Source organism: Drosophila hydei, unplaced genomic scaffold (assembly GCF_003285905.1).
Source record: "Drosophila hydei strain 15085-1641.00,03,60 unplaced genomic scaffold, DhydRS2 tig00000343-arrow-arrow-pilon, whole genome shotgun sequence".
NCBI lineage: Eukaryota > Metazoa > Arthropoda > Insecta > Diptera > Drosophilidae > Drosophila > Drosophila hydei.
The window spans coordinates 3533-574807 of record NW_022045713.1 but is presented as its reverse complement, the minus strand read 5'-3'; the positions used below and the strand labels follow the sequence as shown (position 1 = coordinate 574807).

At 42.2% G+C, this 571275-nt stretch overlaps 20 protein-coding genes and 1 non-coding gene across 31 annotated transcripts; 12 read left to right on the top strand and 9 right to left on the bottom strand.

Moving 5' to 3' along the window:
* The first annotated feature begins 81507 nt into the window (after nucleotides 1-81507).
* On the top strand, nucleotides 81508-86120 carry LOC111596551 (homeobox protein B-H1). 2 transcript variants are annotated; one of them, XM_030224058.1, is made up of 4 exons: nucleotides 81508-82216; nucleotides 82274-82613; nucleotides 85056-85284; nucleotides 85379-86120. In XM_030224058.1, exons 1-4 carry the CDS (start codon nucleotides 81785-81787, stop codon nucleotides 85974-85976), a joined length of 1599 nt encoding a protein of 532 aa, XP_030079918.1. In that variant the 5' UTR covers nucleotides 81508-81784; the 3' UTR covers nucleotides 85977-86120. The 2 variants fall into 2 exon arrangements, with proteins under 2 accessions (XP_030079918.1, XP_023166593.1); XM_023310825.2 differs by lacking the exons at nucleotides 81508-82216; nucleotides 82274-82613 and adding an exon at nucleotides 84522-84744 and having other exon boundaries at nucleotides 85379-86114.
* Nucleotides 86121-99389: 13269 nt separating this feature from the next.
* On the bottom strand, nucleotides 99390-107870 carry LOC111596554 (probable ATP-dependent RNA helicase CG8611). Its single transcript, XM_023310828.2, has 5 exons — nucleotides 107731-107870; nucleotides 105937-107669; nucleotides 105448-105875; nucleotides 100375-100564; nucleotides 99390-100302 (listed from the first exon to the last, which is right to left on the bottom strand). Exons 1-5 carry the CDS (start codon nucleotides 107785-107787, stop codon nucleotides 100035-100037), a joined length of 2676 nt encoding a protein of 891 aa, XP_023166596.2. The 5' UTR covers nucleotides 107788-107870; the 3' UTR covers nucleotides 99390-100034.
* A 234-nt stretch (nucleotides 107871-108104) lies between these two features.
* On the bottom strand, nucleotides 108105-135529 carry LOC111596581. The gene is made up of 3 exons (XM_023310855.2): nucleotides 135376-135529; nucleotides 108898-109187; nucleotides 108105-108690 (listed from the first exon to the last, which is right to left on the bottom strand). The coding sequence occupies exons 2-3, from the start codon at nucleotides 108950-108952 to the stop codon at nucleotides 108542-108544; spliced, it is 204 nt and encodes a 67-aa protein (XP_023166623.1). The 5' UTR covers nucleotides 108953-109187; nucleotides 135376-135529; the 3' UTR covers nucleotides 108105-108541.
* Nucleotides 109273-114363, top strand: LOC111596580 (cytosolic endo-beta-N-acetylglucosaminidase). Its single transcript, XM_023310854.2, has 4 exons — nucleotides 109273-109618; nucleotides 112441-112678; nucleotides 112739-113065; nucleotides 113122-114363. The coding sequence occupies exons 1-4, from the start codon at nucleotides 109444-109446 to the stop codon at nucleotides 114335-114337; spliced, it is 1956 nt and encodes a 651-aa protein (XP_023166622.1). The 5' UTR covers nucleotides 109273-109443; the 3' UTR covers nucleotides 114338-114363.
* Nucleotides 135530-139022: 3493 nt separating the features above from the next.
* On the top strand, nucleotides 139023-141336 carry LOC111596540. 2 transcript variants are annotated; one of them, XM_023310812.2, is made up of 5 exons: nucleotides 139023-139694; nucleotides 139763-140152; nucleotides 140213-140673; nucleotides 140735-140880; nucleotides 140954-141336. In XM_023310812.2, the coding sequence occupies exons 1-5, from the start codon at nucleotides 139149-139151 to the stop codon at nucleotides 141247-141249; spliced, it is 1839 nt and encodes a 612-aa protein (XP_023166580.2). In that variant the 5' UTR covers nucleotides 139023-139148; the 3' UTR covers nucleotides 141250-141336. The 2 variants fall into 2 exon arrangements, with proteins under 2 accessions (XP_023166580.2, XP_023166579.2); XM_023310811.2 differs by having other exon boundaries at nucleotides 140210-140673; nucleotides 140954-141334.
* A 7649-nt stretch (nucleotides 141337-148985) lies between these two features.
* Nucleotides 148986-149917, top strand: LOC111596562 (vegetative cell wall protein gp1). Its single transcript, XM_023310836.2, has 2 exons — nucleotides 148986-149767; nucleotides 149824-149917. The coding sequence occupies exons 1-2, from the start codon at nucleotides 148986-148988 to the stop codon at nucleotides 149915-149917; spliced, it is 876 nt and encodes a 291-aa protein (XP_023166604.2).
* Nucleotides 149918-151381: 1464 nt separating this feature from the next.
* Nucleotides 151382-203144, top strand: LOC111596556. The gene is made up of 3 exons (XM_023310829.2): nucleotides 151382-152240; nucleotides 201434-201929; nucleotides 202723-203144. The coding sequence occupies exons 2-3, from the start codon at nucleotides 201463-201465 to the stop codon at nucleotides 202904-202906; spliced, it is 651 nt and encodes a 216-aa protein (XP_023166597.1). The 5' UTR covers nucleotides 151382-152240; nucleotides 201434-201462; the 3' UTR covers nucleotides 202907-203144.
* Nucleotides 203145-240156: 37012 nt separating this feature from the next.
* LOC111596530 (low-density lipoprotein receptor-related protein 2) lies at nucleotides 240157-352195 on the top strand. Its single transcript, XM_023310800.2, has 14 exons — nucleotides 240157-240356; nucleotides 327704-327868; nucleotides 327967-328098; nucleotides 336938-337213; nucleotides 337281-337535; nucleotides 337613-339910; nucleotides 340128-345764; nucleotides 345884-346095; nucleotides 346159-346565; nucleotides 346629-348130; nucleotides 348244-348556; nucleotides 348627-350813; nucleotides 351016-351263; nucleotides 351324-352195. Exons 1-14 carry the CDS (start codon nucleotides 240242-240244, stop codon nucleotides 351533-351535), a joined length of 13959 nt encoding a protein of 4652 aa, XP_023166568.2. The 5' UTR covers nucleotides 240157-240241; the 3' UTR covers nucleotides 351536-352195.
* A 1671-nt stretch (nucleotides 352196-353866) lies between these two features.
* Nucleotides 353867-355191, bottom strand: LOC111596552 (B-cell CLL/lymphoma 7 protein family member A). Its single transcript, XM_023310827.2, has 2 exons — nucleotides 354616-355191; nucleotides 353867-354528 (listed from the first exon to the last, which is right to left on the bottom strand). The coding sequence occupies exons 1-2, from the start codon at nucleotides 354902-354904 to the stop codon at nucleotides 354410-354412; spliced, it is 408 nt and encodes a 135-aa protein (XP_023166595.1). The 5' UTR covers nucleotides 354905-355191; the 3' UTR covers nucleotides 353867-354409.
* Nucleotides 355192-356259: 1068 nt separating this feature from the next.
* LOC111596589 (ankyrin repeat and KH domain-containing protein mask) lies at nucleotides 356260-381922 on the top strand. 4 transcript variants are annotated; one of them, XM_023310869.2, is made up of 11 exons: nucleotides 356260-357121; nucleotides 371712-371830; nucleotides 371894-372051; nucleotides 372129-372301; nucleotides 372585-372779; nucleotides 372839-373142; nucleotides 375860-376146; nucleotides 376209-376412; nucleotides 380543-380799; nucleotides 380863-381682; nucleotides 381789-381902. In XM_023310869.2, the coding sequence occupies exons 1-11, from the start codon at nucleotides 357030-357032 to the stop codon at nucleotides 381883-381885; spliced, it is 2706 nt and encodes a 901-aa protein (XP_023166637.1). In that variant the 5' UTR covers nucleotides 356260-357029; the 3' UTR covers nucleotides 381886-381902. The 4 variants fall into 4 exon arrangements, 2 of the variants coding, with proteins under 2 accessions (XP_023166637.1, XP_023166636.1); XR_002751257.2 differs by lacking the exons at nucleotides 380863-381682; nucleotides 381789-381902 and adding an exon at nucleotides 377172-377778 and having other exon boundaries at nucleotides 372839-373073; nucleotides 380543-380619; XR_002751256.2 differs by lacking the exons at nucleotides 380863-381682; nucleotides 381789-381902 and adding an exon at nucleotides 377172-377778 and having other exon boundaries at nucleotides 380543-380619.
* LOC111596590 (uncharacterized protein DDB_G0283357) lies at nucleotides 378335-380040 on the top strand. The gene has a single exon (XM_023310870.2). The coding sequence runs from the start codon at nucleotides 378563-378565 to the stop codon at nucleotides 379865-379867; it is 1305 nt and encodes a 434-aa protein (XP_023166638.2). The 5' UTR covers nucleotides 378335-378562; the 3' UTR covers nucleotides 379868-380040.
* Nucleotides 381923-389482: 7560 nt separating the features above from the next.
* LOC111596592 lies at nucleotides 389483-471143 on the bottom strand. Its single transcript, XM_030224052.1, has 7 exons — nucleotides 471049-471143; nucleotides 470073-470357; nucleotides 396084-397069; nucleotides 395770-396006; nucleotides 392945-393791; nucleotides 392151-392881; nucleotides 389483-391855 (listed from the first exon to the last, which is right to left on the bottom strand). The coding sequence occupies exons 2-7, from the start codon at nucleotides 470200-470202 to the stop codon at nucleotides 389486-389488; spliced, it is 5301 nt and encodes a 1766-aa protein (XP_030079912.1). The 5' UTR covers nucleotides 470203-470357; nucleotides 471049-471143; the 3' UTR covers nucleotides 389483-389485.
* On the top strand, nucleotides 394520-395693 carry LOC111596593 (trigger factor-like). The gene has a single exon (XM_023310872.2). It carries the CDS (start codon nucleotides 394609-394611, stop codon nucleotides 395506-395508), a length of 900 nt encoding a protein of 299 aa, XP_023166640.2. The 5' UTR covers nucleotides 394520-394608; the 3' UTR covers nucleotides 395509-395693.
* A 10619-nt stretch (nucleotides 471144-481762) lies between the features above and the next one.
* Trnap-agg lies at nucleotides 481763-481834 on the top strand. Its single transcript has one exon. It is a non-coding gene; the product is annotated as a tRNA-Pro (tRNA).
* A 30548-nt stretch (nucleotides 481835-512382) lies between these two features.
* LOC111596529 (sodium channel protein Nach) lies at nucleotides 512383-515928 on the bottom strand. Its single transcript, XM_023310799.2, has 8 exons — nucleotides 515342-515928; nucleotides 514977-515276; nucleotides 514840-514921; nucleotides 514502-514784; nucleotides 514302-514440; nucleotides 514021-514231; nucleotides 513777-513965; nucleotides 512383-513714 (listed from the first exon to the last, which is right to left on the bottom strand). Exons 1-8 carry the CDS (start codon nucleotides 515722-515724, stop codon nucleotides 513601-513603), a joined length of 1701 nt encoding a protein of 566 aa, XP_023166567.2. The 5' UTR covers nucleotides 515725-515928; the 3' UTR covers nucleotides 512383-513600.
* Nucleotides 515929-518098: 2170 nt separating this feature from the next.
* On the bottom strand, nucleotides 518099-519386 carry LOC111596571 (malate dehydrogenase, mitochondrial-like). Its single transcript, XM_023310845.2, has 2 exons — nucleotides 519153-519386; nucleotides 518099-519083 (listed from the first exon to the last, which is right to left on the bottom strand). The coding sequence occupies exons 1-2, from the start codon at nucleotides 519237-519239 to the stop codon at nucleotides 518136-518138; spliced, it is 1035 nt and encodes a 344-aa protein (XP_023166613.1). The 5' UTR covers nucleotides 519240-519386; the 3' UTR covers nucleotides 518099-518135.
* Nucleotides 519387-519608: 222 nt separating this feature from the next.
* LOC111596563 lies at nucleotides 519609-526288 on the bottom strand. Its single transcript, XM_023310837.2, has 9 exons — nucleotides 526135-526288; nucleotides 525774-525969; nucleotides 523420-523599; nucleotides 522631-523340; nucleotides 522412-522564; nucleotides 520813-522345; nucleotides 520628-520749; nucleotides 520433-520564; nucleotides 519609-520363 (listed from the first exon to the last, which is right to left on the bottom strand). Exons 2-9 carry the CDS (start codon nucleotides 525934-525936, stop codon nucleotides 519853-519855), a joined length of 3504 nt encoding a protein of 1167 aa, XP_023166605.2. The 5' UTR covers nucleotides 525937-525969; nucleotides 526135-526288; the 3' UTR covers nucleotides 519609-519852.
* A 2651-nt stretch (nucleotides 526289-528939) lies between these two features.
* Nucleotides 528940-552479, bottom strand: LOC111596585 (serine-rich adhesin for platelets). 3 transcript variants are annotated; one of them, XM_023310860.2, is made up of 7 exons: nucleotides 552287-552479; nucleotides 539980-540063; nucleotides 530956-531044; nucleotides 530334-530895; nucleotides 529748-530267; nucleotides 529508-529687; nucleotides 528940-529425 (listed from the first exon to the last, which is right to left on the bottom strand). In XM_023310860.2, exons 3-7 carry the CDS (start codon nucleotides 531002-531004, stop codon nucleotides 529315-529317), a joined length of 1422 nt encoding a protein of 473 aa, XP_023166628.2. In that variant the 5' UTR covers nucleotides 531005-531044; nucleotides 539980-540063; nucleotides 552287-552479; the 3' UTR covers nucleotides 528940-529314. The 3 variants fall into 3 exon arrangements, with proteins under 3 accessions (XP_023166628.2, XP_023166630.2, XP_023166629.2); XM_023310862.2 differs by having other exon boundaries at nucleotides 529514-529687; XM_023310861.2 differs by lacking the exon at nucleotides 552287-552479 and adding an exon at nucleotides 551692-551715.
* On the top strand, nucleotides 534112-536150 carry LOC111596586. Its single transcript, XM_023310864.2, has 2 exons — nucleotides 534112-535526; nucleotides 535666-536150. The coding sequence occupies exons 1-2, from the start codon at nucleotides 534246-534248 to the stop codon at nucleotides 535780-535782; spliced, it is 1398 nt and encodes a 465-aa protein (XP_023166632.2). The 5' UTR covers nucleotides 534112-534245; the 3' UTR covers nucleotides 535783-536150.
* Nucleotides 537763-539295, bottom strand: LOC111596587 (ras guanine nucleotide exchange factor P-like). The gene is made up of 2 exons (XM_023310865.2): nucleotides 538817-539295; nucleotides 537763-538748 (listed from the first exon to the last, which is right to left on the bottom strand). The coding sequence occupies exons 1-2, from the start codon at nucleotides 539201-539203 to the stop codon at nucleotides 537810-537812; spliced, it is 1326 nt and encodes a 441-aa protein (XP_023166633.2). The 5' UTR covers nucleotides 539204-539295; the 3' UTR covers nucleotides 537763-537809.
* A 79-nt stretch (nucleotides 552480-552558) lies between the features above and the next one.
* Nucleotides 552559-559487, top strand: LOC111596583. 4 transcript variants are annotated; one of them, XM_023310858.2, is made up of 11 exons: nucleotides 552559-552647; nucleotides 553951-554482; nucleotides 554545-555075; nucleotides 555134-555253; nucleotides 555383-556327; nucleotides 556391-556700; nucleotides 557561-557682; nucleotides 557831-557836; nucleotides 557932-558792; nucleotides 558855-558995; nucleotides 559081-559487. In XM_023310858.2, the coding sequence occupies exons 2-11, from the start codon at nucleotides 554075-554077 to the stop codon at nucleotides 559150-559152; spliced, it is 3516 nt and encodes a 1171-aa protein (XP_023166626.1). In that variant the 5' UTR covers nucleotides 552559-552647; nucleotides 553951-554074; the 3' UTR covers nucleotides 559153-559487. The 4 variants fall into 4 exon arrangements, with proteins under 4 accessions (XP_023166626.1, XP_023166624.1, XP_023166627.1 ...); XM_023310856.2 differs by having other exon boundaries at nucleotides 557543-557682; nucleotides 559081-559486; XM_023310859.2 differs by lacking the exon at nucleotides 557831-557836 and having other exon boundaries at nucleotides 559081-559486.
* Nucleotides 559488-571275: the final 11788 nt, after the last annotated feature.

The following is a 571275-nucleotide window of genomic DNA, read 5'->3' as shown; positions in this document are numbered from 1 at the left end:
TATAGAATATGAAGTATATGAAGTATATAAAATATATGAAGCATATTAAGTATATGAAGTATATATAAAACATGAAGTATATGAAGTGTATAAAGTTTTGAGGTATATGAAGTGTATGAAGTCTATGAAGTGTATGAAGTATATGAAGTATATAAAGAATATATATAGAATACGAAGTATATGAAGTATATTAAGTATAAAAAATATATTGAGTATATAAATTATATGAAGTATATGAAGTATATGATGTATATGAAGTATTTGAAGTATATGAAGTGGAATATATAAAAAGATGAAGCATCATCATAGCTAGTATGGTATATATTTATATTGAATTCTATTCATCAAATATCTGCCTATATTTATATATATGCAAATATAAATGTGCATAATATTATTCTCAATGATCTGTTTCCTGCTTTTGAACGTCCGCATTCCGTGTTTGATTCCAGGCGCTTTACAGCCTATAAATCAAATAGTTCGCCGCACAGATTGATGCATTAGCCAGCCCAGAAATTCTTTGTATGTCTGTCAGGCTGCCTGGTCTGTCTGTGTGGAGCTCTGTGGCTGGAGGCTGGAGGCTGGCGCGTTGACAACGTGCAACTTTATGACGCCCCAACTTTGGGCGCGATAAGCCCACGCGCCAACATCCAAAAGTGCAGGGTTCGGGTTGCGGGGCTCGGTGCGGATCCGGGGCTGGACGTGCAGCGTGCGTCAAGCCCTGGCCATGAGATGGCACATCAATTAGCACACCTACCTTCAGCCGAAGAGGCAGAAACGCTGCTCGGCGGCTGGGGACGGCGTCGGGAACTGGTCATTCATTAAAGTTGCTCGTTGCTCGCTGCTCGTCTCTCACAGCGACTATCAGCTGGGGATGTGATGAATATATTTTAGCGGAGACAACAACCAGCATTGCAGCAACAACAACCGGGCAGAGGGGCCGATTGTACTAACAGCAACAAGAGCACAAGAGCACAAGAGCTTATCGCACAAGATGTATTCAAAGTGCATAATGTAAAAGTTGTACGCGAGTGCTCCAGATATTCCACAAGATGCCAACAAGCTGCGCTCAAGTAGAGTATTGACTGGACTAGCTCTTGTTGTTGCTGCTGCTGTTGTTGTTGTTGTTGTTGCTGGGGATGTTATCTCAAGTGCTGCGATGCTTATCGTCGAGTTGTAAACGTGAGCTAAAAATACTAACTCCAGCCACAATTTCTCTCGGCTCTTTAGGCTCGCCATAAAAGTTGCATCAATTAGCCGGGCTCAAAGTTGAGATTCTTCTTCTTCTTTTGCCTCATCTTATTTTTTGTTTTTTTTTTTTATATATTTTCGGAGTGTTTGTTTGTTTTTTGTTGTTGTTTCGTGTGTGTGTGTTTGGGTTTGGGCTGCTTTTGTTGTTGCTGCCACTAAACTATAACGATAACGAGAAACAATGTTAAACTTAAACATCAACACCTTTTAAGAGCCAGCTCGACGAGAATCGACAATCGAGAGCCGAGAGCTGAGAAGCGAGCCACAAGAGTCGAGCGAGAGACCCAAGATCTGAGACGTGGCCAGACTGAATGTCGACTGTTTCTCCTTGGCACTCACTCACACACACACAGACTTACACTTATTTCGATTCCAATTTCCCAGTCCCAATATACAGTGCCTGCATAGCCATTGCCTGTGATATATTAAAATGGATCTGGGTTCGGGTTTCGGCTCGGCGCTGGGTCCACATCTCGTTCGCGTTCTCGTTCTCGTTCTCGTTTTTTATGGCACAGTTTAGGAGATAACAAATTTTTGTTACAAGCAAATTAAAAGGTTTTTCTTGACGTTTAATGCAATGGCTTTTAAACTGGCAACGGGCCAGCCCCATCCACCGGGCAATGTAGCGCATCCTCTCACAGAGAGTCGCCCCGGGCCTCGGCTAAAAGAATTCACTTTTATCGATTGTTTTTGCTTGCATCGTTTAGTCGATAATTTTGGTAATAAATTTTAAAATAAACAGCGCACGGTTTTGGGCTCGTTTTCGTTTGAGGTCTTGGCTCCAAATCGACTCAGTTCGGCTCGGTTATGTTCTGTTCTGTTCTGTTCTGTTCGGTTCGGGCTCTCTGTGGCCTGGCGTGGAACCCTTTGAGATCTGTTGGCTTGGCCTGATGCGCGTGGCATTAATGCGGCTCGGCCCCTGGCCTCTGGCTGGGACGGATTGTTGGAGACGCCGCCTTAAATTCCTCGGCCGCATATAAATTCAGAACATCAGATTAAGAAAGTGTTAATGTCGCAGCAATTTCCTTTTATCTCAACATAATTGAGCGATAGAATTTGAATTTAGCTAAAAGCCAAACATAAATTTAACACCCAAAACACAAAACACACTTCAACAAAGGGCCCCGAAGCCGCACTCGCTGCTGGAGTCGCAGCCCAAAACTGAAACCAATGCGTCTTCTCCGTGCATCTCCATGTGATGCTCCACTCCCGCTCGATCGCCCTCTGCCTCTCCTCTGCTCCAATCACTCGTGCGGGCTTTTCAATAGACCCGTTTGTGGCCCAAAATGCGTTCATTGTCACAACACAGGCCAAGTGATTTCTGGGGATCGCCGTCTCATAAATTTGTCACATTGCCCATATGCCATGTGGAGTCGTTTCTTATTCAGGCTGCGGTTCGCTTTGAGCAGCGCCTGCGCACATTTTAAATCAAAATTATTGAGTTTTCCCTTCCAGAGCCCACGGGCATGTCCACTGCTTGATCTAATTTGTTGCTCGATCTCATTTGTAGCTTTGATTGAATTAGGAAATTCAATTTGTGGTTTACTATTGTCTAAATTTATATTTTTCTTTTATATTAAGTACTTAATACATCATTTTCCTTTTAATATTTTTAAATATTTATTTTATTTAAATTTTTTTACATTTAAAAAAAATTGTGTTCTTTGTTTTTAAATAATAATTAAACAATAATTAATAGTTTGAGTTTTGGGTAAAGTTTTATTCTTTCCTTATTTTCATAAAATACATAATACATAATTCATTGTATATTATTATTTTTAAAAAACATAACTGTAGATATATGTATAAAAATTAATGAGATAAAAATTGAAAAAATATACTATAGATTTAATTATTATTTTTTTAATTTTATATAATTTATATTTAAGTTTTAAAATGATTTTGAATTTTATTTCTTAATATTTTTATTTCTGTTGTTTTATGTAATTCATATTGAATTAACTTGTAAATATGCATATATATTATTAAAAAAATATATATATAATACAATATCATTAATTTTTAGACATATATACATATATATTTTTTAACATATTTCTAAGTGTATTTCAACTTTGGTTTTTTCTATTTCGTATTAAAAATTTATGATTTTATGGCATAAATAATGTTTATTGTTTAGGAAGATGATATATAGCAAAGTTTAGCTTACGATTGGTATGCTTGTAACTTGAGCATCCTAGCTGCATTGCCCTGGTGTGTGTGTGTGCGTGTGCGTGTGCTTCTATATGTGTGTATGTCAAGGGAAAGTTATTGTTGAAAGCCATATTAGACTAAGGTCTACACTGCGGAGTCATTATATGTTAAAAACTAATGGAATATTTGAACCAATAAATTGAAATATAAAATAAAAAAAAAAACAATAAAAAAATTAAAATCAATATATATGTATGTATATATATATACATATATATATATCTACATGTATAAAGCTTCCCTCACGTTTTCGTTAAAGTTGAATATTTTCTATATCTTTTGAGCCATAACCCTACAGTTTTTTTCTATTCTATTCTCTTTTAGTCATATTAAATAAAATAAATTTAGGATCTTTATAATTTCAGCACATTTTAATATAAACAAACTTTTCAATCGACCTCAAATGAATCTTGTTTCGTATCTTACATAAATGCTCACTAGATTTCAATAGATACTTTAGACTTGTTTCTCTCAGTGTATACAGTATCCAAATATAATAATCCATATACATACGTCTATGTATGTATATGCATCGTCGCGTAAGCTGCGTCATTCATCGTAACCCTTTTGCGAGTTGAGAGCGGAAGTGTCTAACACGCACACGATGCGACGCCTCTCGCTGGCTCTGCTGCTCTCGTCTATGGGCGATGCTTAATGATTAATGAATGAAATCAATTAAGTTTCATTAATGAACAATTTTCGGTAGCTTGGCCACCAAAAAAAAGAGTTGAAGACAAGCAGCTGAACGTTCAGTCTCCCTCTCTCTCTCTCTCTGGATGCTGCCGTTGCCTTTGCCTCGGCTACTGCCCTGCCCTCTGGCTTTTGTAATGCCTTTCTTTCGTCTCACTTCAAGTGTCAATAATTTGGATTTGGATTTTCCATCCGACGCTGTTCCACTTTGGCTACTGTGCTGCAGCAGCAGTCCGTCTGCTCGACGCATCGCCCGGGGCCAAGTAGTTTGGGCCGCTGAACAGTTGAATGAACTTCACGGCTGCCACTCGCTAGTCAAACGCACAGCTCTTTGCCCCTCCTCGGCGCTGTTCGGCTAATATGCAAAATCATCACATTTTAAAGCGAAAGCCAAACAACAATAGAACGCTAAACAATATTTATATTGAAATATATTAAAAGGCTCTCATGCCACCCGTGTGGTCTACGTGCCACATCGAACGAGAGCGTCAGTTTCGATCGCAGCTTCAACTCGCCTGCCCTTAATGAATGAACTTTGATTGGGCCAATTACGATCCTTTATATTATATTTATATATATTTATTTATTTATACATTTATATATATATATATAAATATATATACAAAATTTCACTCCCTCAGCTGCTTTCGTGTGAGGTTCGTGTCGAGCTATCCTTAACTATTCCTCGATAAGATTAGCTTGGATAATATAGTAAGTTGCCATGTTACTTATATAATTTATATATATATATATATCTTTTTATATATATCTCTTTTTTTGCAATTTCCATTCACATTCACATTTGTTTCATGTGAACGCACTTGGCTCTCGATGTTGGGCTTCGCGCTTTGGACCTGGCTCTGGTAATTTAATAACAATTAAAGGCACTCGGTACGTGGCTTTTGAAGCCAATCTCCGTGTTACGCATTAATGGGCACTTAACTTGGTCAAAAAGCCTTGCCAGTGCCTTGCCGCTCCACATACTCGCTGCACCCCCACACTACACTACACTACTTTACACTACACTACATACGCAGCGCTCCATCAGCTGGCCATCGGTCTCAGTTACAGTGTACGCATCTCCGCATTGATTACATTTTGAACGTTTGCCAATTTGCATTTAATACGCAAAGCTCACTCGCTTCTCACAGTGTGGTCCAACTCCATCGCATGCCATTCACTTGGTCACTTGGCCACTTGGCCACTTGGCTATCAGTGGTCGTTGGGCGTGCGAAAGTCGGCTCATTCGATCCGAGGAGGGCGTGACTTTATGCCCCCTTTATATTATACAGTCTCAAAACTCGTCAGCAGACCAAACCCAAACCCATAACTTGGCCGGCGCAATGTGATTGATGATCATTTGTCACACGGCCGGCCATCAATTCACTTAAAGGATGCGACATTTGCTCTCTAATGTGCCTCTAAGCAGGCACCGAGTGCGTGGGCGAGGGGTTAGCCGCGCAGCCCCGAAGTAGCTAAAATAATGCTAACGTAAGAAAGGTATACAGAAACTTGAGTATCGATGCACAATCAAGTCCAGCACTATGGAACGAAGACATTTTAATTCCGATAGCATGTGTGTGGGACATGCGCTTAGGTTATATAAATAATAATGGATAGATAGATCAATTAACACTATGAAAGTTAGAGGAATTAAATTGATCGACTTATCGATTATTGTGTATGGTGCTATCGATAAGCTGCAGACTATCTTTATTTAAGTTTCGAATATTTATTTATTAAGTTATATAAATTGCATCTTAGTGCTACAGTGAGTGCCATTAAAGTTCGTACGCCTGGAAAAGCAAAACTTTAGTCAAGTTAAGAAACTTGAATATATATCTATGACATATTATTATATAATAATATAGTTCTATAGTATACACTTTTGTTTTGTTTAGTATGACAACATTTTGTGACCCACTGTGCAGTGAGCATTCGGGCCAGGCCCGGTCCGGTTCGGCTTGGTCCGGTCAAGTGTGCATGATTGATGAACTATTTTGTTTTGCGGTGAATCAAAACGACACCATGTTGTTTTGCCTCTCTCTCTCACTCTCGCTTCATCTCGTTCACATTTTGATGACATATTTGTCCTGCCCTTGCCGCTCGCCTCCGCTGTCGCCGAGCTGCCTTCTCCATTACCGCCAACGCCCCAAAGTAAATTGATACGCGGCGACGCGACGAGGCTAACAGTCAGTCAATCGGCTTGGACAGGCTTCTCTAATTGTTGAAGCGCTTGAAAAAGGTTTGGCCAGCGCTCGTATCATTAAAAAGGATATCAATAGGTGATAACACGGCCGCAACAGCTACAACAAGAGCAACAACAACAACAAGCCTTCGAGTTGATTGAATTGTTTTGTTGTTGTCGTCTTTGTTTTTGTGTGCTGTGTGCTGTCGCTTGTTGTTTGTCGTTTGTCGTTTGTCGTTTGTCGTTTTCCAGCTGTCCGAGAGCCCAAATTGAATTGTATAGCACGGCAGCAGGAGGGGCTGCGGAGGAGGTAGAGGGGGCGGGGGGAGGTTTCTGGTTGTTGGCTCTGTGTAAGGACGTGCCCAGCAACAGCCACTCAGTAGAGAAAAAGTAATTAAGATAAATACGCAACGATAAAAATAAATAAATATAATTGTTTTTCTTTCCCATGTTTTGGTTTTATTTTTGTTTTCTTGCCCCGACCATTTGACAATTGATTGGCCCAGCCTGCTCGGCCAGCTCGGGCAGCTCGGCCTGCCCAGCCTAATGGTATGTGCTTAATGAATTGATGGAATGGGCAAGGGCTACGACAAGGGCGAGGGCTAGCGTGGGGGGATTAATTGGAAAAGGGTTTACAGGTGCATTGGCCATTGCGCAATGAATGTCACAGGACACAGGACACAGGACATAGACACAGACTGCTTAATATCCAATCAAACAGCTGTCGCCTGGCTGCATTTTCCCATGCTCACTTGAAGCGAACTTGACAATGAGCACATATAAATTGGCCACATCATTAGGCTCCATTAACAGCTTCACAAGCGACTCTCAGTGAGCAAGTGTCTAGCCATAGTGTCTCGCGTCTAGCCATAGCCATGACAATGGAATTGTATCGTGTTTTATGGCTGCTTAGCGCGCTATGGTCAAGTTATTTATGCGTCGGCTTAGTTAGCTGCGGCTAAATGCATTTCTTCTGCCATCAACTTGGCCAACTTGAACTCGCTATATTTTTAATTTTGCTTTGTGAAGTGCATTCTGAGGTCAACACTCAGCTCAGTACTCAAATGTCAATACGCTGCTTGCAATAAGCATCTGTTCTTTGACCTTTGAAAGTTGCTTATCTGTTGCATTTAGTAAATGGTTGGATAAGAGAAGGAAGCTGTGTTTGTAGTAGAAAAAGAAAGGGCTATGAAGCTCATAGAGTTTTAGTTAATGCCTTACTCCAGTTTTCATTTTAAAGCTGCGATGGCTGATTTTTTTAGAGTTACTCAAGCTCAAATCATAATAAAATAAATGCACATATTTTTCATATGAATGAAGTGGCTTTTTTTGGATAGACACTTTGATGACATTAATGTTTAAATAGAATTTTGGTAACTTAGCTGCCACATCGCGCAATCTAGAACACTAACTCACACAATTATCACAATTATTGTTTTTGAATATGGATCAATTATGCCACCTGCGCATGGAGCATATCAAATTGTAACTTTCTGTGGATGTAATGATGTTTCCGATTTTTAATTTTTCATAAATGCGACAACTTTGCTCATTTACGCACATATTCAACCGCAATCCTGATACACGCTATATGGCATGATAAGTTTGCAAAACAAAATCAATTTGAAGCGAGACTCTGTTGTAAGTTTATCCACAATAAAATGTCAAGCCAAACTCAAGTAAAAGCTGTTAAATTAGTTGTCACTCAAAGCAGTGTAACGAACTCAAAGTTGTAAGCCCTTAAGAGACAGCCTTTACATCATTTTAAAAGCCGCCTCGAATTGCTTCAAGCGTAAGATCCAATTTTTGTTGACTCTTTTCAATAGATGTCATCTTAGTCGAATGTTTGCTTTGAGAACTTTGAGGTTGTTTCTCGATAATCTAAGTGTATTAAATCGTTCATTAAAGTGCGCTCGTCGTCAGAATTCACATTTCCAATACAACTTGGATTGAGAGCGGGAATTTCTACAAAATTGAATGAGATAAGATAAGTTAATGTAGTTGGCCTGAACAGCTACTAAAATGTAGTTATAGCTAGCCTCACTCTTGCTTAGTCTTTCTATACTAGTCAGCTTAAACTTTTTAATAACATATTTCTGTTTTTGAGAGTCTTTTTCAACTGTTCTTGCATCTTTTTAGACTCATAAAGACTTCATAAGCTACTTTCAATCAAAACTTTGTCGCAACTCTTTAATGATCTTCGACTTATAGAAAAACAGTAGAAGAACAAATGTAGTTGCTGCCCCAATACACCCAAATACACTATGTGCATAGCATATGCAGATAGTTCAAGAGTATTTCCCTGCCCCGACGCGGCCACAGCCTCAAAATGTCACCTTTCATGGCGCATTTCCGTTGTTGACGCCATTTTGCACTCAATTGCGACAGCTACAATTTTTTTGTATTATTTATTTGCATTGTAAGTTGTTGTGGTGGTCGTTGTCGTTGTCGTTGGGCCACATGATTTTTAATAAAGCCAACTAAAATGTAATTAAACTTAATTTATGTGCTAATGAAGAAATTTTCATTGCGAGCGACAGAGAGAGAGAGAGAGAGCAAAACAGAAAGCAAAAACAAAAAAGTTAACAAATAAACACGAGACGCACTGCAGTAGGCCAAATGAAATGAATATAACGAGCTGCGTATACACTGAGCTACACACGTCTAATATTTTCAGGTAGGTGTAGAGGGCATCACCGAGCGGACGAGTGGACGAGCGGACGAGCGAACGATCGCATTCATTAGCATTTTTTGGGTGACAAAAGTTTCCGGTTCGCCACGGCTATGAACTAATGGGCGACCGGGCCACATAAAAATCACATAACAAAAGACATTTTAATTGAAATTTAAGTTAATTAGTGTGGGTTTTCTAACGCTCTCCCTCCCTCTCTCTCTCTCTCTCTCGGTTTACGCTTGGCAGCTAAAGCCAGAGTTGAGCGAAGCTGAGCTCAAATGCGTTGCGGTTTCTGTAATTGACGCAGACAAATTATGTCGGCCAGAGTCGCAGTACACGTAGCCCGCCCTAGGGGCTTGGACATGGACTTGGCAACGGCTGCGGCAACTAACGGCAACTGTTTCGGTTCGCTGTAAGTAATGGCAGCATTGCTAATGAGATCATTTTTATTGCTTTTATTGTTATGCATTTTGAAATTATGATTTAAAGCCGCAAGAATGAAATTTATGCATGTATCTGTTGCTGTATCTGTGTCTGTGTTTGTATCTGTATCTTTAGCTGCGCATGTATTTGTATAGGTGTGTATCTCTAGTTATAGGTCCGGCACACATACATCTGTCTATCTCGATCTTTCCGGTGTCGAGTGCGCTTTCAGCTCGTTTCCCTGTTTTGTTTTCAATGGCATAAATTGTCATTAGATAAAGTTTATGACTCAATTATCGTTAGAGGTTGACAAGTTTTGTTGCCCGTTGCTTTTAATGCCTGGCATTGGGCTTTCCCCTTCCCCACGCTGCCTCTCTCTCCCACTATCTTTCTCCTTTGCTCACTTTATTAGTTTCCATGATGTCTTTGTTTTCGCTTTTTTTCTGTGGGGCGTGGCGATTTATTGCTGTGGCCATATCCAACCACAGCCCCAAGCAGAGCAACCATTCATCTATCCATCAATTTACCCAATCTCTGCCGCCTCGCTCTGCGCAGATGTTTTCGAAAGTTTTGAATTTTGACTGGGCAGCCAAAAGTTGTTTGTAATTTATGTTGTATTAGTTGTTATGTTAAAGCGGGGGTTTCGCTCCTCTCTCTTTTCTCTTTGCGCTAGTTGTGCTTAATTAAAATTAATATTCAACTACGCACTTCGGCCAAGACGAAGGCGCTTGCCTCACGTCTTTGAGCCGTTTACTTTCCATCCGTTTACTTTTTGCCCTAAAAAATCAGCTAGATTTGACATTTCGAGAGCTTATATTCTTTAGCTTTTATTTATTTGTGATTTATCATAGATTGGGCTGGGAGGCAACTAGCCTCGGGTCAAAAGGGCTTTCCCAAATCAATATCTAAGAGTTGCCTTTTCCGTCTTCTACAAGCTCAAGGTGTGAGCGTATGTTTGAGTTGAGGTCTTATCAAGCTGCAAATTGTGCAGTTTTTGGTCGTTTGTTGTGCAAGCTGCAAGACATGGCTGCTGGGCACTGGCACATGTGGCTCGTTAAGTGTCCTTGCTCTCATTTGGTAAAATGCTGAAAGCATCAAAGGCAACTGAAAGCCGAGCCGGGCACAGTACAAATGGGCGGAGGAGAGCACAGAGAGTGCGGCATTAACATATTTTAACAGCCAAACGGCATTTGCATAATTTTGTGACATGTCCGCAACGCAGCGCAGCGCAGCCAGCGCCCGTCTCCTGCTGGTGCTCCTTCTGGCCGTTACGGCTTTCTCTGCTGGTTTTTCTTTTCGTTTTTCGCTTTTCGTTTATTTTTTTGTGTTGACAGCTTTTGTAGGTTCCATTAAAAAGTTCAGAAAACGCTGCAAAATGGCGCGCACTTATGCCAAATTAAACTTTTCCAACATGGCGCTCGGCTCGCTTCCTGTCCGTGTTGTCTCTCCTCCGGGCAGCATCTCAGGGCGTATGTGTGTGTGGCAACTGCAACTGGAGCTGGCTCCATTATGTAACAAATTACTTTGGTAAAGTGCTCGTGTATTCGCTTTTTAAATATGCAAAAAGAGCGCAATTTGCATAAATTTGCCCCAGCATTAAAACAATTTTAACTCGCAACACCAACGCGCACAACAACAACAGCAACAGCAGCAGCAGCAGCAGCAACAGCAACAAAAATAAATAAAATGTTTGCTGAAAAACAACCCAAACCTGCCAAACCCCTCTTTGCTCTACTCACCCACCTCATCAGCCACCGCCCAGCCAACTACTTCTGGTGGGGTAAGTGCGACTGTTGCCTGTTGCTGGCACATGGCTGGATGGTTGGGTGGTTGGGTGGTACGGTGGTTGGCTGTTGCTCGCCTCTGTTCTGCTTGGCTCTGGTTGTCAGCGCTGCCAAATTAACAAATTTACGCCAACATCTCTGGCTCAAAAGCTGGCTGCCAACTGCCAACAGGCAACAGCCAACTGCGCGGCGCCCGAGTGGAAGGCGGCTGGCGGGACGGTGTGCCAGGTGGCAGCGGGGGAGTGGCCTGTGCGGTGGGCTTTCACATTTGACATGTTTTGTGGTATACTTTTGCCAGGGTTGGTTCTTTCATCCACCTGCCGCCTCCTGCTGCTGCTATTGCTGTTCCTCTTAATGTGCTTTTGGCCCGTTACTTTTCAACGGTTCTATTTAGCCCAGCCCCACAGCCCACTTCTCTGCCCCTTACGCCCTTGAGCTAACAAATTAAATATTCCGGCACCATTAGTGTTAAAAGTGTTCACATTAAAAACATTTTGCATTTTTTTCATTCCTTCTTTCTTTAGCGCCACTTTTTTGTTGCCGTCCGTGAAATGCACAGCAAAAGCAAAAGCAGCAGCAGCAAATCCTAGTGCCTGCCTAGCAGTTACCCTGTGTTAGCTGAGTGTTGCACAGACTCTTCCTTCCACTACAATGAATTTCCTTCACATTCCATACTGCTCAAAGGATCTTAATGCTATATCAGCTTGAGCGTGTTACGTAGCCACTCTTGTATGCTATGATACCCCGCTTCGTGTTGTCCCAGGGCAGAAATGAGTCCGAAATGGTCGCAACTTTGTTTTTAAGCATGGTCAAGTTTTTCGGGGGCGTTTTTTTGTTTGTCAGGCTCATGTTCACAGGACACACAACAACTTTGTCATTAGTCAATTGTCGCTCGAAACGGGAGAGGGGCTTTAGGAATGGCAACTGGATGGAAAGTGCCACTTAAAAGTTAACTCGACTAGCAGCCAATTCACTGTCAACTAGCTAACCATTAGCTAAGCGCTGGCCCTAAAAAAACTCTTAAGGCAGCTGCAGTTGGATGTCTGAACTCAAACTTATCTTCGAGCATCTCTGAGGGAAAATATGACTTTCCTCAGAAATTGAAATTTAGTCCAAGCTCGTTTTCCTATTCAATTTACCTTTTAGCTACGGCTAATTAAGTTAAAGCTTTACTTATGGATCAACACTTAAGTCTTTCAAAGTCTGATTAAAGCTTGTGTCAAGTGAGTGACTGTTCGACAGAGCAACTGACTGACTGATGAAAGATTATTTGATTGATCGATTCAGATATTGAATATTACGAACTGCTGTACTCTCTAACTGATTGATTGATTAACTAATCTAATTGAGCTGCTTATTGATTGACTGATTGATGCACTGAATGATAGAATAACTGATAAATGACTGATTGACTGACTGTTTGACTGATTGATTGATGGACTGACCAAATCCACTCATCGAATAACGAAATGATTGATGGATTGTTTGATTGACTGATTAACTCAAATACCTACTAAGTGATTGATTGATTGACTAACATGTGATTGACTGACTGATTCATTGATTAACTGATAAATTGACTGTTTTACTGTCTGATTGACTGACTGAATAACTAAATGATTTGAATTTTATTGATGATTGACCGACTGATGTTTTGATTGGTGGTATAATCTATTGATTGAATAACCTAATGATTGACTAACTGATTTAACCTGTTTAACTGCCTGATGATTGACTGATTGATTGACTCAATGTTTGAAAAACGTACTATTTGATTGACTAACTGATGAACTAGTTGATTGACTGTCTAACCAAGTGTTTCATAGACTGTAGAGCTTAATGATTAATTTACTAGTTGATTGTTGATTGAATATCTACACTGGCCAAATGAGTTTCTAAAAAGCTGACTTATTGATTGATTGATTGACTTATTAATTGACTGATTAATGATTAATGCACAGTTCAAATGAAATTTAGTTTAGTTTAGTTATATGAAACAATTTTGCTTAGCATTTATTTAAAATTATATTTTCTAAAATGATATGTGTACATATATAGTCTCTTGAGGACCTGTTAGCCTCTGCGACACCAACGCGTACTAGTACAGTCTGCCGCATTGCTCATGTGAGTGTCGCTGTGGCTGTGGCTAGTTGGTGTCGGCTAATTGCATGAGAACATCAGGGGAAAACGGCGTTAAATAGACGGCTGCAAATTAGAAGCTAGCCATCGCTTGTTAACGATTATCGTCTACTCCTCCGTCGCCCTCGTCGTCGACGTCGCCGTCGCCGTCGCCTCGTCCGCCTTCGCCTTCTTCTGCTTGTGCTCTCGATTGCAATGCGTTGCTGCACATTGATCGAATGTTAATTTGAAAATAAATGAACGTTAATTATACGCTACACATTCGGCATTTCGGGCACTTCCTTTCGGGTGGCAGAGTTGCTGCACTTGACGGCTGCTGCTGCTGCTGCTGCTGCTGCTATTGCTGTGGCTGCTTCTGCCCTTTGACCCACGTATGGGTCTGACAAATCATGTCTAGCCTTTTGATGTTATCGCACTCATTAATGCCACAGCGAACGAGTGCTGGGCGTTGAGGGCGTGGCAGCGACGCCAGCTTAGCATTTGTTGACAGCTGGTAGCACTTGAGTTCCTCTAACAAGGCCAAAACGACGACGACGAGGCTGTTTTTGTTGTTGTTGTTTTCATGTTTTGTTTATTTTCTTTTTTTTTTGGTTTTTGCGCAGACTTGGCTCGGTGACAGCTGCCTCAGGCTGCGTCAGAGGCTCAATGCGTCCTGCCACGCACTTAGCCAGGCACAAACACACACACACACACAGACACCGACGGACATACACACCTTTCACACCTATCGGCCGACTGTGGACTGTAGGTGTGAAGCGGAATTTCCAGTGTGCGTCTGGGCCCGTCGCATCGGCTTATCTAAATTGCTTTTCGAGTATCAATATTTTAGCTCAAGTGTAAATTATAACGCCCGTCTCTGCAAACGGGCCAGCAACAGCATATTCAGGATGCAGCGAGGTGGCTCGCAGTTTATTTAGTGCTAGGCCATAGATAAATCTAAAAGCCTTGGCGATCCGGCGATCCGGCACTGAGGCAATCGCCGCCACCAATTAGCCGAGCCGAGCCATTTTGAACGGCATAAATTACGCACGCCAACGTATTCATAATTCTATTTCCGGCACATTAACTCAACACCGACAAACCACACATTCCCATGCAGGGGTCAGTCCCTGACTTCAAGCTCTCCCAGCGCACACACAGATACACAGATGGAGAGATGGACAGATACACAGATACAGATACAGATACAACTACAGCTACAGATACAGATATTCAGAGACACACAGATATATAACTACAGCTTAAAGATTTGTCGCTGACACGCGATCCGAGTGGCCAACGGGATGTGCTTCATTAATTGGCGTCCAAGTCATAAAAGTCTTTGGCTTTTGTTTGCAGCATCCGAATACCCGAAAATCAGGTAAAAGTTGTTAATAAAACGAAAACTAAACTAAATAAAAGCAAAATAAAACGAGAAAAATTAACAGAGCAACAAGCAACAACAGCAACAACAACGCCAACGAACTAAAACAGACTCAAACTGAGCGCATTATAATCAGATTATGAGCACTAATGATCCTTTAATGATCGGCGTTTAGGTCTGGGCCTCAAGATTGGTTTTAAATTGAAAGCCACATCCAGTCCGGCCATAAAACGAAATCAAATCAAATCGAATCGAATGAAGCCATATCAATTTTAAAGCGTAACGTATTTCCCTTACACTTTCCTCTATATACCTGTCTAGGTAAGCTCAACTAGGCGGATGCTGGGAACAAAAAACAACAAAAAATGTGAATTAATTAATAAAATATTAAAAATGTGAATTCTTTAACAATAAACAATTTACTTAAAATATAAATAAAATAAAAATGTTAAAGCATAAATATAAAAGTTTAAATTAATAAAATATACATATATTTGTTTATAAATTAAAACTACTTAGAGTTTTAGATGAAAATATTTATTTTTACTTTTAGAGACTTAGAAGAGAAAAGAAGAGAAATGTTTGGGTATATTTGAAATGCTTCTATTAATTCCATTTAATTTCTGAAATAGAAATTTTAATTTAAGCAAGTGTACTCTAGTCGGGAGTATCCGACTATTAAATACCCCGTATCTAGCGCTGTGCTGATAATTTAATCAACTATTTTTCCAGTTAGACTTTTTTAGTCTATATATATATATATATATATATGTATATAGATATAAACTATTTACCATAGTTTTTGCTCTTTGGAATACTATATCGATTATTATCGATAATAAGGAAATGAAATATATTATTGAGAGACAAATTCAAGTCAACAAAAAGAAATAGATAAAATATGAGAGTAAATGACATTAGAATTCATTGGAATATATTTGAATATGGACTAAAAATTAGTTAGGCAGAGTCTACACTGAGAGAACTGTACTAAATACCTAAAAAGAAACAGTTACCATCGAGTTAGTTACACTCAGAAGACGAGAGCGATATCAAAGCAATTTCGTTGCTAGAATCCGAACTTAAGTCTAAGATTAACTGCAATTTCATTCAAGCTCAAATTATGTGAAATATATAAAAGGCTTAATCTGATTGATTAAGTTTAATACGAATATGAAACTGTACTTAAGTATTCCCCACTTATGTAAGTTTTCACTTAGATTAAGAGCAATTGCATTGAGCCAAAGTTAAGAGTCAACTTAGCTTCTGTACAGTTCAGTAAAGGAGACAGAGTAGCTTACTTGAAGATAATTGCTTTTGAAGAAATACCAAACGATTCTCTCAGTGTATTCATAGCTTATACTTGACTCAGTTTTGATGGCTGTTGCCCTTGGCTTAACTCCTTGAACTTGTCGAACGAATGCGGGTCGCTTTAATGGGCCATGTGCAGCGCATTTCTGCTGCTCATTAAGCCGTTCGACCGTTCTCTTCTACGCTTGGCGCATACCCCTCCGTCCCTTCATCACTCTCTCAGTTTGGCCTCACACAGTTTTCATATTTCATCAATGAAAAACAGCGTACGCTCTGGGGAGCCTTTTGGGCAATGCGAGGCGGCTACTGTAAACGGTTTCTGTTCGTTCGCTGTTATTGTTGCTTTGGCTAATTATTATCTGATATGCAGCGAGGGAGGGAGAGGAGTGAGAGAGAGGGTCAGATCCGTAGCGCTTTTAAACTAGACTAGAAATGCGAGAGCGCAGACCGAAGACCATTTCCGGTAAGCGCTTGCCATACGTAGCTGGCGCGCAGGCGCGTTAATGAACTTTTAACCGTTGCTACTGTGCAAAGGACTCAGCGAGCGGGGCTCAGGGACAGGTGTAATTTAATTATGTGTAGCAGCGGCAGCAGCAGCAGCAGAGAGCGGGCGTCCTGGCCGCGTTCAATTTTAATGACACATAAAATTGGTCACTTATGTTCGCCACAATGAAAACAAAACTGGCCAGGACATGACACAACAGGACACACAGACGCGGCAGAGAAGAGGCAGCAGCACATGTTCTCTGCGCCAAGCCGTTTTCTGTGGCGTCATTGTCCTCGAACTAGATAAACAGAACAACGAGTCCGCATCGGAGTCCCACTCTAAGGCTGAGTCCTTAAAAGCCGCTTAGCGGGCCAGGGTAATGTGAACCTGTTACCAAACGGCGCGTCGGCCCTTTTTGGGCAGTTCGTGTTGTTGTTGTTGTGTTTTCAGGCTCAGGTGTTTCTGTGCTGCGAGTCCGTTCGTCCTTTTTCCCTGTGGCTACGCGACAGGCGTTAAAATCATGTATCGCTGACTCGTTTAATTACAGTTACACGTAATAGCGCGCCCAGGTTGAGACCCTCGAGTCAGCGGTTTGTTTGGTTTTGGGTTTCGTTTGTGTTTCATATTTTCTGTGTTTTTTTTTTCGTCCGTTTGTTCCTTTCGATTTTCGGTTATTTTCTAGGCCACTTCAGCGGCCAAGTGAATTGTTGACCAACATATTTCCGTTTCCAATTATACAGTCCCGTGTTCAGCTGGGTGCAGAGCATTGCAAGGCAGCCGATTGGCATGAAGCCCCAAGCAGTTGCTCTAATCCCTACATAATCCACTTAACACCAGCGATTGCCATCGCGCTGTAAGCGTAAACGAAACGTGTGATAAGAACTTATCCTGAATTGCGTTATTCGAATATTAATTATTGAGAGTTCAGATTGGCAAATGGCAAATGGCAAATGGCAAACGGCAAACGGCAAACGAAAACGAAATTATTAAAGCATTAAAGTCGAGAAATTAATTAAAATATAATCAACATTACGTGTGCGGCATGGCGTGACAGCAAATTATATTTAATAATAGCGCCATAATATTTATTTGTCGAGGCGGTGCGGGGCGGGGCGTGGCGGATGCCTGTCCATCCCAGAAGCCAAAGCCTCAGGCTGATTGCACTGCAGCTGGGCGAAAAATCAACAAACAATTTGCCAGCAACAATAACAACAAATGTCGCCAAACAATTGCCAAGGCTGCAACACACGCTGCCCGCCGCCCACTTTGTTGCATGTTGCAGTCAGGCAAAAAAAGAGATGTTAAAAAAGGTAAATAAAAAAAATAAAACAAATATTAATTGCACTTAAATTGTCACTGCCGTTGTTGTTGCGGCTGTTGTTTGTTTATCGCTTTATCAGGCTGCGGCCATTTCATTAGTTGTCGTTGTTGCCGCTTTAAATGCAACTAATTAATGGTAATGGGTCATTTTGCATGGCCATTGCATGGACATCGCTTGTTTGTTGATTTTGTAAGCAATTTTTATAGCCACAACATCTGTGTGTGTGTGTGTTTTAGCTATCGATTTTTTATTATTCACTCAGTTCGCACGAAACGCGAACAAATTGCCAGCTAACCCAGTTGGCTGCCTATACAGCCTAGACTGTTGCAGTCTGTGCGCAGCTTGGATTGAAGCACATAAAATTGATTTCGACAACTTCAAATTTATATCAATTTCAATATGTTAAGACAGATAACTTTTTAATTCTTATGTTGCCAGACAAGTCTTCTTGAAAAAAACTAAGTTCTGTTTGCCTGAATTAAATATTAATTTTAAATACTCAGAACTCATTCAAAATGGCAATTCAGGGTATGATGAATGCTTCTTACAGGTAGAAGGAGGCGTGGCAGAAACCATATTCTACATACATTCTTGATCAGCATAACGATTTGTGTCGATCTGGCCCTAACCGTCCATAAGAGCTAAAGATTAGAACTCTTAAGTTCGTAATCGACGGCAAAATTCATCAAACTGCAGTTATCTTGAACATCTTTGGAGCTGAAGTCTCAAAGATTTTTCCTATATTTTCGATACCAGCCGCAAAAATGTGACAAAAAATTATTTAAATTGTAGTTCAAGTAAGGGAAAATTATCAAAATTTTACATATTCCATACTATAGAAAATTCAGATCAGAAGTGGCTCGGGTATTTTCTAGTCGGGCATCTTCAACTGGACTGCTGTTATGTATAAATAATACTACATTTTGCTGCCTACTCCAGAAAGTCTATTTCCTCTTGTAATGCTTTCACTTTAAATCAAAGTTTTATATGTACATAATAATAAAATAAATATTATATAAAAGTGAAAACGAAATAAGATCATTAATAAATACCATTAAAATACAAAATACGTACATTCAATACATAATTACAATACTTTCTAACAAAATTTTCCATCATAGTCCTTTATTACTCATGCTATATAGACGTTATTTATTTTGTTAAGTTTATTATTAATATATAAATAATCAGTAAATTTGTCTTTTAAGTTGCGTATTTGACGTGCAGGCAAACAGCTACTGGGTGCCAGCGATGCATAATCTTTGCCACGTATTCTCTCATCTAATTGTATAAAAGCGTTTCCGTTACGTACGCCATTTTCACACACCCACACGAACGCACAGGCACATGGAGAGAGCAAGAAAAGTGCTGAATCCTCACGCGTTAGCTAAAATGAGATAGCCTGCACGCTCCATCGCTCTTGTGGCGTGTATATGTGTGTGTGCTGCTTGTACAAACTTCAAGTCAAAGTATCTAAACGCACAGTTTTTCTGTATCCAAAACTGCATTAAATGCCATAAAATAACTTTTAAAATGCTTTTTACTTAACATCCTGCAGGCGTAGCAAGCAGAGCAGAGCCGAGCAGACCCAAGCAGCGCAGCGACGTCAACGCCGACGCCAACGTTAAAGCCAAGCGCGTGAGGTGTCAAAATTGTAACGGCAAGCAGCTCCACAACCACCCACTGTGCTTAACACACACACACACACATAGACAGGCAACGGGCCGTCGCCGAGCGAATTCCTTTGCACACCCACGCGCTGCAGGCAAGCAGAGCGAAACAGCGACACACAGAGAGCGAGACATGAACACCATATGCAAGAGAGTGAAAGAGATAGCGACGGCAACTAAGCGAAGCGCGCGGCTGCCATAAAGATTAATTAACAATTTGCTGTAAAAAGGCAGCCAAGCGTTTTTTGTTGTTTACTTGCGCGCTGCTTACGTGCTGAGTTTTTTGTTGGTTTTTTTTGGCACTCGTCAACATCGCCGTCGCTGGTGCTTATTGGTGCGAAAGTTCAGCTAGCGATTGATGCGTGCGCCAGAGCGAGACGGCTCGTCTGTCACCCGACCGCGCTGCAGAGAGAGCGAGTGCAAGCGAGCCAGCGAGCGAGGCGGCGCTGCTCTCACGCTGGCTGGACCGAAATTATCGACAGCGGAAGTTAACACACTTTAAATCAATTAGAAAATAAAAGGCGGAGTTTAAACGAGCCAGCTTAGCAGACAAAGACGACGACGACGACATCGGCAACCACCGCGAGCAGCGCAGGGCCTGGCCCCAACTACAGCAGCGTCAAAGCCCGGGTTAAGTGACATGCGTGCGCAGAGTTGTTGTCTTTCGATTTGCCTGCCGACTGGTTTTTGGTTTTCACTTCTCACTCTCCCTCTACCCACCCCGGACTGAGTGTGACTGTGGTGAGTTTCTCTTCTGTCGCTGCTGCTGCTGCTGCTGTGTCTCTGATTTTTATAGCATGTCTCTTTCTTCTCTGCCCGTGCGGCTGACTGCGATTATAATTTTCGTAATTTGAGCACTAGCGCACTCGAAAGAGCCAGAGAGCTGATGGGAATATCGCTGAGAACGGGGCACTACAGTAGCCAAGTGGCACTACAGTAATATTGGGGCCTAGCCGGATCCGTTCCTGGGTCAGCTGTGTGACAAAACTGTTGGTCAACACAAACAATGAGACTGCAGTTTGTGACTCGTTTGTCTCAATCAATGAATGGCCGAATGAATGAACGCATGAACCGAACCGAATGGAATGGAAACCAACTGTCTGCCAGACAAATTTGGTAATGCGACACAATTGAGCCTCAATAAGAAAGCCATCGAATGTCATGGGAGTCCCGTCTAACAAGTGCTCAAGATATTCCAATGACTGGCCTAGCTGACACACATAATTGTTACTTATCTCATGTATATATGAATATACACATGTATATGGACTCTGTCGTCAGCTTAAGATTATATATTCAAACAACCCTATATCATGTATCTTATTTTCACCCTCTCTGCTGCGCTTTCAATCTGCACATTTTGACAAATTTCTTGTGACATTTGACTAGCAGCCCGGCCCGGTCGGGCAATGCCAATTGACTGACCGCCAGACAAAGGCGTGGCATTATTAACGCTTTGCTGGTTTCGCTGATTAAGCGTCAAAACTTTGCGGTCAGAGTCAAGGATGAAAAAGGTACACATACACACATACACAAGTAGAAGAGCAAGAAGAGTGCTGAAGAAGTTACAAAAAAAAAAAATACTCAGGGAGTCGAGGAACAACAAAAGTCGCCGCAATGTCTCGAAAACTTGAGTCAGCCTCCAAAAAGAACAAAAAACGCAGTTTGCTTATCGATACAGCTGCACTGAGCAGCAGTGCTGGGCCACACCCACCAAGTAGGGCGTTGCTATTGCTCAGATATATATATATATATATATATATAGAAGCATCTAACTAATTTGAAAATGTTTACTAGTTAAACTTTTTTTATTTAGTCTGGGGAATGGGCACAAGCAGATAGATATAGAAGGAGAGTCTGTGATCTTTGAGCTTTTATCAGCAATAGCCCTATCTCGCTCACTCCCGCTCTCGCTCTCTCTCTTTCTGCCTTGGTCTAGCCACCTAGATCATTTGCCTTGTTATATTTGTATTTAGGTTTTTTGTCTTCTACTTTAGGTTTTCTGCTGACGTCATCGTCGCCAGAAAGCCCAAAGAGTTGTTGTTGCTATTATTATGGCTTTTTAAAGTATTAAACTAAGTAGCATTTGCTGTCCGTCCGTCCGTCCGACCGTCCGCCCATCCACCCATCCGTCCGTCTTGTCTGAGCTTGCTGCTGTTGTTGCTGTTGTTGTTGTTCAACTCTCGCCTCGCATTTTCTGCGTCTTTTTGGTTAATTGGCTAAAAATTTTCTACCAAATTACTTTAATTATGACAGTTACACAGGCCGCTTTATAGCCATATACTATATATATACACACGTTTGTTTATCAGCGTATGTACATCTATCTGTCTATATATAGCCTTCCCTTTTGTCGACTGTTTAGTTGCGCTTACGGCTTTGGCCGCCGTTCATCTGTTCATCTGTCATTGCCCATTGCTCGATTTATTCGCTGTCATCTCTTTGATGCCGCTGCAGATGATGCTGCGGCAGCATTACAAAATGTGTTAAATAATTGAATGATAGAGTATTATTGTGAGAGGCTGCAGCCGTGGCCGTAGCTACTCCATGTTCAATTGTGGGTCAGCGCATAGATTTGCGAATTTTCGATTGTATTTTGATTTCGTAATGAAACCATTAACTGGCAGCGCTTCCTCTTTACACTCGCTCAGGCAGTGAAACGAGTATATTGGTTGGGTGACTCAGGAGACGAGAAATTTGGAATATGACTTGAGCGATGTCATAAGGCTACTGAATTGGACATTCAATCATATAATCTAAATAATAATAATTAAATATATATATTGGCAGATTAGAAAATGGATCAATGCTCGCATGCTCTACAGACAGTTCTATAAATCGATAAATATCGATTTTTCTTACTAAGCTTCGCTGATCTTTGATTGTGATCAAGCATTATGCAGTCGGCTATGGGCTTTATTCAAAGTCCCTCCTAGCCATTCCGACTAATCCTGTATCCTCCTTAAATATCCTTCACGCATATACTTTGTTCGACTTTGATCTTTCAGGCTGCACATTAATACGTAGACAAAATGAAATGCGTTCGACAGCAGCAAAACAAAAGTGAAGATATTTAATAATTTGTTAAATCGTAATTAAGTGCTTAAATACTTTAGTTTGTGCTCGAGACGTGGACTTCGTGCTGCATGGCTTAAAGCAACTCAAGTAAACGGATGCAGACATATACACATAGATATATATATTTATATATATAAATTTATATAGTTATGTATGTACGTAGATCTCTGCAAATCCGCGATTGAGGAGGCATTGCATAAGCTGCGGCAGTGCTTTAATTGCTGCAGCAAGCATGTTGCATGCCGCACGAATTGGCTTGCTTAGTGAATGGCTGCGATTGCGTGTGCCAAGGAGGTGCCGGGGTAGGTGCAGAGCCGGAGAGGTGGGTGCTGGCAGGGGAGTGGCGAGTTTTATGTGTGTTTTGTGGCCAAAAAATTGAAGCGTACTTCCGCGTAGTGAGCGAACGAGTGAGCGATAAGCGAAATTGAAACGTTTTTGCAGTCAGTGTGGCACGGGAGCAGCGTTAACAAATTAAAAATTACGCATACGCCGCTTTGTACCGACAGCGAAACGTTGTAAAATCGCTAGTGCCAAAAGAGGCAAACGAAACAACTTGAACAACTCGAACAACTGCAAAAACGTGCACACACACACACATAGCACAAAACGCATTGCAAACGCCATGCTTGGCCAAGCGCAAAACATTAATAAATACCTGCGGTTTAATTCAAAATAATTTGTTTAAACATTTCCTTTTGTTTAACGCTGCCTGTTGCCAATTACCCCGTTGTGACGTGCACTACAACATTCTCAGACGCCCGACCCCGTGCGCTTTAATTGTGGCCAAACAAACACACACACACACACACACACACACAGAGAGAGAGACACACACGTGGCTCATAATATTTAATGCATTTACTGGGAAGCTGGCATTGTTCCAAGCGGATGGCAATACATAAATTGCTAGATGAGTGATATACATCAGCAAATCGAATTGCAAATTGACAGCGGCCGCTGTGCATGCGCCTGCTCAAGGTCGTCCGAAGTGGGCGGCTGCAGCGGAGGAGGCGTGCTCGTAGACAAATTGAGCTGCGCTTTCGCACGCATAACTCGCGCTCAAACAGCTGCGCACACAGAGCAAGCGAGACAGATAGCGAGTGTCAGAGAAAGAGGGGGGAGAGAGGGACAGAAGGAGAGACGTCTCACACATTTAGGCTAATCTATTGCGTTGAGTCACATCGATGCAACTGCATTTAATGTCATTTAGAGTGAAATAATGTTAATCGCATGTCCAATTTAATGACTTTTAGCACACCGATCACGGCTCGCTGCGATTTGCATGCATTTGGCTTGAGATCAGCTAATAAAATAAATACGAAAAGCGAATGCGAAGCGCGCATACTCTTGGCCCGGCGCGGCGTGCTGCCAACTGATATGTGAGTTGAGAAAAAAGAACTGTAAAAAAAACTTTAATTAAATTGCCGCGCGCATTGAAATTGAATTGAAAATCGTTTTTGCTGCGCTTTTTTATGTCATGATTAGCGCGACGCTTGGCCAACGTTTTGCTGCCCAAGATCTGTTTTGACTCTGCGCAAATAAGCATTAAATCTCAAGGCATTCTCGAGACAGCGCGACAGCGAAACCAAAAACTCTAACCCGAATGTGTGCCCAATGCAGCTCCATTGCCATGTAAACGCCCATAGCTGGACTCGCCTTTGATGCTGCAAGTGGAGCGGGAGTTGGAGCGGGAGTTGGTGTTGGAGTTGCGCTTTGATGTTTGGCGTGTTGTTGCTGAGCTCTGCGGCGGGTTCTCATTTGAATTTTTATGCATTTTGACAAGGCTTCAGGGCGACAGCTCGCAGCTCGCAGCTCGCAGCTCGCAGCTCGGCGTGTGGCCAACGGCCAGTTGCTGTTGTTGTTGCCACGGCTGTTGTCACTGGAGCTGGTTGTTTTGCCAGCTCGTAGAACGTTTCATTTGTCTCAATCAAGAGGGAGTCACAAGCGCTCTTTGATCTCGTGGCTTAACATGGTTTTTCAATCTTTTTCGAGCATAACATTTAATAGCTCAATACATTAGCTCGCTCACACTATGTCTATCAATTGCAGTTAGACGCGCGAATTTGCTGCTCGACTCGCGTTCCCACGAATGCGAAACGCGTCCACTTGCCCAATCCAATCAAAAGCAAAAGCGAGTGTCACATTTAACTTGAGGCTCAAACATTAAAGATGACAAAAAGCCAACAAGTTCGCTTTGCACTTAAGAAATCTGATAAATATGAGAGCAACAAAAATGAAAAGGGAGGCCACAGCTCCAGCTCCAGCTGCTGATGCTGCTCCTTGATCTTCGCTTCTTTCTCATTGCACTCGTCACGTGAGTTTTAGCGCAAAATGCTTTGAACGATTGAATGCATCTCTGCATGCGCAGTGGAAGATGCAGAAATCGCGCAAGACGCGTCGCGCCGCGCCGCAGCCAGAGTTAAGACGCAATCGCAGTCGCCGTCGCAGTCAGATCTCAAAAGACCCAAGAATCGAGACTTTGTCCTCTTTGCGACCACTCAAAAGAAGTGTCACACACAATCCGCTTGCATTTTGGCATTTGTCAACTTTCATGCGCTGCGTTGCGCATGCGCAACAGCAACAACAACAACAACAACAACAACAGCAACAACAACGAGAAATTGAAACAGTGGCGGCATCGACTGTATAAGCCGCTTCTGTACCCGGTTCTGCGACTCTACGCTGCTCACTTTTGTGTCCTTTATCTAAAATGCTTTTTGCGTAAATTGCGTATTGAGTTTAAATTAAATTTGCCAAGATTAAGATAAGGAATTGCAGTATAAGCTCACAGCAGCAGCAGCAGTGGCAGCAGCGGCAGCAGCAGCCGTTCCCAATCCTAACTGCTGCTGCAGTGCGTCGCGACTGCATTGCTGCGCATTGGCGCGTAACTAAAAAGGTGTCTTAAACGTTTCTTTCCAACAGCCAAAGCAAGAGCCCAGCCAGGGGCAGGGCAGGTACCAGCACAGGTAAGTAGCAGCCGCAGCGACAAAAGCGAAAAGAACAGCAACAAAATAAGAGTGCGAAGGCATTTGCTCTGTATTCATTATATAGAATTGATCGATAGGAAAAGTGCATGCGGTAAATGAGTGTGGATGAGTGTGAATGAATGTGTTTGAATGTGAATGAGTTCATGTGAATGCGATTCAAATGTGAGTGCATTCGCGAATGGGTTGTGTGCTCGAGGCACATAAATCACCTGGCCAAACAGTTTATCATTCACACCTATGATTAATTTAGCTTAGCCCTAGCCCATGATAGTCATGAATATATTCATATGTGTATCTACGAGTATTCAACTGCACTCAACTCTTTGGATTCCTCTTTCTAATTGAATTTACCTTACCTAAAAAGTTAATCTTCCATTGAATTTTTTTTTATAAGGTTAATCAAGATAGAATATTTTTTATATAAAGTTAATCGAGATCAAAGGAAATGAAGTCAGCAGCTAGTGTTCATATATTTATACACTTGACTGTTGGATCATGTGAAATGAAGTTTTCTATGTATTTCGATTATATCCCTTATATATTGGAGCAGTTGACTTGGAGATTCAAAGTTGTCCGATGTTGGTAAGATATTGTTGTCAGTTACTTATGTTTAACTTTAGTTTAATGCCTGGTCTGCATTGACATAATCTTATACTTACATCATTATTGAAAATCAATTAAAAATGAAAAATATAAATAAAGTTTAATTTTCTTAAGACAAAAGAAATGTTATATCTGAAATTGTTCAAGCTCTCAATTAAATCATTCCGCAGTCAAAGTTGTCAAATTAATGCAATTTGTTTTGCTTAAAATCTTAGCTGCTTTGGTGGCATTGAACCAATTTATCTTTTCATTGTTGTAGATAAAGATTGTTTAATATTTTTTATATATACGAAGAGTTCATTAGCATTTTAATTCAATTTAATTATATTTATTTAATTTAAGTCTTTTTTTTAATTTCTCAAAATTAGACAAGAAAAGTTGAATGGAAAATTAGAATAAAATTTATTGAATTTAATTATGATTATTTAATGTTGTTTATAAATTAAATAAGAAAACTTAAATAAGAGCATTAAATAAGTTTAAAATTATTTAAATATAATTTTTATAAATTAGAATAGATACATTTATTAAGAAAATAAAATAAATTTGATTAATTTCAATTATATTAATTAATTTCTGGTTTTTTTTTAATTTAAAAAAATATGATAGAAAACTGGAATAGGAAAATAGAATAAAATTAGCTGAATTTAATTAGAGTTTTATTTTACAAATTAGATAAGGCAATTTCAAAAAAACTATGAAATAATTTTAATATAGCTAGCTTAATTGTATTTTTTAATTCAAGTAAAATAATATTTTAATAAATTGGATAAGAAAAAATTAATTTAAGTTGTTTTTTAGTTTTAAAAAATTAGATAAGAAAACAGAATACAAGTAATTGAATTTATTTAATAGTTTTTATAAATGAAATATGAAAAGTTCTATAGCAAAATTTTATAATTGAAATATTTAACTTCTTATTTGTATAATATTTTCATGGTATTTATGTTTCTAATTTCATACAATTCAGAAACTTTATTAGACTCTGTTTCACTAATGAATTCTTAATCAGATACATTTATCCATTTCACCAATTGCCTATTGCTTTTTGCAATTTTTGCGGGAACAGGACCTACTGTGCCCCACTGTGCATCCACTGTGCATTCTGAGCTCAAACTCCAGGCAGAGTATTAACAAATTAATGCCAAAACTTCAATTTAGGCAAATTATTCTCAAGGCATTTAAATGATATAATTGTATGTAAATAGATAGTGAGATACTTGACATATTGCCTTGGCTCTTAATACAGATCAGGCAATTATATATATATATATATAAAAATAAAAAATATTATATATATAAATATATATTATATATATATATATATATATATATTATATATATATATATATATATATATATATATATATATATATATATATATATATATATATATATATATATATATATATATATATATATATATATATATATATATATTATATTCTTTCTATCTTAGCTTTGTTTGCTTGGGCAACGTTGCAGTGGCTACTGCAGCTACGCAGCAGATGCTTTAACAGTAGAACACCTTACTCACACACACACACACGCACACTAATTACTGTGACCCTGTTGCAGCGGAGGCGGGGATAGCCCCTCGGACTACTTGAGTTTTGTGCGCATTCATTGGATACATTTCTTAAGCGGCGCGACGCACTTCCTTTCTGATATTTAGTGGGGCAGTTGCTGCCAGTCGCTCATATGTTTATTTAACTATATAGACCAGGTGTGTGTGTGTGTGTATGTGAGAGAGTGTGTGCAACGTTAACGTGTCAAATGTCTCAAAACACTAATCCCCTAAGCAGCTTAAAGATCGCGATGCGTTGCGTTGCGTTGCGTCTTAAACGTGGCTGGAAGGAAGAGTCTCAAAACTGAAGACTGAAGACGGTAGGCGGTGGTGCTTGGTGCTCGGTGGTTGGTGGCTGGTGAAGGGAGCGCAGAGGAGGGTTGACTGCTGGCTGCCTGGCTGTCTGCTTGACCGAATGATCGTCAGTTAGTCAGTCAGTCAGTCAGTTCGTCAGCTCGTCTGCTGCCTGCCTATGCCACAATTTCCTACACGTTCATTCATCAGTCGCTCATGTGTCGTGGCTTTTGGGTTTTCTTCTTTTTTCTCTCTCTTTGGATTTTGTTTTTTTGCTTTCACTTAACAGTTTTACAAGACGGCTCGTTGATCTCTTTATTGATATCACTTTTGATTTTCTGTCGTTCGATTTGATAAGTTGTCAGAAATCATAACAGGCCGTAAGTAAGCCAGCAAGTAAGTAGCCCCGGATTGCGATTTGAAAAATTGTTGGTAATTGAAAAATGATTTCTAATATGCACGAAATTAATCACATTTTGGATTTGCTGCCTCGCATCGCCTCACACGGCATTGATCGCCACTTTGAGCGACAGCTAACACAGTAGCCGGACAGCACAGCGCAGCACTCGGTTGGAGGGAGGTGTATCCATACGACCAGTGCTTTTTCGCAGCCACTGTGCGTATGTGTGTGTGTTTGTGTCGGCGAGCGGGGCACATATTGTGCTTAGCGCTTAACTGTGCCTCGGCTGGAAAATTAACTCGCTCATTGGTGTCTGTCAATTGAAATGTCAGAAACGATTTATAATTTCTATTTCTTTGCCCGCTGCTGTAAGTTGTTTCTTATTTCTTTTTACTTATATTTTTTTTGCTGCTGTGATTGCAACAAGTTTATTAAAACGCTTGGCCGGGGTTGCGCCCGACAGCAGGCTGGAGCGACTGGGCGGGGCGGGGGGCTGCTGTCTCGAAGCCGTGCGCATTTTTAGCAAAAACATAATGCTGATAATTGCAAACGAGAAAAAATCGTCAAGTTGATTTTGAATACATGATTTATTTACTGTCCGACTACACTGAAACAAATCAATTGATATATCACGAAATTAAATTTGATCAACTACAACTTAAAGCCCAATTTATATTCCCTTATAGTCAGATTTAACCTTAACCATTTTTATTATATAACAATAATGAGACAACTTATTCGAATTAATTCGAAATAACTAAAAATGTTACTTAGTATTTGCTTAAACGAATCGATTTTGCTCAGTGAACGCAACTGCTGGAAAAAGATAAAGAAAGAGACAGAGAGCGAGAGAGAGAGTGAGAGAGTGAGTGGCATCAAGACTGGGGAGATCATTAAGCAAAAGTCTGGACTGTTGTCAGGCTTGACACTTTAGCATACAAACGACATATGAAATGGCTTAACGAATATTGACAGCCTGCCTAAAAGTGGCCGTTTGAAGAGCGCGAGACGCAGATACGTACTCAGAGATACAGATACAGATACAGATACAGATACAGATACAGGTACAGATACAGGTACATATTCAGGATTGCGGATGCACGCAGCATACACCGCGAATTACAATCAGGCAGCTTAAGAGGTGACAAGGGATGGGGCTGAGCAGCAGCAGTCGCCCCAAGGGGAGGGGCACAAAATGTGTTACGGTGTTAATGCCAGCGCTCAATTATAGCCAGCGATAAAATCGATTGGCTCATTTGAAATTAGTTGCTGCGACAAAGACCATCCAAAGCGCTTTGATTGGAGGGGTAAGTCAATGCGAAATAAACATTTTTAAATGCAAAACCAAATTTCATCAGCCAGTGAAACGTTTACGGAGAGATCATTATCTATGTTATATAGGACTATATCTAATTGTATTTGTAGGTGGAACCAGTACTTTGAGTTCGCTGTAAAACGTTTACGAATGATGCATAAGAAACGAAGTGTAAATGTTATAAGACTCCCTTAGTATATCAAGCTGTAATAAGTTTTTCTAGTTAGTCAGCAAAACATCGAAATCGAATATTAATATATAGCTGTATCTTACTATATTTGTAGTTCATGTAAGCAGGCAGTAAAGCGATAGCGAATGCTTGGCAAACCCCATGCAAAAATCTGTATATATTAAGACAATCTTTACTTGCAGCGAGTTAAACGTTTAAGAATGCGTGGCTAAAGCGAAGAAGAGTGAGTGATAGATAGAGAGAGAGAGAGAGAGAGAGAGAGTACAGTAAAGAGCCAATATGTAACGATATCTGTAGCTGTATTTACAGATAAAAAGATGACTAGCCGTCAGCCAGTAAAATGTTTACGAATGCCTGACAACCCATTCTAGACAACATCTACTTAGCTACTTATGCGCTTGCCTAAGTAAATCAGTCGAGGTTTGGATACACGCTTAGAGCTTGGAGCGATTGTCGGATTGATTGCGTCAGCAGCAGCAGCAGCAGCAGCAGGTACACCTTAGCTGCTATCTATGCCAACCGAATTCACAGCAGCAGCAGCAACAGGGTTAAGCGAGTCCCAGCACATATTTAGCAGCGGCGCAATTATGACTTGTGGTGCGGCAAAAGTATCTCATAGATGCGCGCGCGCTTTAGTTAACTGGTGTAAAATGTTATGCAAACAATTTACAAATAATTGTTTGCAAAGTCTTGAAGAGGGGCTCAAGGGGGCGAGGCAGTGGTTGGTGGTTTGTGAATGCAAAACAACAATATAAATTGCATTTATATTTTGCATTGTTGCAGTTGCCACTCGCATCAGCAATTGATGCACAAGCCGCAAACAGCAAACATTAACAGTAAATTAAGTGTTTTCCTTGGGCCACCGGCTGCAGCTTAATTAGTTACAATAGATTAAATTTCAAAGAAATTTTTGCAACCGCAGCAAAAGCAACAGCAACAGCAACTATAGCGGCAAGGCCGTCGTCTTCTTCAACTGTCCCCACACACACACGCACACTCACACGCACACGCACACACACACTCGCACAGGGGAGTACGACTATGACTAATTAAGAGCGTCCACAAGCACAGGCAGCCGCGCTCCTGCACCGCTCATTAGCGGAGCGCACAGTTTTGCACCGCTGCCAGCTGAGAGCAGCGCAATTGAGCAAGCTTTAAGCAGCCCTCTGACCATTGGGCCTCGCCGTGGATGCCAGGCAGAAGGCTAAGCTGCGCTTTGCATTCACTCAAACTGGAGTGAAGTGGAATCCGTTGGAGTGTTGCTCCGCTGTGTATTGTGGTGCAGAGTGAATTAAATTGCGGTGGCGTCAGTTCATTACAGGTGGTTGACTTTTATGCGTTGTTCGCTGCTCGCTGCCCGCTTCTCTCTCCTCTCACCACTCGCTGCGCGTTCTGTTGGCTTGTTAAAGTCTTGGCTCAGTTTTTTCTTTCTTTTGCTTTGTTTTTTTTTTTTATTTTTGCCTGTTTTTGTGAAAAATTTACGAAGCGTTAACGAAGCATTAAAGCGCGCATTTAACAAATTTACTTAAAACTGCATAAATTTACAGTCTACAGCGGAAGTTGGCAGCGTCGTCGTTTTGCGCATGCGCAGCAGTCGCGTCGCGACTCGATGCGACGCGCCGTCGCCGCAGCTGGAAAAGCGTGCAGCCAACTCACTGAGCCACTGAACCACTGGGCGAGTGAGCGAGTCAGCGCATGAATTGCCCCACAGCCATTTTCACGTCTTGCCAATTTTGCATGTCAGCCAGACTGGCGCACATTATTTGGTCGATTAGACCAAAGTTTTTAAACAAATTTTGAGACTATAAAGTACATCGATTTATTTGCTTGTCAATATCTTGACTCTATCTCGAAACTGTCTTCTATATAGATATTTATTTCAGCATAAGTATGGTTTTCTTATTGAGACTACTGGACTCTGTATATATGCGAAACTAGGAGAATCAATAATTAGCTTAGGGTATACCTAAATACTTGAGAATTGCATAGTAAGTCATTGGTTAGGTTATACCTAAAGATATGGAAATAGCATTGTAAGGCAATCCTTAAGGCATACTTAAATGTATGAAAATAGAAGGCGTACTTGAATGCATGAGAATCGCATGGAAAGGCGATCCTTAAAGCTTACCTAAGTGCATGAGAATTGTATACAAAGGCGACATTCATAAGAATGTCGTTATAAGATGTTAACTAGGACATGCTTAAATGCATGAGAATCGTATAGTAAGTCGCTTCTCAAGGCATACTTCATTCATGAGAATTGCATAGTAATGCCGTCCTTAAGGCATACTTAAGTGCATGAGAATCTTGTAGAAAGGCGACCCTTAAGGTATACTTACAGTAATGAGAATTGCAGAGTACGGCGCTTTGTAGGCTATACCTAAATATATGAGAATCGCATAGTAAGACACTCTTTAAAGCTTATTTATATTTATGAGAATTGCATAGAAGGGCGATCCTTAAAGCAAACCTGAATGCATGGGAAATGCATATTAAGGCGATGCTCAAAGCCTACTTAATGTATGAGAATCGCATAGTAAGACGATCTTTAAAGCACATGAGAATCGCATAGTAAGGCGATACATTTGTGCTACACAGCAAGTACTTCAAAATAAATTATCATTGACCAATATTGAGATATTTTCATAGCTCTTCAAAGATCAAACTTAATTTATGCAAAAGTTCTAAGCTGCGATCTCTGATTACATCTGTTTAACTAGCAGCTTATCTAAGAACAAATGTTAATATGCATACAAAATGAGTGTGAGCGAGTGTGTGTGTGTGTGTGTCTTTATAATTTGGCTATGTGATTAATTGCCCAGCGAGATGTGGGCAAAAGTTAGCTGAGGCGGAAAAAATGAGCAGCGAGCAAATAATAAAAAATTCAAATGCGCCCAAGAAACTACAACGGTTCGTTACACGTTAAATGCTGTTGCTAAAAAGAAACAACTAATTTATAGGGTCGAAATCTAAAGAACAAGTGTTCACAGAGTTGGCAGTTAGATAAACGAGAAACCGAAAAACTGAAAAACGAAAACCCTAGACCGAAACATAGAAATTTTGAGCTGGCTCTGCTTAGCAGCTCATTACATCAACTGAAGCGCGTCTATCATTACCACATTATTCAAATTTGACTGGTTAGCTGGTTACCTGTGGTTACCTGGCCATTGGCCACACCGCCCGGTGGCTGTTCGGGCCACAGTCGTAGGTGAAAAGTGGAATTTGTGAATGATTTATTGTAATTTGCTTTAAGAGTTATGTTCACACCATCCCCGAGACCCGGCCGAGCATTGCATTTAATCTAATCTACACATTTTTGGGGCCTATTCGCTATGTGGGGGTGGATCCCGTCGCTGCCCTCGGCTCGGCGTCCAACGGCCATTCTCCACTTGCAATATGCAAATTAATGACAAAATAAGGTGTGTATTTTGCAGCGGCCTCCGTGGCGCGTTAATGAGCCATTTTGTGTGTGTGTGTGTCTTCACATATAAAAGCATGGCTGGAGGAGAGTTGAAAATGTAGCTCATCAAGCGATGGCCCCTTATCTAGCACGTAGCTCAAATTGGGTGTGAGAATAAATTTCTCAGTTTTATGACTCGCTCGCTTCGGCATTAATAATGGGCACTCAATTGGCTTTTAAAGAATACGAACTAGAGAGAAATATATGGGGAGTAGGGGGAGGGGAGCTAGAGAGCGGACCTGAGATGCGGTCTCAGTCGTTTCAATGGTTTGTGGCCGTTAGATGTTTTATTCAAGATTAATTGTTAATTTTTATTGCCGGTCTCATTTTCATTTGGCGTTGGCCACGAAATTAAGTTGAGTTTAAGTAGTTTCAGCATTTCGTTGGCTCTTTGGGGCGAACGAACGGAAATGTTATCGCCCAATAAAGTACCATAATTTGTAGTCATAAATCTTTGCATCTAAACACCAAATAAAATACAATATCGTCATAACAGACGCGTCCAGCCAGATGGAAACGGAGATAGCGGAGCCCACGGGCTCGGCAAATGGAAATCTTTGAGATGGAAGAAAACTGATTCTGCTTTGTGGGCACAGCTCCACGGCTGTGTGGCAGCCGGCAGCTAAACGAATTCACATCACATGCCAATGGCAACACATCCAAAATGGCAACCAGAGCTCAAGCCCAGCAGGCAATCAAATTAAAGTCAAGAAAAAACGGAGCGATTATTTAAAACAAGAAACAAAAGCAAAAAACATATATATGTATATATACTTTTTAATTGTTGTATGTCGTGTAGAGATTGCTCCAACAACAACTATCGAAATGCATGGCAACAACAGCAACAACAACAGCAGCAACAACACGCAAAGTTCGGGTCTGCCTTGAACGGTCCGAACATTTTTGTGTTAAATGCGATTAATTGCGATATTATATTCTTATGTAATCGTAAACGTAATCATAGTATGCAGTATAAAGAAGAAAAAACGCTACACAAAACGTAATAGAAGTACCGTGAGTCGTGCACAGGTGGACTGCAGGGAGCGGCGTGGGACGGGCGGCGCAGCTGGGAATACCTAAGTAAAAGGGAAGCACGGCGCAATGAAGCTCGCGTTTTAGCAGCAATTGCTTGCAGCTCAGCTTAGCCGATCTACACAAACATATACCCTACAAATTGTGAAGATTATTGGCTCTTATATAATGTAAAATATAAGCTAAAAATATGTTCCGAATAGAAACAAAGAGAAAAAAAAACAAATGAATAAATATGTTAAAAAAATAGTTATTAAAATTAAAATATTTATTTTTTTATAAAATATTTGAAATTTTTATACATTAAAAATATACATAATCAGATTATAGACGAATTCTTTAAAAATATTATTTATATTTTATTTATGCTTCAGCTACTTTTTCAGATATTTAGATATTTTTAATAGTTGTAGAAGATTATATATATAATTATTTCAGAATAAACAATTTAATTTCTATGATATGCATTTATTTTTTTAATTTTTAAATAAATAATTTAATAATTCTAGTATATACATTTTATAAATAATATTTTATATTTAAAAAAGTAAACGAAAATGCATAAAAACAAGTTTTTCCATTTCCTAAATTATTATTCATTTCCTTAAATAAATATTGCATCTTAAAATTGATATAAATATTGAAGTGAATAGAGCAATTGTCGGTCGATCTCATTGGATCGACTACAATTTGCACTTCCTTCTCTTTTATTTAGTTTGTTGCGCTTTTTTCGCTCTTGTTTTTAGTGTTTGCATTTTTATTTTCTAATTTAATTTTAAGCTGCGCTCTCTTTGCGACTGCGACTTTCAATAAAACTTGGCTGCCGTGTTGCAGTTGCTGCTGTTGCTTCTGTTGTTGTTGTGGACTGGGTTGAGAGTGGTGCACATGCAACTCTGCTTTATGACTCATGACAACATGCAACATGACGTTTCGTTTCGTTTTGTGCCTCTAGCTGGACTAACTAACTAACTAACTGACTGACTAAGTAAACCCATTTTCTCTGCTCTTCTTGCTGTTGTTGTAGTTTTTAAGTATGCGATAGTTTAAACTCTGCATTTATTTAATGGCCTTCTAATGAAACACACAAGAACCGTTAGCAGACAGACAGACTGGCTGACTGAGTGACTGACGATCTCTGCCGCTCTGTCGCTCTGTAGCTCCCTCCTCCAGCGCCATTCGGCTGCCTGGCTGTGGGCCGAGGTTCGTTGACTCTTTGCCGCTCGCTGTTATAATTGCCACTAAAAATGTCAGGTGCTAAACGCTATCAGCCAAGTAGAACCAGCTACAACACAATAACAACAACTTGACTAACAAAATTATAATGACAATAAAAACAAATTTACAGATTTCCATTTAAAATGCACGAGGCACACACACACAGGCATTTGGGGAAATTAAATGTAGTAGGTACCAAAAATTAGTATCGCGTTTTTCTATCTCTAAACAGCAACTGAACAGAACAAAAGAGATAGACGCATTTTTATGGGCCATGCCAGGGGCGGCGAGGTGCCACAGACCCCATTTGATACACACCACTAACCGCAGCAACACCAACACCAGAGCCAACCAGCCAGGCAGACCGGAAGCGATGCTTATCGGTCGTCCAGTCTGCGGCGGTACAGGTCCCAAAGTGCTTTACAAAAATGCAAGCCATTTAGGGATTTGCCAAAAGACTGAAAACTCGCTCTGAGCTTCAAATACTCTTCCATGGAGCGCGGCACATGTAATATCCCATGGACTGCATACCACAGAAGCGCTACAACTACAACATGAATTTCAATTACCTTTTTACTATTTGATCAAGTCTTATATACTCGAGACTGATTAAAGCCAGTATCGAGGCTTATGGCTGTGTTAGCCATGAGATAGATTGTTATTTCCTAGCAGAATACTAATAATACTCATCAAAATATATATCATTATATTATATTATATATATATATATAATACGAGAATAAACGGTTGAAAATTATATTTTAATAATAATAATAATAATAATATATATAGAAATGATAATACCCATTCTAATGATAATGCCAATGAAAATAATATTTATGGCAATAAACATAAGTATTATGAAATGAAAATAATAACAATAATAATGATGATAGTAATACCCATATTAATGATATTGCTAATAATAATATATGTGTGGTATGAATTATAATAATTATATAATATTGGGAATGGTAATAAAAATAATAATATTAGTAATAGTAATAATATAGTAAAAATAATAAGAATAATAATTGTAACAATTACAATAATAGTAATGATAATAATAATAATAACAATAGCCATACTAATAATATTGCTAATAATATATATATATATATATATAGCCTTACTATATCATATTTGTAATATAAACAATAATACTACTAAAGATATATATACATGTAGTATTAGTTATTATAATAATATAATATTGAGAATGGTTAGAATAATAACAATAATAATAATAATGCACATTCTAATGATTACAAAGATAATATAATATATATAGATAGATATATATATATATATATGTATATATATATATATATATGTATATATGTATATATATATGTATATAAAGATAATTGTAACATTAACAATATTAATAGTAATGATGTCCATACCAAAGATAATGCCAATATAAAAATAATATAAATAATCAAATAAACATGCGTACCCTTAGTTAAGCTTCAAAGCTATTTCTGCAGTTAGAGCATTATGAGTTCGTTGTGAGTGAAACGATATTAGTTTTGCTATCTGCTTGTTCTTTTAGCTGTTTGCTGTTAGTGTCGCTGCCCTGTTAAACAATGCGATTAAAATATTTAAATTCGTTTTTGGCGAGTGCGAGAAATTTCTTGAGCTGCGCGCCTGCGCGCCTGACAAATGAGACAATTCCACTGCGACGGCACAGCATTTGCATATAGAACGAATGCTGCAGCGGGGCTGTATAGAGGTTAAAGGGGTGTACCGATCGCAGTGGGTGTGCAAGAGGTAGCGGTAAAGGTAAGGGAAGGGAGGCAGGGGGCATATGCTCAGGCGTTGCGCTTCGTCGCTCGTTTAATTGTTCCTGTCGCGCGAATTGCAGTTCCTTGCGTCGTTCGCTTCCATTTCCCTAACCATTTCCACATCCACTTCAACACATGAAACTCGGACCCCGTTTTTCGTTTTTCGTTTTTTTCGGCTTGCGTGTCATGCCGCAAGCAGCGTCGCAGCTGCAGTCGCGGTTGACGCTGTGGCTGTGGCTGTGGCTGTGGCTGCGGCTGGTATCGCGCAATTATTAAAATCACTAAACAAAACTTAACCAACTGTTAAAATATAAACTAAAGTGCATTTAACTGTTTTGGCTGTTTTGTCAACAATGTTGCTGTCATCATCATCATCATCGTCGTCATCGTCATCATGATGATCATGACTTCCCGCTCACGTACGCCTTCCTGTCACTGTCACTAGTTGTTGCTGCTGTTGTTCGTGCTGTTATGTCTGTCAGCACTTTTGACACAATTACTACCAACACACACACATACACACACACACACACACACACACACACACACACACACATATATATATATATATATATATATATAAATACACACAATTGTAGTCATAAATAGATTCTAATGCTTTAATGATATTTTAAGTGTCGCTTTTTCGACACTCTTCAGACTCAACATAAACTTCTACAGACAGGTGTCTCTCTATATTAACTACAGTTGTTCATTTTTCGTGTATTGGATTACTAATCACTGATTACTAATCAGCAACTAACTGGCTAAACATACAACAACTGAGCGGCTATCTTCTGCCTAACAAGCAGATCTTCATCTCCCAATTTGATACAAATTTGATTGCCTCGACTTCGACACAATCATCATAAAACTTGATTAGCAAAATATTTAAATATATAAAAGTAGTTTCTAGTTGGACTAGGTATATGGAAGACTACATAGCTTACTCTACGGGGCAGGAATTCTTTAATGTTTCGCACAAGGCAGCGGAAGTTGAATAAGACATGCTGCATCCTGATCTAGGTAAGCACAAAAGATCGTATATTTATAGATTTTATAATAATATATTTCTAGATAGATTTTATAGATAGACTTTATAATAATATAATATAATAATATATTTATATTTGCGCTAGTACAGATTCGCAGGCTTTCTTAATTTGATACATTAAAATTTCTTGACTTCTCGTCGGGCCTTAAGGAAGTCTTATCGATTACAGATCAAAGACATATATATATATATATATATATATATATAAATCTTAAAAGTCATGAATATTAAAGAGTTAATTTCAAGTTGCCTTGCACGAAAGCCGCATTTCACTTAGAGCCGATTAAAAGCCAGTTTCCCTGACTTTTCTTAACGCCCGCCCACCCCATTGGCTGTGCCCATTAGCAGCTGTTATGAATGGCCCTCGGTGCCCAGTGCTCAGGGCTCGGAGTGCGGTCAGTTTTCATTTGTCGGGCTCTTTAATAAACTAGCCTATAAATAATTGAACAAAAGCAGCAAACAATTTCACGTAATTATTCTTGGTTAGCATTTTGTCTCTTTTGCTCTTGGCTCTCCTTGAGATATGAGATTTTTCGATTTTGACTCGGCATTGTTTTTCGAGCTGTTTTCTGTTTTCTTCCTCTTCTTCTATTTTGGTGCTGCTGCTGTTGGGTCGTGGATTGCGGTGCGTTTAATGCGTTTTAAATGGTAGCAAAATTTGATATAATTATAATTATGCTACTCAGTGTTGCCGTCGAGTCGGTCGCATTGTTCCATCTGTTCGTTTGTTCGTTCGCGCTAGATGCCAAAAAGCGATAAAAGTTTAGACGCAATAATAGACCCCAACAACAACAACAATAGCTATGTCTATAACAAGCTAGACAACAACAACAAAAACTATTTAATGAGACACCCGCGACGCAATTATTCAGAGAGCGAAAGAGAGAGGGCGTTGGATATAGAGATAGCGCAATATAAATTAACGCTAATGCAACAATTGCCAATGAGTCCGTTGTGGTTGCTGCTGTTGTTGTTGTTGCAGTAGCACGCGTGTGTCCTCCAGAGCTTGGCATCCAAGCTAGAGACTGAGCGAGTCCTTGCGCTCACTTCCACTTGAGTGCTCAATTAGCCAGGTCCAATTGCAATTGCCGCAGTGCGGCTGCGCTTTATACGTTTTTTATGCAAATGCCACACGCACACATAAAGGAGCAGATGAGCAAAAGGACATCAGTCAGTCGAGTCCTGCCGTGTCCTGTGCATCATTATCGTCATTAGCGAGATCTCTCTCTCTCTCTCGCTTCCCTCTCTCTCTTGCTCATGTTGTTCTCACGCGCGAGTCGAGAATGCAAAATCAAATGATAAATTATCGCGCAGTCGACGTCGCAGCCGCAGTCGCTGCCACTCAGTCAGCCAATGTCAAATGTAAATGATTATAATTATAATTGTCTCGGTGTGTCTGTATCTGTATCTGTATCTCTATGTGTGTTTGTTTCTTGCTTTCGCTTTGGCTTAACCAAGCGTGAAATTTATTTAAATTCATTTTTAAGTGTGCGCAAGTTGAGGAAAAAATATGAATACAAAAAAACATATATCAAAAAAAAGAGGAAGAGAAAAACAACAACAAAAGGTCCACTGCACATATTCAAGACTTGAAATTATTAAAATTCAAATTGTTATAATTTAACAAATTTATTTGATTTATGCACCAGCGACAAGATAACAACCAAGTGCACACACGAGAGCAAGCGAGATAGATACCAGCATAGAAAATGTTTAGTCTAACAGCTTCTGAAACAATCAAGAACTAAGTCTCCACGTTTGCTTAGCTATTTCAGAAGAAACTGCAGCTGCTCTAGGCCAAACAATCACAGCTCACAGCTAGGAGATCACATCAGCTCACACAGATTAGCTAGTTACAGATAGAATTATTCTAAAGAAATTAAATTATTATTATTATTCTAAAGAATTAAACTAACGAAATTAGCTCAGAGTTTATACATATCAAAATAATCATTTTTATGGTGACCTAAGAAGCATATATCCTTTATGAATTTGCAGAAAACAGAAATGATAGAGAGTCCATTCTATACGTATTTATACTATTGTCCATAGAATGAATAATATATGCTTTCGACTCGCTTTCTAAACTTAAGCGGCATTTGAAAACATGAAACAAATTAAATATTACGAAACAGAAATTATAAAAAATTCTAACTAATTATATCTATAATTTTTTTTAGTAAAAATAAAACAAATTGCATACAATTAGAATATTTAAATAAACTGATTCAATTAAAAACCATCAAAGGAAATTTATAAATAAGTTTCATATTTGAATACAGCAGAGTTAATTGAAACAATATATTGTCTAACTAAATATTATATTTGTTTAAACAGCAACTAATCTTTGGCGGCCTTTTCTGGCTCTCATACTCTGTAGTTGGATTGCCTCCCAAATGCGAGAAATAGAGAGAGAGAAAACACTTTTGGTTGATTGTCCGTTGATCACTAATCTGTCTCACTTGCTTCTCGCACTCTCCCTTTCGCTCTCAACGTTTGTCTCTGTGCAATTACAACAGCAGCGCCTTCATTTAAGCCGGAAATGTTAAAACAGCCGTCATATCTCATTGTAGGGCTCCAAATTTCTCATTGACCGAGCGTTAAGCTTTGTCGGAAGTTTTTACGTTGCGACAGGCTGCGAAAATTGGTTTCTTGGCAACATCATTAAAAGGCCATACTGGCAAAACGGCAAAACGGCAAAAAGTGCTTATGAAAAGCCTTAAAACGTTTTCGTTTACGAGAGGAGTTGGCCAAAATGGACGTGTAGCAGGGCCTTCATTAGACTGCACACACACACACAGGCGTTCTTTATGGCAGCCATGATGGCCAATTACATTAACAATTGCAAAATATGCAAAACAACTGGCACAACTGATCGGCATATAATTAGACTAACAACATGCTGCAGCTGTTGTTGCTGTTGTTGTAAGTAAATGCAACTGCGTGATTGGATTAAGGCCTGGCAAGAGCCAAACAAAAGCCGAGCCCAATTCCAAAAACCGTGCTGAACAGCCATTTCGATCGCTAATTTTTCGCGTTTATCTCATTATTCCACAGTTTTCGAGCATTTATCTGTGGGTGCCGAGCCAGCGTCCCGACCCTTCCTTCTACATCGATCAGCCATAGCCTATATATATGGCCTATAGTAAGGATCTCGGCATTCAATGCATCCAATTAGAGAACTTTGCGTTCATCTCGTGGCTTCTCTTAGGGGAATGATCGTGCTAAACTTCATTAAATCTTTCCTCTTCTTTTTTTTCTCTTTCTCAAAATCGCTTTTCAACTCGTTTCGTTTGCGGGCTCTGGGCTGCTGACTCGCTGGCAATCAACGTGGCTCAGCGCTTGATTATTGGTTGTGAAAACGTCTTTTTCAAAATTTATGCAAAATTGTTGAAAAATGGTTGCTACTGTAAATGAGCCCTCAGCCCGTCTCTCTGAGGCATGCGTGATTTTGCCAGTTGCCTCTTGCTGCCTGATGCCTGCTGCTTTGCCTTTTGCCTTTTGCATATGCCGCTGGCGCGTTTTCTATATTTCGCTCAATTAACTGAAAGAACGCCTCAGAGAGCCATTTCGCTTAGTTAAGTATTGGCTACTGGTTTTCGGCTTCGACCGACAGCTCCAGCTAATTACTCTGTCATGGATCTCAAGAGGTTATCAAGTGCCATTGACAACTCGCATCCTCTCTTCTCTTCTCTTCTCTTTTCTGCATATGCATGAGGCAACAATCGACGATCGATCACACAGCTAAAAGCTGTAAGCGTAGACATTCGGACATTCAAGACGACTTTAGACTAGCTGCGCGCTTGATCTAACTTTTAGAAGCCGATTCATCAAATAGTCCCCGGAAAGTAGTTGGCATTCATCATTACTTAATGTATGCTTATCCGTTGTCTTTGCACTGAGGATTCACAGACGATCTGTTCTGATCACTAAGTGATCTATCTCCGGCAAAAATCTCTGTCCGTTGTGTGTGTGTGTGTGAGGCTAAATGCTTCAACAAAGAATGACTAACGAGGTGTTATAATTATAAAGAGACACATAAACGTGTCCATATCGATCGTGGCGCGTTAATCTGGTCTAAGGGCTCCAATGCCGAGGCGCTTGTCATTAGAATATATTGTCTGAATTTCACGTCGGATTCCGATTGCCTGTTGGCTTGTTGTTATTGTTGACTTTATTACTCGTGTATCTGTTAGATACTTGCGTCATTTTGCCATTTCATTGATGCTGCGTCGACTATTCCCCAGCAACTGAATGGATCGATTGATGGCCAGCACTATGAATGGACCGAAAATCCAATCGATGTGGATGGGATCGAGAATGGGAATGGGAATGGGTATGGGTATGGGAATAGTTTTGTGTGGCTCGAGTTTTCATTGATCAGTTCGAACGTTTCAATTCGTTTCGACATTTTGCTGCGTAATTTGTGTTAAGTGGTTCCAGCCCACTTCAGATACCGCATCAGCCACCTCCGCAGGGATTTCGTTAGCTTCCTCGTATTCTCTCGTATGCTTCATGTGCCTTCCATGTATATGTTTAATTTTGTTTTATCGATTGAAAATAAACAGAACAAATATATGGAAGAAAGCCAAGGAAATTAAAATGCGGCAAACTGTGCATTTATCTCGTCATGACACGCCCCCGCCTATGCTCGCAGACCCAAAAACGAAACGCTCAAGTTGAGCTTGACCAGCGCTTTGATCTAGACCGATCGATTTTGTTTATTTTTGTTCATAATCGACGCAGTCGCTGGCCACCTTCGCCTCCTCCAATGTTGATCTCCACTCGGATCGATCGCTGCCTTTTGATCAGGCGCGAAAATTGTGCGCCTACCGCCTGGCGAAGACCTCAACAAACATCACAGACTCCGCAGCCACAAAGCGTCAGCCGGTAGTTGCTACCGACAATGACGAGGGCGTTTGTACCGTCAAAAGTTTTTGCTCCTGCTCTTGATCATGATGATGCTGATGGCGATGATGATGGCGATGATGATGGCGATGATGACGCGGCATTGCCATGAATAGATCTGGCCAAGATGGACTGTCAAGCACACAATGGCCAATCGGTTCGCATTGGCTATGAAATATGCCCATGAGCTCACGGCTTGATGATGCCTCGCCCGCTGCTGGGATCAAGAGCAGCTCAGCACTCTGTCTACCTCATGATCATTACGAATCGCGCAGAGCGGATAGCGGAGGGCACGCCGCAGCTGATGAGCTGCCACAAGATTTGCCAGGCAGCTGCTAGTTGGTTCATTAGCCTAAATGGTAACTGGAATGTGTGAAGTGAACGTGTGCTAATAGATCACTTATCGATCATTTGGGTCTGCTCAAATTGCAGAAGATTTTCCAATTTCCAATTAAATTATACGAATTTCATTAAGTTCCTGCAATTGTTGTTCGCTTAAGCGCTGGAGAAGTTTGATGAATAATGGAATGAGATTACATTATAGCAAATTACGTGGAATGTTCGCCAAAAATACGCTTCGAGATAACGGTTAACTTAGCTACCCACACACCAAACTGAAATTGACTTTAACTGCGATTACGACAGCGACGGCAACTTTGAGTCCGATAGCTCTCCTCTGCTAGTCTAGGTGGGTCTTTACGCTTCACTGTGTCCATAAATTGGTCATTTATATAAAAAAAAAGTTCAAGCTTTTTTCCAGTGAATTGTGCCCCTCTCGGCAATCTCTCTCTGTCTCTCTCTCTCTCTATATATATATATATATATGAATATATATATATTATATATATTGTTTTCTCTCGCCATGCGTTTCTCTAATGAAGTTTCTATCGTATGCGGTTCGCACATTTTCTCCCCCATTCGCTTAGTCAAGAGTTTACGAACGGAAACTGGCAATTTGCTAAAAATGACAAATGTCTATATGTGCACAAGTATTAAAACAACAACAGCCAACCTCACGCACCCCGATGTCTTCCAGGCAGGTAAGTGGAGGGGGGACTGCCGTGTACAGTGTACATTGACATTATGCGTTTAGTTACGCACTCATTTGCTTCCATTCGCTGGTATTTAGTGCACGCAATGCGCAATTTTGATGCCCAAAGTGCACAATTTAGTGGTCCGCTGCTGACTCTCCCAATCTCTGTTGGCCCACCTCTGCAGTTGTGCACGCATCTGCCCTCCGGTACGCAAGTTGTTTGCTAAATAAGCACTTAAGGCTTTGCGTTTTCTCGCAATGCGTCAGTGCGTCCATAGATTATTGCGTCTAACCACTTGGGCTGGCACTGTGCCAGTTTTATGACACTTTACAACCAGCTCAGCAATTAGTTCAATTGAGGCAAATTGATTCTATACCAACAATACATCTCTGCAGAGAACAGGCAATTAAATAGAAATATAATCAAAACAGCAGTCAGAGAGAACGACAAATAGAGAGTGGCAGAGAGAGGGCGAGAGAGAGTAAGAGATAGGGAGAGGGAGAGAGAAAGGTAAGAGTGTATGTGAGGGAGAGAGAGGGTGGAAGAGAGGGAGAATGGTAACAGATAGTGATAAAGAAAGGAAGAGACTGAAAGAGAGGCAGAGACAAGAGGGAGAGAGAAAATACAATCAAAGCTCTAATGAGAGAGAAAAAGAAATAGAGAGAGGGAGGGGAAGAGATATATAGAGGGAGAGGGAGACAGAGAAAGAGACTGAGTGAGAGAAAGAGAGAGACTGAGTGAGAGAGAAAGAGTGAGCAAGGTAAGAGAAGGTGATCAATGAAGAAAGAGACAGACGTATAGAGGGATAAAGGTAAAAGTGTGAGGATTAGAGATAGTGAGGAGGGAGAAAGGTGAAAGAAAGGAAAAAGGACGAAATACATAGAGAGAGAGAGAGAGAGAGAGAGGGCAGAGAAAACGAGAAAGTGAGACACAGAAAAAGAGAGTGAGAGAGGAAGAGAGTGAGAAAGAAAGAAAGACAGAGAGAGAGGGAGAATAAGGAGCTTACTACATCGATATTTTATTTTAATAGTTGCTATGCTAAAATTCTTTCTCTTATTTAATCTATGCTAATCCCACAATGTGAAGCAAAGCTGATTGAGAATTGGCTGAATACAATGGAGAATATTAAAGGAAACGAGCCAAGGACATTGCTGAATGTGAATCTTATATACTATTTACAATGAGTTAACTTCAGAAATTGAATATTCCATGGCAACATCAAGACACCTTTGAGCTTTCATTCATTCCTGTACTAAATGATATGATTAAATTATTGTATTTTATATTGAGAAATGAAGTATGTGTGCTCTTTTAAAATGTCATTGAGCAGCTTTAGCATAATATTGAATTTCATGTATGTGAAAACAAATAGAATTTGAGATAAAATCTATTCAGATAATTGTTTTGGTATTTTATTTGCGTTGCATATATAATTGCTGGCAAAGTCTTTGGGGGGAATGACTTTTCAAAATGCTTTTCTCTTCTTGGGCATTTATAAACTGATTAATTATGTAAAGGGGCTTCCTGTCTTGAGCAAATAATTCAGCTTTCCTATTGTCTAGGCTAAGTTTCTTTGTCTGCTGTCTGTTAACTGCTGCTGGCATTTCAAAGTCAGTGGCGCAACGTTGACCGACGCGTCGGTCCCTGAATGTGATCTAGCATACAATTAAAGCAATCGATTTTTGCCGACAGTCACGTCACGTTTTCCCTACAGAGATGGAGAAAGAGAGAGAGTGAGTGAGTGAGTGAGAGGGACTCAGTGAGCGAGAGAGAGCGGGTATGGCCGGGCGTTTGGGCGAGGACAATGGGGCCGCTCGATCAGTTGATCGGTCGATCAGTCGCTATTATAAGATCGTTAATAAGCGCTTGTCAATTTCCAGTAAATGTACAAAAAACGTTTATAATCATTAATAATAGCAATTTTATAATTTTGTATAGAAAACCGAGTCTCAGTTTAGAGTCGTCGCCCCCAGGCCCAAATGGACCGACCGGACCAGACGGCATCCACGGCGGCGTTGGCTTTTTCGGCTTCTCAAGTGCGTCAAACAGTAGCTAACAATTTTTTAAAAGCTTATTTAAATATTTCAAACCCGAATGCGACGTTTGAAAAAACATGAGAAAACGCTAGATAATGAGCGTCGACCATGCACGGACCACTCGGCACACCAGGCATCCAAATTTATCATGGAAGAAATCGAGATGAGATGCGTGCCAAAAAGAGGTCACAGCTAAATACCTGGCCAGGGACTAATTGCGGAAGGGAGTTCCGGTTATTGAATGCCTCCGCCCGAAATATGACCCAATTTCAATAGTGTCAGATATAGCCGATGTTTAGCAATATTTTCAAAAAGGTCAGAGAAAGAAAATTGACTCGTACCTGGACTCTTAGGAAACGAGGCGAAGTTCTTGGAGGAGCAGAAATATATTTAAGCATACTCAACGACATTAACCTGAGAGATAAGAATCATTGAAAGATCTAGTATTGAAGATCTTGAATTGATTGCGATTTATAATGAAGTTTAGAGTTAAAGAAGCCAATGGTACAGGGTATACATTGAATGGGAATGATTACTTGGGCTACTGCTCTGCGATATCATGGCGAACCAGTTGACAATTGCGATTGTTGCGCTGCTGCAGAGCTATTTAATTGGTCGGTATTATAAAGAGTTTAACACATGTGGCCAAGGCTATTAATAATTGCTGCTGCAGTAACAAGTATTGCTGGCCAGACGAGGGCCAAAATAGATCATCGAACCCGGGCACGAAGTGCTAGGGGCGTCGCTGTCGGCGAGAGCAAAGTCAGCGGTAGTCGAAGTCGACAGCAGCCTCGGCTGCAGCGCCCATTTAAAAACCTTTTAAGTCATCAGGCACGCCCACTTTTAAATGCCGTGCGCAGGCGCCACCCTGACGCCAGCCGGAAACGGGCTAAGTCAAAGCCGAGAAACTGGGACGAGCAGAGAACTGGGTAGAGCGAAGGTCTTGTGGTTGAGTTGCTTGATTTTCTACAAGCGTTTTCATTACCAATTCAAATTCCATTTTCAGTGAGCCGGGAAAAGTTGCTGAGCTCCTTGACTAATTCGATTGCAATTAGTTGCAGGCCGAGCAGGCTCGAGCTCTAAACTCGGACGTCTCACCTCGTCTCTGCTCTCTGGTCTCTCGTCTCGTGTCGAGGTGGGTCGTGCCATGTCGTGGGTGCGTCATAGTTGTGTGCTGTGACAGGATTTGGCCCATAATCCAATTAAATGCGTAGCAGTTGCGGCTCGTTTCCTGCTCGCACCTGTGCGGCATCTCGTCGTGGCTCGGTCTTGGTTTTGGTTTTGGTTTTGGTTAGTCTTTTGGCAAGCAGCCGCGAATGCGGACGCGGAACGGGAGAGGGCACGGAACGGGAACTCGGCGGGCGGCGGTCGACGGCCATTGATCGATCGGCCAATGATTTTGCATAAATTATGAACCACAAAACAGTAACGTTAACTTTTCGACTACAAAAGCCAAACGCCGCCAAATGAATTCATAAAAAAATTATTCAGGAAACAAAAAACTTGCCAACGGAAGGCCGAAGCTTAAATGCCCTGTAAATGGCACTATCTCTATGTATCCATATCTATATCTATATCTATATCTATATCTATATCTATATCTATATCTATATCTATATCTATATCTATATCTATATCTATATCTATATCTATATCTATATCTATATCTATATCTATATCTATATCTATATCTATATCTATATCTATATCTATATCTATATCTATCTATATCTATATCTATATCTATATCTATATCTATATCTATATCTATATCTATATCTATATCTATATCTATATCTATATCTATATCTATATCTATATCTATATCTATATCTATATCTATATCTATATCTATATCTATATCTATATCTATATCTATATCTATATCTATATCTATATCTATATCTATATCTATATCTATATCTATATCTATATCTATATCTATATCTATATCTATATCTATATCTATATCTATATCTATATCTATATCTATATCTATATCTATATCTATATCTATATCTATATCTATATCTATATCTATATCTATATCTATATCTATATCTATATCTATATCTATATCTATATCTATATCTATATCTATATCTATATCTATATCTATATCTATATCTATATCTATATCTATATCTATATCTATATCTATATCTATATCTATATCTATATCTATATCTATATCTATATCTATATCTATATCTATATCTATATCTATATCTATATCTATATCTATATCAGAGCGAGAGCGAGAGCGAGAGCGAGAGCGAGAGCGAGAGCGAGAGCGAGAGCGAGAGCGAGAGCGAGAGCGAGAGCGAGAGCGAGAGCGAGAGCGAGAGCGAGAGCGAGAGCGAGAGCGAGAGCGAGAGCGAGAGCGAGAGCGAGAGCGAGAGCGAGAGCGAGAGCGAGAGCGAGAGCGAGAGCGAGAGCGAGAGCGAGAGCGAGAGCGAGAGCGAGAGCGAGAGCGAGAGCGAGAGCGAGAGCGAGAGCGAGAGCGAGAGCGAGAGCGAGAGCGATGAGCGAGAGCGAGAGCGAGAGCGAGAGCGAGAGCGAGAGCGAGAGCGAGAGCGAGAGCGAGAGCGAGAGCGAAGCGAGAGCGAGAGCGAGAGCGAGAGCGAGAGCGAGAGCGAGAGCGAGAGCGAGAGCGAGAGCGAGAGCGAGAGCGAGAGCGAGAGCGAGAGCGAGAGCGAGAGCGAGAGCGAGAGCGAGAGCGATATCAATCTATACTATAATCTATATCTATATCTATATCTATATATATATGCATATTCTATATCTATATCTATATCTTATCCTCTATCTATATCTATATCTATATCTATATCTATACTATAACTATATCTATATCTATATCTATTCTATATCTATATCTATATCCATATCTATATCTATATCTATAATCTATATCTATATCATATCCTTATATCATATCTATATCTATAAATCTATATCTATATTATATATCTTATATCATATCTATATCTATATCTGATATATAATCTATATCTATATCTATATCTATATCTATATCTATATCTATATCTATTCTATATCTATACTATATCTATATCTATATCTATTCTAGTCTATATCTATATCTATATCTATATCTATATCTATATCTATATCTATATCTATATCTATATCTATATCTAATCTATATCTATATCTATATCTAACGTGCCGCATGATCGTTCGGCTATGGCCAATAGTTGACTTGGCAGAGAGCGACAGCTTCGTGGATGCCACCCAGGCGGGCTTGCTTTAGATACAGTTACTGCTGCAGATACAGACACAAATAAAGATACAGATTCAACCACAGACATACAGCTTCGATTTGGCTGCGTTACTAATTCCTTTTTTTAGCGTTTTGCATGCGACAAACGCATTGAAATAGACATTTAAAGAGTCAATTGTGCGTCAGCATGAGTCAGCAGGGCGGCCAACGGGGGCTGGATGGGAAGTGGGGACTGTGGGGAATGAGAATGCAGGCAGTTGCTTGGTCTCGTTGGAAGGCCCGTTAACAAGCGGCTATCAGCCGTTGCAGATCTGCAGCTTTTGTGGCCTTAATTACAATCTTTTGAATACATTTGGCGCTTAATCACGTGGCCATTATCTGGGGTCTGGGCCATCCCCCCGGCCGCTGTCGATCCGCAGGCTCTCTCTCTCTCTCTCTTTCGTTGGCGAGCAGCACCTGCGACTCACAGCAATTTAATTTTCTCTTTTATTTTTGAATTCTTTTTTATTATTATTATTTATTTTTTTTTTATTTTTTTTTGGCCAATGCGCAGTTGAAAGGCATCCCGATTCAGAGACAGTGACAAGAGTCAGAGTCCAAGCCCAAGTCCGACTGCCCTGCTCGGGGCCCTGAGCTGTAATCATCAATCAAAGAGAGCGGACTGTGCAGCTTTCAACACGTTTAGCTGCAATCCAGTGGTTTGAAATTTCAACTGGCACTCTCTCAGTCGTCAGTCGTCAGTCGTCAGTCCTCAGTCCTCAGTCTCTCAGCATTGCAGTCTCTTGGCAGTTTGTTGCCTTCCAAGTCGGAGCTCGTTTTCTTTAAAAAGACTCTAAATGATTGACCACTGGCTATAATAGTCCAAGTTGTTGCCGTTTTATACCAGCTCGCTATGATTACGAGTAGGCTCTCCGATGACATTGTCGACGTCTTGACTGCGACTTCGAGTGGACTTCATATTCGCTTTCGTCTTTGTCTTGAGCCTAGGTGCCTTTTGTGGCTTCTTTTTAACGTTGTCAAGTGGAAAATGTTGTAGAAATGTGTGGTGTCCGGCACCACCGCAGAAACCGCACAATTTAATACCGAATACCGAAAAAGAATAAAAAAATAAAATGCGACACACACATGCGTGAAACTTAACTAACTACAAGTTATTTTAGCTGCCTGCTACATTTCGACCAACACGTCGAGCTGCGGACGATGATCTATCGAGGAATCGGCCGGGAATGTGTCTGTGGCAACGCTTTGTAAAGCGCTACTTAACACATGACCGCATGACCAAAGATTGAGCTGTTCGCAAGGGGTCGCAAGGCGAGCTGAATGAATGCTCTGCGGCTGCTTCAGGCTCGTTATATTTGGTTGTTTATCGGACAACTAATACAGCCGTATCTCAATATCTGCTCATCAAGCAATCTCTCATATACCTAAATATATATGCTCCAATAGCACTTCACTTAGCTATTGTTCTCGTCGTATTATTTACGTTTATAATTCGTATTCGTTCGTTCAGTAATTGTCCGTTTCACTCAACCTGCATCTAGATACCTTTTACCGTTGACAAACTACTGAACACTCTCCCCCGACACATATATTTACATATGTACATGCACATATTATAGCCCAGCATACCGCAAACCGCATATATCAACACAGTCGCAGCTTTAGTCGCAGTCGTAGTCCCGTCCCAGTTTAAGTTCCATTTGCTTCATCTTCATTTCACTTGTCAATTGGCCGGGCCCCCTCTGGCCTCGCCACTAAATTGGTAACTAAATACTTAAACTAATTTTAAGGTTTAACAAAGTCCAAGACGTTGTTGCGTTGACAAGCGGGCGGTCGCTCGACCAAGGGCCACGCCGAGTGGCGTGGGCAGGCGCAGCGTCAGGGGTGGCCGCATTGACCGCAAGCAATGAAGTGTGTGCCAGAGCCAGAGCTAGAACCAGAGACGAAGCCAAAAGCTGAAGCCGGGCACAGGGAACATGGGCATGCCTGTGGTCAGGGCCAGGCCCAGCAACTGCAATGGCAATTCTGAGGAGGGTGCTGCATCTTAAGTAGCTACTAACTGTTATTTACATTGTTTGTTAATTTCAAGTGCCTCCCTCATACGAAAACGATTTCTAAGGTTTCGCTCTGGGCCCAAAAAAAAAAGGAAAAAAACTAAAAATTTTTAAATCCAGGTATGAAATTCAATAGGGCGGCCAAAAAACACAGCCGAAACAAAATATGCAGAAATTAGAAGACTGAGAGTGTAGCTAGAGGAAAGACTTTCCTGCAGTTGCGCTTGCTGGATCAATCAATGCTATACTAAAATCGTGATCCAACATGGATTGCTATAGCTGCGGCTGCATTAGTGTGTGTGCGAGTGTGCGTGTGTGTGTGTGTGCGGCTCCCTTTTGGTATCTGTAGCTGTGTATCTGCTAATTATTCGCGAGGTTCGTGTGAACTCGGTTTGTAGGTTTGTAGCTGTTCGTGGATTTTTTACCGCAAATGTCTAATGAAGTTGGCCCGCTTTGATTGAGTGGGCGCAATTAAGCAGACAGCACAGTCAGCCAGAGAGCAGAAAGGTGGTCGTGGCCTGGCGGGGGTGCGGCACTGCCTACTCACACGTACGAACAGTGGTTGAGATTTGCGACGTAGCCGCGCATATTTCTCACTCATAATTAAGTCGTTTTGAGCGCGTTTAGAAATTGTTTTCGCTGCGTGTTTAGTTTTTTATAAAGTGAGCAGCTAATTGCAACAGATTTTCCCATGGAGCACTTGGAGCACCCCCCGTCGCCAGTCGCCTGCACCAGCCAGCCAACAGGCCAGCGAAAGTCTGCCCCAGCATCAGCATCAACTTTGGCTTTGCCTTTGGTTTTGGTGGCAAAGTTTCAAATTGGGTTATTATGTGCATAGTTAAGGCCATCGCATGCGACAGTTAATTGCAATGGAGTATGCCCTAAGCCTGAGATTTAGGTCAGCTAAGTGGCACAGAGATCTCAGCCAATTCAGTTGGGCGAACGGTCGGATAGAGCGACAAGCGGGAGGGCTGCCGGCCAGCACGGGCTCAAATCTGATTCGATTTGGATAACATTTGTGGCGCCAATGTGCGCATAATTAATAATTACGTATACGACGCATATGCGACTCATAATTATGCACGGCATTTGCGGCTTTATCGCTGCCACAAAGCTAACACGCAAAAGTCACAGATACAGATACGGGCACAGCTACAGACACAAAACCAACACAAATGCAAATCATTTCTGGTTGCGACTGTTTGTCTCTATTATTATTTGGGGCCGGCCATTTTAGTGGCCATTGAAAATGTTGGCCAAAGCGGAAATATGTCGAAATTTCAATTTAATTTGCTAATTAACACGTTATGCCAATGAGTGACTGAGGCAGCAGGCAAAGATAGAGAGAGAGAGAGAGAGAGAGAGAGGGGGAGAGAGAGGGAGAGAGAGATATTGCAGTTAAATTCAGCTTTAGTAATTTGCCAACTGCTGTTTGGGCGGGCTTTTAAAACTTTTCTCATACTTCATCCTGCCCGTTCTTGAAGCACTTGTTCCCATTTCCATTCTGTTTGTGTTTAGCGCACGCATCAGTTCCTGCCGCGTTTCACAAAATAAAAAAAATATACGAACTGAACGCATAAATTGTTATGGCTCATAAAAAATACAAAATAACAAAACAAAGCATCGAAAATAAAAACAACAACAACAGCAGCAGCAGCAGAGATAACAATATAAACAACAACAAAAGCGTAACGTCAAGTAAATTGAAGCATTTCGTGACCAAATATGCTAAACAGTGACAATTTCACAAATGTCTATTGTGCGCTACAATATAATTACGCGTCAGATACGGCAACAGATACTTATGCACTCACACACAGGCGCACACACACACAAGCAGCAGATACATTTGTATCAACAGCTGTACAAGTTTGCCAATTAATTTGTGAAAATGCGCTATACAAAAGACAAGGCGAGCTGTATAGAAGGCAAGCGAAGAGCGGAGAGGCGAGAGCGAGACAGCTGGATATGGGATCGGTATCACTTAGGAAAAACTTTGCGCACATGAATCTAATTGAGTTCGTCGCTCAAACTCAATTCAAATTATGCATGCAGCCAGCCAACCACACCACCCACCCACCCACACAGAGAGCCACCTGAGCACTGGCTGCATCCATTGTTGTAATGCGCCACTTTATCCGCTTTAATTAGTTTTCGCCACTTGAATTCCTTTTGCCGTTGTGCCCATTGTTATGCAGATGCTGCAAACGCTTCCCCTTCCCGTTTTGCTGCTGACTATCTGTTGGCTACCCATTTTAATATCATATCATATTATCTATATACATAGACGTGGCTAGTATATTGTAGCGCCGTAATATATGTACCGCGTCATTATTCGCTTTTCGAAAGCCGTTCACTCTGTGGCCATGTTATACCGAAATTATTTCATTATATACAGCTCGAAAATGACTTCCGTTTATGGCATCGACTTTTGCTTTAGTTTACCAACTCTCACACTCAGCATCTCTTCAGTAGTCGCTCTCTCCCTGTCGCTCTAGTGGCGCGGCTCGGCGGAAATCTAAAATAACCCTAGATCGGAAATAGAGACGGGATGAAAAAGGGTTAATTGCATTTTGATGGCTTTATAAAGTCGGGCGATTACTGCTCTTCGTTTTCTTAGCTCAGTTCCGTTGCTCTGCCTTGAAACTATTTACATTGTAACAACCATGACATGTGCGTGTGCCTGTGTGTGTGTGTGATGCCATCCCATGTGCGTATCGAATCCCACATGAATTGCTGATAAAATACTCTGCTTTGCCAAGCACTTAACCAAAAATTGTATTTTGTATGTTTTCTCTAATGTTCGATAAATCACTGCTTATACAAAAACACACACACACACGCACACACAGACAGAGAGAAGCTGGTATAGATTGCGACAGATAGTTGGCTGGCGCATCCGCCAAACTGGGTCCATCCACAGGCCAGCTTTATCTATATCTATGGCACATCAATTGAATTTTAATGGAAATCGACGAGGAATAAAAGAGACTAAAACGCTGCAAAAAGGAATAAAGAGATAAAAAAATAAAAAATCAGGAAATAAAAGGAAAAAAATGTTGGTAAACTGGCAAACAGTTGGAAAAAGGGAAAATTGTACGTGAAATTAAAATGAAAATGGCAATGAGCAAACGATTTTCGAGAGTGCAGCGGTTCGTAAACTGCCAGATGATTCGCTACAATATTTGGTAGGGCATTACAATTCTGTTTAGCCAATGAGCTAAGTATAACACAAATCATTTAATCCACCAATAAGGTATCATAAGGTCGCACAGCAATATAACAGTAGGCACCCTAGGCATCATTGGAAAGTAAGACGTTCGAAAAATTTTGTATAACAGTTTGTGTTGCCAACCAAGTTTAATTTTCCCAAAATGCACGTTGTATTAATATAACAGTTTGTATAACAAATAAATAAATAAATAGTATTAATAAAACAGTTTGTATGACAATTTTATAACAGTTTGTATAACAATTTGTATAACACTTTGTATAATAGTTTGTATATTAATTTGTATAACAGTTTGTGTAACAGCTTGTATAACTCTTGCTATAACAATTTGTATAACAGCTTGTATAAAGCTTTCTATAGTATTGCTTTGATCAAATTTAAATTTATTATTATACATTTCTCTTCATTTTGCAAATCAACTTGTATAACAGTTTGAGCTATTCCGTAGTTAAAAAGGAATTAAAAAATTGAGCTTGTGTGAGTGAATGCGATAAATTTCTAATTGATAATTGAACTAAATGCCTAAAAGATTATAACAGTTTGTATAGCAGTAAATGAGATTTGTATAACAGTTTATATACATATATGTATAACAATCGACAGATAGAAACTAATCACATGCTAATTGGTGGTTGCTGACACCTCGAGTTTCTACTTCGCTTGGCCAGTTTGTATAACAGTTTGAGCTGTTCGACCAAACTAAGCTACCCGACGCATCCAGCCCTTCATTTAACGCATTTACATAGGAACATTCATTCATCTCGTTCAGCCGTTGAACTGTCTGTGTCGACTTTTTTCCACAAGCTCAGCGTTCTGCTTCAATGCAGCCAAATTCTGTTATACTGGCATAAAACCATAGACGCCAAACGGTCCGCTGCTGCGGAGCCAGCGACCACCCAACCAGTGCCCAGCGTAACCAAAAAGCTAAAATGGCCAATTTTACAATTTTAAGTCTCGTCGTTGTTGCTGCTGCTGCTGTTGTTGTTGTTTTTGTTGTTGTGAGCGACAATTTTTCTACAAAATTTTGGTCCTTTTTTTTGGGGCTTGTTGAAGCACAGGATGGGAGCAGGGGAATGGACTCAATTCGCGTCGCTTCGTCTGTTTTGCCTTTTTTGCCGTTTTTAAATGGGCTTTTTATGCGCGGCAGATCAATAATACATACTTTATATAAAATAGAGACACATGGCAACGGGTGGTGGTGGCTGGGGAGGGCAAAGGACAGGCTGTTTGGCTGGGTGGCCCGATGGCTGGCTAGGAAGCGCGGACAGGATATGCGCGCCAAAACGGAAATGTGCACATTTATTTATCCTGTTTCGATTTCGCTTTGATTTTTCAACTTTTTTGTTGTTGTATTTTTATTTTGTTGATGCGCCTGCTAAACGAAATTTTCAAATGGTTTGCCAGGGCCAGCAGGAACAAAGGAGAGGACGGCAAGGCACACACAAAGGGAGAGAGAGAGAAAGGGATATGGAGCCGGTCAGGCGCAGGGCACAGTTTAGTAACTTCTGACTGGCCACAGTGCCCAAAAGGATATAAAGACTATACTATACTATACACACACACACACACACAGTCGGTCTGTCGGGCAGACAGTCAGCGTTTGGCCACAGGCTTCTGTTTAGGCAGGCACAAAAAATGTTGTAAAATATTTGAACACGAGTTTTTCACGGCTGGTAGTTTGAATGTTCAGCACCGTTACAGTCGGTGCCCGTTGCCCTGTGCCCGATGCCCATTTGCATAAAGGAAGATCCAGGCGCCAGCCATACGCAGCCTCATGCATTTATGCAATCAAAACAGACCGAATGCCGCTCAATAATTTGGTTTTAAAGTTCAATGGATCCACAAATATATGCAGCATATTCGATTGCCGAATGCCAGTGGCTGCCCACACACCTGGCAAATTTGGTCGGTGTCGATTGCCGCCGTCTCCCATTGATAGGCTCTGATGTCTCTGTTGCTTTGGCAGATCGAGCCAACTTCTGCTAGAGATCTAGACTAGATATACATTAAGGGTTGGCATACTGACTTATGCTGAATGAATAAATAGTTCTGAGTTAACCACTCAGCCACTGGCTGGCTAATTAAGTGCACCACCAGCGCTCGAGCCGTGCTCAACTTGTGGTCAATTGCGTTTTGTTTAAGTGTTGCTACCGGGTTTAGCTGCTAGCTGCTTGCTCTTCGGCTCTCTGCGTAGGGCCGACACGGAGGACGATTAATGAAACGGCCTCGAACTACGCTGCCGTTGAAAAATTAATGATCAATGCGCGGATTATTAATGAATGTGTTGTTGACTTTGGTTCTGGCTATGCCTGTTGCTGTTGGTGTTGCTGTAGGTGCTCTTTCCATCTGCTACCCATCTTCCATCTTCCATCTTCATCTGGCCGTCCGACTCTCGTGCTGGCTGTTATCGAAATCTTTTGCCCAAATGCAGCTACTGTGTGCATTTGCTGCTGCTGTAGCTGCTGCTGCTGTTTGTTCTCTTGCCGCAGTTGCAGTTGCAGTTGCAGTGGCTGCTGCTGTTGGACGATAGCATCGCCCATCTTATGGCCAACGCCAACGCGACCATTAAGAATGTTGTCATCCATTTGAAGCTGCATACAGGAAGCGCACCACCAACACCACCCTGAAGCAGCTTCAGCTCTATGATCAATTCAAGCCAGAATTCAATTAGTGGGGCGCGCAACGCCTGTGGGTGGTCAATCAGCAATTGTCAGCGAGCAAGATCACATGATATATATATATATATATAGATATATATAAAGCATAAATTCTTTTCCATTTGAATTTGCTATTCAGAAACTTTTCAAGCCATTTGCAATTCGCCTAAATCTTCTAAGCGCAACTCAAGCCAGTTGAGAGGATGTTAAGTAGGCGAAAGCGTTCTCGATTTGGCCTTTTTTGTCGCTGCAACGTTTTGTAATCGATACTTTGGCAATGGCAAACCGTGTGAGCTGCGCTGCCCAGCCAAGGCATTTAAGCTCAATTGTATGGCATCAGCCACAGGCGGCGATCGGGCCCAGTCACCCACCCAGTGATCTAGCTCGGATTACGGATTACACTCGCTGGCCGTGCAACAGCTGCTGCTGCTGCTGCTGCTGCTGCTGTTGTTGTTGTCGTTGCTCTTGCCGCAAATGGTGTAAATGAATGCAAGTTTGTTAATAATAAATGTTTAGGCGCTTGATTACATAAAATTGCAATTTGTCGCCGATGCGAGTCAACCACAAAAGTTGCCCCAACCATCAAGTGAGACGTAACTAATAATAACTAACAATAAAACCCCAACACACGGCATTTGCCGATTCGCGCATCCACAGTAATGAGCTGCTATCGATTTACAGAGCGACCTACCAATATATGGCCAAAGTCAGACTACGACTGAGAGTCACCCGACTCGACTCGACTCGGCTCTTGACTTGACTCGCGGCATTATTAATAAGCCACAATAACAATTACAACAATAAGGCACAAGTCGGGGGCTTGTTGTAAGTAGCCCGAAACAGTTTTGAGGCCTAAACTGCCCAGGCGCAGGCCAAGGCGAAAACGAAGACGAAGTCGAAAACGAAGACGGAAATGGAGATGGAGATGGAATTGTAGTTGGAGTTGAAGTTGGAATTGGAACTCAAGTTTGAGGCGCGCGCGCCTAGTCAAAAAGGTGGACTCATCGCAGCGGCAGCGGCTGCGGCTGCTGCTGCTAATGATTAATGTAAGGCAATCAGAGCCTTTGACTTTTGGTGTGACTACTGCGTGGCCGCCTCCGCTCGACGGCACTCGCCGGCACTCGACTCCACAGATCCATTACAAATGAAGCCGGTTGACTTGGTTTTGTTTGGCGACTGATGAATGCAGATAAAGACCTGGCCAGCTCGGCAAGGAATGCCTTTGAAGCGAGCGCCTCAGCCACCGTAGGACAAAATGCAACAATAAACCAAACAGTTGACGAGCTGCTGCCGAGCTGGGCTGTTAATGAAACCGCAGCGAGCTCTGACTCTGAGCTGTTGCCCTGGCACTGGCTCTGGATCTGGCTGATGGTGATTGATGAACTGCTGCGCGCTTTGCCTCTTGACTGCGGCTAAGACTGTGGCTTTGAGTGCGACTGACGCGATTGCAGCGCAAATTAAATTGAAATTAAATTAACGCTGAATCGTTGAAAATGCGATCAAAGTGTGAAATTAACATTCTGCGCTAATCAGGCGGGGCACGCGTTGCAGATCCGCCGATTGCCCCCCGCTGGAGATCTATCTGTCCGGCCGGGTGGCCCGCTCCATATGCCACACGGCTCCAGCTGAGCGCATCGCAGCTCTGCAGCGCTCAACTCACCTCCAGCTTTGTGAGCGGCTGTTACCATGTAGAAGAAATCAGCCAATTGATAAGCATCGCAATTGCCGTCCAGGTTGCATGTTGCCAACCCTTGCTACGGCGGCGGTGTCATCTATCAACTGAGAGCAGAAGCTGATTGCCAGCACCACCATCTCCATTGCCCTACCGGCCAGGAGCCGATTGCCCGGATCTGCACAGTATTCATATTCATATTCCCTTAGCCATATCCTTGCCCTCTTTCGTGTCCCGTTGTACTTTTTGTGGTAATTTACATTTTGTTGGCCTTATCAATAGGTTTATATCTTTATCATTTTTCAAAACACACATGCACACATATATATATATACATACGTACATACGTGGGGTGGCTTGCCCAAGGGTAGGGCCAGCCAACTACCCTCTGGGCTAAGCGATTATTAAATCATCGCTTGCTCATTGACAGTTGCCAAATTTGAAATTTTCATCTCGATTTTGGTTTGGGCAAATCGAATTCAATTCAATTCTGTTGAGCCACTCGAAGTGAAATGTTTTTGTTAGGCGAAAAGCTGAAACATTTGATTTGATTTCTACAAAACTGATAGCAGAACGTAAAGCTGTGAACAGAAATGTCAGGCAAACTAGCAAGAACATTGCCGTCGGATGTGTCCGACTGCTTAATACGCGTACCAGCGACTAACTGGGCGACTTAAGCTCAATTTGACACGCCTGCAAATGGGCGTCAATCTAGACATTTTGATTAATCTTCAAATTAAGTCTCCAATCACTTAGCTGCCGAACATATAGTTGTTCCTGTCTGCCGTGCACCTTCAGGGCTCATTTAATTATCTGTAAATATTATATAATAAATATAATAATATTATATAAGTAGAGGAGAAGAGTAACTGAGAGTAACTCAATCGTCGACGATAGAGTTTATCCGGTTTGCCATGCCCGTTTCGCACGATACACCCGATACGCCCGATACGGGCATGGCTTAACAAATGTATTTATAGAAGACTTTTATTAACAAAAGAAGAGATTTTAAGCTAAAAGCAGACTATTTTAAATCGTATAGAAAACTTTATAATTTTCGAAAATGTAAAACATTATTTCATGGAGATTTCATATGAATAATCAGATTTTTTATATTGTTTTAGAGTTCGTACTTGTAAGGGCTGTATTGACTTTGCCTATCTGCTAATGAAGTTGGAGACAAGTAACTTCGTATCATTGTACTTGTGTGCACTCAGGTCTTACAAAGCCTGGTAATGTCTTATAGTCACGTCCATTGCCATGGACTTCTCGACTTCGGCTTAGGCTTGGGCTTGCAAATCAAAAACGATTTTGAATGCCCCAAAAATAATTTTCTAATGGAATAAAATATTGCTTTTGCATAACTCTTAAAAAATAGAATTTCTGCCTATTTTAGGATAAGGCAAATCGGAAGTTTCTATATCATTTGAAACAGAAATATGTATATACTCTTATCAATAACAGTGGCGATTTGAAGGAGAACAAGATTTTTTGCAGACGAAGTTCTTGACCTCCTCTGCAGACAGACTTACAAATTATATTTGAAAATATCGATTTAAAACCAAATTTAGAAACCGAGAGAAACGTAGAAAAGATGAAGTCCTTTAAACAATTGAGAACTATCTTTATAAAGTTTTAATGTAAACATTACTCTATTCGTTAGATAGGAATAGTCTCAGCCAGTTCAAGCTTATGCCTGTGCCTCCTAAAATCATAATCCTAAATTCATCCTAACTTATTTCCATTCTAAATAAGAATAGCTATTGACAGCAAGAAAGCAGAAAGCCAAAAGGCATTTTGAATATTTGAAAGTGCATTGAGGAGTTGGACTTCCGGCAAACGGATAAGGAAGCGCGGCTGCATTCAAGTATTTAGCCAACAGCATGGCTATGTGAGGAAATAATATGGAAATATTTATGTTGGTTTCGCTTCCCGATTCGTCGCCGGCTCATCTCTCAGGCTTTAATTGCAGCTTGGGCAAACAAGGCAAACAAATCAGCAGCTTGCACCGTGCGACTGAGAGGGAGGGGGAGAGGGAGAGGGAGAGGTGTATCTATATGCAAGCCCATTCAAGTACCTAATCATTGCGCTTGCACTCATTTTGCTGGGTATTGTTTGCAGTGCTGAATGGGGCCTTCCTTTGGAGCGGGCGTTGCGGCAGTTGTTCACACAATTAAATTCATTTAAGTGCTTCATTATGAGCATTTCTTGATGCTCCACTAAGTAAATCTCGTTTGCGGCACTCTGGCTGCTGCGGCTGCTGTTTAGCAAGTCGAATGCAACTGCGACTGCAACCCAGCTAATTGCTGCAACGAGTTTCACCAACAATTGCCAGGCGGCAGCCTCCTCTCGGCTCAGGCAGTCTCGCCGCCAACTGTTGGCCGATTTTCCAGTTGTTGTTTGCATTTTCAATTACCTTTTTACTCGTTGCCAGCTCCATTCATAATTAATTTTTATCAGGCGCAGATCTGGCCGGGATTAGACAAAATCTTAGAGAATCGCTTGAGGCTGGAAACGGTGTCAGCAGCGGTTGAGAAGAGCAGCATTTGACTGGGCCGAGCTACGATCCAAAGGCAGTGGAGCTCTCTTGCTCCATCATCAATTTTGGCCGTTTAATTTTCACATAAATTCCTTGTCGTATCGCGGTAATCGGCAATCCCAATTCCGAGTCGAGGCTTGGAGCATGTTCGGGCAATTTAATTTCTGTTAAGTTTTCTCATAAAAATGTACAAAAGTCGAAAATACAGTCTGCGCCAACTATGGCCAGCCGGTTCCTGCTCGGGATTGATGGCCAGTTGCGTTTGATTGTTTGATTGATTGCCGGCTAGCTGGCTGAATGCCAACTCCAACTCCAACTCCAGCTTCAGCTTCAGCTTCAGCTTCAGCTTCGAAGCTAAAGTTCGAACTGAGGCACAGGCATTTAATTTGCAACATTACAACCGATAATCAATACAATGAAGAAATATTGCAGAATTCGAACGGGCGACCCTCCTGCCTCGACTCTGCCCCGCCCCCTTCCCCCTTCTCGCCAGCCTTTAACTGGCACATTTCAAAATTGTTGCATTTGCGACGTTGATGGCTAAAACGTGATTTCTATGTTTCCCAGTCGCTGGCAACACTGACAACGACAACGACGACGACGATCTGGCTTATAGCAGGTCAGCTCTTCCATAGGGGCTGTCAAACTCAATGCGGCTAGACGGCCCATCGAGTGACCCTACAGCCTTGAGCAGCTTCAGCTATTAGACAATCTAAAGGAGAATGCTAAGACTACGTCTAATCTTGGATTTGAAATGACTTAGCAGAGATGTCGGAATGAAGTCTTTTTGTTATAGATTTAGAAATGAGACTTAGCTAATTTTTGTATAAGCTCTCAGTCCCTACTGTAACCTTATCATTGAGCATCTGTGGCTAAGCATTTTAGTTCTATTCCTATGGCTTAGAGCTGTGAATAATATTTTTAAATAATTGTTAATTGATTTGAATTGTGTCAAACGCTGCTTGAATTTTGATATGCCTCGAAAGCGTAGCGCATTTGAACAAAAAAATAAAAAATAATTTTTGTATTTTTCTCAATTTCTGCGTTTTTTTTTTTATTTGTTGCTGTTTCGTTTTCCTTTATTTCTCTAAATTGCAATTTGTGCAAATTATATGGCAGACAAAGAGCCACAAATGCTGCAGAGCCCCCCGCAGGACACAAGGGAGCCCATTGGACGTGCAAAGAAAATGCATTTTATTTAGACAACGTCGACGACGACGACGAAGACGACGTGAAGCATCCACCAAAAACAATTGCGACGACCGAGTCGCCCCAGCGGACCCAGCAGACAAAATTACTTTAAGTAGTGCGCGGCAAAATGTCTGCAAAACGTGGGCCAAAGCGCCCCCGGGGGAGCAGCAGTCGAGTAATCGATCCGCCGAATGAACCAACCAACGAACGAACGATCGATCCATCGATCGATCAGTCGACCATCATGACATTGTAGCATGCAGCGGCAACTGCCAATTGCCAGTTGCCAATTGCCAATTGCCAATTGCCGATTGGCAATTTGGGGAGGTCAAAACGCTGGACGGCCATAATGCGATTGGCGCATTTAGTTGCCGCTCGGACGTCGCCTGTGTCCACGCGGCGGCCATTTTGAAAACCGAAATGCCTGCGGGCCCCCAGCATCTGCAGCTCTGTTGCAGCTGTTGCACCGATGCGATCAGGCCCACTGCCGAGTGCGGACAGCTCCTAGTGCTCGCAGTCTCACAGCCAGCGGATATAGCCGGCCATAAAATTAGCAATTTCCGTGCATTTAAAAAATAATACAAAGTAGACAATGGGCCAAAAGAGCCAAAACGCGGACTAAGTTGGCCAACCCTTTCGTACGTTGCATCATTCTGGCTGGCTACAGTAGAGCATGGCTGTGGCGAACACTTGGATATATGGCAGCTACTCTGAGTAGCAAAGCAGAGTGTGTCAGAGGAAGTGAAAGATATCTTCAGGAAGACAAGAAACCAAGAAGCTATAAAATAATTATATTAATAATATATATATAATATAATATATATATATATATATTTTATATTCTATATAAATGTAAGTTCAATTTCAAATTTATTTTATGTTAAATTTTTTTTTAAATTAACTACAAAGTGAAATGTTGCTTTGGCCAACTGTAGCAAGTGGCTCGTAGAAGTTTTTCAATGCCCGCCTAGCTGGCTGTCCGTCCAGGCAGCTTGCCGTATGTGTGCCAAAGTCTTTTAGAAACTTTTCCTTCACAAATATCAATTTCCGCTGGCGACGTTTTGCCCATAAAAAAGAGCAGCATAAATTGTTGCCATTGAGAAGACAGTAAATTGTATGTGAAAGCAGCTAAAAGCGTCGCATTATGCATGCCAAGCGAGAGCAGGACTAACCAGCACAGCCAGCCACAGAGAAAGAGAGAGAGAGAGGGAGAGAGGGAGAGAGGGAGAGAGGTAGAGAGTTAGAGACACAGAGAGCAGGCTATAGATAAGCGTTAGGCAAAGACTTCGCTGACAGAGACCGGAAATGTGCGCTAAAACGAGATGGCGCTGTCGTTGCCACAGCTGAGATCGAGGGTGGCTAGTGGGTCGCTGGGTGGTTTTCTGGGGGTTGCTGCTTGGCTGTGCGTATGTAAAACGCAAATGCCGCCGCCATTGAGCCGAGCAGCGAGGGCAGCGGCCACCCAGCTCTGACGTCAGCAACAACAACATCTCCTGCTGCTGCTGCCAGCAACTTTTTATCAAACTTTTGGCAATTGTGTCTTTGTGTGAGTGTGTGTGTGTGTGTGTGTGTGTGTGTGTGCACATAAGCGTTATTTTTCTGCGCTAGAAAATCGGCATAATAAACGTAAATGTTTGCTGAAAGACGTAAAAACAAACTGCCAAAAGCTAAAGTGTCTCTGTGTGTGTGGGTGTGTGTGTGGGTGCGTGTGTGTGCGTGTGTGTACATATGACGGCAAGCAAATAAAACTAAATCAGTGGCACTTTGTGCAATTTATATGTTAATATGATTTGCCTTTGTAGTGAATGTGCCCCCAGCGGGCTCTGGTAATTGGCCTGAGTGGATGAGGCAGGGCCTTAAAAAAGAGTCGCAGCTTAGCCAGACACACACACATGTGTGTGTGTGTGTGTGTGTTATATATGCAAACTTACTGAGCTAGAAGATAATGCTGCCAAGCCAACGACTGCGACAAAGTTGCGTCATGAAGAACAAAGACAAATCTAGTCTTTGGGGATATAGAGAGAGAGGAGAGAGAGAGAGAGGAAGACTGAGGGTGGGGAGGATACTCTCGCACATACATTGAAGTTAGTTAGCTGCAAATTGAATTAGAAAAAAGCCAAGTAAAAGAGACTCCAGCAAAGTGTCGAGCAGCACATAGTGGAATATGAGTAGAAACGACAAAAATAAGCGACTTGAAATTCTATTCAATATTCATAAGCCTTAACCACTTGACGCCTGTGGCCGTATCCTTGGGCTGTGGTTGGCCGCAGCATTTGAATTGCAAACAGAGTCGGGGCAATGCAATTAGCCCACTCTTTCATTCCCTCTCACTCCTCTCTGTCTGACTGTCCTGCTCGCTCGCTGTGAATCAAATTGAATAGGAGTGAATAGAAGCAGAGCTGACGCTAATTGCCGTGCGGGCCGTCAAAGGAGCCCAAACAAACAATTCAGCAGTCAAACTAATAAACTCGAACGGGGCGAAAGTTAAGCGGATGTTGCGTATGCGCCGTGTGGCCAACGACCAACGACCAACGCCCACGATGACTATGACTAGGACTAGGACTAGGACTAGGACGAGTACGTGCGGGGGCATAAAATGTCACACACAGTGCCACACACGTGCCAGGAAGTCAAGTGGTTGGTCATAATACGGCTGACACTCATAAATATAAACAAATGCCAAGGCAAATAAATGCGCACAGCCACAAGGACAAGGACGTGTGTGTGTGTGTGTGTGTGTGCGAGTGGCTGCCTTTGCATATGCGTTGGCCATGACTAATTTGCATTATGATCCGCAGGACGTTGAGGACAACGTCGCCGGTTGCCATAATCTGCCTCAAATCGTTTTTATTGTTCGCACTTAAGTTGCGTAAAATAAAAATCATGTTTCTAACGCCACAGCCCAGGCCACAGCGCACATTCCCCCATCTTTGCTCAAGAAAAGCCACAGCATGTGAGTCTTTGCTGGTGGCCTTTCCTAATCCCCATACTAAGCTCCATTTGCCCTGAATGCCATAATTTTTATGTGAAAGCATCACGCATGAGCCCCTCATTGCCGAACCTCAGTCGCATTGGAGCTTTATCAGACTTAGTATGGCCCAAGTGTGTGTGTTTGTGTGTGTGTGTGTGTGTCGCTGCTTTTGTTCAAGAAAATCTGCGCCACAAATCTGCGTGGTTTTTTCTAGACGGGAATGGGGGTTAGCTCGGATTTTATGACTGTATTTTGGTTCCATCGCTTTTTGGGGCACAAAGTATATTTTTATAGCTCAATTAGCATATGCAAAGGGCCGCTCCTCGCTTGGAAGGCGAAAAGGGTTGCGTGGCCCAAAAATTCTGGCACAAAATTAATCAAAATACAAATTTCGATTTTCATATTTGGCATCAGCTCCACTCTGCATGAATTCTAGCTACATTAAGCATTTGCAGAAGCAATTGAACAATTTCAAATTAGACTTCAGAATACGTAACTGTGTGTGTGCACATTTGTTGTGCATGCATAAAAGTATGTATCGGGCCATAAGCTATATCTCCTGTCAACAAGAAGAGGTATCTATATATATTTAGAAGCGAATATTTGCTTATAACAGAACATTAAATAAGTTGCATTGAATATATCATTCTATTTTTATAATATAAATTGAAGTCAACAAAGATTCACACAAGCTACACACTCCAAATGGGGTATATGAGCTCTCTTAAGGTAGACAAAGTTATCAAGATTTTAACTTTTTAACTCCATTTATAAACGAACCACCCCCAGTTGGCTATTCTATATTTCAGTGACTTCTATAAGTGGCGAGTATCTTCAAGTCGGATACTCCCGACATGGGCACTTTGCCTTGCTTGCCTACTTTTGTGCGCAATTAGAAATTAATTTTAGCTCAACTGCAGCCAGAGTGGGTTAAATGACTTTAATCACTTCCCATGGCAGCAGCAGCAGCAACCACCACGAAAGTCAAGTGGCCCGGCCCACTCGTGGTGTGGGCTCACGTGCGCTTAGCCCAACCGCCCAACCGCCCAACGTTCCCCCTGCTCCAGCTGCTGTGCCATGATTTATGCTTGCCAATGGCAACAAAAACAAATCAACGGCGGGCGACGTCACTGAAAAAAAAAAAACAAAAAAACTACAAACGGAAACAAAATACCGTTGGAAAGCACTTAAGGACCTTTTCATTAAGTGCGCAGCGACGCTGACGGCGACGTTGACGCCGGCAGCGGCGTCATTCGGCGGGAGCGTAAAATTTCCTCTTGGGCTGATTTGACATGTTCACAGGCAAATTAGTGTCGCCCTGGCAGGCGGTACATTAATTTCAACGCCAGCAGAGCACCACCCTGGTGCGGCCAGTGGCACTGCGTGTTGGGCTAACAAATTTCGTTGACTGGCACCTAAAATGTTATTTAGCGCATGTTTTAGCGTTATTTATTAAAGCGAAATTATTGTTAATGAGCCGGGCCGAAAGCCCACGGAGAACTAACCACCCAAAGGTTCGCATGCCCACTCTTTCCCACTCCCACACTTAAGTCCAAAATCGGGCAAACGAATTCCGACGCCTTTTCGACATTAATGCGTCTGTGTGAGTGTGTGTGGGGTGAGGGTGGGACAGAAGCCGGGGCAGAAAACTGGGAAACTAATTGCGTGAATGTCGTCGAGCAGTCCGGGAAACTGTTTCGCCTTCGCTATCGCGCATTTAAACGAAGGCATTTGATTTTTGTGCCGATAGTGCCACGGAATGATTTAAGGCGGCTGCTCCGATGTGCCCCAACGGCAGCACCAGCAGCGAGCAGAGCGACAGGACTCCAAACAGAAAACAAGAAACAAAAACAATAATCATAACTGTCGTTATAAGCGGCCCGTGTTTTGGAAGGCTTAGGGTAGGCTATATGGTAATACGGCCTGGAAAATGGCGTAAATACTATTTGGTTAGAGTCGAGCCCATAAAATGTGTAACAAAAGGAAACTCATTTAAGATATTTATGAAGTACTTTGCCAAAGATTTGTAACGACCCAGCGACTTGTTTGCGTAGCACAGTGTAATAGACTGCCCAAAATTGGCTGGGTGGTGCTGTGGCCTATGTCTGCGCCTAATGAGCTTGAAATTGTGGTTATTGCTGTACATATGAGCAAGAAAACACGCATCAACCTCTAATGGCAATGAAAGTTTTTCGCTTCAAAATTAAGTTATAATATAATGAATGTAAATGTCAAGCGAAGAAGAAGACAGAAAACAAGCCAAGCAATAATATCATATTTAATGGACCTGGACAGCCGAGAGAGCCGAGAGAGATTGGATTGTGCCAAAGAAAATATATCTGGATTCATTCATGCGATGACTGCAAGAGTTTTACTGGAAGATACGAATCTTTATTAAGACTAAACTTATCTATATCACCTATCTATCTTTATTATCTATATAACAACTCTAACTGTAAGCATACACCAAAAGATACTGATGGAATGAAGATCGTAGGCAACGCCTAAGCTCATCTTACGATATTCATTGAATATCGTATCCCTGTATATGTATATGTATCTATGTATCTATGTATCTATGTATCTATGTATCTATGTATCTATGTATCTATGTATCTATGTATCTATGTATCTATGTATCTATGTATCTATGTATCTATGTATCTATGTATCTATGTATCTATGTATCTATGTATCTATGTATCTATGTATCTATGTATCTATGTATCTATGTATCTATGTATCTATGTATCTATGTATCTATGTATCTATGTATCTATGTATCTATGTATCTATGTATCTATGTATCTATGTATCTATGTATCTATGTATCTATGTATCTATGTATCTATGTATCTATGTATCTATGTATCTATGTATCTATGTATCTATGTATCTATGTATCTATGTATCTATGTATCTATGTATCTATGTATCTATGTATCTATGTATCTATGTATCTATGTATCTATGTATCTATGTATCTATGTATCTATGTATCTATGTATCTATGTATCTATGTATCTATGTATCTATGTATCTATGTATCTATGTATCTATGTATCTATGTATCTATGTATCTATGTATCTATGTATCTATGTATCTATGTATCTATGTATCTATGTATCTATGTATCTATGTATCTATGTATCTATGTATCTATGTATCTATGTATCTATGTATCTATGTATCTATGTATCTATGTATCTATGTATCTATGTATCTATGTATCTATGTATCTATTATCTATGTATCTATGTATCTATGTATCTATGTATCTATGTATCTATGTATCTATGTATCTATGTATCTATGTATCTATGTATCTATGTATCTATGTATCTATGTATCTATGTATCTATGTATCTATGTATCTATGTATCTATGTATCTATGTATCTATTTATCTATGTAACTATGTATCTTTGTATCTCTGTATCTATCTTTGTATCTTTCAGTTGATATGAATGATAAACTATATATATTAATTGAATTCAAAACTGAACACGAATAGAATAACTCTATAAAGTTTTCCGGCTGCATGTTTTAAGCTCTTGTCTAACTATAATTGAATATTTAGCAGTCAACTTCGCACCGGCTTGCAACATTCTTGGCAGTTTGTAAACTTAGCTGAACACTTCTGGAAACAACTGGAGCCTGCTCAAGATTGGGCTGCTAAATTGTTCTGCGAGTGGCCAATGACAAGCGAAGTCAACAAATTGTTGTGTTTATTTCCTCAATTTCAACGTCCAAGTATGCGCGTAGTGTGGGGCAAGTTGCGTGCTTGTTACGCGCAGTTTCCCACAAAAGTTACTCCGCCTTTCAATCAAATGGAGGCGCACTTTTGCACACTGAAAGACAATGGAAACACACGCACACACGGGTATATGCTGCTCGCCACACACGGCGCCAAAGTGTAAAAGAAAATTGCTTTGGCAATTAAAAAAACGGCCGGCAAACAGGCAGGAAAATGTGAAATGTGAGCAAAAGATGATGGCGAATGGCTCTAAAAACTCGGAAAAAATAATAAAATACTCAGAAATAAACCAAAAAATTGCCGCATCATTTGGAATTCATTAGGTCGTGGGCTGGCTAGGGGAGTGTGTACGAGAGGCAATTCACTTCCTTTCTTGTTGCACACAAATGTGGCATAAATAAATCAACAGCCTCGCGTGCTTGACAGTTGGCCGTGAGTAATAGAGTTGAACTGCAGATAGAATGATACACAAATCGAGAGGAGCCGAAAAGGATAGAATATCAGAGAGAGAGAGAGAGAGAGAGGGAGGGAGAGGGAGATAGAGAATGTCTCTCCGTTAGGTCGTCAATCATGACAGCGAAATGTGTCAACAAACGTCAAGCAACAACGGCCACAGTGCGGTTACAGCAAGCGTCACAGCTTCATAAACTGTTGGCCAAGGACTCGAGGAAGCGAGCGTGCAAGGATACATGGTTGGCAGGCGATGAGTAGACGTGTACAGCAGGACGTCCCGACATCAAATTGAGTGATGATCCAGCAATGATTTGTAAAAAACCCAACCAAAAAAAAAAAAACGAACAAACAAGCAACTGAGCCACAGATTCGAGTGTTTTTGCATTGCAGTAGGCTACCAACTGTAATTAACTTTAATGGAAAATATTAATAAAAAATATATTCCATATGAAGCATCAATTTACTTTCCATTAACTAAACATATTTTTATCTAAAAGCTTAAGCTTGAATACCCATTTCGAACTATGTTCGTCTAGAGTCGAGTATATTTCCAGCCTTCGAAGCCCGCTCAGAGTGCGTACTTCGGTGTCAAACTGAAAACTATTATCGTAAAGCTTCAATTTCCCTATTACTGCTTCAGGCCAAGCTGAGCTAATGCCATTTCTGTAGTTTACAACTGCCCTAGACACATTTATTCAATCAGACTTCATGTTGGTAAAACTATTCAGATTTGCGCATTAACTCAAGCAGCAGCGTCGGCCTGAGCTTTCAGCATGTGCATAATAAAGCTGAGTGGGAACAGGCCTAACGAAGTTTTCTCTAGTGTCCTGGGGAGTTCATAGATAGCTGATTGCTTGTGCTGTGAATCACCTTTGCACCTGTAGCTCACACTCTCTGATTGTGCAAATGAATTTATTTGTGGCTAGCCACATTTAATGTGGCTGTCTGTTAACTCTCACTGGGGCCGGTGCCCGGCCTAAATGCGCTTATTGCACGTCTCTCAAATAGTTGGCCACAAGCATTTAACAATTAACAAGTTTCATTCGTCACCAATGCCCCAGGGACCGGGCCTGGGCTCTGCAGTAACTCTGTAGAGTATGTGTGCTAGCTCTTGTCCAATCTACCCGTTTTGCCACTTGCCACTTGCCACTTGCCAGTTGCCAGTTGCCACAAGGCGCAATGTGTGTGGTTTCGTGTTGCTTGATATATAAACATTTCCCTGCATATTTCATTTCAATATTTTAATACGTTTTATGCATTTGTGAGAGAAAAACGCAACGCAACGAAACATTTTTAATGCGTTTTCTGCGTGCGCGCATTTTAAGTGACTGAAAATGCTAATCGGACAAATTAAATGCCTTCTCCCGCTCCTCTCCCTCTCTCTCTCTCTTATCTATAGCTGTCTTTCTGGCAGAGCTCTTGGCCAGCGTCCGCTAAACGACGGTTTGTTTGGCTAACAACAAATGAGTTTTGGGCCAAGTGTTGTTCTTGTAAATTTTACGCTAATGTGAAAGCAAACTAAAGCAAACGAGGGGCAGCTGAAGAAAGGCGGCGCTTGGTGTGGGTTGCATGACCAGCAAACAGTTTGTTGTTGTTTTTGTTGTTGTTGTTGGTGTGTGAATTATTTTATGTGAATTTGATTGCAAGCGTTTATGCCGGAAAACACGCGGCCCACTCTAAGCCGAGCCGAGCCGAGTCGAGCCTCGAGTCAGGAGCAACTCGAACTCCATACGGAAATGGCATCGAGTCCAGAGCCAACTTTGTGGCTAGCACCCGACTCAATGCAAAACTCCATGCCCGAATACCCTTGACTGCCCCTTATTCCACTGGCTCGCCTGGCACATTCACGCTCTCTCGTATTAATCATAATTATGCAAATTTCTGGCCACTGTATTCTGGCCGGGGCCTCTCGACGGCCGAATCGGGGAGGTCTCTTGCGGGGCCGCTCTTTGTAGGTTGTTTGCACAATTTTCCACCTTTTATAGTACAGTTAATTTTCGTGCTCGTTGTGGGTTCGCGTTTAGCTTTTGCTGTTCGTCGCCTTTTTGCATAATACTGACTGCGTGTAATATAAAAAAAGCAGTAACAAGAGAGAGCAAGAGAGAGAGGCACAGACAGAGAGAGAGAAGTAAGTAAGTAACCAAAATGCGCCCAAGAAATTTCCCAGTTCGTTTTGAAAACGTTTTTATGCCATTTATTTGTATTGCGATTAACGCCAACATTCCCAAAGCTTTTCATATTTGCTTACGCGCACCAGCATAGGCTAAGTCGAATATTAAGCACCAAATAGAGCTTGAAAGTTATCCAAATGTTGCATGATAAAATATAGTAAATCAAGAAAAAACTCAAACCTGCATTAAATCTCGAAATAAACCAAAACTTTCTCAATTAGAATTCACTTTTGACCGATTCTATGTACACATATGAAATAAGACTTTAATAATAAGACTTAAGCATCATGTGAATGACGAACCCTGTCAATGGCAATTAAAAGTACAGCAGGTGCAGGGTACTTGGCCAAGTTAAAAAGACAAAGGGTAAATCGTCCAGATTTTCTCTGGATTAACATTTTGCGGCTCTTCTCAAATGACTGTTCACGAAAAGAATCAATTTTATAAGAATATGAATAAGAGCTTCGTACATTTTCGTTTCCCTACCAGCGTAGTCTGAGCTGCAGAGCTCTGCTAATCCGTATCGTTGCCACAGAAAGCCCTTTAACAATGCCAAGCCAAATTGCTCGCCCTGTGCAGCTGAGCAAACAATAATTAACTAATTAAAATCAAAACAAGCTACGAACAGCAGCCGGCAGTAATCGCAAATTATGAGCGAGCGCTTTTCCTACTGCCAACCCATATACATACAGATATCCGCTTGGCAGCGGGAAAACTGCGAGACGGAAAACATTTGCCAAAACACAGCCAGCAACGCCTGAGAAAAACGGGCAACAGCAGCTCACCTCAACTAAGCTGAGCTCAGCTAGCGAACGATTTTCACACAATTTCAGATGCGAACGTTGCCAACAAATACCGCAACCCGCGAAGCTGAAGTCGCAGTTAGAGCAAGAGAGGGTGGGAGAACAAGGGAGAGGGCTTCAAGCCAAGCGCTGCTCAACTTTAACTAGTTCAGTTCATAGTTGTGCTGTTGCTGTAAATCAAACAGTTAACTCATGTGGCAAGCAACACGAGGCGCCCAACAGCCAGCGAACAACAAAAGCCAATTAAACATTTTGTTACACAGAACTGGGACATCCTTAGGTCCAAGTGAAGCCTCGCTAACTAGAAATACTTTTTTATATTCAGATAGTTCGATTGAAGCTCTATGAGCATAAGTTAAACGCGAACTTATGCTTCAGATCGAAGTTGCTCAAATCAAACGATCATTGAACGAGATCAGAGAGCAAATGTCACATGGCTTCTGACTATAGAAACATATTTTTACTTTAACAACTTCTGTGTTACGTACTGAATTTTCAGCACATATTTAATGAAATTTGTGGCAACTCATTGAAAATACCGGCTCTTTGTAGACCATGCATATAGCTCTCTTTTCTACCTCTTTAAGATCGATTCTCAAGTAACTGCAGTTCGCTGTCGTGATAAAACGATTTCATACAAATGGCAAACGAACTTGAACGATCTATAAAAGCTAAGGACTCCCATAGCATAGGTGCTTATGAAACCAAGCCTTTGCTTTATGGTCTTCGTCATGCAGACAGACGGACAAACGGGGCTAATTCGGCCTGGCAGCTGCTTCAGCAGGCATTTAGTGCATTGGGCTGGTTGTTGCTAAGCAAGGTCTTCATCTGAATTCCATTTGTTATTTTCCCAGTTTTCCCAAGTGACAAATTAAACTGTTAACGTCAAATAGGCTTACAAAGGCAGTGTCTAGCTACTTGGACGTTATCAAAAACTTATTCAATTAACGTTGAACTAGCCCTGACTGCAGTTAACATTAATCAAACGCAGCCTGTGAAATGGCCAGAAAGTGTTGTCGTCCATTGATTGATTGACTGCTAAGTGCGTTTAGGTCATTTGTCACAGCAACGAAATAAAAGTGGCCGAAAAATGTTAAATGCTGAGCGAGCGCCGGGGGTGGCTGTCTCAAAGCCTTGCCAACTCCAACGCCGAGCTTGGGGCCCCCGCAACTTGAACGCAGCTGGCTGCATATGCAAAGCGCAACTAAACAGCGCTAAAGAGTACAAAGTTGTGGAGGGACCTCCTTGAATTTGCACGCGTTCACGTTAAACGCTGGAAATTAAAAGCCAGCAAACGCCACCCTGGCCTGAGCCCGACAGAGCTGCAATCGGTGCAGTTTCGTGACTCGTTCGTCTTTGACACCAAAAAGCTGACCCGTACTTAGGCCAGCAACAGCAGGGCCAGACTCTAAAAGGCTCTTTTGTAATGCCAACTACTACCAGCGAAAGCCAACCCCCACCCCAACCCCTGCCAGGTGCTGAGGCTGACCAATTGTTACGATTGCATGCTAACATTATAATTGATTGCCTAAGCTCAACTTTGAGAGGGGGCGACTGGGCAGTGGGGCGGGTGGGTTTGTTGATGTTGTTGATGTTGCTGCTGTTGGTAATTTGATTGCGCAATTTGCGCGCATTGTATTGCATAGTTTTTGGCGAGCGGGCCTGGTGGTGCATTCGTGGTGCAGCTAACGCTTGTGCTAGTGCTTGTGCTTGTGCTGCTGCTGCTGCTGGTGGTTGGGGCTATGGCAGTCAGCGAAACAGCCAACGAACATGACATGCATTTATGTCACGTCACATGCGGAACACGCACATTCAACACCAACACCAACACCAACACCAGCACATACACACACACATGCATACATACGAGTGCAACTATTTTAATTGGCGACATTCCGCAATTTTATGACTTTTAAAATTCTACATATATTTCATGCCTTTGCATGGAAATGGCAACATGCAACGTTGCCACACTTCAATTGGCTTTTGAAGGACACACACACACAGAGAGAGCAGCACACACGCAGCGCACAAGGATATGGCCGAGTGGCTAGGAACAGCGCTAGGAGGAGCGGGGCAGCTGGCGGGTAACGCGTGCTTGTCGGCCCTGTTTGTTCTTGTTGTTGTAATTAGTGAGCTGCATTTCTTTGGCACTTTTGGCCGTGGCAATTAAGCAAACTGGCAGCGGACACAGCACCCAATTGCATGGACACGGCTAACCCCTCCGCCCCATCCCCACAAGGCTGTGCCATAACCGAATATCAAATTATGCAATTACGCAGCCAGGCTAAGGCAAGGGCGAAGCTATGGACTCATGTGTATGTATTTAAGTGATGCCTTGTTCCTAAAGTGATTGGAGTAACTCGAACTGAAACTTAAGACAGATTTAATTTAGGCAAGTCAAGGCTAAGCTTAAAGTTTGCGTCGATTAATCGTTATCGAAAAGGCGCCTGCACTTTTAATTAAGCCACTTTAGTTTCAGAACTATCGATATGTTATCGAACTACATAAAAATCTGATTCATACAGTTATTCTCTGCAGATATGACTGCGAGCTATAGTTAGGTATTCAACTGAGCTTCACATGAGTATCGATATTTTTGTTGAAGCTCCAATCTCAAATAATCAACAGCTTATCGAAAGCATATCCCAGTAGCAACAGTCTTAAATAAGTTTAATTTAATAAGTATCGTTATGGCTATCGGAATGCCGATAGACCAACGAAATGTCAGCCAATCGAAAATGTATCGAAATGGCATCAATTGTACAGACTATCGAATTCACAGGAAACATCCTAACTTTTAGTGCGATCCATAAAAAGTTTCGCTATCTCTGTGGGATCTACGATCCAAGCCATACACAATCGATGCTAATGCCAGTGGCTTTGAAGGCCTTCGCTCACAGCTGGGTTGTCGTCGACAACCAACAGTTCCAACAGTTCCAACAGTTTAGCGGCTTAAGCGCTGCCCAGCGGGAAGCTACTCACTGACCTCCAAATCCAAGAGCTCAATCGGAACCTTTTTTGGCGCTGACAATGAGCGATCTGCAGCTGCGGCAGTTGCAGCTTCGGCCTCAGCTTGGGCACAAACACCTTGCCCACTTTTATGGGGCATCATTAAACGTGGAAGTTGTAGAGCGAGACGCGGATGGGGTTAGCATTGGGCAAGGGGACCAACCGATCGACCAACTGCTCACAATGTTGCCAGACGTTTTTATGGCTGTGGCTGCGACTGCGGCCGTCTTTTTGCATTTCACTTTAATTCAATACGACTTAATTTCTTTTGGAACCCGCGGCGAACTTATTGCTGGAAGAAATGCTTATAAATGCCCAATGCGCGTAGCCGATTAATTGCACATAAAAATTAACAATAATCAGCAGCAGCAGCAGCAGCAGCACCTGACAATGGCTTAGCCGCAGTCCGAGCCGAGCTGCCTCTTAGTTATCACACCTTTGGGTACGCACCGTGGGCACAACAATGTTGCACTTTGTATGGCGGGCAACAAATTTTTTATGTGCACCAAATTGAGTCATAAAATACATTTTCACCTCCGCCGCTCAAGCTGGAAAGCTGGAAAAGACGAAACATCGAAAGTGCAACCGGCTGGCGGTGGCGGGCCTTAAGTGATCCATTTGAAATGCATTGAGTGGATATTTTATGGGGCACGGGGCAGACGTTTAGCGAGGCTGTGCCTCTAGTGCCTGAAAGCGGGCACCAGCATAATAAATATCTCAAATCTATCGATATCACTTCGATAGGTGCGAAGGAAGTAGATGTCTAGATAAGACAGGCATTTCTTTAACTCAAATTTTAAGCGAATCAGTTGAAGTTAAGTGAAATGTTTGCCAGCTTAAGTAGTCGATAACATATCGATAGTATATTGGTCTATGACTTGACTTACAAGTCTTATGCGCCAACTTAGTTTATCGATAAGAAATCGATAGGCAAGTAATTATCGAAAGTCATGCATTTATATGTAGATTGCTCTTCGGTCTGATGCACAGCTTCAATTTATGGCAGCCAATATCTCGAATGGGACTGGAACTGGAACTAGAGCTAGAACTGAAACTATAATTGAATGTTATATATAATTTGATTATTTAAACCATTCGCTAAGTTAAGTTATCGATAACAAATCGATAGGCAAGTAATTATCGAATGGCATACTTCGATGTGTAGATTGCTCATCGGGAATTGGAACTGGAATTGGAACTTGAACAAGAATTACATCTGAAACTACTCTTGAATGAAATGTACAATTTGAATATTATCGATAAGCAATTGATAGGCTAGTAATTATCGAATGGCATACAATTATATGTAGATTGGTCTTCGGCCTCTTTTATTTATGGCAGCCAATAACTCAAACTGGAACTGGAACTGGAACTAGAGCTAGAACTGAAACCATACTTGAATGAAATGTTTAATTTGAATGTGTCAAGCATTTGCCAAGTTAAGTTATAAATAACATATCGATAGGCAACTAATTATCGACTGGCATACATCGATATGAAGATTGCTCTTCGAGCTGATGCACAACTTCAATTTATGGCAGCCAATATCTCGAACGGGAACTGGAACTGGAAGTGGAACTGGAAAACAAAACTTAAAAATGTTTTATTGGCAGAGCGACTAAAAATTGGCCCAGCTTAGAGATAAGAGGCATCAAGACGCTCGCCAACTTAATGACCAGCGATGAAAGAGCCACAAAGGCAAAGCTAACAAACAACGACTTGGCCATACACTTACACAGCTGTTGGCCGAGGTAAGTGGACAGGCTGCGAAACGAGGTGTTGATTGTGGCCTTTTGTGAACCTCTCAGCATCTCGGCCACTCCTGGGGGCCATAAAAACTTCGCACAGGTGCCAAAATCATTTGCGTGGCCGGCCGGCAGCTTTTCTTAGCTAGATGCGTAGAATTTATAGGCTCAAGCGGGCACTAAAAATTTAAATTGCGTCCATTTAGTGGCCAGCATCAACAGCAACAACAGCAACAACAACTCCCAAGAGCCAAGCATCAAACAACATCAATTTAAGCGAACGCCGTTCTATCGAGCATCCTTTATACACACTTTAGTGTCTGCTATTAGAGGGTATACTGTTTCAGCCACAGAAGATGTAACGAGCTGGCTTAAATAGAAACACAAGTTGGTCGTCTGCTAGGGTATCATATGCTCGAGACCTTTTGTGCTTGGAGTTTGTTTTATGTGGCTTGGGCCTCAACTGTGCTTTATCTTAGTTCTTGCGGTTGGTGTTGTTGGCCTGCTGGCTGATCTGGAGCAGCGATAAATTCGAGTCACCTTTGTGTTGGCCCGTTGTTGACAAATCAGTCGTCGTCGTCGGCACACGCGCTGCCCAATTTGAAGCTGACTCGAACGGCAGACCCGTTGTCACCTACAAAGCCATTTACCCCCACGTCGCGATCGGGACTTTTGCTGTTGCTGTTGCTGTTGCATCCCAATGGACCGTCGTCTTGGGTTTGTCTTGCTCGTTGCGAAGGGCAACACATTAAAAGTAAATTAACTTATCAGCGACAACGATCAGTTATTTTATTACGTTTGTCCATGCAGTAACACGAACATTATAATATCAAAGATGCCGATTAAGATTCTCAACGGAACTGAGCTGAGCTCAGCGGAGCTGATGAGACGGACTTATCATAGCAGAGTGGGAGCAAAAGCCGTTGTCCCCACACAGGGATTCGCTTAAGCATCTGTGCATTGCATAGGGGTTATTAGCTAGAGATCTTAGAAATAGCCATGTCCACATAACTAATATGGCAAGAGATCTAGGCAGTGCGAGAGTAATAGTTCCCGAAGGAGAAACATCTGGAGTAGGCATAATTTGTGGTCGATCGAACGAAGCAAATGTGCATATAACTGTTAAGGGAAGTGACAGCCAGACGGTAGATACCCTGTAGTCTTTAGCCTTGCTCAGTTACATCTGAGAAAATAGTCAAAATCTAAGGAAATTTGTTCGAGTGCTGAGTTAAGGTTTCCCAGTCAATCGCCTCTACCTCCGAAGTAAGAGCATGTTAGTTGCCAATAATATTAATAATGAATAATAATAAAGAAACTAAGACTGAAGGAGCGCTGCGACGGCTAGTCACAGGCGGGCTGAGAGCTATCTGGCTGGTTGGCAGTTGGAGCTCAGAGACGGGACAGCTGGGTGGTGTTGCGGATGTTGTTAACAGCAAAGCAAACACATTGATAAGCCGAGTCGAGTCAATAAATTAGTGAACATTAACTGGCAAACAAACACGCTAATTAGATAGTTAGATAGGCAGCCTGCAGACGGCTGGCAGCAGGCGGCGCAAAATTCGCAGAACACACAGCACGCTGAATGGGAGCGACTGGGGAGGGGAGGGGTGATCTGGATTGGAGAACAGCAAACTCTTCCTGCGAGTGCATGAATGCGACCGGAAAAACTGGCAAATGGCCAGCAGAAGGCAAGCCGTAGAGACCGTAGAATAGAAGCAGGGGCGGAACTCGAAGACTGTCGAGTCGTCAGACAGACAGAGAAACAAATAGTCGGAGAGACAGTCAGATAGACAGAGTGCATATTGGCAACTGCGCATTGCGGTTGGCGACTTTTATACAGTTTGCACAATTATTTTAAGCATTCAATTGGAATTCGACCGCAGAACGCACAAGGAGGCGCAACCGCAGGATATATGCCTGGCTGCAATTATATGCATTTAAATGCAATAACCGTCATCAGCCGGAATGAGCAAGAAGCCAGAGGCAGTCAGTCCGTCATTGAGTCGGTCACAGAGTCATCCATTGTCTGATCCTTGCAGCACGACGAGTCCAATTATTTGAAATGCGCGACCCGCAATTGAAGCGCGCGCTCGTCCTGTCAGTTGCTGCTCTAATTTCGTTGCGCCTTTTGCCACTAACCGCACTAGCATCGCCTAATGACCTCGACTGCTGCGCTACCAACTACCGACTCCACTTCCAACTTCTAAGTCCGATTCAATATCAATCAAACGTTTGCCGCTCGACAAATTGCATTTGGGTCTCTAGCCTAGACCTCGCACATCCGCTGTGAAAACTAATTAGTCCTCAACTAATGCTCTTCGGGGCAACATGTGGCCCTTTTTTGTTGTTCTCCTTGCAGTTGTTGTGTGAGGCTGTTGAGCTATTGGCGTGGAATTTTAATTGGCGCTTACGCTCGGCAACTTCAATCAATCGAAGAGAGGCTGCCCAACCCGAGACAGTCCCTTTGCTGGCCAAAATATTCGCGTTCGAAGGGATATATTAGCTATATTACTATATATGGCAGTTTAGATTAATGGAATAGTTACTCAAAAGCGAAGCTTGAGGTCTCTAAGGTAAAGTGAAGAGTTAAGCTTAAGCTAAGTTATTTTCTTATTGAATAAAAATTTTATAATTAAGTTCAGTAAAAGTTGTTGAATTTTAATATCATAAATAAATTATAAAGCGAGCAGTATTTGTTCAAGAAATTTAAGCTTTGCCAATAAAAAATAATTGAATTAAACTTATACAAAAATTTAGAATTGAAATATAAATAAGGAATAGAGCAAATAGAAAAGAGAAACACATTTTATATTTTATATTTTGAGCCATGATTCGTATGGGAGCTGCTGCTTAGAATCCTTCGCTCATATCAAATAGGAATAAGCGTATTTAGCTCAAAAGATGAAGCTCAAAAAGCTATTCGAATGCGATCCCTTTTCTAATGGTCCGTGGCATCTGAAGTGACGCCACGGGCGCGCCATTTTGTCGGGCTCCAGAGCACTGTGGAGTTGTGGGCCGCGTTGTGTGCTGGGAGCGGCCCACTTGACGAGTCGCGTCCTTTTGCCATGCCAGTGGCGGTTTGACCGACATTCGTATTCGCTTTATGGCTGGCTCAGCGCACGTACTTGATTTGCGCTGCTGGCGCGCTGCGACTACGCGACTCAGCATCGAGCTCAACACAGTTGCCATAAAAACTGGCCGCGAAACTCACCACAGCTGAGCGCATGTTGAGTTCGGGGCCAACAACATGGCGCTGCACACAAGCGAGACGGCATGTCGAACGAGCAGACAGCAACAGGCCAACGGGTGAGCACGAGTGAGGCCGAGTAGCTCAGAGTCGCGACGCAGCCGAGCCGCAGCGTTCTCGCTCGCACGCAAGCAAATCGAAATGCCACCGAGAGCCACCACCGAAGCGACCACTCGCCACCACCTATGACAAAGTGGCAAAATTGTTGCCGCTGCGACTGGGTTTTAGTGCGGCCGAGGCGCTGCAGGTGCGTTTAGTCTCGTTTTGGCAGCCACAGCGCGACGACGTCCAGAGCGGAGGCGACGGTCACCGTCCACGTCGAAGTCGAACTTCCCAGTTAACCATAAATCGAAGTTCAAGTTAAAGTGCAAAAGACAACAACTGAAACGTGTGCAAAACAAAACATTTTTTCCATCCGTCTCGAAATAAATATCATTTTTTTTCTGTTGACTGTGCATCCGAGTGTGTGAGAAGAGAGAAAGAGAGAGAGAGTGAGAGAGAGAACGAGAGCGAGTGTGTGCAAGAGTCCAATTGGAATCCGTGCGGCCGCCGTTGGCAATGAAAGACTCAATGAGCATATTAACCCAGACGCTGCCCACGACTACAGCGCCCAGCGAGCCGTCGCCACATCATTCGCATTCGCATTCGCACCACCATCATCTTCATCACCATTATCCGTTGCATCCACCGGCGGTCAACATGTCCATGTCCACCTCGTCCAATCTGAAGCCAAATCGGTCCCGCTTCATGATCAACGACATTCTGGCGGGCAGTGCGGCTGCTGCCAGTGCTGCAGCATTTTACAAGCAGCACCACAACAACAACAACAACAACAGCAACACAAATAATAACAATATCAATAACAACAACAACAACAACAACAGTGAGCATTTGGAGTCGGAACCGGGATCAGCAACGCCGCCCGGCTCAGTTTTGGGACTGGCACCACCGCCGCCTCCACATCAGCTGCCACATCAGCCGCATCCACATGCTCTAGCCGCTGTACACGGTCATCATCACCATCAGCATCAGCAACAGCAGCAGCAGCAGCATCCGCATCCGCATCCGCATTCACTGCCGCACGCCAAACTGACCCACTTCGGACCCACCGCCCAGATGGGCGCCAACGGCTTGAATGTGGCGCAATATGCAGCGGCCATGCAACAGCATTATGCAGCAGCCGCCGCTGCGGCAGCGGCGCGCAACAATGCGGCAGTTGCGGCGGCAGCAGCTGCAGCGGCGGCCGCTGGCACCGGCGAAGCGCCGCCGCCGTCGGCCGAGCTCGACGATAGCAGCGACTACCACGAGGAGAACGAGGACTGCGACAGCGACGAGGCGGGCAGCGGCGGCGGCGGTCACATGGACGATCACAGCGTTTGTAGTAATGGTGAGGTGAGCTTCTATATTATTTTGGGTGGGAGCGGGCCGGGGAGCAGTTGAGCAGGGGGGCGATGTGAGGAGTTAACTTTGTCAGTGGAAATTTGACAAAGTCAAGGTGAAGCGGTGATCAGATCAGAGCTGAGTAGATGCAAGTACATGAAGGAGAGCGCGAGTGGGTGTAAGAGAGGGAGAGAGAGGGAGAGTTTGGATAGTGACTTTACTCAACCTTGCTTATCATTGATGATCTCGCTTAGCTGAGCAGTCAGAGGGACCCGATCAGACCACAAAGTAAGGAGCAATCGGGCCAAGGCCCTGGTACATGAATGTTATCTATGCTCAAGGTCCACAATTGTGCGCTGATAGCAATGAAGATGCCGACAATTCCAATAATAATAATCACATTAATAAATACTAATTACAATTTCTAAATATATAATTGCAATGGCCCCACTTCAATGACGCGCGAGTCAATGAATCTCGTATCGATTCCCGATCAGAGAGCGCACTATAGATAGATCTACACTTGAAGTCTATATATGTATAAATGTCAATTAATGTGCTTAAGTTGACAGTTTGAAGATTCTGAAATCAAAATTCATCGGCATATTAGACACATATATCATATATATGTCTGCTATATGTATAAAGAAATATTTTGATGCTTTACTATACCCTATTGGCTGTCTAATTCAATGGCATTTCATGACAATTGTCGCTCTGTTCGCGATAACCAATCGTAATGCGAATCTCTCTGTCCGTCCGTTTGCCCGCCCGTCCGTTTGCCTGACTAAGTGAATGTCATGCCAAGTTCGTTGCCAGAGTCTTTTGTCTGTGTGTTGGGCAGGCGGCGAGGGAGTGCAGCCGCTTTGCAAAACAAACTGTAAAAATTGCATGCAACAACATGCCCAGATTCTAGTCTGAGCGGCAGCAGACATTTGTTGGCGGCCTTTTGGATACTTCTAAAAAATTGCATTTTCACGCTTTGTTTGCTTTTAACGCCCCCCGCCAGCCCCCAGCTCCGTTCACTTTGCTTGCACTCGCCATTCCATTCCGATTTGTGCATTTGTCTGCCAGCAAAATTGTTTAAACAGTCAGCGAGCAACAACATTGAATTGGAGGCGTGGCTCGCCGTCTGTGTGGGAAGAGGGGGGAGTTGAAGCCGCCCAACATCCACTTGGAATGGAGCAAAGCGCAGTTTGCAGAACTAAATTTTATGCTTTTGTTTTTAAGCCCAACGTCACACTAATTATATATAGTTAGAAGCAAAACGTTGTCTTTGCTCGAGCATGTTCTCTCCCTCGCTCTCCCTCTCCCTCTCTCTGTCTCGCTAATTGTGGTAAATGTTATAAAAATGGAATTTAATATCGTTTGATAGACGCCCCAGAGCTACTTTTATGTATTAAATGTTCTCAAAGTGTGCTTGTGTGTGCGTGTGTTGTGCGTGTGTTGTGCGTGTGTCTCTCTTTGCCAAATGAATCTGCACTCTCCTCGACCATTTATTGCAGCAATTTCCTGTGTGCAATTGTAATTTTATAAACGGTAGTCGCGTCTTGTTGGCCCAGCGGCTGTGGCCTGGACGCCCAGCCAGGCCTGACGTTGTTGCTAAAAAGCAACAACAAGATGACGGCCAGAAGGCAGGAGCAAGTGAGACAGCCAAGAAGAGCGCCAAGTTGCCTGGAAGCAGCGAAAGCTGCGTCTCTCAAGCATCTGCCTGCTGCTGCTACTGCTGCTGCTGCGCTGCTTTTAATTTGGCTCGATTGCAACTCTGTTTAAGCTGGGTAATTGCAACGTTTTTTTGTTGCGTTGCCTCAAGCAGCAGCACAGACAGAGACAGAGGCAACCATGTTAAGAATTTTGCTAGCTGCGCTGAGCAAACAGCTCTCACAGATCAGAATATTAAGTTGGCTTTGGCTTTAATGCGCACTTGGCAAATTTTCGCTTTAACTAATTTAACGCCAGGAAAGTGGCAAGTGGCCCTGGCCCAGACCTGAGCCGAGTCGCTTATCGGACAACCGCAATCAGATAAATTTACATAAATTTTATGTACTAAATAGCAAACGAGCAGCGCAGCTAGGCTGAAAGCCAGAAGGGTTGGCCAATAGGCCGGCAAACGGAAATGGCAACGGCAACGGGAACAGGTATGAGGACTGGGCCAAGTTTAGACATTTCGCTACACATTTTTATTGCACACACACAACAAACAACAACAAGAGAGACAGAGAGAGAGAGAGAGAGAGAGCCAGTGACAGGGGGTGTTGCGCCAGACCTGGTCGCTGAGAACGGAAAAGGCAATTGCGTGGCCTTAAACGTTGTTGAACTCTAGCGCCCGCGACTTGGGCCAATTCAAGTGCAGCTTAGGTTGGGCTGAGCTGCAGCTGCAGCAGCAGTTAGCATTAAGTACTTGGCTTAGACAATGTCAACTAACGATTCTGGCTCTTTGGGCGTGCAGGTGGCAAGGACGACGATGGCAACAGCATTAAGAGCGGCTCTACCAGCGACATGAGCGGGCTGAGCAAGAAGCAGCGAAAGGCGCGCACCGCCTTCACCGATCATCAGCTGCAGACGCTGGAGAAGTCGTTCGAGCGGCAGAAATATCTCAGCGTACAGGAGCGCCAGGAACTGGCGCACAAACTGGACCTAAGCGATTGCCAGGTGAAGACCTGGTATCAGAATCGCAGGTGAGTTGCCGCCCCACCAGAGGCTCTCAGTCGCAGCCAGTCACATTCGCTTCAACTAAACTATTGCCTTTGCTCTTCTCTCTGTTCGCTGCAGAACCAAGTGGAAGCGACAGACGGCTGTGGGCCTGGAGCTGCTCGCCGAGGCGGGCAACTTCGCCGCCTTCCAGCGGCTTTATGGTGGCTCGCCATATCTGGGCGCCTGGCCGTATGCGGCGGCTGCCGGTGCCGGCGCCGCAGCTGCCGCGCACGGCGCACCGCCGCACTCCAGCATTGATATCTACTACAGGCAGGCGGCCGCCGCAGCGGCCATGCAGAAGCCGCTGCCGTACAATCTGTACGCGGGTGTGCCCAGCGCCCCCTTCTCGCACCTGTCCGCCTCCAGCTCGCTGTCCTCGCTGAGCAGCTACTATCAGAGCGCGGCGGCTGCTGCCGCGGCGGCCAATGGAGCTGCCGCTGGTGGTGGTGGTGCGGTGCCGGCGCCACTTGCAGCCGCGCCAGCCGCTGGCATGGCTATCATACACAAGCCGCAGGCGCTGACCACATCGCCGACGCAGTCGCAGGCGGCCAACGCTGCGTCGCCCGCACATCCGCCCTCTACGCCTAGTCCGACGCTCAACCCGGGCAGTCCGCCCGGCCGGTCCGTCGACAGCTCCCAGGCGCAGTCCGATGACGAGGATCAGCTGCAGGTGTGAAGTGGCCAAAGAGGAACGAGCAGAAGAAGCAGCAGCAGCAACAAAACAGAATTTGTTTCCAAAACACAAAAGGGCAAAAGGTTGAGTGTGTGCGTGAGTGTGTGTGAGAGAGTGTGAGTGTATATATATATATGTGTGTGTGTGTGTGGGTGGGTGTGCGAGTGTTAGTGTGGCGTAACTTATTTGTTTGCTTTTAGTAATTTATTAAATACAAATAATTAAACAATTTTTTTTTTGAGATTAGGCTTAGGCAATCGAATGCATCACATATTTATTTAAATGTTGTAAAAATTAGCAGCCAAACAATTAAATTTAATAAACTAACAAATAGTGACAACTGCAACAAGAACAATGTGCATATTTAAGCTAGCCACAAGATGTATTATCGTAACTTAAAAAAAAAAACAACAACAAAAACAAAAGGAAAACAAAAAACTTTTAATAAAGTTTGCATTTTTTTTAAATAATTATTTTTTTTATTATTCATTATTATTAGAATAAACGTGGTCGTTGTATTTGTAATGTAAATGTAATAACAATTTTTTTGTCTAAATAAAAATAATAATAAGCTGAAAGTGTGTGAGAGAGAGCGAGAGAGGGGGGCGAGGCGAAGGCAATTAAATTATTGAACAGCGGCAATTAACAATTGGTAAGAGGGCTGGGTAGCAGCTGGGGTGGGGGGCTGCCTGGGCTGAGGGGGCAGCAACCCCTAATGATAATAATTGCATGCAAAATGCATTTAACCGCAATTAGTGCATTTATTAGGCCAAAAGCTGACAGCGACTAGCTGGCCAGTTGGCCAAGAACAGCAAACGGCAAACGGCGAACGGCGAACGGCTAACTGCAACTGCAACAGCAACTGCCACTGGCACAGCCACTGTTATGGCCATGTTCGGGCTAACTTTCGGCTGGATTGCGTGCCTCGACTGCGTGCTGCAGGCCAAGTGGCAAGGCAAGCCTTCGAGTTTAGCTAAGGACACCTGAGCAGCTGTACCAACGCCGAGGAGCATATTGATTCTGTGCAAGTGTCGAGCTGCCAGTGCAGCAGCGCATGCAGCAGTCGCCGTGGCTTGGCAAAACTGTAAAACTGCAAAGCTGCTAAGGCGCACTCAGTCACCCCAAGCAACTGAAACAAAAAAAAAACAAAAGTTGTTACCGCTGCACGCTTCTTGGCAAGCAACACGCGCGTTCCTCTCTCTCACTCGCTCGACAAATTGGTTGCAAATGTTAATGTTGTTGGCTTAAAACAAAAGCGACGCTTGGTAGGACAATAAATGCAACGGCCGAGAACATCAGCAGCAGCAGCAGCAATAACAATGCCCGCAGGGGGGTTGGGTAACCGTTCATTAAAGACAAATGACATAAAACCGGCACCATGGATGAGCCCTCACTCTCTCCCGCTCGCCCTCTCACTCTGCCCCTGTCACTGGGCATGGTCAATTAAACATGATCGTTGTCGGTAGCCAAATGTTGCTAATTACTGCAATGCTGCCAGCAATTGGCGAAAGTGCCTGGCCAAAGTGCTGGTAAGTGCAGCCAGTGTTGGTCAATGGCATAAGCTGCTGATAAAAAAAACTATTAAGACTTTTCAGGCGAACACAGACTCGGCTGACTATGCCCTGTTTCTCCTATACTTACAGTGCTAGGTCCTTGATATGAAGTAAGTATAAAAGACTGTATATCTTAATATATATGCATCTATATGATATCTTTAAGCAAGCAGCCTTATGCTATGCTTACCTTGATCACTGAGTTGGCTAACTCATCTAGTCAGTAGGACCACACAGCATCATATAAGTCACGGTCTATATGGACTAATACGAAATAGAATAGAAATAAGATTAGAGAAGCTATCTCAAGTCAAGTTAAGTATGCCACATTCTGTAATTATCATTTCAAAAAACATTGCTCGTCTGTCCGAGCGTCCGTCTGTTCGTCCGTCCGTCCGAGCGAACGAGCGTTGACCTATAAGAAAACCGATATAAAAAAAGACCGATTTTTTGGTGACTCTACAACACACGCAGATCAATTAATCGATTACTATTCTCATTTGTTATCGATTAAAAAGGCTATCGAGTTTTATTTTCTTACTTTTTTCTCCTACGTTTTTGGTGCTAGAGTCTGAAAATGTTGCATTTGATTTAATGTGCATTTCATTCAGTTGCAATTTGTGTTACAACTTGACTTCAACATAATATAAATTTTAATCGATTTTTAGCAATTGTTATCGATAGCTTGTAACAAAATTGAAGCAAATTAGTCAAGGATAAATTTACTTTTTATTGTAGCCCATTATGAATTCAGACAAGGCATCAGAGCAAGACCTGCCTCACAACAGGAGTGACTAACTAGACTTTAGCTATCAACAGATTGTTATTGTTATATTGAGCTTGCGAGGATACAATTGTGCATTATTTGACTACGCATTTTGATTGCAAGTTTGATGCTGAGCCAGTTTCCTTGCCATTGCAGCTCGGTGTAATGGAATGGTTTATTTTGGTCCGGGGCTGTAATAGGTAATTGCGTAAATTCCATGCATAAATTAAGGACAAACCAGGCAAACATCAAATCGGAATCAATATTGTGTAGTGGCTTATGAGGCTGTTCGGTTATCAATATCAGCAGCCGTAGACTTTGATATGCAAACTCCGCCGGCCGATGGGTGGGGCACGGGCGCTCGGGCCGTCGGGGATTGCGTGGGCAATTGGGAATTTCGCATCGCCCGGCGCATTTATGAATTGAAGCCGAAATATTGCCTGCTTACTGTGCTGTAACATCAATTTGCATGGAAATCAGCTCCGACAACAACAACAACAACAACAATATCAGCAACAGTAACTCCATCAAAGTAAGCATCCATATGCAGACTGTGTGTGGCTCCTGTGCAAATATCATAATATAAATTAGTCTTAAAGCTCGAGCCTTGATTTGATGATTTCATTTGCGATTCTGTTGAACCAATTCAAGTTGGGATTTGTTTTTATTTTGTGCTGTGCGCTTTGAATGATGCCTCGCATAGCTTTGCATATTTTGGTCTAAGCTGCACATTTGCCAGCTAAGTGCAGGGAGTCGGGCTGCAAATTTCGATGGGCGGCACGAGCGAACCGGAAGAACGCCTACGATTCGGGCGTTCAACCTTCATTCCAAATTGCAAACGGAAGAAGAGGGAACTCTACTTGGGCCCGAGCTTTACTCTATCTGGCAAAAAGCAAACAAATAATTGAATAAAAGAAATATTTATGGCAAAAAAAAGATATAAAAGCTATTTATAGAACAATTATGAATTTAATAAACTTTTTATTGGATTTAATTTCGCATTTTATATTCCATTTATTTCTGTTAGTCGCATTTTTTGCTGCAGTCGATTGCATTTCCGCTGACCCTTGCCATATGCCACTTATCAGCGTGGCGGCTGTTCATGAACGGGGCGTGGCAGGAGGCAGTGGGCGGCATTATTTATGAACTAGTTAAGTGATGCATCTTGTAATGGAATATGAAAAGGTCCAGAGAGTTCAGAGAGGCTGTAGCCGCAGGCCTCGATGAGCTGGCTTCGTTATCTATATAGAGAGTTTACCAATAATATGGCTATATCTTGATAGAGATAGGGATGGTAAGAGCTATTTGGCTAGGCCAAAGCTTTGCTTTCATGATTTCTCTCTTTGGGATGCCTAAAGTGTGCAGCTAACGCGCAACGCTGGGCAAAACCCGTTCATATGCATCAGCATCTATGCAAGGCGCGCTTTAAACACATTTGACAGCAAGCGGAAATGGCGCTTAATTGTCACCACAAGCCGCAAAGTTTTGCCTTACCATTACAAATTATTTTTACTGTTTCTTTATTAATTTTATAATTTTTTTTTAAATTTTTACTTATTTTTTTTGTAGGGTTGTTTGATAATTGCCTGAGTAATTTTTATTGATATATCTAAGTTAAGCGGGGACAGATAGAGAGAAGGAGAGAGAGAGAGGGGGGAGACTGGGAGCAACAGTTCGTTAGGGTATTTAAGATTTGCTGTGAAGCTTTTGGCCTGTACGGAGTGTAGCGCATCGCCTTGGGGGCGGCATATGCAAATTTCATGTGTTTGTTTTCCACAGCGATTATATTCAATAATTGTGTGCATTTAGACAAGTTACAAGCCCCGGGCCAGCGGCGGGCGCACAGACAATGCAGCAGACGCAGCCCTGGCCAATTCAGGCGCCGTCCAAATGGACGCCAGTCACGCCATCGCACCCTCCGCATGCCCAGGCCCAAATTCAAGAGCTGCCCTTCCAGCCGGGCTAGTCAGCCCAGGCAGCCCCCATGCCAGGCATCCAGACGTGTGTAGGTGTTGAAAGTAACTGCAGGCAAGTGCAGGTGCAGGCACAGGCACAGGCACAGGCGCAGGCGCTGAAGCAGGTGCAGGTGCATTGTCATCCCGCTACCCGCTCTTGCTGCCATCTCCCTTGCCAGCAATCAGCTCAGCAATCAGGGGCAAGGCGAGCAGCCGTCGACATCGGCGTCGGCTCAGAAATGTGTCGGAAGTCTTTAGTAAAAGTTAAATAGAAACCATATGGAAGATTTATACGCTTTTGCCCCGTTATACTTATGCAAATTTCAGCATTGCTGTCCGCACTCAACTGTTCGCTGTCCGCTGCCCGCTGCTCAAGCTGTTTCGCATATCTGGCACAAGTCTTCAAATTTATTAATCTCCACAGCCAGCCACAGTAACCAGCTCCATAAAGTGGGCCAGTATTAATTGTTTGCATATAAAACACGTCTTTACTTTTTAATTTCGAAGCAGAGCAACATTCGTATACGATTAATTTATTGGCTCTTTGAATGTGTTTGAGCACAATGTGTGCTACACCGACATGATAAATCAATCTAATTGAATGCATATTTCGGATATATATATGAAGCATATTTAACATAAAATTGTTGTTGATTTGAAAGGTTAAGCCACAGCTAAGGCTGCTCGGCTCAAGGCTAACATAAGACTAACATCTTCACTCTTCAGCTAGAGCTGAACTGTATTTAGTCGAGATCTATTGGACTTGCTGCCAGATCTCTATAATAGGATAATTCAATTTAATGAAATAAATATTCCAATAAGGAAAAGTTCAAGAGAAAGTAACAGCAACTGATATTTGTACTAATACTACTTTAAGTTCTAGAAATAGTTAAATTTAATAAAACTTCAATACTTTCGAATATGCCAGACCTCATAAAAGATCATATAGATCATATAGCTCTAACAGCTGAGGAGACAGACATCTATCTGAGGTGATGAAGCGATCTCTAAAGATTTGTGAAGTATATATCACTGCACGATTCACATTCATATCAATTGTTCAATAAGTCTATAGCGACCAAGAGCTGTGATCTACTTAATCAGATAGAAAGAATTCGCGATCTTCCTTACAGCATTTCAAGGCAATCGCTAGCTGAGATTAAGTTAAAATTATTTGTCAAACTTTAGCATTTTAGAAATGAAATTATAGTTAGTCTTACTAACTAAATTTTAAACTTGCTTTAATAAAGTTCACACTGGGCATAAACAAATGTCACTTCGTAGATCTAAGCAGCTTATAAGACAGCAGAAAGTAGTCCTAGATGCAGACTTCAACTGTTCACAGTAAGGCGAGCATCGTATATAACTAATATTAGTTCACTTCTAGAAAGTCTTATTATGACACCTAAATATACAAATTTGAATTAGTCTAAAGTAATCTATTCATGCTTTTATTTAGCTAATAAGTAGTCCATTCCAGAGGCTCAACCTTCTCCAGTGGAAGCAGTTCATTTTTCCGTTTGACACTTAATCCTTGCGCCTTGCAAATGAAAATGAAAATGAAAACATTTGTTGCCATTTTCTATCGCAGCCCCGAAATCTAGCCAATTTGTAGACGGCCCAGAGATAAGAATGTGGCAGAAGTATAGAGAATAAAAAAAATTGAAAATAATAAATAAAACGCACGAACAAATTATGAAAGCAAGCAACGGGACGGGGATTGTGTTGGCATTAGGTTTGGGCTCGGAGCTTAGGTCTTATCAGCGATGTGAATTTGAGCGTCGCGACGCTTCAAAAAGGACAACTCAACTAAACTGGGCACAGCTCGATGGAATGGATGAATTTGTCACATTACGAGCATTAACGGGGCGGGCATATGTGAAGGAGCTGATAAGATCCAATGGCGATGCCCAGGCCCAGGCCCAGGCCCAGGCTCAGACCAGACTCAGGCCAATGCAGCAGAAAATCTAGCCAAGGGACGGGCGGGTGGCTTCTGCTACTGTCGTTGCCGTTGCTGTTGTTGTTGAAAGCGGTGGTGGTTGTGCCTCTAATGCAATTTTCAAATATTGTTGTTGTCAGTGTAATTGCCAGGATATTAATAGGGGTTGTGCTGCGTCCTCAACGGATTACGCCGGGCATTATGAGCAAATTAAGTGTGAAGTGGCATTTGGGATTTATACTCACACACGCATACTCATAGACACACATACACATACACGCGGGTGCAAAGTCGAAGGATGCCAAAGGATCGCTGCTCTTAAGCGCTTTACCGACTGTAAAGCCAGACAACACAAACAATAGGCGTGGCCGTTGACACTCGCCAACAAAAGGTGTCACATGTCAAGCAGCAGCGACTCCCAAAGCCAGCTACCAGACGCATGCCCATATCCCTATATCCAGGAGCCAGTCGGCCCGTTCCAGTTGCCAATTTCGCCTTTCGCCTTTCGCTTTTCGTTTCTCGTTTTTTTGTTGAGTTTGAAAAACAAACTTACACAACAAATGCGTCGCCTTATTGGCCTAGGCGGCCTCGCACATTTAACCCCAAGGGGCGGGGCAGTCAGGCATCTCTCAACGGCTTATCATTTACACTTAACGGCTAAGCGTGGGCAGGCACAGGAGCTGGGGCAGGGGTGGCGGAAACGACGGCGGCACGTGCCCGACGGCCGCATCTAGCGATTCATAAGCTTGGCCAGCGCTCGTCGCGGGCAGCGGGGGTGTGGGCTGCGCATACATTGAAGTATTATTAACCGCAAAATGCTCATAAAGGATCAATTTGTGCGCACACGTGCCGAGGATAATGCCCTGTGCCACTGTCCGCGGGCGGGGGCGTGGCGCAGTGCCATCATTGCGACAAAGCGTGAAGTGCACATAAATCAAAACAGCGGCTGCCAAATGGACACAGTTTGATGACAGCCCCTGTCCTGAAGCAGGAGTGGGTAACCGCTAAAGCTACTTGACTTCCTTCCCTACGGTATGCTGACCAACTAATAGGTTAACTTCGAGAAGTGTTCTACTCCCTAAGCACTGTCAGCTCTGTTGTGTTTCCATTCCATAAAAATTGACTGTTTCATTTCCATTTTGTTCCACTTACGATCCCTTTATTCGCTATATTTTGAAAAGTTTACTTTTCTCTAACTGTTCTCAAATATTTGCAGCTGTTCCAATTTATTCCAGTCTTCCCCAAGTGCTCTGCTCTCCTTAGTGGTGCATGCTCTGTCAGTTTAAAAACGGACTTTATTCTTGTTGACTGTTTCATTTTCTTATATTCCATTTTCATGTTTTTCACATTTCGCTAGTCAATCTATTTCTGTGAGTTTGGCCATTTCTTTATCTATATGTTTTTCCCAATAATTCTAATGCATTTTCTATGTTTCTGATTCCATTTCGTTGGGTTTAGTGTACAACTGTTATGCTGACTTCCCATTCTGCTCTAAAAGTTTTACTTTCATGTTGTTTCGCTTGGTCTGACTGTTCCTAGACGTCACTGTTTCGCAGTCTCGCCGTTCCACTTTTATATTGTTCACGCTCTCACTGTTCCCCTGATTCAGTGTTCTTATAACGAAATCTTTTACTGTTCCTTAATGCTATTGCTTCGTACTCTCACGCAGATTCTTCCTGTTTTGCGTTGTCTTAATGTTCCCAAATGCCACTGTTTCGCAGTCTCGCCGTTCCACTTTCATATTGTTCACACACTGTTCCCTCTGCTTCTATGCATTGTCTTACTGTCTTTAAATGTCAGTGTTTTGTAATCTCACTTCCCACTCCCATTCCCACTGTTCCCCACCTTCAGCGTCGTTTATTCTTTCAATCCACAGTCCCTGAATATTCCTATAGATACTCTCTCTGTGCTTGTCACTCCCACTAAGAATAGTTAAAAATACCATCTCGCATACTGTTCCATTTCTCAACTGTTTCTCATCATTTCTCTTGCTCTGGCAATTAAATGTCCACTGTTCCATAGCATTCCCATCGCCCACCCATGGTGGCACTGCTCGTATGTCATCTCATCTCTTGCGCTGTGTTTTGGCACATTTTGTTCCAATTCCGCTCGTCATCGACTGTTAAAATACAATTAATTAGGCAAGTCTCGGCCTGGCTATGGCTGGGCCAGGCGCAGCTCCAGCCCTGTCCATCAGTCAACTGTCCTGCAGCGGGTGGCGGTGCAGCCCAACAGGTTGCGACCCACAGATTGTTTGCAATTTAGTTGAAATCGCGCCTCTTGGCTAAATTGCCTTTAAATTGGCAGTTGGCGCAGCGCATCATAAATCCAAGCGGCACCAGCTCCAAGTGCGGCTCCAACAGCTTCAAGCTCCAGCGCAGGCCAGCGCCCAGTTCGCATATATCCATTTCCATTTATGAAGTAGCGGAAGTATCTCTTGTCCAGCTTGGATCTGGCACTGCATCCATTTCCCACATCCATCCATCGGTCCCGCTGCTGCTGCTGCTGCTGCTGCTGGCCGTGGGGCATCGTTGGCGGTCAGCGGCGGCGGTCGCAAATTATCAACAAATTAGACTTTTCGTCGAAGTGGAAGTTGGACTCGCAGTTGAAGTTGGAGTCGGAGTCGGAGACGGAATCATCATTTCATTTGTTTGCATGTCTCGTTGTCATTTCGGTTGATTTTGGCGGCGTCTCCTTTGGCCTGTCATTTCTCAACTCTCATCGCTCTCGCTCTCTCCTCTCCTCTCCTCTCCCCTCCGCGCTCTCGCTCTCATCTCTTTCTCTCGGTCGCAGCTCGTTTTATGGCTGCCGCCGTCATCGTCGTCGTAGCCGTCGCCGTCGCCGCCGCTGGTAAAGTGATTTCTTCAACGCTTTGTTAGCGCACAGGATTGATGCAGCTGTCATTAGGCGTTTTCGGCTTAAACGGATCCCAGCCAAGTTGACCCGCTGCCCGTTTGCCAGCTTGGCTGTTTGCTAAATGCGTTTTTAACGTGCTTTTAATTGTCAGTTCGCTGCGTCTCCACTTACCTCCCGATGCCCCCACACACCCGACAGATCTGCTGCCTGTTGGCTGCTGGCTGGCTGAGCTGCTTGAGCGCAAATTAAATCAAATTGAAACTAATTAACATAAATAAATTTACACAAAATCTAATTGCAATATGCCTCGTTACAGGCTTTCACACTTTACGCTTCAGTGGGCGCCAACGTCGCTGTCGCTTACTCAGTTACTCCTGCCCTGTGGGACCCACCCCCGCTCCTACCCCCTCCCATTCAGCTCCAAGCCAAGTCTGACATTCACAAGCGACAACTGTCAAATTGGACAAGTTGCATTTGCAAATAAATAGACGGGCATTCGCTCAATCGGAAACGGAACTGACGGCACAGACGGCACAGGCGACGCCTTCCATTAGGCATTTGTGGCTGCAGGAGTGGGTGGAGCGGGCCGAAGTGTTGCCTGTGCTTCGACGCCTCTGCTTAAAGTTTTAGGCGAAATACAATTAATTGGATTGGATGCTGTTGGCCACCCTGAAACCCCATAACCATTCAGTCTCAGTCCGTGCTGCCTCGTTGCCAATATTTAAACTGCTCGCTGGCCATGCGGCGTATACGCAATGCACTGAACCTGGCCACACTCGTTTTTGTGTTTGTTTTTTTTTTTTATTTCGTGTTGTAACAAGTTCAGTTATTTACTGCTTTATTTGCGCTCTTGTCAAAGCTATCAACACAGTCAGACAGCTAGGCAATCCATGCCCATGTCCGTGTTCGTGTCTGGCACGTCCTGGTGGTGGGTTTTATTTACTTCATTCGCAGTCTGAGCTTTAGCTATGGCTATGGCTTTGGCTATGGGTTCGAGCTGGGCCTCTGTCGTCCCGTTTGTTCTTTCTGTCTGTCTGTCTGCTCGTTGAGTTTATTTGCAGAATGATTTTTCAATAATTTATGTATGACGTTGTCGACGCACTGCCACGGCTACAGCCACTTGATTTAATGTGTGGGGTGTTACTTTCAACACCCTCCAATCATAATAATAATAACAGCAGCAGCAGCAGCAGCAACACCACCATCACCACCGCCACCGCCAACAACAACATGAATCAATAGTGTTTTTGGTGTGACAATGCAATTATAAATGGTGACAAAATAATTTCCGCTGCGTGATTTTTATGACAGTTGTGCGGCGCATTCTGCTCGACTACATTCGGATCAGAGGCACAAATTAAATAAGTATTAAGTAGTTTATCAGCCAGCCCCACCACCATTATCAACTCTCAACTCTCTTACCCAACTCCAACTCCAGCTCCAGCTCGAACTCCGGCCTATCCTTTGCCTTGGCTAATTTCAAATGCCAATTTAATGAACATAATTGGATAGAAATGCCATAAAAGAAAGCGAAACACAAGGAGGAGTAGCTTCGTATCATATATATGTCTATATATATAATTTGTGTTCATCCTGATTTCCGGCCTCTTTGGCTATGTGGGTGCTGGCCCCAACGAGCGCAAGGCGCCGTCAAATGAAATCATATTTCCTTTAAAGGGTATCCCTGTGCATGTGCTCCTCATGTATGTGCGTCTCTCAATATACATAGCACATATATATTTACCCAGTCGAACGCCTATCAGCGCCGTAGTCCGTTGCCCGTTGCTCGTTGCCCGTCTCGAGATCATCGCGAATTCATAAAAGCATGTCATTTTGTGCACGCAATCGCGTTGCGTTATAATTGGAAATTGGAAATGGCTGAGAAAAAAAATGTGTATATAAAATGGAATGGCAGACGCGCACCTTTTGCGGAATTGACTGGAGCTGGACTTGGGATTGGGTTCGAGTTTGGATTTTGGCTTCGGTTTGCATTTGCCTCTGCCTTTGCCTTTGCCTTTGCCTTTGCATTTGCCAGTGACAGTGCCATTTGAGTTGTAATTTGTAATTCCAAAGCGTTAAGGCGCTAAGCAAGCTTTATTGTGAATGAACAAATGCAATCTGCTAATAATTGACATGACAAAATGATAAACTATTACAGAAATAGGTGTAGATAGATCTAGGCAACGGTTAAAGTGCTCAACTGAAATCCGATTTGAAATTCTAATCACATTTAGCTTGGTATTCTTCAAGGAACTTACGTAACTTGCTTGAATACTTTTGACAGTGACTGTGTATATACTTGGCAATTACTAATACAAAGGGTGCCCGCATAAAGAATTCAGCAGTCCTTCAATACATTGGAGACTTGACTTCAGAAACAGCGGAGAGTAAGCCATGTAGAACGATCTGCTGTAGTGCCAACTATAGCTGATTATACTTGATAAGAAATATTATATATGAATGTGTACCAAACAGGACTCAGTCTATATGAATTTTAGATACTTTATGTCAACTCACTGGGTCTTCTTGTTGGCCAACAGTAGATACAAACAGTTGTGTTCATAAAAATAGTAGTGCTGCACTACACAAAATATAAGACAAGGGAGGGATCTTTACTGATGGAAAATAAAAAGGATGCATGCTTTTTGCTTAGAATGAAATTACTCAGAATAATATATAAGAATATATATAAGATTTTACTTATCACTAAATTGCATCGCACTACTATTTTTATGAACACATCTGCATATCAAAAGAGATTCGAATGAATCGTTATATCTATAAATCCATATATACATATATATATATTTATATATTATATATATAAAATGATATATAAATATATATATATATGTATATGTATATGTATATATATAAATATATATATATATATATATATATTTATATAGCTGCTTTATAAAATATCTCTTGAAGTATCGATATTCAATTTCTATTTCCTATTTGTAGAAAATTTAATGTTTCAGGGCGGAGCTTACTTAGCAGCGACTGTGCTCATTTGTAATTAGATTATATAACAATAAAAATGAGCTGTGCTTCTTTATGTAACGGAATAAGGTGACAAGTGCTATGCGGCCTTCGTCAGTTAGTTGCCTTCCTTTGTGCCACTCAATTGTCAACGAGCTGGGGTCGGGGCATTGTCATAATCAAAGTGAGGGCTCCCGACCTCCCCCCACCTGTGGAGAAATGTTGACAGCTGTTGGGGTTTCACCTCTCTTTTTTTATATATTTTTTGTGTGTCCCTGTGTCGTGTTCTCTATTCAATTTGAATGAAAACCTGCAGCATTTGCACCTGACCACAATGGAACAGTCCGGCAATGGCATTGTTGATGCAGCCGCTACAACTTCATTACAAGCCAACATCGTGCTCTCCCCCTTGCCCACGCCTCCTCTCTGCCACGTCCGCCCCCACTTAAAGCGTTAAATCCACCCCATAATCCCCAACCCTCAATTGCCAGCCCTCGAGCGTCGGTCCGTGGTCGTTGCTGAACTGGGGGGTCAAGCCGCTGGCACTAAGTGAGTTGGCTTTTTATTGGCAACCGGCATATGGACAACCCCCGGCATGGCCATTGAACGAGGAGGATTTTAATTTACCCTAATGCGTCTATAATTCAAGCCATTAGTGCAATCGCATTAGAAACACTCAACAACCCTTTGCAAGTGGCACTGGCCAACCAACAACAGGCACGAATCATACCACCAAACTACGAATCACAAATACCCTGCATTTCGACGGTCGTCAATATAAACACAAAACAATCAAACTTTAAAATCTATTAATTATATATAGTTAACTGTACTCGATGCCATATCGATGAGCTGGATATATAAGGAGACCTGATTATGCAGTAAGGGTTTCTCTCGGCAAGAAATAAATATATATTCTAGTTGGGACTAGACAGCTTGATCTAGCGCTTATGCCCAATGCACTCTACTCTATCAGAGGCAAAGTTAACTTTCGGCTGCGTGCTCGGGACACCTGTATCAAAATATTATTTCATATGCCGACACTCGCACGTAATTAGGAGTCGACGCAATCCGTGGACGCTTGGTGGGCGCACAATGGGCAAGGCGGAGGGCGGGAATAGGGGTTGCCCAGGGCTAGGGCGAGGGAACGCTTGATTGGTCGACCAATTTAACTTTCGAGCTGGCTGTCAGTTAGACAAACCGTCAATAAGGCGACTAATTAAAAATCAATCGCTGGCCCCTTTTAATTGGGCCGCATTCGGCTCGCTATTAATGGCTACGCCGTGCTTGCGGCCTGGCACGTGTCCTGCGCAAATATCGCCGCACGCTTTCAGCGGGGAAAAGCGACAGCAAAACCAAAATAAGTAAAGCGATAGCAAATCGTTTGATTTTTTTACGCGTTTATGTTTCATATTTATTTATAGCTTGTCCAACAAATTACGCGCTTCAGTTGCACAAAAAGGCGGCCAACACGTGCCAGCCCCCTCCCCTGCCCACAGTGACGCCCCTGTCGCTGCGCCTGCCCGCTACAGAGATTGACATTTTTAAAACTGAATGAGTCTGCAGTGAGCGGAAAATGGATTTCTAATATTTGCCTTAAAAACATATTACATAAAGTAAAAAAAAGCTATATATATATATAAATGCTATATATGTATATCAAGCGAACACTAACTGTAAAGATGAGCCTTAAATATGCTAACAGCGGCCGCTGGAGCCGGAGCAGCAACTTTTCCCGGAGGACGTCCGGGCTTAAAAGTTGTGAAAAATGAAACTTTTATGAGTTGGGTGTCTTAGCTTGGCGAGCATTTTTTATCTTAGACCGTACTGCTCCTCCGCCCCGCCAGTTCCAGCCTCAACTGCAGGGCAATTTATTTTTCGATTAAACGCTTGAATAGCGCTCTCGAACAAAATGGCGCGCATAAATGGGGGCCGTCCGGTCGACACTCCCGCTTCAAATGCAGTTCCATCTTTCGTCCTCTGCTAGTCCATGGCATCTGGAGGCGCCTACGCCTGCTTGCGCCGCTTGGGCGCTCCGATTTCGGGCAAGCCGCTGTCGAATTCAGATATGGTGAGGGCGCGCGACTTATTGAGGCTCTTCATAAAGCTGCTTCTGCCATTGCCCTCCGGCAGATGGCGCTGCGGGCCACCCAATTTCTTGCGGTCTGCTGCGCCAAGTTGCTGCTGTTGCTGCATCTGCCTCACCTCCCCGTTGACCGTTGTCGTGTAGAGCCGCCGCTTGGCCCGCTTCGCCTGCTGCAGCTTCTCAGGATCGCTGTGTATGAAAATGGAAAAGTCTCAATACAAATTTTGCTAATTAGCTGATGCAATTGAATGTGACAAATACCGTTCCGTGTAGGTCAGCCGATTGGTGGGCGGGGCCACCTTGGGGGCTGCATGCTGGCTGGCAAATTTACTAGGCGCCTCCTTGAGAGCGAAGCTCTTGGCAAAGTGGCCCATGTGTGCGATGCGTACGTTGAAGATGGGCTTCAGCTCCTTGGGAAATGTCGAATAGAACTTCATCCAGGAGACGAAGGCTGCAACGAAACATTGTGTCTCAGTTCGAGTTGTTGGCTGGAGTCGGAGCATGTTAATGCTTTCAGAATTAATTGATGTGTTGGCTTAAGTGCCTGCCGTACGTATCTATGTATGTGTGTGTGAGTGAGTGTGTGTGGCATTCATTACAAAATAAATTTGTTAAAATGACAAATGAGCAATGTCAGCAAAGGATTTCTCGCTGCCAAATCCCACCGCATACACCCGATGTCTGCGTCCCATTGTGCGGTTGGCTCTGTTGTGGGCATGTCCTTGCTAATTACGCAGCACTTATGCCAGGCAATGCCAAATTATACAACAATGATATCAAATTACCACAACGTGCATGGCTCGCAGAAGCCGCAATTGTCCTCGAGTGTGATAAGCATCGCACAGAGAGCGCAGCGCGCGATAGACTGAGATATGTAAATGCGATGTGAAATTGTGAAATGAAAAATGCGTTCGAAATGAACAAAAACAAAAGCACGAACTGAATAAAAAACGAGACAGCTGTTGTTGTCTGCGTTGCTTGACATCTCCGAGCCACGAATGGGTACAGAAACAGCAGCAGCAGCAGCAGCAGGAAGGGTCACCTTCACTGACAGATCTAATCACATCCAATTCGAATACCTAAACCAAACGAAACAATTACCCAGCCACAGATCCAATTTACAAATTTCCAGCACGAGAACGAAATAAACAAATTCCCATACCTTGACTTAACCGAACATATACTTAAGATCACTTTATATCAATAAATAGTTTGACAAATGTGAGCTCAAATGTATATCTTAAGCTCAAGGCCAGAACAGAAACATAAAGGCATCCTAGCTTAAATATCCTTTGAGGAACACATAAGCAATACTTTCTGAAATTGTGAGCTAAACTTTGAACTAGTTTGAAAGATTTATCAATTGATAGAAGGAAATAAATTATATTATATGTGAGACTATGAAGACGCCGAACTAAAATAAAACGTTCATAGGTCTATTTTAATACCCAACAATTCATATTTAGCTCCTCGACTTCGACAGCTCATATGATTCAATATTTATAGGACTTGGGCTTATGCCAGTCTGCATAATTAGCAACTTTGAACCACTATCGAACCGGTTCACATCCACTTACTTGAACAATCAAAAGGACTCATCAAATTGGGATCGTTAACCGCACAATTCAACAAGGCAACAAACATACAGCCCAACAAGAGAGAGCGATGGAGCGTGAGAGGGAGAGAGAAGAAGCGAAAGGGCGTACGGATGAAGAGCATCAAGAGAGACAAAGACGTGGCTCTGCCCTGGCAATTAACTCGGAGCAGCAGCCGTTCCGAGCGCCCGCTCGCGCGTTTGCTCTTCCGTTCCGTTTCGTTCCGTTCCGTTCATTTGTTTGGGAACTGGTTGGCTTCTTTGTGAGCAAGTCCCCTGGCCGTACGGGAGTCTCAAAGTCAAGCCCTTGTCTTTGGGGCTGCTTAATTGCCGAATACGCGCCGGCAGTCAAGTGCCAGACATTAGGCACACAAAAAGTATGACGAGCCCGGATGTTTGCAGACGTCTGCAAGCCGGAAGTTGCGAATAAAATAAATGTCATTCGAGCAGTGTCAATGGCAGGGTGAAAACTGAACTCCAGCCCCTGCCCCCCTGCCCCCTGCCCACTGCCCCATCCCCATCCATTCGAACAAACCGCACAAAATGGCTTTTTATGAAGCTTCCTCCCCAGCTTAAAATCCATTCTTCCCTTGCGCCTCGGCCAGCGCGTTTTCCATTGTTAAGTCTATGGCTTTTGGGGGTTGGGGTTGCCGTTGGGGGTGTTGCTCGGCTAATGCGCCCGCCGTTGGCTCAGCGTCAACTGCGCACGGAAATTTCTGAAGCGCGCGTGCCTTTGCGGTTTCTCTGCTTCTTCTTCCTCTACTTGTGTAGGCGTGGCAAATTGTTGTGATTGTTTTTTTTCCCTCCCCGAATTGGGACTTTTGGGTTTTTGGCTTAGGCTCAGTTTTCGGCTTCTCGGTTTTTGCGGCCTGCGGTTTTCCACTTATTGTCCACTCTGGACAGTAAGTAGTTAATCATGGGGTACAGCGTGAACAGAGCTGATAAGGGTAAGGGCCTGTCCTGACGGCTGCAAAACAGCCTTACGACAATGATGCCACAGATTTTCCGCTGATTTTCCCAATATGTATAAATATCTTATTTGCGAACAATTATGTTCTTTCTAATGGCACTTCTCAGATATTTCGATTCGAGAGTGATTTTATTTACATATATGATATGATTGAGAAACGAGAGAAGTAAAGCTTACACCATATTAACTTTGGTTTTCCTTCTACAAGGGAGCGGGTTTTCGCTCAGTTATCATTCAATTTTTTTAAGATTTCAAATTAAATTTAATATGTCCATATCGTCTTCGGCATAGATAAAATATGTGAAAATAAAACAACAAAAGTCCACAAACAATGAGAGGCAGTAAAAATGCGGCAGTCTGCATAATACTCCTTCACGCTTCAAAAACAGCTAAAATCATTCCTGGTAAATCTCAAGAGGGAGTTAAAGCTTCAAAGCCTTAGAAGATAAAGTCAACATTAACTGAGTCACTACATTTTTATTTCGTAGATGTCTTACACGATTTGCCAAGCCGCCAATGGGCGTAGATTTATATACTATATAAATTTAGTCTTGTATTGATGAATGCGAGTATATGTTCCAAATTTTAAATCGTTTGCACCTTAGCTGATAACTTTTCTGTTATATCAGATATAAATTCTTGCCACGCCCAACACAGTGGTCAGAACAGGAAAATCTTAGCGCTTTACACAATGCGGTTTCCAAAGAGTATATGGTGTAAATTTCAAGTCTGAATACCTATATACTCTCTTCACTTCTTGAACGAGTATTACAATGTTTTATAGTAAAAATAACTGAAAGAACGAGGTTATGAAAATACATTTGACTAGCGTATTCGAATTTCAGTCTGCTGAGATTTGTTGATAAAATAATGTGGTTATGACAAGGAAAGACAAATTCTTTGACTTCTTAAGATAGATTTTCAATAGCTTAGAGTTTGCTAATATGTTCAGAAAATGGTCAAATAAATCGTGAAAGCAAAAGGGTTTATTATTTAAGAGAGTATTTTTAACTGAGTCTCAAGATTGAAATAATTATGCTAAAATTAATACAAACAGACCAAGGGACGTATCCATTTTACACTTCCTATTCATATTTTCTATGCCCAATTAATCAAAATATTTTGGGTAGAGTTTGTAAGAGACTCATATATGATTCTATTGAATCAAAGCAAATAAAGGTTTTCGAGATATACTTTGGCTTGGAGCTGTGTAAACTGGGTATCTATTCAAGACTTGAGCACAGAATGAGTTTCTTTGCTGCAAATAGTTTTAATTACTCGCACATGCAACTCGCACATGAATAGTCCTGTCGCCTCATACATATGCATAGAGGATGTAGACGGCTGCTGCAAACTCAATCTCTCTGTCTTTGTCTCTGACTCTGACTTGCACGCTGTGTCGCTCTCCTTGCTCTGTTGTGCTTCTAAATGCTTTTATCTGCTGCTTTGTACAGTTTTGTTCAAGCGTAATACTTTTTAATGGCTTTTTGATTGGACGCAGCTCAGCAACTGCAGCTCTCGTTCCTTCTCTCTCTCTCTCTCTCTCACACTGTTCCTGTCTCTGTCTCTCTCTCTCATTCTAGCTGTCTAGCCCAACATTCGTGCTCCTTTGGGCGAGTTCCTCTCAAGTTTTGCCAAGCGGCTTCCTGCCTTGACGCTTGACTCGACGCTTAAGTGCAATTTGAGTTGCCATTTTGGCTGCCAGTTTGTCCCCCTCTTCTTGTTCTTGTCCCTTTCCAATCAACAACGACAACAACGCCATCATCATCATCATCATCTGCTTCAGCTTCTTTAACATCTTTTACTTTGGCTTATTGTTTTGCATTCGCATATCTCGCCCAATTTCCGTTTCTTGTTGCTTTTCAGTTTTGTTTTCAACTCATGATTCATTTCTGCATCCCAAATGTTCGATGGAGCGGTGGGGCGCGCGAGCAGTTCTACTGATTTTTATGTTTCAATCAAAATCTAACCGCCAAGGACCCTCCCACTCCCCTCCAAAGGCATAATGTCAACCCCTATTCAAGAACCCGTCCCCTTTTCCTTTTTTATTTGGGGGCGCGTCGCGGCAGCCTTAGTAACATCTAATTAACTTTTTCTTTACCGCGCTGCAATTACAATTTCAACAGGACATTAACAGGACAAGAAGAGCATAAAAAAAAGAGGAATATCGAATGAGGATAACGCCGAATGCGACGATACCCTTCGCTTTGCCTTGGGCAGCGACTGGAAGTGCTCCCAGCACAGTCGCAATGCCCGGGCTGTGCCAGGGTATGCGAGGATAAAAAGGACAACGGATAACGGTGCGACGACAGGAACTGGTCATTGCACGCACACACACACAGCAGGGGAGGTTGGGCGGGGCAGGGCGTTCGACACGCAATCGAAATTAACTTCAAATATGAAATAATTTTTAGCGTTTTTTACGCGCGTTGCCAGCGTACAAGTGGGCGGCTGGTCGCAGGGGCGTGGCGCGAACGTCCAACTTATAATTGGAAAACGCCAGCGGATATCTGTGTGAACGTATCTCTGTGTGTATGTGTGAGTCTCTGTGTTTGTTTTCCCTTCATTTTTTCGAGCCCTCTGAAGTGCGGCGAAATTTGTGTTGAAAAAAAAAATCATAATTACAAAGTTAATATCCTTTGGTGAAAGGATTAAATTGCTAGTTGCGTTTAAGTGGACAGCGAGGCGGGGGAAAGCCACTCGGTGGGTTGAGTGTCTGCCATGGCAACTGACTGGCTGGCAAAGAGTTGTATGATGGAGTCGAGCTTACCCTTGCAGGACTTGTCGTGCAGTTCACGATCCTCCTCGAGCAGTGACTGAAACTTGTGCTGCAAATTGGATGCAGCCTCCTGGACGTTGCGCGCCTCTGCATCGCGCGGCAACAGCGCCTGCAAATAGCTATACATATCGCCCTGCTGGATGCGTATGCGCTTGTTCTCCAAGTGGCGAACGAATTGCGCCTCGCTGGGCGCCAGAAATAACACCGCACGTCCACGACGGCCTGCACGCGCGGTGCGCCCCACGCGATGCACAAAATCTGCTGTGGTTTGCGGCGGTGTGTACTGCACCACCAGCTTGATGTCAGGCACATCGATGCCACGACCGACGACATCGGTGGCCAGCAGCACGCAGCTGGCACAATCGCGGAAGCCACGGAACACGCCCTGACGTTCCGTTTGCGTCATGGAACCATTAAGTCTGGAAAGGATGAAGGCTGTAATTATATGGAAATTCAATTGAAAGTGCAGACTTGACTTACTTGAAGAAGCGGAGTCCTTGCAGCAAAGGCGTTTCGCCATCATCGTCAACGTCCGAGCCCTCCTTGACCTGTTCGTCGTCATCTTCGTCAAGGACGCGACGTGTGAGCGCCTCGTTGAGCACATCATGATGGAAGTTCACCATTTCGGTGGTACTCATAAAGACGATGGCCTTGAATTGCTTGGGACTGGCGGCGAGCTCCTTGGCCAACAGCGCCGATATGGTGACCAGGCGCAGCTTGGGCGGCACCACCACATAGCTAAGCTGTAGGTTCTCAGGTATGCTAAGCACGCCCGTCACATCCTCCAGGTACTCGCCGAGGCCGTCGTCCTGTTGCGCCTCAATGGTTTCCTTCTCATAGCCATTGGTGCCCTTTAGCGCAGCGTCAGCCGCTTCATCGCTGTTGTCTATGTAGAGCGGATCCTTTAGCGTTAGTCCGGCCAGCTGCTGCACCTGAGCGGTCAACGTTGCGCTAAGCAGCAGACGCTGAATGGCAACTGGTGGTTCCTGTGGTTCTTCGGCCCGATGTTTGTCAATGGCTTCTACGAGCTGCTTAACATCACGCTCGTAGCCCAATTCGAGCAGACGGTCGGCCTCATCCAACACGAGGAACTCCAGCTTGGATAACTTGAAAGATGCCGTGTGCAGCAGATGATCCACCAGACGACCCGGTGTGCCCAACAGCACATTTATGCCCTTACGCAAGCGGGCTTTCTCACTCTTGCGACTCTCGCCTCCGAGCAGAACACCGGGCACAATCCAAGTGTATGGCTTGACCAGCTTTTGGAATAGCTCGTATGTCTGCTGCGCTAGCTCCCGCGTAGGCACAATAACTAGGGCCAGGACGCCATCGGTGCGCTTAATGCGCGGCTGCTTCGATTGAAGCCGTTCCACCAAGGGCAGCGCATAGGCCAGCGTCTTGCCCGAGCCAGTTTGTGAGCGCACCAGCACATCCTTACCAGCCAGCACATGGGGAATGGTCTTTTGCTGCACTGTCGTTAGCTGGTTAATGCTTAGCAGATCCAACAGATTCTTGACTGCATGCGCATGCAGACCCAAGCTTTCCACTTTGGTGCCAGCAAAAATGGTCTCTTTGACGGGCTTGACAGCGCGCTGGCCCAGCTGCTTGAGCGCCTCCACATCACTCTGATCGAAGAGACCAATTTTTTTGGTGCGAAACTTGTTGTTTGTCTGGGGTAATGTCTCTGGCTTCTCTGCAGCGGCTATCTCCGCTTTTGGCTGCTCTTCAGCGGCACGCTTAAGCCTGTGCTCCTCGTCCAGCTGTGCCTTGAACAGATCGCCGGCACGCGGCTGTTTGTTGGGATTCTCTTTACGCTGCTTGCCTTTAAGTGCTGCCTTCAGCTGTTGCTTATCAATGGTTGCGACTTGTTTGGCGCTGGAAGGGCGTTTCTCCTTAGTAGCTTTCTTCACCTGTTGTTGCTTACTGCTGGTATCAACAGGCGCTGTGTATACGTTTAATATAATATCGCTGTCAGGTTGTTCATTCTTCTCTTTCTGCGGTTTTTGAATTGCATCTATCTTGGGCTTGGGAGCGCTTACGACAGCAACAGTGGCAGTGGCCTTGGCTGTAGCTGGCTGTTGTTTAGCAATTGGAGCACGACGCCGCACAACGAGCGCCTTGATTTTGGGCTTCTCCACATTGAATTGAAAGTCGAATCCAGCGGAGGCTCCAGCACGTTTTTGCTTGCCTGGCGGCTTTCGCGTGGGCATTGCCTGGCAAACATTAAATTGTAAGTCTGTGACACTCATATCAGATATATTAGTAGTTACTCACCTGTTTTGCTTTTGGCACTGGCTTTGTGCATATGTTAAACGTTATATTTTCATCCATTTCGATACATTTGCCTATTAAATAGTGTTTGTCAAAAGAAAAACGTGCGCGCTCTCTGGAACAGCTGATTGACCAGCAAACAAGCAGTTCACACAAGCAGTCGATTAATAATACTACAAAACTAGTGTTGCTAAGTGGCAGCGCCAACTAGTGCTCACAACACGAGTTGCCAGTGTAGTAAAAGTTGTAAAGTGCGCGCAATTCAAAATACTAAATAAAACACTAAGAAAAATGTTTCTTTAATACATATATTATTATATCTTGGCAAATTTAATAACAATTTGACTATAATAAGTAACGCAGCTTATGGCTGCTTATTAGGTTTACAACAAGTTCTTCATTGACTACAAAAAAAAAAAACAACAAATAAACAACATGTAAGGGGCTGCCTATGACAGCCGTCTGTGCCATGCATATATATTTGTATGTGTATGTGCTTGTGGGTGTTTGCTTTAAATGGTGGGTTGTGTTTTCCTTTGATTTAGCCCCAACTGCGAGCCCCGCAAATGTCGACAACAGTCCAGTTCATGATGGTAACAGCTGGCTCCTGCTCAGGCTGCGGCACTGGTGCCGGGTCTAGTTCGGGATCGATATTGGGATCGGGATCGGGATCGGGCTTGGGCTCGTGCTGCGTTTCTGCTTGAGGCGTCGCTGTCATGGCTGCTGTAATTGACAAGCTACGCTCCTTGCCTACATCCACATCCACATCCACGTCCATTTGGAGAATGCATTTGTGGCTAACTGCATACATTAACTATGCTGTCACGTAATACTCTCGCTGACGCTTTTGGCACTTCTCCCTCGCAATGTAGCAGAGGGCAATTGTAATGAGTAGGGCGATGGTCACGCCCATGCCAATGCTGACCCACATTATTTCTTCGTTAATGCCCACATACGAACGCCCTGGAAGTGGGGGACAGGCGAGACAGAAGCAGAAAGATAGAGAGAAAAAGAGGGATTATTGATAAGCATTTTGTAATTGAATTAAGTGTAACTGCAGGCAACGGATTAATTACAATTCATCGAGCATACTCGGTGCGCATTTCAATTGAATGCATTTCAAATGCAATTTATTCACAATTCCGGTTGGGATGTCTGCCGCGTACCTACCGTTATAATAGTGATTAGAGTAGCCGGCTTTGCCAGCCACGCGTCCCGCTGGCATTTTGCTAGTAGTTCTTCGCTGGTGCGCCTGCTGGTTGCCAAAATGAAAACAGGACCGAGAAAAAACTTATAGCAGAGCGTAATAAATTGCGAGCGTGTAAATCACGCTTTGTTTTTATTTTCCACTTGGCAGCTGTGCCAGCAAAGTTTTGGGTCACTTCTCTAATTACAATTTATTTCCAGCTGCATTGCGGCCTTGGAGAAATGTGAGCAAATTGTTTTTTTATTTGCTTTAACTGGAAAGAGCAGAAAAACAACGAGAATTCAATGTCAATTCAAATACTATATTATAAAATGTATACATCGAAATTTCAATTTCGAATTCAAATTGAAAACGTTTGTGCGCTCAGCCTACACCATTGCTTACTACTGCGCGTTTACCAACACTTCTCGGACAGCTGTTCGTGTGTGTCACCAAAATTTTTATTGCTGCTGTTTTTTCTTTTGCTGTGCCGCTGAGTTTTCCTGTTCACGGAACAGCCTTTCGCGCAAATGGATGAACAAAAAGTGATTGATCAGCATAATGCCAGCTTGGCCGTAGTCTTGCCACTCGCCGAAACGCTGTGCCAAGCGACCGTTGAAGAGGAAGCAGTGCCCGCCCCAGATTTGGCATCTGACCAACAGCTGTGCTTATTTACCGGTACAAATATGTCTCCCTGCGGCTGTCGTAAGTACCATTTGGCACAATTTTTGAATACAGTGAATGCGTCGCAGTATTTGATAGTTGTGCAAACTGTCCGCTCAATCTGTGTTTCTATGATTTGTAGTGAGTAGCTTCATTCTTGTATTTCACAGTGTTTATTCAGTATGAATATTCGTGACATTTCCGTGATATCTGACAAGATAACAGACAATTTACCTTGTTAGCTGAGTGTTGGCTTCAACAGCTTTATCAATTACGAGTTTGCCAACACACAAAATATCGGTGCTAGTACGAAAATATAATCTATGGAAAGGAAATCTAATTTCAATAACTTCATATTTGTTAAACGTGAATAGGTTAGCTCAAACAATTCTTGGGAATGCTCGACTAGGAGACACCCACACACCCTCCACACACACACCCAACTGAACTGAAGTATCGATTCTTATCGATATTAAGAAACAAATGTTCAGCTTGTACTACGTACGATATCCAAGAGCATATATGTTCTCAATTTAAAGCCTCTAGGAATAAGTCGAGGAGCATGAACAGCTCGTCGTCCTAATATCGAATATATACCCTTTGTGGGGTCTTTCGAATGATGATTGGGGAAATTTTATTGAGAGAGAGAGAGAGCAGACCAGGACACGGTTAGTCAACTTATGTATGACTACTGACTTTAGTAAAGTGACGCAATTTCTTTCATCAGGATATTTATACTCGTTCATGAACTGAGAAGAGTAATTGGCTTTGTGCACCGTCCATGTAGCTCCTCATCTGTTTCTACGTCTGACTGTATGAAGACTAAGTATTATGTCGTTGGTTCTCTCAGTTTGTGAGTTAGCAGGCAATACAATATCTTTCGAAACTTAAATGCGCTTTTTAATCTATAACTTTAAACGCTAAATGGAGCTTTAAAAGCTAAATGATCACAGCATCCATAATAATATCTAGAAGTCATATGATCCGCCTATTGGTGCAAAAATATTGATTTTGTTCTAGGCTAACAGCTTGTGACTGTGAACGAGCCGTATGCAGTCGTTGGTTCCTACACTGATTCCATAAAGGCCATATATGTTTTTAGGATTATTTATAGTAGACACAGTTTGATAAGCTCGCTGCACACAGCTTGCCAGTCTAACTTCAACACAATGTGAGCTATATATATATCAGCTATATATATATATATATTTGAATCTTGCAATTGATAAGGTTTGCATTCCTATGGGGCTAGTCCAATCAGCGTACATTCAAGTTGTGAATAGCGTATACAATACATAGGAATATGAATATGGTTCGCTTGGCCTCGCTGAACTCTCATTGGTATTCGTGGCGGCGTGCCACTGTAAAATCCATATCCTTGCAGCAATGATAGATTAAAGTTCCGCTCAAACGCCTCGTTGGCTTCCGTAAGCGCACAAATTGCACAAAACTGCTCCAGCCACCTACCCCTAGGCTCAGCCCACAAACCTCTGGCCCCTAACCCTTTCCTCTTCTATCCAATTGACGGTTTGAAGGCAAAAACTTTCACCACAACAGTCAACGTTGCAGGACATTACGGATGCTGATGCTACTGCTACTGCTGCTGCTGCTGCTGCTGCTGCTGTTGCTGCAACTATTGCATCAGCCCAGCCACTGTCGCTGCACATTAGAAACTGCAATTGAAATGTTGGCGGCGCTCGGGTTTTCCGATGACCGCATGAATTATTCACATAATCCAGATTAAATTTTCGTGGAAAACGAATTTACTTTTAAAATGCTCCCTTTAAGCTTGCTTTAAATGTGTATTAAAGTGCCTTACGCCCAGGGTCACGATTTAACTGTAAAAACAAATCTCAAGGTGGCATAAGAATCGCTAAACTATAGATGTAGTATGACAGATTATTGTATAACTTAGAGATAAAGCAAATGGTTAGGTATATGTAGATCTCTCCCTCTCTCTTTCCTTACCTCTTTTAATCTCTTTCTCCCTATATCTCTCCCCACCCTCTTTCACGCTCCCTCGTTTTTCGTCTCTCTCCTTAACTCCCTCTCAACTTCTTTCCTTCCCTCCTTCTTAACCCTCCTCCGATCTCCCTCTCCCTCTCCCTCTCCCTCTCCCTCTCCCTCTCCCTCTCCCTTCCCTCTCCCTCTCCCTCTCCCTCTCCCTCTCCCTCTCCCTCTCCCTCTCCCTCTCCCTCTCCCTCTCCCTCTCCCTCTCCCTCTCCCTCTCCCTCTCCCTCTCCCTCTCCCTCTCCCTCTCCCTCTCCCTCTCCCTCTCCCTCTCCCTCTCCCTCTCCCTCTCCCTCTCCCTCTCCCTCTCCCTCTCCCTCTCCCTCTCCCTCTCCCTCTCCCTCTCCCTCTCCCTCTCCCTCTCCCTCTCCCTCTCCCTCTCCCTCTCCCTCTCCCTCTCCCTCTCCCTCGCTCTCTACCTCTCTGTCTCTCACTCTCTTCCTCTCTCTCTCTCTGACTCTCTGCCTCTCACTTACTCCATACGCCCTCCCCGTCTCCCTTCCTCCTGCTTTTCTCTCCCTCTCCATCTCTGTTTCTCTGACGATCCAAATCCAATAGCTTATGAAATATTTATTCACATATCGAAAATAGTTAAAGTTTTCCCACGGCAGGCAGTTGGGATTGGGGAGGTTTGACATTGAGTGAAGTTATCGGTTTTGTTAGCCTTGAAAGTTCGCATCTAATGCGGACGCCGCGCAGTTTTCTAAATATGCGATAAAAGTGCAGGGCCAGGCGAACTCTGATAAATGCAGGCGCGACAGGCGGCGCTGGAGTCATTTAGCAGGCAGCAGCTGCATTGGGCGCATTCGCTTTCGCTGGTCACATGGAATTCACTTTAACAAACGCAATTGCAGCTAAGCTGGAGGCAGAGCCGATCTTGAACAATAGACAGCTGTTGGGATTTCAGGTGCGCAGTCATGACATCGACTGGAAGCTCTTTGTCCGGCCGCTGGACGCGCAAGTCCGCGGAGAGCCCGTCTACCTGGACAGACAGTCGGATTTCTTGAGCAACTATCGTCGCACGGTGAACAGGAACAATCGACGCGAGCTGCTCGTCTGCCACGACATGATGGGCAACTATTTGGCAGATCGGTAAGTGTTAGCCAGAGCTCGACCTATATCGACAGGTAAGGAAATTACTTTCCATTCCAGGCATTATCACAGCTCGAGGAAGTACGACGATTATCGGTTCATGCACTGGTCTGCCGTGGACTACTTTTGCTATTTCAGTCACAACTATGTGACCATTCCGCCTAGCGGCTGGCTCAATGCCGCCCACCGACACGGCGTCCCCGTCCTGGGCACCTACATAGCCGAGGGCACCGCGGGCAGCAAGCTGCTCCACGAAGTACTCGCCAGCGTCGAGAGCGTTCAGCGGACAGTCATTGCTATGACGCGCCTCTGTCTCCACTTTGGCTTTGAGGGCTGGCTGGTGAACGTGGAGTGTCAGGTGCGCACCGAAGCTATGCCCAATCTCTAGTGAGTAACCGCAGCTTAATGGGGAGTACATCACTTATTGTTCGCCAACCCCGCAGCCTGTTCGTGGACGAGCTGCGCCGCGTGACCGAGACGCAAGTGCCGTACGGACGAGTCATTTGGTACGATAGCGTCATCAACAACGGGGAGCTGTTGTGGCAAAACGAGCTGAACGAGCGCAACGTGCAATTCTTTCGGGCCAGCCATGGCACTTTGATCAACTACTCGTGGAACGATCGCAGTCTGGCGAACAGCGAGGCATCCATACAGCGAGAGAAGGCGGCACCGCATCGCCTGTTCATGGGACTCGATGTGTTCGGTCGCGGCCAGCTGGGACGCTTTCGCAGCGCTCAGACCTTGGCCAGAATTGCGGCACGCGGCTTCTCGGCGGGCATCTTTGCGCCCGCCTGGTGCTTCGAGACACTGCAACAGTTCAACTACAATATACATGACAGAAACGGCGATGAATCCGTGAATGCGGCCTTCCTGATGAGAAACGAACACTGGTGGGCCCGCCTGTGGCCCAGCTTGGCCACGCACCCGTATCATCGGCTGCCCTTCTACACGAACTTCTGTGTGGGCTCCGGCCGTGACAGCTTCGAATGCGGTGCACGCCAACGGACCGGAGTGCCGTTCTTCAATTTGGCACGCCAGTCTCTGCAGCCGTCGGTGCCACTGGGAGAGAATGCGGAGCGCAGCTTTGACACCGCCTACGCCGGCGGCTGTGCGCTACGAATCATCAACTATGCACGTGCCTTCCGGCTATTTCTCACCGAATTTCAGTTTCCCCATGGCGCACTGCTGCTGGGCTATGCCTACAAAATAACCGCTCACGATGAAAGGCACGCGCTGGATGTTGTGCTGCGGTTCTGTCCGCCCCAAAAGCCCATGCAGGATGTCTATGTATTTTCTGGCGCCTATGGCGAGGCCGTTATCAAGCAAGGTGCATGCTACATTTCGTCAGTGAACGGGGCACTGCCGACCAGTCTGGTCCACGAACAACTGCCCCTGGAGCATGGTGCTCTCGGCGAGAACTGGAGGGTGCGCTACTATCTTGCCAAATTCGATGGACCCGTGCAGCTGCAGGACATTGGCGTGTTGGGCCGACGGCCAGAAGAGTCTGCGTCGGAGGCGTATATCGGCGCCATCTATGTGCAGAGCCTGCAGCTGGACGACTGGGAAAAAGCACAGTCAAGCCACAATATCAACATTCCAGTGTACAGCGAACAACTCTGGCAGCAGCACGAGATAATTGAAAAAGACATCACAGCCTAAAATAAACCAAGTGCATTTTATAGACATGCAAATGCGTTTTCTTCCCTATGTCCCTCGCCTGCTCTCTATCTCGCTGTCTCCCTGTCTCTTTTGATAAAGTGTTTTTACAGTTTCAAAGTTAGTTTCATCTGTGATTCGCTTGCAACATTAAGTGCTGGTAAGATTATCGTTACCAAGTGCGGCATCTAGAAGTCTCTTAACTATCAACCCAGACTGAAGGTCTAAGCCAAACCCTTAAGACTTATCTATAAAGCGTGAACTGTTTCGGCTTGCAATGAAATTTGCTTTAACTAAAACTAAATCCGTCTTAGCAGATAAGACACCATGCATTGCTAGCAAGAGTACTTAGTCTTCGGCATGACTGAAAATACGTTTTTTTGCTCTTTTTTATCTTTTTGCCTTGCAATTTGCCGTTCGGCTGCTCGCCATTATTCATCGGAAGCTGACCAACAAACTGCTCTACAGTTTTCGTAGACTTTTACGTTCTTCAGTTACGCAAATGTGAGCATGGAATGCCAACACCCACCCGCCCACTGCCCACAGCCCACTGCCCACTGTTCATTGTCCATTGCCGCCTGCCATCTGCCCTCTGCCCTCTGCCCTCTGGCTTATGCCCTGCACTTTTGCTGTCAGCCTGGTCACTTGACCATCAGTCAACTTCACTTGCAGCCCTTTGTGCGGCTTGTGGGCGTGGCACGTATATACATGTGTACCCCGTGGTTAATGGGCGGAAGGAGTCTTCCACAATTTGTTTGAAAAAGGCGTTTCCTAAAAAAATGGACACAAAACTCGCTCAGTTTTACAGCCAACCATAAAAAATTGTGCCACAAAAAAAAAAAGATAAAGAAGAAGAGGCGACAACGCGCTGGTCAAGCCACCAAGACAATTGCCACATACAGACACATGCTGCTCGCAATGCTCAGTGTGTGCAGCGCCCAAAAGCATGCCAAGTGCATTGCTCAGCGCTGCTCAAACTGTAATTTCACGCTGTTCTCGCTTGACCAGCCAGCACACACACACACACACACGCGGGCTCACCCTTGTGTGTGCCCGTATTTAATAAAGCGTTTTTATGCACCGTATTTTGTATTCATTTGCATATTTGTATATAATATTTATATGTATATATCCTTTTGTGTGTGGAACGTGGAACTTTTGTCTCTCTGTTCCATTATTGCCTATCGAAAATGTGCACAAACTGGATGTCTGTCTGGGTTTGTATTTAACTGAGCGAAGCGAGCAGCATGTGAACTCGGAGAGTAAACGTATTCCGCTCTGACTGTGTGTCTTCTAGGCGGCCGTCTGCCTCTCGACTTCATAGCATAGCTATAAAGATTACTTAATACTCTATATACATTTCCATATGTCTATATTGTTTTGAGTAAATGATTCAACCCAGGTACATTAAACCTGGTATAAAGTATGTAAAACACAGACTCATAATTGGAAGCTTTTCTCCGCATTAATTCGATTGTTAAACTCATTTAAAACCTAGCTACTGCCCGTTACCTAGGGAGCTGAAGAGGTAGTAAAGCTTGTTGAGAATATTAGCATATCTGCTACTGAGGCACTCTTCACTATGCCTTTGTCGGAGTTATGCCCCTTGAACATGAGATTTTGGGGTATATTGGTTAGACAAATAGAGGTGCGATAGCCATCATTGAGTATATATATATATATATATTTGATCAGCATCTCCAGCTGACTCTATCTACACATGTCCACCTGCCCGGCTGTCCATCTCGTAAACCACAAAAGCTAAAGACTTGAAATTTTAAATATATATTTCTGTAAGCCTCACGCAGTACCAGCTTAGCAATTTTTTCAATATCGATTTTTGTTTGACATTTTTTAAGCGTAACTTGAATGCTGAGTAAGTGCCTGAAATATATAAACCTATTTTAAATAATGAAGACTTGAGTTTTTTATACACACATCTGAATGTCATTAGCGTACTCTGAAAATTTGATTAAGGCGGTCCAACTACAACAAAAGTTATTCCATAATAAATTTCTTCACAAGGCGCAGAGTATTTTCCAGTCGGACACTCCCAACTGAGCACTGTTATTTGTTCTTTATTTTTGCCCAGCTTGCTGCTGAACGCTTTTACAGCTTGCTGCAGTTGACATCAGCTCAACATTTTATGGCACAGCCTCATGGCTGCATAAATAGTAAATATATAAACACAGATATGCAAGAATCAGCTTTAAACGAGCATCAAAGGCTGTAAACAGATGTCTTTATCGGAAGTGAAGTTAAGCTCGTGAAGATTATTTAATTATTATGTATTACTTAATTAAAATATGGAGAATATTATTAAATTGAGTAATTCCAACTTTTAAAATGCTACAAGCGAGCTCTCTGGAACTCAATCATTATCGATATCGGGTGAATGGCATTGACTTGAATTAAGTTGAAATTTAAGTCTCTGGCTTACCTGTGCTTTAAGATAGCTTTGACTATTTCGCCCACATGGACTAACATATAGATCCAGATTAAGAATATATATGTATGTCCCTTCCATTGCCCATTGCAAATATTTGAAAACAAAGAAAATATATTTGCATTTTTTATCACTTCAGGGTATAAAAAACAGTCGAGTGCAGCTCAGAGCACAAAGCCTCCTCGAAAGTGGGCAACTGGCTGTTAAGTCATCATCACTAAATAGTTTGTGTTAGCAAAATACAGCTTGGCAGCAAGTCAAAGTGTCGATAAAGCCATGCTCCGCTGTCAATTGAAACGGATGAGCTTGGGGGCAAACTGCAAGTGGAATAAGCCAACATTGTTGTCCATCATCTTACACCATGGACAATTGGGTATGCACAATGAAGGAGCGGAGCGCTGAAAGAGTGGATAGCTGCTATGATTGCCCGACCTGCAGATACCCTGCCAACGGCCTTAGGCATAGCTGGTACGTTTTTATAGCCAGAATGCATTACTGTGCGGAAAGTGAAAGTTTTTAGATTCCATTTTTCCTCCATGTCTTTTTTTGCATTCTCGCTGTGACTTTTTGCATTTGCTGCTGCTGACATCATTTTTGCATGCATGAGAGCATCTGAGGCCAGAGCTAAACTCTGCTCCAGTCCCTCCCACGATGTGTCGGACACAAAGTTTTTCTTCGTGGCCTTTTATTTGTTTAGTTTTCACTTTTATTCTTTATTTTTGTTGTTCCTCTTTTCTTGCCTTGTCGGACAACTTGTGCTGCTCTGGCTCTGCTCGAGAGAAAAGGACTTTGAAGCGCGCTGATGCGGAAGCGTAAACGCAGCTTTCCTGTTGGCGTTTGCTTGTGATTAGTTGGGGTTGGGTCTGACGCTGCGCTGCATTCAAACCAGGGCAGCCAGAGCTGCGCTTCGGGCAGCGTCATTAGCATTAAGCCGACCTATCAGTGTGATTTGTTAACATCTGGATTATGCGCAGCTAACGCTTCCGCCCACACTTTGCAGCAGCCCCTGCCTTTACAACAGAGTCCGGTGAGCAGTGCGTCCATTCAATTTGAATAAGCACCATTGAAACCTGAAAAATATAGGCCCTCGCCCACTTTTGCAGTCCATCGAACTCATTTGGAAAATGCTGTTTGCGGCTCTAAGTCAGCTAAAAGCAACAATTGCAACAAAAAACAGACAGCAACTGCAACAAACACAACAACAACACCAACAACAACTATGCAGATATTCGCCCTGGCTGGAATTTTTGGTTGACCCAGTTTCCGAGTTTTGGGCTCGGCCAGGCTCGGCGGCAAACCTCTGGCTGGGGTTTTCTGGTTTGGCATTTATTTCGCATTTCCAACGTTATTTCCATAAATGTACACAAAATTGTTAATTTAATAGCTGGCTGCAACAGCCAGCCATTGTCAAATGCAAAAGGACTTGCCTACGTGTGCGTGCGTTTATGCATCTGACAGTTATTGTTGCTGTTACAATGCAATTCAAGCCTTAACTACACATGGACTATGAAAGTGCACAAATTTTAACAATTTTCGCTAGAGCTGCAAGTGTAATGGTTTACGATTTACAGCAACAGCTTTTCGGCCAACAAGCCCCAGTGCATAACTAATTGGCATTTCAGGTTTGGATACCTTAATTGGAACAGGATAAGTGAAGTCATAACGTGGCATTTCTTAAGGCTAAGCAGAGAGCAACTAACTTCTATGTGGCTGTGCTCGACAATGGAATAATTTGCATATTAGGGGAATTAACGAAGTTAAACCAATTGAATTTTTCTTTCTTAAGTAAACTTGAATAACTCAAGCAATCAATCTAACTTAAGATTTCCTAAGCTAATCTAATCAAGTCTTATTTAACTTAGCTTAATGTTAGCTCACTTAATTTTGTTCTCAATCCACCAAACACAAGTTCGATATTTTTGGATTAAGCCAAGGCAAACAGTAGACCAGTTCGTGATCCAAAAGCCTTTGACTGCTCTAGACATATCATTTGTATTCAATTTTTAAAGAGGTCAACTCAAATTGGAGTTGTAATGAAAGCTACAGCCAAATGCCCTTGGTTATAATGTCTTAGAAGTAGGACTAAACGAATATCTATTCATAGCTTGAATTGCTACGAAAAGCACTCAATATCTATTGAGCATGCCATAGTAATTTCCGATTTGTCACGCCCACGCCCAATCGCATTCAGAAATACCTAATAAGCAGAGAGCTCAGAGGAGAGCAAATTTCAATTTCCAATTCTGTAGACGAACTGCGAGACAAACACTGCATAGAACACATATGCACTTTGCCTATGAGCTGAAATTGATTTTGAAAACGCAGAGCCAACTCGTTGAGACTGTAAATATGGAAAGTTAATAATACATGAGCAAAGTGAAAGGCAAGCCGAGGGCAGCTCGCAGTCAAGTGCTGGATTAACTTTTCTAATAATCCAACAGTTTGCCAGCCAACACAAATGAGGATAATAAAGGCTATCAATGTCATGAAATGTCAAAAGCTGTTCACGGGCGAAAATTTCAACGAAAATTTGACCCGAGCTGCAGGGCAACTTTGCAAAACTTCACAGATTTCGCCCGGGTAAAGTGAAGGGACGTGCTCGCTTTGTTCCAATTATAATAACATTTAAGCTGTCCGTTATCCGTAACCCTTAACCCGTAATCCGTAATGAGTAATCCGTAATCCGTAATCCGTCCTCAGTCCGTAGCCCGTAACCAGTTACTGCTCACCCGTGGCTCGGTAATAATATTTCACACACTTAAATCGAGTGCAGCGCACACAAAATGCAATGTGCGCAATTTCCGATCTCCATTCAAGTTGGCAATCTGTCACGTTTATCTGTGTGTGTGTGTGTGTGTGTGTGTGTGTGTGTCTGTGGTGTGTGCGTGCGTGTTTGGCTTTTATTCTTTGCCGCTGCTGGGCATCATTATAACGCACTAATGAGTTTCCGTCCGTCCGGCATCTCACTGTCTTGCAATTTCGCAATTCGCATAAATTAAAGCCCGCTTTCGAGGGCTGCGCTTTAACTGCAACAATATAAATCGAACAGCAGCAACAACAACAACAGCAACAGCAGCAAGTGACACTTTTGTGGTTGCACACAGTTGTACCTAATGTGCAACGCATTTTGCTTCCTTACTTATTTACAGGCCTGTGTCGAAAGCTTTCAACTGACCTAAAATAGAAGTGTTAAACAACTGCTTCAGTCGGGTATGCTCGACTAGAGCACACAAATATTCAACGCTTCTAGCGTCTAGGTATCTTCAATCCTCGTACGATATGAATACAAGTGACGAGGCCAAAGCTCTTCACTTCACTACGTTAATTACGGACTTAAATGAAGGAAGTTCTGGATTATAATCTTAATCATAGCGAAAATGGAAAGGAACTAACTGTTCATTCTTACTAGTAAGCCTACATTGTGCAATCACTTTTCTTGCAGCACCAGCAAATTGGAAAATGCTCAGATATTGCAAGCTAAAAGGGAGAATTTGAACTTGTAATCATAAATTTAAGAGTGGAACTTTAGAAACTTCCACAAAATAATACAGCTTGTTATCAAGGAAATTCATTTATCAAGCTTCACAGGCCAACCTGTCATCGACATGACTCACTATATTTTTCGCCAAAAAATATCCTTGAACTAAGCGACTGCAGACACTCACGCCGCATCAACTACCCAGACGGTTCCGCATCGCTCAGCACTACAGCATCAGATAACATTTCGCAACAAACTCATCTCCTGCCACACGGCTCAACATACTCTGACGATACTGTAGCACAGCAAAGACGCTCGCTCAGCAATTAAATCTATTTAAGGTTCTCAAATGCTATTCGACAATTCAATAAGAGATTTGACATCGTATTAAAATAAGCTGGGCCTTCAGACACTGCGGTAACTCGGGCTACGAAGGGGCAGTTGTAGCAGCTAAGGACTCAACTGTCCTCCCGCTTGTTTACATGGACAATTACAGCTCTAAGGGTTTCTGACAAATTTCTATTAACGTCAGTTCGATTGGGAATTTAGCCAATTACCAGCTAATACGACTTTGTCTTGGCCTCACACTCCTCACACAATAAAAGGCATTATTTCGCCTTAACATCAGCTCCTCGGTGCACCTACTGTAACAACAGTCAATACAATTCCTGTAGACCTATTCCAAAAAGCACCAACAACCTCATAAAAAATGTATTGAGATAATAATTAAGTTCCTAAAAAGTCAACATACTCTTACTTTAATATAAATGCTAACATTATTTTAGCAATACAACAGCGAGCCGAAGGCACAAATAACATAGCTCAGTCATAAAGTTTATGCTTAAATTTGTATTCATTCCTAAAGTTAAGCACCAATTTCTAGTGCTCTAGTCGAGACTGCTCGACTAGGAGATACCCTGAAGCTGTTTCAACTTCCTCTCGCTTTTTGGTTTAAGAGAAAAGTTATTGATTATTTTAAAACTTGATCTGAGCGAGTCTAGTCTACGTACTAAGTCTCTAGCAGCCATAGGTTTCAAGGTTGAATAGTTCAGATAGAGAGACTAATGAATAGACCGACCAACAGGACTAGATAGTTAATGGGCTCTGCCACGTCTCAGTCTGTGAGAAGAACGTATGTGAATTTTTTTTAAAATTGAAATAAAAATAAATGAAAATATTTAAAGAGAATTGGGAAATCTGGGCAAAGTGCTCATCGTGTGAATACTTTTCACTACGAATGTCTAAGGACTCCATGCCCAATGCCTCGTTACCTGCAGCCGGTTACTTAGCTCGAGCAGTTTCTCATTGTGTAATGCCAAGTAAAGAAACTGCAAGTAGTAAGAACGAAAGACATGCACTACTCAACTGGAGAAAAGTTTGTAAATTTGTATGGCCAAACTTAATGATTAATTGCCCGAATCGAAGCTGCCAGTCGATTGCCAGGGCGTAGTAAAATATTATTCTCATAAATTGTCTTTGCAAAATATTTGCAAATGTTTGCATTTGTGCCAAACTTTGACTAATAGCTGCAGTTCTCTAGCAGCTGCTCCATTCGACCAAAAATGTTGCGTATACGATACGAATAAAGTCTTAAGTGTTGTCCATTGTCTCGGATAGTTGGGATAGCCTACGAGGTCAGAACACTTTGTGCTTACTAAAGGCGGCTGATGTAAAGTCATGCACATATTCAGCTTGCTTAAGTGATTATGTTTTAACCAGGCAAGAGTAAAAGGTTCGCACTGAGTCAGCTTTGTAGGTTCTATTTTGAAAAAGTGTCGAAAGGAAAATGTTTAATGTTTCTTGCATCAAATGAATACTAAATCACGTTTCGCATTTCGCAATTTTTCCCATTTATCCACTCATTCTGCATGCGCCGAGCGTGTCGCTCTCTTTTGGGACAGCGGCGAAGGCGGCTGTTCGGGGCACAAAATTGTTGGGGTCGTGTTCAGGTCTGGCGGCGCCTCATAACTTTTACACTTGCAAAGGCAACCACAACGCAACACAAGACAACAGCCCAGCCATCACTACAACAGTTAAGTGTGTCGGCCGCGGTTCCTCTCCTTAAATGTCTAAGTGCTGCTGCCTTTTCCGTAATAGCTATCCAAATATATATTTATCTTTCTATACTTAAAGCATTCTCTTTACATTTATATTTGCGTTTAATTATATTTATCGTAAGCTTTCCATTGCAAGTTAGTAGAGAGTATCATCAAATGTGTCATCGATTGAGATAGACTTTCGTAAGCCTTTAATTCGTATACATTCAGAATCAATTGTACTTCAGCCCTAATGCTCTTTTGATAAGTGTAATGGGTTCATCGGTCGAAGAAGTAGAAACGAATTTGAAACTAGACGAATATTGTGCTTTGGCAAATGCACACGACTGGATGTAAGTGCACTTAGAACAAAAGTTATTCAACTAGAAAGTTGTATGTCTAAAAGAAGAGTGGACTGAGTGGTATAGCAGCCAGCGCAAGGTTCAAGGTATATCCTAGTCGGGCACTCCCCACAAGTGGCCTCTTGCTTGCTTATATCGTGTGTCATCTTTTCGAGTTATACAAGCTAACAACATAATAAAATAAAGAAATATATTTCTAATGTTTATTTTAATGCTTAAATATGATTTCGGTCATGTGGGCGTCATGGCTGGCGCATGCAAGGCGCAATATGGAACAATTATTCACAATCATCGTCTCTGAAGACATATGAACCAATGACGCCGCCAGCCCATAAAGCGCAGCAGATACTAATTTTCCCTGCTTGTAATGGCTCCTCCTATTTACATATCCATTCAACTAAAAATAGACTTCATTCTGATGATAAAATATATAAAGTTTGACGAACAAAGCTAATGTTTTGAAAATCATTTTTAAAATTGGCACTCGTTACTCTACTGTAAGTTTATTAATAATAAAATGTCTAGCTAAACTCAACTAAAGTCGGCTATCAGCGATTAAATAGGTTGCTCAATGAAGCAATGTAGCCAACTCAAAGTTGTAAGCCTCTAAAAAAAGCAGCCTTTGTGTGTTAAGCTAATGTGATATAGGCGAACCTTACTTCAGCACGCCTGCAGCGTTTGTATAGGTTTGATTGAGTTTTTGGTTACTAAATGCTATTAGCCTGTGTTATATAAGAATTATACATTATTGAGTTAAGCTAGAGCAGCTAAAAGGACCTTTAAAGCGACTCTAATGAGCAACATTTTATTGAGGTCGTTTATCAATTTGACTGTTTAAGGAGCACACGAAGCAGTTGCTTAAAGTCTGTTGGGATATTCAAAGTGTTTGTTTCGTTGTTTTGCTGTTGTTCTTAATAAAAAGCAGGAAGGATGCTCCAGGGCAATACAATCGCTGTTATTTGTTCAGCATTCAGTGCATTAATATTCGTCACTTTTTGCGCCTGTCCGTTGCACAGCGAAGGTAACGAAATCGCCGTTTAAATTATAATGCGCAATTGTTGGAAATCTTGTCGGCAATCAGTTCAGCGGCTCACACATCCATTGAAGGGCTAAAAGTGTTTGAAAAATGTGGCATGCAACAAGCGGGCCACAGCAAGCCGAAGCACGCCCTTGCCAGCAGTACGTATACGCAATAAATCAGCAAATCGCATCTTGATTGCCCCTACACACATGTATCGCATAGGCAGTCCGTGCTGCCTAGTTTACATGCAGCTATTGTCTCTGTAGGCCAAGGGACGAACAATAACAAACTTGAGGCTGCCATCAGTCAAACTGAAGCATGGGAGTCGGCTGTCCTTGTCATCGGCTGGTCGATCACATCAAATGCGAGCGCTTTACAAATGGCCCAATTTATCAACATAATAAAAGAGCCTTTTAGCTGCTCGGCTGCTGCTGCTTGAGGCCACTGGCAAACCGAAACCGATTGCAGAGCATTTCGAAAGTTAGTTAAACACTTCTCTCATAATTGCCGATTCCACACTGGGAAGCTGCTTTATGCTGTTGAGACTGAAAAATGAAATGATTTTCAGGCATTTGATGTCAGCCTTTTAGGCTGCTATCAATTCGTGATAAAAGTGAAATTTAAATGTAAATTGAAATTCTACACTGTTCGTCACAGGCCAAGTGAGCATATTGGCTGAGTACCTCAATATTTGAGGCGAATGGGAGTTGGTGGGGCAAACCCGACCACGCAATACGTGCGCTGTTCGTTCGTTTGATCGCTTGCCTCCATCAGCTTCGTCAGAAACTTTTTGAATACATCCTTTCGTTTGAGTGGAGTCCTTCAGGTGCTTCCTCAACGAGGCTCACAGTTTGAGCGACACTTTGACGTCAGTAGCAATTGTTTGTTTGTGCCTGTTTCAGTGGCTGTCGCCGCTCTTATTTGGCCTGTTGTTATTGTCATGAAAAGGCCCCAGAAATCAGCCCAAGTTGCCAGCGCGAAAATTTGCGCCGTCAGCGTTGTCGACGCCTTCCGTTCACTTTCCTGTCTGCCCGGCTGCCCGTCTGCCCGTCTGCCCGTCTGCTGATTTGCTTTGACGACGGGCGACTATTGCACACATAAACTGCCAAGCTACATTCACAGTAAACATACATGCATACACACACGCATCATGTGTGTGTGTATGCACAGGGTCGGCTTCTAAACGCTTCGACTGAAGACAAGAAACTTCTTGGTTTATCTTTCATATATTACTCGGTAACAAATTACAATATAATTTACTTTCCAATCAGCATTAAGTACTAACTACTTTGAGTTAGTTTAGACAATGCCACAGAGGCGCTTCTACAAGGGCACAAATTGGATTTGTGGCAGAGCCGCGTCAAGAAGTTCGCTACATATTAGATGAGCTTATCGATTCAGAGAGCACAATCAGTTTTAGACCCAAGCAGCTTGTATCATTGGAATCGGCTGGCGCTGCCCGAGTGCTGCCTGAACCGCTCCTGCACATAGATTCAGCTTATTATACATAATGTGTTTGTTGTTCACAAGCCTCACGCACTTTTTCATAATAGAAAAACTAAAGTTTCGCTTGGCATTTTTGCCACTGCCGCTGCTTTTGGGCTACGGCATGAAGCGGGCTGACAACTCCTAGGAGATGTCATAAATAAGCGCTTACAGCGACGTCAGGGCTGCCCCAACCGTAGCTCTGATGTGTGCTCGTGCGGCTGGTTGTGCTGCTGTCTGGCTTCCTGTGGCGGATCTCAGTCATTGTCTGCTTACGCTCTACAGTTTCGGACGTGGCCATGTCCAGAGCCGTGTCCATGTTGCCGAATCTCATTGCGAATGGCATATGCAAAGCAAAAGTCGCATAAATCAAATTGCCTGTCCAGAAGCTGGCAAAGCGACAAAAAGTCGACACTGACTAACTGTTGGCATTGGACCTGCCAATGGAGATGCCAAGGCTTGCCATGACAGTTGGCAGGCTTAGCGAACCTGGCCCTGCCTTGTCTCCTGTCGCCTGCCTGCCTGCCTGCCAAGCAAATTGGCCAAGGTCGTGGCTGGGCTAGTTGAGGTCGGTTGGGATCTCGAGAAGACTTCATTTCTGGCTTCTGGTTACCGACTGGTGCGTGATGTGTGCTGCTGCATGCCTCTCGCCTGCATTCTGCTTTAATACAACATCAGCTTAAGCGGAAGCCCGACCCGGCACAGGATGCACCCGCCCAGGCGGATGTTTGCCCGGAAACAGCAGGTGCATAGGGCCAATGAATTAGTTCTTGCCGCGCATAATCTTGAATAGTGAAACGGGAATGCATAGAACCTGAAACTGAGCAGACAAGCTCCATATGACATTGAAGTCCGTTTACCCGCCACTTGACACAGTCAAGCAGCTCACATCAGCAGCATCCTTTGAGCGCGTTTATCCTTGTGTCTTTCGAATGTTGCTTAAATAAACTTGTCTCCAACTCTGGCGCCACTTGGCAGCTGCCACTCAAGCAGTCACACACACACACACCGAGACACATTATTGCGTGTCATTTTAAATTAAAACTTATCTGGCGCCCCCCTAAAGTTGGCTGCAAAAAGTTGCATTGTCCATGGTAAACAGTTTCAGTCCTTACACTTGCCGAAATCACTTGCAACCTGGAAATTCTAGCTATGTGAGGCATAGGCTAAAGCATTTAGTGTTGCTTCAGTTGTAAGCATCAAAAAAGCGAACAGGCTTCAGAGCTATAGCCAGACGGTGCTCTCCCAGGACTGCGCACTTTCACGCTTGCTGTTGAGCGCCTTATATATATTTTTTCGACTGACATTATCAGATCAGATCAGTTGATCTGCTGGCATTATCTAGCATTTATAGTTGCTGTTCAATATACCAGCTTAGATGGACTTGCTGGTTGTTTCTTATCTCAATGGCTATTTCTATCAATTTGCTCGAAATGGATTCGAAATGGAAACATTTGACTGTGCCCAATATATTAATAACAAATGTACAAAGTTATCTTATCATTTGAGCAAATCAGTTTAATATATATGCATATATATATATATTTCAATTATACCTAGAGCTGCAGCACATAAAATTTAAATTAATTTTGTTTTGCAAAAAAAAAAATATTTAATTTTTGTCTCAGTGCTGCCATTTTTTGGCACTTGGCAACTGAATTGGCTCCGTTGGCTCTACTCTGTGCACTTGCCAAGTACATTAAACAGGTTTGCCCGTCGCCCCTCATAGACCACGCCTTAACGCTTCCTGGCAGCTATATATGCATGCTCTCTCTCTTCCTCTCTCTCTCTCTCTTGTGTTCTGCGCGCTTTTAATTAACTCTCCAAATACATTATCTATTATATACCCAAAATGTATACTTATATATTTACACACATATGTATGCCAGTGTGTGTGTGTGGGCGGTTGTGTTTGCATTTTTGAGTGCATTTTCGTGTCCTTGTTGTTGTGGCCGGTGCACTGTGAACGCCGACAGCATTAATGCTTAACAACGTGTTATTCCATGTCTAAATTACATTTATGGCCCCATTCAGTGCAATTTATGCGAACATGGGCCATGGCACTTGGGCATAATCATTATGGATTAACAAGCGCAGCAGCTGATTGAAACTATCTGTTATGATGCCATCAATTAGCTTTGGCTCTTGTCGAGCTGCACTCGAAAGCCATTAGCATAAATAAGCTGCACATGTCCTTTATGGCAACTAAAAGTCAAATGAGTTTCGAAAGCAAAGCAAAGCAAGCAAAGTTGCAAAAGCATATATACTGAATACATAGCATACGAGTTGCCAGAGCACACTGAGAACGAGACAGTTTCAGGCGAGGCAAGCTAAGAAATGGAAGACGACGATGGAGGACATTGTAATCCGCTCTAACAAGCAAAAGCTGCACTTGAAGTCCAGCCGGAAGGTATTTAAGGCAAACTGAATGAAGCCCAGGGGCCATGACATGAGCAACAACATAAACAGTTACAGCACCGACAGCAGCCGCAGCAGCAACGGAAAGTAAATTAAATAGGGCGAATCGTAGTCTATACCCTGGGTCCGTTTGCAGCCCTCCAAGTGGGTCGTATAGCTGTACCCCGCAATCTTTATACAGAATTCTCGAAGGATCTATTGTTGCCCAGTATGAACAGATCAGCGACGAAAGCAGTAACTTCTATGTGCCTGAGTTATTCATGGCGATGCTCAGGGTAGCTGTTCGTTGTGCTCCTGCGACCAGCGCGCTTTATGCCCTTATCTTCTTCTTTTTGTCTTTTTTAATTCGGGATTCACATGTTGGGCGTGGCAACCAGCTGAGCACGTTATTCGATACAAGTGTGTGTGCATGTGTGTGTGTGTGTGTGTGTGTGTGCGCGTGTGTATGTGCGTGTTATCGTGCTTGCGTGTGTGTGCCAGAGGCAACACGCTCCGCATTATCCTTAAAAACATCAACGTCAACATATTAATAGTTGTGCCTGGCACCAAGCAGCCAGTGGGACCAGATCCGCAGCGCAGAGCATGCTCATGGGCACTCAAATGATGAACCTTAACAAACGCAGAGACTCAAAAAATATATAAGAAGATATAAGGCAAAAGCTGATTTCAGTAAAGGTGCGAGGAATATAGGAAAAATATACTCGGTTTCCATTGAAAATACTTTCATCGGCTTCATTTCTGTATGGGTTCTGAGAATTGGCACCGCCAACCTCATTCTTGTGTCACAGACGACCCACTGGGTGGCTGACAATGTTCGTTATGAATGGCAACAAAAGTTGCGTGAGTTGGACGTTTTGTTTGCTCACATCATTGGCAAAACCAAATTGAAAACGCGTCACAGCGTTAGCGATACACAAGCAAACACACACACACACACACAGAGAAGAGAGTGTGTGTGTGTGTGTTATTTTATATAGCTAGAGCCATGTGCGGAGTCCCAACAAAAACAATAATTGGCAATGATATTTAATCAGACGAGAATTGAGAAACAACTGTAACGTTGTATCGACCCCTTGACCCCTGCGAACGCCCTGACCCCCTGACCTCCCATGCTTGTTGCTGCCTGCTGTTTTTTGGCTCCATGCGAATGAAATCTCGACCAACATTTGTAGCCAAGCTCTGCCCAAGGCATTTCCTCTGAATTCCCCAAGCTCCCTAACATGGCGTACTTCACTTTTCCCATAAAGGATGCAAATCTACTTATATTAGATCCTAATCTCAGCCAGCTCGTTAAAGCATCGGCCTATTCTCACTGTGTTGCTCTTTGGATCCTCTTTGTGCCCTTCTTTTACTCTCCTTATTTCTCTCTTTTTGCCCTTCTCTCCCTATCTCTCTGTGTGTCTCTTTCTCTCTCTTTCTGTAGTTCGCTGGCTCCTTTCTGTATCTCTCTCTCTCTCTCTTTTTCTTTGGTATTTCTTTCTCTTTTCCTTTTTCTCACTTCCTGGCGAGCTCTCCCAATCTCTCTGTGTATCTCCGTCTCTCTCGCTCCCTCTCTGTCTCTCTCTGAAGTTCCCTCTCTGTTACTCTCTCTCTCTTTCTGTCTTTTTCTCTCTTTGCCTCTGTCTTGCTCTCTATCTCCCTATATACTCTCTCTCTCTCTCTCTATGTGTGCATCTTCCTCTCTACCTCTCTCTATTTTTTGTAGCTCTCTGTTTCCTCTGTGTGTTTCTTTCTATCAGTCTTTTTCTCCATTTGCCTTTCTCTTGCTCACTCTCTCTTTCTTTCTGTATCTATCTGTACCCTCTGTCTCTGCATTCCAATCTGGCTTTCTTTTCCTCAGACTCTCTCTCCTTCTTCACTCTTCACTCTTTCTAGTTCATTCTCTATCTGTCTCCCTCTCCCCCTCCCATTCTTTAACTCTTGTCAATAAGTTATCATATTCTAGATTGAATCACTATATCATATGCCATCAATACAAGTCCTTCTTCCATTATACCTCAGTCATGCCAGTAGAGAGCATTCAGTGTTCATCATGCCACATCTAAGATCAAACACATAAATATATATATACACGAAAATATATGAATGGATGGAGCTTGGTCACGCATCTCAGTAGCTGGGCAGAGAGCAGCAGGAAGTATCGAAACATTTCAATCGAAAGCGTAAATGAATTGTAATGCAATGTAATTGCAGAGGCCCGATTGAAGCTTTATTTCGGCAAATTGAAATTTATTGATTTTGACTAATTAATGAATACAAACGGTAAATGCTGCAGCAATTCACTGCTCGCATCTATCACTTAATAATCATCAACATATCGAGTGGCTTATGGGAAACTAGTGCAGATTAGCTCTATTATCCTCGATAATGGGATGTATTGTACCGGGTGCTTAGCCAACTAAACGTTAAATTACCTTAACTCTGACTTAAGCTGCTGCTGGCCGTATTTGCAGCGCTTTGTTCCTTGGGCTTGAGCGTGGAAGATAATCTCTGCTCATTAGCATCTCAAAGCTCAGCTTGCACTTTGCCCATTGTGCTCACGTTTCCGGTTCCAGGTCTTTGGGTTTTCCGCTTAACGCTTCCCAGCCACGCCCGCCGCCCCACCAGACACAATCCCACAATTTTGAAAAAAATCTCATTCACGTACATTTTTTATGCGCTGTCAACCGCGTTCCCTTTTTTTTAATTCTCCTGTCTTCGTGTTATTTTATGCATTCACTTTTATACCCTGTGCAGGCGAAGTATAACAAGGGGTCGTTGGGCTATGCACAAATGACAGTTGTCTCTGTATTTCTAATCGAGTGGCCTTGCTACTTCCATCCTTCCAACTCTTCTCTTTAACTTCTTAGCATGCAGATATAGGCCTATATCTGTCGGATAAGCCACTCACTTATATTGGAATGAAGGACGAACCAATGACAGTTGCCTTTGTGGAAGGTAATGAGCCTGAGATTAACTGTTGGCATATGAAACGTGAAGAGATTGAAGCGTGGAGTCTGAAATGCCCGGATTGCCCCCATTCCCGACATACTCAAGTCTTGTTAAGATATCTTGATCAAGCTAAGCATTTTCGAGCCATTATTCTCTTGCCCTAATGATTATTCATGAGCCTGTTTAACACTTGGAACACTTGTTCCACAGGGTATACTCTAGTTGATTTATATTGATATTTGTATTTAGTATTTCGTTGCTCGCCAATGGGCGTGCCGCGACCAGCTGCAATATTGCTGCCGCTGCTGTTGCTGCTGTTGCTGTGGCTGAGCACTCGGCACGTTGAGTCGCAGCCACGAACTTGTGTTACCTACAGTCTTCACATACACAGACACACACACACACACATTTCCTGTGCCCCCCTTATTCCATATCAAACGCAGTCTGAAATGCTGTCGCCGTTACCAAGGAAGCGCTCGCAGCCAGACAACGGATTGCATCTATGCAACTTGTTGTATTGTGAGGTGATGTTGCTGTTGTTGTTGCTGTTGCTGTTGCTGTTTGTTGTTGCTGTTGTTATTTGCATTGTTTTGTTTACATTATCTGCCGGTTTCTGCACAGCTGCCTTTGAATGGCAACAGCGCGATATCCTTGCCGTTGTCGGCCACGCTTATAGAGCTATTACCAGAGCCGGAGCTGCCCGTTTGCAAGTCCCTAACCACCCTGGCATTTGACAGTTGGCGCACAGATGCTACGCCGCAGCATTTTAAACTCGCATTTCCATGTAAATTAAATTATGCTGAGCAGCAGCAATTGGCAGCTAAAAGCACATTCGCACTGAGTGCAGGACGGATCCACGTTTGCGTTGCCAAATTGCACAAATTCGTGTGAAAATTGTGTCCTGCACGTGTCCTTCACAATTGGCATCGAAACGAAGTTTCGCCAAAGTTTCTTGCGTTTTTTCTTCTGTTTTTTTCCAAATTAATGAGTTTCAACAAGTGGCACATAAAAGGAAAACCAAAATAAAAACGTGCACCCAGCTGAAAGCCAACAAGAAAAGTTTGTCATAAGTAGCCCAATCCTCATCCGCATCCCACTTGCCATTTGACTCTGCAGCAGCAACAGCAACAACAGCAGCAGCTGCGGCTACACCTAGACCTCTGGCATTTGCATATTTTTCTACTTTTTATATAAGCTCTGCCCTTTTTAAAAATGGCAAACAAAAGGGAATCTGTGCATAGAGAAGCGTCGCAGCAGCGCCCTAAAGTACAAAAATATCTTCGCCTATCTATCTGTCCTCATGCGGGAAAGGATCTCAAAAGCGACTAGACTAGAGAAGAAATGAGATCTGTGCATAGAGAAGAAGATACAATATAGACTCGGCTTTATAAAGGAAACAATCTTAAAGTGACTAGATCAGAGGAGATGAGATCTGCGCATAGATAAGCATCATGACATCTCAATAAAGTGAAATTTATATTATGCTGCATATCTGTCCGTGTTCAAGTAGAAAATGATCTCAAATGTGACTAGCCTAGAGGAGCTATGAGATCTGTGCTTCACATCAGCCCAATAAAGTTAGAGCTAAGCCTAAACATAGTCGCCTATCAGTCCATCTTTTTATAGGAAATGATCTCAAAAGCGACTCAACTTCTCGGAATAAGATATTTGTGTATGAAGAAGTATCGCGCCTGCCCAATAAAGTATTACATTTTTCTGTCTGCGCTCGTCTTCATGCTGGAATCAAACTTGAAAGCGACAGAAGACTTTGGTATGTAAATCGTCTGTCTTGCTTTGTCCTCCTTGATTTTTCCGACGATTTTGCAGTAGTGAGTAGACTAAGCATAAGTGTCACATCTGTTTATCAGCTTCTCAGCTAGCCTAGAAACAGTTAAATATTGATGTTGTAGTCTAGGGTATCTGCTGATCGGTGCACTGATCAGTTTTAACAAGGTTACGTGCTTTTTTGATGTTTTCGAATTAGTGTTGAGAAATTCCAGCACGTGTTCTGCTTAGCCAACATGTAAAGGGTTGTATCCTCGCTGGCGTATCGTAGTTTAGCCCGCTGGCTGCTTAATTAAAGCCGCGAAGTGGACTTAGACAAAAAGGCAAACCAAACATGGGCAAAGTGATTCAATTAGCGGGCAGCTTGGGTGCAGCTGTTGGTGCTGCGACTGCCAAGGACTCAGTCGAACGGCAATGAAAAAGGAAAAAAACAGCAGTAAGAAAACTGTGGAAGACATGACAGGAGAGGAGAGCGTAAAAAACACACTGTCTGGCAAAAATGTTAATTACAGAAACCGAATTATGTTTATGCATATTTCATGCGTTTAATGAATTTACAAAACTCGTCCTCCTGTTGCCGTTCGGCGCGCCCTCACGGGAATCACAGTCAAGCAGGCGACTCGAGCTGTCAGTGCCACAGCGTCGAGTCCGGGGCAAGGCAAAGTAAGCAGCTGCTTACTCAGTTGTCGCTAAGTTGCTGGCGCCTGTTGCTCAAACAAGTTGGTTGCATGCCTCTCTCACTCTCAAGTGTGTTGTCACAGTTTTCGGGCGCTGCATAAGTTAAGCTCGTTTATGGAGTTCTTTGAGGGAAATGCTTTTGCCTAGCACTCAAAGCGTAACCCAGTTCCCACAGGCAATGGCAAGTTGCCTTAAAGATTACCCATAACATACAAGAACTTTAACTTTACTCTAGTCGGAAATACGAACTACACCAACTAGAGCAGCTTCAATCCGTGAATATGGAGCTGGGCGGCTGCCTTGTTTTCAGATCTTGGAATATATAGTCTATGAAGTCTTTACTTATAAATTTACTTTCAGTTCTTATTTCAATAATAATGTTCATCAATTTCATTTGATTATCAATTCTATTTCAAATAAATTTCATTTTCCTCAGCTCTATTACTCTCTAGATGGACGAATGTAATTCAGTTAGACAAACAGTATTCATAGTGGTCCCAGCTCTCAAGACTGATTTCAATTCAATCGAACTGAAATTTAAAATTCTAATAAAGTATCAAAGTTCGTCTTCAAAGTTCAAGACAAGAATAATATTCTTGATGAGAATGATATGAATTTATTTTTTATACTCGTTCACGAATCGAAAATCGAATATTGGTTTTGTGTTATGTCCGTGCGTTCTTCTGTCTGTTTGTCCTTCTGTCCTTTCGTCCGTTCGCCCGTTCGTCTGTCCATAGGTCCGTCTATACCATCGTCTGTCCGCCCGTACATTAGTCCGACTGTACCTTGGTTCGTCCGTGCGTGCTGCGTCCTTCTGTCCTTCCGTCTGTTTGCCTTTGCGTCATTTTGCCTGTCTGTCCGTCTCTCTCTGACTTGGCAATTTGGAGCAATAGCTCCAGAATGGACAACTAAGTTACTGCCGACTCAAGCTCAAAGAGTTTGAGAAATGACTTAACTCCTTTTAGGTCGTGGACGGGTATTACGCAGTCGGTGCCGCACAGCTGCAACACTTTGGCTTGTCTTGTTATCGAGTTACTTGATATTCTACGCTCATAATGTTAATGCAAACCAAAATATACATCATGTGCGCCATTCTCTATTAGTTTTGATGTTGCCAAAAGTTCGGCTGCAGCTGGAGATGAAGATTCAAAGTTTTCAGGCTGAACATTAACATTGTCTATTGTAAGGTATCTGAAAGTGCACACTGTTGCAGTAGCTTAGGCGTCTGCCGTAAATCAAAACGGGCCATAAAAGCTGCCCGCATCCTCCTGCTCGAAAGCCATAAAAAAGTGAGGCGTGCAACACGGGGCCAAGTAGGCATCGCTCGGGGCGCAGTTGAGGCCAAGAGCTATAAATCTAATGATAATTTGATGCGCCACATTTAACGATGCTTTAGCGACATTTTGCACAAAAGAATACCCACAACCCAGGCCCTTCGCGGATAGAGGTCAACGCACCCGTCGCGCTCCCACTTAATGCCACGACTCCAGCGCTTAAGCACAATTAAATGTTACAAATTCCTTTAAGACTGTTGCACACGCAGCCAAGTAAAGTAAAGAATTCAAATTCGGATTTCGGAATCCCCAGTTATTGCCAGTCATTCGCAGTTAACGAGCGGCTTCTGTAGGAGAAACGTTTTCCAAATGCCATTTAATGTTGCCCGCCAGGTGGCGCCAGCGACGGCAGAGCTTGGCATATTTGAATGGCGTCGCTGGGGCATGCAACTGATTTGGCAAACATTATGCAACTGTAACAATTGCTGACAAACGAAGCCAATCAGTCGCCAGCGATAATAAGATGGAGACAGGGATGATGCGACGCATTTGCATTGCAGTTGAAGCTCTGCCACCTGACTTCAGCTGCTGACGAGACGGAATGATGTTTGCCATCAGGATTGGCAGGTTAGGCGAAGCTGCTCAGCTTTGATACTATGAATGTATATGCTGGCAGAGCGCGGCGTAATCGGGCGTCTGATTGATCAATGCATTAGTCGAACTGAACGAACGAACCCCCAAACTGTGGCCAGTCCTCTGCGGATGGTCCAAGTTGGCCCATAAAAATACAAAAAATGAAGACCCAAAAGGCAAAGAGAGCAAAACACTCACTGGGGCCACATAAATTGTCATGTGAGCGTACGAAATTATATGAAAGATTCATGTTAATGGCATTGAAGTGTTTATGCGGCGTATACTTGATTTGTATTTGTCGTTCGTAGATATGTAAAAAAAGGGAATTGTGGATCTACAGATAAATAATTAAAGAGGCAAGCGACACGCGCTGGCGTTCATGATTACGGTCAAAAAGATGTCAATGGGACAAAATGATGTTGGCCTATTGAATGGGGCAATGGGCCCGTTTAAGCCACCACCACTTGGTAGGGAATTGTTGGCTAAATACTCACGTCAAGTGCCAGACTCCTCTGGTCTAGTGCTGTTGGCTGACACGGATGCTGCGGCAACGCCTTTGACTTGTCTATGAATTCGCTTTTTTGAAATTATCAACTGAAATGTGCGTCGAGAGCCGTTGGCTGCCACTGCTCGGGCTGCACGCACAGGACCGACTAACAACCTGCCACTGGGCGAGACAAAAGCGAACTGAGCCACATCGCCGCTGATGCTGCAGCCGTACGAATACGAAGCCTGCCACACGATGCCAAACCAAACGAAACGAGTGTCGAGCGTGCCCCATGCGGCCCTTCATACAGCATTACTGCCGCTTAACTTTGGCCCACAGGCATGTCACAGCATAATAATTGTGAACTCTGTTGCATATCCAAAAAAGCAGCGAACTACAACACCAGCAATACTTAATTAAACTACATAAACAAAGCATTCAACTAATGATAACTGCTGCATTAGAAGTCGCTTTAGGCGCCGTTCAAATTTATGCGCCTCTCTTTGCGATTCTCTCAGTTCGCTGCGCTGCTGCATGGAGCTTAAGAGCTATTTTTTGTTCATTTTAAAGAATCAGATGCAGGTAGCATCGACTTCTTAATTGCCTTCGGCAATCTCTTGCTCCTGGGCACTGCCTAGAGATTTCCATATGCTGAACAGATATGCTTTGTGTACGTGCTGCTCGACAGCAGTTGCAAGGCGACCGCCCGTTGGGCTTAACTCGATTTGCACCTCGCACGAATGGGGCGCGTGGTAATTCGAGTAGCTTGTATCAGGTGGCAACAGCGAATGTCGGCACTTGAGAGCTACGCGTTGCATGCAACAGGGCGCATGAATAAATAGTAAGATTTTAGCACCGACTAATTTGGACACAAGCTCTTAACCGGACAGTGTCCTTAAGTAGGTCAAAGAGGTGACAGCTCGTCCTGCATAATCCTGTGAATACTTGACAAGAGGCCGCAAGCTTGGTAAGTTTCCTTACTGACTGCAGCACGTTTGACTGCCCTGGATTGCTAGATGTCCCCCGAGATCAAAAAGCATTTATTCAGTTGACTTTGTTAGCCTTTGCCTTGCACTTTAATTCAATATACGAATCGACTGATGATCTACATTTCAGGCAAATCTAAGCTGGCAAAAACAGCAAAGCAAAAACTATGTTTATTTGGATATTCAAATTGTGTCGCATAATGTGATAGCTCGGACTTGACACGTTGACAATATTATGGAAAATAGAAATGTTTTTCTATAGAGCTTCAAAGTATCAAACTAAAGAATATGATATTTATATTCATTATTGTGGCAGCCTTATTACAGCCTATTTACATTATTAAAATAGTTTATAGAAGAATTTATATAGCTTCTTGGGGGTCAATGACAGCTATATAGTTCAGTAGTCAGAGAGACTGAGCTATGGGCTAAGGCAGCTAGCAGTTAAATAGATTGAGCTATATTGCTTGTTAGTCAGAGACAAGGATAGTATCAAACCTGCTGAAGATAGTTTAAAGAAGAATTTATATGGGTCAGTGGCAGCTATATAGGTCAGTAGTCAAGCAGTTGGAGCTGTGGCAAGCCTTGTAAATATAGTTTTGAAGAATAATATATATAGATTATTATACAGCTATAGAGCTTGGTAGTTAGAGCCAAGCTTTATAAAGAGACAGATTGATAGAAGATAGTTGCTGTGGGGCTATGGAAATTACATAGCTAACCAGTTAGGGAAATTGAATTGTGTCAAGCTTTATGGGACCATGAAAGCTATATGGCTTGGTAGTCATAGAGATTGATTTATATGAACCTTATGAACATAGCTTCGAAGAAGAATCTATGTACATTGTTTATGATGGCAGCAAGTTTAATTTCACTTTATATGAGTCACGGTATCTCAGTTGAAAATAGTTGAAATAAATTTATTTTTTAATTGGCAACGCGATGGTAAGCAAACTTCAAGAAACTATTTTGAAAAGTATTCGTTTTTCGCTCATTATATTTAAAGTTGTTTTTTTTTTATCTTTTGTGCACTTCAAACCAGAGCTGTGCATAACGTTACAGTTTGGGAGCGACTGCAGGCGGCTAATTGACATGCTGTGCAGCGCGTTTACAGTGTTTCCTGACCCAACGTACGGCTGTGCGATGATTGTGTTTATTTATAGCTGTTGGCCACACGTTGCGCTAATGCCAAAAAAAGACGCGCGCACAAAAAAACTTCACAAAAAAAAAGCAAAAAAAGTGCTTTAATTGTCGCTCAAGTGGCCCCTGCCACGCCCCCTGCTGCTGCTGTTGCTGTGGCTGACCATGGCAGCAACAGTTTCGCTACCTTTTTTTTTTATTTATTTATTTTTGCTGCTTTGTGACTTTCTTTCCGCAATAAACGTAAAAAGTGACACCCACAGCTCGCCGGCATACAAATGTGAACAATTCGAGCGGTCATCATCGTTGCCAAGATCTTGTCCAAGCTCTCGCCGCCGCGTGTCGCTCGCCCCCTCTGCAAACAGGTGACAGCTGGAACGAGTCGCCGTCGTCTGCCCAGCAAAATCTCGAACACAAGCTCAAAATCGCGCTTATGAAAGAAAACAATGGCAATGCATAAATTATGTGAACAGAGAAATAATAAAAAGAAAGAGAAAAACAATTAAACAAATTACATTTCGCATAAATATTTGGAATAATTGTTGTAAAATCGCTGTCGCTGGCCAAGCAATTGGGCCAAATCCACCGGCAGCTGGACAAAAGATGAAACAAACTATGGACAGCAAAAACAAAAGCAAAAACAAAAACAAATAAAATAATTAAATAATTTGGTCAACAGCAAGAAGAAGAAAAACAAGAAGACGAAGTCGTAGAAGAAGAGACACAAAGTTATGCAATATTCCACTATTATGACTCTTTGCCAAAAGTTTGTTATTGTTTCGCTTTGTTTGTTTGTTTCGTTTTTTTCGCAGCACGCCGAGCAGTTGTAAGTCGCTTCTCGCTTTCGGCTGCTGGCTATATACCCTGTAATAGAGGAGAGTTTTATCTATTAGTTTTTCGCAGCGTGAGCATTGCAGGCGTGCCCAATAACGTTAACGGCTGTGAAAATCCAACACTTGGACTTTCTGTGCGGAAGTGGGAGAAAATGACGCAATTGCCAGCTGACTAACAAATCAAGTCATGCTTTAGCCGATGCCAACTTACCCTGCAGATACACACAGATCGAGGCATGGCTGCAATCTGACATGCATTTCGATCCTTGTTTGTTTGTTTAATGTGAATTTTTAACAGTTTGAGGGTTATTTTAAAAAGGCACTCAGAGGGCTGAAGTGCAGCAAGCAGTGTGTAAAGGTCCAGTTCACTGTGTGCCGCTTGGAAGGTGCTCATAAAGTCCGTTTGCACTGCTTTAAAATTTGATTAATTCAAAACTCATGTCATTGACATCCCAATACAATTATTATTAAAATTATCTTTATTCTTTTACTATTGTATAACTATGCATATATATAAATATATCAATTAATTGTCATATCCGCATTGGAAAGTAATGTAGTATACGTAATACGAGACACGTTGGACAGTTTGATGGCTACTGGACTTAGGCATCCTTGTGCTGAAAGCAGTGTTGTTAACTGCTTGGTACTTCGCCTGCTTTGCCAAACAAATTCGAATTGGAATTCATATTTGAAAATTCGTTCGTCAATTTAAATCGATTAAAAATTACGTAGTTACTGCCAAAATTGTACTTATTGCAAATTCAGCTCAAGTATTGAGCTGCCGTACAAAATTCCAACATTCAATAGATCAGAGAAAGATGTCGCAGGCCAGCGAAGCTAAGCTTGGCGCCAATATGAAGAGTGGCATGAGGACGGGCGTTCTGCAGCGAGAGCTGAAACTGTGGGAGCGCATTGATTGGCCGAATTGTATACAGGCGGGCATCTTCAAGGACTGGGCGTGTCGGTTGCGCAACAAGAGCGCACTGGAATACTTTAATCGCTCCATATCCATATGCCAAACGAAAGGGGAGCACGCTTGCTGCAACAACCGAATCCTGGAAGTGGGACAGCAGAAGTGCCACTCAGTTGACGCAAATTACTGCAAAATGGCCTCGCGAGTGCTTGAGAAACGCAGCAGCTTTCGACGATCGATTGGCCAGCCAGAATTGGCGCTGGAGGATGCCCAAAAAGCACATGACCTCCTGGCGCTAGAGGGTAAATCGAAGCTGAGTAACATCCTAAACAAGTGCGATGCGATCTTGGAGTGCAATGAGTTTGAAGATAATCTCGTGCAGCTCAACATCGAGAAATGCAAGTATAAGGGGAAAATTGCCAACGATCGCTTTAAGTTGCGTGCAAACCACGTGAGTTAAGGAGGATCCATTGACTAAGACCTTTAGACCCATTTAGACGGCGTCTCCCCTATGCTTAGGCAACAAGTGTGCTCGAGGATAGCCTCGGCGATGCCTTGCATCCCTTTCTGCTGAACAATTGGCCCCTGATTATGGAGGTGGCACGCTCTCGGCGCACATCCGTGGCATTCACGGCCCAGCCCCTCTGGCAGCTGAGCGAGAACGTAGAATGCGATGTGGAGAGTCAGATAGCCAAGGAGAAGACCGTCTATTCGCCGCTGGATCGTGCGCGCTATCGCATGAGCCAGAACGTCTACAACAATCACTACCTGCACCGCAGCTCCGCAGATGTGAACATGCTGCAGCAGCTGAAGTCAAACATTAATTTCTCGCACCTCTTGTCCCACAACTCCATGCCCTACTTGACCGAGCTGCTGACCGACCAGTATGCCATAGTGCAAAAGTTCATGGTAGACATGCATTAGCTATCGTCGATCATCAGACTCACAGATACCGCCTCTTCACAGAAGATGTGTCACAGCCGCAGCCCCCTCTACTACTGCAGGCATATGAAGTGCCGCGGCACGCAGATCTGCGAGCGGAGTCAGACGACTGCGCTGTTCCGCATCGAGTATCAGACGCGACGGGACTGCTTCCGAATGCTCCGCGAGGTGCACAAGCGGCGGCAGGAGCGGAACATCGAGCGCCTGACCGACTACATCGAGCAGATTATGTCGACCAATATTTTGCTAAGGACAAACCGCACGCTGCCCTGGAAGTGGGAGTTCGTTAACGAAGTGTACAACATCCTGGCTCTGGCCCACATCGACAAATGTGCGGCGCCCAAGAATGTCGATTTTCTGGATCTCAATAATCAATCCGCGCTCTATTTGCTGGCAGCCGAACGGGCCAAGGATCTGTCGGTTAAATTTGGTGGTCACAATGTTTACGCTGAAATCGACAAGGAGAAAGAGCGACAAAGTCGTGTGGCGTAAGTCGCAGATCTAAATAGAGGTGTACACACAATTCCATTCGTCTATTTTCATTTGCAGCAAGAAGCTGGAACAATTGTATTCTCGCCTGAAGCACTCGCGTTTCGCCATCGAGCGCACGTATCTGCAGTTTGAAATCGCGCGCACCCACTTTAAGGAGTCGCGCTACAACAAGGCCCTGATATTGGCGCAGAAAGCACTGATTGGTAGGTGGTAATTGGCAGTGACTTTAATTTGGCGTCAGCGTAACCATCTATTGCTGTGGGGTTTTGGGTACAGATGCACGCAACTGCAACAGCAACGCTTGGCGCTTCAATATCACCTTTCTGATCTGTCAGGTGCACGCGAAGTTCAATCGATTTAAGCGACTTGCCGATTCGCTAAACAAGGCCATTCAATTGGCCGTGCGCCTGCAGTCGCCCAAGCTGAAGGCCTATTTGGCTCTCTGCCATGCGGTAAACCAATATGAACTGGACTTTGAAAACCGACGACAATGGGAGTCAAGCTTCAAGGGCCGCAAGCGCAAAGGCCACTCAGTAAGCTCAATGGATTCGACGGACAACAATATGGATTAGCCGCTTCGATGAATACAGCAATAGCAACAGCAGCAGCAGCAGCAGCAACAGCAGAAGCAGCAGCAGCAGCAGCAGCAGAGGGCAAGCAGTTTAACTTTGTCAAGCAACAGTTGAGGAGCAACTGGTGCAAGGGGCAAGCAGTGTGCCCAATGCTGTTGCTGCTGTTGTTGCTATTGCTGCTGTTGCTGCTGCTGCCACTGGCGCTCTGAGACCTCCTTTGCACATCAATTGCATTGTTGTCTGTTGTATTTCTGTCAACATTTGTTTTTGTCTTTTTTCTCTTTTATTTCGCTTACTTTTTTATTTGTTTGACTTTTTTCTACAATAGCAATAAATATGTATTAATTAACAAGCATTTAGCATTAACAATTCATTAACAATAATAATAATAAATTAACAATCAGCTGCTGCATTAATTAAATGCCGCTGCGCTGTCGCAGACGCAAGCGTTGCAGTCGTCGCTGCTGCAGTTGCAGCTGCTGCTTAACCTCAGTTCCATTTACATTCCCATCAACAGCTTCGCGGCTTGGCTCATAGTTGCTGTTGTTGTTGTTGTTGTTGTTGTTGTTGCTGGTGTTCGTGTTGCTGGTGTTTGGCCTGACAGCGCTTTCATTGCTATTAGCAGTTGACGCCTCCTGGCTTAGCTGCGCCTCGTCACCGTCTTTAGCATCAACTGCAGCCTCATCATCAACATCATCATCATCCCCTTCATTATCGTCATCGTCATTATCATCATCATTATCATTGTCTTCGTCATCGGCTTCCTGCTGTGCCGCAACTGGGCCCTCTGTTTCCAGCTCAGCCTCACTTGGCTCAGTTTGTTCCTCTGCTTTTGCCTCTGTCACTGGCTCCAACTCGTTGTCATCCGCGTCAGCTTTTTCTGCATCTGCATCTGCATCTGATTCTTCTTCTTCTTCTTCTTCATCATCATCCACATTCACTTCATTGTCACGGTCATTGGCAACTTCAGCTGCTGTTGTTGTCGCATCCTCCTCGGGCTCCTGCTCAGACTCAGTTGGCTTCATCGTTGTTGTTGTTGTTGTTGTTGTTGTTGAAGTTGCTGTTGCAACTGGCGCCTCGTTGGCTGTTATTGAATTTGTAATTGTTTCAATTACTTCGTTTTGCTTTAGGTCGCTCTCGCCAGCATTGTCAACGTCGAGCTGTACTAGCGCCGTCTCTTTCACCTCCTTCTCCTGCTCTGGCTGCGCCTGCGTCTCCGCAACGTCATCGTCGCCGTCCCCAGCAACATCACCATCACCTTCGCCATTGCCATCAACTTCACTGTCACCTTCACCGTCACCATCACCGTCACCGTCACCGTTGCCGTCGCCGTCGCCGTCATTGTCATTGTAAGTCGATGACACTGCCAGCTCTGGATCCCCAGCCATGAGCATTTCACTTTCAATTGGCAATGGTTCAGGCTCCGTTTCGGCTGCCAGCTCTAAGTTGGGCTGCTCATCCTTCTCCGGCAGCTCGGCATAGTCGTAGTCCTGCAGATCCGTGACACTATCATCCTCAGCCTCATCGAACTCCGCGGCGCTAGGGGGCAGCACTGGCTCGCCGTTCTTGTCCACGTATTGAATGCCATCGAGGCCCATGCGCATGCACTGAAAGTGCATCTCGAAGAGATCTGTGGTGGCCAGGCGCACCACGAAGTCCATGCACATGTTCAGGTTGTTGCCCACCATGGCTATGTCGGTCATTTGGACGCACATGGCCATCGGCACGCCCATCATGACAGGTATGCAGAAGGGCGTCGGATTACGCAACGAAATGCCATACTTGGATGAGGGCCGCTCGTTTAGGAACACCTCCAGCTGGGCCTCCTCCAGGTGCGGCACGAATGTGAAGTTGGCGCAAACTGCAACGCGCACAATTAGAGAAAGAAAGTAACAGTTAGTCCGAATTGCCATACAAAACAAAACGCAGACGAAAACGAAAACGAAAACGAGAGCAACTGTGCGAGAGTTTTTCGCAGTGCAATGAAAGTTGCGGGTGGAAGTTTGCGATGCCAATTGGAATCCAGCTCCGAGCGCCAACATGCAAACGCTTTGTGGCATTTTGATTGGCAAATGCAACCATGTCATGTGACTGGCAACAATTTGTTGCACTTGTTGTTGCTGCTCTTGTTGTCAGCTTGTCTATATGTCGGCCCGCAGACGCTTCAATCAACCAGCTGGACAAGTGGGGCAGCGAGCTCAGAATTTGTTTCAGTGTGTCTTGCCGACTGTGTGTGTGGTGTGTGTGTGTGTTGCTGCTGTTTACCTACCCTTTTGATCAAACTTGTACTGATCCACCTTGAGGCCGGCACAGCAGCCACAGACCGGGCCGAGGCACTCACAGGGCTGGCCGAACGTTGACCAAATGGAGCCCTTCTCCGAGTACTTGACGGTGGCCAAGTTGCGGCCACGCGACACGCTCACCGTTGGTGGCAAGTACGGCGTACGCGTGGCCAGATCATAGAAGATCAGCCCATTGCTGTAGCTGCGTGCCGCAGTTCCTGGCAGCTGCAGCAGCAGCAGCAGCGTTGCGGCGCAGGCGCAAAGCCTCGAAGGCAGCGCAGTTGAGTTCAGCATTGCAATTGATTGATCGATTGATTGCAATGGGCACTGACTGACTATATCCTTAAAGGTCGGCACACTTCACAGAGCAATGGAAAAAAAATGTAAATATTTTTCTATTTATTTTGTGCACTTAACAAAAAGGAGGCGCGCGCGCTGTCTTGGCTCGAACGTTGAACGCTCAACGTGTGTGTCGCTGCTGAATTAATCAACCGTTCGCGAGCAACGAGAATTAAATATTAAAACGCTGAACGCGTCGAGCGTTTGCTTAAAAATGAAATGGAAACCGCCAGCCAAAGCGGCCACAGCAGCAGCTGAGGCAGCCGAGGCAGCGACGCCAGCCGCAGCAGCAGCAGCAGCAGCAGCAGCAATTGCAGTCGTAGCTGTTTGTTTTTTCTGTTGCTGCTCACAAACTCTTTGAATACACTAACAAGGAGCAGTGATATATCATATATCTGCCTTAATATATATATATATATATATATTGTATATATAGCTCTACTAACTGATTAATCTAGCTGTGTCAATTTTGCTGTCTCCAGTTGGTCAAGTTAGTTATATGCCATCAGCCTGAGCGCAGCGAATTCTTCGCTCGTTTAACATAAACCTGATAACTCGCATAAGTTTTGAAGCAAAGTTGCACACTTGCAGCTGAAATTACGTCTATAGCTGAAAAGCCCTCATTATCTTTTACGAACTACCAAGCAAACGAAAGCAAAACTTATGAGAATCGCATAGTAAGGTGATTGAAGCACACGCTGAGCTCCCCTCGCCTTACAGCTGATGGAGTTTTCTGCTCACAATTGGTGAAGTTAGGCAAATGAGAGATTGACAGGAAATGAGAGAGCGAGAGAGAGAGAGATGGAGAGAGCATTTAATCGTCGGCTTGTTGCGCTGCTGCTAAGCTTTCTTGTTATCAGCATGCTGAAATCGTCGAAGTCGACGTTGCCGCCAGCTGCGCTGCTCTTGTCTGACTATTTTTTGGCTTTGGGCTGCTGCTGCTTTTTGTTGTTTGTTTGTCTTCTTGACTACTGCTGCTGCTGTTACTGTTAACTGTTGCGGCGGCTGCTGCTGCTGCTTGGCTTTGTTGCGTGTGCCGCGTTTTGGGTGACAGTGACAAGAAAATTGCGCCGGTCGTGACTTGCTGGGAAAGCCAAAAATGCTGCCGCTGCCGCTGTCGCAGCTGCTGCTGCTGCTGCTGCTGTTGCCATTGCTGTTGGTGTTATGCAAAGCAAAGGCACTTGGGTAAGGTCAGGGCGCCAGCGGGTTCTGCCTAACAGAAACCAAATGCCAAATGATGCAGCAGCAGCAAAAATAAGAAACTGTTTGCTGGTAAAAGCGGCTGATTTGTGGACAAGCGTTGGCCGTTTACATTGCTGATTTATCAATGGAAAGCAATGCCATTGTTTAGGCCATTTTCGCTGGCAATTTCGCCAGCCAGCCAGCCAGCCAGCCAGCCAGCCAGCCAGCCAGCCCGCCCGCCAGCCGACCAAAGGGTATTTAAATCCAATCGCATTAAGCGCAACGCTGCGATTGCATAATGAGTCAGACCTGCTATCCAACACCCCTCGAGCTGTCGAGCTACCAATCTTGTTAAGCGTTAAGGGGAACACAGGCGGGGGCACGACTCAAAAGTCAAGTAAAAGTGCTCTAGGCAAGCCTCGCGCGACTACCAGATACCCTCAAGTCTGACAGCATTCTGGCTAAAGACTGGCAACTGGGCGATGCCAGTCAAGCCACAAGCCAAATATTCAGTTAGCAAAGTCTTCAAATCTTCAGGTCGATCATGACCTTATGATAGAGGCAGACTGATATATGATGACACAACTGTCTGCCTGTTGCATGCTGCACATGCACAGAGCGTGATACCCCTCATTGTTGTGGCCACTTGCAATGAGTACAGGGTACAGAAAATTGTCAAAGTTGCCAAGAGCTGCGACAATTAACGCTAATTCGACGTCGTCATCGTCTGCCACTGCCACAGCCACAGCGTCTGCGTCAATTGCTAGGTATTTAAAGAGGTGGTGAAAGAGGGGCAAAGAGAGAGGGCAGCAGGGGGCGGGGAGGCCGCAATCATTGGTGCAATGCGCCCCGTTTATGTAATGAGCATCGTTGTTGGCCATTGTCAGAGCGACAGACGAGAGTCGCATCGCCTGGTCGGTTATTAGACATTATTTTTCATTCGGTATTCATTATTCATTACTGATAATATCAATTTCGAATGCGGCCTCCTTTTCTCTTTCTTTGCCCATGTTATGGGTCGTCATTAGCTGTGCGACTCGATCAATTGAACAGGTGAACAGCTGGCGGCCGCCACAACTGAACAACTGAACAACTGAACAATTTGACGATTCGACCATCGGACAATCGGACAATTGGCCAGCGAGGCAATCGAAGACAGCAACTGGGTCAAGTGACGAATGCGTAACGCAAGTGCGAGTCGATTCACAGCTCAATATAAACGATTCCAGTTGCATCTAACTTCGTAGTATCAATTCGCAGCGCTACTAATATCAATTACACGCCTCCAATGAGTCATCCTCCAAAGATGTCGAAGATGCATTTCCAGCTCATTGCAAATAATCGCATGGACTGCCGAAGCGACAACTGCCATCGCTGACGGTTAGAGTAAATAACTCCATTAGGATTCAATTTAGATTTATGTAAGTGGTTCGACTTTGATGGATGCCAACCATACTTACACAACTTTAAGGTATTCATGATGTGTGAGTTGTCTCTAAGCTGTTCAAGCTGTGCCCAACCAAAGGTTTTCTGCAAATTGCGCCTGATTTATGAGAATCTTGTAAAGTTTGTTTTTTAGTCTTACAACCTCAAGTTAACAACGCTGCTTTAGTGGACAACTTATTAAACAATAAATAGTTGATTTTTATTGAGTTGGGCTTGACATCTTATTAAAGATAAACTAACACTTTTTTCATACATACATTAAATACTTTTTATCTAAAATATGATTCAGTTAGACAAATTTATCGTGCACTTTTTCCATGTTAAAGACGTATAATGAACAGGCAAGCACAAATGTTGCATATGAAGTTAAAATAGTCAACAAACTTTTTTCGATACATCATTAAATGCACAGAAAAGTAGTGATTGCTGCGCTCTGGATTCGCTGGCTGGATTCATTGGTTGCCTTCGAAAACGATGATTGTAAAAAGTGATGTTTCAGCTTATGTCTTGTACGTGGCAGTCATAGCAAACACTTAACTGAAATCATATTTCAGCATTAATGTCATAACATTTCTTATCTAATAAAAGTCATTAATTTGCTATTAAAATTATGTTTATTTACTTTATTTTGATATAAGCTTATGCAACTCTAAAAAAAGGGTCAAAAATATATGAGCCACAATTAGCGCTGGTTGCGTACATTCGATGGCAGATTTTGGTTTTTTGTGGCGTTATGTTGACGCTGATGTGCCTCACTTATAGCGACAAGTTTGACCCATTTGAGTGCTGAGTTAACTTTTGAGTGCTGTTTTGCCTGAATGTCTTTTGGCTCATCTTCGATTTTTGCCAATTTCTAAAAATTAACTCAAGAATCTTTATCAATCTATAGCCTTCCGTTTATAGCCTTCCCAGTGCTGGCCTCTGTGACTTTTGCCTATTCCCAATGCAGACGAGATCCATGAAAGAACAATGCTACGTTGGGGTTGCTGAAGAACATCACAAAGATTTTTGGATTGTTTAAGTGTTTTTAAAATTTTTTTATTCATGTCATAATCTGTTTGAGGTATTTAATGATGTTGCTGATGTGTCCCTAAGTAGGCTTCTATACCTCGCAAAATTGTAATCCCCTTTGAGTCGTTTTAAAACGAGGCATTAAGTGGATTGCGATTGGTTGATTAGGATTAAACTAGGACAACAGCTTTAAAGAGACCAAAAAAGATGTTCAATTTGAGCAGAGCTCGCATATTACATAAATGCTATAGTCTCTAGCTTTTGTAGCTGATAAGTTGGCCAGCCACATAACTGACTCAGTATGGCAAATGCGAATATTGTAACTTAGAAATGGTAAATTACAACATAAAGTTAAAAACATATATGATACAGACGCTGAACTAGAAGGTAAAGAATATGATATTGCCTTGGGAATTGGTTTAGTTTTGATATATTATAGGAATTTAATTGATTCGGCTAAGCTGATCAGAATGCATCAAGTGGAGCAATGAGATATGATATGAGTCTTGTGAAAACTAGATAATTTTGACTTACCTTTAATAAACCGTTACTGTTAATATAAGAAACAAAGAGAGCGAGAGGGAGAGACTGACAGCCATGACTTAAATTTATACAACGTAACTAAATTTAAATACGAATCGATTTCGAGCCCAGCTTATTTTCCCATATATTATGTTTCTCATATATTGAGTTAGTTAATTATCTGAACTACGCGAACAAGGCGATGAAAAGTGAAAACATGAGAAAAACAGCCAAACAAATAACAACGAATAGCTATGAATGCCCATGCATACGTATGTGTAGTACGCATAAATCTGTGACGTTTGGTAAACGCTTCCTCGAACACCAGCATAAATCAACATCGACATCCACACAACCAGCTCCAGCTGCAACAGCAAGTCCAAAATAGAGCGTTGGCTGTTACAGTTCGCCTCGGCAACTGGTTTGCGCCTGCCCGGCAACTGGCCCACGTTGGCAATAAAAGCAAATTCGAGTTTCAAAACTGATGGGCTGCGGGATATCCTGTAGACACACGCCTCCTATATACATTTGATATGGAATAAGATAATACGAGTAGCCAAGAAGTTGCAAATACATAAATTAAATTAAATAAATCTCTTGCAGATTTCACAGATCCTGATGTGGGGGCAGAACTATGAAATGCTTGGAAGTGGATCAGTGCTTGGGGCATACCCAGTACTCTCTTTAGTAACCCCATTTATGGCTAGAGGGCATGACTGGACTTGGACTTGGTCATTGGCTAGGCACGCATACGCATGGATTGTTGGCTAGTGCGTGGATTAGAGTGACCATTTGTCGTGTTTATAACCAGTTCACCCGCTGCTTTGTGCGTGCGCTTCCGTTTTCCGGTGCAGCCAAAACAAAAATTAAAACCCACAGCCGGACGATGTGAAAATATAAAATGCGCTGCGCGTTGCAAGCCTGCCAACAATTGTGAAACAACCAGCAAAGAGAATGTCGACAAGTCTAGTGTGGCTGCTCCTGCTGCTGCTGTGCCATGGCATTGCAGGCCAGCAACTGATGTACGCGCGTGACCAGCGCTCGCTTTACGAGCTGCCCTCGTTGGACTGGAACAGCATTGGCAGCTTCAATCCCATTGGTCTGGGCCATATGACAAAGGATGAGTTGCTGACGTTGCTGGAGGCCTGGCAGGATGTTGAGGCGGGCACAGCGACGCCTGCCCCTGAGCCAGCCGAGACGGTGGCACCGCCAACAAAGAGGCCGCCGAAACCACCAGCACCAGCCCCACCACCACCACCACCACCCCCACCACCAGCGCCACCTGCTCCGCCAGCACCGCCAGCACCTGAACCTGCACCGGCACCAGCACCTGTGCCCGGGACACCTGTAACTGTGCGCCTGCCCGCCTTCGTGCCCATCCAGCTCTCTGCCATGTTCACGCAGCCGGTGGCAGCGGGTGCTACAGGTGCAGAAGGGGCAGCGGGCGCAGCTGAGCCAGCTGACATGGGTGCCACAGAGGTTGATATGATTGCTCAGTCCAATGAAGATGCAACTCCGCGTCTATTCCGTTTCACGCAACTGCCAATGATGGCGGCTCAGCAGCGAACTCGTTCCCCTCAGCCGCCGTCAGTGGTGCGCAATACATTGGAGAGCGTCGACGCTGGCATTGCGCCTTTGGCCAATCTCGTTAAGGCCAAGTCGCTGAACGCTAGACCGAAACCCTATCCCACAGTCAAAGATATGCCCATGCGTCAAGGGCCGCCGCTTAGGCCAAGGTAAACACCAATTTCCCCAAACTCAGACAGTCTAATCCTTATCTTTATCTTCTCAGGTTCCCACTGCCGCCATTGCCCTATATGGCCAATGCGCCCGGCCGCCTACAGTTGGTGCCCTCATCGCAGATCATTGGCGATTGGCGCGAGTAAACCAAAGGCCAAGAGAGTCTAACTCTTCAAATTTTTTTTTTTATAGTCATATTAAATAATAATAATAAAATATAATATAATAATAATATTAAAATATATTAACTGAATATTTCAATATTTACTGACTGTAAATCTCTTATATTATTTAATCACATGAGCTTTAACTAATTAAAAATAAATAAAATTGTTTGAAAATAATATGTGATTTTTTTTATTAAAAATAAATATTTTAAAATTTCATCAGGTCTTAGTGACTTTTAGACAATTTATATGCGTATTATTATGCGAATTTAATTTATTTAATTTAGAATGTTTTATTAAAATGTCATATATATTTTTTATATTTTATTAAATTGAATATAATACGAACATTTCGTTAGCATATATAAATAAATCTAAATTTAAATAAGCCGCCTTCTCAGTATTAAATTCTAAACACTTAACGGATGTCTCGTGTGGTCACTCTGGTGAAATGCCAGCCTATTGGCTTCGTGTCATTTGATTGCAGTTGGTATTTTATTTGACATTTTTTAGTGCTAAATTGAAACAGCTGTTGCTCAATTACACAAACGAAAGTAAACAAATCAATTGTTTTTCCTGCTTAAATAAGAAATAAAGAGTTCTTCTAAGAGGGAACTTATGAAAATATCTCACCACATAAATGTCTATATATATGGGATGTAGCTGAAGTAACGTAGAAGCATATATGGACATTTTGCGATGACTCAACCACTAAAGAAGCCTGCATCTGTTTTACAAAAGATTTATAGAAGTTAAGTATATTTTGTTAAAACCAGACTTAAGCGTCTATGTTATAATACTTGCATATTTGCATGTTAACGAGCTTATTCAGAAATTTTTAAAATGTCTCAAACATTTCCAACAGAATAGAGTGAAATGCGTAAATGGAATTATTCATAACGAATTAGAGCGAGATGTCACGTGACCAACATTGATTAAAGGGAGATAGCAAGTATGTAAGTTATGTGATAAGAAATGCAACTACAAAGAAGGACAACGGCATTGAGGAACTCCATCTGAAATGTAAATGCAAAGAAATTAAATATAAATTAAGGTTTTTTAACTTGAAAACTGTGATAAGTAAGCTAATAAAGAGAAGCCTTAACATTTCAGTCAGGTGTTACCTATAGCGCAATGCTTGTTCATAGTCCGATAAAGTAAATTGATGAATATAAAGGAATCTGAGATAAATACTAACATAAACATAAAATTGGATAACCTTAATGAAATGAAATTTATTAAATGTTATAGTTTTAATTACAAAATGTAAATACTAATTTTATTTTAATCTTATATTTAAGAATAATAAAAACCATACAAACATTAAAAAACAGTATAGAACTTATATTTTTTGAGCACTGGAAGTTGCTTCGTTTGAGAAGTTGTGAAGTCAGTTTCGTCAAAACTGAACTGGGAATTACTTCCAGTTGGTCCCCGCAGAGGTTAAACAAGCAAAGTCTGAACTGTTAGTTATTGTCTTGAAAATGCAAAGCTTGCTTATAAAAACTGACATTTTATTTATTGTTAAAAGAATATGTATGCTCTGGAGCATTATATATATTGCATATCCTGGTCTAAGGTTCGTGATTACAGGGTATCGGTTAGTCGTGCGCTTTCACTCACAGTAAATGTTAATCTTAAGTGTCCTAGAAATATGTAGCTGAACAGATATAACGGTTTATTTAAGCAGTTTAAACGCAGCGTGATTTAAGCTTTCGCAAAGCTAACGCTAACAGTAAAAGCTGAGGAGCGTAGGCAGGAAAAGCTTGCATGGCTTTTACTGTTACGCCGCTGTTACCGTATGGCAACTTGTTGTAAACGGACGGATGCTTCCGGACTCTCGAGTCCAGCGTTGCGATTTTAGAATCATTCGTCAACAGACTCTCGTGCGATTCGGTTCAGCTTCAGACACACTCCTCTCTCTCGCTCTCCGACAGGCTAAGCACTAAGGCTAAGCAGCAGCTAAAGCATTCGCTCAGTCAGCATCACTGACAGTCAGTCAGCGCTTCGTTAGTCAGAGAGGGCAACAACAACTGTTACACTCGCGTACGCATAACGGTTACAATTTTGAAAATTTTGTGTTCTGCTTGCGGATTTCTGTGAGTGTGTGTGTTGTTCTTCTTCTTTTTTTTTGCCGTGCCAAAGCCAAAGGTGTTTGCATCTGCCTCAAGCTGAGCCAGACGAAAGTCGAATGTTTTGAATTTATTTTCGAAAACAAAACAAATTTTGAAAGAAAACAAGTGTCAAAGCTGTAAAGCATAAACTGCAAAAAACATAATAACAATAACAACAAGTTAAGAAGGTGAGTACAAACTTTATAAACTTAACTATTTTGAATTTGAATATGTTGTAAAATGTCAATTAATTAATTTGTTCTCATGATACAAATTGCTTTCCTTTGGTGCAGTGTCTTCGGAGTGGAAACTTAATATAATTATTAAAGTCTTAAGATTACATGACCACGCATACTTGGCAAAGTAAAGAATCCGTATCTAAACAGTTTTATAGTGTTTATACTGATTCAAAAAGTGTTAAGAGTATATTGCTTTAATTTTATCTGATTATTATGATATAATTTATTCAGCATAGAAAGTGCTCAAAAGATCAATAAAAAATATATGTGAAAAATATATTTATGTAAATATCAACTTAAAAAAAAAAAAAACAATATAATAAAAAAGCAAATGAAATTCTGAAATATGAAATGAATATTTAATTTGTATATAATTTTGAAGTTAATTAAAATTGAAAATTTATAAAAAAAAAACGATGGCAAAACATGAAAAGCTTTTTTTATTTGTTGTTTTATGTTAATTAAAATGGATTAAAAGGCTTACTCATTGTTTACCAATAACATAAATCTACTTAGAGAACGGGCCACATTTCGTATGCCTCTTCAAATTTGATGTTTCAAAATGTTGATGTAAATTGACTCAATGTCCATTGGTTTTGTGCGAATAAATTCTTATCGACTTAGAGGAACGAAGAATATGTCCATATCGAGTCTGTAGTTTATGCCATTGATAAACATTTTTCTGTCTCAGTTCATTTTGCATTTTCGAATTCATCGTCATTTGAGCTCAACTTTGAAAGTACAAAGACAGCTGAAGCCTGAAGAGAAACATCTAAGAGCTGCCATCAAAGTTGGCGCTGGCTGTGTGGGTTTTCCAGTTCATTAACTTTGCAGAAATATCAACAGAAAAACATAAACATAACGAGTTACGGCTGCTGTAAATATAACTGTAACGAGGTCCAACTGGTGTTTGCCCAAACAATTTTCAACCAATTTTATTTAACTGCCTTCGCAGATAATAAATCATTTTCTTTGCCCCGTCCGCCTGCCACCCACACGATGTTAAGTGACTGATGGGCTGAATTTGTGGGCCAGGTGCTTGGTGGCAGCTGGCAGGTGGAAGCGACATTAGATGGCCTTAGATGCTGGTTGCTCCTTTCATTTTCGTTCATATATATATGTATATATGTATGTCGGTGTGTGTGTGTGTGTATTTAGACTTTGTTGCGACGTTATCTGTTTTTTGCTAATTAACTTGGCTGCCTATGGCCGGGCGCCAACGGCGTGTGTGCGAGAGCGAGTCAGAGCGAGTGGGATATTGACAATAAGAGCGAGAGCGAAAATGAACGGGGTTAAACTTGAATGCTATGTTTTGAGTTTCTTTGGAAATCAAAAATCTCATTAAAATGTTCGGCAGGCGCGCCTTTTGTCGAAGACCTCTTTAACATAAAAGTAAGCAAAGGCAAACAAACAGAAAATAAAATAAGAATAATAATAATAATAATAATAATAATAATAAACAGTAACAACAACAACTGTAATGACAACAACTGCCAACGACAATTACTTAAAGGTTGGTCGCTTGGCTCGCCGTCGCTTCTCGTCGCGTCGCGTCGCTCGGAGGCAATATTTATTGTAGTTACATTTTCGTTGGCTTTTCATGCGCAGCGCGTTTTCCACTTAGCCAAATAGTCATTTCACAAAGCCTACCACCCCACGTTGGTATCCATGGAGGACATGCGAATTGCCAACGAGATTTACAAAGCCCAGCGTTAACAACGGAGGCACAACGGGTTGGCTAACTAGGCGTATGCGCAATTCAAATAAACTTCATTGTTATGAGCAAATATTTACAGTACTGCTTTCTATCCCTCTCTCGCTCTCTCTCTCTCTTTCTGTGTATGTGTGCGTGTGTATGTGAGTGACATCTGTATGTGTATGTATATATTATATTTATGCTAATGATCGCTAGATATATTTAACTGAAAATCTCAACAAATTTCTTGTTAGGGCAACTCAAAGTACAGTTTGTAAGCTAATGAAGTATATTACAATATTATTTAAAAAAAAAGTCACTGAAAGTCAACATACACACACCTCATTGTCTGTAGCTAATCCTAGTTTCGTTTAGAATACCCGTGAAATCACGTTGCAGGGCTTAGTATCAACTATAGCATTTCAGTTTCGATAGCAACCACTAATCGGTATGCATTTTTAAGCTCATTTCAATTCAAATTTTTATAGAATTCTTGATAAAATACTACGAATGATCAGCATCCAGTAATGATACATGAACTGACCTGTTCACGTACAGACTCGATGTATTTTTGGGCCAAGCAATTTTCCATGCTGGATTCTTAAGGCGTTGGCTTTTTGCTCAGATCTAATACTTTTCCTTAACTTCGAGGGTGCTCAATTACCATGCAAGCACATTTTCTTCATTGAATTCACACACATGAACTTTTCCCCTTTGCCTTCATATTTTTTGTAAAAGTTTACATGACACCCGCAGAGATGCTGCTGCTTAGTTGACATTTGACGCACTAATTAAATTTATCTTGCTGCAAGTTGTCCGTTTGTTAGGCCGTTGCAATTAACAAGCTAATTCCATCAAATTAAAAATAACAAAATGGCAGCTCATTGAAATGAGTGCAGATTTTCAGCTGCAAGCGGTTGTGTGTTTATGTCGACCTTGCCCTTGACCTTGACCATGACCTTGGCCGTGGACTAATATAATAAGGCAAAGATTGACAAATACTTGGTGGGCTTAGAATATTTCTGTCAATATGAAAATTATAATTAATAATTAAATATGTAAATCCAATCGGTCAAAAAAATAATATAAAAATATAAAATATAAAATATAAAAAAAATAAATGAATATAATTTATTTTTATTAAAAAAAACACACATATATATATATATATATATATATATATATATATATATATATATATATATATATATATATATATATATATATAATAATAATAATATGTAAATAATAAAATGTAATAATATATTAAAAATATTTTATTTGTGTATTAAATAATAATTATAATTTATTTTTCTATAAAAATAGTGAAATAATTAAGGATTTATTTTTGTAATAAAAAAAGGTAAAATGTATAATAATAATAATAATAATATATAAAAATAATAATATATAAAAACAATAAAAAGATTTTCTTGTTATATAATTTATTATTATTATTTTTATTTTATATTATTTTATTTAATTTATTTATGAAAAACGAAGCTTGCTTTACAACAGTTCTACTTCTGCAAAAAAAAAATTAATACAAATTATACTATTATAATTTAAGCTTATTTAAACACTTAATTTTAATGTGATAAAAATGTATTTATTTAAAAGTTGAATATTCTTGTGGAACTTATACTGGCAGTGGATTGCGTAATATTTATTGACTGAGTGTTGTTGGAAAAACAAATTCGTTGGGAAGTTGTGATATTAATTTGAAGTTGATTAGTCAATCAGGCTGCCAGACCAGGCGATAGTTTTCAGTAAGTGTTAAGGAAATCAATAGCTGACGGGCATTGTAATCTCAATTTTATATTGTGCTATGTAACTAGATGTGAAGTGGGTCTTTATGTAAAATAAAACTGTGATTAAGAATGTTATCAGGCATTTAGCTACGTCAGCTCTCAACTGCATGCAACAAACGATAGAGCGAGAGAGAGATAAGTACTCTCTGTCTTTTTGTTTTTTCCTGTCCTTCCCCGTCTCTCGCAACCTGTCCCTGTCTCTCTTTGTCACTTTTATATTAATTGAAATATGAAATTATAATTGCATTTTTTTGCGAACATTACATGAACAACAACAATGACCCGAAAAATCCATAGCGTTCGGTCGTATTTCTCACAGCTCCCAACCCGTTCCCAATTGATGACAACACAATTTGAGTAAGCTTTTCTCTGTGCAGACGAAAGAGAATTCAAAATTAAATAATCTACAACGAAGACCAGATACACTCGCTGTTCAACAGTCTGTATCGAAGACTTGGTTTGAATAGCTTTGGGTGATATATAGAAGTGGAGTGAGCTTCTGGAAGACTGAGACAACCTCCAAACTCATTAAGCTGACTCACTTCTACTTCATTCAAGTTTCTATTTGCTTCGTTTACTCGGCTGAGTTCGCTAGGACATGCTCTTTGAAGAGTATACGAAAATTATAATTAAATAACGACTACCAAGGAGCGACAAGAGGTTGCGAGAGCCGGGGTTGCGGGCGTGTGCGACGCTATGTGTAACCAGTTGGGTCAACAGCTTGGCCAGGATGTGGCCATAATTCAGTTGGCTGCCATCGATTTGGCTAAAATGTGTCAACAACGGTAGCCGGGGCTATGAAGGACTAACTAATGCCGAGCGCTGTGTGTGCCTGGTATCAAGAGCAGCTAGGAACAATACAACAAAAGCAACAACAACTATCATACTAATAGGCAAGCCTGCGTCTGTGTGAGTGTGTGCGTGTGCTTCTGTGTGTGGGTGTGTGTGAATGTTTGTTATGGGTATGTGACAGGCGGCTGTCATTTGTAATGCGCTGCGTGCTACAAAATACAAAAGTATCATGTCTCGCAACAATAACTCACACACAAGCAACATAAACAATGTGACGCCTGCACATTTGCGAGCAAAAAGGAATTCATGCACACACACACACACACACACGCACACCTCAGCAGTTGCAAGAGAACAATGTGCACAGACAATTTCTTTTTTGAAATAAATGTTTACAGACACTTTGCACGATTTTGCGACTCAGGCAATGCATTTGCTGCAGATGAACTATATGAATATACAAGCAAATATATTATGCATATAATATATACATATACCTATGTCTGTATGTGGGAATATATGCATTCAAACACTTTTAAGCGCTGACATTGCGTTTTTCAAAGACTTAAAGGCGCCTCAAAAGCTCGGGCATGCAACAACACTCGAGTCAACCTGCAGCAAGTCGTAAAATCGTTTGCTTGTGAGTGTGTCATTTAACACTCACTCGCACACACGCACACATACCACGCACGGTATAAGATAGTTTATAGCTTATTCAACTATTTATGCCACTTCATTTGCGTGTGCACTCGCCTTGCTTTGCGTTGCAATACTAACTCTACCCTGTAGTCATCAAATGTGGCTGAAACCACCTGCCAAACAAGGCTTGAAGCTGCGTCTGAGATTTTGAAAGTTAGCTAAATGCTGAACGAAACGAGTGAACTTCACTTCGTCTCAACCATATGACCTGAGACAGGCAGCAAACAGATGCCACACCAAGAGCCAGGATTGCTGCTGTCCCTGAGCCATGTGTCTACTCTGGGATGTTTCTCTTCAATTTGACAGTATTACTAATTAATGTAATGTGTGTAGCCCTGCTTGCGTTTGAGCTAACTTCTTGCTCTTAAATTGGATTTAAAACAATATCCAAGCAAACCGATCTTGTCTCGCGAGTACCCGCTCTTATTGATCTAATTCATACTTCACTGCGAGATCTTTTTTTTGCAGTCTTTGCCTGAACTCCTAGCTCAACTCTTGATGGAACAATTTTGAATTACATAAGCCCTAGCTCAGCTGAGAGCTCATATTATTAAGGCTCAAAAATAAATAATAAGAAATGGAATATGTTATTTACCGGGTATTTTCTAGTCGTGCTCCGTGCTGCTTTGAATTATCTTCCTTGACTATTTAGAGACTTTGCAATGCAGAACATGCTCACACTTAAAACTGAAGCTCGAAGCTTGCGCAAATGGTTTTGCGAGATTAGCTTTTTATAACCAAATAGAAAAGAAGAAAACCCAAACGAGAAAGAAATGTGCGAAGTTCTTTCGCATTTTCATTACTTTGAAGCACAAAGTGAATTTGTTAGGGATACTTTGCATTTTTAATGGCCCAGTGGCATCAATTAAACACTTTTACTTTTTTCCCTACTTCTTTTAGCTCCAGCGGCAGCAGCAGCGGCAGCCACTCGCCAAATAGATATAAATATTTAAAGGCGAATTGCTCAAATACTCAGCAGCACTCGTTCTTTCTCCCTAACTCGCCCATAGAGATAGAAGGACTTTAAAGGTTGAAAACCTGTAGGACACTTGGCAAACTTGCAGCTGCAGCTACAGTAGCAGCAGCAGCAACAGCAGCAGCAGCAAATAATAAAATAAAATAAAAACACAAAATGTTCAATTTAGTGGAGTGCGCTTGGAGAGCACCTCAGCACAAAGTAGTTGGCATTATATTATAACTTGCTCCGGAACGTGGAGCCGAAGACAGTGGAAAGGCGCCAGCTGGTCGAAAGAGCATCTGTGTGCCAAACATTTGCTGATTCGTTTAAGATACCAACTCTGCATTCGTGCTAGGCTTCTGAGAAAAGCATTTGCTTTGCTTTGAGGCAATGGATTTGCGCTATTTAATCATATTCCGCACGCAAACTGAGGGAATTTCTTTGACTTTGACATATCTCAATACATTTTGAAAGCGAAAGGCTTATAAAACAAATATCAAGTACAAAAGTCTGTGCTTGGCAGAGCAAGAAATATATTAAGTTAAGAAACACTGCTTCCATCCACACTGATATTGTCCGTTGGCGGAAACGTCATGAGTCAGCAGTTAGAGCACACGGGGCTAGCTTAGCTCTAAGCACATGTGTATACCCTGACAATGCGAAGTCGGGGTATATTACTTCTGTAAAAATGTATGTAACAGGCAAACGGAGGCGTGGCAGACCACGAGCTGAGGCGATCGCGCCATCTCCTTCTGTCCGTCCGTCCGACTACCTGCGCAGCGATCTTCTAAGCCATAAAAGTTAGAGACTTGACATTTATGTATACCATACTGAGAACATTTTATTGGTATTTCGTTCCATTGTTTTAATATAGATAAAAATCAGCAGTTTGAGTTCGTTTTTAAAGCGTAGCTTGAATATCGTAAAAGTTAAAGACTTCAGATTTGATGTGTAGATCATAATGAATACAAAGATTTTGCATGTTTTGGATTAGGATACTTCTCTCCTTTCCAATAAATTCTCAAAAAACTATTTCATCTGGTTTGCCAGATACACAAACATATGGATGTTAGTATCACACTCTGTAATTCTGCTTAAGGAAATTTATCTAGAAGAAATATTATTCAACAAATTCCTATAATAAAGTGCATCAGCGCAGCTGCGTTAACTGCGCAGTAAGCAGAGTGTGTGTGTATCAGTGTGTGCATGTCCTGTGTGTACTGTATGTATCAAAGAAGCGTAGAACGATTGGAATAGCAGCTGTTCGCAGAGTTCAGGGTATCTCCTAGATGAGCAGTCTCATAGCAGCCAGTCTTACTTTGGCTTGAACAATAAAATCGTACAGTTTGAGTAATTAAATTGGCTTTACTTCGTGACATCGCACAAGAAAGTTATACAAATATGAACTAATAAAACTTAAAATGAATCTATGTAAAGAGGGCTATGTTCACAGGGTGAAATGATACGTGCTTTAAAATCATTCGATTAATTTATTTTTGATTCAGACTAACAAACTGTATTATTTTGTATAAATAAAAGAAAAATGATTTATTTTATGAGGATAACGAATTCTTTTTAAATTGTGCTGCTTTATATACCTGTACCTGCGCGTTATTTTCATCCCTTTTGGTTTTATTGATTTAAAAAACATGCGGGCAAAACAAAATTTTTTATGCTCTGCTTAAGAGCTATCAATAAATTGCTGTTTAATCCTTGCGATTTATATGATACTAAAGTGGAAAAGCATTTACAAAATTGAAATTAAAATAGAAGTGTAAATCTAGTTTTCCACTTAATTTGTGGTAGAGCATATTTTTTATTAAGACAGCAAAATATTTACTATTTACGTTATTTATGTTTTCTGATTACTCAATAGAAATATTTAATTTATAAAATTTTTTCGACTACAATTTTGAAATTTTATACAATTTTAAAACATTTTTGGTCCATGGCTCTGTGATGAATTGTCTGTCAGATGAATTCTTCTATTTGAGGGGTCTCACTTTAGCCCATAAAGTATGAATATTTTCTTAATCAGGTAGACGAGCTGAGTCGATCTTGCCCTGTCCGTATTTCCGTATCTGTTGGCCAATCTGTCAGTCTTGAAGCTCATAGGTACAATCATTGAAGTATGTTCGAGGAATCTCCAAGTCGAGCAGCCCCGACTAGAGCATTCTAACTTGCTTCGTTATTAGTTTAGCTGAAAGATTTAAATATATGAGTTTGGATTGTTTGTTTCACAAGGATTAAGCTAAGACTGCTTGGCAGAGATATAGTTGGGTGAACTGAATCACAATTATATTCGTGTCTACGAATACTCACTGTTACCAGGGATCTCAATTAGTTTGGGGAGTAGCTGCAGGTTTTGTTTTCATTTCAATATTTCAGCTTTAAGCTTTCGGGCTGAATGATTGGGTGCTTGTTGTTACAGGCACGCCTAATTTGACACATTATTGCCCTTTTACTTTTATTTTTATTTTTATTTTGCTTCCTTTTTTCCGTTAATTACACTGTTGGCCGCTGGGGGCCCTGGGCTGCCGTTGTGGCAGCCAGTTTGGCCGGCTGGCCAAATATTTTACGCTCGAAGTGGCATCAACAAGAGGCAGCAAAAACAATTCGAAAGTTAAGTGAGCCTGCCAGAGCTGGGTGTTCAAACAGGGCCAGCAGGCAGGCACATACAGCAGATTCAACCACACACACACGCACATATACACACACACACACATGCATACAAAGCCCGCACCCTTATCCACGGCCACACACATAGCAAAGCCGCGGGCGGAAATGGCCATGCAAAGCGTGCCAATATTTACGGCATACAGTCTGTATTTGCCGCATTTTTATAGGTGGCAGCTTCAGCAGTTGCAGCCGCAGCCGCAGCCGCAGCCACAGAGTAAAAATATCATTTACAGTTGACAATTGTCAAAGGATACAGCACTGTTTGCCTTTAATACCCTGCAAGCTCTGACGAGAGAATATGCGTGACTGGCAGCAGGCTCCATGGACTGCATATAAGCGGAGTGTTCTAGCAGGGTATCTGCTCAAAGGACACTTTTGCTAACGTTTTTTTTTTTGTTTTTTACTCTGCTTACAAAGTGAAATGTATTATATTGGTTCTGTGCACTACATCTTCCTCCTGCCTTCATGTGAAAGCAACTGTTGTTCGGTGCTGTTAATGCTCGAAACTGAAGCTCAATTCAAGCTCACCTCACTCACCAGACCACACCCAACTCTCAACTGGCCACAAAGTGCGAAAATCAATAGTTGCTGTCCCACGACATTCCCAAAGTCGTGCTTTGAGTGTTTACTGTACCAGATAAACCAGCGATGAACAACGAAACATAACTACAATATTTACGTTCATTCGGCTGCAATAGAATTGCAACAGATGAGGCTTTGGAGTCCCTCAGATTAGTATTTTATTTCGAATGTGGAACTTTTCTGTCTTAATCGAAATTTAATTTGCGATTTTCCTTCCCTGATATAGGCATTGAATTGAGTTCTTGAATTTGAAATTAATAATATTTTATTTACATAAGGAGAGAGAGAGCATAGGCAGAGTGACATTCCTCTTGCAACTCCAACTTACAAATCATTACATATTATTATAAAATATTCAAATGATTGAACTGAACTTATTATCAACATATTCAAAATTTCAATTCGCTAAATATATTTTCATTTAGTGAGTTTGAAAACAACTTTTTGGCTCATCTATGATTTTTGCCTGTTCCAAAAAATGTAGCTAAGATTCTGTATCAAGGAGAACACGCTAACTATGCTGCAGCCCCATCCACATTTACCGATTGTGACTTTCACTAATTCCTGGAACTGAAGAGATGTATGAATATATAGTAGAGAAAGACGGCGTTAAAGAAACAGTTTAACAAGATTATTAAGAATGATATTTTATGATATATAGACCACAAGTGTATAATATATAAAGGGTATAACGCTGAAGAGGTCAACTTCGTAGATATTCATGAATTAATAAATAGCTTTTGAAAACAACTTAAAATTCACAATGCTTTTTAAGCAGAACGTGAAATTTTGAAAATCTTATTAGTGAGCCGAGTAGATGTGCAGTTACAGGGAATTTATTTATTTATTTTACTCGTGGCATTTTATCTCACTCTTCAGCATCTTCTACTCTCGTACTTTGGAAAAGTGCAGCTGCTTATTGATCAACAGCTCTGAAAATTATCTAAGTACATTCTATACAGTCCCGCTCAAATAGGTTTAAAAAATCCTGCTTAAATTTTTGCTTCTGTCTTTCTTTCATTTTTCTTAGCCAAGTTACGTAGGTGAAGAAAGATTACACTGCGACATCAGCATTTAGAACAATTCCACTAAATGAAATTGAAAAATATTAAATTTGCCTACCAAAGCGTATACTTGATATTAATAAGAATATAGAAAGACGCACTAAAAACTAAATGGTGACAAAATAGTGTACTATTTTGTTTAAGTGCCTTGAATCTTTTAGTAATCAAAACTATTCAAAATTAAGAAAAATCATTAAAAAAATAAGCAATTTACAAACTATAAACTTTTATGTGATAAAGCTCATTATCTTATGTAACAAAAACTATTTCATATAAGATAAATAAGTTTTCAAGCTTTTCTCAAAGTCAAACATATTCAGTTGAGCGGCACTTACACAAGTCTCAATCAGAATAAAATAAAATAATGTATTTGTGAAATTAATCAAACGGGCTTTATTAGATAGGAAACCTTATGACATTAATTTTTATGTATAATTTTATAAATAACATGTACAAAGTGCCATATGGAACAACAGTTTACGTAATCATCAAAATCATGGCGATCTGAAGACGTGATCGCTTTCGAACCAATGACTCTCACAGCTCATAAGGCGCACCACAGAGCATTATTCTCACTACAAATGTGACAGTTCTGCCTACCGATTCAACCATTATTATGAGCTCAGTAAAATAGGCGAACAGAACTATTATTTTGATAAAAATACAAGTCTTGCCGTGCATAAAGCTTAACTATAATAAAATGTCAAATTAAATTTAACAAAAGCAATTGTTAGCTATTAAATTAGTCGTCAAATTAAGCAATATTGCGAACTCAAAGTAAGGCTCTCAAAAAACAACCTCTAGTAGTAGACAGCAAAACATCCATTGTCGCTTGCTCGCAGTTAGCATAAGTTTTGCAAATTCAATATAGCGTCATAAAAATGTTTAAATTGCACATCGATTGCTCTAGAGTCCTGTGTTTATCTTCTGCAGACTTCGATTGGCTCGACTTCGCTTGGCCAGTCCTGGCAAGCTGTAATCAATTGAGACTTCTATGAATGTAGAGAGCCATAGTGACTGTGTTTGCCCAAAGTGAGAAAGCATCAAGCAATTAAATTAAAGGCGAATTCGTAAAAATTTATTCAATTATTATGGAAAAAGAAATTTAACATTAAAGAAGACCCCGCTGGATCTTGTTTAGGTTAGTTTTGCTTCGATGGTAAACAATGGAACAAAAGCCTCAAAGCTAGAAATTTATTAAGCTAACAACACAAGGGCGAGTCGATTTTGAATTCCAGGTAAATATTTGGTTATTTATATGAGATTTCATATCGATATCTCTCTATGAATGACTCTCATAGACAAAGAGCAGCAAATGTTAAAAAATTTAATAAAAACTTGCTGGGAATTTGCTCATAGAATATTTAAATGGAAATTGCAAGCTAAAGACTCCGTTCGATAAAATAATATGGCAAAAACGTATTCAATGGGGAGCAGAGTCGATTGAAATATAGCTTTGTGCTTAAGGAGCCCAGGCAGCAGCTGTTCCGACTATGCCTGCGTATCCGACACCAACTTTCATTTATGGGCTCTTCACAGCTTCTGGTCAAACACTCGAGAAATCCTATTTGTTGTTCTTACTTGTTGTTCTGCTTATTTTGTTGCTTTCGTGTTTGTGTGTGCACTGCCGAACAATGATTCAAATTGCTTTCTGTATGCTTGACCCAGGCCCTGCTTTTGTATTACGGTGGCACGTGTACCACAAAATCAAGATCAAAATGAAAATCAAAATCAAAATCAAAATCAAAATCAAGGTTCTGCAAATATAAACTAGCTGCTTGTTTGCGAAAACTTTCAGAGCGTACTTTAGCAAGTTGCCATTGCTGCTCTCCTCCTTCACAGCTTGTGAGCGTGTGCGTGTGCGTGTGCGTGTGCGTGTGCGTGTGCCTGTGCGTGTGTACGTGGCAATCATTGCATTCCACTGCATTGATTGGCTTGCCTCGGGGAACAGCAAGGCAAACTTGTCGTGGGCCTATGCTGGGTATGGCTTATGGCTAAATGTGGCTTCGGCTGCCTCAGCTGCTTGGCGCAATTGCCGCAAAATGCAGTTCATATTGCATCGCACCCTTTGTTGCGACTCGCCCTTGGGGAGCTAGCTGTTCCCAAATGCGGCAAGAGCACAGCAGTTTTTATTAGCTCGAACTGTTCAAAGTTTCCTCGCCTCGCGGCCCAGCAGCTGCCATGTAACTCAGTTCGACAACAGCCTGACAAGAAGTCGCACAACAATTCGCTCTCTCATCCCGAACGCGGCACATGTTGCGATAGCCCCGCGGCTGCATTACGCTATATAATTGAATAAGCCAGACTAGCTAACTAAAGTCAAGAGTTACCTTATGAGCATACGCGCGTGTGGGCGTGCCCAGTGCGGGCTTGTTAAATGGCAAATTTGTGGCGAATGCAACTTTCAGGCTAATCTAAACTCGCTTTTAAAGATCTGTGTGAAATGCAAATGGAAAAAGTTTTCGAAACTATTTCCGCGGAAAAAGTGCGCTTCAAAAGTTTTTATGAGCGAAAGTTTAATTTTCGGCTCTACCTTTCGCACCGTCTCTGCCTTCAGGGACTGGCAAACTGTGTGTTCAAGGATATTTAAAGTCATCAATTGTAATTCTTTGTTTTCTATTCCACCTTAAAGCGAGTTAGAAGATAGTTAGACGTTGGCTCAGTATTATATAAATAAGATCATGAAAGTAGTTCGATTAAGGACTAAACAGTATCTTGCATAGTTGGATCCATTTGTTAGCTATGATCTCATGTGGTCATGGCGACAGCTAAATGTGTGAAATTCTCCCTGGGAAATTCGTGATATGTTGCGCATAGAGGTGCGCTAGTTGCGGGCGACACGTGACAAGAAAAGTCGAGTGGCCCCGAGGCTAGACGCTTGTTGGCCAGCTGGCGACATTAATGAATAAGTGTTTGTGGCACGACGCAAAGCCATTAGGTTCTGAGAAAAACGACTAAGGCAACAAAGGCCCAGAGAGTAAGGGAGCTCAGCTGGAGCGTAATGTTGTCTATTTAAAGAAGTCGCTTTCTTTTTCTAGTTCATGCACAAACATATAGACGGATAGTGCTATATCTGTTGCATGCTCGTGTCCGTGTGTACGTGTGTCCGTGTGTGTGGGTGTGCACTTGAACCATGCGCCATAAGTGTTGAAAAGTGTCGAAAAGGGTGTGCTCTAGAACGCTTGGCTGACACTCAGCAGCACTTGTGTGTGCGTGTGCAAGGTCGCCAGAGCTATCTTCACAATGTCGAAGTGAGCACAAACGCGACACACAGCAACGCCCACACACAGGCAGACACAACTGTTGATACTGGAATGGCTCATAGAAGTCACACGGCATTGTCACAACAATGCAAATTGTTTATTTGTTGACACAACGTGAGTTGATTTTCCCTTAATACGGAATTGTTTATTAAAGAGAGCGAGAGAGGAGAGTAAGCCATTGGCGTATATATATTCGTTTTGCATGATATACCACTCAATTCTGGGGCAATTCAATACAAAAGTAGCTCAAATCGAAAGAATTTTCACATATGTTGAGGGAATCATTCAATAAACTACCCTTCAAGCTGAAGTTAGGAAAGTCTGTGCTTGGCTCTGCCTATCACGAAACTCTTTTCTCTACCACTGACAGGCTTTTGTTTGTCTAGCTGGCAATTTGTGAATTATATTGACCACACTTATTAGGGAGCTGTTGTTGTAGCTGATTTGTTTGTCAGAAGCATTGACAATACACAAGCGGAAGCGTAAATAACATGAATAATGCACAAACTTTAATATTCATTCAATTAAAATGGTCAGGAACAAACAAACAGCCAGCTCAGAGCTTAAGTTGCCAAATGCAAATCAGTTGGCTTTCTTTATGAACCCAACTCAAAACTGAATATTTAATTTCGACTTTACTATCCCAAGCAATTAAAGCATTTTTAAAGTGGAAATATTCAGAAATATATGCGAATGATATGGCACATATATGATGAACCGAGATCTGACCAGGTTCAGCTTGCTCCCAGCTCACAAATACTTCGCCCTTTCTAGTATTGGTTTAAATTCATATTTAGTTCAGTATCTGTGCCCGTTTGTATGAGAGTCTCTCTCTCTGTGAGGTGTTCATTGAGTGAAGCTACCTCGACCCGTTCCATTGAATATGTCAATCAAATTGCAATTTTATTCAATTCACTTGAATGCATCAGGATAACAAGTGAATCGAAAACTTGCATTCGCAGCAACGCAAAACGTGCATTCCGCTTGGTTAAAGCTAATGAAGTGCCTGCAATTCCAACTTACTTACCTAACAAAAGATTCATAGTTTCATGGAATCTAAGTGGGCAATTGAAGCTGTCTTACTTACTAATAATACCCTAGGTATATATAAATATTATATTTGCAACCTAACTCAAAGAACTTTTCTTACACCGAACTCCATTGAACTTGTACAAGGAAGCGCCAAAAGCTAAATATCTTGGTAACAAAAGGCTTTTCAAAATGATTTCTAAGAGCTAAAGAATACTCTCAGGTATCTTAACGATGTGTCTAATAATCAATAAGTATGAAGGATGCATGGTATCAAAGGTGCCTTAGAGTTTGTATAAAATCAGCAATGGATGCTGCACTGAGATGCTTGAGCTGCAGCGATGTATGATGAATTTTTAGACGCTCCTCTTAGGTAAACCTATTGTTTATTGATTTATGTACATTTATTGGTTTCGAGCATAGGCTACACATGTTTTTGTATATTGCCTATACTCAATCTTGTGGATGGTCGTAAGTTTCTGACGCAGTCCACCCGTAGCATGTTCATGTCTTGGTTAGAACACGTAAAATACCTGACATGAAAGGCTTATTCTGCCGTACGATTCGGATATGCAACATCAAAAGTAGAGTCTTATTCATATTAATTGCATTTCCTCAAAGTTTTTTGCCTTTATGAACAGAAATTTAAGTAGGCCACAAAATGTTTTACACTTGAGTAAAATCTTAGCTCAGACAGGTACAAAGCTATGAGCTTGCATGTCTTGCAAGTTAAGTAAATTCTTTTTGCTTTTAAGCCATTTTAAATAAACTTTTCTCTTATGGGTTGCGACCAACATTTAAAAGTGTGAATTGTTCGTATTGTTTTTTATATCACAGAATTTATCAGACATTCACTTTCTGTATTTAAATCTAAATAAAGCTAGTCAAATTAATTTGTTTGTCAATAAAAATGTAAAGAAAATAATCACTAGAATAAGTAATTGCTAGAATCTGAACTTTGAAGAAAATATTTAAAGAATTTAATAACAGGAAAGTGGGCTCAAAATACTGTTAAAATAGTTTTTAGCTTTATATTTAAAATTCTAATATTATTTATAAAACTATGTAAAAAGTTTCCCAGACAATTTTTATAGCTTCTGCTGCTTCAGTTCTTTATTGGCTTCTATATTCACACACTTTCCTCACACATTTGCTACAATACTGAGTTCGGTCGAGTATGGCAGCTAAGTTAGGAACTGAGCAAAGGCGACGAGGACCCAATAATATCCTTGATTTCAGGCAAAGCAGTTTCTAACATCTCATCCTATGCTGCAGAGTATCCCATAGTAGTAGTAGTAGCCCTTCTGAGATTGTGAAGATATCACAGGAAAGATATCACATCATATCATATCAGGAAAGATATCACATATGTATATCTAACGTATCATATACCCAAGGAATTGGTTTGTATAGAAAAGATAAATAGAACTTTAGCACAAAGACAAATTCTATGCCTCATACCAGCACGCATTAGGTTAAGAATGGTGCCCATTGCCTCATCATTTGTTGCTCGCTCTTTGAGCTGAATGGGATATTAAGTATACGCATCCATTATGAAGTATACGTGCACTGCATAGCTGTGCGTAGAAACAATTCCGTTGCAGCAGCTGCCCGTGCGCCTCGACACTTAATGTTTACGAATCCGTATATAAATAAGTTTGTATTGATTTTTCATTATTTATATTTTATATATGTTTCAATTTAATAATAAATATGCATGGCGGGCGCTCGGGTCCCCTGGTGCGACATCCTTTAAGTGTTGGCCAATAACTGAATTTGTTGTGGCTTTAACCAAATTGATGCAATAATCTAATCATGCAAAAAAATGTATTTAATTGCGAGAGTTGGCCAACTCAGACCGAGAATCAATTACATTTCGATGCTCCTTAAAAGGGCACCAACTGAAATGAGGTCGCTTGGCTATATTGAAAATACTGAATTTCCCTGCCCATTAGAGCGCGATTTGCATGGAAGTTTGAATATTTATTAAGTGTCAAATGAATGCCAGCTCTAGCTACAGGGTATTTAACTACTGGTCAGAGCGGTTTTATTGGTTTTAATTTGTTTTTCGATAGGTTACAGAATTTCGCCTGATACACACACACATTTCTAGGTAGCTAAAAATGTCAGCCTTTTTGTTTTAGTTGGTGGCATTGGCCAGGCACCACGCCCAGCCGCCCATGTAGCCGCCATCCCTTCAGCCGGGCGCCCAAACGCTCTGCAGCAACTCGCAAAAAAATATTTAAAATTTATTTATAGTCAAATACGGTAGACTGCACCTGTTGTTGTTGCGGGTGGTTGCCGCTTTGTTATTATTGTATTGCCTCTGCCTTGTCAACACTGTATGTGTGTGTGTGTGTGTGTGTGTATGGGTGTAAGGGTGTGTGTGTGTATTGACAACAAATGTTTGCTGTTGTTGTCGTAGCTGGGGTGTAAAAATGATTGAGTGTTTGAACTCAACTTCTGTATTGCTTTCCTCTTCCGCAGCAGCAACGCGACCTGCCTATACCCTGTAAGTGCTAGATCAAGGAGAGATAGCTGAATATCGGGTAACAATTATTGACTATATGCAATGAAGCTGCTCACTCACACTAAAGTTGGCAAACATTTCACATTTCAAATGTCTGATTTGGACAATTCTGATTTATTGACAATTTTCAATTTGAGTCTCAACTTGAAGAATTCATGTCAAGCTGATGAAAGAATGTGTATAGAGTATGCAGAGTGCGGTCAGCCGTTGTGCTGATGCCACTCGATCTTTGGCAACGTTTTAAATTGTGTTTAAGTCAGCTGCTTCCCGGTAAATTTTTCTTTTATTTTCTTTGCTGAGTAGCGACACAGGAAAATTACCAGCGCGCAGTGAGACGTTGTCCTAACCCAAAAGCGTTGAAACTGTCAACAGTGCGACGGTCCGTTGCCGTTACTACAGCCTTTACCTTTGGTCGTGCCTTTGCCTTTGCCTTTGCTTTTGCCTCTGCCTTGGAGCCAGTTTGTTTGTATGCACTTCAATAAAAATTTAGCATACGCTTCAATTCACTTCACTTCACTTGCCACACGCATTCACTACGACACACACACACATATATATATATATATATATATATATATTTATATATTTGTATATATATCCACTAAACGCGCACCTGCAACGCCCTCTGGCGGCAGTCGTATGAAAACATTGCTTTGTATTATTACGTCTGGCATTTTTCGATTATATGTTGCCTCCGCTTTTGGGTCTCGTTTTTCAATCTAAATGTCAGCACATCTAAGCACGTGCGTGTAGCCGCTGTGCTGCCGCTGCTGATGCTGCTGCTGCTGCTGGTGGTACTGTGTGTGTAGGTGCGTGTGTTGAAGCAAATTACTCGAGTGAAGTGCGCAATTCAAGATGAAATAGTCAAGCAACTGACACGCGAACAACTCACTTTACATCCCTTATGCCCATCAATTAAATTGTGTATGCGTGTGTGTATATATAAGCATACATACATATATATATATATATATATATATATATATATATATATATATATATATATATATATATATATTTGTGTTTTGGTACCTAATTTTTCTGACACAACTGCGGACGCCCCTTGCTCCTCGCCCCTCGCTCCTCTTGCTGAGGGCTGCAGCGGCTGCTACAAGCAGCAAGAAAAACAAAAAAATAATGAAAAACATGGCAGATAAAAACGGCAAGTTGAAAATTAAGCCCAGCAACAACAATTCATGTGGGCGTAAGCGTGAGCGTGGGCATGGGGCGTGTCATAAGCAGCAAATTTCAAAGCAATGCAAAGGCGCTAAATGTTTGCCTCAGTTATCATCTTGAAATTATTTTCCGTATTCATTTGCAGCTGTCACCGAATCGCGCCACAGTTGTTGTTCCTTCCTGCACACACTCACGCACAAAAGTACACGCACAGCGCCCTGTTGCCAGCAAAGTAAATAGACAGTGCAAAAGTCCTGCTGGCTTAAAGGATATCAAAGCCAACTCTGACTTTGTCCGGTCTTTAACTTTAAGCAACATCTAATTCAATTTAACTTGTTTGATTTGGCCAACAGGGCAGACGTGTTGCGTACGCATTCTCCCCAAAGCTACCATCTCGGCTGCCAAATGGGGGAGTTGAACGTTTGCTTGCTGACCAGCCAACCAACAGCAAAGTTCAAAGCTCTACAAGAACAAAGTCTTTCAATCATTGCACAAATTCCTTGTGCAACTTTGGATTTGGATCATACACTTTGATAACTTATAAAGAGTTTCGAGCCAAGAGACCTCATATTTAGAATATGTATTTGTGTAGCCTAGACCAGACTTGAAGAACATATCTCTACGCCCACTAGAGACGTTCAAGTAGAGTCAACCTGCAGCTAGATTGACTAAAAGGCATATATAGGGAGACATCATACTCGAGATAAATCATTTTAAATATCTCTAGCATGATAACTTCCTTAGTTTTACATCTGAAAGGGCTAAGGAGCTGATGACTTCTACTACAGACAGACTTAAAGGTTATACGCTCATTAAGATGTGGCTTAATGAAATTGATTTTGAACTGTGGACGAGTATTATGAAGTGAGTGCGGCCCGATTCGTCTGCTCTGCAATAAGTATTTACACGTATGTATGATCCCTGATGCCCGATCCAAGTGACCTCAGTTTCTGCTGATTTATGTATCCAGTTAAGTGTCCACTATATTATATTGATATGTCTGCTTTCTTTAAATTGAATAATGTATATAGTTTTTTCTCCTTCTGCTTGCAGTCACAGAGTACATATTATCATAAGTAAGTGATTGTGTAAGTATCTCTAGCAGAGCTGCGTGAAACGTGACACCTACATACACATCACGCATGCACACATCCACACATCCACACATCCACAAACACAGGCACAGATACACACACAGAGACGAATATCTGGATACAGATACTCGAAGACATTTGATGGATGATGTTGACAACGAATTTGCGGCAGCTCGCAGCTCGCAGCTCGCAGCTCGCAGCTCGCAGCTCGCAGGTCGTCGTCGAATGTGAAAAACTGTTCGAGTGGAACATTTTTAAACGTTTGACTAATAAATATTACAAAATGCCATTAAATTAATTGCTATATATGTGTATATGTATTCGCATGTACATATGTGTGTGCCTTCTGTAACCAGCATACAGTGCAGAGTGTGTTTGAATGCTGAATGAGGTATTTCAGTAGTGGAACGAGGGCACCTTGCTCGCTGTCTTGGAGCAGTCTTATATACGAGCATATTCCCTATAGAGTGAACTGTAATATATATGGTTTGACTCCAGTAAGTAAAACAAATATCTTATTCGAGACCATAAAAATGGCTTTGGATAACTTTTGTTTTCACTGTCTTTAGGCCAGCTGCTGAGGTGAAAAGATAACAGGCAAGAGACAACTAGATGAGCCAAGTGCTACCCTATGCGCACCTCTAGCCTATATGTGTCAAGCTGAAGTACTTTCTTTGTGAATTGAGTAATATATAATAGAGATACTTCAGTTATTTATGTCACCGCAACAGGCTCGCAGTCTGCCTGTGATCTGTATGCCCACTTGAGAGGCCATCATACCCCATTGAAGCCATTGGCAATGGGTGCTGGATATAAAAACTCACAAATCGAAATGAAACGCAACGCAACGCAACAAAGGCAAACAAAGAGAGCCAAAGCCAAATAGACGGATTTCAAGTAACTACATTTGTAGCATCGCCCGAGGACGAAGCCCATTTAAAATTCAACAGCAAAGAACAAAAAGTTTTCGTTCCACCTCGGACTTGGCCATATAAATATTATAGTACATATATGTATGTATGTATGTATGTATGCATATCTATATATATGTATATATGTGTGCGCCCGCACACACGATAACACATTAGAGGCCATTCAGAATGAAAGAAACAAAAGACTTTAACTCCCAGGAGATGGGACCGCTTTATAATTTCAATTTATAATAACCGCTCGCAAATGCCCTATATACCAAGGCCCAAAGGCTCGCAGTTGTCTGGACCAGGTGGCGTTTATTTGTATATATTAACGAGAACATTTGCCTTCGCTATGGCCTCAACTCCCACGCACTCAACATTGTAATATTTTGCGCAGCAATTGTGAACGCATTGATCTTGAGTCAAATCAAGTTGCCTCAGTTGCTAAACTTCCTTTTTCAACTTTCGTAATTAAAAAAGTTTCATTTTTATTGGCTTCAAGTCAATTATGAGTTTTCCTCCAAAGAGTTTATCGATTTGCTTATACGCGAAAGAGTTAAATAAGCTCTGTTTCCAAATGGATTTTAGAAATTTGGATTTGTTGATGGACCTTTTGGGAATTGGTTAAAAAGGGTTGATCAGGCCACCTTCACAGTGCAACAGTTAAAACTAGAGATGAAGTTAGAGGTATTCCTTCTGCTCATCAAAACTATCGATAACTCATCCCTCACTATACTTTGATTATTGAATATATCTTGAAGCCTTTGAAGCTTAGTTTAACTAAGTAAAATATGAAGTTTCCGTGTCTATATCATTTTTCTATAACAAAATACTGGGTATAAGTATTCTGTTATCGAATATAGATATCGATACGAAATATTCGTATTTTATTTGAATTTCTTTAGTTCTAGAACTTTTTCTTGCTTGAAGTTCTTCAAGGAGAAGGATAATCAGCAGGACGATTGACCTTTAGGATATTCGATTGTCGCTTGCTACAGGGTATCTGAACTCTAATGTCTTTCTGTTTTCACTGCGAGTTTGAAGTATGAAGACGAGGCTTATGCAAATGACAGCTGCCGCCGTTTAAATATGACTCGACAGAGTAGAGAGAAGCCAGCGAAATAACGGCATATTCATTATTCTATTTCCTTCTCGTTGTTTTTGTTGCTGTTGTTGTCCCGCTGCCTGACATTATTTTCAGCTTCAGAAGCTGTCAGTTTTTATTAAAAACTTCATTCTACCCTGCACTAAAGCCTTAATAGCAACAAAAGCAACGGGGCAGCGGCATTAAAAAATATGACTATGTTTTTATCCCCGAGTTCTGCCACAGTTGAAGCTATGAAAATGCGAGGCCTTGAGAGTGTTTCACCATTTTAACACAAAATATATTTTAAGTTTTGACTGACATTGTTAGCTTTATAAATATTTTAAATATGTATATAAGTATACAATTAGTCAGATTTTTATCACATGCAAAAGATTTTTTTTAAATAATTAGAAATGAATTTTGTGAAAAGGTAAATTAATTAGAAAAGAACTCGAAATCGTTCATATTTGTATGACTCTTGATATATGATATATTTCAGTAAGAGGCGAATATGAATGATGAACATGTGATGTATACAATATGAGATCATTAAAAAAAAAAATTATTTGGCAGAAAAGTATATTTTATGATGTGATGCCTTGTTAAATGGAACATCAAGATATTTTTGCTTTGTGAGAACTTATGTAACTGACGTCGTCCGTCTGTATGTCCGTATGTATGCAAGGATCTCGTTAACTTTGAAGTAACTGATTTGAAATGTTAACTGAATATTTCTGTATAAATTTATAATTTTCGTTCGATAACTCTTGCCATATCCTTATTATCGATAAAAATCGATTATTTGTCTTCGCTTTTTAAGCGCAGCTTGAATGCCGCAAAAGAGGGAAACATTTTGCTGTGGAATTTACTGCATAAGATACTCACATTTAGTGTGCATCGAAAGTTTGATATCTCCGTCCAATGCTCTTCACAGGGTTCAGGGTAGCTTCTAGCCGGATACTCCTGTCCAGACTACAGCGGATATTTGATACCTTTCCCATAAATTCACTCGAACTTCAGCTCTTGGCAGGGTTCAGGGTATCTCCTAGTCGGGCACTTCTGACTAGAGACTAGACTAGATCACGCTGAGCCGCATTAATAAATTTCGTATCAGCTTAGCATGAGGAAACATGAGCTGATCACATTGAGTGAAGCATTTGCCTGTTTTAATGAATAATGCACATGCTCAACAATAGCTAGGTAAGGACTCTCAGTTGGGAACAATAGTGTCTCATAGCTGTGTCCAAGAAGCTTGTCATTCGGCTGGACAGAGTAGTTGCACGGCTCAGATTAATATCCAAACTGTTTGCGGCAGGCTTCTTTGTTATAGTCTCATCTGTCGGGCTATAAAATTTAATGTGCTTCACATCTGCAGTGGCTCGACGGCTGCATTTCAAATTTCGTTCGTTTGACGTTGTGCGAACAATCTGGCAAATGGCGGCGCCTCCATTTTGTCGCCACAAAATGCTTTTCCACTAAGCTGACATTCATTTACCTCATCATCGTCACTGGAGTGTATGTTGCTGTTGCTGTTCTGGTTGTTGTTGTTGGTTAACTGTTTTCACGTTCTCGTCGCTGGTTTTCAATCTTCATTTCTTTTCAATTTTGGCCGGGCAGCTGTGTAAACGGTTTACGTAATTTACAGCACACAATTTTTGTTGCCAGAGCCACGTCATGCCACGCCACCACGCCGCACCGCTTCCTCATGCAATGCGACGGAGTGTGAAACGAATAAAAATCTATTTTGCAACAATTCTCAGCTCAGCATGGACGAAGGGTTTTAATTTGTGCACAGTTCAGCATCGCAAATCCCAGCCAAACAGAAAAAAGATAGTTGAAAAAATTGCACTGACTGGGAAAGTTTTCAATAACTATCTCATATCCTCAAGCTCACGCACACACGCACATGTTATACGCTTCCGTCTGGCTTTTGTGCTTTCAACTGTTGAGTTATTTTATGTGTTGTGCGGGCCGCTGCCGCTGCCGCTGCGGCTGCCGGACCTTGCCCCGGCACTGATAAGCTGCAAATAGTCAGCGGCTGCGCTGAATTGTTCCTGGACCCACACATGTGAACCTTTTGGAGGCACAGACCCCGACCGTCCGCCAGCCTGACTGCCGCATTTGCCAGTAGATTTGCTCAAAGCCATTCGGAGAGTTGGCCGAGCAAGTGGCAACAAAGTCATGACTATGAAGTGGAGCGGTACAGCTGACGCAGATATTGTTGTATTTGTCGCAGGTTTTCTTTTTTCTCTCTGCATTTTTTACTCGCTCTGGACAAAGCGCCATGGGCGCTGTCTGCTTACTATAAAAGTTAAATTGCAATTTCAAAAAGTATTAATGTGACAGCCGTGTGCGGAGACCACGGAGCAGCTACAACGGGGTAAAGGAGAGCAGGTGAGACTGTTACAGCCGGCTCTGACCGACTGCAGCATGCTCGACGCCAAGTCTGTTGCGGCGAGCATCGACTCAAATTTGTATATTTTAATAGGCTTTGTTAGCTCAAACTTAATCGTAAGCTAAATTGACTCATGTGATTAGCAAGTGCTAATATGCCCCGTGTTCAGTTGTAAGCCGATTAGAAGAAGTGCGCTAAAAGTTGGACTACAAAAAAGATGGGGAAACGTTAAATAACAAGTTATAGCAGGGAAAACTACTTGGCTCGATGCAAAGTTAAAGCTTTCAATGTGCGAGAGTTTGCATAGGGACAGACAAAGCTGACTAAAACGGCGACTATATTATGTCGGAGTGCTTACCTACTGCACGGGCACGTAAGTGGGCTCAAGTCGGGCAAAGGACTCTCCTTGCTAGTTAGATAAGCTCCCATCTTGAGAGTGGAAAGAGTACAGAACGTCAAGCAAAGGTTGGCAGTGTGTAAGTAGAGGGCATTTTCAGTTGTTATTTGTAAAAGTCTGAAAAGATATCTGCGCTGTTTAGATTTTGACAGCTGGTTCGTGGAAAATATCAGTGGAAAACAACTCTTGAGAGTTGAGTTTTAGATTCAAGCTTGTGCGGAAAGGATAATTTAAGCTGAAGCTTATGCTCTGTGCACCTGAAGAGGCTGCATCACCTTAATAGGTGTCTCTGCACAGACTCTGGAAAGCACTGTTAGAAGCAAAGATACGAGGAGCTCATTAGCGAACGGCTCGAACAGTTTTAATGGCCATGCAAATGTGCCAATTTCATGGGCGATGAATTGCTAGAGCTGGGCAGACTATGTTTGTGGTTGAGGGTTGGGCGTGCGCGTGGTCGTGGACGTTGTCGTGGGCGTGGCACAGCTGCCAAGTCGCTTGTAGCCAATGCAAATATGCGACAAAAGCTATCATTTTGCCGTGGCCAGTGGCCACGCATGGCGTATGCGCAATTTTCGAGAATGCGCTTGTTTGTGCAGTTGTGCATTAAGCGCAAGCGAAGCAGTTTGTTGACATTGACAGTAAAGCAGTTAAATGCTTTAAAGCCTCTCTGTGGGTCAGTTGAAGGATTAGTTACAGTCTCAGCAGAGTTGTGGTGTCTTCGTTTTCTACATCGGTGCCAAAGCATATATATATATAGCATACATATGCACGACTTTATTGACTGTTATCCAGATGCAACAATTTTAAAAAGCCCTTATTCCTCTTCTTCTTCTTCTGGTTTTGCCCCGTTTTAATGGGCTCGGGGTGTAAAAAACAATAATAAAAGCCAATATAGGTTTTACATACACATACAGATTAACATTGAGTACGTGCAAGCATGAAGTCGATTAAGCATGCATGGATATTTGTCCATGTGTGTGTGTGTCTCTTTATGCATGTCTGTATATTTAAGTGTGTATCAAATTAAATTGGGCTCAATAAAAGCGGCGCTCGCGTCATTCCAATTTCGATTTAAAGCAGGCATGCTGGCACCCACTCATACCCTGTGCCCCCTTCGCAAACAGATTTTTATGACAGCAGTCGCTAAACTCGAATATTAACTGGAAGCAAGCGCGCTCTGCTGTTGAGCGAAGTGTCTGTACTCTATAATCTGTGCAGTCTACTATTTCTATAGGTTGGCAACGTCAGGAGACTGAGCCCAAGGCGTGCACACACTTTCAAATATTACGTATGCGAACGAGAATCACTTCACGTTGCCATATTACGTATACGTAAAGGTGTCTCATCAACTTTAGAGGTTTGCTTCTTGTTAATCAATTTTCGATCTAAAAAGTTACATAAATCAATAAAGATCAATATAAAAGCTAAGTCTCTCTCTCTTTCTTTTTCCCATCTCTATTGCTACTACAATCAATATTAAATGCTGAGCAGAGTAGTAGACAGTCAGCAGGTTAGTTTTTTGTTGACATCGTCATCCGTTCGCCATGGAACATTTTAAAGCCTTTCAAATTGGAGAAAGAAGCGGAAACGGAAGAGCGTCAAGGACCACAGGAAATGGGACCTTGACAACAAGGCAATGTCAAATATGCACAAGTTAAATGTATTTGTATGTATTTCGATGCACTTGCACATAGATACACATACATACAAGCACACACACATACACATATATCTTAGAATGTGCTCGTGTGCACTGCTGACGATTGTTGCAACTTGCTTCAGTTGGCCGGGCCAAGAGTTCGCGGCCCACACATAGAGAGAGTCGGGCGTGGCTAATAGCAAATGAAAATAAAATGTGAAATAATCAGGGTGCATGAGATTTGCATAATTTGTAATGTGAAATTTCCGCTTACATGGCGCTCATTTCCCGCACAGCACACACATGCGCTGCTGCTGTTGCTGTTGTTGTCCCCTCTGGCCTACGCACTTTGACTGATTCACTTGTTGTTGTAGCAGACCAAGTCTGAAGCACGGCAAACGGCGAGGCCTGCAGAGAGAGCGGGGGGAAAATCGGCGCGCTTGGATAACTGTTTAATATGCATAAACTTGGCGAACAGAGCCCCTCAGAATTTTGGCTGTTGTATCCTTCCGCTCCGGCCAGAGCCGAAAACCTGCCCCGTGTGGCCCCAGGCAGCGCTGTGGCCCCGACTCAGAGCTGGGACCAAGGCTGGCACTGCCACGGCGAGCCGGCCCGGGCCAGGGGCAGGGCTCGGCAGGGCAACGGAGTTGACTGCTGTTTTTGGCCTAATTGGCTGCCACTGAGCAGCACTGAAGAACTTTGACTACGGGGTTTTGTCTTTCACATTAAAGACTTTTCCGCTTGGGCAACAACTTTCGAGTTTCCACAATTTATTTTATGTATATTTTTTATGCTTTATTGCCATTGAACGTGGCTAGCGCTGAAAAAAAAAATTCAAAAGAAAAACGAAGTAGTCATATCATCCGCTTAGCATTTTAGCAGGGTATTCTGTGTATGTGACTGCCATGGCCATGTCAGGCTTCGTCAAACGTGCCCCGGAGTCTTTGTTAAGTCGCAAACTTTGTAATTTCCCGGAAAAATAGAACAATAATATTTTTAATAACACGAATTATAATTTAATAATCTCCCAATTTTGCAAACTTTAATGTGTTCCCATGAACAGTCAATAGCCCGAACAATATTATACACATGTATATACATATATATATATATAGAAATATATGCAGCGAACTTTGCCCCACTGTGCCTGTATTATGGGCCACATGATTCTGGTACGCTGAGCGCTACTTAGAGCCACTTAAAAAGCCGGCCACTTAAGGCCTTTGAGAAAGCCAAACAAATACACGTATACACAGGCAGACACAATCGGTGTTATAAACAGAAAGAGACAGCGGATGAGCGAGAGAAGGAGAGAGATGGAGGCAGATGGAGAAGCAGCGCCTTTTATGCGCACAGATTGTAAACTCTGAAAGCGAAATTTCAATGCGCCTGTTTTATATTCAAAGCGTTGAGACTGTCATTTTATTTCATCTGATTTTTACACATGAATTAATAAAAAAGCACTCATTAAAACTCGTCGCAACCACACACACACACACACACACACACACACTGGCATACCACAAGCAACATGTAAACATGTCAAAAGTTTTTGGGTTTGGCATTCTCGTAGTTTTATTTTATTTTTATTTTGTCTCTCGTTTTTGTTTCCTTGCTGGCCCACGTTGCGTATGAGTAATGTGTGTGTACCAAATGTGAACCAGTTAGAAATTTGCATACGCCTGGCCCAGCCTCAAACAACGGGCTAATTTGCATGGAACGGTCAGAGCTAGGATTGCAGAGTGCTTAGCGAGCGGCTGCACAACCCTACAGATTTTATTATCTGGCCCAGCTTCCGGTCGCCCTTTTGTGCGTCTGTATGTATTGGTGTACGTATGTGTGTGTGTGTATTTTGTGAGCTTTGTGGTTGAGTTTTTACGGGGCTGCAAAAATTTTTATGTTATTTGTGCTTTGCATACTTTGGGCCGTTATTTAACTTGCATTTTGAATACGTTTTAAATGCCCATTTGTTAGTCACTCTGTGCGTGTGTGTGAGTGCATGTGTACGTGTGTGTATGTGTGTGTGTATTTATCGTTAGCTCTGCTTTTTTGGTTAAAGCCATAAAATGAGTGCTCGGGCCTCTTGCGGTTTTCACGTTTGGCTTGCCATAAGCTGTCTGCGTTGCCCGCCGATCCATCTCCGATGAGAATTCCATGCGTGCAATTAAGAGGTCCTGCCCAAAGGGTCCTGGCCTCAAGCATTTGCGGCATCTGCGCTGCTTCGCAGCTGCGCAGCATTGTTCAGGCAACGCTCATTTCATTTGCATACTTCCAGGCGGCGACGTCGGCAGCGGCGGCTGACTTGTTATTGATTTTCATTGTCAGACCAAACATACCAACAGCAACAGCAACAGCAATACACATAAAAGCGATTGCCAAAAAACTGGCTAAAAATAATGCGGCGCCACTTAAATTGTGTGCGTCGGGCGGGCAGTCGCCAAGCCCGAGCGCCCCCACCTGGAATTAAGGCAAAAGGTGACTCTAGAAATACCTGGCAGCAACTTAATTAACGCATGTCATTTTCATTTGTAGCAGCAAACAAATGACATTTGGCCAAACTTGTTTTGTCATTTGCACAGTCTGTCCACTTATATATATATAAGTATTAGCCTCTCTCTCTCTGCCTTAAGCCTGACTGAAGGCAGACATAGCACGCGCCTAAAAGTCGGCCACGTTTCGGAATTTCCGACGACCCAAACAACAGTTGAACTTCACTTGAATTGCCGAGTACAAAAGGCCGAGCAAAGTTTTCTTTTTTATTACTGCAAATAGCAGTAAAGCCAACTGAAATTTATCTTATTACCGGGTCGCCAGCCCAGCTCCGCTTGTCATAAGTAGCACCGACTTCTCACTTGTCACAAATGTACGCGCCTTAAATTAAGCGAACGACACGCACATATATCTAAGGAAGCAGAGCAGCAACAACAGTTTTTCATTTATGAAATGGACTCGGAACTCCAAGCATTTCAATGGAAAACTTTAGAAACTTCAAGTTTTTAGCATACGCAAAGATATGTGAGGATGTTATTTATAGTTTTTACTTAATGACATATTTACAGATTAGGCAACTGCTATCTTCAGGCAACTTAGTTATAAAAATATTACAATTAATTAAATATATTTTTTCAAGCTATGGAACTGCTTAGAGGAAGAAATATTTATAGAGTGTAACTACCACAGCTAAAGTGTTAGATTTCTTCACCTAGTTAGCATCTAGCAGATCTTCAGTTAGTGTGAGTCTTCTGCCAACTAAAGAGTGGCAGTTAGCAGATCATGTGGCTAGAGTGCCTAGTCATGGTGCTTGGGTAGGAATCTAGTCTCTCGAGGTATTGCTTGGTCATCTTTGAGATTCTGTCTGCATTGTTGGGAACCTTAAGGTCTCGCTGGAATGAGTTACAACACTAAGCCTAAACTGCGCGTGGCTTCTACCTTTATTTTTGATTCTAATCTAAGAACTTATGTCTATTAAGCACAAGTGTTCTTCGTTTGTTCCTACCTTCTATACGCTGCTTCTCAACGCTCTCCCGCAGTCCACTTGAGGGCGTCAGTTCCATACACTTGTATGACATAGATGAGGCCACGAACTAAGATACTCTTGTAGATTCTGAACTTGCTTGTTTCGTGCTGCCAGCAATCAGGACCTTTTTGCCAACTTGGACCTCAATGAGTGCTGCAGTGATGTGACATGTCTTCTGAAGGATAAAGTCTCCTGTGCAGATGAGGCCATAGCTCTTTTTAAACGTTAATTATTATATTATTTTTATAAAATGTTGACTTTTCATGCCTGCCTTCTCTCTGTGAAATAATTACTTTAAAAGCCAGAAATTGAAATTTATTTAAGCCTATTTAAACATTTTCAGGGCAATCGAGCTAGTTAATGTGCGTGTGTGTAAATCCTGTATTTATCGAAAGTGCTTGCGTCACATCAAATATAATTTCACAAATGTTTTGCATTAATTTCAACGTTGTAATTGCTCTGCGGCAGCACTTGCTGTTTTTAGTCTCTGCCCTTGGTCCCAGCGCCAGTGGCAGTTGGCGCTGCTGAATATCCTGGTTCGTGGTTCTTCGTCGTCCTGTGACACTGACAGTCGCTGGCTGCTGAGTGCTGAATGCTGGGCTGCTCGTTGACGCAGTTGTCAAGGCAATCAACTTTATTACCCACAACGCACATGTGTGTCTTCGTTCGTTCATTCCATCTGGGCGCTAACTGTGTACATTTAGAATTTTATATCCTTAAGTTCAAATCCAAGCGGTATTCTTATTTCATGTCACGAAGACAACGATGTCACAACAGATTTTTGCATATAGAAAACATTTCTGTATCGAATTATCTATAGTCAGCTGTGCTCTGTTCCATAAGAATTTCTAAGCATATATCCTGTATATGATATAGAGCTGAACTCAGTGTCAGCAATATTTAGTTAGAGTGTTTTATAGTCGATCAGCCCTGCTTGGTATTTGGCTGCTTGCCGTTAACGTAATCATAATCAGTTTGTGTTTTTATGTGTGTGTGTGGATCTGTTTATTTGGTTCCCTGACATTTCACAGCTTCCAGGCGTATTTGGTCGCTGTGTGGCAAGAATTTTTCGCACAACAGCAAAAACATCCTGGAGGAGCAACAACTGCTGCGACATTAAAATGCACATAAAATCATTAACTCAAATCAAGCCGTATACGACAAATGCCGTGGTAGCCCTTGAGCTCAAATCCCTGTACTATGGGCCAAATATGCATCTGTTTATGAAAAGAAATATCTTAAGACAGAGCTAAAACCGTTTGACTGGGATCTGGATAGAAATATCGGTAACTGGGTATAGTCTTAGAGAGAGATTGAGAGAGAGAGGTCGTATCTTCTACAAATTCTAACGTCTAGTTCCCGTTCTCTTTCATAAGAAAAGCTTAATAAATATTACAAAAGTTTTTAAGTGCGCCGACTTTGGGGCGTTCTCAGCCGGCAAGAGCGACTAATCCATGCTTAAATTTTTGATTTATTAATTTATGCCATAAATTGTGCCCATGGTGGACGCATGTTAATGGCTTTTCTTCAGCCATCCTCCACACATCCTGCAGCATGCCTGAGCCCTGTGTATTCTGGCCATACAGTAAACTCAATAATTCTGGTTACTTAATGCGCAGTCGGGTCGCTTCATCAACAGGTAGATCACCGAAAGCATGCAGCAGGAGCGAGCTTAAAAACAAGTGTGTGTGTCTCTCCCTCTCTCTCTCTCTCTCTCTCTCTCTCTCTCTGTCTCTCTCCCACCTTGTCGTCCTGCTGCCAAAATAAAATTACACACATTTGGGCTTGTGTGTGCGAGATGCTCCTCTTACAACAGTCGAGCCTGCGCCCAGCTCGGAGAGTGTAGAGAAGCGCAGCAAATCAGAAAAAGGTTAATTTGCAATTATGTTTTATGAGAGAAGTGCGTGTAAGTGAGCGTAAGTACTTGTGAGTGCTGCTGAGTGCTGGTGAGTGCTGGTAAGTGCTTTTTGCTTCTGAGCCTTGGCCACGGAAATGAATGGCCTTAGGGCGGTTCGACCCACTCTGCATGTAGTTTGCCAGCTTTTTCTCTTCTTTTTTCTTTTGCCTGCCTGTTCTTTGTAGTGGCTATCAACTGCTTGATTTTTAACACGAGCAGGTGTTATGGGACTTGTATTGCTCTAAATTCTTCACCTGATAGCTGGGCAAACAGTATCCCAGACACACGCACTCGAGCCTGCATGAGAACTTTCTGCTTAATTGTAGTAGAATGAAAAGAGTGCTCAATTCACAATAGTTAATGGCCTATAATATTCCTAACTATTTGAGAATTGATCAAGAGTTTAGCCTCAACTATTTGAAATCATTTGCATGAGGCGAGGTATCCGCAATCGGATGTATTTAGTCATCAGAAGAACTTCATACATAAGTCAAGCAGCTTTAGCTTCCACAGTCTATAATTCATATTTCTATAATCAATTCAAATACAAATTATTATCGATTGTAAGCAATTGACATGGCTTATCGAAACAAAATAGATAAAATATAAATATATATATAAAATATTTCAAGTCACTCACTTGATCATACGAAGGTAAAGGCTCGATCGACTTAGGCCACAGGTCAGATCAAGAACATATGTAAATATATTTTTGGGGCGTCTTCTGTCTACCATTTAATGTATTTCCATTTCCAATGGAATCTCAGTACATAAAGAGTTAAAAGTTGTTTTATTATATATCTAACAGCTAAGATGTTATTGCTGGAGGCGACAAAGAGTATTGGCCATCGATTTGTGCTGTAATTTGATACTACAAATATCGAAAAGCATTTTCTAACTGTTAAATTTTAATTTTTATTTTCCCATATATTTACTATAAAAGACTTAACTGTCAGAGACTTAAGCCGCAATGAAAATGATTAAAAGACAATCAGCTATTTACAAATGATCTTTCTCTAGACGTAGCTTTCGATATGTGACTCACTTTAATTATGAATCAAATTGGAATCGTTACTTATTTAGCACTTTAGTTTTAAGTCTAATTGCTACATAGTATATATATTCTTCATCAGATCGACTCAGCTCGATCTAGGCCTGGTCGTCTATTTGCCTTTTCGGGCGTCCATCCGTATGGTCGCTTCGATCTCAGAACGTATAAAACTAGAAACCTTTTTGTGGTTTTCTTTATAGCACGCGCAGATCAAGTTTGTTGCGTATAATCGATATCTATGACCGTTCAAATGTAATTGATTAAAAACGTTATAGAACTTCGGAGTAATCACAAATTTCTCTTACGTAGTTGGGACTGGTGTCTTCAACGTTTGCATTTGCTTTCATAAGTTTAGGGCATCTTTTAGTCGCGCATCCCCGACTTGAGTCTTCTAACTTGTTTACATTACTTATTGCATATGTTGGAGTATTTCGCTTTTGTTTTTAATTCTGTGGAAATCAGCTCAGAAATTCTTTTTGGTACGCTTGCTCTTTGTGCCACGAAAAGCAACTGTCAGCAGCATAAACTTGTTGCCCCACGGTGTTGCAGCTAGGGCTGACGACAACAAAGGTCGGGCGTGCCGAGAAAATGTAACGCAAGCAAATATTTTTTGCTCACTTCTGGTTTCGGAAGAGGGCCAAAGGTTAACGGAAAAACTTATCAAGTTGTTAAGCAAATGTATGCCAGATGTGGCCTATAGGGTATATATCTTAGTTCGACTTGAGAATCTGGAATATATAAATTGAATCGGGTTCATACTGTTTAATAATTTGTCATTTCGACATGGCCAATTTAATTTGCTATATTTTTAACAGAGAATCTCCAAGTCATTTCTTTTCGACTCGATTGCAATTTCATTTTTTCAAGTTCATACAAATATATATAATATATTTTAATTATATTTTCAAGTTCACGCAAATATATAGTATGTACGAAAACACAAAGGCAGAAGGCCTAAAGCAACTTCATGTTCCTTTGGAAAACAAAAAATAAACAACAAATTTAAATTGCATTATTTAAAGTTCATTATAAATCTAACTAAATGCGAAATATCAGCTGCGAGAGATTAGAGTAAATCATATTGTGATTATTTTTAGATTTAAATAAGTTTAAATCATAACAAAGTAATTAAAAAAATTTTCAATAGCAATCAAATTAGGCTTATTGTATAAAATATGGTGTGACCTTATTGTTTCAATATGATTTTGGTAAATATTTTATCTCAATAACCACCATTATAGTTTTTTGAAGACATGGACCAATAATCCCGTCAGTCCAGTAAGCGCAACAAACAGTAATTTTCTATGGATGTAATTCAACTAAGGCTAATTGATTTTGCTTACTTCAAAAGCGACAGTTCATCTTATTAATATAAGCATTCAAACAAAAATGAACTTTATTTTGATAAATAAAAAAAAAAAAAATAAATAAGAACCATAAGATCAGTAAAGTCCACCATGAGTTTGACGAACAGAAAAATTATTTTGATGAACACTTTAACAACTTGCAATAAGTCCTCTGCTGTAAGTCTATTTATAATAAAATGTCAAGCCAGACTCAACTATAAATTTTCAGCTGATAAATAAGTTTTTAAATAAAGCATTTATGCTAGCTAAAAGTTGTTAGTCTTTTAAGGAATATCATTTATTTTAAATCAAAGTGATACATAAAGTTGCATAAAGATTGCTTAACTTGACAACCTATGAATCTATTTAATGAAGATACTTTTCAATCTAAATACAATTTTCTTTTCTATCTAGATCGGTCTCAAATGAAGAACACTTTCTTGTGGCTTGCACATTTGACCAATTTCAATAGACTTAAGGTAGAGAATGTATGAAGAATCATAAATTAATGTTAAGGCAAAAGTTCTAACATTTTATCATGCATCATGCGAGGCATTCAGTCAGCCAGCTCGCTGACCGTTTGTTTGATTGCCTCTTCAACTGGGCTTAAAACATTTTACGTTTTTTATTTATTAAAAACCACCTGCGGTCGCTTTGATTTGCATTTTAATGTTATTGTTCCCGTCTCAGTTGTTGCTGCTGCCTCCCACTCGTCGTCTTAGACAAACTTTGCGAGCTGCGTTGCCACATTATTTGCATATGAAAATTGCCAAATTGCCGCTTTGGTGTTTTGCTTTTCGGACTTGTTTTCATTTTTTATTTTTTCTTTATTTTTTATTATTTATTTGTTTCAGGGTTATTGAGTTTACGGCCAGAAGTTAGAGTAAAAGTTTTTGCCGCCTGCCAGAGAATGCGCCCAATGAAACAAACAAAAATAATTAAGCGAAATTATTTTTATTAAAATATCAGAGGCAGCTGCTATGCTAGCATGAAAAGCTCACGGCTAAGAACTCTTGTTTAAGGCTCGACTTTAGCTGTTTTCTACGTCTACAACAATTATTGTTAACTATTTTTGATAATAAATAAACCAAAATATGGGTTGACTTGGGGCGAATCCATATTGTTCCTTTGGTACAAGGAGTTCAGCAAATGCTGCTGAATATATATATGTACTTAGTATATAGATACATATATATATATATATATCTCGTTTTAGTGCCTGATGTGCACATACGTAAAGTCTAAACTTTTGCATCTTAGCGATCGAAATTGAAAGGATTTCATTTTCCTGGCTCTTGTCTGCTGCGTATTCGCGCTGCCTCAACAGAAAGGCATCCCATTTAATCTTCAGAGGCAAGTAAACACACACAGACACACACACACACACACACACACACACATAAGCAAGGCCAACAAATGAGCGCTGACAACTTTTGGGTAACTGCCTCCGCCTTTGCCAGAGTCTGTGTACTGCTTCGAGTCGGGCTCACAATATTTATTAAGCTTTTATCCAAGCCATCTAGCATTAGGGATAACGATGTGTCGCCAACGCCACCAATGCTGCCGCTTCGCTGCCGGCAGCGACTCTGCTTCCGCTTCGCAAAAATATATGTAGATGTCCTTGGATGGCTTTTCGTGCGCTCGCCGAGCAAGCCAGCGACAACGGCAACAAGGCTGCTCTGCGGGCAAGGAAACTGAAGATGCGACATGCTGCTCACTGCTCGCTGCTGACTGCTCCCTGCTTATTGCTTACTGCTTACAGCAAACGATGTAAAACTATACAATAATTGCCCTCGAGAACATGAAAGTCAATTACGGTTAATTGTTATATGATAACAATCGAGTTTCAGTGCATATCATATTATTAATAGAGCTCGACAGCACTTCACTGTGCTCAGCCAATCTATTGTTGTTATAATAATGCGAAAGCAGACAGCCAGGATAATGTTCAATGCAATGCAATGCAGCAGAGGAAAGCCAATTAGCAAAATGACTGCTTATTTGTTGCAGTTGGCTTCTGACGAGAGTGCTCAAAGGCAACACAGAATCTTATCTTAATTAAGGCATTTTGTGCGTCAATTCTGATTACGTGTTCATCCCCCTTGAGTCTGTCTTTCCAACAACTGCACAAGAGAAAATTGATAAGTAAAATCGTAGAGCGAAAAACGTAAGACTCATTAAGTCAGGCAACAAAGTACTTAATTAATATTATACAAGATGCATTGTAGTAGCTAGTATATTAGGAATCGAATTGCAATAGCCAGAAGCTGGCGTGGCTGACCTTTTAGGCTATAGACATTTCAATTCAGCGTGAACAGACGAATCAATTAGGGCTTATGCTTCTTTTGTCTCTCTGTGAATGCTTCGATCTCGGAGACTTGCAATGTTAAAACTTTTTCCGATAACTTTAAACATTTTCAAATAAAATTGCATATCGGCAATTAGAGTTATTTGAGCATATCTAGCAATTATATGCATATATATATATTATATCTGAATATTTTATTTTTGATTTTTAAATAGTCTTGAATATAATATTGTGAAGTTAATTCAATAAAAATCATAGTTAAAACAAATTTCAATAATATATGTAAGCCATTCTAAACTTTCTATGACTTCTAAGTGAGGCATTCAAAAACGAATCGAAATATTTTACAAAAACCAATTTCAAGGATGTATTATTACCGAATGAATACTATTTTGAGATCAGCTCTCATATCAAGGCTTATATGTCATTTATTGGCGTGAGATATTGGTTTTCTGAATAGTTTTTATGTAGCTTGATAACAGCCAGCGGGTCTATGCGCGACTAAGTAGGGTAAATGTCAGAGGTAGACGGATGTACATTGCACAAAGTAAATAATCTCACTTGGTGTATGACAACAAATGCTCTCCATACCCAAGAGTCAGGCTACGAATAGACCTTTTCGCCTGTTTACATATATGCTTAGATTGAGCCGTGAAGTATACGCCGCATTGCCATTACGCCATCATTTCCTATGAGTGTGTGTGTGAGTGTGGGTGTGAAAAGATGCGGTTTGTGCGGTTGCTGCTAGTGCTTGGGACTTGTTCGTCGTTGCTTGGCGCCTATTGAAATGTGTGTGGGCGCAAATGAAATGCATTTTAATCAAATTTGCTGCGCTGGCGGCAAACTAATCATCGAGCACAGACAATTTGCATGAGAATTGGGGAGATGTGGACGATCTGATGAATGTAGAGCCCAGAAAATAAAACGAAAAAGACCGAGCGGTAGTTGTCATTCAAATTTTTTCTCTTATCTACAACGGAAAATCCATTAAATTGCACTTCTAGTGGCGTATCAGGAATCGCGGAAGCTGAAAAGCAGAAGAAAAAAACGCTCGAAAATGCCTGGCCGTAGACAAACAGTGCAAATGCGAGCTATAACTGTGGACGAACAAAACTGAACTGATTTAGTGGGCCATTAGTCCAGCTTGGACTGAGCCGCAGCAGCGAACTGAAGGACCCAGAAAACGGAAATCACTGAATTCAATTTAAGCAATTTCCTGCTTTTGAAAGGTGCGCAGCCAGGCCGCGTCACCCCCGCCAGCCAACCAGTCAACCAGCCAGCCAGCCAGCCTGCTATACAAATTAAATGTGCTAAGCATACCAAAAATGGAAATGAAATGAACGCAGCACAGATTCAGTTAGGAGTTCACTCACACACACACACACATAAAGAAACACACACAAAAAAACAGAAGGAAAAACGAAAACAAAATGGCAGAAGCACTGCCCTTGGGTCAGAGGGCGGAAGAGGTTTGCTGGCAAAGGGGCAGGGGTCTGTGGGTTAGGTGCGACACTTGAAGGCTTTTTTGCATTTACAATTGAAAACGAAATCTCAATTCAAATTGAAATTAATATTCACTTTGAGGATATCAATATATTTTGTTACACAATTTGCAATAGCGTCGACGGCCACGCATGTTCGGCTCTGGCCGGGATTAGGCTGACGAGCACCGATGGCGACGCCAGTTACGATGATTATTATGATGACAACAACAAGAACAAGAACAAGAATAAGAAGAAGAGTAGCAGCAGCAGCGGCAGCGGCAGTAACAACAGCATAATCAACAACAAAGTTACTGCTGCTGTTGCGGCTGCCTTTGGCGGTAACTCAGCAAAAATCAATAAAAGGAGCAGCCACAAAAATGGCTTAGGGACCTACATTTCTATATATACAAATATCCATATATAGACATGTATATGTATATATATATATATATATATATATATGTGTGAGAGTGTACATACCCGTATGTTAAAACATATTTACATAAGCATTTAGTATGTGGCAGCAGCTGGCATTGCACGACTGTCAGATGCTCTGCCTACGCATAGGTAAGACTAGAGCTTAGATCACGTTGCCTTTAAATCACAATATACACTTTAAATTATGAGACTTAATTATATAAATGTCGTTCATGATATAAACAATGCTATTAACTTCATTTCATTTGTTTATTAATTTCACTTAAACGTTATTTGAGGCCTAAGGCTCAAGTTAATTTCGTGCAGTGTGAAGTAATGTGAGATGACTAATCAATGCTCTTTGCGCAGTTATTGACTCAGATGATGGAGAAGAACCTTGATTGAACTCGAACGTCTTTAAATACGATACAAAACTGATATACGAAGCTAATATGCTCGTTTTACATTGCGAACAGGGCATGCTAAATGCTTACCTTCATTCATGACTTCCTAGCTCGAGTTGTCAACGTGACCGATTCAATATCGCATGTGAACAAAGAGGTTCAGGGAGGCTTAGCTTCATCATTATATAAGAAATATTCCTGGAGAGGTTGACGTCGTTTTGTCACGCATCTCATAATGCATAGATCAGTCAGTATCAATCCATGCGTCAGTTAATTTGATTCCCTATTTTTCTGAGAAACTAAATATGAAATGTGCCATGAAGATGAAAGAGTTACTAAAAATATGTATTGCAATATGTATGAATATCTTTTGGAAGCACTTTCATTCACTCTTTGTATAACTTTCTAGATTTTTTGGGAAATTTTCCATCGATTTTTCCTCACATACAAAGAAAAATCTTCAATTGATTCAGTAACTCGACTGCACCTGTTGCATTGACTAGCTGAAGTACAATAAATCCTCTATCGCTCTGGATCTAAAGGATAGTGAGGAAGAAACTTATAGATAGCTGCCAGCTTTGCTCGATGACAGCTTTGCACACAGCGAGACGGACTGAGGGCGAGGCGTGTTTATCCACACGAATTGCGAGTCAAATTGAAGGCGCAATTTGCAGTCACGATATTTTATGACCCGTGGAGGGACACGAAAGCTGTGCCCTTTTTTCTGCTTCTAACCGGCTTAACACAATATAACACTTAAAGCCAGAGGGGTTCTGGGGGTTTTGGGGGTTCTGAGGGATCTGGGGTTGGGCCATGCAATCCGTCAGGCCAAAAAGCTGTGCGCTCCAAATGACAGTCGGATTATTTTGGCATTAGGTAAATTAAGACAAGCAAATAAGATTTATATGGGTTGCAAAAACGAGCAATACAAAGAAACCCAAAAAGGGAAGGTCAACTACTTGAGAGGTGCTGCATACGTGATACCCTCTGCGACATACATCTTCCTCAAAGCAATGCTTGCATCTGTCTAACAATCAAAGTTGTAAAACTTTTGCTCAACTTTTTATCGTGCAACACGCTGCATGAGCAACGGCATGTGCCACTCGCTGTTAGAGTATGAACCAATGTAGCGATATTTACGAGCTGATTTGCCCAAATTTACTCAAATGGAACTCGAGCCAACATAATGTCAAAGTCGCAGGCAGTGCAGGAATTGTAAAAACTGCCAGCGCAAGCAAAACAAATAAAATCAAATGCTTTACCCAAAAATGGAATCAAATTTTCTACGAGTAGCAGTTGAAGCAGTCGTTATAATAATGATGAGTTTAGGGCAAATCAGTTTCAATTCGCTGCAGATTAAACCAAACTTGTCAAATCAGTTCAAACGCTGCTCTAGATTGGGCCCAGACAAACAGTTTGTCTATTCACAAATTGACTTAAGTCTGTTTCGTTTCAATTGAGGTGCTGCCCTGCCTTCACTTCACCTTTAATGCTTTTCTCTCCATTTAAGTTTTCAGCCAGCGCATTTACCAGTCATGGCAAGTTCCTTCAGAAATTCATTTTGTTATATTAATGGCATTTGAAATTTGTGTAGACTGCTGAATGGGTTAATATATTCTGCTCAATTCAAATTGATTTAATTGAAAAGTTGGTGTATTCATTTATTCAACTTATCGATTAGCAGCAGCTACAAAAAATGATTTTGTGTTCTTTCGTCCTGCTAAATTTTTCTTAACGAGTTTATTTTGCTTGAACAACTTTAACAAACTAAATCTGCAGCTGTCAGCTCCTCTAGCCCTCCCCCTCCACCGCGCTCTCTGCCACACCGTTAACATAATTAAAAGCAACAATAGTAACAATAACAATGCCTGGCACAATAACAATGGCGACAGCTGCAACAACAGCTACAAAAAGCTGCACCGGGCACTAAGAGATAAATGAAAAACTTTGAGCACTCGCAGCGTTAAGCTTGCAGTCATAAAACGAGTGAGACCAGTCAGTCAGTCAGCCAGCCAGCCAGTCAGTCAGTCAGTCAATCAGTCAATCAATCAGTTATTCAGTCGGTCCGTCAGTGATTGAGTACGAGTTGCCTCTTAACTCATTACCAACGCTCATACAAGAAGAAAGTTTGACTAATCTATGGTTTTAAGTGGAGCGTCAGGCAAGATACAAAGCCCGTTAGATGTGCTAACCCTTGCTCCGCCAACGCCCGCTCAGCCTCCCTACCCCTTTGTCTCGTGCTCTGCTTCCATCTCACCCCTCCGGATGTGCACGCTTGGGCGGACAACGTCCGGTCCCAACTAGTTGCCCGACAGTTGTCGACAGGTTGAGCTCTGCCTCTAAGCTGCCGAGCTGCGATTGGCTCCTTAGTTATATCCCATTCCGAGCTCGACTTTACGAGCAAAGCACTTCCGGACCGGCGCGGACCGATTGAGCACCGAGGGGTCTTCACTTAATGTGGTTGCCGTTTCCCCCTTTGATGACTTTCAAATTGCCAATGTCCCAGCTTATTTATTGCTCCCACTCAATTCCAGTTCATTTTTGGAAAACATTTGACATTTTCGAGCGACGACTGCAATTCGAATCAATAAAATTTCAGCTCAACAGATTTTCTACTGTTGCCACTCAAAGCTCTGTGAACTGTAAGCCCTTTTCCATACCCTTGTGCAAAGTATTTTCATTATTGGGACAAACGCCATACTCCACAAAGGCACCAACTTGATATAGAGTTTACATTGATCTGGGTCAATAAGGTAGCGTCTGTCTGTTGCCAAATAGTTCTCTCTTCTGTTGCAAGCTGCACCAACTAAGCTTCCATAAGCATCAACTACTAACGGATTAGCTCTAGCTACTCTGATCAAAGCTCACAATTGCTCCTAACAACTCTTATAATTTGATAAAACATTCTGCATTGCATCCTTTCTCATGTTGAAGCTGTTGTGCTTAGGTGCTGAACCCAGGAAATTTAGCATTCCCCAATACGTGATGGGCTTGCAGGGTATCATTTAGTCAGTCAACGCCTACTTTTTATCAGCTTTGTCACAATACATTTGCTGACAGCGCACTTGAAAAGGGACCCTGAGTTGACCTCGACAAATGTGTGATGAATATGTCGCCTTCGCTCCTTGCGACGCTTGTTGAGGCCCATAACGAATAAACCAAATATATGCACACAGACATACACTTTATATATATTTATATATATGTATATACATATGTATAGGCACATACATAAGCGCTTAGCCTCCCACTCAACTCTGGAGCCATTTGTAGCTCAATCACGTGCCGACAATCACGCAGAATCATTGCGCCATCACTTATTTACAAATACACATACACTTACACGTATATGTATGTGGACACTCTTGAAGTAATTCCCAAATGTTTCCACCCAGGAAACAAGACGTGACAAATGTTGTTACATTTAGCGCAAGATCAGCAAATTACAGAATTTCTATTAATAGCGCTACGATATGGGTAGCTAGATGTTAATTATTTGAAGTCCTTCAATTGGAAAAGCTGGAAAGCAAAAGTGAAGAAGCTAGAGGGAATGAAGAAAATCAATGAGAAATCCAAGCAAAGATGAAGGGAGGAATGAAACAGCAATAAACAGAGAGAGAGGAAGGCTAAGATAGAGGCAGAGAGAGAGAGAGAGAGAGACATAACAGAACACAGAGAGAGAGAGGTCACAGAAAAAGAGAGATGAGATGGGCAAAAAGAGAGATAGAGAGAGAGACAGAGTAAAAAAAGAGATAGATGAAGAGTGAGTGTGAGAGAGAGAGAATGGTAGAGAGGGAGTAAGAGATGAGAGAGAGAGACGAATGAGAGAACAGAGTGACAGATAAAGTCAGAGAGAGGGAGGTGACAGAAAGGCGAAAATTTAGAGATAGAGAAAGTGAAACAAGGACTATGAGTGAGAGAGTTGAATAGAGAGAGATACGGAGAGAGAGAGCTGAAGAGAAATACAGAAAATTCAGAAAAGAGAAAGTGAGAGCTGAGATGAGAGACAGAGAGATTAAGGGATTGATGGGCGGAGGGGCAGGGGAGAGAGATGGGGAGAGAGAAAAATAACTCATTTAGAGAAACTGTCAGAGCAAAGCTATGCTAGAAAAAGAAGCAGAAAGAAGAATGAGAGAGGGATAAAGATACTGCAAACGTATTCCCATAATACAAGCTTTTATGGCAAACTAAAAGACATGCACTAGGTCTAGTATAATTAGACAACTAACAGATGTCCCACGTGACTTCACGTGCAATAATACACACAATACACACGAGTTTCATTTAAACTCTCTTGTGTGCATAAGTACGTTTGCAGAGCCTTAAACATCTGTGCAGGCTACATGGGCTGGACTATCGGCTTGAAGTTGAATATAAGCTACATATATATATATATATATAAGTGTAAATATAAATATATATATATTTTATTTACATATCTCTTTAGAGATATTTTTATTCAAATACAAATTAAAATTGAATGAAGTCGCACTTATTCCAATTGCTGTAGATGAAATTTGTTAAGGGGCATTTACCTTTATCTGCTTCAGAGGACGCGCCACAAATAATTTTCGATTTGAGACTGTCATTCAATTTGGATTTATAGTCAAATTCATGGCCTTGTTTATGTCATGTATTTACAAACATTTCTCTTGTTTGTGCTGCTTGTTGCACACACACACACACACTCAGGCACATACTACGAGTCTTTTTTACTGTCCTTGGCCGTTTGTTTATGCGTCGACTACATCGCGTCTGCTGTCATTGCCTACATTTGGGCTTTCATTATTTATTTGGAGCAAAATTTGTCATTTATCTCAATAATGTTGAAATCCTTAACTTTATTGTTATTGTTGTTGTTCTCGTTGTTGTTCTTCATATTGCCTGATGCTCAATACTGTTCACAGTTTCACATTAGTTATAGCTACGCATTTGCGGCTCCACTCGACTGGCCAAACTGGTGCAAAGGAATAAAATGCTCTATGAGAGCCACCATTTATCACATGCCAAATATTGAAGACTCCTCTCTAAGTTATTACAACAAATATTGTTAGAAATTGCCTCACAATCAATATAAATAACTTATATCACACCAATGGCCACACAATAAGAAACGTTAAACGATGTGCGACAGAGAGTGAGAGAGAGACAGAGACAGGGGAGAAAGGTGAAGAAATAGAGAGGGGAGAATAAGAGAGGACGAGAAAAAAGAGAGTGAGAGGGGAGTAAAAAAGGGAGAGAGTTAAAGAGAGCCCAGTGAGAAAGACAGATAGATAAAGAGAGAGAGAGATAGAGAAAGAGAGAGAGACAGATGGATGAAGCAAGATAGTGAGAGAAAGAAAGAGAGAGAAACAGATGACAAGCTTAAAAATGAGACACAAAGAGAACGGTTGAGAGACAGTGACAGAGAGATAGAGTGAAAGAGAGAGAAAGACAGAGAGAGAGAGAAAGAAAAACAGCGTAACATAGAAAAGAAAAGGGAGAGAAAGAAAACAAAATGGAAAAAGAAAAGACAAAAAGAGATGCAATCTGAGAAAGTAAGAGAGACAGTGAGAGAGATAAGGACAACAAGAGAAAGACAGAGACGAATATGAATAGATATTGAGTGAAAGATGCAGAAGCAGGAAAACAAATGTAGAGAGAAAAGATACTATAAATGCAGAAAGAGAGAGTGTGATAACTAGACAGAGAGAAGGTGGAGGAGCAAGCGAAGGTAGAAGTTATAAGAAGCAATATAAGATAGGTTGAGATTAGATTAGATAGATTAGGAGCGAGAAAGAGGAAATTAAAATAAAAAGTTAAGAATGCAAATTTTACTGTTATTAATAACCTTCGTAACCCCAGTTGGTCAGTATAATGATTTTCTGCTTTTATCTGCTTGCTTTATTACTTTTCATATGGGTGGGCTAATGGATTAATGTAAATAATAAATATTAATTATTTGCCCTGAATTATTTTCCTATTTCGCACATTGCTGCTAAAAAAAGGCGATTTTTTTGTCATTAACAAGTTTGTTTACCAAGCTTTAACACACTCACGCTACTTTGTTTGCAGTTCAATTGAAAGTAAATAGACGAATGTAATAATACATTTAATTGATATACATTTGGACACAGAACGGACAGGGCGAGCGAGAGAGAGGGAGACAGAGAGAGGGGGAAAGAGTCAACATAGACTAGCTGACGAGTAGATAAATAGACTGGCTGCGGCATGGCTGATTGACCCTGTTGCCCTAAGGCCCCATCGTCGTGCCACTTATTTGCAAAAAGAAAAAAATAAAAATGAGCTGTAGAGGCAGGGGAGGAAACGCCGAGGCAGCGAGGAAGGTGCTTCCGACACGCCTTTATATGGGCACATTTTGGGGTTTTGCGTGGGACCGTTGTTTAATTAAACCATTTGGAAGCTGATTGCGTTTGCATTTTAGCTCTCGTTGCTATTGTTGTTGTTGCTGCTGTTGTCGTTGTGCGTGTTGTTCTCTCGTTTTCAGATAAATCAAATTTAAATGTTAGAGTGAAATTCAAATGGCGCCGCTGCCGCTGCCGCTGCCACTGCCACTGCCGCTGCCGCTGCCGCAGCCACTGCTGCCAACCCGTCAAGTAAACATGCCGTCGACAGTCGACGCTGCGGTATGGGATTAAAAAAAGAACTGGGCGTATCAGGGCGGCACGGGGCGTGGCCGCTCGGGGAGTGTTGTCTCAAGCCGCAAACACAAAAAGAAGAATCGGAATCGGCCGCACGACGGCAGTTTGTTTGGTTAAAATTTCAGGCGCTTTCAGCTCCCGTGGCTGGCTTTGTGTATATTTTAATGTCATTTAAATACATAAAAAAGTCTCTATATAAATAAATACAAAAGTCTTTTTTTGCTGTATTCAAATTACATTTAAATAAACAAATATATATAAAGATAGAAATAAATACACACATATATATACATACATATTTATTTATATATTTAAAATACATTGCGCGATTTAACATCAAAGAAGCGAATTACAGCTGCTAATTCGCTTCGGTCATACATAATTTAATAACTACATTGAGCTGCACAAAGTATGCCAGATGAACTATGAACTTTCTAGTGGGGAGTGAATTTTCTAATTTAATTATTGTGTATGAAATTGAATACATTTTATATCAAGTATACGCCATGTGCTGAACTCTCTCTTAGTATTTTAATTAATAAAAGTTTTCTTTTCGTGGAATCAAAGTTTTTATCGTTGAATATATTTGCATTAACTTAATTTCAATATTATTTGCGAAATTTAATATATTTTACATTAAGTATACGCCATGTGCCAAACTCTCTTTTAGTATTTTAATTAATTTTAGTTTTCTTTTCGTGGAATCTACATTTTTGCAGTTGAATATATTTGCATAAGCTTTAATTTAATTGCAATATTATTAAATGAAATTGAACACATTTTATATTAAGTATACGCCACGTGCGGAACTCTCCTATATTTGAGTGGTGGAATATAAACATAAAATACTCAAATGCAATTACTGAAGTCTAGTATATAGTGGCTTATTTAAAACTGTATGAGTTATGAAAGGCAAATTTGTCGGCAGGGCGGCTCAGCTCCTGTTAGGGTCCACCTTGGATTCCTCTGTCATTTGCTCTACAACATTCAGATATTTATAGAAACTCATGGCAACATATTTGTTCAGTGTTTGCTTTCTAGATCTTTTGCCTTTTTTTGTCACAGTGCCAGACTGATATGACTTCAGCGAATTGATTTAGTTTTTCCTTGTGATATTATACAATTTCTAAGCACTTGACGGCGGATGAAATTTGCCTAAAGTTGGGCTGTTGATTGGAATCGGAATGCTTAATGTTTTGTTTCATTGACGAGTCTTCAATGGGGTTGACAATGTATTTCATTTGTAGTCCTCTTCATTCCCGACGAAGGGCATTTTGTAGATTATAGTTTGCTGAGTAGCTGTTTCCCATATGAAGCACTCGTATCTGTAAATAGGTTATATTTTTAGACTCTAAGCTATTCGACTTGTGTTTTGAGTAGCCAGTCAATCTCTTTCTCTTTCTCCCTTGTATTTATGGCGCTGATAGTGTTGACGATGTGTTATCGAAATGTCAAGTCTAAAGTACTTTTGTGAACCTACAAAGTTTGTCAGCTGTCCAAGTGTAATGTGTGCGCAGTGTTGTTTCTCTTGGTGAATGTCATTTGAGTTGCTTTCCACGAGATAACCTAATGTGGCATTGCGACTTCGCTTAAAACTGTTATTGTCATACTGAAGTTTTCATCCGCTGCTCTCAGCTTATCCAGCTGAAGCTTCAATGATTCCAACTTGTGCAATGGCCTTCAAATTAATTGCGGTCTCCAAGAGACTTGCGGCTGCAGCATTTGAAGCTAATGGGATTGTAATTGCTTAAATGGCCTAAAGGGACTCGGCACATATGAAAGCTATGTTTTGCTATTAGTATCCCACTATATACACATACGCATGTGCTTACATGTGTTGCGGCTACACAGATAAGGCAGCCAAGGGTCCAAGGGCAATCAAGCCTAATGATGTAGATTTCTACGAACTCATCTGCGCCCAGTTGGCTTTAATTGCTTAAAGTGGGCTAATATAATTTGAAAATCACATCTGACCAAATCAAGCTGTGCAAATTGAAAGGCCTCAAATGTTAAGGTGGGCTTGAATCCTTGACTACAAGCTCAAAGAGAGAGTTAGAGTATCCAAATATCCAGCAACCATGCGCTTTTGCAGTTGCTACAGGATATTCAATGCTTTAGCACTATATATATCCTTGCTCAGCAGCCATTGTCTCTCGCTCGCGCTGTGGCGCTGTGGTAATAAACCCAAAGTCTATGGCGCACACACATAAAGCAATACATTTGCAGCTTTGTTTGTGAGTGTGTCTATGTGTGTGTGCGTGTGTGTGTATACACACACACGTAACCGTACTCTGCGGATTTCGATTTTTGTGTGCACCAAAAAGAAATTTAAATGAGATTTACGTGAGACTCACGTTTTCATTTGTTGATTTCGATTCGTGTGTAACGGTGCGTGTGTGTGTGCCAGTTCGTGTGTGCTTCAGCTTCTTAGCTAATTATATAGCTGCGCTCTTTAATGCTGATTAGGTGACACGTTTTTCACGTACTCGTGCAGGGCGTTGTTCCGGCTTCGAATTGAGCCAATCGACAGTCAGATGCTATTAATAGTGCTCATTATTTTCATTTTGGCAATGGATAAGTCAGCACTAAATACACAACTGCTCCACACAGCAGAGAGTGTAGGTGTACCCTATGTGTGTGTGCGTGTGGCGAACATCAATTGAGTTGACGGCCTGTTGGCGCCAGCAGTGAAAAACACAACAGAGCAGCAAAGCCCAGTAGACACATTAAGCTGGCATAGTCATCCAAACACACACACACACACACACACACACACACACACAGAGTGGCAGAGAGAGGCGCGTGTACACTAGTATGGAATCACAACACGTGTCACTCTTTGGCGAGCACCCTATAGATGCGAGTAGGCCGGGTGTGCTCGTATATTAATGAAAAGTGCACTCAACTATGAAGCACTTTCAAAGTTCTTCTCGAAGGTCTCGCATGTCTTCCAATCGATTTCCTACCCAAATTCGTTGTCAAGGTAAGATAGAAAACGCTTTTGGGCTCGCAAGACGCTTCCCAAGCGCTTTCGTCATTTAATAAAAGCAATCTTAATAAAAAGTAGATGACTTTATATATAATATATATATAAACATTTATATATATATTTAGCTCAGTTCTCAGTTATCAGTTATCTGCACTTAGAGGACTACTGCGCGTATGCGTAATGTCCTGGCTGCTGTGTTCGACTGAGCACCTAAAAGTATGCAAGTATTTGCTGTTTAAAGCGCTCTTGTGCCCTGGCTTACATGCATTTGCCATTGTCCCCAAAAAAGGCTTGTTTCGTATGAGAAATCGTTCGTATTCATTCTGCTAATTGAAACTAATCACAGGCACAATCAGTCGAGGCTTTAATTGATTGTCAACTAAGAGCGAAGCTTTATTATAATGTTTAGAGCCATAGACAAAGTTCCCTATGATCAACTTTCTCTGTGATCAACTTTCTCTCTCTGCGCTCCTAATGATGCAATACCCTGTAAGTACTTGGCTCCACAGTACGTATCGACTCTATGGCACTTCCGCTAATATGACAATGTGACAGCTCGATTCGAATTGCCAGTTCCGACCACACAATGTGTTTGTTGTGCTGTGAGACGACTTATTCGCACTGATAGATTGCTGGAATAATTGGCTGAGTGAATACCTGATTGACAGCTTGGCTCTAAATGCTGCAGAGTTATTGTTAAGCGATATTTTACAGTGAATTATCGTTTGATTAAAGTTAAACTGCAAGCAGAACAGGCCCAAGCAATATTGCGAAAAACTTTATAAGCTAGTTACAAAATAAACTTTCTTTGCATATGTCAAGTTGTGCTAAAAATCAATAAAGGAAATCAACATCAATTGATTGTCGCAGCTTATCGAAAAGGCGGGGGAAAAAGTTCAAACTCGTTTAATTGCAAAACTTTCAATGAGCCAAGAACTCAACGTATTTGCATATTCATAGCCAAACAAACGCCCACAAATTTCGTTGATATTACATAACAAATTGCAGGGGTCCCATCTCTCAGCTTGTCATATTACATAATGCACACAATCAATTTATATGCTTGATGATATGCATATACACACATCTATGTGTATGTATGTATATGTATACGTATGCGTGTTTGTGTGTGTATATAAAATATATAAAAAGTGGACAAAGTTTGTGCACGCGCAACGCGAACAAAGCGAAAGGGAGCTCAGCTGTGCGGCTCATTTTAATTTGTTGAAAAGTTCTTTGGCTGCTGATTGAGCTGATGATTGTGAATTGTTGTATCGTTGCAGAGACGTAGTCGGAGTACAGGCCAGCCAAGATGCGTCGCTCCTCATTCACGCCCGTGTTCAACCTGAGCACCCAAGAGCCGCTGATAGTTGTCGAAGAGTCGCATGCCGTCGAGGACGGCGATGAGCTGGAAGGTGCTGCTGGTGGCTTCGATCCGAGCACCACCAAGCGCACCAACAGCGATGACTCGGAGCCGGACTCGCCGGTTAATCCGTATCTGCTGTGCCCCTTTCCCGATATGCAGCAGCGGCGCAAGCACTCATTGCCATCGCTTCAAATAACTGAGGGCATCACCGCCAGCCAGGTGCGCCGGCTGTCCGAGGTGGGCGGCGAAACGGGCGGCCTGAGCCCGAAGGAGGTTGAGTTTTTGGCCACGCTCTCGCAGAAGACCAACCCCACTGCAGGTGGACGCCGTCACTCCGTGGTCACCATATCGGCTGTGCCGCCAACGCTTTTTGGACGCAATCGGCGCGAGTCCATTTCCGCCGTCTCCTTCAGGTAAATGACATTTTTATTTGCCACAGCCAGGCCACTTTATGCAGTAATTGGAAGTTTTGTGCGCCATTAGCGCTGCGAGTGCCGACCCACCGACAGATGGCAATGCCAAACAGGACATGGCAGGACATGGCCCTTTGACCCACGCCTAATTGAATTGTGCCGCTGGCTGCCCAATGCTTTTGTGCTGTGCCAGCAACAATTTTTCTGATTTCCTGGCTGCCTTAACCTTTTTAGCTCCAGCCCAATGTAACCAGCCATAAGCATGCTTGCGAAAGGACCCAACCCAATGTCCGATAACGATGCTATAAGCAACAAATAATACTGCCTTTTCATTTCCTAGATCAAGCTCTATAACTAGACTTCATTTTCCCGCTGAAAATGGCACAATTCAGAAATCAATATCGATTAGATGTGCTTTGAAGTTAGCCTTGGAGATACGTGCATAGTTTCCATAAGCTACACAAATAGAAAGGCAATTTTGCAATTCTCAACTGGTTCAAGCGTTAAGTCTTAAGTCACACAGACATAGAGGCTTGCTTAGCGCTGAGCCTAGATCATAGCCAGACATCAGCAGAAATAACTTCAGTTCGTTATTGAAGCTATTTCGTGATACGGATATAGAGATGGACTGATATAGGGCGCCTTAGGAAAACTAGTTTGGCATCGCAAACAGAGAAAAGTCTTAACAGCTTAGACAAAACTTGACTCAGACTGAGCAAATGTGATTCTCCAATTAACTCCAGCTCTTATGCTTGCCTATTCAGTTATCTGACTTATGGTTTTGTCCTTTCAGCGGCAGTCGTCGTGGCAGCGGCATTGGCGGTCCACCGCTCACCGATCATCGCGGCAGCATACACAACTTGCAGCTGGACATCATGGACGGGATCGTGCAGCAGCGTAAGACGCGCAGCGGCAGCGGCGTCTGGACAGCACCCGTGCTCCAGGAGGCCGACAGCAACGTGCCCGTTCAGACATAAGCGGCGCGAGCACTCAACACACACGAATCAAATTCACGGGCAACTGGACAATTGGCATGAGCGCAGGCTATTTAATAATTCGTTTTTATCGACTCTTTCCGCACACCGAACCTCAAACCACACACACAAAACACATGCAGAGCTTCTAGCTCTCACTTCCCCTCATCTGTATCTGTCACCAAAATGGGAAAAAAAACAAAATTTCTATTTTTCCGCCTTCCTTTTTTTTTTTGCTGCGACAACGCATAGAAAAATCAACAAACAAACCGCAATTGTCAAAATGAAAATGAAAATGGAAGCCGCATCACGTAAATGTTGAAAATGAAACTGCGGACAGGGAGCGAAAATGACACAAGCAGCGGCAGCGGCAGCGAGAAGGAGAAAGGTAGTGAAAGTGAGTAGGAGTAAGCTAGAAAGAGAGAGGGAGCTAGTGGGGGAGCAATTTGAAGGACAGAGCCAGAGGGAAAATGGCAACAGCTGCAGCGACTACTGCTGTAAACGAGACAGACACAACCCGACTATTAGATACCCACTTAGCAGCTAATTAGCTTCAATTAATCGTGCAGTTTAACTATAAAGAGTGAGTCCTAACCGAAACTTAATCCTAAGAAAATACTAGATCTAAATGTTAGCACTAAAAGTAAGCCTGCATTTATGTAATCAAAAGCTGAGGGAGTTGCCTCAGTATCTACCAAACACATGCAAAGTGAAGTTGAGTTACAATTGGGCAGTACCCGACTAGCAGATACCCCACCCGACGCAGCCATTGCCTGAGATATGCGATTTCCTTTCCCACACCATATGCCCTGCCTCAGCCACCGGCAATGGGTAGCAAAGCAATTTGAAACGCTTGCAATATCAATGAAAACAACTGCAGCAATTAGCGGTTCCCATTAAAAAAACACCGTATCGCGAGTTGTTCCATGTTGTTTGATTTGCATAGGATGTTTGGCAATTTTTATCGACAGAAACTTTCCCAGTTCACAACCCGACCACCACAGAGAGGCTGCATTTAAGTAGACGCTGATGCTGCTGTTCATTTGAAGCTGCTGGTGACACTAATTGCATGCGCTTGGCAGCCCGTTCCATGCAATGAATGGTAACTGAAGTCGTTTAATGGGGCTCTGAATTTGTAACATGAATTCGCAACTTAACATAAAATGTGCACAGAATGAATGCTGCCTCGACGCAGCATACTTCAAGGACGGAACGGGTCAAGGACATCTATATATATACACACACGCACACACAAAGTTGAACACATTGTAAGACACACGCTGCTGCATTTCATGGCTTGCCGCTGCACGTGGCCCACATGGCGTATAAGTTATATGGGACATGGCCTCAATGCCAATGGCAATGCCAATGCCAATGCCGAATGCGAATGCGAATGTCGCTCTTAATGGCCATCGTTGTTCGCGCTGATAAACCACTCAACCACTCAACTGCTCAACCGCCCAGCCACCCAGTAACCCAGCCACCCAACCCACCAGCCCAACTCATCCAGCAGCATACAACAAAGCCAATCTCATTTTCAGCCCAATAAAGCTAATTTCATGCGGGCGAACAGCCATTAATTGAAATATGTGTTAGCTACCATTGCTCGTCGGACTAATTACGACAATCAAAATGCAATTCCAGCAGGCAAATGTCACTCTCTCATTCTCTCTCTCTCTCTCTCTCTCTCCCTCTCTCTGTCGCTCTCCTTTGTAGCTTGTGTCATTTTACACAAGGGCAAAACAGTTTCTTTTTGACAATTGATGGACCTCTCAATATATTCATAAATTGCATGCATTTTCAAAATATTCCCATTTATATATATATATAAATATATATATATATATATATATATATATATATATATATATATATATATATATATATATATATATATATACACTATATACTAAAATCCGCTTATTTAATGTTTGAAGTTTGCTTCTGAAGCACTGAGGATGCTGCTGTCGGCTCTGACCGACTGCCAAATACTCGGTAACATGTCCAAAACCTTGTTGGAGGTATACCCATATCCTAAACTTCCCTATGAGTAGCATGTCTCAGTTAAATTGGAATTGGAAATGGAATTTGAATTTGAATTGAATTTGAATTGCCATCTAAGCATATAGACTAGTAAATATTGAGGAATTGAGCAGTTAGTATGTGTGAACCGTCGCATTTATTGGTTGTGTTGTTGATGCATAATAACCAGACAGCCCAAGGAAACCACAATTGAAATAACCACCGCTTAAGAACCCACCAGGTAAACATAAACATGTACCTTATTGAAGTTAGTCAAATGTCGAAGTATCGAAGCACAGAGTCTCTCCTCCACTCTCTCAGTCTCAATCATTCGCTGTCGCAAGCACTTTTGAAACGGGTCCTCATTTTCTCACACACACACACATGCACACGCACCTCCCCATGCACCGGGTATTTGTTTCAATTACGGAACAATACTCCAAATATATAATAAGAATAAAAACGAGTTCGCAGAAGGCAAAGATGAGATGAAAATTGTAATAACTAAAGGAAAATCTAAAAAAGAAATTGTGGCATCTCATGGAATGCGAACGCAACTAGCAATTGTGTTTGGCATATCACACATACTTGCAAATTGTATTTCCAAATAATAATAATTATAATCGTAACAGTAATAATAGTGCAGCCAGAGGAAGGAGATCTTTAAAGTGTGTTATCGACGTTTTATTAGAGCATAGATTGTGAGTCTGTTCACAATACACAAACCAAAACGAGAGTTAAAATGTACCATGTACCTAAAAACTTTACACCTATGTACAACTAATAGCGGAAACTAATTTACCTACGTGTACTTTATATTATATATTGTTAGACCTTAAGCGATTGGCGGGCAACAAGTACTGCAAGCGTAACAATCAAGTCAAATCAAATTGAAGAAGTCGAGTCAAGTCAAGTCAAGTCAATCACTCCACCAATTATGATCATTGAACTCGGCTTGCTGTCTGCCCAGCCCAGCAGGTCAGCAGGCAGGCAGTTCGATGCACGCCTCCAAATACCTGCCCACCTACTGCTATCCCCTACTTTGAGATGTTGCAAGTGCGTAAGTCGACAAAATTCGATAAAGATTTTTCTCTAATTAGTCTTGATGTTGTTTCAGCGCCTACAGCTAAGCATACATATATAACTACACACACACACACTCAAATATATAAATATATATCTATATTTATATACAAATATAAATATATGCAGAACGAGTCTAAATACATGTCTAGGTGTTAGGGCATTTGGGTATGTCGTCAATTCGTTTAAGTTGCATGCAACATTAGCTTAGCTTGTACATAATGCTACGTATGCCGTTATCCTCGCGTCACGCATTCGAAACAACTGTTTTATTTTCTATTCCGATAATCAATATAAACTGATTCGATTCAATAGTCAATAGCAGTGCTTACTGTACCCAACGTTAGTCCTTGGAACAGAGCCTATTAAATGTTTGAATTGACAAAATGTCGCTGGACGACGAAAAAGTAAAAAAAAAGAGAAAATATAAAACAATATTCTTATTTTTTAATATATATAAAAACATAATGACATACAAATGCACACTCACGCACACACAGTCACACACACAAGTGCAAAAGGCGAACATGAATACCTTAAAGCGTGTTAAAGGATAATCACATGGAAAGAGCGCTTAATATTAGAAACTATATAAACAAAAGATATATATATATATATATATATATATATATACATAAAAATATATATATATATATATATTATCTAGAACTTGTAGAAAGTATATATATATATACATACATACATATATAGAAGCTATTATCATAACGCAAGAGCAATCAATGTTTAAATTTATTAAATGTTACAAAAATGTTTTAAATAATAATAAAAACTATAAATTATATATATACACAAATATATACATAACTATATATATATATATATATATATACATATATATATACATGTATACATGCGCACACATATGTCCTCTGTATATGCATATGTGAGCCGAAACTAATTCTCGAACTATTATTTATAATCAACTATGCTAGAGTTATGCGTAGCTGTCAAATATTACAACAACAATTATATATAAAACTATATATATAAAGAGAGAAACTAACCCGAAAACAATCACATCCCCAGAAAACCAGAAAGAAATAAAATCTTAATTATCTAACGGATTATAATATTGTATAAATCAAAATAAAGCTGCAAAATGAATTTGAATGAATTTGTTGTTCCACATTTTACTTTGTTTGTTTTGTTGTTGTGTTTCGACAAGTCTTTTAGATAATCGTGTGTGTGTTTTTTGTCATTAGCGTATGGTTAACAAATGTATATCAATATTACGTTTGAGAATACTCGTATTTTAATTATATATTTATTATTAATAACAGGCAAAATACACATTTAATTACTAATTATAACGATTACTTACATTAACTTTAAGCGAGTGCCCACAAAAGGCGTCAGCAAACACATAAATAAAGAAAACGATTTCCTTATATTAAAAATTCGGCGTTTTTATTTAACTGCCACACGCTGCGTATGAGCAATGTTAACAGGCCTCTAACAGTTGAATGGAGCTTTTATGTATGTTAAGGCCGCTCGTCCTTAAAGCTTCTCAAAGCTCAAGCAGCATCGAATGGAAAAGCCTCGATCCGGCAGCTTTCCATACAAGAGAGCTTTTAAATTAATTCAGTTGTCATTAACTTCACACATAGATGGCGCTGCTTAGCGAACGCAGCGAGTTGAAATCAACTTGCGATGCACGACTCAGACACATGGCATTTACATGTAACTAGCATGTAGATAGTTAACAATAACCTAATGTCATGCTCCAGAACTTTACAACTATTTGACCGCACGCAATGGCGGCTGAAGAGCCCAATACACTGATGTGATAAGCGTCACAACATCTAATTTCGAATGTATTTCATTTTGCATGCGAGCAACAGGTGTATGAATTGACCTTCGAAAGCTACCTTTGTACCTCAAGTTCGTCTCATACATCTACTCCTTACATGACGAAAGTTGGAAGGAAAAAAGCTTTCAGAACTTGATTTCAGGTTGCAAAATTTGGACAGCGAATGAAGGAAGTGAACTTTTTCCTTTGTTGAGACATAATCATTTCAAAAACAAACTGAACATATTTAAAAGTTGCTGAAAGTACACATAAGTTTATTCCCTTCCATGTCAGGCATAGCACATTTATTAGTAATTCAAAGAAATTGTCTAAATCGAAAATAAATGTGTGCTCTAGAGTTATATTGTTAATCATTCACAAAAGCTCACAAACTGTGTGAGTTGAGTTTGTTTACTTTGTGAATACAGTAGAAATTATTCGATAGGTAAACAACGATTTGTTTATGAGGGTGTGGTCAAAATACTTACAATTTGATCTTTAGAATCGATTGTATTTGTATATACATAAATATATATATTTATGCGTATATATTTTTGTGTGTTAATATCAAAAAAAAATTCCCAAAGATAGCATTTTATAAGTAAAAGCTGAATGTTTCCAACATTAGCCCCGAAGGCGAAAGTGAAATAGTCTCTTGTTGATTTAAATTAAAGTGGATCGTTTTCAATTTTGGGAAGTCCAACGTTAGAATTAGATATATGCAGGTGCAGCTTGCTCATAAAAATAATAATGCAACACTACACAATATATAAAGCAAATGAAGAAGTAAATTTTCCACTGAAGTCTAAAAAGCTGCGCTACTATTGTTGAGAATAGAATGTAATGAAGAGAATTGAGAAAACATTCCATCGATTCCGATCAGAATTATTAAGTTGTTGGCGATTTTAGAGTGGTGCATTGAGAATGAGTCGTTTATAGAAATAGTATTAGATGATTTAAGCTGAAAGAAAAATAAAATCACAATAGTGAATTTAAAAAACATTTCAATTAATAATGCTAAATAGGTAGAGCAAAGCGTTTCTAGGCAGAAAAGAGAAGTTTAATTATTACGCAAACATTAATCCGTTCGCTTCCAGCTAACGGTGAGATCAGTCCCCAGATCTAAGTTCGCTCGAAAAACTATGGAACGATGTTAAGAGAGCTGTGAGCTGCAGAGTCGTCGACCAAATCAGAGCTGTGGCACGTAGTTCAGGAAGCGTGCAACCAAATTCCTACAAAGCGGTGGCATGCCGTCATAAAAAGTAAAGCATCTACAGCTAAGTATTAAATATATGACTATTAATATATAAAGTTAAAGTTAATGTTAATAGTTTTTTTTTGTAGCCACTACAATTTCAATGAATAACAAAATTTTGTTGACTTTCCTTTCTCAAACCCTAAAGTGCACGTGTTTCTAAGCTTGTCACAAAAATATCTACATTAATAAGAAACAAATATTTCAAAATACTGTGCGCTTATCACACAATATTTAGTGCTCAGTCGCGCTACTATTCTTATGAACGCAGCTGTATATATTTGCGGATGTGATATGATGGGGTATTGGGAGGGGATCGATCTTCGACCTTGGCGTAATTGATGGTTCTGCAAGATTTGTTAGCAAAATGACTTAGAGTCAAAACAGGAAAACATCTGAGTGTAGCGGTGGGGGCAGGCAGAGTGGGGCAGGAATGTGAACGTGAAAAAGTCTGTCTCCGGAACACCTTCTGTTTTAATTGCTTGCTAAATATTTAAATGGAAAAGTGCCGGTAATACCTGATTCAATTGTTTAATGCGACAAATTGTTTATTTTGTTTCTAAATAACTCGTAACCGTTGGTGATGTCACTGGGCAATCACTGCAACTGGATTATAATACACGTATACCCTATAGCAAAACAGGCCATTCGATTTCATTTCGAATGCTCGGCAGAGCACGCGCCTTTGTTTGCAACAAGTCAATGCCGAGTTTCGATGAAAGTCTCATAAAGAAGTGCATTTGCATTTGGGGGCTTTATCAGGCTCAACTGCGCGCCTGTTTTCCCAAAGGGGCTTCTAGCTAGACTCAATGTGCGTCTGCAGGCTGAGTCTAATTAAAAGGAAATAGTCGAAACAGCTGCGTTAAGTCGCCATTGACAGAGCTCCGTCATTTGCTTACGAAACCGAGCCGCTCACCTGCCCGCTCCCAGCCAGAAGCTGCTGAGCACAGGCAACCTGTTGCAGTCGTGTCAGAGTTCAAGCCAACATGCGTGCACAACGCGTCCAACATGTTGCAAGCTGTCGCTGAGCCGGCAATCCGATCAAGCTCAATGTATGAACAAGACTAAGATTTACCTTACAATATGCATTTTCCAAGAGAGTTTTATAACAGAGCGTGATCAATACATCTTGATCTTGGCATATTGCTTGATCATTATCCGATATATTGGTTCAATACAAGTGATTCCCATACGTGGCTGTATCAAGCAATAGACTCTAGACTAGAGCCTCGAGACTCTCTCTCTCTCTCCCTCTCACTCTCCCCTTATTCAAATATCTATCTAGCCATACTCATATCTCTCTCAAAATCAAGTTTTACGTTAGTCTTAAAGAGTCAGATTTGTCAGTGGCATATTCTAGATATCCTCCAGAGAGATGTCTTCGACAGACTCTACGGGTCTTCACTTTTCTGGAACTATTTCAGGGCAATCATCAGAATCTGCGCTTATTAATGTACGTTGCTCTAAACAAAAATTAACTCAATTGTAATCAAGCCAGGGAACTTGTTTATGTAAATATCAAGTAGCCAGCACTAGATGTGGGAGTGGGGAGCAGTGGAAGGGAGGAGGGCAGTGTCAGGGATGACTTCAACGAGAGAATGAGCGTGAATAAGTTTTACATTAAGTTGACAATAAACTCAACAAGTTGAACTCAAATGTGTCAATTAGAGACGCTCTGCAACCCCGGCCAACCAGCAGCAAAGCAACAATTGTCAAAAATAATAACACAACACCCAACATGTTGCATGCAACAAAAGTGCGGCAAGGGCGTCGAAAAGATTATGAAAGGGGATTCCAGAAAAATTAAATTTAGAAACATTTATAATTACTCAATAAATCAAATATATAGAGATAAATATATATATATATATGTATATATGTAAATATATATATGTATATATGTATGTATGTAAAGATATATATATATATATATACCCGGCTTAAGTAAATATTTCTTGATGAATATGAATGAAAGTCAAGTAAGATCAGATAAGATATATTTATTTATGTATCGAAAATATATATATATATATTTATAGATATATATAGATATTTATAATTTAAAATTATTGAAAGTTATTTAAACGTTTTTGTCATCAACAAAATATTTCAAAATTTTGTTTGTGAAATTTGCAAAATAAATTAAAATAAACTAAACTCAAGTGATCATGGAGGCAGATAGAACCCACATATACATTAGCTTTAATTAGATCTATATATAATTATTATGATACTCTCTTGTTTATTAACTAGTTTTTTCCATATTAAGTTTTTTTTTATATATTTCTTATTTATTATTATAATTATTATATATTTAATTTCCACTCATTCAAGTATTATCAAATATCTGCAAAGCTAGAAATGTAGCTATCGGTTAGAGTATTACTCTTGCTTGGCCAGCTTTATGTAACGCGGCTTGGCCCCTTTTGTCGACGCCTCTGGGAGCGAGCGCAACCGGCGAGCAAGAGCCAACGGCTTTGGGTTTGCTGACAACAAGCGCAGCGACGGCGGCAACGTGTTGCGAGGCCGTCGCTGGCTCTGTGCTGCTGTGTCGGGAGGTTCCACTTGGCTGGCGCTGTGGCCAGCGCATCAGTCGCTCTCGGAGCGTTGTCGTGAACGGTCAAGCAGCGCGGCAGAGCAAAGCCAGCAACGTGTGCCCATTCGTCGCCGTCTCCAGTGTTGGCAGACAAACTCAAAACTCGAACACAAATTGCGAAACAGCAACAACAAAATATTGAGAAAATCAACAACTAAAAAACAAACAAACACCGAAGTAAATGTCAATTGTCAAATTTTGCAATGCTCCAAAAAGCCGGCAAATAATATTCAAATTGTTTTGTTGTTAATAATAATTTTTTTTTTTTTTTTGAGTTGTGAGTGTGCTGCTCCTGTTAAAGTAATTCATTTTTTTTACTGTGCAAATAGTTTTGCTATATTTTCAAAGTAATTTTTAAGTGTTCTTCAGTGAAGTTTAAAAATTAAAAAAAAATATTTATCTATAAACAGGATTACAAATAACTCGATAAATTTATTTATATATATGTATATATATATAAATATATATATGTGTGTATGTGTGTATGTGTAAATGACGTTAAATACAAATTGAATCAAAAGACAGGTGGCAGCAAAGGGCAGTCGAAGCGCAAAGCCAGGGCCACAAGCCAAAACCCCAAAACCAAACACCAAAACCGAAAAACCAAAAACCAAATTTGAGTCTGAGGCGAAATTAAGCATAGAAAGAAAGCGTCGCAGAATTTGCTAGCAAACATTGTTGTTGTTGTTGTTGTTGTTGCTGCTGCTGCTGTTGCTGGCGGCTTTCGCCACTTTACGAGCAACTTCCTTTTTAGCCACGGGGCCAACGTGGAAAACCAGTCTTTATTTATTATTTTTTTTTTTTTTGATTTTTTAAGCGCTGGTAGAGACCCAGACCCAGACCCAGACCTAGAGCGTTAACTGCCAGCCCGTCCAAGCCGAAGCCAATAAAAAAAGAAAAGAGTGAGCGACAGAGAGAGAGAGAGAGATAGAAGTGGTTTTGCATTTGACCAAAGCGTCACCAAAAACGTAAACAAAACGTTGTGGAACGAGCTCTTCACAATTCTAGCCAGGATAAACAGCAAGCAGGCGGAAGCGAATGATTTGCAAATCTGCAGCCATTTGCAGCCAAGGTGAAAGCTGACAAACATACAGACAGTTAGAGATAGAAGTGAAGAGAGAGAGGGAGAGAGGAGGGAGAGACAGAGAGAGAGAGACAGAGGGAGAGCGACAAACAAATCGCAAGCCCAATCGCTGCTGGAGAATGTGGCTTAGAATGCCTCTTGGCTTATGATAAATGAGGCTGTAGGCCAGCGGGCCGTAAATCATCTTGGCAGTACCATGACAATTTCACAAAGAATTATTCCACAAATGCGAAAGCTTTTCACAATTTATGTATGTGCAACACGACCGCAGCAGCAGCAATAGCTGCAAAGCTCGTCAAATTTCTTTAAAATTGTTATCCATTTTTATAAAGTTTACAGATTTGTTTTTTTTTTTTTTTTTGTTAACTGTTGTTTCACAAGTTGAAAATCAGGTAGAGCTTGTAGTCGCCGTTGCTGTTGTTGTTGTTGTTGGGGCTCCAGAACTTGCCAGTGCCAACTCTCCCAGCTGTCAGTTTATCATATTTTTCTGTGTGTATGTATGTTTGTATATAGAGTGTGTGTACATATGCAGATGTCGTCTCTCCACTCAACTCGACGCGGTTAGAAAGCCAATAAACAAGTTTTGTAGACTGTGCAACTAATTTTCTAATTTGACGTCGTCGCTGACGACGACTTCGTTGTCGTTGCGGTTGCCGTTGCCGTTGCCGTTGCTGTTGATCGTTGAGCGTGGCAAAAAAATCAACTCTGGTCTGTCTTTAGCTGTTGTTGCATCTGATCTAAAGCGCAGCCCAACCCACCTACACGCCGCCCAAGCGCCCCAAACGCAGTCGAAAGAAACGCGCAAAGAACTAAAGGAAGCTTCGCTATTAACATACAGTCACACACATATGTCTGCGTGTGTGTGTGTAGGTGGGGCAGCAGAAGTTGGCAGCGATTGAAACAGTGATCGAGCATTTTCGGCGTGTGATTAATTGATGTGGCTCGAAGTTAGCCTTTAGCCGGTTAACTGCGTCGTCATCCCAATACAGCAAACGAATCAGCTACAGCGACAGCCAGACACAAAGAGATAGAGGGAGAGAGCCACAGCGAGAGGCTGTGTTAGGAAAGCGAATGGATAGAATAAGGAACATCCAAATAGACGATGCAAATGCTAGGCTAGAAGCGTGGCAGCGGGTGTGGGGCAGCAGATACAAACGATCAACTGGATAATTACGATAATATTCATCACGATAATGATAATGGTAATGATGTTTTGCGTGTGTGTGTGTGTGTGTGTGTGTAGGCTATGAAATGAAACGAACGAGCGCGCAAAGCAAAAGCCTCAAGACACAGGCAACGGCGCAGGCAGGCTAAAAGAAAGGTGAAAAGAGGCAAGAGACGACAGGTTGGTAGCCGCCGTATATATAGATGGGTATTATGATGACGACTCTCTCGCCTCTCTCTCTCTCTCTCTCTCTCTCTTGCTCTCCCTCTCGCGCGCTCAGCTTGAGCGGGCTCTCACTCTATCTCTGTCTATTTATATACATATTTATGTATGATACCTGTTTGTCCACATATATATGTATGTCCATACACGCATACGCACACACACACACACATGCACGCCTTTGAGCGGTGTATAGAATAACTAAGCAGAGACTGCGACGCTGTCGACCCGATTTCAAACAACAACAACAACGAGAAAAGAATGCGGCTTACAAAAGCAACGTCAAAAGTTGATCATAAGAATCACAGTCGAAATTCATGCGCCTACAAATTGTTTATATGTATGAATGTGTGCTTATGTATATTACACAGATTTATAAATAACAAATAGCATAAGAAGAGAATTATGATAAGCAAAATGTGAGATGGGGTAGAAAGCAACGCGAGGCGAAGCAATAACAATCACAACAAAAAGCAGAACAGCGAAACGCGGCGCTTTTTTGCGCAGCAATCGAAACTGGTTCTGTATCGAAAGCACGCGAAATACATACAGACATGCATATCTACATATGTCTGGACATACATGCATATAATCTGAAGAAATTTTGAAACAAGCTCCAAAATACACACACACACAAATGCGTGTGTGTGAGTGTGTGTGTGTGTGCATGCATATTTTGTTGAAATTTAGCATAAGTGTGTTGCCGGCAGAGCCACACCTGTGCTGCCAGTGTTTTCCAACACTGTTACTGAAACAAAAACAACAAGCGAGAGGAAAATAAAAAAAAAAAACAAAAGACTTCAACGTCAGGCAGCATACTTAGTTGCTTGTACTTACGTGTCGCTTGCGCCGACTGCGCCGCCGCCGCGCACAATCAGAGCTGGCAAGACGCAGCGCGACGTCGCGTCGCTGCCGCCTCAGTTGCTTTTCAAAGGCGCGCCGTCGCAGTCGCACTCTATTGAGTCGCAGCAGCAGCAACAGCAACAACTACAACAACACGCGGTCTCTCACACGCTCTCTCTCTCTCTCTTTCTCACTCTCTCTACTCAAAGCAAATCGCGCGCGCAAGTTTCAATTTTCGTTTCGCGCTGTTTTCATTTTTATTTTATTTTTGTTTTTTTTTGTTTTTTTTTACCGTACCAAACGTTCGTTCTTTCAGTAATTGTGCGTTGTCTTTCGTCAAGTTTTCTGTGTTTTTTTTCGGTTTTTGGTTTGGGTATTTTAATTGTTCATGTACGTGAATGTGTGTGTGTGTGTGTGTGTATTTGCCATGGTATGCATGCGCGTTTACCTACCTGTTGCCACTGCCACTGCCCCTGCCACTGACTGCCTGTGCTCCTAATCCTATTCCAACATTGACCCGAACTACAGCACTGACCTGTCCTGGCTCGCGACTCGTTGCGGCAGGCCGTCAATTTGAATGCAACTGCTACAGGACTCGCTCTCGCTCTCGCACTCGCACTCGCACTCCCGCTCTCTCGCTCGCCCGCTTGCCGCTGCGCCGGCGCAACTAGAACACGGATTACAAGCAGCAGCAGAGAAGCTGCCGCATCTGCTGCGCTCGGATTTTGACAGGTAAGCGAAAATAAAATAAAAAAAAAACATTTTGTCGCCCTTGCGTTTTGCAATTTCCGTTCCTAAAATTGAATACGTAGCGCATACAAAGGTCTGCCCATCCCATCAGCCCATCAGCCACCAGTCACCAGCCACCAGCCATCAGCCCTCAGCCCCCAACCAGTTGCCAATCTATCGGCAAATCCTTTTAAGTTGCCCAATTGCCGTTAAGCGACAAAAATATAGCTAAGGATTTACATGCTCGCATGTGTCTGCCAGAGCACTTTGCCCAATTTGCACAATTTCTGGCATCCATCCGCCAGCCAAACAGTCTTATCACCGCCCCCAACTCCGCTCAACCTGTCGCCCCAACCATTTGCCGTTCACTTTGCCGGTCGAGCGGTTCTAAAGCAGCTCAAACCTAATGCCCGTTTTGCCAGCTACCCGCCCACGGCTCACAGGGAGATCGAAGATGCCGAGCGCTTCATGAATTACTGCAACAAAAAATTGCAACTTTTTTAATTCAACTTAAAAGTTTTCATTTTATTGTTATTGATTCACTTGATGAGCAGCAACGAATTTTATCTGTTTTTACAAAGCTTAGATTCCAAGTCTCGCCTCTGCTGCCTGTGCCGAAGATTAACTTCGGCAGCGATAAACAAGGATATAATCCTTATTCCTTATTTAAAGCAGGTCTACGACAGACTCAGTACCCCGGTCTACATAAATATTGCATCTCTCCTTTAAGGAGCAATTGGAGTAACAGCCAAAGTCTTTTCCATCTCTCGTCCGATACTAATTTCCAAATTTACCCGAGAGTAAAGAAATAAAGAAATTAGCAAGAATTCTATTTCTATGGCCATACAAAGTGAGTGCCCGAGATCCAGGGCTTATAGTCATATGTATATCGAGCCAAGTTCAAATCCATTTCGACTGTTTACTCAGCTCGTGTACAGTATTGGAAAGTCGAACAAATTGAGCATTGTTGTGTGTGCTTACTCTGCTCTTTTTGTGTTTTTATTTCACTTTTTCTCGACTCTTCTTCTTGTTCGTGTTCGTCTCTTTTGTTTTTGTGTCTTGGTAACAAGTTTCCCCAATGCCAATCACAGTGGCTCCAGAGCTGTGGCTGAGGCTGTGGCTGCGACTGTTTCTGTGGCTATGGCAGTGGCTCCGCCATCGACTTCAGATTCGACTGCTTCAACTGCGTCTCCCTTTGCGCTCATCAGCAACTCGTTGTTGCTGCTGCTGCTGCTGTTGTTGTAGCTGCTGATGCAGTTTGTGCGCTTTTCAGTTTTCCACTTTAGCCATTTAAACGATTTTCCGACAGTGTTTGCGTCTCCATCTTCGTCATTCGTTTCGTACGGTTTTATTCGGCTCTGGTTCTGTTTTGTTCTTTTCTATTCTCTGGTGTTGTTTTTCTCTTCTTTTGTTTTGTTCCCCTGCCGCAGCTCCCCCTGTTCCGTTCCGTTTCGTTCCATTGCCCGTGGCTGGGTGGCAAGGAATTTTTGAAAGATCTAACAAGATTTTTCTTTGAGCAACGTTAAGAGGCAGCTTCAGCAAACGCGGCTACCATCTCAGACTGTGTCTTTTGTTGCCTTCAATCCACACACCCCACACTCCACACTCCGCCCTCCGCACTCCAATCCCCCCTTTGGTATCCCCTCAGCAGTCATTTGCCCGCTGTCTGGTGTGTTCGGCGTGTTGTGCGCCGCTGATTAAATTGTTTGGGAACTTTCGTTTATAATTTGATGTGGTATCTCTCTGTGGTGTCATCCGTCCGTCGGCCGCCGTCCGTCGTCCGTCGGCCGTCGCTTGCCGCTTGCCGTCCGCCACCTCTAGCTCAATCTTCATCTGCTCATATATCAGTCTCCCTTTGTCTACGCTCTAGGAGCGAGTTCATTCAGCGAACGCTGCTCAGCAATTAAGCGGCATTTATCTTGTTCAAATTTGCTCAGAATCCGCTTATCACAAAGCCAACAGAAGCCACACAAAGCGAGGCCAATGCCTCAAACATAACTATAATCGCACTTCAAATATATTTTCCTTAGTTTCAGCTCAATTAGGGCTTAAGCAATGTCTTAATTGTTTTCCTATAGCGTGTCAATGTTTTCAATAAACTTTTTAAGCTGAAATATATATAGAGAAATCTCTTTGTTCACCTGAGCGACAGCAGGTGACTGATCGGCCAACTGACTAAGTGATTGATGCATTCAGTAATCGAATAAGAGGTTGATGAGCCAATTGATTGAATGATTGACTGACTGAGCAATAGTTATATAATGATTTATATACATATATCTGGGTGATGGATTGAAAACTGAATGACTGCAAATGACTGGACAGTAATGATTAACTGAGTGATTGGCTGATTGATGGACTAGGTAACTAAGTAAGACATAGATCAACCGATTAATTGATTGACAAACCTTTTAGTTGACTGTCCGATAACTAAGTGATCAACTGAGAGATTGATTTTGAATTTTACTGATAAATTAGCTTTGAGTTTAGCTGACTAATAGACTTAACGATAAATTTAATGATTGATCTAGATTGACTACTTGCAATAACTGCTCCCCAAAAGATTGATTCACTAATTGAATAAGCATTAGATAAAGGCATTAGAATGTAGATACACTGTATGATTGATTGATAAGCTTGTTGACTGATTGACTGATCGATTGACTAACTAAGTGATTGACTGCGAGATTGAATTGGAACTTGACTGCTTGATTTGCTGGTGAGCTTTGCGATTATGTGAGTATTTGACTAATGAATGATTTCATGATTGAACGTGATTGACTGCTCGATTAATTCACTAACTGTTCATTAAAAGAGTGATTCACTGATTGATCAAGTAATCGATCTAGACTTGCTTTCAGAAACATGAATTGATTGATTGGTTGGTCAATCACCAACTGTTAAGCTAACGCACATGCTCTACTCTAGTTAACTCATGCATTCAGAAAAACTTCATCAAATTTTCAGAAGTTTCATAGAAAATACTTGAAATGAACTTATAAAAAGCGATTTAATTACTATTTTTTTGCTATTCAATCGATTTCGAGAAACTAGCGAAAATTCACGTTTTTGATACCTTTCAAAATGTGCATTCCATTGGGCAAATCTTTTGCTTAAGACAATCTAGAATTGGAAAGAAAAAAACCTGCTCTGAGTATCGTCTTTCGTAGTTTCATAATCGGGAACTATAACGTTGCGGATAGGGCGTTCGCAAAGTGCGAATTGCGAATTGCGAATCGCGAATTCGACACGTTTCGCTGTACAAAGTGTAGAAAATTGACTTGTTTAATCACAAACTTCATACACAGCTCAAACTGATGATTAACCAAGCCATTGACAGTGCTCGAAATCGACTGCGGAAGCCAAAATATAAAATACCGAATATCGAATACTACAAATTTTGACGAACTATTCGCACGAAACGATTTGCACGCACAGCAATTAAATTTCAATTGCTGAGGGCCGCACTTCTAATGCAGCCCGCGAAATTGGGCCGAAACGAAAAAAAAAAACGAAAAACAAAAAACAGAATCGAGTCGAATGTAAAATTGACAAGAATAATAGCTCTAGCCGAGCGTGCCTAACGCGCACATACCCTATACAAATGTGTCCAAAAAGTTATCTAATCTAATCTAGTCGATCATCGGTAACAACAAAGAGTTTTATGTATTGTTATTATATTATATATATATATATATATATATATATATATATATATATATATATATATATATATATAATTATTATATCAGCTAATTACAATACATTTAAGCATTAAATCAAGTTATTGATTCTCATTAAAATCATTGAACTTTTTCTCCATTTTAATGTATGCACATCTGACTAAGGTTATTCAGTTTAGTTTTACTTCAAAGATAAATTAAAACTAGTCAGACAGAGAGAGAGAGAGAGAGAGAGAGAGAGAGAGAGAGAGAGAGAGAGAGAGAGAGAGAGAGAGAGAGAGAGAGAGAAGAGAGAGAGAGAGAGAGAGAGAGAGAGAGAGAGAGAGACAGATACAGAAGTTTGCCTTAATCATACTTCATATTAAAACTAAAAAATATTGTCAGACTAAGAGGGGTAAGAGATAATTTGGATTGCTTAAATCTGTACTTCAATCAATCAATAATATATGTACCGTATTAATGCTGGTTATTACAGCAGCAGCATGTGGCTTGATAAGCCCTGTGGGAATGCCAAATTACAGGGTATGACGACCGCTGTCAAGACACTCAGCTAGACAGGCATGCAACTGAAGTGGTTCGTTGCCTGATTGGCGCAACGCTGCTAAATGTATGCATGAAAAATGCATTAGAGCCGCCGATGAGGATGCCAGATCAAGCTGAGAGACAGAGTTTATAGTGCGCTTGTTTTCTGACAACATCCTAATGATGACACGCCACATGCAACAACAACAGCTACGACAACAACGGCAGCGACAACAGCGGCGCGTGTATCGAGCTTCGGGAGATGCGCATCTCAATTGCCGGTGCTCGATAAGCACTGATGCATGGCAAGGCTGAGAATGTGTCCTTGCGGTTGTCTACGTCTGGGGAATGCAAATGCATTAGAACTAAGCTGGCAAGCAAAGAGATTCCAGCTATATGTGTATCTCTGCACGTCAGTGTCTCAGTGTGTGTGCGTCTGCCTCGAAATTCCGAAATACAATTCAATTTTGAAATTACTCAATGCGAGAGGTTCAACCCAGCACTCAAGCCAAGAAATGTTATATTAATCACGTCTTCGACTTGGACTTGGACTTGTTTTGAGCATGCAAACATTTTCTACACTTTTCTCTAATCACCTTGAGCAACACTCGAGTATGAGACTTTATGCGTGCTGTCTCAGTCTTAATTGAATTTAAATGTAAAATGATTTATAAACATTTCGCCAAGCCTTGGCATCATCAGCAGCTGCCGCTGTCTGTCTGCCAGTCTGCCAGTCTGTTCATACTTGTCTACAATATAATATAAATATAAATACATGAGAGTAACTACTAACTGCTAGCTGGGCTGCTTTGCTTCTCCTTTCATAAGAATCATTTATGATGATGATGACTAAGGAATATCTATATCCTGCTGTATAATCAAGGGTGCTAAGTATTCAGCACGCCTTTCTCTTTTCCCGGTGCCCTGCAGTCAGTTACCTCTATTACTTCTCTAATATTTTTTTTGGCGTCTTCGTGAGTCGTCTATTAAGGTGTCAATCATACTTAAGACGGCACAGATTTGTTATTTCGATCAATTGCATTTTTTTTATTGCTTTCCGAGAAATCAGTGGCAATTAAACTTTAGCTACAGCAACTGTACCTGCTCAGACCTTGAAGCGAAAAACTCTACGTAACTTTTCTAGGAATCGTTCAGAGCAGTAAAACAAAAAATATAAAAAGAAAAGAAATTCTGCTTGAAAATCATTCATTTGCTAATTATTTAAAAACACAATTTGCCAATGAATGCAAATTATATACACACTGACAGACCTACACACGATATATACGATGTATACGATATATATGCGCAATAAACCGCAGACGTGTGTATACGGTAAATCCCAAGTCCCCAAGAGCTCAATCCCACTCCCAGTCGCAGTCGCAGTCGCAGTCCCCGTCCCTAGTCGAGCTTTGATCACTCTTAGGTCTGCAGCTGAGGCCTGCCACAAAAAAATAATAATAAAAAATACATAGATACAAATATACAAAAAACAGGTCTCGAGTCGTATACGTGTTTTGCGCGCCGGTCTCTAAAAAAAATAAATAAAAAAGAAAACAAAAACAAAAACTTAATTAGAAGCAACAACAGCGCAGCTAAAGTGATGTTGGTGGGCAATGTCGAGGTAAATAAGAATTAGAAATCTTACGTAGCTTCGATATCCGTTGTTGTAGCTGGCGAATACTGACTTTTTGCCTGCTGCTCATCCTCTTACTGTTTGCTTTTTATTTTTTGGCAGTGCCAAAATATCGCATGGGCGTTTTTGATATAACGAATTGACAGGGCATCATAAATGATGTCTCGGGTCTGTCATGTGCATACGTGATACTAATTTTGTAGCCTTTTTTTAATTGTAGCTTTCGGCTAGAAATTGGCAAAATAAGCAAAGTCCAAAATGAAAAAGACTCAAGGGTAATTAAAAACTGACAACGGCTCTGCCGAGTGGAAAAAATAGAAAAATAATCATGAATATAGAGAAAACAAAAGGTTTTTGCTGTAATTATAACTATTTATTTTTGTTTCGTATTTGCTTATTAAAGCTGCATCATTTTCCATTGGAAATACATTAGCACTATGGAAATTAAGTGAAAAGTATTTTAAAAAAAAAACACAAAAAATAATTATACTAATGATTAAATATATTGCAATTTAGATAATGATGATAATGACAAAAATGGATGCGAAGAATTCTAATTCGAATGATAATGATATGAAAATTATGGCAAAGACAATGGCGATGGTAATGACAATGATAATGACGATGGTAATAACAATGACAATAATAATGACAATGGCAATGATAATGACAACGATAATGAAAATTCTAAAGACAATGACAATATAAAGACAATGAAAAAGACAATGATAATGATACTGACAATGATAATGATCATGATTATTACAACGATAATTACAACATTAAATGTTTGCCTAATGAATGACAATAATATTGAAAAGTTATAAGATTAATAATGAAAACTGTAATAATAATGAGAACAAAGGAAATACTGAGAATTATAAGTAACACAATAATAATGATAATGATTACATAAATACTTCGCTTAGTGGAAATTCCCAGAATTTCCTCTACTTCGATACTTTTTAATTTAATGGTTTAGGTTTTTTTCTAATAAAAGCTGCCCAATACTCCTGACAAGCAGGAAGATTAGAGTTACTTTGGGATGGAAGCTCTCATGTTTGAAACTTAAAGCCAAATCCAATTCGGAGTGCCTAATGCAAGCTTCTATCAATTTCCTGTGCTTAAATAGCAATCAAATGTTTTGTTTTCAGTTCGTTTTATTTTTCATTTTGGCAATTTGTAATTGAATCTTCACATGGTCAGGTAATTGCTGTTGCTGAAAAAACCGAAACTGAACCGTGGCCTGTTGGAGTCGGATTGCCTGAAAACTGAAATCCCAAAGGCAAAAAAGAGCAACCAAAAACCTTTGCGCAAGTTTTTAATGAATGAGCTGACATTTTGTTGGCCAGCTATTGCAAAGTTCAATATTGGTTTGCATCAGTTTACACACAAATTAAAAGCACAAACTTACCCCAAAACGGCCAAATCAAAGGTGAGCTGACTGAAAAGTTAGTTAACAACAAATATCTGGCTAACAGTTCGGCCTCCGATTTCCAACATACCCATATTATCGCACACACACACACACACACACATACTTACAAAAAGAATAAAAATCATGCTCGTATTTACGAACTTTTATATGCATTCATAGTACACATATCTCGACTGCATTGAACCGAACAGAACTCGACTGAACTACTTAGTGGAACTTGCAAAAATGCAAAATATCTAAAGTTCAAGTATATAACTAGAGTGCCCAGTGGCCAATCGCCAGTTGCTTTCCCAGTTCCACTCCCTCACTCACTGCCTATCCCTGTCCCTATTCCGGTGGCAGTGTATATTCCGGTCGTAGCTTCGGATGCCTCTGGACTTGCATGGAGCTGCTGGTCGCCAAATAAAAGTCAATCATAAATATTTGGCTAACAACAAAGCGCAGCAAACTTAAATTAGAAGCGAAAAAAGAAGAAGAAATAATAAAAAAGAAACGACAAGCAGCATTGCACAGTGGGCCACATAGCAAATGTGCTGCAGATTGCCTAAAAAAAAGGCTAATAGTAATATCAGTTACCACAAGTGTTGAGGCAATATCATCATTATTCATTAGACGTTTCATTGCCGATGTGTGTGTGCAATGAATAGCTGAAGTAGCGGGTGTGTTGCTTACGTACCACTGTACGATGCCCAAAGTCGAACCATAAAATGCAAATAACGAGAAAACAGCAGCAGCCAGAAAAGACCATCTTCGTTCTTCAGATGCTGAGCTGAGCTGAGATGCTGGAGCTTGAAACGGGAGTGGGCATGGGCATGGGCATGGTTACGCGAACGGGTACGAGTACGAACCACAAGCAGTTCACAGCTTCTGTGTGTGTGTATCTGTGTGTGTGTAAAAGTTTAATAAAGATATTTGTTACAGTCAGTGCACCTTGAAATTGTTCTGTGGCAAGCAATGGTCACACTGGTGTTCTGCCCGAGGACTTCAATTCAAGTGCGAACGGCTTAAGCAGACTATGCAAATGTCCTTTTGCCTTAGGCACATGTGTATATACAATAAATCAGATTTAAATTTATATATGCATATGATTGTTTATAGTCATTAAAGTTAGTCGAAAGTTGTTCTGTGCTCAGCTCCTGTCTATTCAGCTGAGTTCCTTAATTGCTATGATTGTAGGGTATGCGATGGTTAAGTACTTGTCACTTGGCAGCTCTCGTACTTTGCTTTTTTCTGAGCTGCTCAGATATCTTTTATAGCCACATCCTGCTGCCTGCTGCCTGCTGCCTGCCTGCATGTTAGTCCGCCTCGGCGGGCTGAGTGCCAGAGACAGATTATCATCAGCGGGGCCAACTTTATTAGTGTCATTAGATGCAGTCAAAGCGCACAGCAAGGAGCACAAAACATTCGCAATTCGTCTAGCTCGGGCCTGCCTGTCAGTCGACTAACTAACCTCTCTGCCGCTCTGTCTGTCACGCCATCTGACTGCTCTCTGTTTATTGCTTTGTATCTGTTTGAGTGTCTCTTCTATTTATACCATACCCTGTAGCCTTAGAGCTGGCTAGGAGGTCTATGATAGTTTTTTGCAATCTTGAAAGCTAACTGATGTATCCTCTCCTCCAGAAGTTTTTGGCTCATGTGTGGATACACTTCGAGCTCGATGTTTTGAACCCATTTCTCAGAGAATCACGCTCAGAGAATGACGCTTGCATACAGTGTATCTGGCAGTCGTGCACTTCCGTCTGCACTTCTCTTTCTTGTTTTTGAATGACTAACTGCAAATTAGTAGCTACTTCTGGCAATTTATCGTGCATTGTATTGCGGCCTGTTGGCCGGCTCATTATGAATAGTCGCTGCGCCGCTTGCGGCTGCTTGGTGGGAGCGAGCGAGCGAGTGAGAGAGAGAGAGAGAGAAAGAGAGAACGCGAAAGGGAATTGAAGCTTCATTCATTGCAAAAAAACATTCGCACCGGCAGCGCGTTGCATGGCTTCGACTTGGTGTGTTTTGTGTTTTTCTGCGAGTATTTCATAAATTTTGTATGCTCGTTATTTTTGGCTATGAAATGGCAAAGGTATGAGCCACAAAAGCGCCATTATTACATTTTTTGCTGTGTTGTTGCTATTGTTGTTGTTGTTTCTCTTGCTGTAGCTGCTGCTGATGGAGTGCAGCTTCGTCTCCACAGCTTCGGATGTGAGTCAAAGTTTGCAATACTAAGTAGTAATATGAAGTGTGTGTGTGAGTGAGTGTGTGTGTGTGTGCGTCAACTGGCAACCTAATTTTTCGGTTTACGTTCAGTTTTAATGGGCTTCAGAGCAGACGTCGTCGTCGTCGTCGTCGCTGTCGAAGTCAACAGCAACATCCCCATCAAAAGCAACGTACGTGGAATATATGTATATACATATACATCTATATATATACATAAATACATATACCACTATACCGCATATATATGTGTGTGTATATATATTTATGTCTAGGTAGGTAGCTAAATTATAGCTAAAGCAAGCGCCTCTCAAGCTCATCAACATCAGCAGCAATAACACCAACAACAGCAACAGCAACAGCAACAACGACAACAACTAGAACCGCCAACTAGTTTGAATGCCTCCGCTGCCGCTGCCCCTTTTTCGCCACAGTCAGCACCGCCTGCACCCACACCCGCTTACCTACGACGTACAGCGACGCTTCCTCGCTCAGCTCCAGCTCCCTGACAAACGCTCTCAAAACAATTGTTTCTTGTTTACAGCCGGAGGCGAAATTTTTAAATTTAGCTCTTTTGCGTTTCGGTTCCACGATGCTTTTTTAGTTTTGCGCTTTTGCTATATACAAGCTCTATATAATGTTTATATAATATTTATATATATATATATTTATAAAGTTATATATGTATGTGTTCATATAGGTATCTAGTTAAAAGCTGATTTTCTCATTGTTCTCGCATTTCTATGCTCGGCTCGAAAAGACACAAATGCAACGGTCAAAAAGGTCTGCACATGTATAAATATATATATGAATGTATATATATATATATATATGTAGTATATAACATATATGCATGTGTATGCGTGCTGGCCACATGTACAGCTATGGCCATAATAATATGTACACGACCCAAACATTTGCCAATTGTTCGAAGTATTTGACATTTAAGTGCAATAAAATTGAAGAAAATTTAGTTTCTTCTGTTGAATCCGTTTGCAAAAATGCATGAGAAGAAGAAGAGGAGAGGAGAGGAAATGAAAATATATATAAATATTCAATAAGACTCCGGAAAAACTTTATAATGAATGTTTCTTTTAGAGACTTATAGCATTCAGCTAATAACATTGCTTTATTTGACAACAATTGGCTTTTATTGAGTTTGGCTTAACAATTCATAACAGACTGAGATATAACAGAGAAGATTGCAGTTTATTAAAACTCTTAATCAAAATAATATTGCCGTTTGTCAAAAATTATGATGATCACATTTTATTAACATTAACATTATTAGATCATTTGGAGTTATATAAAGTCACTTATCAAAAACAGAAATTGGAACACTTGAGAAGTTATTGATTTACTTTAATTTTTGCTATATCATTTATAAGCATTAATGTCACTAAATTTCCTAATTAACTAAACACTTTTTATATATATTAAAGATAATTTTGTTTACTTTATAAAGACTTAAAGCTCTGTAGCTCTAAAAGAAAAGAAACATTTAATATTTATAGAGATTTGATTTAATTTCCGGGCAACTCTAATCACTGAGCTTAGGGTATCTGCTAGTCGTGCACGCTTGTACGACCAAAACAACTTTATAATTAATAGATTTTTCTAGTTTTGCTTGGTTAACGCAATGTGTTATGCAACTTAGATACCCTAGAGTTTGTATACCCTAAATTCAATGCATTTATTGCTTAACTTAGTTGAAATAAAAAACTTGTTTTTTTGACCATAAAGTGAAATCCAATAAAAATCGAATTTCCCTGAAGTCTACTTTAGAGTAAAGTGTGGGAATTTCTCTATGTGTCTCTTGCTCTCTTTCTCACTGCCCTGTTCGCATCACTCTCCTCAGCGAGTGTTTGGAACAATTTCGTATTTAGTTAAATATTCGTCGAGTATTTTATTGTTTCTGTTTGCAACGTTAAATTTACTATTTGCAGTTATTGTTATTGTTATTATTGTTGCTGTTGTTGTGCTTCTCCCCATTGTTAATGTTGCTGTTGCCGCTGGCTGTGCGCATTAATAGTACATTTAGTATTCACAGTAAACGCTCGCGGTGCCCAAAATGAAATTAACGCCAAACAAAATGCTTCACGTCGAACTTTTATGATGTACCAAATAGTTGCCATGCCGCGCGAGTGTAAAAAGTCCCACGCAGGGTATATTAGCTGGCAGACTTGACTGCGCAAACTGTTCTAGAAAAGTCCCAACTGGAAAATTTCCACTGCTCACATCAATTAAAAGCTTACAGGGTATCTGAGCTCAGTTTGATTGTTCATGTTAGGCGAGACACTCGATACATATAGAAACAGAAGTACAGTAAAACCAAGCAGCTTTGCCAACATATTCTATAACCAACAAGACAAGAACAAGAGCAAACGACGGCTGCTTGGAGTCTGATGTTCTAGTTAGTACAGAACTTGTCGCTCTTAGCTTGACGTTTGATTAAATTGTTTTTGTTTTCGTCTTCTTCTTCGTTCTTTTGTTTATTACTTGCTGCCATGCAATGTGCAAGCTAAAGGGGCGTGGCAAGGAGGGTGTGTGTAGGGCTTCACCTATGAAGCAATTTAAACGTTGATCACAAAAATTCTATGACAACAACAAAAGACATAAATTGCTCGGATAGTGCTTAGCAACGTACATATATAGTATATATATAAGAGAGAAGCGCCACACGGTGATTTGAGCACTCTTGAAAGACCTCACACACACGCACACACAAGTGTGAGGGACAGTGTCGAGTAAAAATGATTTCCGTTTCCTGTTCATTAAACTGCCCAAAAAGAAAGCGCAAGGGCAACACACACACACAGGCACACACACTTAAACACACTCATCAGTCTAAGCACTGCATACTGAATAGTGAATACTAAAAACCAAATACTGTGTACTCATCCCTGGCCCCAAGCGAGAGCCAACTAAGAGAGACGCCTCACATTTGCTTGGTTAGCAAGCGTTACACAATTTGCCCCACTCTCTCGCTCTTTCTCTCTCTCTCTATCTCTGTTTCTGTTAAACTTTGGCCGCTAATGTATTCAAAAGATATCGCAGATACAGCTAAAGATACAGCTCGCTAGCTTGCCTGTTGCTTTTGCATTTTGCCAGTTAACTGTTTGCTGTTTTGGCCACACACTGACATCGCCGCTGTTCCCCATCCGTTCCCTCTCCTCTCTCCCCATGCAAATCACCGTCAAGTCACTTCCCCATCACGCACACCACAATGTGAATGACCCTTTTGCCATCGTCGTCGTCGTCGTCGTCGTCGTTGTCATCGTCATTCGCTTTTTGTGCTTATGTTTCTTTTGGTTTTTCATCGTTCATATGTGAAGATTTTTTGACTTAAAATAATATTAGTAATATCCGTCTACATTTATGTGTAATTGGAACTGTTTAAACGTTTACCAATAATTAAGACACGAAAAACAAATACGAAAATCTCTTCTTTGCCAGCTTTAAGTTTCGCTTTCAATTGGCAATATATACCCAGATATATCAGATCTCTCATGTACTGTAATCGAGCTTCTCGGACTCAATTTCAAATTTATTTCAAATAATAAACAATACGAAGCTTTTGACGCATGCTTCATATCGTGCATATTTGTTATATTTTAATATGAAATTATTATTTATTTTCTTATATTTGTTATGGAAGATGGAACTTCAGTTCGACTGTTCTATACGAAACCCTTACAGAAACTTTAAACATCGTAGAATTTGTATATGAAAAATGAAAAAATGAAAACAGTTTGGCATTCCAATCACTAAGGTATGTGAATCATGTAATCGCTTATATTGAGCCTCACTACTGCCTTCTCTGATGTAAATATTTATATATTTAACTGATTCACATCTTACACTTCACTTGGAAATATGTTCAGAATGCGCAGATTCCGACCGAAATATATAATTTATTTTATCTACTATTTTACATATATTGGCACAGATGAAACTTTAAGACAACACGAGAATCACGGTATTATATTCGACAGTTTTTGTTGAGTTGCAACTCCTTTTGCTATAGCTCCTCTTTGGTCAGCCTGCGCACAGATAGGTGCACGGGCTAAGTGAGTCAAGTCATTAATTAAGCGCCATATCATTTCGCTTGAATTTTTTAACTGTTTTTTTTTTGCCATTAATTTTGTTAAAAACGTTGTACAAATACATGCACAAATACCTGTGTGTCTGTACATCTGTGTGTCTGTAAAACCCTGCCGTCTATACACTCTTTGCCGGGGCACAAAAGTTGAAGATAAACCAAATAAACGAAACGTGTCTGGAAATTATAAAATGTACACGAATTTTGTGCATGTTTATTTGGGCTTTCCGAATTTTATTATAAATTAGTCTGGCAATACTTGAACATTTTTTCTCATTCATTCGAGGGCAAAAAAGTAAATCAAAGCAACAATAGCAAAGTCCACAGAAAAAAAAAAATTAAGCACAAAGCTCGGGACGCATCAAATTTTCTATAAGCTGTTTGAGCACAAATAAAAACACAACGCACACACACACACACACTATATACACATGCATATGTGTTTGTATACTAAACAAACAGACAGGGAGAAGTGCAATAAAAGATATATATGTATATATATATACATATATATATTTCTATATTTATATATATGAAAGTAAAATATGATAAAAATTAAAATCCCATTTTAATAACTGAGTGGAAAAAGTGAAGAGTATTCCCCTCTTTAGAATACCCGTCTGATCACACTTGGCTATGTGTTTGCATTCATCAAACAAATTGTGAACATAGAAAAAATTTATATTGAATAAAAGTTTTAAATTTATTTTAATATTATTTTACTTATAATAATAAAAACTGAAACTAAGTCAGATAACGTTTGTATATAAATAAAAGCCCCAATTATTATTAAGAGTTAATGAAACTTAAGAAAGAAACTTTAATTTTCATACACATATATCCTACATTATATTAGTAGAGTTCTTGAAAGTGGTTTTAAGGTGAACCGGTTCAATATATATATATATATGAAACTTCATTAGGTTAGGTAGATCTTCGTCAGTTATATATCATCTGGATGTTGTATACTTGAATGAATTATTTGCAAATTGAAGCCAAAGCAGCTTAACTATTTATTATGTCATCAGCCATATCAGCCATACAAAAACTCTATTCAATATTAAATATTAATGAGCAATAGAAACGCAACATTTATATTTATATAAATATATATATATATATAAATAAATATATTTATATATATAAGATCATGAGACGCTATTTAAATTATTTTTTATTACCTTCTTTTCTCGTGACTTGGATGATGATAACAAATACGCTTCAAATATGGCCGGGTATATTAGTTCCGTCAAGTGACAAACAGCGTTTGGCTGAGTGTTGAAGTAACCCAATTATTGTTATTATCAGTATTATCATACAATTTGGCCAAGCGAAAATCTGTCGGTTAGGGTATCTGTCAGTCAGCTTGACATTCGTCCAACGAGTTGGGAATTCGCATCTAGGTAGATTTCTATTGAATACGATTAAAGCGAGGGCAAATTGAATTTTTTACTTGTTTCTCTCTTTTTAATTTTATTTTTAAGCGAAACACGATGATTAATTAAATGCGTTGTCACATGATGCCAACGTAAGCTCAACTGGGCGTGGTAGCTGCCCTAAATGTGAATATATATATATTGTATAATATGTATATAAATATGCATATACATATATATGTATATATATATATATATATATATATATATATATATATATATTTATATATATATATATGAAGCGTATAAAGCATTTGCTGGAGCAACGAGCATTACTAATTTTATCCATGTGATATTTGTATACCCATTGCAAATGGCTAAAAGGTTAATTGGAAACAGGCAGCAGCCAGTCATAAGTCTTAGTGGCTGAAGTCCTTATGTATGAATCTTTGAATCTTGAAGAGGTAGATACTTATAAGAGGTAGAGAGAAAGATCATCATCTATTTAAGCCAACGGCGTACATCGATCAAATTGGTTTTAACTTTTCCATTTTCACACAATCGCTTGAAATCAAATTCAATTTACAGCTTTGTGAACATTTTTACGAGTAAGAATCAGCAAAGGGTCGTATCAAGATTAAGCTTAAGCATACCAATTTGCACAATTTGGACACCTCGTACTCTCGCTCTGCGTAATGCACCAAGGAATTCCAAAAAATCTAATTTTGATTATGGAAAGTTTTGCCTGAGCTAGATGTACACATTTGATGGGTTCCAAACAAAATTGAATCAATAATAGGGCACTTTCTGTTGAGCTTGAGAATACGTCCTGGCTGTGTGTGTCAATATAAGCACGGAGTAAGCAGGGTATTTGCTAGTCAAACACTCCTAGCTGGAGCAGCCTTACTTGCTTTAAATCGTTGATCAAACTACAATTGCAACTGCAAATCCAAATTTTGATTGATTTTTTAGCAAAAATAAGCATGCGCATAGAAATTTCTATTTGTATATACATAGTTCTTTATTGTTTTGCTGTTAGTCCAGCTTGTGTTTGTATTTTAGATATTCCATATGGATTAGTTGGAATCTACTGTGTTTTGCCAACAAAAATTGCATTTGGCTACCGCCCGAACAGTGGCAACAATAAGTATTCATATGCCATGCTGCGACGAACGTTTTATATTTTTAGATAAATACATAGATATATAGACAACATTAGTGTAGACCGGAACAGTTGATGTATTTAAGATAGAGTTTGCCTCGAAGCAAAACAATTTATCAAGAGTTTCCAATGTTAAACCGACTCCGACTCTAAACTAGCTTTGACTTAAAGGCAATTTATCTGTTTACGTTAGATTTCCTCAAATGTCAAATTATATGACAGCATATCTTACGGAAGCTCACATATAGTCAGAGAGATTCTAGATTAGCCTATCTTAAGACTCAGTTTTGTTTTCAGTTCTAGTTCGCAATTTCTTTTCACACATTTTTTAGTCCAGTGTAATTGGATAAATGTGTCAAGTAAATATAAATCATACGATTTCTCACACTTCATTAACGTTTAATATCCATGCAATTCCTTTCATCACGAAGGGAAAACAAGCACTAATATATTAGGCACGACTTAAAGAAAGAATAATTCGATTAAGGCCTAAAGTAATTAATATCTGGAGAACGTGAGAAATGACTTTGACTGGCAATGAAGGGAAATAGAAATGCAAATATAATAATTGACAGCTAAATTGCCTTTGAGATGCAAATTGGAGACTCTCTGGATGGTTGGATGGAGTTCGTTTTATATCTTATTTTGTTTTTATTTTTTTTTTGGGTGCGCTGGTTCCACTTGGCGGCCCTAACTTGGCCAGATTTATCGCGTTTCCTTCGGGGTGTGTCTGCTGTGTGTCGCACCTATAAAAGACAGAAGCAGCAGCAGCAACAGCAACAGCAATAGCAACAATAGCAACAGCAATGGACACTTCATTTGAGCTGCTGTCAGTCCATCAGTTCATCATTTGCTTTGGCTGGCTTTCACTCCGGCGCGTTTTTCCTCACTTATTTTCCGGATGCAGCTCGTTCTGCTATTATTTATATATCTATGCACATATATTTGGGTGTTTTAATTTTTAGTGCCCGCATCTTTGCAACTTCCTTGTTAGTGCTCACAACGGCAATGACCTTTTGGGCAGCTCCTGGAATGCTGGGAAGCCGACAGTCATTAAGTGGCACTCAAATGATTATTGCCATTACCATTACTATTATTATTATTTGACTAACATTATTATTTGCTTCAGTATTGACATTTGGAATCGCATGCTCTGTCCGTTGGCCCGTGGCTCTACTAATCTGCTAGCTGTTTCACTGATTTGATTGTGATTAATGGCCTGACCCAATGCCTCCGGTCCCCAGTGACGATCCACTCGTTTTCTCACCCAACCCACTCTGAGCTAACTGCCATAGCATTTGAATCTATTATTTCGATTTCCTGCAGCATATCAAATGCTTTTTCCTCGCTCTACCAGCCCCACCACCATCCCCAAACCCGACCCCAACCCCCAATCGCCGTCTCTCCGTCTCTCCGTCTCGCTCTCGCTGCGCATTCCCTTGGTTGGCTTTTAATTTATAGCCTGCCGTCACATATCACATGACATATGCCATACACTAAGTGTGTGTATTCTCGATTCGGCTGTATCCAGCTGGGGCTGCAGCTAGCTAGAGTTTCTGGTTAACGGTGTTAAAACAAAGCTTGCTTAAAGGCATTTTCCATCAGCTGGCAAGGGTGCCACTGGCAGCCCTTCCAGCAGCCGGTCGGTCGGTCAGTCAGTCAATCTGTCCATCACACTGTTCAAAGGGTCTCGCGCACCTGATGAACTTAGCCCAGTCACATACATTCCAAATTGAGTTCTCGAAAAAGAAAGGATAATCGTGCCGAAGAGTCCCAAACGGTTTTGCATATCTAAGCAACAGCAACAACAAGTGACGAACAAATCGTAGACTTAGCTGCGAACATTTTGTTAGGCTCGAAAGGCAGGTTTAATACTTAACCAACAGAATCGAGAGAGAGAGAGAGAACTTTAAGAGCTGCCAACTACAATCAATATACCCACACCAAAGCAGCAAACTGGTTATGCCCGACTCTCAGGTCTTATGAATCATCTTTGAAAGCTGACCACAAAAACTAGAATGATTCGTTCTCATCTTTGCAAGCAACTGACTCGATAGGCTATTTTTGTATCGATCTAGAAAGGTATTATTTTAATCAGTATCTTATGCAGATTTCTAAGACAAATTTTGTTGCATTAAGAATGAATTTTAAACGTTTGTCAAAGTAAAGATTAATTGAAACTGACTTTAGACTGTTAAAAAAAAATCATTTTATATTTATGAATATTTTTCTTTGCTTAAATATTAAGGAATTGATTTATAAAAATAAAAAGCAAATGGATTTTCACTAAAAGGTATTTACATGCCAAGGAAAATAATGTTAGGCAGGCCTTGCTCCGGGCAGAAATGTTCGCTCAAAGAAGCTGTCCATTAACGGGGATTTCACTGTACATAATGTATAGGCATATATATGTGCCTGTAAGCTTCCTTTCAATTGACCCGAATCGGGTATATGAGAAAGCGTTGCCAAAAAGGGATTTCTGCTGCTGTCGCTGGCCTTGGGCATGAAAATTGAAATCGAAGCCACACGAGCACACAATACACACAAACACCTGTAACAAGTGCAAATACAAGACGAAACAACAACAAAAAGAGCAGCAACAAAGGAAGCCCGAATAACACGATGAAATATAATAAAATGTTTGCCATTGTCGCCGCATTTCGCATTTGGTAGACTCCGAGAGGCTGAGTGGTTGACTGGCTGAGAGGCTGAGAGGCTGAGAGGCCGCCCTTGTCCGTAACGGTATCAGCGTATCCGTATCCGAAATTTTCCCTGTTTACCCCATATCAGTATTCAATTGGCCTTGTCAAGGGGCTGGCCTGGACAGGGCTGCGCTGCTGCATGTTTGGGATATTTACCTACAATGTGATTTGCTGCTTTTGCAAACGTAATAAATAAATAAATAAATGAAAATGTTGCCCAATTGATTTATGATGGTTCTGATTGTATTGGTTGCTATTGTTGTACATATGTATAGCTGTACATACGCGTGTATTACATACTTGGCTTGTACAATCATATGTTAATACGCTGGCCATCTCTGCTGTTCGAAAATTTCACAAGTTCATAATTTGCAAAAAGCCAAAACGAAGTAACGCAGCAAAAAACAAAACGCTGCACCATGCGAAAATCATATAAACTTCACCTATTAACACAGTTTTTAGCACACACACACAGAGACCCACTGTAGTTGTTGCTGATGAGAGTCTTTAACCTAAATAGAGAAAACCCACACACACGCGCGCTCTGAAAAGCTGTGTGAAAAGCCTAAAAGCAAGCGAATAGAATGCAGCCAAAGTCGCGAGATTAAAAAAACGAAGCTGGGCCTGAGCAGAGCTGAAGCCCCATAGACACATCAAGAAGGTCAACAAAAGATGAGAAAACGCAGCCCAAGCGCAGATGCATTTATGCCCTTTAAGTGTTTGATTAATTCATGCATATATGTGCAAAAGGGAGAGAGATACAGAGAAAGATAGAGGAGAGAGAGAGAGGGGAGAGAGAGAGAGAGGGAGAGAGAGGAGAGAAAAAAGACAGAGGGAATAGACAGGGATGAAGAGATAAAATGGGAGATATATAAAGAAAAAAAAGAGGTCGATTGGGAGAGAGAGAGAAAGAGAGAGAGAGAGAGAGAAGAGGAAGAACAGGCAGAGTGAGCACTTGGCAGACAGGGGACGAGGTGGAAAGAAAGAGACAGAAATAGAAACCAAAAGAGAGAGAGGGAGATGTTAGCCTTCATATAGATCAAGATCTATTAGCGACAAAAAAAAAGATTTTCTAATAATTCCAAAGATTCTTCTTCCATAGAACCATAAATGATATTTATAACATTTGAAGTTATCGCAAAAAAACATCATTTTTAATATAGTAGAGAATATTTTGAATGTGAGTAAATAATATATATGAAGAAAATATATAGCAACTAAATTCGTCGGTAAAATATCTCTATTATCTCTATCTTCTATGACTGCAGTGACATCTCAGGGAATCAGAAATATTTACACAATTTCTGTTACATACGCCATCATATTCTCAAAATGCTCTTTCTAAGGGTATTCAGAAATATAAACTGCTCACCAGCAATAAAAAGATGAATGCGGCAACCCCAAAAAGTAATTTTACCTCCATTTTCATATACATACACACTCTCTATGTGTGTGTGTACTTATGTGTATCTGAGCCATTGAATTTTTAGTACAATTTGTCACACGCAAATGGCGAAGCTCGCAATGAAAGCACGTTAAAGTTGGCTAAAGCAAAGCCGGTCAAAAGAAGAAGCACTCGATTCTGCTGACTGGTCAGACAGCTGCTGGCCCAGTCGTCGTTGGCCATGTTGATGAGTAAGCCTAAACGCGACCTCATCAGCCAACAAGCCAGCCAGCCAGCTAGCTCGCTGTGCCAAAACACAAATATCCAAGAGATCGCAAGTTTATATATATCTGACTATATATAGATATATATGTATATATATATTTAGACAGTTGAGTTGAAGTGCATTTACTTTCAATTGCTGCTATGTTAATACCCTGTATATTGTGTTATGGAGAGAGGCCAAATATCTGTCTTTGCCTAAAGTAAATATGTCTCTATGAATATGGAGTCAGTTCATCTGTCTGTCTTGAACATGAGAACTTCTCTCTGAAGAGCTTCTGACATAGTTATGATATGATATAAGCCATCAGACAGACAGGTAACACTGCGAATATACTTCAAGTGCATCTATACTATACACATATACAGGTGCAAGTATCGAGCAAAGGTAGAATACCTGTCGAACCAATTTGCTGTAAATGGGTTTGCCATGATGCCGCAAATTCAAATTTCATGCTTTTAAATATATTTTATGTTATTATTTCTATTCACTTTTTCTTCGTTTTGTTTATTATAATTCACATTCTGACATAATGCGCACCTGATGCCGTCAACGGCAGCTTGGCAAATTGGCCGACACTTTGGATGGTGTTTCGGAATAAAAAAAGCAAAAACACCACCACCAAGCGTACAACATCAACCCGCCTCTGAGGTGGTGGCTGTGAATGTGCGCCCCCGCCACGCCTCCCGCTTTTCAGCGCGCACATTAGCGCGGCTTTGAGAGGTGCACAATAAATCCAGCTGGAAATTATTTTTAGGGGGCCAAGCTGAGAGGGGCGGGCTAGCATCTAAGACCGGCATAAAGATAGGCGCGTGATTGGCTCGCTCCACACCCCTGGCTTGAAATTTCAATTTCCAGCTGTGATGACATCCAAAACGGCGGGTGATACCAATTTTGATGCGCATTCTCCAGCCCCCTAATGGAAACGGACAGGTGCGTCAAGCGAACGCCCGTAACCAGCCATGCTTCTCGCTTTTCTCACGTTTAGAATTATGTTAGATCAAGCCCTTACAGCTCCACACAAATTTTTGACACAAGTAATACCCACATAGAATATTGTAATATGCAAGATTCACTCACACAATGTGTTAAGAATTTCCCTATCGTAGGCTCAAGCCTTGGAAAATTTATTTTAGCTGTGTTTGATCTATATTATACGCAGCAGTTGGTCTAAGGCTGCTAAAGAAATCAAGCAAAAAAAAATATATTTGAGAATGCGTAAACATAGTAGTTCAGGGTACCTTCGAGTCGGGCATACCCGCTTAGAACACTCTTACTTGTTACTGCTTGCTTTCGGACGCCCCGAAAGCTAACGGCTGCGTGCGTGTTGATTTTACGTGTGCGAAAACAGGTTTCACTGATTTTCAATTTCAATTGTCTTTTAAGCTGAAGGCGCAAGAAAAAGAGCAATGGCGATAGGGAAATGCTGCTGTTGGTGCGAGCGAGAGGCCGCCACAATTGATGCGTATGTGTGCGTGCGTGTTTCTATTTGCGCCATTTGCCGTTATTTGCGCACATTAGCAATTTCTTTTGTGTTGCTGCTGTTGTTGGGCTGGGTGGTTGTTGACGACATCGTCGACATTTCATTCGAGTTGGTCGGTTGGTCGGTTGGTCGGTTGGTCGGTCGGTCGTTCGGTCGGCCGGTCGGCCTGCCCGACATTCGTTTGTCGCCCCCACCCCATTCGCACTGCATTTCGCCCTCCTTTGGCCCATTGCTGTTGTTGCCCACCGCAGTCTACAGTTGAAAGTTGATTCTCTTGCTGTTATTTTGTGGCTTCTTTGTGGGCCTATTTTCCACTTGAAGGTGCTGTGTACAAGACCCAAGCCCACCCAATGCCCCCGCCCAGCACTTCGTTCGTCGAGTGCCGCCATTTATTATGATCTTTGCTGCTTTTGTATCTTATTGTAGCTCATTTTTTTAGTACATTATTATTTTGATTTTCGTTTTCGTTGCGTTCGCTGCGTGCATTTCATTTGTGCTTTAATTTAACGGGATCTTTACAATGTTCTATTTTTTTTTTTTTTTTTTTTTTTTTTGATGCGGTAATTCCTAAACGGAGGCACTTTTGTTAAATAAATACGTCATTTATTACTGCCCATTGTGTTATGCCTAATGCTGAGATAATGGACAAGAATGAACATGAATTTCAACATGCATGTATGTATGTATACACATACGTATGCATGTTTGTGAATGCAAACTAATGATCGACTTTCATATACTCTCTATATATATACACACAGTGAAAATTGCAATTTTTCATATATTTATTGATCATCAAAATAGTAGTGCTGCACTACCCAAAGCCTAAGTCAAATGCAATGCCAACTATAAAGATGCTCTATTTTTGTCTATTGTAGAAGCTAAAGAACAGAATTGCCAAAAATACCGTCCAGAATCCATTTGTTTGTAGCAATGTTAACTGCATTAAAAAATTGGTTAGTCATAAAGATATTCTCTAGCTCTGAAATGGACGTATTCCAAAGATTGACGCCTAAAACCCATATAAATTAATGAAAAATATATTGATCTTAGCATGAGTTTCAAATATTGTGCTTATCACTCAATTGTGTTGTCAAGCATTGAGTGCTTATTCGCACTACTATTTTTATGATCAGAGCTGAATATACATATATACATATATATGTATATATTTACCTCAAGCTAGTCCAGTTTTTATTGCTCCTCAATACCTTTCTAACCTTCCGCTTACTTAACTAGCATTTTACAGGGTATATATCATATCCTTAATCACCAGTTGAGCACGTGAACATAAATCAAATGATTTGAATGAATCTCGTTCTCCATTGCTAAAGGTCTAAAGTTCGTTTTTTTTATCCATTTCTATGGCAACATACAAATGCAAGCATATATTAAATACAATATAATACAAATCTTAATCGCACGTAATTTGAGCTTTAATTAATCTAAGTATCATTTTAATTTTCTCATTGCAGATATTGCGGACAAACTTAAATTGTAATGGAATTACAGCCACAACAATAATGCAAGGCATAATCTTTTTGTCTCTGCTCTCTTTCCCTCTCTCTCTCTCTCTCTGGCTCTGTCTGCCTCACTCATACACATTTATACATATATATAAAGTGCAATATTAATTTTAATTTTTGAGTGCTGATAAAAAAAAGTTGACGACTTTGCCGCCCGCAAAGTCGACGGCAAAAGTTCACATAAAACGGCAAAAAGTTTTTCAATTATTGTAAAAAGTGTTAAAAACGACAAAAGAGAGTGAGTGGCAAGAGAAAGAGAGAGTCAGAGAGAGCCAGGGGGAGAGAGGAAGAGGACGAACTAGTATAAGAATATGCGAGAAAGTGACAGAGAGAGCCAGAGTAAGGAAATGGTTGGACTCTAGTGAGGAGCGCAGGCAGTTGCAGTAGAGCGCATATATATATAAAATATATATATCTGCATAAAAGAGAAATCTGATTGAATTGCTTTAATTCAATTTATACACACACTTACACACATATATAAATATATATATATATAAACGTAAACTGCATTTAAGCATCGTTAATTGCTTTTTTAATTGATCGTCGTCGCGACGGCATTATAATCGAAAATATTTACATATATATTGTTTTCAATAGAAAGAGTACAGCGACAGCAACCAAGTGCAGTGTTAGAAAGTGCGCACGACAGCTGAACTCGGAGCCAAAGAAAAGTTAATATATTAAACAAAAGAAATAAGAAAACACATATATAAAGAACAAAAGCTAAACAAATTGTGAAAACAACTGACAAGTGGCCAAAGACAACGCCAAAATGAATCCGACGCCCGTGGGCATTGGATTCGGATGCGGCCGCAAACCTCCCAACAATGCCAAGAAGCGTTCTCGATGGCCGCCACCAACACTGCTAGCAGCAACTGCAACGGCGACAGCAACAGCAACGCCAGCAACAACGAAAGCGACAACAACATTAAACAGAAAACAACAACACAAACAACAGCTTCGACAAGAGCAGCAGTTGAGCACATGCAGAGGCAGCAGCAGCAGCATCACCAGCCGCCGCGCCACCCAAATGATCCTGATCCTTACACTGGCCATCGTGGCCCTAAACAACTTGGATAGCTTCCTTCCAGCACCAGCAGCTGCCTCGCTGCTCGGAGAGTCGCGACTTCGGCACAATCCATCAGGTAAGTCTTCAAGACATAACTTGCTTAACCAAAGGAAGCTGAATCTGGAAAATATATAAATATAAAAGTATTTATAATATAATTTTTATTAAACATAAAAATATTTTTAGTAAGTCTAAACAGCCCCGCTTAGACTTACTATAAATATAATGTTCTTTGTCTGTTTATTCAATATTAGAAAATTCATTTCAAATTTGATATCCTTATCGGCAACAGAGTAATAGCATAAGCTATCGATCGTGAATATATGGGCCTTCCAGTCTGAACATATCGTTAATATATTGGCCTTCCAGTCTGAACATATCAATATGTATCGATAACAAATAACTATAATAGGTTATCGATAGATAACAGCTCGATAAGCTTGAACTACTTAAAATACTCTTTGTAGTCTACAAGAGATAACTGAGAAATAAAGCAGTTAGCTGTACATATATAGACATGTCGAGATGGACTCAGCTTCTGCTGCAGATCAAGAATATATATACATATATACAGGCATATATGTGTATAGGCTGCGCCACGCTCCTCCTGCCTGTTCCATGCATTCGCACAGTTTCCAATCATTGACAAAGAGTTTGGGGCAGTGAGAAAACTTGTCTGTCTCAGCTGCCTTTGGCTTACTAATTTTAGACTTAGATGTTTCGAATTTTACTTTTGACTATTTTCCAATTAAGAATTCTTTTTATTGCATAAATTGCTCGGCAAATCCAATCTTGTTGTCTCTCTGGCAATTTGTATGCAAATTGTTTCTTGCATAACTTAGACAAGATTGTTGGCCATGCCACGCCCATCATCAAAACCGCCTACTGTGAATTGTGCACAGCAATTGATTTTTGGCTACGATTCTTGGCTTTATAAATGTGATCGAAGAACTTTAGCTCTTTGGAAGATCAAGCTAAGATAAAGTTCCTAATTCGATTTGTGCCAAGCTCTGTGTGCCAGAAGCCAAACGGTTGCCATGCTAATGCTGCACATAAGCACATTTTTAAATGCATTTTAATAATATTAAAAACTTATAGAGCAACATGATGACCACATGGCTATACTCCATGCCAGAGAGCAGGCGGTCGCTGCTCTAAAAATCTGCACCCGCAGCATGACCAACAGCAAGTCACACAGTTTAACATATACATATGTATGTATATGTAGGAAAAGTCTGTGAAACACAGAGAGAGCGAGAGAGAGCGAGACAGAGCTATAGATAATGACTAGTGAAGAGAAAGAGAGAAAGTTGAAAATTGAGGGTGGGATAAACCAAGCCGCATAAAGTTTTGCTGCGGGCGCAAACTTTTGATAAAATGCTGAAAGACAAAAAACTAAAGAAATTATGTCAAACGTCAAGGGCAAAACAGTATAACTATTTATATATATATTATAAATTTAAGAAATTGTTTTGTTTAAGCCAAGTTACAACCACATTGAAGTTTCGCTTGACCATAAAAACATTCATTCTCGATTTCATATAACATTTATCAAATCTTTTAAGGTAGTACAAGAATCTTAATATGAAACTCGAACACCCGTATGTACTCATACTCACTCACACTCACACACACACACACACACACACACACAGTCACCCACTTAGCAGTGTTGCTCTTGCTGCCTTTGGATAAATTTTAGATGCTGCTGCTAGCTCGCCCTTAAAATAATGTTTGTAAATGTATGTCTCTCTCTCTGTGTGTGTGTGTGTGTGTCTGCGTGTGTGTGTGCACTAGTTGTTGCCGCTGCCCGAAATTATGAATCAGGAAGTCTTAATAAGCGCAATTTCGAGTCATTATTCACATAGAGAGCGCCCGGCACGGCACGTTTTTGGCGAGAACGGGAGAATGACGACAACAAAAAATGTTATAGATGTTGTCTGTATGTGTGTAGTTGTTCCTGTTAACTATACGTATAGACTATTAGTGTCCAGACACATGAGATGGCGAAAAACTGCTGTCTGCGTGTGTGTGAAATACAGGGGCGGCATGCTGCAGTTGTTGTTGCAGTTGCCGTTGCCGTTGCCGTTGATTTTAATTAAGTGAAAAGTTTAATGTGCGCGCAACAGATTTGTGTTTCGCGCCCTTGATGCAGGCAGTCAGGCACTCGGGTGTGGCACGCATACATATATCGTTAGCTATAGCCAGTCAGGGGCAAGAACTTGATAGCGCGAGGCAAGCGTTATAGCGACGATGATCAAATTGTTTTAAGTGGATCTCTAAATAGAAAGCAGTTATATTAATGCCCAGACACACATAAAGATGTGCATGTGTGTGTGTGTGTACATGTAAATTCAGAATCTGCCCATGCGGTAAGCGACTGATTTGAATGGCCGTCATAATCGCTTATTTAGTTATTAAAAGCTCGCCTTGCCTAGCTTAGCTTAGCTCAGCTCGTGAGTCTCTCTCACTCTCGCTGTCGATCTCCCCCTTTTCATGTCGCTCTCTCACTCGCACTCTGCTGGCCAAGTGCAAGTTTAGTGCAGTCATGTGACAAACAGCGTGACAAACAGCCAGTCAATGTGCAGTTTCTCTCACTTCCCATTTCGCTTTGGTTTCTTTCTTCTTTTTTCCTTTCTGCAACTGACAGCTCTCGTTGCTGTTGTTGTTGTTGAAGTTTCTGCAGCTACTACGGCAACAATCAAACAGCAACACAAAGTCATTTAATGCAATTTGTTGATTGCGCTCCATGCTGTTATTATTGTGCTCCTCTTATATGTCTGCTGTGTCTGGCTGTGTGAGTGTGAGTGTTGTTTGTACCTTTTGACATTTGAGCAGAGCTTTGGCACAAACCTGACAACACGCTCTCTAGTATGCACTAGCCCCAACCCTATTCCTCTCGCTCTCTCTTTCTGTCTCTCTTTCTCTCTCTGTTTATCGCTCACACTGATGCATGGGTGGCTGGCGCCAAAAGAGGCAAAAGGAAAGAAATGGCTTTAATGGCATTTAATAAATAGTATACAACAAAATTTGCCAAAGTGGAGAGACCGAGAGGCAAATCAGACGACAAAAGGCAAACGGACGACACCGACTGACAGACGGATGGACTGACGAACAGACGGACGAGCAGACGGACAGACGGACGGGCAAGCTAACGCAACCGGATTCAAATTCCAGTTTCCATATGACAGACAGTGGCGAGAATGCAACGGCTTCTGCTGCTGCTGCTGCGCTGTTCGCATCAATATCAATGTGCTAGTTACAGACTGACACCCATTCAGCCCGGCAACAGCCAAGCCAACACCTGAAGCTGCATCTGTGACAGTCTGACTGTTTGACTGTCTGACTGTCTGACTAGCTGACAGAGTGACGGGCTTTGGCTCCGCGGATACGTTTTGTTTATGACGCACACAGTCATCATGTTTCTAACGTGCCTTACATAATCCGCCGGGAAAGACCAAAATATGCATTCCCATGAATCGCTTTTGTTACATTGTTGTTCAAGCAGTTAATAACCGGCGTTGCTCGGCTCTAGTATACAGCTCTGAGCATACAACTCGCAGTTTGCTTAATTCGCACCAGCTTCAACATATTTTTCTCTCCTTCTTTTGTGGCAACGCGTCACGCGACTTTTCCTTTTCTTTTTCTGCTTCTTTTTTGCCCTTCCTCTATTTATTTAACATTTCGAAAACCACAATCAAAAGCCTCAAACAGAAAAGAAAAGCAACCAAACGTTTTGTTGGACGCTTCCATTTGAGTATTACAACTTTTTGCTTCATTTAAATGCATTCAATTAACCACGTAATACTTTTTGAACTGAAAGTGTCCCTGACCAAAGTTTGCCGTAGATCGCGCTTTTCAGAGTGCTGCTTTATACAGATCCTAATGAGACTGGGAGTGAGTCCATCAATCAGCCTAATAGTCAATCAGTCAGCTAATTAGTCTTCCAGCTAGTCAGTCAGTAAGTCACTCCATCAATCCAGGACAGGCATTCATCAGTCTGTAAGCAAATCAGTCAGTCAATCAATCATTCCTTCACTCAATCAGTCAGCTAGTTAATCACATACTGAGCACATTTGATTGATAGTCTGTCAATCTGATAATCAACACAAAAACTGTAATTACGTCAGTTAGTCAATCATTGAATTAGCCAGCCAAACGTTCTCTCAATCAGTTAATCAATCACTCCGTCAATCAGTCAATCAGTTACTTAATCTCACTTATTTAGCCGCATAGGCTATAGACTTATAATTCAATCAGTCAGTCAAGCAATTATGTGTCATCAATCAACTGTTAACCCGTCAATCAGCGTTGCAGTGAATCGATTCTCTAACTGATTGACTGCCTATCAGTTCAGGGATCGATCAGTCAGTCAATGCGCTGAGCCATTCAATCAGATAGTTCTTCCGTCCATCAATCAGTCAATCAGCTAATCTGGCAGACATTCGGTAACTTCAGATTTGAGAAAGTTTGATACGCTTCGCTGAAGTGAGAAAGACGACTCAAGTGTGGGTGAGGTGCACTGGCACGCAGCACTTACACAAAACGCACAGGCACACACACACACACACACACACAGACATACATACTTACTTACATAGGTATGTACGATGCATGTATGTGTATGTATGCATACGTTGCTTACAGATCTAGGTAAAACTCGAATGCTCTTTTGGTTGTCGTTTGGCCTTTAATCGCAGTCGCTGCTGCTGTCGATGCAGCAGATGCAACAGCAATTGCAATTGCAATTGCTGTTGCAGTTGCAGTTGCAACCGCAGCAGCTGTAGCAGCGGCAGCATTGCTGCTACTTTGGCTGCTTCTTCTATTGCAGCACAAGCACGAGTGCAGAGACACAAAGGCAATGGCCAGTGGGTGGTTGGGCTGTTCGTCTGGTGACCGCAAAGTTAATTGCAGTATTTGTGTGTGTGTGTGTGTGTGAGTGTGTGTGTGTGTGTGAATGGGTCTCTATGTGCATGCTGCCTTGTGATGTTGTTGCTGTTGCCGCTGCTGCTGCTTTTGCGGCTGCCCGTTGCGGGCAAATAACTTTGCTAATACTTTGACCGAGCCAACAACTTTTATGAGAGCTTTGAGCTCGGCTTTCGCTGTGGTTGCATGCTACTCAAACGCACACATACAGCGACGTTGATGCCTCTTGTTGGGCCCATATTCATGCACAAGTCACATGCAGCAGTTCTTTAAGACTCTGTGAAGCGAGTGGGCGAAATTAGTTAGAAGTGGCTTGGCTTGGCTTGGCTTGGCTTGGCTTGGCTTGGCTTGGCCCATTGCAGAGCAGAAGGCGGAGCTGAGAGGTTGTCAACCGATGGCAGCTGCTCGAGTACCTGTAACGCATACGCCTCTGGCATATGGAATATACCACACATTAATCTACTTCTTTAGGAAATGGGCCAAAAAGCTCACAATAAACGGCTTCTGCATCACTTAACAGTTGGCTTAGACTAGACGACAGAAAAATAATATGTTGTCTCAGTCTCTTTTTGATTCATGAATGATTGGGTATCATTTGTAAGCAACGAAAGATATGGGGGACTACAATAAGCACTAATGACAGCGATGGCACAGGCTCCATCCCAGGATAATACGAGCTTAAGAGTTTAAGCCTAACAAAATGTTCCTAGACCAGCCTAGAAAAGTCTCTAATGAGACGTGGGAAGCAGAGAGGGCTATAAGGCTTAGAAGCCCAGCTCTCACAGCATTCACAGAGCTGGGATATGCTCACTCCAGAGGAAGTTTGGACTGCAGCATACGTATATCTCAGATCGCATGTGCGTGACGTAATCTCGGCAAAGGCGATCATAAATCTACATCAGAAACAAGTTTGCTGCGAGCACCAAAAGAGTAAATAACCTTTCCGACACACAATCAAATTCGTGGATGAAGCAGAAAACGTATGCAAGACTGAGTACGTCGCAGTCATCCAATCTCCGATCGACCAAGCCCACCTTTGTTATTTCTGAAAAACAATTATCGATTCTTCTAAATTAAGAGTGAAATCTTGAAGATGCAAAATGGAATCTTAGATGGAATCTATGGGAGATCAAGTTACATGATCAAGGGTATAGATCATTGGCAACTCAATAAGCTGATCGACAAGGTTTGGGCTGTCTTAGAGAATTATGTTTTGGCCAATCTTGAGAATCGAAAGCCAACTTCAATAACGAGGCGAAAATATGAGGAAAGAAGCAAAATAGCTGCGTGGTCGCTGCGAGTGAAACTGCAAATGCAACCAAAACTTGGCCGTGGGCAGATCAGATCAGCAATTGCAGTTGCCTGGCTAAGAGCCAGAGCCAGAGGCAGAGCCTGCGTCTGCGTCTGCGACTCTGTTTGAGTCTGAGTAGCTTTGCCTATTAGATTACCTGTGTCAACAGCGTCGCAAATTACAATGCGGCGAGGCGACCGAAACCAGTTTTAACTGCATTTCCAACAGCAACAACAGCAACTTGTAGCAAGTTCCACACTCACACACACACACACACACTCAAACATAACAAGTTGGCATCCACTTTGCCGCTCACTTTGGGGCAGCGCTGCTTTGTTGCTGCAGCCGCTGTCGGCGTAGTAGCTGCTGCTGACATCACTGCTAACGTCAGCAGCGACGTTGCGCTTTGCGCTTGGTTGGCTCCCTGCTGCCTGCTGGCTGCTGCCTGTTACCGCTGCCCCCCTCCCACTGACTTGACTCCGGCTAGCCGGCCGGTTGTTGTTATTGTTGTTGTTGTTGTTGTTTGTTTGTTTGTTTCGTCTCCATTTGCGTTGCGTATCGTTAGTCGCTGTTTGTAGCGACGATTCGGTTCGTTGATGATATGTTTGTGGAGGTTGGGCATGGGGCGGCAAGGGAGGGTGCAAGCTAAGGGGGCTTGGGGGTGGCTGCTCGGAAGGCGTGTGATGCCGGTAATAACAGCCATAGGTCGACTGGTCTGTCGTTTTTTTTTTTGTTTTGTTTTTTTTTTTTGCTGCCTCAACCACAGCGTCGCCTCGGTCGGTCACATGGCACGTCTCTCGCTCGTGCTCCTCTCTCTCTCTCTCTCTCTCTGTATCTGTCTGTTTCTCTGTCTCTCTGTGGCTCGTTCTCTTACTCCGCTTTCCTTCACTCCCTCTCGTTGTCTCGTGCTTGATCGGCAAGGTATTTTCTTGCTTTAGTTCGTTTCATTGTTGTTGCTGCTCGCTTGCTATAAACAATATTTTCTCGTTGTTGTTGTCGGCGTTTCTTTATTGCCTCTTTGTGTGCGCGCGTTGTGTGTGCGTGTGTGTATTTGTTGTTATTGCTGTTTTTCGTTATTTTTTCCCTCTTTCTGTTATTGTTGTGTTTTATTTTTTTTTGCTTCTCGTTCAGCACTCGGTGCCTGGCACCGGCGATCACCGTTTTAAGCTGCGACAGCAGCCAACCAACAGCAACAACAGCAACATCAAAACAACAATAATCACAGTGCATGTGCACCACCAGATCAACACACACACACACACACTCATGCAACAAGAGAAAACGAGTAAGAATGCTGTAGGAATGTCGGGTAGCATTCGACAAGGAGATACTCTGTAGGCATTTGCATGTGGGGTCTGCTGATGAAGTGCTTGCGTCTTTGTTTATAATTGTATTTTGAGAGTTGCTTGAGAGTTTTGCTGCAATTGGGTTGATTATGTTTTTGTTGGCATCACCTTGAGGGAAAGCAGGAAGCCATGTGAGTTAATTAAGCTCTAATCAATGACTTTTTCCAAAGATGAATATTTCTCGCCTAAGGTCGCAAAGATCAAGCTTAAGTCAGTTTTAAAGTGTATTTGAAAGACTTAAGCTTTTCAGACAACTTAATGCAGACAATGAGAAAAGTGCTTGAGCTGCTTGCTCTACCAAAGGCTATGCCTAAAAGTCTTAAGACTTCTGCTAGCCCTCTTATTCTATTTTGTGAGCTTCATCTCTTCATCTTCATCTTCATCTATTAAGCATTGCTAATTAAATTATTAAAAGAGCTGAGAGACTCTTAAATGTCTTTTGTTGTTTGCTGCTTGGCAAAAGTCGATGCCAGCAACTCGCTGATGAGCCTGGAAAAGTGCGTATTAAGTGAATTAATTACTTATTCCCATTGTATTCGCGTCTTTTGAAGTAAATAACGTTTTATGTCAATTGCCATTAATTGAGCCGTGGATTATGTGGCGTATACGCAACTCGCGAAAATCGTCATTTCAATTGTTTTTGCCAAAATAATTTGCGATTCTGCTTCAGCTGCGAATTAACTAATTATGAGATCCAGCTCGATATGCACAGACCATTTTCCATATCGAACAGCGAGCCGCATTGTACTCGCAGTTCTTGTTCATTTATTGTTTAAATATATTTGTTTGTGTAGACAATAATATGATTTCCTGCTTGTAAGCTGAGCAACAATCAGGCCTTATAAATGTTTAAGTGGCGATAAGCAACCTTCCCTACAAATTACACACAGACATATATATATATATATATATATATATATTTATATATATATATATATATATATGTATATATTTATATATGTATAGATGCGTCATGTCATGTGTTCAATGCAAAATCACATTTCATGGACTCAGGTGATGCTGTTTTTTATTATTTAAAACTTGTAATTGCATTGGACGCAGTCGATAAAACTGTCATGTGACCGATTGTGATGGCACGGGGGCGTGGCGGGGCGGTAAGGCTTGGCGTCATAGAGATCATGGGAGACAAGGAGACAGCAGTCAACACTTACTATGCTTCGCTTTGCTTTCGTATATTCCTGTCACGTTTAATGCTGCGTATACGTAATATGCGCTCTCATGCTGCATTCTAACGGTGCTTTGCAGCGCCAGTCGCCATTTGTGAGTAACAGTTAATTGTTTATTAAATAATTAATTACACTCACACACACCCCCACACAGGCACAAAGATAGAATATCTAGTCAGACAACGGCACCGCGCGCAACGTTCATCAACTTTAATAACGAGCTTTTGATTAGGGCTCACAATAGTACTTTTTTCCATATATATATATTTAAATTCATAGCCTTTGTGTGAATGAGAGTCACACATACCCAAAATTTTGTTATAGATACATTTCTGCTAGCCCAAACGATGCGATTTCAATTTGCAAGATCTCAGCGGACGAGATATGATTACTGTATCAATAGTCATCCAAGTGTGTCCCGTTTTTTGTTTTTTATTTAGTTAAAATACTAATATTAAGTAAGCATTGCTGTGAGAACTCGCTTTCTGCTCCACTCAACTGCAGAGCTTCTCCGTGACTGTTGTGGCTGTGAAGGAGCTGATTAGACTCTGCTCTGATAGAGATGGACGTCGCCTCTACGCCAGCTACCTTCCGCATTTGAGAATTATGCGTTTAGCGTCTTCCACTAGTCCTCTGCTACATCAGGCACACGCCACAGTGTCATCATGGCCTAGCCAAAATTCAAGTCGCTGCGGAAATATCTGTTGGCGGAGAGCAAAATAACCATGAATATCGCCGTGCCAGGGCTCCAGTTCCGGGAGTACACGCGCCTCACTGCATGTCTTCAGTGAGCCACCTTCTTTGCCAACGTGTGATGCTATTCAATCGGCCTTATATTTCTGCCTCGCACAGATTCGTGAGAATTCGGTCACCAGGTACTCCAGGGATAGCATTCCGACTAGGACGAGCGCAGTCTCATCCAATGCTGTCCTGAATGCGCTGAAGTTGAAAAACTTGAATAAAAATGCCTCAGAACTTGTTAGCTGACATGTGAATATATATACTTTTATATACATTGCATATATATCTTTTATGTTATTTGTAAAATATATCAAAAATTTAGTCAAGCCCAACAAAATTCAATATTTGTATATTTTTTAAGAAACTTTTTCAATTTTGTAGAAATATCTGTAAAGCGCTTAAATTTTTTCGCCCTTCTGCATGTGTCTATTCATATTGCAGTCGAAAGGTTTGACATATGTTATATATACATATAAAAAAAATATAAAAAAAAAAATACAAATGGATTATACAAATATAATCCGGCATTGCCCAACACTTTGCCATATTAATTTTATATAAAATAATATAAAGATTGAGTGAATTAATTTAATGACAGCTATGGACTGCCTCCTCAGGCTGCCTCTCTTTTTCCCTTGAGCTAATATAATATTGTTATGGCTGCTGCTGGACTGTGGGCTTAGAGAGCGGGTTTCTCTTGATGCACGATTATTTTGCGAGGCCCCACTTCGTTGCCATTTCGAACACAATAGAATTGCCCCACAATTGCAATGCAATAAGCTGCTTGTCGCATGCCGCATGCCGCATGCCGCATGCCGCATGCAACAAATATAAAGTTTTATATTATTCCCTTTGGCTGAGCAAATATTTGTGCCAAACGGAATTAAATCGATTTTGCTAGCTGGCATGTTAATTTTTTCATTGCACCTCGTCTTACGGCCCTTTGAAAGCGCCGCTGCACTGAAAAAAAAAACTGCATTTGGCATTATTGCCGCATCAGTTTAATATGCAATGGCGCAGCGAGCCACATCTAATAGGAGATTCTGTTTTTGTGGCCCGCGCAATATGCGGTGCACCTGTGGCACCTCTGCCCACTCGCGCCCCCTGCCCCACCGCCCCCCACCCCCTCAATTCACAGTCGGCAATATGTTTTTGTCTGTGTGCGCTCGCAGTTGATGACATTTCACTTGCTGTTCATAATGCATTTATTTATCGAGCATAGCCCAGCAGCCAGCAAATTAATTGAATCCCACAGTTTTCTCTGTGAAATTCGAAAATTCCTTCAGTGGCGCGCTTTTTGCAACTTTTACAGTGCTCGCTTTGTATCAAGTCAAAAGAAAAACAAGGAACGAAAAAATTATTGTAAAATGGCACAACAAAATGGCGACGCCTGCCAGCTGAACCGTTATTTCGGCCTCTGGCTGCGTGTGTGCGCGTGTGTGAGGTATTTGCATGAACAGCCAGGTGCAGTTGCAGCAAATTTGCAAATTTATATATTTTATCGAATTTTTTATTGCACAGGAAGCGCATTAAATGCTTGTAATTAAGTTGGACCAGAATTTATGAGAGAAGAGTCGAGGTCGCCGTCAGGGTTGGGATCGGGGTCGGCTTCAGCCTCGGCCTCGGCCTCGGCCACGGCCTCGACTGCGGCAGCGACTGCGACTGCCGCTAGAGCTTCGGCTTTCGCATCGCATTTCATGCATTTGCGCTGGCATTTAACACTTGGCATTTCAAACTTTTCAAAAAGGCTTCAAAGGCAAAGTTGAATTAGCCTCGCCGCTGTGGCATGCAACATGGCAGACATTCCAGCTCGATGCCGACTCAGTTGTTGTCATATCAGTTCGAAATTTGTTAACAACTTTAACGACCATTCACGTTAACAACTCGACGCGTATATATATATATATATACATACATATATCTATATAAGCAGAGTCGATTTACTCTACTTGAAATATGATTAAAATATGTCGATGCTTGAGGCAATAACTACGTTGGCATTCAATGGCTATGGATACTTCACAAATATAACAAGATATCCTTAGCTTTATAGAGTACATACGTTTATATTTGTATCAAATCAAAATCATTTTTAAACCTTGCTTTGCTGCATCTCGCTAGTAGAACTTTTAGCTGATCAAATTTTGTGCCGAAGCTGAATTTGTACTTCATGATGTCTTGTGTAAGTTTTCACTTGCCAATATCACAAAACTAAATGATTTGCTTTCAGACTGATCAAAGTTTAGATTCTCGCAACGCAAGCGAAAAGCTGAGCATGCGCTTGGGCTTAGGAATTAGTCGACTATAAGCAGCATTTCTAGGCTCAACAGCTCTAATTATAGCTTGACTACTAACAATTTCTAACAGTTTCTTTCAGTTCAATTAGGCTTTTAAATATTTGAGAAATGAGTAGTGCCAAAAGTAAATACTTTAAGAATATACAAGGCCTGCCTATTGACACACAATATTAGCTGCTCAGCTGTCCTAACGAAACAAACATGTAAAGCATGTAAGTTGTGTGTGTGTGTGCGTGTGTGTGTGTAGCACTTATTATGATACATATTATTGTATTTGGTCAGCAGAGACAACGTGTGCAGCGGCTGAGCATTCAGGATTCTCGCACACACATGTGCACATATACTCGTCTATATATATATGAATATGCATGTGTTCAGGCCTATGTAATGTCTCCGGTGTATTCGAAGTTGCATTGGCTCTGCCTTTGAGCCAGGCATAAATATATATATGCATATATGGGTCTTAAGCTGCTTAAATTTGTCTGACTGTCTAAGGGGGCAATTATAGATTTGGCCAATTGCCCATTGCGTAGGTGTAGATGGTCCATTGTTTTACAGCAATTCGCAAAATATTTCTGAGATGGCATTTAATCGAAATTAATTGCAGAATGCACACACGCACACCCTCGAACACACACACACAGCATAGTTAGTTATATGGCTTAGTCTGTTACGTTCTGTTACGCTTATTGCATTGCAGCCATTTCATTTTGAACGTTATTTACAAAGTGCGACAACTCTGTGCGTACTAGAGTTGACAGGCAAGAAAACAATGCGCACTCTTGCTCTAGCAATTGCCGTTGCTGCTGCTGTTGACACAAGCTTAAAATTCTGGCAGATGAGAGCCTGTCCGTTGACTCTAAGCTGCTGAAGGTTGAGCTCGAGCTAAAGCTAAAGCTAAGACTCCAGCTACAGCTGCAGCAGCATTTCCGCTATTTGCCAGTGTCCCTTTGAAAGAGAAAATTGAATTTCGCACAAAGTTTTTAATTACTCGCATTCATTGTGAACCCATTTTCCAGTTGATCATAAAAACTGCAAGCGTCCTACACAAATATGAGCAAACAGTCACCCACTTGTTAACACTCTCACTAATCTCGATTGTTTTACATCGGCTCAGCCTTAGCATAGATTCCATTGTGTATTAAGCAGCCGTCGAGTTGCCTCTGCCAAGCAAATACAGTTTTCATATGCTTCACTCGTCAGCGTGGCAGCCAAATCTCACTTTCAGTTCGTGTCATCACATGTGATTTCTTGCTCAACTTCTGCTAGTTACGACCAAATGTATGCAACTTTGCTCAAACTTAAAGGCAGCTCAATATTAAGTTACTGATATGATTTTGTCTTATCTCTCAAAGCAAATCACCATTAGATAAAGCAACATATTGCGAATAAATAACTAAGCAATAAGAAACTATTTCTAATCCAGCTCATTCCAAGCAAATTCTAACTAAAGTAGCACTTATAATTCACAATATCAGACCGAACACTTACTAAGTCTAGCACACAAAAGCGCATTGTAATTTTCCAGCAGGCATCGCTCTAAATCCTATAAGCTCCTTTCATTTCAAGAAGGAGCAAGGAAAACACAATGAGTTGAGTCTTTAAGTATTGTATTGTTGCTCAAAATGTATACATTAATTTTCAAATAATAATAATCAAAGGGAAAATGCATAGAAATTGAAAATAAAAATGTGATTAGACACGATACACACTGCTCGAAGTGCCTTGTTGGAAGCTGTGCCCAAGCTAGTTTGCTCAAACAAAGTATTCTTTGATCACATGCTAAGGAAAGGAATGTGCCCTTTACTATATATCATACAGTACTCAAGTGACAGCCAGTCGTTTTATATCAGAAGCTATGCAAAAGACAGTTGGCCTCATCTTCAGAATAGGTAATCAAGAATATCCCTGAATAAATACATAAACAAAAGCTCTGCTCTTCACAGACCTCTACTGTAGACCATATATATTTAATATATACTTTATAGACTGATTTATATAGTCTTTCAGAAATTCCCTCTTCAGTCCCTGCATGCATGGCTTAGCTTGACTTTTCTATTTGAATGAAATATATATTTATTGCAAAATCCAAGATCTTATCTAATGAAGATCTGCGCCCAGGCCAGACCAGTCCAAAGTCTGCGCTATTTATGTAGTCAACATAGACTTTATGGACTTTCGCTCTTCCATTTCCATTTCTTTTAAGAATGTGCAGCTCATCAATCGTAATAAAGTATTCTTGGGCGTCTGCCACGCCCGAGTGGAGCACTCTTTAACTGTTTTTTGTTTTTGGTGTTTGGCTTGGAATGCGCTTTTATAAGGCATTCGCTGCTTGCGCCACAGTTGCCTTAACGAACAACCAATTTTTATTTTATTTTTCTTTGCTGGAAAACACTTATAAATTAACTTTTTTTCGCTGTTGCTGTTGTTGTTGCGACAATTGTTGTTGCCGAGATTTTTATGGCACTGGCGGCGGCAGCGGCCGTGGCAGCTGCAGCTGCTGACCAGCTGGATGCCGGACTCCTCATTAAGGTCCCGAGCACACAAAAATGTCCAATGGCGTTTAGTGCGCAATTATGAGTACTCTTTGCTGTTGTTGCTGTTGTTGTTGCTGCTGTTGCTTTTCTTTTGCAACTGGCCGCTTTGTTGCCAAATTATTTTGCTCCATTATGGCCCACTGATGAAAAATGAAAGAGACAGAGAGAGTGAGCGATAGAGAGAGATAGAGTGAGAGATAGGGAAAGAGAGAAATGAAGCAGAAGATTTCAACTTAAACGTGGCTCAGTTTTTATTTAATTGTAGCCACCCGCGTAACTTTAAAAGAGCGAGAGAGACAGAGAGAGATAGAGAATGAGAGCGGGCTGGATAGGGGTCGGTGGCTGTGGAGGTGGGGCATGCTGTCTGCTACGCCGTAGGCATTGAAGCGTAACAAAGCTGACTTAATGACTTCAAATCCGACTACGGTATAGAAAAAAGTACCGACGCCAAAGTACACAATACACACTGAGAGAGAGAGAGAGGGAAAGAGGGCGAGCGTGCGAGCGAGCGAGATAAAAAGTGAAACAAATTAAAAATGGCTTTTAAACGTAAATGAAATTCAAGTTGGGGCTGCCGCTTAAAGGGCTGGACGTCAGGTCGGCTCACAGTCGGCGCTCGTGTACTTATGCAACGGCAAAGCGTTGTGGCAATGCGGCTAGTCCTTAAATTTTAATGACGCCTGCTCGCTTTTCGCTTTTCGCTTTTTGCTTTTCACTTTTCAGTTTTCACACTCTGCCAAATGTCAACAAGGACTGAGCACCGCTGCTTTCGCCGCCATCATTTCTCATTGGCCGAGGCTGTGAAAAATTATTTACTGACATTGACGAAGATGCGAAGTGCTTGCGCCTGGGCCTATTGTGAGCTCAACTCCAAGCCAACTGGCTGCCATTGTCATTAGACGTGAAGTGCCTTTGGCCAAATGTAATCAAGCATTTACACCTTACATTTTGACCTGACCTCACTTTCGTCACATCGCTCGACATCTCTGCCTGACAGCTGCCTCTCATGTGAAGTCGTACAATCAAATTGATTTGCATTATATTTAGCACTTTTTATTGCGCTCGTCGCGAAACATGCTTGGCGGTAGGCAACAATAATCTGTCTTTACCAAATTGAGTTATGCTCATAAATCACTGTTTGATCAATCAAGGTAATACTCTGCTCTACATAACGGACGTTTTTCATTAAGCACATTCAGCCAGAGCGAGAGAGGGAGTTAGGAAGCAAGAAGGGAGTCGGGCGTAGATTCTAATGCGACTTTAGCATTTAGTGTAACTGTGAAGGCTGGCCGAAAACAATAACAACAATTACGCAGCATAAATTTTCAATTAGCGAGCAACAAGCAAACGTTAGCCGCAGTCGCAGTAGCAGCAGCAGCAGCAGCAGCAGCTGCCGCGACCAACACTGCGTATACGTAATCATTTGTGACCAAACGATTGTCCGTTGTTGTGGATAGCATTTGGAGTTTGCTGATTGACTGCCCGACCAACTGACTGTGACACGGCCACTGTCAGCAGTGGCCATTTAATTAAACGCCAACTGCAACTGCAACTGCAACTGTAACTGCATCTGCAACTGCTGCAGCAGCCGCAAATCTGCCATCGAAATAAAATCAAATCGGCCATGTGGGGGCGGTGAGGCAGCCCGTGACAGCTGCAAAGAAATATGTTTCGTTCGCATTGTGCATGCATATGGTTAAATGGCCCATTAATTAGTCCAACTAAATGAGTTGAGGGACTGGACCTGGGAAAAGCCGTAGCCATAGGCGTAGGCGTAGGCAGATTAAATTGAAATTAGGTTAGAAGCAAAAATACAAATTAAATAAATACTTTTTGAGTTTGGTTTTGTGTAAAAAGCTTTGAACGTTGCGTTCGCAATTTTGGTCTCTGCGCCAACGCCATTGGCCACCAAATCGCTGTTGCATGACATTGGGGCATGGCATAGAAATTTCAATGGCAATTGCAATTGCCCGACATGTCGCAGCGCGCGCGTCTGACGCTTTATTTGCCTGCCAGCAGCAATTGAACGAGCCTCAACTGCCATGCAACGCAATGCAGTGCAATCTAAATAAATATTCCCAGAGTGTTATTTAACTGATTCGCATCGATCAAAATGTATGTGAGCTCGCACTGATGGGACATGTGTCCTACATGATCCTGGCAATTTGAAGGGTATTTGCTTTGCGTTAGTACCTGAAGCAGGCCATGCCAATTAACTCCAATAATAATGCCAGCAATTATCATTCGCAGACTGATTTATCCTATCATCGCGCAGTGTGAAATATTAATTATACGCCTAAATGAATTAATTATCCAGAGTTGAGTCCTCAAGCCAATTTCGTCTGTCTCTCAGTCCCAAAATATTGCAACTCTGCAAACCATATGCATGTCGCATATGACTGGATCAAGCTACTACATTTTATATATATATATATATAGAAGAAGTATATAAAAGTATATATAATCTCTTTTGGGCCAACGAGTGGATTTATATATAAATATATTTGATCGCATTCTACAAAGACTGAATTTGAGATTAACCTAAATTGATTATATATAAATTGATTATATATAAATATATACACATGTACAGTGCCATTCCGCTGACTTTTTTCACAAGTTAGAAGCCTTTATCTCTTTAAAAATAAATGCGATTTGAGTAAGCAAATGAAGGCTCCAAGCAGGCAGAGAAAATACAAATCGAAGAGCGAGACAAAAATATAATATTTATATATACAATTTATCAAATATATATATCTCGATTAATGTAAATAAATTCTATATTTTCTCTCTCTCTCTGTCAATAAGTAATTAATCTGTGCAGTCTCTAAAACCGCAACTGTAGTTTAGATAGATCTTCACCATGTCCTCTAACATCCCTCAGAGCAATCTCGCTTGTAAGAGTCTGCATGCTTCGACTTGGCTATAGTCATTCATTGCTCTACATACAACATACATATATATGTGTGTGTGTGTGCGTGTGGGCTTATGGTGTGACTATATATGCGCTTTTCATGTTAATAAATTTTTGACACTATCGCTGGCTGCAGCTGTCATATTAGTTGCTGTTGTTGTTGCTTGGTCAGTGCTGCATTTCGGTTCGTTTCGTTTTGTTTCGTTAACCAGAGCTCGCAGTGTCCGTTGACCACTTTATTTGTTTTATGTGCACAAATATGCGAATCAAAGTTTATTAATTTACAAATTGCCAGCTTAGCTGCAGGCAGAAAGAGAGAGAGAGAGCAGCCAATGAGAGGGAGAGAGCGAGTGCATTGAATAGTGGGGTAAATTATATTTGATTGGCGCCCAAAGCGCCGGCACAAAGGAAACTCATTTAAGTGCGGCTAATTAATAAAAATGTTGGTAGATTTTCATCAAATACGTTCGTTCGTCTCTGGCCGCTCTGCATATCAATGGAACTAATTTCCATTCCACTCTAAGTGGTGGCTATTAATGAATTGATGGCTGACTTTTCGCATGGCAAACGGCATGCGCAGATTTTTGGGAATGCTATCGATCCCCGGCGCACCGACTGCGTAACTCAATTATTCGATGGCACCTCAAAAATTGAATCGCCATTCGACGTTACACTGACAGGCAGCTAGCCAAGCCTAGCCTCTGGGCTCCTGCCCTCGCCCCACTCCAGGTCACCCACATCAATTGGCATAGCTGCCTAACAGAGTTCTCGCTGAGCGTTTTAATGGAAGCAGCTCACAATTGAATTATCAAAGTCCAATGGCAATGCCTCGTCCCTCTGATATGGAAATACAATTAAAATCAAAGAAGTGTGTGTGCGCCTGTGTGAGCCGACATCGTAAAATGAAATGAGAAATGCAGTCAGCACGGAGGCGACAGGCTGCAAAGAAGGAAACAAAACACTTACTTGACAATACGAAAATTGAAAAGTCATAGTTGAAAAGCTGAAAAACAGAAAAGCAGGCCATCGTGTGAGCAGGGTCTGCTGGAGCTGGATCAATTCGTTTCGGCAAGTCCATTATGAGCGTCAATCAGTGCATGCAATCAGCGCATGCGAAATGAGACTTGCAAAAGCTAATAGAAATAAAGTGCAAAGTGCCAAACTAGACATTGATTGGCCAACTACTCAATTGGCCTAATTAGCCGAACTATAAGACATCACAACGAGTGCTTTAATAATGTGAAAATATCAAAATTGATGTAAATATTCTAAGCTTGAGCTTTTGAACATGTTAATTACACTTTTTGGCAGTATACTCTTTGCAACTGGTATCGATAACCGAACATCGATATATCGATATGTATGAAATTATATATTTTAAATAATTTAGCTGCATTTCTTACTTAGTTGGAAGTTCTAATGAGTAATGTTACTTAAGTACTACTCTTTGTAACTAGTATTAATAATCGATGTATCGATATATAGATATGTATACAATTCTACATTTTAACTTCCTAGTTTCCTAAATACATGTGCATTTGGGCTTATATTGAAAGTATTAGTAGACAAATTTAATTATATTCTATTTGGCATAAGCTTTAAGGAATGAAATTATCGATAAGTTATCGATAATTATATATATTAGCTTCCTGAATACTTACTTGATCTTATAGCCTAAATTGAGTGGATTAGTTAACAACTTTAATTACCCTCTATTCAGTAATACTTTCAATAACAAATATCGATGATCAATATATATGAAATTATGTATATTAAATTCCTAGTTGACTGAACAATTTGTTGATTTTGTGGCTTGGCTCGAAACTCTAATTATTTTCTATTTGGCATAAGCTCCAAGGAATGATAAAATCGAAGTTGTGAAGCCGACCTTATGGCCTACATTGAGTGGATAAGTTGACAACTTTAATTGCTCTCTATTCAGTAATACTTTCAATAACAAATATCGATAATCGATATATATGAAATTAGGTATATTAACCTCGTAGGTACATGCATACTTAACTGAGTTTATAGTGCACAGCGAACGGCTTAATTGACAACTTAAATTGGATCTGTGAGGAATTCGAAATGTCTGTAATGAATAGTTAGTGTCGTCGGCTAGGTTGGAGTTCTGCTGTTGTGTTTGTCCAGGTGTGCGTAAATATTTGAGTGTCGTCTATATGTCAAACCGCTCCTAGACTGTGGGTTATCAACAACTTGCGGCCTCAGCTCGATAAACAAAGTGCCTGCTGGGTAAAGAGCGTACGCTAATCAGGCTGCGGGGCATTCGAGTGTGCAGCTGTTGGCTTTGCGGTTTCCATTTGCCCATTTAAATGCCGGATAAATACTTGATGGGGTCGAAACGGGCAGCGCCGCCAGTCCGAGGGCGGCATGTGGGGGTCCATAAAATGAATCTGGCCAAACGAAACCGCAGACGGGCTTAAATGAGGCATTCGATTTGTAGAAGGGCTTAAAAACACAAACTCAATCTTTATTTCACTTCTTTTTGGTTTTTTTGTCTAACAACGAACCGCAGTCAGAAGTTGACCAAAAGCTGCTGCGCAAGATTAATGCGAGCCACAATAAATTGTTGCAAATGTAAGCAAATCATGAGCCTCACATACACACACACACATACATATACAAGTTTATGAAACAAAAGCAAAGTCCTCTGTTTGCCAGATGGCTTTGAAATTAATTGCAATTTTAAGTCAAATGCTCGCCAAGTTGTTGAATAAAAATAGATTAGTAAATGAGTAAATGAGCTAAATAAACATAATTAACAACAACAGACAACAGCAACAGACAGCAGAGAACAGCAACCAATTTACATAGTCAGAGCATCATTTCAATTAACAAAATCATTGCGGCCAATTAGAGAAAGCAAACAACAGCAACAATCTGCCAGGCGACAGCAACAACAACGAGTACAAGTTGAGTAATTTAAGAAAATGTTCGTGCTTATTGACAATGCTCTGTAAGCCATCTAACGCTCTCCTCACCCCCCTCTGGCCACGGCCAGCGACCCGCAACAAGCCCGCAATCGTAAACTCTTTCAACAATTTCATTAATGAAGCCGACTGCGACGCTTCGGAGGCGACGAAGCTGAATTAAATTATGCTAAATGCAAAATTATTTTGTTGCCTTGTTTATGCGTCAGCAAGCAAGTTCACTTTTTCCTGAACACTGAACTGCATCAATAGCCGCACTATATACATATATATACATTTACATATATATATATATCTATTTGCATCCCTATCTGGCTTGTGAGCTACATGACTCTCCGTAACACTGTGTGCATCGATATCTAGATTTGTTTATAGATATATATATATATATATATATATACATTTATACAATAGGAATATTTAAACATATAGAAATATGTCTATTAATATCTGTATCTACATCTTTGTCTATGTCTGCATTTGTTTCCTTTTTGTCTATATCGATTTTATCTTTATCATACCTTCACCTCTTCCCGTATCGACATCTTTCGCTCTACCAGTATCTAAACTATGTGAATATTTGTTTTTTATTTGCATCTGTATCGCCATCTCTATGTGTGTACTTTCACATAAATCTGTATTTGTATCTTTTTCTCTATCTGTATCAGGACCTTTACCTTACCTTGATCATCCAACTTAATCTGTATCTATATCGGCATCACTTTCTCTAGCTCTATCTGCATATGTTTTTATTCTCGATATCTGCATCGGTATCTTTATCTATCAATTTATATATTGATGTATCTATCTTCTTGTAACATCTTCATCTTACATCAGCATCTTCATCTGTATCTATATCATTATATATTTGTCCAGCTTTACCTGTTTCTTTCTACCTGATTATCAGTATCTTTTTCTATATCTATCTATCTTCATTTAACTTCATTTGTATCTATATCTGCATCATTTTCCTTATTCTAATTGACACTGTCATCTGTTTTTGTATCTTTGCCTCAGTGTACAAATGTATCTTAGTCTCTTATATCACTTATTGTATTTGCATTTGTCTCTGTGTCTGTATATTTAAATGCAATTTTAAATTTAATTTACCTGCTTTATCTGTATCCACATGCGTCCATAACTTTCTATATTGCAATATAAAACTCTGCGCTGAGTGCAGATAAAGTGCATTCTCAGTTCGAGGTGATTTTTTACTGATTCCCGGCAGCTGAGCGTAAATGCTGTAGCTTAATCCAATTACCACGCTCAAGTTGAGCTTCCACAGTAAATTTGACCGCCGCGAGTTGGGACTTTGCGTTGCATTTCACATTGACCTACGCCGGCAACTGAATTGTGCAGCATGAAATATGGTAAAATGCTGCAACAATATTTAAGAAAGTGAGCAGAAAATGTGAGCTGCAATCCGTTCCGCCCGCAAGTTTTTCTATCTGTCTGTCAGAGTGCTTCGTCCCGCTCTTGGCTTCCATATACGCAATCTTTGTGCTCAACAGCAAACAAAATGAAGCTGTGAAGCCCCAATGCTACGCATCTTTTTATCCGATTAACAGAAATTTTGCTTATTTCTATACGCGGTGCCGCTGCTGCCGCTGGTCCCACTGTGCAGCAGCACTGACAGATGCACTTGGAGTGCGAATCAAGCACACAAACTGCTGGGAAAAGCCGAGCTCTGTGCAGCTAAATTAAATATTTGCACGACCATGCCCGCCTCACAGTTGTTTCTTACATAAAGCTAAAGGAAAAAACCAATTTTGACATATCGCTGGCATTTCATTTGGCCAAACAGCAGCTAAGCTTATAATTGAATCGTAAAAAAGAACGAAAAACGAAAACGCAAACGAAAAAACAGTTGTTGCTTGTCGATTTTGGAAAAGCTAACAAGTTCACTGCAATATTATTCAGAGTTGGGCATCCATGTGCCATAAGAATCAAGCCGACAACTCAAAGTGTAATAAGAGTGTTGCCGGTGACATTGCCAGCTGATGTGCTGCCTGCCTGCCTGGCTGGTTGGCTGTCTGGCTGTCTGGCTGCCTGGCTGCCTGGCTGCCTGCCCAGTCGACAATCGAGAGCGAGCTACGTACAACGGATGACAACTGAGGCTGGCGGCCAATGCGGTTGTGAGGCATTGAAACCAATTAACGAACAATCAACTCCGGGCAACCGCAAAATTCAAAATGCACAGTCAGTGGCCAGTGCCCTGTCACACATACATATATGTGCGTGTGTTTGTATGCATATGTGGGCTGAGTGTGTGTGTGTGTGTTTAAGCAAGAAAGCGTGCGACTAAGTATATATGTTTATATATAGATGGGCACACTAAGTATATAATTTTAAATAAAACGTGCGCCATTTATGCATGACAGTTGAAATGGGGAAAGTTCCTCAAGTATGACATCTCAATCTATATAAGACTTGAAAGCGAAGCTTATTCGACTTGATGCATAAATTATATATCTGTATACAGATTATAAGTGATCTATTCGATAATCAGTCGTGTCTAGCACCTGTGTGGAGGGGAAAGTTCCTCAAGTCCGACATCTCTATCTATATAAGACCTGAAAGCGAAGCTTATGAATTATATATCTGTATATAGCCAATACGTGATCTATGTGATAAGCAGTCAGGTCTGTAACACCTGGGTGGCAGAGTTCCATAGTTCGTCATTTTAATTGCAATATTTTTGCTTCTTTATTATTATTTTTATTCATTTCATTTCGTTTCGTCTCATTTTTTTTCGTTCGGCATGGCAATTCGTTCAAACGATTTAACATAATTTTAATAATGCACACTGCAATTTCCGTGCAAATAGGCAGCGACGGAAAAAAGAAACATTTTAATTAAAATATAATAACAATTGGCCAGACTATGCTTTAGCAGAACTCTAAATACCCTGTACAGCCAATATGGCGGGTATATGGCACATCCTGTTTGTGCTCGATCAGGCAGCTGCTGCCTGCCTGATTTTGTGCACGCAATATGCCCGCTTCGGCACTCATGGAGGGTATCTATGGAAAAATAAATCATTTAATAGCTATGTAAAGTGAAATTAAATTTAATTGTGCCTGAATTGAGTAAACAGAAAAATACAAAAGAAAAAAATAGGGCGAGTGGAATAAAAACATAAATATAAACTGCAATTAACCGTAAGCGGTATCATCTGCCATAGCTAAACAAATAGGAAAAGCAAACCCGAAGCCCAAACAATCAACAAAATCAAAATTTAATTTGACAGCCAAGTGAACAGTTGACAAAAGAAATGAGATTTTAATTGATTTGCAAATCGATTAAGAATTCATTTCGCACAGCTACGTGACAAGGATGCGTTTCATTGTTTATTTATTTGAGTCTTGTATAACTATTATGCAACTATATATAGATACGTCTATGTGTGTGTGTTTGCCATTTAAACAAGTCAGCTCGTTGTTGCTCTTGTTGTGCAGAAAGAGTCAGCCAAATTTCTTGACTATTGTGACTTTAAGCAAATCTCAGCAGCTCAAGGAAAATCGATTTTTGACGTGTGTGTGGGCGTGGCTCCACCTTACGCATAGGTCAACCAGCTCAAATGGCTAAGCCTTATACATAGCGACTCACAGAGTTTTAAAAGACATTTATATTAGTTCTAATGAAAATAAAATTGTTTGAGCTGCCAAAATTTATGTGTTAACTCAGATGATAGAGATGCAAAACCTTATGCTGAACTGATTGTCGTTCCAAAGAACGCCGCCTTCTATAGCCATGTTACCCCACTGGATGCATCTCTTCTTAAGTGATTCCTAAAGCTGTTCATGCTCGAATATAATAGTTAGAGGATGTGCCTTAAGAGAACAACTTTGATTTCTCATTGACTGTTGCTCAAGTTCCTCAGACAATAGCTGCATCATGCCTAGATCTCAAGCCTGCGGCCAGAAGAAGACAGTATCACCTTAGGCTATTGGGCAGTATAAGCTTCACCTGTTCACACGTGCAACCTTGATCAAAAAATAAATGAAAATAGCTAAGAATTAATTGTAAATAATTGATAAATGATATAAACTAAATGCTTTGCCAGCCCATCAAAAGCTTAAGGCAAACAAAATACATGAAAAACTATTCAAACAAATATACATATATATATATATATATATATGTATATATGTTTATATGTATATATGTATATACAATGTGTGTATATACAATATGTAAATCGTGCGCTCTGTTTAAAACACTGAGGCATGACGTTTTAAATTGCACACACAGCGCTTTAAGCTCAAATGATTGAAAGAGACTCATATCGGATCCCATTCAAGTGCAGGTCACAAATTTCAGTTGCAAAAAGAAAAAAAGAAGAAGAAAAATACAACAGCAAACAAAATAGAAAACAAAAAACTAAGCACAGAAAAAGTAATTCAAGCTTTCAAATGGATACAACAAAAAATGTGTGAATGAACCGCGACGCGGGCGTTGCCAACAACTGAGGCAGTCACCGCGGCAGAGCCAGCAGTAGCGGCTGCAGCAGCGGCAGCGGCAGCGGCATCGGCAGCGACAGCGACGGCGGCAGCACTTGGCGGTCATTGTTCCAATTTCTAACCTTTTTTTTTTTATTTTTAATTTTTTTTATATATTTTTTTTTTTTGTTCAACTCTGTCTCTCTCCTGGTCTATGCACGTATGTTTATGTGTGTTGAGGAGATTTTTTCAAGTGTTGTTGTTAATTTGTTTGGCAGTGGCGCGCATTTTTCACAGACACACACACACACAGCTAAGAGAAATGCCAACTGTGTGTGTGTGAGTGTGTGGTTAGTAAAATAATAAAAAAAAAAAACAAAAAAAAACCGGCTACAACGGCGACCGGCTACCCTCTGTTGCCTGGCGGCCCTCCTGGCTGCTAAATGTCTAACCAGTTGTGTCTATGAGCAAAGTTGTTGTTGTTGTTGCTATTTTATGACTCTGGATTGGTGTTGTGCATAGAAGCCTGAAGCAGCCGCAACGCCAACACCAACAGCAACAGCAACAGCAACAATCACTGCCACAAAGTACAGCAGTTTAAACATTTGTATTCGTGCCTGTGGCTCACATGTCAGGTTGACCAGCCAACAACAACAGTCACACAAGCTGCACATATATCTACGTCTGCGTGTGTGTGTGCTAGTAAAAAGGGTTTTAAGTGGTAAACACGTTAAAGAAATGCACAAAACGAGAGAAATGGCAACGTACTCAACCCACATGACTTATGCAGCAGAAACAAATGCCAGCGCGCTGCAAAAAGTAACCCGAAAATTAAAATTTCTGCAAAAATAAAATGCAAAAACGAATTAACTGAAGACCAAGCGAAAAAATATAAATGGAAAAACCAACCAAACTAGCAGAAGTCAAGCTGAAAACATTTCAGCTTAAGCCAAAATAAAAAACAAAATATCTAATATCGGGTGTTTCTTTTAGAGCTAGATAAGTTCAGATCAGAAGAAAATAAATAAATATATTTTTAATATCAATAAAATGAGTTTAATTAAATTGTAAATTTTATGACATTAATAATTGAATATAAAATCTTCTTAAATGCTATCTAAAACAATAATTTTTACAAGCATCACTGTCATGAGCATCATCGCTACCGAAAACATATGGACGAACGACTCTGCCAGTATATAAAGCGCACCAAAAAGTTATTTTCTGTGAATGTTATTTATGGTGTTTTGACCGAGACTTGTTTGAATTATCTTCACTCTAAATGTTACAATTCTGCTTATTTACGTACCCATTCATCTTGATGTTGGTTTTAAATTTGACATAGTACACGATAAGTTTGACGAACAGAATCATTATTTTGATAAAAATTTGAGCGTTACTCACAAATACTGAAATGTCAAGCCAAGTTCAACAAAAAACAGCTATTAGTTGTTAAATGAATTGTCAAACAAATCAGTGTTGCCAACCCAGAGCTGTGAAGCTCTAAAAAATCACCCTTTATTAAGAAACTTTGGCAAATTGTATTTCTTGCTATGGATGTAATTATATTTTCATGTGAAACTTATATATCCTAATGCGTAGAATTTTGGTGTAATTAAAATATTTTCAATTCCTTCAAATTGGTGTCTCGCAAATGGTTGCGGCTCAATGGAATGTTGCAGCTCAATAAATGTTTTACACTGGTTTAATGCTGTTGATGCAATTGAATTGAACGTCCAATTGAATTAAGGTAAAAATTTGCTGGGAAAAATCAGGTAGATAAACGAGCGTGCAGATATTTTGCTACATATGGCGAGTCATGTTGTTGAAAAATACAGTTAAGTTTATATCAGACACAAGCACACACGCACACGAATATATTGACAGCTGGAGTGGGTTTAACTAGCGCAAAAACTGAAATTTACAATGCCCGGCAGTAGAGGGAAACGAAAATAGGGTTTCACATAAAACTAAGTGGTAGAAAATGCGCCAAACATGCTTGTCCAACAACAACAATGAAACACTTCGTTTTCGTTTTTGTTTTTTATTTTGGTCAGATAAAAAGTGTGTGTGTGCGTATGTGTGTGCGTGTGGGTGTGGGTGTGGGTGTAAGCAAATGAAATGAAATTAAGCTGGCGCATAATTGAGCGCGAAAATTGTTTTCACATAAAACTAAAGTGAATTTAATTACTCGCAGCCATAAAACATAATGAGAGTCAGATAAAAGAGAAGAAAAAAAGGAATTTTTGTTGGGTTCTGTTTAATAATATTTACGAGTAAATATAGTTAGAGTGTTAAAATCAATTTGCTTAGCTAAACGTATTTAACTTCTGTTGCCCGGCCATAACAATGAAACGAAATCGCCTGTTCCGAGCTGAGCTAAGCTCACACAGACGGACAGACAGACAGGGAGAGAGAGACACGTGTTGAGTAATGTATGTTTAAGCAATTGTATAAAGGTAAATCCATGAAGATTTCATCAAGCGGCAGAGACGTGTGCAGCTCATAGAAAGCGTAAATCCTCCTCTAATGATGCATGGCATGGCATATGAATACTAGAGTCTAGCAGCTCATATAATAATCTAACAGAATCAGCTATTCTTGGCACTTTGAGCGGAGCGAGTAGTCTATGCATATATTATGAAAAATGAAAAGTAAGCAAACATATCAAAGGCATCAATGCATATGATATATCCAAATCAGAAGAGCATCGCAACGAATTATTTATTTTGCCCCTTCATCCCAACATTGTTGGTTTTATCTAGATATTTTTCGTTTTGGCTTCTGTTTTTTCTTTCAAATATTTAACTTGAGAATCAAATGAATTTCAAAGGCAAAGCTCCCGCCTCTCGTGCTCTCTACATATATTGAATTGAAAATAGTTGAGTTGCTTTACATAGAATGTAATGCAAATATTTGTGCAAATTATTTTGGGCACAAGTTTCGAGCAGCAAGTTTTAGCCAAGTCCACGTCATGGCCACATCATGGCGTGCCGTTTGCCGTATTGCATTCAATTTAACGCACACACGCATACACATGAACACACTCACATTATCTCCATCGCCTCGAAGTTCGTTCAACTCTTGTTCACACCATAGCGCCAAACGCGTTCCCGCCGACTGCTCCACCGCCACCGCCGCTGCCGCTGCCGTTGCCTTGCGTCTGCGTCTTTTGACTTTGAAGTGTAAATTTTTGTTTCAGCTACTTTAACAGCTACCCCAACCATAGCCGAAACCCTCTTTGGCTCTTTGGGGCTATTTGAAGTCTCCTGACGGACATACGCGCAGTTTTTGATTTGATGCTCGTACGCTAATTCAATTAGATTTATATGCGGCATTTGACATGTGCTCGCTCCCTTCGCCTTGGCCGCACAGTTTGCGAGCTTTGTGTTGCGCTCGTGTCTGTGCGTTGGTTTATTTATTCCTGGACATGTCGCTAAATGGGTTTTCTTGTTTTCTCAAAATCAGATCATGGCCAATAAATCAACACTCAATTCGATTTGTGTGCACCAGGCAAATTGATTTGCCAGCAAACATCACCGAGCGACACTTTTCTTTTGAACGCCATTGGGAGCTGTGGGGGATACAGCCTGTTGGGGTAGATGCCATATCTCTCCTCTCTCTCTCTATTTGTGTGTGTGTGTGTTCAGTTTCCGCTGTTGTCCATATCAATTGATGATAATTTATAGAAAAAGAGTCAATGACAGCAGCAGCAAACAAGGCGAACATCATGTAAATAACTAATCGAAAACAGGCTTTCGAATTAGCTGGCAAACGGGTTGCAGCGGAAATTGTTAATTTCTGCACAGCTTTAATTATAGTCCAGCTCTCTGGGAGCAGGAGCCTGGCGAACTGTGTCACAGCTGCAGCAAATATAACCTGACTGGCTGCCTAGCTGGCAGCCTGCCTAGCTGGCTAGCTGGCTGCAATAGCATTATAGATATCACGTATGCGCCCTGTCAGCCGCATTCCAAACACGCCCAACCCGATGAGCTGTGTGCGAGGCAGTGCAGATAAAGCTATAACAACTAATGCAGCAAGAGCATCAAACTGAATGTCAATCGGCACATGAACTGCCAATTCAAATGAACCAGCGGCAGAGCTTCCACTCGCTTGGACTCACTTGACTCGGCTGACTCGGCTGACTTGCTCCACTTGTTCGCATCGTTGGCCCTGCTTCGTTTCCCTGGCCTTGAACGTGGCAATAGGCACAAAGTCTCTCTCTCTCTCTGTCTGTCTGCATGTCTCTGGCACTTTTTTTATTCTAATTCTTTTATTGAGATTCAGAGTCACAGTCAGAGCTACAGCCAGAGTCAGACTGTTAGTGCTGTGTTTGATTCTGATTCGCCTTTTTGCACATTGCGTATTTTGGCGCATTTAATTGAAATTGACATTTGTCGATCATAATTCTGTTTCTTTGACACTTGGCTTGCTTATTGGAGTAATTGAATTTCCATCGATGCAATCGACCTTCTATCTACATCTGTATCGTCGTCATCATCAGCATTGCCAGTGTCATCATGATGATCATCGCCATCAATGTATAATTCACCAACTGCACAAAAGGCGACTCTGACAACAGAGGCAACAATGTTGATTTAATTAGACGTGCACAGCAAGTCAAATTGATATCGAAAATTCGTCAACGTTGTCGCATTTTCTAACACGTATTACGAGGCGAAAAACAGCGACAACAGCAGCAACAACATCAACATCAACTACAACAACAACAGCAACGACTATAACCATACAGAAACAGACAGTGACAACCATGATGACAACGACAATGACTCTGACAGTCGTTGCATATGTCAGGCAATGCCAACTGATAGCCTAAAGCATACCCTACTTTAAGCAGCTGTACGTGCCTTTTGGACTATGAATTGACCTCTTAAAGTCTCAATAAGAAAAATATTTGCTTGACTGCTTAAGCCTGGTGACATATATAAATACCTTTAAAACGAGAAAGAATAAATTTCTTAAAAATAAAATCAGACTTAACAACTGTCAATGTATGTTCTGTTTAGAGTTCCCAAAACTGTGGCAAATATATTTTTTACCGGACTTAGCTTTGAGAGACTATTAAAAATAAGAAAAATTAATATATACCGATTAATGAATATAATTACAATTATGATCATTTTGCCATAATAATCATTTATAACAATAATAATATTCAAAAAAAAATTAAATTATAAAAATAATAATAATAATAATAATAATAAAAATAAAATAAAATAATACAAACAATTCAAATAATAATGATAAGCATAACCATTAAAAATACTAATACAAATAATAGGAAGCAATAAAAATAAAAAACAATGAAACTATTTATTGTTGTTGTAATAACAATAATAATAATAGTAAAAAGTAATAATCAGATATAATATAAGAAAAATAACAAATATACAATTATAATATATTAATAAATAATTAAGGATAAATAACAAATAAAAGGAATATAACATTATAAAAACTAGAAAAATATTAATGACAATTATTAATAATTATTATAAACTTAAAAATAATAATAATAATAGTAAAACAACTAATGATAATCACAAAAAATATTCATTAATAATTATAAACGATTTCTAGTTCAGGTAGTTATAATAACTTTATGCACATTTAGTTCTGTCGTCACTCTGATTCGTGTGTATTGCATTTGCTGCTTACCGAGACTAAAGCAACCTCTTTATTAAGCTACCTCCAGCTGACTACCAAGGCGTTATCCCGCTTTAACTTGCAAGCTGGAGCCCTGCTATGAGCACTACCTTCAATGTTCCTGCGTCCAGGTGCCTGTTTGGGAAGATCACAGATCCTTCTCCATGCAGCTTTGCTTGCAATAATAGTAATCACAACAATAATAATAATAGTGAGATTAATAATATTGCTATGTGTAGATTATAAGTCCAGTTACTTAGCTTACAGCACTATTCACAATCAATCAAATCGGCTCAAAAAGCTCAAGCTTCAAAATAACTTATTTTTAATATTTGCTGCAACTAATATACCCGATTTTGATAGCATCTCACAAGAGCAACTGACGTCAAATTGCTGAAGTGTCGGCAGCGTCTGCAGCGTCTGCAGAGAGTCGCCAGCTCCATTTACCGTCGTGCCAGTCATTGTTGATTTGGGTTTGAGTTTGAATTTGGATAGAGAACTGGCTCTGGTCATTCACATCGTTGCAAGCACCATGCAAGTGTGTGTGTGTTGGTGTGTGTGTATTTCGTTCATCTTTATATGTTGTGCGTGCAGAAATTTAACAATTGCAGAAATTGAAACTTTTGCTTTGCGCTGTAAAAGTCTCGCAAGCACAAGTCATAAATATGAAAATAAAATGTGCACACGTTGCTCTCGTCTTTGTTGCTGCAGACATTTTCGATGCTTAATATGGCAATGCATTTTGGTTTCTTAATGCGCCTGGCCTGGGCCTGGGCTTGGGTGTGCCAACTTCGAGGCATTCAACTTGCGTTTCGCTGTTTCATTTCATTTGATTTCATTTAAGTATGAAAAAATTTATCAAATTTACTTTTAGCCACTTGACGTTAGCAATATATTTATATATATATATATATATATAATATGCTACATATGTATGCCTGAATGAGAATCTCTGTGTCTCAAGTAGACTTCAAGTCGTCTCATCATGGAGCTATTTCTTTTGTACGAGTTTTTCTTTGTTTGACTGTAATTGGTCATTATAACAATTCGCCGTTGGGATACTTTCAAGTAGTTGCATCTGCTTCATCGACGATTGCTCTCACTTTCACAAATAATTATTGGAATGTAATTTTCAGCGATTAACGGATCACTCTTTCCTTTTGGCCTGGCTCGACTCTTTGTTTGACTTAATCTACGGTTGACATGCAATTTAATTCAATTATCGTGATTTAGTGCGCCGCCTTTGGCTGAGCAGAGACCTTTGCATTACGTATAGCACCCACATTTTGTTTGCGCCCTGCCACCCTGCTCTGCATATTTGGCCCACTCGCCTCCCATGGCGCTCCCAAGTCTTGTCTAACACCGCCGCTGCCCGCCACAGCAGCAGCAGCCGCAGCAGCGTGGGAAAACTAGCAAGCCGTATTCGTTTAAAAAACCCATGCAATTATTCAATTTGCGGCCGCATCGCAACACAATCAAACGATACATCACTTATACGCCCCGTAAGCACGAAGGGCAGGAAGGGAGAGAGAGAGAGCTTTGCTATCCGGCGTATCGAAGAGCTAATACCCTTAGTTGAGAGTTGCCCGCTGAGTTTAGTTGGTACTAAATTGAGCTCGATATATCACTCATACGCCCCATGAGAGGCAGGGCTAATAAGCTTCTCTCGCTGAGCTTGTTCTTATATGATTTTTCTTGCGCTTGTCTTGACTTCGAAATAGCGAAACTTTACCTTAAGGTCCCATTTGACAATTTGCCCATCGAGCGCCATCAACTCGCAGCCAGGGCAGACCCCTCGAGAGAAACACAAAAAATATATATATCAAATTATTTTTGCACGTGTTGAAACTAATGAATTTGCTGCGCAATATCACTTAAATAAAGCACGAGAGTCATGCGAACTGCTAGTGAGTGCTGCCAGTCGTTGTAGCGAGTGCTGCCTGCCTGCCTGCCTGTCGTGCAACTGGATTAAAAACTAAGCGATGCGTAATGCGAAATTAAAACCAAATTTGCTGGCTAAAGAATCGTTCAGCCGCAATTTGCCAAGCTCATAATAATCGTTAGCTCTCTTTGCCACACTCGCACCAGTCTACCTTGATTAATGCATAATGCTGACACTGCGTATACGCAATATGCAGCCTGCAATGCATTATTTGCATTTGCAATAACCAAACAGCATAATGAAAATAACAATAAACAGATGTATGCCAACATTAAATCCATTTGCAGCTTATGTTTTTTATGCCTTTATATATATACATATATATATATATATATTACATACATATACATATATATATATATAATGCTCGAGAGTGCTGTGAATTGCTAGGGCGTCTGATGACTAACAGAACGTCACATAGCTCCTCCCCTGCCACGGCCATGGCAGAAATATGCAGCAGGAAGTAAACGACAAAATGACACTTTTGGGGTGACCATATTTATGATGTGTGTTTGTCTGGACTAAAAAATAATTTGGTTGACAAAATAAATGCACGCAGACAAAGCTGAAAAGGACACTGTAAAGAAGTCCAAGTCAAAGGCAGAGGCCAAAGCAAAATAGTTAAGCACATTTCCAAAACCAGGGCGCCAACAACAACGCCAACAAAATGTAAATGGAAAGCTGAGAACAGCTCAGAAAAACTTGGCTCTTCCCTATGCAAATTGCAATTCAAGCGACAGATAAGACCTGAGGTGTGTGAGCCGAAAATGCTAAAAGCATTGCCTTCAATGAAAAATTTAACTCTGCCATGTTAACTGAGGATTCCCAAGTCTTGTTATTAAACTCGAATAGGCAGCTTCACTGATAAGCAGAGATAAGGTGCTTAATTTCGAATAAGGCCAAGCTGCCAATATTTAATCATAGTCTAAGTCTGAGTGGCACGTGATGGGCACATTTTCTGTTTCAAGTCAAAAACGTTGGGGAAAGTGCGTTTTAAGGTTTATAATCATTCCATAATCATTGATACCTACAAACTCTTGCCCTAGCATCTGTATTGGAACATCTTTGTTTGAGCAAGTTCATTTCAATGGCATTTTGCAGCCCTGAATTGTATTTTGTACGCAACGATGTGCCAGGCACATTTGGGAGATTTAGTAGCGTATAAAAATTGCACACAAACACAAGCGCTTGGCACAGCAGAGCAGAGCATTGAGTGAGTGGGTGGCTGTGTGGCTGGGAAAATAGCAAGTGCTACTGCGAATTTCCAACAGTGGTGCTATGTGGTGTCATGTGATGTGGAGACTGCTGCAAATTTGAAAAAGCAACATGGCAAAACATTGAAGCCATCTCTTGACCACTTTCAACAAATGCAACATGACCAGCCATTTGCCTCTGTGTGTGTTTCGGGTGCGGGTGTGGGTGAGTGTGTTTGTATTTGCGCTTCAACAGATAGTGCGCCGAAAGCAGCTTAACAACTCAAACTTCCTTCCCACTTGGCACACGGGTCCACTGACTCAATAACATGCCTTTGCTCTGTCGCTGCCAATTGCCAGCGCTGCGATGTCGACGCCAATCGAATTTGTGTGTCAATCGGCAAATAAGTCGCACCAACAGTCGTATACAACATCTTGATATGCGTGCGAGTGTGCTGGCAACACCTATCTGGAAGCATGGAGCAAATGGAGAAAAAAACTAACAGAAAATTGAAGTCGACCGAAGGAAGGACCTTTAACTCCATTTGTCTCTAATCTAATGCATTCAAAATGCAAAGTGCTATATATATTTTCATTTGAATGTGGAATGCATCGATTTTTGTCAGTTTAGCTTTCATTGCCTACTCTATAATCTCACATTAAACATTTATGGCGAATCGTAAATAAAGTATTTGCCCCCGTTTGGCCGGACAACTGGTCTACTGGGCCTATTGCTTGGGGCTAGGTGGAGGCTGATGCTGAGGCTGAGACTGCAAATTAAATGGAAATAAAATGCAGCCAGTCGGGCCATGAAAAGTGTAGAAAAACTGAAGAAACTCGGTTAGCCTGCGAATGATGCTGCAGTGCCACATAAAAGCGTTCACACACGTGCAAAGCCCACACGCACACGCACACACACACACATACGCAGACACAGACAAAGCGTAAGAAGAAGATAAGTTATGAGCCATTCTTTTTAAACGTTTTCCTAGTTTGTGTATATTTACCTTTAGGATTTATGAGATTAGTTGCCGACATGCACGACGCACACACTCAGACACGTATAAGTATTTCACAAAATCTGCGTGTGTGTGAGGGTCTGTATAAGTTGAGGAAAGCTTGCAACGAATGCGACTGCAAATGAAAGCAACTCGCAATTGCATGAAATGCAAGTGGAACAAGTGAGACAGTCGTCGCTGGGTAGTCGACTAGCAGATACTGTACAGATACACAGCGTAGGCATGCATTTACCTCTGCCTCCATCTCAACCTATCGCAGCCATCAAGTCTAATCAAGTCCAGCAGCCCAAGCCACAGCCGCAGAGCATTTCGAGTGCGTACAGGGTATACGTATACTTAATGCAGCTCATAGCGTCACACACGCTGATTGTGGAGCAAAGGGAATTGACGAGACAGAGAGAGAGAGAGAGAAAGAGAGAGAAGGCGAAGGAGAGGGAGAGAAAAGGCGAAGATATAAAGAAAAGATGCTCCACAGCTGTATTAAGCTGTATTGCACAAAAGACAGTCATCGATGCTGTCGTGGACCGAGCGAACGCACACAATTTTATTTTAAGTGCAGCCACGCGATGTGCACCACTGAACCACCAATAGCAATAGCAATAGCAGCAGCAACTGCACACAAGCTCACTTTTCTTTTCGTTTTTAAATCGAAATGCTCATGCTCGATATTGTCAGTGAGCGCATTGTTTGACCTTGAATTTGATTTTCCACAATCTGCCTTAGTCTTAGCCAAAGCACATTACGAAAGCTGTGCAAAGGAATAGCTTTACCATGGCGCTGCTCTCCAGCTATGTAAAGGTAGAAGACAAATGTCTTTAGCTAAACCCAGCTCTGGTCTGAGTGCTCAGAATTGTTTTATTTTTTCTTATTTGCTGAAGCATTTACAGCTGAGATTAAATGAAATATAATTAGATATAATTTTAACGGCTATGTAATATAAGAAGCACCGAATACAGAGATTATCGCAAGATAGTTATACCATATATAATTATCACGGGGAATTCTTTGAGCTGTATCAATTGGATTTGCAGTCAAGCAGCAGTAAAATGGATCTGAGTCTTCTGCTAATTTAAGTGTGGAAGCTACGGACTGGGATTCTGGCACCTGGAGACTTCACTATCCCTCGTTCCCAGGTACCAAGGGGCCTAAGCGGAGCCAACTGTGTGCTCTACAGTTGCATTCCAGCTGAATGATAGAGAAGAGGCTTAGAGCTAAGAATTGTGTTACAAGAAACTTGCCTTGGACTAGCAGACTCCACAAATCTCTTTCATTAACATGAGCTGTCGACTTTTTGTGCTTTGTCAGCGGCGTCGGGACGAGCGACTCGCTTGTTGCCTTAGTTTCGACAGTCATAAATAAAGTAAATAAGTAATTTAGTCTAACCACTAGCAAATGGTGTTTGCTTTAGTTATAGCTGTACTTATGCTAATTATTCTGCTCACTATGTTAAGAATGTTATTGCAATTAGCTTGTGTGTGCATCCACTACAAGCGGCAACTGCTGCGCCTCCCCTCGCTGCTAGCACTGAAATATTTTGATTAAACCATGTTTATGCATGTCTGTGTGGGTGTGCGTGTGTGTGTAAGCTCATAAATAGAACATGTTGAACTGCAGCTTCAAAATGCAAATTTCGTTATTTGTTCTGTTGAGTTTCGAGAGCAATGAAAATTAATTTTGAGAACATTGCTGGGCGGTCGAGCATTTCCCAATAATTATTGCAAATTGCATTTAATTCGAAAAATATGTTTTATAAATTGAACATTCCTTTTGTCTTGCAGGTAACTAACTATGACTATGATTATGACTGATTATGGCTATGCACAGCCAACTGCTTTCGTCTCGGCATGAGGTAAGCGTCTAGGCTTTGCATCAATCAGGCAAGTCGGGCATGTTAATACGCCTGCCCAATGGCACTGACAATCAATAAAACACACGAAGCCCTCATATTGCAGGCCTTCATTTTAATTAGGCGTTTGTGCTCCAAAATCGAATTGCAGCGTTCCGATCTCGTGGCCTCCAAGCCCGACAAAAAACAGAACGGCGCCGCGACCACGTGGCTGCTTTGACTTGACTGCTAATTTGCTTGGCACTCACAACGTTGACGTTCGACCTCGCAGAGTGTCAGCGTCAAAGGGCAAGTACGTGGCGCAAAGAGAAGCGCCAGTTCCCTGTCACCTGCCCCTTCTGCTGCGCCTGCTGCTGACTGCCTTTTGCCGAATTATGGCCAACGTACCACATGCCTCACGTTGCAACGAAAGGGATTTTAGGTCTGACAGGGTTATTAGCAAACGTCAAATCCACCAATTTGGGCCAACGACAGCAGAAATTATTTTTACCTTGTTCATAATTGAAGCGCTTACGGTTGCGCCAGCCAGTCAGCCAGCCCGCCAGTTAGTCAACCGGACTTTGCAATTAAAAACGCAAATTTATTCGTTTGCCGTAGGCTGACTTAAGTAAAGTAAAGAGTATTCCATTGTTAGGCATGCCCCGTTCTTTAAAACTGTTTCAATTTATACACACACATACACACACGCACGCAGACGGACAGCCACACACATGCATACATTTTCCGATCTATACTCAAACTTTATCCTCGCTGTCGAGCTCTATTTTCTGTCTAGTTTTTGCCTTTGCGGCTGCTTCTGTTGCTTTTTTGTACTATTTGTTTAGAAAAATCAAAGTGCACTTTAGATTGCCAGCAACGGGATGTACAGTTCATGGACAGGGCTTTGAGTGTGGCCAAACAAAACAAGCAACATAAAGAGCGAATGCCATAAGTTACAATCGAGTTTCGTATCTTAATAGTTGGGCAAAGCCCAAACCTGACAAACCTAACAAAGTTTCGTCTGGCTAAAAACCCTCTCAGCGCCGTGCGGTCCATTAAAACTTGCTTTAAACGTTGCTGCAATTGGTAATTAATATAAGCAAAATGGTCAACAGAGAGCTGCCACAAAATTCATAGCATACTTATGTGTGTCAGAGTAAAGGTAAAGTGTATTCCGGTTGACAGCTGACAGCCTGTTTGTATCCATTGTTGCTGTTGTTGCTGCTGCTGCTGCTGCTCCTGCTGCTGCTGTTGTTGCTATTAGTTGTGTTGTTGACAGCTTAGACTGTAGTCATCTCCTGATAGAAGTGTGTGCGTGCTGTTGGCCCTGCATGCAGCCGTTGTCGTTGATGACGAACGAGTAAATTAAAATTCAAAACAATTTTGCTATGACAAATTCCATTTTATGGCATCAAAATTATGCAATAAATATAAACCGAAATCCGTAACTAACAATGTGACAGAGCTGCAGATGAGCTTCAAACAGAGAGAGGCAGAGAGAGCGACCGAGCGAGCTGGGATGTAGAAGGCAAAGCCGTAGAATAGGATTTTGAGTTATAACAACAAAGCGGCGCAAACAAAATGTTGCAAAACAACAGCAAAGCTACAGCATATGCAAAGCCCGCACGCTCTACGCTCTCTTTCTCTGTCATCCTCTTACTTCCTGCGCGCGTATGTGTCTCTGTGTGTGTGTGTGTGTGAAGCATGGCGGTGTGTGGACGCAGATAACGTTGGCATTACGTCAGGATAACGTTGAAATTACATTTTTCACACAGACTGGCAATGTAGTTCGTTGCGGAGAAATGGTGGCAGGGTGTCAGGCAAAGTGAGAGGGAGTGCAGAGTGGGGAGCGGGGAGTAGCATAAGGGTCGTCTGACACTGACCGGCACACACATGCAAATTTAGTTGAAGCAACAGCAGCACACACATACACACACACACACACACATACACTCACACACACACACTGAGCAGCCAAAGTTAAGCCTCGCCAAGCCTGCTGACAACGGCGGCCACAAAACAGTGCGACTGGGAACAGACGAACGAATCCAAGTTTCCAGCCATGTCCATGGCTGCATCAGAATATGCTGGCATTCACAGGCAGCCAGACAGTCAGACAGCTTCTTGCCGAGTAGAAGTCCTTTTGCCAGGCAGCCGTCGCCTTTGGCTCAGCAAGGCAGCTGCTCGACCTGCCTCTGACACATAAGGTGCATATTATTTCTATTATATTTTTGCATGCATTTGGAAAAGAGGATGCAGTTGCACATCCACCAGTTACCTGAGCGTACGCTTCCAAACCTGTTAACTTCGTCGTCTGTCTCTCTCTCTTCATTTTCATGTGCATGCCAAAATCCTTAATGTGCGAATTAAAATAATATATATATCTAGATTCGTGGCTTTGCATTTGCTAACAGACGGGCGACAACGCTGCGTATGCTTACTGTATTCCCTTCTATCAGTCAAAAGCTGCAGTTAAATGCTTAAAGCTTCGTTGCCGCATGCTGTCCATTAAGAGAGAAACAACAGCTTAATGCCAGGACAGTCGAACAAATATCTTTTGCTCTCTACACATTTAATTTCTCAACTAATCCTAAAAGTATGCAACATTTTTCTTTGCAAAGTTCAAGCTGAAGCGAATTGCCTGAATTCATAATCTGCATGCCCTAATTAGATACATGTTCGCCTTTTTTACTGTCTCCATAGAGCAAAAGAGATTTGAGTCAATTCAGCTTAGCTTCAAATTGATTTCTGCTCTGATGGCCTCAACAGGAATCATTCAAATGCGAGGAGCCAATGACTTATGTGGCGGAATGGCTTCTGGAATTAAACAATGCTTAGCAGCTTAATGCTTTCGCAGCTTTGATTCAACATTACTTCAATTAGCTTAAAGTAAAAATATAAATGCATAAGTGCTGTTAACGTGCAGATTTAATGGATTGCTTGTTTGATTGATGGGCATTGTCAATTCGATCGCAGCGTTAAATTTTTGCGTGCACAGCATGTGTGTCGGCCTTAAGCCTTCGGCCTGGGTCAAGACCTCGACGGCAAAGAGCTGGGAGCATAATGAAAAGCATTTAAGTGCAATTTCAATTCGGAGCTGAAAGACTTTGAAAGCCATTTTGCGTATGCCTTTGCCTCGGCTCCGGCGAGGGTTCAGGCGGATGGAGCGCCCATCGCATTTTGGCCTCTGCCTTTTGCGTGCCTTCTATGTGTATATACGTATTGAGACATTCAGCAGAAACTTAAGAGTTTTATGCAATTAATTCGATTAAAAGGTTACCACAGCATCGGAGCAGCACGCAGTCAAGTGGGAAAGGACTGGCCCACAGCAGCTCTCTTGGCCAGCTGGCCCGAGCGTCTGCCCGCTTGCCCGCTTGTCCGTTGCTCCAATTTTGTTTGCCCAACTTTTTGAGCTGGCTGAATGACTTTCCGGTCGCTTGCTGTCTTCTGCACAATGGCTCAATGCTGGATCAAATTATGGTACATCAGCAGTTTGCATTTGAGGTGTGGTCGGAGTTTGCTCATTTGCAAAGCGTTACGCTTGCCATCGTTACGCCAGTGGTTAAAGTTCAGTCAGTGCTGGGTCAAAGTTAAGGACACGGTTGGCGCCAACCGCACAACAGCATTAACAGCAGCTGTGTCAGCGAACCTTTTGCAAGAGGCCTCAGGTCTTGGGGGAAGGTCCAGTCAGGACTCGACCCAGATCCGGCCCGGACAGACCCGAACGGGCTACGCCAACACGAAAACCGATTATCTACCGCAAATATGCCCACTTCCGTAATAGCATGAATAGGACTTCCACTCATCTGGACACACAATAGGACGAGACACAAACAGATTCCGTTTTTAATACTCGATTCACAAGCTGCACCAAAGTCTATTGATTTCGTCCTTCTGTACACAGTGAATGCAGCTCTTAACTGTAGACTATAGACGTAAGGCTTCCGCAAATATATCTTTGTTTGGATCACAGGTCTGTACTTGCAGTTACTCGCCTCCTCAGCTTATACGTTATCTTCATTAATCAAACCTCTAATAGCTGAAACAATTTCCTCTGGCTGTATCTGCTCGACATCTTTGTTAGCATCTCATGGATTTCCGTGCCTACAGTGTCTTGTCCTTAACCATTTGTCAACGCCCAGGATAAGTCCTTCATTTAGAAACTAGTTGTAACTAGTTGTGCGCAGCTCTTCGATTGACTTGCATTGGAGCTAACTTGCATTCATTTAACTTGACTGAGGGCTGACCACTTGGCCAATGCCGCACAGCCCCTCGAGCGTTCCACTCTTTCTAATAACTATTGAGTTTTATAGAAGAGCACAGGGCAAATAGAAACTTTGAACTTGCAAATCGCAAATGGTTTTTTACACGATTTCGTTCACAGGAGAACGTCAGCAGAGCTCATATGAACAGGGCCCAATAGCAAACAGAAAATAAATAAAAGTCCAAGCTCAACCTAGATACCAATGTCATTTTGTATCAATTACCTTTTAGCAAGTTGGTTGCCTTCAAACGTAGGAATACATTATTTTGGAGGGACATTCTCAAACGGCCAGGCGAAGCGAGGCAAAGGCAGACGGCGAGGGGCCGATAGAGAGTGGGTGCGAGACCTTTTCGTCGAATTTTGCACGCACATTTCAAATATTTTAGTGCATTTTTACGGCGAACGGAAACGGCAGCAACTTTTATCACGTATTGACGGTTGAGTGGCCAGAACCCGGAACGCCTCATCCCACTCTCTATCTCTCTTTCACGCTCTCGCTCTCTCTCTGTCTAGTTACCATCCTGTTGCCACCTCTGCACTAACCAGTTGCAGCAGCTGCCGTTTTAAGCTGTTTGCAAAAGGTGCACTGAAGCTGGAGTCTTCAACTCTCTGAAATCGTTCAATTGCAGCACAAAGTTTTCATTGAAAAACGAAGAAAAGAAAACGGAAAATTCTTGTCGTTTTCAACTTGAGTGGCAAAACGTCCTAGGAAGACGTTACTTCTCGCCCAACCCCAACCCCAACCCCAACCCCAACCACTACCCCATCACCCACAGCCCCCTTAACAGCTGCTCGGAGGTTGCACAGTTTGCCGGTGCTTAGAGTGCCAAGCGTCCATTAAATGTTGTTACCGTTGCTTTTCTTGTTGTTGTCGCATCTCGGCCATTGCGTGCATTTAGCCTATTATGCTCGATGCTCCGACTCAGCAGTTAGTTGGGCCGAGGCGAAAAAAGAGAGGAAAACGTTTAATTGAAATGAATTTCAAGTGGGCGGCAACAGATGACGACCCCAGCGACCCGCCCACACCTCCGAACTAACGGTGAAAGTTGCGTTAACAAGCTTGTCCAGTCTACACAGAGCGGCAATGGACAGCAGCAGCTTCCAGCTGAACTTTCAAAGCCAATGTCAGTTACGCAGTTGCCACTGTAACTGTAACTCAACTATGCAGCTGGCAATTATTTCAATTAGTTGAGAACGCAATGCTGCGCTGCAGTCAATCGATGACTACTTGAACGGAAGTTCAACTTATCCTTGTGAAAACTCAAAGCATCGCCGTTGATAACTGCTTTCATCGCGCTCTGCGCATTATGAGGCAGACGCTCTGTCTCTCTCTCTCTCACTCTATCTCTCTCTGTCTGTCTCTCTTTCCGTGCCCAGCCCTCTAGGTCTCTCTGCATTTGCTGATTGGTTTGCACAGCCTGAAGAGTCCTTCGGGCTGTTGCATCTGGCAGCTGAACCTTATTTTTGTTTAATCTTTCTATTGGATTGAAGTGCTTGAAGATACGAAGCACAAGATAGTTGCAGCAGTGTTGCGGTCATTTTCAAGCAAGCCTAAAAGTAGGCAATGCTTTTGGCTTCGAGCCGTTTGAGGCCGAGGAACAGGTGATTTATGAGCCTTTTTTGTTTTAAATATTATAATAGAGTTAAGTGCATTTAAGAGCAAGGCAATGGGCGAGTGTAGGGAGGGGGTGATTATAATGCGATAAGAAAATATTTATAGGCCGTGCGAGCCTTTAATAATGTCAAAGGGTGCGGGCGCTAAATTATGAGTCGCATTACGCAAATGTTGCCAACGCCGCAGCAGCAGCAACGGCAGAAACAATAACAATAACAATAACAACACGACAGACTCGTTGTCGTAAAGTTGCCCTGGCTGGCTGCACACAGGCCGTCCCATAAAACATGTATGTGCATCTGTTGTTGTTGTTGTTGTTGTTGTTGTCGGTTTCTGTGTTTTCCTTTATTTTTGTTATTTTTTTAATGTTTATTGTTGCCAGCTGATTAAGTTATTATTATTATAGTTTATGTTCACGCGGTTGAAGTTGACCGGTGGCCAGCGCACTCGCGATTTATGTGAAAATCGCGCTTTTCACTGGATTCCATTTAATGGCATTGCGTACGCATTACGTATAATACACTCAAGTGCGTTGGCTGTGGCTGTGTGGCTATGGGTGTATGTGTTTATTGATAAACATACATCAATGCCAAATAAAGCATGTTCTAGTCGAATGGCTGGCCATGCGACACGCACACACTCGCACACAGATTCTATTGCTGGAGTCGGCCAAATGTTGTGCTGCAGTTCAAAGTGCATTTCAGTGCGATATGCATGTCTTGTGTGAATGATATGCGACCCGCACATGCAGGCACATGGACACACACAATCAGACAATCCCACAGTATCTGCTGCAATGCCAGTCGCATTGGCAACGCGAGGACGCGTGAGCCCTGAAATTTATGCTGTAAGCGCGGCATGCAAATAATGTTAATTTAAATGCGAGTATCATCGGTAGCAGCAGCTATAAACCAACAGCAGTGCCACCACGAGCACCACTATCAGCACCACTATTACCAACGAAACAACAACAGTAAACAAACACACACACACACACACACACACACACAGGCACGCAGTTACACAGCAACATAGGCAGGCGACGGCTGATGTTTTGCAATGGCTTTGTGCATACCCTATAGCTGGCCTGTGGCATGGGCTTGCCTGATATGTTTATCTAAAAAAGATCAAATATTTATAATGCAATATGTTAATAGACTTTAAGCTCGAATTTTCATGGATTCTTTCAGAAATTTAATAATATATTTTAAATTTTATAGATAAAGAGAGAGGCAGAAAGAGAGGCAGATATTTGTCTCATTTTATTACTCACTTCTTGTTTATTTTTTAACAGAGTAAAGGCATAGATATCATTGCCGTGGTGCTGGGGTTGATAAAGTTGGACTCGTTGTTTTAAAGTGTTTGTCATGTCACACACGAAATTTAAGGCGCAATTAAATTTTGTGGCATAGACAGCAGCCATAATAAACTGCAGCCATAGCCAGAGGCATCAGGTGTGCCTCTCTCTCTATCCCTCTATCCCTCTCTCTCTCTCTCTCTCTCTGTAATGTATTGCACATGTGACAAATAATTTGGTTCGTGCTGCTGCTGAGGCTTGTGATTAAGCTACGTTATAATAATGATAATGATCTCGATCCCAGCAACGTGGCGATAATGCTCTTGTTAATGCTCATAATGTACCCAAGCAAAGTGGCCACCCACGCCCACATTTATTTGCTAGCTAAATATGCTGGCAAGCAAATTGATGCGATGCCGTAGCTTCTACTTAAGCGGCTTAGTTTCGCATGCATACGGATAATATGTAGCATTCCGTTGAGAATATTTCGTTTTATTTACGCACTCTTGAAGGAGCAGCGGCTAATTAGCTGTTTACTTATTATACAGGGCAACTGTAACCATAGGCAAACACCCACGCACACACATCGAGCAGCCAACTAATTGTATCAGAATGGAAAACCCATTGAAGGAAATCCCCAAGCAAAAGCCGTGGCAGAGCAAATTAATAAGTAAACTTTTTAAAAATAGCAATAATATATAACGAAATGAATATATATGAGTTAATGTTATAAGTTAATGCACATCAGTTACAATCAAAAATGGGGGGAGTTATATTCGGAACTGCCTAAACTGTATCTACTAGCTGTAAGTCCATTTGCAGCCGCAGCTCATTTCAGACACATGCATACGCATATACACATACATACACATATATGCGACTTGCTTTGTGCTCTGTGCATGGAGTCAGCAATTTTAATTAAGCAAAAATATGTTGTTTCATACATTTTTGCTGGCAAGCCGTAATGCAAGTCGAACATTCATTAATATTACGTATACGCATATTGAACAACCACATCTGTGGGTTAATATTCGCTATGTTACATAGCTGCATGTGAAGCAGTGTAGCAGCAGATAATAAATGCTGCATGTGGCTTGGCTTGGCTTGGCTTGGCTTGGCGAACAGCTCGGGTCGACTGCGACGCTATAGATGCAATTACCACCTACTAATTAAATTGAATTTATTAAAGCAGCTTTATCATGTTGTGTTGCCGTCTTCAATCGACCTGGCATTTAACACGTTTAACACTCGAGTCGATTCAGTTTTGTGACAATTTTTACGTCGCTTGACTGATGTGTCTTAAGCCTTTACTTTTGTCCCAGCTAATGTTCAATCTGTGACCTGACAGCTAAAGCCCAACATGACAGCTCAGTATTATAACTTAAGCACACTTGTGTGCGTGTGTGCGTCCTTAGAGCATAGCAACAGCTACCGCAATGCTGTGACCGCAACGGCTAACGGCTCAACAAACCACAAACTACCATTTAAAACATTTGCAAAATGGTCAATAGAGCAAACACAGAGAGCGAGAGCGAGAGAGAGAGAGAAACAAATCGATCGGCTGTTTAGTATTTTGTTGAAACTGTCAGCAAAGCTTTGGCAGCGCCCAAGTCTGGAGCAGTGCAAAAGAAGTAATCCAATTCATGACAGAGGCCCGAAGCCTTGCGTTATTCATATCCAATGCGAGTCCACCTGGCCGCACGCTTCAAATGCTGCCTGAATATGCAAAACGAATTTGATCGCATCAGTGGGCGTGGCGCGCTCTAGAGAGCAACAGCAGCTGCTATTCAAATGCAGCTAAGAAATGAACGACAATGTGAAACAGGCGCCCAAAAAAGTAGGCAACACAAAGTGCGCTAGGCAAGTGTGTGTGTGTGTGTGTGTTGGTGTGTTTTGTGCATTTGTTAGTTGTCATGTTCCAACAGGCATTTGTGCCAACATTGGACACACGGCCAGCCGTATTGGTCGTTCGTGGCTGGCCTGCTGCTAGCTGCTTGCTTTGACTGCCTGCGGTGCACTGGCAGTCAAATTACCAAAAATGGCAAACGTGAGCAGCGGCCAACAGGCGACCAGGCAGCCGGCAGTTGGTGGCCCAAGGAACATGACAGACAGCATAAGGTCTCTGGGAAATGGAATGTGGCTAATTACTTTGGAAAGTCAAGTTATTAGCGTGATTACAAAGGCAATATATGCACAACTTGCTAACAACAGCAGCAGCAGCAGCAGCAGCAACAACAACTAGGCAAGCCAGCTGCCGCAAAACCAACAACAACATCACAAGAAAAAGGCTTACATGGAAATTACCGGATCAGATTCGTGGCAGCAGTACACGGAACGTTGCTTGGCGAAGCGCTCATGCGGTTAGAGTGAAGCCACAGCAGCAGCGGCAGCAGCCGTTGCAACAGCGAGAGAGAGAGAGAGAGAGAGAGAGAAGCTGGCTCTGTTATAATAATAATAATAATAATAATAATAATAATCATAAAACGGCAACAGCAACAAGCACGGTTAGGTTGGCAGACTCAAGCGCGAATTTTCTGGGCGCTCATATTCTAAGATACTCAGGGCTACACGACTGAAGAGCGGGTAGCCACAGCTGCTCAGATTAATTGTCAAGCTCACTGATTGTCAAACAACTTGATATGCTTAGATATGAAATGCTGCTCGGTCAATGCCCCAGGTGCGACGGCTGACCTGGTTCAATGCGAAGTTCATTTGGATTCAATTAATTTTGGTTTTCTTTTCTTTGGTTGAGTCTGTTGCTCGTCTTTTCCTGCTTGGCGTTGCTTAGCTGCTAGTATTCACTTAACTCTCGTATGCTTTGCTGTTCAGCTGAGCATTGGGTTGCACTCATATGAGTTACCGTTTGTGAGCTTTTCTCCTTTTCTTATTCTTTTTCTTCATCATTTTTATACAGGATATTTGATAGTCCGGCTGCCTGACTGAATGGCTGGCTGCGCCGCAGTTCTTGGCTGTTTGTTTGATGTAATTGCTGCGGCAGCTACTGGGGCTAACTGTTGTTGTTTTTAGCTGCTTGCACTTTCAGTTGGCAAGGCGGCTGTCGGATGTCGGTGGTCGGCGGGATGGCAATTGCTAGTTTAATGCCCGTAATGCGCGTCAGCGGCAACAGCAAAAACAACAACAGCAGCAGCAGCAGCAGCAGCAGCAATGTAATCACCAAGTACAGCCTAATAACTCCGCCACTTTTGGGCTTGTATCGCGTAGGAGCAAAAGATGCGGTTTTTAGCAAGCGCAATTATCCCAACCAGCAGCCAGCAGCCAGCAGCCACCTCGAGCCTGGCAGGAAGGAAGGAAACTGGCTGACGACAGTAATCTCGCAGTGCAGCGGACAGCGGCAGCAGATAACCGCAAATAGTTGAATTGCATAATAGTTGCAAACATTTTATTTGCATTTGGCTGAAGCGCGCAACCGGGCGACGTTGGCGCGTTTATCTGGCCAGCTCGTCCATCTCTGTCTCTCTCTCTCACTCTGTCTCTCTCTGCTGTCTGGCTGGCTGGCTGTTCGGGCTGTCTGTGTTAATGTTTGTTAATTTTTAACGCCACATTACAGCGGGCCAAGCCCAAAAACTATGCAAATTTCCTCAACGGAGCCAAAGTTAACTTCATTTGCGTTTGCTGTTGTCATTGCTGAATGCAGTTGTTGCTGTTGCTGTTGCTTTTGAACATGGCATTTGTAATTGCAACATTTGATTGCAACAATTTGGCAATTTTACATTCGATTGCATGCTTTGCGGGCTGTGTTTATGTTCTGATTTTGCATTGCTGCCAAATGAACTGCGCCACACACTCGCCTACTGCCACCCCCACCCCCCACCCCCGACAGCCGCATATTAATTGCCAGCAATTAAGTGCAAATTAAAATGCATAATTGTATAAAAACTTTATGACACACACAATGCGCATTAAAACTAAATTTCAATTAATTCTAAGCGTCGCGCCCGATGCGCTGCATCGCATTTGGCTGCATCTTCTGCCGCTGATAAGGCCACAACTAGACTGAAAGACATATAATTACATGTGTTCATGTGTTCATGTGTCTGGAGCCGTGCGCCAAGGCACAGTCATATATTTTCTTATTGAAAAATATGCAAACGCTGCACCTGCAACGTGGCTGGCTCTGGCTCTGGCTCTGGCTGTGGCAACACTTTAACGCATCGCCTGAAGTGTGCCGCAGCACGAGCAGCACAGGATGTGGCATAGAAGATCCGACAGGCTCAAGTTGATTTTACCTTTGCCTTTGCCTTTGCTTCAAGTGAATACCCTATTTGCATAATAGGCAAGGGTATGCCAAGCCTGCTAAGCTCATGGCTGACATCTGAACGGAATGCGACTTTGACAACTTGAAAGGCAACTCTAAGCTGATATTTGCTTCCTCAATCAGATCTGGAGGTCCGCCAGGTAGGGTATTTATGAGTCGCTTTTGAATTTTTGCCACTTTTTAGTTAGTTTTCTCGTCTAGTTTTGCTGGCAATTGCAATGCTCAAGCGCGCCTGCGGCTATACCAATTCAAGTCTTGGCAAAGCTCACAAAGTCGAGTTTCTTAGATTGGCTTTGCCCTGCAATGCCATGCCCTAGCGCAGCGCAGTCTAGCCGGGTGTATCCTTGTCCGGCCGGCTGTTGGCTGCTCGCTTGACTTGGCTTGACATGCCTTTGGCGCACCGCGTAGCCGCATGTTGAACTAGTGCGTCACTCGCAACTGGCCTCGGTCAGCTAACGGCTAGCAGCCAACAGCCAACAGCCAACGGGCAGCGGGCAGCTGCAAAATGGCTGTGGCTGGCCAAAACGAAGGAATGCGAATGCGAATGCTGCCAAAGGAATATTCTTGGCAGCGATTTGGCCACAATTACAACATCTTAATGTGGACAACACACAATGACTTGGAACTACTAAAAGGCAGAGATAAAGAGGCAGAGCGAAGTGGAGAGAGAGAAATGCTGATTGGGGTTGGCCGCTGGCTTTCGCTTGATTAGTTACGAATGATTCCGTTGAAATTGTTGGCAACGTTTCAAAATTTCTTCGACTTCCTTTTAGCAGCATCATCAATCGCTGCATTGCAAAAATATTCAAAGTGTAATTTCTATACAAACACATGACACAGGACTATGTGTTGTTGTTGTTGTTGTTGTTGCTGCTGCTTTTGTTGGTGTTGGCGTTGGTCTTGGTCCATTGTATTAAATTTGTGCTCGCTGCCTGCCCTTGGCGTATTTGCTACCAAAGCAGCGCGAGAAGTTTGAAAGTATTCCCTGTTTGAATTTCCTTAACACCTCAAGGCCTGCACAGCATCCAGACCTAGACGCATGCACAAACACAGACGACCTCACACAGGCGCACACACAGAGAGCGCGAATCGAGTTTGGTGAACTTTTCAAAAAGCGCTTTAGCGTAAAAACGGCTCCGGTGGGCACCGCAGCGAAAGTGTGCGAAAGATGGCTGCAAAGAGCTGCTGGCTGGCTGGCTGACTGGCTGACTGGCTGGCTGGTTAGTCGGTTGCTTGGCTGCTCGGTTGCCAGTGAGTGGGGAAGGGGGTTAAAGTTTTTGGTCGGCCAAATTTAAATACGCAAACTTTACCTGGCTGCGACGTGGGGCGGCTTGTAATTTTCTTTTAGTCAACTTTGAACGCGCTCGAAATGATTTGCATGCGTCCCGTGCGCCCGGCCAACGTGCCGTATGCGTTCTATTAGTTTGCTACGCCCCTAACCACGCGTCGTTCCGCTGCGACTAGAGTGCAAGGGCTCGTTCCCACAAAAGATACACAAAAATTCTAAAACAGTAGAAAGAGATGCGCTCACACTCATGTACATCTATATTACACATAAATGCAAGACCTCAGCAGGCGCCATGCTTAGCATGCGGGCAGCGGCACAAGACACAAAGCATTAACTGAAAGCAACGAGAGGTGACAGCCAGTGGAAATCTGCAACACACAATGACCAACAAGTCGGCCGAGATATATATATATAAATTATAAACATGCTGAACAATGAAATAGCATTGATAGCAAACATTTCTCATGCTAAACAATTTCTACTTTTTTGCACAAAACAATTTGAATTTGAGCTGGAAAACTCTTCTATTTGCTCGGCTATCCAAATTCAAATCGAGTGCTGAGCAGGTGAGTGTGTGCTGCTGTAGGTGTGTGTTTGATCAAAGGCAACAAATATTTACCTTTGCCTAGAGAGAGAGGGCGATAGCTATGTAATTCATTTAGAAAATATTTCAATTTTAATGTTTTCTGAGAGACTTTTGTGCGCAGCTGCTGCGAACGAGAAATCATAATCAGCTGGAGAATAATAATAATAACAAATACAATTTGACTGTGAGTCAGAGCTGATAAAAGGACTTTTGTGCTATAAGAAATTCATATGCTTCATTGTGTTGTCTTGCGGCTTATGTGAAGAAAATGCATTATTAAAAGACTCTGTCGCTTTCCTATTGTCCTTGGCTCAGACACATTGCGAGCGCAAAGCATGTCTGCGAAATGGGAAATAATTTGGCAAATCTAGTTACGATAATTCAATATAGAACATGATATATTAACTGAAAGATGCTGTGCCAACTCATGGCCAGTTTATTATTATGGCTAGTTCAATATTGGCAAGAGACAAGCATTCAGTCGACGTGCTATGCCAAAAACTCAGTTAACTTAATACAACCACAGCATGAATACATTTATATATATATGTATAGAGTAAGGGCGAGCGAGAGAGGTGGATTATTGCATTTCGCTTTCAGTGCTGGCAATGTGGAAAAATGTTTTGTAATTATTTGGCATGGATAATTACGCAGCGCATGCAAATCGCAGCAAATGATGTGGCATATTCAGAACATTTTTAACAATTCATTTAGCTTGGCGCAGCGAGCAGGAAGAACGAAGAGTGAAGCTTAAAGCTAAAAGTATTCCGCATAATTTTGCGGTTTTCTGTTTGGGTTTTTTTCGGTTCTCTTTTACTTTATTTTTCTTTATTTTTTTTTTTATTTTATTTTTTTTTTGTTTGAGCAGCTGCCCGCTTCATCTGCCGCCCATTCATCCAATTACAGCCCCCTGACTTAGCTCACATTTCGATTGTCCGTTGCCCGCCAGTTGCCAGTTGCCAGTTGCCAGTTGCCCGTTGCCCGTTGCTAGTTGCTATATGCGGTTTAAGCCTCATTTCCTTGCACTTCCGCATTTGGCATACAAGCGGAGAGACTGACAGAGAGAGAGAGAGAGAGCGAGCGGTACACACACAGAGACACGCATGCACACATGGATAGACAATGGCAAATGCTTTTTGGGAGCTTGGCTACTGAAAAATGCAAAACTTTCATTTGCACTCGGTGCTCGTTATGAAGGGGGCCAAGGAAATTGCGGGCTCGGGGCTCGGGGTTTGGGGTTCGGAGTTCGGGACTCGGGGCTGTGCGGCCTTTAACTCGGTTATCCCCTGTTAGCACAGCTATACAATTTATTAGAGTTTCGTTTTGTTTAGTTCTGCTTTCTATATGCTTTGTTTCTTTTCCTCTTTGAATTGCATAAGTAAATAACGCACGTAAATGCAGTTTTTGTGCAAAACTTCCAGCTGCAAATTAAACGCCAACAAAAAAGCTACAATAACCGAGAGCTAAATGCATAACAACCAAAGCTTAAGTGCTCTATAATTGATAGCTAATAGCTGATATGTGCATCCCAGTCGAGCAGACGGACGAGTGCTGCCAAACACTCAGTTAGCCTCGAGAGCGAAATATCAGTCGAAGCTCTACAAGATATTAATATTTCCATATGGATCATAGTATGGCACATATGTACGGGCATGCAGCTCGCATAAGAGTATTGAAGTTGCGGTCAGAGAGGTCTGCATCGACTGCGGTGGGCTGAACATGGACGTGAGGGCGTTCAGCAGGCTGGAAAAACATTTTGTGCCGGCCGCAAAACAATTGTGCTACATATATTTAATAAACAAGTTGTTTGTGTCGGTGAGGAATAAACTAATAGAAGCAACAAATACACAAATGGCAACGACATAAACGACAGCTGCAAATGAAAATGCAAATGGAAATGGAGCTGGCGGTGGCAATGGCAATGGCAGCTGAAAACTGGAGCTCTAAACAGGCAATCGCAAGAAAAGTTTGCGACTTTCAAGTTTCAATTCTGTGTGTGTGTGTGTGTAAGGGTGTGTCCCTGCACTGTCCACACCCCCTAAAAAACAAAACGAGCACGCCCAGCAACTTCTTTGCTTTGGCTACATGCGATATTTTCGTGTTCGTAGCAAAAGAAAAATAACAAACAGCAAAAATGTATCGACGACGACATTTTCATTTACAAGGACCAAATCAACTGAAGCGACTGAGGACATGAAGTCGAACAAGCAGCAAGTTCCCCACTGTCGTTGGACGGCATACTTTTAGGCGGAAGAGAACACTTAATTGATTTGCAAAGTGGAACGGAGCGTTCAAAGGCGCACAAAACAAAGGACAACAACATAAAAAATTACACAAAAAAGCCAAAAAAATAAAAAAGCAAACAATGCTTAACAAAAAGACGAGGACTCGTCCTCGTGCACATACAAAAAATTGTGCAAATTTTTACAAGAATCAAAACGATAATGCCGAGCGAATTCAATTTTTTTTTTCGATTTTTTTTGCGCCCAACAATGCAAAGTGACCAAGCGAGAGCAGAGCAGACCAGAACAGCAATCGATAAGGAAATATGCGGCCGATGGGTAAGGCAAAAGGAAAATCTAGTGGCATTCCCGTGCTCTGTCATTCCCGCTCCATCCGCGCCACAGCTGTGCATCCTGCTGCTATGGCATAATTTTTTGGCGCGGCATACGAAATGCAAAAACGATGTCAACGAGTAGAAGGAAGGCGAGTCTGGCGCTACGCTCCGATAGCGCATCAATGGAAAGCAATCTGCAAATGTTTTGTTGGCAAAGCATTATTAAACTGGCATTTTCATTTGCAGACTAACACACACACAGACACACACACACACAGACACACGCACACAGACACACTCAGAGCTAGCATATTTGGCTGCTGGCAAAACACAACGAAGCAGCTGCAACAACTAGCATGGATCTAAGGGAACGCTCGAGTGCTTCAATGTGAGGCAAATCCTGCTTTTCACATTTGTATTTAGAGCAGCAGCAGCAGCAGCAGCAGCTAGAGAGACACCCAGCCGACTCCATTTCGCATAGAAGCAGCGCGCTTTGCACGCTGCGGCCAACAGCCGTTTAGTCGGTTAGGTTTTTGGTCTGGGACTGGGCGCTAGGCCAGCTCTCAGCCATCCACCTGCCGGCTCAGAGGCACCGACTTTGGTACACAGGTAAAGCCCTTGCAACAATTTTGTTTCGTTTCGTTTCGTTTGGCTTGGCTGGGCATAAAAAAGAGTACAGAAAAAAAGTCGAGTCACACAATTTAAGCCACTGCAAACGACAACAACAGGCAACAGGCAAGAGCCAACAGCAGACAACAAGAACAACAACGAGCACAACAAAGGCGAATCCACATCATTATGATTATGCAGCTTTTCATCATTTCGCTCAGCTTTTGCCATACCTAACACACACACACACACACACACACACACTAGTGTGTGTCCCTAGGTATATATATATTTATATATATTTGCATGTATTGGTTCGCATACGTGTATCTAAACCTACATTCGAATGACAATGTAAAAGTAAAGGAAATTCTACTTTGTTGCTGGCACGTTTTCCACTCGAGCGCATTATTATTATTATTATTTTTATTATTATTATTATTATTATTATTATGTATATTTTTATTATTCTGCTAGGCTGAGTGTCTTTTGTCTGTTGTTGCATATAGAATTGCTTTCTTTTGCATATTCCTGGCTGGAGCTCGGCACGCACGGGGTAGATCGTTACACGACAGATGGATATATATATATTAATAAATATATATATTAATTGTTATGTTTTATTAAGCTGATAAGCCAAGATTGTTATATAATTGTTATGTTTTATTAAGCTGATAAGCCAAGAACTTGTCAGAGTGTCTTGGCAGAAGTCTTATTCATTCTTAATATTTCTTCAGTTCCATTCCAACTTTATGTGAAGTGGGAATTTCTCAACAGTACAGAGTATGCCAGAGTTGAGCATGCCTGCTGCTGGCTGCTGAGCGTTGCGGCTCTTTGTTTTGCTGCTTGCTGCTGGTGCATGTTGGCATTTTATCTGCCTGGCAGCATCCTTTCGTGCATCTTCAACTCTTCGACTTGTGCGCTGCGCCGTGCCACCCACCGTCCATTTACTTACTGCTCACCATGTATATATCTTTATATATATCTTTATGCATGCATATATACACGTATATGCCTGACTGCGTGTGTGTGTCTGCTTTGATGAACGCTATTGATAATCGTGCCTGCATATCGCCCTTGTTGTTGCACTCGCTGTCTTTTTTTCGCTTTTATTGTTAGTTCCAGGGCTGCTGGCGCACTGCGACATGTAAATTGTAAGCCAGGGATGAGAGCATAATGCCAGTTGCAGTCGCAGTCGCTATGGCTGTGGCTGTGGCTGTGGCTGTGCCAGTGGCGCTGCTAAACACATTATCCGAAGCAGCTTAGTCGGGGGCAACAAATGGTTAATGAAAAAAACATTGCCTAGCTCTGGGCGCCGCAGATGAATATAAGGCACAAGCCTTTCAGCACCCACTTTAAGATATCGCTTAAGCACATTTCGATTGAGCCACATAAACTGCTGCAGCAGTATCTTCCATTGGCCATCGTTGTGCTGTGCATTCTTCTTGGTTTCGTTGCCGCCGGGCAGCATCATTTTGTATTTTGTATTCCCTGGCGCTTGGCTCTGTCTGTGTGTGGGCAAACGAAGGGCTTGGGGTGTTAGCATAATTCGCTCGATCAAACTGCTAACGGGAGCGGAAATATGCGGCTCGCATTGATGCTGCTGCCGGACTACAACTGAGAGTTTCGCTTGAATGGCGCGCAAGACTTTGAGCGGGCCCCATGGGCGATGCCTGACAGACAGCTAGTCAGTTAGTCAGTGAGTGGGTCCACGAGGAGATTTAAGCTATATATATATATATGTATGCACTCGCCATGTTGTCCACAATGTCCGTTCGATGAAAGGACACTTAGCGCATGTCTGGGCCAAAGTAATGCAAATGCTGCATTCTCATTTTAATTGGCTCGCCGAGCCAACTCGAGCTACTCGTTGACAGAGTCCGGCCCCATATTTACGGCCATGTCGCTCCCTCTGACATGACATGACACCATTTCAATTAAGCCCAGCAATCCTATCGAACCGAAGTGCCCCAAAAAATAAGCAATCACAGCCCAACCACGCCCATACGCTAATATGCCAAAGAGAAATCGTAATGCGCTGCAGGCCTGTTCCGCTCCGAAGCGATGCTGACCAATTATGAAGTCTTTTTTGTAGTGCAGCAAATATTTGGCATGCTCGAGCTAAGAACCCAGCTCAATTTCAATTTCCGATTTGAATATGCGAAATGTCAACGGCTGGGTTGGCCAGCTTGGCAGAGCTTTATAGTGTCGCAGGGCAAATATTGTGGCCACAGCGTTGTGAGGCTGCCAGTCTGCGGGCTGTGGCATCATCTAAATATTCATTTAAAATGCGTAGTTGGCCGTCGGCTGCGTTAAGAACGTTTTGCGTTTGGCGCGGAGGTAAAAACGTATTACGCTCAACTCGAATTGATATTTTCAGCAAACGAATTTTTGAATGTTGTCCTTGTTGTTGTTGCCCCATCATCAGCGAGCTCATTGACAACAACAACAACAGCAGCAGCAGCAGCAGCAGCGTCAGCATCCACAGCGAAAGCAGAAACAGCGTGGCAGTTGCCACTGCCACGCGATGCCTCAATACCCTGCGGCGGCTGACGCACCTGCAACGTTTCTCGATTGAATTTCGTTGAGTTGTGGCCTCTGGGTAAGCAGGCGGGGAAAGAACGCAGAGGCGCTGCTACATGTAGCTTGGCAGCAGCTGTGTCACATTTTTTCATTTAAGCACTCGCGTACACACTCGCTGCGACTTAAAGAGCAGCTCGAACCCTTTAAAGCGGAGCCTACTTTTCATTTTCAAGAGTGTCAGTCGTTCCACTTTACGCTAGACGCTTCATTCTCTTCATCTCCCTCTCTCTCTCTATATATATATATACATGTCTTCCCTGTCGTTTTGGGTAAATATTGGCTTCGTTCGCAAATATTTGAGCTACGTTCGCCTTCGTGCAACTACTTGGGACCTCTCCACTTGTGAGTCAACGCACCAACCACTGGGCACTTCTTTTGATGTGCGAGGCATTCGCTGGCTAAACATAGCTTGCGCTTTATTATTTTATAAATATTTAACAACAATATGTTTCGTAAGTGAATTCTTCATTGATTCGCTTCCTTGGAGATCAGCCGAAAACCGAATTGGATGCAAAACAACGTCTCCATCAGAGAACTCTATGGATGTTAGCAGCTAGGCCACGCCAGCTCTAAACTGGACGCATATATGCGTAGAGACTGGGGCCCTTATTCAGGTCTTGTTTGTGAGCGCCTGAAAAGCCTGCAAATTGCACAGAAAACGCACAGAGAGCTCAAGCGAAAGTCAGAGCTTACGGGACGCGAGTATCTGCAGCGCCCTAGACCATATTTCCATGTTTGATAATGTGCGTGGAGAAGACTTACTGAAGAGAAGACTTATTTCCCGCTATTGGAATGGCTCTTAACTGTGGTGTTAGGTGGCTTATGAGCAGCGTGCGACACAGAGTGCAAAACTTGCTGGCCACACACACATTCATATACTAAGAGCGGGGGCCGGCTTGCGGTTAGTTCTTTGGGTCTGGATAACATGTGTTGCACTTTGCGGGACGTGTAAGTGTCGAATTCGATTGCAGGCGAAAGCTGGCGTTTTTGCTTGGCTGTCAAAAGTTTCCTTTGAATTTTAAGATGTTTAGTGCAGAGCAAATAAAAGTTTGTAAGTGGCACAGCTGCACAGGCAGCTCTGCACCTGCGGCTGCCACATGATTTACACACATTTGGAGACACTTGTTACGTAGCACCAGCAGCAGCAGCAGCAAGGACAACAGGCAGCAACACAGGTTAGCTACGTGTTAAACGCATTTGTTGCACTTGAAAGTTTTGTGCTGCCCGCAACTTAGGGCGGGGCGGAGCAAAGCGGATTGGTTGCTAAGCAAGTGCATGCGGGACCTGAACTTTGGCGCTGAGATGCGGTGATTGCAGCTTTTATTGAGTGGAAGCCCGCTCAGAGCTCAAGCCCAAACAGACTTGGTCTCTAACGGGCCAAGCTAAGTGTCAGTTAAGAGCGACAACTTAAGATTTTACGGGCTGATATAAACAAGAATTTGCTGCCAGCTTTTAGGCGCACGCACACACAGACGGCGCTGCGAGCATAACATATGAACACAATAAAGTTACGCACAATAACATGAAAATTATCATAAACATGGCTTGGGGACAAAAGTAACAGCAGCCGCAGCAGGAGCAATAATAATAACAACTCGAGTATTGCATACAGACAGCAGCGGTAACAACAACAACAACAACCACAACAACAACCACAACAACAACAACAATAATAACAACAATAATAAAAATACTGTTGCCGTTGTCTACGTCGTCTTTTTTGCTTTTGTCATTCAACTTGGCCGCAAAGATATGAAAAGCACGTAGCACGCAGCGAGATCACCAGCTCCACACAGCTCAAGGCGCAGCAGGAGCAAGACATATACCTTAAGTTACACACATATATATACATATAGTATATTTGATATATCTTCAATAGAACTACTAATTGCATATGGTCCCAGCATTGACTTTGAACAGCTGCAGTTCTGCAATATCTCTCGTTCAATCAAACAGTTCAAGATGCGCTGCTTAATTATTGTAGCGCTGTCAGCGCTAACCGAAATCCGTTGCCAATTTACGGTGCTTACGGCTGGCTTTGCGAAAAAGGAAAGCCATCCACATGCCACATGCCACATGCCACATGCCACATGCCACATGCCTTTTGAGGGCACGAGGATTGCGTATCAGCCGCTGTCTTGCATGCAACTTTGTTGCATATCTATTTATACCTATAGACATAGCACACACATATATCTATATCAATATATATATGTGGCGAGCAGGCATGCGTGCATATAGCATGGCTAGTTGGGCTGCCATCCGTGTGTGAGTATATCAATTTGAGTATATAAACTTGAGCGTCTTTTATGCGTGACCGCAAACAAACTGCGAAAGCTGCGCAGCATCCTACCCAGCAAACAAACATGCAACAGCACAACGGCACAGAATCAATATTTGCTGCCATTAATACGCCCTGGCAGACAAACTGCGTTGCGGTTAACTGTTCACTGCTCACTGCTCACTGCTCACTGCTCGCTGCTTACTGCTCACAGCTCACAGCTCACAGCCAATGTTCAGTTTTCAGTTTTCCAGTTTTCAGCTTTCAGTTTTCCAGTTTTTGGCTTGACACTGTTCAGTCTACTTGGCGCTGTCATTGCTGACGCGAGTTAACCGAGCCAGACTGCAGCCCTGACCACTGCTGAAATGCGGATGGTAAATTGTAAATGGTATATGCCGCGCCCACCGCCGACCGCCTCCGCTGGCCGGCCAGCGCAAACGAGTGGCTGGCGCACTTAAATCAGCATATATTTCACAAATTTAAGTTGCCTGCTGCTCGGCTGCAGCCGATGCACGGCAATTATAAAAAAACACGTAGCCAAAGAGCAAAATATAAGAAAACAGCCAGCTGCAAGCCCGACCAGCAGATACCCTACAGCAAACAGTCGCCACGTGTCAGCCACACAGCAACTCTAAGTCTCTTTCAAGATTAAGCTTCCGCTTTGTGTTTATCATACCCGCTTTGTATATTTTAAGAGCATATCGTATGTATATATATTTATATATATATATGTGTGTATGTGTGTGTGTGTGTGTGTGTGTGTGTGTGTGTGTGTGAACTGCAGCGAAACATAAAAATGCAGACGCTGTCGGCAATTTTTCTCACTTTGCTGAGTTGTACATACTGGCAGACGGGGCGTATGCGCGACTTATTCTTTTGCATTTTCACTCATCGATTGGGTGTATTACGCCGTTCGGCTTCTTTAATCGGCTCTATTGTTAACTATTTAAAAATTATGGCTTGTTAAACAAATCTCGTCCAACGTTTATGGCCCTCGAAAAGTGAAATAGTTAAGAGCTGAAACGTTTATATAACTTTCTGATTGGATTTCCCCATAATGACTGCGTGCACATTGAATTCTAATTGGAAGCGGATGTAATGAAGTAAGCCAAATCATACGCCGTCCATCCTCTGAGCTCTCTTTCTGCACATAGGCGCAGCTATACATATTTATATATATTTACGTATTATGTATTTACAGAAGGTCCAAGCTCGGGCATGAGGCTCATGCCGTTCAGTCCTTTAATATTCACAGTCATCGTTTAACGGCGATTCAGGAGTGCTTATGTTGTTGTTGTTGTATTGTTGTTGTGCTAGCGCCGCTGGGTGGAAAAGTGATTAAACAATTTCATTAATTTGACGTCAATGCCACGCCCGCCGATGGCAGCGCCTCCCACTTGGGGCAGCTCTTCAAAAGCCAGCGGCTACTTCAAGCCCACCTCCGAGTCAAATATTATTAAAATTTACGAGAGACTTTGCAAATGCCTTTCTTACAAAGTCTTTTCTACTTTTTTTCCAACTTGTTTTTTATCATGCCGCACAGAAAAGCCAATAGCTGCAGTGGAGTGGATAGGTTGATAGATAAAGGACGAGAGAGCAAAGGGTAGGGACGGGGCTAAGCAGGGCAGGGCTGGCGAGTGGCTCTCGAGACGCACCGTTTGCATTAATGGCTCAAAGTCGAAAAATAAAAGCCATTTTTGTGAGAAGAGGCAGCGCCAGCTGCGATTCAAGTGCACTTTGAACCTAAAAGCATAAGCCTCGCAGCCTCGCAGCATCGCTGCCTCTATCACCTGCCACCGCCCAGCTCCAACTTGCCACTCGTTGCCTATTGGTGCAAGTGCTTGGGAAGGAACAAAAGGAAATTGTTAAATGAAGTGCTTGCTACGCGGAACAAATGGAGATGGTGTCGTCCCCTGGACAGGGCAAAGTTGAAGTGCAAGGCCTTCGCCGCAAAGGTAGCGAGTGAAAGTTTTTAATTTACTGTCCCACACACACACACACACAGCGACGCCCACGCACACACCCTCACACACAAAGGCAGACTAATCGCACTGCAGCTGCGACAAGTTTGGTGATTGCCTACTTTTTGGCACGCCGCTGCTTGTAATCAACGCGCGGCAAGTCTTGGCTTGGATTTAGGCCACAGAAGCTGCCTGCGAAACGGCTTCAGCTGCCCGGGCCACGCCCCTCTTAGCACGGACCAACACATCTGCTGCTCTTCCGCTGTTTTCGATTTCGCTTTCTCCTGTGCGCGGCGCATTCGTGTGGAAAATTAAATTCACTGACTGTCGTTCTGCAATAGACGCCCGACCATTCAAAATTCCAAAACCCAAAGTCGAAATCGTGCACCACGAATTCAGTATACCCTGCATAGAGTATTGTCACCTTAGCTCGTATTAATTCTTGATTAACATCACTAACTAAGCGAAGCTGAGCACAACTTCTCAACTCAAACTTTATCCATTCCTGTCGTAAGCCTAATAGCATCGCACAGAGCCCAAGCAATTTGAATAGCTTATGAAATATTATATCGTTTGAGCTTCGACAGCCGGCAGTCGTTACTGTTAACTTGTTTTTGCTGTCACACCTATTAACATAGTAAACCAGTTACAGTTGCAGTTGCAGCTAGAGTTGGAGTTGGAGTTGGAGTGGAAGCTGTGCGCTCTCATTCAATTTTTAGAAAGTGCTGCCTGCCACTTAATTTCCGCCAAAGTTGGTAATTTGCCGTTAACGGAAAGGGCTGGAGATCGTTGGCGCCAGGTGCGGCGCGGCGGGCAACGCACAGTGGGCTTAACTAACTTTTTAGCTGACAAAAAAAATAAAATGCAAAGTTGTTATAAATTCATTTGGTCGTCAAGCGCGAAGCGAGTAACTTGATTACGTTGCCTAAGTTCATTATCAGATTTATAGCGCTAGAGCTCCACTGTGCGCCGTGGTGTTTAGGCCAACATAAAAGTATTGTCGCTCTTTCATAGACAAACGTGAAGCTGACGTCGGCCAAATTGAATTGTAATCTGGGTGCACACACACACACACACAGAGAGAGAGAAAGAGGCAGACACAATGACAGGCGTGTGCAGGGCGGAAACGGAAGTTTATAAGAATGCAGCATCGCGTAGGCACACCACAAAGCGACTCGCACAGCATCAGACCCAATTATTGACGATTTATTCTAGGGCAAACTGAACTCAGCTCGACTGCACGGAGCTGAGCAGATCAGCGATGCGCACAAAATCACTTCCGAAGAGATTTCAATTTTGCGATTACCTAATTGACACTCAAAGTAATGGAGGCTGCCTGCCTGCCTGCCCCTAACCGCTTGCCACCTTGCGTTGCCACAGCCAGCCAGCAGATTAAATTGTCTTTAAGTTGTCTAAGAGCAAGGAACTTTTTTTAGCTGAGCATAGTTACCTGAATGAGGTATAAAATATGGCTGCGTGGCTGGGTTCTAGCATTAACTGACTTAAAATCGGATTTATAGCCTGGTCCTTAAAGTGAGCCAGGCTCAATTAAAGTTTTGTATGCCTAGCTGCACAAACAGACAATTGAATGTAGCTAGAACTGAGCTTATGACATACATTAAGAATATAAAGTCAAAAAGAGATTTAGATATTTAGATCACATAATATATATGTTGAACTCGTGCAATTGCATCGGTAGCGGACTTAAAGTGATTGTTGTGTGTTTATTAGTTGTTGCAGTTGCTGCTTTTATGATTTTTGTAAAACAAAAGACAACAAAAGCAAAAACAAACAAGAAATATTCATAAAACGCTGTCAAGCCGTAAAGCTGAGGCTGGGCGAGCCACATCAACAAATTTGCATCCATAAAACAATGTTTATGACAGGGCCCGAGCCGTGCGGCTTTCATTCTATATTCGACGTATATATAAATTAAATTTAATGCTAAAAAACGTGCATTAAATATGAAGCGATTGAAGGTTCGCGAGATGTCACTCAAAGGTCGAGCGTCGTCTTGAAGTTTGAGGCTTTCGCAGCCCTTTGTGAGGCGAAGGTGTTATCGACCCTGTTAAATTGACTGCAAAATGCAAAGGCAACAATTTGTAATAACAATGATGGCAGTCAGAGCATAAATAAATGGAGAGTGCACGACCAGCAGATACCCTGCACTCAGCCAAGCCGACAGACATCAGTGACTGATATTTTTAGACAGTTTGTTCCGCCATTTGTAATTGAATTATTTACATAGAAGCCACGTGTGGTCAGCCACTTTTCCTAATTGTACAGGGTATAGCAAAACTGAATAATAAAAACAATAATGTGTCGCAAATTGTTCGCGAATGAATAAAACAAAACGGATGTGGGGCCATAAAAACTGCGTTTAAAACTCGCCAAAACTCTCGCATCCCACGCACAACTCACAAATATAGAAACACACACACACACATACACACACACACACGCTCGCACAGTGCCAGCCACACACATAGAAGCTGTTGGAAATATGCAGGCTGGTTGCTGGTTGCCGGTCGCTGGGCTGGCTGTCAGGCTGGCCAGGATGTATAACATTTTATGGTACAACGGAAAACTCAGCGGCTTCCTTCCGGCACAGTTTCAACTTGTTGTTGGTCAGCAATTCCCGAGCGGCCTAACGAGGGCTGCTCATTAAGATATCGCTTATTGCAAATAAAATAATCAGCATTTTATAGCTCTGCTAACGCCCAAAAGCAGCCAAGAGCTCGTTGGCAAAGCATTGCATTTAAATGGAAATACTTTTAAGATACTCTTGAGATACTTTTGAAATAGTTTTTTAAAGGGCTGCTTTTTTTTATTTATATATTATATACATATATATATATAAATATATATATATATATATATATATATATATATAATTTATATATATATATATATATTCTCAATCTGAAAAAGCTGTCAAATTTATCATTTTATGTCTCTCTGTGCTTGCATACGTCTGTATGTTGATCTATTGAAGCTATAGAGCTTATTGAAGCGACAGAGAAGGAAGTCAAACTATCGATTTTTATCGATAATTAGAAAATGGTCTGGATTATCGAAGTAAATAAATATAAATATGGGAATATATACTTAAAATCTCTAGGGTCGTCATAGGGTCGAATAGATGGACAGACCAATATAGATAGATCCACTCAGTTCATAGTCTTAGTCAAGAAATAGTATACTTAATGCCACGCCTTCTTTTATCTACATATCTACAAGGCTGAATTCTCATTTCTCAATGGACTCCGAGCATAAAAAAACAACAAAAACATCAAGTCTCTAGACTTTAGAGCACACTCAACGAATATACCCTTTTCAGTGCATAGGCGAGTATCACTCACGATAAAGAGCTCTACCTAATTATCGCTGTGGATATAATCAATTACTTAGCTGAATGTTATGCAGGGCCGGAGGAGATTTGCGTGACCCCCGAGCAGGATTGGAGCCAGGGCAAATAGCTCGACTTGGGGCACTTGACCCTGTTTCTGGCGCCTAATATGTTGTAACTGATATGGGGAGATAGTTGAGGACAACTGTTGATTGATGTCGTGACAATAATAGCTTGTGACAGGTCTTGGGCATCTTGACAGATGCGACTTTGGTCGACAGGACGCACCTGGCCAGGCGGAAAGACCTGCGAGCCCGGCCACTGTGCTGCCCTGAAAGCTATTTATATTTCACATCTGACAGTCGGTCTGACAACGAGCGAATGCTAATTATACGCGATACAAACAGAGGATTGCAATTAAAGCAATTGCAATTAGTATTTAAGAGAACAGAGATGGAAGGGCTCTGCCTGCCCAGATTAGATTGTTTGTTGCTGGCAATTGGCAGTTGGCAGTTGGCAGTTGGCTGACTGGCAGTACGCACTTTTGGCTCGTTTCGAATTTCGTTCGAGGCCAAATCGTTTGTGAGCCGCATTGATGAAATTGTCTATTTATTCACACGTCGTTTATTTTCACGTCGAAAATGACTGTGGCGAGCAAAGGGCACTGGAAGCGAAATGATTGCCGTTGCACTCGATAGAGATAACGAAAGCACTGATGTAACAATGCTGATGATGATGGCGATGGTGATGATGTTGCTGTTGACAGTAGCTTACTGATAGGCCAAAACAATGACAGCAGCAGCACACTGGGCAATAACAATAACAGAGCGTTTACCATTCCAACGGAATGAGACAATCTAGTAGCCAATTTAGTCGTAATGGCAACAAAATGTCACTTGAGTCTCGCTGCTGCAACATTGCAAACAGCAATAAGGGCTTAATGCCACAGGCACGGCAGCTAGAGCAGGACGGACACATGCAGTGAGCTAGAGACAGGGCGACAGGACGACAGGGCGGCAGGACGAGAGAGCATGAGAGCGAGGCAGTGCAAACATTTTTTTCCAGCTCGTTGCTATTTCATTTTGTGCCATCTCTTTCTCTCATTCTCTCTTTCGCTCTGTGTGTCCAAGTTTTTTTTTTTGTGACATGCCTAAACACTGATGGCAACAACAGCCACAACAACGACGACAACAACATCAAAATACGTAACACGTTTGATGTGCGTGTTGACATAAAGTTTTCGCCTTTTATCATCCTTGTCCCAGCGCTCCACAAAACCTTGGCTGCCTGGCGGCCTGTCAACAAATTTCGCCAATGCCCTCACGATTTTGGTCATTAGCAGACGGACAGCAGAGCGGGGCAGAGCGTAAGCGACCTGAGCTGAGCAAGGCAAACTGAGAATTCAGTTCGGTTTTGATTGAAAAAACGATGCAAAAATAAAACTTATGCAAACAAAAATCTGATGTAGGGCCACACGAGTCGTATCTTTCATTAAATTAATCAACAAGTTAGACGGCTCGACAGAATTAGGCCCGACAGCACGATACCCTGCAGCCAGCAATCAGCCTACTTCACAGACTAGCAATGGGGATAGAAAGATGCAGGCCAAGCCTTGCATGCATACGATATGATTGAGCACTTTGCATGCGCCTCGAGTCCGATCGACCCTTTGCTAATGAACGTGTGCGTGGTATAACAATATGGTTAAGCTGCTAAGCTAAAAAGCTTGTTCCGACAAATTGAAGGCCGGACCTAAAACTAATTTCAACAACTTGAAGTCTGGCAAAAAAGTAATTTGTTATGCTAGTTGCCACGGTGCGTATGAATAATGACAATTGCAAGTTGAAATGGTGCCCAGCTATTGTGGACGGCCATTCCGAACAGGCTCTCCATTGCTGCGACCAGCAATCCATTTCGGTAGACGCGAGCTTTATGGCCCAGTGGCCTAGGTGCAGTAATTGCTGCCATGAGCGAGTCAGACTGAGTCCTTTGTGTCGCACTTCTACTTTTTTCGTTTTTTCTTGCCTGCTTGTGTTAGCACTCTGTACACTGCCCGCTCTTTGGGCATAGCTAACAGTTGGACTGAAGTAGTGCCTGTGACAAAAGACTTTTACGATCTGAGAGACAGTCAAATAGCTGCTTAGCTGACGGGCTTGGCACTTAAAGACGTGTAGCTTGCCTTCTTTAGAGAGTATTCAAGAATCGGCTTGTGCTGCCAACGAGTCAGCTGGCAAAGATGGCAGCTCTCATATGTGCATATTTCGATTTGTGCCTTTTGCTCTGTTTTGCTTTGCCTCTCTGCCTGGCTGTGGCTCTGCCTGGCGCTGCCTGGCTGTGACGAGTGCATGTGTTGATGATGACGTTGATACAACCATACATTGTCACGCTCATATCAACTGTTGGGCTGTTATTCTACACACGCACACACAGACACAGGCAATTGGGCCAAAGGCAACGGACACGGCCATAAGTACCGAACGATGTGTCAAGCCCTCTGCCCGCCTGCCTTGTTATCGGTCGTGCGTTTAATTTGGAATTCGAGGAGCACCTTTAAAGAGCCTTTTTGGACATATGAAAGGCAGAAAATTAATCATGATACCTAAGCACTGATTGGGCTGCATCTAAGTTAAGCTGCCGCCCTGTTAGCGTAAAGCGGATGACAGCGAATTTAATTGGCAGTTGGCAGTTGGCAGCTAGCAGAAGCTGTGCAGGTACACAGACAAAGGAACAGGTAGATGCTGTCTGATTTCATAACAAAGGCAAGAATTTGATATCACAATAACGCAAAGTCAGCACAATGCAGAGGCAAACGACAAACGCCAAGGCCAAAGGATGTGGCTGCTGTGACTTAGCATGGAAATCGGATTCGAAGTCAGCGTTGGCGTTGGCGTTGCCAATGGCAATGGCAATGGCAATGACAATGGCTGACTTGGCAATGCACTCCCAGTGGAACATGCTAAAACATTGGTTAACTGCCACATACTCAACAGTCAATGGGCAGCTGACCGCAGTCCCGGCAATAACAACTAAAGCGGCAAAAAAACCAGTGCAAGGTGGAGCCAAAAATGGCTTTTATAGCTGCGCAGTAAATTCAATACAACAGCAGCAGCAGCAGCAGCAGCAGCAGCAACTGCAACAGCAGCCAAAAATAGCGAAACGAAAAATGAAACAATGAAATTTATTGTGCAGCGCTGCTCGTTTTGTCGCATTTCATGCTTCTGGGTCATGTACATGTTGTTGTTGCTGCTGCTGCTGCTGCTGCACTCTATTTGAAATGTCAAATTTTTTGCGACTTTGCTCCAGGCTGCAACGGCTGCGGCAGCGGCAGCGATTGACATTATTGACAAGCGGCTAACGGCAACAGCCAAGTTTTGTGCTCATCAACGTTAGGCAATGCGGACCCTAAACGCAACTCGCGTTGCCCTGCCGAATCCTGGCCACTTCTACGCCGCCCCTTTTGACAGTAAATTTCAAATTGAATTTATAGCTATGGGGCTGGCTGTGTGGCCCAGATGAATCGCTCAGCATCCAAGCGACCCCCTAACGCCTGCCGGCTTTATGTATTTATGTTTATTTCCATTTTATGATATGCACTGGCGCCTTTTTTATGAACCGCACGTGGTTCATTGAACCAGCAGCCGAACCCCAGCCGCAGCCGCAGCCACTGCCACTGCCCGCTCCGTAACTGCGGCTCGGCTCGGCTTTGATTAGCGCTCAACTTGATTACCGGGCTTTAGTTTTTAGTGTCGGCTTGGGCCTAATATTATATTACTTGGGTTGCTTGGGACTCCGCTCAGCGCGCCTTTTCTCTTTCCCTTACAAATCTGAAAAATATTGAAATTTTTCATTTATTTTTTATATGAGATTTGAATGAAAAAAGTTATGTAAGAAATATATACATATATATAATAAAAATCTGTCTTTCAGAAGAAAAGGAAATATTGCGTATACGCACCCTACGCTTGATCTCATTCAAGTTGCTTTGCCCAGACTGCAAACTGTTTGCAGGATATGTGAGCAGTCGTTGCTCTTCTCATTTAGATTAGTGCCTGCTTTTGCATATTTGAAGTAAAGCTTTTGCAACCCAACTAACGTTCGGCTTTCGTTTTATTCTCTTCGCAGGTAAATATTAACTGAGCGAGCGGACAGACAGAGTGAATGAGCCACGGCCGGCCGGAATTGCTATCTGAGACTGGGGCCAGGACTGTGGCCATAGCTGTGACTGTGGCTGTGGCTAAGCCTGCGCCTAAATAAGCCATTTGTCAGGCTCACTGGTGGTGCTATCTGGCCCAGTTGGGCCAATGGCCCATCCCCGTTCGGCTGGGCCTGTTAATTACACAGGCAGGCGCACAATTTGGCCATCTGCACTTCAGTTCACTAGTCCGCGCGGCAAATGCATTGCCATGTTCATGTCCTTGCGATATCACACACACAAAAAATCACAGCCTTTAACACGACAAACATTCATTTCAATTGCCCCGAGTGGCACTCGTTCCCGTTCCCTCTCCCCTCTTCGACACATTGGCTGCCTTTGTCGACGAAGCGTGCCTCGCAGCACAAAAATGAAATTGTAAAATATTTCACAACATATTTTTGTTGGCGCAGCGTCTCCACTTTCAACAATCCGCCCGAACATAAATCCACGCCACAGCGCTCGTAAAAGCCGTTGCCGCTGCCGCACTCCACTTGGTCAGCTCTTTAAATGCAGAATGCCTCGGCTCGCCCTGTGCCCACCAAGCACCGTCCTCCGCCCACCGCCCACCGCCCGCCGCTTATGCTACACATTTTTTTGCAACGCCTGGGCCTTTTTTTCCCATGCACTTTTATGACGCGCCGCTCAACTTTTGACCACTTGGCCGACCGCTACATTTTAATATCCACACCGCGCACAGCCGTCGGCCAAGCACCAGGCCAGACTGTGCCCACATGCCCGGGCGCAAGCACGTCCAGGCCTGGCCATAGCCAGCTGCTGTCTGGGGCATGTGTCGCATTTTTGCGAACGCCTACAAATATGACCAGATTTCGCACAGTGCATAACTTCTGCCGGGCTCAACGAGGCGCACAGGCATAGCCACGGCCACACGTACAGTAAACACAGGCTAACAACGTTTAGGCTGCCACAGTCTCTACCTACAATGGGCTAATTGCCCGAAACATAAACATTAACAGTTGCCCTCCAGCCTGTCCTGCCCTGTTCTAGTACAGTAATGACTGCTATAGACGAACTGCACTACAAGTATTGAAAAGTCAACTTTACAAAATGCACTCTGGCAACGCATAAGTTTTGCGATTTATTGCTGATATTCAATAGATTTTCGGCAGATTGAGAAACTTGTCGAATACTAGAGGATCACACTTTGGCAGACAGGCGGGGCGTCGTTGGGCGGACTTATCTATGCCGATAATTTCAATATAAAAAAAGAGGAGACACAAGAAATTCTCATAAATCGCTGGTTGTTGTAGCTGCCACACTCTATTGAACAATGTACATGCAACGCAAACAATATGCGCCCCTCGCTGCTCGAGCTGTGGACGCTGCTGCGTAAAATGTGCAAATCGGGAACTATGCGGGCTCAAATTTCCATTGCAGTTGGTCAGCCAAAAACAGCAGCGGTGCCGCTTCGCGCGCTTGGTGGCTCAACTTTGTGACCATATTGCTTTGCTGCATGTTGCACGACCAGCAGCCAGACGCCTTGAGCTATGCGCCCAAAATGTGCCAGACAGCAAGCCTGTGGCAATAGTTTTCTCGGGGCTCGGGGTGTCGTTAGACTACGCTCAAATTCCATCCAGCCCAGGGCAGTTGCCTTTGAATAACTATGAGCCTAGGCAGTCAGTCCATTGTGATTCCGAAATGGGTTGGGCAACATTGTTGCCCGAGCTAAAATATTCAATATAAGGTAACTTTCATTTTGACTACAGGCTGCTAGAGAAATTGGCTTAACGAAAACTCTTTGAAGTTATTTAATGAGAAGAAATGAGAGTGCGCTAGTCGGCAGTGCCTGACTAGGAAATACCCTGAGCCCTGAGAAGAGCTGCTATTCCACTCATACTGAACTTCTTTTACTATGGTTGCCCAAGTCTTGAATCGCTTTTCTTATAGATTGGCCTTCCTAATCATATATCAATATCTCAAGTATTTGAAATTGTTTTTTTTTTTTTTTTTGAGAATTTATTGGGAAACGGAGTTATATAACATCTGAAATACTCTGTCTGTGTCTGCATTATAAAAACCCTCACAGTAAATTAACTTTTTCCATATTTTGTGCCATTAAATTGAACGATTCTTATCGATAATGGCATGAATTATCGATCAATATTATTAACTGGTATAGCATAAAGAGAATATACATTACAAACATCAAGTCTGAAGCTTTTATAGTTGACGAGACGAAAGGACATACGAACGGATAGACAGGCGGACGTCTAGTTCTTCGGCTTCATCAAGAAAATATGATCTGCCACGCCTATTTTTGCCTGTTGCACACATTTTCCCAAAAAACATGATACCCTAATTTCTCATATTCGATGGGGAAAGAGTATGCAAATGAAGTTTCTTTCTGAAATTAAATAGAATAGAATAGAAAGAGAAATATAATTAATCAAGTCCGAAGCAACTAAATTTATATATTTAGGCTTGGAACATCAAGGAGATGGGCAAGTATAGGAACGGGCATAGAGCTGATTCGCTAAATAAGTCTTGAAGCTCTCAGTATCTAGTTTCAACATCATATCGTGCCAAGGTAGTCACTGTCACTACGAATGCTAGAATATCTGTTTAGACAAGCCAACATATAAAGCTTAGATAAGCAATCTCTTTATATATATATACATATATGGGTTGTATATCGTGTGTCTGAAAAGCGACAGCGTCAGCTGGAAATGCTGAAACATTCGGGGAATTGAATAGCTTGAATGAAATTACAATTCGCTTCAATTGCATTTGCAATTTTGGGTGGTTTGACCCGCGTTCATCATAATTTTAATTTGACAGATTTCATGGGCCATTTGGCCTGTGCCGAAATTAAATTACGTGCAATTGAGCCGGGGTCGCGGCGCGGGTAACACGGGTCATAGCTGGGCTGGACTGCCTCGATTGACGTTTATTTGCATTTAATTAATGTGACATTTTAAATGAACTGCTGTGCGGACGGGCGATGCCTTCTGATGCGTGAGGGCGTGGCTGTCTTGTTTAATTTTGATTTGTGACACATTAACGCCAGCCTAGACCAGGTAATTTCATTCAATTGCACCTGCAAGCTGCATCTGGACGGACAATAAACCCAGCCGGCTGCTGTCAGTCAAAGGACTTGTGGTTAGCAAACCGAACGCCTAGCTACACATTTACCCACCCATGTTTTGGCACATGTTTAATAAACTTAAATACACACAAGCACAGCTTGCTTGCTGTGTGTGGGGGGGCGTGTCTGTTATGGCGAGACAAAGTAAACTTCGCAGCAGAGACACGCGTAATTAAATGCAACAACAGCAACCAGATGAGCGCCCACAAACTTCAATATGCGTTAGGCATGTGTGTGTGTGCGTATGACAATTTGCAACAAATCGTTGCAACATGAATGCAACAGCCAACAGATACGCAAGCGAGCAACAGCAATGACCTAAGCGAAACGATGCGCCACGCCCACTGGGCAGCCGCACACCTAATGCGCCTTTGTTGCGCATTGTTAACATGGGCGCCGCAGCCAGTTCGTCCCCATCGTTGTCGAGGTCTCCTCCTCATCATCGCCATCATCATCATCAACGCTGTCAACACGTTGACAGGCGGCACAGGTGAGGGCTCCACCTGGTCACAGCCAGCCAGGCAGGCAGACACATTGACAAAGTTGTTAGTCAAAGCAGCTAGAGGCATGTAGCTGGCAGCCGCTGCACACTTCAAGAAATCGGACGGGCACCGCACACATATGCGGCATTGCCATAATGGATCTGTAGTTAAGGCATGAATGATTATGTTGAGCAGGTCAGCTCGTTTTTCTCGCAGTGTAAACAGTGTGCGGGTGTGGGCCAGTTGGGCTGCCCCTTCTGCTGGGCGCTGCTGTAGCAAATGTGTTGCTTCCGTCAATTTGCAACGTTATCTGCATACAGCTAACCGGATAGAGGGGCTGCATTCAAGCAGCAGCAGCAGCAGCTATGAGCAGCTAGTAGCAGCAGCTAGGAGCAACAGCAGCCAGGAGCCATACTGGAGCACGCACGTGTGCGCCTTTCGTGTCGACGCATTCGTGTCGGGGTTTTGTACAATTTCATGTTTAATTTCCATAATTTATTTATGTGTGTGCGCTGCTAGCGCGCAGCAAGCTTAGCCACACGCAATAGAAAGAGAGAGAACGAGAGCGAGAGCGAGAGCGAGAGAGAGATGGAGATAGACGCACACACTCTGGCCAATTATTTGCATCAACGTAACATTGATTGGGAGATTTGTTAAAAGCTCATTACGAAAAATTTGCCAAAGTCATAGCTGGACAAGCAGCTAAGTGCGTGACAGTGAATACTGTCTAAAGCGCACACTCACTGAAATATGAATACACTAGACACTTGTAATATTATTATACAAAAAAAAATGAGGAAATTTTCTGAGATTCTTTCATAGATAAATTTTGTATTTTTATTTTGTGTATTTACAAAAATGTCCAAAGCTTTTCATATGACAGCAAGCTGAGCAATGGACTTCGACTCATTTAATTTGCCAGCTTCTGGCATGTCATGCTGAGAATTCAGTCAGATTCGCTCGCACAGGACGTGTCATCAATAAATTCCTGCATGTCGCTCGTAACAGTTTTACAATTTGGCCCAAATGCGACATTGAGTACGATCCAATTGGCAGTAAAGGTAACCAGCTATTCGCCATTTATGCTTTCACTGTACACACACACCAGCATGTGTGTGTGTGTGTGTAAAGCCTTAAGACTTAAAGCAAATGCTGTAATTTGAGAGAGCGAGAGATTGATTTTGAACCGCCTGAGCTGGGAATTGCGCATTAATCGCAGCAGCTGATGAGTGCTGTTAGCACTTGTCTGCAAATGAAATAAAATACTCGCAATTATGTATTAACAGCATCAGATGCTGCTCACTTCGCACTGCGTTGCGTTGCGCGTTTCATGCTGCTTCTTTGCTGAGGCGTCAATTTGCATGCATAAATATTTCAAAACGACGAGCGCAATCTGCCCGACCTTTGCAGGACCCTCGACTCATTAACTGACTGACTGACTGACTGACTGACTGACTGACAAACATGAGTCAGTGCCCGCCTTCGGTCCAAATGCCACAGTGTTTTGCAGGTGTTGCTCTGCAAGCTGATACGTAGCGTTGCCAGCAGGCGGCGGGATGCGCCACCAAATGCCAGCAAATAAAATGTAATGAAAGCCTCAGCCAAATGAAATTTTAACACACTAACACACACACACACAGACAGACACATGCACAGCCAGCGCTTGGCGCGTGTTTTTTGTTGTTCAACTTTTCAATTACAGTACTATGCAAAAGCTAAAATCACACGCAGAGCATAAGCAGAACAACGCTACAAGAGCCGGGGCGTGGCAAGGGCGTGCAGGCGTGGCTGCTTGCCAAACACTATGCAGCCGAATCGCGGCAGCCAACTGCAGTCGTAACAGTAAAAGTAAATGTTAATTGGCTTTTGTATCTGGCGAGGCAAAACATCCTGTCTATCGCGCTGATTGAGAATCACAACAATGCCTTTGACTTAACTGGGACTTGCCGCAGTACACGTCGCACAGCAAGCTTAATTATGCTGCACTCACTGTGAAGCTGCACAAGCGATGCGTTCGTCAGCCGTTTCCGTGCGATCTGAAGACAGATCGCAAATCTGCTCAAGGCATTAGCCTCTGTAATGAATACAGAACCAAATAAGATGTTTTTAAATTACAATTTCCGTCCTGGCAAAGAGTTGTGTGAGACCTTTGCAACACGAAACTCGTCTGCTCAAAAGCATTTCACCTGAGGACAACTAAGTTCTTAGTCGAGTACCACGCTCAACTCCCCTCTGCTCTCTATATTCCTATGCCTGTTATATAATATATTTGAGTCAATCTTTGCACTTCGCCTTGTTAACATCGTGCAAGGTGTACGAGAGACTGCTAACGAGTAGCTGCCCTCAGGTGGCCCTGACTGAGATTGGCTGTGCCCAAAAATATGTATGTGTGTGCATGCAAAAGTTAACCAAGCTTCAGTTATTTGCAAGCGGCATGCGACCCGGCTGAAAGCATACCTTTTGGAATTTTCAACGCGTTTCGCCCGGGCGTCAAAAAATGCGCTATTTGCGACACTATTTAATGCAACAGCAACAAAGCGTGGGCTAGGGGAGGGGTGTGCAACACGAATAGCGACAAGAACAATTCCATTTAGCCGTGCCGTTTGCCCATTCTCATGAACAAAATTGAATTCAATTTTTATGGTTTTTTTTCTTCTTCGCTTAATGCGTTCGGCGCTGGAAACTGTGCTATTAACTTTTCTGGTTTGTGCTGCCTCTTCTCGTTGCGCAACGACAGCAGCAGCAGCAACAGTAACAGCAGCAGCAACATGAAATGGAACAGCAACAAGAAACTCATTTGGTTCGCACACTTCACACGGATGGAGGAGCGCAGCTCCCTCGGCAGTTGCCTTGCAATTTTTAGGTACGTCGCGTCCGTTGCCTGCAGTCTCTGCCAAGGATCTGGCTGCTCCATTTTTGTGTCCTCCTCACTACTGCTGCTGCTGCCGCCTCATCTGTGGCAATGTTTGGCCAACCTGTGCCCCTTGCTACTTGCTGCTTGTTTGCATTTAAAGTAAAAGTCGCAACATTCATTTTGCTGTTTGTTGTGAAATAGAAAGGGTGAAGGGTAGTGGCGCCGCCGGCGAGGGGTGCGGTGCGGGTGCTGGATTGGTGGCAACAACAGCAGCTGGGCACTGGCACTAAAATTTAACAGTGCCACCCACAGTCGCGTCTGTCAATATTATATACAGCGGTTGCAACCTGACTGTGTGTGTGTGCAACCCCATTTGCAGCACATGCAGCAGTCAAGTCGAGGCGCTTGCAACATTCAAGCATAAATATGCATAAAAATGTCGCCTCATTCAAGCTTTTATTGCATTTTATGTTGGGGTCACTGCCTGTATACACGACGCAGCGCCCTCTATCGTCGACTAGCTCTCAACTCAGAATGTGTTTGTGTGTGTTTGTGTGTTTATTACATTTGCATCACGCCTTGGTGCCACAATATATGAACTATACTTTTATTGTTCCTGCTCTGGCCGGGCATGCGTGGCCTCTGCTAATGCTCTATTTAGCCTCACAATTTGTGGGCATCGCATTTCCCAGATAGCATCGGCACAATGTTATGATATTATATTATGGCGCTATGCATGGAAAGTGGAGATATGCCCACTTAAGGTATTGTCATTTAAAGTGCCACTTGCCGCACAACCGGCACCGCCATGCCGTAAGGCATCTAAAGTTGGAATTGGACTTGGAGTTCGGCTTCGTGGCGAGAGGCGGTAGGCAGTAGGCGGGAGCCATTGCATGACAAACGTGGCCACAGACAGGCCGCACATAAGAAAACTAGCTGCTAGACACACTTACGAGTAGAAAATGCAAGCCATATGGCAAAGCGAATGGCAATCGGAGGGGCCCAGGCCGGGCTGGGGACAGGCCACCGAAGCACTGAGCACCTTTGCATGCCAACGAAACATTTTAGCTGCCAGGCTGATAGCCAGCAAAAGGGTAAACTGTGTGTGTGTGTGTGTGTGTGCACAACTTTGAAGAGCCTGCAAGTGCAGAACAGCTTGACTCAAGTGCATTAGTTTGCAGTTTATGAACTGCCTCAGGCTGAGGTAATATGCATTATTTTGGCGCTGGCTGTGTGACCAAATCGTAAATACTTGTGACATTATTGATTTTGGCGAAGCGAGCGCGTTAACTCTGCTCGGCACGGAACAGAACAATAGAAATAAATGGCTCCACTTACTGCTGTAACAAACCTATCTCAGACAGGCCTCATCGATACACAGATTAGGTAAGCTGTACTGCCTTATCTAGATTGAACACAAACTCCTTTCCTGCTGTGGAAACTGTACGAAGAGATTTCAGTTTTCGAAGAAGTAAATTTTCAATTAAGAGAGACTGTCTAATGGGAAGGAAATGCTCAGTTCTCTCTATTTATTGTGATCAGGGAACTATATTTCGACAAGCCAATGCACACAGAGTGAAGATTGGAAGATGTTGAAGAGATACAGAGACAAGTAGAGCAGACTTATCGAAAATGAGTTGTTTCTTGTGCATCTCTTAATGTTTATTTTCTTCTCTTTGTGTTTCTCTCTTTTCTTTTTTTAGAGTGAGAACTCTTGCTCCTTGAATCCATCTGTCTTTTTCATTCGCTCTTCTTTTCGTTCCCCTGAATCTCTCTGTATATATCTCTCTATATCTGTCTGCCTTTATCTCATCCTCTCTCTCTCTCCCTCTTTCTCTCCCTCCGTCTTTTTCTCTCTCTCTCTCTTCCTTTATCTTTATTGGTGTCTCTTAGGCTCTTTCTTTCTCTTCTTGCTCAGTCTCATTCTTCCACTCTCTCTCTCTTTCCGTCTCTTTTTTCTCTCTCTATCTTTCTTGATATCCCTTTCCTTTATGCTCTTTCTCTCGCCCTATATATTTCTCTGTTTATTTCTTTCTCCTATTCTTCTACTCTCTTATTCTTTTTCATTCTCTTCTTACCTCCTTGTCTCCCCCTCTTTTCCTTTATCTCAATCTCCCTCTTCCAGTAACTTTTCCCCTCCTTCCCACTCTTACTCTATCTCTCTCTTTCTCTCTCTTTCAATTTCCTTCTTCCAGTTTCTCTTTCTCTCTATCTCTTTCTCTTTATATCTCTCCCCCTCCGCCTCGCTCACTCCCCAACTCTCTTTCTGTACGACCTCGAATTGTTTAAATAGATGTTGTGAAATGATTTGTTGTACATTTTCGACAAAAGCTCATTAACTATTTAGCGAGTTTTATTGAATATTCCAATCGATCGATTGGATATCCAGTAAACAGTGAAATCCGCATTCATGGCTAGCTTTTGGCATTGCGGCCAAAAGGCCAACGAAATTGCTGCGCGGAGGGGGAGGCTGGGTTAGGACTCTGAATTTGAAATGTTTATTTGACTGCACATTTTGGCTTTTATGGATGTCGGCTTTTGGCTGCTCGCTGCTCGCTGCTCGATGCTCGTGCTCGATGCTTTATTGTCATGCATATTTTTGGCAATCATTGGCAAATAGTATTCAAGCTCAAAGCGCAACTGTTTTGCTATTGTTAATAACCAAGCGAGATTTGTATTTGTTGGCCGGCCACTGGCATCATGGCAGCCGGAATTCCTTAAGCGTTTTGCATATTTCATAAACCGAAAAGTGTTCGCTTAGAGCAAGACAAAAACAATTGTCGCTGTCATCTGTGCCAGATCCAATCTTAATCCTTTATCCCGGCGGCTGGCTGTCGTTGCCATTTTATTTTGCATCACAAAATATTCATAACAATAATTTGGTTTTAATTAAAACTGTCCCGGCTTTTTGTTATTTATTTATTTGGGTCAACGCAATTGACAATTTTACAGTTCAGGCAAAAAGGCAACAACTTGCCAATGTTGCCTTTTGTTCAAACACACACACACACACACACGCACACACTAACGAGTAAATGTAGGCAATGCGCATACATAATTCATTTTACAAGTAAGTAAACAGTTTACTGTATACTTTAATACTCCTGAATATAGTATATATAAATAACTATATACACATATATATACATATATATATATATATACATATATATACATATATATATATATTGCAAGCTCTGTGGGCAAAACTCATAACAATTTAATTAATTAATTTTCCTCTTTGACTCAGCACTGGTTCTCTGCCCCTCATTCAACGATCGCCCCTCGTTTGACCGCCTCTTGAAGGTAAAATATTTTCAACACCAAAAATATGTTATGCCCAGAGGACATATTGATTGCCCTCAAGCACTGAGTGAATGAGTTGTTGCCAATTACACTGCACAACAACGATTTGCACGCATGAATGGGACGGACTAGATGATTCAGACACAGACACTGGCAATAGAGCTCTCTATATGGTTATAAATATTTCTTAGCTGACAGCAATGCCTAAATAGTTCTATCAAACAATATCAAATCTCAATAACATGAAACAATAAGAAGACAAAAAGATTTATCAACTTGCAATGCTCGCTTGAGCGCTCGTTAGTTAGTCAGAATCTGACTAGAGTAGGAAATGGAAATAGTTAATATCTGGAATTTTTAATTTGCATCGAGCTGGGTCACCTTTGAGTGGGAGGGGAGCAAAGTGCACAGCGCAGAGTGCACAGCGCAGAGTGCAGAGTGCAGAGTGCAGATTAATGTCTTACAGTTGCGAGTGCTGCGAAGAATGATCGAGGGAGCGACGCTCAAATTACCGACGCCGTCGAAGCGGAAGTGAAAAATAACACTTTGTGCGCCAAAGTGGCGAATTTAATATTTCCGGTCCACTACCCACGCTCAGAATTTGGTCGCATAGCCGCTGCCCAGCTCGAGCCAACAGCCAACAGCGAACAGCCGCCTGTCCCCAACGCCCGCCCGGCTGACCACGGGCCATCATCGTCGTTGTTGGCGCCATTGGTGCCGTTACCGTTGCTACCACTGCTCCCAGCTGACCTCCTTTCCCGAGAATCGGCTTTGCATTCCATACTCTAGCAGCGCCGAGCATAGCTCCACACTTGTGCAGCACAGAAGGCATTAGCCTAAACTTATTTCAATCGAACTTCTACAGGCTTACCACAAATCTAATTGCCAACTCAACAAGAATTTATATTAGCAGCCAAAGGCAGTATCGAAGCCTAAACTTTAAGGCTCTCTCTGACTAAGCAGTAATATCTCATACTACCCTCGCGCTCTCTATGTCTCTCTCCCTCTTGGATAAGAGCACCTAGGCAACGTTGTACAGCAATTGACAGTTTTTTTGTTTGTTTTTTTTTTTTGCTGTTGTTGCTGCTTCAGTAATTGTTGGTTGCCCTTTCCAACGGCGTCGTCAACGTGGCGACTCGGCGCGTTTTACATTTTGCGGTCGAGTGCATTGAAATTTGGCCGTGTGGCCTGACCCTAAATCACTGGGCAGCGTTGTTCGTACGTTGGGCTTTGCGCGCCGCCTCACTGCGACTGCAACAGTTGCCCCGCGGCTGCACTGCAGCCATCGATTATTAACAGCACAGCAGTGGCAGCAGTGGAAGCAGCGGAATCCAGGGCAGCCACCTCGTGTCCCTGCGATCCGTCGCATGCCGTGATTTACGCGGTGCGGAGTGTCGTTCAACGACACACAAGGGGCTCACACGGCCGTGCAAAGTTGAGGCTTTAAGCTTGGCCAATGCATTTCATCAATTGCTGGCAATTAAAACGCAAAACGCAGCAATTTCCAATAATGTGCAGCCGGCGTAGTGCCAAACAATTTATTGCCACGCCCCCATGCCAAAAATGGAGGGATAAAATGTTTGTCCGGGGCTAATGCTAATTTCGCGGCGTCTGGCAAACAGCGTCAGCAGCAACAAGCCAAAAGAAAGCTCGTGCCAGCTGCTCGACCCGGCCGATACCCAATCAGAGTTCCAGCTTCAAATACAGTGGACACCGAACACGCCTCTGGATATATGAATTGATGTGTGGAACATCAAGCTATAAGAAATCATTAGGCCCCTTTGATAGGCGTTACATAATGGGCATAGAACTCAAGCATACCTTCGCTTTGGCCGCGCAAAGCCTGGGTATAACGACGCAAACAGCAAAAGCGCGTGATTTCATTTTGAATGCGCTTCAAAAATTTGAAATTAATGCGACAAATGTTGCGCGGAGCAGAAGGACACAGTCGCTCAGCATCGCTTGCCTAATTGATTCGATACGGCCCTAATGCTGCGCAGCGATGTTGGCGTTTAATTTAAACGCAATTGGCCAATGACAATGGCCAAAGAGGAAGTAGGACTGCGACACCACACACACACACACACACACACACACAGCAAACAACAAAAGGCAGCGCCTTTATGGCAGCTACAAAAGGCGCTTTTAAAGACGTTGTCCTTTTTGCCCCTTTTTTTGCCTAGCTGCAGCAAAAGTTTGCGGTGTCGCGTTGGCTAATGGCGCTGTCTCCGAGCAAACGTACACACACACACACACTCGCACACGCACAATGTACACACACACACACACACACACAGCATGCAATGCATGCTCTTGGATAATGGCAGACGACGCGACCGGAAATGCTTAGCTGGGATTTCTCGCTGCGACAACCAAAAAGGCAGGCGCTGACAATGTCATTTGTTTCCGGCTACGTGCACTTTGCACGTGCCTCGCCAGGCTCGCTCGCTCTGGCTGCTGTTACTGTAGCAGCTGTCAGGCAACTTTTTGGAGGGCCAGCGCTTGTCACCTGCTGCGGCATGAGTACAAACCCAACTTCAATTAAACATAATTTGCTGAGTTTATAAGCGCCAGCCACAAACATTTATTGTCTGTCTCTTTGCTGTCTATCCACTTGTCTCGTCTGCTGTCTCAGTGTGTGTGGGAAATTTTAGCTTTTAGCTGCAGCTGCCCCGCCCATACACGCCCACAACCGCACGACGCCGCGTCTAATTATGCATCTAATTAGTGACTGTGGATGCTGACGCAATTCTCGCCAAATTAATTTTGCCGCTTGTGCCATAATAAAGCCAGCCCACAAAAGATGCACAAAGCCAACCGAAACACACAAACCAACCACCCACACCCACACACACACATTTGAAATGAAAACTCGTTTCGCACAGTACATTCTATTCAAAAATTTAACACGCATTTCTTGACATCAAGTGCACAAACCACAATCAGGGAATTCAAAATAAAAGTTTGCTTTATGCTCCTTCTTTGTGGCATGGATACTTTATTTATGCGTACAAATCAATTTAATCAAATCTGTGACAAGCAAAGCAAATACATACACAACTTGTGTGTTTACACTTAGCTTGATTGAGCCTTAAATCAATATAAAAACTTCGTTCGGAATGTGATACTCACATTTCCATAAACTTTGACAGAAATTCTTAATAATTCGAATTTATACAAATTAAATAATTTGTATACTCGTTCACGCAGTGACAAAAGTATATTGGTTTTGTATAATGTCCATTCTGTTGTCCGCCTGTCCTTCCATTTTTTCCGTCTATCCTTCTCTCCTTCCATCTGTCCATCCGTCTGTCAGTTTCTCTATTCGCCCGTCCATCTCGCAAATCATTTATGAATCTAAACACTTCAAATTTCGAGCATATACTCGGTGGTACTCTCGTCTTATAAACTGTGAAGATTTCTCCGATATGTCTACTAGACTACGGGGGAACACTATCTTCTATAGTTATACAGAATTAAACGACTCAGTTACTGCACATCTCCTCCTTACCAACCTCTCTATATATGTATGTAGAACCCTTGAGGGCGAATATATATTCCAGGGTTTTTATAGCTAGATGTCCAAAATTAGATAGTTAAGTTGCTATGGTTTCCCACTTGACATTTAAAAGAATGGACTCAACTATTTTTGAACCATAAGCGAGTATTGTGCAGTCGATACTACTCAACTGCAATATTCTCTCTTGTTTTAACTTTAATTTAGTTTCTCACTATGAAAATTTAAGATCTTTAATTCAATCAAAAGGCTTTTGTAAATGTACACTTAAAGCTCGGCCTAGGCCAGACTCTAATTTGTAGTTAGAATTTATTTAGATAGTATAAACATGGAATGCACAATTGTTGCTTGGATTGCAGTTAGTTACGCTTTGCATTTCCTTGGATAGCTCGAATATGCGTATTCAATGAAAGTAGAGAAAAGGTATTCATTATGCGTTCGGCGTGTTAATGGACTTCACGATTTAATTTGCATAGTCGTGTCTACGCGCTATCTTAAGGGCATCGAAGAACTATATTTTGAATAGTAAAATTAATGATATGTATTGTTGAACGGGTAGCAGAATAAATGCTGGATGGATCGTAACCTTTTATGGGCCAGACGGCCCACACGAAAAGTTTCGTTTCAAATTTAGAAACTTTTACTTTGTTACCTTATGGCCAAAAACTTAGAATAGTTGCGCCTTTAACTGCCGGCCCATAAGAGTGTTTAGTTTCAAACTATTTTCATGTTTGGCCACTTGGTGAATCTTTGATGTCCTGCCCAAAAGTTGCCAACGGCCGCTATCCTCAACTCGATAAATGAATCAGGAAATAGGGGAATTCAGGGATTCGTGGGGGATGCCGGAATGCCAGGGCGCTGCCCTGTTACCCTTGCACGCTTCCATTTTCGCCACGACATTATCAAAATGCACGTTATTAGGTATTATGTTGTTGTGTTTGTTTTTGTTATTAGTATTGTTGTTGTTGGCGCTGGTGCTTCTATTTGTTTTTATTGTTATGGGCAATGTTATGGTTGTTGTTCGTGCTGCTGCAGTATCAACGGTTTTAAAAGCTTACGAAATATTTGTAATTTTGTCACGTTTTAACTTTGGCGACGTCACTTAAAATTACATTTAAAAAAACTCACACACACACGCAGAGAGACACAGAAAACAAAAAGAAAAAGCCAAACGGAAGCAAAAATAAAAGGCAAAAAACGAAAACAAAACAAGAATTCATCAATTGAGAGTGCACGACCCGATAGATACGCTGCACTACAGCATAAGCTGCTGTGGCTGGACTGATTCAACTCTCAATGTAAAGCAAAAATATATATATTGTGTATACGCGCCGTATGCCTGGGTATCAGTTGTGAGCAGAGCAATTATACCTTTTGGGTCACTTGCTGGGAGTACAGGGTATTAAGAAGAGCAGCAATAACATCTGTCTGTCATTTCTAGTTGTTGCTGCTTTTTGTCAGACTGGCAAAAATCAAAAGTAGATGGATGGGTCCTGAGTCGGTTGTTGGCATCCTGCCTAACATCCTATTCTGCTCCTGCAACTGGTTTGCCTGGCAGTCTATGTGCCTGACTGCAAAGTTGCACACGTGCTGTGAGTTTTAGAGTAGGTTATCAGCAGTACCCTCGCACACACACACGCACACTCACAGAGACAGCATTTAATGAAAATCATGCCGACCAGCCGATTGACAAACAAAGAAAGCAATGAGTGCGGATCCAAAGACAAATAGAAAGGCAAATACAAATGCTCAACATGTGACTGGAAATGCTTATGTGATATGCAAAGCAGCTGAGCAACAAGCCCCAACCACCGCCTAGCACTGGGCGTGTCTTCCGACTTAGGCACTGAACACCTTGGAGTGCAAAAAAAGTCCGGCCTGTTAGTTTAAGCAGAAACTTGTCATATTTTTGCAGTCGAGCGAGCACGAACGCAAATCGAAGATGACAAACATTTAATACGTAGCCACAGGACATGTAAACGTGACCAGCACAGAACTAAAAGTCTTCGAGCTTAATGAAAAACCCAAAGACTAAGGGCGAAAACCTTGGTTGACTGTGTCGATCAGTATAGATAAGGTTATATGCTCAGCTTTCACGCAACGACTTACAAGGGTATCAAACAGTAGCGCATTTGCTAAATATTGCGTATACGACTAGTGCATAAATCAATGCTTGCGCCGCACAACAATCGCAGGGAACGGGGACGAGGTCGAGCCAAAAAAATGGCTGCGCCACTCTAAGTATGTCATGAATAGCTAGGGCTGCCTCCATTACTGAATATTTAACGCCAACTCCATAAAATCACAAATTCTGTCAATGGCAAGAGCTAAGCGGTAGACAGTAACTGCCAACTGGCAAGTGGCAAGAAGCAAGTGGCAAGTCGCAAGTGGCATGCAACTGCCTTGCATTTAAAGTTTGCAGTTTATTTCTCTATCGCTTGGCAAGTCTCGCACTGTTTTGTACATTACCGTCATGAATTTCCATTACTCAGCCACCGCATGAGGAGGCGAGGCGGCAACGGCTATGGCCACAAATGTGAGATACGAAGCGCCATAACGCGCCGAGTTTCCAGATTCATCAATGAATTTATCAGTTTTTATAGGCAATTTATTATTTATTGATGGCAATGCCCGTCCGCCCCTCCGCCCGTCCGCCCGTCTGCCTGTTAGCCTGCCCGCCGCAGCTTGCCAACGTCTGCATAAAGTCTATCCATCTCCAGCCGTATATCTAGCATACTTTTCGGAGGGCGGGTGTGGCATACGAAGCAAATGGGCAAGTTACTGGCAACAGATTTCGGACGCTGCGATGCGATGCGCTTGTTTATGGCACTTTTCGATTCGCTTTTTATGAATGATGTTCCCAAAAAGTACGCATGACATATGTACCCATACAACCCATATACATAAACGACACTCTGCGTGCCAGTGCAATGCGGTTGAAGCGTAAAGAAATGAAATAGCGCAAGAAAACGTGCACAAAAAATAGATACAGAGACAGAGAGAGAGAGAGAGCGAGAAAGAGAAAGAGAAAGAGAGAGAGAGAGAGAGAGAGGACAACGATGAATGTAATCCAAACTTGGACTAGAGTTATGCGAAAATAATGAAGCAGCTTCATGGTCGCCTTGCCTCTTATGTGCCGAAAATTATTGCAGTGGCTGTTTACCACTGGCCAATATTACGTATACGCTGCGTGGCCCGACCTCAAAATAGCAACAATTTGTGTAGCGTTGGCATTTAGCTCGATCGAATGTTAATGCAGCTAGCGTGTCGCGACGCCATATTAATTATTTATAATGGCGCATTGATTATTGAAAAGCATAAAATAACTTATGAATATTACAATCTGCGCTCGACCCACTAAATTACCAAATGACAAATGTGACCACAGCGAAAAGTATTAAATATAATAAATTACAAGACGCAAGAATAAAAAGCACAGGCCACTTATACCGACTGCACAATACGCTCTTCAGTTTAACTATTGACACATTACTAACTAGATTTTAAAGTGTTCTTCCACTTGCATTTGTCGAGCTTGCCGACTGTATAGAGCATACAAGCTACATGCCCTGCTGCCTGGACTCTTCCATTAGAGTATAATGATTAAATTGTCCAGTACTCTCAAAGTTATGCAGTAACACACTCACCAGGCAATATATTTATATATTAAACATATTACAATATGCATAAATTAAAAAAAAAAAAGAATGTAATATTGGAAATATTTATGCTGGGCTATTAATATAGCAGCAATGAAATTGCATCAACATCCACAAAAAAAAACTTTTTAAGTAATAATAAGCAATAAATAAAAGCAAAAAGTATTTTATGCTGTTAGCAAATGCTCTTTGCCTCAACCATGCGTTTTTTTTCGAGCTGAAACAAATAATTTTTTGGCAAATGGCAAGTCTGGGCCACCCAGCTGTGGCGAGTGCAGGGTATACAAATATAAATAAATAAAAATTAATATACAATATTAAAGTTTGCTGCGAAACCAAAGGCAACAAGCAAACAAGTGGACAGAACACAAAAGGAGCAGCAAGTTAAATAAATAAATAAATAAAGTCCCAAAAAGGCATTCACTGAGTAAGCTGAAGAGCTCGACGCTCGCTCGCATTGTGCAACTCAAGCAAATTTGGGCGCTGGGTATATTGCTTCAGCTAATGCCCTCCTCTCTTTTAAGCGTGCATTTTACTTGTAGAAGTTTGCTGACGATCCCAATTCTGAAATCGTCCGCAAATTACTAGAGCTAAAAGTTGACATTTGATAGATAAATGCAATTTTCATTTCGAATACAGGAGACTCAACATATGGACTCTGTGCGAGCCAAAACGAATGCAATAAAAAGCCAACATACAGCAGACAACGCGGCGACAGAGCGTTGCCCGAGCTGCGCCGCGGACAGACAACAGGCATAATTGCATGCTCACACGACAGACAGCCAGACAGACAGGCTCACAGACAGACTGACAGAGAGACGGACAGACGAAGGGGCCACTTCGTTCGGGGACTCATTATTATGCACACAGGCGGCCTATTATTTTTAGCGTCGAAGCGAGCGTCGACCAACTCTATGTGTGTGTGTGTGGGTGTGTGGGTGGGTGTGGCGGGCTAACGCGTGACCGTTGCTTTCTTTTTTTTTTGTTGCTGCAATGCAAACATTTTTTAAATGTATATTTGATGACTTTTTGCGTTCGATGAGCGAAACGCCAGCGACAAGGTGGGGGACAGGGCTTAAAATACCATTGCATACTTCAAAGGGCCATCGACACTTATTAATAACAATGCAGGGCGCCTGCTGGCCACTGGCCACTGGCCGCTGGTTGCACTCTGCTGCCTGCTGCACGTACTCAAAAGCGCCTATAATTAATGACAAAAAGCAATTTAAATGCAAATAATACACATGAGTTGCCAATTTACTCGCAGCCGGCGCGGCACGGCACGGCATGGCACGGCGCTGCATGGCACGGTACGGCACAGCCGACCTGCTAATTATACTGTTGTGACACCCACAATGTATCTGTTGTTGCCGCGGAGTTGCATCTCTGCATCTTTCAGCGCTGCCAAGTGCTAAACAATTGTGGCCTAATTTGTTTGTCAACGCTGGCAAAATGGCAAATGCCGGCGGGAAAGAGATGGATTGAGATAAAAAGAAGCTGCTGAACGGAGTAGGAGTGGAGCAAAGGCGAGTCGCGGCTTGATTACGTGCCACTGCATCCAACTGGGAAGTGACTCCATAAACACGTCTAGCAGCAACGGCGGCAACTGGGCGAACGTTATGTGACACACGGGAGAAATTAATGCTGCCAAAATGCGCCGGCTGCGCTCATTTCTGCTCTGTCGCCGTGGCACGTTCCCCAAACAGCCGCAACAACAATAACGCCAGCAATAAGGAGCGGCGACGACAGCCCAGCTAAAAAGAAGTTGCTACCGAGATTTAGCCACAAACTTGCCAGCTTTAATGCGAGCGAAACATGCTGCCGTGGCCTGGCCTGGCCTGCCCTGTCTGCGGCAAGGAGCATTGCTCCTTAAGCTCTTCCTCAGCCCTTTCGCCACCACACTAATACCCTTGCACAGGTTATTAAAGCTTAGCCATGAAATGTGTAACATATTGATATATTGACACACATATATATATATTGGGTATTAGCTGTGTTCTAGCAAAAGTAACTTTTTTCCTTACAATTCAGGATATTAGACCATAATCCCAGATATATTATATAATACTTACAGTACACTCACGTTACTTGGACAACTTAAGGCCAAGCAACAAAAGACCATAGCTATTTTAAAGCCCAGCATTTGCTAACCTTGTCAAATGTGTTAACTTGTCTTGAAGTGATTCGAAAATAGTCACTTTCGCTCTGGCGACAGCTCCTAGTCACATAGACTCTCGAGGGTATTCAGTTCTCGTTGCATCACAGATTGAGTTGCCTCGTTGTTTTCTTTTAATTTAAAGAAAGCCGTCGCAGCAGCGAAAGTCCCAATAGCCGAGGCCAAGGCAGCAGCAATTCCATTCGCAGCAGTAATCGCAATATCAATACGAAAGGCATCTGCACTCCCTGGCAATGGGAACACTGATGATGTCCCGGATTCATCAGCTAAGCAGGGGAAATGGTGCAGGTTCGAGTGAATAAACTGAGATTTACCTAATATCATATAACTCGAATAGGATTTGATATTCGAATGTTTATTTCACATCGAGCAACTGTAAAACACGAAATTTTCCCGAGCTTTAGTTTGATTTTCCATCTGAACTGAGCTTTCGCCAAGTCTTTCTAGCTACTATCATGTAAAATGGAACAGATTCGATGCCCGAAAGTGTATTTCAAATCCTTTGCCTTACTTAACGATTGCCTTTCCGTAGGCTGTAGAGTATTCGACAGAGTGAAGAGTGTAGCCGAATTGGACACCATTGGGCTGGCTCCTTGCTCTGCACTATTCATCAACATTGTTTGCCATTTTGTTTTTATTATTGTATCCCAAAGCCTTTAAAGTCCGGCACGGGCGCCTATAGAAAATCTCTCTATAATAACAGTGGGTGTAGCTGGGTTTATTATGTTCAATGTTTATTTTCGTCCCATTCTGTGTAAAAGTTACGGCTGCTGCTGCTGCTGCTGCCGTTGTTATTGTTGTGTGGTAAAATGCACAATATAAGAGTCTTTGGGCAGTTGAGGTCTGCATTAAAGCGCTCTTTAGCTCAAACAGTAGGTACAAAATTCAAGTGAAGTGAACTCAATTGCAGACGCATTATAACAGTGATTCCTAATCAACTTTATTTGAATATCCATTTGAAACTTTTGCTCGACACTTGGAGATTCGAGCGTCTATGGACGCCCAAGGGAACCCAGCATGTTATATAGTTATATAGTATAGAAATTGCCGAGGCTCTTTCATGCGCTTGTCCCACTGCGACTTCGGCGATAGAAGTCTAAAGTCATCTGGCACAATTGGATTTATAACACAATGACAACGTGCAACTCTCTAAATACCGTAATTTTCATGTTGTTTTTTCCTTGCAGGCGTGCGACTGGGCGAGGGCGTGGGCAGCAGCTCGATAGCCGCTTCGAATGCGCCCTGCCCACCGGAAATGTTTCGCTGCAACAATGGCAAATGCATAACGTCGCACTGGGTGTGCAATTACCAGAAGGACTGTGACGATGGCGAGGACGAGATGCAATCGTGTCGTAAGTATAGTCCAGTCACTTGCCCTCCATAGCACCCATTGGCCGACATGGCAATTACTGATTTTGCTTGTGTTGTCCTTTCCTTTGCCGTCTTGCAGCGCCGCCCGAGTGCGAGTCACCTCAGCTGAACTGCGGCCAATATGTCTTCAATAAGACGTACTGCATTCCCCAGCACTATCGCTGCGATATGATCGAGGACTGTGAGGATAAGTCAGACGAGGCGGAGTGCCGTAAGTAAACCGCATACATATTTAAACAAATTGCCACGCCCCCACGCCCCACTCCACACGGTCTGTCTTCTCCTTTTCAATGCAAATTTGCTGAGTCAGCAAATATTTGTGAGCATCGCTACAGTGCAGCTTCTGCTACACCTAAAACGTGTACTTCCACCTACGTAATCTCCCCTCCCACGTCCCCCGCCTTCTTCAGCAGCCCGATTAAATTTACAGTTCAGTTGGGCTCAGAGTTTCGTTCGGTTCATGTGTGCGCGCCAACAATTTGCTTAGCAAAATGTTTACATTTTATTATACCAATTTTATTTATGCAAATTTTGCCAAATTCACACACACACACACACACACACACACGCACACCCACAGACAGACCGCATTTTGTTGAAAGTTAGCTTTTGGCAATTGCAGATTCCCCCCAAAAGTTGCCAAATTCCAAAGTTAAGTGTGTGTAAGGTGCGCCACGCAAAGCAAAGCCAGAACCATTTGGTCCTGCTTACATAAAGATAGAGGGGCGAGATTTAGGGGGTTAGATGCGGGCAGCTTAACCGAGGGGGGGGCCTCGCCCAGCAGCCATTTTTTTTTTATTTTTTGTTTGACGTTGAATGCTCAAAATCAGCAATTTATGAATTCAATTTCAAATAAGCTTTTCAATGTAACCGAACCGAAGCTCCTTCCACTTCTTCCACATGGCATTTCTCTTAATAGTTTCTTTAGAATTCATGCATCAAACAGAATTTGTCTTGACTGACTAATCGACTGATTGATTGACTAGCATGCGTACATTGAAGCTCAAAACATTTTCATCAGCTTCATTTTTACGTTTCAAATACGCTTATCGGCTGTCATGCATATGAAGTAGAAAATATTATAAAAGTTTAGCTTACTCTCGGGAGTGCATAACTAGGAAATACCTCCAGCACCATGGTGAGCTCGTCATTAGCAACATTCCAGCTCACAGCTCTTCATTTGTATGTCCAGATGCATACACAAGTATTCAAGATGTACATCGATGAATGCTTTGATTAAAGTCTCTTATTGGACCTAATCGATATCGTATAAATTACATAAAAATATAAAAGAAACAAGATACAAAATTTGTTTTAAATTTAGCTACTTTGCCACTCAGCAATGACTTAGAAAAGTTTTCTTAAGCAATGTCGTTCATTAAGGGATTACGAAATATGGATTTCTATTTCAAATTTATATAAGCGAGAGAAGAGTTCTTGAAGAGCTTTTGAGACTGTGAATGATAGAAGAAATGTTGGATTGTCGCCTACGCCTTAGCCTGATCCAGGTATTAGCTGACATATCATGTGATAATTATTGTTCACTTGATTTGATTTCGCTCCTGAACTTGTCACTAAAATATACCTAATGAGATGCCATTCTTCCCAATCCATGTAATAACTTTGAATGAATCTCATTGGAAATCGATAGCTGCCGCTTTTCAGAGGCAAATGCTAATTGAGAGCTCACCCAATGCTTACTCAACTTAGTTTACTTTGAAGATGTTGTGCTTGAGCGGTCTTTGGATTGGCTTTAACGTTTTACTTGCTGCTCCAGCTAGACTCAATGCATCTTCATCTTAAACTAGTAAGGAGATCTCAACTGCTCTCAGACGGCAGACCATGTACGGCACATTTTGATTAAAACTTTGGTCCTAACACACAAAGGGAGGCAGCCTAAACGAATGGGAGAGAATCTGAGAAGCTAGCAGCTGGTTGTGGGTGTGGGTTTGGGTGTGGGTGCAAAGGCCAGCTGCATTTATTGCTTGTTATTTAAGATTTATAAATTTAAATATCTTTGAGCGACCAACTCCTAAGTACTCCGTTGCCTTTACAACTTTGCTTAAGCTTTGACTGACGCTAGACAAACGCGCACAACTTTGTCCTCGATGTGGCAGTCCTTGTTCTCTCGTCCTCGTCCTCGTCCACGTCGCCCCAAACAGCTCTCTCATATTGCTCCTTGTTATAGTTGTTGCTTACTCTGTTATTGTTATGCTTCTTCTTGGTGTTGTTGCTGTTGTTTCGACTGCTGCAAGATGGCCAATTTGTTGGAAAGCAACGTTCAGCTCGTTCCGCATCTCTCGCCTCTCTCTTGCCTCTCTATAGGCATTGACTAGCGCAAGATCAAGTTTAAATTTTGTTTTAATTTAATAAGATGCGAGCCAAACTCTTGCTCGGTTTTGATATCCTCTACCCATTGAATAGTCTTTTGACCATGGGTATGTTCAGGTTTCGAAATGACGCTAACGGGGCGTAGAAACGTTATGTGGCTCAAGTGATGGAATACATCTAGCCATGTCCCCTTTCTGTCTGCACATAATGTCTTCTTATAAGTCTCACTCTCTTTGCTCTCTATTTTCTATATCGCCTGTCTCTTTCTTTAAGTCTCTCTGCCTCTATCACTGTCTCTTTCTATGCCGTGCACTGTTTCTTCCTTTCAGCCTATCTCTCTCTCTCTCTTGTTCACCCTTTCTATCAAGCTCTCTGTTTCACTCTTGCTGTCACTTCGTCTCTGTCAATCTATCTATCACTTTTTCCCTCTTTCTCCATTTGTCTCTCTCCCTCGCTCTCTTTCTCCATTTGTCTCTCTCCCTCGCTCTATCTTTCACTCTATATATCTCTCTCTAATTATTCATATATCTCTGTCTCTGTCTCTGTTTTTAAATCTCTCTATCCCTTTCTCTATATCACTAGTGTCCTCTTTGTCCACTTCTCACTTTGTTTTTCTCCTTTGTTTTCTCAATCACTCTCCTTCTCTTCCTTTTTTCTCTGTCACACTCTTTCGCACTCTCCCACTTTCTCTCTCTGGCTTTTATTTTTTCAGTGCCTCCAGCTTTCTCTCTATTTATCTCTTTCCGTCTCCAAGTCCAGCACCCTCTCTCTCTCTCTCTCTCTCTTCAATCTAATCGTAGGCACATACAGGGTACCTTCTCACCGATCAGTCACTCACTCGCCTCTGAGATTGTGTGCGTCTGTCTCTTACAATAATTTATCGCGCTTAAATGGCGACAAAATGTTCGCTCTTATTGCGTTCTTAACTTATTTATTTTGCGTACGTGTCAACGCGTCGTCTCTGAATGCTTTCCCTGTCTGCTAGCTGTCTGTCCTCAATTTCCATGCTGGTGTCAGGGGCTGATTTGTGTGTGCTTATATATGTATGCCTGTACGCCAGTGTGTGTGTGGCTGTGTGTGTTGATATGTGTTTGCTTTGCGGGTGTTTGTCTGCGTCTCCATCACCGTTGGCATCGCCATCGCCATCGCCATTGCCATCGCCATCGTCATCTCCATTTCCATTTGCGAGCACCTTTGTTTATTTAATTTATGGCATATAAATATTAGAGCGAGCTTATTTCAACTATTTAATTACTTCAGGTGTGCGTTAAGTTGTTTGTTTTGCCCCTGGAAATTAAACGTGAGCTTTTCTCACCGCTGCTTTGCATGCGACGCACTTCACAGCCGTAAGAGCTACCGCAACCCGAGGATCTAAGGCTCTGGCAACTAATAGTTTTACAGCAGCTTTAAGCAGAGCATTAAATAAAAAAAATAAAAATTAAAAGAGAAAAGAAAAATCCTTTCGACGAGGTCAAAGGGTGCTTACCTACCCAGGCAGGAAGCACGACCATTGAGTGTTTAATTAAATGTCCTTATGCAGAAGAAGCGAGTCTGCTGGTACGGTATAGTTGGCTTGGCTGCTGTAAGTAGAGTAACTCGACACGCAAGTGTTTTGCAGCTTTGGTCCTGCTATTGCGTCTGTGGATAGTAACTCGAAAACAGCAATGGCTTCAGCCCACACCTTGAACAACCTGGCAGGAGGTGTGCTTCACAAAAAGAGACAGGCAAACTGCTTTTAATTGCAAACTGGGTTCGGCATCCAAATGCGCACAGGGTGGAGCGTGTGGCGGGGCAACTAATGAGGCAGCTGCCGCACAAAATGGAAGAAGCGTAAAAAGTGCGTAAAAGCGGGCAGCCAGCCAGCCAGCCAGCCACCTCTAAAAGGTGAACAACAAAAATGATCAACTCGACTTGTAGTCCGTTGCCCAGAAGTGGGTACATTTGGCATTCCATCCACTACACTTTCACTAAACGTTGCTTCCACACTTCCCTCCATCTCTCTCTCCCCCTCTCTCACTCGCTCTGTTGCGCCCTATTGCAGGCAAAGCTGTCGTAAACTGTCGTTGAACCCGGCGAAAGTTGCCAACAACTGACGTTTATTTGACTGCAGCTGTCAGGCCAGTTAGACGTGCAGAAAAGCTCTGAGCCATGTAGCCCAGAGGAGATGGACAGTGGACGAGTGGCTTGCCGGTTGGCTGGTTAGGGGCTTGGGTGGTTGGGCTGCAACTTGTCGCGCGTAATTACACAAGCCAATTCAACACACAAACACACACGCACACGCACACAAATACACACTTTGGAATCACAACTTTTACACAACGCGAATCGTTGCCGCCTGCGATAAATGTTAATGCACACATCCGAATCAGCTCCACCCTGCTGGCTGCAGGTCTCCCCTTCGAGCACGCCCACACTTACCAATTAGAAAGTGTTGCACGGCATGGCTGGACTCACATCGTGATGCGAGGAAGGCAAGTGGCAAGCACAAGCCAGTGGCCACAGGGCACTTCAAAGTTCTCCGCTCCCACTGCCGCCGCTTGCCGTCGCTCTTCGCTGTGTTTATAAAGTGCCAACAACAGTGCTGCGCTCGCAGCCAGTTAAAGTTTTCTGTTAAACTTTGTGCGAACTGAACAAAATGTGAAAAATGAAGCAGCAGTCGAGCAGTGCCATGCAGCAGCCAACAGTTAACGGCCTGGCAGCCCACAGCCCACAGCCCACAGCCCACAGCCCGACATTCAGCATTCAACATTTTTATGACCTTGCACAAAAGTTGCAGTCAAGCGTCCAACCACCCAGCCAGCCAAGCAGCCAACCACCCACTCGTTTGTCATTATGATTTGTTTTTAATGTAATGCAACAGCAGCGAAAGCGAATTTGCAACAAATTGTGCGCGTTAATCTTGTCAATGGCCAAGTGCGAACCAGCCAGCTGTAACTGCAACTTTAACTTCTGGCTCAACTGCAACTGCAGCTCAGCCCAGCAAGTGTCTTGCCACTTTGAATGCAGCAACCCCCGGCTGCCCCAGCAGCATCAGCAGCTTAACGCTCAAGTTAAAGTGCGTGACACATTCCTTATACCTCTGCTATGAAGGCATTCCGAATTCATCACGAATTATGTGACACTAAGCCATGTGAACAAGGCTGACAATGTAGAGCCCTGAGCACGACTTATGTTATCTCCATAAACTGCTCATGATTATAGGAATAATAGAATTACTAATTATGATATGATAATAATGATCGCTGCTGTGGTCAGGGTATTTACGAGTCGTGTACTCCTTTGCTCTTGCTTGATAACGAAGATGAGAATACTCATGTCCATAAAGAGGATTACAGAACTGAAAGCAATAATTCTAATGATCTTAAAGTATGTGCTAGTCGTGCACGCCCGGCCATAGCAATGTGGCTAATGCTTATTTGTTTAACTAAAGTTTCCAACTTGTCGTCGAACAACAATATTGAGTTGCATCAGTCATTGTCATAGTCGCTGGCCTGCTAGGGTATATGATCTTCAAATTGGCAGCAAAGACGGCTTCTCTATCTTGTTTATGATTACTAACCACTCCACAGATGCTTGAGCTCATTCTGGGCGCCGACGCTGCGTCGCAGTTGTCTCAGTTTTAGCCTCTATAAAGTTGGACTAGGCGCTCACATAGTCAATAGCCAAGGGATGGTGGGTGGTTGCAGATAGGAATGCTGTTGGTAGGGGCGGGTAACGTAACGACTACAGGAATCGTGGCTACCTGCACGCACACACACACATTTTATTGTTGTGCTACAAAAGTTTGTGCTGCCGGGGAATATTTATACAACTTGGCTTGTTTAACTTGCACTAATTAAGTTTGCTCTGCTACACTTGGCTACCCCAGTACGCCGTTAATGTGAAGCAGCAGCAGCAGCAGCAGCTACAACAACTGAGTATAACAACAGGAATAACAGAAGCAACAGCAGTCAAGACGGGCTCTTTTATGAGTGGCGGATGGCGGATGGCGGTAGGTGGAAAAAAAACCTTTGGAAACTTTATTATGCCTACACCGAAAGTAACTTGAAAGTGGCATAGATCATCATCTCCCGGTCGCTCTATCTCTATCTCTGTCTCTGTCTCTGTCTCTATTGCGTATCAGTTGTTGTCTCTGATGGCAAGACGTTTAATTCGGGCGGCCCATTGCCAGCACATGGCGTATTATCTGAGCATTGCCATTTAAGCCAGAGCCTGAATGAAGCAGCAATAATTTTGCCACAACTTGCGCTGAGCTGAGCTATGGCCACCTCTTTCTTGTAGCCAGCTTGATGGACTATGCCCCTAACCATGCCCGCAATCCCGTTGCGGCCCGGCACTGCAACCAACTACTCGATAATTTATAGCACTTTGCCTGCCAACTCACAACTCAAGTGCGCAATACGAGTACAGTGAGCACTCGCTGAACGAAATCTTATTCGGAACTATGTTCGCAAGATTTCATTGAATCTAAAATTCTGAACTTGAAGCGTGATCCATAGTCGCGCAGCTGTCTAAGAGATCCAGTTCGTTGTAAGCCACGTTTCTATAGCAGCATATTGAATTGTCTATAAGACAAAGGCCGCGACAAACCACTGTGCGGCGAGAGTCTGTGCGAGTTAGAGGCGGGCGGACAGAGCCTGAGTAAGACAGAAGTAGAGCGACCAACGACAGCTGGACGGCCTGCTACGCCCGACGTATCTACAGCTGTATGCATTACGTATACGCCATGCGTGCCCAACCGTTCTCTTTGTATATGTGTGGGTACTTGCCACTGACAGGGGTCGGTCGCTCTTGCTCCATGTTGCCAACCAGACAACGCCACATCGCCCCATCGCCCCATCGCCCCATCGCCCAATGTCTGGCATCAAAATTTAATGTCTTTGGCAGCAATAGTTGAGCGCATGTATTTTGCAGGCATTTTTAAGTTCCCAGGCGCCTGTGGTGTGTCGAATCTACTCCCTGGCGGTCTTCACACTCCACATCTGTGTGTTGTTTGAACAATAGCAACGAATGGAGGCGTCAGGTCATGCGCGTCCATTCTGGCAACTTGCTTTAGGCACGGGTCTGGGCCTCGTCCGTCGCCTGCTGTGCTTCCATTTTCTTGGATCTGTGCTAAATTATTGCCCAATAGCAGCCCGAAGGCAGCGGAACAGGCAGGTCACACGCTTAATTGGCAGGCTCGCCTTTGAAGTGGACAACTGCCAACTGCCAACTGCCAACTGCCGTTTGTCGAGCGTGTTGACATAATGTAAATTTGATTAATTTGTCGTTGAGGCCGCACACACTGCTAAGCAGACTGCCTACGCCAACGCAAGCCCATTACCCGGAAAGGAGACTTCACACTGTGTACGGGTCCAATAACAACAATCAACGTCAATATCACACCTCCGGGCCACTCGTGTGTGTGTGTGCGTGTCTACATGTCAGATGAAGGCTAGTTGCTCTATAATTAAGTGTAGTGACAGGGACGCATCCCAATCACCAATCACCTCAACTGCCAACCACCCAACCACCATACAGCCAATTAATTTATGTGTCTGCTTGGAACTAGCTGCAAGACCAGAGCAACAAAAACCAACCTCAACTGTAGCTGAGCACTCAAATACAATGGAACACTTATCACTTAACACTTATCACTTTTACTTTTACAGTTTGACTCAAAGTTGAGCTGTTTGTCTTTTAAGTGCTATAACTATGTGTGCCGAGACTTTTGTTGGGCTCGGAAAAATGTGAGAAAGTGGGGAAGACCTAAACCTATTATAGATCAATAGTTTTTTCCGATGTTTTGATTCATTTTCCTGGTATCAAATAAGAAACTAAGTTTGAGTAATTTTTTTATCTTTTAAAGTATACTATATATATATATAACAGCATCAAAGGAAGTCACCAATTCACCCACTGACAATGGCAATTTAGATCATAAAGTTTTTAGACAGTGCGTGGCACAGGCAGCTGGAGACATGAACATAGCATAAAGTTTATGTATTCTGGAACAGAACGACGACCATCTGTCCGTCCGCCTGTCCGCCTGTCCGCCCGTTTGTCCGTCTGTGTGAACGTAGCTAAGCCACAACAGCTAAAGACCTGAAATATATTCTCGTGTCAGACATACGCAGCACGAGCTTATCGTTTGTTCTCGATGACTCATTCCATTTCCTGACTATCGATAAGTATCGATAACTTGACTTCATTTTTAAGCGCAGCTTGAATACCACCACAGATGGAAACATGCAATTTACTGTGACCCAAATACCTCCCCATGCTTCCCTTTTGTAGAGCCTAGAGACTATAGACATGTGCTTTGGCAACTAGTACGAAAAGTTAGTTATGCAACCATTAATCGCGCTTAATAAAGCCCTTGTAAAGAGGCATAGAAAATTTGAGCATCAGCTAATCGCAGGGTTCTTTTAACATTATCTCTGCCAGAAGCATAAGCATGCACATACATATATTCGTCTGTTGTGTTCTTAGATCGATTTATTTTTTTATCAATGCAAACGTCAATTTTGTCCACAGTTCAAGTAAACAGAAAAGGATTTGCAGCTCTGCAAATTGTGCTACAATTCGAATTGATTTGGCTTGCAAATTGTTGGGAGCTTTGTGTGTTTTTGTTGCTCTTTTGAGCAGTATTTAAGCTGAAAGCCCGCTTTTGTTGTAGCCACTATTTGTCCTGATTTCATTCCATTTCGATTCGTTTCATTCCATTTCGTTTCTCACAGCTTATCGCAAGTGCTTGCACACGGACGTGTTCTGCAATGCGCCTGGTGGGTCAGCTCCGGCGGAGGGCAGCCGCCTGACTGGACCGTGTGTGCCGAAGGAGAAACGCTGCAATGGTTACTTGGACTGTCGTACCGGACGCGACGAGGAAGGCTGCAGTGGTGTCCCCTGTCGCTTGGATCAATTTCGTTGCGCCAACGGACAGAAATGTATTGATGCGGCGCTGAAGTGCAACCATCGCAACGACTGTGACGACAACTCGGACGAGCAGGGCTGCAGTGAGTATAAGACAGACAAAATGCCTAACATTGGATCACAACTGCTACGTTTGAATCGTCCTTGCAGACTTCCCCCCTTGCCATCATGCGCAATTCCGTTGCACGAATGCGCTCTGCATTCCGTACAACTTCCACTGCGACGGCTACAACGACTGTGCCGATGAAAGCGACGAGGCGAACTGCACGGCCATCGCCTGTCCCGACAACAAGTTCCTGTGTCCACGTGGCGGCATCAATGGTGCACCCAAGTGTATACTCAAATCGCAGCTGTGCGACGGCAAGCGCGACTGTGAGGATGGCAGTGACGAGGAGACGGCATGCTGTAAGTACTACGTCCCCTCTCCACCTCTCCCCCGCCATTCCAGCAATTAAGCCACTAACAAAACAATATTCTTGCAGCCATTGACTCCTGTCCAGCGCTCAGCTGTGAGTTCAAGTGCGGACCCTCGCTAAATGGCGGAGTCTGCTACTGTCGTCAGGGTCAGAGTCTGGCGCCGGACAATCGCACCTGCATCGACCTGGATGAGTGCGCCGAGTGGGGCCACTGCGACCAACTGTGCACAAACACACCCGGCAGCTATACCTGCCAGTGCGCCCAAGGCTATATGCTCATTAATTCGTCAAAGTGCATTGCTCCGGATGCAAACAATCTGCAGCTGATCTTTGCCCACGATCGTGCCATCATGCGTATGAACGCGCACGACAGCGAGCCCAAGATCCTGGCCAATGCCACTGCCGCCGCCGGCGTCGCCTTCCATTATGCCCGCAATACGCTCTACTGGTCGGACATTAAGACACGCAAGGTGCAATCGCTGCCATTGGATGTATTAAACAGCGCCGTGGCGCCTTTGGATCAAACATTGCCTGGCACCTGGGCACCGGTGGCCCTGGCCGTTGACTGGGTGGGCGATAAGATTTACGTGGCTGATCTTGTGGGCCAGAAGATTGATGTCTTTGAGCTAAGCGGTCACTGGCATGCCGTTGTGCTCGGCTCCAATCTCACCAGTCCCGCCGATCTGGCACTGGATCCCACCGCCGGACTCATGTTTGTTGCCGACGGTGGTCAGGTGCTGCGCGCTCACATGGACGGCACGCACGCCCGCTCCATTGTCTCCGAGGCGGCCTACAAGGCGAGCGGCGTCACAGTCGACATAATTGGCAAGCGCGTCTTCTGGTGTGACTCGCTCCTGGACTACATTGAATCGGTTGACTATGAGGGTGGCCAGCGTGTCATGGTGCTGCGTGGCCAGCAGGTGCCCAGCCCCTCACGCCTGGCGCTATTTGAGAATCGTATCTACTGGACGGATGCCACCAAGCAGGGCATAATGTCAGTCGACAAGTTCGAGGGGCCCAGCTCTATACAGGTGACCTATAAGGCCAAGGACATACGCGAGCCGAAGGGCATTATTGCTGTGCACGCGCTTAGCCAACCGCATGTATCGAATCCGTGCGGCAACAACAATGGCGGCTGCAATCACATGTGCATCGTCACAGCCGTAAAGGGCGCTCCAACGGGTCTCGGCTTCCGTTGCGCCTGCCACACGGGCTATCAGCTACAGACGGATCTGAAGAACTGCAAGCTCGTCCGCGAATTCCTAATGTACTCGCAGCAGCGCTTCATCAAGGGCAAGGTGCTGGAGCCGGTCATCGAGGGCTTCAGTGATGCCATACTACCGGTTGTCTCCCGGCGAGCCCGTTTTGTCGGTCTCGATTTCGATACTCGTGATGAGTTCATTTACTACTCAGACGTGCTGCAGGACGTCATATATCGCGTGCACCGCAATGGCACTGGCCGCGAAATCGTGCTAGCCTCACAAAATGAGGGCGTCGAGGGATTGGCGGTGGACTGGGCATCTAAGAATCTCTACTACATTGACTCGCGCAAGGGCACACTCAATGTGCTCTCCACACGTAACGTAACTCACCGACGCACTTTGCTCAAGAATCTGAAGCGTCCGCGCGCCATCGTCGTGCACCCCAATCGCGGCTACATATTCTTCTCGGAGTGGGATCGTCCCGCAAACATCACCCGTGCAAATACCGACGGCAGCGGTCTTTTGGTATTCCGCAATGTGACCCTGGGCTGGCCCAACGGTCTGTCCATTGACTTTATGGAGGATCGCGTATATTGGTGTGACGCTCTACTGGATCATGTGCAACATGCCAATCTCGATGGCACGGACATCAAAACCATTAACTCACGCCTGGTGCGCCATCCATTCTCCATTGTGATCCACCACGATTGGATGTATATTACAGACTGGCGACTGGATGCAATCATTCGACTGCACAAGCTCACCGGCGAGCAGGAGGAGATGATGGTGCGCGAGCCGCAAACGAACCGACTCTACGGCGTCAAGGTGTACAGCCGAGAGGTGCAACATATTACCGAAACACAGCCCTGCTATCTAAATAACGGCGGCTGCCAGAAGATATGCTTTGCCATTCCCATTTCGCAGAACGAGTCGACTGCCGTGGCTAGCCGCTTGCAATCGCGCTGCTCGTGTCCTTACGGCGAGCGACTGGCTGAAGATCAAGTTAGCTGCATTCCCGACCCCAGCGCTGAGCCCCCGGTCCAGCCCTGCCCCAACATATGGGACTTTACCTGCAACAATCAACGTTGCATACCCAAATCCTGGCTCTGTGACGGCGACGACGATTGCTTAGATAACAGCGATGAGGAACAAAACTGCACAAGTAAGTAGTTGTCTGACTAAGGGGGAGAAAGGGTAAAGCAGCTAGGAGGGAAACAATTGCAGTCGGTGAGCAGATGTCTTATAAGTGAGTGATGTCTGAAAAGAGAAATTAACAAGATCTTTCTTTTGTGATAGGCTTATCAATAGATAAGATCAACAGCTAGTCACACCTCTACGACAAATTTTTAAAATCCATTTTGCTTATTAATTTTGAACAGAACCCACCTGTGGCTCGAACGAGTTCCAGTGCAAGTCAGGACGCTGCATTCCACTGAACTTCCGTTGCGATCAGGAGAACGACTGTGGCGATAATTCGGATGAGGTCGATTGCGGCAATGTCACCTGTGCCACATCCCAATTCGCCTGCGCCAATGGACGTTGCATACCCAGCATGTGGAAGTGCGACAGCGAGAACGATTGCGGCGACAGCAGCGATGAGGGCGAATTTTGTGCGGAGAAGACCTGCGCCTATTTCCAGTTTACTTGCCCCAGAACGGGGCATTGTATACCGCAGAGCTGGGTGTGTGACGGCGATGACGATTGCTTCGACAAGCAGGATGAAAAGGACTGTCCCCCGATAAGCTGTCTGGCCAATCAGTTCAAGTGCGCCGATCTGCGTCAGTGTGTCGAGGAATCGTACAAGTGCGATGGCATACCCGACTGCAACGATGGCAGCGATGAGCTGGGCTGCCCCTCAATGGGACCCAACCAATGCAACGTGGAGAAGCAGTTCCGCTGCAAGTCAAGTGGCTCGTGCATACCCATCGCCTGGCACTGCGACGGCACCAACGATTGCCCGGATAACTCGGATGAGGAGGACTGCGGCCAGATCACATGCGCGCAGAACTTCTTCAAATGCAACAACACCAATTGCGTGTTCAAGGCGTACATCTGCGATGGCAAGGATGACTGCGGCGACAACTCGGACGAGGGTACAGAGCACGCTTGTGTGCCGCCACCTTTCAAATGCCCCCATGGCCAGTGGCAGTGTCCAGGCGTGACAGAACGCTGCGTGAACATAACATCCGTTTGCGATGATACGCCCGACTGTCCCAACGGGGCCGATGAGGGTGAGGGCTGTGATTTGGCCGAATGCGAACATCAGTCGGGTCGGTGCTCTACATTGTGTCAGAAAACACCCAATGGAGCGCTCTGCGTATGCCCGCCAGGCTCGGAGATCGGCCCGGACGGATTCACCTGCGTCGATACCAATGAATGTGATCCACCTGGCCTCTGCTCTCAGCAGTGCACGAACACAAAGGGTTCCTACTTCTGTTCGTGTACGCAAGGCTATGTCCTGGGTCCCAACAAGCACACCTGCAAGGCAGTAAATCACACAGCTGCCTTCTTGATTATATCCAATCGACACTCCATATTGGTGGCCGATCTGAAGGAACAGGGCCTGGAGCGTGTGCCGATTATCGTGGAGAATGTGGTGGCCACCGCCTCGAACATGCACACTGGCACCATTTTCTGGAGCGATATGAAGCTTAAGAAGATATCGCGACTTGATCACGGCATGGAACCACAGGAAATCATTACCACCGGCTTGGATTTAGTCGAAGGCCTGGCCTATGACTGGATTGCGCAGAACCTGTACTGGCTGGACAGCAAGCTGAATACAATTGAGGTGTCCGCAGAGAATGGTTCTAACCGCTTGGTACTCGTACGCGAGAGCATCACACAGCCGCGCGGCATGTGCATTGATCCCAGTCCGGATGCGCGTTTCATTTTCTGGACTGACTGGGGCGAGAATCCACGAGTCGAGCGTATCGGCATGGACGGCACCATGCGCAAGACAATTATCAATACAAAGATTTACTGGCCCAACGGTCTGACTCTGGATATTGCAACAAAGCGTGTCTACTTCGCCGACTCAAAACTAGACTTCATTGATTTTTGCTACTACAACGGCACAGGACGTCAGCAGGTGTTAGCCAGCAGCCACTATCTGCTGCACCCTCACTCGCTCTCCCTGTTCGAGGACACGCTCTACTGGACGGACCGACAGCTGAACCGTGTTCTGTCAGCCAATAAGTTCCGCGGCAAAAACCAAACTGTCGTCTCGCATCTGATTAGCCAGCCGCTCTCCATACACGTGCATCATGCGTCGCTTCAGCCGATGTATCCGAATCCATGTGCCGCAGCCCGTTGCCAGCATCTCTGTCTGCTCAGTCCAAGCGCGCAGGAGGGCTACTCCTGCAAATGCAAGCCGGGCTTCAGGTTACACAGTGAGGGGCGCTGCATTGAGGAGGAGAATCCCTATCTGATGGTGGTCAAAGGAACTCAGATTGTTGATCTGCCTCTGAACGGTGGTGATGCACGTGCCGGTGCCTTGGCGCCCGTCATTGGCATCGAAAGCAGCACCGGGCTGGACTTTGACCGGAAAGGCGAGACGCTATATTGGGTGCAGGGCCGAGAGGATGACGACGAAAACTGTACCATTTATACGACTCCCTATGGAGGAGGCAACAAGACGCTGTTCCTGGGTGTCGAAAATGGCATTGTGGGCGCACCCTATACCATCGCCTTTGACTGGCTGGGCCGCAATCTCTACATTGGCAATCGCGTTGCCAGCAACATTGAGGCAGTGCGTGTGGACGGAAAGCAAAAGTATCGCACTGTGATTCTGGCAAATAATGGCACCGAGAGCTCCGTTTCGAAACCGAAGCAACTGGTGCTGGATCCAAGTGAGGGAAAGCTATTCTGGATAGACGAGGGAGTGCTTGAAATAAAAATAGCACGGGTTGATATGAACGGTCAGGATGCACGTGTCTTGCGCAAGGATCTCAAGCACCCGGAAAGCATTACCTTGGACACCGAGAAGAAGATGATATACTACAGCACCAGCTCGACAGCATCGATCTGTTCGATGGACTACAACGGCGACGGTCACAGGGTCATACTTGACGAGAAGCAGGCCATTTCGCGTGTCCGCAGCCTGGGCGTTTTGGATCATCGGCTCTACTACCTGGATCCCACTTATGAGAAGATTGTGCGCGTTGACTTACCGAAGGGCAATAATCCCAAGACGATCGTCGACAACGAACCCGAACTGCGCAGCATGATGATCTACAAGAAGCGCGCATTCATGCAGCATCCCTGCCAAACGTCGAACGGCGGCTGCAAACAGCTCTGCATACCAGGTCCATCTGCATCTAGGACCTGCGCCTGCGGCATTGGCTACCTCAAGGAGAACGAAATTAATTGCGTTGCCTACAAGACATTTGCTGTCGTCTCGCAAGTGGACATGATACGCGGCTATAGCTTGGAGGGCAGCTCCGAGGCCATGGTGCCAATCAGCGGTCCTGGCCACTACATCCGGCACGTGGACATTCTTTTCCGCGAACAATGGATTTATTGGGCCGAGTTCCATCGCGGCTATTGGAACGGCATATTCCGATCGCGGCCCAACGGCACCGACCTGCAGCATGTGATCAAGGATGGCATTGGCAGCAATGGCATACATGGCTTGACCATTGACTGGGTGGCGGGCAATATGTATTTCGCAAACGTGTATCCGCACGAGAACTATGTGGAGGTGTGCTGGCTGGATGGAACCAATCGCAAGGTTCTGGTCAAGAAGACGAATGATGCGCCGCGCGAGCTAGCTGTTAACCCCATCAAGCGACTGCTCTACTGGATTGATCATGGCCAGCATCCACGCATAGGCAAAGCCCTGCTGGATGGCAGTGACTGGATACCACTGGTCACCTCTGGCATTTCGCAACCACGAGACTTGACCATTGACATGCAAACGCACGATGTGTACTGGGTGGACTCTAAGCTGGATACGATTCAGAAGATTTCCTACAACGGCGTCAATGCCAAGGTCATACGCCGTGATCTGCCCAATCCTGTGGGCATTGCCATCTTCCTGAACGACGTTTACTGGGTGGATGGCAATCTTATGACGGTCTTTAAGGCCTCCAAGCTGTACGGCAACAACAGCGATTCCACGCCCGTGCGCACCAATTTGGAGAAACTGAGCGACATTGCCATCTACGACATCAACAATCAGCCAACCGACGACAATAATCCGTGCGCCAAGCTAGGCAACGGCGGCTGTGACCAGCTCTGCTTCAGCTTCCCGCAAGGCACCACGAACCGCAACTATCGCTGTGATTGTGCCACGGGTAAACTGGCTGACGACGGCCGCAAGTGCGAGACAGTCAATGAGTATTTGGTGTTCGCTACGCGCACTGAGATTCGCGCCGTTAACTTGGATCCGCACTCGACTGAGGTGCCATTTACGCCACTGACGAATCTGACCAATGTTGTGGGCCTGGACTTTGACTTTGCCGACAATCATATGCTGTACACCCAGATTCGGCCCTGGGCCAAGATCGCCTACACTTCAGCGAACAAGCCGAGCCACAGTGACATTAATGTGGTGCTTAGCAAGGGTATCAATCCGGAGGGCATTGCCTATGACTGGACCCAGAACAAGATCTACTGGACTGACAGCTCCAACAACTCCATCTATGCCATGAATCTGGGCGGCACCGAGCTAGTGATGATAGCGCGCGTTGAACGGCCACGTGCCATTGTCTTGGATCCATGCAACGGCACACTCTTCTTTACGGACTGGGGTCGCTTCGGTACCTCCGGCAAGATCTTCCGCACAACGATGGCGGGCTCATTGAAGCGCGCCATCGTTGACAAAGAACTGTCCCAGCCGAGTGGCTTGGCCATTGACTACGACGACCGTAAGCTCTATTGGACGGATGCGGTGCGCGAGAAGATCGAGCGAGCTGATTTGGATGGACGCAACAGAGAGCTGCTGGTGGCCGCTACAATTTACCCCTTCGCTATAACCGTTTTCCGAGACTACATCTACTGGACGGATCTGCAGCTGCGTGGCGTGTATCGAGCGGAGAAGCATACGGGCGCCAACATGGTTGAAATGGTTAAGCGGCTAGAGGATTCGCCCCGTGATATACGTATATTCAGTTCCGATCGGCAGAAATGTAACGTCAATCCGTGCAACATCAACAACGGCGGCTGTGCCCAAAGCTGCCATCCGGCGCCAAATGGCAAGGCCGAGTGCAAGTGCGACGACAACTCCAAAGTGGTCAACGAGGGACGGATGTGCGCGCCTAGAAATAACACGTGCGAGGCCAGTAAATTCTACTGCAAGAACGGCAAGTGCATTTCGCGAATGTGGTCGTGCGACGGAGATGACGACTGCGGCGATAATTCCGACGAGGATCCCAACTACTGCGCGTATCACTCGTGCTCGCCCAACGAGTTCCGCTGCAACAATGGACGCTGCATCTTTAAGTCATGGAAGTGCGATCACGAGAACGATTGCAAGGACGGATCCGATGAGCTAGGATGCACTTATCCACCCTGTGTGGATGGCGAGTTCACCTGTGCCAATGGACGCTGCATCCCGCAGGCACAGGTCTGCAATGGCGTCAACGATTGCAAGGACAACGCCACCTCCGACGAAACGCACGAGCGCTGCCCCATGAACACCACCTGCCCGCACAACCATCTCAAGTGCGAGAAGACGAACATCTGTGTGGAGCCCTACTGGCTGTGCGACGGCGACAACGACTGCGGCGACAACTCGGACGAGGATCCCCTACATTGCGGCCAGCGCACGTGTCCATCGAATAGCTTCCGTTGTCCCAACCATCGCTGCATTCCAGCCACTTGGTACTGCGACGGCGATGACGATTGTGGCGATGGCGCCGATGAGCCGCCAGACTACTGCAAGTCCGAGGGACGCACCTGCTTCGGCGATCTGTTCACCTGCGACAATGGCAACTGCATACCGCGCATCTACATCTGTGATGGGGACAACGATTGCTTGGACAACAGTGACGAGGACAACAGGCATCAGTGCAGTAAGTCAACTCCTTTAGACACCTTCAACTGTCTGTCTGTTTCTCCGTCTCGAAGATTTCCGAGCACCTCTATCTGTTGTGTACGAACCTAAGTTATATAATTTGTTGTTACGTTCCAGACGACCGCAAGTGTGACGAGGAAACGGAGTTCACTTGCTTAGAGAACAAGTCGTGGCAGCGCGCCCAATGCATACCGAAAAAATGGATATGTGACGGCGATCCAGACTGTGTGGATGGGGCGGACGAGAATACAACGCTGCACAATTGCGCCACCCAACAGCCCTGCGGCGAGGATATGTTCACCTGTGGCAACGGTCGCTGCATCAATAAGGTACCAGCTTAATTATCAATTAATCTGAGAATTGAATCTAACAGAAGCTGAAAATAATTCCAGGGCTGGACTTGTGATCACGACAATGATTGCGGCGATGGCACCGATGAAGGCAAGTTCTGCAACTCCAAGTACAAGACGTGCTCCACGCTAGAGTTCACGTGCCAGAACTTCAAGTGCATACGCAACCAGTACAGGTGCGATGGCGAAGACGACTGCGGTGACCACTCGGATGAGGTTGACTGCAAAAAAGAGAACGTCACCTGCGCCCAGGGACAGTTTGCCTGCACCAATGGCCAGTGTATTGACTATAGTCTGGTCTGCAACAAGGTGCCCGACTGCACAGACGAGTCCGATGAGCCGGCCCACTGCAATGTGGATGAGTGCGCCAAGGTGGAGATCAATCAATGCGGCCACAAGTGCGTCGACACACTCACCGGCTACTACTGTGACTGCAACGAGGGCTACAAGTAAGATCACTCTAACTCCAGTAGATTTCAATCGTTACTAAGCGTTCTTTATCTCTCGCGCAGATTGCTGGCCGATGGCAAGGCGTGTGCGGATGTGGATGAGTGTCTGGAACAGCCAGGTGCCTGCTCGCAGCACTGCTCCAACACACCCGGCAGCTTCTACTGCAAGTGCGACGAGAACTATTATGAGCGCCAGAACGATGAGCACACGTGCAAGCGCAAGGACAATGTTCCGCCCTGGCTGATCTTCACCAACAAGTACTACGTTCGCAATATGTCTGTGGATGGCCGTCAGTACAACCTCATGCATCAGGACCTGATGAATGTGGTTGCCCTGGACTTTGACATTAAGGAGCAGTATATGTATTTCTGCGATGTGACCGCCAAGACCATATTCCGTGCCAAATACTCGAGCAACGATGATCTACCGACGGAGCGGGAAGCTGTCATCAGACACGACTCGCACGGCCTAGAGGGCATTGCCATTGATTGGGTGGGACGCAAGCTCTACTGGTTGGACAGGCACTCAAAGAATCTGGATGTCTCCGAGTTGGACGGCACCAAGCGGAAGACATTGCGCAGCGGCGTTGTCGATCCTCGCGCCATTGTCGTGCATCCAGGCATTGGCTACTTGTATTTCACGTCTTGGCATCTGCAAGCCTACATTGCCAAAATGGGCATGGATGGGTCGAACTTTACGCGCATCCTTAACTGGAACGACGGCATCGCCTGGCCCAATGCACTGTCCATTGACTACTTCACGGATCGCATCTATTGGGCCGATGCCCACTTGGATTACATTGCGTACACCGATCTGGAGGGCCGGCATCGTCACATAGTGCTCTCCGGCACTAGTGTCCCCCACGTATTTGCCCTTAGCCTGTTCGACGACTATATTTACTGGAGCGATTGGAATCTCAAGGCGATTGTGCGCGCCAATAAGTTCCATGGCGCCAACTATACAGTGCTGCGCAACACAACGCATCGTCCCTACGACTTGCACATCAACCACTCGCTGCGCCAATTGCCCTATCACAATCCGTGCGGCACCAACAATGGTGGCTGCTCGCATCTCTGCTTGATAGCCCCGCCACCGGAGTCCACCTATCTGAACATCGAGGGCTACATTGAGGAAGGCGCGCCCATTTACAAATGCGCCTGCCCCAATCAATTCTATTTGGCACGCGACTCCAAGACCTGCATAGCCAACTGCACGTCGGGACAGCATTTGTGTGGCGGCAGTGACGAGAAGTGCATACCCTGGTTCTGGAAGTGCGACGGCGAGAAGGATTGCAAGGATGGCTCCGATGAGCCAGCCACCTGCGGACCACGCCATTGCCGCGCCGGCACCTTCCAGTGCAAGAATACCAACTGCACTCCATCGGCAACAATATGCGACGGCATCGACGACTGCGGCGATGGCAGCGACGAGCAAAACTGCGAACTGCCCTGCCCACTCTCAGACTTCAAGTGCAAGACTAGCGGACGCTGTATACTCGACAGCTGGCGCTGCGACGGCGATGCCGACTGCAAGGATGGCAGCGACGAGGATCCTCTGGTGTGCCGTAAGTAACCCTACGATCGAATAATACTCAGCAGGGGGGCGGGGACAAATTCATTGAACTAACTTTGTAAACAAGTATTCAAATCTCGAATTATCACGTTAATCCAAATACAGACAAGCGCACCTGCGACCCTGAAACGGAGTACTCTTGCAAGAACGGACGCTGCATACCGCAGCTGTGGATGTGCGACTTCGACAATGATTGCGGCGATGATTCCGATGAGCCAGCCTACATGTGCCGGCAGCGCAACTGCACCACCGGCTGGCAGCGCTGTCCCGGCCAATCGAACTATCGTTGCATACCCAAATGGCTGTTCTGCGATGGCAAGGACGACTGCCGCGACAATAGCGATGAGCTGCCCGAGAACTGTCCCAAGTGCTCATCGGAGACGGACTTTAAGTGTGGCAACAATCGCTGCATACCCATGTAAGTGACTAAAGTGCTCAAAGCCATGCACATCGATCTGATTTGAAACTCTTTGCTTCTCTCCATGCAGGCAATGGATGTGTGACTTTGCGGATGATTGCGGCGATGCGAGCGATGAGAACGATGCGATTTGCAAGGGTCGCTATCGCGAGTGCTCCGAATCAGAGTTCAGATGCGGCAATGGCAAGTGCATCTCGTCACGCTGGCAGTGCGATCATGAGGACGACTGCGGCGACAACTCGGACGAGATGAACTGCGAGGGATATCAGTGCAAGAATGGCACCTTCCAATGTAGCTCCGGCCACTGCATCGCCAGCTATTTCCGGTGCGACGGCGATCGTGATTGTCGCGACATGTCCGATGAGATTGACTGCCCGCCACGATTCCCGGGCGGACGTTTCTGTCCGGAGTCACGATTCCAGTGCACCAATAATCTGTGCGTCTCGCTGACCGATCTCTGCGATGGCACCGACGATTGCGGCGACGGCAGCGACGAGGATCCCAAGGTCTGCAGCGACTTCAACTGCGACACGCTGCGGCGCTTCCAGTGCGCCAACCATCGGTGCGTAGCCCGCTATCAAATCTGTGACGGCATCGACAATTGCGGCGATGGCAGCGACGAGAACAACATGACCCTCTGCGCCAGCAAACAGAAGCCCTGCGATCTGTACACTCAATACCAGTGCGCCAACAAGCATTGCATCGAGCGTGCCCAGGTCTGCGATTTCTCCGACGACTGCGGCGATGCCAGCGATGAGCTGGGCTGCCATCATACCAGTAGCTGCTCCGAACAGAACCGCGGCGGCTGCCAGCATCATTGTCACAACCTAACGGATGGCGGCTACATTTGCACATGCTATCCGGGCTACATCATAGCGTCGGACAACAAAAAGAAGTGCGCCGATGTGGATGAGTGCGCAACGCGGCAACATACGTGCTCGCATCAGTGTCACAACATGAACGGCACCTACTCCTGTAGCTGTCGTGAAGGCTTCCATCTGTCGGATGGTGCCAGCGGTGTGTGCAAGGCTACGAAGGAAAATGTGGTGCTGGTGTTTGCCAATGGGCCAGAGATACGAGGTCTAGACCTGCAAAAGAAGGAGGAGTTCGATGTGATTGCATCGGAGAAACGCATCGAAGCGCTAGACTACGACGCCCAGCAACAGATTGTGTTCTGGGCGGATAGCTATGACAAGACCATAAAGCGTTCCTACATGGTGAATGCATTAGACGGACAGGCGAAGATTGGTTTTGCCCAGGATCTCAATATGAAGGGCGGATCGAAGCCAACGGCTGTTGCTGTCGACTGGCTGGCCTCAAATCTTTATTGGGCTGAGGTGGATCGCACTGGATCGAAGCCACGCGGTCGCGTCATGGTGGCCAAAACGGATGGCCGCTATCGCAGATCGATTGTGAACGCCGGCTTGGAAGTGCCCACTTCAATTGCAGTGAATCCGCAACTTGGACGTATCTACTGGGCCGATGCGGGCTCTGCACCCAAAATCGAGGTCTCTTGGATGGATGGCTCGAAACGTCGACCGCTGATCACAGAGCAAATACGTCATCCCGCTGGCCTAACCATTGACTACTCGCAGGATCACATCATCTACTGGGTGGACACCAAGCTCAATGCCATCGAGTCGATGCGTGCCGACGGCTCTCGCCGCAAGTCCATTGTCAAGGGCGACCAGTTGCGCCATCCCGTCTCGCTGGATCTGTTTGAGTCGAACATGTTCTGGGTAACGCGCGATACGGGCGAGCTGCTGCGTCAGGATAAATTCGGTCGTGGCGTTCAGGTGGTGGTGCATCGCAACCTCGTTAATCCGTCCGGCCTCAAGGTCTACCACGAGAAGCGCTACAATACCTCGCTGCGAAATCCCTGCTACGAATCCAGCTGCTCGCATCTGTGTCTCCTGGTGCCTGGCGGACATCGGTGCGCCTGCCCCGATACCTCTGGCCCGTTGCCCTCGCATCGCAGCACCGCTGAAGTCATTTGTGATGCGGCCGCCGAACGGCCACGTCCAGCTCCACGCATCTGCCCCTGCCAGAACGGCGGCCTCTGCAAGGAGGATGATCGCGGCGAGCTCTACTGCGAATGTCTGCCAGACTTCAAGGGCGAGCACTGCGAACGCAGCACAACGGGCGCCTTTGGTCATGGCGGCGCCAATGTAACCGCCGTCGTGGTGCCCATCATGGTCATACTGCTTGTCATGATGGCCGCTGTCGGCGCCTGGTATGTCATCCGCAAGCGTCCATTGTAAGTACCCCAAAATGTTGTTAGTTCTCTTCTGATTCACAATTTCATACCTCGAACCCATTGCCAATTCGTATTTGAGAAGATTGCGTGGCTTAGCCAATTGCGATCGGGGTTCGGGTATCTCCTACTCGGTCCTTCCCGACTAGTGCGCGCTTTTTGCTACAATTCACATGTTTAACCTTTCTTGTGTTCTTCTGAACAGCGGCAAGCTGGCGCGCATGCCTGCAATGACCTCTTCGCAGAGCGTCACCTTCCGGCATGGTTCCAATGTGGAGTTCAGCGAGAGCGGCTTCCCGGGCGCCTCAGCACCCGGCGCTAATGACATGGCGCCCATCGAAGGCTACAATTTGCAGACCGTGAATGCCAATAAGGCGCGCGACTTTGCCAATCCCATGTACGATGCCGTACAGCTGGGCACCAGCTCCGATCCGGGCATGAGCAATGGCTCAGGTAAAGTACAAACGCCCCATTTCTGTAGCAATTGGGCTAATACGTTTCCGTTTTCGACAGGCATCTACGATGTGCCACAGGAACCGTCCAAGTCAAAGGCCATGGGCCACTCCGGCTCCTTTACGGAGCCCGCCTCGGCCATCATTGCGCCGAGCAGCATTACGCACAAGTCATCGCCGCAGCTGCAGCTGCGTACACGCGAGCTGGACCCATCGGCAGATACCGGCAAGGATACCCAGTATCTGGTTGAGGAGGATAAGTCAGAGTGCTGATATAAAGCTAATCAGGCCGTGGTCTCGCTGCCGCTCAGCTGTCGACGTCAGCAGCGAACGCAGCCGCGGCCCAACAGTTATCCGCTGCACGCATAGCACCGACCTAATCAATACCAATACAAGCAACTACAACAAGAACAACAAGAACATCGCCAACAACATCAACAAAAACAACAGAAACCACAGCAGCAACAACAGGGACAGAGCAAACATCACAAATCTTGGCATGCAGCCTCCGGCGAGAGCAGCGCAAAACTAACCACAAAAGTTTAAACTCTAAATACAAATATGATATATGTCAATATATTTAACGGACAACAACAATAGGAACAAGAACAACTTTGCTAAAGGATCACCTGCCGCAATGAGGACACGTTAACTAGGCACAGTCTGTTGCCATGTGCATACATATCCATATAAATAGATGTATAGAAACATATATATGTATATCAAGTATATATGTATATATGCTCGTGTGTATGTTTACCTGCTGCAACCTTCGCTGCCTCTCCACTAACTCCCAGCCCTGTGCTTAAACGTACTTTACGCAAACAAACACTAAAACACATATCCTTCGAGACGAACGTGGGCGAGAGATCCAAACAGCCAACATAAAAGAAAAACGAGCAAAAGAAAAGAAAAGACAAAACAAAAAAAAACTGTTGCAATTATTATTATATAAATTTATACACTATATATACAACATATATATATATATAAATATATATATGTATATATATACACTATGTACACTAAGATAAGGCGGCGCCCAATCGGTTCTAAGCTGAAGCGCCTCCGGCATATTCCGGCCGAAAGAAAAGCCAGCGAATCTCTAAATTTTTAAGCGCCCCGGACAAAAACCAATTTTAAGAGTCCCAATATTGAGGCACTTGTGTCACACACATACACATACACAGCGCAAAAAAAAAAAAAAAGAAAAAAAACTAAACAAAACTTTGAACTAAACTGTTTTTTTTAAGCCATTTTTTGCGCCAGAACGCAAAAAAAAAAATAAGAAAAAAATTTGAAATGAATTTTGTAAAAATGCATAGAGTATATTTTCTGAACGCTAAATGACAATATTACCTATATATATATATATATGCATATATATATATATATATATATATATATATATATATATATATATATATATATATATATATATATATAAATTATATATATATATATATAAATTCAAAGCAAAAACCAACGCGACGATATGTTTAAATGTATGTATGTATGTGAACTTTGTATTTGTTTAAACAAAAAAAAAAAACAAAATAGAAGCAAATCAAGGCAACATTTATAAGCAAAAAACAAAAACTCTTCAAGCGAAAAATTTATATTTTTCTAAAAAAACTAAAAAAAAAATATAAAAAAATTCAAATAAAAAACAAGCTTAATAATATAAATCGCAAAGAAAAATAAACAAATAATGGAAAAAATGAAACTTTTGTGCTAGCAAGTTTTGAAACGAAAAGTATGTAGTTAAATGCGTATAATTTAATATATATATATATACATATATTATATATATTATATATGTATATGTATTTAGCTTACGACACACACTCACGTTAAATTTAAAAAGAAAATCGAAGTAATTTTTGTCTGTGCTACATTTGCATTTCTCTTCTGTGGTTAAGTTTTATGCGTTAACATTCCAAGACATTCCAATAGTTCCGTGCCCATGGTCCAAGCCTCTCTACAATTTCGGTCTTTAAATTTACTTATTGTATTTTATTTTATTTTACTTTACTCTTTTTTTTTGGTTTGTAGAAGAAAAGCGAAGCTTTGTTTGCGTGTGTAATTAACATTTATCGTTTATCGTTTATATATTATTTTATTTTTTCACTTTTTATTTTTAAATATCTTAACTATGTAATCAATGGTTATATTTTTTCTGTAATTTGTTTGGTCGATCGAAAGTTTTGTAAATCGTGCAAATCTGTGCTTCCTTTCAGTTAAGCGTGTTTTTTTATAGCATAAATTTTTAGTGAAAGATGAACTAAATATGTATGTATGTATATGTACGCTTTTCCAACCAAGTTGACGTCTGGCATTTGCCCATTAGACAACCTGGCTGGCCTTACATCTATATAAATATCTATATATATATATACATATATGTATATGTATATCTATATACTATGACGATAATGTGAAAATATATAAAGAGAGAGTATGTATGTATATTTAATGTCAAGTGAAAAGAAAACTATTTGTTGAAAGAAATTAATTTTTTTTTATTATACAAAAAGAAAAACTAAAGAAAAAAAACTAAAATAAAACATAATAAAAGAAAAATGTAAAAAAAACCCAACCGACTTGTTTCAGTTTGTTTGTTTATTGTTTGTGCAAATAAATAAATTGATATAGTTATTTGTGCTAAATGCTAAAGGCCTAAACATAAGGGACAACTCGCTCAATTGGGACGACGTACAGTAAGTATACAGTATACAAAAAAGAGACTGTCTTAAGTTTAACTGCTATATGTGCATAGAGCAATTTATGTATTATACTCTTATCTATATGTTTACAATCAAGAGTTATGCATAGTTAAGTTTATCTGTATAGGTATCATTTACTTATGGTTAGACTTTTAGGAGAATTGCTTAAGTCTTGGTGAGGCAGATGATTATCGTCTTACTTATAATTTTAATTGTTTACGCTTAGGTCTCTATAAAAAAAATAAAATAACTCCGATCGATTCACACGCACACGAACACGCACACACGGGTGTGGGTCACCCACACGTGCACAGCACTCTATGTAATCAGTGAATGTGCGCGTGCTTGTATGTGGGCGTGTGTGGGTATGCGTGTGTGTGTTGGCTTAGCTGATAAATGTGTTGTGAATGTGCACGGCTAGCTAATCACTCGTTTTTAGGCGCTTCACCGGCCCATCGCTGCCCTGTGAATTGGAGTCCTCGGAGAAGGGCATGCTGGACACGAAATCAGCTCCCTGACTGTCGCTCACCACAGAGAAGCCTGTACGATATAAGAAATATGTTTAATAATATTGCGAGCAGCATGTGGATCATGTCCGATTTATATTTTATTGCACTACACACTCACAAGTATTGGAGTCTTCGGCCGTGAGGCCTGCATAGCTGGGCGTTATTTGGGGCGGTGTGGGCGTGCCTTTTTGCGAGTTCTCCTTGTCACTGATTTTGTTATTTAGCTGCAGCTTTGACTTTTTTTCACTATTGGACGATATGGGCACCCATTTGTAGATCTTCATCGTCGTGTCGCTGATGGTCACCCATTTCTTTTCCCAGTGCCGTACTTTGTCGACAGCCTGCATGACACGTTTGATGTCATCCTTAGCACGACTGCGTGTCTCGGCGCGCACACTACGTGACATATTGTGTAAAATCTATGAGCAGGGCAGGGAGATGGCGTCTGATAGACGACGGCGGCGCTGCTGGCGGTATAAGTGAATCTGCAATTCCGGTAAGCTTTTAAGGCGTTCAACTTCCTAAGCGTTTCGATCCACTGCTCTCCTTTAACGTTGTTTTTATATTGAATCTAAATGTTGTTATAAGCTCCTCTTTTCAATGTTTGCAAAAAATGTATTTTTTTAGAAGTCTGAATTAAAGCGAGAAGCGAAAATACATTTATTGCCTAGTGTTGAAAAATATGTGTAAGTCTCAGTATGTTGATAAATATTGGAAAATGCCGATATATCGATAGACAATATTACGCCATATCCGATTTTAAGCGATATTAAATTTTTATTTTTAAATTTCGTTTTGTAAATTCAGAATACTTTTTGTATCAATATCATACAGAACATGCTTTATTTCTATTAAATTTTATAATATATATACATATCTGTAAAATATTAAAGCGATACTTACACTGCAATAGCACTTAGCTTTTGCACGTGTACATAATCAAAGTAAACAATAAGTGCAACAAAATACGATGATCTCATATTTTAAAAAAAATGTACTTTCATATTTTAATATGCATGGGAGTATACTTAATTAAAGATTGGCTGCAATTATTTTTATTAAAGTATTTTATTCAAAAATATATCGATACTTTCCATTCAAGTACACCGCCCAATCTGACTTTACCAGTGATCGATGCTAAGCTCTACATCGATAGCGTATGTGCTAAGTATTTAAGTTTTATTAATGAAATATACTTGAAAAGTAGTCTTATTTCTCTCATAATTTGCTGCTTGAAAGTCATAATAATCAAAACAATATTCATTGATATTTATTGTTATCATCTATCGCGTGTTGAGTATACAGTGTTATAAATTGATAATATATCGATAAGAATAACAGACTGACAAAACATGTCGAACATGCATTGGCTTGTTCTGCCACTAACATTTCTTTAACAGAAACCAACTTTTTCGACAGACGACGGGCGAGGAAATTATGCGCAGCGCGTTGTTGTGGTTATTTTTTTTATTTATTTTTTCGTAAATATATATATACCTAAAAGTGCATAATTGGAATGAAAGGCAAACATAAAGTGTTCCATTCACAAGTGTATGTGCATTTGGCATTAACTTTCGACTGAAAGTTGAGCGCACGATATTGCAGGCAACGCCATCATCGTCGTCGTCGTTTGTGTGCGGAGCGGTGTGGTGTGCTTAGGAACGGAGAGAAGAGAAGCGGACAAACGACAAGGAATATCGCAAAAAAAAAGTTGCAGCAAAAGCAACAACGTGCGTGCGTGTGTGTGTAAAAAGAAAAGCATTAAAAAGCCAGAATAAGAAGAAGCACAGCGGCAGCAGGAGAAAAAATAACGCAAACGAAACGAAAGAGCGCAAGGTGGGAACCAAGAACAACGAACGACAGCAAAACGGGTGACAGGCGCGACAAGAAAGACAAGAAAAACAGGAGTACTAACGGCGTACAAATATACTAAAAGGGCGAAGACAGCAGCAAAGCAGCAATAACAACAACAAAAACAGCAAGACTAGCAGCGATAAAATGTTAAACAGCGCCAAGAACAAACAATTCAAATAGTGTTCATTTGGATAAAGTAAAAAATCGCATTGGCCGCTTGCCCCGACACGCTGTGTATATAAATGGATGTACATGTGTGCGTGTGGGTGTAGGTGCCTGTATGTGTGTAAGTGCGAGTGTGGTTGTGACGATGTGTTTTTATAACACCGCCTAATTCGCAAGCAGCAGCAACAACAAACGCTAGCAAAATTATAACAGTGAGAATCTGAAGCTGGAAAATCAACACAACAGCAGCCAGCAGTCGCTCGATCCCATTTCACGCGTCGTCTCGCCTCTCCGTCTCTTATGTTGTTTTCTGTCTGTCGCACTTGCAGTTCCATACGATCCGGCATCGCTACGTCATCGTCATCGAGCTATCAAGTTATCGGCCATTGCATCGACAGTAATCATCCTCATAACCAACATCAACACAGGTTCCAAAGCGGCCATATCAACTGACGTTGCACCAGCAACAAAAACAACAACACCAAAAACAACAACAACAACAACAGCAACACAATGCCCAAATGCGATGTGAAAACCCGTTACATTCCGGCGACTTTCGCATGGATTGTGCTGCTACTTACAACATTTCTCTTCTTCTTCTATCCGTAAGTATCCAAACATATAAATCAAATAAATAGTTGAGTTTCACTGAACATCTATTAGAAAATAGGCCATTTCCAGGTCCATTTTTATTGCTGGCAACTGAAATAGAAACTTTTTTTCAGCAAACCTATCCGAAATTGTTTAGTATCCAGATGTCTCAAAATTATAATAAAACATTAAATTTACTATGATTTATGGGGAACAATACAAATTCATAGATCCCGTCTAATAGTTCAATCTGGGACTGGCTATGCATCTTCCTACTCACTTCTATTGGCAAGGTACTCCATACCCTGTACTGATGTTCATAGAGATGGGCATACTAGTATTTTTTCGAATGCATATTAATTACCTACTTATTAACAATAAATAAGACATCTATAAAAATATCAAATAACGGAACATTCAAATCCATTTGAACATGCTAAGTTTTATTAGTAAAACAGGGTATCTCTTAGCCAAAGCCTCTAAACTGAGTGGGCTGGGTCGCCATTTATTATCCGTTATTTACTTTGCGCTCATTTTCGTGGATTATAGCGAAGCTGCATCAGGACTTTTTCCAAAAGCACAGTGCAGCTTTTTTCACAGCTCAGTTTTTTTTTCGTTTCCCCGACAAGCAAATAGTTTTCCATGAAGTAAGTGGCATTCGCTGTGGGTGGAGCATGAGAAATGGAGACTTGCGTAATTGCATAATTTGTATAGTTGACAAGTTTGCAAGTTTGCAAAATGCGTCACTGGATCCTTTTTTGTATGCATGCTCTTAATTTCCACTTAATCGATTATGATATTACCCTGAAAGAGGCGTGGCAGCCATGACATCGCAATGACTCGATCTAGTGAAGTCCTTTTCCCTAGCTGCCGAAACTACAAAAGTCAGAGATTTTCAATTTTATAAAGTATATTTATGTAGAGCGTATGATAGCTCATTCTGTTTTCTTATCGATAAAAAAAAAAAGTATATATTGACTTGGGTGTTCCTTATAAAATAACTTGAAGACCATAAAAGTTAGAGAAACTAAGCTTACTTATAATTTAGATATATTTAAAATAGTTGGAATCTGAGTTTGTTACACGCTGAAATTGTTATCGAGATCGAGGCGATCCCCAAGCGAGGCAAAGGCTGAAAAATCTTACTGCCCAAATTAAGGTTATCGCCTATTAAAATATACTTACTACTTTTTACTAAGCGTAATATGCACGTAAATACATATCAATTTGATAGCCATGTTGAAATCGAGATGAGGAATTCGACTTTGTAATTGGTCTTTATTCGATTATCGCTTTCACCTCGCTCGTCAGCTCAGCGCGGCTCAGCTCAAAGTTGATTCATTTATATATATATATAAGTTTATTGTTTTTATTTTCCGGTTCTTATTTAACTGCCGTTTGTTTACATATGTGGCGTCATATGATATGCCGCGTATCACCCAATATGGCCTGGTTGGTATGTGACGCTCTGCAGCTCTGCCCTTAAGGCTTGAGAATCGCACTTGGGTCGGACTTCAGTTTGGGCTCGACTTGGACACAGGGCGAACTGTTTGTACTTTTGGTTTTAATATAAGTTCGCTTTTATTATTATTATTATTATTAGACCTATAGACCTTCAAGGGCTGCAAGCAGCGAAGGGCGAAGTGGAACGCTTTGAATTTCAAATGTGTGTTGGCCCAATGTTAGCTGACGGCAATACTTTGCTTTGGGGTAGCTTGGCGATTTATGGTTGTTGGTTGTTGGTTGTTTGGCACGCGAATGCCACAGGTTGTGTAGCCGTTGTCCAGCAAACCCGAACTGACCACAATACCCTACAGACATATACCCCATAATCAGATCCAGATGAGTTTAATTCTTTAAACATTTCTGCTCATCTCTTCTCTGCATCTCTCCACTTAATATTTTCTGTCAACATTTTCATTTTCTTTTCGCTTTCGCAAGAAAGCAAAAGTGCGTGTAATTGAAATACACTGCAATAATTAGTACAGGGTATAGCGCAAACATCAAATGGAATCAACCCCCGGCAACAATGATGACGCGCCCCGAAAAATTGAAAAAATCAACAAACGAAACGCGCAAAGCACGCGAAATTTGCGAGTAGAGCAACTAAAACAATAAAAAAATGAAAACACAGCAACATCAACTAACACAAATATACAACAATATATATATATGGCTATCTTTATATGTATATATGTATTTATATATATATATATCTACACATGTGTTGGGGTACACCGATAGCAGCTACAGCAACAAGAACCATTAAAGTGCGTCATTTTAACAATCGGCATGCTCGTACCTCCGCCCTCCCCACTGCACACCCCATCGCCGTTTGCCACCCAAATGGTCACACCATTTGTTTTACCTTCGCTCAACTGCCCTGCCGCTGTCTCTGCCCGCGCGCCAACCACCACCCTCAATAGCGTTTGCCAGGCAACCGTTGATATTGTAAAAACCGCCGCTGAGCGATTTACCTTGCGACGGTGTCGAATTTTCCACCAGTTGCCCAAAGCGCGTTCACACACCTACACACACACACACAAACGCACACACCTACACACAGCTTATTGTTGCTATCTATTTGATAATTCCATTCGAGGCACCAATTCGCAGGCAAAAACCAATTTCCACTTTTTCAATTCAATTTTTAAATACAGTTCTAAAATATTTAGAACACAAATTATTCAAAGACTGAACATAATATCGAAAGAAAGAATCAATACTTTATTAACTATAAACATAAATTAAATTAAAGTAAATTGTATATATACATTAATAACATAAACATTAAAACTGAGTTGTTAATCTGGCAATCTTTGCAATTGACATTGCTGCAATTTGAGATCGTATCAGAAGAACATATAACTACTATATATATAGTTTAACGCTGTCACATTCTCCTATTTACTAGCCCCAATTTTAAAAAGTCTAACCAAATATTAATTGCCTCGACTTTCTGATATGTGCTTATCACATTCAGTTTGTATTCGAACAGATGGCCAACGCGATCGATAGTATAAATAAACGATGTTGTGGCTAAACCTAAGAGTTTGATTGGACTCTGCGTTCACGCATCATCATCCTATATTATGTATATACAGACTTGTAGATTAATATATATATACATATATATCAGAATCAGGCATTATTCCGCATTAACCTTCAAGTAGTAGCCCTTCTATGTGATTTACTTAGCCTCAGTATTGCCACATTTACGGCGGACTCACAGAATCTCTGTCAAGCTTCATTATGGTCTCTAGTTGCCGCCAGGTCGTCTTTTCTGTCCAAAATTGTATGTTATGCAGTACGTGTGGCTGGATTCGGCACTTTTCCCCATGTTCTGAAGAAAAGACATCTCATTTTGCTTTATATTTAGAGCAGGAATCACATTTCTCTGTCCATCTGCCGTCTCTGTCGTTTGACGTTTTTGGCTACCAGGAGGCTTTAGTCTGCAATCGCAGGTCGACGTTGTGGACTGCGCCAAAAGCGCTCCATTTCGTGTGCATATTTATTAATAAATAAATAATAAATAATATATCCCGCTCAACGAGTAAATGGCACCATTTAACTGATTTCGGGAATTCCTTTGTTGGTTGCCAGCTTTTGCCCGAAATGAAATGAAATTCAAATTAATTGTGACCAGTTTCAAGTTACTATAATTAAATAAACACCCTACACAAATAATTTGAGACATGGGGTATAATGGCAGTGAGATAGAAAACTTTATGGACTCAAAGCTAGTCAAAACTTTATCGTTGCTTTCCCATTTTATCTCTTGTTCTCTCTCTCTCTCTCTGTCTCTGCCTATCTCCGACTACCGCAAACCTTCATATAGGACGCAACGTCCAAAAATACGTGGGAAATCAAACCTCAAACTTAACAGTTGATGGCATCTATGACATGTCAATGTCAACGAGATTAATGTATTTGAAGTCTGGAATACAGGCTAGCAGTTCCGTCAGACATTATCACCCACCTGTGGATGTAGGCGGAGCACAAAGTTCGAAATTGTTGAGTGCTCGAAATTTAGACTGTGATCGCAAAGCGATGTGATATCTAGGGAGAGAGTGAAATTAGTAAAGCAGTAACATGACTTGATTGACTCAGCTTTGTCAGACCGATCAAGAAAATATATGTTACGTACACTTGCCCAGAACCAATATACCCTGCTGTTGGGTATAGAACAAAAAATAGAAAATGAGTCGGGTGACAGCAGATGAAGCAGCAACAATTTTCAATTATTATTATTTTTCTTTTTTCCGTTGAGCCGTTTCAATTAAAAGTTGTAATTTGTGTTAAAAGCATTTCAGGGATTTAATTTGATTTTTGGGACGTCAACGACGAACCATAGAAACTGTTGCTGTTGATATTATTTGGCCTTTGTTTTATCTGGCAGAGTTGTTATTGTTGGGCACCTTTGATGGACATGAACAAGCAAATATCTGTGTATATGTGGGGTGTGCGCCTCTGTGAATGTGCTTGTGCTTGTGTGTGTGTGTGTGTGTGTGTGTATGTGTGTGTGTGTGTGCGTGCTCTTGAAGTGCTCCAAACCAAAACCATTTGACTAATTATATTAGGGCAAACTTTGCCTACGGCTTCAATTAGGCCACGTTCTTGAGCGCAAAGCTTAAGTTAAAGAGCGACTGGAGGTTAGCTGCTAAGACATGTCTATATATAACTATATGTACATATATAAGGTACAGAGTTCACATATGTGAAGTTGTAGATAGAATCGAATTACAACAAGAGCGGCGAAACAGGCAAATATGATGGCAAAAACTTTCCTATTAGGGCTATTTGCCATGTCTCTGCTGTGCTTAATCATTTTGTTGCCCCATGCTGGAGGGTCAGCAACGCCTACGCAGCGGCCACAATTGCGTAGCCTGCCAAACAGAATCCAATGCCAAATCCAATGCACAGATATTTCCCTCTGCTCTTTGCTGGTCAGAGCCTTGCCGTTCAATTCCTGTGCGTATTTTACGATAAAGTGAAGTTGGTGCCGCAATTCGAAGTTTGCAACTATTGCAAGTCAGTTCATTTGGCAGCAACTGCGCCCACATGCCACATGCAGCACGCAGTTACTTGACGAGCCCAACTTTATTTGAATCTGAAACTTGCAGATGTACAGGGCATACATAGTCGTAATCATAGTCATAGTCTCTCTAGAGATAGAGACATAGATGAATAACGAGGTATGCTAAGTCTGTATAAATCAACCACATCACCACATTCAGCCCTAATGCAGGGTATCTGTGCGTTAGATACAATACGCATGATTCATAATGTCGAGTCGAGTTTATTTTTGTTTCTACTGTCTCCGATATATATATATTAGATCTTATCGATTTCTAGTGAAACAAATCGAAAAACTCTTATCTAAAACTTGACGGTTCGTAAAAATTAAATTGTGACTAAAATGGAAAAAATCTTTAGTAATGGGTAACTTTAAGTGGGACAGACCCCACATAAGATATAAAACCGTTGACTAACATTTTATTATGCACTCTAAAATCAACCCGTTACCCCCACACAAACTCACACAAGTACGTACAATGTATGTTGCACACCCACACACACGCGACCCTCATGCACACTATCTCTCCCTCTCTCTCTCTCTATCTGATGCTCTGTCTTTTACTGTTGCTTCGCTTTGCTGTTGCCATACCTTTTGAGCTTTTCCGTACGTTTTGTCAACTTGTTAATGAAAATAAATTTTTGACGCTGCCGTCGGCGTCGACGTCGCTGACATTGCTCGGTCTCGAACTTTTGCAGATAATAATGACAAAAAGTGACTATAAAAAAGACATGTGCATACTGTAGTTGTTGTGGCCATTGTTGTTGCTGTTGCTGCTGTTCCTATCTCGTTGATAATATCCGCCGGTCATCGCCAACCTCAACAACAACACAAAGCATAAAAACTGGCAATGAGAAACAATAAACAAAAGCAAAAAAACCATAAACAACAGAGACTCACACACACTCGCACACGTACGCACATATTTCATACAAAGATTTGGAAGCTGAAACAATATGGAACGGGAAGATACCCCGTAACATAACGCCTACACATGTCGAAAGCAAATAAACCTTATTTATTTGCAAACTGCCAATTATTATCAGAAATATGAACTCACAATGAAAAATATTAACTATAAATTATATTAATAAATGATACTAGAAATGTAGATAAGGCAGTCCGCAGAGCTGCCTTTTACCTAGTCTCTCTCGCTCTCTCACTGTGTCGGCTGGCATACAGCTGCTTTTCAATATTTACAGGGTATTGGGAAAAACGTCAGAAGCAGCAAAGCCGCCGCCATTGATTGTTAGGTAAATTAAGCCGCACTGAGTCGAGTCGAGTCGAACTGAAGTGTCATTTGCACGCCTATTGCTCGGCTTTGCCTTCTGCTCAGTTTGAGCTTTGACTTTGGCTTTGGCTTTGGGTTGGGGATTGTTGCTGCTCTTGTTCTTGTTGTATTATTGGGGCGATGCTTCAGCAAACGATTTTCGATGTCTAATTTCAAAGTTTAGAAACTAGAGAACGACAGAGAGCGCAAAGGAAATACAGATACAAAGAGATAGAGAGAGAAAGAAAGGGAAGATATGCATGGAAAGGTAGGGGAGCACCTTCCGCCTCCCACCTCCCACCACCCAGCGCCCTCCGCCCACTTTCCATTTACACTTCGTTTGTCATTGCCATTCCCATTTGAATGGCCATTAACATTCGCATCACTTTGCCGTGTACTCAAATAGCAATTACGTTTACGTTTACGTTGACGTTGACGTTGACGTTGCCGCTGCCATTGCTGTAGTCGCCAACGTCAATGACGTCGCCATCGAGCCAAGCGCCTAGCAATGACACCAGCAACAACTAAGCGCTGGTTTTTCTGATTTATGAATGTACGATTCGATTTTCATTTTGATTCTGGTAATTAAGCAATTACTGGCTTCAACAACGAAAGCCCGCTTCAATCGGGTCCAAGCGACTGTGGAATACTTGCTCGCAGCTGAATAACGCGCAGCCTAATCGAATTTATAATGTTATATTGATTTCCATTGATATTGATTTTTAAGCACAACACAATTTGTAGTCCGTTGTATTTTTTTTTTTCATTTGTTCATGAAAATAGTCGTACGACTAGCAATCAAATTTACTGATAAACACAATATTTAATTAAGATAAACATATTTTTTATTAACTTAAAAGTTTTTCTTTGAATAATCTTAGAAGCATGGGCTTTGAGAAAGAAAAGTTCAATCCAAGCTAAAAGCTTGTGCATTTTAATGTGAACATGCATATGTCAAGGCATTAACACGATTTGCATATATTGTTTTAATAGCTGTCATAAATAGTTTATCAAATTATCAATTAATTGCGATTGCAATTCAGTAGATTTAACTGCATGTCACGTTATTCGATTTCTCCTTGATTCCATATGAATAAAAATGTTGATAATATTTCAGAGGCTTGAAATGTATGTTAAAAGGGCAAATTCAATCTTGAATCTGTCTATACTGAAAATATTTCAGATGCTTGAATTGTGTAGCAGCTGAAATGCATGCTTAAAGGGCAAGCTCAATCTTAAATCTATCGGGACAGAATTCTTCATGTTGGCTATAAAGGCTCAACTATAAAATGCTTAAAACAGTCACAAGTTATAAGTTGATATATTTGATGGAGTTTGTCGGCTATCCAATGTGGCTGTACTCAACAATGTATGTAATAAAAGTATTGCAAGTTGAAAATAATTGTTCTACTATTCAACTAGAACACGCCCAACAGCGCGCTTGTGTCGTGTAGCAATTGAAATGCAATCAAATTCCAATCAAACTCAATCTGCTATTGATTTTAGCATATTGTGATATTTAAACGAAGTAATCGCTTCACAAGTTTCCAGCGTATATTGCTCGTAATGTCATATATAAATTATAATCGTTATTCTAACTTCTGAGAATCTTACCTATAATTTTTGAATATTTAGTTAAAGCTTAAAGAGAACATGAAACGTAAACAAAATATTGTCGATTTGGTACTTTGGGCCAAGAAGAAAAATGACTTCCTGTTGGCGTTGTCACTGGCTGCTGACTGTTGATTGTTGGCTGCTCTGGGGATGAACTCGACTTCATGCTAGAAAATTACAAATTTTAATTAGTACAAAATCTACGCATCAAATGCAAAATAAATGGAAAAAGCGTCACCAGACGGCGGCACAATGCAAAATGTTGCCTAAAAGTCTCGAAGTCAGGCGAGCGCACATCGAGTACTTGTTGTTGTCCCCACCATTTGGGGACCCCCCCCCTTTGCGCCCCCTGTGCCTCTTGGCTCCCCTAGCCGCACCGGTCGGTCGCCTGGTTTAGCGGGTGGGTGGGTGGTTGCCTAGAGAAAATGGAATTGGAAATGGAAAAATGTTTCACGTCTCGACGCTGGCAACATTGAGCGAGATTATTTTTAGCGATAAACAAACACACACACACATACACATATGCACAAACACACGCACATATTACGCATACGCCACGGAGCACGTCGCAGTGCCTCCGAGTCACTCATCCAAATTCAAAGCGGGGCTAACCAAATTAATTTCGCCGGCTGTCATAACACATTAAAAAGCTAGCAAAAGCAAAAACCAAGACAAAAAAAAATATATATATAAAAAATTTAATAAAAAATACAGAGAAAAAGCGCGGTACTGTCTACTCTATCAACACTCGACTTTTTCTATCTTTAAGTTTTGGAAACGTTTTCCCTAATGTCCGGCCACATATACATATAGAGACGACATACATGTTTGTTTCAGAAGTTTTGTGCTTGACAGCGGCAACAGTTCGTTTATTTAAGGCCACAAATTTGGGGCAGCTTGAACTAATTATATATTTAAACAAATCGTAGAAGCTGAAAAGAAATCTTTTCTACATGCCGTAATATAATATGAATGTGTTTCAATATTTACATATCTCCAATTGTGGCATGCCTCGATAATAAGAGTAAACAACTGTTCGTTGAATAAATAACAAAGAAACCTTTGCGAAACTACAGTAGTCGCTCGAGAAGTAGAAAGACAAATACAATTTGCGATGTTTGCGATCTAAAGAATCCTCAACCAGAAACAACATGATATAATTTGATGATATAGAGAAATGTTTACAAACACTAAAATTACGAAATTCATTTGATATTCTCCTTGCTTAGTCTCAATTTTCGATGTTATTCGAATTGATTTTCGCTTATTTTTCTTTGGAGCAACAAACGTCTGCAAGAGTCAGCGACCGAGACCGAGACTGTGCAATCGAAGATTCCCCATGTTAATTCGATTCAATTATCATTAATGTTCGACTATATTGATAAAATATATATTTATATAAGATGTATATATATATATATATATATATATATATGTGTGTGTGTGATGTGCACATTCTGCTTTAGCCATGTGCGTCTGTATATCAAACTGAAATATCTATTCAAATACGCAGAACCTTATGTATCCATTTATCCAACATTATACACAGTTTTATTAACTTTTCCATAAAATTAAAAATATGAAAATCTACAATTTGAATTGGCCTGTCTCTTGCGTATCTCGTTGTTGGGCAAACTTCTCTAGTTTTTCACACAACGCTACATGTGGCATTGGATCTGTAATCAGAACGCACATATATGCATGTGTGTGTGTGTGTGTACTATATATACAAACCGGCAGAGACGCCGAGTCCAATACTGACGCAATTGAAACAAACAAGAAATGAAATTTGGGTTATATATTGGCTAGAAAGATGTTTGCTATTTCTGCTAGTTTTCGTTGTACATTGCTGTGGCTTGGGCTGAGGCTGGAGCTTGGGCTGAGGCTGAGACTGAGGCTGGGCTAATCAACAACAAACTAAGAACTTTCTTGTGCTTTCAACATTTACACAACAAAAATAAAACTATGCCAGCAAAACGTGTCAAAAGAAAACTGACAAATATACCCTTACACACCTTGAAGTAGCTTAGTCATTAAATGCGTAACGCATTCTATGATATACACGTATATTTTTGAATAATATTGCAAGCTGTTGTTGATCTAAGGAACTCGTAACATATAGAGTAAATCTGTTATACGTGAGCTAGGCCATGATGAGAATAACTGTTTAAGAAGCTCTTGCTATTAGCTAAGAGACTTGCACAAAGAGTTTCATTCTTGCTGCGCTTGATTAATACACAAGTCAAATTTGTATTATAAATCTTCATTATGGTCAATACTATATATACACTATAGCGGGTCAGTCTATGATATATGCACTATGTAAATTACAAGGCTTGTTCGTAATGCACAGGTCCATTTGCCAATTTGCCATGGTTGAGCTGGCATAAAGAGCCAATAGGCCAGAAAGGGTCCATATAGCTGACTGACCTTGCAGTGTAGTCAGTAACCCAGTTAGGGCGAACTTTATGTGCTTTAAGCGTCGCTTTTCAATGCAAAAAAAAAAAACAAAAAGTGGAAAAAAGCTGAAAAAATCAATTTTCAGTCGCTTTCCCGCAACTCATAAATAAATATTTAACTTTATATGGCGCATGACAACAGGCAGGGAGGACTCTTCATTTCGCTCTGCCTTTTGGAGCATCAGCCTAAGCTATCATCATCATCAACATCATCATCATTATTATCGACCCAAACTGAGTCACGCCCGTTCTATGCTCTGCTGCCTCTTGTTTGCCCTTCATGACTTTGTAAAGTTATCATCCGGCGCACCGAAATGTTTAGGCTGAAATAACTGAGAGTTTTTTTGCGTGTGTTCATTTCAAGTTTTCGTCAATTGCCCAATAACCCAGCAGCGAAACGGGCAACAATGTATTGTAACACCTGCCTATGCTAATAAATTGGAAAAATATACAATTTTCTATAACTGGGATGTACTTGTGCAACACAGCAAAAACTGATTAGCAAAGCGCTCTCCATCTGCTGACTGGCTGATGCTGTTTAGCTGATCGATTGATTAACTAGTTGATTATAGCCTTCGACCGTCAGATCTGAATACTGAAGATGACCTTGACTTTGTTCACGTCAAGGGGCAAAAAGATAATGCTGGAGTCTTGGTTATAGATAACTTCAGTTTAGCCTGATATAATACCTGTTTTTAGCGATTTAGCCAATCAAGTTACAGAGTTTAGATGCACAAAAATATTACAAAATAATTGTATTTTGGACTGCAAGGCAATAAACTGTAAAAACCTGTTGATTGCTTTGTTCTCTATATGATTCATATGTTCACAGAGAGGAGATTAGAGATAAGAATATATATATATATATATATATCTGACTTTCAACCTTGCTTATCTTAAGCCTACAGGATCGTGGCATGATTGAGCTGATTTCGATATCATTTACAGTTCGATTATTGGCGTCATCCTCTCTAGACTGAAGTGGCAGCTCTTATAGTTCTAGCCACTTGCTGTGCGTGTCCCATTTCGGCCCAGCGACGACCAGTCGGATGACGCTGGCTAGCCAGACGATGACTAATGCCCCCAGCTCTCTTAAGCAGCTCTGTGATAGTGGATGATATTTTTGTACACGCTTCAGTATGATTGTGTGTGTGTCTTGCTGCTGTTAAGCTTTACATGACAAATACACACACACACACACACACACATTAGGAACAAGGCAGAGTGTGACAACAGAGCATTAGCAGGCAATGAGAAAGAGCGTCATCATTTTTTTTCTTTATGCAACTCAATTTCGAGCAACCGTCAATTGGTGTGCGTGTGTGTGAGTGCGTGTTAACTTCTTTTCTCATGCATGCAACTGCTGCTTCAATTAATTGCACATAGCAAGTTAAAGGGTCGGCAAAGCCACTCGTCGTACTGCTGCATGTCATTTGGGCTTTGGCCATAACCTGTGATTGTAAGTGTGACTGTGACTGTGACTGTGACAGCGAGTGCGACTGAGTCTCGCGACTGCAGCTGACATTGTGCCCTCTCGCTATGTCGCATTACATAAGAATTCAATTTCCTCAACAGATTCCGACAGCTAAGGATATCAGCCGAAGCTGCGTTCACCTAATGCACCGGATATGCCCTTGCCGAGGCTTTCAGTTTACAGTATCCACTTAGTTGCCCGCTGTGAACCTATTCACTTCAAATCTAGTTGTCAAGCTGGGGAATCGCTTTGCTTTCCCGGAAGCTGCGTCCTTGGACCCACTGAGCATAGCAATATTTATCTGTTGCAGGCAAAACTGAATTCCTCGTGAAATCAATGCGAAAATAAGAAACTACAAAGTAAAATGTCTGGTTTTTCTTTGATTTGCAGCTATGTTGATATTCTTGCCACTGGCTTTCCCAGAATTGAATTGACGTTAGAGAGGAAAAATAGTTGAATTTGGTTACTTAAAGTATTGGCATTTAACTTAAGTCTACGTCATGAGAGCGGCGTAGCAACTACAGCTGCCATTACACGTGGTGCTGTCAAGTACGTTTCTAATTTGTTTCAATTTGATGGCCAACATTAATTGATGTCTGTTGAGTGCCGTGTGCCTGTTGGGCTTTAGTTCTGGTTGTTTTCCTTTGTTGATTGCATGATGCACACTTTTGTTGTTATTGGTGTCGGTTGTCGGTTGTTGGTTGTTGGCTGCAAATCTGCCCGGCTGATTTTTTTCTTTATTCCTGTGTCGTTGAGGACCTGCAGCATATAGTCACGACCTACATTAAGCACACAGACTCACAGCTGCACGCTCTGGGTAGGTGCGGGCCGGGTTCGGGTTTGGACTGGGGCTCGGGTTGTTACACTGGATAAATGAGTGCAAACGCCAGCAGAATCCGTGAGTAAACTTATATAGCAACCGATACCAAGCCAACAGCGTGCCTCTGCCTATGTACGTGATGCTTATATATATATGAATATCTATCTCTCTCGCTCTGTCCTGCTCGGTGTTCTATTTTGTAGTTCTCTCTTTAGTCAACATGACGCCGCTTTTAACTTAATGGCAGGAAGAGCTCATGTCTCATATTTCCTAAATCTCCTCTTAAGCTTCTGCTGCCTGGATTTGGATGAGAGTCGAGTTGAGTCGAGCCGAGCCGCTTATTTATTCAAAATTAATATCTAAGCATGTAATTAGAATACGCATCAGCTTCCTTTACTTGCTTCGCCTTTTGGCTGAGCTTGAGGAACAGTTTGTTATACATACTATAAGTTGAGTAAATCGATAAATCTCAATGGCAAAAAGTGTTGCATGCACATAAATATTTTTACAACATGGGCTTTGTGCCCTGGGCGGTCTTTGCAGTCGTGGAATGTGAAGCTCAGAGTCCTTCCACTAAAGTTTACTGAAATATCTGTTGAACTAGTGCCTTGCATAAATATAGTTAAATTCGTGGGCAAAAATTAATCAAAGCATAGCCACAGTCCAACTAGTCAATTTTAATTAGGCAACTTGCTAAAACTCTCGCACAGCACATTCACAATTTGTGTTGCAGTTTATGGTTGCCACTCAACCAAAGTTGAACAAAAGTTTTAAGCAATTTGTTCAAAATTTGTCCTTGCACCTGCCAGTGACAGTTGCCAGTTGCCAGTTAGCAGTTATCCAAGGCTGCACGTGACCTTAACCGTAGCTGGAGCCCAAATACGTGTAGGTGCTGCAGCACGGGCTTGGCATTTTAATTTCAATAGCGAGGGGTGTTCATTAAGTAGAACATTGATGAGATAATTTTTTATTTAAATTTTCAAAATTTCCACATAAAGTTAACTATTTTTTACTCCTGATTATATTATAGATGCATTGAGAATGTTTTTTAAACTCAAGAAACTTTAAGAAATATTGTTAATATCAATGGAAGTTCAGCAGAGAGTAAATATAATGGATAATAATTACTTTTTGAGAGATCAATAAGTTTTAGATGCTGCAACAGACTCAAATACATTTCGGTTGAGTGGCAAAGTCTAGATTAAATTTGTTATGAGCCGATTGATTAAATCCCTAATGAATAGCACAAATGATAGGAATTTAATTAAATTCTGAAATTATTACAATTTCAATTAGATTCAATTGAGAATAAAATTTTATCTTCAGCATTTGCCACTCGTTTAATTGCTCAAGTTGCATGCTCAAGTTGCATGCTTTGCGTTGCTTAAGCGCCATGAAGAAAATCAAAATGAAATAAATATCTTACGTTCGTATGCCACAGAAAATCAATTCGTAACGGGCATACTGATGTATTTGGGTTTAATTGGTAGTCGGATTAATTTACTGATTCTAGCTTACAAGTGTTTCAAAGCGGATTACATGTCACTTTGTCTATTCCCATGGAATAGAATGGTTCGCCTTTGCTATCCCAATTGTTACCTCTATGCGGCATCAATGCCAAATATTTTTAGGAAACTGCTTAAAGTTATGCACATCAATGCGACTGCAGGATATGCAATTCAAGGGATTCATGTGTGTGCTCGACAAGCAGTTCCAGTTCACTGGTCTCCAAAGTGATTACAGCATTTTGAAAATAGGTTTCGATAAGAGTAAGAGAGGGAGAGAGTTAGAGGGGGAAACGATTTATTCTGATTGATATGGAATTTGTTGCCAAATTGTTGATGTGAATTAATGTAATTGATATCGTTGTGCTTGCGTCTTCTCTTGCAGCTGCCAATACTATGTGAAGAGCCACCCGTGGGTGCTGGCCTACCAGGGCGTCATCACGTTCTTTGTGCTGGCTAACTTTACGCTGGCCACATTTATGGATCCGGGCGTTATACCCAAAGGTATGTAGCGTGCTAAACGGTGCCCAGCGTCATCCGCACAGCCTAAATTTGACTGCATTCTAGCCTCGCCCGACGAAGACTGCGAGGAGGAGTTCCGTGCACCGCTCTACAAAAATGCCGAGATAAATGGCATTACCGTCAAAATGAAATGGTGCGTCACGTGCAAGTTCTATCGCCCGCCCCGCTGCTCCCACTGCTCAGTGTGCAATCACTGCATAGAGGTAAGTTTGAATTGCATTTGCTGCAGTTGACGTTGTTGCCGCATTTTATTACAAAACCAACTCAACTTCGCTTGCAGACGTTCGATCATCACTGTCCCTGGGTGAATAATTGCATTGGCAGGCGCAATTATAGGTTCTTCTTCTTCTTTCTGGTCTCCCTCTCAATCCATATGCTGAGCATCTTCTCGCTTTGCCTGTTCTACGTGCTCAAAATCATGCCCAACATCAAACAGACAGCGCCCATCGTCGCGTATCCTTTTTACAAATCATTACAATAATGTGACCTCAAATTGGAAATTGTTCCATAGTATAGAATTTAGAGTTTCGCTGAGTGATGCCTTTTAAAGTGTGTTCATTAAGTTGTCCGTGTGTAGAGTTATCCTTTCAGGGTATCAGCGTATCAGTGTGACTTCGATATTGAACTAAATTGTTAACTAAACGTTGCCTTGCAGCCCGGAACGAATCGATTTTCTTTTCAGCTTAAACATCTCTTGTCTGTGGTCAGATTGGTTTTGCTTAACTTAACTTAATAGTATGATACTGATGGGTCTTGTCACGGTATTGGCGATACCGATATTCGGGCTAACGGGCTTCCATATGGTGCTGGTGTCGCGGGGTCGCACCACCAACGAACAGGTGACAGGGAAGTTCAAGGGCGGCTACAATCCGTTCTCGCGCGGCTGTTGGCACAACTGCTGCTACACGCAGTTCGGGCCGCAGTATCCCAGGTAATGTAAGGCGACGTGTGGAACTGGCAAGTAAATAACTCCGCTTTGTATTTGAGCAGTCTTTTGAAGCCGAAGAAGTACGCATCGCGACGATCGCAGACGCAAAATCAAGCCATAAGCACTATATGCAACGATCGGACCAATCAACAGACCAATGCCGGCAGCGGTAGCGGGGCCGGAGCCGGTGGCAATGGCAGCACAGCCGGTGGTGTCGGTAGTGGCATGCGCGGCACCGCGGTACAATATTCACCCCGCTCCTACTACGAGCCGAGTCGGGAGAAGCGTGGAATTCAGGTAAAGACTTATATGGCCGAGGGCAATGGTTATAATCAACGGTCGGGCAGCACAACGCTTTATAGTAAGGTGGGTAACATTTTGCAAACCAAAACGAAACATTGCAGTAATTGCTATGCAAAACGATTATAATTCTCTCTATAAAAACTATAATCATGTATCTATTATCTCTGTACAAGTATCTATCTGTATCTTTGTTTGTGTATATCTGTAGCACTTGGCCAACTTGGCGCGCGACTGCCATAAGCAGCTCAACTGTTGTCGCCACTTGTTGTCCAAGTTCTATTTTCATTTAATCTCTATAATTGTTTGGTTGAGTTGAGTTCTATTGGTTTCCATATAATTTAGTCTAGTGAGAGTTACTTGGCTTGTATCTAACACTTTACCACGCATTTCCTGACTGCTAACCAACGCTTATTTGTCACTGACTTCTGTTTAACATGCGCATTGGAAACGTTAACTGGCAATTGCTTTTGCTTCATTTCTACATTTCATCGTATTTATAAGTTAATCACGTGCTCACGTTCAACATCTAATGCATACATAACTCCCCCGTGGCTCTTCCTATAACTATATATAAAACATATATATTTAATGCACAGTTTGTTTGCCCGTCGACCCGTAATTATTGATTGGCTTTTAGATTAAAAACAACAAAATGATCTAAGAACTGTCGTTGCCTCTGAAGTTTTAGTTTTATATTTGATGCTTCTTTTGCCGTGACCTGACCCGGGCTCTGCCCGTGCTTGCTAGACACTTGTACCATAGTTGTAGCCGCTTTTTGGTAACAGTTATTGCGCAATAGTTGACTCCTTTAGTCAAACATACAACAAATCACCGCTAACACGCACACGCACACGCACACATACAGAATCAATCACAGTTGAGTAAAATCAGCAAAATCTTTAACACTTTTCGTTTTATCTATTATTTCTCCTTCTTTCCCTCTTGTATTTGCTTAAACTTGGTTTATTTTCTTGAGTAGATTTTTAGAAGATTCTCCATGCAATTCAAAAAAGTGTCCTCGCCTTATGAAAGTGAGAAAATAACGTTTGCAAGTCAGCCGAGAACAAGGCACGAATCGAAACATATTTGATAAATCCGGAACCTATGTTAAGTCTGGCTTAGCTGTTATATCGTAGCTGCCTCTAGCTTCAGTGTTGGGTAATCCATTAAACACAAAGGAGTATGCTCAACGTTTATGCTGCCATAAAAAGATTTTGATCAATATCCTATTAAAATTCAGATTTGAGAATTAAAACTTAAACCTTGAAACTTTATTTAATATATTTGAAGACTTTGCCAATTGATGGGAAGGAATGGCAAACCTTAACAAACGATTAGTTTGGCGGACATTGCACCTAACAAATATGCTCGTTTTAACATTGAAAGTAGAGTATTATTTGTTTATTTATATGATGTATCAAATGTTATGTGATATATTTGAAGACTGCCAATAAATGTGCAGGACTAGCAGACCTTAGCAAACGATTATTTGACGGACATTGCACCTAGCCAATATAGTCGCTATTGAATTGAGAGTAGAGTATTGTTTGTGTACCTATATGGGCTATCAATGTGTACTGTATTGCTGTTGTTTTGGGAACGTATTTAGAGCTTCGGTTACAGCCGAATAAAAATTAATTTGTTGCATTTTCCTTTAGTTTAGTTTAGTTTGCTTAAGGGCTTCGATTAGTCTGTTCTTTTTAGTTTTTGTATTCGGCTTAATTCGTTTAATTTCAAATGTTGCATGCGGTCTTAAGTACTTTAGTTCGCTGTTTACCTAATTTGAAAGCTTTTGCAAAAGTTACTGCTCTGTTGTCTACATTAGTTTGGCTGCATTTGTGCTGTACATTCGCTCGCAGACTGTTGTGCAACTATTTTTCAATTTAGTCTAGAGAATATATCTAAAGATTGGTCAAAAATCAAAAACAAAAAAACTCTACACTTTCTGCAAGCACCGAAAAAGGTAAAATCAAAAAAAAAAATTATTAAAAAATAATAAAAAAAGAATAAAATAAAATATCTAAAATATATACGTTTGTAATTCAATAATTTAATTAATTACTTTTTTAATACATATTGATTGATTGACTTGAAATTTGTCACATGATTTTTTCTGTTGCTTCTTCTCACTAAAGATTGATTATGGAATTGAATTGAGATCTCCGAAATTTGAAATCACTTTCCCAATTTTTAATGCTTTCCAATATATATATATATATCTTAAACTCGATAACATATTTTTGTTTCTCTCTTGCTGTCTTTATTTCATTCTCTTTGTGATCTGAATGCCCAGCGAGTCCGCTGAATTTCGTAGCTTTGACCCATCAATTCCTTTGTGCAGTTCATATCATACCCTATACACATCAAAACTACAAAATTCGAAAACACTGTAAACAAATTACAGTTGCTGTATCTGTGACGTGGATACGGGCATCTTACATACTGTGCGTTATATCTATACAGGAGACAAACTATTAGCCTCGTTCACTTCTGGCCAAGATTGGGTGTTCGACAATCGACAATCGACAATAGACAATCGACACTTGGCATTTGGCATTTGGCATTTGGCATCTGGCATTTGGCATTCGATTCATTTGTCCAACCCACACAAAACACACACAAGTTTCGTTTTCATTTGGTTTCAAGTACAAATCGATCAATCGCAACTATTCTTTTTTATGTAGGCCTAAGGTTATCTGTGTTGAGCACTTTGTGCAACCTGTTTGGGGCAAGTTACTAATCTATCTAAGCGATTTGTGTGCGCTCTACACTTTTCGCAGCTGTCGCCGGGACGCGAGTGCTCCGACACGGATCTGGAGCCGCCGCCCGCCTCACAGAGTCAAGACTGCGAGCCGACGCCGCCGCTGCAGCGGCACAACTCGACCAACTTCTACCTGCCACAGGTGAGCGACACGGCGCCTGGCATCAATATGAGCAACATGAACAATGGCAACATTGCCAGCGGTGCGGGTGGTGCGTCCAGTTCAGCGCAGTCTGGCGGCGGTGGCGACTCCCCGCGTCACCTACGCATGTATCATCCACGGCACAGTCCGCACGCGCGAACCAGGTAAGTAGATGTGAAGTAACCCATCACCTGCTTGCCTCTTACATGTATTCATTTGCTTTTAGGGGCCTTGATCCTCAGCGCGGCTACACGAGCGATCCACTGTCGCCGGACCAGCCTGGTGGTGGCTATGTCGTCAATGGTCAGCAGGGCATATCAGTAGCACAAAGCCAGCGCGGTGGCACTACAACGGCCACGCCTACTATGCAACAACGAATTAAGCCACTGGGCGTGGCCACACCACTTGTCAGCGCCAGTCCAGTGAGAAGGTGAGTGGTGCCCGAGTTGTCCCATGCTGCAGGGCTGCACTGCAGCAACAGCCACAAATCAATTCTCCAGCTAGCCATATATATGATTATATATATATATTCATGTGTTAAGCGGCTTTTTGCATTGATTGACTGTCAAATTGCTTCAATATGTTGTTGCTGCTGTAATTGTTATTACCACTGCTATTGACGATCAGCTCGCTTGTAACGAAATGCCCGTAGATGCTCCAGCCATACATAGATTGACTATGCGTGTCTTTGTGCGAGACTTGCTGTCGAAATGCGGTCTTCAGTTGTTTATTGTTGACATTGTATTGGCTACTGTTGTGAGTTTGCTTGAAGTATACCTTTATCTAGGCCTGTATCATGTTCGCAGTGCTCACTGTACTCATTACGCGCGACAGTGAGCGAGTTGGCAATAGCTTCAAAGGTCAACGAACCCCAGCTGTGTACATCACTCGAAAAGAGAACTATCTCTTTTCTATCTATGTATCTTTATCTCTGTCTCTCTCTCTCTCTCTCTCTCTGTATCTATCTATCTTGCTCTTTTTCGTTCTGTCACTTACATGCTTTAGTCGTAAATCCGAACACATTTCTCCTTTGTCCTTTGCGCTCTATTCCTATATTCCATCAACATATCGTGTATATATTTGGCACAAAGCTTTTTCCCTATGATTTGTTTTACACACTTTTCGACTAATTATTTTAAAATTTTTCTTTTTTCCGTTTTCTTTGTTTATTTTATTTTTCTCGATGTAGTCAATACTCAAATTCTGAGAACAGTACTAATTCCTAGGCTTAGCTTACCAAAACAGAAAGCAAAACAGAAAAAAAACCACTAAGAAAACCAAAAACCAACATCAAGAAAACTAGCATTAATGTGAATAATGAGACGATATCAAATTATGATTACGATTACGATTACGATAACGATTAATTATATATCTATATGTAATTGTATAGATTGTTAAGATCCTACATTCAGTAGAATGTTTAATATAATACAAATTACACTGTGTCAAGCAGAAAGAGGCGCACTGCAGAATTGAGCCTGAACCCGAGCCATATCCTGAACCGCACTGAACCAAACAAAAACCAGAAACAGACCCCAGTCAAGTTCTCTTTGAAACTCTTGTGTCCAAGCGTTTCCCACGTAACTGTCTACGGATAGACGTCAGACGACGACACACAACAGGCGACAGTTGTCTTTTTAACATATCCGTCCACACACACACCCAAGCACACACCAACACACACACACACACACTCTGACACACTCCTAGAAAAAGTACCACAACAACTAGCGTCAACACCAAGCGCACCCACTCTATGTACTACTACTACCTTAGCTTTCATTTGATTGAAGGTGAGTGAATTCTTGATTTTGGTGCCGTTTCACTGTCTTTTTTATTCATGATATACCCTTGCAGAGGGTACTATACATGTCACCAAGTGTGTTCTTTTTATTGATCCGTCTACCTCAAGCATGTCTGTCTGTTGTCCATTAACACAGTAAGAGAAAGTAAAGGGGTTAAGGCACTACACATCTTACTGTCCGTATTTATGAAAAGTGAAGTGAAGATGACATCTATTAAGCAAGCCTATAGCTAGGCAGCTTCCTCTTAAGATAGATTGCTTGCAATTTGACTGTTAACCAATTGGATTGTGAACGAAAAGGCGAACTCTACTGATATATGGCAGACATCAGGCTTATGTGGACAAGAGTGATCTTGGTTGAGTGTAGAGATCTTGCCGTATGTCTGCAAGGGTATTTCAGCTTCGGCAGCCCGAAGATGGTTCTTAACTTGTTTTGTTGTTTGCTGAGACTCACCTCATTCAATTCGATTCGATCAAATCAAACCAAGGCACACACTCAGCAGGCTTTGTCCATTCTCAGTCACACAGCGGCCTTGGAACTGGGTTTAACAACAATTCATTCACAAAAAATAAGACACACAGACACGAATGTCATAGCTCGCAAAATCTGTCAGGCTAGTATCAAATATTTAGCCAACCAAACAAATTCTCGTAACCTTGTTTTGTTGTATTCCTATTAAAAATTTTCAATTCTATTTTTTCGGCAAACACGTTGAATTTCGCCAAATTGCGGTGCAATCGGTTTATCATTTAAGAAAGACACAATTATAGTTATGAATAGGAACAAACAACAGTCACAGCAGAACGCAAACCGCATCAGATCGCTGGGTCTTTTGGACAAAACTATGCCACTCACTGCCGCAACACCGCCACAGCTGCGCAATCGTCGCCAATTTCAGTTCAACGGCATGAATTTTGAGACGAATCCGTTGTCCCTACAGAGGTCGCGTGGTGGCTTGGACGGAGATGCCGGCGATGGCCGGTTCCCAGCGGCAGAAGAATGGCGGGATCCTTCACCTTACCATACTACGTACAAGACACCGATGCCAACGATTAATCGCCCGTATCCACAGCACAGCTGTCAAAGCGATATGTCAATGAACAATGAAGTTAACAGCCCAAGGATGGTCAACCATTCGCAAGTGGTGCATCAGCCGGACGGACGCACAGCTTGGCAGGCTGACAATTACAATGGCAATAGCCAGGCCGGTGGCGAGGATACCTATAGCAATAGCTACAACTGTAACTATAGCATCAACAACGCCAATAATAGCGCCCGCAACAACACTAACAGCAGCAATAACAACAGCAGCAACAACGCTAGCCTCAGTAGTAACAAAATCAGCCCCAGCAGCATCAACGCCGATCGGTTTCAACAAGTGTTGGCTAAGTATAGCAAGCAACCTGTCAGCGATGATTATAGCGTTAACAGCAACATCAATAACAACAACGCAACCACAACCACAACCACAACCAATGGCAGTTATGGCAGTAGCATTAATTCCATCGGCAACATGAATATGAAAAGGAACTACAACAATAGGTCAACAGGCAACTCTATTAGTAACAGTGACAGGAAGAACAACATCCCCGACGAGCTGAATAACGATCAGAGTACAAGGGAACAGCCCGTATTCTCCCCAAGGATGTACAATCGGTCTAATCTGAAATTAAGTGGCTTTCGTTATGGACAGATGAGAGCGGGTGGCGGTTGCAGTTCAGCTGCCATCAATCGCTCCAAGATGGACTACATTACTTTGGCAGGCTTTCTGCTTGGCTATCTTACATCGAATATGTTGTTCTTCCTGTGCTGGTACTTCACCTGGTTAAAGGGCCAGGTGGTGAAGCTGCGCAATCATTTTCTTGGCCAAGCGAATCTCTGGGAGTTCTTCGACTTTGAGGACACCACACGCTACTCAATGCAGACAAAATTGCTTCTGGCTCCAATAATACTTGGTTGCAGTATCCTCTACTGTGTCGTCAATGTACTCCATTTGCTGATCAAGCTGGTGCGGGCCGACGTTCCACGTACCGTAGTCGATTTCGTGCAGCGCATCGTCCGAAACCATTGGCCCTAGCTATTGCTCAACGTGATGAAGTGCGATCCGTGAGCCTCAATTGCAACTTCCAAAATAATCAGTGGTCACCTATACGCATACGCACCCATTCAATCTTGGCTAGCTAACTGATATAACACATGTATATACACAAGAAACGCAGTGGGACAATATGGTGTCGAATTGTACTTAATAAATACAAAAAAATGGTTCAATTCTAAATGGGTCTACGCATCACAATTAACTGATAACCGATCACTGATCACTGATTACTGATTACTGATTACTGCCTATCGATAGGCCTTTCTGTTTGTGGCCTCACAGCGGTCTCTTCAGTCTAACCTCTTGTGCTCGTTCGCGCTCTCTGCGACTCGTTACTAACCTTCAATGTTTGAATACTCTAACGACATTGTGGTCCAAGTTCGTAGTCTAACAACAGCGCCCTCACATACACACAGATACACATGCATACACCCACCACAACCCATGACTACTATCACACAGAAAGACAAACAACAAACCCACCCACGCAGACTTGCATTCTGTTAATCTGCTGTCAAGTCCTAACATTAACATGGCGCGCTGTTAATGATCGCAGCCTCAGTGTTATTCGTTAACATAACTCGCTCTCTAACTTGCTAAGCATGTGTTTGCACTCGTCTCTCACACACACTCTCGACTGGTCCTCCTTCGCAGATCCAATCCGGGCACACCCACGCAGCCACGACGACCCGACTTCATCGGGCTGAACGCACAGGTGGCTCAACAGCAACAACAGCAGCAGCAACAGCAACAGCAGGCGGCCGCAGCGGCAGCTGCCTACTATGAATACACCAGCGGTCTACCGCCGCAGCATCCGCAGGCGCCAACGATTCAACATCAGCAACAACTGCTGCTCCAACAGCAGCGCGTTATGCTGCAGCACCAGCAACAGCAGCAGCAGCAGCAACAAGGTGCGTATTTCATCATTTGGTATTCCTATAAGGTTCTAGCTAATGCGTTCTTTATATATCTAGTGCTGCAGCAACAGCAGTCGCTGGCGCAGGCTGCCTATGGCGGCAGTCCGCAGCGACGATTTCTGTCTGAGGGCGAGCTGGTGCGACAGGGTGCCGGAGAGCTGTCCTATGCGCGTTCCAACAACACTGTGGACAACATACGCGAGCTGGCTGGTAGTCCGCAGCGCGGCGTCTACATGTGGAAGGACACTTCGCCTGGCTTTGGCGGTGGCGGCGTAGGCGGCGGACCGGCTACCGTCAGCATTGGCAGCAGTGCGGGCACACTGCCAAGCAGCAGTAATACGGGCGGCATGATGCAGCATGCGCAGTACATAACAGCCGGCGGGGGCGCTCATCCACTCATTATGACTCACTCACGCCTGCAAGACTACGCCAGTCAACAGCAGCAACAACAGCAGCAGCAGGCAGCTTTAGCAAACGCTGCAGCAGCAGCTGCTGCCTCATATCATCGCTCCAATCCAACAAGCCCCACAACCTTGCCACAGACCTCCGGTGCACAAACGTACATTCTGCGCTACGGCGGCGGCGGCGGCGGCGGTAGTGGCACCGGATCAGGAGCACAATCTGGCAGCAGCGGCAGCATTGCCAATATGCCAACCAGCAATTCCGGCACTGGGTCGGGCGGCTATCAACCCCAGCTGCGCGGCGGTGTTCCAGTCTTTCCGCCTAACCCACTGGCCGGCGTCAATGTGAGCAGTGCGGCTGGGGCGCTGCAGCCTCAGCCCTCGCCTCAGATCAAGCGCAAGCAGACGCCCACGAGGCCAATGAGTTTTGTGCGGGCTCTGGAAATGACCGATTCTATGGAGATGCAAACACTTGAGCAGCAGCAAGCGGCAGCGGCGGCTGCTACAATTGCGCGCAACAATGGAGGTCTGCCCAGCGGCATGCCTGCGAGCTTGGCCCAACAGAATGCAGCAGCAGCCGCCGCTGCAGCTGCTGTTGGACGCAATGCAGCGGCAGCAGCAGCAGCGGCTGCGTCAAATGCTACTGGCACACCCGATCGTGCCAGCATCTATGATATGAACTATGAGATCTCCGTATAACCCGTGGTTGTGCCCGTCGTCGTAATGCCACCCGCCTCAACAGCCAGCAGTGCAGTTGTCACGGCAACGGCCACGGCCGCCATCTACGCGCAGCAGCAGCTGCAACAACAACAACAACAACAACAACAACAACAACAGCAGCAGCCGCCACAACATCAACAACAGTTGCAGCACACCATGCTTAGCCACGGGACTGAGCCGGCTGCCTACGCTTCGGTGCCCGTACCCATGCCCGTGTCCGTGCTGGTTGCCAAGCCCTGCAACGGGGTTAACCAGAGTCCCCTCAATATCAGCAAGACGCCCAACAAGCGCAAGTTCTCCACGTTCTTCTGAAGCTACAGTCATATATATATTTATATATATATATATACATATATGTATATAGATAGATAGATAGATGTATATGTATGTGTAATGGATATCGGAAAGCCGTTCGGTTCTGCTTGGTTTATTTTTTAATTTTAACGTATTGTTAAAATTTTATTTTGATTGATTTATTTTTTTTAATAATTTATTTAAATTTTTTAAATAATTTACATAAGAATTTTATATTTGGTAACACATTTGGATGTCGATAGAACTGTAAATAGAGGAAACTATTTGTAATAATCAGTTTTTAATTAACGCATAAGACAGAAATTTTTTGTTCATTTTCACATCTGTCAAGACCATACAAAAAACAATGGTAAAATCCAAATTAGTTAAGTTACGACTCTCGACTCGCTCACAATCGAGCAAATGCGATTTGTTGTTAATCAAATTGTTCGTATATATATATATATATATATATATATATATATATATATATATATATATATATATATATATATTCGTATAGATAAAGATATATATAAATATTTGCATTGCAATCAAATTGAATATATATATATATATAGGCAGTCAGGTCAGATATAAAATGTGGAGCTCGAGTACGAGCTTAAGTAGCAATCTACATATATAATTATGTACTACTACAACTATTGAAACTACACCTAATGAAAAACGCCAAAATGTGTAAACGAGTATCGAAGATATATATATATATATATATATATATATATATATATATATATATATATATATATATATATATATATATGTGAGAGTGCAATTCTGCAGATATATAAATATATGTATATATATATATATAAATATATGTATATATATATATATATATATATATATATATGTATATATATATATATATATATATATATATGTATATAATCTGGTCGCTAGTAAATTAGAAAGCTTAAGCATTTCTCATTTCTAAACAATTACACTGTTTTTTATAAAATCAACTTTCAAATACTTTTTACTAACGAAGCGAAATTACATTTTGAATTTAGCAGCGACCACTGCACAGGTCAGGTATATATATAGATATATATATATATATATATATATATATGCATATATAGAATATGCTTTGCACTATATAAGTATGTTTACATTTTTGCAATATATATGTGTATGTGTGTGCATACTTATGTACATATGTGACTGTGTATGTATTCGGCTAAGCAGCGCTTACAACTCCAACAGCTTTCAATAGTCCAGCAAGTCAAGTGGAATCGAGCGAGAGTTCCTTCGACTTCGACTTGTGTTTTGTCTCTAATGTCGTCCACTTTTAATTGTATGAATTTTGTACATAACTGTGTATATTTATGTGTGAAATAATCTATACTATGTATTATGTTGAGGCCAAATTGTTACAGGCAAGCATTTAATAGTTGTTGTTGTCGTTGTCGTGAATATTGATCAGCTATATACTACACACATACATAGAGAGGAAGAAGGAGAGGGAGAGTGCTGTAACAAATTTTGGCCCATGCTTATGTGTATCTGTATATTTAAAACTTTGTTGTTATTTTTTTAAGTGCAATTAGTGTTTATTTTGTGCTCTGCCGCTTGTTACTAATCAATCAAGATGACTCCAGAACAATCAAACTGCGACCACAATAGGGCTTCTTGTCATCCTTCTTGCTGGTCCTGAACCTCAAACCACGCACCCCGCCTCACGCCCCGACCCCCGTCACCCGTACCACGACCCAGTTTAGAGAAATTGAATTGAATAGAAATCGATCGAAGCGATTTGCTTTTCGTTTGCCAGAAAGCTAACAAATGGAAATGCAAATGCAACAAATGAATAGAATTAATGTTTGTAATAAAGCTAGCTATATTTAATTGAGTGTTCATACACGCAAGGGCCCACACAACTTATTATTGAAAGTCAGCGAGAGGAGTGAGTGACTGGCATGGAGGAGACCCATTTGCACTCAGACTTAACTCAATATAATCGTAGGCGTGTGCAACACAGGAACAAGGCGTAACAAGAATTAATAGTCGAAGGCGAAGTATTCTAAGTGTTTTTTGCTAACAAATTAAAATAACAAATTGAAGAAATTATAGATATACCTACACAAATCAAGTACATATGAATATATGTCTGCATGTATATTTAAAAATATGAACTTGTAACTGAAACTGAGAAAAGGAAACAAAACAAACAGAAACAAAAACAAAAACAAAAATGTAACATTGTTTTAGATTTTTATACCAAATTTAATTAATGTCAAATCATGTTGTTTAAACAATTTACACATATATTTATATAACAAAACATATATATGTACATATATATATACACTATTTTTTTTATGCCGCATTCAGTTAGGCAGACAGAGCAACTCAAAGAGTATCTGCCCCGTATGAAATGAAATGAGAGTTAGCAGACGAGATTGCATAGTTGCAAACATCACACATGCGTTTTTTATTGTTTTTTAATTTAAACAAAAGTTGTTTTTTTTTTTGTATACTGTGTGTACTTTGTAAAATATACAATAACAAATTTAATAGCAACATTAACAGCAAGGCAATTAATATATAATAAAAATAATGAAAAATAAACAAAGTCTATGTGAGTTTTACTAAAAGCCCAAGGAAAATAAATGATCTAGTTCCATAATAAACTATAATGTGAATCACTTCATAACATTCTTTTAATTAAAATAAAAAATGTTAATATGACCGGAAATAGTCGGATATATATATAGAATGTGCATGGATAATTGTGCAGTATATCTACCGCATAAGACTAGGCAGCCCGCTGGGATGCTATCGCAGCATAAGGTGTTTCGCTCAAACGTTCGGCGCTCTGCCACGCCTCTTTCTGCCATTCCTTGAATACCTAAAATTCCCATTTTCAACGTGCTTAGGGTATACAAGTAATAGTCCAAAAAGTCGCCATGTCTTAATATTCTTTCTCTCCCAACTCTTCTTCTTCTGCCACTTATTAGCTGCCTGACTTAATTGCCTGATAGACGAAATGGAAAACACAACAGCCTGGATCAGTCCTGGCTTTGTGTGGCGATTCCCAGTAGGAAGACAGGTTTCTTGTTCTATATTATCTCTATAATTTATCCAAATATCCTACAGTTGCACGACCTGAACATAGTCTGCGGTGAGAGAGAGAGAGAAGCTATATTTTGAATTTAAATTTAAGAGATTTAAATAAAAAATTAAACTAAGAAAATATTTTAGAAATAACTATTTTCTGAAAATTCATATCGTTTTATCTCTTTTTAAATGGGAATTCAGGGTATAATGGTTTTGCTATAATGTATATAAAAGGCAGAAGGAGGCGGGAAAGATCCCAGTGCGTATACGAGCGGAGTCCATCAGGGTGTTCCACGTTCAAGTAAATATTTCTGTGAGCCATACGCTGTATGAACTTATGGTTTTTTTTCATATAGTTCTTTTGGATCTTGTGGACTTCTGTGATAGAGGCTTGTGCTTTAGCAAATACTCACAACTGGATGCAGCTCAGTGCAGTCTTAGCTATGTCACATACACCTACTCTGGGTGTCCACTAGTTGGCCACGTCCCAAACGCTTCGACAAGGCGCCTGCATAGTTTTCCAGTGCAGAATATCTCCAAGGTATTTCACTATTCCTGATATTCCAGACATATATTATTCATAGGTATTAAAACACCTCCATTGGCGTCCTGGATTGGCATTCGTATTTTTGGAGATATTGATCTGTTGGAAAATAGAGAATGTTCTCGTCAGGCTAATCCGTAAACTTAATAAAAACATTCTCAAACAGTTCAAGATTTATTACCAAAAGTTTGTTTTCATTTAAAACCTGATTAGATCAGAAAAGTAGAAAAATATGAATTGCACTCATGTCTGCATAAGACGAGCGAGAGAGAGAGAATAGCTCGGCGAATCTTTTCTACTCAGTAGGCATTATATACTTTTCATCAGCTTCGATGATAAGGACGAGATTCAGTCTTTTTAGTTTATGCATTAGGAGCAGTTTAACTTGTTTGAGAAAGGAGGAAAACTTGAAGAAAAGACAAAAACGAACCATGTATCCGGCAACACGCACTGACTCTACTCTGCCAACTAATTCGATTGTGGACACCACGGCGACCTTACACAAACTCAACATATTGACGTATACCGCATCCACACAGACAAGAGTCACACCCATGCAGGGTTCGCCCCTGTGTAGGTCGGAGCACGCCCCGACACCCTTGGTGGGCCTGACTTCGATATTTACCGACCTCAACCGATTGGCAACAGCCAAATCGACCAGAAAAACCAGCACATGAACCTAGCTTAAAAGCGTACTCAACATCTCTAACAAACCACACTAGGTAAGCTGCGTTTGGCAGTTGCTTTCAATAATCGACTTTATCATGGGCACCACAGAGGCCATCCAATCATGGACACTGCAGACAGGGGAGTCTTACACCTAACAATTCACCTGCCAGGACAAATATGAGCGCAAGACGAACTAGATTCTATTCCGGACGAACCGCTCCGAAGACCTACCCGATGGAATTACGGTAAATCATCGGCTTTCATCACATCAAGCTATTAATGGTTGTCAGCGCACACGCAGAATCGGAAGGCAATAGTCATTCACATGAGCTCTCCATCAGATAAGTGTGCGATTCCTAAAACAAATTTTGATTTTGATAATTTTATATGTGTGAAATTCAAAATAAAAGCTATGTAAATTCATGTCGCTCTAATCCCATGTTCTTTCTTTATTTTATATGAATATAATATACCATATTATTGATAAATATAAATTTGTATGTTAAGTCTCCATCGTCATCGCTTTGCCATCCCTGGAGGATATGCAATACAATTTTATAAAATCCTTATCGTTAGTTTCGTATGATGATCAACGTTCCATATGATCAAAAGTTAATGCAAAATTTCAACTTCTTTTGCATTCCTTGTTTTTTCCTTTTGTTTTCCTATTAATCACGGTAGATCTAAACATTTTAAAGAAATTGTTTTCTCTGAGTTTCCAATCTTTTATCAAATTATAAATCTAGTGTTAGTTGACTAGATTTCTAGTAACATTGTAGCATTTCTAGTTAAAAAACTGTAGAAGATATTCTTTTTTTTCAACATACATACATACACATATGTATCCATATTGGGAAAAGCTCTCTCATCAAGACAGCTAACCCTTTACGTTCCCGTTAATGCTGAATATCTTCTATAACATTCGAGCTTTAGACTAAACAATTTTTTCTATTGAACTGTGTTTTATTCTTCCTAAAATAAAATTAAATTGAGCCTTGTATCATTTCAGTATTTTTTAAAAATTAAAAAAAAAGCCTCACAGGAAAGGTATCTATTGCGAATATATCGCTCCATGTGGCTACCAGAGTTACCAAATTTTTTGCATAGGCCACAAAATTGATCTTTACAGAAAAATTATTATGGGAAGATAGTTTTATCTTTGGAGGTAACATCAAATACTGAAGCTGTGAACTGGACCAAAACTCACTCTAAAAGCTGGCAGACATAGTAAAAGAAGCGAACTATATGAAAAAGGTAAATAATAAACATAAACAAAGATTTATTTCAAAAAAAAATTTATTGAGTTTTATTTTAATACATACAAATTTATTTTTTTTGTTTATCCACTGAAAAATGTCAATGCGTGTGTGTATGTGTGGGGGTGTGTGGGGGGAGGGGGTGTATAAATTGTTTTCGCTCAGTGTCAATACGATGACGTCGAATATGTTATGTTATAGCGTATGCGTTTAGATATAGATATAGATATAGATAAATATGTCTGTATGTAAGTGTTACTATTTAAATGTAAATATGTTTGAGCACGAGCTCATCAGCGTTCCAATGCACACTGTTACAAAAAATACATAATTTTATTATGCCTTCTATTTAACGTATGAAAACTTGGTTAATTATTTTATAAATAATTTGCTATGCGTGTAAGTATGTATGTATAGTATATAAATATATATATACATATATATATATATATATATATTTATGTATATGAATTGTACTGCATGTAGCATATGCAGTTGCACATAAGTATGTATAAATGTATGTGTGTATTTTGAGTAAACATTTCTCGCTTGTATGTGTATATATGTTGTATCTAAGTCGTATATGTATATGCATAGAGATGTGCCTCGTCTATATTGGTTATGTACTCTTCCCCAGTGCGTAGCAAATAAAACATAAGAGTCGCTTCTGCTCGATCGAGAACATGTACTGAAACATACACAGACAACATCCAAGTATTTATTTTATTTATTATTAATGGTACATAAGGAAAATTGTTCAGCTGCTGGTGGGCACTCAGCGAGCACAGAAATCGAGTGGAAATCCAAAAACAAAATGGATGCAGGTGACTCTAGCTAGAAGTGATTCTCTGGCTAGCTGTCCTCGTTCATAAGTGGCTTTCGATTAAACTAATACTTATTGTACACATACAACATCGTTTTGTTGCTTGGCTTTGCCGATACTTTCTCCTGTTCACATACTTCTTTCACCCGCTCTGTTTAATCATATCTTGTGTCGTGTGCATCTTAGGCGCTACAGCAAAAAAAATGCATATTTGGATATTAATTTTATATAATTATTGATATTAAAAAAAAAACCATTTACTTATATCTAACGTTTATATACTTAACAAAAAAAAAAAAAAATTAAGAGCGACGCGAAGAATTGCAATCTTTGCTGGGTTTGTTCAAAGATTTGCTATATATATATAGCATATATATATATGTATATTCATATATATATTCGATATTTGAAAATGAATAAACAAATATATGCTTCAAGCTACCCATGGCATATACCCAGCCATATGGAGATATATGCAGCCCCAAGCTCGTGTCTAAGCCTAGCCTATACACTATAAAGTACACATGAGATGATTATTTATATACATTTGGCAAACGATGCTTTGTTGTAATTTGTGGGCTCAGATCAGTTGGAGAGTCGCCGATTAGAACTCCTTCAGGCTGCCGCCGCGCTTCAGCTTGGTGAGTCGCTTTAGGCTGGCGCTGAGCATGCCGCTGGAGCCAGTTGCCGCCAGACGCTCACCATCCGATCGCCAGTTGCCGTTGCCCAGACCTAGGGTGCTGCGATCGCGATCGCGATGCGTAAACGTGCCACGGAAACGCACACGGCTGCGCCGCTGCTCGGCCACGCGCCGCCACAGGTCCGTCAATGGCGGATGGTGCTGGTGCGGGTGCTGCTGCAGAGTACAGCAACACATCAACTCCTGAGATTATAACTTCTTCTCCCACACCACGATATGCGCATCGTTGGAGTTGGCCGTTAGCGGTGAGAAGCTGCCGGAGCTGCCGCCGCTCGTGCCAGAGGCAGCGCCACCAGCCGCGCCACAAATACCGGAGCCGCCCTTTTGGCCGGGCGAGTTGCCGCTGCTGTTGTACCACACATGTCGCCAATAGCCACGGCCGCCCATCAGGGTGATTACTGTACGTGGTCCGTCTGCGTTTTGCTGCTGCTGCTGCTTCGAGTTCTGCTTCTGCTTGCGCTTCAATGTGGCAACTGCTGCAGGCGCCGCTTGCTTGTCAGAGGCAGCCGCCTGCATGTGCTTGAAGCCGTCTTCGGACTTGGGCGCGCTATTCGACTGATGCTGGTGGTGTATGTCGGCGGTGGTCATCAGGCCGTTCTCCGATATGTTGCCCAGATCGCTGCCAGTGCCGGAGGTCTTGTGGCTGGCGCTGCTGCTGTTGCGCGATACAGAGCGTCCGCCAAAGAGGCGTATGCCCATGCTCTCCTCACTGCCCGACGACGTATACAAGCTGGACGACTTCGAGTCCACCGACCAATTGGAAAGGTCAAGCGAGCGCGGTCGCGAAGCCTTCATGCGCAGACGCCTGTCCAGGGTACATACCTTGCCGGGTATGGCAGCCAGCTCAGGATCAGAGCGTCGCATGCCCTCGTACATCATGTCCATAAGGTTGCCCTGCGTGCCCTCTTCGGCGTCGTAATTCTCCTTCACGAATATCAGCTTGCCATAGAGCCCATACACATCGCAGTAGCCGTGCTCGCCATGCTGCGACAGCGCCGTGGCATTCGAATGCAGTCCAGATGCACCGTTGGCAGCAGCAGCTGCTGCTGCTGCAGAGCCAAGGCCACGCGGCAGTGTCTTGGACATGCGAGAAGTTGAATCAGTGCTGCCGCTGCCGCTGCCAGTACCCAAGTCCCGAAACCGTTTGCGATGGAATGCGGGCGAGTTGGCGAGCGAGGCGCGTATCTTGGCGGTGAAACTTTGGTCCAGCGAGTGCTGTTTGTCCAGCTTAGAGCAGCGCGGCGAAGAGGCAGCCGACAGGTTGGTCGCTGCCACACTAGAGTCTGTTGTTGCCTCGACGCTTGGATCGCGCTGAATGGAAGCAGCAGGCGTCGTCGGGCCAGAGCCAGAGCCAGAGACAGGGCCAGGTTGAGAGCTGGGAGTAGCTCCAGTCTCCTCTTTGGCCAGATCGCGACGTAAGATGACTGTGCTCTCTTCTAGATCCGTTTCGGCTAGCTTTTTGGGATCCGCATCGATGGCGGGCAGCTGCAGATCCTCGCCCATGCTCGGCACAGTGGGCACCAGCGGAGCTGACACTGTTGCGCCGGCCATTGGCTTGTACGATGGATAAACTTTCGGTATGAGTGGCAGGAGGAACGTGATCGGGCCAAAGTGGGCGTGGCAGGACATATTAATGCCACCACTGATAATGGGGACACCCTCCAGCCGGGGCAATGGTATGGTAACAGCGATGCCCACATTCGTGCCAACCCACAGTAGACCCTTGCAAGCCATCAAAGCTGTCACGTAGATGGAGCTATTGTTCAGCGGCTGCTCCTTTTTGGCATCATAGCGCAGCACGCTGGAGGCAATGTTGATGTCCTGCAAATGCTTGAAGGTCTCTGTGTGGTAGAGACAAAGCATTGTCGAGTTTTTCAGCGATATCCAGAGACCGATGCCGGAGTGCGCCATCAGATTGACCTGCTGACTGGCGCCGTGCTGCACCTCAAAGCTGCGCTGCAGCTCTCCGTTGAGGGCGTTGAGCACGTAGACGCGATTGCTGCATGACGCATATATATTCATGTTGATGGGCAGCATGCTCGGCACGGACATGCCAGAGTCGCCGAGTGACACATGCTGCGGATCGCGCAGCTGCCAGACACCGTCATGGGCACGCCTATAGATCAAGACGGTCGCATTCGACAACGACACATAAACAGCATCGAAGTGGTAGAGAATGCGCTGCACTGCGCCGGGCACCGCATAGCTGCCCAGCTGCTCCTCCTGCTCGGGATTGCGCGCCGAGTAAATGAGCAGCTTGCGACTGTCCGTGCCTAGCCAAACGAGATCGCCCAAGAGGCTGCTATGCTCCTCACGCGTGCGGCACTGATCCAGACCCTTCACAAACTCCAGTGCCGACACCTGCGTCTCCACCAAGTCAAAGGAGCCCGCCTCACGCAAGTTGCCAGCCTGCTGCGGATGCTGGGCCAGCACAGTGATGTGCGATGATGTGCCATCGCTGCTGCACATCCAGAGATAGTTCAACTGCTTGTGCCGGCGTCGCGCATTCCCGCTCTGCTTTGTGTCATTGGCGATGCTGTAATAGCATCCACAGCGCACCTGTTGAAAGCAAAGGAACATTTTGTAGTTTTCAATTGGGCAATGAGAAGTGAGTGCATTGCCTGCTTAAGAAATCTCTTCGATTAGCACTAACTCATTGGATAGAACCAACCAGCTTAAGTGAAATAAATAGTGAGACACACAAGGATAGGAAAACCATTTGTTCTCTGTCTAACGCTACAGGCTGCGTGACAATGAGCAGAGTAGTCCCTACGAAAGGTCTGGCAAGAATTGGGTATCTCGAAAATGTTTGAATACCCTGTCATTGCAGCTGCTGAATTCTGGTGTCACTTACCTCCGTTTGATGCTGTGACCGGTAGACGGGCATCGCCTTGACAAATAGCGGCATCTTGCGCGACTGCTTCTGCTGGACAGCTTCTTGGAGCTGCTGCTGCTCGTAGGTGTGCAGCGTGGCCTGCGGACTGCCGGGTGATTGCGAGGCATGGGCATTGGGATGCTGGTGATGCGAATGCGCATGATGTGGCTGCGAGACTGAGCGCTCCCAGGCGGGCGAGTTGTTCGGATCGAGCGCAAGCTGGGCAAGTCTCAACTCGGTGATCCACTCCTTCTTCACATTGGGCGTTTGAGTTTGAAAAGTGAAAGTCTCCTCCTTGCCGGACTTGTGGCGACCAATAAGCTGCAAGCAGCAGGAGTCCACCCAGGCCATCTCCTCGTCCTTGCGCTGTATGGAGCCCTGTATGGTATTGAGCACGTTGCGTGTTGTGTTCGAGTTAAGCTCCTTGTAGCTGCCCTTGAGAGTGCCGACCAGGTCGTGTATGCGTGATATAACTTCATAGTCGTACATCAGGGTGCTCATCTCGTTGCACAGATTGTCCGCGCCGTTCGTGAGCTGTGCGGCTGGCGAGCTGTGCGCATCCACGGCGGCAAATGGCGAGCCCAAACCAGTTAGCCCAGCCTGGCCATGGCCATGGCCATGTCCGCCGAGCGTTGCATTGGTATAGGCGCCGGCGCTGTTGGCGTTGCCAGTGCTGCCATTAGACTTGAGACTGCCGCCACGATTCAAACCTGCAGAAGAGAAAACTTGTTAGCTGTTCCTCTGGTCCAGTTCGTGAGCTCATGACAACCTACCTGCTGTTAGTATTCTTGATAGGGTCGCGGATGCACTGTTGTCCACAATTTCGACATCGTTGACTGGAAACATCCATTTGAAGGTGAGCTTCTCAGTGGCGCCAAAGTCGTGGGACTGCTTGGGCGCAACGGACACGCAGATGACCTTGTCGTTGAGCAGCAGCAGACGTCGCTGCTTGCACTTGACAATGAAGCCCGCCTGGTTGAACTCCATGTGGGTGACATTGTCCTCGCGCAGCAGATAGCGCGCTCGATTTCCGCAGCTGTCGCTGACACTGTTGAGGGAGCGCGTGTTGAACGTGCCGCTTATATGGCCCAGCATCTCTTTGAAGGCCTGATACTGCTCCGCCACGCGCTTGCTCTCGTTCAGTAGCTCGGCGAGCAGCTCCAGCTGCGACAGCGCCAGTTGCAGGGACATGCGATCGTGGTGACCCTGCGGCGTGTACTTGAGCAGGTCCTGCAGAAAGAGTATGAACTGGGGAAAACGCTGCACGGGCTTCACCATCAGACCGAAGAAGGATAGGCGATCGTGGGCGCTGATTTGTTTGACCTTGAAGAAATCAGCTAACGCCGATTTACGCTTCTCTTCCATTTTGGCCAGCTCCATGGCGGCAGAGAAGTTGTTGATGAAGCCCGAGTATATCTCCAGCAACTGCGGCTTGCCAAACGCGCTCACAAAGCAATCGCCGATCTTCTCATCTCGATCCCAGTTGCGCACGCATTCAGCCAACGAGATGCGGAACAGCTTGTGCGAGTGCAGGATGTCCGGCAAGCAATGGAACAGCGTTGCGATCTTCACGGGATTCAGCACCGGCGGACTGCACTCCTCCAGCGGCTTCTTGTAATCCTGCCAAGCAAAGCCAAAAAAGAGAGATAGTTGCAATATAAGTAAACCATTTTATAGCTGCATTGCTCCCGCTACAGACGTCGATGCTTTACCAAAGTTGAAAGATCTCTCTGTCTCTCTCTCTCTTTCTCTCTCTCTCTCTCTCTCTCTCTGTTTGCCGTTCGAAATGCTGGGTATTTTTTGGTACTTTTTAATGGGTGTTCAACTAATTTTGTAACTACTTTTTTTTTTGTTAAGGTGGTTTGAAATGGTTAAATGATTGATGCTTCGTGTAAATTGTGAAGTGTTGTGAGTATTAAATGAGTTACAGATACAATTTACAAGATGTATGTGTGCGTGTGTGTGTGTGCGTGCGTGTGTGTATTAGAATTGGTGTTAGTTATGACGGAGAGTGGCGGCATATGACGGTGGGAATTGGATGGCATGTAAAGAAGAAAACAAATGAGTTGTCATGAGAGTTAACATTAACATAAGTCGGCGGATATTAAAGCCAAGTCGTTTAAGGCTACAGGCTAAAATAATATGAGAGGCGAAAACAGGAGTGAACTGAATATGTATATGTATTCGGTTAACCGAAAACCCATAGATAGCGATTGATTGATTGATTGAAGCAGACCAACAGATGTGACAGCAAATCTCTTCACGATGTTCTGCATTGGTGTACGACATAAAAATCCGGGCACAAGGCTGTCATGACATTTGACTGACATTAGTATGACCGGCACACCCGAAATACAAGCTCAAATTTAATATTTGTTTATTTATATAAGGAAATTTATAAAGCGTACAAAATATCAGAATATTTAATTAATTATACATGTCCAACTTTATGAGACTTAATCCAATTTTGGCATACAAGATGACAACGACAATAGACAATAAATTGCTGTGTGATGTCCACGATGAGGACGAAATTCTGGAACTGGACGCGGATAAAGTGGCATTGGTGGCCGATACATTCGGTAAGGTGCAAATGTACCTGAAATCCGACACGAAGAGGGGCTACGTCAAGCTTAATGCGCCCGGCCTCTACAGTTTTCAAATGCCGGAACACCCTCATGGTGATCCAGAGAGCATCACACATAATGAGGATGATGATTCAAAGCTAATTGACAGTTGGACAAATGAGAGCATGGAAGAGATCAATTTGATAAAGAAAGATGACGAGGCGCTCCTCGGCAGCATCCAAAGAGATGAAGTGACTGGCGAGATTTACATACTGATGCCTCTTGAAATGGACGTGCTGCTGCAATCTGAGTTCCCGATTGATTCCACCGAACAGCCACGAGCCCTCGCTGCCTCTGACTCCACAATGACCATAACCGACATTGTCGATGAAGAGAATGCGTCGCAGACGACACTGACAGATAATACACTACCAGCCATCCCACTGCAAGGCGAGGAGGCGGGTATGGGTATACTCTGCGAATATGAGGTATGCAGATTAGTGGTGCCGCAGCTGAGCCTGAACTTCAAACTAACGCTTCAAGTTGGCGAGCCAAATGAGGATGAGGTCGATGCAAGCGACATCGACGACGGCGACTACAACAACAACGATGCAGACGATGCTGACGACGCTGACAACGAAATCGACGAAGACAACGACGAAGACGACGACGACGACGACGACGAAGACGACGACGATGACGACGACATCAACAACGACAACAACAATGACAACGGCAACGATGACGATGAAGACTATAAAGAGGATTAACAATTATTTCTTATGGTAGCAGCATTTCTCCCAGGCCAAATGCAACAATCGAGCGCCGAGATTTCATTTTAGCTACAAAGGAACAATAAGAAGACCATAGCCCAAGCAGCTGCGCGTGACTCCAACCCTGTATCGATGCCCCCAATCCTTAACTACACTTGTGCTGGTTGTAATTGATAAATTTAGTGTTCAGAGTACATGAGTTCTTTGCTCGTATTCAACACCGTACGCATGTTTGGAATCTTTTGCTTTAGTACTCACATTGACTAGACGTTGTAAAGTGGCCACGTATGAATTCTCGCTGTGCACAATGGCGGCCACGATGTGGCGGCGCTTGAGCTGCTGCTGTGAGAGGCCAGGCGGCGCCGGTGGCAGCATTGGCACTATAAGCCGGCTGTGGGTGGTGCGTGCGGTGCCGTTGGCCCGACTGCCCGGCGGTATCATTAGATCCATGTCGAAGCGACTGCTCTCCGGCGCTGAGTTCTCATCGTCCTCGTACTGCAAAAGGGTTGATTACATAGCGTATATTTAGCATTTGGAGTGCTGGAGATGGAATATGGGGCTAAGGGACTTACCTCCGGTACGCCTGGCATCATTTTGCTGGCGCCCAAATTGGCCAGCTTCTGCGGCGAGGCGGCGTCCAGCGTCGCGTTCGCTGTCGTTGGCTTTGGCGTGGCAGCGGCAGAAGCATCCGGCATATCGAAACTGGAGCCCGTCAGCTGACGACCATCGCGCCCACCCACGTCGTATTGGTGCGAGGAGCCACGGCGTATGGAGAACCAACGCGAAAGGCGTCCGCCCGGCGATTCACCGGGCGCCGTATTATCCTCACGCTGAGCCGATGCCCCTGAGCTGGTGGGCATCGTGCAGGCGCTGGCCCGTCGCATAATCATGTTGCTGTCGCGGCTGCTGTTCTGGCTGGCGCTCTGACTGCACTGCGGCTGGGCGGTGAGTGTGTTCGGGTTGGCGCTAGAGGAGCTCGACGAGGCAGCCGTGCGCCATTTGTCAAATGACAAATGCTGCTTGGCCTTGTTGAAGGTGGAACGCAATTGCGAATTGCGTTGGTTGCCGGCGCTTAATGAACTCACGCTGCTGCTGGTCTGCTCCTCTTCAGTAAAGTTCTCCTCGTCGGAGTGGCTCGCTGTTGGCGGCTCTCGGCGCTCGCGTCCCGGCGATTTAGTGTCCCGCTCGCTGCTGCTGCTCGCGCTGCTGCCAACACCGACACCAACACCAACGGCAGCCTGGCCACCGTTGGCGCTGAAGCTTCCGCCGGCAATTGTGGCGCTGTCTGCCTGCTGGCTGATCTGGCAGCCCTTTGCCCGCTGCTGCTGCTCCGCAATGCGACGACTAAATGCGCTGTGCAGCTGTGCTGTGGTCACGCTCGCCTTGTGACTTGTGACCCCTTGACCTGGCGATGTGATGAACGACGATGTCTGGAGTTGTGGCTGCGCCTGTAGCTGTGGCTGTGGCTGTGGTTGTATCTGTGTCTGTGTCTGTTGATGCTGTTCTTCCGGCTCCGCCAATGTATCCTCCCATGAGCTGGAGTTTAGTTTGTTTTCATCTGTAATAGACAATGGACAAAAGACACAAAGAGTGTGAGTAAGAGAGTGAATACGGACTTAGCTGATTGATAGCTGGATGACGCCATCCGCTAATGCTTGCAATGATTGGCAATTAAAAGGCGGCACTTTAACGCCAGTTGGATTAAGCCAAGTGGCTGGCTCCAGGCGCGCGCGTTAATACGCAGCAATTGCCAACAACATTTGGCCATGTGCAATGGCATGCGTGGGCTGCCGTCAGGGGCACAGCATCAAAGCCAACGCCGACGCCGCACCACAGACTTGAGCCATTGCCATCGATGTTACACCCAGCTGCTGGATACCCTGTGCCCACAAAAACTATTTCATATAACTGCTATAGGGGCAGATGGTCATTGTTTAGCTTGCGTTTCAGATCTCACAATATTTATTCTAGAATAGTTTTCTAGTTGGGCCAATTGTTTATATACTGGGAATTCAAATGCGGTAAATGAAAATAATTGATTTGTTCTTAAGAAATGAATGCAATATACACACATCGCCTACATGTACAGGGCATTCAATTCAAAGTTCTGGCCAAGCACAAGAACTGTCGTCGCTTCGGTCGTAACTCGTTAGCGCCGGCGGCTGGCTGTGTGGGTTGCTTTGAAGTGGCCATGCCCGCAGGCGGTAGCAACCAGCAACCAGCAACCAGCAACCAGCAACTGGCAACTGGCAACCGGCAACGAGTTGACAGCAACAAGCGGCGCGAAGCACCAACAACACCCACGCACAGCATTAGCAGATTTTTGCATTTGCCTTTCGGGCACTGACTGCGAGAGCATTTATCATGCCTAAAAAAAAAGAACGCAAACAACACTATCCGTGACAGACAATATGGCAAAAACAACAAGAACATTACGAACAATGTACGGGGACATAACAATTGTTGCCGAGATTGGTGCCAATTCACGTGGTCGCAATTAATCATGCCGCAAAGTATGCGATAACTCTTAATGCTGCTGCTGTTTTGGACACAGTCCTTAGCAAAGAGGGGCGTGGCTCTAATGTAACATCCATAACAATGGCGACAAGATAGACACTTGCGCAAGAAAATGGCCGCCGACTGCGTGGGCAGCAAGCAAAAAATGTCGGCAGACAAATATTTGCCATTTTCAAGGCATCTTAAACTGCCAACATGTGTGTGCCTAAGTGTGTGCGTGTGTGCGTGCGTGTGTGTGTGTGTGTGGCGCAAACAGTGGCTGCCACTGGCAGACTTACCCATACCGACTGCCCCATTTCTCGCTTTTATAAAATTGAGTTTGTGTAACTTTTATTTGGAACCCAAGGCGAGCAGCCATCGCGTTCAGCTGTACCCTGCACCCCCAACTGAGTGGAGTATATGCGTGCGTGTATCGCAACTTGCCTGCTTTTCGTTCCGCCTCTTGCTGCTGGGAATTTTATAGTCGAGCCTCGATCTGATATTAGTACTAATGTTGTTATTTTTGGGCTTCATAATGTGCCAAAGTTTGGCGTCTTTCCGAAAGGCATTCAATTGATTGGGGCTAGAGCTTAATTTGATTGCCCCCAGCTCTTTGCATATGTATTAGTGAGTGTGTGCTCGGATACAGGGATACATCCTAAGAATGTATACATACATATTGATTAACATAAGTCAAGCTAAGCTCGCTGCTCGAGCTCGTAATTAATATCGAATAACTCTTTCCATTACACTTATGAATAAGTAGATGAAGATAATGAGAAAATGCTAGAATATCTTAAGGGAAATATGTAAGCCATTGTTCAACAGGTGCTGCCAACGAAAATGATATAACATTGCAACTAGTTTAATAAAACAGCCAACGGCTGGACTTGACATTACGCATACGCCTAGTACGCTGCTTGAACTGAACTGAGCTTGGCTTAACTTGGATTTTGCTCTGGCTCTGGCATTGATTCTGTTCACTTGATGACATGATTTGTGCAGCTCTGTGGGTTTTTGTTGCAGTCACTTGCGTTTGCTGCCCTTGGCTAAGAGGCCAGCTCGGTACATGCATATGCAAAGAGTTTTCTCGACTTGTTTCGTGGCTGCCATGACGCCTCAGCGGCCCACACACGCTCGCTGGAGCTGCCTACGAGTGGTGACCATTGGCTGTAGATTTATATTTCTTTTGATGTATTTTATCTTATTGCCTTCGGTTCGGTTGAGCAATGCGCACACAGATTACGTATACGCAGCGTTGCGAACGCGAAGATTGCACATTAATTATGGTTAAATGCAACTCCTGAGACTCGCGCTGCGCACTACACTGCTCTTCACGCCTTGTACACAGTTCGTCCATTTGCACAAATGCAAAAAACTTACAAATAAATATTAATCATACGCCACGCGAGCCGTGGAGGTGGCAAAAACGCACCATTTGCATAACAAGCCCAGTTAGCCGACAGCCAGTCAGCCAGTTAGTCACTCAGTCAGTCAGACAGTGAGTCAATCAGTCACTCTGTCAATTAGTTATGCAGCTGAACGAACAGTTGAAGAAGTTGTGAGTTCGTCAGCCCAGTTGACAGTATTTTATTCATAACTTCGCCCGAATTGCAATTGGTTGGCGTGATTAATGAGCTTCATTAAACGCGGCTACAGAATGCCCACAGAAGAAACGCGGACAGAAATGCTAATGACTTGCGCATTTACTTAAATTATACAAATTATATTTCATTGTTTGGCAGCTCGGCGCAGCCCACACAGAAAGCCAAAGAGGAAAACGAATGCGAAATTCAAATAATCAAAACACTTAATAGTGTTTGACTAGCAGATACCCTAAGCGCATGGCAAAGTATTCCAATACATGTCTCAAAAAGGGAAGGAAAGTTGCTTTTTATTCTACCATAGGTCTAGAAAAACTAAGAAAGTTGGCTAATTGGAAAAGCCCATGACATTGATGGACTGCACTAAGCAGCGATTGCAGGGTATACAGAAAAACTACGCGACAAGTAAATGTACTTTGGACAAGTTTAAAAGCTGCGGCTAATTGAAATGACAGTGCAAAGTGGCCACAAAGTTGGCATCGAATTGGCTTTTAGCTTGGCTTAAGCAGTCTAAACAAAGTTGTCTACATTTGCTTTATTATTACATTTGTCTTTGTGGCCAATACAAATTCAGGTCATCCTACATAGGGAGAGGCATAGAGAGAAAGCTAGGGTCTGGCAGGAGAGAGGAGTTTTTTTAGATCTGACACAGCCTTGGCCACTGGAATGCCAATGGCAATTGCAATTCTCGGCTTTGTCCCAGGCGAAAGTCACCTGCTGCGCTTTATGCAACATGCGGTCTAATGGGGCCAGCTACACGCCATTTACCAAGTTGCCAGCTATGGCAGCTTGTGGCACGAGTTTCAAAGTAATTTCGTGTATCTGAAATTGAGAAGTACGCAGAAAGCAGCACGCAGCACGGGACACGGGACACGGGACACGGAAAACAGAGCGCACATGCACTTTAACCAGCGCATAAGCTCTCAAGCAACTTAGCCAAGTTTCTAAAGGGGCAACACATACTTATAGTGGGCGTAAGAGCAGCTAGCCTGGTTAGCTGGATCTCATTACGTGCGGTTCCTGCCACACGCTCAGACCGTAACACGTGTGTATAATAAGTGTGGAAATTGCTTTCTATTTGCAATTTTGATGACGTTGCCAAAGCAGCGCGTGCCTCTGCCATAAACTAATTATTATAATGTAAATCACACACGCAAACCCAAGATGAAGATGGCGAACTTGATTTGGGCTTGGGCTTGGGCTTGCGTTTCTGCTTGGGTTCGGGAGCCGGTGCGGGTTTGCGTTGAAGGGGCCGCCCAGGAAGCTGTGCGCTCGCGGCAATAGAAACTTCATAAAATACCAACTGGCTTATCCACTCACATAATTATAAGCACACATGTGCGTGAGTGCGTGTGTGCGTGTGAGCGTGTGTGGGTGCTCCAAGCTGGGGGATATGAAGAATGAAATACAGGCATCACCACATGTATTTGCTGGCAAACTTATCGCGCTTACAGTGTCTGCCCTGTGATACGTATTACTCGAGTGTGCGCTGCGTATTTGCTCAAGAGCTTTAATTACCTGAATTTCATTAATAATTATTATGACAAGTGGTTTTAGTGTCCCCCCTTTTAACATAATATAATACTTAGGTTAATTTATTTGTTAATTTTTATGCAAAAATGTGAGCAGCAGCTGCTCATTAGTTTAAATCGGCTTTAGACTCTGCCATTAACTCAAAGTTTGCCTTTTACTGACTCGAAATTTATGTTTGAAGTGGTTGAACCACTGGCAGCTAAAGCATTTAATGCTGCAATCTGTATCATTCCAGAGATTACTATGATATCCAACTAAATGCTTCAAAGAACAGCTCTGAATTAATTAAAATGTAATGTCTTTATAGTATAACAATTTAATATATTTTGTAATCAAACATTTCAAATGATCGATCTCTACTTCTTATGGCATTTTAACTAGCTTCATTTGCAAAGTTTAAATAGCGCTGCATATCAATTCTTATTGATATTCAACAAGTCTCGACTAGAGCGAGACTGCTCGACTAGAAGATATCCTGAACTCTACGAAGAGCTAATGTTTCAAGCATTCGACGATTCAGAAATCTTCGAGTTGTCTCCAGATCATGCAGTGCCTGAGATCAATGCGTTTAGAGACACGGAACATGGCCTTATCGACTCGCCTCTTATTTCTTTGCTTAACTTTATATATATATATATGGATGTGTGCCACACATGTGTTTCAATGTGAATTTAGTTGGCGGGCCACCATCATCATGATATTCATTATCATGAGCATGTGCAGTGGGAAAGTACAGCTGAAACTGTGTCAGCCAGAACGAATTGAATGAAGATGCAGCCAGCTAATCCACGAGCCTAATAATAAATGGCATCCGAATTAGGTAGTCAGGCGATAAGTCAGGCCGGGCACAGACGAGTCAATTGGAAATTAGCGACCTGCCGAGCTGCCGAGCTGCCACGGCTGTGCGAAATTACTGCCAAGTGATAAACGTGTTCAGTTTAACGACTCAATTAATAAAATTGCCAACGACAGGCGCAAGAACATTTCAAAGTTGGGCCATCGATTGCAGATCTTCGATTTAAACAATCAAATTTACATTCTTAGTCTGAGCCAAGGCTTACTTCAATATATATAGCTGATATGATACATATGAATATAGTCACTGATTTCAGCTTTAGTCTTCCTTACTTACATTGATTTAACTTTGTTTACCATGTTTAAAAAATTGTCAGCTGTCCATTAAGCTGTAATGCATTCCGTAATTGACTGAGAATATTTTGGTAAAGTTGCATGTAATCAGAGAGAAAAAGAGTGGGAGATGGAAGCGTTCTACTTAGCGCTCTGCGATTGTTTTTTTGCTGTTTAATGTCGTCCACACTTTTGCCACAATTGTCCTTAATTTGGCTTGCTTGACTTTTAGTCATTGCGGCGCTTCATGCATAAACTATGAGGCCAAAGTGGCTGACAACAGACAATGTGGCCAAAGTTGACCTTGGTAAGCATTCACACACACACACACACACACACAGACACGCAAGCACACCTATGCTTCCCCATTCGCCAACTTTCTTCGGTGAATGGGGTTTAATTAGCAATAATTAACAATGGGCGGTTTTTTGTGGTTGGTTTTTTATTTTTATTTTTTGTATCAAGTGCAGAGGCGGACTAGTTTGCATCCATATTGAGAGCTAGTGTACTGGCATGGCCACGTACCGTTAGCAACGTGCAACGTGCAACGTGCAACGTGCAACGGGCAACGTGCAACGTAAAACTTGCAACGTGCCAGTTGCAATGTGTCCCACATGAATTATTTAGCTGTGCTCTGATTGGATACCTTGGGTATGTGAAAATGTTGGAATCGAATTAAACTGTTTGCCTCGTCGCATGCGAGCAAAGGCAGCAAATGCCACAGCCAGGCAACTATCTGCTGGCGGTTGAGCTGACCCTCCCAATCCACCACGGCCAAGCTGAGAACAGAGACCCTTGTCAGGCGTAGTGCAAGTCAATTGCTTTGCCAACTTGACGCAGAGCCAGTGCGTCCACTTAATGCTGGATAGACACTTGCCAGTGCTTCTGGCTGTGCAATTGCCACTGCTGCAGACACTGCAACTGCAGCAGGCGTTGCAACTGCAACTGCAGAGCATGCAAAACACACACATAGGCAGACATCGACATGCACAGGCTTTTGGCTTCTACCTATTTTAAGGAATTTTCTTGACGCTTTTTAAAAGGAAACTCGTCTCCAGCAAAGAAGAAAGAGACAGATACAGAGAGAGGGAAAGAGAGAGCGAGAGAGATGTTGCCCGGGTGCCGATAGAGAGGAGTCAAGCGATGCTAGATGAATGTGAATGTGAATGTGGGCCCTTAAATGCCACATGCCTTTGACTATTTATAGGCGGGCGCTGAGCTGCAAACAATGCGGCGACGTCAAGTGGCCTGACTGGCGCTGCGGCCCCCTTACCGCACCCACTTGCCCCACTGCATCCTCATTCAGATACCCAGCAGTCATAGCAGCAATCTCGACTGTAAAACTTGAGCTTACGGCTTTGGTGTGCTGCGGATGCTGGCGCTGTTGCTCTTGTTGCTTTTGGTCACTAGCCTTAGCCAGGCTAAGGTAAAGTGCCAACGCCAGCGACAGGATGAGCGCTACAGGACTTGAAAAGGCTGCTGGCAGCTGACATTGCTTTTGCTGCTGCTGCTGCTGCCACCGCTTCTGCTGCTGTTATTCATGAGTCCTCTGCCTTTGAGCCCTCTTTAAATTAAATTTACCGAGTGCAGCTAGCTGGGGGTGTTCTCTGCATGTATCGAAGCCAAGGCATGTAAATGCACACCTCTGTCAACATTTCCGAAAAGCCCGCATATTTTTATACTCCGTTCGAACGAGTGTGCCTTAGGCACATTTCATTAAACTGAATGAATTATTTAGGCCGACTTTGTAACATTCAAATCTATTCATGATTTATCAAGTCAAATTTACAGGCAACAATAACAAGCTTTGAGCAACTGTTTACACAGCTACGAAGATTTTACTTGTTGCTGGTTTCAGCCCAATATATTTTGTGAGTAGCAAATTTCCTTTGAATTTGAGTCTCGGCATTTTTTTTGGCAAGAAGCAAATGCAACATTGCGAAACATAAGCAGCCAAGTTTCCCTTTTTCAGTCGTCAAATGTTTGTATTTATTTCGAGTTTTCCGTTGGGCTGTGTTCCCTTATCAAACGGAGTCGTCGCCCCGCTTGGCCCCACCCGCCTGACCGACTCTACCCATGCCCAGTCAGTTTGCCAGACGGCCTGCATTTGCCCTTTGATTGTTTGCCAACGCGTTTTTTATTTATTTATGATATTTATACATACGAAATACAAACGCAGATATAAACAACAGAAATGTGTGTGTGTGTGCGCGTGTGTGCTCGTGTGTGTGACACGGTTTCACTTTCATTGGCGCTTATCAGAGATGATTTTTTTTCTGTTTTAGCTAAAGAGCTGCGTTTGTTGTCGCCGCCGTCGCGCGTAAGCGCAGTGGCCCAATAAAAGACTTGTATATGCAGTTGGGCTTAGAGAGCGTGTTTCCAGCACGCTAAACTGCATTCAGACTGGACTTGGACTTGAGTAGGAGAAGGAGTTGCAGTTGGAGACAGAGACGGACAAGCCACACTGCGGACATCAAGAGTCGCTTTCTTGCTCAAATTTTCGGTAATTGCAATTTACATAAATTTTGTTGTCAGCTGTCGGCAGCCGGCAATTTGCGCACATTTATAAACATTTTGTTTTCTGCTGATGTTGCTGTTGCTGCTGCCCATTCGGCTATTACGCTTAAAGACAAAGCAAAAAGCAAAACGACGCTATAATTATGGCCAACAACATAATTTATGAGTCTGCCTGATGAGCCTGACTGGCTGCCTGCCTGCCTGCCCGACTGGCTGCCTGCCTGGCTGGCTGGACTTCAATAAAATAATAAGCAATAATAATAATTGATCATAAGCGAGTCGATCAAAACTATTCAAAAAATGCAACAACTAAATGACTGCTACAGGCAGCTGGAAAAAGCAAAGTGCAGTTGCCAAGAATGCGCGCAAGTTCAAAGTGAAAGTCAGCAGCAATAACAACATCAACAATATGGACAGGTGGTCCCACCGCAAACAATCGAGTGGACACTAAAAGCAAAAGTTGCTTTAAGAGCTGTAAACAACAAGAATTCAAAGTCAAGAGCAACTTGAACGTGTCATGCGTAAGCTGAAAGATTTTAAATGCCCAAACAGCTGCTGTGGACGCATCTTAAAGCGAATGAAACTATGCAGAAGCTAAATCACCTCCAAGTACCTGTGGAACATCTTCTCTATAAAATACTTTCTTAAAGACTGTCCGAATCTGTGATACATCTTTGTTAAGCACTGTTTCCCTCTACCTGACAAAACTTAGTTAATAACTTTTAAGAGCCACATAGATTGGGATCAAAGTTGATTGCCAAATTGAAATTGCATTGAGTCTAGGCGAGGCTTGTCAAGTGTTCAATTGCAATTGGAATCTGACAACCGTTTTCAATTTCATTTGCTTTAATCGAACCGCAACGGAAGTAGCTTTGATCTGCCACGAGCAGTGCGTCTGTGTGGGTGGGTGTGTGTGTGTGTGAAGGTGAGTGCCATTTCCCGTTATTACGTTATTACCAATTGCAGCTCAATATCAAAGACCAAATGCAACCAAATGTCGAAACTGTGCGGTTGACAGCATCAACGCCAGCCAGAGCCCTGGCCTCCTCGCCTTTTCAAGTGCGTGTACGTTCGTCTGGCTGACTTTGAGGAAGTTGCCATGCGGCAGACACGCAGTATGCGTCCAGACCCACCCGATGCTCTTCCAACTTCAGCTTCAGCTTCAGCTTCGCTCTAGGACCGAGCCAATGCCCTCCACTGCGAAATGGAAATGCAACTGCAACGCAGCTTTGGCTTCATCTGTTGGCTTTGTTTACGCCTTGTTTTTTTTCTTCCCCCTATCTGTTTGTTATTGTCCACTGCACTCCCCCTAACCAACATGCTCAGCAACGTTCATCTTGCGCATTTTATCTTTGGAAAGTGCACACACAATCCAACTATACACACACACACACTCCCACCCACCATTACCGATGTTTCCCCACTGCCGTGCCCATCCCTCAAAGCTGTCCCCAACTTTAGCCCCCGGTTCAAACTCCAAAAACATCCATAGCTGTTGCTGTGTTTAATATTAAATTTCGTTCATGTTTGAGTTGTTGTTGCTGTTGTTGTTGTTGATGTTGCCGCCGTTGTTAATGTTAATGTTGATGTTGGTATTTCTTATTGTTGTCTTCTTTCATGTCTTACACGCATTTCCATTCCATATGCATTTTTCTCCATCTTCGTTTTCGATTTGCATGTCAGTTTTCGTGCGTTTATTTTGCTGTTGCTGTTGCTGTTGCTCTTTGTTGTTGTTGGTTTTGGTTTTGGGATCGTTTTCTAACATTAATATTATTGTTATTGTTGTTGTTGCTGTTGTTGTTGTGCGTCGTTGGCCATCTGTTAAAGCTGGCCGCCCAAGCGGAAGTTTCACCGTATTCTCAACGTATTTTTAGCGAACAGAACCTCATATACCCATATCAAAAATTTGTGAGTATGCTCTAGCTGAGACTGCTAGTCTAGTAGATACACTAAACCATGCGCAGAGCTGCTATTCCAATCATTATACCCTTCCTTTATATATACATTACAAGCAAAACGTGCGCCTGCACTCTGCTTACTGCGCTTGGACTTGACATTTGAGCTTTACTATGGAAACTGAGATGTTGTCGTGGGGCAAGCGGGAGGTATACAAATACAACACATTGCGAATCTTTGATATTTCCATCTTCTATAATATTCAAGCTACGCATAGAAAACTAATTTAAGTAATCGATTTTTATCGATATATCTGAAACGTTATGGAAAAGAAAATAGTCTCGTACTGCTCATGACATATAGGAATATATTTTTAAAATTTCAATTCTCTAGCTTTTGTAGTTTACGAGATCACTGCGAATGGGCGATTGGAATTCCCATTTTCAATGGGTTCAGGTTAAAAAAAGTTTCACATTTGTACCTTAACCCGAATGTATTTCAATAAAACGTATGACTTAGCACCAATATAGCAATATAGCACATATGTCTGTGCAGTCCTTGATCACATCATCGCTTCATTTGAGAATCAATCTGATTATATTGTAAGCACATTTATATATATTGTTAGATATGTATACGATCGGCAGCAGCCTCGCTCACTTAATTGGTAGTCATGATCACATTTGTTTCACATTTCCGCCAAACTGAAACGATGACTGAACCGAGCGGCGGACTTAACTAACACTTAATTGAATATCTAGCTGATTTTCTGAGCTGAGCTGGATGTGGCTGGCTGCGGGGACCCGAGTGTTGGGGGTGCTGTTAGCTCGCTAAATGAATGCCATTAATAGGTTTTGGCAACAGGTTAAGCGACTCTCGAACAACTCGGGGCAACTCAAATGCTAAATGTCACACGGCAAAAGGTAATCGTAATAATAAGGCGCACACTACTTAGGCCGGCATATGTACGACTGGGCGATACTCTGCATACAGAAATACACAGCGAAATACATACATATATGCCAGATTGTTTAATCTCCCCTATTGCAAGTGGAAAATTGATAAAAAAAAGTATCAATTGAATGTTTCTAGCTGATTAAGCAGACAATGGTACTTTAAGTGAGTTGACGTTAGGAGCTATATGAATGTTGTCTGTCCAGTCATACAGATAGAGTATTATAATATTATAACAATAAGAACGACGACAACAAAAACAAAAAGCAAGTCCAATCAAATAATAAATATAGCCAGTTAAGCAAACTCGTTTCGTTGTCGGCTATTTAAAGCTGCCGAGTAATGCCAAAATACACACACGCACACACACACACGCATACACATATGGAAACACACAAGCACACAGTCACACATATGAAAAGTATTTTGCTAATATTCATTAATGGATTTGCGACACATCTTGCGATAGTTTGGCTGCTGCGCAGAAGCTGTCATAACGACAAGCCGAGATGGAGATATATGTATAGTAAATGTTAACATTTGTCTGTAGGCCCGACTAGCTCCATGATTGATTCTTTGGCGCTGGGTCAATGCGACATGTGGCGGCACGCAGCACCATGTTGATTGCAACACTCGGCTGGCATCCATAGGCGACAAACTTGACCTTAATTTGGCAACGCCATTGGCGCCGTTGTGGCCATTGCGGGCATTGCGTGCGGCCAGCCAGCCGACAGGCCTGGCCAAAATGTGTTAGCACATAAGTGGGCCACTTAACCTTTCTGGTCAGTGGTGTGAATGTGATAGTCTTTGCCACCCAGTGGCCTGTCAACTGCCAGTGCAATTGCCACCTGCGAACTGAAGTCAATTGCCTCCAACTTCAGATCCACATCCACCTCCACCTCCGACATCGTCGCCTGCACTCGACGTGTGTTAGCGAGTGCGCTCAGCATGTGGCCAACAGGCAAATGCAATAAATGTGTACAACAACGACAACAACAACAACAACAACAACAACAGCAGCACGAACAGCAACAGCTATGTAAACAAACCGAATGTGTAACACACAACCTTGAAGTTGTAAAGAGCCTCTAGTCGAATGCATTGCGCAACTGGCCAACTGGCAAATGGCCCAGACACAAGCGACCAAGTTGTGCGTGGCTGTGGGCGGTTCTCTGCACTAATTTGTTAAAGAATTCAATTTCGCTGGAATTAACAATGAGTTGCGATAAAAAGCAAAAGCGAGGCGCCACAAATCTTGATAAAGTATATAAACGAACGAAAGTATTTAAGCATTTAAGCATTTAAGCACACGCATGAACTGCGTGAGTAAATCGATTGTTAAGCTGCGATACGATGGGGGGATTATCTTCAAGGTGCATCTATACCTGTTGCGCTATCCCCACATCTATTTGTCTCTGTGAAAATACAAGCAAAACGAATGGTAACTGCTAACTGCACTTGCATACCTCACATTCGTAAACAACACTCGTGACAACAACATCAACAACAACGAATGGCCGCTTACTTTTGATCAGCATCAACATTAGTTAGTTGTTGACTGTTGTAAGGCTGAGACGAGTCAGAGGGATAAGCATTTCACCACACATGTCAAATGAACAATGCAAACTGACACAAGTCAGACTGACGAAGACTCGACGGAGCAGCAGATACTCTGTACAGGCTGACCTAAGACAATGTCTTTGAAATGACTAACAGTAAGCCGTAGTAATAGTCTCTAGCAAGCATACCCCATCTCACTTGCATACAGAGCATAAGCATATACTCGCCGCACATCCATTATTCATTAACAAACAACAAACTAGCGAACAGGTGGCTGAGAAAGTGCGTGCGACTCGAGTCGACTCGATTGCACAAATTGAACAAATCGTATAAATTGCAGCTGCGCTTTGAATCGACTGCAAACACACAAAATACAAGCACGAAATTGAAATCGTCAGATAAGTGGACATCTAGGCAAATAGGTGTACGAAATACAAATAGAATTGCACAATTTTTCTGTCGGCTTTTAATTAACAGACAAGCGTCATACAAAGCGAAACTACAGCTAAGTAGAGCAACTGTCAAAAGTCCACGACGGACAGATACCCTGCAATCTGAGTGTGTTTCCGAATGGCATTCAATTGATATATCATTCGATTCGATCACATTTCTATATACTACATTGAAATTAGCTCAACTTTCTGATAGTTCTAGTTTGTGGTCAAGACTTGTGCTCTATAATTGTCATAAATATATAAAATTTGCAATTAAGGTTGCTGTAAAGGGTTTATATTCATATTAGAACTTTGCCCAAATCAATTGAATACTCGAGTTAGCTATTACAGGGTATCTGGCGCATGCAATTATTGCTCAAATTTGAATTTAACTTGGAAGCTGTCAGCGCAAATTGAATTTGTAAGCGCAGCAATTACAACAACATATGGGCCGGGGCAGGCCAGGGGCTTGCCGAGCCGCTGTTATCGAGAAACGCAACAGGTTTCCATGGTGATTAGCATATTTTCATTTTCTATGCTGCAATTGGCCGCCGCTTGGATGGATGCGCTAAATGGCTGGACAAACCGTTCACAACCTGCTGCGGCGCGAGCCAATTTGATAGCTTAAACATTATGCAATTTTTCGGGTAGCTTAGTGTAAATGATATGGGCACTTGAGCAACTGGCCAAGTGGCCAACTGGGCAACTGGACAACTGGGCAACTGGCTGATTGGCTTAGCTCATTCATAATTCATGGCTGGGCGCCCACGCGATCTTTGATTTTTCGATCTTCGATCTTGAGCCACAGACAGCTTCATTAGTTGCCGCGACGGCGTTAATGAAAATGCAAATGCGACATTTTCCACATCGTTAAAATATATGCCTGATCGGTTTCTCTGCACACGCCGCCAGCTGACACAATTTGTGCCTGCACAGGAATGACTGAATGATTAAATGTGTTGGCACACACACACAGTTAAATTTAAACAAATTTCGTGCTAAGCTCTGGGCATGCCCACAAATTAACATAAGATCCAGCGACAGCTGTGCGGACATTTAATATCTAACTTATTCAAATACGCAAAATATCAACAGCTTGTATTGAGTGAGCACTGTTTGGGTAGGCATATTCCGTATCGTAATACCTGTTGCAATTAGACCAACATTTTTATAATTCTTCATCCGTGTTCGAGCCGACTTTAGATATTCGATAACTGCAATCAGTTAAACAATTGTTTGACATGTATTAGCCGAAACGAAGCCGCCAAAACTCGATAATAAATCATTCAAGTGGGTCGCTAATGCCAAGATTAAGGTATTTCTATATACCATTTTGAAAGGTATTCATAATTATATATAGGCATGATGAAACCGCTTCGCAGTTTTAACATTCATGCCAAAGCAGGTAATTAAAGAGTTGGCAATGATAGCATCTGCAAATATAAGTCGCAATGATATGTGCGACTTTAAGTCCATTAGCTGCGTGGCCGTATCAGAAGCGGCAAAAGAGAACGGACATTTAAAAAGCTTTGAGCACTTAAGGCCCACAGTAAACTGACAATTCTTTAAAGTGCCATCGATACAAGTTGTTGGCGCTTGTCATACTCCTAATGGCACTTTAAGAGCTGCCCGCTGTGAGTGTCCACAATGACATCGATCACGATCAACTAGCTGCGATCAACTCAGCGAGTTTTCATCTATTGAAGCGCATTACTTATACGCCCATTGGGCCGACTGATTGGCCAGCTGCGTTGGTCGAAATTTTGTATGAAGTCACAATCTGATCACTGATTCTAGAGATTCTTTTTCTAATTACAAATCTATGTTTTAGCAATTTGGCCCGCCAACAACAGCAACACATTGGGCTTACCATTTTGGCCATGGCATTGTAAAATGCAAAATAATTTCATATTAGACTTAATAGAGCTTTATAACGTGCTGGGGACCCACTGCCAAGAAGTGTTGTAATTTTAGAAAATTATTTAAAATCCCCCAGACGCAGCAGATTATTCGTCTCACAGCCTGCACTGGGCAGGGCAGTGGCGGGACAGAGCGAGGTTAGCAACAGCACGAACACGTAAAAAAGCGAAGAATTTTATTATTATTAAATAAGGCCAAAAAGGGGCCGCAAGAGAATCCTTTAAGCTGTTCAGCTGTGAGCTAACAGCTTCTGGGTTCTTATGAAAGGTAAATTTAGCTACAACTCGCTGCGAAAGCCGCCCGAATCGGGCCAGTGAAAGCATTTACCCACTCGTTGAGCTCATTTGGGGACGGGGGCGTGGACGTGGGGGCGTAGGGGGAGGGGGTAGGCATACGAAAACATAAAGTCCTAGCTGAAGGCGGTTAATCTTGTGAAATGAATTTACTCTACTCTTGTTATACCCTGTAACGATTAGGAATGGGCCAATGCGTCCTGCCCTTCGGATCGAAAGGGCCTCTTTAGTTGATGGGAATACTGGTTTGCAGTTTGAGTTTTCAAGTTTGAAAATTGAATGGTTTCATGTGAATTACCCCAATCAGATTCAGTTTAGATTGAACGAGCACCAGAGAGTTGAAGCTATGTTGGAATTAAATTGTATGGATTTTGAGAGTTAGGGCAACCAGCTAGAGGCTAGTGCAGGGTATAATTACTTCGCCCACTCTTGACTAGGGCAATTTAACTTGCTGCTACTGGCAGTTGGAAGTTGGAAATTAATTTGGTCGTACTCAAAATGTGCCTGTAATTTACAGCACATTCTTCGAGTGGAGCGACAAGCAAATAAAACATTGTGCCAAACGCGCCCACAAAATGTTTTGACAACCAAGCGACAAGCGACAAAACGGCTAAATGACGATAGGGAAACACTGAGGAATGGTTTGTGTGTATATGAGTGAGTGTGTGTGTGTAGCTATGTATATTCCAAGTTGAAAACCTAAAAGCCAAATAGACCATGACGACAAGCGTTGTTTCGGGGGCCGCATCACAGTCAGTTGTTGCTGCTGCTGTTGCTGTTGTAATGGAAACTTACATTTGGGTGTGTTCTCTTGCTCTGCTCCTCACTTATGAGACAATAATATATATATATGAGCATATATATACAAAAAAGACAAAACATAGCAACAATAACAACTTTGTTATAGTCAAACGCAACGTGCGGAGCGACAGCAAACTAAAATGTGTCCATGTGTGTTTACGCGCATGTACTTAGATTAACAGGCTGCGGGGCGGGGCGGGCAGGGGACAGGTGGTAAGGTACGGACACAGGGCGGACATGTGTGTCACACGGCAGTCAGAACGCAGTTGGAGCTCCGCTCACCGGAGACAAACGCGACATTCATTCGACTACGATGGCATATCACATTTCAAATGCGCAAACATTTAAACGTGCCAAATGCCACGGGAGGCCTCTGACTACAGCCGGAGACAGAGGCGGAGATGGAGACGCTGTCGCTGCCGGAAAGTTGGAATAAGACATACCTGACGCAGGTGCGTGATGCACTTACTCGACAGCTGCGTTTATGTGTGACCTCTTCTGTGGGCTTTTGTACTTTTTGTGTTTTTTTTTGTTAGTTTTTTGTGGTGCGGTTGGTGGCTGGAGGCGAGGCTAAGAAAGCTTTGTATGCAACAAGTGGAAAACACGTTGTATAGGCTAATTAAGATACGGTAGTTATTCTCCACAGTTAGAATGCGCAGCTCACAATCAATGGGGTTTGGCTTGGGCTTGGGCTTTGTGCCGCACAATCGAATCGTTTCGTTTGAATGCACGCGACATTGACTCACCTGAAAAGAAATGGAGGAAGCACAAAATTTGAGGTTAGCTTTAATGCAACATTATCGAGGCTAATATAGTCGACACACATACGTATGCGTGAATCTATGTGTATAGACAAAGAACCTAAATAATAGTGTGATTAGGAGCAAAGCGATTTCCCAAATAAATATTACTCTTTTGATAAAATGAATCATTAACTATGACTTGAGAGACTTGAGGCTATAACTATATTTTATATGAACTATATATAAACTGTTGACTTCATGAAAATAGTAGTTCTGATCTAAACAAAACTTTATAAATATTTATAATATATGATTTAATCAGGTTTATATATATATTCATTTGCCTGTTTCTATTTCTAAGCTAGGCTTGACATAAAATCATTTTTAACCTAGGTAAACTGGATAAAACGGTTTTGTAAAAATCTATGTAAAGGCAGGCAGAGGGAGGCTCGTCATCGGGCATCGAAATGTCAAAATTTGAATAATATATCTCTATTATTATTAAATTATTAAATTATGCTATTTCCTGTGCTATCGATAATTATCGATATATCCGCTTGATTCTTTAGACGTCATTTGAAAACCATAAAACCTAGAGACCCCAACTTTATAATGTAGGAGTCTCTGGTTATGAACACCTCAGACGATTACTCATAAAATGTTAGATTTGAAAAGTCTTTCACATAGCTCTCTCACTTGAATCGTCTATCTAGAAACTAAGGAGTGATTGAACAACAGTGGAACAGGGCTTCTACTGGATTGAAGCACTCTTCCTTGTTTCCTTTAATAGTAACTACAAATTAATATCAATTGTCAAGAGTTTTATGATACAGCTTTCACTTTGAAGTAAAGCTCATATTGGCAGGAGCTGCTTGAAAATAGATAGTTAGTTGATCTTAAGCTGAGATTCTATTACTAGGCATGTATAATGCAAATAATTACTTGCTGATAGTTTGCAATGATCTTTCATACTTAAAGCAAGCCTTAAAGACCAGTATAAAATATACAAAAGCTAGATTAAGTCATATAATTACTGATATTTAATAGCAAATAGCTTAGCCTAAAATTAAACGGAAATAATTTTAAAAATTCCCGATCGATCGCAATTGCCTAGATCAGCGAATAAAAGTGCAATGTTGCTGGCTGGCATTGGGTATTCAGCTGCTGTTTCCGTTCCTAGTCGGGTTTCTAATTATGAAGCTGCAACGCGTCAGGTGGATGTGGGCGCAGGCGCCCACACGCTATAGAAAACAAAAATACAATAACAAAAGCGACAAAAATCAATGAAAAGCAACCAAAATGCCGACAAACGAAAGTGAAAATTGCCGTCGTCATCGTCGTTGTTGTTGTTGCTAAAGTTGTTGCTGTAGCTGGTTTCGCTTTTTAGTTAATAAGATAAATTTGCAGTTGCTGCCGGCTTAGCTTTTGAGTTTTGAGGAGCTGCGTCAGCTGCGACGTGAGCGCCATTGTTTGTGTCTAAGGCGCTTAAAATATTTCACGCTTTTCTTTGCCCCGTGGGCGACATGCAAATTGAATGCGAGACAATGTATTAAACATGCAGCAAACAACACACGAACAGTTGTTTTCTTGCTCTACGAGGGCAGTTCGATTGGTAATAAAACTGCATAATATATGCAAATTGTCACGTAAAACCAAGTTGGAATGCTGCTCCCAAACGGAAAACAGTTTTATGTTAACTCAAATGTTTCCAACAATTAATGTGTATATTAACTCTCACAATATATGTAACTTGATTCATATTCGTCCAGATTAATATTACACAAAAATAGAACGAGTAATATATCTATGTCTGGACAAACTCTCGGCTAGAGCTGTAGAGCGATTATAAGGTAGATACTGTCCCTATCTTATCCTAAAATGCTCTTTCCGGTCGTGCCGTGAATGAATCGGACCGTTAGCTAACATTTTCAAACATTTGATTATAAATAAAACATGCTTACGAATCGAATGTTGAGGCATATGACATATGGTATGACATTTGCATGTTTCAACAGTTTCCGTTTATGTTTGCATATTTTATAACGCGCCACAATTTATGGCTCTCTTTTGAGCGCCCCTGTGAGGGATGGCGTCATAACAACAACTGACTCCACTGCACAAATAACCCAATCCATAAATATAAATACACTGAAATATATATGACTGTACCCAACTAAAAATCAGAGGAAAACCAACAAACAAACGTTGACAAATTGCAATATTAATTTTTTATTGATGTGGAGTTCCAGCTTCAGTTGCATTCACATTCACATTCGCATTTGCATTTCAAATCATTTATTCAGCCAGGGTCCCATAAAACGTACATAAAAATCAATTATAAACTGCCCATAAGCTGTCATAAAAAACGATTTTAATACATGCTTTAAATAGTGTTTGCATGTTCAACACCCACGACAAAAAAACGCCCCCGACTTTGACATTGAAGTTGCCACAACAATAAAAACAAACAAAAGCAAGAGTGTATACATGCACACACACACACACTCGGATATGGGTGGCTTGGAATATCGTTTATCGACGGCTTCGACGACAGATTCGTGATGACAGATTGCTATCAATGGAACCAAGCCTCGACTGTCTCAGTGTCAATGCCAGGAAATACTCGTTACCAATTGTCGCGCGGCAATGTCTACTTAGTACAGTGTTCTCTCGAATCTGCCAACTACAGCTGGCATAGCTTAGAAGTAAAATAACACAAACGTTGACTGGCAAGACTGGACCTTATGACAATATCTTTATCAAACAGATGAGCATGGCTAAAACGAATGCTCATTCTAATTAGGACAAACAATCATAACAGACTCCGCTATGTTCACCTGAAACAGTATTAGATATAAAAGGTATTTAGATGTCGGGCGTTCAAGTTCAGGGCACTAAAAACAATTATACAAATTGGCGAGGAGAACAAAGGAGAGACACGAAGATAAAAACTTCTAAGAACGATATCTGAATAAAAGTCAAGCTAAACAGCTACTAAGACCGCTCAAGTTGAAAGTGAATTTGAAGCATTCACGCAGCTAGCGACAGCAAATTAAATGCTCATTAGCATATTCCAAGGAGCCAACTGATACACCCAAATAGACAGTGGGGACAGGCGGATGCGGCCACGCACGATTTCACAGGCAGTCAGGCAGCCAAGGCAGCCAGGCTGGCAAGCTGTTAGGCTGACTGACTAGCTGCCTGGCTGGCTGGTTGGTTGACTGGCTGGCTGGCTGGCAGGAAGTCGATTCCGGTGGCGATGACGACGCACCGTCAGCGATGAGAGCATGAGTTTGATGTCGACAACAAAGCGTTGGAGCCGCCTCAAAGCGGCATGGCTTAGCCGAAAGCTGAGAGCTATGTACATGGGGGATCGTCAGTTCTGAGAGTTGGGGTGAAATAAATTAATTTGCTTTACTTTACGTTGTATTTATGCCCCGTGTGAGCAGCTCTCGTCCCCCCTATATCCTATACCCGACAACTTGGCTTCTCTGCGCCACATTGTTTGGCATATTTCATCGTCTGCTCTGCCGCTCCACTGTTGGAATGGCCAGGGACTTGGAGTTCTATGCGGTTCCTTTGCGTGTCATTCAATTTACATTAATTTAGTTGATGTTCCAGTCGCGGCTGAGGGCGGCACTTTGGCAGGGGCGTGCCCTGGCAATTTGATTAGCCAACCGGGCAAAGAGAGAGAGAGAGATAGAGAAAGCATGGGAAATGAAAACGTTTTCCCTCTCTTCGACAGTCTGTCAATCAATCAATCAATCGATGGGCGTGGCAGACGCATCTCAGCCTGCCTATGAGCTGTAACATATTAAAGGTGCTATCTGCATGCGCGGGTGCAGGCTGCGTATATCCAATTTGACCTTTGCGGGTTATATTACGCGAAAATGCGAAAATTTCGAGAGCGGGTCAATGGCCCTCTGGGCGCTGTGCACCACGGTGCGACCTAACCAACTGGCAAGGAAAGCAACACAGTCAGCACTAAAAATTCTGCGAATACGCTTAGGCAAAAGAAAGCCAGCGAGCGGTGGGTCGGTCGGGCGGTCGGGTTGTCGTACGGTGGGCCGTTCTTTCAATCTGACTGGGGGACGGAGCGATTTGAGCGAACTCATCCAATTCGAACGAATCGCAAAATACACAAGCGACGCTTTCGTCAATGGAGTGTGGTGCACATAGTGAGTCACACCTGGTTAACGGGAACGGGCCAAGGGTTTTGCCAAGCGCCCAACCGAACGAAAGTGTGAGAAAAGAACCGCAATTCGTGGACTGGGTTACTCTGTGTAGCCAGCCAGCCAGTCATAAATTGCACACGTCAGCCAAAAGATTCAAATGTATCTGCAAGCTGCATGCTACAACAAAGTTGCTTTCATTGATGATGTTGCGCGAAAAGATTCTAATTGGTTTGCCCGCTCGCCCAGGTTTGTACAAAGTTCACCAGGGGCCTTTTCTTTTGCTCTGTGGGCTTTTCAACAAGTTTTCATCTCTTGCGGCTTTTGTTACTGCTCTCGTTGTTTGGTTTTTAGCTATATGTATATATCTTGGAGCTTCTTCTTTTTTGTGTGTTGGACCTTTGTTTAACTCGAGTTTATCAAAATGTTTAGTTTTATTTCTTTGTCGCTCGACGACGCGCACATATTCGAGTCAAGGACGTGACTTTTGTAGCAAGTCTTGCCCTTCGGCACTGCACGCACTGAGACTGCGACTGCTGCTTTGGGTTAAGTTTTTTGCTCCGCTCCGCCGGTCAGCCAGCCAGTCAGTCAGTCAGTTACAGTTTGTGACCATTAAACAAATATGTCTTTGATTTCAGCCAAATAGTTACTCATGTTTGTCACGCGGCTCACGGCAGCAACAACAACAACCTGAGCAGCATCTTAGCCTCGCATCTGTAATTTGATTACGTATTAGAACCTTGCATGAATACATAAATCCAAATGTCAAAGGAGACAGGACATTTTCCACGCAGTTACCCTGCTAAACAGATTCAACGCACGCATTTTATTTCGGATATAGGTATATATAAATCTATCTATATACAATACTATTTGTGCAGACGGACTGGCAGGCACGCTGATTGATTGCTGATCAACGCAGCATGAAAGCTAACGGCAAATACATACATACATTTATTTTTCATATATGAACATATTTGTATGAGGGCAGACAAAACAGCAATACAATCACGTTTATTAGATTCGCAGCTCAATTTGTGTACATGTAACATAAATGAAATACGATATCAAATGTGAATACTTTTAGAATAATGGCAAGGCTTAAGAGCACCTAAAAACATGTTGTCTATGCCTGTCTGCGTCTGCTTATATATATATATATAAATATATTTTTAAATATACTTATACACAGTTGTGTTCATGAAAATAGTAGTGCTGCACTAGGCAAAAATTAAGCCAAATGAAAAGCTACTTTTCAGCTGAAAAACAATAAGTTTCACACTTTTTGTTTAGAACAAAATGCAAAAGAAAAATTCCCGTTACTTTCAGTTAGGACTACTTTAAAGAGATGCATGCAAAATCTGCTGTTCATAGAAATAGTAGTGCTGGACGTAAGACGTTGGAAAATACAAATAACAACAGAAAATGTAAAAAATATATATGAAATAAAATTGTTATAATTTACTGATTGAAATTTATTGGCACTACAACCTCTTTCAGAAAAACAGAAGTTTAATGGTTGGGCTTGAAAATCAAGGCAAAACTTATAAAGAAATTGATTTGATGAATTTTTGAATGTCATAGTTCCTATGATATTTAACCATAACGCGAAATATAGCTAGGTATGTTTTTGACAGAAAAAAAAATTTGGTACGGATTCAAGCTAAAATTTATAAAATGTTGATGCTTTCAAAAATGCTTATGACAGTCTAGACAGAAATTTCACTTTTCCTAAAAGCAGCGACCTTTGCCTTTTAAGAAAATTCCTTTCACATTTCGACACATTAATTATTTAAAGGCACACGCCGAAGGAGCTCTGGGTAAACAGCTAATAGCCTATTGGAAGTTTTAGCTTGTCGTTAACTGCTAAGTTATTCATATTAATGGTTGCCAGTTATTGGCACACATAATGCAGCTGAAATGGGGGCAGCGTTTTGCAGTTGTCAACAGCTTTGCCTTTAGCCTTTCGTTTGTAGAACAGTGTTGACTAACGCCATTGTGTGCACAGCATTTGACTAAGGTGCTTTTGACAGGTCCATTTGCTCAGCTGCTGGCAGTGCATTTGAGCGGGGCCAAGAGTAAATAGCTAATTGGAAATTGGCACACCTGCTGTGCTAGGGCGCAGCCCCGGACGCCCAGACAATGGGATACGCTGACCAGCTACTATTGCAATTTCTCAATGATTCAACAATTTAAATTGAATTCGAATTCACATTCAAATTTTGCATTCAATTTGTGCCGTCAGCTTCCACAATCAAAGTCAAACAACGATCAGTATTCGATCATCGATATGAGTTCAGAGCCAAGCTCTTGACTTGAAATGTGCTCATCTGAATAAATAAGAAGAGTTTGCATTCCATTAAGCTAACTATGCTCCATTATTAAAAGCCTTCGATCTATAGAAAATCAACAAAGATTGAGATATATTGATATGCGCTTTCGCTATAGAATAGAACAGGAAAGATGACTTTGAACGGCAATTTGAATGTTTGCCTTCATTATCGAATACACAGGCTATGCCTACATCTGAATAGTTCATGTCATTTTCAAAAAGCACTTGGCAATATGTCGGCCAAGCGGCAGTCAGCCTCGATTAGAAATGCCAAAACTTATAATTGAAATGTAACAGCAAAGGCAACATCAGCAGCAGCAGCAGCAGCAGCAGAAAACAGAAGCAAACACGTGCCATTGAAATATGCATTTTAATTTCCTGCTCGAAAATACGTTGCATTTGACTGATATGACAGCAGTTGAATACCCTGCCAGAGGGCAATAGGGTCAGCTTTCCTGTTGCTGTTGCTGTGGCCGATGCCGTTGGCAATTAGCTGCTGCTCTGCTGGGAAAGGCAATTTCACCGTCCGGGCAATCAATCAAAGAAAGTTTTTCAATGCATTTCAACACAATTCGGCGGCAATTAGATATATTAATGACATACGCTGCCGGCTAAAGATCTGTTATTAATGAGCTCCGATCATGCACGGCAGAAAGAGAGAAAAAGTCCAGAGAATAGCGAGCTTAACCGATGCAAATTGCTAGCCGCCCTCTTTCGGATGTATGTATGATGTATGTTGAGAACGAGAACGACACAAATCGATGCTGGGCGTGAAAAGAGCTCGGCGATGCGATGGCCAATGCAGCGATTGCGAAAACCGACGCAGATCACGCAGATCTTGCTCACCCAGAGCGAACTTAAAAAGGGAACAACAACTGTCTATCAACGGCAACGACAACAACAACAACGACATCAATACACAAGCTGAACGCACAGCATTCAAGGCTAATTGTGCAATAATTTATGAAATGGCAACACAAACAAAGCAACCAATTTAAATACAAATATACATATCTCTGTCATGCATACATATGTCTGTCATATATACATATATATGCACATATATATACCATACAGGGCTGCATATAGAGTGCTCATTTTAAGAATACAATTGCGAGGGGGGCAAAGGCCGCAAAGTTGGGGCGAAATAATTAAGAATAACTCAAAGAGAAACGTTTAAAAACATTGAATTAAGTCATTAAGAAATATAAATAATATGTATACCCTTTTAAAATATTTAAGCATAGGGTATGCCAGGACTTAAGTTGACTTAAGGTGATGCCAAATATACGCTAATCGTAGCTAAAACAGCTAAGTGATCTGGCTATAAAAAAGACAAAAGTGTAGGCACTTTTGTATGTTACAAGCTGATCTTGAGATATGTGTATATGACATAGCCATAAGGATAAAGCTTATATATAACTTGATCTATACGTGCCTTTGTCACTCTTGATAGCTGGCATGAAGCTTGTCACAGTTCAGCATTCGTTGACCGCCAAGACAAATGCTGTGCAGCTTACTTAAAAAGTCATCACATATTTTTTATTTTTTTATTATTTCTTTGTTTGTGTAAATAATTTGAACAACACCCCAAAGTGCAAATAAATTACAACTTGAGCACGTACAACAACAATTCGAAAGTAGCAAATAGCAAATTGCCAATTGAATGCAAAGTCTAGAAACTGTATGAGCTTATGACACCGAAACGTTAAAGCAATTAAATTCAATGATCCAAATGAAATGCAGGCAAAATAAACGTAAATTCAATTTGGAAAATTATAAACAAACCGAAAACGCAAACTGCTTAGCAGCTTGCCAATTGAGCGGTGCCGCACCGTCAACTGCACCACCAAAGTTCCAAATTAAGAAATGCTGAACTCTTGACGTTCGCACACACACAGACACTTACACACACACACACTTACACACATGCAAATAAACAAATAAACGATCCGTTGTTGTTGTGTGCCATTCAAATGAATTTAATATAAGAGCAAAAGCAACAACGGCAACAGCAACAACAACAACAACAGTTGGATAAGCTTCCGGAATTAAAGATTCAGCAACAACACGAATTCAAATCCGTTTTTGGCAGCTGGCAACAAACTTTTGTAGGTTCAAGGCAACAAAAACAACATCGAACGCGCTTCGACCAAACAAAAATTCATCGACGCGAAATCTGGTCAACCGGTCAACTAGTCAACTGGTCAAGTGGTCAAGTGGTCAAGTGGCGGCTGGTGGTCATCCAATGCGGCTGAGTCTGGACGCTGGGTTCATGGCATGACAAACACCCAATTAGCTCTTACGCGCTACACGGGCAGCACACGCCACGCGGGGCCGACAAACCACTGAACACCACTGTGGTGCCGCGTCCTGCCTATTTTGACAAGACGAAAAACAAAAATCAATGCTGTTCATACTTAGGTAAATTTGTATTCGTTCTATTCGTATGCGCGTTAGCTGAGTGTCAGATGGCAATTGCTATATATAAAACAATTATATATTATTTACTATATATACATCATGAGAAGTAAAGTAATATCCGACAGTCATTTGGAAAATTGAACGAAAAATGATTGTGTGCAACTTTTTAGTTGCCGTTTAGACCGGATCAAAGACCTTTCTAAATACTAATGGAAAAAAATAAAATGAATTTTCCATGATTTGTTTAGAACGAACTTTGAAGAGGCCAACTGCCGCTGAATAAATAAAATATATATAAATAATGAAATTTTAAAATATTTGGCTAACAGACAAAACGTGAGTTAAAAAACTAAGTTATTTTTAATTTATTTTTGTGCATGGAAATAGTTGTAATATTAATATTAACATACGTTTTAAATTGTTTTCAAAATATTGTGTTTACCACTAATTTTGGTTGTCCAACAATAAGTGCTCAGTCGCACTACTATTTTATGAAAACTGCCATATATATATATATGGATACATATATTCGTGGGTTAAACAATGCGTGAAAGTTATTGGTCAGGAAAATAACTATAAAAAAGTTGTTTGAAATAATATTATCAGGCAAAGAGCTGTTAAGCCAGTTAAGTTTAGCAAAGTGTTAGGCAATACAAGCAAACAAATATCTGCTTACGTTACAGATAAACAAGACTTATAGTTTTTATGTTGACTTCATTCTTAGCATCAAATTTAAAGCAGTAAAGCAGTCAAATTATAGGGCATGACTTGGTCGAGCATTGAAAATGAACACACTACACTTTGAACTTGCCTGTCGCTGTCACTGTCCGCTGTCTTGTTTGACAAATTATGAACACGTTTTTGTATTTAAATAATGATTTCACGTAGCTGTTGGTCTTTCGATTTTTGGTGCGTCGAACTGCCCCTCGAACTGCTGATAAGATCGATTGCCGATGTCACCGATGACGACACTCAGAGATAGACCTTCGATTGGACGCTCTGTCACTGTCCCCACGCAGTGGGTGGGGCGAGGCTGTCGAAGAACGTTGCCATTGCAGAGTGTTGGCTCTGTTGGCCAGATTCACAGCAGCAACATGGGCCACAACTGAGATGTTGGCAAGCGATTATGTAGGCTGCACTGGTTGGCCAGCAAAGATCAGCATCGGTACTGCGGTGCAATGACCCATGCGGCAGTTGAAAAGTCGAAAGGCAAACAAATTGAGCCGATGAACAGAGATTACACAACAAGCAATTCGCATTCGAATTGGAATCGAAAATACAAATTGGGCTTTGACATTGCCGATTGCCCGTTTTCCACTGGCCATTGGCCGGCCACACACAGAGCTCTGATCACTGATCGCTGATCACCCATCAGCGATCAGAGATCTTAACACTTAACTCTTGGTGACTGAGTGGTCAACAGGTTGATTGACCGAACGGCAGCAGCAGCAGCAGCTGCTTTACTTGTATCTTACATCTTTTGCTTATTAATCGTTAACAATTTTGTGATAATGCAAAAGTGAAAGGCAATTGTCGATTGAATACTTTTATTGGCAACTGTTTTTGTTATTTGCCAAATGCTTTTCGGGCTGTGACACACTGCGGTCAAGCTGGGTCACCGGTGGTTCAGTGGAAGCCATAAGGAATCCATGAGGTTTTCTCAAGTTCGATTTGTTGTATACCCTACAATGGCTGAACATACAAGCAGTCAGTCAGACCGTCTATTCGTCATTTAGCCTGAGTTAGCCGGCTTTCGCTGCATCCCTAGAGATGAGGATGAGTCAGTCGTGAGATGTTTGTGTGATAATTTTAGCTTGCCATGTTCAGCCGAGCAATAAATGCCAACACAGACACACAAATGCTAAGCAGCCGGTACAGTGAGTCATGGCGAATGGCAAACAGCGAAATGCGATGCAACGCAGTTAGTTTTGGCAGCCGCAGATAGAGCCAGCGACAGAGACATATGCATACGCCGAATACGCAAAACCAGATACAGTTCTTGTTATTCTTATTCTTATTGCCGTTGTTGCTGCTGTTACTGTTGTTGCTGTTGATATATAACATTAACTTCTCGCACGACATGACTCACACACAGAAGAGGAAGGCTGGAGATTTTTGACCAACAGATAAGTTGACCGCCAGAGTTGTCCATTCCTAGCTCAAAGAGCTCTTATAATTGCTTGTCAAATGCTTACCTGCAAAGAGAGAAAGAACAAAGAAATAAGATTATTACAGTTTATAGATTTAATTATAAGATTAGACAAGAATACGTATGATTTGCCGACTCCAAGAGCTTGGATACGCATAATCTTGAATATATTTATCATTATATATATTATTATTTATTGAGGAATATATTTATTATATGGCTACACTAAGTCAACACGAAGGAATCCCAACTTATCCAATTTGTAAGTTAAATGTGTTCACAGGCAGACAATCAGTCATCTGGATACACAGCATTAAGGTAGACTTATTCAGCTAGTAAGGAAATATGCAAAGTTATGACTGAGATGGTCTAGCTTGACGTAGCTATTCTTATTGGAAGTTTATTTGTTTTGTTTTCTGGGCTTCGTAGAAAGTAAAAGTAAAAGGCGCCATAAGCTGCGTGTGGGCATAGCCGAAACTCTGGGGCTCATTGAAAAGTGAAAAGCATTCGGAAAAACAATACGAATAGAAATACAAAATGCGAATGTTATTACGAGGCAGCAACAGACGTCGACTAACTAATTGTTGGACAGCGACTTAGTACAGACTTCAGAGTGAGCAAAAAGAGGGCAGGGTGGCAGGCTAATAACTTTGTCGAAAGAAAAGTGAAAAGAGCAAAACGCTCATAAAAATAAAAATAGAAATAGAAATGGACATGGCAATGACAATGGGAATGGAAATGGAAATGGACGTGGACGTGGACGTGGACATGGACATGGACATGGGGAAATGGAAGTGGAGAATATGGAAAAAGCTAACATAAAATGAGGCCGACGCGTAAATTACAAATCAATATACGATACAATATGCATGGGCCAAACCTGCCCATTTGGCCGGACGATAGCCTCCCATACAGTCCGACTGGCATCGAAGGCAGCGCAATTGGAGCTCTTGTTGTGGGGGCAAGCCGGCTGCCTCTGCTGCTGGCAATGAACCCCGGGCGAGGAATGCACTCGGAGAATGGGCATCAAAATGAAAATGAAAATGAAAATGAGTTGTCGTTGTCGTAGTCGCTGCTGTTGCTGCTGTCGTGGGGCTCAAGATTTTTCTTGCTAAATTGCAGCAATAGCGCCTAAATCCAAATGCCGGCGACAAAGCGACGACAACGACAACAACTTTAATGACGACGTGCCAGCAGCAGGAGCTGCCGTGCCACAAGCAACCACAGATAAGTTCTATCTCTGCCACACAGAACTCGAAATACCCTTGCATACCAGTTGGCCGAGAACTAGAGCACAGACAATCCTGTTTTGCTTAAAGCTTATGCTTTAACTGATATATATACAGCTGCGTTCATGAAAATAGTATCACTACGTAGTCATCAGTAAGAACAGCACAGTTTTCATAGCAGAACATTACATGCAACCCAACAGGGAGACAGACAGATCAAGATTATATATATACTTTATGGACTCTGACACTCTGTAATTCCCTTTGCAGGCGCTTGAAATGCAGTTGATGTACAACGTTAAGCAGGAGAATAGGAATGTGCAACGATTTCATGTGTCAACAAGACCAGCTGAACAGCGAATCCAGACTGATGTTGACTCGAGGCGCATAATAATAGCAGCAAGTGGATACGCGACTGCTTAATACTCTGCTCACAAGTCGCTGATCCATAAAGCGTGCATTCAAGCATTTTGACTTGTATTGAAGGCATAATAATGATAATAAAACGCTGCCTGGCAGCGGAGCACTGGCAGGCAGATTAGGCTTAAGATGCAGCTGAAGATGATGTCACGGCAATTCGCAGCCAAATTGAACTGATTCGTTCATTGGCCACGTTAAGATGACAGCAGCTTAGCGCCTTGATAAGGGCCAATATTTGCGAGTTGCTTGACAATTGCTGCTTCAGTGTTAGCTTTTGTAAAATGCGAAACTTGAGACTTGCAATCGCTTAACTGAAACAAACTGAACTTAGACCGTCAAGCGGCTGACAGCTGGGTTGCTGCTGATATCAGCTGAGCTGCTATAGCTGCATATGTGTGCCGCTCAACCAAAGCAATAACAACAACTACGACGACGATAGAAGCAATAATTGTTCACAGCTCAACTGGATCAGTCAACTGGCCGCCTTTCGCGAATACCACCCAAGTGGCAGTCAGGCAAAAACAAAGGCAAGCAGCCAATTAATGAGACATTCACAATGAGAACGACGCTGATGATGCGGAGTAGGAGGAACAGGCGAAGACGGAGGCGGAGGAGGATGTCGATGACGCTTTTGATGACGAGGATGGGCAGCGCTGATTGGCATGAATTCAACGCATGAGCAACTGCCTCGACGATAGGCAAATCTTTTGGCAATGATTGTTGTGGAAATTCACACAGCGCAGCAGATTAAAGCGCATTGCTCATTATAATTGCATCGAGTGCGTCTTCAACATTTCAGTTCCACAAACAACTGAAAGTTCAGAATTTATTTGATGCATCAAATACCAAGTGGAGTCTAATTGGACTGTAGGAGAAGTGACGTCATAAAATATAATGAGAAATCTCAAAACAAAAGCACTTTTTTCTTTTTCTCATCTCGCTGCTGAAAAGTCGTGAATTTGCAATCTATTTGTTTGCTTTTCTTATCGTTTATTCACTGTATGCCTATTTGATTTGATAATTGGTACCAACTCGCACTTTTTCAGTCTCTGTTGCTATCACGATAGAGCAGAGCTCAGTGCTATTGCCTTTGACTGTCCACTTGTTTACCATGAACTCTTCAAAGTGTTGACGTTGTCGTTGCCTTTAATAATGAACATATTGTTATCTCGCATCATTACAAGTCATTACAAAGTCAAGCGCACAACGGGCGGACAAACACACCCACACACACACACACACACACACACAGACACGCGCGGATTTGCACTTGCAATTTCTTCTTTGTTAATACGAACACAAAAATTTGTTCATAAACAAATCGAATGTCAGTCAGCGCTTCCCGCTGTGCTTGAATTCTTGCTTTGATTCTTCAGATTTGCCCCTCAAACTAGTTTCAATTGAAATTTCGATAAACAGCAGGCTTTGGGGTAGGGAGTACGTAGGCAGGTACCAGGTACGCTGAGTGCCTGCAGCAACAGCTTTTACAATGAGCTAGCTATGCACACACACACACACACACCCAGTTGGCCAAGTGTGAATGGCCCCAGCAAAACATTGTCAATATAAATTTAGATTAAATATCAGCAAAGCGCAAAGCGCAAAGCTTTTGACAGGTTTTGTTCTCAGTCGTCAACATTTACACAAACACACACGCACACACACTCACACACATTCGCATTCACAATCACATTCACAGATTCACAATTGAAGCTCGTAGCTGTTGATGCGTGTCAAGAAGCGCGACTTGCTCTCCGTTGCCTCGATATTCAATTGTGCAGGCATTAGTATGATAAATGATATCAGGGCTTACAGCCCGGACAGCTATCTGCCCGCTGGAGCAGTATATGTACGTGTGTGTGTGTGTTTGTGTTTGTATTTGTGTGTGTATTTGCGCTTTGCATTCGTTTTGTTGTGCGTTTAGCAGAAAAATTTATGTGCATACCCATTTTGTTTTTGCTGCCCAGGCACAGTTCTATGCCCAATCGTTTCGCACTGAAAGCGAGGGCTATTCGTACAGTTGCCAGCTTTCCTACTTCCACTATATTGATCTCCTAATGCATTTTTCTTTTGACTTTGTTGTCATTAGCCGATAACTGTTTATCTAGCTTTGGTACCTTTTGCTTGTATAAAATGTGTTATTTGATCCGAGCACTGCCGGTTTATGTCACGATATAGATATATATATATATTTATGCATATGTATATATTATATTTTTTCGAACGATCCACGAACAGACGCACAAGCGTAAAATGAAACCTCCCCATTGCGTCCCTATCATCCATTGTGTTATGGTATTTGAATTGATATAAATTACGAATCGCTCGCTCGAAGCGTCGCTGGCTTCCGCACTGGACGAGTTTTCCAAACAAAACGGCAAATCACTGGACTTAAGCTAAACACTATCTGGATATATAGCAGAAGCAATATCGATGCCATTTCCTGCAGCCGAATACGAATACGAAACGAGCAAGCATATTGCAGTCGTGCATAGCCGACTGTGCAATGCTCTTTAAACAGTTTCAATCTCAATTTGCCGATAGCAGCTAATATAAACGCAATTAAATTATCAAACAGATACGGATTCTGCTGATAGTAAAATCAGATATGCGAGGCTTATTGAAAATCAGTTGGGCGCGAATAAAACATGTTTATGCAAATGATATAATAAAGCCCAGCGCTAGCGACACGTTGTAGCAATTCAATTAGCCGATAAATTATTTTTACTAGCGTATAATTTATGTTAAGTTTCGGGTGTAGCCAGTACCCCAACCCATCCTTCGCCAACGTCCAAATATCAAAGGTTACGAGTAGAACAATCCAATAGATACAACACAGAGATTTCGAATTCCAATGAAAAGCAAGGTCCAGAAACCATCACAGTGTCTGCTTCATCTATGTATAGACTTATATATATATATATATATTTATAAAATAAGGTTCAAGGTAATTTACAACAAGGAAACAAATGATAAGTTGAATGCTTTAATACCCTGCAAAATGAATGGAAACTCGACTGTTGAGAGTGATAGGAAAAAATTAATTTGCTTTAGGCTGTGACAGACATCGTCAGCTACGCATTTCACATTTTGTGACTGACTGTAGGGTATGGAAATAGTATTATTAAGTATACGACCAGTGGGACAAGAAAAATGAAACAAATCGAAGGCCGAAAATCATATAAATCAATAAAAATGAATACAAAACAAAACAAATCACGGCATTAAACGTTGATTGAAAACTGTGGGAAATCGCAGTAGCAATGACAGCCGATAAAGCAACGCCTAACAGCACACCAGTCGACAGCAGCAATTCGCTCTGCCCCCCGGCTAACAAACAACAAATTGATTTACAAAATTTCGTTAAAGATTGTCAAGCGAGGCGGGGCAGGATTGCAGGAGGGGGTCGGCGAGACATGCCATAAACACCTGCTGAGAGAGAGAAAGTGGGCGGGGGAGGTGGCTCTCAGGATATGTATTGTATATCCTGATTACCACGCCTCATTTGGCAGTCAATTAAGGGCATCCGCTCGAAACTGAAGAGCAGCCAGCCAAATAGAGGAGAATTCGATTACGAGCACTGCACAATAAGATTAATAATCTGGTTTAATTAAGGGAAATTCGATAGAGCAAACGATATAACGACGCAAGCTCGCTACGCTTACCAAATGCCCTGTAGTCGAATGCACAGACGGTCCGATGACTATAAGAGCTTAGCAGTTTAGAAGATGCATATTAAAAAATATATTTCAACAGTTCTAAAACTTCTTGGCAAAGTTGTATTTATAAGAAATTTGTAGTTCAGACACTTTATACGCCCCACGCTGACGCAAGCTGATGCACGGCAGGGTATGTTCACGTAACAATTCGGAGCCATCGCTAAGGTCGTCTAGTTGGGTTGTGGGTTGTTTTTGCGCCATATTTGCATTGGCCATCATTAGCATGGCTTGTGTAAACAGCACCCAGGAGCTAACAGGTAACAGGTTGCAGCTAACAGGTAAGATATAACAGGTTGCCGCCAGCTCGCTCAGCATGAAATATGTCCGCGCCACACGCATCGACCATCCGAGCTCGACTGATGTTGCCATACCGAAGGGGTGGCTAATTGGTAACATGATTTGTGCTATCGCCAGCTCTGGCGCGCAGCTCGGAGTCTTGTCTAATTACCGCCTCTGATAGGCCACATTCTGTTGCCCATAATCGAGGCTGTGGGTGGGAGAAATCGACCTCAGCTCAGTCAGTGCAACTTGGCACCCACAAAAAACTTAAGCGAGGCCTAACTAAACCTCACTTAAATTACCTGAACTAGGCCACGTTATAGCTATGGCAATAACTCTCAATATATGACACACTAAACAGTAGTCGACATACATTTTTGTGACTGGCTCTGACGGCAGCTGATTCATTTGAAAACATCAAAAAAATTTGTTGAAAACCTATTTTGGAGCTAAGAGACGTCAGCAAAGCTTAACAGCTTTGTCTTATGTTAAGTGCTCTGCCAGCAGATACCCTGTAAAACTACTCTTAACATAAGCTCATGACAACTTGAGTTTATTAATTACGTTTACAAGGAATCGAATCAGTTAAGCTTTGCTACATCATCTCCGCAGGGTAAACAAGAAAATAATGAAACAAAATATTGACAACTCTTAATGATGCTCAATGCGAAAGGTTAATGTTAACATTTGCTTAATATTTCGCAGCTGCCGCGACTCGACTCGAGTCGAGTTCAGGCCGCCCGACAACCTCGGCAAAGGCGCCTCGCATTTGTCAAACAAGTCAACTTTGACTTGCAGCGTTTGCGCCTGCGCAATTGCGACGCCGTCTGGTCTGAGCGCTATCCTGGCTAGCCGTGAAAGGGGGGCAGGGGCGTACGGGCGTACCTGTATCTGGCAATGAGTCGCATGATTGATGATGAAAATGTTCACAAAAAGAAAAAAAAAAAAAAAAAACAAAATGAAAAACGACACGAATGTTAAAAGCCGTTGTGAGAGGCAAACGATGTCGACGGCAATTGCAATAGCGTTGACAATGACGAAGACGATGACGATAACGATAGCGATAACGATAAGTATGACGATGACGCTCTGGTCAAATGTCAACGTGGCAAAATAAATAATATTTGTTAAGACAAAGTTCCAAGTGAAGATCCCGAAGACATAAGTCAGCTGATTTGATGCTCTCCTTGTCTCGATTGGAACATTGCATATATATATATATCTATATATATGTATATATTTAAAAACATCTTCTGTTCAAATGTTCATGTATGAATTCTTTAGCAGAATTTTAGCCAAGTTTTATTTTCTTGAAGGGGTCTGCCACCTCGTAAGGAACTCATTTATCCTTTTTATGTGACCTGGCCAATCGTTTTACGTGTTGAATCGACAGCTCGCCGCAGCGCTTACAAATGAGAAGAAGAGTATATTGGCAGTGCTATGGATCCAGCTACAGTTCAGGAAACGCACTGTAAAGGCTGCCTATGGATTCAGCTAGCAGAGTATTGTTAAGTCGTTTACAGCCGCTTGCAATGTTCTCACACAAATGTGTTCGCGACGATTCTTTTTTTTTTTTGTTAGGCGCATTTTCCCAAATGCAAAATCACGTAGCCGCCGTGTGTAAAGCTGCTGCTGTGTGTGTGAAACTGTCATAAAAGCGAGATAAACATCGCTTCAACAAAGCAGGCAGCAGCGACAACTCGAGCAGCGTCTGGAGGCGCACAAGCGTGCTCAAGATTTACGGCTTGTTCGGGGCCGGGCCATCAAAATAGTTGAAAACAATTTACTTGTGCATAAAGCCGACAGCTGCTCCGCGCTTCAAACGGAAGGTTTACTCTTCATCTCTCCCTCCCACTCCCTCTCCCTCTATCTGTTGCCAAAAAAGATTTAAGTAAATTAAACGAGCTGGTCAGGAGTTCAACTCGACGCTTTAGCTAGTTGTTGACACATTGCTCTAAAATAAAATTAAATAATAAACAAAAATAACAAATTTGTGGGCGAAGCGCCAAAATTTGTTTACTCATTGCTGCAGTTGACATAAGGCCAATGTATGTGGCCAGTCAGTGTGTGTGCATGTGTGTGTGTGTGTGTTTATGTGTAAAATTGATTTAGTGATATTGCCTGTTGGGCTTCCTTTTTTCTTTTTTTTTTTTCAGTGTGTTTGAGACTCGTTTTTCTAGCCATTTTTATTTCTATTTTCCTTTTGGCATTTCTGCCTAGAATTCTAATGCACAGCCCCACTGCGCCCGCCCCCACGCCCCTCGCAGGCAACTGATGATGCGCAGAACGTGGGAATTCAGCAGCGAGTTCAACTGGAGTTCAGCACTGTGTGGCTTAGCTCCCACCCCCCACCGCATCAACAAGTTTGTTCAGATCGTAAATAACAATTCGTTGGCCCCGCAAGATTAATCGCTATTGACATTAAACTTAAGCTATTTATTTATATATTTTTCGGCATTCGCTGTTATTATTTTATGGCCTGAGAACTAGTCGATAATATGTGTCACTCCTCAGTTATCTACTACACAGATACATTCATCGCGCTGAAGATAATTGCTGGAACTGCAGCTATTTCCAAGCAGAGCTTTGTTCATTTAAACAGCATTTCGCTGCTTGTTTGCTTTCTCAATTGGTTTGAGAACTCGTTTAGATATTAACACAAAAAAAAAAGAATTAAAATTTGTTGTTGCCTTGGGGGTGGCTTCACTGTTGTTTTTGGCATTTACGCGCATTGCAAGCCCGCAGCTTAACAGCGCCTGCTAAATATACGTAAATTGCAAGTTAATGAGCTCAAGTGGCCCATCGACAAGTCGACTGTGGCGACAGCGGCGAGGAGCACTGTGCCGGGCTCGCCCCCTAAGACAAACAAATATAAATTCAAATCAAACGAAAAATTATGTACTCGCATTTGTGTGCGTTCGCCCGCATCGTATTGTGGCGGTGGCTGGCGAGGGTGGGTGGGCGTTCGGTCAGAAACAAAGAACCAAGCCGGATCCCGACGACCAGACCCCGACTCCGACTCCGACTCCGACCCCGACCCCGACCCAGAGCCATACCCAGTGCTGGACCCATGCCCATCAATTAAACTGACAGCCAGTGCCCATTACGCGCTCATCAACGCACTTGGCCCTAAGATAGTGAGCGAGAATCAGGGATGAAGCGCCCAGAGTGTGTGAGCTGGCGGGCTGCCGGCGCATTGCAGTTCAATTAACTAGCAGTTACAGTTACACTTACTGCTGCAGTTGCAGTTGCAGTTGCAGTTGCAGTTGTTAACTGTTAACCAAGTGACCTCTGAGTGCCGCCATCCCCTTTGCAAGTGTCAAAATATAGTGCTAACACGATATGCCATAAAAAGCTAAACTGTACTTTGTTTTCCAATTAACAGCTCGAGCTCTAGTCTCTGCTTGTTTACTCTTCGCCTCTCGATAGAACTGGAGCTCATAACGAGATTTCTAAACATTACATCTATATACTATATATACTACATGTTAAATACATACACTAAGAACTCAATGTTATTAATAAGACAACAACACAGTTAGGAACACAGTTCAGTCAACAAGGCAAAGGCTTTTGGATATTCGCTTAGCTCCATCAGATTGGATACTTGACATTATCTACATATAAGGCAGTTATAATATTAAGGTTTACTATGAAATTTACCAATTAGTGTTATACTCGTTCGTAGGGAGGGAGATGAGTATATTGGCTTTGTGCAATGCTTGGAATTTTCAATATATATATATATACAATATCGTTGTCACTCTCGTGGACAAGATATTAGAATATATACTCGTTGGATTACCCAAGATAGCCCAAAGATCGGCTAGAACATCGAAACGTATCGCATTAAGACGTCCGATAGTTAAGGTACTTATATGTCCACGGCCACTAGAGGCTTGACCAGATTGATGTATCAAGCTTTAATATTTAGTATATATATATAGTTTACATATACACACCCTTGAAATATAATTGTTATTGTTGACATTTTCAGGCACTAAACACTAATTATAACTGCCTCTTGGAGCCGTGGTAAATTGTAAAATCTAAAGTTTTGTAGCTTCAACTTAATATTTTGTCAGTTTTGTTGCTACAAACTCCAGTTTGACATGATTTGTATTTAATTTTTTCATGAATATTTAAAATTTAAAAATATAATTATATTTAATTTGAAGTCCCAGTTGAGCCGCTTAAATAATTAAAAAGATTAGCAAACACATACAAATAAAAATAAAAATAAAAACTTGCTCGAGGTGTTAAACCAGAAATAGTAAATAATGTTACGATATGCCTAAATGTTTCAGTCAACTGAATGAGTCGAAATCAAATTTGTTGATTATTTACTTTAAGAGGCTTTAAAAATATTATTCATTTACTTCAAGGTAAGCATAAAATGAATAATGAAACATGCAAACAAACGAGATTCAAGATTTAAGATTTCTGCGACAATTGTCAATTGTGACATGCATTCACAATGACTGCTAGCAAGATCTACCTAAAAGGATTTTCATAAAAATTAAAATATTTGTGAACTTTCCATACCGTGAGCGAGGGGCCTTTGGGAGTGGGGTGGTGTGGGGGGCAGTAAGCACATTAACAGCAGCTGGCAAGACTTACATTTGTAATTAACTTGAAATATATAAAAATAAAAAGCAGAAGAGTGTGAGGTGTGGGGTGGGTGAAGGAGAGGCAAACAACGGTTATAGTCTAAATGCATTTCTACACGCAAATGAAATCGAAACCGAAAATCGGGTTAAAACAAAACATTACAAATGCAATGCGACGGGGCGTGACGTGCAATGGGGACGCCGAATGTGGGTTGGGTAGGCAACAGTTTGCTGACGATGGGGCATGAGGTTCCACCATGTGAGATGTGCCATGAAAATTGAAAATTGAAAATTGTCAAAAACAAAAATCGAGCAACAAGAAGAAGACGACGACGACAACGACGATGACGACGAGCAAGAAATTAATCAATGTAACTGCAACTGCGACGACTGCTGCAACTGCATATGTATGTAGGAGAAGTGCAGCAACAACAATAGCGGCAGCAGCAGCTAGGTAAACTGCGTTTGCAGCGGAGCTACGCGCTGCAAATTGAATTTGGTGCGTGGGGAGTTGCGAGAGGGTGAGAGAAGTGGACCTGATGCAGTTATCTACGCACCGTTTCAATTTAATTTGCTGTGCAGTTATCTCCAGCCCCTCCTCCTTCACTCTCTCTCTCTCTAGGTATCTGCCTCTGTCGAGTTTGCGTGTGTGTGGCCCAAGACTTTCGTTTTCATCTTAGTTGTTGTTTTAGTTAAAATCATTAAATCTTCTGCTTGTTGTGCTGCGTGTGTGTGTGTGTGCCGAATGTTTCTATAGATGTTGTTTTGTTTTATTGTTTGCAGTTGCAGTTGGTAAATGGGCACAGTTATGATGTTAGTTCAGCAAGTTGGCGATTCGCTTTCACTGTCTGCCTCAGCCCGAGTCCGAGACCGCGTTCGCGTCTAATGTGTATTACCTGTATACCCTGTACCTCTGGAAAGTGCAAGTAAAGCGTCCATAAATCGTCTTAAGACAAAACTTTAATTAAATTCTGAAATAATATCAGTGTTATGCGATATTCTCCTCCAGTTCATGGACGCACTAGTTGACATGTCGGGTAGCTTGGCAAAAGGCAGCTTCACTGTCATCGAGTTAATCAATTTGTGTAGCACACGATTAATGCTATTATCTAGAACTTAGGGTATCCCCTAGTCGAGAACTTATATTTCTTACAGTTGTATTACAGTTATTGTTGTTGTAATTGCAGTGCTCTGCGTGTTTAGCTCCGTATCTAAAAGATATAAACAACACGCGCACACACACGCATGTTGGGCTAAAGTTTTCGATTTGGTTTCTTCTTCTTATAATTTGGGATCTATGTCGTCAAGTGACAACAGATGACGCAACTTTCCCAAACCCGAAAAAATATATAAAACAACAACCGAAAAACTTGGCTACGGTTTCTATTTATGTGCCCATGCATGTTTCCCGACTCGTCGCCTGTTGCCTTTGGTTATTGCTGCTGTTGTTGTTGTTGCCGCTCAATTTCCATTTTGGGAATAACTCAGTTTGCTGTCAACGTCAGGCATTTCGTTCGTATTCATGTCTTGTGTTCTCCTGGCTCAGTTCCGATGTCTCACTTGAAGCCCCCCGCCAGTCTTCGCCTAGGACAAGCCAGCAACAAGAACCGAAAGGAGTTTTGTTTGAATATAAAATACAAAAACACACACACACATAAATACGTGTATGTATGCATATGTATTTGTGAATGCATTTACGCATTTGTGCATTTGTATTAAGGCAACAAATGGTTAACATGTGTTGCAAACTTGGCGACATATGTGAATATGTGAATGAGATACATACACACAAACACACACACACACACACACACATTTGCCTTAATTATTCAGAAACGGAACCTTTTTGGATAATGATCAAATAGAAGATTGGAAATTGCAGCAGATTGAAAGAAAGATCAAAAAGATTAGTGAAAATTCTTTATTTACAGTGTACAGTGAATACTCTCTGGAGTGTTCTACTCGTCTTCATTATCTGTGATCGTAGAGTAGAAGATTTCGAAAAGTTTTAAATATTTTATAGATTTTTATATATTTAGAGATATAAGAAGTTAAATAGTTTTCTAAGACAATTAAAAAAATATATAAAAACTTTTGAGAAATATTAAAACAAAATTTTACAAATATTTTTTTTTTGTGCAATTAAAATATTTTTTACTATCAATCTTATTGGATGCCAATTGGCATATCTAATGCAAGTTTTCAAATAATCGTTTGGTTTAGCCTAAGCATGAAATATGTTTGCTGAGATAATATCCAGATACTATTCCCAACCTAGCAAAAATGACATTGAATAGAATTGGGGCGTTGTCCTGTTGGAAAATTCCATTCCCACGCATAAAAAAGCTCCTCCCATTAGGCATACATAATTGTGAAAATTTGCTTTAATTGGAATTCAATTCCTAGAATTTTAGCAATATTTTAGAGAAGAACGGGAACTTCAATGAAACGCCAATCTGCCTGCAATTTCAGTCATTAACTTTAGGCCAAAGTATGCTTTTCATTTAATAAAACAACAAAGATCGACGCACAAACATATATATACTTATTACAGATACACGCATACATATACCCAGACATTCATATCTCTATAATTATGAATATGCAGATCGGTGAGTTGGGCTTGGGCTTGGCTTTGGTTTTGGGTTCGGTTTGCGTTTGTTTTGTAGGCGCTGGTGGCCAAAATTGTAACCGCACTTGATACGTCTTCGAATTTGATTCCGAATTCGGCTTGCTCTTAAAGGGTTGAGGGCCAGGGTCTGGGTCTTAGTCTTGGTCTTGGTCTCTTCTTGGTATTGCCAACTGTGGCCTGGGGCCGCGTTTCGTGCTGCTGTTACGGTTGCCTTGCAAAGGCCGCGCTAAGCCGGAGGCTAGCGGCAGCTTAAAAAATGGACTCCAAATTGCAGTTTGATATGCAGAGAATGCACACACACACACACACTTTTAAGCACATATTTCATTCATTCTTAGTATAGACGGGTAGATTTTACCAATATTCTAGGGCTGGCCGTATAGAAAATGATACTACTTCAGTATTTTTATTTTTAGATTTCTAGTTAAAGTTAAGATATTGGCAATGTCAATCTGGAAAAGGAGTATTGTGCAGTCGGGCAACTGTGAATTGCAAAATTTCTTACGTGTTTTTCTTATCGTCAGTTACTCCTTAACTCCAGATTAACCTCCGCCTGCCCAATTCCAAAGTTACTTTATTGCCGCTGAGTGTCGTTTGGCTTGCGCCTTTTGGTTTTTGGTTCTCGTTCTCGTGCACAAGTACAAATAGTTCCAGGAACCACAAAGGCAAGCCGAAAAATTGAAATGCAACAACTGCGTGTTGAATTTTGTATATGTAAATATGCCGTATGCTTTGAATGCGGGACACCTTAAGAAATGGAAAGCCAGAGGCGAGTTACAAAAACAATTGAAATGAAAATGCATGGCATGTGGCAATTAAGAATGCGCGGAATGAACGGAATGAGCCCAACGGCTAACACATAAGGGAATCGGGACAAACAGACTGAATTGATCAAGACAGATTTAGGGATGTCAACAAAATAGAAATGCATTTTGACAGTTTCAGTTCCAGTTTCAGTTTCAGTTTCACTCATCTAGTGTTCCATTATTCTCAATTTCTATTTTGCATGGCAGTGCAATGCGCAAATATTAAATGCAAAAGCAAAATCACATTAATTGCAATTGTTCTTTGTGTCGTTACCTTTTTTTTACGCCTTCTCTTGCTCTCTATTACTGTCTCTGTCTCTCTCTCTTTTTCTACCGATCTCGCTGATAAGTGTAGTCAGCTTCTTCCTTTTATTTTTGTGTGTTTTATGAAGTCACTGCACTTTTGTTTTTTGCTGTTTTGCTTTTTAATATGACAGCTGCTGCTGCTGTAGCTGGTACCGTTTGTTCTCTTTCTTTCGGTCAAATACCAATTGTTGTTGCTTCAGTTGCTTTCTTTTTTTTTTTTTTTTGTTAATTGCAGTTGTTTTTGTTACTGCCTAGAACCCATCTGTAAGCGCCGCACAGCTTTTCGATTGGTTCTTCTATTTTACTTGCATTCGCTTTCGTCTGTCGTTTAACTCATCTACACTTGTTGCTATTGGCGCGCCTGCTTTATGCTGTCGCCGGCGTTAGCTTCCGGCAGGGGAGAAGCGACCGATTCAACAAAAAAAATGAATAAAAAAATTCACAAACACTCAGTTGAGACACACGCGTTGCGCACTTAATGGTATATTTATTATTTGTCGCAAAACAAAAATAGTACAATCAATTCGTACTTGCATTAATTAATGGGCAATTGCAATAGCACTGTGAGCGAATGCATCATTGACGATTTTAATTCGAAATTTCTCACTGTTATTAACGGCGAGTACACGTCCTCAGACCTCGACTTCTGAAATAAGACTGTTCTGCAACTTAACAGGCGCTGTTAACCCAGAGAAACTGTAACATACTCATGAGAGCTGTTAAATACTCAAAAGAGCTGTTAGCTATTACTCGCTGTTAGTTCTCCAACTGACTGTTAACATAAAAGATGCGCTCTCAGAGAGCACACAACATTGCCCTGTGCGCACTGCAAATGTTATAAATTATTTCTAGTTTTATTATTTCTAGCAGAATTTCTTTTAGGGCAATTTTAAAACACTTGGGCATAAGAAGTGGTGAATGTATGTAAATTGTTTATTTGATTTAAAATGTTTATTATTTCGTTTAGCTATGGGAATTGGCAGAAGAATGATTTTTTTATTTAGGTAAACATCAAATTATTATTATTATTATTATATATACAAACGAGCTTATATATTTTACCTAAATATTTTTCCTCATTTATTGAAAAAAATAAAATTCTGACATCGTATTATAAACAAAATACGAACTGCCGATACTCTCGGGTTGCTCACAAATTGCTGTTAACGTAGCGATTCAATTGAAATTTTATGAATGAAAACAGAAAATGAAGAGCTGCCAAATCAAAGAACAGCTTGAGAGCGAGCGAGAGAGGCGATCAGAGAGTCGTGTAAATGTTTTACCATTTTTCGATTCATGTTAACGGAAATACCCAGTAGGAATTTCACGCATGCGTTTTGCAATACAATTTCACAGAATAAGAGAGTAAGTTAGCACACGATATTAAGGCTAAAGAGCAGCACGATCAAATTTGTTCTAAACAGGCTTTTGTATAAGTGCTGTGGACATTATTCAAGTGTCTATGGCCCCTGAAGAGTGCCAGGTTTTGTTAACACTGCTTTGAGGAGAAGGAATGCTGATTTCAGTAGTTTTTCAGTTTGCCCGTTTGACAAGAACACAACCAACACAACATAACACAATGGACCTACTAGTACACACACACACTTGCACACCAGTCCCGGGTACACATTTCACAGAATTCTTCTGAAGCCGTGACGCAAAAAATAAATAGTTCTGAACTGTTCTTGACGCTGCGTTTTTTGCCCATTCAAATCGCAAATGGTAAATAACAACAATTGGGTATTGGAACTTAGGTCTTGGCCTGGAACCAGCGCCGATAATTTGCGACGGTTCCGCTTTTTGATACTTCAGATCGGGCATCGAGATCGAGGCAACGCATGACACACCCGCATACAAGGCACACATACATACAGCTCGGTGAGCGTTTAAGAAAGAAAGAGCGAGGGAGAGAGGTAGACAGAGAGAGAATGACCGTGTGAGGGGTAGAGAGACCGAGAGAGGGAGCGTGTGAGAGCTGGAGCGAGAGCGGCTTAGGGAGATGGCGTTAGCTGATTGAGAACAATAGTGGCACCGGAAATTATTGCATCTGTTGTTTTGTGTTTATTTCTGCTGCATCGCCACCGCACTCCTTCAGTATCTTCTTCCAATGCAAACACACACATACATACACAAGTACGCTCAAGCATGCATAGATATCTTTGTCTGTACCTACGTACGTACGAACGTATATACATATGTGTCTGTAAGTCTGTTTATATATTACTTGTATTTTGTTTTGCGTTTACGTTTGTTTTTATTTTTGCTTTGCTGGTCCGGCTACACTTGAATTGTTTTCAGCCTCTGTTTTTAGTTTCTGCCGTTGCCCCTACAATACGACAAATTCTGCTGAAATTTTCAATTGCTGGCAAAAAGAAATAAAATAGGAAATAAAAAAACTACCAGCCGCGCGTACTTGAACGACAACTGGGGACGCCTGCGCAGAGGCGTTAACAGCAGCGTCTACGGCGATGTTTGCTTCAAGTGCAAAGTGCAATTGTGACTGTGTGTCCGCCCCCACCCCTGTCGTTCTTCCTGTTGCGCATACATACAGCGATGCACACACACACACATGCACACAACAATGGATAACAGTCCATATGGCTGTTAGCTCTCTCACATCACAGTAATTTCGCATGGTTTTTAACAGACTGCGTCTGCTGAGCGCCTAGTAAAACTGCGAATACCATACGGACGACTCTCTCTCTTTCTCTAAGCGCGTGAGTAGTTGTGTGTGTGTGTGTGTGTGAGTGTGTTTCCGTGTGTTTAACATCTGCCATTTCCACTTGCTGATAAGCTGATTGGAGCTGCAACAAATCGCTGCGCTTGTACGACAAGACAATGCACCTGCATTAAGAGCCCTCGATTTACAAATTTTACAACTTTACAATATACTAATAGATGTAGCTGCTGTTAGCAAGTGCATTTGTTATTGTTCCTGCTAAGCTAAGCCAACAGCGGCTAGCTGGCAGGCCTAAGCAGCTAAGTGAGAAATCAAAGCGAAGGCACACAGATACAGCAGCTGGCGGCAAACACGGTCATCCCAGCCCCTTTCACCGCTCAGACTCCCCACACTCGACTCTCATTCATGTAATTTCGCTTTTTATTTGCCTGCGTCCTCTTCTGTCTGGCAGTCGAGTAGAGGTTGCACGGGCGCCGCTTCTGGTGCAGAGCAGCAGCCGTTGCCTAGGAAGCATGTGAATCTCAAGCATTTCTCTCGAGTTTTTCGCCTTCGTTTTTTGTTGCAGTTGAAAATTAAAGATAATTATGATTGCCGACAAGAACAACAAGCAGCAGAAGCAGAAAACAACAAAGCCAGCGAAAAGGCGCAGACGCATGTACCTCAGTTGCCACACAGAAACCATTCATACCGCAAATGCGAACATAAGAAGCTGCATCTGTGTATGGGTGTGTGTGTAAGTGAGAGAGAGAGAGATACGCATCGTAGCAGAGGCAGCCAACAAATGATAATGATAAAAAAAAAATAAAATAAAGAATACCGAAACAGGTAAGAACATCCAATGCTATGTTTTATGTTTTATTTTTTTTTTATGTACAATACATACATAAATAAATTGAAAATAAGCACAAGACAAGCGAAATGCAGACAAAGGTAGATATAAAGACGAAGAGCCGAATGAAAATACCAAGAGGGAGAGAGAGAGAGAGAGAGCGCGCGAGAGGGATGGAGGGGCGTAAGGCTCTCACATGAACTGATGAACTGGCGCTGATAACAATCCAGTCAAACCGAAGCAGAACCTAAGGGCAGAGGCACAACATATGTATATGCACACGCACACACAGCACGCACACAAATTTCGGCTTGGTGAAAGAAATTAAGACAAATCAAACAGGTTTCTGCTCACTTGTCAGGCACAGCGCATTGCCAGTGCTTCAAAGACCGCCGTCTAAGCCCAAGACAAGAAGACGAACGAAGAAAAAACCCATCAAGGAAAACCCATAGACAACCCAAAAATATATACGTGCTGGCAGCACAAGGAAACACATGTATTTTCTTTATATTTCCATGCAGGTAGGACAACATGAAAATGATTTCGTAATTAGAAAATTAACAAGTCACTTGGTCCAATTGAGTGAGGGTATGAGCCGTAGCCGGTTGTACCTTCACTGCGTGAAAAGCCAACAAGAACCCCTTCAACTTCAACTCCAACCCCTGCCGCCGTGAAAACCGCATATAAATCAAAAGTGCCAACAATAATAATGAATGAACGAATGAATGCATGATAAATAGGACGAGTGCGTCTGTTAGCCCAGGTAGCTAAGTGGTTGCCAGGGCACACACGAGCACTTTCGCTCATCTAGTTAGTAAGTGGAGGCAGTCGATTCCTCGAGCTGCCCACTGGAGGCTGTGCACGCTGACTCTCTCTTTCTTTTACACTTACAGGGTATCTAGCAAGCTGGTCAAACACATGCGGACACATGTAAGGAATCGTCCTGTTGACAGCCAAGCGTTTTGCTTGCCAGTTGTTGGGCTTTGATTTGATTCGATTTCATTTTTTAGACGACTTGTTACACAGGTAAACAAACACTCGAAACAAAGGCCAGACACACACACCTCACTGACATTTGTTGACCTGTTGCTGTGGGTCGTGTGTGTGTGGTAGTTTGAGGCTTGGTAAGTCGTGTTTTTGAGACTGTGTAATACCTACGAACTGATTTCGACATGGAGCAGATTGGAAACATTGTGACTTATCGCCCGAGAGAAGATTTCTAAATGGATAAACAAATTTGTAGTTGGGTGGCAGGCTCACTCGGTAACAGTCGGAATAGGTTCTATCATTATATCAGACCTATTTGTTCCAGCTTGAGCTTAGCAATACGTGGTCCCTGGCAGAGAGTCAGTCGTCCACAGCTTTGAGCTTCGCAGCATGCCGAAGTTGGTCAGCAATTCGAAAGTTCTGGCGCTCTCGGAAGCCAGCGACTGAGTCACTGTGGCCGTGATTAATGAACTGGCTGAGGGCGCAAACATTTTGCAGACCCAACTTGAGAGTTGAGAGTCAGGCTCATCTGTGGGTTACACTTCCACAGTCGCTTGTCAACCCATGTCAGTTGGAGTTGTCTATGCCGCCTCTCTATAAATATGCATTAATTGCGCAGAACGGAAAACTGAGCTCGCGTCTGCGTCTCCGCTTCGATCTCAATCTTGGATCTAGATCTCGTTCTCGTTCCCGTTCTGTATCTACATTAATATGCGGCGAGTGCAGCGTAACAGATGCATAAAACATGACAAAGGGCGATGAGCCATTTGCATTGTTGCCTCCAGGGCGATCGTGTGGGTCAGGATGCAGCGGCTACAGACCACACCACGAACATGGACTTGACCACACACACACACACACACGCACACACACTTGGGCACTCACGCTCCGGGGCTGGTCAAAGGTTCATGCGGGCAGCGAGAGACCAAATGATGGCTTTGGCTTTCAGCGCAATCATCAAACGGCTCATAAAATGCTGTGGCTGCTTTTGTTGCCGTCGCAGACGACTTTCAATTAATTGGAGGGCAGTCGCGTCACCTTTTAGGGCCGCTAATTAAAACGCCATGAAAACTGTTCATGGATTTGTGATTCTATTGATGGAGCTGGGAGCTGGGAGCTGGGAGCTGGAGCTGATTTTGAATTCAAATTTGTATTTCTAACGGATAAGTTGCAGCCGTATAAGCGAACTCATTATCAACGCGCAGCCAACCTAAATCGGAGCGTGAGGCGCTGGGGCAGGAGGTGGCGCGAGTGAGGGCAACATGTGCGCCTTGTCATAATTACTTATCAGCGCCACTTTGGGCCAATGATTGAAGTGCCTGCTGCCGACTCTATTTGCATAATGAAGTCGTCTTCATCTTAACTCAGAGAGCCCATCGCGCTGCTCGGGCCACCACTTACTCCACTTAAGTAGCAGCCACGCCGCCAAGATACTATCTAGCGTTCTCTCTCTCTCTCTCTCTCTCCCTCTCTCTGCTTATCTCGCTTTCCTTTCCAATTTGTGTTCTGTTCTGCTTAGCGCAAGATCTTGGCCCAGACACACATTCACATTCACTTCTAGCACTCCCAATGTTCCGTTCTGCATGTTTGGGGCCTTTTGATATACCAATATCGAAGCATTATGATTGTTATTATAGTCGAGTGCCTAATGCAGCCGCCAGCCGCCAGCCCAGCAGTCGATGCATCTTTTATATACTTCTGCTTCGCCTCGATTTTGTGAGCTTGGTTTTGTTTTATGCATTTTTAATGGAGTTTCCTAATAAATGTATCTTTGTTTTTACAATTCTCGCTCGGATAAGCAGCTCAATGAAAGTGTTATAAATATGCATGTAAGCTTTCCAAATGCCCAAGTCGTGACAGAAAGTGAAACTTCTGGCCCACATTGACAACGAGCCGTTTCTAAACTAAGGCAAAATACACAAATATTTCTACTATTTATCTAGTCGAGAGATGTTTATTCGTGCTCAGTTCTAGTGGCCAATTTTGTCTTTATAATATATTTATGTACCTAGTACATAACCTCAAACATAAGCTATTAGACACTGAGTCCTTTGACTTTAACACTCATTAGCAAATATCGATAACTGGAAAATGATGAATTATCGATCATTTTGATCAATGTTATGGGAGGACTGCTGCCGCCTGTATTCGATGAAGTGAACTGAATGAACTCGCTTATTGAAAGTGATGAAGCATGTAAGCCACGCCCACTGCTTTCTGTTACACGGCCCTTAATAAAGCCGTTATAATTAGGAACTCCTAATTGTTAAGTGTTTGTGATACAGAAACTTTTCTTTAGAGATAAAAAGCTTAACTTGCCTAAAAGTATGCAGTGCTTGGCTTGTTCATCGTGTTACTGTCTTGTTAACAATGCAGTGGCTTGTAACAAGGCCAGAATCCACAAGAAAATCTTGGCTCGCAGGCATTGCTATGCCATCCAGATGAATGGAATTGCAGCCAACAGGCACGCTGAGGAAAATCACTTGGTGCATGAGAACTAGGCGTATTGAGAGAGACCTCAAGTTGCCAAAAATCCAAAAGTTGGCCCAAAACATACCTAGAGAGACTAGATTCTCAGCCAAACAGCCTGGTTGGTATTGCAGTCCAAAGGTCTGCAGTCCCCCACTCTAGAACTAGGAGAAGACGCAGAGCAATTGAACCGACTTTTGACTCTAAGTCTATCAAATAACTCCTTAAACCTTTTCCTAGCACTCAGTATATTAATTCATTCATATTTAGCGTAAGTTGCCTAAAAGATGGCAGAACACCTATCTGTATATATTTCATAAATTTTATAAAAATAAATTAAATATATCTGTATATATTTCATAAATTTTATAAAAATAAATTAAATATATCTGTATATATTTCATAAATTTTATAAAAATAAATTAAATATATCTGTATATATTTCATAAATTTTATAAAAATAAATTAAATATATCTGTATATATTTCATAAATTTTATAAAAATAAATTAAATATATCTGTATATATTTCATAAACTTTATAAAAATAAATTAAATATATCTGTATATATTTCATAAATTTTATAAAAAAAAATAAATATATCTGTATATATTTCATAAATTTTATAAAAATAAATTAAATATATCTGTATATATTTCATAAATTTTATAAAAATAAATTAAATATATCTGTATATATTTCATAAATTTTATAAAAATAAATTAAATATATCTGTATATATTTCATAAATTTTATAAAAATAAATTAAATATATCTGTATATATTTCATAAATTTTATAAAAATGAATTAAATATATCTGTTTATATTTCATAAATTTTATAAAAATAAATTCAATATTTGGTCATAGACGTATTTGAAAGGCAAGTAGCTGAGAATAAGAATTTAAACACTTTTTATTAAGAACAGTCAAAATTATTTCGAATTTCTTAAGCTGAAATCACTTTAGTATTGTGGCATGCAACAAGCTAAGAGAATCACATGTTGTCAACTTAGAAACTTTCGCAGTCAACACAAAAATCTTGATTTTTCCATATGCCAAATTCATTGATTTCATAATTCATATACAGAAGAGCGGAAGTTGGCTTAGTTAAGACTCGAGAATCGTAATGTTTACGCATATATATATATATATATATATATATATATATATATATATGTACAGCCATGTCTATGTGTGTGTGCCCCTTGGACGCGTTGCCAGTAGGTTGCATTTGCCGTTGAGGATCGTCCATTTGGTGCGTGGCAATGCAATCGAGCATCGGAACGAGTTTGGATGCATGGCCTGACCGTGTCGATGGCAAGATCTTAACCCATTTATTTACACTCATCAAATTGGTGGCAAGTGGCGGCTGTGCAGTGGGGTGCAGCCGAGGCGTATTCATTGATAGCTTCTCGAAAGCGCATTTTGCTTAATGAAAATTCATTTGCTTAGGTTTTTTTATTTTGCCCCGTCGCACTCATAGACAGTGGCGGCAACTGAGCAGAGTTGATGGCAATCGAAGCGCTGCTGCACCACCACCTACAATGCGGGTCAGCTAATTCAATTTGAGGTCTATCAACAGTGGAGTCCAGCTTGGTGCTGATGAGCTGAATGAATCTGCCACAATTTTCATTGGGGTCGCATTTTAATTTGATTAATTTATTAATTATTACATGGCCTTCTTTCTCGCTTAGTTAGCCATTACCCGTTTCTCACAGTGTAAGCCGCATTAGCTTGTAGGTGTAAATTGAATGCAACTGGCAACTGGCTACTGGCAACTGGCAACTGGAAGCTGCAACTGCAACTGGTTGCTTCATTAGCAGTCGCTTCAGCTGCCGTCGAGCAATCACAGTTTTTCGGACGCAACTTGAGTCTGGCCATGGGCCAGCACATGCTTAGGTGTGTTTGAGCTTCTTTTTCTTCACACCTTTCTAAAGAATGGAGAGTCTAACAAACCGCGTGGTCGCCCAGCAGCCCAACAATGACAACAAATGAAATCCATACATAATCATAATACATAATAATGAGGAAGCTAGTTGCAATGGAGAATATCAGCTGTCTGTCTGTCTGTCTGTCTGTCTGTTCAGCTCTCCCCGCCGCACTACACAAAGACAAACACAAACACAACACAAAGTTGGCTATATGTTCTGGCATTCATATTCTAATAGGCCACTTAAGATGCACAGAATGCAGACCCATTGCCCAGACAATGGGCCAGACAATGAGCGTGTAGGAGAGACACATCCCAGTCGCAGCGCACTTCCAGCTACAGTCACACAGCGCCAGCTAAGACTCTGGCCCCAATATATTTTTTCACATTAAGCTTAAGTAGCTTTACTCATTAAGATAACAACACTGACACACACAGACAGACACACAGAGACAGAGACGCGCGCGTACGGCTTTTAATTACCCTGGGCCCTATGGATTATGCAATAGCATCAACTGTCTGACTGTGCCCCACTCCAGACCCCATTTTCAAGCATTCCCTTACCCCATTCCCATTCCCATTCCTGCGTAAGGTGTGCGTTGCGCTCTATTTTTATATAGGTCAGACACAACAGCAACAGCAACTGCAGCAGCTACAGCTACAGCAACAGCTACAGCAACTGCAACAGCTACAGCATATTCCCTCCAAATCCACAATTTTATGGAGTGTGCAGCATCTGATCAATATCAAAGCGACCAGCCAATGCCAGCCCATTAAAAACGCTTGCGAAATCGCTACCGAGCACTGGGGATAGGGCCAGACATTGGCCCGGTCTCGCCTGGCTCGGCCGGCTCTGGCTGCAGAATCAACTTTCGAATGGGCGCCGCCTTGCTTCGCGATTCTGTTGCTGTTGTTGTTGTTTACTGCAGCCAACTGTGGCAGTTGCCCAATAGCTGCAACCAACTGACAGACACTGACCAAATCCCTGCAGCACAGGTCAGTGCAAGCCAAAGCCCTCCAGAATCCACTAAATCTATAATGTGCAGGCCCCGTATAAATTGATCGAATTTCCCAAAGTTCTATCTGGCCTTTGTGTTGGCAGTTCACTTATATAGCCCAAAGATTGCATATTTAACTCTGCAACTTAGGCGATATTAATTGCGATGAACTGTAGCTAAGCCAAAGCTGCTCATCCAAGGCTATCCAACTAGATGATATCCTGTGGAAGAAAACGTATTTAATAAAGTAAGGCCAAGGATATGCTCTGGCTGGACAAAATTCTAGAGCTACAGCAGAGAATCAATTAGCCTAAGCATCCAAAGCGCATATGATGCCAATAATTCTAGGGTATATGCATGCTGTAAGCAATAGAAAAAGTTTCTACAGAAGTTTTCGGTAGAGTCAAAGGCACAAAGAACGGCCGCAGCGTTTTGTTCGCATGGCTGCCCAAGGACATGCACAACGGTGCACGCATAGACGCATATATACACACTCAAATACATGTGTGTGTGTGTGTGTGTGTGTGCGTATTTATCTAGAGAAAAGCTATTTAAACATTGTTGCACTTGTGTAGTTAATCCTGTAGACGGCAAATCTAGCATGTAACAAAGACGCAGCCAAAGTCTTTGCTGCAGCCAGGCAACTAACACACTGCATGTGTGTGTGTGTGTGTGCGAGTGTGTGTAAAAGTTGTTAAATTAACTTTTACGACTCCACAGTCGATGTATTTATCATTGCATATTTATAGGTCTGACGCGCCAGCAAAGGCTTAAAGACAGTCGAGCGAACAGTTGGCTCAGACTTCAAGTTTATACTTTTCCGTCAGCTAATGGCAGTTAAAATTAATTGAGCATGAAAGTGTGAATGCATATCAGAAAATTACCAGATAAACACTCATTTATTGGGCCAAGTTATGTGCTTCAGTTAGTTGACGTATAGACGCATAAGAACTCTGCGAAGTTCAATTAAGGTACGAAGGAATCTGCCTTCAACTAGATGATATATTAGCCAGATTTTCATTCATAAGTGTTGCAAGTCATGCGTTGCACACTTATATTAAAACTGAACAGGTGTTCTCCTTTAGAACTATTCGCCTTGAAGAGCTTAAATCCTCTGATGCTTTAAAGTATGAATCATGCAGCCTTTGGGGTAGACCTCAAGGATGACAACTTGTCAGCTTGCCAACTGAGCCGCGTGGCATTGGCAAACTGATTGCTGTCTGGCTGCGAGCAGCCCAGGCTGCTGTCTGCTAACTTAAATGGCAAAAGGCTTTAAGTGGTCCAAAGCACAGTTGTGCTTAGGCGGCGCGTGGACTCCACGTGGCTAGATTCAACGAGACGCACCAAGCCAAGTTATCGGTCACTGAAGACGCAGACGCAGACGCAGACGTTGAGATTCACGTGCCGGCCAGTAATGCCAGCTATGGAACAATAATTTGATTCAATTAAAAGCTCGTGTTTTATTGTCTGTGTGTGCGCTTCAATCTGTGGAGGTCCCGTTGAGACCCGAGAGCCGTTGCACAATACGAAATGTTGGGAAGTGACGTCGACGTTGACGTTGACGTTGGCGCTAGCAACAAACAAGCGCAGGACCCCATAAACAGCGATGAAAACATCGACCAGTTGCTATTTCACGATATAATGAACAAGCTCCATCGACTGCTGTCATATCGTTAGCCGTATCGACATGAGACAATTGTTGATTTTGTACCCTGCGAAACGGCACTTAAGCTCAAGCTGTATCAGAGACTTCAAATAGGAGTTCTATTGGTAACCTGCTCAAAAGATTCAGATTCAGATAAGAATTATATAAAAATAAACAATAAAATTTATAATTCACAAAAATTGTTATTTTTTAGTATTTAATATGTACAAACAATAAAAAATTAATATTTAATTTAAGTTTGTTTATTTCATAATTCATTATATTTTTTTATATTTAAGCATTTAATTATTTATTAAAATGTTCAATGTTCTATGAAAAAAAAAAAATTATAAATAAAATATTATTATACAATAAAACATAAAAAATCAATTTTGGAAAATTATCTAAAAAATTAAAAATGTCTGAAGAAAATATTAAATTTAAATTCAATTTGATTAATTTTTAATTATTTATTATATATTAAATCGAATTATCAAAAATATTTAAGAGTTATGAAATAAAATAAAATACTTAAATTAATTGAAAAATTGAAAATTAACAAAATTTTATTTCGTTGGTTAATTTTTAATAGATTTTTCAATATATTAATTAGTGAAAAATAAATGTAAAATTTTAATCAGTTTTATTTGCGTTTAGTTATATAATTTGTATATTTCAATATTTCTTTAATCAAGTATTTAATAGTTATTAAAAGACTAAAGGATAGTAAAAAAAATTAATACATATTTATTTATTTTTTAATATGTAAAATGTGGAAAAATAATGTAAATTTTTAAATTGTTTCTTAACATATAAAAAATATCCATGAAAATTAATTTTAATCCCAAAAAATATTTATTTTTTAATAGTTACCTATTTTTATTAAAAATAGTGAAAATCAATATATAAACTAATAATGTTTTAATTTTATTCATTTATTATTTATATAATTCATGGTAAATAAAAAAATGATACAAATTTGTAATTTATAGTCATATTTAAGGAGTATCTGGAATTCGATCATTCCTTGCAGCTTGCAACTGCCATTCTTGTTATCATTGTTATGTGCTACACGTTGCAATAACACGTTTCTAGCAGTTGATGTGCCACAGCCATACGTAGCGCAATACTCCTACGCAACACCTGGATCAATGCAATCGCAGAATTCAGACTTAAAGCGAGAGCATTGCAAAGAAACTTAGCTGCTTTTCACAAAAATATGCCATTGAGTGTCATTGGTGTTGAAAATGAAAACACGTACATTTTCGACATAACTGTATGATTGGCTATAAGATTTCACTGGTTTTATAAAGTGTTCAGATTTGTATACTACAAAAGTAATTGGAAAGCAGCTTCACACTTTAATTTCAATTCTGGGCAAACACTGAAGTCGCCAGCAGCGTCGCCTGCAACTGCGTGGACCATGTCCTTCGTGGCTTAGTTAGCTAAGTTCTGACCTTTATAGCTGTAGTGTACACCTGTCTGTCTTGCCATTACTTAACTTCCAACTGACCTGACAGAAAATACTAATAAACCTCACAAATAATACTAATGAACAGAACTTTTATTGCTTCAATAGCGAGAGTAAAGCTAATTCGATCGATAAATATCGATTTGAAGTTGAAGCCGAACACAGCGTGACTGTGGCACACGCATTGTAGTCGACTGCCACAGTCAGTTGCATCATCTGCATTGATGTTGTTAACACAGAATTCAGCTCATAAATGTGGTTCTCTGATAAACATCGATGTTTAGCGCAGAATTTAATTGCCCACTCTGCATATATACATATATCTATATATGTATATATATATATATATATATATATATATATATATATCGTATGTATATAAGAAATATAAACAGATGCAGCTAAGATTGATTTCTTGATAACTTTCTGTGATTCTTCTAACTTAACTTGTGTGTTGCCTGTACAAGTGTAGGAATATAAGTTAGGGAAATATATATATATATATATATATATATACAAGTCGTATCGAACACATATTTCTGTTTTAGTTAAGGTCTCGTTTATGGCTGTTCATAGTGCACACAGCATACACACGACTACGACTGCATGCGCCTTTGGTTGTTTGGTTGGGCGCATGATTCACAGACGCTGCAACTGAGTGCTCCATACTAAGTATGAAATACATATAAGTAGAACGGGGACATGGGGCAGGCTGCTGCTGGTGCTGATGCTGCATTTGGCATTTGGCGACTGTCTATGGCTGTGGCAGTGACCGACCCGCAGCCAGTTGAGATTTCAGCTGAAGTTCAATGTGCGCTCTGCGGCATGCCACAGCGCTGGCACGTCGTCGCACAGTTCCGCATATTTGTGGGCACTGTTTGGCAGCAGGTTGGTTGCCTCGTTGCTGCTGCTGCTGCTGCTTCATGCTTATCAAAGCAGAGTTCTGACTGCTGTGAATGCAACGCTTTGATCTGCCAGCCATATGTCTCTGGCTAAACGCCCGGCCAAACACTTGACCAATTCGAAAAGGGGGCGGCTTGCTGCAATCGTCTGACACGCCTTGCGGTAATTATGTAAATTACCTATCAACAACAGCAACATCAGCCCGACAACAACAGCAACAAGTACATCAACAACTTATCACACAAAAAAATATATTTTTTGAACTTGGTTGGCTGCTTTTCATGGCCCTGGGCGAAATATTGAAAATTAGATAAATCTCACTCTCGCATGATGCAAAATAAAAAAATAGCAACAAAATTAAACGAAATGCAAGCAACTGTGCTCGAGTGATACCCTGTACCTAGCAGCTATACCCACTCACTATAACTGTGCTCATGGCTACATCCCTCATCTTCTTCTTCAAATCATCTATAAGCATCATGTGTAAGTATCCATCTCCACTCTGGTATACCTAGCTCTCAAAATGTGCCCTGCTTGATGAAAGATATATTGATTAGGTTGAGATAGAACTGGATTGATGTTTATACGGATCCAGACATTTATTTATTTGTTTCCGGGAACAACAAATGAAAATAGAAGAAGTTATGGCCCAGGAGGCCAGACTTCCACAAAGCCATCATAGCCCCTGCGCAGCCAGTCGCAATGGGTAGCGCGTATTAAAAAAGTAAAATTATGGCGTTGTTTTCTATGCCATGTCCATGTCTATCGACCATTGTAATCGGCAATTGGCAACAGTTCGGTACGCTCTAGCCCCACGGGCACATCCACATCTGCGCGTGGTAGTTGAAGCGCAAACTGGAAAACCTGCATTGCATATTTTTCTTTCGACTATAAGAAAATTCGCTGAAAAAAGGCAAAAAAAAGCCATTGAAAAACGAAAACTAACAGACGTAGCTGGGCTCGAGTCATGTGAACAAAATACGTTTCTCGTTTATTTCGCAGAGGGATATTATTGAATTCAGATGGTGTTTGTGGCATTTATCAGAAATCGACTGGCCATGAAGTAAACACATTCATAAATACCCAAAGCGATTAGACTTCAACTGTGTGGCAAATGCCATTTGGGCTTTTACTAATGATGGCCAATTTCTTAAACGGCCCAAAAAAGCCTCAATTCGAGCTTCTACCAAATGTTAATAATAGTCATTAATTGCATTGCCGATGCTCGCCTGAAGTCGTTTATCTCATGTACATTCGAGACTATTATCGCACGTCCATTTGGCTGTGACTATACTTGGCCTATGCCAGATGGCCTTGAATAAGCTCGTTCTTCTAGCACATATATATTGAGTATAGCACAGAGCCTTATAGGAAGAATCTTCGTAGGCATTCGGACAGTGTATTTGATGTTCGGCGTGTCGAACTCTTGCCGTATGCAAAGGCAAATGCTCAGGCTATTTTCGGCTGGAATCATGAATGTTCCACTTTAGCAAACTGAAAAGATATATATATATATAAATATATATATTTTTTTTATATGGAATCTCAGTGTATCTGTTAGTTGGAATCACAAAAGGAATCTATTGTGAATATTGCAATAAACAGCTCAATGTTTTATTAATATTTGTATTCCGTAAAAATCTGCCTTTGTTTTATTATTTTGCTCCCATTGCAATTAATTGAAATATATATAAATACATATATAAAAAATACATACTAGTTATACTATACTATATTTAATTCACTATAAAAACAATAAAGGGCGATCTAGAGGGAAATGCCCGACTAGCAAATGCCCTGAAGCACAACTGTCTCAAGCATTTCTTCTATAGCTGGGCTCCATATGGCTAGATGGATTGATGAGTAGATATATAGACGGATAGATAGATATATAGATAGATAGATAGATAGATAGATAGCTGGATAGATAGATATATAGATAGCCAGACAGAGCTTGGTCGACTCGGAGAATGATATCTGATTGAATAAATATACTTAAAGGCGTTGGTCACGCCTCTCTCTGCCTGTTACACATCTCAGCAAAACACCTCATCAGCCCTAATGTAAACTTCTCTCGCAAGATCCAAGTATTTTAAACAGATTCTGAAAATTGTTTCCACTTATAAAGGGCATTGAGTCTTCGTTGCGCTGCGCAGCAGAACGGATTGTTGATTTCAGAGTTCATTCTGAATAGAAATCGAATAGCAGCCATAATCATAACAATAGCAAAATGGCAACAACAAAGCTGATTTGATTATCTGAGTGGAAAGCCACATTGCCTGGCCGAATTCTGGAAGACATATTCTGTGCGAAAAACAAATCCAGTAAAGCCACAAAATCATTGGGGTGCCGTGCAAAACAAGCACTTTCACAAAGCGGAAAAGAGAGAGAAAAAGACGGGGAGAGGGGCTGAGGCAGCAAGAGCGAGATATGTACATATAAAAGTTATAGCCAGCGTGATTTTTGCGCCGAAACAATTGGCTATGCCTCATTTAGAGGCAGCTATGCCCCGTACTGTTCGAGAGCGATGGATTAATTAATCATCGTTTGATGGACAGCTGGACAGAGTCAAAGTTACGTGTTGCGGCTCGGAACGAGAAAGAGTAGCGCCGCCAGACACGCAACCGTGCGCATTGCCCGCTGAATCGAGCTCCCAACTTCCACATGCCCCAGGCCCAGTGGCCAGCCGCCGATGTCCCATACTCAGCTCCGAGGCCCGCTCAGCCGTTAATAAGTGAAGTAATTGATCCTAATGGCACAATACTGCCATTGAACTAGCCAAGTACATGAATGTGGCTCTGCTGCAACTGGGTCAGCCCCACTGACGGCTGCCCAGCTGACAGGTGACAGCTGACAGGTTGTGCCAGACAGAGTCCTGTGATGGCTTTTGCTGTCAAGGATTCATTTTTTCACTTCACTCACGCCAGGTGCCAGGGATATTCCATTTTAATTTGCCGCTTTTTCTGCTTGATGGCAACCTTAAGACATAGCTCAGGTCACTAAGGCGATTTGGCCAACAACCAAACTGAATTGAACTGGGAAAATGCGAACAGCTGTGCTGCGAATCACTTGATAAGCTGATAAGCAATAGCTGCAATGGTACAGTGTTGATCGAATGGAGTGCGGCAGAGGTCTCTATCAGACAACATGGTGTTATTTTAATGGCTTTCGATACCCTATAGTGCAAGTGTATGTGGGTTTGATGACGTTGCAGTCAACTTAAAGCACCACTGAAACAACTTCCTGTTGCAGCATGAATTAATATAGATTCAAGCAGACGATAAACTGACGCTTTTAGCTTTATTTTCGTTTGCCAATTGTCGCACGACGTTTAGGGTGTCTGCTCGTCGGTCATGGCCGACTTAGGCACGCTTGTGCTGGCTCGCTGCCAACTAAGGTGCGGGCAAGCAAGACTTTTGACACCTCTCACGAGCGCTGAGGGCGCGGCCAGCTGGAGGGGCGTGCTAAGATTTGGGTACCCGAGCGGAGCCCAGCTCGGACGCCGTGTGTGGCGCACAGCAACGGGCGAGACATCATTCAAGTGGTTGGCAGCGGCTACACAAAAACGTAAAAGGAGACAATTAATATCAATGTTCAATCGAAAAGAAACTTCAATGCCACACACAATACCAACAACAACAATGAAATGATAGAGATGCAGGGGCCGCACGCAGGCTGGGAAATGCGTTAAGCAGGAAAACGCTTGAAACCTGAGGCAGCGGCAATCTGCTCGATTTACACACACATCAATAACAGATATATGTATATATCTAAACATACATGTGTGTGTGTGTGCGTGTACAGTCTCAAGCTCAGGGTGCTGGGCTCTTCAATTGAGCTGCGCATATGTTGCAAGTTGGATGTGGCAAGCCGTAAGCCAAACAGAAGCCAACTCCTGCACGATAATGCACGCAGTCAGTCGCTTCAAATGCACAATGAGCCTGATAATGAAATATAATTTATGTGCAACAGCTGGGGCGGCGGACGGTGCGGGGCGGCGTTGCCTGCATATCGATGTTTGTATTGGGCATATCAATATTTATATGAGTATCGGGGTGTGACTATATATATAAATATATATATTTTTTTCATTTTTTCTTGCCATTTGCCGCACAATTTGTCAGTTCGCTTGAAGCCAATGACAGCGCTCGGCCGCCCCCCTCGCAGAGCCAACGGAATTGCGACGCACGGCCTAACCACGACGGCGGTCATAAAAACCGATTGAATAGTTTGCGTTGCTGTTACCCTTTTGACTTTTGCAACCCCTGCGGCCACACAAACATCCTGTTTGCTCAACAATAAAATAATATCCTGTAATCCTGTGCGCGTGCTCTCAATTATGATGAAGCGCTTTTCTCAATTGCACTACGCTGCACACACACACACACACACACACACACACACACTGACGGAGACACACATGAGTGAATGGGAAAAACTGGCGAATGTCCTAGGGTGTCCTTTGCGTGTGCAAGTCTTCACATCAGCGCCAGATTGAACTGATTTCACTATCTGAAAGGAGGTTTGACTACGACATTCCACACTGCTTGACCATATCTATAAAGATCTATGTATATATACAGAGCACTATTCTTATGCGAGTTCCAGGCTTGCAGTTGCCAGTTAGGCTCACAGCCAGCCATAAACGATGCTTCCGACAGCAGTGACATATATAAACATTTGATTAGCTTAAAGAGCATGCATAAAAGCAAGTATTTTTATATAAAAAGTTTACTATTGTAGAGCATCAGCTGGTCGCACACACTTTCAAATATTTATCATTTATTTACTTGCTGCGACATTTGCGTAAAAAATGTACTCAACTCACGTAGAGGGAAATGCTGTGTAAATGGAATACAATGGAAAATTTTACGTTTTTCCGTTTTTAATTACGACGTAGAATGTATTTTTGGACACAAGAGCCACGTTAATTGTGTTCAGCTACTGGCAGCTTCTGTTTTGTCTTTCCTTTTTGCTTCACCTTTTTTTAAAGCCTCCTACCTTAAGTCTTATTTATTTATATCTTATTAGCATTTCTTTCATTTCATTTTCCCGACGAGAGAATTTGCCCAGAACTCCCGCCAGGAGGGCATTTGAAATACCTAATTGCAATTAATTGGCTAAATCAAATAGCCTTTGCCCTAATTGCTCAACAGTTTCAAAAGTAAACACCTATATATATACCTATATATATATATATATATATATATATGTATATAACTGCTTGAAAGAGACATCAAATGCAAAGTCTTAGTCACTCTTAGGCACATAAAAGGATAGTTAAATGGGCCAGGTATATTTCCATAGACACGTCTCTTGAACTTCACTTTTCCATTATGGCGAATATTAAATACGCTTTAGGCAACACACTCTATGTCAAACAATATACTCTATATATATTATCAAACTCCAATTGATAATATGGTAGTCAAAGACTTTTTATACAAAAATGCAAAGCTTAACCGAATCTTTCTAGAGAACTCAATGACGTAGTCTTGGCTGTTCAAATAGGAGCATTAAAAAATTACAATAAAATAATATTGGCTTAAACTGTGTGGTATCTGGTTTTAGCATATTCTGATTGTACTGAAAATGAGAATCGATAAAAATCGATAGTTCGATTTACTTTTTAAATCATAGCTTGATGAACATATCAAATTTACTGTGTGAAGATTTGGTATTTTCTGTATATTTGGTTTATTTGGTATATTTGTTTTATTTGGTATATTTGATATATTTGGTATATTTGGTATATTTGGTATATATTGGTAGATTTGGTATATTTCGGATTATGGATGCCAGCTCCTTTTGCGGTATTTCCTAGCCGTTCATGAGATGATGCTTGGCATAGCAGATCATTTAAATGAATGTGCCATAGGCATCACGCCACATCTTTATATGATTCAGCTCAATATGTGTCTAGATCTTCTTCAATATTTTTTCAGTTTGCGTCAATCTTATTATAAATGTTAGCTTGATATGCAAAAATAAACAAGTTCAAATATTTTAACAAGTAAATTAATTTTAAAATTATTGTTAAGCACTCTGCTACTGCAGAATGATTCATAATCGAATGGCAAGTCTGCTTACATATTTTTACATACAAATGCTTTCAATTGCTTAAGCAACTGCTGAAATATAGTTATCGCAAATAGTATCACTCTTGCCTGGTCGCCTAAGAAGAGCTTGTGAAGTGCTTCAAACAAGTAAAAATATGTTGAAAAATATATGTACCTGAGCTCAATTTGCATGGAAACAAATGTAGAAGACAACGCCTAAGACGGAAAACGAGAAATTATGCCAGAAGCTGGGACAGACAGCCTCGACTTCAGTCAGTATAAGGCTAAAGCTCATCACTTGAAGCAGCAAAAGAACTCTAGATTATCGTACTGCATAAGGCCTACTCATACATAATTGCATGTGTTGGTGTTAGTGCAGGTTTACTGTACTCAATGCTCTTTTGAAAAGGCTCTGCAGCTGCCTGGAACTGTCAGCTCACCCAGCGAGCGAATCAGTCTGTAATTTCGCGAACCGCATATCGAATTTCAGACGTGCTTAACACGCGTTTTGCAAAGCTCTTTGTGTGCACGAAGCCCTCGGCTGCACAGGGATATGAGAGCATGTACCTAATGAATGGCAGGTAAATGCATGCGCACATAGCACATGCATAGGCAGTTTTATAATACAGCAATCGTGCGTTGGGGTTCGATGTGAAGTGTGCAAATTTCGGTTTGCTGCTGGTCACGAGCTCAGCGCCTGGCATTGATTCGCTGCCGAGGGGATTAGTCGACATTTTCAGCCAGATAGCATAGCATACTTTTCGGGCCAGCAATCTGGACAATAATCAGCTTTTGAGCTGTCAAATAACTGCGTTTGTTTATTCATTTCTTTCGAGTGAACTTTGGCAGCTGATGCTCCCCTGACTCCGGGTTCACAGCGGCCAAGAGCCCTGCAGTAGCTCCAGCTGCGCCAGACTAGAAAATTAATAAATACAAGCGAGCTTCGAGTTCAGCAAACAAATGGGCAACGGCACAGGCAAAGGCAGTGGCAATTGTCAAAGCCGCAAGTCGAACGGCATCAGTTTCCATGGAAAACTGAAAATGAGTTTTCCATTGGGCTTGGCAAAATGCGCACGAGGCACGTGTTGTCGACTCGACATGACGACCAACTGCTCCACTTTATATAATTCACAATTTTTTCTTAGCTGTTTTGCTGTTGTTTTATTTTTTTTTGCTCTCCCAGCTGGTCAGCTCTCTGCCATTTGCTGGCATTTTTCTCCGATACCCTGTAGCCCTGCAGTGCAGCTAATGGGTATGAGTAGACAGTTGTTATTTACAGTCAGCTTATCAGCTGTGCTTTGCCCTTTAGCTTAACTTTATGGATCGTAAATTCTTATAAATTCATTTCTGATTTATTTCCTTAAGGAGTATGTGCACGTCGTGCATGAACCGTTAGAGAGCTTTTATGTTTCTTTGTTTTTGTTACTAGCCTTGCATAAAAAGTGTAGCTGCATCTGAAGCTGATGCTCAGCTGAAGCGGGCGCAATTTTTTGTGTTTTGCTGTTGCAGCTAATTCATGGAAACTTATGTTTAATGACAGCAACAAAAGCCAGCAGCAACTAAAAAAGTTGAAGTTCTTAAAAGGGCAATGCATGACTAGCGGATATGCTGTACCCGTGGAACAGTGATGCAACTGCAGTTGCTCAAAGTGTTGATAAGCAATCGCTTGTTATCTGTAGGAGCTTTCTCTATCTTATCTATCTCTTCTCTATCCTCTAAATGAATTGCTCAAAGTGTTGATGAGCAATCGCTTGTTATCTGCCTAGGCTATGATGTTTCAGCTCTGTAGGAGCCTTCTCTATCTTTAATGAATCCTTTTGCCTTTCTTTTAGTTTATTCCTTTTCTCTTTATCTCTCGCTATTCCAATCTACTTGTGATTCTGCTTATCAAACTCCATTTTCTATTATTCAATTCCCTATCTCTTGTCATTTTTCTTACTCCCTCTGCCTCTATCTCTAGGTCACTTTTTTTCTCTCCCTATCTCTCTCTTTCTATCTATCGATCTATCTCTCTTTGTCCTTATCTAACTGTCTATTTATAGTACTAATTTTTTCCTCTCTTTCTCTATGTCCCTCTATTTATCGATATATCGATCTCTCCCTCTCTCTAGCACTCTATCAATTTATCACTCTATCTCTCTCTCTCTCTCTCTCTCTTTCTCTTCCTCTCCCTCTATCTCGCTATGTTAATCTATCTGTCTCTCCCTATTTATCGTTATAAATTTTATTAAATTGTTTAGTTTTTCTGTCCCTCTCTCTCTGTCTGTTTCTCTCTCTCTCTCTCTCTTTCTCTTCCTCTCCCTCTATCTCGCTATGTTAATCTATCTGTCTCTCCCTATTTATCGATATATTTTATTTAGTTTTTCTATCTCTCTCTCTCCCTCACTCCCTCTCTCTCTCTCTGTGTCTACATATCTCTCTGATTGTTTCTTTTTTTCTCTGTCTTTCTTTCTCACCCTTTCTCTCTCGATCTTTCTATATATCTGTATCTCTTATTGTATTCCCCTCTCTTTTCCTCTCGCTCTCCCTACTTCTGTATCTCCCCTCTTCGCTCTTCCTATGACTATCTTGAGTACTTATTATTGGCTGACTTCAGACTGTTGCAGACATAATTCAATATTTTCAATGAGTACAGGGTATACAGAAAAGCAAAAAAAAAGAGAATAAATAAGTAAACAACATGGGCGAATTGCGGACTGTGACGGTGCCTGCGCATTCTCGTTTCTCATTAAAAGCAAATTTGCCTGGGCGACAACAACAATAACTGACCCACACTTAACTGTGTTAATAAGACCAAGTCGACGTTGCATGTGGACTTTGCGTTGTCTGAGAATGCGGGCGTTGCGTGGGCGTGCAACGGCAACGGCAACGAAACCGAAAGTGCAACTTGCATTTAGTAGTGGCCGAGTTGGTGGCAATTGTCAGTTGGCTGGCAGCTTTATGACACCTGGCATGCAATTACGTCCATGATAGGCGACTTGTAATGGAATTCTTGTGCCGTTTCATTATGCAATGCCAGGCTTGCAGATGGCTAGACCAGCGATAGAGATCGACGTGGAAATAGGGAACGGAAATGGCAAACGAATTCTGTACAGCATACGCCGGCTTTCTACAAACTTTCCTGTCTGCCCCCTCGATGTTCAACAGCTTCCGGCTGGCAGCTGTCTACCGTCTGCCGTCTGCCGTCTGACGTCTGCTGGCTGCTGGCTGCTGGCTGCTGGCTGCTGTCGACTGTCTGCTGTCTGCCCAAGATGCATAAATCATGTGCTAGCCAAATCAGGCGGCCCACTGGCAACGGCATCATCGCCCCAATCAAATCAAGAGCGACCACATTTGCCAGCCACACACGACACCAAAACGTTTTGTGCCACAAAATGCTGGCCATACGCTTTTTGGTAGCGTCGATTTGGCCAACTCAGAGCCGACCAACCAGTCAGCCAGTCAGCCAGTCAGCCGGCCGGCTAAGTAAGTATTTCAAGTCAATCCAGTTGCAATCGCTGACAGCCTAACACAAAAACTTAATTAAAAGCCAGACCCCCACTATGTACACACAGCGAGCGGGAGGGCGAACGGGACAGATGAGAGAGCGAGACAGACAGAGTTAGGGAGAGACACAGAGGCGCGTATGGCTCGAATCGAGTCAGTTTCCCTTGCCAGTGGGCCAGTGTGGCACACATTCGGCTCTTGTGGAAATACTCTGGCAGAGGGTATCTCACGCCTGCCACCAAATATGTAACGCAAAGGCAAGTTAATAAATAAATTTCTAATAATTGTCAGCTAGATAAACACATAAATATCGAATAACCATTTACGGCACTGAAAGTCTTGTTAGCAAGCCTAAAGTGAGTTTCTGGTTCTGTTTTCGTTTCTGTTTCAAATTTAGATTTGGCTGCGACTGTGACTGTGGCGAAAGTAATGCGGTCGCCTGTACCTGGGTCAACGGTGCGTATGAGCAATGCGGACGGTCAACTAACAATTGGCAACAGCCAGCAGGCAGCAGGCAATAGGCAATAGGCAACAGGCAACAGGCAACAGGCAACAGGCGACCAGCAACTGGCAGTTGGCCAATTATCAGCTGTAGGTGGCATTCTACAGACCCAGTTGCAATCTGAGACGCTGATCGGTGCATGCAATGTGCCCGCTTGAACCGTATAGCACGTTAAGTGGAGCAGCGAAAAGAATACCACGGAAACAAGGCAAAAACTAAACAAAAGTGTGACTCTCGTGGCGAGTGACAGACGAATGCGAGTCTGCTGCATCAGACTTTGGCTGCCTGCGGCACTTAATTAGAAAAGTAACGCGAAAAATTTGCCAACTATTTTACAATGTGGCGGCTTTTTAATTGGCCGCAGCCAGATGTTGCATAATGTGCCGGGGATTGCCCCAAAATGATGCAGCATCAACAACAACTGGCTAAAAGCAGAAACGTGTTGGCACACACACACACACACACACACACACACACACACACACACACACACACACACACACACACACACACACACACACACACACACACACACACACACACACACACACACACACACACACACACACACACACACACACACACAGACACATATATATAGCTCTTTTCAAGCCGCATCGTCAGCTTCTAGGCCCCGCCGCCCCTTCGCCTCGGCCAGCTTCATTTCATTTTGCGCCAAGGCGGCGTCTTAATGGTGTCAACACCGTCCGCCAACTGCTGGCAAGACTGGAAGCGACTAGCAGCCACTGAAAGCATCGACAATTGTCCAAAATATATATTGGCTTTCTTTGCCATTGACAGCGATAATTGGCCAAATCGTGGCCAGAACCGTTCGACTTTATGGGGATGCAGCTCTTAGCCGCTTGCTGACAATTTGACAGCGCGCGGGCAGCCCGAGTGGCTGCAGCCGAATATATCATTTATCACTCGACCGTGGCCTCAAATCCATGTGCCTTCGATAGCAGCTCTCATTAAATACTCGGCCAGATATGCAAATCAGCCAGGCCAGGCCTAGGCAGTCGAGCATTAGCGTTCCAGATTAATTGATAATTCGATAATCAAAGTGTCACAAAGCATATTTATTAAGCATCAGCTTGCGTGTTGTCGACTCGATTAGAAACTCCAAATGGCAAAAGGCATAAATTAGGCGTATGATCAGCCAACAGTGTTTCAACTCAAATAGACAAACAACTTTGAACTGGGAGTTAAACCAACATGCGTAGAGAAGGACGACAGGTCGCCCTTCTTGGGCTCTAACTGGTCAACTACTGAGGGTATGGCTCTCAGGCTGTTCATAATTTTTACTGATTTTTTATGGACAGACAGACGAAACAGTCTTCACTTCGTTAAGAAGTATAAAGAGAAGGCAGTATTCTTTCTTGATTATCATTAAAGATGTTTATTTATTGATTTGAGCACATATAAAGGCACTTCCAAGGCGTATTCAGTCGGTCACATGGCAGCTTACAGCAGCTTGTGCTGTACTCACTCTGCAGGAGAATACTCAGAGCGGCTCTAGCGATTAGATAGATAGGTGAGAAGAGCGATCTATGTTGTACGTGCTACAGCGATCAGGTGGACGATCAGATGGAGAAGTGAGAACAGTGATCTGTGGTGAGTGAGAGTGATCTCACGAGAGCTATACAGACGAGCTATACAGATCAGATGGACGAGTGAAAAGAGCGATCTATGCTGTACGTGCTACGGAGATTAGATGGACAAGTGAGAAGAGCGATCTGTGATGAGTGAGAGTGATCTGTGCTGTACTCAGACGAGCTATACAGATCAGATGGACGAGTGAGAAGAGCGATCTGTAAGTGCTACAGAGATCAGATGGTCGATCAGGTGAACAAATGAGAACAGTGATCTGTGATGAGTGAGAGTGATCTCACGAGAGCTATACAGACGAGATATACAGATCAGATGGACGAGTGAGAAGAGCGATCTATGCTGTACGTGCTACAGAGATCAGATGGATGATCAGATGGACGATCAGATGGACGATCAGATGGAGAAGTGAGAACAGTGATCTGTGATGAGTGAGAGTGATCTGTGCTGTACTCAGACGATACAGATCAGATGAACGAGTGAGAAGAGCGATCTGTACGTGCTACAGAAATCAGATGGACGATCAGGTGGACAAATGAGAACAGTGATCTGTGATGAGAGAGAGTGATCTCACGAGAGCTATACAGACGAGCTATACAGATCAAAAGGACAAGTGAGAAGAGCGATCTATGCTGTACGTGCTACAGAGATCAGATGGATGATCAGATGGACGATCAGATGGACGATCAGTTGGACGATCAGATGGACGATCAGATGGAGAAGTGAGAACAGTGATCTGTGATGAGTGAGAGTGATCTGTGCTGTACTCATTCGAGCCATACAGATCCGATGGACGAGTGAGAAGAGCGATCTAAGCTGTACGTGCTACAGAGATCAGATGGATGATCAGATGCACGATCAGGTGGACAAATGAGAACAGTGATCTGTGATGAGTGAGAGTGATCTCACGAGAGCTATACAGACGAGCTATACAGATCAAAAGGACAAGTGAGAAGAGCAATCTATGCTGTACGTGCTACGGAGATCAGATGGAGAAGTGAGAGCAGTGATCTGTGATGTACTCTGACGAGCTACAACGATCTGAGCTGCTCTCTTTCTCTGAGTATCCTACCACTGGATGTGGAGTGGCTCAAGAAGCAGCTGCAACATCTTTTCTCATATCTTATATCTATTGCCATTTTCCAATTCATATGCTCGATTCCTCAACGCTCCTCGCAGACCACTGAAAGGCGTCAGCAGGTGGCCGTGAATAACATGCTTATGCTTGAACAGATTACTCAACTAGTCAATAGTTCCAAGTAGCCCACGCATTAGCTTTTAGCTTTCAATAGTTATCTGTCGCTTCATTTGTCAGCAGGCTTGTTGAGCGTGCGCGTGCGGATAGTTAGCTCATTATCAAGGGGCATAACTTATGAATGTCAGCAATCTAGCATTCTACGCTGCGTTATCTGTCAGCAGTCACAGTTACAGTTATAGTTGCGGGCGGGTAGGAGAGATGTCCAAGCAATAAACCTGTCGGATCCACTCCACAGCTGTTTAATATCATTGCCATATGCATGATTACCAAACCCTAAAACCGCAAAGCAAAAACAATGAACGACAGCAACAGCAACAGCAAGAGCATTTATATAGAAGATATGTTTGTCGACTTTTTGGGGTGTACAACGGTACGTATACGCGCTGCTATTTTGCATGCCTTCACATTAGATAAGTTAAGATTGGCGATTGTCGGTTACATTGTTGTCGCTTTTGCCGCTGCTATTGCGGTTGTAATTATGCAAATTTTTTAACAACCTCTAAATACGGCAACGGCAACATTTTCATTTTCAGTTTCCACTTTTTTGCGCTATTGTATTTTTGGCTTGAATTTTTAATTAACATTGCGCATACGCCACATGCACCCCGAAACAAATACAAAAACCAAAACAAACCAAAAAAAAGCGAAACATAAAGTTAGCTGCCGAACGGGCCGAATCTTGAGCCAAGCGGCACCTTTTTAAGAGGTGTGTGTTGTTGTTGTTGGCTTTGTAAAAATGTATGCCAAATAGTAAATGCAGCTAAAAATGAAATAACGAGAACACTTTTTATATGCAAACATGGGCTAAACACTTTCACTACAGCAGCAACGGCACCAGCAAAAACTGCAACGAGCAGGCAACACGAATTTCGTGTCGTAAAGCTCTCAACGAGTACCGCGTCCGAGTGGGTGGCAGAGCGCGCAGCGGCAACCGCAGTTGAGCAACGGAGTCGGCCGGCGTATGCTAGAGTGGTGCAATGCACTTACGAGTGCGAGTGCCGGCGAGCATCGAGATGCACATGAAATGGGATTTCGACTCGGGACTTGGACATGGAAATGGAGAAATGAGCATGGGCAATGCCAGTTGCAATGGGCTTGGGCCAGTTGCAGTCGCAGTCGCTGCTGCTGCTGCTGCGGCTGCTGCTGCTGTCACATTTGCAATTAACTCACGAGGCGACGACATTGATTAACGAGGCGTTTTTAAGCGGCACTCAAACACGCGCTAATGTCGCGACAGACAACAATAACAAACAGCAACAGCAGCAGCAGCAGCAGCAGCAACAATAGCAACAGCTGACGTTCGACAGGCCACATACACAAAGAGCCACACACACGCACAATCCCAATCACAATGGCGATAGCTGAGTGCAATGCATTCCGCATGCTGCCATAAGCGACTGCGTGTATCTCATAGATACAGATACAAATGGCATCCCATCCAGCTAGATGCTGACTGAACACTGTTCAATTGTTAGCAATGTTTGCTAATTGAATTGAATGACCACTTAGCTGCTTAGGATAAGTCCAAAATTAGTTAACAATTGATGTGACCCAAGCACACGCAGCTAAAGCTGTCACACACACACACACACACACATTTAGCAGAATTCGCTATGAAGTTCATTTATTAATTACATTCTTTTGGATTACTTTTTTTTTCTTTTTCGCTTTGTGTCGAATGAAATGAATAAGCGGAAGCAAAGGAAAAAGAACAAAAGCCGATTCGGCCAGCGTTAAGGAAGTTTACTTGAATACCCTGTAATTGTTGGCAGTTGACGTTGCCAGCATTAAGTACGTGTACCTTAGTACCCTGTAAATAATGGCATTTGCCTAAAGAGGTCAATTGCCAGCGCTACCTGTACTTTAATACTCTGTAATTGTGGACAAATAACGTTAAGTACTTGTCTTTTAATACCCTGTAATCGTTGACATTTGGTAGCAGATTGCTCTAGAAAAACTTTATCGAATCGACTCAATCTGCCAAGATCTTAAGTTACTTATTTACAGGGTACTCTCTAGTCGGTCTCTGCCATCCAGTCATTCATACTTGCTTAATTTATTACATGCGCTTACTATAGTATATGGCCATAGAGCTATTGCCCGTGACTCTGCCGAGGCATACGCGAGGTGAACTCTAGCTGAGTGATGACCCGAATGTACATAGACATTCATGCATGCATACATCATACATACATCATGCACATACACAATTGACACTGCAGTGGCTCAGCATGGAAGCGATGTCAATTAATTTGGCGCTGGCCAGCGACTGCCTCTGCACTTGGGGGCCTCACAGATAGAAGAGGAGAGCAGGAAAAGCTAACAGAGTTTTCGAGCGAATCAATTGGAATGGGAACAGAATAGGTTCGATGGAAAATGGTTTTCTAAAGGAGTGTCACTAGACCAACTGCCAGAAAACCAAGTTAGCAAGTGATCTGAGAAGACTTGGAGTGATTTTGGCAAAGGTCCGAAAGCGCCTTTTGTTGATGCCGACGAACTGAGTGAATCTGGAAAGCGGCAATGCCACACAAAATTGAAGCGACCTGGCCAATTGGCCTTATTCCACATGCAAGCGGTCAAGAATAACAATTAAAGAGAGGCAAAATAGGCCTACGCTCATCAGGTTCATTGTATCTGGAAGAAGTAGAAAACTTATTCCAGAACTGTAGTCCGGCTTAGCCAAGATTAAGCGAAAATTTGAATGTGCTTTCGAATGTAAATATGATATATATAAATGAATTGCATTATATAACTATTAATTGCACTCCTTATCGACATAGAGGAAGCAAAGGTAGTTCAAAGTGAAATCAGCATTTCAACAGAAGTTTCAATGGCTATGCTAGTTCTGTGTGTATTTATTCCCACATTTTATAATAATATAATATTGATAAATATTTTAAACAATTTCTTTCGTTTAACGCCTCCTTTGGGTGAGGTCAGTGCCGCTCTACCTGAGCACTTCGCATTCGCATTCGCTTTCGATCTCGTTTACTGCTGCTTAGCATTTGCTCTCTCTTCACGCTTCGCATACGTATTGCGGCTGTACATCTGTGTGTGTATCTGGTTGTATTGCTATTGTTAGTGCTAGTGTTATTGTTATTGTTATTGTTATTGTTATTGCTATTGCCAAGCCATTGTGGTTGATGTTGTTATTATAATAGCTGCAAGCTTTTAATTAATTTGTGTCTGCTCTTTCGTTTCTACACTCTCGCCGAGGGTATTACCATTGTCTCGCTCCGTGTGCACAGCACTTGACTTTTAACCTCGTCAAATATGTATGCATATGCATCTATATGTCTATCTTTACTCGTGATCAGAGCCACTATCGATGTGCCGAAACTTGGCAGCGATTCAACTTTTAAATGCATTCGCAAGGGTATTTCACAAATCAATTCTTTCTTTATGAATGATATATATTATATTATTTATTACATACATACACATACACATGCACACGTATACACATACGAATAGTTTGCTACGCACCAGCAACAATAAAAACAATTACAATAACATTAGTCACTGCAAAGCAAAATTCAGCAAAAAAAAAATATATATAAAAAATATAAAGATATATATGTATATATATATATATATAAATGTACATATCTATATATATATATATGTATATAGGTATGCTTGTATTGAAGCTGCGGGCAGGGCGCGCAGATCGAGCCATGTGAGTGCAAAAGAAATGTGAACGAAGGCGTTGCCCATAAACAAGTTAGCTGATTCATTTGGCCTGCAGCTGTTTTGGCTATGACCAAATGGTTACTGGCCCGCTAAATTGGCAAGAACCTGCCACAAATTACGTTTTGTTTAGCCAAGCACGGAGCAATAAGCCACATCTAAATGCTTTCAGAATATCCCACAAAGGCAAAGCAAAAGAAAAAAAAAACTGCAAGTTAACAGTCAGCTGACTGCGAAAAAAACAACAAAACAAAAATAAATACTTATGAACAATTCATGAATTAATAATTAAATTTATTTAAAATTGAAAATAATTTGTGAGCAAAGGAAAACTTCTTTGACTTTGCTTGGAAATGTGTTTGATTGCAAAAGATATTGATGCAGTTGGTTTTAGATATAGTCCTACGATTCCTGCGATTTCACATAGGGAAAAGTGTATATAGACCTGTTACACTGTGCATCTTGTTGTACGTCTGTTTGTCCCGAGCTAAAGACTAGCAACTTTGTATATTTGCCACTCGAAGTCATAGAAGTCATGCTCGCGAGCTACGCTGCTATACAAGATACAACAGAAACTCTTATTAAAGCAGCGAGAGATCGAAATTCGGAATATAAACTTGCCAACATAGCTCTCAGATATAGAGTGGATATACCTTAGTCCAATGAGGGCATATCAAAGCGTACAGAACTTTATCTTCCACGGTTTTTTTTGCAGCTAGCAACTTGACCTATTCTATAGATTTATCGAGCAAATCTCCATAATTTGAGAGTTAAATTAACACGTGAACGGGTATTATGCAGTCGATGACTGCCCGACTGCAACTTGCTTACTTTTTATTAAGTTGAATCCATTCTGATGTGCCAAGGACTAAGGATTGATTGAGGCTCTAGAGCTGAGCTGCAGACACAACCAGTTAATAAATGTAATTTAAATTGAAATATAAATATTAATGATTTTTACTTTAGTTAAACTATTAGTTAGGGCAGCTTAAATATACTATATATATATATAATTCATATTAGCTTCGCCATGTCGAAGTAGAGCAATTCAAATTTGTTGAGCTTATAAATTAAAAATAATACGCACATTTTAGGAGAATAACGCCGTTGCCCTGCTGATTGCGATTCAGACCAAGATTATTACGCATCAGTGACTGATGCTGATGCTGATGATGAGTGCCATCCAGTGCGGATTTGATTAAGTGGAAAGCCATCATTGAAATGCATCACACGACTACGTACTATTTGAAGATGCTGCTTATGTTTGCTATATATGCAAGTGTTCCGATCACTGCCAGCTTAACTTTTGTCTTCTTTTACTGTGCTCTGCATAGGTGCGCAAGTGTGTGTGTGTGTGTGTGTGTGTCTGTCTCTATTTGTGTGTGTTTGTTAGGTAATGGAAATAAATATTGTAGCGGGTCATCGCCTAGCGATGATTATCAAGCATTGCAAAATCTGAGATCAGCCACCAAAATATTGCTTTAAACATTTTTCTATTTGAATTGTTAATGAATCGACAGCTTCTATACAAGGCAAAGAGAGTATATTGGCACTCGCACTGACTCTGGATGGCAGCGAAATTCTAGAAAATTCATTGCCTTTGCGCTGGGCTGTTCACAAAGTTGCGAGCGGGAATTAGGCAGTCGGGTGTTGGCCTTTGCTTGCCTTTTTAATGTATTTGCTCCCCAAGTACTTAAAATGCGCTCGACTGATAATGCGAAGTTGTCGACGGCGGCTGCTAAGTTTGCAGCTCAAATTAATTAGTTGTCGATTTATTTTTGAATACTTATGAGAGTATGAACAAATGTATGTACAAACATATATGTGTACGTACATATATATATACATATATGTTGCCAGCGACAACGCAGCGCAAAGGTCTCCCCCAGAGTGAAAAATCGTTGAGCTGACTGCAGCGCTATTGTGAATAGGTCGACGGGATCGACGGGTTCGGCCAGGTCGAGTTTGGCTGTATTGCAACAATGACAACAACAACAACAACAACAAAAACAACACACAGATGCACACATGCAGGATTAGCACACAGACACATAGAGACTCACAGATTATTTGGCACTACGCGCGCATCCCTGAATAAAACACTTGCACTTGCACTTTAGTCATTGCACTCACAATGAGAGTCAAAAAACGCGAAGAAGCAGAAACTGAAAGAGATGAACACTCTCACACTATGCAAGTTCGTCTTTGTGTGTGTGTGCACGCTCTATTATTTGTGGAGATAAAAACAGTACGAAAAAAAAACAAAAAAATATATATATATATTTATATATGTATGAATGATGGCGCGGCGTGGCAAACATGCGGCAAGCACGACAAGATCGATTCTACTGAATCCACCATGCGCCGATAAATGGGAATGGAGCCCCAAAATGAGCCGCCAACAACAGCAGCGACAACAACAACAGCAGCAACAACAACAACAACAATAGCGACTACTAAAAAACGGCAAGCGAAACCAAAACGACGCTGACGAGGCGACGACGACAGCGACGCGATTGTCCAACGACGAGCGAGCGAGCCAGCGGAGCATGTGCCACAAAAATTATCACGCTGGCTGGCTGCTTGCATATGCAAGTGTGTGCCCGTGTGTATGTGGAGTCTGTGAGGGGGGCTTGTAGGTGCAAGTAAGATAAGACAGTCTGTTGCGCTCACAACTTAACTTTATTGACTGAAGTCCTATGACAAGACTGAAGACAGAAAACAGTGCTCTAGGATATAGTTTTTCTAGTTTCAGAGCCAAGCCACCTTTGCTAAATGATGGTCTAGAATATGCCTGCAAAATGCGGTTAGTCAAATTATGACAGCTTATTTCTATTTAAGTCTTCTTTATATTTTTATAGTGCATTGTGAAATGTAGCTTCAGGTGTAAATATTGAATTTAGCTTTTTACCTAAAAGTATGCAATACAACGCAAAGCACAGCGTGATACAACACCTTTTAGTTCAGACACAAACCAACACCGCGAGTTGATTAAGTTCACATGTAGGTGGCGCTAACACGGAACAAGAATTTGAAACGACAGATGGCAGCACGTAGTTAGTTCTGTGGCGGCATCTAGTGGCCCCGTTCGATCCGGGCTTCACTTAAGCTTTTGCTTATTGTATTACACTAAACTGAGTCTTCTCTCAGTTGAAACTACTTGCTCTTAGGATTGGTAGAATGCAATTTGGGTAGCTTACTCACCTGAGAGGCCCGTGTCGTTAATGCTCGATGTGGACGTGGAGAAGCCGGGCAGCTTGCGCCAACCCTTGCGGTTCCAGAAGCTGCGCGCCTTCGACTCGGTGGGCACACTGGGTCCTGGATCTTCGGCGGCGCGTATGCGAGCACAGCTGAGGATGCGACGGCCGCAGGAGGCGCGCGCTAGAAAGCTGCAATTGCTCGCGGAGTTGGCATTGATCGTCGATTCATCATAGGCGGTGGCACGTTGAAAGGAGCGACAGCTCTGTGTGGCATAGGCGGCGGATGCGGTGGGCGTTTGGCGGGCGCACTTGATATGATGCGTCTTGCTCAGCCGCAAGCTGCCAATGTAGCTGGCCCCGCTGCTGCCGCTAAAGCCACTGTCCAGATCACAGGCGGTCGCCATGGCGGTATGCGGATGCGTGCCCTTCAGGGTGGCCAGCAGCTGCTCTATGCCGCCCGCGTCACTGCTATCACAGATATTGTCCGCCGATGTGGAGGTGAGCCTGGCCAGCACTGCCGGCTGCCCGCTGGCCGCTGTCACGCACACTGTCGGACTGGGCTTGGGCGGCGTGCCAGTTGCAGCTGCAGCGGTCATTGCAGGCGGGCTGCATTTGGGCGGACTTTCGGGCATCAGCATGGCCTCAACGCTAAGATTTAGCTCGCCGAGTATCTTGTGATGACGATGCTGCACGCGGCGCAGCTCCTCCTCGACAAGCGTCTGGTTGAGCGAGCCCGCCGAATGCGAGCCGACGGCGCAGCCCAATTGCTGTTGCTGCTGCTGCGTCGCCTTTTTGCCAGTTGCCGTCGATTGCAAGGCAGCTGCATTGATCTCCTCGTAGAAATTCTCGCTCTGGCTGCTCGTGTTGGTCACCTTGTGGTAGCGCGTCTGGTATGATTGCAGCGTCGCTGGCGACACCAGCTGCTTGTTCTTCTTGCCCTTCGACAGCAGAGCGCGTATCGAGTTGGGCGGCGGCGGCGGACCAGCTGTCGCCTGTGCGGCCTGCGCTCCTGCACAGCAGCTGGCGTTGGCGCCCGCGACGCCGCCGTTTGCCGCGCCATCCGGCTTGGGCACATTGGAGTGGCGCATGGCGGCGCCGGGCTCGTAATACGCGTATGAATAGTCGTGCTGCTGATGATGCATGTGGTTAAGGCTTGTCGCCTGCTGCAGTGCGTTCCACTTGACCGCAGTCGACTCGCTGCCTTCGCGGCCCAGCGTTTTGCTCTGGCGCGCCAACTGGCTGAGATGGTGATGTGGCGACACGTCTTGTTGTTCATTGCATATCTCGATGGCATCGGGATCGGGATCGGGATATCGCGGCAACAGCTGTCGTCGCCCATTCCCATTCACAGCAATGCCGCTCGCAGCAGCATTAGCTCCAGCGCTGCTGCCCAGGCTGCTGCTCACAATGGCCGCCACAGCAATGGGCGAGCTGCCAGCGGATTTGTGCAGTGGACTAGTGGCCGCGGGCGGTGGATAGTCCGGCGGCGGCGGGAACTGCAGACAGCCGGCACTCTGCTTAGCCATGGCCATGCCCACAGCAGCGCCAACGTTTACTCCCAAGCACAAGCCTTTGCGCAGGCCATGAATGCCCTCCAGTTGCTGTTGCTGTTGCTGTTGCTGTTGCTGTTGCTGTTGTTGCTGTTGTTGCTGCTGTTGCTGCTGTTGCTGCTGTTGTTGCTGCAGTTTTTGCTGCTGTTTGAGCCGCTGCAGCTGCGTCTGCTGCTGCGTGTAATAGTTTTGATTGGCGGGCTGATGCGAATGCGAATGCTGATGCGTATGCTGGCTCTGATGCTGATGCTGATGCTGATGCGAGTGCTTTAGCTTTGTGTGGGTGTGCGAGTGCACGTGCAGCTTGGCCAGATGATGGGCATGGCTGGGATGATGGCTGCTGCTGCTGTTGTTGCCGCTGCTGTTGGTGCTGACAACGCCGCCGCCGCCGACGCCGCTGCTGCTGTTGTTGCTGCCGCTGCCGCCACCGCCGCCGTTGTTGTTGTTGTTGTTGCTGCTGCTGTTGCTGCTGTGATTGTTGCGTCTGCTGCCCAGTCCCAGGCTCTCCATGGCACATGTTGCCGCCTGGTGCTCCACTCGCTAGGCGCTGTAATGAGTCGAGTTTAGCGACAATTAACTAAATATTTTAGTAGCAAAGTGGTAAAATAGCAGCTGCACGAATGCCAAAACAACTTCCTGAAACTTCAACTAGTCTGCCAGTCAGCCAGCCAGCCAGCCCCAACCCCAGTCGCTGGCACGCTCCAATGGCTAGAGCTAAAGCGCAGCGCATTCAAATGCAAGCGCTTGAAAGCGAAGACTCGCATTCCATTTAGCGCTCAACCAGCCAGTCAGCCAGTCAGCCAGCGAGGCAGCGAGGCAGCCAGGCAGGCATCAGCTGCCGGCGGGCATACATACATGTCCACATACCAAGTCTCTATGAATCTGCAGCAACACCTTCTGCCCCCTCCGTCGTAAAGAGAGATTAATTGCTGCTAATTAAGTGAGTCTTTGGATGCGGTTGCAATGCGACGACGACCTCCTCTGGCCACATATCCCAGCTATTGCCTGCCACTGGGCTTTAGTTTTTCTATTAGCTTTTTATATTCGCCGAAGCATAAATTGAAAACAAAAACTCATAAACGCTTCCAGAGCAACATCTGTACGACTTAGCGATGCTCTCTACAAAAACCATGAATAACTAAGAGGAATTCATATTGCGGAAGAATGTAAATAGACAAAGTGTTGGAACTTTAATCGAATGTGAAAAGTTTTATTATTTATTTATTTATTTATTTATTGTTATATCTAAGAATCTAACACACTCTTGGAGTTTCTCTTGTTGTGGTAAGACAGACAACATAAAAAGGCTGTTGTATTTGTGTGCATATACTAAAGACTACTTAATGAATTCGGAAAGGCAACCAGCTCTTATTGTGCATTTGTCATCACTCACGTTGAGAGTAATTTGGTTGCAGGAGCGCAATTAGCACATACCCTAACCGCCAGCAGAATTGCTAGCTCAACTTAAAAATAATAAAATCATTTTGGAGGGAATGTTGCAGGTGCAAGAAGCTTCGAGTTCTAAGCACTTTTTAAGGGAAAAATTTGGTATTTATAGAACCAAAAAAGCAGAATGAATAACTAAGAATTACCCTGAGCCATGTACAAAACTCCTGTTGCAAGCACAATTCAAATAATAAACGAATAAAATCATTTTTGCGGGAATGTTGGAGGTATATGAATCGTCAAGTTCTATGTATTTCCTAAAGCAATCTCTATACGAAATTTGTTATTTATAGCTGCAAGAGACCAATGAAAAATAGTAAGCGTGCTCTAGGCGGGAATGCACAACTACGAGTCACCCGGAGTCATGAGCAGAGTCCCTGTTTCAATCACATGCAGACATACATACACAGGCAAGCATAAGCTAACTGCGCACTTGCTGTAACAGCTGCGCTTGGGCAGCCTTAGGGACTCTACTAATATAAATATTGATTTTGATCAGGCATATAGAAAAGGTTATCCAATCTACTGCAACGTATAAATTTAAATAATGAAAGCTTCAAATTTCACGCTTTTACCTACGAGATCTTCGTGTTCAAACGGACAGACCGACGAGCATGGGCAAGTCGACTCAGCTCGCTGTTCCCATAAAGAGAACGACTACTTTATGGTTTCTCCCAGACTGCCGACTGCCTGTGACACACATTTTTACAAATCAATATGCCCTGAAATGTGATTTAAATCAGTTTTAGGTATACATATGAGAATGAATATAGTTGAAATGAGAAAAGTCCATTGCTTGCAGTCATGGAAACTGTCGGACAGTGGAGCTGGGTAGATTATCTCAAGTTCTGGACTTTATTAGAAACATAACTATCAAATATGTGTTAAGTCAAAAGTCTCTCCAAGGCATACATAGGTGCTAAACGCATTGTTGAGAAATGCTTGTAAATATCTATACAAAGGGATTGGGTTGCACACATTGAGTCGGGTGTCCAGTGCCTTACCTTCAACATGCATGTGCCCAAAACAAATCATACTATTTATGTTAATTTATGCTCAAGGTATAAAGAAGCAACAGCGAGATGTGCCAACTTTTTGTATTCGTAATAATTTTAGCTATTTTAGTGCAGGTTCAAGCGATCCACTGCTAAATGATAATATCAGTTTGTGTGACAAGATTATGAGCGAGATAAAAGTCTATGTCCGTGCCACATGCATGCAGGCGGGCAGACTGGCAGACTGGCAGACTGGCAGACGGACAGCAAAGAGCAGTCTGTTGAATATAATGAAGCTGACGATGATAATGCCACCAAGTTATGACTGCATAGCAGGTTGATGGCCAGGACAAGAGAGAAGGAGATAGAATTAAAGGGTAATTCGAGACACGCTCGCCTCCTCCTTCTCTCTCTCTCTCCCCTTCTTTCTCTGACTCACTGTAGCTGCCTTTGTTGCTATGTGTGTCTGTCTGTCCGGCTGTCGGGGTAACATGAGACGACTCTGAGAACATGACTGTTTGGCCACTGGGACATTGGGATAGCATCGAGCTCCGGTTGGCACAGCGGGTCGCCAAATTAGCGTCTAAATTTAGCTACTCATCCATTGAATCAAGCTCAGCGGGCGTTGAAATTGAATCAAAGCAGCTCCGCCATAAAATGGAATTAAAGCACCGAGCCAATAATCCCAACTCCAGGCCGCAGCCCAACTCTTCGTCTGTCTGACTGTCCGACTGTCAGCAATTGCATGCACTTAAAGCCACGCTTGCAAAGCTATGGCAACATCGGGAGCCCCAAAAGCATTGTCAACAACAAACGCTTTCCACAAAAAAGAGAAAAAAAAACGAAAAAAATTGAAGATTTGTACGAATAAGCCAAACAGGAGCTGCAAACTGTGGCAACTCTGTTAGCTGTAGGCGAGCAGTCAGGAGTTGGCAGCAAAAACCACTCAAGCTGCCAGCCCAATCTCTGCGGGAGCAGTCCTTGCCAGAACAATGTTTATGCAGCTGAAATGGGTGTGTGTGTGTGTGTGTGTGTGTGCCTGTGTGTGGATGTGTGTGCTCGTTAGTTTAGCTCACTTTGTTTTTGTCTCTTCCGTTTTGTCAGTTGCATCTATCCGTGTTGAATCCAACAGCAGCACATGCTCTTTTTATATATACACGAATACCCTGTAAAATGCCAATATGAGCGCCTACTCGCACTTTTAAGCTAGGTGACATGCCCACCTAGGCAAGTAAGATTCTAATCTTACTGTCAACTACAGATAGAATTCTGGCTTTTGGTGTCCACCCAATCCAGAATTAGTTTGTATACACATAGCTCATTGGTACAGGGTATCTGTTAGGGCAGTGGACCGGTGCCAGTTGGTGGAGAAATTACAAAAGAAAGTGAAGTGAAAAACACATACAGTTTCCTGGTCCATGCATGGGGCTACAGTTCAGAGACTGCCCAATTAGCCTGCGGTTGTGGTTCAAGACTTTCCCCGGGTAACCGAGGCGATTCCTGCTAATTAGAAACACCACGCAAAAGATGAGTGCATATGCAAATATCTGCTTAAAGAGCAGCAGCACAGCACAGTCTGTGCAATTGGCAGCCGAAAGTAATTTAGCCGTGGATGTGTTAAAGTTCCCAGCCAGCAAAATATGGCATTGTTTACTTTAAAGCGCAGAGAACAAGCCGCAAAGGGGCACGGAGGGGAGGCAGACGCGTGTTCCATAAGAACATGAATGAGTGAATGAGCATAAAGTCGCGAGTGGCTGAAGAGGTGTCGTGTTCTGAAGAAGGCACAACAAATCTACATATATACCAAATGCATATATATACAAGCACGCACATATAAGTCAGTTCGAGTGGATGCGTGCAGGGCACAAACAACAACAAAACGCATTGCAATAATTATTCGCAAAACGAGAGGATGCAGCAGCAGTGGCAGCGGCAAGCATGTTTCTTCTATCATATTTACAATTTGTGTGTCGATAATGCACTCAGGCCAACCCCAGGCGCAAAAAGTTGCATCGTTGCAAAATGCAAATGGAGCTGGAACTGGGCCTGGAGCTGTCGCCGAGGCTGTGGCTGTGGCTGTGGCTGCGGCTGGGACAGGGGCAGACGCAAGGCGGCAACCTGATAGCATCATGCGAGCGCGAACAAGTAATTAGAAAATATATTTAAGATGTTGCCTGCTACTGCGCTAACAGCCACGATTCCAACTTCGACTCCATCACCAGCTGCAATTGCATGCTGCGGATGATCATCATCTTCGTCATCATCGTCGTCGTCGTGATATTTATGCTTATGCATTTCGAGGATGCAACGGACAAGCAACAGCAACTGCCACTGCGACTGCAACTGCAACTAAAGTGGCGGCAATGCCAAAGGCAACCCTCGGGGCTGCGCCCCTCATGTTTTCAATTGAAATGCTGCACTTACAGACCAACACTCAAACACATTGCGACTTTAAGCATTTCAAAATTTCATTTATAACCAAAACGCGCACGCCATCTACGCGCTGCTGCTTGCATACCCTGTCGGAGGTCGCGCAAGCAAGTCGTTTCGGTTATAGCTAAGCACAAACGTCTCGGAAAATTAAGAAATTACTCAATAAATCGTAGATTTTATAAAAAACTGAGAGTTATTGAAATGCTTCAAGTTTGTCATTCGAATTTGAGGCTTTTATTTGTCTACTGAATTTAACTTAGTAGAATCCAACACATTTTTTATCCTCGTTTCCTTTAATCTTCCAAAATCTTAGAGCTAGAGTAAAAATATCTAGAGTATATAACTTTGACAAATTTAATTTAATTTCGATGATGAGGATGAACTGTCTGCGTTGCAATAGTAGGAATTTTTTTTTAATTTTGCTTATTTTATTTGCAATTTAAACAATTTTTAACAATACTAGTACATAACCGGATGGCTTGGGCTCCAATGAGATGAATCCATTTATTTACCTACTTTCCAAATTCATCTATTTCTGTGGGGCAGGTCTAGGACATGAAATCTTTTAAGTCGCCAATGGATGGTTGAGTTGTCCAGTAGTTCGAAATGATTCGAAATTATAATTTTAATTTTTTCAATTTTAGATATTTATTTTTCTATCAACAGTTATGTGGAGTTTACATTCAGCTGTCATAGCTAAAATTGTCTTCTATATTTATTGCATATTCAATTTAGTTAAGATAGATACGTCTTAAAAGTAGGATCTATTGTAGAGCACTTTCGTTACGCCCACACCGAAGGCATGCCTATAGGAAATTTTCTATCCATTGAAATACGAACTCGTAGTGTCTCTGGCTATGCTGCATCGATACTCACATAGCACTAAAATACCCATCGAGCCTTTGCCAAAGCCACGCGAGCGCAAGGGTATTTAGTGTGAGACGTCCGAGTCCGAGTCCAAGACGATGTTTGCGATCTGCTTGCCGATGAAATCGCTCGTTAATTTACGAATTAAATGAAACGCGCAATTGTCATGCTATACACATTTGTTTATAACGTGGGAGGGAGACGAGGGCTCGGTGGCTAATTGGTGCTGGCAGATTGCCGACTGCAGCAGTAGCAGCAGCAGCAGCAGCAGCAGCAGCAGCAGTCTTTGTGTAGTACAGTTTTATAGTTGGCTATGCCACCCCTGTTGTCAGTCGCTTTCGCTTATTGTTGGGTGCATTGACTTGGACTACACTCAGCGTCAGGCGCATCTTTCTATCAAGCCGTTTATTCCTGTCATCATATCCCTAAGGCAACGCGACGTATGCGTGATGCATTGTCAACAAGTGCGGCAATGACAGCCCCGCTCCTCCAGCAGAGACAACAAAGAGCCAGCAGCAGCAACGGGCGGGGCAAGTAGGACTTGCTGCTGCCACAGCTTCTAGTTTCGAGGCATGTGGCAACATAAAGCGTAACTAGATGGCTGCATATTTGGTTGACTTAATGCCAAGATTCTTTGGCTGCGATAGATGTAATGCTGTGTGCTCTATCTTCGCCCGCTGCTTTGTGTTGCCTTAGAAAAAGCTGCCTCCACAGCAGGCAACAGCAGTGCAATGTGTCTTTTTAGCACTTACTTACACCACCAGCCATGCCCACGCCCATGCCCATGCCCACGTCCACGCCCACTGGCAGCACTCATTGAGCCACTCAGCTGAAATATCAGCTCTCCCTTAGCTCCGATGCTTGTGGATGGCTGTGTGTTTGTGTATAGACATAAGTAAGTTGTTTCTTTTATATGTTTTATTTATACCCTATACATCTTTGGGCAGGGAGAAAAGGGCTTAGTCCAACTGAACTAGGGTATTGGAGAATGCTGTGATGGCAAAAGCTGCATCAGTTGAGATGCTTTCCTATTTAATAAAAGTCAAAGCAATAAGCACCACGAGTGCTGCTGTGGGGAGTGCCTGACTTGCAGATACCCTGAACACCGAATCGAGCAGAAACATAGTTTAAGACTTGTTGCTAGCACAAAGACCTTCTCCCACCATAGCCTGAATTACAAATTTCAATGGGTTCGGGGCGTAACAAGGAGCATATCATTTACCACTTTTACTTTGGTTTATTGTGTATCAAAATGAAGAGTCAAAGTCTTAGTCATTTGATTTTCTACTAGCCAAGGGCTTTATTTTTAGTAGTATTTATGATATTGCAAGCTAATTTGAAGGATATCTGCGAGTCGTGCACTCCCAACCAGTCTCCCTATTCAGATTGTGCTTATAAAAAGCATTGCAATTTCCTCGCAAAGAATGTTCCAGGGAAGAGAAGGAGGGGGCAAGAGCTGACAGAGAGAAAGGAAGTTGCATAGAGAGAGAGTGAAAGATAAAAGAAATGGCATGAGTAGCTGTGTATGTGTGTGAGCCTATGCATGTGCATCTATGCCTATGCAGAATCTGTGAACATGTTAAAGTGTCGTTTTCATTTTGCCCCTATCTATATGGGATGCTTTCACTTTTCGTAAGTAGGCTTTGGGCTTGCTCCTTGGCATTATTTCTTTTTTTATTGATTCGGGGTTTTGGTTGGGCTCTTGTTGGAGTTCTGCATAAAATTCGATTGCAGCTGTTTATCGACTTTATTGTATATTTGTATGAATTCGACATTTGAGTAAGTGGCAACTGCATGTGCCGCTCAGCTGTATGTTGTCGAATCGCAGGCGAACACAACATGGCTGCAGTGGCTGACTTGTCATCCTGGAGCTGCTCCGACAACGTCCACTGCTGTCGCAGCTTGAGTGGTGTCAGCGGGAAGTGAAGACGCATCTATATACCTTTTATTCCAGATCGAATACTATACTGTTCAGGAGTTAGAGCCCAATGGCAGAAGCTTGTCGACGTGCACAGTTAGTGTATGAATAAACAGCTAAGAGGGATCACAATTAGCAGACCTGACTCTGACAGTCTACCAAAATGCGAAATGCGAAATGCTAAAATAAACATAAATTTGTCCCATCAGCAACTTTCACTTGGTTGTTAATCTTATTGTTGCTGTCGTTGCCGTTGTCATTGCTGTCGTTGGCTGGTTTTGTTGCTTGGCGAGTCTATTTTTAGACTCGCTGAAACTGTGGCGCCGCTTGGCGGCTCTTAACGGCAGCTGGACGCTGCTCGTACAACCGGCTCGTTGGTCTAGGGGTATGATTTCCGCTTAGGGTGCGGGAGGTCCCGGGTTCAAATCCCGGACGAGCCCAAGCTTCAGTCCTCTTTTTTTTTCTTTTTGATTTAATTTGCTTGTAGCAGAATTGTTCAATTAATTTTGGCCATAAAATATAACCTTTGCTAAGCAGAAATAAATATTAAGCTTTAAAGCTCAAAGCTGAGCAGCCAAATGAAAGAAATGCTTTTAATAAAGCCAAACTAAACCAGCTTTTGCTCGTCTGTGAACGAAGTCTATCAGAAATTGCTTTTTTGGCCATGCTTTCTTGATCAGATTATCTATTCGTATAGGCAAATTAATTAAATGACTGAAAAGAAGTTTTTATAATAGTTTTTAGAGAAATAGATATAAGTCATATTGCAAGACTATATTTATATTTAGTAGGATGTTGAGTAAGATATATGCACATATCATATATGTATTATCATATATATATTTATATGTGTTTATATATATATATATATATATATCCAGAAATTGTATGCGTATTCTTTAGACATTTGTCAATCAAATGCAAACTCTCTTCAGCTTAGCATTGAGAGAAGTTCATATTGGATTATGCGTTCAGGTTCAAAGTACTTTCCACATGATGCGAGGGCGAGGGCGAAAGCGAGTGTTGCGCAATATGTTATGACTCCTCTGGCATTTGACCGTTTGACACGTGGAACAAATTTGAATGGCACGGGCTGCGCACGTATACGTAACCTGGTGCTTGACGAGGGAGGCGCGGCCATGTTTCGTAATTATTTAAAAAGCAAACTACATCCACACACCCACACACACACACTCACGCACACTCTTGCGCATAGGCGCATTTATAATTGTGTGTGCTTTCTATTGTTTAAGCATCCTTGCGGCAGTGGCAGCAGCGACAACAACAACAACAACAACAACAACAACAACAATAACAACAACAACAATGGCAACAACGCAGCAGGCAGTCGTTGATGCTGCAGCTTCCTTGACAACTTTGAAGGCTGTCTCCAGGAGTTGGGGAGAGCTGCGATTCGGGCATGGGTCACCTGCAACATCGTCAACATCATCATCATTGCCATCTTCTTTATTTTGTGCACTTATGCGCCTTTACTTTGTGCATAATTTCTTAAGCAGAAGCAGCAATGGTTGGCGCCCCAACGTGTGGCATGCGGGAGCAATGCACTGAGCTTTTGCCGCGGCACAGCTGTAGGCTGTTGGCTGCTGCCTGTTGGCCATTGGCTTTGCCTGCTTTTGATTTGCCAAGGTTGTGTTCTTTCCTTTTTTTTGCACCAGGCGCAATCGAATGATCATTCGATACAATTCAGTTGCAGCATGTTGCCTGAACAAATCACGCCGAACCGCCCTCAGCCATAGCGAGCTGAATGCATTTGAATTTGCCCAACTCTGTGTATTTACCAGCTTTGCTTGAACAGCCACCCTCTGCTTAACCATTCGCTACTCGTTTCTCGTTTCTCGTTTCTTTATTTTTTTCCTTTTTTGCTGGCTGCTTGTCTATCTGGCTGCTTCTGTGTTCCATTAAGAGTAGCTCTTGGGCATGAATGTCATCATCAGGACAAGTGTTGCAGCGCGCTCACATGGGACAACAACAGCAACAACACAAACGGCAGCAGCTTTTGCTGGGGTGAAAGTAAAAATTACACTTGCAACAGCAGCTGCAGCAGCAGCAGCAGCAACAGCGACGCAACAAAATTTTTGTAAACGTCAAAGGCGAAAGCGTTGACGTTTCTGATCCTGGAGCTGAAAATTGTGCTGCTCCAGCTTCAGCTCCAGCTCCAGCTCCAGCTCCAGCTTCTGCTGCCGCTGGTGTTGCTGGGGTTGTCCCAGCGCATGAGTTCGTTAAACCTTCAAGCATCGAAGCTTTCATTTCTTGACAAAACCCTCAACCAGAATAAACTACAACATGCCAGTGGGGCGCGAATCTCAGCACAGCAGTAGCAGCAGCAGTGGCAGCAGTGGCAGCAGTGGCAGCAGTGGCATCTGTGGCAACGGGTGCAGCAGCTCCAGAGCGTCGGGTCGGGCCAAGTCGCGATACTCACATCACAGATACTTTGATGCCGTATGCTGGCTGGGGGTATTCAGCCGGTGCGCACTCCAAAAACTTAGCTGGCAACCCTCGCCCTCGCCCTCGCCAAGTCGATGACTGGAAAACGCCCAGAGTCAAGCATATTGCGTTAAATTTTAATTAAGCCAGCTAACGCACTTTTCATAAAGGCAGGTGGAATGAAATGCGATGTTGCTCCTTTGTTGAAGCACAAGCCTCGCTGCGTGCTCTCTCGACTGATTAATTTCTTGTTTCCAGCCCAAGTCTCTCTGCTATGATTATTATTTTTATTTTGTTTTTTTCTAAATTGCGTAATAATTATGATTGTTGTTATCATCATTATCATCATTATTATTATTATTGTATTTATTATTTTTATTATTATTATAATTATTATGGAAATTCAGTGTTCAGTGTTCAGGTTTTGTTGGAAGTTATGTAACAGTCAGAAGTAGGCGGGGCAGACCCCATAAGGTATATATATTCTTGATCATATACTGTACGATATATAAGCTCCGCCTACGAGCTGAGTCCACTCGTTTGTCCTCTGTTTGATCTCGTAAGCTACAACAGCTAGAGACTTATAGGTTAATGTATGTATATATGATTATATATGATTATATAGCATTAGTAGTACAAGCTTATTATATTTATTTTTCTAATTATCCTTGATAATCTAGCCTTTCATTTGTTTTTTTAGAGATTATAACTTTTGGTTCCAGTGCTGGATAAATGCTCAATGTTTTGTATTTTGAATGCTTCTCTTACTCCCCCAAAATAAAACAAAAAAAAAAAAACATTTTAAATAATAGCGATTTCCGCTTTCTTAAAAAGTGCTTCATGCACAAAAGTTATTTATTAATTGACATTCGCATAGTGAAGCTCAGAGAGCAGCCCAGGCGCAGCCGCGTTCTTTTATGTCTGTTCCGTGAGGTGATTGCAGTAGCAGCTCTAAACATGGGTCAGAGTATCTCCTAGTCGCGCAGTGTTCAATTAAAACTCTTCTATATCAACTGGCTTTCAACATCCGAGCGTGGCTTATCTATGAAGTCAAATGATTAGCATATTTGAGTTAGCTCTATAGCTGTTGGACCTCACTTCACTTAGACTGCATAAATTCAATTGTTCTGATTGCAATGTATATATATTTTATGTTCAAGTGTTGCATTAATTTTGAAGAGCTTTATTCAAATTGAAACTTTTTTATGATCTGTCTGTCCAACGTGTCACATCAGTGTATTCTGTGGACGGGCTGCAACAGCCTGAGGATACAATCCAATTGATGGTTCATTGATGGACACCGCGTTATTACTAGTGCTAGTGGTGATTTAACTCTGTAATGCTGGTGCAGCTGCTTATGTAACCACTAGACCGAGCTCCTTGGGCTTGCCTTGATTGAATTCGAGCTGAAATAAGCTGCTGCTTGCCAACATTCAAGGAACTGTGCTCGAGTTGCTACATGCCATGTGCTCAGGTTTCCTTTATGTCGTAAGTATTAATTTTTGATGTAATTAGTTTTTGTTATATCATATACAAGTTCTTGTTAAGCTTAACAGCACCATATTTGGCATATTTGGCAAGACTCGTTGACATATGAGATGACTCCGCGATAACTTCCATTGCGTAAAATACTTGTGAGCTTTACTTAGGCGTTTCAATGCATCGTACTGTGGCCTTAGTTGATGTCCACTATGCTCAGATTTGCTTTAGAGTACTATATCGATGACTAATGACTCACGTAGAGAGTATATATAGAATTACTTAACGAACATGTCGTGTCTTCTGACGATTACATTCAGATTCAGTTGAAAGTAAGTTGACTGCTTTGTGGCAACTATTAACGTTTTTTGCCTGCCAAGGCGGCATTGCACTGATGATGATCCATGTATTTATATATGAAGGAGGTGGGGGTAGGGGCCTTGCTGGAACCAGCTTGGCAGCTCGCTGCGTGGCCAGGCGTTGTGCTAATTGATTCTGCCGCTTAAGTTTACAAAGTGTAATTTTTATTGAAATGCGAGCAGGGATGCAAGCGAGAGAGACGCGAATCAACAGCCACCAATTTGACCTCAATGTGTCCGTGTCCGTGTCCGTGTCTACTCCGTGCGATGGTAATCGTCTGATGGGCACCAACACGGGAACTGCCACTGCCATTGCCACTGGCACTGGCACTGCGGCTGCTGTGAGTGGCATTCGCGGAGTGTCCAGTCGCTTCGCTGCTCTGTTTTGATGTTCGGTGCATGTCGCAGCATTTGTAAATGATATGCGCCGCCTCGCCAAGTGACAGCGCTAATGGGCAGTGAGGCTTTACTGCAACTGTCTCAGCGCCTGATGAGTTGCCCGGCCGCATTGCACGCTCAATCAGCTGTGCTCAATAAACTATGAAGCTGCTTGGCATTGTTTGAATGCCAGTTGCTGTTTGCAGTCATAGCGGTCACTGCTGCATACGATCCTACAGCCAACAGCCAACAGCCAACAGCCAACATCCAACAGCCAACAGGCCACAGCCTTCTGGCTGCGCTAAGTGCTTAAAGTGTGTCGTCGTCGGCGTCGTCATCCGCGCACGTCCCACAAGTTGTTTGTCGGTTGATTGCTGTTATGTGCTGGTATGCAGCGCTTAACACGCCAAGTCAATTAAATGTTGCTTCCGCAACTTGGCCAAGGAAAGTGTAGCAGCCGAGCCAATCGAACTGCTGCACGGCCTCCGCTTTGGACTGCGGCATATAACAATAACACGTTGTTTGCAGCCCATGTTTGATGTATCACACCCTCAAAAGAAGGACCAGGCCGAGGCTAGGGGGGCTATGCGAACGTCGACGCACTCGGTTAAGTGTCGATGAAGTGTTTATGGCATAAACAGCAACAGCAACAGCAACAGCAACTGCAACAGCAACAACAGGCAACGTTCCAAGAGTCTCTCTTGGACCTGCAAGCTGCTATCATATATGCTCAAAACTTTATGGCAAGCCATTGTTGCAGTTGTTGTTGCGGTGGCTGTTGCTGTTGCTGTTGCTGTTCCCGTTGCTGTTGGCATCGACATCGACATCCTAGTGTGGCATGCGTGCAATGTATCCCTGGCTGCAATGTGTATCTGCAAAAACATGTTTATGGCTTTTTACACTTAACACCAATGAGCCCCCAACACCACCACCAGCAGCAGCTTCGTGTGGGTTATCGTGGTCAAGTCAGTGGCACAGACGACAACGCAGATGACGACCACGACGACGCTGCTCTGCTTGGTGAAAGTGAGTCGTCTTTTTGGCTGGCCAACTAACTTACTGCACATTTCAGCTGCTCTCCACAATGGTAAGAGCCGCGGAGCATGCATCTAGTGGCAATGAAGTTGTTGCAGTCGTGCAATCGTCTCGCCTCTTGTGTCTGGATAGTTTGGTAAATAATCTGCCAAAAGCCACACGATTTCCGCCTGGGTCATGTCAAATAACTTGCCTCGAATCATTTGATATACCATTTCCATTAAACATATTAATTAATATTAATTAGACTTTAATTGGACTTTAAAGAATGCATGGAACATGAAATGCCTTTTGAGGTGCCTCGATCTGTAGGCCACTGCGTAGGTAGAGTTTTTCTTCATCTTCAGTATTTTTGTTATTTAAAGTATTTCCAAGATCTGCATTAAGCAAGAATTTATTTAGCTTATATTGTGTTTTTTTTTAGAGCTAAACTAGATTAAATCATAAAAAAAGCGAAATAATGCAATACTTAATACTATGAAAGACTTTTTATTGAATAGAATATTTAATGACAATAATGTTTAAATATAATTTCAGCCATTTAGCCGCCGCAATCATGAATTATTATAGCTTGCTGGAGTTTATGGTGTCTCGACCAAGCCTTACAGACTTTCCCTACACCAAGTGAAACCACTGCGCCTATTTATATAAACATTCCGCCAAAAATGGGCTTTGTTATTGTAAAACGAGCAGAACAGTAATTTTAATAAACTTCTACAATTACCAAGCATTGCTCTGGCCTAGGTCTATCAATAGTATAATGTCAAGCCAAACTCAACAAAAAGCAATTAGCAACTGTTAAATGAATTGTTAAATAAAGCAGTGCATCTTACATTTGTATAGCTAGAAAAAACCCATCGAAAATGTTCTTCAGAATTCCTAAAGTAACCAAAGCCTAAGTTCATGAATGAAAAAATACTCTTCATATTTTCGAAGTCTCATGCAGACTCTAGCAGCTGTCTAGCTATATTTATAAAGCATATTACCTAAAGCATTTACCCTGTTATAGCTGGTTTCCAATCAATCCGCTCTCTCTCTCTCTCTCTCTCTCTGTATGTATAAAGAATTTTCATATATCTTAGTTAAAATTGTCGAAAAGTGGCTGATGTGAAGTGGTCTGACTACAGCTTCAGGTCGCATCTCTAGATTTCAGTCTGCATTTATTTATACTTGAAATATAAAAGGCGCCTCTCAGCTTGCTAGTTGCTCGTATGAATCATAAAATCTGCTTGTGCAAAAGTCAAGTTAATGGTAGTTTGTCAATGTTTTTTACTTTTTGCTTTTCTAATACACACGACTTGAACGCCGCCAGCAGCAACAGCAGCAGCAGCAGCAGCAGCAGTCAAGCTGCAATTGAAAATGTCAGAAAATGCAGCACAAACGGCAGCCAAGTTGTGGCGTCATTCTCGAGCCTATGCGGCAGTGTCAAAGTCATCGCCAGGAGCGATCATTAAACATAAAGCTGAGAGAAGTCGAGATTGGCCCAATCGCAGTCTTTGACGCTTCCTCTCGCATTCTGTCGCTCGCTGCCTCCGTCTCGCTCTCTTTGTCTGTGTCGTCGAGGTGTTTAAGGCGGCAACAAAATTATGGTAATTGTATGGCAATTGTATGGCAATTGCGCATACGACGCGTTGCGCGCCAATGACAATGACAAAATGTTCGGGCAGCCAGCCTGCTTAACTGGTTGACTGGTTGGTTAGCTGCTCAGCTAGCCAAGTTGACCCATTGCCAAACAGTTAGCATCGGTTGTTCAACGGCCCAGGCACCCAATATCAGCTGCATTGCTTTCCCACTGCCTGGCAATGGCTGTGGCAATTGCAAGCGCTCTTGTTGCACAAGCCGGTCATATAAATTAGCAAACGCTAAGCGAGACAATTTCACTGCACATTATAGCCCAAATTATCAATGCCCATAAAGTATTTCCTCTTTGGCCGCCGGCGAACAAAAGGAAAACACAAAGGAAAGAGTATCAAATGAATACATGCGGATGCTCAACTAGCACATACCCTATATCCCAGGTATGCGGCCGAAATCTTGGCCGTGCCCAATGAGCTTGCAATATCTACTCACGTCAACTTCAATGTGGATGCAGATCATGCGAGATCTAATTAAGAAATGCTTCGAATTTATTGTTAAATAGCTTTGGCCGATTCGCAATGGATACAGGGTATAATAAGATGCACAAGCGCTGGAGAGGCGCGCAAAATGCGTTCATCACGTTTCTGGCCGTTTAGTACGAAATAAATTTAAAGCCAGTTTGAGGCAGACGTTACCAAAGACCGAGATGGGCACAAATGCTTAAATAATAAAGAACGAGCTGTGCCGGTGTAGCAGCCAGACGCCCACAAAATGCTAACAAGTAACGAGGGGAACACAAAGAGTAACAGAGCGAGAGCCAGAGAGAGAGAGAGGAGGGGGAGAGAGAGAACGATCCATGTGAGCAAACGCATTCGAGGGCCCAAGTATTCGGAACTGGACTTGGACTCTGCGAGTCGAGGTGAAGACTTAGCTGCATGTTGCCATATTGCAGTTGCATTGCGGCTCTGGCTAAATAAAATCCGTTATAAATAAATGCACGTATTGCCATTACATTTCATTGTCTGGCAGCCAGCTACCCTGCCAGAGATCCCCCCCTCACTCTCTCTCTCTCTCTCTTTCTGCTTTGGCATCGCTTACACAAAACGCCAGCGGTCACCGCAGCAAACTTGGGATTGGGGCTAGAACTGAGACAGAGACAAAGACCAAAACTGAGACTGAGACTGAGACTGAGGCTGAGCCTGCGACTGGTGCCTTGTACCTGGTACGTGGTACGTAGAGTTTTTGGCATCCTGCTGCCTAAATGGCGTTAAATAAGGCGTTGATGATCATTATCAGTGGAACGACTCTCTGCAACTGAGACGCTGTTCGCGTCCAGCATGTCCACATACCAGTGGACATCAACATTTGAACGTCCACAACGAGCGCGTCTGTAATCCAATAGCCCCATCACGTCGTCATCGACGTCGTCGTCGTCGTCGTCGTTGCGAGGTGTTAAATTTGCCAGGCGCTAATGAAGTCGGCCCCAGCGTTCACAATTCAAATCGCAACAAACGAAAAGCTGGCATACGAAAAAATTAAGTAAAACTTTTTTGTTTTCGCCAGATATCATCCTCACGAATTAATATTTGCAATGGAGCGCTTTTAAGCCCCCGTCCAATATCGGCCGACGTGGCACACACAACAATCCGCGCCAGCATCTCTCGCTTTGAGTCTAATGAATGCCTCCAACGCCTCCTCGTATTGCCGGCTGCTTCATTCGCTTCGATATTGGGCAACGCCTACCCAAAACTCATTTATAATTTTACGTGAATCGCCCCAGCCCCCATCCTTAGTGGCAGTGTTGTAGCTGTAGTAGTCGGTCGCATCCTCCAACTGCCATGTGCTTGGTGCCTGGCTTCGATCTTTCCCAGTTACCAGTTGCCAGTTGCCAGTTGTCAGTTGGCTCTGCCAAGTTCACGATCGTGCTGCACGTTTTGCGGCATTATTTACGGGCACAGAGCCACAGCCATTGCCTTTCGTCTCCTACCTTTGGTGTCTCTCCCAGCACAGCAACAACAGCAACAACAACAGCTGCCTGATTTCGTCTCTGCCTCTAAAAGGCAGAATAGCTCTTGTGCCCACTAACAAGTTACCGATTGGTCGCTGCCTGCTGCCTGCTGCATGCCCCGCCCTGCTGCCCTGCTGCCCTGCTTGCAGCATTCTTGTTGCACATTCACTCCTTTGCCAATAATCATAATAATTTACGACCACCCAACAGCGATTGGGGGCAGCGCTCGGATGTGGAAGCTGACAGCATTTTGTAAGCATTTTGTATTGTTTTATAACACTGTTGTTCTTGTTGTGCCTCCTGTTGCTGTTGTGCTTGGCACAAGTGTTCCGCTCCGTGCAGTTGAGCGTGCGTGAGCCGGTCCACTCACGCGCCCATTGCCGCGTGAGCCTGGCCAAAAAACTAAAACCAAACTTCAGTTCGTCTAGACGTGTTCCATATTCACAGTTTGCCGGCTAGAAGTTTTTGCCAATTTTTTTTATTTACTCATAGTACCCTCACAATGCCATTCATACTATATGGTGTATACTCATTCAAACGCTAGAAAAGGGTATTACATATGAATGCTTTGTTCATGCAACAACATCAGAAATGAATTAAATCAAAAGCCGTTCTAGACTCCAGCTACAAGCATAGGAAAATAGCAATGCCCATTCAGGCTAGTCGAGACAAGCCAGTCAGTACGACTCTTTTTCCTAGGGTATATGCCAGTCAAGCTCAAACTCAAACTCAACTGGAGCATTCGCACTTGGGGTTTGCGGAATTGTTTACGTTTTGCTGTGGTATAAATCGCTTCATTGGCTCTGCAATCGTCTATGTTGTTAACGTTTAATGGTCTATTAACATTTTTTGTCCAAAAACAAAAACTGCCAATATCGATAACATACATAGCGTTCTTTTTTTTTCATAATAAATGAAATTATGAAATCCCTTGGGGTGGCTCGATTGGCGGTTAACTCTTTCTGTTTTAACATTTTGTTTATTGTTTACTCTTTGGCTTTGTGTTATGCACATGGAACGTATTTATTTCTGAATAAATATTTGGATATGTATGTGTATGTGCTTGCATGCGATTATGCAATAGACGAGGCAGTGCACGACTGGATACCCAGTAAAAGGGAAAAGTACTTGACGACGTCTGTCTATGAGGCCTTAAACTTAGAGCTTGATTGGATACTCAGGACAGACAATCTTGAGTATTTGATTCTCATTTGCCTCGACTATTGCTGCTTATCAAGAATTAATAAATTTATAAAGGAAAACTTCCCCTCAGCGTTTTACCTACATACTCGCAAAACAATTATGCCTTTTTGGGCATTTTGCCAGCGAACAGGGTACAACAAACCGGTTCTATCCGTTTCACAAAAGTTATATACCCCTTCTTTGCACAGGGGTATGAAAAACAAAACCGCAAAATTAATTTCAATTTGTAATTGTCTGCGGTTGAAACTAACCAGAGTGTACAACTCCCTTTGGAGACAGTGCCGTCGCAGCCCGTCGCCCCATCGGCCCATCGCCCGAAGGAATAATAAGGCTGCAAGGTGCTTTTGATTTACCCACAACTTGCGGTTCATTTCGCAGGCGTAATTAAAACCAATTATGCGACGGCGCAAAGGAAACTTTATGGAATTTGCTGATGGCTCACTACAGTTGGCAATCACTTGAGAGCTGATGAAGCCTGAAGTTGCAAAGTTAAGACAAATACACGCTTCAAGGCATTACTAGCATAGCCCCCTTCCCTTGTGTGAATATTTAAATGACTCGAATATGCTGTAGGATTGTGAGCAAATGGGCCCTTAACAATCGCATTTGCCCCACTTGCGTAAGCGTAAATTTAACAGTCCTTATATACGTTTACGCTTAAAGTTTTCGGCCTTACAAATGGGCGTGACAGCTGATCAACAACAACGACTGGGCGGGCAGTGTCGTCGCGATTCGCTCCGCAACAGAATTCATTTCAAATGCAACATTGTGGAGCAGTCATTGAACTGTCAAAGGAACCAAAAGCCGCCAGCTTGTTTTGTTGCCAAAAGAGTTAACAGGCTCGACCAGCAAAAACTACAGCCGAATTGTGTTTACGTATTCGTGTGTGTGTGTGTGGGTGTGGGTGAATACATGTACGACCTACAATGAATTTTACATTTTAAAGCTCGAAATACTCCGAGAACATACTTAAAATAAAATGCCAAGAATTCAAAAAATTTGCCGCACATATATTGAAAATGCAAAGAAAGGGAAGAAGCCGATCCCTATCCATATATAAATAAATATATAAATAACAAATTTATGTGGACTGTATTAATAACGATAAAGTAGCGACAAATAAATTGTTAAAAATAGGTGAACATTTTTTTCTGTCTATCGGATGCTTCTTTTATAGTTACTTAAGCTGAACTCATAGTAAAATAATTAAATATATATTTAAAATTAACCAAATAAGCTTTTTTAACAGAAAATTTGATGACATTGTTGTTTAAATATAATGTCGGCCTAGGTGTAATCGGAAACACTACATGAACACCAACCTTTAGGAGGACTTATGGACTAATGAGTCTGCCAGCCTCACTTCAAATGGAACAATTCCGTCATCTTCATCATTAAGTAGGCCATACAATTTTGACGAACAAAACAATTATTTTGATAAAAATAATAAAATGTCAAAACAAATATCAGCTGCTAAATGGGCTGTCAAATAAAACAGCTTTGCTAAAATGTTTTTAGAAACTTAAAGTCCTCAGCTATAGCTCCTGGACTTTCTATCTATTATTCATACTTACTTCTTACTCCCAATAAGGCAAAACAAGCTTTTACGTTACGAATAGCTCAATTAACAAAACATGTATCAAAGGCTTAAATCAAAGTGGTTTGAGTTCTAAAAACAAGTAAATTTCTTATTTGGAACCGAACCGTGGTACTTTTTTCAACAATAAAAATTTTAATAGTTATATGCAAATCAAAGTTGGAATAAGGCAAGTCAGTTCTGCAAAACAAAGCGAATCTCATGTGTCATAAACTGAAGTTGAGTTTGCAGCCCTGGTCTGTATTACATACGTTACGTACTTACCTATGCATGCTTGAAGACGCTTGTGTAATTGAGTGTGTGTATGTGGGCTATGCAAACGGAGAGTGTTGACAAACAGGCTGATGATCATGAGGACAACGAGGACTCTGGCCAGAGGCGTTACGCGTAACAAACAGATAACAATAACAACATGAAGAGAGAAAGCAAATAAAATACGAACTGCGAGAAAAAAGTGGAAGAGGCGATTACATAAATTCATTAAAATGGTTGCAAAATGGAAGTCAGGACGCGCCGCAAACAGCAGCCGGGAGGTAGTAGTAACCAGGAGGCAGACGGCAGGCGGCAGACGGCAGGCGGCAGACGGCAGGAGTCAACAGGCGATATGGACTGTGACATGGTAGCAGCAGATAGACAGGACAGCTAGAGGCAAAGGCTAAAGCAAGCAGTAGAGGGCAAATACTCCAGGCTCTATATATAGCCTGGTCAAACGTTGCCATATGCCAGATGTCAGTTGTCAGCCCAGGACAAGGATGAACGGCAACAGCAACGGCAACGCCAATAGCATTGACTGCGCACGCACACACAAAACGAATGCAGCGTCCGTGCATACCCTATACGCAGGATTGTCTGGCGTGTAACTAAATCTGGAACTATTGGTAGTCATATATATACTATAAATACTGTATATAATTTTGTTTAAATTGTCCCAGTTACCCAAGGTTTGTCTGCATAAACATAGCTTATACAGGGTATCTGCAGGTCGAGCTCACTTGACTAGAGCACTCTTACTTGTTTTTACTACAAAGGTTGATCAAGCACACACATTGGACGTGCAACATGCACCATGTATGTCTCTCCTCTGTTGTACGAGTGTCTGTGTGTGTGTGTGTGCGTCTGTGTTGGAGTGTGTGAGTGTGTGTATAAATCTGCGTACGTGGCGGCATTCGGGCAGAAGATTGCTTAGCCAGTCATCGTCATTCAGAAGGCAGTCACACAATGGTCAGACCGAGATTGAGGCTGCTTGCTCCTGCTGCTGCTGTTGCTGCTGCTGCTGCTGCTAGTGATGGCTGACGATAATGTTGCATGACAATGCCAGCTAGGTCTAATGCTGCAGCAGCGTCAGTGAAAGAAACGGCAACAGCAGTAACAATAATACACTGAGAATGACAGACGGAGAAGTTCACAAGTTCAAACGCAGACGCAACGCATTGGACGTGGACCAAATTGCTATGCCATGCCCACAGCCCAGTGCCAGCTTCAGCTGCAGGCACAAACACAGGCACAGCCACAGCCCCAACTCCAGCTTCAACTTCAGCTCCAGTCGCCTCCGTTTCAAATGTTGCGTATAAAATGCGCATAAATAAAATGCTTGGTAGCAGGCGATTGGGCAATGCAGGCGCACAAAATATGCAACGGACGTGGCAAAAAGCATTGAAACCGAGCCACATCACTAAACGGTACTTTTTTTAAAAAGCAAAAAGCAAAAAGCAAAAGGCAAAAAGCTAAAAGACTGCACCTCATAATATATGTATACACGACCCCTCCCGCCAACCCATCACATCCCTTTTCAGGATTGCACGCTGCGCATGCGTGTCGGAGCTTAAATGCCTTTGGCATACGCCAAGTGCGAGTCGCGTCTCTGTCTATCTGTCTCTGTCTGTCCCTCTGTCTGTCTGTCAGCCTGTACCTGATGAGCTACAGTGACGTCTTCCGTTAGCATAGCAAAGAGCATCACAGCTATGTCGTTACACTTGAATGCAACATGCTCCAGGTAAAGCTTGAGCCACAAAGTTATCCTTGCTTATCGCATATATAGAAAATATATAAAGCTTAGAAGTAAGCAATAATTATTCGCTATAGATCAAAATAGAAATAGAGTATATAGAGCACAGATGCCTAGAAAGGAGATAGATGCATTGCGCCTTGAATTCATGAGAATCGCATAGAACGCCGCTAACCAAAAATACGCTTTCATAAATTTAAACTGACTTAGTTTTTTGGTAGCTGCGAGTTCCAAACTTCAGTTGGTATCGTTAGCTTCTGACACACTTTGGCATTCATAGTTCTCAGCTTGCAGTATTCATATCGACGCTTTGTAGCTGAAGCACAACTTGCTGTACCTTGGCTATCGATTCAACGCTTAGAGCTTGGCATTGTCTTGAGTGGCATTGCATGTGGCAAATGCATTAATTAAACAGACTTCATGCAATGCTTGCAACGCTTGCTGTGGTATTATCTTTATTGTCAACATTATTAACCACATCATCATCATCATCATCCTCATCATCATCATAATCATCGTGAGCGAATGCAGCATTTGAAATGAAGTCATTCCTGATGGCAATAATAATTTAGTCAGCCAGGCGACATCGTCAACGCAATTTGATGCTGATAATTTCATTAATTAAAACGCGCACATCAATTGACACCACCAACAGCACAGCAACAGCAACAGCAGCAGATGCAGCAGCAACATAAACAAACGACTCGAATCTGTTTTGAAGTGTTGGAAATTGAGCGACGAATTGAAGTCCCATGGAGCTATCCATACGAGTTTTACGGACTCAACTTGTCCCGACTTGAATTAAGTAACTTATTCGACTGGCTGGTGCTGGTGCTGGTGCTGCTGCTGCTGCTGTCAATAAGCCGACTGCCAACAATAAAGCACCATTAAAATGCTGATGAAGTGGAAATGCAATCTGCCAGCCGCGCCTTTACGCCTCCTTGGCAAATGTGCCGGGAAGTTTTTATGGCGGAAATACGAGTAGTTGATTAATTTTGCATCCCCAGACCCCGTCTTCAGCAACCAGGCCCCCAGCTAAACTCTTAAAAGTTATTAGCCTGGCTGCCAATGCTGGGATTAGATTGCCAGACGGCCCTCTAAAGTGCCAACAACAACAATGTTGTTACATAGCTCGTTTGGCATTAACAGAATTTGCAAATTGCCGGAGATGTTATTGCCTTTGCTGTTGGCCCATTTAATGGGTTCTATGGCTAAGTACAAATTGATAATATCGATAGCTGCCATGACATAATCAGCCAGCTGACCCACAAATTGTGGATGCGGTGCAAGGGAACTGGCAATGCAAATGCAAATGCAAATGACTGCAGCACTTGTAAAGCAATTAAAATCAAGATTCGTAATATATGCGAAATACAACATATCCTAATTGAAAATACAAAAGCTAAGAATCGAATACCCTGCAATACACTGTGCAGCTCATGAAAATCACATAGACAGAGCGCCTTCAAGGAGAAAGAAAAAGTCAGCTCGACCATGAGCTGTAGTAAAGCAGGTAAAGTAACAAATCCGATTAAGAAGGATCATAATTTCATACACCTACAGAACCGCACAGATAGAGCATATGGCACGCATGATACTATTGCTCTTGCTTATACCCTCCCATAGGGCATATGGCCCGGCTACAAGGAAAAGTAAAACATGCTTTGAAGTCGAAAGCGGGACATGCAGCAATAAAAAAGCATAGAATTTAGCAATTGTGAAAAGTCAAGAAACTACAGCAAAGAGCGACAAAAAACTTTTATTGCCGTTGTCCGAGGCCAGAGGCAAAGTCCGTTGCCTGCGGCACAGCGGCTAGCGAATTAAGAGAGAAAGGTGGATACATTCCTTGACAGGTTACCCCTCCACAAAGGAAGTGCAACAAGCAAACTTTTGTTGCACACATAAGTGGCACAAAGGAAGGCCACAGGCATGGCTGAGCAACTACATTCAAGCCGCTGGGTATCCTCCGATTGCAAGCTACAAAAAGGTGAAACCGTTTATGGGCTTATTATTGCTGCGATAAGGCATCATCTAGGGACGGCGGAGGAAGTATTTAAGTGAATAGGGCAACATACCATTAGCAAGCGAACCAGAACTAAACCGATTATTTTTACAAGGCAACTTTGCTCATATAATCTAATTGTTGGTTGGGTGAAACATTTGGTATAATAGATTAACCCAACAATATTAATATGCACATTAGGATTGCAAGTATTCAAGTGGGCTCGATCTATACTTGTTTTCATTAAAAAGCAGATACCGAACTGAACTTAGTTTCTCAATATTTTAACATCAATTTGCTTCAGCTAAAAGCTCACTTATTTAATTATATTCAAATAAATTACAGTCAAAATATTACTTTAACTCAGTTGATGTTTTAAATATATCTTAAATTTTCAGTCCACTTCTGACTAATCCAAAGTCTAATATTCGTCTTCCCATTGAATTATTTAAAGGGCAATATGAGGCTATAACCATCTATCTGTATATCTATCTATCATCTGTAAGTACCTTTAATGGTCTCGTATACCCATCTCATTACGGTGTCATCGATAAATATCTATTTTGACTTGGTTTTTAAGCCATTACTTAAAGATTATAAAAGCTAAAGAGCCAACATTTTCTATGAATAATAAAGAAATAAATTAAATTAAAAGTCTTAATAGTTATGCGCATTGAGAGAGTTTTCAGTTTTTGAGTGCCTAATCACTTTCCCAAAAATTTAATATATATATCTATACTTATAAATATATTTAGTTTAGAGGAGACTTAGGCTTTGGCATATATACACCTTTTGTAGGCACATTATGCTCTGTGAATTTCATTAAAAAAATGTTGTTATGCCAGAAGCGCTTGAAATAGCAGCTCTGCATAGGGTGCAGGGTATCTCCTAGTCAGGCACTGCTGACTAGAACACTCTTAGTTGCCAGCATTCACTTAATTTAACTGTAAACAATAAGGCTTAATTATATCCAAAGCTATAAATGATTAAAAAGTCTAGAAAGCTCAACTATTGTCGCATGTTTCATACTGGGTAGCAGAAGAGCCCAATTGAAACTGTTAATGTCACACGTAAATTACGTTTGAATGCTTTGAGTAATGGACACTTGGCAAATGCATAAAAGCGGAATTTAATTTAAGACTGCATTAAACTTACCAGAAATTAATAAAGCTCCGGCCCACAGCGAAGGCAAATTAGACGCTGTGGGAGTTCCAGGTGCCCAGCAGTCTATAGACTATATCCAAAGCAATTAAAATGCGTAATTAAATTGAATGCATTTAGGGATGTCAGTTGATCTCTCCAGGGTATTAAAAACTTGGCCTCTGCTGTTGCTGTTGCTGCTGCTGCCGTTGCATTTGATATTTTGACAGTTTGGCATTTGTTGTTCGTGTCGCAATTGTTGTCGATCTGTGAATGCTTGCGGTGTCACTGCTCAAATCTCAGCGGACTTTAGTTTGATTGCAACTTTACAATTTATGTGATTAGGTTTTTTTTAATGCACTACTTTTGCATAAGCTTATTCTCTCCCTCTCTATCACTTACTCTTTATATGGCACTTTGATCATTTTTAAGCAACATTTTTGAACTCTTGTCTTAATTTCTTAGAATCTATAGTATATATATATTGATGTATAATGGCTTCATCCACTGATGTAATCTGCAAGAATATAAGGCAATTGCAAAACTTATTAAATAAATTAGTTGTAAAAGAAGACAGGTACTTAATAAAAGTTATTATATTGTCTAAGCGAATTAAATATAGGAATAAACGCCTTGAATTATTTATTTATTCTTTAACTGCAACAGGAGCCAATTCGGGAGCTGTCCGTCCGTATGTCTACATATCCATTAGTACGTATGAGTGCTACGAACTCGGAACGTACAGAAGCTAATTAGAAATATGATTTGATATTTAAAAACTCGATTTGTTTTGGTATGCCAGGATATCAGACACATTTAGTTGGCAGATTATGTCTTTGAACTGTCTGAAAAGCACACATGAAAAGTCTTCATCGTATATGACTCATTTCTTTTAAAACTGATTTGAAATAAACTTTGGAGGATAGCATGAAAAAATGTTTGAAGCAACTTCAGGGTATTGGCTAATCTGTTCAAGTCAAGGACAACAAAAGCATTCTTAGTATTGATAACTAATTTCGTCTTAGTAAGTACCAAATATGTGCCAGTTATATAGATTCTGGAGGTGTACCAATAGCTACGTCAATGAGAGTAAAATCATTTGATCAGAAGTCAATTCTGAATATATATATTGAAGAGCCAAACGAATTGCGAATAGCTAAGCGAAAAATGCAATTGGGATGCAGACGCGGCGGCGTTGATGGGCCACAAGTTGAGGCACTTAAGGGCCACTTAAGCGCTTGCGTTTGCAACGTTACGCCCACCGATCAGCGCCCGACCATTCGGCTTTTAACTAATCAACATTGTAATTTTTCTTAGCGAAAACTTTACGGCTACAAAATTGCAGCGGCAGCAGCTGCAGCAGCCGCCGCAGCGAACGACTACGGTTCCCGTCAGCTAGAGAGGAACTTTTATTACGGCAATGCTGTGAGGATGTGGCTAAGCATCAGGACCCAAGTGCCAAAGCCAATGCCTATGCCCATGCCCATGTCCATGCCTATGCCCATGCCCATGCCCATGCCCATGCCCATGCCCATGCCTGCGCCTGTTTGGGGGAGGGGACGCAGGTGAGGCCCGCAGCTGTGCCAAGCGCACTTCAACGCCGAGCAGCTGAAATAAAAAGCGGCAGAAATAACTATGTTGAAATCACTTAGCTTACAAAATGCAATAATATGTACAACCTCGAAGTCGACGCCGGCGTCGACGTCCAATGCAACTGCAACATTAGTAAATTTTACTGCTTTGTTGCGGCTCTTGTTGTAGTTGCTCTATTCTTGTTGTTGCTGATGCCAAGCCAGAGCCAAAGGGCATATATATGTATGTAAATGCACAAGCCAGAAGGAGCAGAGCTTCCCAGCAGCTACACGACTAGCAGCATAGCCTGCACTCCACTACAAAGCTATTTTGCAGAAAAATAATAGCAATAAAGCGCTTTGCTGATAAGACAATAATCCGACAAGAATGCCAATTGGATAAATTACAAAAATGTCAAAAATCACATGAAGCATTTGCTAGCAAAGCAATGCCTTCCTTCAAGTATCAAAAGCTTTACTCAACGGTGTGGGGACAATGCCTACCCTTTGCGATATTTACATAACAGGGTATTAAACAGACTGCCTGAGCAGAAGTAGCGGAAATACAAAGCCATAGTTAATGTAAAAGCCAAAGCGGATTGCTATTACATGAGAGCGTTTTGTGCGCGTTTCAAGCTTCATTGAGCCCCCATATTACGGCGGGCTCCACGTCCAGATGGGGCTGGGCACTCACACTGTCTAACGCGATTTGTGTTGCACAAAACATAACGAATTCGCTACTCCAACTGTTAATTAAGTATTATAAACCAGGCTGCGAGCCAAAATATTGGGTATTTGACTTTTACCTTTAACTAAACAAATTTAATAGACCAACTGAATATTTGTAAATAAATTAAATGCCTAGATTTATAAAATTGTATGTTCACTGACCTGAAGCCAAAGCGAACTCAGGCAAGGGGATTTATAGCTGAGCAAATAAATGAAACTTTAGATGTATTGAAGAGCATCTAGCTGGCGACTTTATAGTAGCACTCGATAGATACTAGGTACATGTGGTACATGTAAGTACATTTCTATATATATATATAGATTTTGGCCCTAAGTGGCCCCACGGCTGTAATAATGCCTGTAAAGTGCGGTGTTGTACGTAACTCGGTTGGCGTCTTCTGCAGTTTCGCCTGTGTGTAAAAAAGTCAAATGCGCTTATAACACTACCAAAGCATAGCCAGAGCCATAGACAAAATACCGATGACAACGACGATGACAGCGACGGCAGTTGAATTCCTGCATTCGACTTGTTACTCCTATTGAATATATACATATATATATATATATATATATTTATTTCTATTGCTGTTGTTATTGTAGCTAGTTTAGTGGCGTTTGGAACAACAAACCGTGTGAGTCGTACAGGCTGGCGACTAATTGGTTTATTTATGGCCGGCCTTATGTTGGGGCATTTAGCTGTTAGAGCTAAGAGTCGCGACCGTGTTGCATAGCTGCCTGCATCGCTGTCATCGCTTGCCAGTGACCTATGGAAGCTTTTTGGCCATAATTAGAAGATAGTGTGCTTGGCGCATATGTACATAAGCCAGCCAATATTTGCCAATAACATTTTGCGAACACACGAGTCAACAATCAATTATGTTGTCTGGCCCAAAAGCCAGTCCCTTTGGCCCAGCCCCGCTTGCATCGCAATTCGAATTCAGCCTTAGTGCTGGACCGTCCGAAATTCTTTGCCATTGCAACAGCAGCAGCAGCAGCAGCAGCAGCATCAACAATTGATTAGTTATTTAAAAACTCCATTTGAACATGCTCATTTGCATGGCAAGAGCGCGGGACGCCGGGCACGATGTGGCGAGGCTGACTAACTCATTTCTCATTTTCCCATTAACTTGGACAAATACCATGTCATCATCAAACAAGCCATGTCCAAAGCCGATGCCGATGCTAAAGCCGAAGCCGTAGCTGAAAATGTATTTAGTCGAAAAATAAAAAACTAAAAAAATATATATATATATATATATATGTGTGTATGTAAATGTATATAGATGTATGTATATATATGAGAGGAGCCCCATACAGCAGCAGAAGCCAGAGAAAATTTCACTCAACTTAGCTACATTTTGTAGCGCGGAAATTAATTTTCGTTCAAGGAAACGAAATGACGGTTTCGATGGCGTTGCCTCTCTCCCTTTCTCTCTCCCTCTCTCTAGCCTTTGGTCAATTACAAAGGGTTTTCATATTGTTGCCCAGCTGGACAGATCGCTGCGCCGTTGATGGATGCAATTAGCGTTCCCTGTTTGCTTGTTGGTCAAAGAGCGCCAGTAGCAGGCAGCATTTTCGGCGCCTGCCAAGCGCACATAAAGAGGATCCCCAACGACAATGACCTGAGCAGGCGCGGAACGGACGCAATTGTGGCGCTGCTTATTAGCCAGACGGCAATTACCAAGCATTGTGAATGCATGCCATGGCCGAACACATGCTTTCGCTCGACTTGTGAAACGGGAACTGATAACAAATTTCGCTGATAAAAGCATCGAAAATAACGCGAAAGGAACTCGTACTACTACTACTCTTACAATGTGGTCTAAAAATCAGCATGAACTATCATTGACCTAGACTCCTTTTTATTACTGAGAACCGCATAGAAAGGAGCTAGAAGCAGGTAAAAAAAACTATAAGAATCTAAGATATAATGAATATGTGCAATCCTTTTCATTTTAGCCTATAACTTTGTTGTATTAATAGGTTGATTACTATTGATCATATGTCCTTTAGCTGTATATACTATGAAATGTGTACAAGAGTTGAGCTATTTAATTAGGTAAATCTCATTTAGCTTGCCATTAAAATGCGCATATGTTTATTTAGACATGGAGCTTAATAATTTATAGGTTTGCCTTTTAACAGGGTATCTGTTTGACTAGCATGCTTAATAGTTGATTACTATTTGCTTTTATTTGTGATTTGTTAGCTAGTCAGGCCCTAAGTGGGATCCATGCAACGGCAACGGGAGGCGGCAGCAAACAGCTTTAGACACTTTAACACATTCCACTGGGAATCCACACACAGGGATACCAAAAGCTACACCAAAACACAACACACACACACAGAGAGAGTGAGAGAGAGAGAGAGAGAGCGAGAATAAAGAAGGCACAGGCAACCAGTCAACAGACTGGGATAAGCATTTAGACGACTTTTGAGACCGGTTTTCGGCGCTATGAAGTCACCAGCACCATGAACACTAACTAGAACTGCGGCCGAAAAGTCCAAGCTGCAGCTGGAGCAGCAGCCCAACAGCTCGGCCGCCGCCAGGCCAAGCGAGAGGGGCAGCCAACAAGCTCTTCAATCCACATTGACAAGCATCAAACAGCAATGGCAGAGCAGCAGACGAGCTGAGCAGCAAACGTTGCAGTGCTTGGGCAAGGGCGGTCCAGGCACCTTAACTCAGCTGAGCTGTAAAAAAAGAGGCAAAACAGTGCGAAGCCTGGCCTTGGCCAGCTCCATTCAGCTATGTTGCGCCCTAATGGGCTAATTCGTTAATGGAAAGAGACAACATATTTGTTGGCTAATCATTGCTTAAGTTAGTATTGCTAACATATATTGTAGCAACTGCTGGCCGCAGGGCAACAACCTGGTCAATATGGCCAGCAACAGCTAAAAACAAGAAGGAGCCTGCAGCTGTTGCTGCTGGTCAACTGACATCCTTGACATCGTCGTTCAAGTGACAGCTTCAAAATTGCAAGCAAACACAGTTGGGGAACGCTGCCCAACGACAGAGAACATTCACTCAACTTTCACACACACTCAGAGACACACATGCTTACGGTGGATAATGTATTTGGGATGAAGCCAAGCAACAAAATACATTTTATAGCGGATATTTGGTAACAAGAACCAAGGCAACGCCGAAGCCTAAGTCAAGTCCAAAGTCAGAGACTCAGTTTTGTGCGCATTGGGTTTTTGTCCTGGCCCAGCCGCAGCCTCATCCTCAGCCTCAGCCCCTGCTCGTGCCATATGTGCTCACGTATGTCACATGATTACCCAGAGAGCCAACAATGGCTTTGACTTTGAGTGACGGTCATTCCGAAAAAAAAAGGAAAATAAAACCAAAAAAAAAGGGAATTATCAGCAACGTTAACGCCTCAGCCTCTATAGCTGGGATTGGAGCTCGACGTTAAAGCGGCTTTCACTTTGAATCAGTTCTTTGACAGCTACCTAACATTCGGTCATAGGAGTCACACATCCCAACACATGCAAAGTGGGCGGTAGCAAAAAAAGGAAAAAATACAGTGCCAAGGTATGTGTGACTGAACTTGGGCTAGGAAAACTGAAAAAACTGGGCTTAGGTTTCAGAATAGTTCAACTATTGTCAGCTGCCGCTTCCGCTGCCAATTAAGGAAAGGATAAGCCACTAACCTGAAATTTTCCATTACTGAGTTCCACTCAAATGACAGCTAGCTCATCGTGTAATATATTAGTTATATATAACAGATCAGCTCTCCATGTTAGATGTGAAATACTAGCTTGAAACTTAAACTGAATGCTTAAGCTGATTGCATGCTGATTTCATCTTTGTCATTAACATTTTCAAGCTTTTGTGAAGCTAGTTTCTTAATCGTAAAATAAAATAGGACTTCTATTCCCCACAAGACTTTGTTTTTGCACTCTTTCACGATGTGAAGGGAGTATATAGGTTTTATGAAATGTTCGGCTTGCTGTCTGTCCGCCCGCTCGTGCATAGATCCCTATGAGCCTCCGCCCATTCGCTTCTATTGAAGGGAGAGATTTTAAACTTTGAACTACACTCCTTGATACTTTCATCTTAGGAAGTGTCATGATATACCAGATATGCCCAGTAGGAGAATGACAAAGCAGAAAATACTTTATCTGGTATAGGGAAAAACTCAAATTTAAAAAGCTAGACTTGAAACAACGGAAGACCAAAAATATATATTAGATTTATCTGCGCCTAATGAAGGCGCAGATATCGGGTAAAGCGGTATTTTGCCCACATTCAGAGCTAGAACCCTGTTAAGATCCTTTACAGAGTATATAACCGTGCCTACTAGGAGCATGGAACTTCGCAATTGACTAAATAGAGTTTTGTACAAATCGAAAATTATTAAAGCTAAAGTGTAGAAACTTGGTACATATTCTTAACTCAATTCTGTCAGCTTTAGACGAATATATAGCAGCTATATATATGCCCATTGAGGAGTGTAATCGGGTAATAATGATCGTCGACAGTTTTCATCTCTTCTATTAATCTCTCTTATTAACTTACTACAAATTAAATGTTTAGTATGCCTGAAAAATCAGAAGAAAAACCATATATATTCCACAGTTGTGGAGTTAGACGTGCTAGATTTGACTGTAAGGTTACTGCAGACTCCCTTTCGAGATTTATTAAAACAGATTGAATTGTTTTCGAATCGTGAACAAGTAGTATGCAGTCGGCTACATTCATACTGCTTCTTATTATAATAAATGGAGCTCATACATTTATGTTTCTACGACATAGAAATTTAAAATCTGTGGAGCACAGGCCAAGCTGGAACAGAAAAATATTTCTAACTTTAAAGCTTCAGCTCATTGCGTTAGAGTCCTCAAGCCAATTTCAAACAAGACAAATGCTAGAGTCAGGAACCGAGCTAGACAAAACACATTGGCTCTTGACCTCAGCGCTGAAAAGTGATTCCGACGCATCCAGCGACTGCGACGCCTACGCGCGGAAATCAAACAACAATGCATGGGAGCAGATGCATTCTGTGCAGTGCTAACCTAACCGGAATGCAGTTAGGGCATTCACTGGCTGACAGTTATTATTTTATGACGACACTTGGTGCGGAGGCTCCACCCAACCAGACAGACAATGGAACAGACAGACAGTGAGGCGGGCGGACGGGCGGACGGGCGGACAGCTGACGGCCGCAGTCAGGCAGCTGTCGCCATGTTCATGTCGTCTGCCGCTTGCCGCAAAGTTTGCCCAAAAATTGTTATTCAAGTTTTGTTTGAGAATCTGCCACGCGGACGCATCATCACATCGTTGCACCGTCGCACGACTGTCAAACTGATAAGCGGCAGCAAAACGACAAACTTGTTGTCCCTCCATTTTTATAAAAAGGCCAGAAAACACAATAAACGCAACCTGAGCATTTGCAAATTTGTCAGCTTAAAAATGTATTTCTTTATTATTGTTTTTTATCATAAAACTAAAACTGTTTTCCAAAAAATAATATATATCTCAAGTACATTACGTAGCTGTCATAGCTCAGTTCAGTTTGTAATAAGAACTATTTTGCTTATAAATAAATATAAGCAAACTAGTAATCCCAATCGCCTCTCTATGCAGTTTTCATAATGCTCATCTTACCTAGACTAATTTGTGTCACTTGTTAAAAGAGTATAATATGCATCAGTCACGATCAAACTTTATTCATAAGCCTGACAAGGATTCAGTTAGACAATACATCCATAAATATATATATATAAATATACATTATGCCCACGTAAGCCTTGATTTAGACTTTATTTATTTTAAGGAGATATTTCTGTTATGTTCGAAAGTATTATGCTATTTATGTAGTACGTGTTTTCCTTAGAGCTCAATCTGTTGCCTTTAAGACATCTGCACTTTACAGTTAACTTTGGACAACTGCCAAAGCTGGCCGGGCAGCTCTCCCAGCAGTTCACAGATTTGACATTTCCATCTGTCTATCATTGCTTCCATTTAATTCAACATTTTTTATTCATGTTCTTTTGTCCCGACTCTCAGAGTTCTTTCTTTTATTCATGCAGTCGAAAATGTCCGTCTTCACCCACACTGCTAATCTAGTTTTTGTTTCTTTCGGGTTTTATAGAAACGTTTCATTTACTTTGTGTTGGCTCGTTATGTCGACTGACTGTTTATAATAAATAAATAAATAATTTTTACTTACATTGGCCTTTTCGAATGCTTGCGGCTCGTCTCTTGCTACTGCTGTTGTTGCTGCTGCTGCTGCTGCTGCTGCTGTTGGCGACTCCTGAGAACAAGAGGCGATTCTTAGTTGCGAGAGCCGATCAAACAGCATTTGCAAATTAGCTGCACCGTCGGCAAGGCAAAAAATTCAATTAACTCGAAACTAGTTTGGCACATAAACAAAAATCGGGGAAAAAGAACGAAAACAGCAACAGCATAAAAATATAGCCACGGACGGCGGGGTAAATGGGGATACAGATGGTACACACACGCACACGTACGCTACCGATTGACTGATGGGGAGGGGCGGTCAGAGGTGGGGTAGAGCACAAAATTAAAATATAATATTTCACTTTATGCTAAGATGAAGCCGAAAGGCAAGGCAAGGCAAGGCAAGGCAACGCAACGCAACGCAACGCAACGCAACGCAATGCAAACTGCAGAGAACGTTCGATGTTATTGGCGCTGCTGTCGCACGAAGATCGCGCCGATAGCGAAGCAGGCTCTGGCCCTACATAGATCTGGCCAAACTATGGGGCCAAGAACAACAACGACTACGACAAGAACACCGAAGTACGAGTCTCGACTATGAATACGACTGCGAATGCGATTGCGAATTTGATTGCGTTTTCCGATTAGTGTACGGCGGCTGTTATGGCACGTCCTCACGCGAGCAGCACACAAATCCAACTGACTCCAACGAGGACGCCAGCGAGCAGCAGCAGCAACAGCAGCGGCAACAGCAACAGCAACAGCAACAGCAACAGCAGTAGCAGCAAGAGCAACAGCAACAGCATGCAATTCAGTTGCCGCTGTGTGAGTGACCAAGCTTGCTTCTGCGTGTGTGCCTGTGTGTGTGTAAGTGTGTACGAACAGAGTGCAAAAGGAACAAGAACAAGCAAACTAAAGCTAAAGCTGAAGCTAGCAAACAAACGAGCAAACGAACAAACGAACAAACAACATTAACGAGCTTGAAGAGAAGCCATCTACTGAGCCAACTAGTCAGCTAGTGACGCGCGCGCGCTGCTCTCCTCGGCAAACAAAATGTGACAGCCACGAGCGACTGAAAGAGAGAGAGAGAGAGAGAGAATATGTGCGAGAGAAAGCGAGGGCAATAGCGAAAGAAATGGCAAAGAGCGGGGAGTGGGCGGCATATTACGTATACGTTTAACGCCGCCAAAATGCAACACAACGCAAAAGTTAAACCAGCATTTTGTTAGGCGCACATTTGAGCCGCTGCAAGCTGGCAGGAGCGGTTGAGCCAGCTGCGGGAATAGGCGCAAGCAGCCTTCAAAGACCTTATTGAACGACAGTTAATGAAATGAAACTTAAAATCAATTCGAATTGTAAGCAATGCAGGGGCTATCTAGCCACTCCTACTGAATACACAGATTTCAATAGCCACCAAAATACACGAATAACTAAACTTTGGACTTAGATATATTATACATGGATATGTGTATGAACATATGAATACTTGTGCAGGCCACAAGGCATCTCCTGATACTACTAGTCTGCATATCCTATGTCTGTACATTGCGCATACGCCTTTACGTATCGAGCACCCGCATTATGCTTAATACGGCACTGGACTTTAGGCATGCTCACGTTTCGCATTGGCCTGGCGGCGGGCAGGGGATGAGCTAACGTTACGTTACAGCAACCCCACTAAATGTAACGTCTGTGCAGCGAAGACTGTAAGACAGAGCGAGAAAGAGAGCATGTGGGTGTGAGTGTGTGTATTGCAGCTGGCAACGCTTCCTACTTTATTACTGGTTTTCAACTTCATAAAATATGTTAAGCGTCGTAGTGTTCCTCGTCGTCGTCGTCGTCGTCGTTGGCGTCGGACTCAATGCTGATGTCGCCTGCTTGATTTACTTAATGCAGAAAGCGCAGCAAACAGTGCGAATCTCTCTCTCTCTCCTTTTCTATCGCGCTCTCTCGCTCTCTCTCTTTCTCTTTGCTTGCTGCCACTCGGCCAGCTGTTTGTGACATTTTCGCGCCTTTTGTTGTTTCCCGCGGATTCGCCGGCTTTGGTCTCAGATGCTTCTGCTCGCTCTCTCTCTCTCTCTCTGTCAGACCATCTCCATCTCTCTCTCTCTCTCTCTCTCTCTCTCTCTCTCTCTCTCTCTCTCTCTCTCTCTCTCTCTCTCTCTCTCTCTCTCTCTCTCTCTGTCAGGCCATCTCTCTCTCTCTCTCTTTCTCTTTCACTCTCTCACTATCCCCCTCTCTCTCTGTCTCACTCACTCTCTTTTTTTCTGATCTTGCTTGTTCAACGCAAGTAAATTAAATAAATTAAGTAAATCATGATGTATAAAATATCTAAATATGATGTAAATATCTGTAATTAATATATTTTGCTTACTATTAAATTAAACATAATTTTATATGAATTAAATAATTTTAAAGCTATTCAGATTAAATATTTATCACATGAATCGAATTTTATAATTTTATTTGAAAAGTATCTGGAAAATACACAAAAATAAAATTTTCAATATTTCAAGTTTCACAAATCTAAGTTCAGAAAGATTTCTCAAAAAGTGATAATAATTTGCCTCTATGGTCTATGGTCTATACTTGGACTAAAATATTATAAATTATAAGCAATGGCATATTATTTTCATTATTTTGGGCACTACTGGGCAAAGATATATTTCATTATTTATAAAAGTAAAGTAAATCTAAAAATAATAATTGTTAACAATAATAGATGACATTTAATTTGTTTTTATTTAGAGTTTGACCAACTTTTATTATCTCACGAGATGATGAACTTTTGGGTTTAACTCCAGCAAGTTGCCCAAAGACTTTGCCAACGACGCGACGCTCACAGTTGCAGTTTCAGCTGTAGTTGTAGTTACGTATGTTGCAGCAGTTGTATTTGTAGTTGTAGTTATAGTTGTAGTTGTAGTTGTAGTTTATTGCAATTTCTTATTAATAAGCGCCTTTTATGTGGAGCTGCTAGTTGTTGGTTGCTAGTCTCGTTCGTCGGCAGTCGGGTGCCGGGAGCTGACAGCGGGCGTCAGAGCCGTCCCATGGGCGACATTAACGTTAATAATAATAAAATGTGTAATTGCATAGAACGAGACTGCGCAGCATGTCCAACTCCCGAGATAGTCCAAGTCTGCACAGCTCTGTGCCGGCTCTGTGCAAGCCTTTCCAAGCCGACGCGACGCTCCGTGTCGTTGGCTCCCTGCCCGCCTCCTTCTGCCGCCGCCCGGCCCAACCACTGTCCCTGTTATTTCTGCAGTCAGCATACCAAAAGGTGTAAATCATTTTCTAATCGCAGCAAGCAGATCACATGCACGCACTCGAACACACACACACACGCACACACACACAGAGGCAAACACACACAAACTTGTGTAAAGCATTTACTTTTGTTTTTAGCATTCGCATTCGGCTTTTGGCATTGCATTGACTCTTTGCAACGGTCAAAAAGACAATGTGCATCGCAGCCAATCAATGCATGAACAGCAATAGAGAAGCATTGGTCACGTCCTCGTCCTTCGCATCGGATGCAACCATTGCTTCTTGGCCCCGGAACCAGTCCCACTCACAGACGGTCCCCACATTGCCATCACCTCGCTCGTTCAGCGGATGCGAACCACTTGCCATATTGTCTGTTCCAAATGGATTTAGTTGCCATTGGCCTCCGAAGCTGCTTGCGGTTGCTGGCCCAAGCGCGAGGTGGGCTTATAGCAGCTTGCTTCAATAATATAAAGAGCATATATATACATATGTATGTGAGCTGTTGAATAAGATGGATTAATCAGTTGTATATTCATCTACCTTACTGACTGCGTGCTTCGTCCTTCTCTGCGATTTTGAAAATCAGACTGATTCATAGCTGCTACGCCTTCTGGTGCCTCGTAATAGTTAAGTAGAGATATTCAGTAGTTATTTAGTAGTTTCACACTAGCCCTTGAGCAACCCTCGCAATGGTTGTGATGCTGCTCTTGTTGTAGTGGCAGCTTAATGTAATTGTTCTTGTTGCCAATGAACTAACTTTCGATACGACAAGTGCCTCGCTCTGCTGCTTACAAATTCAATTCAGTAAAATCAACGAAAACTATATTCAGTTTTTGAGCATCTGAAGCCGTAGAAAAGAGCCGAGGAAACACTAATACGAGCAATAGTTCTACCAAAAAAAGCACAACGGCACTTAATTTGAATTAAGATATAAAAAAAAAAGTTGTTAAAAAGTTTTAAGCTTTCTTGCTTTAATGACGCTGCGTCTTAATTTGCGCATTATCCTTGTAATCTTAATTAAGCTGTCTATCAGATGCATCCCTCCAGCCCTTATCCTTGGCCTTGCTGTTGCTCTGTTCCGCAGCCGTGCGATTTGCTCATCTGCCGGCCGCAGTTTTCTTCGCTTGGATTTTCCGTTTCTTGTTGTTGTTGTTGTTGTCGCTGCGCATTTCACACAAGTACAATTTTTTCATAGCCATTACACACTGTGCCCAACATCCGTTCCGTTTCCGCATCCGTTAGCACTCGCGCCGCCACCGCAGTCGCCGTTGTTGTATATCGCGCATACGCCCCGTCAGCCGACGCGAGAAAACAACGAAATGAAGTGAACATTGAAACTTCCTTGAGCTGTAGAGGTAGCTGTAGCGGTAGCTGTAGCTGTAGCAGCAGCAGCCAATGCATCTTACCATCGTCCACAATACCCTTAACGAATTACATTTATTACCAATGAGGACAAACTGTGTAAATACTATGCATATAATTTAGTTAGTTATATTTATGTTATCTATTATTTTGCCAGATATTAATGAACGATTAATCAATTAACTAAGGCATAAGAGTTAACAAACTCAACTCATTGTCTCGATTAAGGATGTATGAAATCTCTACCAAAGCTTAAGAATCACTTTTGCCTTAAACCAAGGATATTCAATTCTAGGGTAAAAAAATATCAAGCTGCATATCTCAATAGTCACGACAACTTGCGACTGTTGTTCACAAAGTGAAAAGGGTATATTGGCTTTTTGTGAAATGCTTTTGAGGCCTGTAACTTATAGACATCAAGATCGATCTTTAACCAATAAGTTTACCAATTACATGTTTGAATATAATACATAAGCTGTACAACGAGCTGTGGCCGAGTATTGGACAGTCGGTTATGGCCCAACTCGCTTTTATTTGTTGTGCTCAGCCACAGACACGGAACTCGAAACAACAAACCGAACCCAAACCAGAACGAAACGTAATTATTTCAATTAACTTTGCTAAATTTATTTATGCATGCGTGTGCCAATGCCCCCTCGTCGCCTTCTGCCCCCGTCGGCGTCTGTGTGGGCGTGCGGCTGCTCGTGAGGGGAGGTCGTGTGCGCATTGTTGACATGCTGCCGCCCTCCGTTAACATCCTTTCATTGTCGTCGCTTGCAGGCGCAATCGCTCCATTGGTTTTTGTTTGTTTGCACTGTCAATGCTCTTAACTTTAAATTTTGGTTTATTTGTTTTACTTTTTTTGGACTCGAGTAGAGATCAGCTCCTGTGGCAGTCGGACTGCCGCCGCGGTCTGGCCGCGGAATGGGCCGCCCTCTACCGTAGTGAAGCACGCGGCACTAGGAAAATAAGCCGCCATTCATGCGCATATTAACAAATAAACTATGCGGCGACTTTGGCTTTCATTCATTTCCAGGCATGCGAATGCGACAGCAGCTGCGGCCGGGAGTGGGCGGGAGGTGGAAGGGAAGTAGGCCTGAATGGCAGGCAGGCGAGGTCGCACAGTACAGTGAGTACTACTACGCGACTTACAACTGCAATTACAACTACAACCGAACGTTGCCCGCTACCCGTGGCTCCTCCACCTGTTGGCGCCTGAAGTGAAGGGGTTGCACAAAGCATGGGCTGGAAGATGGCGGCGTTTGTCGGGGCTTGCGTACAATGAGCCAGCAGCGATGTTAACTGAAAAATGCTTTTCACTTCGGCTGTTGACGGGAAGTTGGGTTAGCATTTGTGTTGGGCTTTTGGGGTTGCCTTACGGAGGCAGCTCTGATGGTGAGGGGGGGTCTGAGCTGCAGCCAGCGCTCCCGTTGGTGGTTAGTAACTGTTCTTGCTGCTACCCCCTGTCCGTGGGGGCATAGTGCACTGAACTTGCTGCCAACTAAATACGAAAGTTCTTTAATTGGGAAAGCATATACGGCCGTAAGTATTTGATTGGAAAAAAAATTGTTTATTATTTATGTTGGAGGTGCACGTAAGTATATGAAACCCATTAGGATATATAAAGATATATGTATATCGATTAAATGTAGCGGCTTGTAAATTGGTATTTTGTAGAAGCAGTGCATAGTAGGCTAATATGACATTATATATTTAAAGCTTGTCAAAAAAAATATTTTTGTATGGATTTTTGGATATCGTAATATCATTTGCTCGAAGTTCAAGTTCTCCTATTCCATTGTCTGCAATAACTGCTGTCGTGTAGTCGTCTGGGGGGATTCGGGGTCAGTTGAATGTTTCAGTTTCAGGGTAGATATTGTCCATGATCGAATTGCCATTTGTCCTTACTGCTGGCATACCCATGATCGGGCAGTACTTTGGGCGTGCGATACAAGCTCTTCGAGTAGTTCAAGTAGTCCTGGAAGGCAACCGCAAAGAAGTCTAACATCTCAGAAGTCATTATATATAGAATATGCTCACTTTTTCGCTCTTTCGCTGACGGGACAAGCTGTACAGATCCACGTTTTGCGTATCCGCTGGTTGCACCTGCAACACGGCCGAAGAGGTTTGGCTATTCGCCGGCTTCGAGTGAGACTTCAGCTTCAGTTGTAGATCAATGGCTGGCGGCGGCTCGTGCCTAATACGCTGCTCAATTTCATACAGCTCTTGCTACATAAAGTTAACAACATCAAGAAAAACCCAGTAAAGCCAGGCAGCAGCTTACCCTATTCTTATAGACCATGCAGCATGCGCGCAGCGTAAAATAGTAAATGATCTCCACGCCGGAGAGCAGCGAGAAGCCAAGAAACAGACTTGCGATGCCGCCGAAGGAGACCAGCAAATCCACCCAGCCGAAGAGCACCTCACGCTTGTAGCGAATGATGGGCCAAGTAAGAAACTCCACCAGGACGCCGGATGCTTCGGCACGATCCATGCTTTGTGGCAGCAGTAAGTAAAGGAAATATTAAAGAGCGGAACATTCAATGACCTCCATGAACACTTTACAATTTCATCAGCTTGTCTATGTTGAAAACCGTTTTGGAGCAGCTCAGCTCGCACTGCAGGCAGTCCTTAATGTTGGTTATATTCAGCTTGTATTCATTAAGGCAGGCAAAGTCCTTGACCGCACACATGGGTACATTAGCTAATTGCGAAAGATGAACCAGCTTGAATAAGAGTCCCCAAGAATTGTGAGTCTGACTCACATATAGGCTTGTAGAAGGACGGATTGCATTTGCACAGCTTTATGGCCTTGGTCATGCGGCACTGCTTCATGCAGGACGAGAAGGTGTAGGCATCTGGGAAATAGTTTAGCTTCACTTCGTCGCTAAAGATGCACTTGCGTTGGCCAATCGACAGCTGGCGGGCATCGTCCGTGGTGTAGGTATTCTTCTTGGAGATGCGCACTTCCACCAACTGGTCGTCAGTCCAGTCGATTTGGGCATTGAAATCGGAGCCAAAGTACTCTTCGTTCGAGAATATAAATATCTTCAAGGCAACGATCAATGCTTAAGGTTCATATTCACACAGAAAGCGAACTTACCCGAGAGGTGCTGTTGGGTAGAAAGAATAGAGCCCATTTCTTGTCCGTTTCATAGAGATCGTGCGGCGGGCCAGTCTTAGAGCTTAAATACAGATTAACTGCCGATAGCTAAGGCATGATTGATGTGGGTGACTTACTCCTCGGTAGCCGTTGACATGAAGCGACTATTGAAGGCGTAGCAGAAGCCGTGTTCCGTGTAAATTGGCTGAAAGTGATCGCAGCAGACAATATCCTCGTCCCGATACTTGCAGGAATTCAGCGTATTCTCACATGGAGTTTGCGCTCGAAAGGCCCAATCGCGTAAGGTGTGCTCCGCCAGCAGCTCCGCAGGTATACCCTCTGCGAGCACTCCCGCTTCACGGATATTGTCAAAATTGAGCGAAGTAAGCTGATTCAAAAAGGGCGTAATCTGCTGAGCCTTGTCCGCGTCGTAATTGCTGGGAAAAGAGTGGGATGAAGGCTCATGACAGTGTGATTACAACCAGGTCGACTGACCACTTACGCCAGGGACTTGTAGACCTCTTCGTACGCTTTACCATGATCGTAAGCCGTTTCCGGACAGACCACCGTCGTTGGAAAGACAACGTTCTGATTGTGAAAATCCGTGTCAAGACCGGTAATGGTGGGATTAGTTTGAAACTTCTCCCACAGGCTCATGATAATGACCAGGGCAGTGACAGCACCAATCGAGGTGAAACAGAACCACATGAACTTCTCGCCAATGGGTCGGCCCGTCTCCGCAATGTATCGCACGCCATGCAGTGTTGAGTTCTGGAAAAACTCCTTCGTTTGGTAAATGAGGCTGCGACGAAAGATGACCAAAGTCTCGATCAACCGTTGCCGCGAGGTCATCACAGCCGTGTGCTCCTTTTTCTCATACGGCATTTTCGTTTCAGGAACATAGCTCGGGAGCCAAACCCTGCAACGTGCCACGCAACTTTTGCAACTAATCAACTGTGCCGCAACACAATCGCTTTTGAGTAAAACTCGCCTTCTGTTGTGGCCATTTAGCTATTGTCACACTAAAAGCCTTTCATTGTTTATGCATTAGTCAACTGACTTTGATTGACCCCAAAAAGCATTGATGAAAAAAGATAATTAAACGCAAACGTATGTAGCTATTGCTTATCTTGATACCTCATTAACGTCCTGTTGTCCTGTTGTCCTGCTGCCAGCTGTGGTCTGGTTTGGCCTAGTCGCATCTAGTCACGGCATACTGGTGGCAGGGTGGCTCAACTTCTGCTGCAAAATGCTTTGCCTTCGCTCCTTCAAAATGGCGCCAGCCACGATCAGCCTAAGTACTCGGGGTTGCTATTAGAGTGGGTCGGTCGGCAGCTGCTGCCGGTCTAATTGGTCAGTAGTCTGCGCGATTTCCGGCGGCGCCGCAACCAACAAAAAAGAACAAAAAAAGAAAGAATTAACTAACCCACTCACACACAAACCAAGCCAAGAAGTTCACAAGTTTTGTGTGAACTCCTGACACGGCCATGGAGCGGACGGCGCTTTGTTTGTCTGGCCAAGTGGCTACAGCTTCAGCTTAACAGCCAGAGCCAGAGCCACAGCCAGAGCTCCGGCTCCAAGCACAAATGAAGTGGTTTCAAGTTTCAGCGCAGCATCACAGACGGACGAGAGCCAAAAGGAACACCGAACCTCGAACGTCGAACGGCAGACGGCAAACAAAAGAGCTGGCGATCACGAGATGACCCTGATTCCGTTCGCCAGATAAGTGCAGCGTAGCCTGCAGCCTGTGAGGATCTCCGCATTTGCAGTCCTTTGTCATCTAGAGTTTCAATTTGGCGCCAGAGACCAGCTCTTCTTCTCTTTGTTAACGGTCTTTCCTTTGCGTACCATTTGCACAATCGGGTCCCTGAAATGCAACCACATCCAATTAATCACTAATTTGCAATTTTTCGATCTCTATTACAGGTGCTGTCGCACTAGGACACTCTCCCCAGGATTAACACACCAGTCAGCAGAGTCAAGCCAACTACAACTTACCGCATGCAATTACGCGACCCACTTAGACCGAATGCTCCAACTCTCACATGTCCATATACTCTTAGGCAAAGCATTCTTATTTTATTAACAAATGTGTAATGCATTTCTCAAGAGAAAAATGTTTCCGAATCAGGCTTTATAAAGATATTTAACATCATCAAAGTTAAAAAATGTTGACAGATAAGTTGCATAGGAATCTAAATTAAGTTGTTCACATGGCTTTCGAAGACTGTATTATTCTAGCTATAGAAATATTTCCTATAACAGCAGTCAGGTATGTGAAGAAGGCTTAAGATAAATCTATCTATAGACGCTTTGACTACTTATGATTGCAAAATAAATCGTATTACAAGTTTATATCAAGCTATACCCATTTAGCCAATTTTTTAATTTAGTAGATGAATAAAAAGAATTTATGTTTGATATTAATGAGTGTATCACGTCTTCGGCAATCCGCTAATAAATTTTTTATTTTCAATTTATTTTGTCCTTTTTTTATTCAATGAGTGAATTTTTTCTTATCAACGATCATTTGTCAAAGCGTTGCGAGAAGCTGGCCGTAAAACGTTCCACAAAACGAGAGCCGAGAACGGAAAAAACCTTGCAAAGCTAACAGATGAAGGGAAATGGGGCACAGGTAAAGGCAATTGCAACAATTTGTTGGTTCCAATGCCGCGCCGGTTGACAAAAATCAACGCCACCGCCATCTGCACGCTTATAAATAAGAAATCCAATAAGAAGTCCACGCAACTGAAACCGAATCCTGAGCCTTTTTTTCTCCTTATTCCCAGCTCCCAAGCGAACCTGCCAACTGAAACTCGTTGTAGGCTCGGCCAATGTGGTGGACGGACAACTACATATACAAATTTGTGTGTGTGTGTGTGTAAGAAATGAAGCAGCAAGAACAAGAAGACGATGCTCGAAAGCCCAGATCTTTTTTTGCGAATGTTCTACACGATCTGCCAGAGAAGACACTGTATGTGCGTATGTGTGTGTGCGTGAGTGACTTTCTATGTGTGTGTGTGATTAATGGTAATTGCTTTTATGGTTTTTTTTTGTGTGCTGTGCTCGCCACGCTTTCCGCCAGCAATTTGTTGTTGTAATTTCGCTTTTAGTCGCAACAGCTGCCGCCAAGTCAGGGTCTTAGTCAGAGCCACCCAACCACTCCGCATCGATAGCTGCACTTAACCTCCCAACACAAACAAGCACACACAAACACAAACACACACACAGAAAATATAGAAAATTATTTAAAGTCCATGAGCAAAGTTATAATATATATATTTCTAAAATTGAGTTTACTTTTTCACAAAGTCAACTCCTAACTGTATAGACCGCTGCAATTCTTTCACCGCCACTTTCATGGCGTCCTCTTCGCTTTTATCAAGACGGGGCAATCCGTGGTTCGTAGCGATGCCTTTGGGACCAAAGCTGAGAGGCGTTGCAAAAAAACAGGCATCCGTCACAGAGGATTCAACGTAGGCGGGCTCAATCGGTGTTTTCTCACCGCTGAGACCTCTAAACAAAACGTCTACGAAACGATTCGCCGAAAAGGCCATGGATAGGGTGGCAGATCCTTTGCCTTCCTTGGCCTGAATTATCTCTTCGCCGCCGGTCTGGACGCGCTTGATTATAGATGCAATGCACTCCCTACCAGCCTTCATGGGTGGCTTGCACTGTGACATAATGGGCAAAATTGTTGTACCTGCATGTCCACCAATAACAGGTATTTTCACCATAGTGGGACTGATATTCAGAAATTCACCAATAAATCGCTCGGCACGCACACAATCTAGCGTGGTAACACCGAACAATCGCTTTGGATCGTAAGTATTATTACGTTTAAGAACCTCGGCGGCCATAGGTACTATTGAATTGACGGGATTAGTGACAATCACTATCATGGCCTCCGGGGACTTTTTGGCAATTGCAGACACTGCACCGCAAACGATGGTCGCATTCACCTCGAATAGCTGTTCGCGGGTCATACCTGGCTTACGCGCCAGGCCGGCAGTAATCACAACCACGTCACAGCACTCAACAGCCTTCTCTATCTGGTCAGGTCCTTGCATGGCCTGTACACTAACCGGTGAGGAGACATGAGACAAGTCTGCGGCCACACCTTTCACATTTTGAACGTCGTGCAGCCTGAGCTCCTTAATCCTTTGGTCTTTCATCAAGAGCAGTGACAGAGGCTGGCCAATGCCTCCGGCAGCGCCAATAACAGCTACCCTGAAGCCACGTCGCTGTAGATGTCGCCTTTTATTACTAAGAGAGCCGATGGATTCTCAGATAATATATCTGGTCTTTCTTACCAATTGGAGTTGCCTGGTCATCGGATGGAAACATGAGAAAACGTTCATTTTTCCCAACAATAGGCTCGTGGTCTTAGCCCCAAACATATTCACCGGCTAAACTAGGAACAATTTTAAGAGGAATAAATCGAACCAGAAAATATATGGTAAAATTGTAAAAGTTTAGAAATTAGAAAAATAAATTTAGGTGAGTCTAGTCATTGATATAGATATACACAAATACTTGATGTCAATAAATTTCTCTCGCATTTTACTAGAAAAAAGGTAGTCGGAGATTTTCTGAGCAGTACCTTATATAGAGTTCCCAGATGATAAGATGAGCTTGGTAATGCCAGTTATACATTTAAATGAATTAAATACTTCGTTTTATTCACACACAATATAAAAATTAGTATTACTTCAATTAGCTTCATTTGTTTTTCTTAAGAAATTACATTAAAAAAAAATATTTTATTCAACTTGAATATTGCCTGTTTAAAGAGTTTCGTACCTCGATGAAATGTTAAACTAACAAAACATGAAGAAGAGCACTTATACCTAATAAATATACTTTATGTTTCACTTTACTTTATGTTTTATTTAATTTTAATTACGTTTCCCTTAAGACAGGCAGCATTCAAGACTAATAATAATAAGAATAGGCAGTTCGACATGCAACTGCTCGGATCCTGTTTTAAGTATTTTATTCATATTCCAATGATCAGTCGCTCTCTTCTAAGGAGAGCGACCGGCTTAGTCGGCTATTAACATAGCCCGGCGAAACTGGCATGGGACTGGCATCCTGGCTAACCTCGCGATACTTGCTAAAAATACCACGCATTTTGTTTAGCGGCGTTTGGAATGACTGTGATACGGAGGCCACAGTAAGTTTCTGATGTACGGTAGCCATAGCAAGAGATGCAAACGATGGTAATGGCGACGAGCTCTGTTTTGGCGATGAGGTTGCCAATTGCCACGATTTGTCTGGCCCTCGTTGTGGGCGTGCCGGCTTTGGTGGCGTCGTTGGTGTTCCGGGTGCCTGTCGACGCGTTGCACCTGTATTAATCTTGGGCGTTGCGAACGTAAACAGACGTTTCGGCTGGGGCACCGTATCGCTGTCACTAAGAATACTGCTAGATTTACTATTGGGTGCGTTGCTTGTTGTATTGAGCGGGGTACCAATAAAATGCGATGGCTTATGCATCTTTTGGACGCTCTTCGGGGAAGGGAAGCTAAAAATGAATATGCGTCAGAATTAATTAAATTTTTAATTGCAATAGGAAACACTCGTTGCTACTCACAGATCCATTTCGGCAGTAGAGAAGCTTTCCATGGCTACTTGCCAGGCATGAACAAATGGCAGCGACTCTTTGTCAATTTCCACGTGGAAAATAGCGTTGAGAACATCTAAGTCCCGCTTGGTTGGCTCCTTGCTGCAATAGTTTGAAGAGCAAATCAAAAATTTTAATATATAAAATATAATTTTTGAAATTTACCCGAAAATAAAAAGCTCGTAAGGAGGATCCAAGTCACACGACAATATTGGCGATCTGCTTTCTGGTGGCGTCATAAATATCTCCTCATCATCGGTGCTGTCATCACCACCACCACATTCGAACTGAGAAGTAATTAAAACGATTAGGATATATTGATATATATAAATCTATATTCATATACTTACAAAGAACGAATCATCGTTGGTATCGTCGTCATCATCATCGCTCTGGTTGTCGCTACGCCAGGTGTTTGTTGCGGGAATAGGTGAAACGACATCCACATTGGACACGGCAGCGCTTTGAAGAGCGGCTGCGGCCGTTGCCAACATTGAGCTTGCATTGGCCAAATCTTGCGCATGTGCTCGCATAGATTCAGTACGCTTTCGCCTGCTCGTTTTCCGACTGAGATTCCCATCCCACAAACAATTGCAGCACTGCTCCAATTCCCAGGCGGCTGAGCATAGGTCCTCGGTCTTCAGTGCGTCTGGCAGCTTGACAGTTGGTGCCTGCTCCAGCACAAGTAGCATACTGTCGCATACACAGTGTAAATGTTCACGTCGTTCACCATTCAGCTGCAACATCTTGCGCAGCATCTGCATCAACTGATTGCGCAAAGCGGTACTGACTTCCTGCGAGTGAGCTATGTAACTGGCTACAAGGTGAGCGATGCGCGAATGAACCTTGCCAAAGTCTACGCTAATGAAACGTGCGTCGTCCTTGAAGCTCACTATGAGAGATTTCAGTCTTTTGAGCTCGGAGAGCAATGTATCATTAATGGACACCATGTTTCCAATGTTATTGATGAGCGTCTTGGTAATACGTTTCGCAAACACCTGCAATGACTTCTCCACACAGGTATAGGGTGTCATTACTTGCGTAATTGGGCCACCCGAGACTCCAGAATTGTTGGATTTGGCGCGATCTGCCACTAAATCTATATACTGACGCATTTGAGAAAAGTTCCACGCCTGGTCTGATTTTTCTGCCAACATAGAGGCTTGCGCCTGCTCATGCTTGGCAGACAGATAACTCTCTAGCTGGCGAAGACCATCCATTGAGGCCATGTCGACAAAAGCATCGAGAAAGTCCCAATACTCTCGCCACTCTAACTGCTCTTGGCGGGCCAACTGTCGACCAACCACTTCAAGGCCTTTCTCAATGTCCGAGTTCTTGATGTGACGCTCGCGGAAACTATCGTTCAGTGTGGACACGGATATATTTAGACTTAACTCCGATATGTCGAGCGATGCATCCATAATAACGGGAGATGAGGAGGTGTCGCGATATTTTAAGAACAGGTCCGGTTTCATTTGACGTATGGGTGTTGAGGGCATACCGCAACGGTTATACGTGCAATTATTGTTGTGCTCAATGGGGTCCACTTCGGCATTCGGCAGCAATCCGTCTTGATGGGGCTTGTGATTCCCATTCGGTTCGTTTTGCGATACATTTAAAGGCGCTGCTCGTGGGCTGAATAGCACGCGCCGCCTCGACACAATCCCAGAGCTTTCGTTCAAAAATGCCTTGCTCGGGGACTTCATGGGAGAGATGTAGCTTGAGTTGACCAATGGTGATACCATATTGCTACCAACTCGCGGCGGCGTCTTCCAGCGACGAAAGAAGTTCATTGCCTGCTCGCGTGGCATAGGACCAGCCAAAGCGCTTATCTTAAGGTCCACATTAAGTCGATCCGACTCGTCCGTCTTGTGCTGCAAAATCTATCAATTTCAAGAATAAGTATTTAATTTTAGTCTCGACTGACACCAACAAAAAACAGCACTAACCGGCGGATCATTAGGCGTAAAGGGATGTCCAACTTGCGGTGGCAGCTGGTTGCCTATGGCTCGTAGAACGGGCACATAATGTGGCTCCGACAAAAGGAGTTCCAGCTTTTTTATCACCACTATACTGGCGTTGGCTACACGTTGGCATATTATCTAATGGAAGAGAACGTGTTCAAGAATTTAAGATAGTTAAAAAACATACGTCGATGAGTTACTTACTTCCTTGGGATGCATACCTTCCGTGTTCTTTAGCGACTTGCATTGTGGATACGAAGTAAGCACTTCAACTACGGCTATGTGTCCATTCTTAGCAGCAAAATGCAATGGGGTCTCGCCGCGTCCCTTATCAGGCATGTTAAGATAATAATCGAGTAGATTCACATTTAGAGCAGCACACATTTCACTGCTGCTCTTTTTTCCAGCATACAGCTGGGTGAATTCGCGATCCGAAACAATCTTTAATATGAGCTCGGCAACGCGTGCCTGGTTCACCTGGGCGCAAATGTGCATGGCGTTATAGCGATAGCCTTCTTTCAAGCTGGTTGGCGTATCCCCGCTGCTTATCAAAAAGCGTGGATTGTCCCAAACAATCCGCTTGACCCGCTCATAATTGCCAGCCTCGATTTGCTTGCGAAAGTCGACCAGCTCTTGTTTGGTTGGCGCCCGAAACGGCGGACGCTCCCCATTTAACGAAGTGATGCTACTGCCAGTGCAATTGGCGTTGCCAACGCTGATGCTGTTGCTGTTGCTGCTGCTATTGTTGTTGCTGTTGCTGCTGTTTGGTAATGAAAGTAACATATTTGACATGGCCAGTGGGAGTCCAGAGCACGGCAAAGCACTCGTGCTGTTGGTGGGTGACGAAGAAAACGGACTCTCCGCGTTGCCAGAAGTCGGTTTATAACTCAACGTTGTTGGCAATTGCACCGGCTCTGCAAATTCAAATTGAGAGAACATTTATTTTTATATTATATATACGAGTAAATAGATTGTGTATCGAAAAATACTTACTGCTGGCAGGTTTGGCCTTGCCGTAGCGTTTCAGCGACTGAATGCTCTCGAAGCCGAATTGTACGTAGCTTTCGGCCTGCTCGCGATTGGGAAACTCGCGCAGACGCGCCTCCTTATAATGGCGCAAGACGTCCAGCGCCTTGGACTTCTCCTTAAATATCAACCAAAGTGGCGAGTCAGCTGCAAAGGATTAAGTATTCAGCTAATTATTAAACTGTTTAGCAACCAACCGAGCGAGCGAGTAAATGATCGAGCGAATGAAACAAAAAAACTGTCAGCAGTTGTCACTCGCTGGCTGCATGGTCACGCCATCTATGCGAATAGGGCGATGCCAGACAGAGCAAGAAATGTGTTGAGCAAAACAAACAATATGCTAAAAGGCGAGAGAATCGACGAGGTCGCGTGCGGACACCGGGAAACAGAAAGCGGACAGCAGACAGTGGACAGCCGACTGCGGACAGTGGGCGCTTTTGACGCGGAACAAAACCGAGCACAAAGGGAAACAACAGTCCGTGGGCGACATGGACGACGATGCTTGCGCGGCATCAATAATGCTCGTGAAAATGTGCGTATGACGCAGTTATTGGCACGCAATTTTTCTCTATTATTTCTCTTGTTTATTTTTCGGTTGACTCTCTGAACTGCTGCTGGGCGAACGATGCTGGCAATTGAGGTGCTCAGAACATGCCACCTAGCCGAGTCGAGCCAGGTCGATTTAAATATGGAAACACCGTGTACTCTTTCTGCTCTGCTCACGTCGCCTGTCTCCGCAGCTCATACTTATTTAAAATAGAAACTTAAATAAATACAGAAGTGTTCTTGCGATATACATACATAAAGGCGTGCATACATATGTACATTGCACTCATTGTGTTGGAATGTTGGGCTTTCAAATTATTCACTATGCAAGTTGTTTGAAAAGGAGCTGTTTTTTGTCCTCTCGCATATTGAATATTTCAGTTAGCCAACAAAGCACGCATGAGTCAGCAAATAGGTCATAAATATTTACTGTGGTCACTCAGCAGTTATTTGTTTACAAAATCAAGCTTTTGATCAAATAAACGTGTTTATGTTTGGCAAAATCAAAACAAGAAAACAATGCTTGCGCGATGCATCAATACTTTTGCAGACAATCAATCTACGACAGGCTTACTCTTATTGGCAATTGCCATAGTTTTACTTTAGTTGGCCATATTATAATATCGATTACATTGCAGGGAAAAGTAAATCTAATAGAAGTCTTAACTATTGGACATATTTCGGATATCTGTAGTTCCACTGAACTCGACTGCACACTTTCGATAAAATCTTGTTGTTTGGTTGGGTTCGCAAACGAACAAAGCGCTTTTTAATTAGATTACGTTATGTCAGAGGTGCAGCAAACCGATTGAATTCACGGTCGTAATCGTACGTTACCCATATTTGTTTACAACTTGTGCATCGATGACGCTGCTAACCCCACACACACCCACTTTCACGAACCCATCGGGTCCGTGCTAATGATGAGATGAGGCAGCTGGCAGAAAGGCCAACGGGAATTTCAATTGCTTTCATGTTTTGTCATATCTTATGGAGCTATCAGAATAGAACTTTGATTATGTACAGTATGACGGTTAAGATTACTTAAAATGTTTAACATAAAAACGAATAATTATTCGTCGATTTTATGCCCTTAACAATCTACTCTAAGACAATATTTATAAGCAAAAGCATTGTGGAAGAAAACGAATTTCGTACCCTCTCGCAAGACGAAATGCAACAAGTACATACACGGATGGATGTGATGTTTCCCCGAATAATTTTGCCAAGCTAAATTAAACAATACTCTGATCAAATATAGAACCGTTAAATACAAACTGCAACAATTTCCAGAACAAATTGCATATTTATAAACAAAAAAAGGTATTCTTTTTTTTTTAAGACAGTATAAGCTGATACACATTGAATTTAAGCTAACTGTACCTAATTTAATTTTATGTTAAATCTACCTTTTTCAGATAATGTCACTTGATGCGTTAGGCATCTTTGGCAACATTATTCATACCATCTGCAAGCGTATAAAAAACGGTAACTGCGATGCGCAACAAATGACGCCGTCGCTTCCTTAAAACGCGCGCTTTGATTACGTTACGGCACGAAACAACAAGCTCCAATACAAACAAACAAGTGCGTATGTGCGTGCGTGCTTGTTTATGTGTACATGGTCGCTTATACATATGTACATATGTCTGTATGTAAGTATATAGGTATGTATGAATGTACGTACATAATTTTATTTGTGTGAACGTATGGAGATACATATGCATTTATTCGCACAAATATGGCGACGCCTATACTGCAGCAACACAACTTACGTGGATATTCGGGATCCTCATATGCTGAGGATTCTTCGGCCGCACTGGCCGGACATTCTGGCGAAATCTTGATGTTGTCGGCCGCTATAGAGCCCGCACATTGGGTCAAATTGCCCTCAAAGCCCGCCTTGGATGGCGGTATATAGACGCCAAAGTAAGCCATGGATGCCAATGTTTTCCACTGGTGCCAGGGATGCTAGTGAAACGCAACATGCAAAAAGTTTGAAGTTTTATATCAAATGCACAGCATTGCAAATATATGTAGATGAGAGCAAGATTCTGTGAGTCGCAAACAAAATGACGTCGAACGCGCGACTACTCACAACGCCAATGGAGTTTTAATTTTACCATTGTTACTTACCTTTAAAAAACACTACAGGATTATTCTGACACAACTTCACATTTAATTTTAAGGTTTTCTTTTATTTGGTTCACCATACACGCGAAATTCGCATATAATTGCAACAAATGAATGTGTTTATGCTTGAGTTCGAAATGCAATGTAGTGTCGTGTAGAGATGGCAGAAAATATCGATTAAAAGTATCATGTCAGTAGTCATCATAACAATCGATAGCAAGCTCGAATATAGTTCTATTCGATACTGCCACAATAAATATGGAAAATTTTGCGATAGTCAACACAAAGTTATCGTCAAGTAGCCCAGTGCCAAAAAGCTTTCGATACTTATTATCGGTAATCATTTGAATTAATACATTTTGCGAGCTAAAATAGAATTTCATAATACAAACCATTTTTATATGTACCTACAATCAATTTGGTATTCTTATTCAATAACTCAGAATGGATCAGATCACCTAGTGCTGCAAATGATTTTTTATTGTTAGTATTCATTATATGTCAGAGATAATTTGGAATTTTTATATCAACGCTTCCAATACTATGCATACCAAAACATTTTGGTTAATAGTAGCCCAGCAACCAATAAGCCATTGGCAACAATTGTTTGAAAGGATCGTGTATATATTTACCATTCAGTAAATTGAATAATGGAAATATTAGTTAAAATTCGTGTCGTAACAATTTCGACAAGCAAAATTGACAAAAAGTCTTGTGGCAGTAAACAGTTTATATTGTGTGTGAATTTGTAGTTTTTAGGTATGTTTAATTTATTTGTAATACAATAATTTCATATAAAGTTGCACTATATGCTAAACTGGAAGGAATGATTGCGTTTAATTGTTGGACAGACACAAATCGAAATTGTATAAATATTACATATACAGTAGGGAGCAAAAGTGTTTCCATAGTTGACACTTTCAACTTTGTGAGTCGATAATTTCTAAACGAATGAAGCAAATCAAAAAAACTTTTTTTTCCAATAATATGTATTCAATTCTTAACAAATTGACGTATATAACAAAAACAAAAAATAATCAGTAAAATATTCAAACAAAGAAAACTGAAACAAAACGCATGTGTACAATTTTGCACCTTCAGTGAAAAAAATTTGATATGATTCTAAATCAATATTTTGTCCACAGGCCCTTATTAGCTATTACATTTTTTATTCAGTTTGGCATACTCTCGACCAACTTTTCTATGGTTTCCTTTGGAACTCGGTTCCACTTCAGTTCTACACGCTTCCAAAGATCGTCTAGGTTGGATGGCATTGATTGATATTGCCCGAGCCGTCGCTTCACGATTGACCACAGGTTCTCAATCGGATTGAGTTCGGGACTTTTAGCTGGCCACTCCATCAGCATAAAATCTTGGTTTTGTAACCATTCGCGGACAGTTTTGGCAGTGTGCGTCGGATCCCCATCTTGATGAAAAATGATTTCCTTTACGGGGTATGCACACTTGTCCAGAAAATTGGGTAGACAGGTTTTCAAAATATTTAGATTGTCTTCTTTTAACATTATACCATCAATTTTATGCAATGGTCCAATGTGCCACCAAGTAAAGCATCCCCAAACTTTGACATTGCCTCCTCCATGCTAAACGGTTTGCTTCACATGGTGTTTTTGAAGCTTTTCCCCGGACCTGTGCCAATAGTATTGCGTGCCATTTGATTGAAAACGGTTGAACTTGGATTCATCCGACCAGATAAAACGTTTCCAATCATCTACAGTCCAGTTCTTGTGTTCCCGGGCGAATTTCAATCGACCCTTGACATTCTTCTCGGATAGAGCTGGTTTATTTTGTTTCACACTTGCCACATATCCAACCTTAGGTAGTGCTCTTCTAGCCACCCGCCGACTCACGTCTTTCCCTATGTCCATAGATGCCTTCTTCGGTGTTAGGAACTTATCAGTTCCCATAAGTCTGGCGTCAGAGTCCTTTAAGAGTCGTTTGCGGCCTTTAATAGTGTTTTTGGATGTACCATTGCGTCTTTTCTGGACTTCGGACACCGCTGAATGAAAAATATTAAGCTGATCTGAAGTACTACGAGTCGAACAGCCACTTTCAGTTAGGCTAATAATACTATTTTCGACATCTGACGAACGCTTCTTCATTTTTTCGCGGTACTTTGTAGACTAATTGCTAAAATTAACAAATCTACTTCAAATAATAAGAAACACGTGGATTCCTGGATCATAAAAGTGTAGAATGCATAAATAAAACATATAAGGGTAAAACTGCATGTGTATTGCCGATAAGAGAATTAAGAAATCAAACCAAAGTAAGAATATCGGAAGGTGCAAAATTGTACACATGCGTTTTGTTTCAGTTTTCTTTGTTTAAATATTTAGCTGATTAAGTTTTGTTTTTGTTATATACGTCAATTTGTTAAGAATTGAATACATATTATTGGAAAAAAAAGTTTTTTTGATTTGCTTCATTCGTTTAGAAATTATCGACTCACAAAGTTGAAAGTGTCAACTATGGAAACACTTTTGCTCCCTACTGTATATTAATCACGAAACTAGAAAGAAACGAAATAAAGTTATTTGAAAAATACTCAACAATATTAAAATTAGAATTGCATAAATATTAAAATATAAATATTAAGTTAAGTTACTACAGTAAACGAGTATATTAAAGAGAAAGTAAGTCGAACTAAACTGAAATTATTGAGAATAAAAATAAGCCTGGAAAGCTGTCACACATACATACATGCATACACACATACATATACATATACATAATACGAATATACAGAAATATGAATGTGTACTTAAAGAAAATCCTTCAATATTCAATTTGCAGACAGACAGTATCAACAGTTAAAACTATGCAAATAACATTGCGCCCTTAAAGTATATATTATATAGACGTACTAAACATAATTTTGGTAGTTGGCTTAACACTAGTTGCTCGTTTGGTCGCCTACAAGCCCTTTGAGCTGCACGAATGCCTATCAATTAGTAAATACATACATCTGGCCCTGTCGGGAGGGCCCTTCTTAAATGCTACACTGCGCTCTTTGACGCCTACTTAATGATTATGATGTGTGTTTGTTGTTGTTTGTTGTGTGAAGGATAGGTCGCTATAGAGGACAGAATGGAAGTACTGAACATATGGATGAACGGATGAGACGAGACCATGAAGGAAGGCTTCCACAACAGACATTCGAAATTAAAGCTTTGTATGTTTGACCGTGTCCGTCCAATAGTTCTGTATTGTCATTGCCTCCAGGGAGTTGAGGAATGAGTCATTGTCCAGACTATACATCTCGTCCGAGTTATCCTAAAAATAAAAAACAAGACAGAATCAGTTAGTCGGACACATATTGCACACGCCCGCAGGCAATTGGCCAACGAATCCTTACACTTACACGCATCGTGCTATCATCGATGTAAACGCTCGAGTCTGGCTCGCTTAGCGCCTGGGGCTTATTAACATATCGCCGACGATACAGCACAATTCCAATTGTGCCCACCGTACAGCAAATGCCAAAAACCGTAAAGCAAATGGCCGAGATGGCGCCAGCATCGAGGAAATAGGTGCGCTAAGAACCGAAAAGAAGATAATCAAGAAATTCCAATGGAAGCAACAACACAATGCTCACTTGAATGGCCAGCGCCTCGGAGGATATGTTGCCCTCATCCGCGGCGTCGTAACCAGAGATGCTGGGTGCCGCCGATGCGGAGCGTGTTAGAAGGCTCTTTGTGTCGCTCGAGTAGTTGATATAGCGATTGACGTGCTTATATTCGGCGGACAAAACTTTGGATTTGCGCGAACGATGTTCGCTTTCAGCTCGTCGCAGTTCATCCTCCTTGTTGGCGTTCTCCAATGTGAACGACACTCGCTGCAGCTCATCGGATAGCCATTCGGTGTTGATCTTTGGCGTCGAGGGCGTTGCGGGCACGGCTTGGCCGGTGCTATTCGTTGGCGGGCTCGTTGTTGATGTCGTTGTTGATGATGTTGCTGTTGTGGTTTTAGTTGTTGTGACTGCTGCCGCTGCTGCAGCAGCTAACGTGGATGTTGCCACAATTGTTGTGTTAACGGCGGCGCCACTGGCCTTGGAAGCAGCTGCCATGCACGTGGAGTTGCAAGCGATGCTGCTGCTGTTGCTATTGGTATTTGTACTGCGTAATATGAACGGTTAGATAAAGCCAATTGGTGCTTGAGTCATGTTCACATGACGCGCTTACCTTGTGCTACGACTAAAATTCGTATAGTTGTTCAGTGGCGCGGATGGCAGAACGGCAGGGCTTGCTGGCGCCGACGCAAAGTCTGCCGAGCGCTTAAACTCGAACTGATTGTGTGACAGCGTTAGCTTAACAGTTGCCTCGTCATTCTCCTTGTCGCCGTCGTCCATATCTGCAGTATCCGTATTGCCCTCGTTGTCGACGTCGTCATCATCATTCTCAACACCACCGTCATCATCATTATCATCAATGGCATCCGAGAAGGGCCCTTCCATGTCATCGACACTCTCCGGCAGGCTGTCGTCTGCATAAACAGCGGGAGTTACTTTGGCCGCTGGCGTCGTTTTAATAGTCAAATCCATGATATTGCGCTGTGTGACCGTCGCCCATGTTTGGCTGGATGTGGTCTGATATAGCTTCGTTGTGTGTCGACGGCCGTCAGCATCATGGCTCGTTGCTTCCGTCCGCTGCAGCATACGCTCCTCCTGCTGTGTAGTTGATTCTAGGCTAATCTCGTGACTGGGATATGTGTGCACATGCATGATGCCATTGGGCAGTAGGACCACTGTAAAAGGGAAACGTTTCAGCTTCAAGACTATGTGAAAAGATTGCCGAAGAGACTTACCACTCAGGCAGGTTACCCAGAACCAATGCGACCACCAGTAGAAAGTCATGATGCGGCACGTGCTGTGGCCTCGAGGCGACAATGCGCAGCTGTAAGATAAATAAAGGAAACAATTGAATGCGAGCTCATATGTTAACAAGCGTCGATCGCACTTAAGAAAACCCAGCAGCAATCATTGCTCATCCGCCTTGTGAGTCAGCATCACAGAAGGCAGACGCTAACACAAGCATTCAAGCCAGAGAGGTGGCAGCGAAAGAGCGAGAGATAGAGAGAGCGTGGAATACTTGCAGTAGCTACGATGAAGTCATCGAGTCATTGAACAGTCGTGGAAGTGCTTTACATTCTGCTAAAAACAAGTTTCGCTGGGCACTTCACTGTGCGGCCCATGACCAGGCCCGATCAGGCCAGGCCCGACCAGGCATTGCCAATTTTGGTGGCGAACCGCCTCCCCCCTGGCACTCAACGAAGGTCGACGACTCGCACTGGCAGATGACACATGACCAAATGTGTCTTTATCCCGTTCTAAATACATGTATTTATGTCGTGACGCCCACTACGAGCTGTAAGCTGGCAAATTAAAGTCAAGTCATAAATAGCCGCCTCTTGTACTCAAAAATTAGCATGCCATCTTTGTTGTGCCAGAATCCAGCAACATCAACATCACAGATATATATATATTTATATATATTATTTTCGTTACGCTTTTTGGAGCCGTCGACCAACTTTTTGCTCACTTAGCTTTATACCCTGTAACAAGTTTGGCTGATGCTGGCAGTGAAAAGCCAAATTGATTTAAGACTGAATTCATTGCTTAGTTTTTTTTTGTAGACACATGGCACAGCTATATTTGACTGTATAGTCAAATAGTGTTCCAACATATCTGTTATCCAACACACGGTATCCCATAGTCTGGCTGACCCATTTATGCTGCTCTAATTTGGCATTGTGTGTGCTTGCCCTAAAAACTATGTACGTACTCCCAATTTTGTGTATTTTTCTGGGTTAATGTCTACACAAACCAGGCCCGTTGAAAATTACTCTAAAAGTGGGCTCGATAAGATAGTAAATGCGTGTGTGTGTGTGTGTGTGGGTGTGTGGGTGCGCCTGCCTATTGACAGTCATATCAGCCATATCAACTTTGACCCACATTGACCTCATTGGACTGGTTTCAGCCTTTGACGTCACAGGGCCACGAGCCATGCGACGCTCTTGACATGTGGACGCGCCACTGCGATGCCATATTACGTATACGCAGCGTGGCACATTAAACATTTAGCATTATGGGCGACACTTTATGCATAGCACGAGGCGTTAAAGGTCAGCCAAAAATTGTTGCTGTCATCATATTCTACAGCTCACAAATTGAATACAAAGCCATAAAGAATAATAACAAATAAAACAGCACAATTGTTGCCCAAACTGCGAAGTATGTGTATAAACAAACAAAACAAAGACCGCACACCGTAACGAATGACACCAAACGAGCGGAGAGACAACAGACAGCCGACAGCAGACAAGAGACGCGCTTGTTGGAGGAGCAACTGGCGTTAAGGTGATGCCGCACCAGAAGCGCAAAAGCGGAACGCGCATGAGCAACGCCCCTAGACACAGCAGCTGGAGCAGCAATTTCAAGAAGGCCTTATGTAAATTGAATGCGTTTGTTTTCTTTTGTCTTCTTCAACAAACAAACTTATATTTCATATATAGACATTAATAAGTACACAAATAGTAGCACCAAGCATCTACTCTATGTATCTTTCAATTTCTCGTAAAGTGTAAAAATTAACTTTACTTTTCTATGAATACTGTATATTGTTGATACTTGATATAGTATCATATATATATATATATATATATATATATGTGTATAATTCCTATTAAAATATGTTGAGCAAGGTGAAAGCTTTCATTAAATGCTAAATTTGATTAGCTTTGATGTGAGCAAAGCTAAAACTATTAAATCAAATCTGAAAATAGCTTTCAAATTCGAAATCCTAATTCAATTGAATTTTCTTATGGCAGAAATCTTTGACAACAATTCCAAATAACAAAATGATTGGCAATCATAGTGAAATGATGGCAAAGGTAGCAAAGGTAGCCAATGATTGGGTCTAATTACAAGCTATAGACACTTCAAATGAACTCAAGGCCGAACGGGCAGGTCAGTTCGAGTGGCTAAGACCAGTGGAAGCCATTTCACAATCTCATTTAGGGCTCTTTGGGCCCTTGGGGCGGCATGGGACTCGAGCTATAAGCGAAACACAAAAGCAAAAGCGAAACAGATGCACTTTCATATGCGAAAGTAAACTACAAACAAAAACTGGCACAAGTGCAGCTCAACAACTGTCTCTGTGTGTGTGTGTGTGTGTGTGTGTGTGTGTCGGTAACTGCAATTAAGAGAGAGAGAAAAACAAATGCAACCTTCAAGAAACAACAATGCAAATTGAAAAGCCGTCTGGCCAAATGGCAACAATTAAATGCAGGTTGGTATACATATTATGCAAATACCAAAATAAGACGTAGCACAAGGGGCGTGGCACACACCATCTGTACACCTTGCACACTGGCACAGCAATAATGCGGCTAGCAATGTCGTGCGCGACAGCAACAACAAACAACAATGGGAAAGTTCACGCTCACTTTCTAATGTCAGCCGCGGCGCACGCGATGTCACTGGAAAACAGACATCTGAAATAGGGGAGGCTGGGCGTGGGAGGCAGCGGGAAGGGCAGGGTGGGAGGCAGCGGCTGGCCTAAGCACTTACTTGAGATATGTATATTTAGTAGCTTAGCACTTGGACGCAAGTCAAGTGCAACAAGCTAGAACAAGAACTCTAGTTGAGAGTGCCCTCAAGGCGAGACACTGCAACGCTCGATACTCTGCACAGTCACAGTTCTCTGACAAGGCAGAAAACATTAGTTGATAGGGAACTGTAATGTTGTATGGAAAAGCGAAAAGCGAAACGGAAAATGTGAGCAAATTTATAAACCGAACACATTTGATGGGAGGCTTCCGTCGATAGAGCGGCTGCAGTTGAATTCACTTCCAGTGGCTGGCAGGGTATAAGGAATTCTAGGCTCCATTGTTGTGTGACTGGCTGTCGACCGCTGGTCGAAGCAGGCTTGGCGCTTGGCTACAGTCGGGCATGGAGTCATTTACTTTTAGAAATTCATGTATATTCGACAACAACAAACACAAGTAAACACGTGTAACTGACATTTCACAAAATCTAAAACTTTTTATTGGCTTTCGTGGTATTTGCTGCAGTGGGGAAAAAGGTAAATTTTTCGATGGAACTTGTTCAACCCTCGAAGGTGCCGCAGGGCGGCGCCTCGAGTACCGCCAGCAAGAAGGAGCATGATCCGGCTTATCGCAAGTTGCGTCAGCTGATCATCAAGCTACCGATGGGCGATCAGATAGTACTCTATCGTAACCATCAGGAGGTGCAACAGGTCTGCGATAGCATCTGGCGGAGCACACATAAGCGCCTGGACTTCCGGCAGCTGGACCAGGAACTGAGCGGCGATTCACTGAGCTACTTTCTCAACAACATGATGGATAATTTTCGGTATGTGTATTTCACAGCGGATCGCCTCCAGGAGAATCTCAATGTGCTGGAACGTGCCGGAGTCAAGTCACTCAACAATGTACAGCACTGCGAGCTGTTGCTCAGCCAGGAGCCTACGCCCAAAGCAAAGTCCAAGCGACAACAACGTGACACGGGAGCAGGCGATGCCGGACTCGGCAGGGTCGTGGGCATCGCTGCGGTCCTGGGCGGCTCAATGATGCCACAATGGCCACTGCATGCCTTGCCGAAAATGCTGCGCAATCTTCGTCGCCTCAAGGTGCATTGCGAGGTGCAGGTACACTTTATTGAGCAGTTCCCACAGCTGGAGCTGCTGGTGCTGAATGGCGAAGTGGCCCAATCGGCCCTCACAGGCATTCTGGAGCGCTGCAAGCAGCTGAAACGACTGTTCATCAAGTGCAAAACGGCACCGCCAAGTCTGCAAGGCATCACCGGTTGCCACCGCCTGCAGGACATCTCGCTGCCCATGGTGCTCTTTATGCAGGCTCGCGAACAAGTCTTGGCATTGCCCGCACTGCATTTGCTGGAGCTGACTTTTGCCGGCCAAAATCCCGAGATGACCATCGACTGTCTGCGATATGTGCTGGACGCCAAGTCGACCGTCATTGAGATTGTTCAAGTGAATTGCGCGAGCTTTGACGGGCCGCACTGGCTGCGCGATGCTGGCCTGGGACGCTGCAGCCGGCTGCAAGGTCTGGTGCTGAACAATTGCTGTTTCCATGATCGCGAGATAACTGAACTGAACATGCCACGAGTAGAAAATTATTTGGTATTGAGCGGCTGTCCGGATCTCAAGGAGTATCAGCTGCTTGATGTGATCAAAAAGTGTCCGAGCCTCTCCGAGCTCTACCTAATCGACTGTCCACAGCTTACCGGCAAAGTGCTGCACGGCATTTATCGTATACGATGCAGTGAGAAGCTCGATTATCCCATTAGCATTATTCTTAGCCGCTGCGATACCATAAGCAAAGATTATCAGGACACGGTGGGTACAGAAGACGGCCAATGTATTATATATATATATATATATATATATGTATGTATATATGTATATATATATATATATATATATGTGTGTATATCAGTTCTTAACTTATATTTATTATCTGTTTTCTCGACTTCAGTATGCCGACTATTGGTACTTTAAGCTTCCAGTTCTTAAGCTGGATCGCCTGCTTGAAGAGAATCGGCCAATCGAAGATATGCAGTTATTCTTTTATAAGAACGTCAGCCCTGCTTGATTTATCATACTTATATATACTATTTAAATGGCATGTTGCCCCCCAATTAGAGATGATGTGTTCCGCAAAATATTCAAAAGTCTACAAAAATATGATTAGTGTGTGTCTTTGGTGAGAATTGATCTCAACGATTCGTTCGTCTCAATTATTGCTGTTAACGGTTGCCCTTCCTTGAAGTGTACTGATTTCCTGTTCAAGTAAAGTAGTATACAAAAATTATTTATCGTACATTATTAGGCTGACTCGTGGCCTCCTTCGACTTTACAAACCTAAGACTACAAAAATTCCACATCAATGCCAAATAATTGGTTTTTTCTGCTTGTATATCTCGCCCGCTTCGACCGCCTTTTTCCCCCAAGATAAACAATAACAATAACAATTAACTCATTTTATTTCGTACGTTTGTGCCGCTTGGTTTTTGCATTTCCCAAGCAGATTTCTACATTTGTGGCGTGGCGGCTGCTGTGGGTATGTGATTTGACATTTCACTTAAATAACAAACAACTCCCATTTTACTGCAAGCAAATCGAAAGCGTCGGGCCTGAGAGCAAAGCGAAATTTATGTCGTCGGATTTCACTCTAGCAAGACAAAAAGGGCCAAAGCTGCAAAGGAACGTCCGATCTTTAATAAAATGACCTAGCTATAGCCCACTGATAAGCCAAATCAGCTGAAACATTTTCATTTGACAGCAAAGCGTTTTTGAGCATTGTTTAACTAGTAGCTTCATCCTATGTGGCATGATTAAGTCTGTGTAAGCTTAGGTAATATTAACAAATGTGAGAAATATATCAGGCTGAACACAAGGCGCAAAGCTTAGTGATAATACAAATAATAATAATATAAATATAATATTAAATAATAATAGCAAAATCAAATAAAAATAATGTGAAAAATATAAATAATAATAAAATCTCAAATATAAATAAATCAGCAATTTCAATAATAATAATGTAAAAAAATTAATCAATATCATATTAGTAACAATTATAATAATAATGATAATAATAATAGCAAAAAATAAATAAAATTAATGATAATAAAAATATAAATAATAATAAAATTAAAAATATGAAATAAATCATTAATTCAAAGATAATATGAAAAAGTAAAATAAAAAGAGTAGGCAATAAAAAATTATAATAAAAATACAAATATTTTTGAATAGTGGTATATAAAATTAAAACTCATTTATTATTAATCAATATCAATTATTATTCGAGGTTGAGGTAGTTTAAAATAAAAATAATATAAATAATAATAGTAATGAACTAAAGTCGACAAAACAGGTCGTCCCGGCTAAGGCTATACAAATAAATATTGTATAGAATGGACGAAGCTTCTCATATTATAATACAAAACCAATTTCAAGTAGCATAAGCAGTGGCACTGTTGATAGGCCAGGTAGAACGTCTCTGAAGCTAGATGTGAACCATTTTTGTACAATTCCCATCACATCTATGGCAGTTATAATACAAAGCAATTCGCCCGCTTTGGCTTAACACTGAGCTACATTTGGCAATGCCATTGCTGGGCTCTCGTTGTGTGCTTTTGGCCAAGTATTCGCCAGCTGTGGAGCCCAATCAAATTGTCTTTGCTGCTGTTGGCCAAAAAATATTGTATTCGTAATATTTGGTAATATTAGAAAACGAAACTCTTTGGGCCAAACAAATGACACTGAGTTGTACTTTTCGGCACTTCTTTCACTTTTCTGATTTGTCGCATTTTCTTTGTCATTGAATGAAAGTGAAATTGAATGGGGAGTGATGAAACGACGTGTTTTAATTGAAGGAACAAAGCAAGTTTTCAATATAAATACAGCAGGAATTCCACGAAGTCGTCTTATTCCCTATTATTTATCCCAAAATTTATTTCATAGAAATCTACGCCGAAAGCAATTTTATTAAATAAAATTTAGCTTTAACAAATACAAACACAAATACATACATTAAACAAAGGTAAATGAAATAAATATCTTTTTCACTTGATATTTATCTCCTTGTTGGAATTGCTTCGTATCGAATAGTGTTTACTTTGGCTGCTGGCCCTTCTTCATTTTGCCCCATTCCTCAAGCACCATAGCCTTATAGTTGCCATACTTGTCCAGAGCCATTATTGTGGAGCCCACGTCGGTATTAATATTGGGTCGCTGATGTCCAGTCGGGCCATGCTTCATATTCATCGCCGTCTGGCTACGCGGCATCTCCACGATGTACGGCGGAGCACAGGACGTGCTCTTGGAGCAGCCGAACACTGGCGGCTGGACATAGTGAAATTTCATGGTGCCATAGGGCGGCATTGTCGGAGCTGGCAGTAAGCGGTACCCGGCATTATGTAGCCGCTCGTGCTCCTCGTACAAATCCTCTACGATGGGCATCAGGGCATCCGAAAGCGGCACGTTCTCCTGCATAATGGCGGCTTGGAGACGCAGCTGCTGATGTGCGGTGAGCATGTATGTGGGCGATATTTGCGCATCCATGACGACACGGCCGGGCTCCGTGGACTTGCCTTCATCCACTTCCAGTTGCATCAAGCTGTAGCTTTGGAAGGCAACGTTCAAGGAGCTGCGCTTCAGTGGTGCAGCCTGTGCGCAGCCCAGTGGCACCACCTCAATGGAATCGATGTTGTGTGTATTGATATTGTTATTGTCGTCTTTAGGTATGACCTGAATGGTCGTGCTGGGCCCCATGTCGCGAGAGGGCTGATGGCACTCGGGTCTCCTAAAGAAGTCCATGGCATTTATCAGGGATGGCATGTCGGGCGTACTATATTTAATGCTCGGCAACACGCCCACCGGCTGATTCATGGTGACGTGCGTTACCCCCGGTATGGCATTCAAGCCTAGCGGCGGCCCTTTCGGCTCCGGCACGGCCATGCCAGTGTACATCATCTCGATTGTGGTGCCGCGCTTATGCACGCGATGGCTGAGCGCGTACCACTGATTCGCAGCGCCCGGCAGCGGACCCATCTTGGGGAACGGGCACACATGATTAGTACGCACTGCTCGTATCAAAGCTATCAGCTGCTGCTGCTTACCTGGCGACGTTTCTTGGCTTCAGCCTGAATATTTTGTGGTTTTTTTTGTGTTGAGTTCTGATTATGGTGAAACGGCGGCGGCTGCCGATGCTGCCGCTGCTGCTGCTGCTGCTGTTGCTGTTGCTGTTGCTGCTGTTGCTGTTGCTGCTGCAGATGCTCCGGTTTCTGCTCATGCTCCTGCAGGAGTTTTGCCTTTCGCTCCGAATCACGTTCTAATGGATTTGTGAGCAGCTGAACGCCTGCCGGCATAGATTGTGCCATGTTCTCGCCAGAACTGACACGGATGTTCATATCTTTCAGAGCTTCGGTCACTCTATGGGCTGATGCACTAACATTGGCGTTGCCAGCATAATTTCGGTTCGCTGCACTTTTGCCGGCATTTAACATATTTGCTGCGCTTTTGTTAATTTTCGATCTTACAAAATAAGTTAATTTGGTTTTAGTTACAACCAGATAGAGCTGTCAACACACTGTGGCCGCCAACAGGCAAACAACATTTGACAGCACATTCGAAAGGCAAGGCTTACTGCTCAGCCGACAGCTCATTAAACATAGAAGAATGCGTTAAATGAGCTTGAATATGTCGTTCTGTTTTAGCATTAGGCAACAGCTACCATGACACGAGGTTACCTATGTAAGCGTGCTTAATATAGAGTACACGATATATCTTCTATTTATCTTTCGGCTCATTGAACCCTTAAGCCAACACTTAACACTTAAGCCAACATTCTTAGCATAGAGTTTAATCGTCTTCAGCATTGCCAAAAGTGATTAAAGGGCATTTTCTATTCGTTTACATCGCATGGTGCGTGGTGTTGATTGTGATTGGAGTTTCCGAAACTGTGAGAATCTGCATATTTGCAACTTTTATGCAATTGCAGTCGGCTTTTTGCTGTGTCAGTCAACAATGGCAAAGGTCTGAATAGGCGTCGACTCATTTCGCAATGCAACGCAATGGAAACGAAGCTAGCTACACACATGTGTGTGTGTGTGTGTGTGTGTGTGTGTGCATATTCAGTACCGCCTTTGCCTACTGTTATTGTTATGGTTATGATTGTGGAGCTGGCCATTGTCTGGCGTCTGAAGATTGGCAAACTTGCGGATGTGCCACACCTCCAGCAAATTCGTGACATGCATTTGTATATGTATGTGTGTGTACTTACAGTTTCGCTCCTGCGCGGCTTTAGTGCTTGATTGCTGCTGCTGCTGCTGCTGGTACCAAATTGGGCTTCCGCTTAAATCTTCAACTGAAAGGGCACAAAATGTGGTCTGCATAAGTAATAATATTTACAATCAGCAATGTTTGGGTTATAAAACAGTTTGATCTTTGCTCTGATATTGACTTGGACACACTCGGCTAAGCCGGCACTCAGGTGGAGCAGCATGGCTTGCAGCTTAGGTTCAGTTTCCCAAATGCCCTTCAAACGGAATAATTAAATATGTTTTTATACCTTTTGAGTAATTCTGAACCAGTGCGTGGCGCACTTACGCAGCTCGAGTTCACCATTGCCAAAGCACAAAAGCGCCTAAACTTGAACAATTATTGAAAAAAAGAGGTGTAAACCTCATTTTTGACTGCACGCGTATACATAATTATGCATACGCAGCGCCAGCTGCCATAAACTGCAATTAGATTATGGGCACAGCTGCAATAGATACACCTTATAGACAGTCTAATAGACCCAAGTCAGAAAAGCGTTGAAGGGAAAGTTATTGTGAGCTCAACTTGACTGCTCCCTTCTAGCTGAGAACCTTATTCACATGAAAACTCGCTCTAGTCAGTAGTGATATCAACCTTAAATAGATAATAGATATCTTCTGGACTAAATGTATTCTCAGTGATGCATAAGGCAAACAGCTTAAGCAACTGTTACCAGGCGCTACTTATATCTAATAAGAATAAATCTGATTCATCTTCGCGCAATTAAAATACACACGCTTAACTGGTTTACATTTATGGACATGATTTGATTTACATGCCAAGCGCTTTTAGCCGCATATATTTCAGCTGAAATTAAATTAAACTGCCATTTAGGCGGGTGTGCATCAATGGAGAGTTAAAACCTAAAACGCAATTCCAAAATGGGTTGGGCAATAATAATGCTACGGTGAGAACTTGACGGCCGCGCCCCACAAATAACAAAAACAAAAACAAAACGTAAACGAAATTGACTCAAAATAAATATATATTTGAATGTGCATGTGTGTGTGTGTGTATCTAAGTGTATTTAAACACATCTCATTCACATATACGACAAAGGCCGGACGACTTTTTTAGGCAGCTCAGACTGTTGAGAAAGTAAAACATGCACAACGGCAGTCAAACATCGGCTCAGGTTGTCCGAATTTGGATGCGATTCTCACAAACAGCGCCACAACATGCAAATCTAATTTCCGCACAGTGCCAGGCAAAAGTCAACGTACGTAATTCAATACACTTAGCATAATTAAATGGGAAGGATTATATTAAAAAGCACCAAAAGAACTGAAATATCTGATAAAGTTATGTGACTTAATAAACTTAATAAATTTATATAAAGACAAACCAACTCAAAGCCTATAGATAGATACGTAAGCTATAATATAGTAAGGTAGGTCTGTCTATAGAGACGGACTATAGCAGTGTGAAGTCTGCAGACTTTTGTCCGCAACTGTAGCTTTTAGCTAAACACTCATGAATACAAAGAAGTGTGTGTGTGTGTGTGTTGCGTGCTTAGAATTAATAGATGAAATACACCCGCAACGTCAGCGCCGCCATTCAATGGGGTCGCCTAATTGACGATCCGTTGATTAAACCGACTAGCTGACACACTTTTGCAATGCGGCATTGATAAGCCGATATCAGGTAAGCTACAACCTGATGGGGCAGAGGAGGGGGAGCAAAAGAGTTGAGCGCGCGTTAGTGGCTTGTGGCAGCACTTAGTGACCAGTGGTAAGTGGCAAGAGACTGCTAAGAGAGACCACTTAAGAGACTCGTCAAACGCCCAAACATCCATCAGTCAAGCTGAATGCGGCAAAATGGAGTCATTAAGGCTACTCAAATGTCATTACCACTTAATTGTTTCGTATCGTTCGTTGCTGGCAAATGATTTGCAGAGTTTGCGTTCATTCAACTTCAAGCAACAACAGCAACAGCAACAATTCAGCTAGTTGTTTACCATTGGCACAGGCCTCACGCTAATGAAGCCTGCGCCTCCGAATTGCCAATATCCGAACAGGCAAATTCCACTGCACAAACACAAAAAGCTCAACCCAACCAAACACGAAACGCAAATTGTTAAATAAGCATGTGCAAATGATGATGCTGATGGTGACGACTTGGACTTGGACAACAAAAACGACGACAGCCTCGACAACGACTTCCACATTTGCCAAATATTTTTAATAACCCTAATTAAGTGCTTAAGCCCAGACAGAGGCAATAAATTATGCAATTCCCTTGCCAATCCAACACACAAAGCACACGCCCAGCCTGAGCCCAGTTAGAATAATGCCAGTCAAATATGCACGCTTATGAAACACCCAAGCCCTCAACGCATCTACTAATGTACGTGCTACTGGGCTTGTAACAGTGTTGTATAACAGCGTCAGTCTGAATGCATTTTATGAACAATTCGTTTGGGCATTTCGAAATTGTAATTACAAATATTTCTAACACTGTAAATTCAGCAGAAAATTAAAATAATATGTCAATGACGACATTCTAATAAAAAGTATTCTTAACAACACTGTTTGCAATCGTTTTCTAACACTATAAAATCAGCAGAAAATTAGGAAAATATGTCAATGGCGCTATTTTAATTAAAAATATGTTTAACAACACTGTTTGCAATCGTTTTCTAACACTATAAAATCAGCAGAAAATTAGGAAAATATGTCAATGACGATATTTTAATTAAAAATATCCTTAACAACACTATTTGCAGTCAGCAGAAAATTAAGTTAAATATCAACACACTACAGATTCAGCTACAAAATATTTCAATGACGAAATTGTTATCACAAATATGTTTAACAACACTGTTTGCAATCGTTTTTAACACTAAAAATCAGAAACTATCTAAATGAGACATAACTGTAGTTGGTCTTATTACATAAAAATGATTGCACATTGTACAACACTGTTTCTGAAAACACTGTTCAACACTTAAGCTTACAAAATTGCTAAGTATTCAAACAGAAACAGAAACTTATAATAGATTTAATATATAATAGATTGATAAATCGCGTTGCTTACTTAGTTCGTTTCATATTTGTGAATGTTAATGCGTTTTCCAACACTTGAACAATTTAATTGTGAAGTATTTGATTTAAAAACGAATTAAATACACCAATTATAATATGCTTAACTGCATGCTACAACCTCAGTAGACAGACATACATACATATGCAGATACATGCATGCATTCTGCATGACAAGATGTATGTAGCTCGCATTTACCGCTACGGCTGGTCTGGCCGTCGTGATTACATGACCTGGCGCTCAGATTGCGCATACATCACGTAGAGCGTCAGAACAAAGCCATTGACGTCATAGCCGGTCAGCAGTCAGCAGTCAGCAGTAAGCTTGAAGCAGTCGCCAGTAAGCTAAACGTAAGATTGAAGGTTAGCCAGCTACGCCATGGCTGACAGTGACACATGATACTAAAGCTAAAGCTGAAACGGGGAGTTGAAGTTGAAGCTGTTGCTGTTGCTGTTGCTGTTGCTTGTTTGTTTGAGGGCAGACGCTGGCGCCAGCAGCATATCATGAGAATCATGTCGATTCTCAAGGTGCATGCCATCAGCAGCGAAATGAACTGCAACCAGCTGCAACTTTCATTTACTGAAGCTCATTGACTTGGCATGGCATCCACATCTATATGTTATTGATTTGCACGCAAGCCAAATGGCAATTGGAGATACATAGCGTATGTGTCTAGCCATACCTCATGGCATTGCTGGCCAGCAGCTGGTCACGTTATGCAAAAGTGTTCGGCTAATTGGATACGCCGGCCCATTCATCTGAACAGATAGTATCTGTTGGCACATGCAAACCCTTTGCAGCGCCTCTGAGGTTTGCACACTTTTACTTTCGGTATTCGGTGTTCGGTATTCGTTAATTGCACTACTTAGGCAGCGGGCGGGCCCGGGTTACTTTCGAAAAGCGTTTTCTCGACACTGTGGAGTTGGCAACAAAAGAAAATTATATTTTCAAACATGCTGGTAATCTAATTGTCAGAGTGACATAATGAGCGACAGCAACAGCGACAGCGACACAGACAGCTTCACATTGTATTATAATGCAGCATAATTTATTATAATTAATTGTAATTACTTAATTTAATATTTACGCCATCTCCGTTCATCTTGCCATCATAGGAGAGATGCATAAATCGCCATACGCTCGACTAGCTGCCAGCAAACATGCAACAACAAACAAGCAACAAGCAACAAAGCCTGTTGCCATCATATACTATATGTTATATGGAGCTGTATCTACCACGATTACAATATGATCACGGTCTAAATAGAGACGTAAATGGTAGTTCCGGCTGTTGCCTCTGCCTAGGTCTCTGCCTTTGCGCCTAGCCTATGCGGATATTACCCGTCGAAACATTTAGGGAAGTGCCTGTAATTGCATCCGTGAGATCAAAATCAGACGTTGCTTAAACGATAATTAACCATGAATACCTAGGCGTATAAATATAATAAGATGTGTATGCTCCCAGGTTAAACAGACGAAACTTAAAGCAGCTTTTATATGTGAATATGAATGAATATATCTGTATCTGTAACTGTAACTGTAACTGTACCTGTATCTGTATATGTATCTGTATCTGTATATATATGTATATGTATATGTATATGTATATGTATATGTATATGTATATGTATCTGTATATGTATCTGTACCTGTATCTGTATCTGTATCTGTATCTGTATCTCTATGTCTATCTCTATCTCTATCTCTATCTCTATCTCTATCTCTATCATTATCTCTTTCTCTATCTCTAACTCACTTTATTTCTCTCTCTCTCTCTTCTTCTTGGCTTACTGATACTTCTAATCTCTAGAGTATGAGCTGAAATCTCATCAGTCTGCAGTACATATGTAATATTCATCAAATTGACTTAATGCTTTGCTGCAAGTAAGTTCTCTTTCCGTTATAAGTTATCACAATTTACTTCTTAGTCAAGATATCTTGATTTAACTTCAGATCTCCCGCATTTCAAAATATAATTGCCATCAATCGGTTTAGGTCGTTGCATTTGGGCGAGGCTCCATCCTTGTGCTAGCAGCGAGAGCCAGAAGTGAGTTCAACAACTTTGTAAATATTGTTTACACACGTGCTCGTAACTCTGCTTCCAATTCAACCAAATACATACATTTTATAGTATTTATATATATAAAGTATATATTTAAGGGAACGGTTTCGATGTTATGTCCATATTATTTGCATTGTTGGCTGGAAATTCGACCGAAAATCTATGCCAAAAAATAAAGTATTTCTGTGTACTATAAGTCTTCATATGTATGCTGATTGTGTGTGTGTGTATCAGTGTGTGTGTGTGTGTGTGTGAGCGGCATCAAATTGCTTTTGGCAGATCTCCAAGCACGCAGCGCGCTGGATAAATAAATTTATGAGCCGCCCATTAATCAATGCCAATGGGATGTGGAAAGGAAACCCCTTGCATTGGGTTTCATAAGCCCAGCCATTTTTTCTCTTTCTTTTTCTTTTACTTTTTTTGTGGAAATTATTTGTGAATATTTGAAAACACTTTTCATCGATTTACCGAATCACTGGATATGTTCAAGTGAAAGTGCTATATGCAAAATCAGTGCATATCGATCAATTAATCACACGAATCAAATTTATCGAACAACAGCTAAACAATGCAATAAAAATTAACAACAACAAAAACAATTAGAGCAACAACAATTGCAATAAAAATACCTTTTTCCCGCTTTATATGTAACGAAATATTTGTGGAAATAATGCCAAATGCTTTCGCGTCTGCCACAAATTAACGTCAATTTTGCCTTTGTTGCAAAAATAAAGAAAAAAATAGATAGACGCAGCAAACCAACAACAATGAAAACAAAGTAAAAATCAAATAAAGAGCATTCACTAAACTAGTCATAGGCAAGAAGCGACTATGACGCATTGCATACCCTAACATCGAGCATAACTAGCTGAAGGGAATTTGCATAACTTTTCTCTAGGCTGAGTGAAATATAAGCAAACTCTGATCGCATCTATTCCCAGCTGTACGAACGAAGGTTAGATATAATAAAAGTGAAACAATAAATATACATATATATTTTATTTATTTGAATAACTTTAAAGGAAGCAGCTGAAGAATTTTGACTAAAATCACAAATTTTCTTTGGCATCGTTAGTGTGTGTAGTTTTCGGTGCGAAAGAAAGCTGTAAAAGGCATTGGATGTGCACTAATTTACACACACATACACACACACTCACATAGGCAGACAGACAATCGCACATCCACACACGACATCCGCACAACGGGACGTATGAGTAACGTCAATTGAATTGACGGCTTAACAACAATTATGCAACATAGCGACAGGGCGTCCATGGCTGACTGTCTGAGTGGAAAGAGGGCGGCAGCGGCGGGCGACGAAGGCAGCCTCATTAAATGTTTAGAGTGAAATGTAAGCTAAGCTAATTTTTACACTATTGCTGCACTGGCATTGTATAAGCGACAGAGGATAAATTGCTTAGCCGTTTGCCATTGCAATAACAGTACAGCACAATACAGTTAACAGACATTATTCAACCAAATGATGCTAAGTGATTCTTTTTCCAGCGGAAATGCAAATGACACGGCAGCGGTGCAGCACTGAAGCAGCCGTTAGTATCATCAGCTAAGAGCTGTCTTCTGCCAAACAAAAAGCTAAAATTTACTTTAGTCACTGGGAAGACTGGGGGAAAGAGCCGAAAACGATTGCGCAATTAGAATACTGTAAACCAATCCAGAAAAATCGCTGGCAACGCGAATTTGCATCTAAACTTAGTGTGTTGGGAAACCTTTCTGTTCAGTGAACAAATTTGAACCCTCTGAATGATCTCCGAATGCGATTGCTTCTGGCTTGAATCGTGGTTTACAGTTGTAAAGTCATTTCTCGACTAGTCACTGCATATTCATAAATTGTATTTACCATTTACACAACTCAGCCCTGAATGCCAGTTGAGATGCGTTAATAATGATTAGCATAAATAAACATAAATATAAGTTCGATGTGCTGCATTGGCAATCGCATTTGAATTCCATTTTGGAGGCGTGAAATGTGACAAATGTGCATACAAATGGCCAAAGCTGTGGGGCTATTGTGGACCGTCCATTGTCTTCCGGCCACAACAAAACGCTGCTGTTGCAATTGATAAGCTGCAACAGCGTGCTACAGCCTCTTCAAGGCGATATTCCCATAATGAATAGCATCAACGTTTTTAGGCATCTGTTGCGATCGACTGATTCGCCGCTAGTCATCATCCCGACGGTCACAGTCGTAGTCATAACGTTTATCATAAGCGAACCTCATGATGATCAACGAGCGCCAACCATCTGTAATCGCCGAGGCTTCAAATATAACACTGGCGTGCAGCCGAAGCTGCTTGACTGCTTGGCTGCCTGACTGCCTGACTGCTGCCAGTGACATTGTCTTAAAGCAACTGTGCGGCTCGCATAAAGATACAGATATAGATACAGATACAGATATAGATGCGCACGCAATATTATGGCATCAGCAACAGCAACAATGACACGCTCGCAGCAACACAAGGAAAGTTTTCTTATGCAAAACTTTGTATACACTTTCCTACAGCAGTTGACCCCAGACAACAACTACACGCCACAATATAAGCCAAGCCATATTTGTATTCTAAATGGTTTCGCTTAAGGCATAAATAAATATCTATATATATTTATATATGTATGCAATGAAGGTCAGAGTTGTGCAGGCGCCCATTAAATATATTAACTTGCCATCGTCATATTGTATTCTTTATGTGAACGTGTCGATTATAGAGATTAAAAATCTGATAATTCGTTAAACGTGTGTCATCAGATTGTTAAGAAATAAACAACGAAATTGCAGGCAACCAGACTTGAAGACTTTACATTGACACGTATATGGAACTGAATATCAAACCGATTTTGTCGAATACGAGATACATATATGAACATATATATATATAAATAAATGTATATGCACATAGTCAGGAAGAAGTCTAAGCATGAAGTCGAGATTTCTGCATTTGAGCTATTTATTCTAAGAATGCGAAATTCGATTCGAGTCTTATTGAACTTATCAGTTTTCCATTCCATCCCGAAGCTAGGTATAATTACATCTATATTTAGCTAGTGGATAATTGCTATTGTTGCTGCATACGACTTTAATTATTGAACAATATAAAATGTGTATGTATGTAGATGTGTTTTGTGTGGCTTGTGGCACGTGCTTTTGTTGCCGCTGACACAATTTGTGGAGCTAAATAATTTCCATGCCTGGTGCTTGGCCATTGTGCGGTTTGTTTTTTTCTTTTCATTTATTAACTCGGCTTTTGTTGTTTTTGCAGTCGCTTTGAATATTCGCCGAGAGCCGCGCAAATTGTTGCAGTTGCTGCACCGATTATGTGGCATTTGGGTCACGGGGTTGTATGGATATATGTGCAGCATATCTAATCATCCGCCAGCCTTGCTGCAGATGATGTTAAGCCTAAGACAGCACCAAGGCAAGGCCAAGAGGGCACGTTCTCCAATGCCAATTTCGATTCCCATTCCAATCGTCAACTTCAAGTCCAAGGCTCAACTTCAACTCCAGCTGCAAAACCATCTTAGGCCGAAGTCAAGTTCAAAGTCGAATCGAGTCGAGTCGAGACAAGGAAGTGAACAATACGATAAACGGACGAGTAATAAACAAACACAATTGGTAAATAGACACCAAAAAAACACTGTTGTTTCTGTTGTCAATAATTATTAATTTGTTTTCATTTTGCTTTGGCACCTTTTTTGTTAAGTACACATTCGGCCATCTGAGCCCCCGACAACCTCCAGCCGCAGATCAAGCAACGCCAAATGCCACTCCATTCACATCCACAGCGCTCGTCCGTACATACACTACATTACACATATTGTTTTTGTTGTTTTTTGTTTTTATTTAGTTAACTTGTCTTTGGTTACGAACGTGTCGCTCTAGACATTGAAGCACTTGACATACAAACCTTAAGCTGAGACTTTTGTTTTTGAATCCTTAAATGAAAATACCTGAAACGCTCAGTGAATAAGGTATTGCTACAAGCTCACAATGTCTGACCTAAACAGAATTGTTTCTCTCTCGCTTACCCTTTTCTGTCTCCATCACTCGCTCTTCTCGTTTATTGCAGCTTCTTTAGCTTGCCAACCCTATTCCTGCCTCGATTCCTGCTCTCATTCTTTCTACTATCTGCCATCTCCTACACACTCTCACAGCCACTCAGCTACCTTTCGCCTTTCTATGCGATTCTCTTAGTCTTATCTTCATCATCAAGTGTCCTATTCCTATTCCTCCCACTTTGATACATCGCTTCCTGCTCTCATTCTCTCTCGTTTCTGTCATCTCCTACACACTCTCACAGCCAATAATAACTAATAACTATCACCTTTCTATGCGATTCTCATAATCATTAGGCTTTGCGATCCTTATAAGTTTAGTCAGTCAATATTATATAGCTTTTTATAATTTGTATTTTTATTCGCTTTTATGTATCAATAATTTTTCAAGCCTTAAATAGCAGTTTACAGGAAAACGCTTAAAGCTGACTTATTTAGGGGTCATTGTTGAGCTAGCTTTGCAGGGGATCAGCTCCGAGGTCAGCCATGTAACCAGGTGATTCAATTAAATGCGCTATATGCATTATAACGTCAATCAAGTTTTTTCCCATCTCACTCTCTCTCTCTCTCTCTCTCTCTCTCTATCTGTTTCTCTGTCGCTATCTTGCAACATTTTTCTACGCGTTCGACTTTCAAAATTGCGCAGCGTGAAAAACATTGAATGAAAATGCGATGAGGAAGTTGTTGCTGTTGCTGCTGCTGCTGCTGCTGCTACGCTTCCCAATCCAAACAGAATCTTTTTCCCTAGCCAGCATTGTGCCTTAAATGTTTTGATTCCACTTACCACCGGAGTCAAGTCACAAACTGGTTTATCGACTTTTCGTTTGTTCTATACACACACACACATATACAGGCACACAGGCTGCAGGTACTGGACGGCAACATGGGAAATTAACTTGGCCTGATGATCGCCAAGCCAAGTTAAGTCAGCTGAAGTGGAATTAAGTCATGAACAAGCCGCATTTGGCTTTCAAAATGTGTATAATAATATTATATATCTTTGCCTGACAAATAAGTCTGAAAAGTCATCGAATGTTATTTTTGAGCAAATCACTTTAAGAACTAATGCATTCGATTTAACGAGCGACTACTGTAATCAGTTTTGCAGCTATCTGCGACTTTTGCAACAGCGATGACTCAACAGAGAAGTCTTCGCTGATTAGATAAAAGCCATTGGCACATGTCAGCTGATAGATATACTGCCTGATATAGACTATAGTCAATTAGTATGTTAGATAGTAGCGTTAACTGATACGAAATATTGTTTTGCTGCGTCTTTTGTTCGTGTTTTGGCATCTGAATTCGAATCAGAATCTGAATCAGTGCATGATAGACTTCAAGACTTAATTATTTATTACAATGTGTTTAGTGAATTAACACTGTAATTTAGAACTGCTATATCTAACTGTAAAGCCAGCTAAACGGCGCGCAAAACTGCATTTTTAATTATGCCCGACAGCAGCAGCAAACATTCAGAAGGCTCATAGTAAAATGCTTAAATATAATAACTATTTCAATTGTTGTTGTTAGCTGTTTTTTGACAACAAATAAACCAACTCCAGTCAATTTACACACATGACAAAAAGACAACAGAGCAACAAAAAGCAAAAGCAAAAGCAAAAGCAATCTGTAAGAATGCTTAACGCATCGCACTTTGAATGCTCTAACTTTGCAAATATAAGTAAATATAGATTATGCTGGTTGGAATAATATAATATTGTCAAATTTATTGGATTTACTACCAAAATTATAAGCAAGTGAGAAAGATCTGAGAGTACATTATCATTTTTTAAAATCTATATAAAGCTTAGATTAAGTAACTCCCATATAGTATAGTATATATATACATATATATACATACAAGCATATAGTATAGAAATCGAAATAGCAGTGCACAGAACTCAATCTGGAATGGGTCTTAAGAGGGTTTCATTCCGAACTGTGACCCAATTGCAAGAGCTCGAACACTTGACCTCATTTAGCATGCAAATGAAGGGTAGCTTGGCTTGGTAGCTGGTATTTTCAATATACTTAGACATCAATTATGGCTGAAACGAATTCATTAAACTCGTCTGGTTGCCAAAGCAGCAAGGATTTATGCATATATTTTGAGGCAAGGAGCTGCAGAGTTTAAAGGCAAAAATCCGGCTGCCCAGGCAAAAATTTTTTGTTTTGTTGTTCCGTTGCTAAGTGCGTTTCCAATTGCGTTGTTTGCAATTGCCAGCTGCCACAACAGCAACAGCAACAACAATAATAACAACAACAATAACAAGAACTACTTAAAGTCAACAACAACAAGAAAGCAACGGGTTTTAATGCTTTGGGTGCTTTGGACACGCTCGACTAAGTAGGCGCGCGCATTTAACGGTGTTTTATTATTTTAGCGCTTATTGTTGTGCCCGCTGCTGATGCACTAAGCGCAATATGTATATATTATATATATATATATATATATACGTATATGTAATTATTAAAAACAATTACAAGCATGTGTGAAATTACCTGCAATTTCAATTGCACAAAGCGGCGCGCATAATTGCTAAGTTCTCTAATTGCTGCGGATTTTATTTTTTGTTCTCGTCCTTCTTGGCAGCACAAACACAAAGGGGCAAAAACAGAAAAAAATACGAAACAAAAAGAATTAAAGAAATGTACGAGAAAACTCACACGCACATGTGTTTATATCTAAATAGGAAAGTGTGAGCGAAACAGGAGCAGGACTTGCCGTCTCTTTGTTGTTTGACTTTTGCACGAGCGTGCTTTATTGATTTTTAGCACAGGTTCACGTCCCCACACACAAATACACACACATACGCACACAGAAGCACGAGCGAAAAGGCACAGGCAGGAACACACCCTGCTGATAGTGCAGCAACGGCATGTGTATCTGTCTCCCTAGGATACAAAGTGTAAATAGCAGCAGCGTGCGCTAATTAGGTTGGACACTGGCAGCAGCAGCAGCCGCAGCAGCAGTTCAATTCAAAAGTCAACTCACATCGGCAAGTGTATAGGTCGAGCCTTTTGGCCATAAGTTAATGCAAAGCGGTCCAAAATTTCAGTTAAAACACATTGACAATAGCGCATGATGTTAACTCACTTTTATTTATTCCATTTTTTTTATTTGTTAACCAACAAACAATTTACAAATATTCGCGCGCGTCAAATTGCACGCAAAACAACAAAAAAAATAATCACACACTTTAAACGCGCGCAACGGTCGCGGTCCGCTGTACGTCCGATTCGGTCGGTATTGTGTTTTCTTCTGTAACTAACGGCGGGCGGCTAATCGTTATCGACATACTGTTGGCCCAGTCGAAAATTATCGAAGCATCGTTTTCTACAATCGATAAGTCTGTCTACAGACATCGCTGAAATAGTCCATCACTAACGGCTTCTACTTTTTTTATCGAGTTATAAATGCATTTACTACCAGGAAGAAAGTGAATATGTATTAAATGGTAATTTACCGTGTGAAACTTGCAAAATGGATGTGTGCTTTTAGAATAAATGTGTAACTAAAATAGTTCTTGTTGTGTTGTGCATAAACCCAAATTAAATAAATGTATTTATTCCGAGTCGGGGGTGAATCGCCACCCAAAAAGATAGAAAATACGCATTGTTATGCTGCCCGTTAATGTTGTTGTTGCTGTTGTTGTTGCTGCTATTACTGGCGGGCAGGTTAAATGTTCTTGGTGGGGAGCTATACGGCTATTGTCGTTCACACAAAACCTTGCAAATATATTGATTTTTAACAATACTCGAGCCAATACCACGCACACACTGTCAACCAATACACACACTCATATATTTGCATATACATTTATATATGTGTACATACATGTTTATATATGTATATATATGTAAATGTATATGCATATGTATGTGTAAATGACGCTTTTTGATGTCATCTAATTCGCAATCGCTTCGCTGCGCTGCCCCATAAGATAAGTAGACATTGACAGATGGTCGCGCTGCATTTTGAGTGGGGGGGGGGGGGGATACCAATGAAATCCATAAGCAAAACAACCGGCGGCTGCAGCGTCCTATTTGGGGTCCAGCCATACAGTGCATTTTAGATATAGTTAACAGCAGTTGCAACATATGAACATAGCTCAGGTTGGAAAATCCTAAAATCAATGCTTAATACGAAATCAGTGCAAAAAATTCAATAAAAAAATTATGAATCATTCTGATGAATAAATGCAAAACGGTGAATAATGAAATCATAATGATTATAAGTCGTTTCACGCAATGTTGTACTTTTTTAAAGACTTGTTTTTTTTTTTACTTTCACGTTAACTGTAGTCTGGCTCTTTATAGCGAACGCACACTGTAGATGTGGTTTGACTCATATTACACGCGCAGTCCCACGGCATTGGTTTCTGATGCGGCAGCATCCTAGGGGCTAACTGCCCGAACCATACTGTTTTTAAGGCCAAGTTTACGTGCGCAAAGCCTCATATGCGCAAACATTCAGACAGTGGGAGTGAAAAGTACGTTTATGCGTACGTACGTGTGCCCGTTTTCGATGTTGACAAATTGGAAAGTGCAATCAGTGTGTGCCTTGATTTTGTGCCAACGGCAAATAGCAACAATAAGAAAAATAATAACTACGGCAATTGCATCAGCTGGGTAGCTGCATTTGCCATGATTCAGAGTTAACTCACAGTGTTAGATCATCACAAGGCTGTGAGGTGTGCACAAATAATTGTTTCGCTTATGCTAATCAAAGTTGTCTTTATGTCTGTTATCTTCTTTCAGGCAACTGACTCCAAGCATAGCATGTCAGCGGCAGTTGAATTTACCACTGGCTGCTGAAAGGTAGACTTAAGACTTGCGCAACAAAGCGTCGTCAGGAGTAGTTGACTATCAGGCAACGCTTGAGATGAATTCGTGCAGCGACAGTAGCAACGAGTCCATGGAGCGGAATGTCAATCATGTTGCATCGGGCGCTCACTCGGAGCTGCACATGAACTTTGGCGCAGCGTGCAAGCCAGTTTCACAGGAGCGTTACGTCTGGGAGATGCGCACACGTAGCCCAAATGTGACGCCAGCTAGTACTGTGTTAAACTCACCGGATCTGAACGCTGAGCTGCAGTATGCGCCAATGCATCATCACCAGGCATTTGAGCGGGTGTCGCCGCCGCATCAACTGCCTGGATACATGTCCTCGCAGCACCAACAACAGCAGCAGCAGCAGCAGCAACAGCAGTCGGGGTACTATTACCAGCGTCCGCATCCACACCAGATACGCTTGGGCCGCAGCCCAGGCAGCAGTCAGTTTGAGCCAGAGGTACGAAGTTAAAAACTTTGCACAGTTGCTTAGTTGCATTTATATGGCTCTTTTACCTGTAGGGGATAGCGAGTCCCGGCTCGCCAACAGATGTGGGGAAAGCCGATGGGCAGTGTTTGCGCGATGGCGAGATTGTTGTGTTTGACGACATCGACACAAACTGGATGAATAAATCGGCAGCACTAACAGCCGCAGAAAAGGACAGCAATGAGGACGTTCTAAAGGTCACCAAGATGATTGGCCAACTGCCCATAGCCGAATATGAGGGCTCCCCGCGTCGTTTTGGCAACCAGCAAGTGGCTGCCAAGGGTGTTGGCTTTCCAAGGCGAGCACCTGGCTTTCCACAACGGGTCTCACCTATCAAACAACGATTGGATAATAACGGTAAATCATCCGTTGGCAATCTTATCGATCTGATAGATCACGAGGGTACGTCCGCAACGGCAACCTCGAAGACACCCACTTTTGATTATCTGTACGAGTTCTCTGAGACTCGTAAAGTGCTTGAGGAGTTCTTCAAAGGCAACCCCGATGACGACGAGAAACGATTTACGGACTACACAACGGAAAGTGGAGACGACGTGGCCAGTTCGGTAAGTCTCTAAACGTCACAAGAAACTGAAATTTTAACCGAATAGCTCCCATTTACAGGACACACAGCCGCGCGTGTGCGATGTGGATAAACATGTCGAGCAAGCCTACATTGGCCAACGACTAGCTAGAATACCCAAAGACGAACTCTACATGGTCCATCGTTCGCCCAGGATGCAGGTCAGTTGCTCAATGGGTCCATGTCTCTTTAGTTTCTGCTGTCCTACTTTTATTGGCCAAGTCTTTTGGGCTATGTCTTATTCTCAACTGAAAACTTTCGAGCTAATGCAGACTTGTTTTTATTTACAGCCAAGCGAACACAATGCCTACCAGGAGCACAACGACATCGAGCTGTACATCGATTCGAACAGTCGCAGTAGCGGCGACCTGGCCGACACAGAATTGGAGGCGAATCTGCGACGACATTCGCGTAATTTTACGCTGTCGCCAGAGACGACGGATTACGATTCGAATTGTGGCGATTTGGACAGCCTATCGAATGATATCAACTGCACCACAACCGATTATGGCAAGCTCTACACCAGCATGCCGGTGCTAGAGGATGGACTTAGCAGTGGTCATGCCTCGGATACTGAGAACAATGTATCCGTCGTCTGCGACAAGCCGCAGCAACCTCAAACACAGCTTCAGCCGCAAGAGCAGCTTAGCCAAATTAATCCTGAGCACGAGCACAATGGCAACAGCGACAGCGAGCGACTACAGAACGAACACAACGGCGTCGGACCGACAGAGGCAGTAGCGGCAGATAACGCGCAGCCAATCGAGTTTGTAACAGCGCTGCCAGCGCAAACGCCGTTGCCTGTATCGCCAACGGCCACGCCACCGCCGGAGCAATATGAAGAGCCGCAGCCACAACTGCAGCTTATCGATGGCAATAATGCTGATAGCGACAATCCCGCAGACACACACTACGGTCCAGTTTACGCAGCAGCCATGGCAGCAACTGCAAATGCGACTGTGACAGCTGGCAACAAGCCAGCAGTAATCGCACCGCCAGTCGAGATACAAGAGGCCATGAAAGAGATACGTTCAGCGTTGCAGCGCGCCAAATCACAGCCGGACAAACTGAAGTTCTGCGATGAAGTGCTGCCCGCGGATCCGGATTCGCCGGTGTGGGTGCCACGCAAGAACGCAACAACAACGGCAACGGCTACGCGCCACGACGAGGAGGAAGCCGACACTGACCTTGAAACGGATCGGCTACTAGGCGAGAAGGATTTCTTTGCAGAACAGGTCAGCGAATACTGAATTCTAATGTCCATTAGCAGAAGTGATCAATTGCTTTCATTTTTGTAGACCCTGGCACTAGCTGGAGCCGCTGACAACAATGCCAACGGCTTGATCAATAACAACAGCAGCAGCCTAAATATCAGCGACAACAATAGCAATCCCAAGCCGCAAACGTACTCGTCGGCCACCATACGGCAGGGCATCGGCACCTCGTTAACACACAACTCTCCGGACATTTGCCAGATTGTGGGCAATGCGGATGTCTCGATCAGCTCGCCGGAGAAACTGCAATATACAAAGAGTCCAACGGGATCAATCAAGTCGATAAAAGATGCGGCCAACAGCGACAAGAAAACCCATTCGCGAAATAAGGAAGGTATGCAAGTATGAACGTGTGCGTGGCTGTGTGGGTGACTGTATTTGTGCGTTGTTTAAAAAACGCCCCATAAAAAAAACGAACAATGATTTTACTCTCTGTTGTCTTCTGATTCAATTTTTTGACTTTCACATTTTTTCTTTGCCAACTGCTGCATATTGAAATTTTCATTTGTGTTTGATGGTGTGATGTCTGCCATGTAAGTGGATGTGCTCTCTCTCTCTCTCTCTCTCTATCTCTCTCTAGCACTGTATCTTTCTTTATCTGTCTCATTATCTTAGCATAACTAAGTAAATGTAGTTTGCTTAGCTCTAGAAAAACAATGCTTATAATAAGGGAACTGTAACAACTGAATAGTTAGATGACGAACTTATGATTAAAATGACTAAAAATAGGAATTATAAGTTAGCTTTAAACACTATTGTTATCTAATGATGCCCTTGTCAAAGAAGGCATAGAAAAAATTGCTCTTTTAGAAAAAAATAGACTACAAGATAAAATATGGATAGTTTGAAACGGAAAGGTCGAATATGGATGGCTTTTCCGTATGACGAGGCTCTAAGTGGATACCAGATGAAAAGCTTCTTTAAAATTGATGACAATTTATATTGCACTTCAGATAACATAATACTGATTAGCGTTAATCGAAACTTAATGAAATCTTGTGTTAACAGTTCCCTTGAGCTTATAATATATATGTAAATACATATATATATATATATATAACTGTAAGGTACTGTATTGAAGTTAGTTCAGCAAATATAACTATTCCCTTGTTTCGTTTTTTAGATAATAGACTTTTAAGCAAAACACATCTTAAATGCTCTTTTCGAATTGATCAGGTTTCTTGGAACCCAAAGTGCTTATTGAAGGCGTACTTTTTCGTGCCCGTTATTTGGGATCCACGCAGCTAGTGTGCGAGGGTCAGCCGACCAAGTCGACGCGTATGATGCAAGCCGAGGAGGCCGTATCCCGCATAAAGGTGTGTACCATTAGTTCACTGTCCATTTGTCCAGTTGCGTTCCATTTAGAATATGCTTGGTCAATTGTTGCTCTGTCTATAATGCATCTCGCTTTTCTCGCCCACACCCCTAACTTAACCCATGCTGCGTTATCCTCGATATCTTTAGGCTTTGGTAAGCAACAAACACTAAATCAAAACTTAATACCACAAAATTGTGTTTGAAATCGAATTTCAACTAATGTACGACTCGGTCTTATTTGTTGCCAGGCGCCAGAAGGCGAGAGTCAGCCAAGCACCGAAGTGGATCTGTTCATATCAACCGAGAAGATAATGGTGCTTAATACGGACCTCAAGGAAATCATGATGGATCACGCTTTGCGTACCATCTCCTATATAGCCGATATTGGCGATTTGGTAGTGCTTATGGCGCGACGACGCTTCATACCCAATGGGGGTGGTGTTGTCGTTGATTCCCTTTCGACTTCGAGCCCTGGCGAGACCATCGAGGGCGAGACGTTGAAGGAGAACGGCGGCAACAACAAAGAGACCGGCTCATCCAATAAACACAATCGCACGCCCAAAATGATATGCCACGTATTCGAGAGTGATGAGGCACAGTTTATAGCCCAGTCCATTGGACAGGCGTTTCAAGTAGCCTACATGGAGTTCTTGAAGGCCAACGGCATTGAAAATGAGAATTTGGCTAAGGAAATGGATTACCAAGAGGTGCTTAACAGTCAAGAGATATTCGGCGATGAGCTGGAGATATTCGCCAAAAAAGAGCTGCAGAAGGAAGTGGTTGTGCCCAAGGCGAAGGGCGAAATTCTGGGCGTTGTAATTGTGGAAAGTGGCTGGGGCTCAATGCTGCCAACGGTGGTTATCGCCAATCTTATGTCCGGTGGTGCAGCCGCTCGCTGCGGCCAGTTAAACATTGGAGATCAGCTAATTGCCATTAACGGCATGAGTCTTGTCGGTCTACCGCTATCCACCTGCCAGACCTATATACGCAATGCCAAAAATCAAACTGCCGTCAAGTTTACCGTAGTGCCCTGTCCGCCTGTCGTTGAGGTGAAAATTCTGCGTCCCAAGGCGCTCTTTCAGCTTGGCTTCAGCGTGCAAAACGGCGTGGTAAGTGGGATGCGTCAACCTTTGTGTCGTAAAACAGTCACCAAGATTTTCGTACTCCACAGATTTGCAGCCTCTTGCGTGGCGGCATCGCTGAGCGCGGCGGTGTACGAGTTGGCCATCGCATCATAGAGATTAACAATCAAAGTGTGGTTGCTGTGCCCCATGATACCATTGTGAAGTTGTTGTCCTCATCTGTGGGCGAGGTACACTCACACATATAAATATTTATACATATATTTGTACATATGTGACTAAATTTACAAACTTCTTATTAATTTTTCTTGATAGATTTTGATGAAAACTATGCCTACGTCCATGTTTCGTCTGCTAACCGGCCAGGAGACGCCAATTTATATCTAATTCAAGCGTTATATAATTATGCTTATGCACCTCTCAGCACAGACACTCACACGCACACACACACAGACACGCATACGAGCAGAGATACACAAAGATAGCTCAAATGTCTGTTGTTTATACAGTCCAACATGCCTAAATTGAATTATCTGAATGTACTTTTTATTTAGCCAAGCACCACAAATGACACTCAAACTCAACTAAAGTTGCAATTACTAAAACAAGGAACTAGCCATACTCATCCAATAATACTAAGCACTCGCTGAATGTAGCGCGCTTAAGATTTGCTTTATTTGAACTTTTTTTTTCTTCAATGTTTATTTGTTCTATGTATATGAAAAAGACTGAATTTTGTGTTTGCGTACATGTGTGTGTGTGGGATTGTTTGCGAGCGAGTGTGTGTGTTGTTTGGAGCATACATACAGTGAAAATTGTTTATATATAAACTACTGGAGTTTTGAGTGTTTGAATACAAGTTTTAAACATTTATAACAAGAGTTGAATGCAGGAAGAAAACAGAATATTAACAGCGATATTAAACGAAAGAGAGAGGGAGAGAAACAGATAGAGAGAGAGGGAGAGAGAGAGAGAATGTATGTGGAAGGAAGCTGAAGGCAATACTCTAAAAGGATTTAATTTGGTTGCCAATGCAATAATTTATGATATAATTATTTCGTATTTATTAGTTTTATTAACTACATTTATAATTTGCAGTTATGCCAAATATCAAATATTCGTTTTACGAGTAGAATGAGCTGAGATTTCGTTGAATTGTTTTTCTTCATTTATATTAATATTATTTCTAGTATATGTATAGTATATATGTGCGTATGATTAAAAAGTTATTGTACTGTACGTATCGAATATCAAATACTTATTATAGTTTAAGTGATGCCTGGTTAACAACTAACAACAAACAATAAACAAAACGAAATGCATTTAATTAAACGTCGTCAAAACTAATGTGTATAATTACAATAAAAGTGCTTTGCAAGATGTGCACTAATTAACAATAGATGCCATTTGAGATGAAACTGAAATAGGTGAGCAACTGCAACAAAAGCAAATAACAATAAAAGCAAATAACAACAGTAATATGAAGAACAATAAGGTGTGCATTGGATTATTTGTGTTAAGCTACGAAATAGTAAACAAAACTTATATTAAAGAGAGCTTATTTTTGCTATAATTGACAAACAGCACCAGAAGGCAAAGTTAAACGCAACTTTATAAGTACATATATATATACATATATATATATATATATATATTAAACAATTGAAAAACAAAACAAACGACATACGATCGAGTATGTGTGTAATTATTAATTAATACAAATCGGATGGCAAGATGAGAATATTTCAAATATTGCTAAATGTGCAGGTAATCACAAGTTCACATGTATACAGAAATATACATACATATTCATTAACATATGCAATATGTATATATATACATACGTATATGTATATATATATATTTGTAACTAATGGTTCGCAATGGCATTATTTTTGCAAAACACACAGCCGGCGCCGAGCAAGCAAGTTAAATAATAAATTTATAGTTACAATTACCAAATAGCTCATGTATACAGAACGTTAATGAAACTCTATTGCTAAACGCCTAAACTAATTAACTATCACAATGTATACTATCTAATACTATTTATTTATTGACATCAGATCGAATAAAAACACGAAAGTAAATCGAGTCCATCAGCAAAACATGTCGATTTCGATCTGAAGGCCATTCAGGTGAAGCGCAGCTTATTTTGCCATTAAAACAAAGTAAATAAATAAATAAAAATACAAAAAAAAAAAAACAAAAAATAAAAAACAAACAAACAAAACAAATATATAAACAAAACGCTAAAAATAACAAATTTCAACTTAACTTGGCAAAAAGTGACATTAAAATAAATACATACAAAATACATTACATATTTATTAATTAAAATGCAAATAAATTATTGCTTTTTATTCCTATGGGAGGGTGGCGCCACTTTTAACTAATGAGTTTTTACACCCACTTCAAACGGACATTCATGCAACATTTATTAGGGGGCGTGACAGACCTCATAAAGGGTATGAGTTCTTGACCAGGCCAACAAACTGAGTGCATCTATCCATGCTCGTATGAACACAGAGATCTGGCAAACTAGAAAAGTATAGTAACAGTAATTTGGAAGTCAATATAATGTCATTTAATTCTACTCGTCCATAAAGTGAGACGAGCATATTCGTTTTGTGCAATGTCCAACCGCCCGCTTGTCCTCATATTTCGTCGCTGTTGAAGCGAGAGAGAGAATCTGAATAGATAATATTGAAGGTTTTCCAGATACGCCCATTAGGGGGCGTGGTAGCTCTAGAAATACTATAATAATAACAAGTAAGAAAGCTCTAGTCGGGGTGCCCGACTAGGAGATACCCTGATCCCAGTCCTTTGAGTTTTGTAATATTTTCCGTAGTTTGTATCGAGTATTAAAAAAAATAAGAAAACAAATAAAAATCGACATTGCGAGACCAGGATTCGAACCCGGATTATTTGCGCAACGTGCACAAACTCTACCAACACCGCCACTTCATAACTAAAAAAAAAAAATAAATAAATAATATAAAACAATAAAAAACATTTCATCTCCTCTGGTCTCGAACCCGGACCAAGCTGCATCCGAGAGGTGCCTCTACCAACGCAGCCACTGCCCTTCTTACGCGAGCTGTTGCAAATTTGAACATAAGTAGCAGCTAATAATTCAGCACAATTCAATCGCAATTTCAATTCTTGGAATAGAAAAGTATACACGCATTTGAATGTATGTGTGCACACGCATAGGAAAAATGCGTGCGCGTGGCGCTGCTGACATGTGCTTTTGCAAATTGGCCAAACGTTTTGTTTAATAACTTCTGTTTTACTTAATGGATTTTAATGAAATTTTCAGCATATGATCTACATATCCTATTGGCTTGGTTGAGATGCAAACGCCTTCACATAATGGCCCTAGTTCCAACTAAACTTAAATTCTAAGAATTTGGGGGAATTTGGAGCCGGTATCCAAAATCCAACAAAAATCAAAATTGCATAAAATATACATAACACTAAATACAAAATTTGGAGGCTCTAGCTCTTAAGACGTTCGAGATATAATTTATTTACTGCATTTCAATAATGTTTTTATTCGATAACAATTAAATGCGAATAGTTATCGAATATTTGAAACAAACTTGACCTGCGCGTGCTATACACGGACCTACAAAAAAAATTTCAAGTCTCTAGCTCTTATAGATGCTGAGATCCACGCGTTCACACATACGGACAGACGGACAGACGGACAGACGGACAGACGGACAGACGGACAGACAGACAGACGGACAGGGCTCAATCGACTCGGCTTGTCGTCCTGATCAAGAATATATATACTTTATGGGGTCTGCCACGCCTCCTTCTGCCTGTTACATACATTTGCACAAAACCATTATACCCTGATTTCCCATTTTTAATGGGATCAGGGTATAAAAATAATAATAATAATAATTAGAGCTAAATATTTGACATTTTGGAATGACAACTTGAGTAAGTGAATTTATAGTGTGTATATCAAGGTCCTCTGGAGGGCGTGACAAGTCGAGTAAATTGTTTCTTTCACAGTTATAGAGCTCGACTTAGCACCTTTTGGACATGCAGTCGTTGACACCCGACTGCAACATTTTCGCTTATTTTATTGGATTTCTTTGCAGTTGAAGAGGCCAAAGTCCGCTTTGGTTTCGATTCTGGCCGCTGTTGCAATCCAATAAAAAAGTTGAGCTTTTAGGCAAATGCAAATCGACTTTCGTCTATCTCAGAGGCAGCTGCACGCTTTTAGCTGCAGTCTGGCATTAAAAATGCAATTCGTACTGCATCTGTAGCTCGACCCAACTTGATTACTGGCAGGGAATTCGCTAACTTCGAAATGTCCATTCGACACACTTTAAAATGAAAAGCAGATGAGGCGAGTCGAACCGACTGTGTCATACTCGTTCACAGTCGCATAACAACTACTTAAGAAACGTGTGTCTCTAGCTGCTTTCTGATAACATCTCAATCAAATCTGTTAAAGATCATTGTAAATGGGCTTTATCATCATTGTGATTGGAGCAACCTCTAGTTGGATGGTCTCGCTACAAAGGAGTTCTACTTGCCTGTTCCCTTCCATTTTGCTGAAATGCCAAAAGTGTAAAACTTGTTTGCCAATAGCTACACACGTGTTGGACAACATAGACCTAACGCTGCCTTACGCCTTCTGCCACCCCCATCTCAATAAAGTGCTAAGTATGCGAAGGTAAACGCGAGCGTGACTGTGGCAAATAACTGTTAAAGGCGCTAGGCCCCAAACGTGGCAAATGTTTTTTTGTTGCCTTTCCTCTTGCAACTTTTTGACTCACAACGAACGCCCAGTGGAACACATTGCAGAGCTCCAACTGTCGGTGATACCAAGGCTTGAACTGATGGTCCATGAGAGGAAAGTATAAGATATTTTATTTTATTTTTACTTAATCTTCTTTACTTTTATAAACTGTTCAGATATTAATTTTATTTTAATTGACGAGTAGCTGACGTTTAATAATAGTCAAACCAGCTATGATATATGTATTTTATAGAAGTGATTTATTTTTATCAGCAAACCTCGCTTTCTCTCTGGATGCCTGGATTCGTGTCGATTCATGAATTAGATTCAGCTTAGACAGTTTGATTCTCAAAAAGCCTTTGGCAGACTTGAGCGCTGTGGAGCTCAGAAGTAAAATTTGATGGTGTAAACAGATTCTACGAAATGAATTGATTTTACAGGTGTATATATATATATATTTATTTATATATATTCACGTATATAAATTATATGTTTTCCAGTCCTGTGGTGACTGAAAGTTAGGTTGAGAGGCGACTGTGCCTCTTATTGCTGGCCTCGGGCTCAGACAATGAAATAAGCCATTTAACGAGCAAATGACGGAGTGAATATTTATTTAAGCGGTTTACTGGAAGAACGCTTTTTAACCCTGCTTTTAATTGTTCTTTTTTGAATAATCGAAACAGTTAATTTTATTGGTTTTTCTTATTATATTCACTATTTTTAGTTTTACTTATATGACACCAATTTTTAGCATGTCCTATCAGTACGAGTTAAAACACGAGACTCATCTATATTTTTACAAATCATAGCCTCACCGGCGTAAGTAGAGTTGCCCTTGCCAGGGCTGTTCCTTAACTTGTCTAGCACCCGATAATAAGTGTTGAATAATACCTAACATTAAGTGTTATAAGCTAACTAAGTGTTATAAGTTAACTACCCCCCCCCCTCAAGTGTAAGGTCGTCCTCGACCGACCCAATTCCAGCGACGACTCCTCGCAAGTGCTTCGCGGACTTCTTTGCGTCGATGATCCACCAAAGAGTGAGGCCAATGCAGATTAAAGCACAGCATATGGCTCCTCTTTCGGAGTGCCGTACAACGACACATCATCAAAGTGCACCATTTCGGTTCCTTGGTCGCATATTAGCAGCGGTGACCAGCGAGTCGGTGCAGGTGTTCTCGAATGAAATCCGCAAGTCGTTCTCATTCACATTCAATACGGAGCAGTATGAGCAGCGTACTGATTCTTCGCTATCGCCGTTCAGCAGGCGCTTACTAAGCTTGCTCTTGCGCCTACGTATGTGGCGTCTGTTGAAGCTGTTGGTGCACAACGTGGACGTGGGCCTTGGCATCGGATGATGCACACCAAAGTTGTGCAGCTGCAGCGACTTGAGTGTGGCTGGCGCCGTCGATGACTGGCCGTGCACGTGCCCGTGATGGCCGTGATGACTGTGTCCCACCACTCCAGCGATGCTATGAGCCGTTACTGGACGAGTGATGTGTGTAGTCTGTCGGCGCGCTCAGCTGGCGATTGAATTCGGCCTTGCGGCGCGTCAAGTCCGTCAGGCAGTATTTGTTCAGATGGCCGTTGCTGGAGACAGGGCTCTTGGGCGATGATGCCAGATGCTGCGTATAGGCCGAAGGAGTTGCTGCTCACGCTTAGCTTATTGCCGGCGTTGTGCAGCAGATTGTTACAGTTCTTGCCGCTGATCTTGGCCGCCAGCGAGTGCGACACCGGCCGACTTTTGCCCGTCGTCGGTATCGTGTTGCTGCTGCTGCTAGCCGCCCTGTACTCCTTGTCGTCGCTCTCGCTGCGCACCGATGCTCGATACGCAGTAAATGTCTTCGTCTTGCTCTTCAGCGAGCCGTTCAGCAGTAGCTGCTGTTGCCGTGCGGCAACTGCCGACAATGCCGGCAGCTGCAGTTGACGTGACGCCGCTGCCGATGAGGATGAGGATGAGCCGGCAGCTGTGGCAGGTGTCGACAGAGATGGGCAGCGGTTGGAGCAACCTGTGGCTGTGAAACTTCTTGAATTAATGCAGTTGGCGGTGTTTTGGGGATTTCTTGACTTGGTTCTAGTATGGATGAAGAGTCGCTTGGCTCTGCCGCCGCGAAGAGTTCGTTAGTTGTTGCTGGCTGATGAGCTTCTACTGTTGGTGGTGGTGCCGTGAACAAGGGGGTTTCCTCAACGATTCCGCTTGTAGATTTGCATGCTGTGGTTCTGGCTTAGCATCCAACTATGGGGCGAATAGAGCTGTTGCTGGTTCTTGTGGACGACAGGATAAATCGTAATTTTTCTGCAGGCTTTTTTAATTTTTGGGAATTTGGTTATAAAATGTATAGTGTTGACGGATTCCTCTAGCCAAATTGATTTTAAATCTGAGGAGTCCAAAATGTTTGGGCTAACAATGAGCCTTCGCGAGAGTAATAGCAAGCATTAAACTTTGCAACTCGATCGTCCGCATTCTGTTTCTGGACAGTGTTTCAGTGTTTCAAATAAATAAATCAATTTGTGAGTTTTGGCTATCCCGAGAACTCCATTGACAGCAAATGTTAACTGGTTAAGCTGGTCTTGAACCTCAGTGTTTACTTCTATCCGTCTACTGTTGGCATTCATTAGTCGCATTTCAGTGGACCTAATCTACTCTAAATGACCGGCATCGGGTGTACCCGCCACCAAATTGTTTTATAAAAATTATGCCAAGTGGCTAAAGGTAAATTGAAAAACTATATCTAACTTATTCTAAATTGCCTAGCGGCTTATAATAAAAGGTGTAATAAAAAAACAAGGGAGTCATCTTAGGTTGTCCTTGTGGACCACCCTTCCTTTAATGAGGACCTCGGTCCCCAGGTCTGCTTCCACGGCCTTCTCGACACATAAAGGTGTGAGTTTGTTTCCGAGCCGTCGGTTGGACTTGACCAAATCCTTGTCACCAACATCGAAGACTCTATTCTGCCGCTTTGCGTTCTCCCTAGCTCTGAGCGTCGTCTGAGCGTTTCTGATCTTTTCTTCTATCTTTTCTTGTGGCTCTTGTTTTTTGGGGTGTCTATCATACTTAGCCCTAGCACATGTTTTGCAGTTTTGTACTATTTCCTTGGCAATTTTTGCCATCCGTGGAAAGTAGTACTCCGAGAGTACCTGCTTAACATTTTCCTGTGCAGACCTATGGGCCCTATTATGCTCGACTGTGAGGATTTCCCTTCCTTCTCCAACCGCAAATATGTCCACTACGCGATTTTTGCAATGCCAGAACTTTGTGGCTGGGTATCTTCGCACCAATGCATCTTGTATCATTGCAAGCGTGTGTAAATTACAGTGGAGAGCATTTACGCATTTGGGTGAGACTACATCTTCGAGCTCGTCTAGCAGCGATTCGACGCATGTATAGCTGATCAAGTAGCGTTTCTTATTTCCAAAAAGAATAAAACTTCGTTTTAAGGGGAAACGCGCCTCTTCTAGCACTATCTGGTTTTGAAAACAGTTCAAGGGTTTGTCTGTCGTCTCAATGGTGTTGGTGAGAGATACCTCACTGTGGATCGTTGCTGCGCAGGACTCAATTTCTTGCTCATTTATAGCGTTGAGCTGCTGTCTTGACAAGGCATCCGCAACCAGATTGTCCTTGCCAGGTTTATAGAAGATACGTGCATTAGACTCGTCAATGCGCGCTTTCCACCTTTTGATTTTCGCATTTGGATTAGATTCCGAAACTGCGAAGGTCAAGGGTTGATGGTCAGTGAAGATATTAATGTCTTTCACCCCATACAAATAGTGCCTTAATTTGGCAAGTGACCATACAATGGCCAATAACTCTCTCTCATTGGTTGCATAGTTAACCTCACTGTCCTTCAATGTTCTTGAAATCATTGTTATAGGACGACCCTCTTGAGACAAAACTGCACCTATGCCGTGAGCCGAAGCATCGGTCGTTAGATCGAATGGCTTCTTAAAATCGGGGTACCTGAGCATTACATTCTCGGATGACAAAATATCGCGCAACTTCTGAAATGCCCTCTGCTGCACTTCAGAGAATTGAACCTTTATATTTCTGGACCTATGCTTACTGACTGTTCCATTTTCACCCTTCAGGATATTCGAGATGGGTCTTGCTATTGCGGCGAAGTCCCTAATGAAACATCTGTAATAACTTGCGAGGCCTAGAAATGATCTAACCTCGAACAGCGTTTTTGGTTCTGGATACTCCTGTATTGCCCTAACCTTTTCAGGATCCGTCGTGGTGCCAGTGCTGGTGACTACGAAACCAAGAAAGTTCACGCTTTTCTTAAAAAAACGTGACTTTTTGACGGAGACCCTCATGTTTGCTTTGTATAAGCTTTTTAGGACCCGATCCACGTGTTTAATGTGGGATTCCTCATCTTCTGAAAAGATGATTACGTCATTGACATCAACATAGCAAAATTTGCCAATCTGCTCTCGCAGTATGTCGTCGATGGTTCTTTGAAAAATGCTTGCTGCATTCTTTAATCCAAAGGGGAGTCTTTTGAACTCGTATTTCCCCCCGTTCACAGAGAAAGAGGTTTTTTCACGGTCGCGTTCAGCGAGTATGATCTGGTGATAACCAGACTTGAGGTCTAATGTTGAAAAGAATTTGGCTCTCCCCAAATTCCCCAATATCATTGATATATTTGGCATAGGGTATTTGTCCGGCACGGTTTTTTCGTTAAGTTTACGAAAGTCCATTACCAACCTCATTTTCCTATTGCCCGCTTCATAAGTGCCCTTCTTGTCTACTACCCATATTGGGTTATTGTAGGGAGAGACGGACTTTTGAATTATATCATTCTTTAGTAGATCTTTGATTTCTTTATTAACGAAATCAGCCGCTCCCATTGGATATGGGTAAAGCTTGGTATAGATCGGTTGCTCATCTATGGTCCTAATGGTAGCCACGACTGATGTGTTATACGGCAACGTCTCGTCTGGGTCTGCAAAGGCCTTTTGTCTGGTCTTCAGCATTTTCAAAAAAGAACTTCTAACTAATGGGGATGCATCTGCTATTTGTTCAGCTAACTCATTAATTCTTTGAGTCAATGCATGCTCCCTCTGCTGGTTTACAGCAGCCTGTTCGGCTAAAGCTTTGCTGATAGCCGTCCTTATTACTTCCGTAAGCTGATCTACATCCATTCTACCTGATGGTGGGAGAACTGCACAGTCGGAATCTGAGTCGCTAGACTGCCTGCGAGGGTTTCTCTATTGGTTGAACCGAGACATGCGCAGGTCAGTGGTCGCGAAAAATAAAACGGGCCGTCAGAAGATGGGTCGAATTACGTCGCAGTTCTGAACTACGAGAACTGCATGCACAACTTCAGACACACAGAAAGTAACACAATGTAATTTTATTGACGATCTGAATGATCAATTGCTGCCACTAAAATTCCCAAAGTAGTCACTCTCACTTGGTTCTGATCATTAATTTTTTTTTTTTTTTACATGCAATTGCAATATAAAATACTCGCTAGTCCTAGCTATTTTTTTATAAAATAAATTTTAACACTTTTTGTGTTTGATGAAAAATTTTGGCTAGAGTATCCACTTACAAGATTCAACTAACACAAAACAAAAAAAAAAAAAAAAAATCCCTTTATAAGATCTGTCAATTGCAGCTCCCGCGCTGCTGTCTTAATTGTTGTTGGTTGTGGAGTCCGACCACTAGTTGGGCGCCAATTATATGTTTTCCAGTCCTGTGGTGACTGAAAGTTAGGTTGAGAGGCGACTGTGCCTCTTATTGCTGGCCTCGGGCTCAGACAATGAAATAAGCCATTTAACGAGCAAATGACGGAGTGAATATTTATTTAAGCGGTTTACTGGAAGAACGCTTTTTAACCCTGCTTTTAATTGTTCTTTTTTGAATAATCGAAACAGTTAATTTTATTGGTTTTTCTTATTATATTCACTATTTTTAGTTTTACTTATATGACACCAATTTTTAGCATGTCCTATCAGTACGAGTTAAAACACGAGACTCATCTATATTTTTACAAATCATAGCCTCACCGGCGTAAGTAGAGTTGCCCTTGCCAGGGCTGTTCCTTAACTTGTCTAGCACCCGATAATAAGTGTTGAATAATACCTAACATTAAGTGTTATAAGCTAACTAAGTGTTATAAGTTAACTTATATATCTATTTACTGGGGTCGTGGCAGCTAGGCTCAAATCTATTTGTTTTCTTTTCCCAAATGTCGGATTAATCGTAAAACTTAAAGCGTCCATTTATGGACATATTTGCCATATTTCATTCGGAATTCATATTTGTGGCATTTTGTGGCTGGCCGCTGGCTTTATATGGCTATTATCGCAGCTGTTGTTTTTGGGATTATAAAGTGACAACAGCAACAGCAACAGCATTGCCTGGTACTATGGCACAAATAAACAGATTTCTGATGAAAATGTTGGCACAACTCAATAGTTTTCCATTAGCCAGTCAAATATATTCGATTTTGGCCATTTTGATATTGTTCCTCAAAGTTTGATTTAGTCTAAAGAACATTCTATTATATAGCGTGACCCAAGTAGAGTGATACTATTTTACTATAGCTGTGTATTAGCAACTGCTTAAGCTAGTGACAATATGTTACTGTTGAAATAATTAATCAACGTGTAAAAATAATTAAAAACTGAAACGAACTTTTTGAAAGCTGAGAAGTTGTGATATAACTTGATTACTTACTCGGAGTCAAGTCAAGTCAAGTTTAAGTTATCAAGCTATTAGCAACTCTGACATTCTGGCATTGAATGGCCAACACGAGTGGCTATTGTACCAATTCATCCAAATTTTTATTTTTATCCTGAGCCTTTGGCGACTATTGGAACAATCTTAAATACTAAACGCAATAGCATGGACATAGCTTCTTTTACTACTGTTCTGCTTTGGTTATCCTGTCTATATGTAGCATATAGAAGGATGGGTTTCCGATCCCATTAAGCATAAATATTCCTCACTAAATTTAAGCACCGAGTGTATACACTCAATTCTATTGGTCCATCCGCTCGTTTCTATATAAACTTATCCCAGGAAATGTCATATATTTAACCTGCTTTCATGCAGTATAATATATGAAAACGAATATAATAAGTAATATAAATAATTATATTTAATATAATTAATTATTATAATTCTTATAATATATATTATAAGGTATATGCTGCCTGCTTATAAACTGGATTCAATCAATATTGCATAGCTGTAAAGCCACATGACTTGAAAATGGACTTAACAAACTTTTCTTTTAGAAATATTCTCCAGATTCTCCATTCAAAAATCATATAGATATATGTGAATACTATTGACAGACCTATATATTCTTCAGTTATTCCTATCGATATGTTTTTCTGCGCCCTTTTATAAGAATTATTGCCTTTAGACGCCATCGTTCAGTGGCTGCCTTCAGCCTTTTTATGGCATACTTTTCAGCGCCGCTATTACAAAGATACACACACACATCTACGCACTCACAGACGCACACATACACATATCGCTTTTAGCATTACATTTGGTTTGCGAGTAGTTTTCGCTCTGTTGTTGCTCTTTTCGCTTTCGGCTGTTACCACAAAATGTAATTTAACACAGGCTCGTATTCTTTGTCTCTGTCACTCACACTCGCTCGCTGGCTCGTTGCTTGGCTACCTTTCTTCCTCTGTCTCGTTTGCTGCTGCTGCGCTGCTGTCGATGGCGTTTTTCATGCAGCACAACAGGCACTTGTCACATTTTTGTTGGGTTTTTGTTAATTT

Coding starts and splice junctions, on each gene's coding strand:
- LOC111596552 (XM_023310827.2), bottom strand. CDS start 354,904: ATGTCACGTAGTGTGCGCGCCGAGACACGCAGTCGTGCTAAGGATGAC. Junction 354,529..354,615: donor GGCCGAAGACTCCAATACTT/GTGAGTGTGTAG, acceptor TATATCGTACAG/GCTTCTCTGTGGTGAGCGAC.
- LOC111596554 (XM_023310828.2), bottom strand. CDS start 107,787: ATGGATGAAAATATAACGTTTAACATATGCACAAAGCCAGTGCCAAAA. Junction 107,670..107,730: donor CAGTGCCAAAAGCAAAACAG/GTGAGTAACTAC, acceptor AATGTTTGCCAG/GCAATGCCCACGCGAAAGCC. Junction 100,565..105,447: donor GCACGACAAGTCCTGCAAGG/GTAAGCTCGACT, acceptor GTTTCGTTGCAG/CCTTCGTCTCCTGGATGAAG.
- LOC111596586 (XM_023310864.2), top strand. CDS start 534,246: ATGGAACTTGTTCAACCCTCGAAGGTGCCGCAGGGCGGCGCCTCGAGT. Junction 535,527..535,665: donor GCAAAGATTATCAGGACACG/GTGGGTACAGAA, acceptor TCTCGACTTCAG/TATGCCGACTATTGGTACTT.
- LOC111596530 (XM_023310800.2), top strand. CDS start 240,242: ATGATCCTGATCCTTACACTGGCCATCGTGGCCCTAAACAACTTGGAT. Junction 337,536..337,612: donor TGACGAGGAGACGGCATGCT/GTAAGTACTACG, acceptor ATATTCTTGCAG/CCATTGACTCCTGTCCAGCG. Junction 351,264..351,323: donor GGGCATGAGCAATGGCTCAG/GTAAAGTACAAA, acceptor CGTTTTCGACAG/GCATCTACGATGTGCCACAG.
- LOC111596571 (XM_023310845.2), bottom strand. CDS start 519,239: ATGTTTGGGGCTAAGACCACGAGCCTATTGTTGGGAAAAATGAACGTT. Junction 519,084..519,152: donor TGACCAGGCAACTCCAATTG/GTAAGAAAGACC, acceptor CGACATCTACAG/CGACGTGGCTTCAGGGTAGC.
- LOC111596581 (XM_023310855.2), bottom strand. CDS start 108,952: ATGCCAGCGGGACGCGTGGCTGGCAAAGCCGGCTACTCTAATCACTAT. Junction 108,691..108,897: donor CTCTAATCACTATTATAACG/GTAGGTACGCGG, acceptor CCCCACTTCCAG/GGCGTTCGTATGTGGGCATT.
- LOC111596589 (XM_023310868.2), top strand. CDS start 357,030: ATGCCCAAATGCGATGTGAAAACCCGTTACATTCCGGCGACTTTCGCA. Junction 372,780..372,838: donor TTCGGGCCGCAGTATCCCAG/GTAATGTAAGGC, acceptor GTATTTGAGCAG/TCTTTTGAAGCCGAAGAAGT. Junction 373,143..375,859: donor GCACAACGCTTTATAGTAAG/GTGGGTAACATT, acceptor CACTTTTCGCAG/CTGTCGCCGGGACGCGAGTG.
- LOC111596587 (XM_023310865.2), bottom strand. CDS start 539,203: ATGTTAAATGCCGGCAAAAGTGCAGCGAACCGAAATTATGCTGGCAAC. Junction 538,749..538,816: donor AAGCCAAGAAACGTCGCCAG/GTAAGCAGCAGC, acceptor CCGTTCCCCAAG/ATGGGTCCGCTGCCGGGCGC.
- LOC111596593 (XM_023310872.2), top strand. CDS start 394,609: ATGTCCAACTTTATGAGACTTAATCCAATTTTGGCATACAAGATGACA.
- LOC111596563 (XM_023310837.2), bottom strand. CDS start 525,936: ATGGCTTACTTTGGCGTCTATATACCGCCATCCAAGGCGGGCTTTGAG. Junction 522,346..522,411: donor TTACGCCTAATGATCCGCCG/GTTAGTGCTGTT, acceptor TGAAATTGATAG/ATTTTGCAGCACAAGACGGA. Junction 520,750..520,812: donor CCAACGATGATTCGTTCTTT/GTAAGTATATGA, acceptor ATTACTTCTCAG/TTCGAATGTGGTGGTGGTGA.
- LOC111596592 (XM_030224052.1), bottom strand. CDS start 470,202: ATGATGGCTTTCCACTTAATCAAATCCGCACTGGATGGCACTCATCAT. Junction 397,070..470,072: donor CGGCGTTATTCTCCTAAAAT/GTGCGTATTATT, acceptor TGTCTATTACAG/ATGAAAACAAACTAAACTCC. Junction 392,882..392,944: donor ATCAAGAATACTAACAGCAG/GTAGGTTGTCAT, acceptor TCTCTTCTGCAG/GTTTGAATCGTGGCGGCAGT.
- LOC111596583 (XM_023310856.2), top strand. CDS start 554,075: ATGAATTCGTGCAGCGACAGTAGCAACGAGTCCATGGAGCGGAATGTC. Junction 554,483..554,544: donor GCAGTCAGTTTGAGCCAGAG/GTACGAAGTTAA, acceptor TTTTACCTGTAG/GGGATAGCGAGTCCCGGCTC. Junction 558,793..558,854: donor TCAGCGTGCAAAACGGCGTG/GTAAGTGGGATG, acceptor CGTACTCCACAG/ATTTGCAGCCTCTTGCGTGG.
- LOC111596585 (XM_023310860.2), bottom strand. CDS start 531,004: ATGACTTTCTACTGGTGGTCGCATTGGTTCTGGGTAACCTGCCTGAGT. Junction 530,268..530,333: donor AATTTTAGTCGTAGCACAAG/GTAAGCGCGTCA, acceptor CATATTACGCAG/TACAAATACCAATAGCAACA. Junction 529,688..529,747: donor CCGAGGCGCTGGCCATTCAA/GTGAGCATTGTG, acceptor TTCGGTTCTTAG/CGCACCTATTTCCTCGATGC.
- LOC111596556 (XM_023310829.2), top strand. CDS start 201,463: ATGCGTCGCTCCTCATTCACGCCCGTGTTCAACCTGAGCACCCAAGAG. Junction 201,930..202,722: donor ATTTCCGCCGTCTCCTTCAG/GTAAATGACATT, acceptor TTGTCCTTTCAG/CGGCAGTCGTCGTGGCAGCG.
- LOC111596551 (XM_030224058.1), top strand. CDS start 81,785: ATGAAAGACTCAATGAGCATATTAACCCAGACGCTGCCCACGACTACA. Junction 82,217..82,273: donor CACATCAGCCGCATCCACAT/GCTCTAGCCGCT, acceptor CAGCAGCAGCAG/CAGCATCCGCATCCGCATCC. Junction 82,614..85,055: donor TCACAGCGTTTGTAGTAATG/GTGAGGTGAGCT, acceptor TTGGGCGTGCAG/GTGGCAAGGACGACGATGGC.
- LOC111596562 (XM_023310836.2), top strand. CDS start 148,986: ATGTCGACAAGTCTAGTGTGGCTGCTCCTGCTGCTGCTGTGCCATGGC. Junction 149,768..149,823: donor GGGCCGCCGCTTAGGCCAAG/GTAAACACCAAT, acceptor TTATCTTCTCAG/GTTCCCACTGCCGCCATTGC.
- LOC111596540 (XM_023310811.2), top strand. CDS start 139,149: ATGTCGCAGGCCAGCGAAGCTAAGCTTGGCGCCAATATGAAGAGTGGC. Junction 139,695..139,762: donor TTAAGTTGCGTGCAAACCAC/GTGAGTTAAGGA, acceptor CCCTATGCTTAG/GCAACAAGTGTGCTCGAGGA. Junction 140,674..140,734: donor GAGCGACAAAGTCGTGTGGC/GTAAGTCGCAGA, acceptor TTTCATTTGCAG/CAAGAAGCTGGAACAATTGT.
- LOC111596529 (XM_023310799.2), bottom strand. CDS start 515,724: ATGCCGTATGAGAAAAAGGAGCACACGGCTGTGATGACCTCGCGGCAA. Junction 514,922..514,976: donor ATGTCAACGGCTACCGAGGA/GTAAGTCACCCA, acceptor TCTGTATTTAAG/CTCTAAGACTGGCCCGCCGC. Junction 514,232..514,301: donor ATAGACAAGCTGATGAAATT/GTAAAGTGTTCA, acceptor GCTGCCACAAAG/CATGGATCGTGCCGAAGCAT.
- LOC111596580 (XM_023310854.2), top strand. CDS start 109,444: ATGGATGAACAAAAAGTGATTGATCAGCATAATGCCAGCTTGGCCGTA. Junction 112,679..112,738: donor GGCAACTATTTGGCAGATCG/GTAAGTGTTAGC, acceptor TTTCCATTCCAG/GCATTATCACAGCTCGAGGA. Junction 113,066..113,121: donor GAAGCTATGCCCAATCTCTA/GTGAGTAACCGC, acceptor CCAACCCCGCAG/CCTGTTCGTGGACGAGCTGC.
- LOC111596590 (XM_023310870.2), top strand. CDS start 378,563: ATGAATAGGAACAAACAACAGTCACAGCAGAACGCAAACCGCATCAGA.